A 521,820-nucleotide genomic window follows, 5' to 3' on the forward strand; every position below is an offset into this window, starting at 1 on the left:
ATGCTTGGCAAAATGAGCTCCCTAATTGCCAGATAATATCCTTACAAAATACCATTTCAAAGCTTAGGCCCAGACTTTGTGTATATGATTTGGCAATGGGCCCACTTCCTATTCCTGCACACATGATAGGAAGCAGTTTGAGAGAGGGGACAGAGGGAGGAGTTAGGGTGGCCGGGGAGCACACTGGACACAGTTAACCGAGTTACCTAGACTCTAGCTACCACAGGAACTAATTACCAGAGAAACTAAAATGCCCTGCATAACAAGGAAAGGACTGACTTCACTGTGAAAGATGGGGAACATTATGGCAAAAGATAGCAACATTTATCTTCCTCCTTAGAAAAGAAAATGTATGGAAACAGAGAAGGAGGGAGAGAGAGAGGGAGAGAAGGAACCAAGAATCACTCTGCACCAGTGGTCTTCATGCTGAAGTATGTGAAGATCCAGTGTAAAGGACTTGAAGGGAATGAATTTCCAGATTTTCTACTTGACAAGTACTTTTTCCTAAAATTGATCTTCCTGAGAAACAGGCATAATGGAGATCCACATTCCCCTTTTCCATTGCTCACTTTATTAAGGAAAGGCACACCTCTCTCTCATCCTAATTTTACTATGATTAATTGGCAGGGTGTATAAAAACATCCAGGGCACCAAACAAAGGTACAATTTGAAATATTGCTCTAGGTATACAGGAAGTCAGGATTGAAATTATTTCCAAAGTCAGGTGATATCCAGTTCTTTGTTTTTAATGAAATTGAAAGAGAATTAAATTGAGTTGTCAACTGAGAGATTATTAAACAATTTTGATGAGAGATTACTGTGTGACTTTGGGCAACTCCCAGCAATTACAGGGTCACAGAGTAAAGGGTCCTGATGCTTGAACTTCCTTAGCTTCATGGGCTACCTTATCTGCGATTACTTTAAAAGTATAATAATAATTAAATCAAGAGTTTAAGAGACTTAGGGTCATAGATTTAAGTTGTATTTAAATTCACATACATTTTAATTACAGAAACAATGATTATGGTTAGCATAAAAATGTTTAAGTGTACAACATTACCATTGGATAAAATTCTATGAAAGAAGTATAATAGAAATAAAATTTGAAGAAGAAAATACATATCATTTCTGACAATAAAAGAAGAGCTTGTTCATGTATTTTTAGTAGATGACAGTAAATATCAAATAACCTTATTCTTTAGAATAAATGGATCCACTTAAAAAGTGATAAAACTTTTTAAAAATGTCAATTTGATAATGTGCTGGAAGTAATATTCTTGTGAATATTTAAACTTGAAACATTTTAGATGTCAACTTTAAAATGTGTGTAAGCTATGAATTTACAAAATTCATTTATGGGTACACAAGTCAAAAGAAAAAAAAGAATTGACTAACACTGTTTTAGACAATCAGAATAAAGAGGCATGCTAACATCTGCTGCTGGGGGGATCTTGAACTGCAGGTCTGTTTTGTCTACCCCACTCTCCCCTGGGGAACCCAGGGTGCGAGAGACCACCTGGGACCTTCCTCGGTAGGGCATGACTCCAACCTGAATAACTTAGGTAAAGAAAGAGGTACTTCTGGGGTGAGTGGAAAGGATCCTCGGTAAAACAACTCCCTCACAGCCAGGTTTCCTGAGCAGGTGCATGGGGGTGACCAGAGAGAAGCTGAAGGTCCCGCAGAGGGAGGTGGTCCTGAGGCGAGGGAAGGTTAAGACCTGGGAACATCCTGAGAGGGGTTTCCCTTAGCTCACAGGAATGTGTCACTTGGCATGCAGTTTTTCCCATTTCAGGCTATAATTTCCCTCAATTACTCCACTTCAGTGGGTCAGTTAGTTAGCTCTGCTTCTGTGCCTGGATGTAGTGGTAGGATGGCACCTGGGGTAAGAGAAAGAAATGTTGCCCGCCTCACATTTGTGCCTCGAAGGGAGCAGCATTTTACCTAGAAGACTGTGTGTCCAGGAATATAAGTCATTACTAGCAAGAAGTAAAACGGGCCCTACAGAGTCGGAAGTACAAGGAAGGGGTGAGCCGCACCGAAGAGCCAGCTAGGAGGCTCCGGAGGAAGCACCCGTGGGGTCTGATCCCGGTCGCACTCCTTATCACTTGAGCAACCCAGGCTGATTACTCAGATGCTTTGAATTTATGGAAGCTTTTAACAGTAAATCCATGATGACCCTATAAACTTACTGTGAAAATTAAATGACACTGTGGAGCCAACACTGAATATGTGGTGACTGCCATTAGTATTACTGCTCATGGAAGGAAACAAAGAAAAGGAGAAAGACAAAAGTTTAAACAACCCATTCTTCTTCAGCTGAAGGCAGTCACTGGAATTATTTTAGAAGAGTTATTTCTAATAATTTTTTCCTATTAGCCACCTAATCTTGTCATTAAGTCAGCTTTTTTTTATTGAAAGAGAAAATAGAGTGTGATTAGCTACAGGTATGAGAGATGTATACAGACTTGACTCCATTTTCCCCTGATAAGAGGAACAAGACTTATTAGTTATAGAAGCATGTGAGTTTCAGCTTTTACATATTTTTGTTTTTGTTGTTCTGTCATTTATTTACGGCTTGTGATTTATATTGTACTCATGCCCAGAGGCACATTGGCATGTTTTGTAAACTACCAAATAAACAGCAGCTATATTTCCAGATCCGTTTGCATGGAGGTGAAAGCAAACACAGAAAATAGACTGGGGAACACAAGCTGGAAAACTGAGAAGAGGGTTGGAGGGGAATTTGAGGGGGGAAAAACATGATTATCATGAATGCCAATGCATACTAAATCCAGGGTCAGACCCCCTGAAAGTACAAGGAAGGTACTTTGCTGATCATCAGCTTAGAGTTCTTCCCACAGAGGTGATGTGTTTATGGGAGATCTATGCATGATTTCTCACAAGGTTCTTGATGTCCAAGCAGCACTTACAAGACAGATGTACTAAGCTTATTGACCCACCTCTTATTCTCTAAGCAACTCACTGTAAACCAGAACACACTTGGTTATCTGATTTATTAAAGATCATTTTGAAAGAATAAATGGATGATATAAAAAAAATGCATCAGTATGTAGTATTTCACTAATTCACCCATACGCTTTTCAATTTCCCTATACATAAAAGTTGCTTCACCAGTTAATCTTAATATTCCTTCTGGTTTGAATACTCTATATATGTAGAACAATACCTGGTATTTATTCATTGTTCTATATTCACTCTCATTTGTAAGTATCATATGGGTTCAGATTTACCTTTAGGCCAGTATTAGCACTAGTTCATATTCTGAAGGAAAATGTTAGCCAAACTTCATCATGCCTAAGAATCACCTGGAGAGATGGTTAAAAAGCAGCTTGCAGGGCCCAGCGTCCAGGCCTGGTGCAGTGCAGAACAGATAACTCCATTTCTACCAAAACCTTGGTGATGCTGGTCTGTCGCCTCTGGACCACCCCTGAGCTGTTCTCACCGTGGGAGAGTTGTGCCCAAAGTCAGACTGCTTGATAAAACATGCAGCGGCTAACCCGGGAAGTTGACAGACTGCACACAGATAATGGAGGATGACCATATCACTCATTCACAAGTGTGGGGTTTTGCCAGGAGTTGGTTTTGCCACAGACATTTTGAACTATTTCCACATCATTCCATGCTCATCAACAAACCAATCAGAGCTCCTGTTATCTGTATTTAATTGCTAAATGTGCACCCCAGGTATAGTACAAAGAGCACTTCAACCTGTTCCACATTTTGAAGTCCTCATCTGCAAAATAAGGATAATAACTATTATACCAAAAACTTGGTGTGAAGATTAAATGATAAATGCATAGGAGAGCAAGCACACTGCCCAGGGAAATTCCCTTGAACTCCCATTCTCTTAGGGCACCTCATTCTTTTCCTTCAGAGCACTTACCATAGATTATAACTACAGATGTTAGTATGTGGTGATTCAATCAACAGTTCTCTCCCCCACACTCTTGTAAACCTCAGGAGCATCTGCTTTGCTCACTGTTGAATTGATAACACTTAACTCAGTTCCTGCTTCTTAGCAGACTTTTAGAAAATATTTATTGAATGAATGACAATGTTTGGCCATGGTAAGAACTCAATAAATGTCAATTAAGAAATAGATGTTTACAAAATAGTAGGTACAGTCAGAACCAGAAATTTAGAGAAGGAAGGCATGCTTAGTAATGAGGAACCCAAGTATGTCACTAGGCTGGCTACAAAGCTAATGGCAGCATTTGCAGGGGACGCCTGAGATCTCTAGCTTCAACTGTAAAGACTGACAACTCTCTTGCTGAAGCACTGGGTCCTTAACTACCAGAAAAAAAAGGCTAAGCCACTGATCTCTTGGGTCTTCCTTTTTGGTTTCAGAATCCACTTTATCTCTGACTTCTTCAAACACGTTGCCTGTTATTTTTGAGTTCTTCTTAATGGAAAATTTAAATCAGTGATAAGCAAAGACTCAGAATTTACAAGCACAATGCCTATTTGCAGCTCAATAGCTCCTATAGGTCTGCCAAGTTTGTCAAATTCATAATGATGGTCTGGAGGAAAAATTGTGCAATTAGATTCAAGAACACTGACACACACAGAGCACATAAATTTTTACCTTTCAAGGATCAAAATTAATTTTTGGTATGAGGACATTATTAGTGTGACAGTTTTACTGTACAAGTTAAAAATAGGAATTGCATAATAGGACAAAGACACTATATCATTGAGCTTCAAGGCACTTTGCAATGTTTTCTTGGAAGAAGAAGAAATAAACAGCTCAGCTCCAGGGGCAGAAGTTGCACAAGGAGATAACATATACAAACTAATTGCAGCCAATAAAAATAAATCTTGAAACAACTTTTATAAATGTGTAAATGCAAAGTAGGCTATTTTAGACCACTTTCCTAAGCTTTGCAATCAGAACTAAGCCTGCAGTGCTTGCACTGTTTGTCAAAAACAGCATTAGTTTGAAAAGCTTTCAAAATACATTCATATCTTCTGTAGTTTTGCATTAAGGGTCTACTCTCCTTCTTCCACCACTAATTTTTATACCTGGAAAATTATGTCAGTATTAAGTAAAGGATTCCTAGTACATGATGAAGAGATAGTATTTTGTGTATTTATTACATAGTTTTCAGTGTATTATGGTGTAAAGAGACAGCATTCTGAGTCAGCAGATGTGCGCCTCCATCACTTCCTCACAGCTGCTCCATCTTCTCCACCTCTCTGTGCCTCACGTGTCCCCGCCTAATAAGAGGGGCATAATAATAGAGCTAACCTCACAGAGTAATGGCCAGTATTATCTTCTTAATTTTTATTTGGGCTAATATAATATTCATTTCCATTCCCCAAACAGGCATAGTTCTATAACATAAGGTATGGCAATAAGGAAAAACATGAGTAAGTGCTTAGTAATATGAAGAACTGTACAAAGAATTTTATGAGTTATTTTCCATACCTTCCCAAATAAGGAAGAAAAATAGATGCTGGCCACTGATAGAAACAGCCCAAAATGGTCACTTGTAAGCCAAGTCTCCCACAGGCTTCCTGAGTCCTCGCTTCCTTAGGTCTTTCAGAGCGGGCAGCACTTGGTACTTTGCTTTGACCTTCAGTGGTACCTGCCAATTACCTTCCCCAGGTGGCTGCTAAGAGGGGCTGCACTCTACAAGAGCTACATGCAATTGCTCTTTAAAAATGGAAACCACTTTAACTTGTGTAGGCTTAACACAAGTGGGGGCAGAGAACTACCTCAACCTTAGAACACTCAGAGACTTACTCCTACTTTGTATCTTAAAACATTCTATACTTTTTTCTTCAAACAATAGTTTCTCAGAAAATTAGAAATGAATTGGTCAAGTAGGACATTTATTGGTAAACCAACTCAATACAAATGAATTACTACTACTTTGCTAGTTTATACATATTACTGCAACTGAAAGAAATAATTAGCCTTGAGGATAATTTTCAGAAATCATTTAGTCCACAGGCTATAGACCACCAAATCATCCAAAAAAGGAAATACAAATTTTTTTATATATAAGATGTTCAAGCTCAATTTGGAAAATGTGAGAGAAAAATCTGAAGAAAATCTTTTTTCACTTTGTAGGATCACAAAGGATTAAAAATTTGTTTTTTTTAAATTTTTGGAATTCAAAATTGGTTAAGGGACAGAAAAAGCAGCACCCTGCTCACTGACGATGGCTATGTAAACTGGTAAATCTCTGTGGAGGCTAGTATCTACCCAATTTCAAAATACCCATCTCATTACTCAGCAAGTCCACTTCTGAAAATGAACTGCAGAGTCAAAGATTATGAGGAGGCCAGATTTTTAAGATCAAAATCTAAGCAAAAATTACAAATTTACCCTGAAAGCCCTTCAATCCACCTTAGAGTACAACACACCCTAAAGAGTTATAATGCAATCTATTCATGAGTGTAGAGGAACACTCATGTAAAATATCATTTTACAGTACCTCTAGAAACAAAGGATGAGGATACAGTCACTCAATATCTGAACTAAAAAGACAAAGTTGAATTTACTGATGCTTATGGGAAAAGGGAGTTAGGCTCAGGCATGTTGTCTCTTCATGGAGCGGACTGCTGAGCTTACAGTAAAATGGTCACTTTTGTTTACTGTAAAGCACAGAGGTCAGGGGTTGGTGCAGTGGCTTTTCGGCGGTACAGGTAGATTGACATCTCCTCTACAAGTGTGGCTACTCGCGGGAGATGGTCGGCTGGCCGGCTGCTGAGGCTGAGCCCCATCCCTAAGTGGCTGGCTTTCAGAAGGACTGGACTGACAGTGATTGGTGGCTTATAAAAGGGCATTCATGTTGTTGATCCATTGGTTTACAAGAAATTCTGTGGGCTCCTTGTTATCATGGCTACAGAACAATCCATCTTCTCTGAAATGTGGGAATTTTTTTTTCACTAGTTGAACTCACTTAAATGTCCTTTGATGCAACCCCATTTCCTAATCACACAAGAGCAAGAGATAGGTAGATAAGGATATTCACTGTCTAAAGAGATTGCAAACAGCTTAAATAAGGTGATTAAATAATTTGGTACCTTCATAGTATGGAATGCAATTATAAACTGTTTTTCTAAGGAAGGAAACTAGATGTATTGATATGGAACAAACTCCGTAATGTGGTGCTGAGTGAAGCCAGCAAGGTTCAGAACAGGTTTGTATCTATACAAAGAACACTCTGGAAAGATAAAAAATAAACTGATATGAAGCATTTACCTCAAGAGAGAGGAACTGCGAGGTTTGGCTGGGAAGAGAGGAGAGCCTTCAATCAGAAAGTCAGCAATCAAAAACCAGATATCTTGGACTCCAAATTCCATTCTCTTTCTACCCCGCCCACCAAACTCCTCTCTTGTATGGGATTTTTCTGGTCAGTGTGCCTGTGGACTTTGCCTTATAGCACCCCAAACATACTCCATATAAGATGGTCTTTAAAAACTGATTGTGTAACACCATCAACCCAAATCCCTCTCTTCTTATTCATCCCCATTTGCTTTGTTGAATGTTTTCCGAAGGTTTGACAAACCTTGGGGGGAACATCCTCCTTGGAGATTATCCTGAGGCAGCATTGTCCTGCCCAGAGATCTCGCTGTCTTCCACTCTCCCAGACCACACCCTGCTCCATACTTGCAAGGGGTCTCCCTTACCCCTTGGAAGGCTCCTGGTATTTAATTTTTCATAAACCAGAAGCCTGTGTTCTCCACGTTCCCTATTTAGTCAGTGCAGAGTTGACATATTCTCATGTATGTCTTTCAACTGTATTCTCAATTACTGCCTCCAGGGCCCCTGAAAGACTTAAAGCAATCTTCTCTCAGATCTTCCCAGACTCTTGCATGCACTCCAGGGGCTCAGAACTGCGCACAGTCAGCCGGGTGTGGCCTCTAGAGAACCCCACAGCAATTACTACAGTGAGAACTCACTGATGCAGAATAAAGTGCAGCAGGAACCAAGTCCTGTCAGAAAGACAGAAATTTCTGCTCCAGTCAGTATTTGGTGAGGGTTGGCCCAGGGAGTGCGAAAGGGATACACGCCTCTGGCAGAGCCCAGTGTCAACACGGCGAGAGGCCCATCATCAGGTGGCTGAAGGCACCACATGAACAGAATATCCACACAGCTGTATGTGTTTTGTCTGGGGTGGGGACAGGGTAGATTAAGTAGGTGGATTTATACATTTTTAACTCTCAATTACACAGGTACTCCATGGGCACTGTAAAAAGGTAGAAACTACATAGAAATAAAATGAAACAAATGGAAGTTATAATCCGTGCATCAGGATTTGACAATTATTCACATTTTGATACATATGCTCTAGATATTTTTCACATCTACAGATGTTCAAAATTGTTTTTTAATCTGCATTGGAATTCAATGATATATTATGAATTTCAAATACTGTTTCATAACTTTCTTCTTAATCATAGCAAAGCATTCTTCATTGTATGGCATCTGACCCATGGGTTTCAACCCCAGACAAGTTCATCATGGATTCAGTGAGACCAAAAAAATGACAGTGAAATGTTCTTGTGGTGAAAGGGTTTAGATCCAACTTTATTCCTATGGTGGCAGGTCAATCACTAGAATCCCATCCACTCAGAGCGAGTCTGCATGCAGCAAGCTGGTCTCTGCCTCGGGCCTCTCCACCGGCGCAGCTGTCTTAGTCTCTGTCCCTGGCACTGCCACCACTCCAGTGGTGGCCTTGCAGCCATGCAGCTGCCCAGAGCACTGGGCAGGGCTCTTTATATGGAGTCAATAACCACATATTGCCCACACGAATATAGTGAGCAAGCTGACCAGGGCCAGGTGAGAATCCAGGCCACAGGAACCTTCACTTTCTTCACATACAGACTTCAGCTAATGTTGGACATTTGCTTTACCATCTAGCTACATCATCTACATTTAGCTGTCTCACTGCACCCATTTTCTGTTGTTGGGTGCCCAGGGATGGAGGAGTTTTGTTGTTTATAATGTATGAAGGAGTCTGTCTTGCTAGTCTCTGCTTCTGTAAGTGGAATCTGATTACTTTTGAAAGAGATTCCTTTTGTCTTGGAAATACCAACATTGGCCTGTTGATGACCCCAAATTAAAATAGCCACCAGTATCTTTGTTTGAATGAGAACTTACCTTCATTTCTGAATACGGGTGCTGTGGACTTGAGAGAAGCAGCATCTAGTTAAGCATTATGCACTCTGTGATAGCTTTTGCTCTGTGATTCTAGTAAAAGGCAAAGTTTTCCTACCAAATACAACTTTAGCCTGAATGGTGGGTATATTAGCCTGCTCAGGCTGCCATTACAAAATATCACAGACTGGGTGACTTAAACAACAGAAATGTATTTCCTCACAGTTCTAGAGGCTAGAAGTTCGAGTTCAATGTTCCATCTGATTTGGTTTTTGGTGAGGACTCTATACCTTGCTTGCAGATGGCCACCTTCTGGCTATGTTCTCTCATGACTTTTCTTCAGTGCATGCACATAGAGAAAATGAGTGAGCTTCCTGGCGTCTTTTCTTTTTTTTTTAATCTTATTATTTTTATTTGGTATCATTGATATACAATTACATGAGCAACATTGTGGTTACTAGATTCTCCCCATTATCAAGTCCCCACCACATACCCCATTACAGTCACTGTCCATCATAGTAGTAAGATGTTATAGAATCACTAGTTGTCTTCTCTGTGCTACACTGCCTTCCCCATGGCCCCCCGCTACATGATGTGTACTAATCGTAATGCCCCTTATTCCCCTTCTCCCTCCCTTCCCACCCCACCCCCACCCCAGGCCCTTTCCCTTTGGTAACTGTTAGTCCATTCTTGGGTTACGTGAGTCTGCTGCTGTTTTGTTCCTTCAGTTTTTGTTTTGTTCTTATGCTCCACAGATGAGTGAGATCATTTGGTACTTGTATTTCTCCGCCTGGCTTATTTCACTGAGCATAATACCCTCTAGCTCCATCCATGTTGTTGCAAGTGGTATGATCTGTTTTCCTCTTATGGCTGAATAGTATTCCATTGTGTATATGTACCACATCTTCTTTATCCATTAATCTACTGATGGACACTTAGGTTGCTTCCCTTTCTTGGCTACTGTAAATAGTGCTGCGATAAACATAGGGGTGCATATGCCTTTTCAAACTGGGCTCCTGCATTCTTAGGGTAAATTCCTAGAAGTGGAATTCCTGGGTCAAATGGTATTTCTATTTTGACCTTTTTGAGGAACCTCCATACTGCTTTCCATAATGGTTGATCTAATTTACATTCCCACCAGCAGTGTAGGAGGGTTCCCCTTTCTCTGCATCCTCACCAGTATTTGTTGTTCCTAGGCTCTGGCATCTTTTCTTATAAGGACATTAATTCATCAGTTAGAACCCTATTCATGACTTCACTTGACTTGAGTTACTTCCTTAGAGGCCCCATCTCCACATACAGCCATACTGGTGGCTAAAGCTTCATTACATGAATTCTGGAGGGACACAAACATCCAGTCCATAGCAGAACATATCCACCTTACAGTGTTATTCAATATTGACCTTTGAGAAATAATGTTAACTCTTCCAGTGACCTTGTCTTGGTCAGGGAGATTATTCTCGGAGAGTAGACACAGCACCAAAACAGGTGGCTGTGGCCCATCACGCCCAGGCTGACAGCGGTCTATGGCTGTAAAGTAGAAGAGATGAATTGTATTTTCTCCAAGTCTCCCAACCCCACCCACCTGCACCTGGGAATGTGCTAGATGTTGAATTTGGGTTTAAGGCATTAGAGCACCATGATTTAGAGCTCTTGTTATGAGCTAACTGAAGGCAAATCCCAGTTGCACCTCTTGTTTGCTGCCTTGGGAATGTTACTCCCACTCCTTAAGCCAGAGTTTCCTGCCAGGTGTGTGGGGTCCTGTGCATGCTGCACCAAGGCCTGAGATCTTACTTACTTGCTTCTGGTGATGAGCAGCCTCCTGTGACATTGTACAATAATCGCCTCTGCGTGTCAGAGAAAGATTGGGAGGCACTAATGTAGTGTCCTTCAGTGTCCTCATCGGTAAAGTAGGGTTGAATCTTGAGCTTGGCCCCAGTATGTTCAGTAATTTCCTTCATCTTCGTGGGTGAATGTTGAATCTACCAGGACCTCAGTTTCCACGCTGATGAAAACAAGGGTGTGAGACCAAAATATATCTAGGGTCCTTTCCAACTCCACAATTCTTCAGTTTTTCCTCAATAGAAGAAAAACACACTTAACATTGTGTTTATGTCCAGCACATGTCAGAAGCCTTTTATAATGCCCACCACAGAGGGCAGAAAACAGAGCCAGTATCACTCTCCCCTGCACAACCTAGAGGGTTCACTGTGCATTCATAACATCATTAAGTGATTGACAAGAGGTAAAAATTTGAATTGTCACTAATTCTGGCACTTGCTGGGATTTATGACTCTGCAGATCATTCACCCATTCAACCATTCACTAGATACTTATTGACATTCGACCATGTACAACACACCGTTCTGCATTCTTACAGTCATTTTCAAAAAATCATTGACACTTACAGACCAGTGGAGGAAGCAGGCAATAAACAAACAGGAAAATATCTGTCAGGATATAAGAAGTGCTATGGGATAATTCAGGACGAAGGCGATGGGGACTACCAGGAGCTGGGCAGGCGGCAGAGAAGGTTTCTCTGATGTCATGTGAGCAAAGGCTGAAGGTGTGTGGTGGTGAGCCACACAGTGTCAGGGAAATAGGTTCTACTACCAGTATTAATGTCTGTTAAGTTTAGCACTTATAATTTAAAAGATATTAAAAATAAACATCTAAGTGTTTACTACATATAAGCAAACTATAAATTATAAGAAAACATTGATATACCCACTACCCAGCTCAGAATTTAAAAATATTTTACCGGTAACTGTGAGACTGTTCATGCCAATATTTAATTTTTAAATTATTTTTAAGAGGAATTTTGTAGAAGAATGCTAAAGAAAAAGAGATAGTCAAGCTATGTTCTTAAATGAAAAAGGCAGATTTAAAAACAGCCTTCATGACTCTGTCCAGGCCAGAACCCAAGATGGCTGCACTCTTGCTAAGACATCTTGGCCATTGTTACCTGCCTGCCCTCCTTAGTTCTCAGCTCTGTATCAGAAATGCCGCTTCTCCGAGAACCACACCCAAAGGACAGATGGAGCGATTCTGGAATAACAACACAGTTCAAGCCATGCTTGTCTGGTCTCTTCCTGCAATGATGTCCGCTTGCCGTGGAGGCTCTGGTGTTGCCTTGAGTGCAAAGGTCTTCCTGGCTCATCAGCTCTGCTGCTCCCTGAGAACTAGGAGATTCATTCAGAACTCATGCAATCCTGTGTCGGGGGCCAGCACTGAGCCACACAGTTAAGCTTGTTCCCATTTTCCCTCTTATTTATCACACTGGCAATGAGACCTGACACTTGATGTGGGACCCAGAAAAAGAGCTAAGGATTCCCCAGCTATACTAGTCTGGTTGTCTTGGTCCTCACTGTGTCATACTCCGTAGGGCTGGCAGCCATGTGAAGAAGTTTTTGACATTTTCTTCTGACATATTATGACATGGACCTACCCCGTTTGTCACTCTTATCTCCAGCAAGGGCAAAGTTATCCTGATGTATGTAGTATCAAGAGAGTAACTTGTAGAAAAATAATAGCAGGAAAGGGCCCAGTTTTGTCCCTGTTTCTAAAGATTTGGTACATGCTACCTTAAAATAAAGCAACTTAGCATACTATTTTAATATGAAGGGATTTGAAAAATGGCAGGTGCAAGAAGGACTTTCTGACCTTCTCCTGAAGTAGGTAATAAAACCCTGATGTTAGAGGTGTCAGCCCTGTGATGAGAGGAAAAGAGCATCTTCATCTCCAAACAGGACGGCACACACAGAGGAATCTGAACGAATGGGTCTTGCTGAGTTTTCCCCAGTTTACTACACTTACCTCATACCCTTTGTCCTACCATGTCTTTCCATGACTTCATTCTCCATCAAACCTAGCATGAAAACACTCAGGTTTATTATATCACACTAAAAAGCTTCTGTAGAGTGAAGGAAACCAACACAAAATGAAAAGACAACCTACTGTATGGAAGAATATATTTGTGAATGGTATACCAGATACGGAGTTAATATCCAAAATACATAATGAACTCATACAACTCAATACTAAAAAAAAAAAACAAATAGTCCAATTAAAAAATGGGCAGAGGATATGAATAAGCATTTTTCCAAAAAAAACATACAGATGGCCAACAGACACATGAAAAGATGCTCAACATCACTAATAATCAAGGAAATATAAGGAAAATCACAATAAGATATCACTGTACACCAGTCAGAATGGCTAGTATCAACGAAACAACAAATAAGTATTGGCAAGGATGTGCACAAGGAGATCCTTGTGTGCTGTTGGTGGGAATGTAAAATAGGGTAGCCACTATGGAAAACAGTATGGCAATTCCTCAGCAAATTAAAAAGAGAGATACCATAAAACCTAGTAATTCCACTTCTGAATATTTACCTGAAGAAAAAAAAAACCCAAATTCAAAAACATGTATGTACCCCTATGTTTGCTCCAGCACTATTTGCAGTAGCCAAGATATGGAAGCAACTTAAGGGTCCAATGATAGATGAATGGTTAAAGAATGGTACATAGATGCAATGGAATATTAATTAGCCATAAAAAAGAATGAAATCTTGCCATCCATGACAACATGGATGGACCTAAAGGTTGTTACGCTAAGTGAAATAAGTCAGAGAAAGTATATACCATATGATTTCCCTAATATGTGGGATATAAAAAAATAAATGAACAAACAAAACAGAAAGAGCCTCATAAACACAGAGAACTGGTGATAGCCATAGGGGAGGACAGTGGGAGGAATGGGTGTAATTTGATGCAAGAGGAAAATCAACAAGTTAAAAAAAAACACCACTCAAGTGTTTCATCCCCTCAGGTCTTCATTTCCTTATGAAGGCTCCTGTGTCACTTAAAACTTATATTAAATAAATTTGTATGTTTTTCTCCTGTTAATCTGTCATTTTCACAGGGCTCCCAGCTGAGAATTATAAAGGTAGAAGAAAAAGGTATTTTTTTTCCTTTACCATGGAGTGGCTGCAAAACCTCCCTTTTCCTGTGCCCAGCTTGCAGCCTATTCTGGGCCTACAAGCTCTTATTCTCTCTCCACCTTGGGCTTTGCAGTTGGCCCTTCTTCCTGAGGCAGTGGAAACAGTGTTAGCTCTGTGACCTCTACCTGGGGCTGGGCTCAGGGCCTTAGGTGCCACTGCCAATGGGTTACTGGCTTAAAGGACGACTCTGTTCTTGGTCAGAGCCCACAGAGCACCCTCCCAGTGCGTGTGAAGGGAAGACTGAGGATCGAGGCAAGAGGGAGAAGAAAGCGGGGAGTTGGCAGTTAGTGCATGCTTGGGAAGAAGGCATGTAGCCTCTGATGCAAGAGGCTCCAGATGGTTATCACTGAACACATAAATGCTTATTCCTTTTCCTTGAATTTCCAGAAAAATAAACCTCTTAATATCATGTTTTCTAATCCAAATTCATGAGACATTTTTTTCTGAAATTGAATTAAAATACCTATCTTTGTCTTGAAAAGGAAAAACAAAAACAAAAAACAGCTGACAGAATTCAGGACATGCTACCCCAAAATACAGCACCTTGGCATATGAAATACCTTAAACTGAAGGAATTAAATAAAAAAACACAACAACAGCATAGAAGGAAATCACTCTGACTCCCCCTTGGTCCATGAAACAGGCCATAAAACTCCCACATGAAATGAACCCTCCCTGTACCAGGAGGAGGGAAGACATTCCTATTACCAGAGATAAGGAATTTGAAACCAAGAAATCTGTGCAAACAAATCTTGTTAAACTGACCCTTATGTTCCTAGTTACTTCTTCACCATTTACTACCTCTAGCCCAAACACCCTTGTCTTGTCAATTCTTTAAAAATTTATTGTTTCTTTGTCTAAAGGTATAAAAGCCTCCTGCTCTGGTCACTTCTCTGGGTCTTCATTCTCCTGTGACGGCTCCCTTGCATATGCAAACATTCAATAAAATGTGTACACTTTTCTACTGTTAATTAGTCTTTGTCAGTTTAATTTTCAGACCCAGCCAGAGACACTAAGAGGGTGGTGGAAAATTCCCCTACACAGCCTTTACAATATATTCCCATTTGTGTAATGGTAACAGATATGTAATAGTAACACATTAGCCAATATGTACTGAGAACTAATTATGTGTACAGCACTTAACATACATGTTAATGTAGAAATGCACTTCAATTTTTTTCAACGGTTCTCCATCAATGGTGGTATTCTGAGCGATGTTTCACTTCATCTTTGGATTGTCCTTTATTTTCCAACTTTCCACAGTGAACATATATTAGTTTGTATCAACTACTCTTTGAAAGTGTTTCAAAGCACTACTAAAGCAAATTTAATAAGATTTATGTCAGGCAGAGAAAAATAACCCCAGATAGAAAGTCTGAGATATGAGATATGGCAAATTATGTGGGTAAATCTAAAACAAACATTGGCTGTCAAAACAACAATAATATCAAATGTGTGTGCACAGAAATGTTCTAGAACCAAGATACTGGGCTACAGTTTTCTTTACATAAGGATGGGTTATCAGAGCTAATGCCTTACATAAGTTTGGTGCATTGGTCACACAGTATAGAGGGACTGCAGGAGTGAAGAGAACATTACAGTTTGCTTTAAGGGCTTCTTTCAAACCACTAAAATTGATAGAGGAAAAAACAGTTTCTGACCACATTTGAGGAGGTATCTCCACAAAATAGAAAGTCAGGATTTATATTTTAAGAGAAAGACACAGCACAACATTGAGAATGGATTATCCCTTAGCAGCTCAGGGTCAAAAAAAATTATGGTAATAACTTACAAGCTTTTCGCAATTAGGCCATTTCATCTTAACAAATCTAACAGTCAATGTCTATAGTTCACAAGACAATTCATATCTTCTCCAAGCAAAAGTACTTTATAGTATGGAACATGACTAATAAAAGTTCTGTGAACTTGTTTGTGTTTCCTTATAATTTAATGTGATCTCTTATTTATGGGGGACTTATAGTTCTAATTTTATATGTTTTCTGTGTTCACACTAGATATTAATGAATCTATACATCTTGGATACATCTCCATCATTTACCAGTAACTAAATGATGGTGAATTAAGCTCAGAAAAACTTTCGGTTTTGTTTAATTTTCCCACATGCTAAATATCCAGGACACCTGAGGAAAAGAAACATGTACTTGGATAAGACAAACCTGTGGGTTCTACAGATTTAAACATCCTTGGAAAGCTCTTTATTTTAAGGTTTATTGAGTGAAGGAGTGAATGGTGGATATGCAAATGAATTGATGGTTATGCAAACAATTAGGCAAATTACTTGATCACGTTCTTTCCTCTGGTTTTGCTTCCTCTATTCTGTCAGTCAGTTCTGAGCACCTGCAGAGGTATTTTGCGTGGGACTGTTTTCCAAGTGGGCCTTGGTATCCGGGGGAGCACCAGCCTTGGTTCTGCCTGACAGTAAGCGCTGCTGGCTGCTGACACCTACACACTTGAAATGCGGGCTGCCTCCGTCACAGACCCAGCCTCCCATTCAGTCCCACATCTGCACAGCTGGCCTCTGGCCTTGCATCCCCATCTCAGCAACGACAGCTCTTGATAGGTTTTCCATCTGGTTTCCTAAACCAGTGTTGCTCACTCAGCTATGGGCTGGTCACGCCTTTATGAGGTACAGAAGTGAAGCTTGTGAAAGGGGAAGAGTAGAACACTTAGAGGATAAAGTGGGCAAGGCTGTATTTTAATAAAGAGTGAAAAAGAAAATTCTGTTAACAGGGGTGTTGTCAGGCAGCTGAATCTGGGGAGGTCTCTCCCTATGCACTAGGTGAATCCTCAACCCAGACAGCAGAGGGCCCTTGACTCTGAACAAGAAAGAATTCTCGAGCAGTCGGACAAGTGTAGGTAAGGAAGCAATACATTAGAGCAAGAGTAGCAGGGAATGGAGGCAGCCATGCAGGCAGCAGAGAGCAAGGAAGAACAAAGGGAGGAAAAGGAAGCCCTGGACCCCCCGCTCGGCATAGGGCAGATCCCTTGCCAGCTCCTAAAGCCAGGGTCACCTGGCATCCAGTGTCCGCTTGGATCTGCACAGCATGGGAACTATACCCCTACCACCCCAGGACTTGGGGGAGCTGCAGAGCACTGGATGAAGTGAGATTATGTTCTGAGAATTTCCAAAGGCAAAGAAAGGAGATTTTCAGGCAGGCTACTAAGAAGCATGATTGTATGGCTGCAGCTGTCCAGGTCACCCAGGCAATGGGAACTTGCAAGCCCAAGTCAGAGATCTCAGCAGCCTGTCCCTACTTGTCTAAAGTAGGACAGAAAGAGTGAAGACTTGTGCTTAAGTCTAGAAAATAGAATGAAATAGTAAAGTAACAAAGACACTTGCCACTGGAAGAGCACAGAGAAAACATATAGTAAGTTGAGCAGAGAGAAGTATCTATTTAAGGCAAAAAGTACACACTGGAAGAAAGGGAAGTGTGGGCAACCTCTGAGAGGAGGCACACTCAAGGGCTCAAGATTCTGTCTTTTAAGGCTTTCAGGAATGCAGCAAAGGGGGGTGCTGGGGGCATAGGCTTGACATGTGGTCTCAGATGTCTCTGTCTGGTGTTGAGGGCAGTGATTTCACATTTGTATGCCACCTTACAAAGCATACTGACATACATCATCCATAGTCAGTCCTCTAGATATTCTGTAAGATAAACTTAACACAAGGAATTTATTGATCCTGTTCTTCTCCAAGATAGTGGTTACCCTCAAACACTGGGAGCATAGCAGTTAGGACTGCTTGCCCTGCCTTGGGATAGGTTGTTGGCTGATTACTAAAGACTATATTAGAAATCTTACCTCTTAACTCCCTGGTTTTTCAAATGGAATCTTAGCCTTCAGATAGAGTCGCTCCTGTTTTTACGATACTGTTTATATCTCAGCACTTTTCATTGTAGGCAGGAAAAGCTAACCATGCTGCTTGGCCCGTGTCCCTGTCCTGCCTCAGGGGAGCATGTCTGAAAAAACTCTAACCAGTGATACCACTATCACTCCAAAGGCTTGTATGTGAAGAAACATTGCAAACAATGAGTCAGACGTCAGAGAATCATAGAACCTTCAGGAACAGGGGGCTCTCAAAGGTGCAATAGTTCAAAGCCCTCCCTGTGGGCGAGGCAGCTGGGAAGATCAGGTGTGTCTGTTACCGTGACGTGCGAATGGCAGGTGGCAGGCAGTGACTGCGTGTTGGTGTGCTACCTCACAAAGCCTGCTGGCATACAGCATTTTATTTATTCCACCACTCTAGCCCTGTAAATTGGATATTCATTATATTACTTGTTTTATGTAAGAAAACTGCCTCTCAGAACTGGGATTTTTGTTCTTTCTGTGACACATACAGTCCATGAATCAGCTTGATGGTTCTCTACCCTTGACCTGTTGGATAATAAATATTTATAGAGCTGTGCTGAACCAAGTTTTTCATGAAGCTGACTGTATTCTACAGATGGAAAATCATTTTGAGATCACTGAGACAAATCACAACTTTGTAAAAAAAACAAAGGAAGGAAATATAGAAATAAATTAAACATTGCTTGAGTGATATAATAATCATTATGAATTGTGGCTTTTTTAACAAAATAGAATTAAAATACACTAATATCAATTATAACACAACTGAGAAGGTAATAAATGCAGTTAAGTTGTTCTAAGGCAATGGATTATCTAAGAGGAAGGAAAATGTATTGATACTTTTAGATCTTGATCATATATATATATAATTTGTAATAATAACATATATTATATGCAATGTTAAGTACTATAATATGTATTATTTCTCCCAAGTTAACCAATAAGAGAACAGAAAAAGAGTGTATGGCTTCTTATCCAAAAACAGAAGGGAAAATAGAATAATAGAAATCACTCAGCCCAACAGAAAAGACAAAGAAGGAAAACACAGGACAGGCAGAAGAACTAAAGGCTCCAAATAAGATGGTGCATGAATCCTAATTATGTTGGCAGTCGTGTCTACTACAAATAACTGTTCCAGCTAGTAGCCATGATTTGTCTGAAAAACCTAACTTTAGTCCACTTATAAGAAACATATCTAGAACATTAAAATACATAAAAGTTGAAATTAAAATTTTGAAAAAGGATGAGCAAAAAAAATACTGGTGCATCTATATTAATATAAGACAAGATCAGCATCCAGGCAAAGAGCAGCACAAGGAACATACACAGAAACTTCATGAAGTTAGACGCTCCATCCCCCGGGAAGGTAAGCTAATTTCAAGGTGCTGCAATGCTAACAATATTGCCTAAATAAATAAAGTCACAGAATCTTAAGGGGTAACAGACAAACCCACAATCTTCTTGAGATTAAAACCCACTTGATTATAGAACAGGCAGATTAAATATATCACTATGAATATTGAAAATATGAACAATATAATTACAAACCTGAGCAAATGGATATAGATAAAATCTGCATACAATACTGAATGATACACATTCTTCCAGGGCACATATGTTATTTAAGGAAACTGACTACATATTAGGTCATAAAGTAAACTTACACAAATTTCAAAAGATTGAAATCATACAGAATTTATTGTCTGGCAGCAATCTAATTAAGTGAGAAATCAATCACAACAAGATAACTAGGAAATACTCATGTTTAGAAAGTAAGACACCAACTTTCAAGATGCCCACAGGTTAACTCTGTCCAAGTGGCTTCACTGATGATGTCCACCAACATTCAAGGAATAAATAATAAAACAAGATTGGGGGAATGGTAGAGAAGCATTATCAAAAGAAAGCACATCTAAGAAATGTCCGTAAGAAAGATGTAAGTTAATGTGTAAGTCCTAGTTACTGCACCTGATAAGTGCTCCAAGAGAGGCACTTACTCACTTTCTTAGCAGTCAAAAAGCAGACTGGAATCCCAGGAAAATATCATTCCCCCCAGCACGCTCATAGCAATGGCTGAGCAAGCCTCCCACCCACCCCTGACACACACCTGTCCAAGGGAACACGGGCAGGGGCTGCAGACCCTCGCACAGGATGCCCTCAGATCTCCCACAATGCTCTCTGGGTCCCTGGCTAAGCTCATGTGTTATCTCATTTGATCTTCACACTACCTTTATGTTATGGGTCCTATTCTTATCCTGATTTTACAGGTGATGAAGCTGAACTTGAGAAAATTGATTCTCCTGGACACACAGCTGGCGATGGCATGGGGGGAGGGGGCAGGGATCTGGGGGTGGGTAAGGAAGCAAGGCAAACTGACAGCGAATTCACGCCCTTTATCTCTCTTCTGTAACCACACTATCAGTGGGACCACGGAGCCTCCCAAGAGGTCAGTCAGGGGTGTTTGCTTTCCCACCATACTCCCCTTCCTTGGCACAGATAAAGCAGTGCTGACAGTTTCAAAGGCATGTTGTGCCAAGGACTGACCTTTGGTGGCTATTTACAGAACGCTGACATTACAACACTTGTACCATCATGTGACATCAGAAGGTCAGCATTTACCCATAACAGGTATTCAAACTGGTACTTGACAAGTATTCATTATCTCCAGCAAATGGGGCTAATAACAGAAATTATCCCACAGAGCTGTTGGATAATTCAATGAGTTAATATTTAAGATCTTTATGTCACCCACCAAAAAGCAAGCAGAAGGCATGTCCACAGAACAGCTTTATCCTTCCATCATGCTCACCCAAGCCCTGTTACTTCTTCCACACAGACCCAGCTGCATTCCACTCTGATGAGCAACCACAACAGGTAGGAAGAACACCCACATTTCAGGAGGGAGTGTTGCAGTAGCTCAGTTTCCTTCAATTCCCAAGCACACACGTCAGCCCAGGGCTCCTGGCTTCACCCTCAGGAGGTACGCCACTCTCATCTCCCTTCTGGAAATCATTTCCCATCTAGACACATTATTCCCTCTCCTCGCACATCTGCCCCAGGTTGTCAGAGATTTTGTTCTGTGAATGAGCCCAGTATGTAACACCAAGTCTGAGGAATCATGAGCTATGCATTACGCACATTTCCTCTTTTTATCTGTGCTTGGTGGAGTGTACTATGGAGTTTAAAAATGGATCTTGGTCTTCTTAAACCTTTGTATTCAAATCCATTCTTCAGTTGAAAGAAAAAAATTATGAAAGTCAAATTTTAAGAACAGCTTTGTTGCAAACCTGAATCTAAGCAATTGCTCCCAGCGAGCACAGAGCAGCAGCCCCTCATCAGCTCACTGGGACGGCAGGCTTGTGGTGGCGAGATCCCTGCCAGCACTTTCTGCCAGTCCTTCTTCAGTCCTGAGCAAGATGAGGGAGGACCAGTGTCCTTAGCATACACTTGTCTTGATGCTGCAGACAAAATAATTGAATGCATTCAAGCTTCCTAATAAACATGACACCTAGATGCAAAGAAAATGGAAACTGAAATGTGCTGAATTTTAGAGAGAAGGTGTGCCATTCACATTTACATAGGTCATTGTTCTGACTCAGGAATTTTAGTGTAGTGGGTTAAATTTCACAGTCCATAAATTCAACTGTTACCGAAGTACTTTTCAAATCTCGATTTCCACCTTGCATTTGCTGGTTAGGAGAAAACTTAACAGCTGTTACCTTTGTAAAGTAGAACTGGATTGGGAGGAAGAACTTCTTTTACTTTAAATACTTCTATATGATTTTACTCTATTATTTTATGAAAAATGGCTCAGTCTCCCTAACTCCTATTAATAATCCTCTTTAGACCAGATGCAGATGAACTCTGTTACTCCATGGAAAAACAGCTGGTTGACGGTGATGCTTCAGAATACTGTGGGTTCTCCCAGCAGAACATGGCATGCAGAAATATTCTCTGTCAGAAGTCACCTTGTAAAACCAGATGTCAGGGCTCATGCATCTACAGACTATTATCAAGAAATTGGGGCTCTAGAAAGATACAGAAATATTCTAGTGGCAGAAAATAGGGTTTGAAAAAAGCTGGAAGTAGAGTAGTGGGAGTAAAGAGGAGGGCAGAGATAGACAGCAGACATCGCTACTGGCATAATAATTTAGGATCAGCAAAGACAGGGACAGCTAAGGGAGAGGGGTGGACAAGCCCTGGCTGTCTCCTCTCTGGCTCTCTTCATTTGTATGACATTGCTTAGCAAAAGCATTTCTATGCAAGAGCATGACTGTTGCTGTTTTTTTTCACTGATCCTAAGCTGTGTGGCATTTTGGATTCTGCAGATCATTCAGGGTGGCCATATGGCACCCTAAATTTAATTGCTTGGCATTGGGCATACTGCAGTGCTAGCACACCTATCAAGCAAGCAAACCATCCTATTTCTGCAACACAAACAGTGTAATTTCCTGCCCATAATATATGCTGTTTCTTAAGAGTTTCCCCTAGACACATTCTGTGGTCTTGGTTTGCTGCCCGGTGTCACGCTGAGACCTCTGTATTGTAAAGGTCACAGGGTAACTCCTCTACTGCACAGAGCCTACTGATGCTAATAACCTGAACAGCCGTTTGGGCAAAGTGGATAAACACTGGACACTCTAGACCCATTGAGAAACATTTCTACTGAATAGGGACAGCTTGTAAATTTGGAAGATTTTCCAAAATTCCATGTTACAGATTGTCTCCTTTACTCTTATCAGATGCTCAGATGTTTTTAAAAAGAATATTTGTAGTATTTATTTATTAAATCAACTTCAACAAATACATCCTTTAGTAAGAAGATACAGGAAATCACGTAGGCAGCATACATTTGTGGTATTTGAAACATGAACATTTCATGGCTACTTCTGGTTCAAGATGTTAAGTAATGTGTGAAAAACAAAGCTGGACCATCAAAGCATTTAGGACATCGTTCAATATAAGTGCCTATGTTAAATGCTTCTGGGCTTTAGAAAACTGTTGGACGGATTTGGGATTTTGAGGTGAGTCTGTATGCAGACTAGTTTTAGCTTTCTTATCAGCTCAGTAAATTATCTCAAAGCAAATATACAGATAACGACTACACAGATCAAGAAACGGAATGTTGCTAGCACGGAAAAGCCTTGAGCTCTTCCCTAATTGCACAGGTTTTCTTTTTCTCCACAGGTAAACAATGTATTATAGTATGCTTCTTCCTGTTTTTGAACTTCATGAATAATGTAACATGTACTCTTTCATGTTGGGCTTTTTTTCCATGTAATGTTTTAGATTTATCATGTTGTTGCTTGTACTTGGTTTAATTCACTAATACACGGTATTTCATTCTATGAATAGCCCATAATTTATCCAGTCTCCATTTGAAGTAAACTGGGTATTTTCAGCTTTGGTGCTCAAGTTTTAGATCAGAAGGATTTTTCAACATTTCTTTTTTTCATAATAAAAAAAACAGTTCCCTTATTTAATATACACAATGAAGTGTTCTGAGAATATGTAGGTATGCTTAATGGGCTACAATTAAAATGATGGAGAGGTAATGGTGGGTTAACATAACTACTAAGTGTTATATTTGTAATTCCTATTCTAGGTTTAACTTCAGGATGATCACTTGGGGGAACAAAATAGTTTATTTCCCCAAAGTGCGTCCACAATTAATTTGAGCAGGGGTCCAAGTAATCAAACATCATTTTGCCAAGTAATCAATTTGCCAGATTATTTCACATTTTTTGAAGTGTTGATTTCTCTGTAAAATGCAGATAGTCCTGGTTCAAATATAAGGTGCTTTTATGACTTTCTTCTTTCAGTTAATTGGCCTCTAGTAATTTGATAATTTGATTCAGAGATGTTGAAGGAATTACATACATTGGTTCAAGCTTCCACAGTAGAGTTCAGCAACAAGTTTCAAAAACATTGTCACTGCACTGGCCTCCAAGTTTGGCTTCTAGAAATGTGTGCAGAGAATACAGGATAAATAGAATAAATGCATGGATAAAATATTCAAGAGGAGCCATTAGGAATTCTTTGTTATAGCAGAAACAATCTTAATAGTATAATCATTAGGTATAACCCTAATAAAATTTTCTAATTCATATAATATTGTTGATTAAATTATATAGCAAGCCTCATGCACACAGTGGGACTTCTCTAACCATCGAGAGGGAGAGGCCTCTGAGGTTCCACGTGGGAAGATGCCAAACTCACCTCCTCCACAGACACCCCCTATCTAAAGCTACACAGGCAAAAATTTCCTCTGAAAAGAACCAAAAGCTGGCTGAGCAACTCCTACAGGGAAAATGAGAAACAAGCCGCTGAGGGTCGGACATAGCCTCGCCGCAAACCTCACACCTGGATCCGCAACCCCGGATCGGGCGGGAACGCACAACCCAGCGTTTCTCCCTGATAAGTGAAGGGCCTGTGTCCCAACTTCTAAGACCTGCACCTGGGAGAGGAGCCCCCCAAACATCGGAAACATGGAAAACCACCGTCCTGAGACCCCCAAGGCCACAGCGCAACTGAAGAGCGGCTCTCCGAGAGCGAACACGCCTGCGCACATCTGCCCCGGCCGCAGCACAGACGCGCCGCCGCTGCCCGACTTCGGGGAGGCGGCCCACGTGCCTCCGCGGGGCCCCAGCCCCGACCGCAGCCGGCGCGAAACCCGCGGGCGAGGCCGGCGGCTCACCTGGTTCCCGGGGGCGGAGCTCCGGGCGGGGGCCTTCGTTTCACTCTGCTTCCCGGGCCTTTGCCGCGACCGCCCGGGGGCTGTCCCTTGCCCGCCTGGCCGGAGGAGCCTGCAGCCCTGGGCGCCGTGGGGCTGCTGCAGCCCCTTCCGGGCAGGCCACCGCGCTCAGGCGGCGGCGCAGGGGCGGGCTGGAGCACACCCCAGCTGTCTGAGGAAGACCTATTAGCAGGAGCTTTGGCTTGAGGAGCACACTTCCAGAGGCCCATGGAGAGGCTCTCCGGGCACAGAGGCAGACGAAGGCAGGCTTTGCGCCCTCCTTTGCCTCGCCCCAGCTTGCAGGGGCTGCCCGGAAGGGCGCTCACGCCCTTGTCTGCTACCCCCGTTTTTGCAGTTGCTGCCAGGGACGCCTCTCTATGGCCTGGCTTTAGTGGCCAGCTCTTGCTCAGTAGTCCCACAGGAGAAAGTTCTTAAATAGCTGCCACCTCCATGGCACAACAAGAAGAACGGACCCAGGAGCTCAGTCTTTTTGTGAAAGAAGCCCATTAGTTTATTATAGCTGCAGCCTGAGAAGCTGGAATCAAATTTAAGACTGAAGGGTTAAAGGCTGAGATTATGCCAAATCATGAAGTTCGGAATTATAAAAGGGAATTTAAACGTTTGGATTTATAAGGACGTTAAATATTCGTCCAAATATTTATTGTTAAAAGTGGTTAGTCCTATATACATACGTTTTAAACACCTTGAGTTTTGAGAGTTCTTTGTCGCTTTTGGATACAAATCCTTTATCAGATACATGATTTGCAAATATTTTCTCCCAGTCTGTGGTGCCGAGAACTGTGAAGGATCTGACATTTTATCCTGCTGGCCATCTAACAAGTGAGACTACCAGGCTTTCAAAGATGCTAGAAAGCGACAGGATGCTCCTGGGTTAGAGAAAAAGGACTTTGGAGCTTCACATTCACATCTTTCATTTGCTCTCTTGACCCCTAAGACTCAGAGGGATGTGGAAATGTCTGGGTAGGTACTGCACGTAGGGTTTGTGTCATAGTTGAAAAACCCCAAGCTTAGGAAATCCTAGTCATTTAAAGAGGGGTGCTATTGAACCCCCAACCTTTGCCCTAAAATAGACATTGTTTTTATTATATTGGTCGGGAAACAAAACAGGGGAACTTCGTCTCTGTCTTCCAAGGCTTTCTACTACATGTTCCTTTGAAAAAATAGTCCAGGACAAAAGTGGTTAATGGATTTGTTCAAAACACATGCCAAAAAAATGAGAGACCCAGGGAGAATTGTCTCCCAATATATAACTTGTCTTTTCATTCTCTTAGCAGCATCTTTTGAAGAGCAGAACATTTTTTATTTAGTCTAATTTATCAATTTGATTTTTTATGGATAATCTTTGGAATTGTAGCTAAGATATATCTGCCCAACCCATGATCTCAGATTTTTCCTGTTTTCTTTTAAAAGGTTTGTAGTTTTAGGTTTTTATTTAGGTTTATGATCTTTTTCAGTTTTTTATGTGGTATGAGGTAAAGATCAAAGTTGGTTTTTTTTCCCCACACACGGATATCTAATTATTCCAGCACCAGTTTTTGAAAAATTACCCATTTCCCACTGAATTGCCTTGGAACATTTGTCAAAAATCAGTGGTCCATAAATGTGCGAATCCATTTCTGCACTCTTTTTTTGTTCCACTTATCTATCTTGATGCCAGTACACACACGATTGAATTCAGGTATTGGTAGTTCTCCAACTTGGTTCATTTTTTTCACAGCTGCTTTAGCAATCCTAGATCCTTTGTATTTCCATATGAATTGAAGTTAGCTGGTCATTTTTTATTAAAAGCTTGCTGGAATTCTCACTGGGATTGCATTGAGTCTATAGATGAAATTGGGGAGAATTAGTATCTTAGCAATATTAAGTCTTCTGCCTCATGAACACAGTATCTATTTGTCTTTAATTTCTCCTAGCAATGTTTTATACTTTTCAGTGTACAGGTCTTGCACATCTTTTATCAGTATTTCATAATTAATGTTTCTATTTTCTTCCTTTCCCTATCCTTTTGCTTTCTACCTTTTTGAACTTTTACTCATACACAGTATAGAGATGTGTCATCTTTTAAAAATCCTGTTTGACAATCTTTTTCTTTTAATTGCAGTATACAGTGCAATTACTAATATATACAGTTTAATTACTAATATATTTGTGTTCAGACAACTCAGACACAACTTCTCATGTCCCCAGGCATGCATGGGATACTTGCAGTCTTGGACCTAGCAGTAAGCTGATGCAAAACAAGTCTCATCAGCACTGCTTTGTCAAAGGCCCCTCAGCCTAAATACTCTGCTTGCCACCATGTTCCTGTAACATTGAGCAGACCCCTCCTCCTGGTACAGAGGTTGCTTCAAAGAGAAGCAGAACAGATTCAGACTAGGGTACGCTCCTGCTCCTTTTTTCCCTAATTTCAAAGTACATGTCCTTAGCAGTATGGCAGCCACAATACTTACGGTGTTCTTCACACACAAAAATCTGTGCCTCAGCCAAATGGCAAGTGATAAATTTCTGCACAGATTACTTTCAGACTATAATGAAGGAAAAACACTTGGTAGATTGAATTGAATCAGTTCATGAAAACCAGGAACATTTCTCAGTCTGCATTCAAATCTTGAAATGTCCAAGTTCCAAGAGAATAATATAAACCCATGCTGTGAAGAATATTGTAACCAAGAAGTAAACACACCAATTACAGGGTATACTTGAAGGACCTCAGAATTCCAAGAGAAGTACAAAAATAAGATTAGAAGCTAGGGACTCTAGTTGCACAAAAAGTTTCAAGCATTTCACAAGTGGCCATGGCTGGAACATAAAAATGCCCATCTTGGTCAGATTCATTTTCTTTCTACCATAGCGTTGTCTCTGATATTGGCTATAACTGCCTACCTTCCTTGCACTTATTTATCATATAACATTACTTGCTACATTTCTGTTATTAGATTAAATGTCCACATAAGAATTATTTAGGTGTTTCTGTGGGCTAAGATGGCAATTATTTTTGTTGTAGAAGTAACTCTGTACTATGGGGTGAATTTTCCTGGGTGTAACTACATAATTCAAAGAAGAAAAATAAAATGAATTTTAGTAAGTTTTGCAATCTAAGCAGGGAACTTGGGTGCCAAATATCAATGTGAAGTGACATAAAACAAACACATTATGAACATTCAGAATTTTGGATTTACAATGGAAATGTTGACAGCTTCTGCAATTAAATAGCACTCAATCACTAATTTTCTTTGAGGGTAAGATTTGTACCCTGCTGGGCTTATAATTTTGTTTTCTCTTTTTTGTGCTGTTCATGTATAAATATTGTCGATTTTATTTGACACAAAAAAACATTTTTGTTTCTAAGCTAACGAATGAGTGTCAAGAGACAAAAAAAAATCAAGCCATTTCAAATGTATTTGTAACAAGGAAACAAATTTATTGATTTTAAAAGACAAGACACCATTTTGTTTTGAAAAACACAAGAAAGCTAGCCTGAGTTCAAGTCTGAAATATTCAGAAAAATCCTACTAATATCTTTAGTATGTTCCAGTCATTTGTTTAAACAACACACTAAAAGTTAATATATATTTTTATAATTATAAAAGTTCCCCAGTTATTGTACAGTACACAATACAAATCGCCCACAAACTATTATTTAGCTCCTGCCAATTTTGAGAGGACATGATATACTAAAAGATTTAGCATTTCTCACAAAAATCACATCAGGAAATACGTATTTACAAAATCAAATACATTATACAAAAAACCATCACATGTTATTCGGTAAAGATGTTTTTAAATAATTAAAAAGTTTATTCAACTGTAGTCCAAAAACTGGAAAAGAACATTACATTATCTCACACATACAATCTCTACAAAAGTTGCTTACCTCATTTACATAATATATTCAGTCGATTGTAAAATAAATGTTCAAATATCTCCTAGTGTTACTATGTTTCTGTGCTTGTGGGACTGAATAATGTAATCTGCCACTTACTAAGTGAAATTTAAATGATGGCACTTAAAAAAAAATACAGTATTTTAAAAAAACACAATGAAAGAAGTTTTACCTAGAAGGTACGAAAGCCCTGAATGATAGTAGAATTACTGATTGGTAAGCACTACAATTAACCTAATTAAAAGTTTACCACTCCAGGCACAAATTTCCAAGTTTTCTCAAGGCACTCACTTAAAGTTTCTGTAACCGATGCACTGCTCACCACCATAAGTCCCAATCAATAATGGAGATGAGTAGAGAAAAAAAATTTGCTTTGGTACAAAAGATGCTTTTTAAACGAATGAAATTCAATACCTCCGTTACTGGATTGTTTAAAATTGTGTTTAGCAGGTTGAAACAAGGCAATCATTTGTTCAAACTATTAATTCATTAAAGGAAAAATTTACTTGGTTATCAACAGTCAATGGGAGATTTTGTTTCTTTCCTCCCCGGAATCATAATTCTTTGAACAAACATTTGTTGTCCTCATTATTGGGCTACATAATACAATTCTTACCAAAGATTTCATTACTCAGGGCTTCCAATCCCAACATCATAATTTATTTTAAAAACAAAGGAAAGAGGGGAAAAAAAGAATTAAGTATCAGAACCAAATAAAAGAGACAAAACACAGTTTTGAAAAGAAGACATATTACTAGTTACTTCAAACAAAAGAAAAAAAACCCTAGGCAGTCACTTTGTAAGTGGCTTTTACTATTTAAGTAAAATTGGTAAACTAAACTCAGGTCTACTGGCACATAAAATCACTAGCAGCAATGATCAGAGCATGCAAACTGAGAAGCATTTACAGTAAATCATTGTGAAGAATTCAAAAGAAGAGAGTTAAATTAAAACCCTTTGAGTATTGCATGTTAACACATGAGTAATTTGCATGGTTTGACTTCTTAAACTGCCTAAAAAAAGCAATGTTTACGGCAAACTTGCACTATGTTATGGATGTCCTTCCACCAGACATCGGAATAGGTTACACTTTTACTTGCGCCGGCTGGGGCAGTGCCAGCACGCCTGCAGAGGACACTGCTCTCGTGTTCCTTCATGCGGGGGGACAAAGGGAGTCAAGTGCACGCAGACAGCGTCCCTTGAACAAAATCAGCAATAGTGTAAGCACACTGGCATTTACAGATCCCAAAAGCAGTAGTCCTGGCATCTCGACAGATGAGCTTAAAATCAAGTGCTTTGCTCTCCATTCTATCTATACATAATTTTTCAACAAAGTGTTAAAGTTTTGGAGCATAGATAAAATTATGCCCTGTATGAAATTCCCAAATGGTATTTTATGAGAGATCGAACTCCAAATTGCTTACCTGCCCCCAAAGAGTTCAGCTTTTCTTTATCAGCTCCAACTCATTTCTTCCTAAGGCTTCACTTACAACTGTCCAGCTAAATAAATGAGATCTTTTGTTTTGTTTTGGGAAAAAAAAAAAAAAAGAAATGCAACCCTTTCTTTATCATACCTTTTAAAGGCAATCTAGGTACTTTCAGTGTGCAGAGATCAGTTCTGACATAGGTCTACAGGCCCATGTATTTGTCCTCCTTTTCTAGAGTCATGATGTGATGCTAGAAAAGTTGATTTTTTTTTTCTGTAAACAGTACACTTACTTAGATGGCAGTGAATATTTGGGAATAAATATATCAAGCCCTCTTGAAGAAAATTAAGAGTTGTATATAAAACGCAAGTGTTCAGCGTGGAAACACTTTCTCTTCCTACCCCCCCTTAAAAATAACAGCATAATTAGACATTTGGATATAGAGTATATTTTACCGGTCTAAGTCTAAATAAATGATCTGAAAGGCTTTTGTCCCCCATTGTATATCTTACAATGCTCAAAGGGTTAATACAAGGCATTACATCAAAGGGGTTTTCTAATACTAGAACTAAGCACTGAATTAATGCTTCTATTCCAGTTTTTAAAAAAATCACCAAACTTGCAGAAATACTAGAATTCCATTCATTGATTTGTTCTAACCATATACATGGAGGTTGATCTGATCTAGTGACAAGCCCAATTTTCAACAGCACTGCATGTCAGCACTCCTCTCCCCTGGCTTCTGGTGTTTCATACAAAACACAAGTTCTGATTTCAGTTCTTTGATGGTTGTTAGTTTTTCGCCAAGAATTTGGGGGAAAGGAGGTTATAACAAAGGTCAATTTGTTGTATATAACCACTGCCTCAAATAGTACAGGAAGGTGACTTGCCAAAGTTTTAGACTTTCTACTTGTGTCCACACAGGGAGGACCAACATCACAGTGACACACATTTTTTTTCTTTTACACTGATGTTTCAAGCACAGCATTATTTTAGACATTTCAAATATATCATCTAAAGTTTTTTAAAATTTGAAAATGCATCACGCTTAGCACTTCCAGAGAGTGCATTCATATAAAAAGGTTCGTGATTATGATAATGGAACTGTATTCATTCCTGAATGACTTTGACAGCATTCTACAAGAACGTGTTCATTTTTACTTGTCTACTATAAATCAAAGGCAGTCAATGTTGCACACTACTAATTTTAGGTATGCAGTGTTAAAAACCATTTTCTAAAATTTACTTTTGTTTTTAAAGTACACCATCTAAAGAGAGGTGCATGAACCGTGCTATACAGTACAGGAAAAAGCACAAAAAAGAAAGCAGATTTCTGAAAAGGCAGTAAGACTTATACAGTCTGTCCAAACATAGTTTGGATGAGAATCCTGAAAAAATAACCAGCTTCTTGATATCCAAAGAAAATTTTAAAAATTGGGCCCTGTGTTCCAAGGAGACAATTCACCCATTTCACCCTATTGTTCACTGGCTTCAAAATTTCAAATCTTTTGTGTATAATTCTCAAACTATTTGTGAAGATGAAACTATACCCATGATACTCAACCCTATTATAGAAATATCTTTCTTGAAACTTAAAAACAGCCAACATACCTTCTTTACATTTTTCCTCACTGAAAGTCTTATGTAACACTTTGTGTGTGTAGATATTTTTCATAACAAGTGATTACAATGTCAAGAAATACTAAGTCCTTCGAATGTGCACTTGTCACTTGTCAATAAGTCTACTCTGAGAATATTGATGTCTATATTATTTAGAAAAGTCAGTTTGAATGAGTGAAAACAATGGAAATAAAATGTTCAATAGATATGACTGCTCCAATTTGTCCAAATGTATAAAATATGATGTTTTTATTTTCTAATTTATTTCACAACTCAAATCCAAAATTGCTCAAGACGTTTGTGTGTGACTGTGTAAGTGTGTGTGTCTTACTGTGGATTACAAATAAGGGGAAGTAGCAGAGACTGTGGATGCTGTTGTCTACTGGTCAGAACTACCTACCCTAGTCACAAAGAATTAATCTTCCTAACTGTGTTCATAAAAGTGATCGGGATATTTTTAGTGAGTCAAGTTGAAATGGAGTATTTATTAATTCTTAATCTGTCTTAATGTAGAACAAACCATGAACAATTGGAAGAAATGTTGAATCCTGGAGGGTCCCCAGTCCCTAACTTTCATTAATCTAAATTTGCCCATTATTAGCAGATTCCTCTAAGGACACAAATATACCAACATTAAAATAAACAATGGTAATAAACACATTTAAAATCACTCAATCAACAAGATGAAACCTGTAAATATGTTTGGCCCAATACAGATACAGTATAGTTCAGGGGATGGTGGACTGGAGTAGGAAAGGGAAAAAAATTCAGACAGGAGAGTCGAATGAAGAATGGTTTTTTTTTTTTCATTTTTTGATTTTAATTGTATCTGTAAACATTTCCTAATGCGCAATGATGTTGATATAGGGTCTTTGCAGCTTAAGGTGTTTTGTTTTGTTTGCCTTTGTGTGTGTGTGATGGTGCAAATTCATTGCTTTTTTGGGAGAAAAAAACAGAAGATGATCATATAAATGAATTTTAGATGAAGTGGATGCTGAGATGCTAGTGAAGACTTTCAAATACATGAGTGAGTCATATAATACAAAATTGGAAGCAGTTTAAAAAATTACACCGAAAACCATTTAAAGTTTACTTCAGAAGCTTTGTTGATCTCGGTTATTTGAGTAGTCTAAGGCAATCGAGCAACAGCAGCTGGGAACATACTGCACATTACCCGATAAGCCATTTGGTATTTTTAACTTTACAGAGTGGCTCACTTTCTTCCACCCCCGCCCTCCCCCCACCCCGATAAAACTGGAAAGATAAATATCTTGAGTTTAATATAGGCCTCATTAATAATCTGTAAATAATTTTGTGCTTTCCCTTTTTTTTTTTGGCTTTAGGTATTCATTTATTTTTGCTGATTAGCTTTTTTACAGCTATTTAAATGAATGGATGTGCCTGCTTGTTTGTTAATAATTTGAATGCTTAAAAGAACCTTGGCTTTTCACATAAATTAATATGGGGATGAGTGTATCCTCTCTAGGATCTCACCTTCTAACTTTGTAGCTGACTCCTGCCCACAGGCACATGCGTGTGCATGTGGACACACATATACCGAGACACACAAACACTTAGACTGAAAAGATGCACTTCAATAAGTACCTGCTTATTTTGTTAACTTTCTTAAAGTATAACTAGATAAAAATGATCTAAAACATATATTATTTTAGGTAACAAGTTGGTAATTAAAACTAGCCTGCTATTCCCACCCTTAAGCAATCTGGTTTGTAATCAAGTAATATTCAGTTCTAAGAACAAAAATTACGTTCATGGTCACTCAAATAAGAGAATTGATTTTGTCTGTCTGTTTTGCTTTGTTTGCCCTAAATTTCCTTTGAAGAACATGTAACCTGTCCTTACTTCAGGAATCTGAAAATGACAGGCACACCTTGTCAAATGGATTGAAGAGGAATTCACATGAACAGAATAAGCCTTACTAAACCTTAGCTTCAGTTCTGTTTTAAGGCACCATGTAATAGCCGAGGTACGGTGATCCCTGATGTACATTCTTCAATGGCATTGGTCCACCCAGCCACCTATCCAAATCCTACAGAACTGGGGATAAGCAGCAGTGTGGTGTGCCATTTACACTGCCTTCAGGTTCTGTTTAAAATTTAAATCCACATACTTTAGAAACCAGGAAATATTTTTGAAGGAAATAATGATATGCAGGTTGCTACATTCCTTGCATTCTATAAATTTTCTTTTATAATAGCAGCATATTGAACTACTATTAGGAAAAAGACCTGGAATAAAAGAAAGTCATCCAAATGGAATGGTTTCCTGTATATCCAGCTCAGCATAAGTAGCATGTACACTTAAAAAAAAAGTCAAGTCATTTTTTTCAGCTTCAGTATCTAACTATAACAGCCCCACTCAACAGCAGAATGCATCTGTGCAGTGGTCCCAAATACAGAATCAGTAGTCTTTAAACAGAGGAATTGGTATGCAAATAAGAGTTAAAATTCAATGTTTAACGGAAGCTTGCATTAACATGGTTTAATAATTATGTACACAAATTATGTACATATTAGCATAATCTCTTGCAATTCTGTCATTTACTCTGAACTGATAAATGCACAGCTCAATATTTTTTTCAGAGAAAAATAGATGACCTTCCCAACCCTCTAGCACTATAATAAAAATGCTCTGTATTCTCTTTCCATACCAAAATGTTATCAAAATAGTGTCTTGTGGTACTGCCCAATGAAAAGCACCTTTCAAAAGCAAATTTGATGCATCTGCTGCCAAATGGGCATGCCTCCAGTGTAAATCAAAGAAATTCATTTCTTTTGATATTTCACAGAAGTGCATCTAATTAAAAACTTACACATGAAATCATACACCAAGACTAACAATCAACAATAGAATATTTTAAGCTACAAAAAATGTAAATTACTATTTAATTATAAGAAAACAAAAACATTGACATTAAGTGTTGTAAAAATCCTTCTTGACACCTGAAACTAAGGGGAAAAAAAACTCTTCTTATTAAGAGGCAAATAGTTATTTTAGGTTAAAAAAAAAAAAAAAAGGACCTGGTAAAATACATACACCCATTCCATTTCACAACTCCAAAAATGTAATGTTCAGCACAGATAGAATTTGACAACAGTCGACCTTCAGGCTTATTAAATTTTCAACTTAAGCCCAGTATCAACAGGGTTAATGTTAGCTGGAAAAATATGCTTTAATATTCGTTAGACTGCAGTGTAGGTATTTCCTGTAGCGCTGCACTGTCTGATAGTCTGAGTACTCGTGACGATGTGCTCACTGTGAATTGGATTCAGGAGGCTTGGCTGCACGCCACTCTCAAGAACAGGCTGCATACAGCCCACTGGAAATGCCTGGTTCAGCTCGGTTTTCTCTCTTTTGGCTTGAGGTTCTGAAGAGTCATCTAGTTCTTCATCCATCTCACTTTCCACTTCACTGCCTTCATCTACACAAACAAGTAATACCAAGAAGACAAATTGGATTTGCTGATCATCAGATTACAAGAGGACAAATTGGAAAACAGCAATCAACACGTGCTTTCGAAATACCATAACACAGTACTGGTACCACAGCTACTTTTAGCACTTCTCAGGGAACCAGGCCTGTAGGTTTTCCTTTCAACAGATTTTACCTGTATCAGTGCTCTGTTAATGCATCTGTAATTCTTTCAACCATAGCAAAGGTAATTTACCTTTGGCTAATTTGTTATTGATACCTTTAATAATTCTTAAGAAGACCCTTGGAATTTCCAGAAGTTCTTATATTAAATAGTGGCATAATTTGTGTCATCATAAAGTAGTCATTTTGGTATACTAGTTTTTGGGGAATGTACTGAGCTGAAAAGTGCTAACCAAAAAAAAAAAAAAAACAAGAAAGAAAGATAGAAGAAAAGAAAATTCAAGTCTCCATCAAAAACAAATACTTTATCTGTGCTGATGCTAATGTGGGTGAGACCTAAGTTGATTCACAAAATAGTGACAGCATATATAAGCAGGGTCTGCTGTACAGATTTTTTGGCGCACATGAATGTTGAAGATCATAGTATTAAATAGGCCCTTAATATTTGTTACAAAAAATTATGAAGACTGAGGCAGTAGTATCAGATCAAAAATGTACAATGAATTTCCATTCCTGGCAACACTGATATTCACCATTAATAACTGGTATTCATTTCTGGAAATTAAATGTATTAACTGGTCACTGTTAACTCCACAGTTTAATACATTTTATATTAACTAAGACATCATTATAATGGAATACCACTTAATTTTTTCCAGTATGCACTGTTAAAATTCAAAAATAAAGAGAAAATGCTTACACATAGCACTACTACTATGTAAGATTCTCCTCAGAAGAATGCAGAGAATACCTCTTCATGAGTGATAATTTTTAAACTATAAGGAATATATTTCTGCCTTAAAAATCATTTGTTTCACCTTCAATAGGCTTTACTGTTTACCAGAAAAACCCCACTTATAATTATATCGAATGCTTTATCTGTAACTAAACTATTATGATGTACACTTACTAATTTTGGACTTATCACAGTGACTTGTATGTACAGACCGAGATCTCCATGAGAGTCTCCACCACATGCAGAGTGAGTGTGCAACAAGGACCTCTTCAGCCAGAGCAGGCTGGACCCCTCCTAGTGGGCACTGAGTCTAGTTTTACCATTTGGGGCATATCTACAGCAGAATTCCCTGCTGAGGCAGCTCTCCATATAAATGGGCCCCTTGGCTTTTCTTCTCTCATTATCAGTTGGGGCAAAGATGGTTCAGAGAAAAGAGATAAAGAGCAACCAGGCATCCATATATAGTCGCGCAGGTTGTGCAGGGCACAGCTACTGGGAGCAGCGTGTCCTGAGAAATGGCATGTGTGAGAAAAAAGGTTGAGAGTAGATGTATTGACTAGAAAAGATGTCTAAAGCATTATTAAGTGATAAACACAGAACTGCTCTTCGACAAGGCAAAAATCATTTTGGCTCATCGCTTTACTTGGTTACTTTTGGGCCATTGGGAAATGGTCTTGACTGATCATCAGAACAAGCACAGGCAGAGGATTGATGGGCTTCGGGGGAAGGGGTACACATTTCATAGGCGTTTGTTAGTGTGACACATTCTGGCTTTGTTTATGTGTTTTTTTGGGGGGAGGAGATTTAAAAAACAGTTTTATTGAGATATAATTGACATACAATAAACTTGTACATATTTAATGGACATTTGTACATATGACACATATACCTGTGAAGCCATCACCACAATGTCGGAGTAATAAACATATCCATTACCTCCAAAAGTTTCCCTGTTACCTTTTGTGTATGGGTGTGTATGTTAAGAACACTTAAAATGGGATTCACCCTCTTAACTTTTTAAATGCTTAACAATATTGTTGACTATAGGGAGATGTTTTATGTGTTTTTTAATATATGGAAAACAACATGTCTGGCAGGATCCTCACACTAAATTCTTGATGATGGTAGTCTCTTAGGGTTGGGACTATGAAGTTGTGTAATTTCTAAATCTCAATGTTATTTGAAATTTTTATCCAGAGCTAATATTACTTTAATTATCAGGATAAAAATTAAAATTCTCATTTTGTGGAAAAAGCTCACAAAAACTCTTGGAGATTTCCCATTCAAGCCTTGGGCCCTGAATATGACAGTTAACTGCATCTTAAGAAGCATCAGGTCTGCAGATCAAGGGAACCAGCAGGGCCACACAACAATGTGAGGAAACGTCACACTGCTTCTTGGCTTCCTCTTCTCCAACTTTTCTGTGCCTGAGATACAGGCTCAGAGTAATAAAAATGGCAGCATTGAAAGGAAAAAAAACCATTTCAAGGAGGTAGGTGAGTGGCGAGAGAACAGAGAAAGGTCCCTTCATCTCCCCTTTGGTGGATGGAGATGGCAATGGGGTAATGGACTGAACACACATCTTTTAGGCCACTTTTCTTTAAGTCCACTCTCGGATGATGGGTTTCCTTTCTCCAGTTCTAAGGGCAAAGTAATGCAATTCCTTCCATAGACACTTTATGCTCCTATAAAGACTCAAAGACATTTCCTAGGAACCTGCTTGAGGTTATGGAAATTTGGTGCACAAAAATTAAAATTAGGAGCCACTGGAAGACTGGCTGCTTAACCAAGTAGCAACAATCCTGCTGCATCTCTGGGACATGCGGATGAAATACCTAAATTTGGGTCATGAAGCTTTGGGGTCGTTGCCATCAGCAGGGTTGCCTTATGTTGGAAATGGGTTTCAAATGTTACCTTTCTTGCTCTGAAATTATAAATTAGTATCATCACAGATATCCTTTTCTGATTATTATTTGGTTAATCCTATACAGTATATATTTGCAGCAACAACATTTCTGGCCTATCATTTTCTGCTTTGCTATTATGCATATTTCTAAAATAAAAATTAACACATGAGACTGACAGGAGTTCAATGTGGGAGTGATACTGATTGACACATGATCTTCCTTGGCACATTCATGTTTTCCACCACCCAGGAGTCACAGAAGCTGACCACTGAGTACCCTAGTACAGGATGCTCCAGAGAACAATGCTGCACCTCATGCACAGATTCCCCAAGTCCTTCTTTTGCCTCAGTTTCCCCCTTGGCTCTGGATCTGTCTTGGAAGGGCTAATTGTGTAGTTCTCTCCAGTCTGTGTATTTTATCCTTGACTCCCAAGCCCAATTCTTTACAACCTTAAGATATCTTTACTTTTTTTGTTGTTTTGTAGAGAGGCCTATATTTTCTACAGTACTTGCTTGTTAGAAATTTCACATTTTTTTCCCCTTAAACTGAACTGGTAGTTTTATCAGGATTGTTTTTGTTTGGGTGTGCTCTATCCCAACCTTATTCCCCCCAAGTCTTGTTATTTTAAGGTTTGGTTTTGTAGATTATGACTTTCTTCAGGAATGTAGATCTTGTCATATTAGAGTGACAATGCTAGTATTAAGACTGAAGAAGTATATATGTTATCCTTTTCATATATCCCAGTACTGATCTGTTTTTACAGTAAACTGCATTAGTTTCTCTGAGTTCTTCTTCCACTGGAATATGTCAATTGGTGAGGTGGCCAGGCTGAGGAATCTTTTTTCTTGCTGGATGGGCCCTGAATAAAAATATTTTGTCTGATTTTATCACTTTTCTCCAAGTCACTGGCGACTGCCAGAAATAATTTCTTGTTGCTTATAATGAACTGCAGGCAAAAGTTAACAAGAGTTTGTAACTGCATTCAGCTTCAATTCTTGTATTTAATACACCTCACATAAAGAAGGCATAGAAATGGAGCAATGATGAAGGATTCCAAAAAAACATTACTGTCATATTCATCTAGGGCTCTAGGACATTGCCACAAAGAAAGAGCACTGTGGACATATACCATATTTTCCTCTGTGAGAATTTCTCAGTCAAAAAGAGTCCTTAAAAAGGTACATTATTTTCAATTCTTACCTTTATCCAGATTTCCAGGAGACACAGCATTTAAATCACCAAACTGCAAAACAATAGTCATTTGTTCAACAGTTACTACTAGCAGAATAAAATAATATTCTATCAGTCTGTGGTAAAAACACCATACTATGACTTACAACTGTAAACTAGTGACCATTTTGATCTCTAACTTCATGGGTCACATAATTTTCCAATCAAACTGTCGAATTTGACCAGTTTAAACTGTGTCACAATTTAGCTGTCTTGGCCCCTTTGCAAAAAGGTAATTTTCTCTACCTTCCATACTCTATTTTATGCTTATTTGAACTTAGTGGTGAAAAAATTGGGGCCTGGCTGGCATGGTTGAAGATGGCTATGGTAGAATAGATTTGGAAATGTCCCAATGAAGCAGGATGCGTCAGCTCCACCCCCATGCATTTTCCATGAATCCACCGGGCATCTGTGTTAGAGCAACACCATCTGGCTTCTTGATTGAACTTTGTTTTTAAAGCTTTTAGTAGTAGATATGGAGAACATAATAGGAGCCCCCCCAAAATTGAGAGTATTTATTTTTTCAAAATATTTGAGACTTCTCTTCTTGTAATTTGATGTTCTTATTTACTAAGATAATAGGATTCCACTTTAAAAAAGAAAGGGATCCGATTGTTACTAATGCAATAAAAAAAGAGCTTAAAACAATATGAAACAATTAATAACCTTCAGCTTAGACCTCATTTTCTACCTTGGTTCAAGAGCCTAATGATACTTTTACAGTGAGAAAATACATTTTGAGAATCTCAGGACAAACAAAATTAGATACATTAAATAAAAATTGAATAGTAGAGGTAACAAAGCTAACTGGAAAAAGGTGAAGTGGAACCTCAAAGCATCCACTTTTTAAATGGTAAACATTACTTCTTTTAAAGCCAAAGATTCAGATTAAGTCATTTTTAGAAATTCAGATTTCTCAATAGGCTTAGAAAGGGTGAGACAGAAATTCTACTTACATTTAGAAGTTTGCTTATAAAGAGTTCCATGATAGGAGTATATTTTTCATCTACAAGGTATGTCTATAAAGTAATAAAACTGATCTTATTTTGCAAAAATACACACTTTTTTTTTAAACCTAAACATGTATTGTTTTCCATAGTAGCTACCTTGGGAGCTTATACATTTATTCCAAGGTCCAAGGTTCTGGAATTCCTCTTTGACAATCAATTTCAAGGTTAGTTTATGTATCACTCAAGAAAGCCCATCTTGTTATTTTATATCTAATTGTCACTCCAAACACCACTCCAAATCGTATTCATTGCAGCGGGACCTGGAATGATATCTGACTATTCGCCAAGATCAAATCCATCTATGCTATGATTGAGCATATTCAAAATAATATATCATTTACTCTATTATTTCTTGGCAGTTCAGAGGCAGTTTAAAAAGAGGCATTCCACAACATTTAAGCCAAAATCAAATTCATCTACGCCATGATTCAGCATATTCAAAACAGTATGTCATTTACTCTATTATTTCTTAGCAGGTCAGAGACAGTTTAAAAAAGGGCATTCCACAACATTTAAGTCATGGCAGCATTAGTGGAACAGATCCGTAGCCTTCCTAGTGACTGCTTTGAAGGGGACAAGGGCCTCCTGGATGTATAACTTCTAGTATGTTTGTTTCAAAGACTGTCAATTACATTATAATTATATCCCATTGGGCAGCAAATATAAAATCATAATGAATTGTTGTCTTGAAGTTTTTCCTGATCACATGGGTCAGAACCTTATAATAGTCTAAGTAAAAATCACAGCCTAACTTATGTAAGATTTGTGGAATTAAAGAATATAAGCAACAAAAAACCAACAGGACTATTTTTGGTATTATTTAAATATTTTAGAATCATAAACAGAAAATGCCCAAAGCTGAAGGACCATTTATAAGTTATTTCTAGTTGACATAATACAATAAGATTTTTATTTCTTTTAAATGAACACTTAACAATACTTAAGGTCCAGTTCTAGAAACAAGATGGCAGTGATGAGTCTAAACTTACCTCTATACCTATAAAATGTGAATATTCCATTTGTTTTTGAAAAATCTAGAGACAGTGTTTGAGACTAAGTTGCTATTGCCATTAGTGATCAGTAATATAGCACAAACTGGCTAAGACCAAACTCTGGATATATTTGAAAATTATCTTCAAAAGAAATACTGCTTTTCGTTGCTACTTAACTGAAAATCTAACAACTTTCTTAATATAAAGATTTACCTTTGAAAGTTTCATCTCAATCTGAATGAACACATCTGATTATTCAGGATGTTGAAAATAAATACCAAAATCTCAGTGACTGCTATTATCATTGGTAAATAAACATTTGTATACTAAATGCTGTGTGTTTGTGGCTATGCACTGTGCTGGACACTGTACAAAAACATCTCAGAGACTCTGCCAATGCCTGGGATCAAACACAAAGTTCTACATACAGAGCAAACAGGGTCGATTTAAAATAAAAATCTAATGAATATGATTTTGATGTCCTATATAGCCAAAGATAAAAGTTTTTATGTGCATTCTACATGTGAGTGAAGAATATACATGTGATTCAGGAAAAACCACTTTAAACTTAGACTAGTGAGATTAGGAAATCAGCTCACTCATTATTCAATAAATATTTACTGAGCGCTTACTATGTGCTCCTAGGCACTATGACCTCTAGTTACAGCCAGATTAATTTGGAAATATTCCCTTTCTGGAGGTATCAGAAGTTGCTTATATTATGAAGGATAGATAGTTTAACCAAATATTTAGGCAAACTCAGAAAGCTTCAAGAAGACTTTAGAAGCAGAGTGTTAACTAGAATGGGAAATCACTTGCAAGGAGTTTTGGAGCAAGCAGCAGGTCAAAGAACTGGAAGGCAGGATATGAACAGTGGCAGGGAAGGCTGACAGCGGGCATATTGAAGATGGTATCACAGACAGGGGACAGATGACAAGCACCTAGATGATGCCAGCACAAACCAGAAACAGAAGAGATAAACAATATGGACCAAAAAAAAAAAAATGGAGGTTTGCAAGAAAGTGCAGAGATTACTGTAAAGTCATAGCTCCAGACATGGGGAAACTCTGTTGCTCTCTACCTGCTGCCCTGGGCACTGGAGGGCACTGCACTTCTTGCGGCTCATCAGGGACTTTCATGGTGCAGTACACAGCAGCCTTTCTCTCAGATATTATGACCTCAAGTATCACCTTCTCAACATTGCTTCACCAGAGGTTTTCTTCCTGACAGCCCATAGTGTCTCTTTGCCTGTCATTCTCAGTCATTTCCCTCAGAGCACCTGCCACAACATTCAATGCTTACTTTGTTTCCACACCTAAATCTGTCTTCCCAACCCTAATAATGCCAGTGTCCTTAGGGTAAAGAACATCTTTGACATCTTTATAAATGCATCCCAGAATCTAGTATATAGTACAGCACCTGATAAATATTAATGGCTGAATAAATACCAAATGAGTTTGCTTCCTCATTTCAGCCTCACAGAAAACTTAAGAATTTGGCAAGATAGAGAACTTAGATTTAATCTTACAGCTATTGAAAACAATGAATTGATTTGTCTAACATTATATAAGAAATACAGTGGTATTAGACTTGAGACAAGATATTCTGATCCTTAGTTTAGGAATTTGAGGGTCAGAGAGGAAGACGAAGCAGGAATGGGGGAGGGAGGGAAGGAGGGAAGGAAGGAAGGAAGGAAGGAAGAGGGAGACAAATAGAAAGTATGCATTTTCCATACATGGAAGAAGGAATGTAAATTAAGAGATTTAAACAGATTGGAACATAGAGAAAGCATATCTGTTGTTTTCAGGAAGACCTCCAATCCTAGAAACCATTTCTTCCAGGTTCTGAAAAGAGGTCATAATAATGAGCACCCTCCTGGATAACCGCATACTAAAGAATATGTGGTAAGGGCAGCCAGAGGGGGGTCTGTTAGACCATAAATTAGCGATGAGATGAGCAATGGCCATGACGTGTAAATGGGCAGCTGGGCAGCACAGCCAGGACAACTACCAGCAGGATCCTTGAGAGAGACCCTGGTGTGTCTCTGACCTGTGGCCAAGCAGCTGAGGAGTAGTTCATTACAGGACAGCAAAGCCCAGTACCTGTCCTCAAGCACAGCTACCCTGAGAAGAGCCAGGCTCAGCACAGGAGAGCAGCCCACGGATGCACCGAAGAGACCACTGCACATTAGATCCAACAGCAGTAAATTTTCAGTGAGGGAGGCAGGCCTGTACTGTAATACCTGGAAACTGAAGCAACGCAAAGGAAGTCAGGAAGCCCAGACAGCAAACAGGCAAGGATCCGTGGGGGAACCACAAAGCAGAGCCCGAGAATAGAAGTAGGGAATAGAAGCAAAGAATTCAGGGACTGGGATGAAGACCTCACCCCTGGGGACACCTGCCCTGCTGGAAGAGTTTACGCCATCCTGGGGAGAAAGGACTAGTCAGTAATCATAACTACCTCGCCTTGGGCAGCCAGGTGAACGTCCCCCATAGAAACTGCATCTTACTAGAAATGCTTTGTTAGTATATCCAGGTTTATAGATTTACAGGCAGACAGATACAATCACACCCACATACTCACACATGCACACATCCTATTTGTTTATTGAGCTATTGGTTGTTCAAGTCTAAAATCACTATGTTAACTAAGCTACCACCCACACAAAAAAAAGCATAACTGATTTAGTTGGTGGCATCAAAATATGAAAGCATATGGTCTAGAACAGGGGTTGGCAAACCTTTTGTCCATAAAGGGTCAAAAAATAAACATTTTAGGCTTTATATCTGCTGCAATTACTCAGCTCTGCCACTGTAGCACAAAAATAGCCATAGATAATAGGTAAATGAATGGATAGGACTGTGTTCCAGTAAAACCTTATTTATAAAAACAGGTGATGTGTTAATTCATAGCTAGAAGATGAGCTTGTAAACCCTAGATCTGCTCCAGTTCACAAACAGTGAAGGCAATGAAGGTGTGAAAACTTTGGCTAAAGGAAGGATATGGAACCAGAGGCTTTAAGAGCTAACACAGCTCAGGTATGTGGATACAACTGATGCAGATGATAAGGAATATATATATATTATATATATATATATATATACACATATATAATTTTACACATAATTCTTTCTCCCATTTCACAAGTACTTTTAAGATTTTTCATTCATTCCTGTTATACAAATTTAGCTATGACTGTCTACTTAGACTTAATTATGTTTATGCTTCTTCCCTAATATTACAATTTTCTTTTCTAATTGACTTATTTCCCCATTCTATTTTGTTGACAGTGTTTTACAAAGCATTGAATTAGTTTGCCTCTGATTACCACTTTGGCTACATCCCAAAGAATGCTGTTGAATTCTTTGTAATTCCATGAATCATTTGATTCAACATTCAAAAACTCTATAGGCTATTTTTCCCCTTACAATATGATATAGTATTATTAAAGCCTTCATGTGCCTTTATGTTATCTGTTTTACTAATTTCAACTTCTAAGTTCATCTTTGTGTTGTCAAAAAAAATGATAGTCTAATTGTACACATTACTACTTGGAATGTCAGTGCAGAATCAATATCAAAAAATCTAATTCAGAGTAGAAGGCAATCAAATACAGTCCTTTTTGAGGGACTATACACGTAACTTCAGATATTTATATACTTATGGAAAGGGAAAGGAAATGCAACTAACAAAAATCAGGTACCTACTATGTGCCTGTCTGCCTGTTTGCCTTTCTACCCCATCTACCTATCTATACCTACTTACACCTACCTATCTACCTAATTTAATCCCTGCATCAACTTTATGAAGGAATGAATGGTCTCTATGCTGATTCTGTTGATGAGAAAACTAAGACTCAGGCAAGGATATATATATATATATAAAATTGTCCCATATATATATATGCCCCAGTTTGTAAAGTTATTAAATAGAAAATATGGAATTTAAATTCAGGTGTGGAGCAGAGTATAGGAGGAACAACACAGGATCACCTGGGTTTGAATCACAACATACTGTTATCAGTTATGTGATTCCAGAAGTCACTTTTTGATCTTTAGATTTCCTTTATAAGAAGTGTATTGGGTCTATTGTCTTTAAAACTCAAGTTTCAAATACAACTAATAAAGTCCTAGAGTTCCATTCAATCATAAAGCCATAAGATGGTGATTTCAAAATGAAACACCTCTAGCTGAGTGGAACTACAAACTCAATCTAGGTCTAAAGTTGAAGTCAGTTTATGTACCAACCAAGCCATTTGTGACTGAAATACCATGAAAAGGGCTGGCCTGAACATGGAATGTGTGTGTGTGTTGTGTGTCTGGAGGAATGGGGTGCTCACACAACTAGAAATAGCTGATGAACTCAGATGAACATCAACATGTAAACTCTGACCTCAGTGACCAACTTCTCTCAGCAATTCTGAAAAGTCAATGAAGGAATAAGGCCTTTTAAAGCCTCCCTATAGAAGCAGGAACATTGCTCACAGGCAGATTTGGAACTTCCTGACCCAATTCTAATCTTTCAACATTCTATACTTAGCTTGAACTTTGTAATTTCTCAATTTTATGTATCTTACACAGCTGAGCAATCTCCAATGATTTCAGTTCTATTAACCAAAGTTAGTAGACCTGATTACAAAAGGATTAGGTAGTAGCAACTATTTTGGATATGTTTCATGGTGGAGAGAAATATTATGAAATTTCAATCGTAAGGGATTTCATTATTGTATTTCTTAAATATCTTCCAAATGAGAACCAAATTAATCAAAACACTTTTTATGCTAAGGCATGGTTTTGATATGGAGTTTCAAAACAGGAAAAATAGTTGCTGACGTTAAAGTGATTTCCAATTTTATAAAATTTGCAAGGAATGCTAACGTTCCATGTGGTAAAATCTTGTGTTCCCTGCTTATTTTCTTTCCTGTAAGTACACTTATTATGTATTCCCAAATCGTTTTATTGAAGACTGCTAAGACAGCGAAGATTTTTGCCAGTTTGTATCACACCAAGGCAAATTCTGTCCTACAATCACTGTTGGTCTTGCACCCTTGAGCTACCCAGCTATCCTGGCAACATGTGCTGCTGGCCACTCCATACACAGGTGGCATATTTTCATCATGATTCTATTCAGGCTTTTTTTTTGTCCTCCTGGGAACACAACACATGTACCTTTATACTGTTTCACAATCTTTAAGAAGTATTCATGAGTAAGCATGCAGAGAGTGAAATGAAGGAAGAATATAGGCTTGTTTCCTTTTGAGGAGAAAAGTAGTTTCAAAACCAGTAATATTTATTACTACCATTGGGCCAAACCAAAAGGGACTTCTGTACTGAGCCCCATAGTATGGAGAGCCCTGCTCTGACTTTCCGTCACTGTGACCCTCCCTGCAGTGTAAGGAGTCCACTGAGACAAGTGGGAAGCACCCTCCTGAAGCCTGTGTTCCCTCCCACCACTCAACCCCTAGACCATATTCCTGTTATCTGAGACCCCAGAATTTCCCCCCTAATGGCCCTGAGTTGCCTTCCAGGCCTGTGAAGCCCTCTTCTCCAAATCTACCCTTCAGAAGAAAGAAGGGGTAGCCAATGAGCGGCAGCAATTTACAAAGGGTAGGCAAAACCTGGACATTGGACTGAGGTGTCCATTAGCATGAGCGTAAGGCTATTCCTAGGGTAGGGTGGGAGTGATCTGTAAGAGGAGAGAAGTGGTCTGGGGGCCAGAGACTGAGCTATGCTGTCATTTTCTGGCGTGGAACTAGGAAGAGCCTGACAGTTTTATCTTTGAACCCAGCCCTCCAAGTTGTTATGAAGACATACTTATCAACCAAGGTGAATAGAACAGATTTCATTCATAGTCTGATTCATAACTGTTAAAATATTTAGACATAGGGTACCCTAGGGCCTGCAAATGTTTTGGCTGAGTCTGGCAGTATATCCTGTAGGTAAATAAAACTACGGGTTGAAAAGAAAGAGCTCTTAAGACGGGTTCCCCTTGAAGTTACCTCACTGTCTAACAGGAAACCATGGCATTAGATTTATGTCAGAAGAGTACTTCTTAACATTGTACCACCTGTCTTTTTTTGGAAATTTTTAACTGGAGAGACGGTGGGGGTGGGGATATGGAAACATGTTCTTTGTTCCAAGAAAACCTTCACAGATGATGTGAATGAGGTGTGAGGTGGTTGCATTATCATACCTGGCCCATACACTTGCAGAAAATCTCTCATATTATAAAAGTGTATGTTAGTATAGTAATGGTGAGAATTAGAAAACAAATCCTATGAATTGAGGAACTTGCCCATCTCAAACAAGGGCTGTTATCGGGAGGACCACCATCTCCAGCTGCGTCTGTGAGCAAAAATACCAGAAGCATACAACGGTAAGGCCAGAGCCACTAGGCCTGGGCACAGGATAATGGAGTGTGGCAAAGACGCCAGCAGGGGGAGCTGTCATGCTTAATCTATGCCAGGGAATCTTTTACACCTGGCTTGCTCTGAGGTCGGGGCTGCCAGGCCCTTTCTTTTCTAATAAGCACATAACCAGTGGTGGACTTTGCTGAAGAGGACAGTGTGCTGAGATTTCTTTCCTGTTGTCTCCAGTGACCACTTCAGTTCCTGAAATATATAAAGAAATCTTGAACTTCTTTTCTTTTCTTTTCTTTTCCCAATTCCAAACTCTTTAGGAAAACTAATCTCTCGTTCTAAGTAAGCACATAAGAAAACCGAACTTCATACAGAGGTTCTCTGAAATATTCTGGGGAGAAGGAGTATTTCTTAGTATAGGAACTTTATTTTATTTTTGATAAAGATACCCAGTATGTCAATATGCAATCTAATGATAAGTCTTACAAACTGGTCATCTGTCTTTCCTTCATTCTTTTGTACTTCCTTCCTTGAATGAGCATTTTTTGAGCACCTATTGTGGAATTGTGTTTAGACCAGAGTTACAAGCAAAACATTCCCTGAAGAAGAAAAGAGGAAAAGTTTTAGCCTAGAGCAAGCTGGGAAGGAAAGCAAATATTGGAAGCTAATGAGCAGGGATCCCAGAGGGAAAGGTTGTGGCCCTGGACTACTGAGTCAATAGGTGAGGAAGGAGCAGAATTGCAAGTCAGGGAAGAGAAGGGAAAATGGGAGAGCTTCTACAGGGCAGTTCTTAGAAACATGGCAGGTAAAGTGTAGGAGAAGGGCCACCTGTGTCTCTCCTCTGGAGGTCACTTTCATAATTTATTTTCAAGTTGTCAGAATTGTGCTAATTTAGAGGAGCAGATTTACAGTTAAAAAAGGAAACTACAAATTCCAAAGTAATGATTTCGATTTTGGGTCTGGTCTGGTCTGGGCACGGAGCAGCCGAAGGCTGTGATGTGTTATTGTTTTCGGGCAGATTTAGCTTCCTTACTGCCACTTGCTGAGACTAATATTCCTTTTAGTTTGCATATTCTGAAAGTCTACTAAAAAAAAAATAGAAAGGGAAAGGATGGTAGGACTATCAAGATGCATCCTGTAATGCAAAGGAAGGAAGCTCTAGAACAAAATAATGAAAGCTTACATGCTAGGCATCTGGTTTGTGTATGACTGTGTGTGTGTGTCTGGGGGAGTCAGTTGTACAGCACAGAAAAAAATAAAGTAGTCCCTATTCTGAATCTGTCTACAATTTATATGGTGAAAAACTGAAGTGCAGATTGAGCCCATTTGGCTAGTGATAAAAGTCCTACTTTCTACAGTTAGCTCTACCATTTGCTAGGTCTGACTCTGGACAACTTTCAACCAGTTTTCCTCATTTGTGAAATGGGGACACGGACATATCTTTTTGCAAGGTTTTAGTGAATATTAAATAAGAATATAAAAAACGTAGCACAGTGACTATCACAAGGCCAGTCCTCAATTAGATAAATATTAAATATAACAATAATCTTTATTATAAATAACAAGTAATACAATTTCTGACAAGTATTCATTACATTTCCTAAACTACTACTGTTCCAAGATGGGGTTTTTTCCTGCAAATGATTTTAAATTGTGATATGATCACTCCTCATAAGATATTCTGTAACAAGTCTGTTATTCCACAGATACATTTTCAGTGTATTCCCTAGTTGCACTAGACTAATGCTCACTGGAATTTACTTTTTATTAGTTTGATTTTACCTTAAGCATCCATGCTTATTTACCACGATCATACTTCTATCAGATGGAACTTTTTCACTCAATTTTTATCCTAAAAGCTTGCCTATTTATTATTGCTGTTCTCCAGCTTTTAGGTTTTGAGGACTTTTTCCTTTCTACTTTGAAGACTCCAAGACATTTTTCTTTTGATGGTAAATTCTTAAGGGTCCTTCAATTTTTTTCCCCTAAAAATATTACTAAAATATTACCTTTTTTATTTCTCTATTCACAATGAATAATTAAAGCATCTTTTGGTTCATATTTTTTTATTTCAAAAAGCTATATAGGTGAGTTAGCTAAAATATTGAATAAGTATAATTCAATTATGATAAAGAGAACTATGATAAACATGCTTGATTAAATATTAAATGTCTGTCACAAAATTATTTTATGAAGCAATAAAAATTCATGGATTTCATGAATATTTATTGGCCTATGTATATTATAAAGAAATAAAGTATATATATCCTAAACTTCTAGATTCCAAAGAGCCATAAACTTCAAATAAAAGAATATTTTTCTGCTCAATCTCTCATCAGAGTTGCACAGAAAACCTGAAGATTATTTTTACTCAACAGGTGTGCAAACAGATGCAACTTGTTTATTTTATTTTATTGTTACTTTTAAAACTCACCACTGCCAGAAAGTCTATGGGCATATTTACAATATTTAGATAAAAATTTAAAATTTTACATAAATTTTAGAAGTAAATTTTTTTTAAACATCTAGGCAAAAAAAGAATAACACTCTAGAATTGTACATACTTTAAATAGTTAACTAGTCAGTATTAATATAGCAGCAGATGGACATTTAGAAGAAATCCAGTTGGAACTGTGATGCTGTTTCATTTGGGGGCTCCATTATATGGCAGTCTTCATTTCAACAATTGATATGACAGTATTACAGGGAATGTAAAAATAGTATGTTGGTATACTGTGTTTATATGTAAAACATTGGTCTCTCCTGCCTCTTCAAGTAATGTAAATAATGTTAATCTTAAAACTCATTCGTTGAATTCACAACAATGAAAAGATACATTAATTGTTCTTAAGAAAAACCTCTTCCCTTGCTTCTGGATCTAGTTACCTGGCTGATACAACTCCAAATAAAGTACCCATAAAGGCTAAACAAACATCCAGCAAAATCTGTGAGTTTTCCAGGTTTCCCCTTACTGATTTCTGAACAGTTCTTGCTCCAGTATCACCCATTCTGCAGCAGGTGATATGCCTGGTAGATTAACAGCAAGGACTGGGGTGCTAGACTACTTGGTTTCAGAACTTAGTAGCTGTTTGACCTTGGGCAACTTACTTGATGGCTCTGTATCCCATTTCATCATCTGTAAAATAGGTATAATAACAACATCCATTCCAACATTATGGAATGAATACATATAAAGCACTTAGAACAGTGCCTGGAACATAAGTGCTATGTGGGTGTAACCTTCAGTTGCAATGTTTGGTTTTTTATTTTAACCCAATTCTCTCTTTTCTGCTGAATTTGATGGTGTGTATCTGGTCTCTCTGATACTTGAACCTCAGATTTCTCACGAAAACTTCCCTTTGGCTATTCTCCCTTCCATTTTAGGCAGGAACTGTGTACATTTCCCTGGGCCTGTAGTGATTTCCACTCCTTACCTCCAAATTCTCACTAACTTCACAGTTAACTACTTTAGATCTCACTTTAAACATCCTTTTATCAGGGGAAGCATTCCTTGGCCCTCCCAGGCTGATGCCCATGGTTTAAGTATTCCTATATCCCTTTTATTTCCATTTTGGCACTTTCTAGAATGTATAGCTCTGCAGTTATGTGAATATTTAGTAAGTATGTAGCCCCTACTAAAATGTAAGCTCCTTAAATGCAGGGTCAAAATTAATTTTGTTCATTATTGTATCCTAATTGTTCCAGGGTTTGACCTAGACTAGGTGTGCAAGAAATATTTGTTAAATAAGTGGATAAATTTGTTTCAGAGATAAACCTAAGTTTCAACTTAAGTGAACATGATTGTGCAAGATTCTATCACTGTAATTGATGGAACTACAATATAATTAATTTCTCCTGACTCAAAGTCCTCTATAATTTTCAGGCATTAAATTTTCAATTACACAATCATATAAAGAACCATGGAATTAGAATTGTGCTGTTTCTAGAATGAAAAGTAAATACGCAAATCAGAGAAAACAGAAGTCTCTAAGGTAGTTTGGGACAACTGGACCTCCCTGAGTAAGTGATGTTTAAGACATGCAAAGTTAAAATGGGCAAGGATGGTTGGGCAGAGGGTACCAGGTAGAAAGCCATTTACATAGTGGCCCAGTGATGAGAAAAACTTGATGAATAAGAAGAGACCACTGTGACTGCAACAGGAGTAGAAAGAGGGAGGTTGAGGTTGATCAAAGAGGCAGGGCTAGATCATGAAAGACCTCTTGTACCAAGGAAGGAATTCTGTTTCTTAAACAAAGGAGAAAAAACACTGAGGGGCTTAAAGCAAACACAACCAACTCTACCCTTTCATAAGATGGCACTGACTATACTCTGGGGTGTTTGGGAAAAGGCAGATTTATTGGTTGGTTGGACATGGGTTCAAGAGAGCAAGATGATCTCCAGGTGTTCAGCATGATCAACAGGAGGACTGTGGTCCATTTACTGAGAGCCATTAATAGACAGCTCAAGAGTTTAGTCTCATTAAGTACATAATAAACTCTCAATAAAGAATGATGTATAATTACTGGTTGTTGTTGGTACTGACGATTGAAAACCACTTGCTATGATTGAGGGTATGTGATTTTATGAATTTCAATGGCTTAAGGCCTGATGTGTTGCTCCCTCTGTGTACACAAGTACTTCTGTACTTTGTATTTGGAGAGGGAAGTTATTTGAGGGGCTAAGAATGCAACTGAGCCTCAACAGTAAAAGCCATTTTTACCTCTAATCTCATCTCTAGGGTGGGCTTAGGATAACATGTAAGGGACACACAAGAAAAGTCTCCCTTTTTCTTGAATTTCCTTCTCCTTTTCTCAAGAATTAATAAATCTTAGATATAATAACATGACCATGGCCAACAGGCCTATAACAATCAACAGGTATATGAGATATCCATATTGTATGGGAAGATCAAACCTATGAAATTAGCCTTAACTGGCCAGATGAATAATGGACAGAAATAAGTAAGGAGACAGAGGCATTGAACAACATATTAGAACAGATGGACTTAATGGACATCTACAGAACACTCCCTCCAAAAGTAATAGGATACACATTCTTCTCAAGTGCACATGGAACATTTTCAAGAATAGATCATATACTAGGCCACAGAAAGAGCCTCAGTAAATTCAAAAAGAATGAAATTGTACCAACCAGACTCTCAGATCACAAAGGTATGAAACTAGAAATAAATTACACAAAGAAAATGACAAAGGCAACAAACACATGGAGGCTTAATAACATGCTACTAAATAATCAATGGATCAATGACCAAATAAAATCAGAGATCAAGCAATATATGGAGACGAGTGACAACAATAATTCAACACTGCAAAATCTGTGGGATGCAGCAAAGGCCATGCTAAGAGGGAAGTACACTGCAATACAGGCCTACCTCAGGAAACAAGAACAATCCCAAATGAATAGTCTAAACTCACAATTAATGAAACTAGAAAAGATAGAACAAATGAGGCCCAAAGTCAGTAGAAGGAAGGACATAATAAAGATTAGAGTAGAAATAAATAAAAACAAGAAGAATAAAACAATACAAAGAATCAATGAATGCAGTAGCTGGTTCCTTGAGAAAATAAACAAAATAGATAAACACCCAGCCAAACTTACCAAGAAAAAAAGAGAGTCTACACAAATAAACAGAATCAGAAATGAGAAAGGAAAAAACACTGTAGGTACCACAGAAATACAAAGAATCATGAAAGAATACTATGAAAAATTATATGCTAACAAACTGGATAACCTAGAATAAACGGACAACTTTCTAGAAAAATACAACCTTCCAAAGCTGACTCAGGAAGAAAAAGAAAATCTGAATAGACCAATTACCAGCAAGGAAATTGAATTGGAAATCAAAAACCTACCTAAGAACAAAAATCATGAACCAGATTCACTGCTGAATTTTATGAGACATTTAGTGAAGACCTAACACCCATCCTCCCAAATTCATACTACGAGGCCAACATCACTATGATACCAAAACCAGGCAAAGACACCACAAAAAAAGAAAATGCAGACCAATATACCTGATGAACATAGATGCAAAAATACTCAACAAAATATTAGCAAACCGAATTCAAAAATACATCAAGAGGATCATACACCATGACCAAGAGGGATTCATCCCAGGGATGCAAGGATGGTACAACATTTGAAAATCCATCAACATTATCCACCACATCAACAAAAAGGACAAAACCACATGATAATCTCCATACATGCTGTAAAAGCATTCAACAAAATTCAACATCCACTCATGATTAACACTCTCAACAAAATGGGTATAGAGGTAAAGTACCTCAACATAATAAAGGCCATATATGACAAACCCAGAGCCAACATCATACTTAACAGCGAGAAGCTAAACGCTTTCCTTTAAGACTGGGAACAAGACAAGGATGCCCACTTTCCCCACTTTTATTCAATGTATTTCTGGAGGTTCTACCCACAGCAGTCAGACAACACAAAGAAATAAAAGGCATCCAGATTTGAAAGGAAGAAGTTAAACTGTCCCTGTTCGCAGATGACATGATATTGTACATAAAAATCCCTAAAGAATCTACTCCAAAACTACTAGATCTAATATCTGAATTCAGCAAAATTCGGGATACAAAATTAATACACAGATATCTGTTGCATTCCTGTATACTAACAATGAACTAGCAGAAAGAGAAATCAGGAAAACAATTCCATTCACAATTGCATCAAAAAGAATAAAATACCTAGGAATAAACCTAACCAAGGAAGTGAAAGACCTATACCCTGAAAACTACAAGACACTCATGAGAGAAATTAAAGAACATACCAATAAATGGAAACACATCCCGTGCTCATGGATAGAAAGAATTAATATTGTCAAAATCGTCATCCTGCCTAAAGCAATCTACAGATTCAATGCAATCCCTATCAAAATACCACCAGCATTCTTCAATGAACTGGAACAAATAGATCTAAAATTCATATGGAATCACAAAAGACCCCGAATAGCCAAAGCAACCCTGAGAAGGAAGAATAAAGCAGGGGGGATTATGTTCCCCGACTTCAAGCTCTACTACAAAGCCACAGTAATCAAAACAATTTGGTACTGTCACAAGAAAAGACCCATAGACCAATGGAACAGACTAGAGAGCCCAAATATAAACCCAAGCATATATGATCGATTAATATATGATAAAGGAGCCATGGATATACAATGGGGAAATGACAGCCTCTTCAACAGTTGGTGTTGGCAAAACTGAACAGCTACATGTAAGAGAATGAAATTGGATTACTGTTCAACTCCGTACACACAAAAAAAACTCAAAAGGGATTAAAGACCTGAATGTAAGTTATAAAACCATAAACTCTTAGAAGAAAACAGGCAACAATCTCTTGAATATAAACATGAGCAACTTTTTCCTGAACACATCTCCTCAGGCAAGGGAAAGAAAATAAAAAATGAACAAATGGGACTACATCATGCTAAAAAGCTTCTGTACAACAAAGGACACCATCAGTAGAACAAAAAGGCATCCTACAGTATGGGAGAATATATTTGTAAATAACATATCTGACAAGGGGTTAATATCCAAAATATATAAAGAATTCACATTCCTCAACACCCAAAGAGCAAGTTCCCTATTAAAAAATGGGTGGAGGACATGAACAGACACTTCTCCAAAGAAGAAATTCAGCTGGCCAACAGGCACATGAAAAGATGCTCCACATCACTAATTATCAAGGAAATGTAAATTAAAAACACAATGAGGGGGGAACCAAGATGGTAGCATGAGTAGAGCAGCGGAAATCTCCTCCCAAAACCACATATATTTTTGAAAATACAACAAATACAACTAATCCTAAAAGAGAGACCAGAAGATACAGGACAACAGCCAGACCACATCCACACCCGCAAGAACCCAGCACCTCGTGAAGGGGGTTCTGCCATATTGGAGCAGCAGCCTGAGGCAGGCCACGCCCACAGCAACTGCAGCACCAAACTCCATAGCGGCGGGCAAGATCAGAAGCCCCGTCTGCACGCAGCTGCCCAGCACAAGCCGCTAGAGGCCACTGTTCTCCCAGGAGAGGAAGGCCACAAACCAGCAAGAAGGGACTTTCTCTTACCCAACACATGCGCCAGCTCCCCACAAATATATCTATCGCCATGAAAAGGCAGAAGAAATTGATACAGACCAAGATCACAGAGGCAAACCCTGAGAAGGAGATAGACCTACCCAGTCTTCCTGAAAAAGAATTAAAAATAAAGCTCATAACCATGATGATGGAGCTGCAGAGAAATATGCAAGAGCTATGGGATGATGTCCGGAAGGAGGTTACAGAAATGAAATGATCTCTGGAAGGATTTATAAGCAGAATGGATAAGATGCAAGAGGCCATTGATGGAATAGAAACCAGAGAACAGGAACGCATAGAAGCTGACACAGAGAGAGATAAAAGGATCTCCAGGAATGAAACAATATTAACAGAACTGTGTGACCAATCCAAAAGGAACAATATCCCCATTATAGGGGTACCAGAAGAACAGAGAGAGAAAGGGATAGGAAGTGTATTTGAAGAAATAATTGCTGAAAACTTCCCCGAACTGGGGGAGGAAATAATCGATCAGAACATGCAAGTGTACAGAACTCCCAACAGAAAGGATCCAAGGAGCACAACACCAAGACACATAATAATTAAAATGGCAAAGATCAAGGACAAGGACAAAGTTTTAAAGGCAGCTAGAGAGAGGAAAAAGGTCACCTACAAAGGAAAACCCATCAGGCTATCAGACTTCTCAACAGAAACAATACAGGCCAGAAGAGAATGGCAAGATATATTTAATGCAATGAAACAGAAGGGCCTTGAACCAAGGATACTGTATCCAGCATGACTATCATTTAAATATGAAGGAGGGATTAAACAATTCCCAGAGAAGCAAAAGTTGAGGGAATTTGCCTCCCACAAACCACCTCTACAGGGTATTTTAGAGGGACTGCTCTAGATGAGAGCACTCCTAAGACTAAATAGATGTCACCAGAGAAAATAAAATCACAGCAAAGAAAGCAGACCAACCATATACTAATCAAAGGCAAAAAATAAAATCAACTACCCACAAAAACAGTTAAAGGAAGCACAAAAGAGCACATAATTAAAGAACCAACATATAAAGAACTGAGGAGGAGGAATAAGAAGGGAGAAAAATAAAGAATGACCAGACAGTGTTTAAAATAGCTCAGTAAGTGAGTTAAGTTAGACAGTAAGATACTAAAGAAGCTAACCTTGAACCTTTCGCAACCACGAATCTAAAGCCTACAATGGCAATAAGTACATATCTTTCAATAATCACCCTAAATGTAAATGGACTGAATGCACCAATCAAAAGACACAGAATAACAGAATGCATAAAAAAGCAAGACCCATCTCTATGCTGCTTACAAGAGACTCACCTCAAACCCAAAGACTATAGGAACAAAGAAAGTCTGAAGGAACAAAACAGCAGCAGAATCATAGAACCTAAGAATGGACTAACAGTTACCAAAGGGAAAGGGACTGGGGAGAAAGGGAGGGAAGGGAGGGATAAGGATGGGGAAAAAGAAAGGGGGCATTACGATTAGCATGTATAATGTGGGGGGAGGCATGGGGAGGGCTGTGCAACACAGAGAAGACAAGTAGTGATTCTACAGCATCTTACTATGCTGATGGACAGTACAGTAATGGGGTTTGTGGGGGGGATTCGGTGAAGGGGGGACCCTAGTAAACATAATCTTCATGTAATTGTAGATTAATGACAACAAAATTAATTAATCAATTAAAAAAAACATTAAAACCACAATGAGATATCACCTCACAACAGTTAGGATGGCCAACATAGAAAAGACTAGGAACAACAAATGCTGACGAGGTTGTGGAGAAAGGAGAACCCTCCTACACTGCTGGTGGGAATGTAAACTAGTTCAACCACTGTGGAAAGCAGTATGGAGGTTCCTCAAAAAGCTCAAAATAGAAATACCATTTGACCCAGGAATCCCACTTCTAGGAATTTACTCTGAGAATGCAGCAGCCCAATTTGAAAAAGACATATGCACCCCTATGTTTATCACAGCACTATTTACAATAGCCAAGAAATGGAAGCAACCTAAGTGTCCATCAGTAGATGAATGGATAAAGAACAGGTGGTACATATACACAATGGAATATTATTCAGCCATAAGAAGAAAACAAATCCTACCATTTGCAACAACATGGATGGAGCTAGAGGGTATTATGCTCAGTGAAATAAGCCAGGCAGAGAAAGACAAATACCAAATGATTTCACTCATCTGTGGAGCATAGGAACAAAGTAAAAACTGAAGGAACAAAACAGCAGCAGACTCACAGAACCCAAGAATGGACTAACAGTTGCCAAAGGGAAGGGACTGGGGTGGGTGGGAGGGAAGGGAGGGAGAAGGGAATAGGGGCATTATGATTAGCACACGTAACATAGGGGGGGCACAGGGAAGCCAGTATAGCGCAGAGAAGACAAGTAGTGGCTCTGTAGCATCTTACTATGCTGATGGATAGTGACTGTAACAGCATGTGGTAGGGACTTGATAATGAGGGGAATCTAGTAACTACAATGTTGCCCATGTGATTTTATATTAATGATACCAAAACAAAAAAAAATTTAAACGCTCCAAAGCATTTAAGGTGGGCTGGTAAACGTGTTGAATATACCAAAAAGCATATCTCTTTCAGAAGTTTTGAGCCTTGAATTAAAAAATAATACAGTACTTAATCTGCATGCCAACTGGGCATTTTGCAACCAGGCTAACACTAAAGAAAGAGGCACTGAGGGAAGGTTAAATCTAAGAGAAGTCCAGATTGTTTTGGTCACATGAAGTTCTGCCTATAATTTAAAAGCTAGTGATTCTTGCTTATTCACACATACAATTGGTATCATCTAAGCACTGTCATGATCGAGAATACATCATACATAAGTGGTTAACATCCAACATATATAATGAACTCATAAGCCTCAACACCAAAACACCCCCCAAATAATCCAAATAAAAAATGGGCAGAAGACCTGAATAGACATTTTTCCAATGAAGAAATACATATGGCCAACAGACACATGAAAAGATGCTCCACATCACTAATCATCACAGAAATGCAAATCAAAACCACAAGGAGATATCACCTCACACCAGTTAGGATGGCCACTATTCAAAAGGCAAGAAATAACAAGTATTAGCAAGGATGTGGAAAAAAGGGAACACTCCTCCACTGTAGGTGGAAATATAAATTGGTGCAGCCACTGTGGAAAGCAATATGCAGGTTCCTCCGAAAGCAAAAAATCGAAACACCACACAACCCAGTAATCCTACATATAGGAATGAACCTAAAGAAAATAAAATCCCTGATATGAAAAGATATATGCATTTCTATGTTTATCACTGCATTATTTACAATAGCCAAGATATGGAAGCAACCTAAGTGTCCATCAGTAGATGAATGGATAAAGAACAGGTGGTACATATACACAATGGAATATTATTCAGCCATAAGAAGAAAAGAAATCCTGCCATTTGCAACAACATGGATGGACCTAGAGGGTATTATGGTCAGTGAATTAAGTCCAGTGGAGAAAAACAAATGCCATTTGATTTCACTTATTCATGGAATATAAAAATAGAACAAAACAAAATGAACAAAATACCAGTAGACTCACAGACACTGAGAGGTGATTGGTGGTTACCACAGGGTAGGGGCTGGAGTGGGCTTGGGGAGGGTGAGGGGGATAAATGGGCACAAGAATTCTCAATCATAGTGTAAGTTGGTCACAGGGATGGTAATACAGCATGGAGAATATAGCCAATGGTTCTGTAACATCTTTCTATATTGACAAATAGTAACTGCACTAGGAGGGAGAAATAATTTAATAATATGGGCAAGGATTTAATAATATATTGAACCACTGCATTACATACTTGAAACGAGTATAAAATTATATATCAACTATACTTCAACAAAAAAAAAGAATACATCATACAAACATATACATATCAACACATAGGATTTTAGAAGAAGAGGAAAGGAATATTTTAACCAATATTCTGATTAGTTTGACATGTATTTTATTTATATTAGAATACTTATAAAAGTCTTTAAAGTATTTTAATATATTATTTATTTACACCTTTATCATCATATTTATTAAACTAGGGATAACATCTAATATTTATTTTCATTTTTTAAAATTTCATTTCATTTCAAATTTAAATAAGAGTAAACACACAGCTTGAAAATGAACATGTCCTCTTACTGCTTTGGGCAATTTGTAATATTGCTTAATCTGGTGTATTCCAGCAAGATCTGAAGTATCCCCAATTTTAATACAGCAAAATGAGCCAGTACTGAATTATTGGAGCATTTGCATCTATCTACATTATATTAACCAAACCCTGTGCACATTAACTTGAAAGTTTTAGCTTTTTGACACTTGTTGAGAATAAGAGATTGATTACTATCTAAAAATTTTGGAGAATTTTTTTCTTCACATCTTTATTGATTAGAAGCATGGGTTTGAAAATCAGACTATTAGAAACAGGTCTCCACCACTTAATAGCTGTGTAACCATTTAACCTCTCTGTGTTTTCAGCTTTATACATGAACCTCAGATACTCATCTTTGAAATAGGATAAAGTAGTCCCTATTTCAAAGAGTTTTAAGTGTTAAATGCTTTGTTACATGTAAAGGACTTAGGTGTGCTTAGCATACTATAAGTGTCTCCAAAATATTAGCTATCATTACCACCATTATTATCCTTCTGAAATAGAATCATTTGTTCTTGGATACTTGGAAAAATACACTTTTTCCTCTGTTCCTAGCCATTAGCCTTATTAGGAGCATCCATTTTTCTTATTTTTTATTCAGTAAGGCCTTTTAAGTCCTGATTCTCAAACTTTTATGTAGACACCTTTATAACATACTGAAATACTCCATGAACATGATATGATCTACAATTTTAGAATCTTTTTATTAAGAAAATATGTATTATGCACAGAGGGATTTAAGGACCTCTTGTAATAACTCCATAGCCTCTCCAGGGTTTAAGACTCAGTGGTTTGGAACTATTGTTTTAACCAGATGTTTATAATATAATACATTATTAAATACATTTAGTCATATATTCAGATTAAAACAAATTCAGGTTATATTTTTAAAGCCCCACGGGGAACAGCTCTTTTAGGCTCTCTTACCTCGCCCATGACTGCTATGGGTGTCTCTCCTGTGGCCTGAGCAACTCGATGTTCTACTAAGTAGAACATGTACTCGTCGTAGAGTAGACGGATCAGGTGGAAGGAGCCAAAGCTTGCAGCGCTGCGTAAGGTTAAGTCCCGAATAACCATCGAGCTGTCACAAGAGAAAAGACATATATGAAGGATTAGAGTTCTTGAAAGAAGTTAAGTCAGAGGTCTAAAGGGTTGGTATAACACACAACCTGTCATGGAATAACTGCATTATTGAAAGCAGTTGGCTTAATTCTTTCAAACAGGGTGGTAAAGAGATAATCCCCACTGAGCCCTGACTACATCCTTTTGGAGCTAGACAGGTCTTCACTGGGAAAAGCATTTTACTATCATAGGCAAGTCTGCTGATTCTATGAAACTCACAAATGGGTCAGAATTGAACAAGAAAGATTTTTGAAAGGTTGACAACTGATCAACAGCATAAGAAAAAGCAACTAAAAGTAAAAATCTTATTGATGGGTAAACATTGTGTCACCACTTCTCAATGATAATGATTTTGGGGTACATTTTGGGAAAAAATATGTATTTGTGCTCTACAAAGGTTACAAAATATACTAAGTGATATTCTCAGATGTGGTGATATAGAATGTATGTATATACACAGAACACTGCAAATTCTGTTGGAAGGCAAACTTATTAAGAAATTCCAGTTTCTCACTGAGTTTCATTTAAATTAAGGTGGTTTTCCATTAAAATACAGAAAAATAAAATCAGTTAAGAAGTACACATCTTTGAAAAATGTGAACATTTAATTTATAAAACATAGTACCAAAATATGAATATTAATAAAAATTAACAAAAAACCTCTAGTATATTTTAAATGGAAATGAGTCCAAATTTTGGCCTCACTGAGTATGTGCCAATCATTAAGCTTGTCCATGCACTTCAAACCTCTTTAATATTTCTGAATGGGGTGTGTGTATATGTGTGTGTCTCTCTCATTACTTCTACAAAGTGGCCTTTTCTGGAGGTTTTTGGCCTATGAACACTAAAACAGCCATCATATTCTCAGATAAGAGGAAGTGAAAGAATCTCACAAATGTACAGGCAGATATTCCTTAGTCTTGTTTTGCAATGAAGTTATAAAATGTCAGGCAGATGGAAAAATATTAGACTGTACTTCTGTTTTCTGTTTCTTTGTCAATTTTATTTACACAGAGGCTACTAATATATCAAATTCTATAAGTTTGATTTGGCAAGTGACAGATCATCATTGTACATCTGCAACTCCAAGCCTTACATTTTGATTCTGGCTCTTCATTAATTTGCTATTGATCTCAAACAAATCATTCCTTGAGATGATTTTTCCTCCTGGATGAAAATAAAAGCAGTACTTCTGGTCTTACCTAACATACATGATTATTTCAAGGATGTGAAATAAACTACTGGTGAATAGATCACTACTTAAATATAGTGCTTGTAATTATAATTTACAGAGACGGAGAAGCTGAGTTTCTTTTTCTCATTTGGTTATGGAAGCAAGAACAGGGGGTAACTCTATGATGACAGCAGAGGACCTCTCATCTGTGGATCTATTTACTAAAAAGAGAAAAAAAAAAGCACGGGTTTGGAGTTAGACAGATCCATGTTTACCACTATGTGATCTTGATGGGTAAGCATGTAATTCAACCTTTTAAAGTCCAAGGTTAGCCTGAGGGTCAAAGGAGATAATGTATATGAGATCTTAAGAAAACTATCTATTACCATACTTCTACATATATTAGAATTATAATATATTCATTATCAAAAAGAGTAGTTCTAGTGAATGACTCCTTAGAGTCATATATCTTAACAATACTTTAGGTTTAGAACTCTGTACATGAATTACTAAAAATAGACTCTTTAATTTAATGCCTAAGATATATGACAAATTCTGTTTATAATTCTATGCATGCCTTTCTTAATTTGTAAAAATAATTAATGTAAATACTGTAGCTATTTGAAATTAGACATTTCTTTTCCTATGGAAAAATTGTAAAAGGCAAAGAACCTCTACTTAAAAGAACAAAAGCAAAAACAGCACAAAAATAAGAATAAAATGCTGCATAACATTTTTACCTACATTGATCCAAACTGGAACATATGAAGTAAATACTTTTGAAAAATTAAGTAATACAGGAGCAGAATATTTGCATCTCTCTTGAAGAAAGATAGTACATATTTAAATACAGTCCAGAGAAGAGATATGGCTAATAAACATACAAGAATACAACTAATCTTATTCAAAATTAAAGGAACTATAAATTAAAGATACCATATATCATTTATCATACTGTAAGAGATTATAAGATCCAGTGCTGCAGAGAATATGAGAAAAGAATGCTCATTTACTATTTTTATGAGTATAAACACACAGAACTTTGGCAGAGAGAAATTTGGCAATACTGCCAAAATTAAAAATGTATAAATCCTCTGACCTAACAATTCTAAATCTAGAAATTTACACAAACGTGCACACATAGTTTTATTGTAGTAATATTTATACTAGTGAAAAACTAGTGGAAAAAACTAAATATCCATTAGTCAGACACTGATTAAATAAATTATAATTCATTCATATATGGAATTTTATGCAATTATTTAAAGAATAAGGTAGAGAAGGCATAAAGTTAGTAACATCAAAAGGTGACTATGATATATCAAGTTAAGGAAATTAAATGTACGACATGAGTCCATTTAACATAAAAACCACCTCATGAGTTTTTAAAAAAATCCTACCCTTAAAAATATGAATAATTAATATTTTATTAGCACAGAGAGCTCACTTCATTAACATAGTATTACTCACTTTAAAAAGTTCCAATCTTTTTGCCAGAATTTATCTGAAGATATATGTACAATTTCATACAAAGCTATCATTAAAGGATTTTTTTATAATTTTATAACAATGACAAAACCTTCTAAATGCTCAAAAATAAGGGAAAAAGGGAATATTTAAATAAAGTATGAGACATACATAGTAGAATACTGTGAGGACACTAAAATTATGTTTCTGAAGATATTTAATGCCAAGAAATGCTCAAGATATGATGTTAAATAAAAATGTTATGGAAAAGATACAGACAATAAACTAGGGTAAACAAGTGGACTCCAATTTTATATGACACTAAAAAAAGCATTTTACCAGTGGTTATTTCTGGGTATTAAATTATGGATGGTTTAAGTTTATTCTTTGTACATTTTTTGTATTTCCCAGGCTTTCTAAAGTGCACACATATTGATTTTATAGCAAAAAAAGTTTACTTTAAAAATTGGCATTCATTATAATATAGAAAACCAATTCTGAGTCAGCTGAATGTCAATAAATCTTTGCAGAGAAAAATATCACAGACAGAATATGTATTTATAAATTCAAATTTTAGGCCTTATATTTCCCCTTAAAATAGTGTATCATATAAATGATTAGAGACTATTCATATCAAACGGCTTTCTGATATTATAGAAATACAAAGTCAATTTTTTTTTTCCCAAGAGATTCACATTCATTCAATAGATATTTATTGTATTTCTACTCTGTGCCACCAGGGTCTTATTTAAGAATGAGTCAGGCAAAATTTTGGTTTTATCAGAGCTCATGTTCCAGTAGGAGAAACAAGTCAATAAAAACACAAGTAGATATAAAATAAAAAGTTAGTGACAAAACCTATGAAAAAACAAACTAGGGTAAGAAGATGGAGAGTGATGGGGGCAGACATTTTTAAGTTAGGGTATCAAGAAAATTCTTTCTGAAAATGTAGTATCTGAGTAGAAACTGGACTGAAGTGAGAAAGTGAGCTATGTGAACATGTCGGCTTTCCTGGCCCAAAGGAGAGCAAATGTAAAGACTGTGAGACAGAACTATGCTTGGCAAGTTCAAAGAGTAGTCTGAGGCTAGTATCGTTGGAGAACAGAGAGCAAAGAGAAGAATATATAATGAGTCTGGAGGCTACTGGTAGCTGGACCTAGGGCCTTATGGGCCATGACAAGGCCTTGGGATTTTATTCTAAGTGTTCTGGAGAATTAAGTAATCACCTTATTTCACCATAAAATGTATATATAATACTAAATTCTGTTGGAAATGAAAAGAAAATATGCTGACTTTCAGTTATAATGCTTAGTTATTTTTAAAAAATACTGATAAGCATGTCATGAAATAATTATTGTATGTTTAGAAATGAATCAGCTGAATTATATTATTAATGCTATATCTACTTATTCTCTCTGTTATGCGCCTCTGCCCTAACAAGCTAAGTATTAAATGACACAATTAGCAGTTTAATTGGAAACCTATTGTCCAATTCAGACTTCTGTAAGATAATGTTGCAAAGTGACTCCACTGAATTTCACGTTGCTAAGTTACCAGGAATTCAACCTCTTTTAAAATCAGAGTTATAAACATGAATTATTTTATAATAGATGAGAGATACCTTTGTGTTTATCTTTTTAATTCATGGTATGGAAACTGAAACATATACCCTAACACATGATACACAATCCATCTCTTTGTGTATTTGGAGATATATCACATCCTTCCTAGGAAGAAAGATGAGAACACCATAACCGTGACTCCCTTGCAAAGTATCTTTTTTAGTAATGTTTACAATTGATTCCAAAAGAGTATTAATTTTTGGAAGACTTAAATACTGCCTAGTTGTTGGCAAACCAGGTCCCCTGTGCCCTCTTTTAAGTCACTGTATCATAGCTATAAATCTGGTTCTTTAAATATGGGGTATTTGGATGACCCTCAGGGTGGCCCTGAGGAATGCCTCTTCTGTTATCCACAAAACACACAAGCTGAGAAGTGGCCCATATAACTTCTCCATTTCTGCCTAAGAAAGGCAGTGATATTTTTTTCCATTTCCCAGGGAGCCAACAGTAGTCAGGTTAGGCAAGGAGAGACCCCCACTCAGAGCAGAGGGTGTTTGTGGCAATATATCAACTGCTGCTATCACGATTTTCTGTCAGTTCATTCCTATATTTGTATGCATGTAAATATACACACAGAATTTTAAAAATTATGAGATTAACTGACTTCAGAACATGAGGGGTCTGTGTATATGACTGCCAAGTTCTTGTTACAATGCCAAAAACATGTAAAAAAAATTCTGTAATTCTGTTTCAGTGATAGTTTGTGAATGCAGTTTTTATTACTCAATATGTTCTTATGCCTCAGTAAAAACAGTTCAGATTTTAAAGGCTCTTAAGTTTCTAAGCCATTGACACTGCCTACCAGTAGGAGGTATACGTCTGTCTGAGTATGCCTTTCCTTCTGTGGCCCTGAACTGTATGCCTTCAACTCTTTTTGAAATGAAAATAATAACCATAATAGTGTCTAATAATAACAAGCCAATTATCCCCAACTCCAGGAGGACAGAGGGCAGGTAGATGATCTACTGGGGTTGTACGTCTGTAGAGAAAAGAAATGCAAGTAAGTAATTTTCTCTCCTTTCAAGATACCTGCAAAAGATCTCTGTGGAAATGAAGACTCCAGGGGCATATTGCTAAAATGACATCAAGTAAATATAGGGTAAAAAACCACAGGAATGAGGAAGGGCAATTCTGACATAACAATGTAAGAAAGCAGTTAAGAAGAGAAAAAAGAAAACCACCACCTTGCTTTTTCTGACATAGAGGGTTCACCCTGCTTTTGGTCATACAGATTTTGGAACAACTAGCTATATAACTTGTGCTTCATTGATGAAGCACAAATGCAATCTATATGACTTTCTGGGAAAAAACTGGATGAGCAAAAAATCTGCTGGCAAACCTATGGGAAAATATCTGAATTCTTCTGTTACCAGTACTATTGCTGCATTACTTTGAGAACACTGTGACAGCACTAAGTCTTCCCGGTGAAGCCAGGAAAAGCTTACATTTCTCAAATGCTTTACTGAAACATGCCAGTGTGTCATGAAGTCAGGCAGCACCTTAATAAGGTGTTTCTCAAATTACATGGGCTAAAGGTGTTAAGTATATGACATACTGAACTGTGAAATTATTCCACTGTTTAAACAAAACAACAATATAAAACTGGCAGGCTTTCTTTCACTGTATTTTATGCTGGCCTGGATACTAGAAAATGAATTTTTGGATATAAGGTTAATTTAACTCTTAATTAAATATATATAGTGTACTTATAACTCTACTTCAATTTAAGAAATTAAGAAGTTTCTTTAAGAAATTAGGTTTGGAAATCAGGATTTCTTTAAGAAATTAGATTAAGAAAAAAGAATTGGGCCAAATCAGTTGAGAAAGAAAGAAACGACTTAAAATAAAATCCAAAGTAACTACTATCTTAATTAAAAGATCTCTGGTACCATTTTTATAAAGGTGGTCAAAACAGAATGGGAACCCTATACTTCAGGCCTCTGAGGTGGTAAGTACTGCTAGTTCTAAAATTGTTATTTATTTGTATACCATCCCTGGACTCATCACTGGTGTCCAGATGATGACCACAGTGTACCCACAGCCACAGTCGGTGGTATGTCCTGTGGTTACTACTTTGTGGTATGTGCATGGCTGCATAGGATCTAAATTAGGGACTGCCTAAACCTCAAAGGAGACATGGCTTTTAGGCCTGAGTCTGTGGAACCACCTCTATCTAAAAAAAAAAAAGAACTCCCACCACAAGAACAAATGCCAGGGGGGCCAAAAATAGAACTTACCTTAAGAAATGGAATTCCATCTGTCAATTCTATCCTATATATATTGGTATCCATGCTTAATTACACACGCTTGATTACATACACTGTGTTTTTGGCCCTTGGAACAGACCTATGGTCAACAACTCATCCCAACATTTGCATCATATATCATGTACTAATCTGAAAGCCTTTCTCTTCTAGGATTCTATGTCGATAAACACAGATTTCTATCCATGTTATATTAGTCCGAAAGTGATTCTTATTGTATTATCTACTAGATTATTGGTTCTTAAATTGCCTATGCATAGAATCATAGGGAGTGAGCTTTTGAAGAAAAAAATTTCTGAATACCCCCATTCCTAATTAGTATGCCCTAACCACCAAGATTTTGATGTAGTAGGTTTGGAGAGGTACCTAGAATTTCTCTTAACACTAATTCTGAGGTGCAGCTTGTTTGAAAACCATTGTAGTTGACAAAATTAAAAAATTAACTAGATGGTTCTGAGCATGCATCAGAATCACAGGGTGACTTTTTAAACAGCACAGGTTGCTGGCCCTCACCTCTGCAGTTTCTGATTCAGGAAAATTTGGGAAGGGGCCTGAGAATATCCTTTTCTAATGTTTCTAAATGATAGTGTTGCTATTGGTCTAGGGACCACAGTTTGAGAATCACTGAACTAGAGAATAAAGAGAAGACTGGTGTTATGTCTTCAGGGAGAAGCCTTTGTAATACATGTTTGCAAGAGGAAGGATCTGGCCCTTTACTGACTGTTGCTGAGCACACTGTCTAGAATGGAATCTTACATGTTCCCATCTGAGAACTCTAGGGCTTTTCACAAAAGGCTTTCTTTTCCTAGCAGAAACTTCCATAAACTTCTGGGTACAATTCCATGAGGTTGTGATTATTGAGCTGGGTTGAAGGTAATTACAACAGGAGAGTTTCTGAAAACTGAAATCTTCACTTATTTCTTCTCCTTTGTCCAAGAAGCATGTATGTGTGCATGTGCACATGCACACACACATACACACATTTGTAGACTATGGAAAATAAAGCTTAGGAAAAATTGAAATGATACCTGTAGAAAGACCATTTTAGCAGAAATTGCCTGGCAGCTTTAGGAAAACTGGGTCTTCCTTCATAGGGTTTCAGTGCTTGCATCATCACATTGTCAAGCCACGCAGCCCACTGCTCCAGGGTGCTCTGCTGCTGAAGAGTCATCTTGAAGTCTGTTTCTAGTCTCTGAACCATGTTGTCATCACACTGGCACACCCAGGAGGCCTGCTCCTGGGACAGTACATAGAAAGCAAAGGAAAAGTTCAACTCAGCATCTTTTCACTGAATGTCAGCACACAAGCCATATGCATGAATGGAACATTATAATAAAATCTTCAAACAATTAAATGACTTAAGAAAATGAATGACTACCTGACAGTTGTTAAGAAAATTAACATCGCCTTTGCGCATGAAAAAATGATGTGGTATAAAAGCATGCACTGATTTTTCCACATTAATTAGTTTGTGCGAAAGACTAAAATACCTGATTACTTAGGAAAAATAGAAACCTGAAACTACAGTATGCAGGGGCCTTCCATTCTGTTCAGTGTTTATATTGCTTTCAAAAGTTTTTTCTCTCTTTTTCTCCCTCCTGTCAGATAAAACTTTAAAGCCAATTCATTTGAGAAGATTTAAGTCAGATGGACAAATAGATTCACTAGGCCAGAAGTGGTCCCTCAGGACTGAAACAGAAAGCACACTGAATGGCACTAGGCAGAAGCATATGCGGTATAAATTTTATGGATTAGGAACTGTAATCTCAAGGGCTACTAAGGCAAGGGTATGCATGCAAATTAATTCACAGAACTGAAAACAACAGTGACAACAAAAACACTTTTGAGAAGATGTAGTACCAGCAAACTGTCAGGGAATTTGATTACTACAGTTTTCTTTCTCATTCTGATTGGGAAGTTTCATGTTTCATCATAGCAATGACAACAGGGACTTTTAAAGCTACTTTTCAGTGGTTGCTGTAAGTCTTCTGTTTCCAGTGCTGTTTTACCATTTAAAAAAAGAAACTATACTCTCAAAGTCAAAATATAATTACTTGGCAATATAACATTTGACTGGGAGTCAGAGGACATAGATTTTTAATATAGAGACTGAACCAACTAAACTGACCTCGAGCAATACATTTAGTCTTATGTGAGGCTCATTTTTCCTAAGCATAAAATTAGAGAAATGAAATGTGAATTTTTAAGAATTTTTAAGTTGGATTCATTGCATACAGATAGTATTTTCAGGTTAGGCTTCTGTGGAGGTATGTCTGTGAAGGTCCTGATTCTATATCTAAAACATTGTGAATATGTGTGTGTTTTTCTGAAAAGGGTGTCATTAGCTTTCATTTTACATGCTCTCAGGGGACAAGTTCATTCAAATAGATCACTTCAATTGACTAAATCCCTAATCTCCATCCTCTAGTTCTAGCATCTCTCCTGATCCTACAAACTTTACCTACTCAAGAGACATTTCAGCTGTGAGGCACTTCAAATACAAAATGCCCAAACTGAGTTCTTTTATCCTCCCAGGGAAACCCACAGTTTCTTCTGTATTCTCAGCTGGTGGATACCATCTACTGTCCTTTCTCTTATTTAATTAGTTATAAAGTCTTTCAGATTTTACTTCCTAAATATCACTTTTAAATATTTTAAGTATACTAAAATATGAATATAGAAAAAACTGAAAATACAAGTAAACAAAAACAAAATATTATTATCTATAATCCCAACACTAAGAGCCCTAACTACAGCATGAAGATGTATGTACCTTTCAGACTTTTCACATGCGACATATGTTCATGAATATATAAATATTTAGAATAAAAGAGGATCACAGAATATACCCTACAAGATATATTGTTTTCACTTAACTATATATAACTGAATTTCCATGTAGGCAAACATAGAGCTGTATTTACTGTTCAATGATTGAATTTGCTTCAATATATACATACACCATTATTTGGATAACTAAATCCATACAATCATTTATATCCATTTCAATTTTTACTATTAGGAATAATGTTGGAATTAGCAATCTTATACAGTATCTTTGATTATTTTTGCACTTAATCCTGTATGATAAATGTATATAAGAATAGTTAAGATCTTTCAACATATACTGTCAAATGATCCCCAAATTTTGTATCAGTTTAAGAGTTCAGGAGAATGCCCAGGGAAGAATTTAGGGATCAAGGAAAGGATAAAAAAGGTTTGTGTTTTCATTAATGTCCAGGCATTTTTTAAATTGTGGTAAAAAACACATAACATAAAATTCATCATCTAACCATTTTTAAGTGTACAGTATAGGAGTGTTAACTCTCTCCTCCTTATTGTGCAATAGACCTCTAGAACATTTTCTTCCTGCAAAACTGAAACTCTATACCCATTGTAGGGGGAGGTTATTTTTTGTTTATTCACGCATTGATAACAGGAAGAAGGAACATTTTGGTATCCTTGCAAGAATTTAATTTCATCTTACTATAAATGCAAACTCACTGTTTACTTGGAAGTTAGTTTTGCTGAGAGAATGATTGGAAACCAAAATCTAACTTAGAAAGATAAAACCACAGGGCATTATTTGGGCCTTAAAAATCACTTTATATTATATTTCATTTTACTACTCTGAAGACTGAAAATATACTAATAGTAAAGTACCCTGTAAATATTCCTTCTGAAAGGAATTTGGATATCTGAAGCCTATAAATGGAAAAAGCTAAGGATGAACATTAAAGATATTCTTCATTTACAAATAAGTTATATACAAAATTATAATGAGTTGATCGATTCAAAATCAGAGTGTCTTTTAAATAGAGAAACACAGGTTAATGCAATGGTTAGGTTATCAAGTCAACCCACCCAAACTCATATGGCCATAATGTAGATGAAAAACTATCTATTTACCTAAAAAAATGAGAAAACAATTTCACTGTACTGCTTTCAATTAAAACAAACCAATAATGAGGTTTGATATAATCGGGAATTGTTTTAATTGGGAAAATGAGGAAAAGATTTAAATAGAGAAGAATGAAGTGATGAAAGAGATTTATGGATATCCTAAAAGAAACTTTTTAGTACTTTCAAGCTCTTAAGAGTATTATAATATTGACACTTAGGTGTAATTGCATTGTTTTAAATCAAAGTGTCCTTATTATAAGAGCATCACCCTTATTATATGCATTAGCCTTGCTGTGAATGAGGGTAAAATCTTGGAGGGGCAGTGACAACTTCCAAATGATTAGAGGAGGGCAATAAAGGTGGACCTGGGAGGCAGAAGACTGAGAAAACCAGAGTAATCTAAGGAAACCATGCAAAGCTTCCAACACAAAAGGAAAGAAATTAAAGAAGGAATATGTCACCTAAGAAAGAAATTGCTATTAAAATGCAGAGTTGTGAGAGGAAAATATGGGGGGGAAATGAAGTGTGCACCGCTGTGTTCATAGCCCTCTTAGGAAAAGAAGCAGTGTTGGAGAACAGATTTTCAGTCATACAGGTTTAGCACTGATAATTGTTACATGGACCCAGGAAAACTTGTTAGTTGAGAACAGAGGAAGGGAAAAGGTAGCCTCTGAGTTGGTGGGTGGAGGATGAGTAGGAGAACAGATATATAATTGACCATTTATATCCAAAGATGTTCTTGAGGTTGGTGTTTATAACCTAGAAGAACTAATTTGCATAAATAACAATACAGTTGCAGATATACAAATACAGAGAAAAAAATCAAAAACCTTTCTGAGACATTCTTAGGAGTCAATCTTAAGTACATTTTCTGTTACTGAACTTAAATTACTTTTTGAAACTAGAAGTTGCCTTACTACAACTTTTCTTAAGGTATTTTTAAACATATCTTTTCTGAATGAAGATTAGAAATAAACATCACAGCATAAATTTTATAGCAATATGAGCTTCTAATGTTCTCAATAAAATTAGTTGATGTAAATTTCATTGAAATATGTAAAATTAATGGCTTTGTAAAGCTGAAAGTTTGTTCTTGTAAATGTTATACATTTGCATGTGTGTATGTATATGTATGTGTGTTTGAATACAGATGCATAGATGGATAGATTTTTGAAAACTTTCTATTCATCAGAAGTTTGAGCCCAATTCATGAGTTAGAATGAACTTAACTAATTTGCTATACTCCAAAATGAATCAAGCCCAAAGATTCCTTTATGACTTCTGTTAAATGATAGAACTAAACCAGAACTGCAGATTAAAATTTATAGGAAATAGAGTTTCCTAAATATATAAATAAGTAGTTTATTTTTAAGCAGTGGTATTGTTTTTTAAGAGTTTTATTGAGATATAATTTATATATCATATAATTCACTCATTCATTACAGTTCAATTGATTCTTTTAGTATATTCAAGTTGTACATGTATCATCACAATTTTAGAATGTTTTTATTTCCACAAAAAGAAACCCCACATCCCTTATCTGTTACTTTCCAATACCTCAGTCCCCATGATGCAGGCATCCACTAATCTACTTTCTGTCTCTACAGATTTATGTATTCTGCACATTTCATATAGATGGAATCACAATATGTGGCCCTCTGTGTCTGGCTTCTTTCACTCAGCATAATGTTTTCAAGGTTCATCCATGTTGTAGCATGCATCAGAACTGCATTTCTTTTTATTGCCCAATATTGCATTGTGTGGATATATAGCATTTTGCTTATAAATCAGTAATCAGTTAATGGACATTTGGGTTGTTTCTACTTTTAGGTAGCTAATAGGAATAATGCTGCCAGGAACAACATGTACAGGTTTTTATGTGGACCTGTTCTCTTGATATACCCAGAAATGAAACTGCTGAGTCATATGATTAAGTCTATGTTTACTGTTTGAGGAACCGCCAGACTGTTTTCCAAAGTGGCTGCAGCATCTTACATTCCAATCAGTAGTGCATGAGGGTCCCATTTTCTCTACATCTTTACCAACACTTGTTACTTCCTGTCTTTTTGATTTTACCCACTTAGTGTATATGAAGTAGTAGCTCACTATAGTTTTGAGATGCATTTCCCAGCTGGTTAATTATGTTGAGTATCTTTGCAAGTCCTTCTTGGCCATCTGTATATCTTCTTTGGGGAAATGTCTATTCAAATATTTGCCCACTTTTTTTTAAACTGGGTTATCCTTTTACTTTTGGGTGGTAATAGTAGTTTACATACTCTAGATATAAATTTTTTATCAGATATATAATTGGCAAAAATTTTCTCAATTCTACGAGTTGCCATTTCATTTTCATGATGGTCTCTTTGAAAGCATAAAGTTTATAATTTTGATTATGTTCAGCTTACGAATTTTTTCTTTTGTTGCTTGTACTTTGAGCAATGGTACTGTTTTGATATGGTAACAACTAGTTTCATTACTTTAGTATTCAAAATAAAGCATTTGTTAGGATGCCACAATATTCCAAAATTAGCTTTTTTCAAAGTGTACTTTACCGTACAAGTGAGTAGTTTGATTGCAAGATTAAAATATGTTTTTTTCACTTGGACAATCAAAAGAGCCAACAATATTACACCTAATTCTTTACAAATGAACAAATATAGAGTAAGCACCTATAGCAAAGTCTGAAATAAAATTGTTCTTAGTTCCTTTAAGGTGGGTGTCACTATTAAAAACAAATGTCTAATGGGGATAACAGGAAGATGGCGGTGTGAGTAGTTCAGTGGAAATCTCCTCCCAAAAATATACATATTTATGAAAATACAATAAATACAACTATCCCTAATAGAGACACCAGTGGATACAGTACAACAGCCAGGATACATCTACATCTGTGAGAACTCAACATCACACAAAGGGGGTAAGATACAAGTCGCGGCCAGGCGGGACCCGAACGCTCCCCCACCCCAGAACCTGGTGGGAGGAAAGGAGTCGGAATGGGGAGGGAGCGAAAGCCCTGGACTGCTAAACAATCAGCTCTAGAAATTTGCACCCGGAGCGCAGAAACCAGGCGCACGGGGTGCTGGATATTAGAGAAACGGAAAAGCAAAACCTGTGGGCAGGTCCCCACAACTGGCACCCCTGAGACAAAAGAAAAACAAGTGCTTTTTGCAAGACTTAAAGAGACAGGGACCCCACAGCTGGGCGAAGTCGTCCAGGCACTCTTAGCCAGTAGCTGGGAATCCCGGAGAACATTAGGCGCACTAACCCCTTGGGCGGGAGCACAGCTCTGAAGCCCCTCATGGCACTAAGAAGCCTGCCAGTCGTTCCCCCAGCTGGGGCGGACCTGAACACACCGGCCCAAAAGCGGGAGAGTGGCAGCGTGCACCGGGGGCGGCGACACCGGAGGGGACTGGGAGCAGCCCGCGTGCACCGGCGGCACCAGGGGGACTGGGACCGGCTCGTGCGAGCCCGCCACAGTGGCGACTGAGAAGCCTGGGACCGGCACGCATGCGCTGATGGCACTGGCACCAGAGGAGCCTGGGAGAGGTCCAAGAGAGCCGACAGCAGCGGCAACCGAGCGGCACGGGAGCGGCCCGCGCATGCCTGTGGCGGCAGCCGCACTCCCAGCAGCCGAACCAAATCCCAGCCCAACGCACAGCCGCCCGGGCCAGACCCAAAGGCCGCTGTTGGCACACAGCTGCCCGGCAGGGGCGCCGCTATCGTGGAGGAGGGCACCTGGCGTGTCTGCCACTCCCAGCAGGGCTCTGCACTTCTCTGATGGAGACTCTGCCCACAGAAGCTTAGGGGATTAAACTAGTGGCTGCTCCAGGAGTGCGGGTAACCAACACAGGCAGTGGAGAAGGGCAAGGCATCCAGCAAGCAGGAAAGGACTTTCTTCTTGCAGCTGACACACCCGCAACCTGCCTACAGCCACAGCTATCACCATGAAAAGGCAAAAAAATTTAGTCGAGTCCAAAATAGTTCAGATGACACCTGAGAGAGGATCTGCAGAGGCAGACCTAACCAGTCTCCCTGAAAAAGAATTCAAAATAGAAATCATAAACATGCTGACAGAGCTGCAGAGAAATATATAAGAGTGAAGGGATGACGTCCGGAGAGAGATTACAGAAATGAAACCATCTCTGGAAGGATTTATAAGCAGAATGGATAAGATGCAAGAGGCCATTGATGGAATAGAAACCAGAGAACAGGAACGCACAGAAGTTGACACAGAGAGAGATAAAAGGATCTCCAGGAATGAAACAATATTAAGAGAACTGTGTGACCAATCCAAAAGGAACAATATCTGCATTATAGGGGTACCAGAAGAAGAGAGAGAGAAAAAGGGATAGAAAGTGTCTTTGAAGATAGTTTCCCCTTTGCTGATAACTTCCCCAAACTGGGGGAGGAAATAGTTTCACAGACTACGGAAGCACACAGAACTCCCAACAGAAGGGACCCAAAGAGGACAACACCAAGACAAATAATAATTAAAACGGCAAAGATGAAGGACAAGGACACAGTATTAAAGGCAGCCAGAGAGAGAAAAAAGGCCACCTACAAAGGAAAACCCATCAGGCTATCATCACACTTCTCAACAGAAACCTTACAGGCCAGAAGAGAATGGCATGATATATTTAATGCAATGAGACAGAAGGGCCTTGAACCAAGGATACTGTAACTAGCACGATTATCACTTAAATATAAAGGAGGGATTAAACAGTTCCCAGACAAGCAAAAGTTGAGCGAATTTGCCTCCCACAAACCACTTCTACAGGGTATCTTAGAGGGACTGCTCTAGATGGGAGCACTCCTAAAAAGAGCACAGAACAAAACACCCAACATATGAAGAATGGAGGAGGAGGAATAAGAAGGGAGAGAAATAATCATCAGACTGTGTTTATAATAGCTCAAAAAGTGAGTTAAGTTAGACAGTAAGGTAGTAAAGAAGCTAAAATCGAACCTTTGGTAACCACGAATCTAAAGCCTGCAATGGCAATAAGTACATATCTTTCAATAATCACCCTAAATGTAAATGGACTGAATGCACCAAACAAAAGACACAGAGTAATAAAATGGATGAAAAATGAAGACCCATCTATATGCTGCTTACAAGAGACTCACCTCTAACCCAAAGACATGCACAGATTAAAAGTCAAGGGATGGAAAAAGATATTTCATGCAAACAACAGGGAGAAAAAAGCAGGTGTTGCAGTACTAGTATCAGACAAAATTGACTTCAAAATATAGAAAGTAACAAGAGATAAAGAAGGACATTACATAATGATAAAGGGCTCAGTCCAACAAGAGGATATAACCATTATAAACATATATGCACCCAAGACAGGAGCACCAATATATGTAAAACAAATACTAATAGAATTAAAGGAGGAAATAGATTGCAATGCATTCATTTTGGGAGACTTTAACGCACCACTCACCCCAAAGGACAGATCCATCAGACAGAAAATAAGTAAGGACACAGAGGCACTGAACAACACACTAGAACAGATGGACCTAATAGACATCTATAGAACTTAACATCCAAAAGCAACAGGACACACATTCTTCTCAAGTGCACATGAAACATTCTCCAGAACAGACCACATACTAGGCCACAAAAAGAGCCTCAGTGAATTCCAAAAGACTGAAATCCCTCCAACCAACTTTCCAGACCACAAAGGTATAAAACTAGAAATAAATTGTAAAAAGAAAGCAAAAAGGCCCACAAACACATGGAGGCTTAACAACATGCTCCTAAATAATCAATGGATCAACAACCAAATTAAAATAGAGATCCAGCAATATATGGAAACAAATGACAACAATAACACAAAGCCCCAACTTCTGTGGGATGCAGCAAAAGCAGGCTTAAGAGGAAAGTATATAGCAATCCAGGCATATTTAAAGAAGGAAGAACAATCCCAAATGAATAGTCTAATGTCACAATTATTGAAATTGGAAAAAGAAGAACAAATGAGGCCTAAGGTCAGCAGATGGAAGAACATAATAAAGATCAGAGAAGAAATAAATACAATTGAGAAGAATAAAACAATAGAAAAAAATAATAAATTAAACCAAGAGCTGGTTCTTCGAGAAAATAAAATAGATAAGCCTCTAGCCAGACGTACTAAGAGAAAAAGAGAATCAACACAAATCAACAGAATCAGAAACAAGAAAGGAAAAATCGCGATGGACCCTACAAAAATACAAAGAATTATTAGAGAATACTATGAAAACCTATATGCTAACAAGCTGTAAAACCTAGGAGAAATGGACAACTTTCTAGAAAAATACAACCTTTCAAGACTGACCCAGAAAGAAACACAAAATCTAAACAGACCAGTTACCAGCACTGAAATTGAAGCAGTAATCAAAAAACTACCCAAGAACAAAACCCCCAGGCCAGATGGATTTACCTCAGAATTTTATCAGACATACAGAGAAGACATAACACCCATTCTCCCTAAAGTTTTCCAAAAAATAGAAGAGGAGGGAATACTCCCAAACTCATTATATGAAGCCAACATCACCCTAATACCAAAACCAGGCAAAGACCTCACAAAAAAAGAAAACTACAGACCAATATCCCTGATGAACGTAGATGCAAAAATACTCAACAAAATATTAGCAAACCGAATTCAAAAATACATCAAGAGGATCATACACCATAACCAGGTGGGATTCATCCCAGGGATGCAAGGATGGTACAACATTCGAAAATCCATCAACATCATCCACCACATAAACAAAAAGAAGGACAAAAACCACATGATCATCTCCATAGATGCTGAAAAAGCATTCGACAAAATTCAACATCCATTCATGATAAAAACTCTCAACAAAATGGGCATAGAGGGCAATACCTCAACATAATAAAGGCCATATATGATAAACCCACAGCTAACATCATACTGAACAGCGAGAGGCTTAAAGATTTTCCTCTGAGATCAGGAACAAGACAGGGATGCCCACTTTTCCCACTGTTATTTAACATAGTACTGGAGGTCCTAGCCATGGCAATTAGACAAAACAAAGGAATACAAGGAATACAGATTGGTAAAGAAGAAGTCAAACTGTCACTATTTGCAGATGACATGATATTGTACATAAAAAACCCTAAAGACTCCACTCCAAAACTACTAGAACTGATATCGGAATTCAGCAAAGTTGCAGGATACAAAATTAACACACAGAAATCTGTGGCTTTCCTATACACTAACAATGAACTAATAGAAAGAGAAATCAGGAACACAATTCCATTCACAATAGCATCAAAAAGAATAAAATACCTAGGAATAAACCTAACCAAGGAAGTGAAAGACCTATACCCTGAAAACTACAAGACACTCTTAAGAGAAATTAAAGAGGACACTAACAAATGAAAACTCATCCCATGCTCCTGGCTCGGAAGAATTAATATCGTCAAAATGGCCATCCTGCCCAAAGCAATATACAGATTTGATGCAATCCCTATCCAATTACCAACAGCATTCTTCAATGAACCGAAACAAATAGTTCAAAAATTCATATGAAAACACCAAAGACCCTGAATAGCCAAAGCAATCCTGAGAAGGAAGAATAAAGTGGGGGGGATCTCGTTCCCCAACTTCAAGCTCTACTACAAAGCCACAGTAATCAAGACAATTTGGTACTGGCACAAGAACAGAGCCACAGACCAGTGGAACAGAATAGAGACTCCAGACATTAACGCAAACATATATGGCCAATTAATATACGATAAATGAGCCATGGACATACAATGGGGAAATGACAGTCTCTTCAACAGCTGGTGTTGGCAAAACTGGACAGCTACATGTAAGAGAATGAAACTGGATCACTGTCTAACCTCATGCACAAAAGTAAATTCAAAATGGATCAAAGACCTGAATGTAAGTCATGAAACCATAAAACTCTTAGAAGAAGACATAGGCAAAAATCTCATGGACATAAACATGAGTGACTTCTTCATAAACATATCTCCCTGGGCGAGGGAAACAAAAGCAAAAATGAACAATTGGAACTATCAAGCTAAAAAGCTTCTGTACAGCAAAGGACACCATGAATAGAACAAAAAGGTATCCTACAGTATGGGAGAATATATTCATAAATGACAGATCTGATAAAGGGTTGACATCCAAAATTTACAAAGAGCTCACACACCTCAACAAAAAGCAAATAATCTAATTAAAAAATGGGCAGAGGAGCTGAATAGACAGTTCTGTAAAGGAGAAATTCAGATGGCCAACAGACACATGAAAAGATGCTCCACATTGCTTGTCATCAGAGAAATGCAAATTAAAACCACAATGAGATATCACCTCACCCCAGTAAGGATCACCATCATCGAAAAGACAAACAACAACAAGTGTTGGTGAGGTTGTGGAAAAAGGGGAATCCTCCTACACTGCTGATGGGAATGTAAATTAGTTCAACCATTGTGGAAAGCAGTATGGATGTTCCTCAAAATGTTCAAAATAGAAACACCATTTGACCCAGGAATCCCACTTCTAGGAATTTACCCTAAGAATGCAGCACTCCAGTTTGAAGAAGACAGATGCACCCCTATGTTTATCGCTGCACTATTTACAATAGCCAAGATATGGAAGCAACCTAAATGTCCATCAGTAGATGAATAGATAAAGAAGATGTGGACATATGCACAATGGAATATTACTCAGCCATAAGAAAAAAACAGATCCTACCATTTGCAACAACATGGATGGAGCTAGAGGGTATTATGCTCAGTGAAATAAGCCAGGCAGAGAAAGACAAATACCAAATGATTTCACTCATATGTGGAGTATAAGAACAAAGAAAAACTGAAGGAACAAAACAGCAGCAGACTCTCAGAACCCAAGAAGGGACTAACAGTTACCAAAGGGAAAGGGACTGGGGAGGATGGGTGGGAAGGGAGGGATAAGGGTGGGGAAAAAGAAAGGGGGCATTACAATTAGCATGTATAGTGTTGGGGGGGTGCAGGGAGTGCTGTGCAACACAGAGAAGACAAGTAGTGACTTTACAGCATCTTACTACGCTGATGGACAATGACTGTGAAGGGGTATGTTGGGGGGACTTGGTGAAGGGGGGAGCCTAGTAAACATAATGTTCTTCATGTAATTGTAGATTAATGATACCAAAATAGAAAAAAAACAAAAAGAAATGTCTATTGTGTGTTACAGTGCAGAGGGCTTTGTATTACTAAATATGTAAACAGTAATCTAACATAGGTGTTATACAGTAGGGAAAGTAAAGCTCAGAGCAGTTAAGTAACTTGCCCAAGATCCCACAGCTAACAGATAGAAGAGTTTCATCTCTTGGCCATCTAACTTCAATAAGTGTGATTATCCTTACTTCATTAACTATTCAGCAAGCTCAAGTGACATGTTGCCATCTAGTTCTATGAATCTTCGCAGACTTCAACCACAGTTAAAGTCATAGCTAAAGTAAAACTCTCCTATTTCAGGACATTGTGAATATAGATGCTGCCTGTGTATTGATGAAAGTTTAAAAAGAAATATGATGATCCTAATCAAGAAGAAAAAATGAGTTGTCTTTCCTTAAAAGACATGTTTGAAAGAAAATTGAGTACCTGGACATTGGCAAAGTCGACTCGGTTGAGGTCGTTGAGCATCTGGTTGATCTGAGACGTGTTCTGAAGCACTGCACGAGCTGCCTGGGCCAGGTGATTGAGCGACGTGTATCTTCGCAGAGTCTGGGCAAAGGCACTTACAGCGGCAACCTGTACAGAAGCCCAATTAAATTGGGATATTTTTTCCCTCCAGTAAAAGAAACTGCTGCAATCTTAAAATCTTTATTCCCTTGCCAAATTTTAAATGCTTCCCTCTGATACTTATTTCAAATTCATTTGGTGTGAGAGCTTACTTGTAAATTACAGCATTTAATTCTTTAAACCATGTATTATTTTCCTTTTGAGTAGGCTGAGGTCAAGACCAAAACAAACTCCCACATTCTTTGACATCTGAGTGCAGCACTAATTAAACCAGTCTTACAAGTAACTACTCATCTACAGCAAGAAATGGCCTTGTCTAGGAAACTCAGAAAAATGTTGGTTTTCATTTCCTTTTTACTCACTGTAGGACAGTCAGCTACAAACTAGGCAAATAATTTTAATTTTTTTCTTCTTTATGGAAGACTAAACCATATAGCCCCATTTTTTTTTAAATGGATAAAAATACATTTTTCAGAGTACTGTCATTCTGTTTCACTGTTAATACACTTTATAGAAACCTGGGTAATTTAGAGGTGAAACAACATTGTTGATAGCCTTTATTAGCAAATACAGAGCTAAAAAACTTATCAGACCCAAGCAACAAGAATTCTGTTTCAGAATTTGAATTTCTGTAAGAAGGCTATCCAGGAAACCTCTATTTGTCCCTCATAATCTACTTTCCATCCTTCTCCATTCTGCTCTGTGTCCAGGAAGGCTGACACGCACGGACTAACACTAAGTGCTTCCCTTACACTCTAGCTTCCAGTTGGGTTTAGACAGTAATAGACACTGGTAGGAGACTGAAGGACAGGAAGAGTGGTCAAAGTATTTATTCCCCCACAACCTCTGCTCTCTCCCTGTTCTGGCAGAGCCTGCTTTCCTTTCCTAAGGGGGAAGGACTCTATTAATGCCATAGCTTCCACATCTTTCCCCAGTACACCTATGAGTATTCAGGACTTCCCACTATTGCTGGTCCTGGGGTGTTTTGCCATTCCTCCTTGGTTTTAACTCTATTCACACCTTTGGAAACAGACCTTTCCTCTCTCCAATTATCTCCACCTCTTTAACATTCCTCCCATTTGTTTCCTGCTGAGAGCCTGAAATAACCAGGTTACAGTAAAAGATGTCACAGATAATCCCCCCCAAAAAGTCTAGGTAAATAGCTAAATTTCATGATGTCATGGAAACTTGTTACATGCACAGTAGATCTAATGAACATTTTAACATATTTACAGGAATATATTGTATTGCATTGAATCACTATATATATTTAAGAAGCAATTGATTTAACAGTCAGTTGGTCAAGTAGTAGAGGGTGTCACAGGTCAAAGATGCTCTTTTCTGATAGTGAGATGTTTTGGGACTATGTGGAACTTGGGGAAATTCATAGCCTCAAAAAAGTCTTATAGTTTTTTCCATTTCTGTGGTTCACAGTAATCAAGTACACACTGTGTACCAGGTACTCTGTTAAGTGCCTCAGATACATTACCTTGTTCAATTCTCATAACCATGCTATTAGACGCATATTATGACTTAAAGAGGTTAATTAAGTAGCTTGCTCAAGGTTACACAGAAACGTGGTTACAGTAGCAGGATATGAACCTTGGCATTTTGATAACAATGGTCAGTATAACCTCATTATGCTGTTTCCTCTGTCAGGGTAGTCTGTCTTTATTGACTGAATACTCAGCCAAAAAATGGCTGCACATCAGTGAGATAGGAATAGAAGAAGGCACCCTCCCACTAAGGTAAATTATACAAATGAACTCTGGAGATCAATGAGATGACCAGTGTTGCAGCTGGATGTCACCACATCCACTTCAACGGAGGGATCTCTCTTTGATAGGAAGAGAGTTGCTTTCAGCTGTTTGACATGTTATGAATATGAGACATTGTTATGAATATGACTGACTTTGCAGATTGGAAATCATACCTCTGATCATAAAATAAAATAGCTCCTCTTTTTTGTGTCCATCTAAATGCACACTCGAGAATAGTTCCACCATGGAGATCTTCTGTGATGATGGAAATGCTCGATATATGTGTTGCCAAATACAGTAACCGCTAGCCACATGGGGCTATGGTACACTGGAAATGCAGCTAGTATATCTAAGGCACTAAAATTTTTATTTAATTTAAAGTTCAAATTCAAATAGCCATATGTAGCTACCCTAGTATATTGACAGCATAGCTCTAGAGTAATCATCTAAGGTGGACATATCAATGAAATGTTTCTTTCTGTGCATTAGAGATAGAAAGTGTTATTGCAACCTTAAGTCAAAGCAGGAAGAGCTACATGTGTTCCCAAAGAGACTTGTCTACAAGAGCTTCAATCTATCAACTCTGCCCCCAAATTGAAAGATACAGTATATTGTTGGAATCTGATATGAAATCTGATAGCGAATACAGTCCTTGACTAAAAGCCACAAATGTAATTTTTGGTACCAAAGTTTGGACAGACTCAGTCCAGTCTTGCCATGGAGTATGTTCAGAGGTCAACCTAAAGTAACATGGTTAGAAGAGGACAAAGAAGAGATTAGATATCTCCAGCTAAATAATCCACATTCCTGATGAACACTGATGAGATAATTCTTCATTTTAAGAAATGATTACTTGATTCACAAAAGCATTCTCCAATACTAAAAAGAAAAGCATCCTAGAAAGCAGAAGAGTATTAATTTACACAAACTTTTCACAATACAATGAGTAAAGTCAGAGATTTACAAAGTTTAAAACTCCCTCAAATGGGAACTATTTGAACACTCTAGACTATTCCTTTTAATATTTGAGATTAAACAATTGAAATACATACTTTGGAAGAGGGCTTTTAAATATGCTGCACTTTAAAATGCTTCTCTAGCTTCTTTGAAAGGAGCATTATCAAACAACACCTCTTGTGTAAGTTCCTTATGACACAGTTGTAAAATACAAGTGTAAAAATCAGTTTCAAAGGTTCCATATGTTATAATATCAAATTTTTACATGATAACATTTGATAAGACATATAAAATTCACAGTTCAGAAGAATTTCCTAAAGAAGCAGCAAAACATAAAACATGAAAGCAAAAACATAAAAAAGTACCTTGGTTTGTATCATTCTCTGTGGAATATTGTTCATGGCATTGGAAAGCCAACCTTCAAGGCTTTTTGCAAAATTTCGAATGGCTTGGGTCAAGGCACCTAAATGTTAAAGAAGAAAAGCAGAACGAAAAAGATACCAAAGAACATCAATCTTGAGGCTAGAGTAATGGGAATATGTACACGTGACATGTGAAATAGCACAGAACTCATATTTTTCTCATTGACAAAACTTTATTTAACATTATTACTATCTTTGAAAGCATCCAAGAATTGTATTTTGAGTTTTTTTTCTTTTAAAGTTATTTTGTTCCTAGATACTTATGACACTTTATTGAGAAATGAAAACATTTGAACATTTTTGTTTATAGCAACATATACCAGTTGTGAATATACTTGTGGAACGTTCTATATTAGACAAGACACTTTTCATTAAAAGCTTTGTGCTCAGACTAAGGATTTATACATTCTTCATATTGATTTTTCAAGCTCTTATCTATTTTCCTTTCTTTACTTAAAAAGAAAACAATGCAAAGCCTTTTCTCCTCTATGCATCTGTTTACTCTAGAACATATCAATTAGCCTAGTTATCCCTCATTCTTGTTGAAAAGTAAGGTTAAAAATTAAAATTACTGCCTGACTTGAAAATTTTGGATGACTATTTTCCATTACACTTTATGTCACCCAGACCAATTTTCTTAAGATATTCTTAAAATAGTCCATTCCATATCCTTCACATATCTGTTACAACCTGAAATAGGGATAGGTCCCATGAGAGCAGCTTTTATGGTGGTCATAAAATGATTAGAAACATCATCCATCATCAGGGATTACTATGACTACTTTACCAGAAGGAATCTGCTTACTGAAACTGCTGTGTAATACAAGACAGAATTCTTCTCTTGTTCAAATACTTAGTCAATAGTATTTTATGTCATTTGTGCCCCATGCTCCACGGTGTAGGGAGCAGTTTTAGACATTTAGTAAGTGTTTGAAGCACCCACAACATAAGATTAATCTCTGTTGGTTCCCTATAATGTGGGTAGTTATGACAATTTGTAATCGACTATAAGAAACAGAGAGAGACATTACATTTTTTGTCCAAGGCTCCCAGTAATATTGCTAATGATGGGATTAAAGTCCTCATTTTTTTTCTTCTGTGCTCAAATGAGTCTGACAAGCTTCTCTACTGCTTTTGTTAAAGCAGGGTTGGAAATGATTTAGCTTACTCAAGTTTCTTTCAAAAGATACAAATTTTATTAATCTAATAATAAAAACCATGAATTTTTTTAATGATTTACTGAACTGGTCAAATGATAGAAGAAAGAATGGCTAAATTTTGATTAGGAAAGTCACTGAAGTATTTCTTAACCATGAGAACCATCCACTGGAAATGCTGAGTTGGAAATTTCTTGAGAACTAATCTTTTGACATTTCCAAAGCTTCCCAGTTTATCCAAAAAAGAAAAAAAGGCAGAATTTTTTTCTGTTGTATTATGTACTAGAACCATGGAGGGCAGGCATGAATGGAAATGAAAAAGAGTGAAAAAAATTAACAACCTTTTTAAAACTCAGTGAAATTTTGTTAAGAGATTAAATTTGGCTATCTGTATTTTTTATTTTTCTACAATTAATATACAATAATTATTTCATTGAGAGAAAAACAAGAATAAGGGAAAGTTACTTTAAGAAATATTTAACATGGACCTTGTTTTATCTAGACAAATTTGATGCTGGGGTGATTTTTAAAATAAAAAAATACGTTTTGTGTATCGAGTGATGATAAGTTTTTATTATTTTGCACTAACTGACATTTTGGGCCTACTTTAAATATGATCGTAACTATACATTTTAAGGGTTACCAGTTGATTTTTTATATAATTCTTTACACTTAACCTTTTTTCATTTTCAGATAAATGTATTTTAGAATACAGTAGTTTCAAGCTGACTTTAAATTAGTGTGATATGCAGACTTTTCTTGGCTAAAAAAAGGAATCCCATCTGGACAGTAAGTGGTAGAGTGAAGTACTAGTAGCCAGGAAAATACAGTTTTTAAAAATAAAATTAAGTTTGCTCTCTCTGTAGGAATTCATGTCAGATCAAATTGTGCAGACTGACTCTGACAACTTTTTTTCATGAATGGATGGTTTGAAATTCAAAACTATTCCAAAGCTAACTTGTCTCAACCTGTTCACAATTAACATTAAAACACATACAATCAGAAGATAGCTATCTAAACTGTATTTTAAGCTTTTTTTTGTTAAGTCTTGTTATAGAATGATTTCCATATATACTTTGTAGGGTTGCACATTAGCGTATCTTGTAATTTCAGAGAAACTATAAAACTACACCTGTGAAAATTTCTGAAGGTGAGTTGTCTGCTCAATGTAGAAACAAACTACTTGATAGAATAAATTGGTTTTCAAATCAAAAAGTGCAAGAAAAAAAGATTAAGTGTATTGTATACTTAAAATTATGGGGCTTAAAGTCTATTAAAACCAAAACATGATTTAAATTAGGAAACTATTGAGTTCACAAATTTTGTGGTATTAACATAGAAGTGAAAGATTTTAAGATTCCTTAATGAATACTTATGTTATTTACCTCAAAATGGAAAGTGCTCACTGACATCTTTCATATGTCATGAGAGAAATTGTACGTTGGTGCCAAGATGTCATAGGCTAATGAGCTACCCTATACAACTTCTCTTAAATATCTCTAGAGATTATCGTTCAGATCACAGAGAGCAAGAAAAAACAATAAAGAAAATCAGATTCTGGAACATAAACCAGTGGAGAATTTATAAACTGAAATTTTCCATGACAACATCACTCCTAATCCACCTTTGGTCAGGAAAACTTAGTGCAGATAGAGCAGAAAACATGAGTAATTTATAAAAACATGAGACAACAACAGCTGAATTTTTTTTATTTCTATAGAAATTTATTGTGTGCTCACTGATACTATATGTAAATGAGTGTCTAAGGATATCTTCTGAAGTGGTGTGTACATATGAAAGCACTTATATTTTCCACTACTCTCATATTTTGAAAACATAAAGTATAAACATACAAACGCCAATATCTTCACCTTTTCTTCTACTAAGTCCCTATTTAAAATTTTTCTAGAATAATTTAACTCCAATCAACTGAAAAGTGTACTTGGAGTACTTCGTTGCCAATTTCACAAGCTAAAAGACTGTTTTTACCTCATTAATGTCACTGTGGAGTGGAAATTCTATCCTATTTCTTTAAAAGTTAAGGTTACTTGTATATGCTCATAAGAATGTAAGGAATAAAATTGTTTCAACCACTTCTAATATAAGTATCTGTGTAGTGTTTATATTGACACTTGCAGAAAATAGCTTTGTACACTACAAGGTAGTTTAAAAAGCACCATCACTTTAAGTAATCTAACTTATCTATGTAATTCCTATTTGCTTCATGGTGGGAATACAATGCTTGTGTAGTTACATAGATTTTTCTCTCAAACTGCCAGTTCCATTACTGTTAATGGAAACTGCATTTGCAGTTCTTAACATGATATAGGTGACAAAATAAATGCTTTTATAAGGGAACTCAAGCTCAGTGGAAACCAAGATAAATTCATTTCAAATCAAAAGCAACCATGAAAAGAGGCAGGCCCAGCAATTCAGATTTCAAAAACTTTTGGCTTTACAAAGGAAACTGCGTCCTTGGATAGGGTAAATTTTACATGGTTGACTGGCCTGGGAGGATTCCTGCAATTAGTCACTGGGGCTGTCAATCTATAGGTTGTCTTTTCTATAAAACAAACAAACAAAAAGCCCTGTAAGACTGGAAAACAGAAAAATTTTCTCCTTTTTCTACTTCTACAGTTTTGTTCTAGGCCGCCTTCATGACATACTCTGTGTTGCATGTTTTCTATTTAGCAAATTTAAATGAGATTAGAATCACTCTAGATTGCAACAGCACTTCCCAAAACTTCCTGGGTGGAATGTATGAGAACAAAAGCATCAGCACTTGTCTGCATTTAACTTACTAGGAATAGGTCTAAGGACGTCGGGGATGAGAATCTCCACCAAAGCCTGGTACATCCCATGGTCACAGTTACACATCCATTTCAGGATAGACTCATGTTTGCACAGAGTTATCAGCTTTGCTTTCGGAAGTCGACTTTCTATTTCACTCAGATTGCTGGTGTGAATAAATGTAGCAAATGAATAGATGGCAAATGAGGATAAAAAAGAAAATGGACTTTAAAAATAGTTTTAGTTTACCAAATATTACTGAGGTTAGAGCTATACCACCATTGCACTGGTGCCATAAGGCAGGATATATACAACACGCCCCCAGAGCTGCCTGCGTACATTAATACTTTCTGACGGTATGAAAGGCAGATATGATACTAACCATGAGGATGAAACAGCTCTACCGCAGTCCCCCAAATCAATAAAAATGGGAGCTACAATACACACACTGAAACCTCAAGAGAGCAGTTTGCAGTTTACTTCAATCTATTCATTTAATGTTATCAGGTAAGGTTCACAACTGGTATACATATCTCTAATTTATTAGCTGTGACATCTACTCAGCCATGAAAATGAATTGGAAAAGCACATTGATTCTGACCTTGATTCAGTAATGGTAGTGCCATCAGTCGGAGTAGAGGGAGAATAGCGCCAGAATGTTTGCCACAATTTTTCTATCAGGCTAAATTGAAGATTCACAACAACGTCCAATATTGCCTAAAAACCAAAATGGTAATATATTGGTATTACTTTATAATATTTCTTATGGGGGTGTGTGAGGTGCACATAATGTAACAGGAATTAAATGGTAAAGATGTCTTTGGCCTCATATGTTCCTATGTTGAAATTGGACTAAATTTTGCCAGTGGAAGTAGGGAAACAAGAGAGATTAGCTAGGGGGGAAAAAAACGGAAAAAATAACACTTGAAAGATTATGCAGGATAACTTGTGTTCCTCCCATAACAGCCTCGTATCCTACCCTTACTTTTATCTCTCTTTTTCTCCATTTTCATGCCTGCTTCCCTTCCTCTCCGTTTACTTCTCTTGCTTTTCTTCCACTTCTTTACCCACTGGTTCCTTCTACCTCCACAATTGCTGCCACTCTTCCTATACTCAGACCCAGATGGGCACAGAACAGATTCAGTTCACATCGGCTTCACTGGGCTAGGTGTGTCCACTGGCCTTCAGAAAAGGCCAGAGTGAACAGTGTAGGGGTGCTTGTGTGAGGCAGATGGAGCTAGGGCTAAATCAGCTTGGTCCAGGTTGCTGCCCTGGTGCCCTTGGTCCAGGTGGCTTCCAGATGTCACTAGCCAACCAGAGGCTGGGGCAGAAACCAGAGTTAGGCTGGCCTCAGAGGATGGCACTTGTCTGGGCAGAATAGGGTGCCACAAGCCCGTCTTTGGTCATGCAGTGCTTTCCGCTCAATCCTCTCTCAGTTCACTCCCTTTAGAGAGCAGCTTTAATACGATCCCCTTTTCTAACCTTGCCAGTGGGGGCCTTGCCTCCTCCTTCTCCTTGATTTTATTTCCTAGAACCATTTTCCAGCTGCATCAAGGACATTTTTTTTGATGATGCTAGAATTTACCATTTTTGTTCACTTTTGATGATCATATTTATTTCAGCCTGCCATTGAAATTAGTTTGTAAATTTGCCTTCAGATAAAAGCAGTCATAAAACCACAGAATAACTTGCTTGTACAAAGAATGAATGATTCTGTGATTATTTTGAGTAAAAAAAAAAAAACAGAAATCATCAGCATAATGTGTTTGGTGTTGTCAGCACTGAGGATGACAGGTAAAACAGCTCCATCAAGAGCTGCAAAATTTATAGAAGGTAATTAACAACAGGAGCAGTCAGGAGAGTCAGTCTGACTGTATTAGGCAAAAAGAAGAAACCCTAACTTCATAATTCTAGAGGCTGTGCTTCCTGTGCAGATCTGGCCCTATACATGATGCAAATAATAGCTGATGTTCTATTCAAAGACACCCTGCTACCAATTCAAATACTAAGCAAAATCTGTCTGGGTGGGTATGTTCTAGGAACTGGTAGACAATGTTGCAAGTAGTTGGATAATAAAAATGAAGGATAGGGGACAAATTAATTAACTCACTCCTCATGCTCTAATATCAGAAGCAATAAAAATACAAGTGTAAGCCTTGAAAATGAAGGGCATATAGATGGCTCTCCTCCCTGGCAAAATTCAAAACCTTTTCAAGAGGCAAATTATTCTAGCTGCTTTCTAAATTGTAACTATAAGATTGCTTTCTAAACTGTAGTTAAGGCACATTCTAAGAGACATCTATTAATGAAGCAACTACTAATATCTTACATAATACCTTACATATCTCCATCTATGAGACTGCTGTAAGAACACTGTTTTATCTTAAAAGAAAAAAAATTACTGCTGCAGGAACTTCTGTTGGACATTATACTGTTCCTTACATAACAAACTAGAGATACTTACACAATATATTGGATGAACAAACTGAGAATTACAAATAACAGGCAAAATAGGTATAGCAATCTTTCTGAACATAAACTGTAGGAAATATGAAATAAAATAAGATAAAGAATGCAGTGCATCTTAAACTCAGTCTTTTCAAATTAAATGCAAATAATTCTTTTGAAAAGGACATTCACAACAGCTTCCTTTGAGGCAGCTTTACAAATGAACAAAACATTTTATCATTTGCCCACCTACTTTCAAATACATTCAGACTAAAATATATAGGCAAATACATTTAAAAATAATCTATATTCTACTGGTTTAGGGCAAATGACTATTTAAAGGACCGGATATGAGACTCAGGTACCTGCACTTCAAAAGTTTGAAAGTTTGACAGGAAAAAATAATTAGAATTCTTCTTTTTTGTATATATCACTATGCCCCTCAAGAGATGGCATGAATACTGGTAACTCTGAAATAAATAGGGGTCATTTTATGGACTGCTATTTCTCACATAGATTTATTACTGCATATATCCATATCTCTTCCTATGGAGCATTCCTGAAAATTTGTATGTGAACGAAAATTTTGTAGTCCCAAGCATATTTTCATCTCACTGGGGGAGTTTTTCACTTAGAATAATCTTACTACATATTCTTTAGTAATGTAAATAATAATGTTCCAGCTTATATTTTTGAGTAAATATGAGAAACTATTTTTTAAAAGTCCAAATTATATTTATTTATGCTCATTTGCTTAAAGCAAGGTTCACCTGAACACAGAGAAATGAGAAATTGCTTAGAGAATCTTTATATGTCTTGATTGAATATACATGATATTCATGTAGAAAGAAGTATTTTTTTTCTAGATATGTGAGGACCATCCAGAAATTCTCTATAGGAAAAAGCACACTAGTTAAAGAGATGAATATTAAGCGCTTTTCATCAATCAAAGAAATGTCCAGAACAAACTGTCAGGACATGTTGAAAAATACTTCTGGTACATGATTTGTTAATAAAGAGAGAACTTCTCTTGGTTGTTAATAATCTAGCACCCTTGACAAGCACTCAGATTCACTCAAGCAGTTCTTATTTCTGGAGTGGAAAAAAAAAATCTGTGAATGCTATGAGCTGCGACTTCCCACTATATACTGCACTGTCAGCAGAAAAAAGGACTGCCCGTGAAATCCAAAGGATTATCTTTTACTCTTAAGTAGATCACACACAGCCCTGGAATAAAGCTACTTTAATTCTAAACAGACTCCTCTTTCAAAAGGAGAGGCACTTAAATTTCTAATTGCAATCCCTTATCCCTTTCTACCAGGTGAGCGGCAAGTCCCTCAACATTCTGGCTGTGAGAGAGTTCACCTTCTAGGGACAATGTAGGCAATTCGGATGTGGGATACTCAGAAAGGGAGTAGGAGCAGCATTGGAAAATACCAAGAGAAACCTTAATTAACCACCAACACAAAACTAGAGCCTCATGATCCCTACAAGGAACACCCAAAGTGATATGCTTGATAGAAATACTCATTTATGGTATAAAATTCAGAAGGTTGAAAGGATACATAGAAAAATTAAGTCTCTTTCCCCTCCCAGTCACCCAGTTTCCTTCACAAAGGCCACTACCATTAACATTTTGTCCTTTCTTCTGGAGAAATGTGCATATATGTTCTTTTTTATTCAGCATGCTATACACACTGTTATCTGTTTTGCTTTTCCCTTAAAAATAAATCATGGAGCTTATTCCATATTAGTACATTTTGAGTTTCCTATTCCTTTTTAAAGGCTTCATATTATTCCATATTTTACCATATTTTATTTGGATTATACCATATTTTATTTATTCAGTTCCTTATTAGATATTGACGTTATAACCAATCTTCTGCATTAAAAACAGTAATGCAACAAGTCCCCTTGTATACTTTCTCTTCACCCACATGTAAGCATTTTTCTAAGAGAAATAAATAGAAGCAGAATTTCTGCATTACAGGATTCATATTAGGAGAGGCTAAGAAGATGGGAGACCTTTTTCTGCTTTCCTTGATTCTCCAGTCTGAGACAAAGAGAAAAATTAACTTACTAGAGCTCATCTGTCTTCTAGGAATAAGTTTGATTATTCTGTTTCAGCAAGTTATCTGGCAGAACTTAGCATGTGTTTGTATTTTGGTTGAAAAGACTTACCTCACAGTGCTCTCGATAAAGACTCTGCAGTGACTTGATATCCTCAAAGGTAGTACCATCTGGCAGAGAAGAGATTTCAACTTCTCCAAACTCTGGAAGTGCTCGAGATGCATCTGTTACCATGACAACACAACAGAAAAAGCTATTGTGAATGGTGCCAATTACATACACATTAATGAGGGAAAAGTTAACAAGACTAAAAAGGAAAAATATTTAAAGGTCAAATGTCCAAAGAGCAAGGACTTTTCATACTAGTATTTTGCAAACAAAACCTGGCAACATCACAGCACAAGAGAATACAGGAAATACTCTTAAAATTTTGGGGAAACTAAATATTCACCACAATTATTCTAGGAATAACATATCACAGGGGCTCTCAGTAAAAAGCCCCCATTAAAGAAAAATATCTCTAGCTAGCCAGTATCAAGTTTAGTTTTTATTATTATGATACTTAAATGTATAAAAAATAAATCTAGCTTTAAACTCATTATGCTTGTACTTCTTACATAATCATAAACCAAACGAATTACAAAACAAATTTTAAGAAAATCTACAAAAGTAACCATTAAACTTAACAACATTAACTTGGTATGATGGGTGATGTGCTTGTCCCATAACTAAATTACCTCTCGCAGCATGTGACTATGGTATTGTCTGCTGCGGTACAGAATCTTTTGAGTGAAACAGGCCTATACCAAAATGTGACTCATTTCATGGTGGCTGGTCCTCCTATTACTCTTCTATATTCACATGGGCTGTGAAACTTTCCTCCACACAGAGCACTGGGACATCATTTAGCCTTCCCTTGGGATGAATTACATAATTTATGTAATTTACATACTAAGTCTCTGTTCTGCTCTCATGAGCTCTGGACAATTAGTGCAATACACTTTGGTGCCTGCCTTATCATAAACTCAAATACGAATGTGGGAACCAAAACTTCAGAACAGTATTTGTTCTAGTCTTCCAGATAATCCAGAATATGGTTTTATTTTTTTTAGATGATAATTAAAATAAAAGCACAAAATAAAAAAAAAAATCCTTGTTGAGAGCTCAAGAGACTACAAGCATATACTTGAGGACTCCAGTTTGGGAAATATTGCTGTAATGTTTTTGACTTCAGTAGCTATTCAACCTGAGAGTCCATTTTAGTTGTTTTTGTCAGAAAGTGCACATAGAAACATACACACACACACACACACACACACTCCGATAGCTTCCACTTATCTTGATCTGTTGTATGGAAACTATATGTTTATCTCTAGAAAAGTTGCCAGTTAAATCAAGGTGCCATTTTTGCTACCTTTAGCCATGATAGGAATATGCAAAATGTTCAAGTTCTACTTCCTAACTCTTTAAATAATAAGAAACATGTATACCATCAATAAAATTATAAAAATAGAAAGCACTGTGATCATTTCAAGAATAAATTGCATTTTAAAAGTTCATAATATTTTTTGCTTTCTAATCTGAGACTGTATGCATATGCAATTTTATGCACAGGAAATGAGAACTCTTTTTGGCACTTGAAATTACTACTGAAAGTAAACATAACACAATTTTGATGACAAAAGTCCAATTAATACATATTCTGGAAACAACTTCATAGCAATGAGCCTTTAATTCATATGCATTCAGAAGTCCTACACAGCTTGAGATTTTTAAAAATAAGCTCTAGTGAACATGATAAAGTAGAAATAAACTAGAACTATCATATGATGTGCATAGTTTCAGCACACAATATAAATCTTTCTATGTAATTAACATCTGTAATAGACATGGTATTTGGAGAAAACACTACTATTCTCTTGTTTTCAAAATCCTAATAGCAACTAATATGCATTACACCTTAACATACCTAAAAACTGTTGATGATGTTGACTTTGGGCAATTACAGTTTGCTCAACAGATGTGCCTGTCTGTTGACCACTTCCTGTGAAACCATCTGCAACCCCATCCACTTTCTGCATAGGCTTGTACCTAAAAATATTAGATGGGAAAAAAAAAAAACCAAATTATTCCTTGCTTTTTTGCACTACACAAAACTCCTAAGGCATTTCATTTTATTCTATCTTCTTTAATGTCTCATGATAGTTGTAGGATAATTTTTCCTTGACAGTATCATCATGTTGAGATAAAGACATTTTCTCAGTTGTGGAAAAAAAAGAGGGGAGGGGCTTATGAAAAGGACCCATTTTTGAAAATTCAGAAATTTGTCTAAGAATGAAAAAGTTATGAGATATTTCTTTGGACAGCAGTGACAATGTCCATTATTACAGTCTTAATATATGGTTTCAACATAACTTTTAACAGCCAATGGATCAAGGGAGAAACATTTTAAATATATTAGGACTTTAATCTGAACTAAAATCTAGGATCTAGGGCCTGAGAAATATTGATAAATGGCTTTTGATCAGTTAATATCTCCAAAATATGATTCCACCTAAAAACTCTACCTTACTGTTTTTCCATATCTCCTAAAGCTTCCCATGCATCTCAACACATTCATCTCCCTTGACTCCTATCCACATCTGCAAATAGAAAGATCATAAGTATCAGCTTGCAGCAAAATACATGCAAAACTCATCTACAAATTTAGGTTAAGTTAAAAGGAAAAAGAAACAAAGTCAGCTATGGTTATGTATTTATTTTTAGGTCCTAGTCACACAAACTCATGAACTTTCCAATACTGCTAAGACAGAAAACATTCTTCAGCAGCACAGGCAAGAAGGATAGACTGCTTCAAAGTGAAATACCAGATATGAAAAAGAAAAAACAAAAACCAGGGCAAATCTCCTTGGATAAGCAAATAAAAAATAAGAAATAGGCAGCAACTATAATTTTCCCTTTTTGTAAGATTTCATTTATTTTAGAAATTTAGGAAAGCAGAAATGTAAGAAAATATTAAAATCTACAATAAGCTTATTACCTAGACAGCATCATTTACTTTATGTTTGTTCTTCCATTTTTCTCCCCATTTCTAACTCTATTTGTAAACAAAACTACCTAATGTTCTCACCATCCAGACACTTATATTAAGATCATAGTTTTTGTGTCTAACAATGTCCCTAATAAATGAATAGGATATACTCAAAGATACCTGTCCTCTGACCACAGTTATGCAACAAATGGACCTGGCAAAACTTCATATAAACTGATGCTTAGGTTGTCTTAGGAAATGATTTAATACTGAGTGTTATTAATTATAACTTAAATAAATGCAACTTCCAAAAAAAAAAATTCCAGTCACTCACAATGACATTTACATTTATTTCTTAGGTGACAGGACCTCACAAAGAACTAAGAAAAAGCAGAAATAAAGCCAGAAGATAAAAAGGGTGAAAAAAGCATTCAACACACTTCATTCTTGTTTTCATCTTTGAGATGACCCCATACCACCAAAATGTTAGTTGCTATTTTCTAATGACCTAAAGGAACTCAAACCTATTCTTTTGTTTGATAAAAAAAAATCTGAAAGTACTATTCAACTGGGGGTCATACCAAGATATGACAGAAGGGTTAGTACTGTGATGTGCTTTAAGGGCCATTTATGAAAAATTGGATGTTCTTCTAATGTTTTTTTCCCTCCTTAAAGAATCATGTTAGAGATGAAAAAAAATTCTTGGTGAAACAAATACTTTGAGTACTTATGTGGGGGAGCAGTTGCTAACCATTCTGTTTTGTAAGATTTGAATGATTTTATTCTTAAGGGATATTTTTAGGGATGCTTTTGTCCACATTGATCCATTCCAGGTTTCATTTGATTTGAGCCTTCCTTTTTCAGCTATGAAATTTTAAATCACTATCACAGGCTAAATTTATTTAACCATGTTTCTTCAATTAAGTTAATGGTGTTTGGGATTCAAAGAATTAATAAATAAAATTGGCATAGGGGATTTTAGTTATTTACCCTAGAGAAGAGAATATGCAAATATTTCCTATAGAATCCAATTACATTAAGTTATAATAAAAGATTAGAGAGTAATTATGAGACTTTGCCCAGATATGCTTTATCAAGTTTCCTTGTTCTGCACTGCATCTAGTATACTACAGATGCTTACTGGGCACCAAAATCAAGGACAAGTGGAACTTAACCATAGAGAGAAATGACATGTATTCTTAGACTGTAAGTTTTCAGAGGACAGATGCTATATCACAATCTATTTGCATATAGTGTTTAGCAAGCCTGTAGCCTACATGCAAAATTATCTGTTTCCTTAGAAAGATGTAGAGAGTATAAGTTGCTAAAGGAAAGAGATATTATATTTTTAATAAGCAGTCAAAATCACATTAAAATTAAAGCATAATTGTGCTTAATAATAATGATATTGAGTGGAAAACACTGATTAGAGGTATACTACATTATAGAAGAGATGGAAAACAATGACGATCAGCTTGTAGGAAAAAAGGAAATAACTTGTCAATCCTGGGGGAACTGTGCAGGTCACTATCTAAGAACAAATCTTATATAGAAGAGGTGAACAAAAAAAAAATATAGCCAGAACTAGAAAATGAGTGGTTTTATTCTAACCATAAAAGTTAGAGTACCAAGGTGGATAGTGGATTGAATGGACTGGGCAAAGAGGCACTATGTGTATCCATTCTTGGTTGTCCTATCAACAGGATCGCTGCAGCCAGAACTGTATGTTGTAGCTCCTCAGAGAAAGATGTGGGGACAAGTTTGGGAGGTTTGTGCCATAAAGAATGACTCAGAAGGGGGAAATACGGCTCATATATGAGAGTAGTACTCATGTAAGCTTGTGAGCTTGAGAACTTCCACGTAGTGCAGTCTCTGCTTCTCCTGCTTTAATAAATCATGTAGTGGCATATCCACAGTGCACTACCAGCCAGTGGACTAATACTTAGAAAAAATCCTCAGAAATCAGAATATTGGATGAGGAAAGCTAATGTTTATTTTCCTGATACTCTAAATAAAAACATCATTTCCCTACCATAACTTCAGAGGGTTGGGTCTTCCCAGAGAAGGAAGGAGTTTAACAGAAGTCAAGAATAGTCACATAACAAACAGGCTAAACAAATATCTACAGTAACTGATTCTTCTGAGAAGAATCAGTTATACATGGTATTATTTTCTATTAGGTTTCAAAACCTATTTGTGTATCAGTTATCTGGGTAGCTTTCCAGAAAATTCAAATGCTAGGCTCACCCTTGATATATCCAACAAAATCTTTGCATATGGGGCTTAGTGATTGATTATTCCAATTAGCTTCTCAGATGTTTCTTAAACAGTCTGTACAGATCTAGTCTATAGGAGCCTCCTGGCCTGATACAAATTCCTTCAGCCCAACATTGTAGAAGTACATCCATAAATTAGGGCAAAGTCATTTTTTATAAAATAAGCCATCAATTTTCAATTTTTTCCCAATAAAAACTACATTTGGAATGTAAATAAGTATCTCTGAAGGGATGATAATGAATGAATAAATTACTGTTCAAGGTAACATTTCATTTTATCATATCATCAATTGATCTTAATATATATCATCAATTTAATAAATATTTATTGATCACTTATTATGGGTAAAGCACTGTAGGGGTATGATTTTGAAAAGGCTGTGTATAAAGGGAATTTTTCCATGATATTTTTTTCTATTCTATTGACTTATAAGATGATCCAATATTACTGTAACTCTGTTTGAATTTTAGCTGACCATTTAGCGTTGAAATACAGCTTTCCGATTTTCTGCCTCTCTACCATCTTCATAAAATAACACCATTTTTTATACTAAATTGTGAAAGCCAGAGATGCCTTCTACTGAAAAATAATACTTTGTTGAATCCTTAAAAAAACTGAACTCTCTGGTACTTAAGAGAATTCTCTCCCTCTACCCCCATTTATTTTATAAATTATTTTTAGGTTATATTTTCTTTTATAGATTCTTAGCGCTCCTGAATTGTGTGTGCTCTGAGAAAGATCTGTACTACATCAAATGAAGAAACAGCTCCAGGTTTCAGAATTAGTAAGAGGCAAATGATAATTTTAACAGCTTGCAACTCCATGGGCAATCAAAGCTAAAGTTGTTAATGATTAAGAAATCAAAGAAATTCTAATGCTTTAATAGCTGAGTGTATGCATGAAACCTGTCACTAACGCTGAAAACTTGGAAAATTATTAGGAATCTTCCCCCATGGGGTTTATCATAGCTGTTATTTAGAACTTGGAGAGTTGTAGCTCAACTGTAAAATAACATCTAATTCTGTCCATAATCTCACACACACAGACACTGAAGGAGCCCAATGGAAGGCAAAGAATGACATATATTTACCATTACATTCAACTAACATTACCAGGTGGAAACATTTTCAATATGCTAAATGAAACATCTGGAAAAGTCCCTCTGAAGCAGGTGAAAAATGTACATGCAAAATCTGAACTGTATACACAAAGAGAGTCATTATTATGTTTACAACTCTAGAAAGTATACAATCATTTGATTTGTACGAACAAATCTAAAAGCTGACTTCATAATTGGGGCAGAAGTCTAAAATATTCCATTGGAATTTTGAGATTCTCTACAAAGTTGTCCCAGATAATCTTCAACTGACCTCAAGTCTGAAATGAACCAAATGATATAAACATGAACAGATCAGAAGAGATTAGTGACTGTTAAGAATGCTATTCTTGCAGAATAGTAACTGACTCTATAGGACACTGAGTATGTCTGTATCTAGGCTTCTAGTATCAGTCATACTAGTTAATGGGAGTAACTGCATCTCTTCCTTTCTTGTTAGTGACTCTCACAGTGTTCATCTTTTCATTAGCTCATATCCATCTATAATTGGGCAAGGAGAGAAGGAAAAAAATTAAATTCAAATGGGGTAGTTGTATTAATTGCAGGAGTTTTAGAAGAAAATGTGGGTGAGGTAGAAGGAGGAAGTTGAAGTTGTTGGCTAAATTAAAAGCTGTGGATCACTCACTCATTTAACATATATTTATAGAACACTGCCCATGTGTCTGACGCTCTCACAGACACTGAAGATGCAATGTGGAAGGAGGCAAACATGGTTCCCTTAGCTCGTGACTTTCTTCACTGAGTCCTCTACCACAGGAAACTTAGGGTTAATTGTATGTAGTTGATATACTCTTGTTACAAATATACACGACACTTCTTTTACCTACAGCTGGCCCTGTTAAAACTGATTCTAGAGGGATGCCCTGACTTCCCCTTTATTTGAAGAATGACAATTTGGCTCCACCCGATGACAAGACAGTAACAAAAACAAAAAAGGGCATTTGAAGCTCTGTCTAGGAAAAACTTTATTAGTGAGCTTCCTGCATAGAGCAAAATTAAACAGGCCTCAGTTTCCTTATCAGTAAACAACAATACAATTGCCAAATGAGATCTTGTACATAAAGTGTTGACTGAAGAACATTTTAAATGTTCACTAAATATTCATCAGAAGATTAAGTGGTGACTGTTACTATTAAACTTTACATGAATTACTATGGTTACTAATTACTGAATTGTGATTATTTATGATTCTCCCATCTTCAATGGAAAGTATCTTTACATCAGGGACTGCTGCAGCGGCATAGTGAACATTAAATACCTCAGTGCCAAGATCCCTTATTTGTCTCCAAAAGTCAAATGCACAGGCACCTGATTATCTTCCCATTAAAGACTCCTGCCGCTCTCAGCTGCCTCACAGTAATTTACCAACCGTGGATGCTTAGCTCTGTAATGAACCCCGGGAATTCAAGGTCTAGGGAAGGAATTGTAAACTATTTACATCAATCAAAGTTGAAAACCACTGGTCTAGAGGTATAAAGAAATAGAAGCCAAACTTGCTAGATTGCCAGGCTTCCTTCTTCTCCAAAGCAGCTTTATTCTTAAAGAAATATTTTTATCTAATGCCCGTAGTATAATAATGATGATAATAATAATTATTATTTATCTAACACTTGAATGTTTCCAGTTATTAAAAAAACTTTATATACTTTTTCCCACTTGGACGTCACAACAGTCAGTGAGTAGCCTATTATTACTAATTTCCATTTTGCAGAAGGAGAAGTCAAGGTTCAGTGAAGTTGTCACACATGATGCAGAAGTGCCAAAGGAGCCTGTATGCAAATCCCTATTTCCCAATTTTAAATGTAGGGTTCTTTCCATTAGTTTAGGAAATCTACATTAATAAAGGTCTTCTGACGACAAGTGCTCTTGTCCTTCCTTGTCCTTAGAAACATACAAGGTCTCGTATCTTTCTACAGCTAAAGCAAAAGTAGCCTGGAGGTACCATCTCTCCAGCTGGCCTCTACTTTCCTCCCCTTAGTGCCACAAGGTTCCCTCTTTCAGATTCTACTTCCTGTGAAGAGACCATGCAAAGGGGCAGGAAATGGTAAATTTCCTCACTTATTTGGGACAAACTCACTGAAGCATAATTTTTCCCTTTATTTCATATGGAAAAATGTTATTACATACATATATTTCTGTTTGTGTTGTCTTACCTCTTCAATGGTGGAATTCATGTAAGAAAAAAGATAAGAGGGTTCTTGTCCTTGTTTCTATATGATGGTAGATAAGTCACCTACCCTATTTGGTCTTTGGTTTTCTCACCAAGGGGGTGAGTTAGACTAGGTGATCTCTTTCTTCCAGATCTAACATTTTATGATCCTGTGATATCTCTTTGAGATGTGATGGACATATTCTGTATGTGACTGTTTGTTGTTATGTTTTTTTTGAAAAAGTGATAATTGCAGTTTAATATTTTGAGAATGGCTACTGGGATCAAACACAGCCAAACACACTCTCAAAAGCACTTGGTTCTATTCCACCACTTTTGCTAATAGAATTTGAAAGAATAACTAAGATATGTGGTATCTCTATGTGCTTCTCTTAAATACTAAAAATAAACTGTGGCAAACATTTTAACTTAATTTATAGAGCTGAAAACTACTCATCCCCCCTTTTGATCATTAATAACCTGATTGAGTTATTATCTAAATGAGGGTAAGCAAATTAGTCCATGAATGAATTTCCCTGAAACTGAAGATTACCTCATTTAAGTGCAGAAGTTATTTTCATATGAAACATTTTCAACAGAAAATATTAAAAAAACAACTATCACACATTCTCCTGCTTCCTTAACCAGGGCACTTGACCTCTTCTTGATTACTTAAAATATCATAAATATGCCAAACGGTTACTACACTGTGTTACACTAGATTGTAGTCAGTAGAGTGATACTCAAAGGGCCTACTGGAGTGCCTAGGTCTATTTGCCCCTCCACTGAATGTACACAGACTGCTGTGCTGAGTAACCCAAAAGTAAATAGAAGACCCTTGTCTACTGACACTTCCTCTTGCCAGCTGTTATATCTCATGATTGCCTGTGAATCAAGTGGGCTTTAATCTGCTCCTTTATTTTAGGTAAATGGTTTGAGGATGGCTTCATCTTTTCAATTAAGATAATAAGCTATGGGCTCTGTGGCATCTGATTTTCAATCAGAAGCTATTTCCATTTATTTCTAAGCTCATGGCTATATTCCATAAGGTGGTGTTGCTGGGAATCTGAATTTGTAGGTAAGTGGAAATTTCCTCTACCACCCTATCAGAACTTCAAATGAGATACTGTATATACAGGGGCTCTAAAAATTATCACGCTATCAAAACCATAATCTTTATGACCAGCACAACCATTATGATTCCAAACTTAGCAGAAAAATGTACAAATTAAGCCTCCAAACCTTACTGTTTGATAAAATAATCACTTCATATTCTTACTATAAAAACACATGAAACATGAAAATTTACACTACATGCACATATAGATGCATACAATTAACAGAGGTATTTAAACAATTTGAATATTCTAAAATATTAAGTACTAGTAGCTGCTATATTTTAAATGTTTCACATGTCACTTGTACTTTAACAAGAGAATGGCAATCTCTTATGTGAAATTAAGCATATAGAATAATTTGAGAGTTGTAATCATTTTATAAGCCATAAAACAAATGATAGCATAAGTTTTTCCATTGTTTTCAACAAATACTCTTACTCTCGTGTCCAAGTGTTTCTGTACAGGGGTAATTGGCTTCACTTATGGCCTATCAATGTGGCCAGTTGATGGAATCCTTCAAAGAAACAACAGAAACCTCTTTCTGTCTTGCTTATCCCAGTGAGGGGTCCGTGAAGTTCATAACACTAACACTGCAATCAGTTAGCAAGACACCATTCCAAGAGCAGCTGTCCGTAATTCAAAACTTGTATCATTTTTTAAAAATGCAAGGAGAGTTCAGTACCTTCCTTGGTTTTTAACATCCTTACTTCTTAAGAAAGCAAACACTATGAGAAAAAGAAGTCTGTACAATTTATTAACATTACTAAGAATTTTATAGCACTTAGTAAATACAACCATATTACATCTAATTCTAAAGGCAATTACTACCATACTGAGATTGTAGGTCTTCTTGGCTCATTAACCTTTATAGCTCTAGAATCTGTTTTATAAGGAGACCTTTGTGAGCTCTAGGTCCTGCTTACCTAACCCAGGCTTTTTATAAAGACTGTCACTTGAAGGCTTTAATTCCATGAAAACTTGCTAAGATTCTTTGCAGTTAAATCACAGGAAGAAGTAGGCTTCAGATGTCTTAGGTGCAGTTTACCAAGGTTTTGTTCATATTTAAGTTTGAGTGTGTTATTTTTGAGTCAGACTTTTCTTTTGGTCTTGATCTCACCATCACCTCCACTGTGTAGTGCGGTCGCACATGAGTTCAGTGACCACGCCAGAAAGTAAAAGCTGCAACTGCAGCCAACAGGTGGAAAAAATAATCATAGCCCAAGACAACAAAATGTCTATTACAAACTCATACAAATCTATCTCCAGCCATATAAGGGACTGTTCTATGATTTATTATTTTTTTCAGAGCCTTTCTTAATATTTCACTGACTACACCTCATAAAATAAGGATCAACAATTCAAAAAATAAGGTTGAGAACTTGTGAATTAAAAATTTTAAACCCTTGAGATACCATTATATAATAGACAATCTTGAACTAATTCTTCAGTCTGGAACACTTGTACTAGAAATTATGACTCTGTTATGACTACTTGAACAAGTAGGTTTACTCTCAGTCTCTTCCCATTAAATGTCTCCCCCCAAATCAAACTCATCTCTCTAGAAAAAAATATGAAAGTTTTATTGTTTTACTTCAAGGCCTTACACAGTTTCAAAGTTATATTCTGCACAAAAACTAACTCATTAGTTTCATATACAATCAAATGCCTTAATCTAGGATCCAAACTACTTTTTAAATCTCATGTCCTACTAAACTTGCCAACCTCCTCCTGCAATACAATCTCAACAAACCACAGAGCATTTACCAAAGAAATCATGCACTTTGCCCGTCAGTGCTGCTTTTGTTTATATTGTTCTCTCTACCTTAATGTCCTCTCTTGTTCTAATCCCTCTAAGACCCTACTCAAATAGCACTTTCTCTATGAAACTTCCTATTCCTCCCTCACCAGGGTTTGTTGAAAATTCTCTGTACTCTAATAGTTCTAGTATTTTAATAGGGCCTAACACATAGGAGAAACTCAATCAATGCTTGTTGACTAAAGAGATAAAGGACTACTGCATGATATATTCTTTCTTTAGCAGTGACTTAGAGCTAATGCTTCTGACTAAGCTAGTACAGATATGTGGGAGATCTGGCCAAGGTGACTAAATCATCCCAGAACAATAGATTAGGCTTATTGATACAGATAATCTGACTACCTAAGTGTCATCCTCCTTCCTGCTACCCAATTTCACATGCTCAATTGGAAAGAAAAATTATAACTATTGTCATGGCTGAACTACACTGGTAAAGAGGGAGGAAAATTTTCTTATTTTTATTTACTCCAAACTGTGATGTAAATCACATGAGACTAGAAGGCCCTTAGCTATGTAACAGCATTATGGGCTTGTGCACATCATTTACTCTCTCTAGGACTTAGATGAAAAAGAGGGCTATTAATGCTTTGATTGTCATAAGGTTGTTGAGCTAGACTAGACAGGTATTCTCAATTCTAAGATCTATAATTCTATTCGTCCATCCATCCATGCATCCATCCATCCATCCATTCATTCATGAATGCTTGAGATCTTTTACAGCTCTGATATCTACAGTTCTATATCTATGGAAACTGGATTCAAAGAAAATGTGTCAAGTACTGGTATTTGTTTGGATATGCTCCTTACTATGTTTTGTGTTTAGTTTCCTTGTCTGAATAGATTGGGATGTCACATTTAACTTAAAAGGGGCAAAACAGACAGGCTGACAGATAAGTCATTTTTTAAAATCTAGAAAAGAATGAAATTCTAAGTCATATTTAAGAACTGTCTATAGTGAAAGCATGCCAACAAGAGTGACATTTCTGGACACTCAGGTATAAAAAAGGAGATCGAACATCTAAAGAAATGCAGAGCTTTGACATTCAGTGATAATCGCAGTGGCTACCTTTGTTTCTGTTGCATGGGTTGCTGTCGCATAGCCATATACTGCATGTCTTCTTGTAGACGATTAAGAGGGGAATCTGGCTTGACACGAATCCCATAGTAATGGTACTTGGAGTTTCCTCTTCATAAAAAAACAACAAACATTAGAGACACAAAAAGTCAGTCAAACCAATGTTAACCATATCGGATGTCCACTTAACTTCACTTTTGGAAAAATTAGGTAAAAGTAGCATGTTAACGTTACTTATTTGTGATTTACCTGTTCTTAATACCTGCACATATTTATGGTGGCTAAATTTGAAGAATCAAAATAAGATCCTGAATCAATTAGCTCAAAGCCCTAAGAAAAAAAATCTTTCCTTATAAACTTTCATGTAAATATTAGTCAGAGAGTCCATTTGTTCCAGTAAGTTACATTTTATTTTCGAGGTTTTATTTTTAAATTCATTTGAGTAATGGTGGGAAAAAACTCCTGGCCAATAAAAATTCCTTAACAGGATAAGGGGTTACATACTAAATAGGAATTTATTATGAAATGCCTACACAGAACAAACAGAAAAAAAGTCTTAATTCTGCACTCTTGGATAAGTTCTACATTTTTCTAGTTATGTTACTGCAGGGATGATGAAGATAACTTCATTGATAGAAGATGTGCTAAGGTCTATTATTTAATATTGTGAAACATTAAAATAAGCAGGCATTTAATCTACTGATTTTGAAATATTATATTACTCTATGCTTTTATGGATTCATATGAGATTTGCAGGCTGTTTATATCACAACAGACATGGGGAAATTACTCTGTGAAAATGGCAAATTTCCACCTGGATAAATAATTTCCCTATGTTCATGAGAAAGACTGTGTTTGTTATTAGAAATGACAAAATTTTGCTCTGAATGAAATTTGAGAATTCTTGCAAAAATAACAATTTAAATATGTAAATTTTTGCAAAGAAAACTAGCTTTTCATGAGTTTACATATAGCAAGACATCAAGTACTCTTACCAATTTTTTTCTTTCATTTACAAAAAGAAATGCAAAAGGAGTATTAAATATTCTTTATAAAAAATAGAACAGAATTTTACTTCTAAGATTAAAGGACATATATCAGATGAACCCTATATATTTGAAAAGACATTTAAACTTACTATATAAATAATATTGCTAGTTTAAAAAAAGTAGGGTATCTCAATACATACACAGTTTCAGCAAAATAAACCAGATGAACACTTAATGCCTTTCACTTGCATAGATTACATTGTCTCCAAAATCCATTACAGAATAGAGCAAAAAACAAAACAAAAAAATACCACAAACTCAAGTAGTAGTGTTCTCCTGTACAAACCAGAGAAGAGTGGGGCATAGAGATAGGGATGGGAAGCAGCAGACATTAATGAGGGGATGTAGCCAATGACAAAGCTGCGTGGTACAATGCTGGCTCCCTTGTAAGACCCCAAAACAGATCAAGTGTCTAGCTTCCTACAAATCAGCATTTTGGTTGGGTTGGTGGGGACTGGTTCTTTCTATTCTACTGGAATAGTTCACGGAGACCAGCATGTTCCATCTTACTTTGAGATGGGATCTAAAAAGGTACCTTTTGATTTGCCTTTTGTTCACAAAAATGATGACTTTATTTTTTACTTAGCTCTAAAAACTTAAGAAAAAGTCTGTTTCTGGTTTGAATGAATTCACCAGATAATTTTATTGATGGTTGAATAAACAGTTCTGTATACAATTTGCTTTAAAAAAAAAAAAGTATCTGAGTTAGTTTGCCTTGTGGTTTATCATGACTTTCTTTCTGTACCTTGGGTTAAGAGTAGGGAGTGAAGGGTACAACAGTTTCCATGGTAGAAGGAATCTCTGGTACTTCAGCCCACCACTGTCAGTGTTTCTACATTAGACTTCTGCTATCGTCATAATACAGCATTTGCTTAAACTTTCCTTAATAGATTTCTCTTCTCCTTATTTTTCTAGGCTTTGCTTTCCATCTCTAATTACAAACACCACATACAATTTTAAAAGAACAGGAGACATAATTGTTATATGGTGGGGGGAAGAGACATCAGAAAGTAAAAGCTACAATACTGTAGTATGTACTTAGAGTATGGATTCTACTAATTTACAAACCCAAACAACCCCAATTTTGTTCCTTTCTATTTTAAAGATGTGTTTCAAGGTTTGAATAGAGTCTCAAAATAGGACCCATTGAAATTCCTTTCAGCCACAAAAGAAGCACAACAATACAGCTATTAGAATGTTGAATAAAGCCCAGAGTCTCAAAATATTGGCATGGTATGCAATGAGCCATCAGCTAGGAGATAGTAGGTTAGGTCCTTAAATAATCATTTTCATGGTGCTGGAGATAAAATACTAGAGAAACGAAAAGCTTTTTCAAGGGACTGAAAAAAGTTATTTCCTTTAGTCTGAATAGATAATCATATTCTCCAGTTTAAAATATACTATCTTTTGAAGTATAGGTAGAAGAAAATATATTTATGAGAGAACTGAACCTCTAGCAATATAAAAGCTGTACAATCACTTGAAATGCAACAAAAGAATAACTCAGACTTTGAATATATACAGACTTTGTACAATCTCATAAAACTGACATAACCTTTTTTCAGTAAATTTATAATGAAGTCAATGACTAAGTCTGTTTATTTTATTAAGAATATTGAAAATTCCTGACTAGAACTCTATGAAGTTATGATTTATAACTAATTAAATACATATCATTTAATGTTATCCAGTGTAGCACCTTCACTTTTTTATTTTTAATATGGATTTCTGTAAGATCTATGAAGTCAAAAACACACATAACCTTCTGCCCAGCTACTTAAAATATTTGTTACAATAACTTGTCAACATGAAATAAAGGTAAAATGAAGCTCCACAATTTTAAGTATTATTTTCATCCTATTCTGATTAGTAAAAACACTCATATCTCTTTTCAAAGGAAGGAAACAGAGAAACTAACAGACATCTTCACATTATCCATGCAACAGAACTACACTGTATTTTCATTTCCATGTGTGTATAGTCTCACAAGCAAGAGTTTAAAGGCTGAAAGAGGTTAACTAGTACCACGTCATTACTGAGGGCTTCAAACACCCAAATTCAACGAGTTCACCAAATGATTTTTATTTGATCTCCAGAAATGAAATAAATAAACTCAACTTTTTAAACTTCTTACTCTGTTCAAATGGAAGAGTTATTTATAAAGGCATTTCTAGGTTATTTTGCAAGAGTCAAAAGACACATAATGTTTCATTTACTATGTCACTTTATTCATCATCTTAGCATGGCTATGTTCAAAAAGAGAACATAGTGATATATATTAATTTTTAAAGCATCACATGTAAATCGTACTTTAACAGTTTGGGCTGCTTGTTTCTATGTGACTTGAAAATTGGCTCTTCTCTAAGCTTTGCTCAGCTGATGTTTAGAACAACCTATCCTTCTGATTTGACAGTATTCACTGAAAATGACGTTTTCTGAGGGACTTTATAAACAGAGCTCATTCTTCACTTTTTCTTTATGTGTGATCTGTAATCAGGTACTTTTGCTCAAACAATATACTAAACTGCTCTAGTTTGAAAAAAGAGAGATTAGTTTATGATCTTATGTTTTAGTACTAACCTAGTTCCCAATCTCCTGGTTCGTAGCCCCATAAAAATTGACCTTATTAGTTTTCCAAAAGAAGCAGCATTGACTGGGTCCAGTTTATGTTCCTGACAGTGTCGTAGGTAGTGGTTGTATAGAGTGCTTCTGGGAAGGCTCACTCCTTCTGCTGTCTCATAATTGTCCAACAGCCACTGGAGCTAGTATAAATAAGACAGAGTAAACACAGAGAAACCACATAATTTACCAAAATGTCTGTGAGACACCTCAGATACAATATACAGAAATTCTTGGAAGAGTTTCATAAGGCTAGTAATAGGGCAAACTGCTGTAATTCAGAGGCCAGTGTAATGTGACTTTGAAAACTCTTAGAAACATAATAGCTGAACATCACTTATGACCCCAAACCAAGTCCATTCTTTCAGTCAAACACATAAAGAGCCTTACTAATTTTCCCTGTATTCTCACTATTTTGGAGACACATACCTCTTCAGGGAATGTAAATAATCACATTAACTGGTCAGAAATACAATTTATCATTGCTACAGAATACAACATGTCACCAAGCCTGGCGCTGGCATATAACATACATTTAGTGTCGGTTTGTTACAACACATGAACAGCAGGCTGCCTTGTATGAGTTTTTATATTAGGGTTCCCTTCATTTTTTAAGAATTCTAATTAATTTACAATATTTACTTTACAATAACACTATCTACTGGGACAAATTCTGCAAACAGAAAGGAAAAATTTCAGTCATTTCTTCCTCAGGGGAGAAACTCACTAGACATTGGTTTGAAAAAAAAATATGTGCAATGAAAAGGAATCATTTATTAAGTCATTTGAGTTTTTCTACCTCAAGCTCTGTTTTTTCATAATTTTGGAAGGCACACTATAACTGCAGTTGGTAAAGCATTATTTTTCTCAATCTATAGTTTACATTTTAAAGATTTATGCTGTCCTGTGTATATTTTTTTAAATTCATTTTTAAAGTATAGAATGTGCAAAAAATCTTTAGTAATTCTAACCTAGGTATATATTGAGTTTCAACATTAACAAAATTAAATTATTAATTTGTTAACTTATTTATTTTAAAAAGCAGAAATGAAATAGATTTAAGTGACTTGCTTAAGTTCACATATTGTTTCAGTGCTTAATCTTGTTTCCAACATGTTTCCCAATTACTTGCATACCAGTTATTTCCAAAAATCAGCAAATACTTGTCTCAACAAAATTTCCATGCCATATATATGAGGCATGAATAAGAGTTGATATTTTACATGTAATTCAAGTTAAATATAAGTTATGGAAGCCAAAGAATTCCTTTATTGAGTATCAGCTGTGAGTCAGGCAACATGCTAGGCACCTAGTGATGCAAAATGGAATGTAATCTCACCCCTGTCCTCTAGGAATTTACAATTATATCCCCAAAATATAGTATGGACACGCAAACAAAGCATTTATCCATTTTACTTTTAAGATTTGTTATCAAACTCAGAACCTGAACTTTCATACTCTTAAAAAGAAAATTCACTAAGTTATTTTTAGAAGTACTGCCTCTAATCATGAATTCCTACATGATGCTAGTGTAATTAAACTCAAGTCATTAAGGCCATAACTTTTGTTGGCTTAGAAAATGTGGCCACCAAGCCTACAAGACAGAGCAGAGTACTTGTAAAAATAAAATTCATATTCTGGTCAGGAAGACTTGAAATTCTCTCTGAACACATAGGCATATTATTATGTACATTTAAACATACCTGTCTATTATTCTGTAACATACACAACACTTCCCTATAAAATTTTTTAAATATTAAACAAAATAAACATTCATTTTTATAATGACAAAAAAAAGCTACAGGTCAGGAAGAATTCTTATGATATAAGTCATCTGTAACCTTGCTGTCAGTAAACAAGTTTTCTAGAGGCATTCACACATGATTTCAGAGTATTCTAAATGACACATAGAATAAGTACACATATTCATTTAGGGTAAAAGAGAGGAGGTAAACAGGCAAATCCAGTTATTAAGGTCCAAACTAGTATTTTGCCTACAACAGTAGTTTAAGATTGCTCCTTTCTTTTTTTTTTTAAGACTGTTGATTACATATGCAACTGACAGAGACAGCACATGGCAATACAAGCCTGCCTGACATATTTCATCTGCATGCCTCAGTAAGATGACTGGGATCTGAAAACATTGTGTCCTCACTTCAATGGTAATAGAGTATCTGTAGTGAACTATACTGCACAGAAGTGCTAGCTCTTGTCTGGTGTACATGTACTAGATAGAGCCTTCCATTGGGTATTTTAAACATATAAACACAAAAATATGTAACACAGAGATGTAGACTATAGAAAGGAACATTCTCTGAAGAATTCGATTCCTTGAGATCAAAGAATATAAAGGAAGCATCTAGAGAAAAAAAAAATCCGAGAAAGGCAAACATGAAAACTCTAAATATTTTTTGAGAAACAATAATAGTTTGCAATTGAACTGATGTAGTGCTCATGTTCACAACCCTGGAACACACAATATGCATAAGTTAAGAAGGCCAAAGATATGTCTGTATGTATATCTATGTATTCTTGTATCATAATGCATACTGTCAAAGCCAAAACAAAACAGTATGACTTTTCAACAACAACAACAAAAAATCAACAAAAAATCAAGTATTTCTTCTTTTGCTAATGAACAGAACATATATGTGTTTAGGAAATGTTAAATGACATTCTTCATAAATAAAAATAACTTTCATAACATGAACTTTATAACCAGAAGTATAATAAAAATAGATCTGATGTAAAATATTTAATGAAATACAATGCAAATTAAAATAATTTGTTTAACCAGATACAAACAGAAAATTTCTGTGAACTGCCTTAACTGTTTACTAGTTTTCTTGCAATATTTAATTACGTAAAAGTAAAAACAAATATCTAAAAATGAAAGTTTACTGATTTCTCATGATCAAGAAACTATAGATAAAAAATTTTATAGAAGAATCTGAAAAAGCAAATCCAATAATAAAATATTTGAAGGGTACTATCATAAATGTCTTTTATAATAGTGAAAACTAGCAAATATTAAAATTTAATGTAAAATATTTTACATCCAAAGGCATGTTTACCTATGTAAGAGTTTGCATGTTTACATGTGCAAAAAGTATGTTTGCATATGCAAATATGTTAGCATAATTTATATAGGTACAAGGTATATTTACATTTGTAAAAGAACATTCTTAATCAAAGAAAACTTCTCACAGCAGTAGTGAGATAATTGCTGCAAATTAGCTTAAAATATTCAGAAGCCTAAACAATATTACTTAATAGCCCAAATGAATAATTAAGAGAAAATGAAGCTTTTATTGGATCGGCTATGTGACCCTCTGAAAAAGGCTGAGCAAGTCAACCTGTACTGACTGTTTTGAAATGTTTCTTACTGTATAGTTCTACATTTTTAAAGATTCCCCTTCATTTCTACACCAGGTTTTAAAAATCTGAGTTTACTTGCAATATATGTGTGTATATATGTATATTTGTATATAAACATATATAATGCAGTACACACACACCCACACACACACACACACACATAAAATGAGTGGTTATTCTGGCGACTTTAACTTTGACAGTACCCAAGCTAATTTTGTTCTCTTGCCCCTTGTTTGCAAGAGGAGGAACTATTATTCCTTGCCAAAAGCCTGGAGATGACTTTGGAATAGCAGAAGTAGGTCAAGTGGAGGTAAGTGCCCTGAAGGGCGGAGGCAGCTCTACTGCGGTCATGGGCCTTCCAGCCAGGAAGCTGCCAACAACTGTAGCACCTAGCTAGGTACACCTCCTAGAAACTTACTGTGCACGTGCAAATTGGTTTAGGAGCTACCAGATAAGATTTTGAGATTTAACTGGGGATTATAATCTGCATTCTACATGCCAATATTAACCTTTAAGTTTTGACACAGTGATGAAATTGTTACTCAGACATTTCAGTCTAAAACACAGTACAAAAAGGATTAATTTTATTGTAAGAAAAATTTGGCAGTTAAGTGTAACCTGAAGGCATGCACTCTATGTGCTGCCCAAGGGAAGTTCATGTCTGTTATAAGACACATTGTTTCTTTGGTTTTTTTCTTTAATAAATGTATTTGGAAAGTAGAATTCAATATTCTTAATATTTAGTAATTTAGAACTGAACAATTACTGTTTCTTTTATTCTTTTGTAAAATGTCTTATAAAATATTTGTTTACACTTATGATTTTACAAGCCTATAAAATACCATAGGAACTTTTAACCTTTATTCTTAAAACCTGATTATTCTACTAATGAACTAACATAAATTCATATAAGGGTGGAAACCAAGATAATTGCATCATTCAACCTTTGCATTTAATCTATATTAATCAGGGCACATTAAGGAAGATGAACAGTTCCTATTTTTCCCAAAGGGAAATACTGATTGACAAATAAAAAAAAATGCATACTGCATTCCCCAATTAACATCTAAATGTAACAGTTGGCATTTTTTCCCAGATGGATTATTATCCATTAGGTTTCATTTTACGTTCAGTTCACTGATGATATGCATTTTGACAGATCTTATTTCTGTCATAACTTATATTTACAATACAGCAAAGTCAAGGGAGAATGTGTGTAAAATAAAGTTTTGCTCTGAGCTGAATATATTTTAGTAGCTAAAGCCAGCAAAAATCATGAAATAATTATTTGTTAGATTGTTAAAAGTGTTTTAAAAAACTTAGGGCTTTTTATATGCTTTAAATGGAATTTGTTTAAAAAATGCACAAGCTGACAAACATACTGTGAAAATTGGGAAAATTTAAGAACATTTCTGCATTCATATTTACAATCTGAAATATCCCAGTTTGGATACAATATAACCACTATACGCCAATTTATATTAATTATAACTGAGAAGGAGTATAAAATGAACTTAAGTCTGCAATGAAGAGAATTAACATATTCTAATTTGATTTGAGCAGACTACACATCATTTACCCATAGCATCTTTGCAAATAAAACTTTCAGAAATAAAAATTATTATACTGACAGATTCAATTCTGTAAAGTTAAATCAAAAGTACTATTCTAAAATCAAGTTGATGAGTAATATCACTCTTGGCTGTAAGTTTTTAAAGGATTAGATTGTTTGGAGAAAAAAAACTGAAGGTTGCACATGGGGAGATAACAGAGGGACCATATATTCTTTCCCTCAAATGGGAGAAGACCACTCTCTGCCAACAGCGTTGACCAAAACACCTGTGGTAACAAAACAATGCATGTAGGACACCACACACAAACATACATGATTGGCAAAGGTATTTGGGATACTGAAGGTAAGATAAAGTCTGTTCCTATTATTTGTTTCTTATGTTCACTCATTTAGCAAATATTTAGTGAACATCTGCCATATACCAGGAATTATTCTAGGCAGCAGGGACCCATGCATGGACATAACATAAAATACTTACTCTCTTGGAACTTTTAACTTGTCAATAAATATTTACTGTCTGCCCATACAATGCTACTACTGAAATAACTGCCATTATGTTAATACTGTTAACAGAATGGCATTCAGTGTAACTGTACTCAGTTATAGTTGGTGCAGTACACAGGGTATGAAACAAACAAGTTATACATGCATTTCAACCTGGATGATAACAGCATGACAAAGATAAGAACACATCAGCAATACCAAATACTTTCGAGAATATGCTGAAAAGGGACATGAAATATAACACCTACTCTATCTTCTAATGTGCAGAAAGGTGCCAAAACAAAGAAATCAGGATGGATTCTATTGAGACAGGATTATTTATTTGATTTGACCCTAATATGAATTTTCTCAATCACCAGAATAATCAAATATATAAAGAGAAAATAGGAAATCCATTCTATTCTATATTCCAAAGTAGAATGACAATGGGCTTCCTGTTCAAAGATCATGATTAATATTTCTCTTTAATAACTAGTAAGTATGGGACACAAATTATTGATAATTTCTCCTAAGTTTTTGCCTAATGAAATTGATCCTTTGTAGAAACTGGTAAGTCAGGCAACTATGATCATAAAGCTGAATCCATGTCCACTTCAGAGAATCCCAGAAAACTGAAATAACTCTATGTTATGTCTTCTACAGTGAGGAATAAAGGTAACTTATAGTTTATTGACATTTAAAATATTAACAATATATTTTTTAAAAACCTCCCCACTAAAACCTTTCTACACAACTGAAAATCACCAATTAGACTAAAAGAATTCAAACTACCCTTAGGCAGGTGGTTATAAACTAGAATGCATACAGTAGCTTATTCTAGTTGTTTGGATAAATTGAACAGTATTTAGGAGCATCACTAACTCTTTCCAAGGACAGAAAGACAACAGGATCTTCTTTTGTGTTCATTGGTCAGCAGAAACACCGATCCTTTCTTCACTGTTTACATACCATCTGTAGAATCATTTGTATGTTTAAAAACTTGACTATAAATGTGTTTTTAAATGAATTTAACTGTACCTCAGAGGTGTAATAAAAATGAATCAGGACACCTAGAGAAAGATTATCACCACATTAGCAATATTTACACCCACTCTTTCTACCGAAATGCCTCTGGCAGTTGTAAACAATATAGAAGAGCTGCCATGCTATGTAATAAAAATATGAAGCCACAGAGTTACAAACATTTATCTGTTGCTTATGCAACTTAAATAACATATTCATTAACATCAAATAGTACTTGATGAATTCCACAAGAAAATGATAACTTCAAAAACTCCCAACATACTTGAAAACTTTCAAACAAGTCAACAAACATAGAAATATCCAAGAAATCTGTTCTTATACCTATATTACTATTCAGGAAAAAACTGAGATGTGTACTTCAAGTTAAAATGAAATATATCACATATTTTACTAAACTATGTATCTCCAATGAAGATGAAAGGTGAGGAATATGAAAGCAGAGCTTCCTTAGGAGTCTGACAGTTCAAAAAAGGTCACTGGAAACTTCAGGTTGTTTTTTTTTTTCTTATATCCCTGCACGTTTTTTACAAAAGTGACCATTTTCACTTGCCATTTTCAAAACACAAATATTAGTTAGTCATCACCCACCTCCCCAAAACTACACACCTGAATAGTACACAGTAAATCAGTCTTTACATACAACTACAGACTCATGCTAACACAGCAGGGATACGCTTATGAAACATAAAAGAGTGACATGGTCCATACCAATTTCAGAGTGGGGAAAAAGTCATATTCCTTAAACTGTTTCAAAAAGAAAGGCCAAAATAGGTATTCTTTTAACATTAATAACCTATAATTTTCATCAAACTTGCAGGCATTCTCCAAGTTGGCTAATCTGTTTTTATTTGCTATGATATTTCCTCTTGAAAAAAAGAAACAAGACAAAATACTTCAACGAAAAACAAATGTGTAAGAACATAAAGAAGTATTATTATGTTGGAATATTAAATTTAAAGTATTTGAAAAATCAAATACTTAAAAAGCATAGTGAAAATGTTTCTTTGAGCTAAAAGCTTTAGGTTTATTGAAAAAAAACAATGTTTCATTTTATTTGGGTTATACACATTTAGACTTTTCAGTCACAAAATATGATGAAGAATTAAAAATCCACAGTAATTTAACCTCAAAATTTAAGAATACATTGTCACTTGTGATGGAAACCTCTAATTCTTACTCTATTGTCACTGATATTAATTAAGCAGAAGATTTATCTAAAACAGATTTAAGTCATAGGTCTATCTACTTTTCCTCATAAATTCAGAAATCATGGTAACAAAATAAATTTTAATCAGCATTTTCATTAGTTCCCCAAAATTTGAACAGTCAATGAAAATGTTAACAGTTACACAGAACTATTATCACTCTTCTTACACTTACCAGTGTTATAGTGATGCTGCTTCTGATAAATTAAAAGCTTCAAGAAATAATAGTAGTCCTGTTTTATCTCATTTATTATCAACTTACGGCTTATCAAGAGCCTTACTTCCTCTTTAGGCCCAGTTTTACTCTTCCTGAGGTCTTAGGACCTGAGCTTATCTAGGCAGCTGATTCCTCATGTTCTAATAAAGACTTACTGGCAAGTAAGTATTTTTTAATAGTTTACCATTGGGTTTGGCATTAATACTATTTTTCCACTTAAAGAATATTACTGGTCATGCAAATAGACACGACCTTTTCTCTGTCTCAGACATAAACTTGCATTAGGACCAGCATTTGCTTCACAGTAAATATCAAAGAAAAAAATTTTAAATATTAAAAATCCCCATCAATTACTTTTTACAAATAAATGGCAGCTTGTCATTAACTTGGAAATGTTATCACAGTACCAAAACAGTACAAAAACCTAGTAAAGCAGTATATTACATTGGGGGTGGGGAGTGGGGAGGGATCTATTTTCAAGATAGTCCACTGTATAAGATAGCCATTAAGTGATACAGAGATCATAAAGGGCTGAGAAAGGAAGGTTAAGAAACAAAACAAATTAAGTAAATAAATAAAACAAGCATTTAGAAGCAAGCAACACATGCAGAACAAGCAAGAGATTAGTTTACATGAAGAAGAGGCAACTTACATGGCTGTTGAGAAGAGAACTTCTGTGAGTGGACAGACCGTCAGACTTTTGCAGCGTCTCAATCGCCATTTCAATCTGATAATAGATGTCATTAAAAAAAGGGCTCAAGACAAGATAGTAATAAAAGGCTCACCAGAGAATTTTGATAGATTCTTTAAAGTTCAATTGCTTCTTCAATGGTGGCTAATGAATAGCTCTCACTAAATGTGTATTTCCCCAAACTTCCCCCAGCCCCCAGAAAATATGCACACTAATAAGCCCAATCACAAAGATAAACCTTTTTGAACATTCTGTAATTATAAGATTGGAGACCTGAGGAACAGGAACCCTGGTGGATTTTTCTAGTTATGAGAAAATATTCTTGACTTTCATAGTTCAAGATGTGGGATAGTAACCACTCTTTCTAAATAGCATCCCACCCTAAGAGTATTTAATATTTGTTCTATTCTATTGTGAAAGAAAAATTGTATTGCAGATTTTATGTTTAACATGCATTGGAATTTTAATGCAAATGTACCAAGACACCACCCTTTATTAGTGTTCAAAAGCTACTAAATCTATCCATTCCTTCCTTAACTCTATATTAAAATTTGGAGGTGGAGGGTCATAAGTACAAACAAACATTAAGATGTAGTCACGGCCCCTACATTAATTTTAGGATGTGGTGGTGAGGCAGAGCTATTAGAAATGACAGCAGAAATGGAATGTAGAAGAGAAAATAATTCAGAGCCAACAAAGGAAAGGGACAACCAGAGAAAAACAGTTTTATTCTATGCAAGCTCAGCATATCATGAGCAATCATTAACACCTTAATTAAGAAGCAGGTGCCCATAATAAATGCGATGAGCTCTTGATAGCTCATATCAATCTCTCAGCTCCTAGCACTGTGCACGTATTGGAAAATCCAGACCTGAACACCCTGTATTTGGTTACTGAGTTATACAACAATATTAAATGAAGTTGAATAAAAAACTACATTATGTAAAAGAGAAAATCTGTTTCATCATTTTTATTTTTTACCATCTGATCAAATCAACAATTCAGTAAAAGCAGTTATAAAAAGTACTTAATGCTTTCAAACACAGTTAACTTATACCTTATGTTGGTTATGGAAATTAATGATGCCTTAAAATTTCAACATACTGCCTCCCCCAATTGGAAAAAAAACTGGTGAATGGCAATATACATAGCAAAGTCCTTTATTTTTCTATCAAAGTTTCCAATTTCTTTATGGTGCAATACTTTATACACAGAATGTTCAGTCTCAATTATATCAGTATTAAACCTAATTTTCTTCTAAATGAATTGGGAATTAATAACTTTAATTTTATTATTTACCCAAGTTACTGGTTGTTCCCTAGAGTTAATAAAATGTAATACTGACAAGAATGTTATAAAGTATAGAAAAAAATTCTTAAGATATTAAAATAATACATAAGATGATAAAATAAGATAATACATAAGATATAAAATAATACATAAGAATAAACAAAATTTATTCTACTGTTCAAGTTTGTTCTAGATAAAAAAATTTAATGAATTGGCTTCTAAAACATTTTCTCTGCCAGATGGAATGTTATGGTAGTTTATCATTATACTTGAAAATAAACTGAGGGAAGTGACAAAGGACAAGTACAAAAGACATATTATAGAAAAAGTAGTGTAAATGTAACAAGTGAACAAACATTTTACCAAAATATTAAACTGTAAAATTATAAAAGACTTTGGTACTAAACTCTCTTAAAAGGGCATCAATAAGTACTCTTGTTTTCCAAGAGAAAACATACACGAAAAATCAGCTAAAAAGACACATTCTCATGTGATGTTAAATCACTTTTAGAAAGTGACTTTAAATTGCTTTTAGGAAGAATCTGCTCAAAATTTGCTAAAATGCCTACCTTTTCTTTAAAGTTTAAGTGTTGAAAATTTGAGGTTAGATTTCAGTCTGCAAAATAAAAATAAAATGATCTATACCTTCTGATTCATGGGCTAAGATGAAAGGTAAAAATTATCAGAAATAAAATAGCTGTGTAATACTTAGGGAGAAATCCATGTCTGGGTTTGTGTATTAATCAGCAAGTTTAATTTCTTTATGACTAAAGGAGTCATGGTTGTTTTCTACAGTTAAAAAGTCAGCATGGTAAAGAGACATTTTCCATTTCTTCCTTAAACTAATTAAGCTTTAGACCATGAATATACCTTAGCTTATTTTTTGAAAAATCAATTCTGTGAACTAAGGTCCAGTGCCCAGTTATACCTCCCATTAAATAATCACTGTACGACTGAGTCACTGATAATGTACATGCCCTCTCCACAATTACCTAGTCCTAGGACATGCAGAGCTTGGGAGTTTACACTGGTTCATGATGACCCTGTGCTATAGCCTCATAATCATGCAAGAAGCTACAGCAACTCTTCTGAGATCAAACGGTGGGATGCTCCATTTGAGATGAGATGTTCAGCCTGCAAAGACAGGCTTTCAAAGCATTAAGTGAGGTTATTGGAGTGAATGCAACTTAGAAAGACCCTATGTGAATGAGCAGGTAAGAAAGTGATATCCATTCCACCATAGCACTATGGGCACATGACTTCTTAGAAAAAACAGTCTTTTCTAGAAGATAAAAGAGCTTTATCAATGTATTTGGGATGATTTAAAACCCTCCAGATTCACCAGCTAAAACATTCCCATGAGATTGGGAATCTACTCTGAGGGTGGTTATCAGCCAAAAATTGGAACCCCTGGTCCAGTGCTATGCAGAAACATTTTCAGAAAATGGAAAAAAGATTGTACACTATGCTTAGAAAGGCTGCTGAAATGTTAAGAGTGGCAAAACTCTGAGGCAGAAAAACGATAAAAGATAGTTGAAAAGTCTTCCAGCCTTAGGAATCACATGTGGTCTCAAAGCCTCAGATGCTACCTCAATGGAATCCTACTCAAAGCCTGAAGAGCCAAATCTCAGGAAAGGTGGAGAGCTTCCTGCATTCATATGCCAGGTTTCTTTCTGACCATATATTACCAGGAAGATGAAAATGCCTCTTGCAGTATGCCATATGACAAGATGCTATAAAGCATAATTTTAAAACTCAGATCTGGTTGGAACAACTTGCTAAGAGTAGTTTATAGTGAAGCCTCTTCAGAGAAACTTAGACTTCATCACAGACTGCAGAGACCCACATAAGTTTTGCTGGGAATGAAGCTTAATTTGGGTGCAGAGAGGAAGATAACACCAGGTGCTGTTTGGGATTGTGTCACCAATTAGGAATTAAAGAATTAAAGGAAATACAGGTGTGACTCAAAAGACAGAATCCCTGGGAATGGCTTAAGTGGGTTTCCCTCATTCGGAAGGATCTCCACACTAAGCCTGGAGTGCTAATTAGAGACTACACCAACTACTTTGCTTCTGGTACAGAAAATGGCATGGTCACAAACATGATAAACATATAACCACATCGCAACAAGCAGAACTTAGATTTAAGAAAAGAAAATCATGCCTCTTTAAGGCAGAAGAATCCCCCATTTGTTTTGAGTACAATAATTATAGATATCTGTAGCAGACTGCACCAGTGAAAGAAATCTTTCCTGGTTTGTCAGGAATCAGGATCAGAAATTCAGAACAGCCAAGGAGATGTTGTATTTCACGTCCAAGGGCAAAAATAAAGCTCAGTGGAGTTCCTACAAAGATATAGCAAACCCTCTAAGGAGGACCTGAAGGGAGCATGATAAACACGTGGCCCAAAACTCAATCTGCAAACTCTTTTCCAGTCACTAAAATGCTAATGCTGCCTTGTTGGAATCAAGAATGGGGGAGAGTTTCCAAGCACCCAATCACCTTAAGATGTGCCAAATTCAGTTAAGAATCAGTGTTCCAAAAAGGACTTCAGAGAAGTCCTACCTGATTTCTTAGGAAAAGAGGGGAGAAGAGGGGTCAAATGGTGTCTGGATGTCTGGTAAATACTATGTGTGTATTCTCTTTTCCCAGGCTCAAAGAAGGGATCAGAATTGTACTTTTTTCTAAGGTAGCAAATACTTTTAAAGAGAAAAATGCAGTAAGAAATAAAGCATTTTCCCCTTATTTTAATTCCCCATTTCTATTTATAATTGGTATTTATAGTTCCCCATTGCCTTCTAAGGAGAATCCTTATCACCGTATGGCCCCTTGTTTTTCAGGTCTGCACCAGGCTTAAGCACTTGGCCAAAGGGTTGAGAGATTTAGAGGGAGGTTTGGGAAGACGAGACGAACACTCGCCGGCAGAATGAACAGACAGCCTGCAGAAAACAAGGTGCACAGAGGCCCTGAGTGACTGTGCTCTGGACATAGTGATGCTAAACTTTCAGTTCTTTACTCTGCAAAACCTTCAGTAAAATATGTGCCACTCGCAAATACTTCAGGTGCAAGTAATCAAGACTGGCTGGAGCACAGGGTGTGTTCAGGGGCAGTTGATAATGAAAAACAAAAAACCTCAGTTTGTAATGCAGTGAAATATGAAGTGGTGCTGAGTCTTTTGTATGAGTTACATGGGGCAAAAAAGAGGCTCCCCTGTAAAGTGCATACACATTTATGTATATTTTTGCAATGGCCCAAATAGTATGTCATATATGTGAATAATTATGACTTACTCTTAATGTAAATATTGACCAGTCATTCCATTACATGCTGTTAAGACAGAAGGAAAAAGAACAATTACATCATCTAATTCATTGTCTTTATAGGTCAAGGTATATTATCTTGACTCTGAAATGGCTTTTTAATATTTTTAAAGACAAAAGATCAAGATTGATGCATTCAACTATCACTGTAATTAAACTGGTCTTGTTAGAAATTATTTCTAGAACAGTTGAAGCAAATGATTTAAAAATAGAATACTATAATGCTTTATGATGTATAAAGCCTCTTTTATATTACTTCTCATTTGAATTTGCAGCAACTTTGTGAAATAAGAAAGGCAAGCAGTTATTACTAGCTCCTTTTCACAGATGAGGGAATTGAGACTGGAATTGAGGCACTTTCTTGAGATGACATAGTATTGACTATGACATTGGAATCCACGATTTATCACTTAAAGTTCAATATCATTTCCATTTTATACAAATACAGCATGAATATAAATCAAGTGGAAATATATCAAATTGTTTTAATGAAACCATTTTCTGATAGTTTCTGATAGTGGTCTGTAAAATTTGCTAAATGATTTGCTGATAACAAACAAGATTTACTTTCAAATAGAAAAATCTTTAAATATGATTGATAATAATTACTTGACAATTATTTCAAAGTGATCAAGTTATAAGGTAACAAAATTGAGTGGATAGTTACATTTTAATCATCATGAAAATACTTCTCCTTAATGTATAATGATTGCATTTCCTTTTTAATACAGGTTACTTTGTTAACCTTACTAGTTAACAGTTTCTTAGAGAAACAATTTTTGTTTCCTTGTGAAAGTACAGTAAATTCTTTAGAGAAACCTCATGAAACAAATACACTTAAGACTAGAAATTACCTTTAGGGCAATTTTTCTCCTAAACTCTAAGACTTTACATTTTGTTTGCCTTTGCAATCAGGTAAAACAAATATTTCTACTTGGTGACTTTTGTTCAGAAAAGGTATCTGTGATTCCTGATGTTAAGCATGTAGCCACTGGCCTTACACCTGTTAGAAATGACAACCTCATGCTGTCATTGTGTGTGTATGTGTGGCAGGGACTTCCTACAGGAAGCACTTCAACCAGGAACATCAAAGGAAAGAACATTCACACCTAGCCTATATAGTTTAAAGACTACAGAGAGAACACTGCATTTAGTCTTTATAATCACTACAACAAATTCTTTCAAAGTGTGGTCCTAGACCCTTGTTAGAATCATCTGAGCACATGCTAGAAATGCAAAACAAGCAAAAACAAAAATGGAGACTCTGCATCCAGGTTTCTCATATATGTATTGCTAATGCTTTGATCTCCTCTTCAATATGCTCACAGCAGTGTTTTTTAGAATGGAAGATGAAACCTAGTGGTGGGTTATGAAATCATTTATGTGGGTCCTGACCAGCATTTTTAAAAAACAAAATAAACCAAACATAGTAGAGAAAAATCAGACGTCCTTGCATAGAGTTGGATAAGCATTGTTTTGTGAGACTTAGGTTTCAATAATCTGTAAATGAATGTATATATATATATACATACTCATACGTGTGTATATAGATGTGTATTTGTGAATGAATATACATATTCATGTACATGAGCACTGGGCTACAATGTAAAGGCATTTCTTACTGTAGGTTATGGCCCCAAAACTTTGCTTTGCACTAAGCAGTTAAAATCAGATCTCTTAATTATCTACAGGTGTCTCTTGGGTCCCAGAAGCCAGACAATGCAGAGAGAAGCATCCTCATGAAAGCTAAGGCTCTGAATATGACACTGCTCTTTAAGTTGTATGTTCAAGTGATACAGAAATCAACATGCAAATACGTTTTTCCACAGTAATGAAAAGAAGCTTAATTAGAGATTTGGGTCAGGTTGTCCTTCCAACTCTTAAAAAAATTAAAAATGCCCAGAAGACACAGCTATCCAGCTTTGGTTTTCATCTCCCCTTGAACCAGAAAGTAACTAAAGATGAAATTCTAATTTTACTTTTTGAGCAAAGTTTTAAGTCTTGCAAAAGCTTAACTATATGAAATAATTTTTATTCACTGATCATTTTATGACACCTACAGAAAAATTTTGAATTATTATGCTTTCAACCTGAAGTTTTTGTCAATTTCACACCACCTGAAGCTGTTCTGAAATATTTATGAGAAAAAGCATTTGAACAAGAAACTTGCATAATCTGAATGTATTCTAAGAACATTTGGTTTAAACTGGTGGCTTGAAACCAAGAATGTTGTTTTGGGCTTCTAATAATTCTGTAGAGCCCACATCCCTCCATCCTCACCAGACTCTCACCAGAATTCTACGAGACTGGCATTACCAGTGTGTGACAATAAAACTATTTTCTAAGACATCAACTCAATAAGCATTTGGGGCTAGAATTACCTGTCAGAAATCTGTTGAGTTAGGATTAAGTGATAGGATTTAAGGCCAAGTTTACATAGTCCCACGTTAAGATTTCAAATCTGCCTTTTGCAGATTATTCTGAGTAGTCAGAGTATTTTCCATTTGTATTTAGTCTATATAATCACTGAAATGGAGGTTTTCTTCAAAGTGTGGTCTTGGATCAGCATTATCAGAATCATCTAGGTGCTTAAAAGAAATGCAAATCTTGGGCCCTTCACCACACTGAGCCCTGGGGTGGGGTCCAGTGGTGTGCTTTATCACTGCTTTAGAGGATACATATTCAAGTTTGAGGAACACGGCAATAAAACATGATCCTGTTTTTTTTTTTCCTTTGCCAGGGTTAGATTGCAATTACTATTTCAGGGAGAATAAATATAGAAGGAATGGGCATTCTTACAATGGTGCTAGCTAATTCTACTTAAAGGCTGATTTTGAGGTACAAGTATTATTTGGATTTTTGCTTCCCTTTCACTTTCTTACTACCCAATCCTAACCAACCTTTAGGCAATTTTGCAATTCATTTTATTAATATAATAAAAGATAAGCACAATTTTGGTGACTCTAACATTAATCAATTTACAGTGTATTAACATTTGTGATTTTTAAAATAATGTGGTAAGAGAGGAGATGAGACTGTTCACTTGAACAAATCTTGGGGGCTACTTGTGGATTTCCATTTCTGCCTGGGAGGTTTAGGTACCTGTCAGTGCTGAACTAGCTCCATTACCCTTTGTAGTCAAGAAACACAGTGCTTGGTCAGTAGTGAGTGTTCAATGTACGTTTCAGAGGGTGAGTGATTAAAGAAAATAATCCAGAATCTATGTCTATGAATACAAATACAAAACATTCACTTTCACTCCAAAATACTGAATAAGAATTAATCTAAAAATATTTACTAAATTTATTGCCAGTTTTCATTCTCTAAAACTTTCAACAATCTAATAAATGAGGACTTTTCCTGAAACTTAGAATCAAGGTTTAATTTGAATTGTGAGACCTCGCAGACAGTCTATATACTGCTGGGCACATAAAGGGTTGCCTCAGCTACCTGCATTTGGGGAACATGGATAAACACATACACCTTATATTTACTAAGAACTTGCTTTAAATTTTTGAAAATAATAAACCACTTTTTAAAAATAAATAATATATTCACATGCCTCCCCCTTTTTTTCTTCATGTCTTCTTCTAGAGTTTTTGTGCTTATATAAGCATATAAAACGTATGTTTCTGTAACACACACACACTGCATTTTCATTGAACAGTATTTTGGAGATCTTTCCATATCAGTATATCTCTACCTATCTATATAGATACATACATACATATACTGCCTTATTCTTTTTTATACCTGTAAAAAATTCCAGTGAATGAACAAATGTACTAAAATTTATTTAACTATTTCTCTGATGATGGACAATTAGGCTTTTCCAATCTTTTTCTATTACAAATAATTCTACAATGAATATAGCTGTTCATTCAACATTTCACTTATGTAGGAATATTATCAGCAGGATAAATTCCTAGAAGTACACTCTGGTTGAAAAGATGTATGTAATTGCAAGGTTGATAAAAATTTCCATGTTCTCCAATCCTCTGCCAATTTAAATTTCTGTCAACAACGAACAAAGGTGCCTGTTTCTTTATACCTTTGCCAAGGCTTATTAAGTTTCTCAGCTTTGCCAGTGTGAGAGAGAAAAAATGGTATCTCTTTGTAGTTTAACTTTCTTTTTCAGTGGACTGAATGTTCATATAGTTTCTCCACTTTTGGTCTCTTTTTGTTTTTTTTCTGATGGATTTGTAAGTGGTCTTATATTTCCAACAAATCAGTCTTTTGAATATAATGTCTCAGAACGTTATGCTAGGCTGTTGTTTCACTGTTGCCTTTGTAGTGGTTCTTGTCATATGGGATATTTTAACTTTTATGTAGTTGATTATATCAGTATATCCTTTACAGCTTCTGGATTTTACATGATTCTTCCCCACTATGAGAGAATAATAACAGAATATATTTTTCTATCCAAGTGAAGTTAATTTTTGTATGAGAAGTAATATGTGGAACCAATCCAATTTTCTTTTCTAAATAGTCATCCCATTGTCCCAAATACCATTTATTGACAATCCATCATTCCTCCACTGACAGGTAATTCCACCTTCATCACATCCTATATTCCTATGTTCATGTGGCCTATTTATGGTCTTTAGTCCATTACTGGCCTATACTGATCTATTCATGTGCTTCGACAATTGTTTTAAATTATTATAATTTGATATGTTTGAGTAACAGGTAGGGCAGTTTCTGTCCCTCTCCATCCCCCATTATTTTCTTTCTATAAAATTTTCTTCATTTTTCTTGTATGTTTATTTATATATACAGTCTTTCTTGTAAAAGGAAACATTTATTAACATTTTGATTGGGATCATACTGAAATAGTTTAAGCTAATTTTAGGGAGATTCAAAATGTTTGATAGTTGAAACTGCTTTTTCAATTATTCAACCTTCTTTTTGTGTTTCTTAGGAAATTTAAAAAGTTTTATTCAGCAGCTAGGTCTTCCACAAACACTGTTAGTTAACTGCCTGGTATAATTTGAATTTATTCTAAGTGAGATCTTTGCTTCAATTATATTTTCCTAACTACTATTATTTACATCTAAAAAATTACTTATTTATTTGTATATTAATTTTGTACTCAGTTACCCTACTAAATTTTCTTATTATTTGTTTTAGCTTTTCATTTGATTCTCTATGATTTTTTATCAGGTATATAGCCATACCATCTGAAAATTCTAACCTCTTTACCTCCTTTCTATTTTTGTATTTCTCTCTTTCTCTTTTCTAAACACCATCTTTCCTATAATTTTGAAAGCACAATTAAAAATCACATCTTCCTTTCTTACAAGGCAGATAGGAAAGTTACTAAAACATATAGTATGTGAATTTAAAATACAAGTGTAAAATTATTTCTGACATGTGGTAGTTACATTATGAAACTCCTAGCCCATGAAATTTATAGCACCAACAGTTATAATCAAACACAATAGATAGATTTTAAAAGAAACCAGATAATTCTGTGGCCAATAAATACAACTCTAGTTATGCATGTTGAGAAAGTGGTAATCAATTCACATGTTTTTGGAGGATGGGAACAGGAAGAAATTCCCTCTCATTTGAGAATTGATAATTGGTCATGGACACTGTGTTATATTTTCCCTCATTAAGTTAAAATACATGGGCTGGTGTTAGAGACAGTATCAAAATTTTACAGTTCTAATACTGACTCAAACTGTAGTATATTTTAATTTACTACCAATACATTTCCTATTTTATGTGGGTTGTCTGGTCTCTATTTGTGAAATGTGAGCAATTTTTTTCCATCAAAATCTATAGTAGTTTCAAACTAGTAAATTAATTTGAAATATGACTTATAAATATAAGGATCAAGGAAAAAGTTACACAAGAAGTCAGCTAGAACACAGCTTACTTCCATATTTATAAATAGAATTCACAAACATCATTAAATCTTCCCAATCTAGATTTTGCATAAAATAGAATCTAGCCATTTCTGGCATGTCACAACACACCTGTAGTTCTGAAATGCTGTTTCAGTACACAATATCTAAAAATTAAAATAATCTCAATTTATTTTGCTTTAGAAATTCAGGAGAACTCATCAGCTAAGCTCAGGAGAGACTAAGGTCCCTGTCATTCAGTTTGTCTTAACCTTCTAGTTTATCAAGCTTGCTACTAGGAGTGGAATGTCTTACAGACTTAACTGTAAATTACTGCCTCTAGATCTTATCAGGTTCAAGGCTGGAGCAGTGTGGAACTGACTGACAGCTGATTGGAATACAGATGAAGCAATGGAGACTATGAGTCACTCAAAGTCTCATTTTATTAAGTGCTTTGAAAATGAGGTCCCAGAACCTTCAGTCAATTTAGGATTTAGTGTAGGAAGCAGAAGATTCGTGGTACTGTCTCTGAGGAGTTTCATTTGAGGGCTCAGCTGGCCTGGGGAAAATAGAACACAGAAAAACAAAAAGTGCTAAAATCATGGTGGACATACATACTTCTGCCAAAATAAGTGAAGAAGTAGTTTTGTTTTTGCCTTTTTTATGACTGAGGCTAATTGGAAGACTAAGACAATTATTTAAAATATAAATTATTTCTGTAATATATAAAATATATAATAACTGTGACTTGTACTTAATTCATACACTTACAAATTTAAAAAACTTCTTCCATGCATATCTTTAGATATTATAATTAAACAGAAGCTTTCACCTCATGGGACTATATTGCTTTTCTATTTCTACATAGCTGTAACCAATAATCCAACATTATCTTTCTTTGGTAAAACAGACGGGCAGTTCAGCTCTTTGTAATATAGTCATTCCCATAAATATAAGGAAACACTTTAAGTATTGATATGAAAAAAATCTCTGAGATACAACCTTAGCTGAGAAAAAGCCAAGATGCAATATTTTGGTTACCATTTGCATACAAAAAAATAAAGGTAATGAAAAGGAGAGAGACACACACACATTCTGTGTATATATTCACAGAACATCTCTAGAATGATACTCAACTTGATGACAGTGGTTGCTTCTAATGAAAAGACTGAGGAACAGAGGTGAGAGAGAGACTGCATTATGTACTTTCTCACATCTGTTGAGTTGTGTAACTTAAAAATGCAAAATTAATTCATGCAAATAAATGAATAAAATTTTTGAAACAAAATAAATGGCCATTGGTAACATTCTAGAAGAAAGCAAAATCATTCTCTAGGATGCTAAATATTTTCATCTTTAGAAAAAAACATTCCCTTATACAAATCCACAAACTTGTATACCCAAGGATAAATAGATAAAAGCATCAATATTCTTAAATAAATTCTCAACGTTCTAATAATTACATAATCAAGGCCAAACTTCTATACAGCAGCAGATGGACATTCAAATTTTCCTCCAAATAGCTGAAAGAAATTACAGTGTCATACAGTAATCAAAAGGGGGAAAGATATGAACAATATCAGTTTTAACACATTTTCCTCGTGCCCCTTGGTAGAATCTAATTTTAGCAAAAGACATTTAACATATAATTAATAAACATATATAAAAAGGTATAAAATTAGCTTTCATATCACAGTCTCAAAAATAATTAATGTAATCTATTTAGTTAACAAGAAGGAATAAAAACTCCATAAATAACCATCTAAGAGTACAAATGTTATTTTATGGAGGAGTGAATAAATAAAGCTTCTTAAGGCAAATTGCTAATTATTGTATAGTCTGGCATACAATAAAATGGGTTGTGATGAGCACAAAATATCACTAACTACAATCACAAATTTTTGATCTTCAAAGGCAAGTTGTGTTCAGGCTCCAAAATTCTAAAATTCTGTATGTGGTATGGTTATACAGAAAAATAATGAAGAAAAATAAATTTAGTTTCAGTGAATAAAGACATACAAGGCAACTACAGTGATGCAGTTATAAGGAAGACTAAATATAATGAGTTTAGAATGATGACTAGCTAATTCTTCTACCTTTATATCCATGTGCTACTAAAATATTAACAATAGGTCCCCAGAATTAACTTAATGAAATGTAAAACATTTCTTCAACTAGTAACTTAGCTGAACACATATCTAGTGATGTTTCAATATGTTAATCCTTTTGAAAATTCTTATTTAATACTATCAGCAGGTAATGCTTCTTAAATTTGTATACGTTTAAATAATGTATACTTATTATATATTTTATGCATATTTATTATATATATATATAATTGTTATGTACAAATATGTATGCATATAAGTAGAAACATGTCTACATATACATACATCTATATAATTTATACACACATGGACTCCACTGAGCAAATAAAAGAACACAGTAAGTAAAAAGATAAATAGTATTTTGACCAAATCAGCATCTCACTAGTTTGTACCATAATATTTTCATCAAATAAAATTTGTTACCATTATAATCTTTGGAAAATTCTGACATTTCTAAGTAGCTGGAAGACTGAAAAATTTTATAATACATAAACAAAAATGAAATACTAAAATATATTTATGTAAAATTTTTTTTCATTTACAGTTATAAAACTAAAGTAAATCAAATGCTTAAATAAAAACTCTCCATTGATGATTCAGAGGTCCTTCAGAATAATAAAAATAGTTTTATACTGAGTATTATACTAGGTAAGAAAAATTTAAGTGCTATCATTTATTTTTCTTACTGCCTTCAATTTCATGTCTCTATCATTTTTTCATTGGCACATCTTGAGAAACTGGTATGCACAGTGGAGCAAATTTTTCTTTGTGGCAAGAAATTATTCCTGATAAATTTAAATGAAAGTATTTCTGTATAGACAGAGGTCAAATGTGAAAGACAGTGAAGGTAATTATACTGAGAACCAGAGCAGGAAACCTTGCTAGCCAGTAATTGAGGAAAGGTGTTAGGTTGGTGTTATTCTCAAATACTCAAACTTAACTAGTTTTACATCAACTGAATTCATTGACTTTACGTTCCACTTGCTATATATAGGCTCTTATGAAACATCACAAATGACTATTTCCCAGCCAGGAATTCTGGCCAGAGTATAGACTACCCCCACACAGTCACTTGCACCACGCAGGCTATGGGTGAGAGGTTGAACACTAAAGAACAGCTGGAAAAACAATTTATATAGCACAGTTAGACTCAGTGTTTGGTAGGAAATGGCTTGAGTTTTAACCAGCAGTTGTTAAAGATTGTGCTCATATACATTCTCTGTAGGGTTCTATAGTGAATGAAAATGAGCAAATTCCCTTTAATGACACATATCTACAAAAAAATCTTGAGTTCTAGGAGTTTAAACAACCAAGAAGCTTCAAATTTTTTATCATTTGGCAAGAGGAGGATGGTAGAAATTCTTAAATTCTTAGAGGAATTCTTAAGTTTTATGGTACTATAAACTTTGTTAGTTTTACTATAGTTACAGATGTGAAACTGTACACAGAATCACCAACTTATGTGAATGAAGCAGATGAAGATCTACAGCAGGATTAAGAGGGGGATCTAAGTCAAATATGAATTTTGGTAATAAATGCAAATAAACACTAGCAGATAATATATTTAGGTAATAAACATATTGTATGTGCTTTGATGAGGGCACATTATGATTTTGTCATGTAAAAGTTATCTTTTTAACTTTCATGCTCTTTTTGCTAACAAGGAAATTTTCTTGTAGAAAATAAAATAACCTATCCTTAACACAACCTTACATACTAATGGTTTCTAAAAAGTGTACATTAATATGGACTACTGACACTATGAATTGGTGAGGTTCCCCCAAAGTTTGCCACTATTCCCAGTTGTTAGAATTCAATTATTTTATTTTATTTTATTTTAAGTGTTAGCTTAATTTACCTATTACTAAAAAATCACATCAAATTTGTGTAATGGATAACTTAAGGAGTAATACCATTCTTCACACTCTACACAGAAGGCTAAAAAAAAAAACAAACTATAAAATTTACACTATTGTTTGCACCTGTATTTATACAGCCTGTAATAATTACTTTAGTTAACTCAATGATAGCACTAATACACTTAATAAACCCATATCCAGTTGATAAGGATGTTTCACAGGTAGCCAGAAATCAGTGTGAAGGCATGTAGGAATGTGTGGAGAAGGTGAAATAGGACAGGGATGGGGGATGGGAGATGGAGAGGTTGTAGGCCAGAGAGAGGGTGGATGAAATGGAAGTAGGAAAGGACTCTTTCTCCCAATTGTTCAGTTTTCCTAAGGCCTTGGTAAGTGGCAAATACTTCTGTTTCCACTGAAAATGACTTTCTGGGTGGCTTTCATCAGAAGTACTGTGAAATATTGGCACCTGATCAACTTCTTTTCCTTTTATGGTTATTTTGACAGCTAAAACATTTTACAATTCCTTTGTAAATATTGTGATTTTAAAGCCAGGAGGAAATTAGGAAATCATTTAGTCTAACTAATCCCTTATTTTATTGATGGGAAGCTGAGGTAGTTTCTAATTTACATAGGAATATTGGTATGACTAAAAGGTTTAGAAATGCTGTATTTAGTGTTGTTAAAAATGAGAGACAAATACACATAAGAAATGCTTCAAAAACACACACACAAAAATTATAAAAAAGGAACTCTCCACTCATAATGTGTAGTCATCTGTTCTGATGTTAGTAGGAAATAGTGAATTAAAAACGAAGGATTTTAAAAAATTGATTTGGGAAAAGGTGCTAAATGATGCAAGTATGAGCACACATAAACATTACAAACAGGAAAAGTATATGCAACATACTTACCAAGTATATATCTTGAAGAAAATCCACAAAATGAAAAATATGAAGCCTCTCATATTATTTTGTACTAAATTTATTTCTACTGTTAATTCATTATAAGAACAAACTATATGGTAAGATTATTAAAAAGGTGCATGCAATTAATTCAAATCCCCAAACCCCTTTTACATGAAACATCTAGAAAACTGATGCTGCTGCTACTTTAACTAGATGGTTCTAAGTGATTATTCTGGAAAATGAGACAGAATTCAATGATCTCAAATTCTACACAACCTTTTATTACTATTTATATGATATCATTTCTCAACACATTATAATATCTTGTGTCAAAATAAGTATTTTTATTAAAATTTAAGTATTTGAAAACTCAAGTATACAAGAGTGTTCCTAAGATACTATTTGCCAGTATCATCTCATTGATATGATCAGAGCCAACCCAAATGTTTTGCATTGAAATCACCTAGATCAGTGTTTCCCAAAGTGTCTCTCTGGTAAAATGCAAAATGACTTCTTTTAGGGCAAATGGGTAAACATTCAAAATGTTAGTATTTAAATATGGATTTAATATACATTTGAAAAAATTACATGTGATTTTCTATTTTAAAAGTGAACCAATTAAAAAATATTAAGTAAATAAATAGCACAGCTGGTATGTGAATATTGCCAAACTTAAATGTCTAAGATTTGGGAAATGCTGCCCTTTATAAGGTAACTTCTCTGGCAAAGAACTAGCACAAATATAACTGTTGAAAGAAAATTCCAAACTAAATTATATTTTATTTTCTATATTACTTCTTGGTTTTTGTCTCATAAAAGGCCAGTGTAAATCAGCATATTATAAAAGTAATTTCTTTCAGGAGAAATTTAAACTATTTTATGGAATTTCACTGAGGAAAATCTATTAAAAACAGGATTAATGAGTAAGAATCATCTTTCTTACTTCCCATTATCAATAAAAACTTCTTAATTCACATAGTTGAGGGGCACAGATCAGTAACGTTCTGCTTAATACTACATGTACTACATTCTGGATAATACCAAAGTTCTAAGACTGCTCAACACATTCTTGCCCAATCTGTGTTGTTTTTCCCCCTACAGAGGAAAATGTACAATAGAGAAGCTAAACTACCAAGAAGCTAAACAAAAACTCGAATACTTACCGTTGCAGGAGAGGCCCGAGTGGTATGTGTCACTGAGTGACCGGAATTCTCCATTGAATTGCCAATCAGATAGGTCCCTCCGGAGCTGCTGATCAGCTGTCCTCCTGTGACGCCCATCTGGATCCCACCAGTGCCCACCATACTATGGGATGAGACCACGGTAGTCACCTGTGCAGAACTCCCTTGAGTGTCAAAGTAATTCCCTCCAGTGTTTTGGCTGTACATCTGTGTTTCTGTGTAAGGGTAAGTAGTTGTTCGGCTTTAGAAAAAGAAGAAAAACGGGAGAAATTTACTAGCTTATTTATATCATCTTATTTAATTTTTTCTAGCATGAATATATTTAAAAGATGTCAGTTAGCTTAGCCTTTGGAACATGGGAAGTTCTGTACTGTGTATCAAGCTTCATGCCCAGAAATAGTTGAGCATACTTTTGAACTTAAAGGTCCATTTCTTTAATAAGTACCTCCACACTTCTCTGTATTTCAGAGCTTTCGCCCTCTACTGGTGCCTGCCTCTGGCATAGAAAGGTCTCTTCTCTCTAAGAAATATTATGGAGAGACTTCTTCAATTCCTTATAAAACTTCCTATAAACCCGTTTTAGAAAAGCTGGGATCTAGAGTGACAGAAGGCTGACCAGACGACTCCTCATGCTACTGCACATTCCTAGGTGGCTCGCAGTAAGTCTCCAAGACCAAGGCAGCTTGCACAGATCTCCTTCTTGCCACCATGAGGATCTGAGGAGAATAGCTCACTTACTTGGGACTCTCCCTATCCATATCTTTTTCTCTTTTTTCACACCCAAGTTTCTCCTTGATGGGATGACTGTGCCACCTCTTCATGTTCTCACTTTTGCACTGCCAAACAAATGCAGTCAAGATTCTTCCCTTAGCTCCTCACTGAAATTGTTTTTAATAAGGTCACTTGTGAGCAAATCCAAATACCAAGCTAAAAGGCTGCTGTCAGTTATTTTTTTTGACGTATCTGCAGTGTAACACTGCTGACCACTCCATGTTGCCCTTTCTTTTCTTTTTCTGTTCTGATTAAACAGCTTATTTGATTGATTTTTTTAATTGCCTGTAACTTACACTTTAACATGACTGTTGTTTTACTTTTTATTTTGAAATAATTCTAAGCTCAAAAGAGTTGCAAAAATGGTACAGAAAGGTATGAAATACTTTTATTTTAAAAATTCAAATATTAAGTTAAAATCCCCAGTGCTTTTGTCCTTTTCCTCAACCCCACATTACAGAGCTAGCCACTGCTGACAATCCAGTGTGTGTTTTCAGACATTTTCTATATATATGTGAGGTCTCTTTGTCTTAACCTCTCTTGTTCCTTAGTTTTTATGACATTTCTTTTCCATGTTTTACTTTTTTCACCACTACCTTTCAAGAACCGTTTGGAGTCCCCTTTTTCTGGCAATAAGTGTTGGCACTTTCCGAGGTCTCCACTTTTAAGTATTTTTTAAAAATTTATTCAGACCACATACCTTTACTGTATACTGTATAACCATATACATGCTCATAGTGAACAACCTCACATAGATTGATATTTCTACTCTTTTTACTTTCTAGTTATACTCCAAGAATTTTGAATCTGTTAGAAAACAGCTACCTGGTTATCTCTACTAGGAAACCCCACAATATATGGAAGGTCCATATGTAAAATTTAACATACGACTAGCAAGAAATTTCTCATCTCTCTTGTTGTTTTCCTATATTCTCCTTAGTGGAGGGTAGCACCACCACCCTCAGCTTTGAAAATTATTGCTGACTCTCTCCTCTCTCAAACTGACATCTGTCACTAAGTCCTACTAATTTTACCTTCTAAATAATTCTCCAGTTCTTCCTATCCTTGTGTTCACTGCCTTAACTTGTAATATGCTCTATTATAATTTCCTTCTAGTTGGTTTTCCTTCCTCTAACTGGATTCTCTTCCAATCTATCTTCAAATTTTCTGCCAAAAGAATTTTTCTAAAATACAAATATGAAAATAAAACTTTTCTTAAAAACCTCTCTGTGATTCTCTCTTGCCTTCAGAAGAAATTCAAAACTCCTGACCTGCCTTGCAAGAAGTAGGGCCAGTGCATACATGACCTCTGGACTTGGTGCTAGCAATGTCCTCAAATGCTTTCTTAATCACACCACACTGACCTTTTCACTGGTGACTCCAAAGTGCCATTTTCTCTTTCCTCCCTGCTTTGCTGCATATGGTTTCCTCTGCCTGGAAGGTCTTTACATATTTCTTCAACTCCTTTCCTTTGTTTTAATCATCTATAAACTCTCAGTTCAAGCATCACCTTATCTCACAATTATTTTTCTGTACCCTATGGCCACTCCTAACATGGTTGTTAAGTTTTGTTCTCTGTACTTTCCTAAATCCCCTATGCCTGCCTGAAATATAGCTCTTGACACACTTGTTAATTTTCTCATGTCTTCCTACTCCCGTGAAATTGTTTTTTTATTCCCATCTGTACCCTCAATACTTAACATAGTTACCAGTACATAGTGGGCATACTAGTCAACAGATAAAAATGTGATTCTATTTAAAAGTATGTTGTATTTTTAACAGGCAGTTTCATAAATTTCTAAAACATAAATCCTTTTATGTTTTGTTAAAAATTGAGAAATTATATAAACTATTCTGATATTATTTTTGTATTATTTAAAATAAATCATTTTAACCTATTATAAATTATAATTTATAATGTAAATTTTAGTAAAATAATAAGAGCACTTCAAAAGTATTCCACATTGTGGTATATAATTTATACCATAGATCCAGGTATATATTTTAGTTTGGGTGATGACAGAAACAACTCTACAGAGAATATTTCTTTTTTATAAATAGAAAAATGCCATTTAAAATACATACATAGTTCTCATCATTGCCGACTATCCCAATTGGAAATCTCATTTATATGTATCTTTCATTACATATTAATTTAATAAATATTACCCAACCATGTTGATTTCAAATTAGGTAAGAAGAGAAATGAGGTCATTTTAATTTATGTTCACAAAATATGATAGTGACCCTATTTAACTGTGCTTTTAAAATAACACAATCTGATGTTGGTATTTAAGTATAGCCAAGTAAGGTGTAAAATAAATATAGGACAATAAATACTTTGACAAACATAGGACATGGTAATGGCTTTCCTTTTCACAAAATGATTAAGTTCATACAAAATGATTAAGCATGCTCTCCAGTACTGAGTCAATTTCACACATGAAACATATAGTAATAGCTAATGACAGTTAATATTTACTAACCATTTACTATGCGAAAGACACTATTTTATGTACTTTACAGGTACTAACTCATTTAATCTTCATTACATTCTCTGAGATAAGTACTATTACAATTTCTATTTTATAACTAAGGTGAATAAATGAAGTTTGGATAGGTTAAATAGCTTTGTCCAAAGAACACAGCTGATTAAAAAAAAAAAAAAGGATTTGGAATGAGCACTTAGCCCATACTCTCAACCATTTTGTCACAAAAAAAGAAGCTAACTTTTACGCATGTCAATGGTATTTGTGAATGACTATTGCAAAATAGCTCTAGAAGTTTGTACAGGGAACATATAAGCCTTCTGTTGTTATTTGGGATTTGCTTACACCTTCATTGCAATTTACAAGCACTACACTACTTTCCTTTCATACCCAGAATAAGATCTACAGAAGATGTGATAGCTATAGTAAAAGAATGAAAGAAAAGACTGGACTATTTCAAAGGATACTTACTACCACACACTTGGATTTTAGAAGCTGCATGAGGACAGAAGTCATTAACCTAAGAGAAACATTCCAAGAGATTTTAATCACTCTATCTGTAGGGCATGCCTCCTTTATATACTTAGTTTTCAGGGAATAATATTAATGCAAGCAAATGCATCACAGATATATAACATCTGTATTTCTTGCTCTTAGGTCAGTATGAAAATATGGCAGCAAAAAACAATCTACTTTGATTTTCATACTTCCCTCTAGTTGGAGACGATTCAATAACTAGAAAATGAGCAAAGAAGAAGAAAAGTATGAAAGTCACTAAAGAGTATGCCTAATCAATAAACTACCCTCATTACTCAATTATGACCACAGGATTGAAGAGAAGGCTTGGCTACTACATAAACACACTTTAGGGTAAACATTGGCAATTTCTAGAGGAAAAAAACACAATTTTATTAGAAAATGAAATGTTATGAATTGTTTCTGAATTTGTCTCTGTTGTGCAATGGGAATTAGAGAAGACCTTTAAACAGTGGACTGGGTAATAGAGGCAGAGCATAGTATCCTTAGTCATTGTTCTTTAAAAGCAAGAAGATAAGCATTTAACCCATTTGGTGGAATCCTGCTCGGAGCCAGAGCCGGAGTCAGGCACAGATAACTGTTAAAGGTCTCTTCCATGTCTAAGTGCTCTAAGGTCCTGTATAAATATTGAAGAATTTTTGTAAAGCATAAACATAAAAAACAGTTCTTTTTTTACTATTAAAAATAATCACTGTAATTCTAATACCTCATATCAACTTGTCTTTCATATTGTATAATGAATACATTTTCCCCCACAAGTGTCCAACCATGTTTGAGAAGATTACTCAATATTTGGCATACCAAATTGAAAGTAGCTAACTATTTTCTAGACTGTTGATTCCTGAAACAGCTAAATTCCCAAGCAATTCTTTGCACATTTGAAAAATGCTGCTATGTTTCTTTTGTTTGTTCTTTATTGACCTCCAGACTGTTATGAAAATAACGTGTCATATTCTTTCTATAGCAAGAGAAATCTTCCCATTGTCTTCCTATGTATCCAGTACTGAATGTAAATACATAAATACGTGCATACTTCTGACAGAAGTTTCTTCATAGTTGACTCTTTCATGAGGTTCTATGTAAACGTCAGGACTCTGATTCACTGAATTCAGTGAATTAGTGGTGTTTGCATCCCATCATGCCTCAGCATATACCCTGGCTAAGCATGACCCTGATGTTCCCTGCTTGCTTATTCACTAGAATTATTATGTCAATTTACCTTAGCTATAACCAATTTTCTGTTTTCTTTGGCTTCAGGTGTTTTAGCCACAAGCCAGATATATATAATATCTCCAAATTATGTGTTTTGAATTTTTACACAGGTTTTGAATATCCGCCCACCAGTAGCTAGTCAACTATAAAATCAAGCAATGGTATGAAAGTGTTAAACTGAAATAAAATCTTAAATTTTACACCATAAAATTTGGTATGAAGATGGAAATTGCAATGTTGATCATTGTAACATATTAACATTGCTACAAATGTTTTATAGTTTTCAGGCTATTATGTACATATTCTCTTAACAAACATTTACTGAGCATCTATTCCAGCACCTAGAATCAAATGATTAAAACAGATAGGACCTCTACCATCATAAAGACTACAAAATAAGGAGTAGGTGGCCAAAATAAGAAAGAAAATAAGATCATTAGAAATTTTCTTAAGTCTATGGAAGAGAAATGGAGTATTAAAGTATAATAAACAAGAGTGGGCATATTAGAGTAGTCAAGGAATGTTACCTCAAAGAAGAGATATTTAGATTAAAATTAAGAAATGAAATGGAGACAGCCTTATGGAAAACAGGAAGAAAAAAATGCACCAGGAAGAGAGTACAGCATGTGCAAAAGCCACAACACAGGAAAGATCCTGGTATTTACGAAGAAGTTAGAAGTCTAGAATGGCTGGATATAATGAATGAGAAGGATTTTAGAAAGAAATGGTGTTTTAAAAGTAGGTAAAAACTAAACATGGGGATAGTGTAAACAAATTTTTGAAACTGGGTGACAAGTCACAATTTTAATGGGTCACAACAGCATTAAAAAAAGAAAGATAGTAAACTAGACCAGACAACATCAGAGCATATACATCCTGTAAGGATAAGAATTACTGAGACATTTGTTTCTATCATATACATATACGGGGTGTGTGTGTGTGTGTGTGTGTGTGTGTGTGTGTGTGTGTGCACGTGCGCATTCATGTGTGTATTGACTTAAGTATAAAATGTACATCTAAGCTTTTCACTGTGGATGATAATTTTTTTTTTTTGTAGATAATTATTTTTTTATTGAAGGGTAGTTGACACACAGTATTACATTACATTAGTTTCAGGTGTACAACATAGTGATTCAACATTTATATACATGACAATTCTAGGTACCAGCTATCACCATACCAAGCTGTTACAATATCTTGACTATATTTATTACATCCCGGTTACTTATTATTTTACCATTGGAAGTGTATACTTTTTTTTTTTTTTTTGTGAGGGCATCTCTCATATTTATTGATCAAATGGTTGTTAACAACAATAAAATTCTGTATAGGGGAGTCAATGCTCAATGCACAATCATTAATCCACCCTAAGCCTAATTTTCGTCAGTCTCCAATCTTCTGAGGCATAACAAACAAGTTCTTACATGGAGAACAAATTCTTACATAGTGAATAAGTTCTTACATGGTAAACAGTACAAGGGCAGCCATCACAGAAACCTTCGGTTTTGCTCATGCATTATGAACTATAAACAGTCAGTTCAAAATGAATACTCATTTGATTTTTATACTTGATTTATATGTGGATACCACATTTCTCTCTTTATTATTATTATTTTTTATAAAATGCTGAAGTGGTAGGTAGATACAAGATAAAGGTAGAAAACATAGTTTAGTGTTGTAAGAGAGCAAATGTAGATGATCAGGTGTGTGCCTGTAGACTATGTGTTAATCCAAGCTAGACAAGGGCAATAAAACATCCACGTATGCAGATTTCTCTCAAAACGGGGGGGTGAGGTTCTAAGCCTCACCTCTGTTGATCCCCAATTTCTCACCTGATGACCCCCCTGCGACTGTGCCTGTCTTAGGTTGTTCCTCCCTTGAGGAATCTTATGTGGATGATAATTTAAAAAGCTTAAAAGACAATATTATAGACTATGGCAAGAAACCTGAATTTTTTTTTAAGCTGGGTAAGGAATAAGGAGGCATGGGTAGAGGAAAGTTGGGGAATGTTTCTCTTAGGGAGAAAGAACCTGAACAAAGGCCTGAGACCAGAGAGGGAACAGGAAACCATAAGCAAAGCAAGTGGCAAATGGTACAATACAGCACTGCAGGTACGTCATGAGAGATGATTCCAGAACCTGTTCATTAGCTGTGATGACAGGAGATAATCTCAGTGGAAGGTGTTTTCAGTTTCCGCAACATTTGTCTTACTGAACTAGATTGAGGAAATAAGTAACTAATAGCAGTCAGAATGCCTTTTTAGATATTTTTGTAAAGTTGGAGAGTACAACAAGGAACTAGGAAAATTTGGGAACTAGTGAGAATTGTTTACAGAAATGGGGGATATATTATTTCATTTAATCAACATTGGTGAGTCACACGGGTTGGGAACTGTTATCCCTCTTTTACAGCCATAATCAGAATTTCATGGTAGCAACAGTGGACACCGTTTGGGATGGCTGTAGTGGTGTGGTGTCCTTACTGAACTACTTCTGGTGGTGTGGTTTTGTCTGTGGTCTGGCTGTCACCTATTGTTGCTTGTACCTGTCTTTTCTCAGCCTGATTCTCCAGACTTTCTGGACATTCTCTGAGTCACAGATATTTTTCAATACATTCTTTGTTTTGCTTCCATAAGCCAGAGTTGATCTCTGCTGCTTGAAACCAAGAACCATGGCTTAAACAGTTTCTCATTATGAAGTTTTTATGTAAGTAACTAAAGCTCTGCATTGAAGTAGCTACATTATTTGGCATCTTCAAAAAATTGCATTCATGTAGTATATAATCTCTGGTTGGCCAGCATGTACTACTTATTTAATTTTGAAATAGATTTCTCTATTTCTCTTCCAAGTTGTGAAGGCACAGGATACACTAGAGAGGTGGCATGTCCATTTTGTAAAGAACACCAAAAGGAAACAGTAGTTTGTAAAGGAATTCAACTGACCTGACATTTAACCTTATTATTACTTATTATTATTATTACTTAAGAATAAAAAACAATAGGTAATACATAAAATAATGGTAATACTCAAAATCATGAAAAAACGCTTTATTTAAATTCAGAAGATACTTATTTCTGCTAATTTCAACTACTATAACAATAAGTGAAAATTAAAACCATTTATGGAACTCTTGTTACAACTAGGGAGGAAATGCATGAATGAATGTTAAAAGTTGATAATAATTCTTGCAATAACTAATTGGGCTTTTTCATTCTTATATAGTTTTTTCATTCTTATATAGTATTTTCATTACTATATATATTGATAATGTACAGAGTACTGGAATTATAACTAAATTTATATCATCCTATTGTCCTTACATAAAGATATCTGGACATTTACACTTCACTTTGTATTTAAATTCTTCACTTCTATAATAAGTAAATGTGGTTCTCACACTTTAGTGTTTAACAGAATTATCTGGGGGGCTTGTTAAAACACATTGCTGAACCTCACCCACAAAGTTCTTGATTCAGTAGAACTATGCTAGGACCAAAAGTTGGTGTTTCTAACAAGTTCTTAGGAGATAGCAACACACGTTAAGAAACACTGTACTGGAGGATACTAAAAATGTGAAACCCAAGTTTTATAGGTATGAAGTGAAAAAAGTGCTGTTCTACAACTATTACTAAAATTAAGAGATGAAATGGAGACAGCCTTATGGAAAACAGGAAGAAAAATGCATCAGGGGTGTACTTTCTGAGTTTTTAAAAAAGTCAAAGTCTACTGATACAAGTTTTATATTTTGTGACAGCTATTGATGAAAGCATTACCATAATTTCCATTGCTTTAATGATTTTAGAAGCATACAAATAAAGTACACATAATAAGAACATGTACAGGGCATATACCCCAACAACAGAAGTCAGGGAAGTGGATATGGCCTTCAATCCACTTTCACAGAAATGGATTGTAAAAGATTTTGATCCAGAGTCCCCAGTCTAAATTTACAAATAAGAAAAACTGACGTGGATCATATGGTAGTTCAATTTTTAATTTTTTGAGGAACCTCCATACTATTTTCCATAATGGCTGCACCAATTTGCATTCAAAAAGTACACAAGGGTTCCTTTATCTCTACAACCTCACCAACACTTGTAATCTCTTGTCTTTTTTATACTAGCCATCCTAACAGATGTGAGGTGATATTTCATTGTGGTTTTAATTTGCATTTCCCTGATGATTAGTGACATTGAGCATTTTTTCATGTACCATGGGCCATCTCATATGTCTTTTTGAAAAAATATCTATTCAGTTCTTTTCCCAATTTTTAAATTAGATTATTGGCTTTTTGGCTATTGAGTTATTTGAATCCCTTATATATTTTGGATATTAACCCTTTATCATAGCAGGTTGGCTTTTCATTTTGTTGGCAGTTTCCTTTACTGTGTGAAAGCTCTTTAGCTTGATGCAGTCTCACCTGTTTATTTTTGTTTCTATTGCCTGTGCATTTGCTATTACATCCAAAAATCATTTCCAAGATTGATGTCAAGGAGCTTACCACCTATGTTTTTTTCTAGGAGTTTTACAGTTTTAGGTCTTTTACTTAAGTAATCTATTCTGAGTTAATTTTTGTGAGTGGTTAAGATAGGGGTCCAATTTCATTCTTTTGCATGTGGTTATCCAGTTTTTCCAACACCATTTATTGAAGTGACTGTGCTTTCCCCATTGTGTATTCTTGGTGCCTTTATCAAAGATTAGTTGACCATATTACGTGTGAGTTCATTTCTGGGCTCTTTATCCTGTTTCACTGATCTATGTTTTAGAACTGCCATATAATCCAGCAATTCCATTTCTGGATATATATCCGAAGGAAATTAAATCAGTAGCTCAAAGAGATATCTGTACTCCCATGATCACTGCATTATTCATAATAGCCAAGACATGAAAACAACTTAAGTGTCCATCAAAAGATGAATAGATAATGAAAATGTGAGAAATACACACACACACACACACAGGAATATTATTCTGTGATTTGCAACAACATGGATGAACTTTGAGGGCATTTTGCTAAATGAAATAAGTCAGACAGAGAAAGACAAATACCACTTTATTACCTCACTTACATGTGGAATATGAAAAATCAAACTCATAGAAATAGAGAGCAGAATGGTGGTTTCCAGGGGCTGGGGATGGGGGAAATGAGGAAATGTTGTTCAAAGTGTAAAAACTTTGTTATAAGTTCTGGTGGTCTAATGTACAGCATAATGACTATAGTTAACAATACTGTATTATATACTTGAAGAAAAAGAGAAAAAGAAAAACTGAGCAACCATATACATGTACTTAAGCCCCCAAAAATTTTATATTGGGAAAAAAAAGAAACAACAACAAAAAGTTGTATTATTAGTAGCATTTCAATTTGGTTCCATTAATTTTTCCTTGTATATTTAAAATTAAATACATAAACTAGCTTTTTCCTATCTCATCTGTCACTAAAGGCTATTCTTTATTTAATTCATTCAACAAACAGATTGAGCACCTATAATGTCTGACTGTTCTAGGTATTAGAGAATGGGAGCAAACAAACAAGATACCTGCCCACATGAAACTTCCTTTCTAGTGGGTAAAGACTAATGTTAGATACGTTAAAATAGATAGTCATGAGAACAACAGTTGTAAGTATTGTGGAAGAAATGTGGTCTCTATTAGAGAACAGTAGGGAAACATACACAGAGCTTAGGCCATAGAAAATTTATTTGACCAGTAAGATTGCAGAGGACTAATAAGATAGGAAGAAAAGAAGTCAAAAGTAGGCAGTGATTCAAGGACAAAGTAACTGGCTGGCTAACTATAAGAGATTAAGAAAATTTAGTCTTGAAGAATGTGTATTGGACTTCACAATCAGAGGTCACCAATGACCTTGATGAGAGCAATTTCATTTTAGTGTGGAGAAAAAAGCCAGGTGGGAAGAGGCTGAAGGAAATGTAGTCAATCATGAGAGGTTTTATCATGAAGAATAGATAAATCAGGTACTTGTTAGAGATAGACACTTAAAAATGGATGAAAATAGCTAAAGAATATATGTATATTGTTGAAGCCAATCAGGGCGCTAAGTCCAGGCAAACTGGCGTATGCCCCATATCCAAAGTCAGGCACACTGCTGAACTAAAGGCAGTCTGGAGTCTTGAAGCACTCCTCAGGAGGCAACTCTGTTAGTCTGACTCCTGAGAGCCAGACTAAGATTTGCTAGTGTTGTCCTCTCTAGAACCTTCTGGTCATTACAAAGCTCAGCCTTTGTGAACTAGCTGTAGACTGTATAGCTGGGGGATTCTACTCATATCCTGAAATACCTTGGTCTCTTTAGGAGGCACACTACCAGGATTCCCAATCTTTTCAAATACAAACCCCCAACAAAGATTCCTCACTCTAGCTTCCAAACTAATATTACTCAAATTTTTATCAAGTTTTACTTTGTCAGTTAATTTTATAATAGTAACTATACTAAAAATGAATATACCTTTCAGACAACACATATTACTCCACTTCCCATTCCTTCATTACTCTCTTATCTTGCTGAACCTGACCTGATTATTAAGTAATATTTTAAACTATTAATCCCCACTTCACAGGTTAAAAAATTCAGGTGCAAAAATGTTATTTGCTTCAGGTCATACTGCAGTCAGCAGGAGGAACGATACTTGGACATGGATCTCTGAATTCATTTAAGAAAGTTATTTAACACAATTACATTCTAAACCTACAAAAGCAAAAGGATTTCTTTCATTTAGCCCTTCTTTAAGAAAAGAAGGAGGAGGGGGAAAATTAAGTGTACAAACTCTTCCAAGTGTTATAATGTAGAACTTTTCTAGACATCAAGATACTAGATATGAAAATGTCAAAGCAAAGTGCCCTTAATGTGCATCATTTATTAACAGGAAATAATAAAAAGTATATGGACAAAGCAGTCAAACAATAGTGTTTTTCTTCAAAGCTATTTAAAACATTCAATATTGAAAAATTATTAAATATGGGATTTTCTGTACATTTTATGAATATCCAAAGAGTATTTTATATGCACAAGATAAATTTAACTATAAAAGCATAAGATGAGTTTTTTTTTTAATGATGAGTAAAAAACTCTGACAAGTTTGGTTTTCTAACTACAGTAATATATATATAATAATACATAGTATAATATATAAAATTTACTAGTAATTTTTTTTGTGATGATCAATCCTCCCCCCTTAATCCCCCACGTATTTCAGAATCAAAACAGTATTATCTGCAGATCAATAGAAACAACCATGCACTGAAGGTCAGAATATGAACTCTAGATGCTAACTAGTTGGGCAAATTATCACACCTTTCTGGGCCTTAGTTTACTCATCTTTAAAGTGGAAGGATTGGAAAAAATGATCTCCATGACCTTCCCAACTCTGACATTCTGAGAAGCCATATTTGAAAGTCTTCCATTTCTGGAGAGATGCAAATTTTTATGTTACTAAAGAAATGGGCCCATCTCACACTGAAGGGAGACCTCAGTGCTCTTTTCCACAGAAGGGCACTTCCCTCCCATGGGCTGCCTAAGTGATCAGCTTTATACTTCCTGAAATCCAAATAGCAAGTGGATTCGCAAACCAGATCCTACACCAATTTGAATGTGTTTTATCAGTAGAAGCATAAATGAAGAAAACATCTTCTCCATCTCGATCATGTAAATTCCATACAACCTTATCTTCTAAACAGCATTTGAATAATAAGAAAGTGTAATCTTACTTGCAAATCCTGAAACTTAATATTTCACTAAAAGAAAACAAAAAAGACACTAGAGGGTATCCCTTTAAACATTCCTTATTAATTATTTTTAAACTGTATAGAAAGGATAATTGCATGGCTCCAGAAAATGTACTGATCAAATGATTTTCAAGAAATAACTGTTTTAAAAATGTGACTCCTATACACATGTTTATGGATTTTGAATAAATCTATTCAATGTCAATATACTGATAAGGTACCACTTCCGAAAGTATGCCATATCATGTTATTAATTACTAGTTAACTAAAAGAGTCCTGTGGTTCAGCTTTTAAAATAATGACTGCATTTCTTTCCTAGAGCTTCTCAGAGCCTTTAAAAGATTAAAAGAAATTTAGAGTCTTCAAAAGAAGGGCCTTCATGGAGAGAGAGAGAGAGAGAGAGAGAGAGAGAGAGAGTGTGTGTGCGCGCGCGTGCACGTGCCCGCGCCTCTTCTTACATAACAACAGAACTCTCCTATGGGACTAACATTTTCAGAAACAAGCCTGGTAAATTCTTTATTTGGGTTGATGAGAAACCTATAATCTAAATAGGTAAATTAGGAGATTTCCTATCAGTGAAATGGTATCGCAACAGATACCAATACAATGAACACTTTGGCATTTTGGAACATTGATTATGTCTAAACAGTGGACAAGCTTCAAAGAGTAGATGGTAAAAGAAAATCCATTAAAATTGTTTAAAGTTTTCAAAAAAGATTCTTAATTTGACCATGGTGCGGTATGATATCTTACTTCCATTTTGCTTAACATGATGGAGGAGTAAATGGCGAAAGTATGAATCAAAAAAGGAGGAAGGTAAGAAAAAAAATTTTTTTAATGTATTTCTTAGCTACGTCAATAAACATAAATTGAAAATAATGCTGCAGTAAACATAGGGATGCCTATATCTTCTCATATTAGTGTTTTTGTTTTCTTCAGATAAATACCCAGAAGTGGAATTACCAGTTCATATGGCATTTCTATTTTTAATTTTTTGAAGAACTTCTGCGTACTACCTCTGTATACTATTTTCCACAGTGGCTGCACCAATTTACTTTCCCACAAATAGTGCATGAGTGTTCTCTTTCCTCCACATCCTTGCCAACACTTGTTATTTCTTGTCTTTACTAGCCAAAGGGGATAAAGAGGTACAAACTTCCAATTACAAAATAAATAAGTCACAGGGATGAAAAGTACAGCATAGGGAATATAGTCAATAATATTGTAATAATTTTGTATGGTGACAGATGGTTAACTATACCTATCATGGTAAGCATTTCATAATGTATGTAATCGTTGAATCACTATGCTGTATACCTGAAACTAGTATAATATCATCTATCAACTATACTTCAAAAAAGAAAAAAAAAAGAAATATCATTTGAATTAGAGTCTCTCTACATAGCATGCAATGTTTCCCAGATGGTTAAATTACAATATTCTAAATTATCAGGCATCATAAATTGTAAGAATATGTAGAAATGGACAAGTCTACGATCCATCCAGCCTTTGGGGGAACTATTGCAAGAAAATATACCTGGGTTTCTACAGAAGCAATGAAAAAATAAACAAAAACAAAAGTGAATTACGTAATCTTGTTCCCTTGGTAACAAGTTATTCTTTACTCTGACACCCAGCACTGTAAAGCAGTCTCAATTGTTCAATCGAAGTATGTGTTCACTCAGTCACTCACACTGTACAGTCTGCTATGCTGGCAGTAGTTGTCCATATTCACAGCAAGAGCCAGGTAAACACTTTGTATCATCAAATTATAATGATTACACATTTTTATAAGTAATGACACATCTCTGTGAGGGCTATCATCACCTCTTGAGTGAGACCACATGCATTATAGCTATATGGCAAGGGGATGCTGGTGACAGGAGCATCAGTGAGCCAGTACTAACTAATAAGCATGCACAAGAAACAGGGCCATGTAGTGGGTGCTTTAAAGTTCATGATAAAGAACAGCATCCCTATCTTCTGGTAGTATCGTTAACAAAAAGCATTTATTATCACAAAGAAGAGGAATCTGTGATCCAAGTCAAGGATCAAACACCAGCTGGCTATTAATTCAGTGTGGTGGAACTATGGAAGACTCTCCTAACACACGTGGAAGCTTAGCAAATAAAAAGAGGGAGTATAAAGACTCAAAATGAACTTTAGAGACAAAAATTATACATAGTTAAATGTCAGCAATACAAAATTATAGAAAAATTGGAATAGCTTAAGCTGAAAAAATTAAGGTTTTTATAATATTTGAGAAAAAATATTCATACTCCTCTAGTAAAATTTTGGGCATAATTCATGGAACACAATGTTTCTTTACTAAATATGAAAATGATGTGATAGAATCTTTAGACAAAATTGTACTGAAAGTGAAATTATAATGAAAAAATTTTTTAAATGCATCTTCTCTCTCTTGATCAAGGATACACATTTATGACATGACAACACAGAGATGAGAATATAATCTGGGCCCACACAGACCAGATCAAAGCTAATTGGACTTTGTAGCAAATGAACTCATGACCTAGACCTCATTAGTCATGATCTAACCAACTGAGCTTGTGGGCCATAGAAAATACATGTTGACTTGAGATATTTACTTTGAATCATTTTTACACTTAAATGGGCCCCATAATTTTAAAGTCTACTTTTGAGATGTTGTTTTTCTAAGGTTTATGAATGAATGAACTCACTGATCTCACATTTACCTATTATGTGGAAGACCCCAACGTCAGTGGCAGAGTAGTTTAAAAGGGTACAAGGCAAGGTGCAGAATTCAAAATCATAAATAGGAGAAAAAAATATAAAAAATAACTATAGTACATAATTTTAAAGTGACAACTAATGTTTACTGAGTGTTTACTATTTCATAGATGCTACACAAAACACTTTTGGTAAGCTAACTTATCTCCATATCACAGATAAAAGAAGAAAAGCAGGTTGTGTATCTTCCACGAAGTCCCACACTCTAGTTATCTCTCTACCCTACCTTGGGCTGATGAAAAATGACTGTGATAGACACTGTAGAGTTAACTCTCTCCACATCCATTCCACCTGCCCTTTACCTTGCTGTCTCCTACCATATAGACATGAAAACTACAAACACGTACTCCCGAATTCCCTTGTGACTAATATGCTACCTCTGGACTTCTTGTTACCTGACGAAAAAGAAGTCCTAATTTGTTTAAACTTCTGTTTGTCATATTTTCTGGGATTCTCTGTTGATATAATACTGTAATGAAGGTAAGGCGAAATACTATAGAAATTGAGAATCAAATGGTAACTTGGCCCTCCCATAGAGGGGTGGCAGCACTTTACCTGGGATGCCTTTCAAATAGAGAACAAACTACGTAGGAGATGGTGCACCCATGAACGAAGGTATATAATGACTTTACTCTGGTGTTCTTGTGACAGATACATCACAGGAAAGAATGCAATGACAACAAAACTGAGTGACTGAATGACCTCTAATGTAAATTGACAAATTTACATTACCAAGGACATGACTAGGGCAGGGGGGCAACTTCAGAAACAAAAATAAGATACACTGAGTATCAGGCACTTTTATGTAGAGGAAGTATTTCATTTAATAAATGCACAAAAACACCCTTATAATACACTTGCTTTATATTAGTTTACAAACACACATACAAAATTCACCTTATTTATTAAAAAAGCATAGGTTTCATAAGACATTTTTATAGTATAGAAATCACAAGTATTTATAGTATAGAATCACAAGGGGTATATGTTTCTCAACCTAGTGAAAACCATTAAAGGACACAACAATTTCAATAATTTAAAATATTCTGCTGGGGTTAAGTAAGAGGAAAATGAACACATGTTCTCAACAAACAGAGACAAAGCTCTGAAACAGATTAATTTCAATATTCTGTTCTGATACAAAATTACTGTGAAAACAAGGAAACAATATGGGACTAGGGGTATGTGTCATAAAGTCCATTATTATTCTCCAACTAATGAGGGGAATTAAAAAGACTTGCACACATAAACTTACATCGCTCCATTGGTATAGACGGGATCACTTCCTTCAACATACTGAACCTGAGCTGGATAGACATGCTGTACCTGCTGCACGGTCTGTACCTGCTGTACCTGGAAAACAAACATCAGGACCTTGGTGAGTGACGTATGAAACAGGATACGTGATGTTAGCTTCACCTCACAGATTTCTCTAGGGTACTGATAAACATGAGAATGGCTTAGGATCAGACTATCAGGTTCATGCTAATTTCAAGATAAATGCATGCTGGCTTCAAATCAACTGTAGTAATTATGCTGAAATAGCTCTGTAACATTCCTGCAGGTTAGAAGTATATATATATATATATACTTCAAATATTTAGGGTAAAGATTCTGAAAGTTCCTTATTTTGATGATTTATGAAAGTCTCTCCATCTGATTTGTTAAAGCTAGATTTATTTTTTAATGAAAAAAATCATGATGGGAAATTGCAAGCACTAAATATAGAAAAAATACTATAATAAACCCCATGTATTCATTATCTAAGGTAAATAACTGTCACCAGACCTTGCCTTTTAGTCCCTCACAGGATTCTTTAAAAGCAGATGCAAAGAGGATACCATTTCACTGATACTTCATTTATGTTTCTAAGAGACAAGAACTCCTTTTAACATGAACACACCACCAATATCACATATAAAACATTAACAATTTGTTAATATCATCTGAAATCCAGTCATTGTTCAAATTTCTCTAATTATTCCAATGCCTTCTTAGAGTTGTTTTTCTCAAATCAGGATCCAGACAAGGTTTACATATTACACTTGGTTGATATTTCCTATCTTTCTCTTTTAATCTCTAACAGTTTCCCATCCTTTTGTTACTTGACTATTACTTCTTGAAGAAACTGTATACTTGTAGAATTTCTGGAATTCTAGATTTTGCTGACTATATCCCTGAGATGTCATTTAATAAGTTCTTCTATCTTCTTTCTGTCCAGTAAACTGGCAGTTTAATTGAAGGCCTTGAGCAGGTTTTATTTTTGAAAAATTTGTGTACTGCCTATTGCATTATATCGGTTGCGATATAACAACTCGCTGACTCCCTTTCTGCAGTGTTACATACAATCAGCAGAGTCCAGTATTTTCAACTGGAACCATTTATTATAATGCTTCCTACCCATGGTTTAGCTGAGGATATTAATAGCCATTGATGATCATTTTCTAGAGATAGTATCTCAATTAATAAAGGCTGTAAACCTTAGTAGTCTAATTCTATTGTTTCTTCTCTATTTACTAGTAGATTAATATAAAGAAATTCCTGTCATTATTTATTGGTTATTTGAAATAAGGTTCACACAGGAAGAGTAGGATAATTCTTTTCTTTACCATTACTCAGAATAATGATTATATCCTTTAGCTCCTTCCCAAAGTGAGCAGTTTGGTTTGGTTTAGTTTGTATCCTTAAGATTCTTGGCTTTTGAATATAATTGATGTTTTTCAATCACAGCAGTTATTTTTCTTATTAAAACTGTCCCATATTTGACCAATGGTGATCCCTTCAAACTGTATTCTTACCTTTTGACATGACCACAGTAATCTTCCTTAACTCCTTCGCTTTTGGTTGTGATAAGATTTTCCAGACTTATCTTTTATATTTCTTGTTCTATATCTAGAATCAAACATATCTCAGAGAGCCTGGATTTTACTAGTTAGGAGTAATATAAACATGTAAAATCTATTTAGGAAGCAATTGGAAACAGGCACACTATTTGATGGCCTTGTGATTTCTTCTACAAGAGTATTTACCGGTGGAAGAGCTGCTGTACAATATTATGTTAAAAATTCAGTTCCTAAGAACAAAAAAGTTAGAAGAGAAAACCTTAGTGACTGAAAAACAGTGATTACATAAATTATAGGAAAACCATAGTGCAGAACATACAGCCGATGTTAAAAGAATAAAGTAAGACTGATATGTACTTTAAGAGTAAGATCTCTAAGACATTATCAAGTGAAAAAGTATGTTACAGAACAATAGGTACAGGGCCATTTGTTTTTAAAATATGTATGTATCTGCATATATGCACTCATATGTATAAAAATGTATGTTAAAATATAAAAGGGAGAATAAAAAGTAGCACATCAAACTTCTAAAAATGGTTACTCTGTTGAATGACATGAAATGATATGGCAGAGAGAAGTTGACTGGCATCTATTATTCTGCATCTTAATACTGCTCTTGGATTTTAAAAATGAAAATGAATTCATATATTATGTATATAATACGTCAAATACATAAATCAATATATAGAAAGACTTCACTTCTGCCACAATAAATACTACTGGAAATACCCTCCTCACACTAAACAAGAAGAAAACAGGATAAAATATGTAAAATAACATTTTCAGTTACTTAGCAGAAGGCATCATAAGATTGTGATCCCTAAGAGAAAGTTAACAAAGAAGGTGATCCAAAAACGACCCTAACGTTTGAGATGGCGACATTTTCCATACTGTAGAGCAGGAAGGGGAAAGCCAAGAAGAGCACCGTGATTTCACTGGGGTAAGGAGACAGATACTGGAACTGGGGAAGCTGAGGCAGCTGAAATTTGGGGGCAGTATAAAAGAGAGGATAGTAAGCAGAGAAATATATTCAGAAATATTAATAGAGATCCCCTTGACTATGATAGTGATTACTACGCTGCACATATGTAGGATACAGAGATATTCAAGTTCTGACCAGACATAGTGATATGACCTACTGAACACACAGGGCATTCTATAGAAATACCAGAAAGGCAAAGCTTTAGTAATAGGACTAAACTAGCTGCATGCTAAGACTACTTTACGTCCATCTTAACAAAACAGAGAAATAAGCCTTGAAAAGATAAAGTTTGTCCACTTTATTGCCTATACAAAACAAAATTTAAAACTTTTAAAGGGAGATGCAATACATCAAAATGTGTAGAGTGCAGTTAGAGCCATGCATAAAGGGAAATGTATAGTTTTAAACATTTTCATTAAGAAAAAACCTCTAATGCAATAAATCTAAAGTTGCAATATTAAGAATCTAGAAAATGAAGAATAAATTAAGGAGGAGAAAGGAAATAAAGAGCAAAGGTCAACAAAATAGATATTTGAAAAACAACAGAAAAAATTCAATTTAATTATAAACATTAAAGTAGACAGGAGAAAAAGAAGACACAAATTATGAATATTGAGGATGAAAGGAGAAACAAATTCTAAAGACCAAAAAATGGATAATAAAGACAACTTAATGCCAACAAAATCAACTACTTACATTAAATGAAAAAAGTCCTTAAAAGAAACAATCACTAAAATTGGCAACAACAAAAAAAGAACAACATATATGTGAAATTGAATTTATTCCCACAGAAGAAACTCCAGATGCAGATAGCTTCACTGGTAAATTCTATCAGACATTCCAGGAAGAAAAAATAGCCAAGCTAACACAAATGATTTACAAAATAGAGAATAAGGGAACATCTCTCAACTATTTTTATGAAGCTAGCTTTTTCCTAAGACCAAAACCAGAAAAGACCTTCCAAGAAAATAAGATTATAGAATAATTTCTCTCATAAACATAATTGCAAAAATATTTAATGAAGTAAAAGTAGCTCTAATCCAGGAATATGCTTATCACAGTTAGATGAAAAAACTCAAACAAGGATACAAAACATTACTAGCACCATTTAAACTTTGGTGGATATTTTCAAACACTGGTTCTTTGCTTCTTTATAATCCTCTATTAAAATTTCCCACATTCTTGCAAACTTCACACATAGCTCATGTTGTTTTCTTTACATGAATTCTCTCATCAATGACTGCAAATCCACTATTTCTTTCTGGGCCCTGATTAAAAATTTAGTCTCTCTAAAAAAGCTTTTGTAACTTATTTTATCCCATGAGAAACTATTCTTTTCTTTTTGCTCTCTTAGGACTTATTAATACAGGTGGAAGCACACGGCTTAGTACTAACTTATGTCTTCAATTAGTTTTCTTCATGGTAGCCAATATGGTGAGGTAGCAAAATGAGTTAATTTGCAAATAGGAGAACTGATTTTAAGTCCTTGTGCTGATACTTGCTGGATGTATATTGGGATAGTCAACTCATTCCTTTATATAATAATTTCCTTTGATGCAAAATAAAAGTTATATTTACTCTATTATAAAGGATTTTTTTTGAGGATCCAAATTATTAAATATAGATACAAAGCAGGTCATAGAAATATGTAATTATAATACATCTTGAAAAATCGGTGAAATTATTAAATATACCAAAAAGGCTTGTCTTCTACATCGACTACATTTCATCTTTATATTCCATTTGTTCAGCCATAAATATACACAATAAATGTTCATCACAGGTTTATAAACCACAAGAGTCTATAATTAAGTAGAAATGAAGCTCAGTGTGAAGAATCTTGGAAAAGAAGTCTGGATAGATGCTAGGGATAGTAATATATAGAAATATGACTCTTGATCACATCAAGACTTTACAAAACATTGTAAAAATTGGGCATATTTCTTTGTATTGTCTACCAAGTTAAGAAACAAAGTAAATGGAAGAACAAACTAAACGGGAAAAATATTTAACTATAGCATATTTTGGAGGTAATGCAATTTTCATCATTATCCAGCATGTGTGGTTTTTCAATCAACCATTAGAAACTAAATTGTTTCAAAAGCCCCTCAAAACAGTTTAGTGTTGGAAAGAATTTGAATTGCACATAGCACTCATAGTTTGAGAAGGTATTCTTTCAAGGTACAGTGAGACTAAAGGAAGTAAAAAAGAGGGGTAAAAAAGGACATAAAAAGAAAGGGAGAAAAATAAGGAAAAGTAATTATGTATGTATATATATCTTATTTTGTAATGAGAAATTAAGTCCTTGAAAGTATTTCACTTAGTTTTTAAGTTGAGTTTGTTATTGATTTCCTATTTTCTTTTGACAGTGGGGCTCTATTATTAGTAAAGATATACTGGAGAGCCAAGAAAAGTGCTCCCTTCTACTTCAGATTAAATATAGTCAAATCCAGGAAGGTATCTGCAACTACAGAACCAATATTTCAGGATATACAAACCCAGTCACAGGATGGAAAATGAGAATGGCAGAATTCCAGCTCACCTCTACCCCTGGTCCATTCACACCTACAGCAGAGGGACATTTTTTATATTGTTGGTATATTCCCAAAGACCCAACACAGTGTAAACACATTTGAAGTATTTAATAATTACTCAATAACTAGTAATGACCTCACCTAGCAAAGGAAATGGCCAGTGATATTTGTAAAATTTACAGTATCTTCTAAATGTGGATAAGTGTATTAGTTTTTCTAAATAATAGTGAAACCACCAAGGAATATTTATTATTCCAAAGTGAACTGAAGCGATCACTTTCAATGCTGAAGACTAAAGGTGAAATTTTAAAAGGAAGTTGCATGCTATTTTCTCTTCCCTAAAATAATTAACTATGATTCAAATTTGTTCAAATAATATTTGATATTGTCCTTATGTTAAACATTAATTTCTATTCAAATATTTACTAAACTGTCATCTATTATAAGCTTATTTTTTATTTTACTTGCCATACTTCAGTGCAGAAACTATCCAGGTTAGCATTGCTAAAAAGAGATGGGAAAAACAGCATAATGTAGGCATTTCATTACCATTCTCAAGAACTGTATTTTCCATCCATCTTTATAAAATCTATAAACTGCCACATTTTACTGCCCACCCCACCCAAGCCCTTAGGGAAGAGGAAGAAGATGATTAAATAAACACAATAGGAAATTAATTTTCTCTTATTTCATTATCTTTCCCAAGATAAATTCTCAGATATTCTTCCACAGAGAATGAATAAATATTTTCCACCACTTTTGAATTTTAATAAACAACAAAGTGGTGAAAATGCAAACTGAAAAGAGATAGACAAAGGTAGAATTAGCAGGAATAGTCAACAATTTCTATAATTAACTGTTCAGTGAATAAAAATGACCTTGGGCTAATTTCTAAAAGGTTACCCAGTACATCAGAATGTGGACAGTAATGAGGTCTAACTATGATAACACTCTGTACCAGAAATTTGTCCATTTGTCAAAGGAAGGAAAAAAATACCCCTCAAAATATAAATATATGCAATAATGTATTTACATTCATAGACACTAGAAGAATTAAGCTACTTAACACTGCCTCATTGATACATATTTACATAGAAGCGCCTCTTATTACTATTCAAATGTAGTATTGTAAATGTATTTGCTTATTTTTGTACATTTTTATAATTCTTATTATTTATGAAAGATGTGAATACCAAAACAAATAATATACCACAGGAAAACGTGCAGGCTCAACAGAACCAATTAGTATATTTTGAGGACAAATTTATACAATCTGTTGTTTTGGATGTGCTTCAAGAAAAATAAAATGAATCACACTTCAAAATAGAAATCCTTTTCAATAGTAAATGAAATCATTTCTAAATGTTAAGCTTATTAGTCAACTAAGAAAAATACTAGTATATTTGTAAAAATGTCTTTATTATGTCGAGATCGTCATTGCTTCTCTCATATAAGAGCATTCCTCACAACATCTGGTTACCACAAACATTTCAAAACTTAGTAAAGAAAAAAGATTAAAGATGGCAGTGTGAGAGGAGACAGAGGCTTCCTCTTAAAACTGGATACAATTAGAAAATATAGTTGGCACAACTAATCCTGAGAGAGCAACAGGACAGAGGATGGCGCCAGACTGCACACACATGGAGAAAATAGCAGAACTCACTGAATGGGGTAATGTACCAGAGCTGTGGCCCCACGGGACCCAAGCCCTTCCTTGCCCCAGCTCATCGGCGGGAGGAAGAGAAACAGAGCAGTGAGGGAGAGGAAGGCTTGGGACTGACTGCTGAATACCTAGCTCCAGAGATCTGCTCTGGGTGCACAAACCTACATTTCGTGGTGCTTTCATGAGACTCGCATGACTTTCATGAGACTTGGGTTGGAAAGTTAATACAGGCAGAGTTCCTGGGGAGACTGGGATTCTGGCCGCTTGTGGAAAGCAGGGATCCACATCCAGTTGCTCTGGGACAAAAACTGATACCTGAGTGACCGGCCCACTGGCTCAGGCACAGCAGCCGGGAGGCAAGGAAAAGATCTTTCCACCACCAGGCATGAGTACCGCGCCCCTACTACACCTGACATTGCTTCAGGGGCTGAGCAGCTCCAGAATAGAGCTTCTGGACACGACAGGGCACCATATACAAACATGAAATGCCAAAGGAACCTTGTCCAGAGTATAATTATTAATACGACTCCCAAGAAAGATTTAAATGATATGGACCTCATGACTCTTCCTGAAAGGGAGTTCAAAATAAAAATAATCAACATCCTAATGGAGGTATGGAAAGACATCCAAGAACTCAGGAATGAATTCAGGTCAGAGATCCAATCGTTGAAGAGAACGATGGAGGGAATTAAAAGCAGGTTGTATACGGTGGAGGAGATGATAAATGAAATAGAAACTGGAGAAGAGGAATACAAAAAAGCTGAGGCACAGAGAGAAAAAAGGATCTCCAAAAATGAATGAATATTGAGAGAACTGTGTGACCAATCCAGGCGGAACAATATTCACATTACAAGGATACCAGAAGAAGAAGAGAGAGAGAAAGGGATAGAAAGTGTCTTTGAGGAGGTAGTTGCTGAAAACTTCCCCAATCTGGGGAAGGACATAGTCTCTCAGGCCATGGAGATAAACAGATCTCCCAACACAAGGGACCCAGGGAAGACAACAGCAAGACACATAGTAATTAAAATGGGAAAGATGAAGGATAAGGACAGACTGTTAAAAGCAGCCAGAGGCAGAAATAAGATCACATACAAAGGAAAGCCCATCAGGCTAACATCAGACTTCTCAGCAGAAACCTTACAGGCCATAGGGAGTGGCATGATGTATTTAATGCCATGAATCAGAAGGGCCTGGAACCAAGATTACTTTATCTGGCAAGATTATCATTTAAATTTGAAGGAGGATTAAACAATTTCCAGATAAGCAAAAGTTGTGAGAATTTATCTCCCACAAACCATCTCTACAGTCTATTTTGGAGGGACTGCTATAGATGGAAGTGTTCCTAAGGCTGAATAGCTGTCACCAGAGGTTAAAAAACCACAGTAAGGAAAGTAGAACAGCTAATTATGAAGCAAATGCAAAATTATATTAACAATCCCCAAAGTCAATCAAGGGATAGAGAAAAAGTACAGAATTTGATACCTACTATATAAAGAAAGAAGGAGGAAGAAAAAGGAGGAGAAATAGAAAAGAACCTTTAGATTGTGTTTGTAACAGCATACTAAGTGAGTTAAGTTAGACTCTTAGATAGTAAGGAAAGTAACCTGGAACCTTTGGTAACCATGAATTTAAAGCCTGCAATGGCAATAAGTACATACCTATCGATAATCACCCTAAATGTAAATGGACTGACCACACCAATCAAAAGGCATAGAGTCACTGAATGGATAAAAAAACAAGACCCATCTATATGCTGCTTACAAGAGACTCGCCTCAAACCCAAAGACATACACAGACTAAAAGTCAAGGGATGGAAAAGATATTTCATGCAAACAATAGGGAGAAAAAAGCAGGTATTGCAGTACTAGTATCAGACAAAATTGACTTCAAAACAAAGAAAGTAAGAAGAGATAAAGAAGGACATTGCATAATGATAAAGGGCTCAGTCCAAAAAGATGATATAACCATTATAAATCTATATGCACCCAACACAGGAGCACCAGCATATGTGAAACAAATAATAATGGAACTAAAGGAGGAATTAGAATGTAATGCATTCATTTTAGGAGACTTAAACACACCATTCATCCAAAGGACAGATCCATCAGACAGAAAATAAGTAAGGACAGAGAGGCACTGAACAACACTTTAGAACAGATGGACCTAATAGACATCTGTAGAACTCTACACCCAAAAGCAACAGGATACACATTCTTCTCAAGTGTACATGGAACATTCTCCAGAATAGACCACATACTAGGCCACAAAAAGAGCCTCAGTAAATTCAAAAAGATTGAAATCCTACCAACCAACTTTCTAGACCACAAAGGTATAAAACTAGAAATAAATTGTACAAAGAAAGCAAAAAGGCTCACAAACACATGGAGGCTTAACAACACGCTCCTAAATAGTCAATGGATCAACGACCAAATTAAAATGGAGATCCAGCAATATATGGAAATAAATGACAACAACAACACAGAGCCCCAACTTCTGTGGGACACAGCAAAAGCAGTCTTAAGAGGAAAATATATCCAATCCAGACATATTTAAAGAACGAGGAACAAACCCAAATGAATAGTATAACGTCACATTTATCAAAATTGGAAAGAGAAGAACAAATGAGGCCTAAAGTCAGCAGAAGGAGGGACATAATAAAGATCAGAGAAGAAATAAATAAAATTGAGAACAAAACAATAGAAAAAAATCAATGAAACCAAGAGCTGGTGCTTTGAGAAAATAAACAAAATAGATAAGCCTCTAGCCAGACTTATTAAGAGAAAAAGAGAATCAACACACATCAACAGAATCAGAAACGAGAAAGGAAACATCACAACAGACCCCACAGAAATACAAAGAATTATTAGAGACTACTATGAAAACCTATATGCTAACAAGCTGGAAAACCTAGAAGAAATGGAGAAATTCCTAGAAAAATACAACCTTCCAAGACTGACCAAGGAAGAAACACATAATCTAAACAAACCAATTACCAGCAAAGAAATTGAAGCGGTAATCAAAAAACTACCCAAGAAAAAAAAACCCGGGACAGGTGGATTTACCTGGGAATTTTATCAGACATACAGAGAAGATATAATACCCATTCTCCTTAAAGTTTTCCAAAAAATAGAAGGGGAGGGAATACTCCCAAACTCATTCTATGAAGCCAACATCACCCTAATACCAAAACCAAGCAGAGACACCACCAAAAAAGAAAACTACAGACCAATATCCCTGATGAACGTAGATGCAAAAATACTCAACAAAATCTTAGCAAACCAAATTCAAAAATACATCAAAAGGATGATAAACCACGACCAAGTGGGATTCATCCCAAGGATGCAAGGATGGTACAACATCTGAAAATCCATCAACATCATCCACCACATCAACAAAAAGAAGTACAAAAACCACATGATCATCTCCATAGATGCTGAAAAAGCATTCGACAAAATTCAACATCCATTCATGATAAAAACTCTCAACAAAATGGGTATAGAGGGCATGTACCTCACATAATAAAGGCCATATATGATAAACCCACAGCCAACATCATACTGAACAGTGAAAAGCTTGAAAGCTTTTCCTCTGAGATCGGGAACAAGACAGGGATGCCCACTCTCCCCACTGTTATTCAACATAGTACTGGAGGTCCTAGCCACGGCAATTAGACAAAACAAAGGAATACAAGGAATCCAAATTGGTAAAGAAGAAGTTAAACTGTCACTATTTGCCGATGACATGATATTGTACATAAAAAACCCTAAAGACTCCACTCCAAAACTTCTAGAACTGATATCGGAATACAGCAAAATTGCAGGATACAAAATTAACACACAGAAATCTGAGGCTTTCCTATACACTAACAATGAGCTAATAGAAAGATAAATCAGGAAAACAATTCCATTCACAGTTGCATCAAAAAGAATAAAATACTTAGGAATAAACCTTACCAAGGAAGTGAAAGACCTATACCCTAAAAACTATAAGATACTCTTAAGAGAAATTAAAGAGGACACTAACAAATGGAAACTCATCCCATGCTCCTGGCTAGGAAGAATTAATATCATCAAAATGGCCATCCTGCCCAAAGCAATATACAGATTTGATGCAATCCCTATCAAATTACCAACATTCTTCAACAAACTAGAACAAATAGTTCAGAAATTCATATGGAACCACCAAAGACCCCGAATAGCCAAAGCAATCCTGGGAAGGAAGAATAAAGTGGGGGGGATCTCGCTCCCCGACTTCAAGCTCTACTACAAAGCCACAGTAATCAAGACAATTTAGTACTGGCACAAGAAGAGAGCCACAGACCAGTGGAACAGAATAGAGACTCCAGACATTAACGCAAACATATATGGCCAATTAATATACGATAAATGAGCCATGGACATACAATGGGGAAATGACAGTCTCTTCAACAGCTGGTGCTGGCAAAACTGGACAGCTACATGTAAGAGAATGGAACTGGATCACTGTCTAACCTCATGGATCAAAGACCTGAATCTAAGTCATGAAACCATAAAACTTTTAGAAAAAAACATAGGCAAAAATCTCTTGGACATAAACATGAACAACTTCTTCATGAACATATCTCCCCGGGCAAGGGAAACAAAAGCAAAAATGAACAAGTGGGACTATATCAAGCTGAAAAGCTTCTTTACAGCAAAGGACACCATCAATAGAACAAAAAGGTACCCTACAGTATCGGAGAATATATTCATAAATGACAGATCCGATAAAGGGTTGACATCCAAAATATATAAAGAGCTTACGCACCTCAACAAACAAAAAACAAATAATCCAATTACAAAATGGGCAGAGGAGCTGAACAGACAGTTCTCCAAAAAAGAAATTCAGATGGCCAACAGACACATGAAAAGATGCTCCACATCGCTTGTCATCAGAGAAATGCAAATTAAAACCACAATGAGATATCACCTCACACCAGTAAGGATTGCCACCATCCAAAAGACAAACAACAACAAATGTTGGCGAGTTTGCAGAGAAAGGGGAACCCTCCTACACTGCTGGTGGGAATGCAAATTAGTTCAACCTTTGTGGAAAGCAGTATGGAGGTTCCTCAAAAAGCTCAAAATAGAAATAAGATTTGACCCAGGAATTCCACTCCTAGCAATTTACCCTAAGAATGCAGCAGCCCAGTTTGAAAAAGACAGATGCACCCCTATGTTTATTGCAGCACTATTTACAATAGCCAAGAAATGGAAGCAACCTAAGTGTCCATCAATAGATGAATGGATAAAGAAGATGTGGTACATATATACAATGGAATATTATTCAGCCATAAGAAGAAAATATACCCTACCATTTGCAACAACATGGATGGAGCTAGAGGGTATTATGCTCAGTGAAATAAGCCAGGCGGAGAAAGACAAGTACCAAATGATTTCACTCATATGTGTAGTACAAGAACAAAGGAAAACTGAAGGAACAAAACAGCAGCAGAATCACAGAACCCAAGAATGGACTAACAGTTACCAAAAGGAAAGGTACTGGGCAGGAGGGTTGGGCAGGGAGAGATAAGGGCAGGGAAAAAGAAAGGGGGCCTTACGATTAGCATGTATAATGTGGGCGGGGCATAGGGAGGGATACGCAACACAGAGAAGACAAGTAGTGAGTCTACAGCATCTTACTATGCTGATGGACAGTGACTGTAATGGGGTTTGTTGGGGGGGGGGTACTTGGTGAAGGGCAGAGTCTAGTAACCATAATGTTCTTCATGCAATTGTAGATTAATGATAAAAAAAAAACTTGGTACAGTTGCTCCCCAAGTTACGATGGTTAGACTTAAAATATTTTGACTTTGCAATGGTGTGAAAGTGATACGCATTCAGTAGAAACTGTACTTTGAATTTTGATCTTTTCCCAGGCTAACAATATGCAGTATGATATGCTCTCGTATCTGAGCTGTAGCTGCCAGGCAGCCACATAATCAGAAGTGTAAACAACTGATACACTTACAACCAGTCTGCACCCACGCAAACATTGTTTTTCACTTTCATTAGAGTATTGAATAAATTACATGACGTACTTAATACTTTATTATAAAAAAGGCTTTGTGTTGCATGATTCTGCCCTACTTTAGGCTAATATAAGTGTTCTGAGCACATTTACAATAAGCTAGACTATAATGTTTGGTTGGTTGGGTGTATTAAATGCATTTCAACTTAGGATATTTTCAACTGATGATGGATTTATCAGGATGTAACCCCATCCTAAGTCAAGGATGATCTGTACTAAGAACTGTCAAAAACTGCATTAAGATGACTTTAATAGATCTGTAAGGGCTAAGGAAAAGCACTTAGCAGATTAAAAACATGGGACATTAGAATGGCTATGTTACAGGCTGCTATGTGATTAACCAAAAGTGAACAGAAAGAAAAGGATCCTCATTGGAGCAACTACTAGTAAAAGGGCACCAGGGAAGTAACGCATCCAGAATAGCAGCAGAGAGTTAATTAGAAAAGCAGCCTGTGAGAAAAGAGAATGAAGAGAACTTATTTCAATATTTCTGGACCTGTAAAACTATAGGGAATTAAAGGGATTGAGGAAAGATTAGCCAAAAAGTTGAGAGAATGTAGTGTGTGTATGTTAGAAGGGAAGACACAAGAAAAGAAAAAGCGTAAGAGAAAAACTAATTTTCTCAACAGCCGTAGATTACAGAAATAGAAACTATAAACTTAAAATCATTTTTTTCAGCCTTGGTTAAAAGTAAAATAAATTACATGTCACAAGGCTACTTAATAAATCTCACCAAGAAAGAATCCTACAAATATTATGAATGTTCAAAGTAATTTTCACAGAAGAGATGCTTATATTTTATGACAGGATCACAGTGAACAAAAAGATGGTTAAGTGGCAGGACAGGTAGGAAAAAAGTATTTTCATCTTTCTTATTGTGTTTATTGAGAAAGAACAATAAGTTTCTCCAGATCTTTGACATTAATTTACTTAGTTCTTCCTGGGATATTTAATAATAACCACAAAATTCCTGTTTTATCTTCTGCTAATGGCAGCCCTTCTACTTCAAAGAATGCGATGAATGTGAACTACTGGAAAACAGTGTACTGTTAATTTAAATGACAGAATTCATTTTATGGAGAAAATGGAATTTGTTCACTTACATTGTAAATTCACTCACTGTCCCTGTGTTAGCTGACTCTTACTTATAAACCATCTAGCTTTTGTTTTTCAGAAATACTCAGATTTTGTATATAGTTTTCTCAAAGCAGACTTTATGTAAACAAGTGATGTAGTAGCACATTCAAATCCAATAAACATCACAAACCTGCTTCTTCATTTGGGCTAGAGTTAAATGTGAAAGTTAAGCTTTAAAGGAATTATTTACTAAAATTATATGATTGCTATAGGTAATAAGTTTTAAACTTGGACTTTAAGTAGAATCATAGGAAGGCTAATGTAGAGGTAAGCAGTATGCACTTCTGACCATATCAAAATAGGAGAATCAATTGAGAGTGAATTAGTTCAATAAATCAGCCCTAACTGCCTACCATCTCTCTCCCAAAAAATGCCTGACAAGCATCAAAGAGCAGAAGCTACTTGGAAGAGATGAAGCACGTTTCCAAAGGCAAGAAGGGAAGTGTTTTCGGAAGCAGGGATATGACTCAAAGCAGACTTAGTTTAGAATGATTTCTCAATGACAAATTCAGTGGCTATTACCTAAAATATATTTTAAATCTATTTTTGTGAGTCAAGGGGAAAAAAGTAACAACTGCTTCCCACAAGTGAGAAACACTTTTTTTTTATTATCATGATTACAATGCTGTCTTAAACATTATTTCCCTTGAGGCCCAGCAGGACTAACCAATACTACTGACCAAAGATTCTACTAAATGAAGTAGTAATTTCTGGGGAAAAGAGTTTACTAAATAATACTCCGGTGACCAGAAAGCAAATTAGCTAATTGTCCCAAACTTACTGAGCATTAGGAGAGATCTTTGAATCAGGAGGCTCCTCCAGTTTTTCTAATAGTAAATGAAACTACAGAAACATAATAAATCAAACAGAAGCAGCACATCAGGAGATCTAACTCTGCATCAACTTCAGACTGACCAACAGAATATGTACATTAAATGTATTTCCCGGTGAGAATATATCCATGCAGATTAGTATCTGTCCCTAGGGTTTATGGTGCTGATGCATATTTGCAAGACAGTAGATATGCTGACTCCCCTGGGATGGAGTGCTGGAAATTAGAGAATGCTTTATTAAACTTGTATGTTGGTGGCCAAAGCACTGTCACCTAAATAACAGAACTTCTTAGTTACATATGCTTGTTAAAATAGTGCTAATATCATTACTAATGGTGATATGTAATATCATTTCATTTGATCCTCACAAAAATTTTAAGCTGAAGTAAAGATGGTAGGCATTTTTATTCCCACTTTAAAAATGGTGACATAAGTACAAAGACATAGTGACAAACCAAAGACATGTTAAGCTACAGGTAGCCGTGATTCCAGGTCTTCTGATTTCGATCCTATCGTGGAAACATTTCCACAATACCAGTGTTTCCCAACTGTGGGATCAGTGACATTGGTAGAGATAAGGCATTAAATCACTATTAACCATATACTAAGAACTTATTCTATTTTCAATTATCTTTAAATCTTTCTGACATGTCAAGGAAAAGGTCTCAGTCTTTACCACCTCTGACTCTTAAAAATCTCACTTTTCAAAGGAAAGTAGGCCTCAGTGTTGGGTGCTGTCAATTAAGAGCAGCTAGCCAAGTCATATGTTATTTCATTTTTACTGTATTTAATTTTATGTTTTTATCTGCTATTTATGTCAAAGAATACCAACATTTTTTTCCATTTTTTATAGAAGTATAAGGTATTCTTTTTAAATTAGTTCATTTAAATAGTTTTATAGAAAACTGAGTGAAATAAAAACCTATATAGTGAACTTTGGATAAAGCAATAATCACAAGGCAGTATGCAAAAGACTGAACACAGAGAGTACTGCACTACGTATCATATGCTATAAAACACACTCTCTCTAATTAAGACATCAGCAAAAGACTTCCCATTTTAGAGAAGTTTACATTTCATTTGTGAATTAAAACAGAAAGTTTCATCATTGTATGAACTTACTAGTCACCTAAATCCCTAAATAAAATGAGTAGCTGTCATAATACTAGAATAGCAAGGAGCAAGTTAATTTTGAAGCAAACTGTTAGTATATCACCTACTTTTTAGCAATACTGAATTTTATTTATGATAATATTTTTATAATAAAAGTTTAAGTAAAAACAGTTTCATAAGACTGTTTTTAGAAATAACCAGAGTAAAATGTGATTGCCTTCCATTTCATGCTCACACTCACTTCCTGCTGTTCACCTTCCAGGAGAAAATGACTAGTCAATAGTACAGGATGCAGTCCTCTAATCCCCTGCCAATAAATACACCATCATGTCTATGTGTATCTCTGTACTAGCTAGGATAGTTAACACTCACTGCAAAAACACCCCCCACCCCCAATCTCAGTGCTTTCCCTCCCAAGTTACCTATCTAACACAGGGTCCAGGAGGCCTTGTTCCACATGGTCCCCTAAAGGCCAATGGAGGCTCTACCATTTTGTAGTCGTTATCATCCTGAAGTAGCTTTGTGGGTGCTAAGAGATCACAGAGGTGGCCTAACAGCAACTAAATACCTTGATTAACAAATAGTACATGTCACTTTGCGCACATCCAATACTCAGAATATGCAACAGGGCCCAAGCTAAATATAAGGAGGAAATATTGATGAATATTTTATGTCTGATACAGTACCTTTTTGTCAGAGTCCATATATTAACCAGGCAAGATATACGTTTTCTGCTACTGCTTTTCTTTACTTAACAACACATCTTGGAGCTCTTTCATGTGTGTGTGTGTGTGTGTGTGCATATACATACACGCACAACTACATTTATCGGTTTCACAGTACACCATAGTACAGATAAAGCTTAACTTATTTAACCATTTCACTACTGATGAACACTTAGGTTACTTTTTTTCTATTATAAAAAGGTGTTATAAAGAAGAAATATATCTGGTTTTTATTAAACATTCTATGGAGTTGATCCTCTCCATGTTTTTACTGGCCCTTTGTTTTCCATGCTTTGTGAATAGTCTAGTCATATCTTTTGCCCATTTATCTATTGTACTGTTTGTCTTCCCTTAATGATTTACAGGGTCTTGTTAAATATAATGTTTTTATTCCCATGTATTTCATGTCTTTTTTGCTTTAGCTTTGTTTATGGTGTTCATTATTTCTTGGCAAAACATATCAACTTTTCTCCTATAAATCTTGTCATGTTTCATGTTCTATATAAGATAATTTTTCCCTTTCTAAGATTATAAAAAAATATTGTTTTGCTTATATTGGTTTTTTAGTTTTAAAACTTACAAGCTCCATATCTATTTTGGATAGTAAGATAAAGACATACAAACTTTAGTTTTTTCTAAAGAGGTCCCCAATTTTCCTCAATACTATTTATTGCACTATCCATTTCTTATTTGAAATGATATGTTTACCATGAACTAAGTTTTCATTTGTAGATAGAACTACTTACTCCTGGTCTGTCAACATTCAGTTTTTATAGCAATAGCTTTGTAGTATCTTCTGAGACTAGGAAGAACAAGTCTTTCCCCCACCACTATTCTTTTTTGTCAAATTTTTTGGCTAATTTGTGCATATTCTTTTCCATGAACTTTAGAATCAGCCTTTCAACTTTTAAGAAAACCCTGCTGGGTGTTTTAGTTTATATTATTGATTATATTGAAATTATGCATTTTTTGGGAGAGAAATGAATTCTATACAATACTGAATCTTCCCATCTAGAAGTATGGTAGTCTCACCCTATATCCTCTGTAGCAAAAATCTCATTTTAAAATTTAGGCCTTCCTAATGGCCTTTCATATGTGAATTATATGCTTCATCTTATGTCACTGGTTATGCATGAGTGTTCATGAAGATTGAAGCTAAATTTCAAAGTGATGTGGTAGGCAGAATTCTAAAAATCCCCCTGTCCTAAGATTCCAATCTCACATCTCTATAACCTGTGAATATGATGTGATATTGCCCCCATGATTATATTATGTTATATGGCACAGCCAAGCTCAAAATGGTGCGTCCCTGATGTAGCCTCATGAGCCCTTAAAAGGGGAGGGCTTCTCTGGTCAGCTTTAGAGGAAAGCCTCAACATGTCATTGCTGCTTTGCAGATGGAAGGCACGAGAGAAGTAATGCAGGTAGTCCTTAGGAGTAGAGAGCAGACCCCAGCTAATAGCCAGCAAGAAAACAAAGACCCCTGTCCAAAAACTGAAAGGAAGGAATGAATTCTGCCAACACCTTGAAGGGCTTGGAAGTAAATTCTTCTTCAGGACTCCTAGATAAAAACCCACTGCAACAGACATCTTAATTTAAGTCTTGGGAGACCTAGAATAAAAAACCCAGTAGAGTCCACTCAGACTTCCAACCTACAGAATTATAAGATAATAAATGGGTGTTATTTTAAGCCATTAATCTGTTGTCATTTGTTTCACAGCAACAGAAAACAAATTTGGATGGACTCCAAGGCATTGTTTTAACCACTTTCCACCTCCATGGGTTTTCATGATTCCCAGGGAGAAGGAAATACATGAACCTCCTTGCCTACAATCTGATGATATCTAATTAAGAGTGACACATAAACACACCTAAATTTTTAATTTCCTGATAAATTTTACAGCTTTGGGGTAAATGAAAGGCTAATTCTTCCTGAAAAAGTTTGAATACTTAAGATATACAGTAAATCAAAAGCAAAAAATATAAAAAGGAAACTCAAAGTCATTGGGTAAAACATGTTATGAAAATTTAGGAGAATGACTATAATCAAACCACAGAATTCAAAAATCGATTTCACAAGAGGTCCGGATATATGTGACAACCAGGTTTCTTTCAGTATTTTATCTACATATATGCAATGACTACAATGTTTAAAGGTAAATGTAATATTTTGGTAAAATAGCAATTAATCAACAATTTCAATTCCACTAGTGTAAATTGCTTTGCTGTTTACCTTTTGTCTTTAAGTGAAAATTCAACTTATTACATATTTCTAAAATTCTTCATAACCTAAGAAATATCAAATTATTCACACTTGGAAATCAGTTTAGGGAAATCTGAACTGATGTAGAGCCAAATTATACAATTTTTAAACAGATATCGTAAAAGAAAATTTTCAATGATTCTCAATGGCAAGACTGAAAATAAAATAAGCTTCAGTATTTTTAATCTGCATGCTTCTATACTACTTGAATCTTTTTAAATAAAATTTGTTGCATGTAGTATTTGTGTAGAAATTTTAAGACAAAGGAATAAGGTAAAGCAAGAAAATAGTTACAGTGAATATGAAAAATAATTATTTCAATTTCCAGAGAATTGAGAGCAACATATTATTTTTTAAAAAACAAAGTAGAAAGAGTAGAAGTATTTTAAAATAAGAAAATAATATAACAGAAATAATGATTAGGTACTCATTAAGACTGTTAAAACAGTAAGAGTTAACTGAAAGTATTTACTCAGTCATTGACTGAAATAAATGTAAGAAGTTGCTTCTTAGTCAAAATTGATTTTTAAAATTATTGACTTGTCCAATATTCTTCTCAAAACTCCCAATTTCTATGAAATATAAATAAGAATACTGTAGTGACAGACTTAGGAACCAGTATTTCCTTCACGCTTTGATATATGGTCTTATTCAGATGATGGAAGAGATTTTTGTTTCCTTAATTGATTTATTTTGATGGTTTTCAACTCAGTAAACAAAAGGTACAATTGATCTAATTATCAAGGTGTCCCTGAACTTTGGTAGAATAGGTCTACAGTTACTTTGACAATCACTAGGCAAGCCTAGCCACCAAAAATATATATTCCACACACCTGCCAAAGTGCCTGGAACTGTACAATGGACAATGACTCCTTTGAGCTAATACTTTGCCCATTCCTAAGCACTGCAATTTTTAACTTATATTTCATGCTTTGTCATCCATTTTACATCTTATGTTATAACTTCCCTGCAAAAACAATGCTACTTCTGATGTAGAAGAGAGAATTTTGTTTTGTAAGTAAACCGCCTGTGGGCAGGAACAATGTCTACTTCCTTCTTTATCACCTATCATAATGCCTAGTACATAGTCAATCCTCAATAGAGATTTGATAAAGGAAAGGAGGGAGGCACAAACCAAAATTCAACAAATAGCTCTGAGCTGCCAAGGAGCAACAAGAACAAAAAATCACACTGGCAAATGGCACACCACGGGCAGAAAACATAAAGAGAGGGTTAGTGAAGGGAACGGGAAAAATTCAGTTTTTTCCCAAATACAGCAGTTTCATTTTTCCTTACTTCATAACTTTATTATTTAATAGCTCCACCCATATATTATTTTTTTCACATACCCTTGTTTATTACAGTAATCTCGTTTTTTAAAAATTTTTTATTAAAGTATCATTTATATACACTCTTATGAAGGTTTCACATGAAAAAACAATGTGGTTACTACATTTACCCATATTATCAAGTCCCCACCCATACCCCAATGCAGTCACTGTCCATCAGTGCAGCAAGTTGCCACAGATCCCCTATGTTCCTTCTCTGGGATACACTGTTCTCCCCGTGATCTCCCACACCATGTGTACTAAACATAATACCCCTTAATCCCCTTTTCCCTCCCTCCCCACCTGCCCTCCCACACCCCTACCCTTTGGTAACCACTAGTTCATTCTTGGAGTCTGTGAGTCTGCTGCCATTTTGTTCCTTCAGTTTTGCTTCATTGTTATACTCCACAAATGAGGGAAATCATTTGGCATTTGTCTTTCTCCACCTGGCTTATTTCACTGAGCATAATGTCCTCCAGCTCCATCCATGTTGTTGCAAATGGTAGGATTTGTTTCTTTCTTATGGCTGAATAGTATCCCATTGTATATATGTACCACTTCTTCTTTATCCATTCATCTACAGATGGGGATGGACACTTAGATTACTTCCATATCTTGGCTATTGTAAAAAGTACTGTGAAAAACATAGGGGTGCATATATCTTTTTGATTCTGAGAAGTTGTATTCTTTGGGTATATTCCAAGGAGTGGGATTCCGGAGACAAATGGTATTTCTATTTTTAGTTTTTTGACGAACCTCCATATTGCTTTCCACAATGGTTGAGCTAGCTTACATTCCCACCAGCAGGGTAGGAGGGCTCCCCTTTCATCCTCGCCAGCATTTGCTGTTCTTAGCCTTTTCGATGCTGGCCATCCTTACTGGTGTGAGGTGATATCTCACTGTGGTTTTAACTTGCATTTCCCTGATGATTAGTGATGTGGGGCATCTTCTCATGTGTCTTTTGGCCATCTGATTTTCTTTTTTGGAGAACTGTCTCTTCATATCCTCTGCCCATTTGTTAATCGGGTTATTTGCTTTTTGGGTGTTGAGGTGTGTAAGTTCTTTCTATATTTTGGATGTTAACCCCTTGTTGGATATGTCATTTATAAATATATTCTCCCATACTGTAGAATGCTTTTTGTTTTGTTGATGATGTCCTTTGCCGTACAAAAATGTTTTAGTTTGATGTAGTCCCATGAGTTCATTTTTGCTTTTGTTTCCCTTTCTCGAGGAGATGGGTTCAGGAAGAAGTTGCTCATGCTTATATTCAGGAGATATTAGCCTACATTGTCTTCTAAGAGTTCTATGGTTTCATGACTTACATTCAAGTCATTAATCCATTTCGAGTTTACTTTTGTGTATGGGGTTAAAGAATAATCCAGTTTCATTCTCTTGCATGTAGCTGTCCACTTTTGCCAACACCAGCTGTTGAAGAGGCTGTCATTTCCCGACTGTATGTCCATGGCTCCTCTATCATATATTAATTGACCATATATGGTTGGATTTATATCAGGGCTCTCTAGTTTGTCCCATTGGTCTATGGGTCTTTTCTTGTCTCAGTACCAAATTGTCTTGATTACTGTGGCTTTGTAGTAGAGCTTGAAGTTGGGGAGCATAATTCCCCCTGCTTTATTCTTCCTTCTCAGGATTGCTTCGGCTATTCAAGGTCTTTTGTAGTTCTGTATGAATTTTAGGACGATTTTCTCTAGTTCATTGAAGAATGCTGTAGGTATTTTGATAGGAATTGCATTGAATCTATAGATTGCTTTAGGCAGGATGGCCATTTTGACAATATTAATTCTTCCTATCCATGAGCACGGGATGTATTTCCATTTATTGGTATCTTCTTTAATTTCTCTCATGAGTGTCTTGTAGTTTTCAGGGTATAGGTCTTTCACTTCCTTGGTTAGGTTTATTCCTAGATATTTTATTCTTTTTGATGCAATTGTGAATGGAATTGTTTTCCTGATTTCTCTCTCTGCTAGTTCACTGTTAGTGTATAGGAAAGCAACAGATTTCTGTGTATTAATTTTGTACCCTGCAACTTTGCTGAATTCAGATATTAGATCTTGTATTTTTGGAGTGGATTCTTTAGGGTTTTTTATGTACAATATCATGTCATCTGCAAACAGGGACAGTTTAACTTCTTCCTTGCCAATCTGGATGCCTTTTATTTCTTCACGTTGTCTGTTTGCTGTGGCTGGGACCTCCAGTACTATGTTGAATAACAGTGGGGAGAGTGGGCATCCTTGTCTTGTTCCTGATCTTAAAGGAAAAACTTTCAGCTTCTCCCTTTTAAGTGTAATGTTGGCTGTGGGTTTGTCATATATGGCCTTTATTATGTTGAGGTACTTGCCCTCTATACCCATTTTATTGAGAGTTTTTATCATGTATGGATGTTGAATTTTGTCGAATGCTTTTTCAGCATCTATGGAGATGATCATGTGGTTTTTGTCTTCTTTTTGTTTATGTGGTGGATGATGTTGATGGATTTTCGAATGTTGTACCATCCTTGCATCCCAGGAATAAATCCCACTAGATGATGATGGATGATCTTTTGATGTATTTTTTAATTCGGTTTGCTAATATTTTATTGAGTATTTTTGCATCTATGTTCATCAAGGATATTGGTTTGTAATTTTCTTTTTTTGTGGTGTCTTTGCCTGGTTTTGGTAATAGAGTGATGCTAGCCTCATAGAATGAGTTTGGAAGTATTCCCTCCTCTTCTATTTTTTGGAAAACTTTAAGGAGAATGTGTATTAGGTCTTCACTAAATGTCTGATAAAATCCAGCGGTGAAGCCATCTAGTACAGGGGCTCTGTTCTTAGGTAGGTTTTTGATTACCAGTTCAATTTCGTTGTTGGTAACTGATCTGTTCAGATTTTCTGTTTCATCCTTTGTCAGCCTTGGAAGGTTGTATTTTTCTAGGAAGTTGTCCATTTCTTCTAGGTTTTCCAGTTTGTTAACATATCATTTTTCATAGTATTCTCTAATAATTCTTTGTGTTTCTATGGTGTCCATAGTGATTTTTCCTTTCTCATTTCTGATTCTGTTTATGTGTGCAGACTCTCTTTTTTTCTTGATAAGTCTGGCTAGGGGTTTAACCTTTTTGTTTATTTTCTCGAAGAACCAGCTCTTGCTTTCATTGATTCTTTCTATTGTTTTATACTTCTCGATTTTATTTATTTCTGCTCTAATCTTTATTATGTCTCTCCTTCTACTGACTTTGGGCCTCATTTGTTATTCTTCTTCTAGTTTCATTAATTGTGAGTTTAGACTGCTTATATGGGATTGTTCTTCTTTCTTGAGGTAGGCCTGTATTGAATTATTGTTGTCATTTGTCTCCATATATTGCTTATCTCTGTTTTTATTTGGTCATTGACTCATTGGTTATTTAGGAGCATGTTGTGAAGCCTCCATGTGTTTGTGGGATTTTTCATTTTCTTTGCAAAATTTATTTCTAGTTTCGTACCTTTGTGATCTGAGAAACTGGTTGGTACAATTTCAATCTTTTAGAGTTTACTGAAGCTCTTCTTGTGGCCTAGTATATGATCTATTCTTGAAAATGTTCCATGTGCACTTGAGAAGAATGTATATTCTGCTGCTTTTGGCTGTAGAGTTCTGTAGATATCTGTTAGGTCCATCTGTTCTAGTGTGTTGTTCAGTGCCTCTGTCTCCTTACTTATCTTCTGTCTGGTTGATCTGTCCTTCAGAGTGAGTAGAGTGTTGAAGTCTCCTGGAATGAATGCATTGCATTTTATTTCCCATTTTAATCCTGTTAGTATTTGTTTCACATATGTGGGTGCTCCTGTGTTGGGAGCATAGATATTTATAATGGTTATATCTTCTTGTTGGATTGACCCCTTTATCATAATGTAATGTCCTTCTTTGTCTCTTGTTACTTTCTGTGTTTTGAAGTCTATTTTGTCTGATACAAGTACTGCAACTCCTGCTTTTTTCTCTCTGTTAGTTGAATGAAATATCTTTTTCCATCCCTTCCCTTTTAGTCTGTGTATGTCTTTAGGTTTAAGGTGAGTCTCTTGTAGGCAGCATATAGATGGGTCTTGTTTTTTTATCCATTCAGTGACTCTATGTCTTTTGATTGGTGCGGTCAGTCCATTTACATTTAGGGTGATTATCGATAGGTTTGTACTTATTGCCATTGCAGGCTTTAGATTCATGGCTACCAAAGATTCAAGGTTAATTTTCTTACTGTCAAAGAGTCTAACTTAACTCACTTAATATGCTGTTACAATCACAATCTAAGGTTCTTTTCTTTTTCTCCTCCTTTTTCTTCCTCCTCCACAGGTATCATATTTGTATTCTTTGTCTATCCCTTGATTGACATTGGAGATAGTTAATTTAATTTTGCATTTGCTTAGTAATTAGCTGTTCTAGTTTCTTTACTGTGGTTTTACTTCCTCTGGTGACAGCTATTAAACCTTAGGAACACTTCCATCTATAGCAATCCCTCCAAAATTGACTGTAGAGATGGTTTGTGGGAGGTAAATTCTTGCAGCTTTTGCTTATCTGGAAATTGTTTAATCCCTTCTCCAAATTTAAATGATAATCTTGCCAGATAAAGTAATCTTGGTTCAAGGTCCTTATGCTTCATTGCATTAAATACATCATGCCACTCCTTTCTGGCCTGTAAGGTTTCTGCTGAGAAGTCTGATGTTAGCCTGATGGGCTTTCCTTTGTATGTGATCTTATATCTGCCTCTGGCTGCTTTTAACAGTCTCTCCTTATCCTTGATCTTTCCCATTTTAATTACTATGTGTCTTGCTGTTGTCTTCCCTGGGTCCCTTGTGTTGGGAGATCTGTTTATCTCCATGGCCTGAAAGACTATGTCCTTCCCCAGATTGAGGAAGTTTTCAGCAACTACCTCCTCAAAGACACTTTCTATCCCTTTCTCTCTTCTTCTTCTGGTATCCCTATAATGCGAATATTGTTCCGCTTGGATTGGTCACACAGTTCTCTCAATATTTATTCATTCTTAGAGATCCTTTTTTCTCTCTGTGTTTCAGCTTCTTTGTATTCCTCTTCTCCAGTTTCTATTTCATTTATCGTCTCCTCCACCATATCCAACCTGATTTTAATACCCTCCATCATGCTCTTCAATGATTGGATCTCTGACCTGAATTCATTCCTGAGTTCTTGGATATCTTTCCGTACCTCCATTAGCATATTGATGATTTTTATTTTGAACTCCCTTTCAGGAAGAGTCATAAGGTCCATGTCATTTAAATCTTTCTCCAGAGTTTTATTAATTTTACTCTGAATGAGTTTCCTTTGGCATTTCATGTTTGTATATGGCGCCCTCTAGTGTCCAGAAGCTCTACTCTGGAGCTGCTCAACCCCTGAAGCATTGTTGGGGGGTGTCGCAGGGGAACGGTATTGGTGCCTGGGGGGAGGAAAGAGCTGTTTCCTGCTTCCTGGATGCTATTCCTGTCTCCACTGCCTGAACCAGTGAGCCAACCACACAGCTTTAAGCTTTTGTCCCAGAGCAGCCAGATATGGATCCATGCTTTCCACAAGCGGCTGGAATCTCAGTCCCTCCAGGAATTCTGCCTGTATTAGCTTTCCAATACCGTACTCACGTGAGTATCATGAAAGCACCATGAAATGTAGGTTTTTGCTCCCAGAGCAGATCTCCAGAGCTACATATTCAGTAGTTCCAGGCCTTCCAGTCCCTCCCTGTTCCATTTCTCTTCCTTCCACCAGTGAGCTGGGGTGGGGGAAGGGCTTGGGTCCCACCAGGCCACAGCTTTGGTACGTTACCCTGTTCCATGAGGTCTGCTCTTTTCTCCAGGTGTATGTAGTCTGGCACCATCCTCTTCCCTGTTGCTCTTTCAGGATTAGTTGCACCAACTATATTTTCTAATTGTATCCAGTTTTAGGAGGAAGCCTCTGTCTCTCCTCTCACGCCACCATCTTTAATCCCTGAGATCCCCATATGCTATTTTAAAGAATAAAATTTATTGTAATGCTGAAAAAAGATTATACCATGAAAGAGCTGCTTCCAAACAAGTAAGAAGATGGGACCCTGTAAACACTGACAACACATTATATTAGATAACCATTCAGATGAAGAATACTTGTACACTAGCAGAAGAAAAAACATTTTGAAGCCAAAATAAATGACTGAAATATAGTCATGGATGATGACTTAATCAATGACCCATTAGGTTGACAGACAAGCTTTTTTTAGATAGCCAGTTAGGATATTTGAAATGGTTAAAAACATTTTAAGTGATCTCCAGAAAGTTATCCAATGAGTATGTGTAGGCTATATGAAGGTTCAATTCAGTGTTAATCCAAATTATAAAATATTTATAAAGTCAAAAAGAGTATTGAAAATTACTCACTATATATTTTTTTATTAAGGTATGATTGATATATACTCTTGTGAAGGTTTCACATGAAAAAACAATGTGGTTACTACATGTACCCATATTATCAAGTCCCCACCCATACCCCAATGCAGTCACTGTCCATCAGTGTAGTAAGATGCCAGAGATCCACTATGTGCCTTCTCTGGGATACACTGTTCTCCCCATGATCCCCCACATCATGTGCACTAAACATAATACCCCTACTCTTTATATATTTTTAAATGAGTGATTTATAGAATCATAGTATCAATATATTGTCTTTACCTCATCAGTAGTTCAAAACAGTATTCAAAAACATCCAATTCTTTTACATCAAAATTTTCTATGAAGTACATGGTTTAAAAAAAAATGAAACAAAACCTATTAATCTATGAATCAGAATAGCATTCGCTCCTGGGATTGGGCCCCTGCACTGAGGGGGTGGAGGGTGGGGATGCCGGGGTCTGGAGAGGAGGACAGAGATGGACTGGGAGGAGGTGCAGGAAACCTTCTGAGGTGATAAAAATGTCCTATATCTTGATCAAAGTGTGGGTTATATTGATGCAATCACTTCTCACAGCACACTGGACTGTATGACTTAAGAGCTATGTATCTTACTGTAAATAAATTGTAACTCACAAAAAAAAATAAAAGGCAAAAAGGTACCTATATAAAATATTTCTATTTTTCTTTACTACACATATATATAAAATGACACTAACAGAATGCAATTAATTGCAAACTGGGAATAGATGCTTTATTTTACAATGTCCAGATAAGTAACTTTGATGTGTGTGCATGTGTGTGTATTTAGTGTGAGGGGTAGTGTTTCCCCCAGAAAAGTGAAGCAATAATTTATTAAGTTTCTCATAATGATATGTGGCCACAATAGTATATAGTAAAATATTTTGCAGGAATAATGGCCAAGAATATAATTAAATAAAGATTCTTCAAATTATTGTGTTTTAACATAAAATCAAAACATTTGTTTTAATGAAGCAAAATAATTACTGAATATTTTACTATGCTTATGGGAAAAGCTTAGTAGAGGCAAATTCATTCCATTATTTACTACTGTGTGTGTGTGTGTGTGTGTGTGTGTGTGTGTGTGTGTGTGTGTGTGTGTGTATCACCAAAATGTGATATTATTAGTTGCTATCAAGGGTGAGTTCTCTAAACATCAGAGTTGCCTGTTTACAATCTACAGCAGCTTTCATTTTTTTTCAGATAGTTTCTGTTTATAATGCCAGTAATACATTTTTTTTCTTTTGTCAAAGGGGTTAAAAAGATAATGCAAATGAGTAGGTACAAAATAATGTAAGGAATTCAATTTCTTTAGCAGTACAGTTAATTCCAATTGTTTAATTTTAACTTTATTTATATTAGAGCAGAGTACTACTTAGGACTGAATCAGTGTTTCCACTTACACAGCTCTAAAATACATTATAGTAACTATCAAATAATTGATAGAGATAGGCTATGATTTGGGAAGTAATTTCAGTAATTTGTATAACTAACATCATTTAAATTACCATTCAAATAATGATAAAGTATTAATAAACTAAGAAGTTTTACATGTGGCCAGATATTTAAATTATATGTGACTCCAATAAATGTATTACCTCAAAAAAGAGTTATAGAAAATAAGCTCATTGACTTAAGATGAAAAGAAGCTGGATAAAATCCAGAATTGAGTAACATAAATTACTAAATGATTGAGAAATGGCTTAATAAAGCAAGCCTTAAATAATTTGGGTTAGTAAGAAATAGAAGGCTGGAGTGGGAATTAGTAACAGTCTTTATTCAACTGAATGAAGTACTACTATGCAAAGAGTATTACTTCAGTGCTCTCGGGTCACTGAGGAAAGGATCTATGAAGAGACACTCAAGTAGCCACTAGAAGATCTATGTTTAGGTAGCAAGGGAAAGTTCCTTTCAAGATGTTAGAGCCTAATAACAAAGATGGCTTAAAACCCATACTTGAAAATATTTAGCTGTAGAAGAAATTACCAAAGGTAGTCATTCTTCTAACACATATATCGCAAATGTTGTATACTCCATGTTCATACATGCTCACCCTTACTTCCTCAATGTACACTGGTTTAGTTATACAGTACAGAACCTCTTTGCCTGAGAGATTTCTTAAATCCTTAGCACCTTCTTTGCCTATCTGCCTATCTGTCAGAAATGTTAGGAAATTAATGCCTGCTGTAAGTAGCCCTCTGCCAATGATTGACAGGAGTCTGTACAAATACACTATGTTCCTCTCTCATCAGGGGCACTAAATCTGAGATGTCGCATAACACTGGCTCCAAGACTGTCCCAATGTGATCCACCCACAATTATCCACAGTTATAACTTGTATAATAAAATCTGTATCGAAAAAATTCCCTTCCCTGTCTCACTTTGCTAATATCCCATTGGCACTACCACAGATCATTTCTAAATAAACTACTTGGACTGAAATTTTGTATTAATTTGCTTCTTTAGTACCAAAGTAAGGCAACATATACGCCATTTCAATATACCACCTGCCCTTTTATATACTTAATGTTTCTTTAAATGGTTCCCCAATTTAAATTTATTGAAACTCTTTTATAACACAACAAGAAAAGTAAAACTATTATCTTCCATCTTTCACAATACACTAAAAGTAAGTAATTTTAAAACAGTTATTACAAGCCAGCTATTATTGTCTGTTATCTCTGATTCTGAACTATGCTCTCTTTAAAAATGTGTATGTGGGAGTGGAGGAAGACTGGCAAATATTTGTGAAGTATTACAGATATGCTGCACCAAAGACCTTACTAATTACTTCAAGTGAGTTCACTGATAACAGAAGAGTGAATCATTTCCTCGCTGTGATTCACTTTCCAGAACCACCTGAGGTCTATCTTATCATCTCAGACCACTTAAAAACACGTGGCATTTCAATGGAATATACATTCCACACTTGAGAAAATTTAAGCTACAGAATAAATAACCCTAAAGCTAATTCAGAATTTTAATCAAGAAACTATTAAGTAGAGAGTTAGGAATCCTTGTCTTAGTTTTCTATGTGGCCAACTCCCTTTATTTTTCTGTACCTTAGTTTCCTCAATCTTAAAGTAAGTGAGTCAAAATAAATCCGTGTTTTCTCTTTATTCTCCTCCTTGCCACCTCAAGGAATAAAAGGGGTGGGCAAAGGTAAAGCTGTGCATTTGCCATTCCCATTCCCATTCCTTTAAAGTAGTTCTAGGAAGATCAGCTTTATACATAGACCTGTTTGCTAGGAGGAAGGAGAAGAAGGGAGAGGGAGGGAGGGAGGGAGAGAGAGGCATAGGCAGAAAGGAGGGATGGAGTGGGGGGAGGAGAAGGAGAAAAGAAATGAAACTGACTTAAAAAATACAGGTACCATCTTGAACTTAGAAGGGCTACTATCAAAAAAAAAAAAAGAAAAGAAAGAAAAAGCAAAAGAGAAAATTACAAGTGCTGAGGATGTGGAGAAATTGGAACCCTTGTGTACTATTGACAGGGATGTAAAATGGTACACCCACTAAGGAAAAGAGGATGGCATTTCCTCAAAATATTAAAAATAGAATAGACCACATAATCCAGCAATTCTACTTCTGGGTATATACCCAAAAGAATTGAAAGCAGAGTCTCAAAGAAATGCTTGTACACCCATATTCATAGCAGCATTATTCATAATAGTAAAAAGATAGAAGCAACTCAAGTGTCCTTAGACAAATGAGTGGATAAACAAACTGTGGTGTCTACATACAATGGAATATATTTTTCAGCCTTAAAACAGAAGGAAATTCTGATGCATGCTACAACATGGATGAACCTTGAAGAATTATGCTAAGTGAAGTAAGTCAACCACAAAAGACACATACTATATGACTCCACTTACATGGGTACCTAGATTAGTCAAATTCATAGAGACAGAAAGTAGAACAGTGGTTACCAGGGGTAAAGTGGGAGTTGTTTTAATGGGTACAGAGTTTCAGTTTTGCAAGATGAGAAGAGTTCTTGAGATTGGTTGGAGAACAACATAAATGTACTTAATATTGAATGGTACACTTAAAAATAGTTAAGATGGTAAATTTTATGTTATGTTTATTTTACCACAGATAAAAAATATTTTAAAAATAAATGTTAAAAAAAACCTACAAGACTAAAATGACATTTAAGATCTCTTCCAGCTCCACAGTCTGAATTAGCATTAACTGCTAAGTAATTTATCATGATTGTGATACAAGTGTCAGAAACAAAATTAGAACAAAAAAAGTTGTTTATCCTATAGATATTATCCACAATACATTCAGTATAGTATGTGTATTATCATTATTAATCTCTATGATCTAAGGAATGAGCTTCAGTTACTAATATTTATTCATGCTCTTTACATTTGCTAAAATATTACCTAAATATTGGAAATCTTACAACCAATTTAATATTACTTTCCGTTTCTCTGCAAAGCTGTCACCTCCACTTTAAAGGCCACTAATTCCCAGACTGAAGGGCAGTTTCTTCAGTGTTCCCACAATGTGACATTGAAACACTCTCATAGTCAAACCTGTGTCAGGATGAACTATACCTGTCTGCCACTGTACCCTAATTCTGAGTCCCAGTGAGTAGAACCTTACCTTGCTGTAGCTTATTCATCTTGTTTAGCTCTGTCTAAGGCACCCTGGGACCACTCTATGCTTATTAAATTGATTTCAATTAGCATACCAACTACTCATAAATTCTCAGTTTTCTCAATACAAGCTGATAAGATTTCTAAAATTAAATAGAATATCATCTTGGTTTTAGCTTAAAATTGGGAAAAAAATTATTTGAACTCATCTACGTGTATTTTAGAAATCTTTTTAATTAGACACAAATTGGGTACTTACTGGTTTAAATAAAAGTAGAAATGGAAGAATAATAAACTATCAACAGGCAAAACTATTTAAAAAATATACATAGTTGGCCAACCAGCCCATAAGAAGACACTCAACACCATCAGTCATCAGAGAAATTCAAATTAAAAGCACAGTGAGCTACCACTACATAACTAACATGGCTAAAATTAAAAACATTGACAATTCCAAGTTTGGTAAGGAAGTCAAGTAAACTATCACTCTCAATACACTGCTGGTGAGAATATAAAGTAGTGGTATAACCACTTTGGGAAACAGTATGGTAGCTTCTTACATTAAACAAACATTTACCTTATGGCCCAACAAGTCAATTCCTTGGTATTTACCCAAAAGAAACAAAAACATATGTCCACATGAAGATTTAATACATGAATGATCAAAACTAGAAACAAACCAAATGTTCAACAATAGGTGAATAGGTAAACAATTGGGATATGTTACTATAATGAAATGTTATTCAACAATATAAAGGAATGAGCCACTAATAGACATAAAAACATGCATGAACCTTCAAAACACTGCCAGTGAGTAAAAGCAGCCAGGCACAGAAAAGTAGACATTGTATGATTTTATTTATTTGAAGTTTTAGAAAAGATAAAATAATCTAAAGGATACCACATCAGTATTTTTCTGGAGCTGAGAATGGGGTAGGGGAGGAACTGAGGGCAAAGAGGCACAAGGGAGCTATTTGGGGTAATAAAAAATGTTCTAGGGGAACCCTCCTACACTGCTGGTGCGAATGTAAGCTAGTTCAACCATTATGGAAAGCAATACGGAGGTTCGTCAAAAAACTAAAAACAGAAATACCATTTGTCTCCGGAATCCCACTCCTTGGAATATACCCAAAGAAAGGAACTTCTCAGAATCAAAAAGACATATGCACCCCTATGTTTATTGCAGCACTATTTACAATAGCCAAGATATGGAAGCAACCTAAGTGTCTATCGGTAGATGAATGGATAAAGAAGATGTGGTTCATATATACAATGGAATACTATTCAGTCATAAGAAAGAAACAAATCCTACCATTTGCAACAACATGGATGGAGCTGGAGGACATTATGCTCAGTGAAATAAGCCAGGTGGAGAAAGACAAATGCCAAATGATTTCCCTCATTTGTGGAGTATAACAATGAAGCAAAACTGAAGGAACAAAATGGCAGCAGACTCACAGACTCCAAGAATGAACTAATGGTTACCAAAGGGTAGGGGTGTGGGAGGGTGGGTGGGGAGGGAGGGAGAAGGGGATTGAGGGGTACTATGTTTAGTACACATGGTGTGGGAGATCACGAGGAAAACAGTGTATCACAGAAAGGGCACATAGTGGATCTCTGGCAACTTGCTGCACTGATGGACAGTGACTGCATTGGGGTATGGGTGGGGATTTGATAATATGGGTAAATGTAGTAACCACATTGTTTTTCCATGTGAAACCTTCATAAGAGTGTATATCAATCATACCTTAATAAAAAATTAAATAATAATAATAAAATAAAAAATGTTCTATATAATATTGGTATTTATACAAGTATATATATTTGTCAAAACTCATCAAACACTTAAATGGTGGATTTTACTGTATGTAAATGACACCTGGAAAGCTATATTATGGTAAGCAATATTTTAATTCGGTAGTTTCCAAAATTTTGGTAATTTTCCTTTCAAAAAATTTACATAAATCACATACATGTTCTATTGTATTAATAGAAGCATACACTTTACAAAACATTAAAAAAACATGAATTATAAAATAAAGAGCTAAAGATCAAATATTCAAACATCCTGCTAATTGAGTCAACTTCATTAGCTAACCTAACAGATTAATACATACTTAGGTGAGAGGTTCACCACTGAAGAGAGTGGACATAAATACATATGTCAAAAGTACTCATTATACTTAGAACTTGTGGAACCAATGCCTTATCATTTAGACACTGACTGTCTAAACAGACCTTTGCTAGATAACTGCTGAAGGATTACAGGTGCGCTCATTCTGGCATCTTTGTTTCTGATTGCAATATTAGCTCTATCTTCAATCCGTGGGCTGTATGTGAGAAAGTTTTAAGCCACTGGTCCATTTTATTGTTAGTTGAATTAAAACTAGACTATATAATCTGCTAATTCACCTTGCTGGAAACATAGAAAATGCAACAAACATGTGAGTGGCTACCATCAGCCCCTCTTCCCTCAAGATGCCTCATTTATACATGCGATTATGTAATTTCTTATATATTTGCTATATTTCATTTTTTTAGGTAAACTAAATAGAAAATCTAATATTTCTTTCTCTTACTCTAATAAATCTTCTTGCGCAAACCTAGGATGGTGATATTCTGTTTTGGAGACATGTGACAGTGATCATTTACACTATTCAGAAATGACAATGTTAAGAAAATGGTATATGTTCATGTGCATATTCAACACTGAATATGCAATTAAGTATTTTCAATCAATATTAATTTAGAAGGCACTTCTGCATTACCTAGTTTACGCATTAATTCACCATTTACTGAGCACCTATTATGTGCCAGAAATATTATGTGTGCTAGGTTGTACCATATATAATGGGAGCAAAAGAAGACATGGTCGCTGGATGATCAATTTGGTTTTGGGGAGGGACACTAATCACATAAATCAATTAAAACCACAATGATAAAACAGTCTGTGAGGGAATCGTGCATGAGGATAGAAGAAGTTTGTAAGGGAAAGACTTACTCTAGTTTGAGGATTAGCCCTGATTCTGTGGGACAATGACTGCTGATCTCTAGTGTTCAATAAAATAATTATTAAAACATGAGCAAACATAAGCCAAGGCATAAACAATAATAGTTGCGGGACCAACTTGTTTCAGGAAGCTTCTTCTGTATTCATTCTACTTGTGGTATCATTTAGCCATGATCATTTTCATATTAAGGCTGGCTCTATTCCTCCTCATTAGCCCAAAACAATTATAGTAGTTCAGCCTAGCACCAAAAAGACCATAAACATTTATGAAAGTAGACTGAAAGTGAATGGCAGTCTCAGTTATGATGTAGTAATTCAGATAATCTAGAATATCTTTATAGTTTCATTATAAAGATTATCTAAACAACCACATATGGTAGATTCCTGAGAAAATATCTCTATATCACACTTTGAGAAACACTGCTCTTTGCAGTCATCTTACTTCCAGTTCCTAGCAGACTGTATGATACAACAATCAATAATTTATCCTCATGTATGCAAATCGCTTTGCAGTTTACAAAGCACCATTACAAAGATTTTCTTATTTAATCCTAATAACAATGTGGGTAAATTACCTATTTCAAAGATAAGGAAACTAAGGCTGGGTGGTACTCCCTCAGGAAGTTTCCCACAATTTCCCCATCCCATCAACTGACTTGCCTCAATATTATGTGTTCTTTAGTCTCACAGCTAAAGTAAGGCACTACTTTAGCCACTACTTTAGCACTACTATGTATACTTTAGGCACTACCATCCTCCATGTCATCTTCTGTTTACCTGTTAATCCTAGACCTAACCTTAAAGTTCTTTATATCCAAGTAGCAAGCACAGTTCCTGACACATAAAAGAAAGTCAGCATTTGCCAAATGAGCTGCCATAATACTGTTAGGGAAACTGAAGATCAGGGAGTTTAATACCATGTGGCTTACAACTGGCAGACCTGGTATTCTGTCTCACTCACGTCTCCTTAGGTTGAATTCAAGTCATGGTTGTTTTAGCCCATATTTCCAATATTTTAGAGCAATATTATTACTGCTTATAGTTAGCAGAAGAACAAAAACCACATTCTTTTAATACTATAAGTATTACCAACCAAAACACATGTACAAATACATAACTTAAGCTCAAATATTAAAAAAACATTCTCCATATGTGAAATAAATCGCCCATTGACATCTACTAGCATTGCCAGTAATCTATTTTTATACTGTTTAAGGAGTATGAGTTTTATTTATTACACTAGCTTCTCTAGGACATATTTTCCCCTAGATTGAGTCCCTCAACTTCTCTGATGCTCTTTTTGCTTTATTATTTAATATCTATTTAAAATCAACAGCTAAAGAAACAGTGAATTTCTGTGAAATGTATTTATGATTTTGTTGAGAAGAATAAAAGTAATCATTTATTTTAAATTTATAGCTGTCTCCCAGATCAATTAAACACAGGCAACAAGCACCTTTTGAACCTCAACGTCAAGGCAAAGCCTTGAAAATAAGCACAATAACAAACAAGAAAAATAATCAGTAAAAAAGCTTTGCACAGAATAATTATGTTATCAATGGTCATAACAGGACTGTAACCAATGGCCTGGTCAGTCTCATAAGAAACTCAGAGAAATCATTACTATTGGAAACTAAAGTTTAGGTTCACTCAAAGTTAACTTTTTTACTACGACTTACCAAAAACTTTAGAATTTTGCTCTATTATTTCAACCTACATATATATATTTCATTTACCAAAACAAAAACAAAAAAACAACTCATGTGAATTTGTTATAGTTTAATTCTGCTGGTGATGAGATAGAGCTAACCTGAGATTCACAAATGGGACGGTGCCTCTTTAAAACTAAATATACTAATAAGCATTTTTATTAAAGAACCACCCTTCTTCTTACATTTCAGATGCTTTCTTTTCCTAAGTGTAGTTTTTAAAAATTTCATTTATCTTGAAGTTGCTAATAATAAGGCACAAATTAAACAGGATCCAAAGCTATCAATACTTAATAACCCAGAAACACCACATGGTAAAGAGACAAAAAAAATCATGCCTTTGGTCAGCTATGCAGATTATGAGAAACAGCTTGACCAACTTGTAAACCAGAAGTGAAATGCCCTGTATATTATTCTTTTCTGTTTTGAGGCTTACTTTTTATAACCCACTAAAGTTATACCTTACAGAAATAAAATATAATCTTTTAAAGCAATCTTTACATATTAATTAGGATTATAAAAGGTTGAAAAATTATACTTTTGTATTTAATTTAAAAATCTGTATTTTACCTCCTTCCCCATGCAATAATGACTATGTCAATTATAATATGAATTTGGGTGAGTTTAACATTTTAAAGGTTGCTAATCACAGCTGATTTGATGAACCTGGCTTTCCTCAGTGGTTGGACTAGGAATGGTTGTCTGGGTCTTCACACTATTGGGGATGTGTATAACTACTAAATAAAACGAAAATAAAAGCCATGAACTGGCTAATTATCTTTCTTGTGGTTAGTACCCAATTTTTAATAATTTTGTCTTTTATTCTTGAGAATAATTTAGTTTGCTTTTTCTAGCAATCAGGTTTTTAAAAGCAGTCTTCAACTGCACTACAAGTTCATTAAACATTATCTGTGTTTTTTGATTGATTGCTTTGTGTATTATTCAGGCTATTTATATATTTATTTATTTTCTTGGCAGCAATTATCAATACTGAAGAATTGATGGGGAATGTAGAGAGGACTGGACAAAAATCTCAAAACTGATTTTCCTGTGGACTTTTTTCTTTCCTTGTTTTTTAACTTTAATCACTGAGGTGAGAAAAAGTAGTTTACATTTGCAATATTTTTTGAAGAACTTTTGTGGCTTAGCATATGTATAAGGGAAATGTTCAGGTTTTACTTATTTCAAGAGATTTCTTTGGGAAGGAAGTGGTAAAAAGGGGACCCTCCCACACTGTTGGTGGGAATGTAAATTGGTTCATTCACTATAGAAAGCAGTTCCTCAAAAAACTGAAAACAAAAATACCATACCACCCTGTAATTCCACTTCTAGGAATTTTGTTTAAAAAAACAAAATCTCTCATCTGAAAAGGTATATGCACCCCTATGTTTATTGGCACTTAATTTATAATAGCCAAGATACAGAAGCAACCAAAGTGTATGTTGATAGATGAATGAATAAAGATGATGTGGTACATATACACAATGGAATATCATTCAGCCATAAAAAAGAAAGAGATCCTGACATTTGTGACAACATGAACAGACTTACAGGATATTACACTAAGTGAAATAAGGTAGAGAAAGACAAATACCATATGATTTCACTTATTTGTAGAGTCTAAAACTAAACCAAAATAAAATGAACAAAATAACAATAGACTCATAGACACTGAGAAGTGACTGGTGGTTACCAAATGGAAGTAATTGGGGTGGGTGGGCAAAATAGGTGAAGGGGATAAAGAGACACAAAATGTCAATCATAATATAAATTAGTCATGGGGATGAAAGTACAACATAAAGAATATAGTCAACAGTTCTGTAACATCTTTCTATATTGATGATATAGTTCAATCATGAGTTGGGGGTGAGGATTTAATTTAAAAAAAGAGAGAAAGAATACCCAGGTCTATTAAATACAATATTAAGATTAGTAGCCCAAATGATCATGTAATGAACTCAGACTGGTGACATTATTTACCGTTAAATGTTTTTTCTTCTTGTGATCTAATTTTAGACTTCTAGAAAAGTTGCAATAGTTATAAAAAAAATTCCCAGGCATTCTTTCCTTAGATTATCTGATTGATAACAGTTTACTACATTGACTAAATCTTTTTTTCACCTTTTATTTGTTAAGGTTCTATATTTACTGATGCTCATAGTTAGGATCTGAGTTTAGAGAACCTTTAGGAAGATCAAAGTTTATAATTTTTTATTTGCTAGTTATTTTGCTCAAGTAACACTTTGTACCCCAGATGCCCTTGTTTGTTTCACTAGTTTTGCTTGTGAAATGCACTGATTCACAGAGCTCAAAATGCACTGATTCACAGAGCTAAAATTAATCCTTCTTGACATACTAAGTAAATTACGTTCTTTGCCATAGGACTGCCAGGTTTAGTACTGCTGTGTCAGTGTGCAATACCACTTAACAGTTTATCTTGTTATAACTCATCTGACTGCCTTTTCTCTATAGGGTAGAGCTTAAGAACTCAAGTTCTGAAGTCAGACAATTTGGGTTTGACACTTAGCTAAAAAAGACAGGTTGAAGGAAGGTATATTAGTTTAAACATCAGGTTGAGGATTTAGTACTGAGCTACTAGGCAGCCAGAACAAAGAGGGTAGCTCTGATTTGCTCTAAATAGGAAGTTCATAAGGGCTGTATGTGAGAGAAATGAACCATTAGAGCCTCTGCAGAAACACTGATGTCAATACAAGTTTTTAAAGAAAAAAAAAGAAGCATTACATGTGCATCTATTTCTAAAATCAGCCTTGGATAAAGGGAAAGCAAATGATAATTTTTCATGGATAGGAAAGATATGTGTTAAGTGTTCTATGGAATTAACCATCCGACATGCTGGTTTGACACAGCATCAAGCTTAAAGAATTTTGATGAACAATTCATATTGCTGCAAAAGAGTCAAGAAGATAATTCTCACAGTGTTCCAAAGATGCCTAGAGGTTCCACAGAGGCAACTCAGAACCTGCTGTCAGGGGCAAGAGAAAGCTAAGTGGACAAGGCCCAGGTCCTCTGTCCGCCATAACATAATGATTCAATCAGAAGAACCCAGTTTTCGTATTATTTAGCATATTCCTTCAGTAAGTATTGTGCACCTACTACTTGCCCAGCATTGACTTTGAAAAAAGAATCTTTTGTTAAACAGATCATAGAGCTATGTCCCACTCCCAAAAGAAATATAACATCACCCCTCCCCCCCCCCCACACACACATTTTGTAATTACTTCCCCAGAGTATACTTCTCAAATGTAAGCGCAGGCTGTCAAAACCAAATGACTAAAACAAGTTCTTTAAATTCTTTTAGAACCTGTTTCCTCACCTGTAAAGGTGGGATAAGACCACCTACTTTGCAGAGTTGCTATATGAAGCTTTAGAAATGATACAAGCAGATTAGATGCTCAGTATATGGCAGCAACATTGTTTCAACTGGGTTTCTGACCAAGTGGAGAGGTGGACAACTTCAAAATGAGCCTAATTATTCTTAAAAGGGTTATAGTGCCTGACAATAGTCACTGTAACAGCCCACCTTACCTACCACTCATCCCTCCCATTCTCTTCTCCAGCCACTTCAACCCTGTTTCAGTTCCACAGACCCTCCAGGTTCTCTCTCAAGCCATCTATTCACACAAACACACACTTCCCTCAGAAAATGCTTTCTTTTAATTCCGTTACTACTTACCTGTATTCTTCAAATCTGAGCTTAAAAGTCACTTCCTCTGGAAAGACTTATTTGATCAGTTCAGACTATAAATAAGAATTTTTATTTAGACCTTAAAGTTTCTCTTTCTTTCAGATACTGATGGCAAACAGGCTCAGTTATATATTGAGCTTATACTGAGAGTATATTTTTAGCAGATAAAGAATTCCTCTGATTTGTTTTGGCAAAGAGGGCAGGTACTCTGCTTAAATCATGTTCCAACTTGCTGAAATTATGTAAACAGAAGTGTCAAGTTGTCCTAAAATTTTCCACTTTTTACTCAGGTGAAAAATTTATAGGATAAGTTGAACTTTCCAAGCAAAAAAAGTACTTAAGTTGAAATTGATAGTTTGATAAGCAAATTAGATATTCATAGGAAACATTATATCACTAAGAAAAAAATTTATGGATTCAACTAAAATAAGTCTATACAACTAAGTGATTTGTTGAAGAAAATTTTCTGCAATTCAGTGCTGGGAGGTCTTTGGAATAATTTCACTAAATGAATAGCATAAGTCTCTACTAGCTGACCCTCAAATTCCAATAGGACTAGCTAAGACATTAATATATTATTCTCACATTACTTTCCTAAAATATTATATCCTACCACAACACATGTGACCCAAAATTACTTTATTTTGTGAACTGAATAAAATATTGGAGGTATTCCAGATCTTTACTGAGACATTTCTAGCATTTCCTCTAATCATTATGGTGACTGCACTGGGTGCCCCTCTAGGATAGAAAATAGCAATACTGCCCTTGCAGGCCAGCCCAAGTTTGTGTCCATTCTAATCTAGAGCCTGATTCTAACTCACAAGCCAAAGCAATGCAAGGAGGGAACAGAGGCTTTTGCTGAGTAAAGAAAATGGAAGCAACTGGTTTTAAGACTAAAATTGCTGAAAAGGATGAGTTTTCAGAGTGAGGGAAAAAGACTAAAAGCCAAAACTTATATAAAAGGGAATCAAAAAAAATTAGAGGAGTTGGATAATATTACTATCACAACTACTACCAATAATAAAAATAATAGAAAAGATGATAAATTCATTAAAGGCTTATTATATACCAGAAAGTATCCTAAATTATTTAATAAAAATATCACTTAACATTTGTAGCTATGTATAAGCTAGATATTTTTATCCCTCTTTACACATGAGGACATTGAGTGTCAGAAAAGTTAATAATTTTTCCAGTCATATAAACGGAAAGAGCTACAGCCATACTTTCTAACTCTGAATCCCACTCTCTTAGCCTCTACAAAATATGGTTTCTTTAGTGAAGCAGCCCTCAAAGAAACAGAAGAGGAAGCCAAAAAGCCACGGAAGAAGACAGATATATGATCAATACTGTCAAATGTCAAAGAAAAACTCCAATAAGATCCTAGAGAATACTATTGGGTTTGGCTCTGTCCAAAGTGTACAGTACCCATAGTGGTATGAGTAGCAACCAGATTTCATAGGATTAAGAAGTATTGAGACAAAAGGGAAATGTAGTCGAAGTGTAGATGTCTTTATAAAGAAAACTAACACGGGAAATACATAAAGTAGTATGACAACTGAAGAAGGAAAAGAACGTAAATACTACGGAGGGGGCACATGTAAACACACACAAATAGGTCATCTGGCTCGCTCTTTCTCCCAAAAGGGGTTCTTGTGCAACACTGTCCACATCCCTCACCTTGTAGTCCTCTTACCTCCATGTACAGATTCCTGGATTTCTCTTTTGACATCTTCCATGTTTTTCTCTATCAGAAATAACCTCTTTCAGTTTTTTTCTTCTTGTAAACTCCAACTTTCCTTCAGTACACAGCTCAAAGGTCACATCCTTGGTGAAGACCTTACTGATCCTCACTCCCAAGAACAATCTCCATCTTTATTCCTAAGACATTTTGTATCCAATTTATAATATCTTTTTCCCTCAAAAGTTAGCTTCCTATGATTGCCATGTAAAATTACGTTTGAAACCCCACCATTTAACATAGCGCATGGCATATTCCTTTTAAAATCAAATGATACAGCTGATAACGTGCTGATATCCATAATGTAAAGAACTAATACAACTCAACAGCAAAAAAATAATAATAATAATTTAAAGATGGGTAGAGGACCTGAAAGGCATTTTTCCAAAGAAGATATACAGATGGCAAACATCATAGGAAGCTAGCTTTTGAGGGAGAAAGATGTTATAGAATTGGATACAAAATACCTTAGGAATAAAAAAAGATGCTCCACATAGCTAATCATCAGTGAATGCACATCAAAACCACAGTGAGGTGTCACCTACCATTCAGGATGGCCACGATCCAAAAGACAAGAAATAACAAGCATTGGTGAGGATGTGGAGAAAAGGGAACCTTCCTCCACTGTTGGTGGGAATGTAAACTGGTAGAACCACTGTGGAAAGCAATATAGCAGTTCCTCAAAAAACTAAAAACAGAAATCCAAAAAACCCAGCAATTTCACTTCTGGAAATTTACCTAAAGAAAAGAAAATCACTACTTTGAAAAGACATATGCACACCTATGTTTATTGAAGGATTATTTACAGCAGCAAAGTATAGAAGAAACCCAAATGCCCATCAACAGATAAATCAATAAAGAAGATATGGTATGCATATACAATGGAATATTACTTGGCCACAAAAAGGAAATCTTGCCATTTGCAACAATATGGATGGACCTAGAGGGTATAACGCTAAGTGAAGTAATCCATGAAGAGACAGACAAATATTATATGATTTCATTTATAAGTGGAATATAAAAATGAAACAAAACAACACAAAACAAAGCAGCAATAGACTCATAGACACTGAGAAGTAACTAACTGGTGGTTATCACTGCAGAGGGGTTGGGGTATGTGGGTGAAATAGGTGAATCAAATAAACAGGTACAAACTGCACACTGTAAAATACATTAGTCATAAGAATGAAAGTATAACATATAGAATATAACCAATAATATTGTAAAATATTGGTATGGTAACAGGGGGAACTACATTTACCATGGCAAGCATCTTGTAATGTACATAATTAACAAGTCACTATGTTGTACATCCGAAACCAATATAATATTGTATTATCAACTTTATTCCAATAAAAAAAGTAGTATCCCAAACTGACCATAGCAATCTTACTCCAGATGAGAAAATGTTTTCAAAATCACTTAATGGGATCAAAGAAGATGACTACTCAACTATTTAAAGAGTTGAGCTTGTTTTTACAAATATTCAGTAGAGGTCAACTAAAGGGCCTTCCTATTGGACTGGCACAGAAGTTTTTTCCATTGTAAATCAGCATGCTCCTTCAAAACACCTTACTATTTATATTGTATACTAAAGATTAGTAATTCTGGTCCTAAAAAGAGTAAATATCTCAAATGCTAAAATCATTGTCTTTTCTTTTTTTGTATAAAGCCATTCAACTAAATTCATTAAAAAATGTAAACCCTTCTTTTAGGATGTCTGCCACAGGCATAATTATGAGCATACTGCACCCCTTAGGGAACACCAAACCAATGGGAATCAAGTTCCAAATAAAAAACAAATCAGAGAAAAACATCTTTGTTTCTGTTGGTTATATAAGATCAGGGTCTCAAATGAAAAGAATTCTATTCATGTCCATCAAAGCAAAAGGAAAGATAAAGACAAGAATGATAGAGAATACTACCTCAGGCTTAGCTCTCCAAACTAGCCAAGGGACATACTGAAGATAATATCGATCAAATTTTGATCCAATAGAATATTCTGTTACAGATTTGACATGTTATTAGCCATCTTTTTTTTCCTTAATCACTATTCATTGCCTCCACCAAACAAAAATTCTTATGGGTACATTGCTAATTATCATGGTTTCTTTCAGGTTGTGAAGATACACTATATCACAGGAATATGACAAAACTAAGGACCAAAATGATCCGTGTTGAAGCTATGGTCTAATGTGAGATCTCAGAAGTACTCACATCAAACTTTAGTTGTGAAAATCAATTTTTTAAAGATTGAGGCATCATTTCAAAGATACCCATAATAAATACATCAATTGGAGAAGATTCATTTAAAATGTTTCCTTCCTGACAACTGCCCTTTGCCTAGAACCTAATTTACAATTCTAGTTGGATCTGTTTCCCAAACTTAAATGTCACTTATCCTTTTGATCACAGGGATAAAAATATGCTCACTTTCCAGGATGTACCATAACTTATGTGGAAACGTTAAGTATGTGATGGACTGATGCTAACTAAAAGGAACAATATATCCACATAGCCATACTACTCATTTTGATAACTCATATTATAGACAAAGAGTCACTGCTTAGATAGATGATTTATATAAAAACAAAGGTTCTTATCTGAATATAATCTTGAAATGAGCTTTTGTCAGGTAAAAAGAGGTTTCAATGTGCCAGTTACATACCAAAAACCCAATAAAAACAAACCAACCCAGTCCTTGAGCAGAAAAAAGTAAAGACCACAGTTTCTGATGACAAAAAAGAATTTGAACAAAATTGTTAGTTCCTTTGAAAAACATAAACCTTTCTTTGAATTAAAATAGAAGCCTCAACCCCAGGACTCCACTGTACCTGGGAGGTTATGTTTAGAAGAAGCAGTACAGAAACAACACACATGCCCACTTTGAAAGCAAAAGTAGGTGTCTTTTTCCAAGGCAAAAGAAAGACAAGCAGGGATAGCAGGGAGAGGAGGAGCTATAGATGGGAGGGTAGTTAAAACTGAGAACTTGAAAGTAAAAAAAAAAGTCTTAGAGCCCTGGTTCAAGGTGGTTATATAATTATCCTCAATGTCTGCAGTATTTATGGAGTAGCTGGAGCCCAAGATTAAAACAAGGAATAAAAGTTCTGACTTCTGTCAAGGTTCTACCTTGAAAAGAATCTAAATTAGCTGGACATGTGAGAGAATGGAATAGTAGAAAGACATCTCCCTTTTTCCCTTTCCTGAATTTTAAATTAAGTTCCAGAGCAAGCAGGGTCAGAAGACCTCTCAGATTTAGGCATAAAATGAACAACTTAAAGAATAATCTGCAAGAAATTCTAACAAGGCATTTAAGGCAGGAGGAGGGGAACCACCTCATTTCTAATTTTACCTATAGAGACCACTCAGTAGGAAATGTCTTTTTATAAGGACAACAGGAGGGTAATATCAAAATTCTAGTTTCTAATCAAGATACTGAACTTTAATATTTTCATAGATTTTATTGAATTGGGCAACAATGTATTTGGAAACTGAGACACTGTGATATTTTGGGAAACAATGAAAAACTTGCAAAAGACAGGAAATTTGATAAGGCATTATATCAAGACTATAGACTATTCTGTATTCTGTGAAATCTTTGTGAGAATTCTCCATTCCTGACCTAGGTCTTTCATGGAAAAATAACAAGTTGGTTTTTGAGATCATACAGTCATAAATACCTGTATTTATGATACAGGTATTTATGTAGAATAACTGTAGAATCAACATTTTATTTGGTACTTATTACACAGTGGAATTAGAACCCTTAGGGCTTTGAAGAAACAGAACTATATATTAGGATCTTAAAATTTTCTGGTTTCTCAACATTTCAATACATAAAATATTATATATTTTGACATTTAAAAGATTTAGCTATGGACTTTCTCTTGACGTCAAAGTGACCAAAGCAAGGACACAATGAAGAATTTAATATAGAAGTAACTCCCTTTGACATCAATGCCATGATTTCAGTGTCCATCATGGGTCCCTGACAAAAGCTAGAAGCTTCTAAAGGTATCCTACTACAACAGTCTCAAAACTCAAGATGACATCAGCACATTAATAATACAAAGATTATAGGCATGTTAGAACAATAGGATATTACTATCACACTAATCTTATCAGTTGTAAATTACATCTACAGGGACACATGGGGGAGTCACTGTTGTAATGGGGGAAAAAAAAGAAAGAAAAAATAATGACAGTGGAAAAAAAAATCCTTCTAAATAATCCCGGAAGGACAACATAACAGGTATTTCAAGGCAAATATCACACTAACCCACTCTGTGAAATAAAATACTTAGTTGACAAAAAGAAAATGAGAGTTCTTACCTTCTTTGCTTGGTGTAAAGTAACATAAGTGTCACCTACCTTGAATATCGTAGAGGAAAGAGCTGACTTCAGGAACTATAAAATATCTCTGCTGGGAATGAGCCACATGGCATAATGTTTTCCAAACTGTGGTCCACGTGTACATGAGATAATTTTTTATGAAGACACGAACAATGTGTTTGTGTTATGTGTAATCTTGTATTTAGAGCTGGTGATACTGATTTATCACTTCTGATAGCAATTTAATTTTAGGCTTTTAATATATGCATTTATTATAAAAAGGGATTCTATTTAAGAAGCAATCAGATCCTTCCAACAACTCCATGCAGAGGTGACTGGCCTTCCCTAACTTCGGTGCAAGTGTGGAGGTTTATTCTTTAGTTTAATCTTTACACTGAGGAAAACCAAGTATGGGTGATACAATATAAAAAAGGATTAAGTGAATTAGTACAAGAAATACTCAACTTTCTTCCCATACTCAGCCTCAAGGAAGCCAAGCATTTACCCACTAGGCAGGAAGCTAGAGGAGTCTCTTTAAAAACATGAGCAGGCCTAGAGGGAAAATAAAGATATTGAGCACCAGAGGATCCTCAGTTAAAAAGCGCAGTCAGGTGGGCCTAAATTGAATTCAACAAAATGCACTCATGCATGTAAATTAGCTCTTATCTTCACATTTTTATATATGGGTAAATACCCAGAGATTACCTGACATCTGAGAAAAGGTTCTGAAATGAAAGAAAAGCCAAAAAAAAGTACAAGGTAGTTTGAAGGAAAACAGACAATATAAATAGAAGAAAATTTCAACAACTTTAAAACAATTAATACTTCAAAGAGAGATAAAAATATATTTCAATCAGGAAATAAAACATGATGTTATAGAAAGGAATATACAGGGAATTTTTTTTAAAAGCTCTTGAAAATTAGAACTGTGATTGCAGAAATGAAAAGTAATAGACAGGTTAGAAGATGAAATTGAAAGAACAAAAATATCCACTAAGTAAAACAAGAGGAAAAATAGAGGAAGTAATCATAAATGAAAACTTTGAAGAAAATTTCCCAGAACTGAAGAACATAAACATCTAGATTGAAAAGGACCATCAAGGTTCTAGCACAATGTATGGAAATAAGCCCATAACAAAGTATATGATCATGAAATTTCAAGAAACTAGAATTTTAAAACATTCTATACACCTTCAGAGAGAAAAAAATCACATATGACACAAAAAGGATCAGAAATCAGAATGGTATTTGATTTCCCCACAGCAATCCTGTCAACAGGACAAAAATGGAGCAATCCCTTCAAAATTCAGAAGAGAATTATATCCAACCCAAAACTCTGTATCCATCCAGCTACTAAACAACTGGAAGAAAGAATAAATTCCTTCTCAGACACATAAACTCTCAAACATTTAACATTTCTCAGGAAGTTAATCTGAACTGAGCTTAACAAGAGTTTAAAGCAGTGATCCAGGAAAGAGGAAAGCCAACATGAGAGAGAAGGGGGTATATAAGAAAATAGTAGTTTATCCTCCATTTTCCCATGGTCCCAAGCACATAAGGCGGTGAGAATTATGTCTGAGCTTGCCTGGGGCTTGCCTGGGCTTACCCCGCCTTATCTCTAAACATCCCGACCCTTCCCCAAGGCAACAGGCTGAGCGGATCCACCACAATAAAAGGCACCACTCTCTGCACCACGCTGCTGCTCCCTCTCTCTCTCTCTCTCTGTCTCTCTCCACAACCCCCCTCTGGGGGCAGCCACTCTCTCTTTTAGATAATAAAATATCTTGTGTGGGCCCGTGTCTCCTGAGTCGTTCTGGGTAAAGAGGGTCGCAGTGAGATACCCTTTCATTGGCGCCGTGACTTGGATGAGGCTCTCCCATTGACTTTGCTCTTCCTCCGGGAACCTGAGGTGCTCTGGGAACCCTCACTGCCTGATCCTGCTCCACAGGCTCACCATTCATTTCCCCGGTCACTCGTCTTCTCGCCCAACACCAGCCTTCAATTTGGTGAGTCTCCCCTTCATGGTCGACTTAAATGTCCCTTTGGAACCTGGGAAGTGACCATTGAGTGTCCAGCACCCCCAAGGGCTCCTCCAGGACAGGGGCACCCCCAACCACGACTTTGAGAGTCACGGTTCTCTGCCTCCCCATGGTGAGAATCCTCATCTACTGAGGCCCGGTCTCCCTTTATCTACGTATCTACTCCACTCAAAAACTCCTGGTACCAGGTACTGAGCCTCCCCGGTGTTTTCGCCTCGACCCCACAGTTAGAGGTGGTGACAACCCCCTAACTGTGCCTGGTCTTCTCCGTGACCTTCTCAATCGCTCAGGGACGCCTCAGCAACTTCTGAATGGTCTCATTCTCACCATGGGATCTGGCCTCTCCATTCCCACAGATTCACTGCTAGGGTGCTTACTCAATAATCTAAAGCCCCTCCACCTCACTCCAGAACTCATACCTTTTAAGCTTGTTCGCTACTGTAATGATATCTGGCCACAATATTCCTTGGACAATCAGTCCAAATGGCCCCCCAATGGCTCTTTAGATCCTAAAATTCTCCGCGACTTATACAACTTCTGTGAGCGTACAGGCAAATGGAAAGAGATTCCATACATCCAGGCTTTCTCCTACCTCCGAACTAAGCCCTCTCTCTGTCCCCCCTGCAATCTTAAACACCTACTACTTGCCTTAAAAACCTCACCCTCCAACAAACCAGACCCCACTTCATCTTCTGACTTTGACCCTGCTGATGAATCCCCACCCTACCGACCCCAAATCCCCATGGCACCTCCTTTCTCCTCCTCCTCAACTACCCAGTCCACATGGTGCTGCCGAAGAAACTGCCCAGCCTCCTCCCCCTCAATCCCCATCCAGTTTCCCACCACAAGCTCCCATCAGGGGCGGGGCAACAACCCTACCTCCTCTACCGCAACCAGTTTCCCTCCCATCCCGAGATCCCCTACCAAGCCTGCCTGTCACTCGTTCTCGAACCCAGACCCTAGCCCCACTACGGGAAGTAGCCGGTACAGAGGGCGTCACGTCATCCGTGTGCATGTCCCTTTCTCTCTCTCTGACCTATCTCAAGTTGAGAAAAGATTAGGCTCTTTCACCTCCAACCCAGCTACTTACATAAAAGAGTTCCAGTACCTAACTCAGTCATATGATCTTACCTTTCATGGTATTCACATGATCCCATCCAACACACTTTCGCCTGAGGAGCGTAGGCGAGTCTGGGAACAGGCTAGAATTCATGCCAATGAGGTTCACCAAACTACTCCAGCTCATCCAATTGGTGCTGAAGCAGTTCCTGACTGAGACCCTAATTGGAACTATAATACGGCTGGGGGAGCCAACAATCGAGATCAGTTCATCACCTGTCTCATGGTGGGTCTCAGGAAGTCAGCCAATAAGGCCATTAACTATGAAAAACTCCAAGAGATTATTCAGGATAAAACTGAGAGTCCCTCTATGTTACTAGACCACCTCACCAAAGCTCTTTTACAATATACAAACCTAGATCCTGAGACTCTCCAGATGGGAGACAATATTAATGACCTACTTCTTCACCCAGAGTTTCTCCAACATTAAGACTAAACTTAGATGTCTGGAGAAGGGACCCTTAACTCCTCAGGCAGAAGTCCTGGCAGTGGCCTTCAAAGTATATAATGGAAGAGATGAAAAGGCCCATAAACAAAAATATCAAATGATGGCTAAGGCCTTTCAACCTACACCAACCACTGGTGCTCGGGTATCCTCGCCTCCTAAGAAGCAGCCAGGAGGGCCTCCTGGTCCATGCTTCAAATGTGGTCAAATGGGTCATTGGGTCAGAGCCTTCCCAAATCCCCAGAAGCCCCCGGGTCCATGCCCTAAGTGCCATCAGGAGGGACACTGGGCTGTTGACTGTCCTCGCACACCAAGAGGTGCCAGGCCATCCAGCTCTAACACTCCACACATAGACCTTCTGGGTCTGGCAACTGATAATTGAGGGGGCCTAGGGGGTAGGCCCATCTCTTTCCTTTTGGACACCGGGGCCACCTACTCAGTCCTGAAGGAGTTTTGGGGACCTACCTCCCTCTCACAGTCCTCTATAGTCGGGGTAGAGGGCACACCTCATCAACCTTTACAAACTCCCATGCTTCACTGCATCTTTAGAGGCATTGCCCTCTCTCACTCCTTTTTGGTGATTCCCCAGTGTCCCATCCCCCTTATGGGAAGGGACCTATTACACAAGGTTGGAGCTTCCATTACTTTCGCTCCCGGACCACACCTCAACCCCAACTTGCCTTCAATCCCACTTTTACTCAACCTCCAACCTGCTGCAAACCCACCTCCCTCTCATTTTCCTCTGCCACCCCATCTGGTCAACCCTGTAGTCTGGGACACCCTCACCCCCTCTGTCACCACCTCCCCCCCAGTAATTGTCAAACTTAAAGACCCTGCCTCTTTTCCCTCTCAACCTCAGTACCCGCTGCCCCTCAGGAGTTTACTGGGCCTGCAGCCAATTATCCAGGAACTTTTATACAAACAGCTACTATGACCAGCCAATTCCCCTTTCAATACTCCTATACTGGCAGTTAAAAAGCCTAATGGTTCTTACAGGCTTGTCCAGGACCTAAGAGTAATTAATGCAGCTGTTGCTCCCATCCATCCTGTGGTCCCTAACCCCTATACTTTATTGTCCACAATTCCTGCTTCCACCACTCACTTTTCTGTCCTTGACCTCAAAGATGCATTCTTCACTATCCCAGTCCATCCCAACTCTCAAAATCTGTTTGCTTTCACCTGGACCAATCCTGCCACCCAGACTTCTACTCAATTGACCTGGACTGTCCTTCCCCAAGGCTTTAGGGATAGTCCCCACCTTTTTGGACAGGCTCTAGCACAAGACCTCAGATCCCTTACTCTCTCGAGCTCCACCCTTCTTCAATATGTAGATGATCTCCTCCTGTGCAGTCCCTCCCTACAAACCTCTCAACAGGATACTATTCTCCTTTTAAACTTTCTCTCAGAACATGGCTACCGGGTTTCACCCTCCAAAGTTCAGCTGTCTGCCACTCAGGTCACATACCTGGGAGTTCAGCTCCCCCTGGGCTACAAGCCCATTTCCACAGACAGGAAAAAACTTCTCCAAACTATGCCCATTTCAAATAACAAAGATGAAATTCTCTCTTTCCTGGGTCTTGCTGGGTTCCTTCGTTCATGGATCCCCAACTTTTCACTCCTAGCTGTCCCCCTATATGAAGCATCCCGAGGACCTCTCGCTGAGCCCCTCCTGACACCCGTGGCTAAGCCCTTCTATAGACTCCAGCTGGCCCTTCTACAAGCCCCCGCTCTGCACTTGCCTCATCTCACACGTCCCTTTTCTCTATATGTCTCAGAAAGGCAGAGCTTTGCCCTGGGAGTTCTGGGACATATGTTAGGACCCTCCTTTGCCCCGGTTGCCTATCTTTCCAAAAAACTAGATCCTACTATTCGGGGATGGGCTCCTTGCCTGCGAGCCCTAGCAGTGGCTGCTGTCCTCAGGTCACTCACAACTATTTTCTCCCCTCATCCTTTTTCTGAACTCCTTACCTACAAAGGCCTGCAGACTCTTTACCCCTGCAGGATTCTATCACTTCAGGTTGCTCTAGTTGAAGACACCTCCCTCAATTTCAAAACCTACCCTCCCCTTAATCCCTCCACTCTTCTTCCATTACCTCCCGATCCACAGGCAGGATCACAAGCCTCCTTCCATAACTGTTTACAAACTCTAGATGAACTCCTACCCTGTCCCTCCCACATTCAGGAGGGCACCCTTCCTCAGGTCACACATACTTGGTTTACTGATGGCAGTTCCTTTATCCATGAGGGTGTTTGACGGGCAGGATATGCCATTGTCTCTCTGGACAAAACTATTGAGGCAAAGCCCTTACCTCCTAACACCACAAACCAACAAGCAGAACTAATTGCTCTTACCCGAGCCTTCACTTTAGCACAGGGATCCTCTCTTACTGTCTATACTGATTCTAAATATGCTTTCCATATCCTGCTGTCCCATGCAGCAATCTGGAAAGAACGGGGACTCCTCAACACCAAGGCAGCTCTATCACCAACGCCAAACACATTACACCACTGATAGAAGCCTCACATCTTCCAACAGCCATAGGCCTAGTACATTGCCGCTCCCATCAGTCAGATCAGTCATCCATCTCCCTTGGTAACAACAGGGCAGGTGAGGCAGCCCGAAAGGCAGCGTTAGCCCTTGTAATAGGTGCCCTCATTCCAGGCCCAAAAAAACCCATTCCCACAACTACTGGCCTGCCTTCCACTGAGGCCATACTCTCCTACTTACATCACTTATTCCACCCTAACCTCCAATCTTTACAACACTTTCTCAAAACTTACCTACCTCTTTCTCATTCAGAAACTGCCTTCCTCAAAATACTCACCACTTCATAAGAAATCTGTCAAAAAGTCAATCCCAACTCACCTTCTCAACCACCCGCCTTTCCTACCCATCAAGCACGAGGGCTCATTCCCGGGACTGATTGGCAGCTCAACTTTACTCACATGCCCCCAGTAAAATGCTACCGGTATCTTTTAGTACTGGTAGACACATTTTCAGGATGGGTTGAGGCCTTTCCCACAACTAATAAACGAGCCCAGACTGTCTCCAACGTCCTACGGTCTGAAATTATCCCACGCTTTGGTATACCTACTTCCTTACAAACAGACAATGGCCCCGAGTTTATCTCTCAAACCTCCCTAGCAACCACTAAGGCCCTTAATATTCCATGGCATTTTCACATCCCCTATCATCCACATCCCTCAAGTAAAGTGGAAAGGACCAATAGAACCCTCAAATCTATCCTTACTAAATTATCCCTGGAGCTCCACCTTGACTGGATAAAAGTCCTCCCCTTGGCCCTACTTCGACTCCAGGCCTTGCCAAAAAAGCCTGCTACACTTTCTCCTTTTGAACTCATGTATGGCTGCCCCGTGCTTCCACCAGGTCTCAACTATGAACCTCCTATCCTTCCTCCTCATCTTGTCAACCCTTTACTTCAACACATTCGCTCTCTACTCTGGTCCCATGCTGACCTCTATACACCAAAACCTCAAGACCCCACTTCTCCTACTTTTTATCACCCAGGAGACTCTGTGCTCTTATCCCCGCCACACCAAGCAACACAATCCCTAACTCCCAAATGGCAAGGACCATACACAGTAATCCTTTCCACGCCAACTGCAGTTAAACTCCAGGGTCTTCCCCATTGGATACACAACTCCCACCTAAAGCCATTTGTCTCAGCTTATTCCCCTCCCCCCAAATCTCCTACAGGTTCCTACTCCTCCACCCTGACGGGACCTCTTACTCTCCGCATTTCGCTCTGCTCATCTCCACTTCCACCCTGAAGAATTTTCTGCCAGCACGGAGTCCTAAGACCTCCCTTACAACTGCCATGCGTCATGCTTCAGGATTATTAACTCTTGTCTCAACACTTACTCTCTCACCAGACCTACCTTCCCAACATCAGCCCTTTCTTCTCTTTCAGACTGTCCAAAAGATTGCACCATTAAGGATTCCCTTTGCCCTACATGTTGCTTTGCTGCCTACACATATGTCCCTAAAGAATGCTATCAATTCAGCCACCCTATGTAAACTTAGCAATCAGCCCAAATGTAAAAAATTTCTAACCAAACCTTTAACCAGCTTATATTACAGGATTACCAACCACTCTCCAAAGACAATGATCCTTATTGAACCTAGAAAATGCCATCGCCACTGCAGACCAAGAGCTCATCTGAGGACCGCCCCCCCATCAATACAAAAATGAACTTCATCGCCCCTAATCAGCAGGAAGCAGTTACTGAAGACTGACCTTCACCCCTTCCCAAATCCTCTACCACTTATAAAACAGAAAAGGGAGAAATATAAGAAAATAGTAATTTATCCTCCATTTTCCCATGGTCCCAAGCACATAAGGCAGTGAGAATTACATCTGGGCTTGCCTGGGGCTTGCCTGGGCTTGCCCCTCCTTATCTCTAAACATCCCAACCCTCCCCCAAGGCAACAGGCTGATCAGATCCGCCACAATAAAAGGCACCACTCTCTGCACCACGCTGCTGCTCCCTCCCCCCCTCTCTCTCTCTCTCTCTCTCCCTCTCTCCCCACCCCCCCTCTGGGGGCAGCCACTCTCTCTTTTAGATAATAAAATCTCTTGTGTGGGCCCGTGTCTCCTGAGCTGTTCTGGGTAAGGAGGGTCGCAGCGAGATACCCTTTTCAGGGGGAAACCCTCACGATGACAGATGGCACAGGAACCGAGCAAAGGGCATTCAGTCCAGACTGGAGCAGCTTAGAATGGTCTGAGAGACTTCTTTAAGATATACAATCACTGAATCCAGGGAAAGTAAATGAGTTTTACAGAAAAGAAATGTAATCAGAGCTCACTGCATGGCTAGATTTGAATAGTACTTATGTATCATGGAATGAATGTAAGCACTGAATAATGATCTACTCAAAACAAAACTATTAGGTTTTGTGGATCAAAAACTACACTGGGGTCAACCTAATCTATCAGGAGCATGAGGGACAGGAAAGGTGTATGTGTGTGGGGGTGGGGGAGTACTAGTGACCAGAATGAGTACAATGTTAAGATTTTTTTAATTGTAAAAAAAAAATTTTATCAGTTGTCTTTACTTCCCTGAGAGTCAGAGACCCTTTTGCTTAATTCTAGCATGCTCCCTTCCCATGCCAATTCTATCTCCTTAAAAGAATATAACTTTGAGTCCCTCTGTCTACCATTTAGGAAAAAATATCCCTACCCTAATTTATAATTGTAAGAGCAACATTTTCTAAAGATTCTCCTTGATACTAAGAAATTACAGGCAAATTTCATGACTCAAGATAATACTTCATGACAGGACCTTTCCCACTTTCTCACCACTCTTCAGAAGAAATGACAAGCCCATGTGTTCACAATTACATGCAGAACTATTAACTGGCAAGAGTAACACTGTTTGGTCAGTATCTTTCCAAAACAAAGCAAGTGTCCTAAGTATGAATAAGCTCTGTAGTAAACATGTTATGATGAATTCATTCTCTATCTTAAACAGGATGAGTCAGCTCTCTAGACCTTTAAGCCTAACTATCTTAAAAGATAGTTTAATTTTCATTAAACAGTTTATAAAACACCAGGCACTTTATAAAACACCATAAAGGCAAAATCCTCGTCCATAAGTAGATGCATCCTCTCATTTATTAAGTACTTCTTTGAGCCAATTATACAAAAATATGATTGCTGACATTTCAATATGAAAGAAATAGGAAGCTGTAATAAAGAATAGGGAACAGAGAAGAGGGCAAGAAAATCTACTTGGGGTGATCAAGTCAGAAACAAATTGCTCTCTTTAGGAGTCGAGCAGATCTTTCAGAATAGTGATTATAGCTTGAATATTTGTCTTCGTACTCTTGAGCCAAGTCCAGCAGCAGAAAGAACTTGGCACATCCAAGAAATATTTGCTGAATTTACCTAGGTACTGAACTAAAGCCTATCTTAGCACCCTCTGAGCCAGAAAGTATAGTCTAAAACATCTTTGGACACAGCTATGTTGGACAGCCTGCATGATGAAAGGCACAGCGCCTTCTCTGAGAACAGCACCTCCTTACCTGCTGTTGTACTGGAACTTGCTGTACCACCTGTGTAGGCACTGCTGCTTGACTAGCCACAGATGTCTGTAAAGTCACTGTCGAACCTGTGTCCGACCCAGTCTCTGATGTCTGCATGATGGTCTCTGAAATACATTAAAAGAGACAGAATGTTTTAAATGCTCTCCTTGCATGACAAGCTGCATTACATTTGTTCTTAATATCCTATATCAGACTTTAAACACTGAGAGTATCTCTTACCCCCACATATTGTCATGATATTCCATGCATGTTTATAGTTATTCTGACTACTATTCAAAGAAATACAGGTAAATTACCAGTTTGTATTTTTAAAAATTTCCATTAGTACCTCTTATCTTGAGGCTATAAAGGCTGAACTTCATTGATCATGACCTTCCTTAGGTCTCATCTGCTATAAAATGTTTCCATCACATTATAAACTATAGTCCAAAATTATGTCAAGACACTCAATTTTCAGAACACAAGTTCTAGCTGGGTGCAAATACGTCATAGAATGTACTTTCTAGACACTTTATAGGCCAAAGGTGTACAATTTAGAATAAATTATTTCTAAGGGCCTATCCAACTTTAAAACTTACTATCCAGAGACTTAAAAAAAGTAATACATACCCAAAAACCAATTGATATACCCTAAACTTTAACCAAAGGGTCAAGCTCACTAGTTTTCTCTGTGGTATGATATTCTACTAAAATCAAAGTTCAATTATATTCTTACACAAAGATAGTCAAAATATCAACAATGTTTAGTACCTTGAATGATGGGGAGAACCGCTATTACATAAATGAGATTTATAAACAAAGATGAAATTTGGCCTTCTCTTATTCACAGTTCAACCTGGCAAATTTTCAGTTCTCATGTGCATGACCTACTAACACAGGTTAAATTCTGCAGCATGTACTCTAACAAGTGTGGTTTCTCAGACCTCTTCATCTTGACATTCCCTTTTGCTACTTAAACAGTCAATAGAATAGATATTAATTTCTTTGCTATTGAGGAGGGACCAGAATTCTAATTTCATTTCCTGGGAGCAAAAGATGTTTAATTGGTAGCCTAAGAAAAGTAATGCTTATGGTTTAAGTCTGTGATCAGTGTGCTGAACATTAATTTTCCCAAAGAAAATTCTGAGAGTATTCAGTTCTTTCAAGTAGAAAATTAACCCCTCTCAGCATCTTTTGTCACAGCACGACCTCTTCCAATTTTTTCCTCAAAACTTTTCTATCATCTCATTCAATTTTAGAAATGGACCTCTGACAACATCTAATCTATTCCTCTTATTTTATAAATTAGGAAACTAAAGCCCAGAGAGGTTAAGACTCAAGGTGACAGTAGACATGAAATTAGGCCTTTTCACTTTGAATCTGTGCTTAGTTTTCTTTCTAAACCTTGACCCTGGGCAGCACTTTAGGTGACTGAGTATACTTACTCTTTTGTTAGTCAAAACCCTAAAGCAGCACAATACACCTTAACACATACAAAAGACAGCAGTAACAGCAAACACTGATTGTTTAACATATGCTAAAGACTCTTCTAAATGCTTTACATGCTAATTCATAAATAAATTAATCCCTGTAACAACCGGATGAGGTGGGTATGATTATATTCTCCATTAATAGGTGAGCTGCCTCAGGCACACAAAATGAAGGTGGCTAGGGGCTTAAAAAATAAAAGGAAAATAATGGAGACTGTGGCTACCATCCCATTTATTAGGGTCAGCTAATGCTCAGTTCCAGGAACTGTAAATTTGTGGGAATGGTAAACTGTAGCTGCCAGTTCTTCCAATTTTCCCAAAAGAACTAAAAATTTATATTTTTAGGTGAAATCTCACAAATGGTGGCACATAAAAAGAAAATGTAACATTGACCTCCAAACACACACACACACACACACACACACACACACACACAGAGAACCCTTTGGACCAGCTAAGACCACAGATACACTCGAAATGTTTGAGAAGGACAGTATTCGTAACATAAAACTCTTGCCTAATTAAGATTATTGGAGGACCAATGGGTCTCAACATTTGGGAAAGGGACATATACATTAAGAAGCCTAACTGTGCCTCTTCCTCTTTATTCTATCATACAGGGAAAAATAAAGTCCCAAAAAGAAAGCCAAAACCAGTGTCCTTTGATTCATTACATGCTTATAGACTATCAATGCCATTTGTTCAATAGAAGAGGAGCTATGAGTGATTTGATGACTTTCTGCAGAGAATGAAGAAGGAACCAGATGTTAGATATCATCTTCATATAGGTAAGGTTTTCTTAAGTTTCTTTTCCCAACTCTAAGATAGGTGGTAGCCTTTGTCAGTTTCATATACAAATGAAGAAGACAGGGTTGCCAACTATTCTTGTTTAAGCTGCTAAGTCAAGGGTAGGTGAGTTTTTTACAGTGACGTCAACTCACACTAAAACCTGCTCTTTCTCCCAACGCAGCTGGGAACCTTATTGAGGCTTTCTCATGTGCCTATACATTGTATTGCAGACTTGTCTACACACCTCTTGTTGGTATATGACCCATACTTTGACATCCACTGTTTTAGACCAAACCTCTGCAAGAATATAAAGAAGAAGGTCTCTTTAAAAATTAACGTACTTTTAAAGCAATTCAAACAATTCTCAATAAAACACCTGAGAAAGCTTATCAGAAGATAAAAGGCATAGATTCAGTTGGCCTCCTATACACTATCTAAGACTCCTCAGACAGCCTTTGGCTCAGAATAACTACAAATTAATATTCTTAATTGCTAACATTTAAAAATCAGAAATCTTTGCATTAAAAAACAAATGTCCAGACTCCTTTGAAAAATCTGAAAATTCAGAAAAGGTGAGCGGATATTATGTGCTTTATATAGGCAAATTATTTAAATGGTGATACTCAAAATCACTTGCCTGGCCTCTATGGGCATTTGAGTTCATGACACATTTTGGAGTAACTAGAAATTTTTGTCTTACAAATCCAGATTGAAAATGGAAAATTACTTTTTGGATTTAAGACAATGTGAATAACATTCATACTCATTCACTTCTTTTATACAGAAGAGAAATACTCACACTTTGACTTTTTTGCTAATAGAAATGTGTAACTAGAAGATTGTAACTATCATAATCCTTATTGTATAGATGAGATACCTGAGGCCCAGAGATGTTAGGTCACTTTACCAAGGTCAAACAACTAGAAGTAGGAAAGGAGGATTTGAACATAACACTAAAGCTCACACACTAAGTACTAGAGGAAGGTGGATGTCAGGAGTTTCATAATAAACATTACACAGAGAAAAGAGAAGAGAATAAAAAAAAGCAAACTGATGAACTTTTAGAATGAGAAAGAAGGAAAAAGAAGAGGAGCCTTTGCAGAATGTAACGGGGAAAATGATATGTACAGAAAATGATGGCTTACATAATTCAGGGAGTCATGGAGAACTTTCCACCCAGGCTCTGGTTCTATCTGCATACCACATCTCAAAACTAGCACATAAAACCCAATCCAGGACAAACAATTATATACCAGAACATCTTCTGTTTACTGCTCATCATTTTGTCCCCTTGTCTCCTGGATTACAGTCATGCCAAATGATAAGAACTTGGTTTCTCATTTTTTTCTCCATTTTCCCTTAATGGATACAACTTCATTCCCTCTGATTTCATTGTCTTTCTTAATTTTGAGGAAGAGGCTCTCTTTTCCAAGGCCTCATGTCTTGAGAGGGTCTTCCTTCTCCATCCCTTCCAGATATTGGCTCAAAAAGTCATAATCATAACTAGGTTTAACTCATTTAACAAGTCTCCAGGTGCCAAATAATATGCTAATTTCTTGAAATACATTCATTTAATCCTCAAAAGACCCCTGTAATGGAAGTATTATTTCCACTAAACAAATGAGGAAACTGAGGCACAAATGGATTAAATAACTTGCTGAAAACCACACAGCTAGTAACGGTAAGAGCCTGCATTCAAATCTAGGTTTGTCTGACTTGACAGCCCATGATGTCACCACTATGTATATGACTGTGCAATATCACAATGGGAGGGCTTCCATATGAAAAGCTGGAGACTACTGGTTTCAAGAGCAAAAATATCTGGGACTCTCAATCCATTATATTTGATCTACACTTCCAATAACAATGGACAGACATCCCTTGTCTCTCTGACACTGAAATTAGGAAATGCTCTTTCTCTTTCTCTCGAGGCCATAAAACCCAACTAGTAAGTATTTTTTCAGAGGCATTTTAACTGATAAATTCTGAAGACCTGATTTAACAGCAGATCAATTAGAATGTTAAAGCATGTTTGAGGAGTGTAACCCTCCTGCCAAATTTTGCTCAACATATAATTTAAGCCCACTGACATATTCAGAGTATTCTGGTAGCTTTCCAACATTTCTGCAAAGCAAGGATCATAACACAGGGTAGCATATTAGCATGCTTCATTTGTAGGTTTTGTTTTAGACCCAGCATAAACGTTTATGTGGGTATCTGAGGTGTTCCCATTCATCTAGCAGTGGTTTCTGGTGCTTTGTTTATGTTTGGGAGTAATTTGGTTAGTTTAGTTCCTTCACAGCCTCCTTTCAAGTGATATTTGTTTATCAACTACAAATGCAGTCACATTAATCCATTTTGATAAGCTAAATAAACCCCTGCAGTTTGTCCACGATGCAGCCCATATGTAAATGAGTTGTATATTCTTGCAGGAGAGACATGCACAATTTCAGTCTAGTCATCCTTGCCTAATGTGGCTGTCAGGTGTGTCAAGAGCAACAGATGCTTGTTTGACAAAGGACCTTTTTATTCTGGCTAATTAAGCAGTTGGACACACCCGCCTGTTAACGGTTCTGCTTTGTACAGCCAGCTCTGGCTGAATCATGCGAATCTACAGCTAAATAGGCCACATTTTGAAAGAAGGCTAATTAACCCCTAGGAGAAGGAAAAGAATATTGCAAAAACCCAGCTGCTGAATGAGACAAGATTAGCATTTCTTCAACCTGATGGGCAAAACCTAGGCAAAGCAAATGTGTTTGGAACAAACATGTGTTATTTCAAGTTTCAAGGCATTCAAATGTTCTTTGTGCAACTTCCTGAAGATTATTTAATATACTCAAATTCACAGTTGGATTCCTTTTATCACATACAATGTACATGCCAGATTAAATGGTCTAATAGTCTGGCCTAATCAATTATTTATCGAACAGAACTATGTAACTGCACTAGCATAAAAATAGGTAGGATCCATCTAATTTTTATTACAGTTTTTCATCCTGAAATAATTTGCTGTACAAAATAGCAATGTCTGCAAAGTTTGGTTCCACTACACTGACTGTATTGTTTTTCTACACTGAGGAATGTAACAACTTTTAATTCAGAGTAGAAAATCAAAACCTGTAACTTAATTTTCAAGTGCAACAGAGAATAACCTTCCGTTTTCGTTGGTATGGGGGAAAAAAGGTGCAAATTCCTGTTCCTACTTGAGTCAAATTAACCAAAATAATTATGATAGTCACTTAATAGGTATAGTAAAAATAAATCACATCTAAAATGTGACATTCAAGAATAAATAATTTATTTAGAAACCTGGTTCAACATAAGAGGATAGGAATGCTATTTACAGAAAAAAAATTTGTCTTGATTTAAAATATCTATTTTTAAAATACAGAACAAGGAGTTTAACATCAATGTGCTTTAAACAGAAGATCTCAGATTAAAACTGAACTTTTGCAGCATAAAAATTGTATTATTAATACTCTGATTAAGCTTCAGCATTCTTGAATAAATCTTAGAAAATAAATACTAATACACATAATGCCCGTAACTATTAAAATCTCAAAGACAACTAAGATTAGCTGCACTTTTTGGGGAAAAAAATTGTGATATTTACTTTCCCGAACATAAAAGCAGTATGAAATGTGTATATTTCTGACTATTCTGAAGTAGATGTTGAAAAACATTAAGATTATTCCAATTTTTTAAAAAAGCATATGAAGCAACCTTTAAAGAAGACAATATAATATAAAATAATGGGGCATTGTAAAACTATAATTATACATATATGATTAAGTAACCATGTGATAATAATTTTTTTGAAACCTTGACAATAATATATTGAACTGATTAATTTACATACAAATACAAAACACTGATGACTTGGCTTTTTTCTAATTTCACCTAGTACAAATGAAAGAAACTGGTTAAGCTATAAACTGCAGTCACCCTTTGTGTAAAACACACCTCTGTGAAAAGTTTATTCATTATAAAACACAGGGCTTTACCAAATCAATAAATCAAGTAACTGAAGAGACATAGAAGAAAATTCATGATTTTCTATATTATAAAAGCTCTGCCTATTTATTTAGATTTGATGTTGTAATTCTCATGACTGTGTATAATTAATCTTTTGTACTAAATTGATCCGTAGAAAAATGATGGGATGATAACAGTGTAGACTGTTAGGCAATCATCTTCCTGTGATAACTGAAGACAGTGATTAATGTTAGCGATGATTAATCAGCACACTGGTAACATACACACGTTGCCTGGGTAACTTTTTTCACTTTTCAAACAAAGGTTTTCTCTTAACTAATGCTTCTCTTGACTAGAATAGATTACGAAAAACTGTTTCTTTGGGGAAAAAATAAAATTATGTTAACAGTTTTTGTCTTTAAAAACTAATGACTTAAAAAGTAGAACAATCTATTAACATATTACTAAAGCCAAACTGCTGAAATGGTGTAAGAATTATTTTGCTATTTGTTATTTATTTCTAGTTACCAAGAGAAGCTGTCATCAGGCACAGAGGTAAATTTGGGGGAGAAGAGAACCAGGTGCTCATCCAGTCCTCCGCTGGTGCCATCCCAGCGTTTTCTCTTACTCACTTTCATGAATTAATAAGCAAATCAGTGTTACCTAGATGACATATGCTGAAAAGTGGCAGTGCTCAGATAATAGCTGAAAGAACAGAAAACCAAAACAAAAACTTCTAAGTACCTATACTCTTTCCTAGTGGAAGGAAGAGACTACGAACAAAATGATGTAATATGCAGAATAATTCTTACCAAAATCTGTAAGACAAAGCTATAAATGTTCCTCCTTTTGGTCAATCCAATCCTGAGAATGACTAGAACCTACTAGATGGAACGCTTAATAATAATAACACTTAGAATTGAAAGATGTTGAATAGTTTATCTGTTAAACCTATTATCTTCATTTTTAGAAATATTAGTAAGAATAGCTACTATCTGTGGAAAGCAGTATGGAGGTTCCTCAAAAAACTAAAAATAGGAATACCATTTGACCCGGGAATTGCACTCCTAGGAATTTACCCAAAGAAAAGAACTTCTCAGATTCAAAAAGATACATGCACCCGTATGTTTACTGCAGCACTATTTACAATAGCCAAGGTATGGAAGCAACCTACGTGTCCATCAGTAGATGAATGGATAAAGAAGATGTGATACATATACACAATGGAATATTATTCAGCCATAAGAAGAAAGTAAACCCAACCATTTGCAACAACATGGATGGAGCTAGAGGGTATTATGCTCAGTGAAATAAGCCAGGTGGAGAAAGACAAGTACCAAATGATTTCACTCATCTGTATAGGATAAGAACAAAGGAAAAACTGAAGGAACAAAACAGCAGCAGACTCACAGTACCCAAGAATGGACTAACAGTTACCAAAGGGAAAGGGACTGGGGAGGGAGAAGGGGAATAGGGGGCATTAGGATTAGCACATATAACATGTAGTGGGTGGGGCACAGGGAAGGCAGTATAGCACAGAGAAGACAAGTAGTGAATCTATAGCATCTTACTACACTGATGGACAGTGACTGTAATGGGGTAGTGGGGGGGGACTTGGTGATGGGGGTATCTAGTAACCACAATGTTGCTCATGTGATTGTATATTAATGATACCAAAAAAAAAAAAAAAGAATAGCTACTATCTGTTGAGGACTTACTATGTGACAGATGCTTTGCATACACTTAACCCTAATTCCACCCATGAAGTACATACTTCATTTTATAGCAGAGGTAAGTACAGTTTACAGATTATGTAACTTGCCCAGAGTTACAGAACTATTATGAGATAAAATGTCAGGATTCAAGTCTAGGTCTGTTTCACTCCAATAATGGCACTCTGTCATTGGACCAACTGATACTCTGTCAGTTGGCTTGACAGACAAGCGCAAGTAGTGAAACTATTTTTAGTGAAATCAACTTTAAAAAATAGATACTTAGTAGTCTATAGAGAATTTGGGCACTGAGAAAGAATTCAAATTTGAATAGATGCAAACATCACATGAATTGCAAATATGTACTATACCTAGTATATGATCAACATATTCTTTTATAAAGTCATCAAAGCTAAATTTTTATGATATGGAAAAGCATATTATGATTAAAAGAGACCTGCACTAACCGTGTGCTCATAAAATGTTTTACAGATGACACAGTAAATAATACAGAGAGATTCATTTGCTTTTAAGAATTTAAATGTGTGCTGTTAAAAGTCAAACAAGGGCCCAGTTAAGTGAATGTGTATGTATATATAATATTATACACAAACATAGATTTGCTTAGGTATTGCTTATGGTAGCTAATGATATTCACCGAAGTATTGCTTATGATAGCCAGCAATAAGTAATCAAAATATCTGTAATTGAAGAACTAATAAATTGTTCTATTCTATATCTGTATAATAGAATACTATTCAGATCTATAAAAACCAACATGGAGAGATGTTCATAATCTTATAAGCATAAAAAATAGGTTGCCAAATATTATGTAACCCACAAGGCAATCTTTTTCATAAATATATAATTGCATGCTTTGGAAAATTCTTGAGGATATACAATAACATTGATGAAACTCCTAAGAATTCTTGAAATATAGGCTTCTCCAAACCAATGACCATACATTTTGGGTGGTCTCACGCTACCCCTGGACTTGATGGTCAAAAGAAACATGGGCTCCAGAGACCCATCTTAGCCTGGAGTCGCCCCCAAAGTCAGTCTTGAATTTTGTAACCTAAAACAGCCCTCATAAACCCAAAGATATCTGTAAAGGTAGACTTAGATCTGTTCAGTTGCTAGGTTAGAGCTCTGTCTCCTAAGTGGCTCAAAACTCACAAGGGGCTCTAGAAAACAACCTTTTCAGTGTTTCTAGCAGAATGGGCTATTTAAAAAATATATCTTGAGATTGTATCTACAGATCCATTAATTACTAGTTCCATGACTTTTGTCATTTTCTACTGAAAGAAGGAAATCTATGGTAATATACATTCCCAAATGTCAAATATGATCCCTTCCTATGACATTGCCCAGTACCTGCTGTCCAATCCAGAAATAAGACATTGATTTCCATCCTGCCCCCTTGTACACAAGGTGATGACAGCAGTGGTATCTCTTCCAAAAATCTCAAATTGAGGAAGGACTACAAGTGAGGTGTCAGGTGTGCAGTCCTAAGCAAATAAGCATTCCCTTTTTAAACTATCCCTACTGTCATCTGTCTGTTCTTCCTATATACCTAAAACTTTATACACTTCATTTGTTTCTTTTTTTTTCCCCCTTACACTTACCCATGTGGTTTTATCCACACACATGAAAGTAACCATTCTACCTTATGTTTTGGGATTGACAAACAAGAATATGCTTACCAACTAGGGCTTCCAAACGGTTTTATTTTAGAAGGGATGAGAGCAAAGAGAGGGCAAATATTAGCTTGAAAGGTACCACTACAGGGAGAGCCACAAAAGAAAACAAGCAGGTAGTGTTGCCTCAAAGTAGGAGGATTTCCTCTGGGTTTTACAGGGAGTGAAGGCAGGAACAGGAGTTCTTAACTTTCTTCACACCAGAAAAGTCTCCAATAACAGCTTTCTTCTTGGATTCTCATGCCTGCACAATAAATGTTTCTGTTTTTTTCTCTATCTCTCATTTCTTTTTCTTTTTATAGAAGTAGAGAATAGAGCCTTTTGCAGGTCTTCACTATCCTAATGACAGGCTCAAAGAGATCAACACATCTAAAAGGGGAAAACAATTCTGTATAATAACATTGCTAATAATGGAAATAACACACCCTACTTTAAATGCACAGTATCTTAACTGAATTCTCATTACTGCCATTTTTTGGCAAATGTAGTGAATGTTGATGTGGGTGGGCCTGAAAAAAGATCTATATATCCACACATATAAATTCTGGAAACAGCTGCTGTAAAACATAATGCTATTAATCAAAATAAATTTTTGTGTTGTCATTAAAAAGTGCATATGACTACACTTGGAATAAAGGCCTGGCCAAAGGATGAAAATTAAAACAGACTGAAGGTTTTAGCCAGCTGCACACTCACAAACTTAAAAGAAAAATTATTTCTTTCTATAAAATCAATTAAGATTTGAAAGAAGTCAATTATGATGAATTAAAGACACTGTTCCTTTGAAGCTTAATTATTTTAAGGAATTGCTGATGCACTCTGTAGGGCTGTCCTTCAAACTCAGTCTAAAGCATTTCTTGGCTCCAAAAACAATACTTTCTTTTAAATTAGATTATCTTAGTCTACCTCATAAATCTATGGTTACTACTCCTATCTGAGGTTAGTAATATGCTTAACATCAACAAATTCTTTACAATTAAAAGCAGTTATCATTATGTAGTATGTTATATAAGTATGAAATTCCACATAATGAATTTTATTTTTCACTCTCCCTCCTTATCTTAATCTTTGATGGTCTTCCAGGGCACTAAAATAGGGGTGAGAACTCTTCCTTTATCCCTGAAAATACATTACTAGTAACTGTCCATTCACAGTCATTACTTTTATCACCAAATCTTTACCTCTCATTTCCCAAATTTAATCAATCACTGAATGCAATGATTCTGCTTGCTACTCTCTCTCAATTTATTCCCATGCCTTCTGCTCTTCAGCTCCCTTGAGTTCAGGCCACTGCCTACAATAGGTTCCCAGTGCCCTCAGGGTAAGTTGCAAATCCCTTCACAGGGCTTATGTTGTTCATCAGAGTGTAGCTCCTACCTATCACCTTCCAAAGACTGTATACAATCCAGCTATGTGGCACTACTCTTAGTTCCCTGGACCCAGGGCCTTTGAACAAGGAGTTCCCACTGAAAGAAACAATTTTCCCTGTCCACTTTCTCTCATCTTCACTTCCCCTTCAGATCTCAGGATAAATTCCTCTTCTCCTAGAGAGCCTCCCAAACCACCACCACTCCTACATCCTCTTCTTAACAACCCTCAGGCTGGTGTCCTTTCAATTGCTCCTACATCACCTGATTCTTTACTCAGTGCACAGCAATTATCATGTTGTACTGTAACTGTCTCTTCAACCAGATTATAAACACCATGAGCACAGGACTAGGCTTGTCTTTTTCAACCTACAAATATGCAACAGGGCATAACACACTGAGCATCTTCAATGTGTTGAATGAATAGATGAAACTACAAAGGGGATTGAGTTTAAGACTCAATTACTATTGGAATATGCTGTATTGGAGGCATTTAATACTTTAAAATTCTGTATAAATATAATTTTCTATTACAACCATTTCCAATCAAGTTTTTCATTAAGAATGTTTTCTCTTAATTTTCTAATGTGATTTCACTTTCAATTCCCATTATAGCAGAATTTTACAACTCCCATATTCCAACATTTGTACCAACAGATTTTGAGTAAATTTTTTTTATAAAGAAACAAAGATTAAATAAACTCAATGAGCAAATTAAGTCTTTAGCTATTACTCTGAACCTCATGACACATCATTTACTGTGTTTTTATAAGTACACCTGATTCACTAAACTGTGGATTCAGATCCAATGCTCCAATCATGTCATCTTAGAAAAGGTGGCTTAGTATACCTCCTTTGTTTTTATGAGACAGAAGCACTCAGAGATCTTTAATTTTCATAGCTGAAATGCTAATAATAAGTAATTAGCTGAATAGTAATTGTTCTAATTTCATCTCATTAATTAACCACTTGAAATTTATTTGAGCTTGGCAACATTCAACTGACATTCTTCTATGTTCTCTTAACAATCAGTGAAACTTTTCACCAAAATAAAAGGTATTTCAAGAAGACTCTAGTTGCAAATTAGTTTTACTTATGTAGGGATTTCACATGCATTATTTCATCTGTCCAGAAATCCCATGAGGTAGGTACTATTATTATCCCATTATTACAGATGAGAAAACTTAGACCCAAAACTTAAATAACTCTATGAGCCCTAAGGTCACATAGCTAGAAATGGGCAGAGTGAGGACTTGAGTATATTATACCATCTATTAGGTTCCACAAGTGGAAATTAGGGTTTCTTTCTTTTTTAACCCAGCCATATAAGCTGCATTAGGCTTATGAAATGACTTAATGTTTTATAGTACTAATTATGTAGTCCTGTTTAAAGTAGCAGTCTTTTCTGTATTTTTAATCTTCTACATTATAGAAATAGAACATGCTGCAATTTCTAACCCAGTCATCAATTTTCCATATGTTATCATCTAAAAAAATCTTTATTTCATTTCCAGGCATAGAGAGTACCTGACAAGATGGCTGTCTGTCCTATTCTGCAGTTCTTATCAAAGACTAATAAAAATGCTGAGCCATGTGGGTTCTATACTACCTCTGATGATGCATCAACACAGACAAGCTTGCCAGAATTTGAAGCAGGGTTCAGAAAATGTTTTTAAAACATACAATTATCTTTTCATTCTAAAATCTTGGAGTTGAGCTCTCAGATGCCTACCATCAATTCTACCTCTAAAGGAAAAGGAATGACTGGTTGCAGCTTCTCAGATGCCAAAGGGTCAGTCTAAAGATTAAAAATGTTTTTGGTGAAACCAACAGGCCTTTAGCACAGGCACCAAGAGTTATCACTCCCTGCCTTTCACATTCAGTCACAAATCACCCTCAGTAACTCCAAGAAAAATATTTCATTCTACCTAGTGACATTACAATCAAGGGCAATAATTGGGAAACAGACAGAGCTTTAAGGAAGATTAGAGGCCAAAGATAATGTTCAGGGAAACTAAGCCCCACAGCAATGCTCTAGAATAGTAGTCCTCTAGTCCAGCTATCATCTTTATTCCTGGTTGAGCACAGGACCACCTTTCCTTGACATATGCCAAGTGATTCACCATATACTGTGATCTATTCATTTTTTGCTTCAGTCAAATATTCATACAGGACATATTTTGCTACAGTGATCAAAAGAGCAAAGAAAAGTAAAAATTTCTCAATTCTTGCACAGACCTTTTATTGTACTACTTGAGTAAATGAGAAATTCTATGTTGTAGTTGCCTTGTCTCATTCACACACACACACACACACACACACACACACACACATACACTCTTGGTATTTAGTATCAAAAGTTGAACAAAATAAATACATTATACACATGTATACACAGAAATACACACAGAGGTAAAAGACTTTAGATGGTTCCAACTTAGGGTAAAGGATATGGCTGAAGAGAAAAGAATCCTAAAGATAGTAGTACTCTTCCAATACAGCTTCATTCAACCCAGCAGAGATGGGGATGAGGGTATATAACACTAGTCTTCTTTGCCAAAAATCAACTTGCTAAGAAGAATTTTGCCAAATGGCCAACTTGATAAATTGATCAATTTGCTCAAAACTTGCTTCTTTTAACCATTTATCCTGTTGACACAATGTGTATTGAATAAAACAGTTTTAAAGGGCCTTTGAAGATTTCTTTGATGAGTACATGGATGAGTTCAAGGCTTTGATTTATCTGAAATTTTACCACAAGCAAAAAAGCACTGTAGCCTATCCATAAATATAATCTATAATTTTGCCATTTTCTGGGCCAATGACTTTTGAGAATGATAATTTGCTTACTTCAAATCAAAATACTGTGCATGACTTGAATGCCATTGAGTTTACTAGTGATAACAGCAAAGGTTTATTTTTTTCAACACATTTTTTTCATCCATTAAATGCATTCTGTACTTTCCTTAATTCACAAATTTGTTAACCAGTTCAACCAGATGAATATGTTGCTTCTGTTTTAAGCAACCAAAAAGCATTCAGTGTATGAAATATCAATGATAAATTTGACACTCAGCTGAATTGGATTGATAAATACTTCTGTTACAAAATGTCTGCATTGAAATTGCCACGGAAAAATTTAAACCAAATTAAAACTAATTAATACTTCCCACCAAAAATTTCAAAAGCTTTTGCAACAATGCTATGCACTGTGATTTATGATAAATGTTATATGTAGGTAAATACAAACATATTTTGGACAGTTGATAATTTGGAAAACTGGTTCTCAGACAAACTGATAAAACAGAGTACTTGGTGAATTTAACAGGACAGCCATTCAGCGAACTTATGTTTCAGCAAACAGATTTTAGGAGAACTATCCATTCCATGAATTGGTCACTCAGTAAATCTGGTGGGGGATGTAATAGGTTCTCAGATAACTGACCTACTTCCCAATATCACAGCATTTTACAGTTAAAAAATATCCAGGAGATCATCTGGTTCAGTTCCCCATTTCACAGGATATCTGAGATCAACAAACCAAATGGATCCATTCATTAGTATCAGAGTTGGCATTAGAATTCAGAACTCCCAATTCCCAGTCAACAGCTCTTTCTAACAGACTATGGTTTAAAAGAGAAGAAAAAAGGAAGGCACTCAAAAAGAAGTAGGAAGGCCTGCCAGAAGCTCAAAGTGCTTATTACACAATGAAAGAAATACTCATAACATGAAGAATGAAATCCTAAAATAAGAGGGTCTCTTGGACATTTCCAAGTTTCTTTCTCCCATAAATAAATAAGGCACTGTTTTGGGGCATTTAACAAGATTTCAAGTAAGACAAACTGTGTGTGTGCATGAAGATATTAACTAAAATGGTTCAGTAGATTTTATATTCTGCAGGGATTGTGGATCATCTTGCAAAATAGTTTTTTTCCTGAGATACATGGAGCATCACTGTGATATAATTTCAATATTTTATTATGATATGGAGTACTTGAGTGTTTTCAGGCTCAGAATTTTATTATTACATCATCTCTGTATGTAACCTGCAATATATAGACTGTGTTTACACCAAAATAAAGAAACTAAAAAGGCTAATTTCTAGTTTGTCAGGAAGAAGGAGAAAAAGCAAAATTCAACACCACAGTAATTGCCACCAAAATGAACAGGGAACAAATTCTGAATTTTCACTGGCAGAAAATAAGTGTAATTTTGGGGTGTGAGATGGAAACCTTTTAAATGTAATGGTTTGTGTAACAGCTTTTACAAGGTGCATTTTTCACTGTCAAACAGCATGAAATGCTCATAAGGGTAATCAGTTTTAGATGGCAGGTTTACAAGCTTTCCACATTTGTACTATTTATCCATGGTTAAATGTTTTGCAATTACCTCTTTATATATTATGTTCATGCTTTCTTTTAAAAAGATTTTAAAATTATTTTGTACAAATGTAACTCCAAAACCAACTATATTCCTTGACTTCTTTACTCATCTGATGCATACGACTGATTTTTATTAGTTCACAATTTGTTCATATCTAATTTACATAGAAGCAGTACGTCTGCAATATTGAAGAATATTAAAACAAGATGGAAACAAACACCTCCTAATATAACCTACTCAAAAATTATATCTTCTATGTTACCTTTCTCATGAAGGTAATATAAATGATTTTCTTGTTGTACCAAAATAGTAAGCTAACATTTTCATATTATATTCAAAATCATATGCAATGTGGGCTGATGACTTCTCATGGTTCCTTGAGAACCATGGAGTTATTTTTCACACAATCCAGATTTACAAGGATAGTGTTTCTAAATGCAACTGAAAGGTTATTTACACATGAAAATTCTGTTACAAGGTTTGTCCAACACTGAATGATATATTTTGTTTAATTAAGACAACAGTAAAATTTTTTCAATGTAGGCTAATGAATCATTCAGCCTCATACTCTCTTCCTTTTACTCTCTCCCCATCTTTTTCTTTCTGTCTTCTCTCCCTTTTTCTTTCTGACTCTCTCCCACCCTTTAGCCACCCTGTTCAACCTTTCCAAATATAAGGACCTAGTCAGGCCCATAAAAGTAGCCACACAACAGCCCCTCCAAAATTATCTAAGTATATAAGCTGAATCAGCATTATAGCTTAATTATATCAATCAGATTTTTTCTTTGAAATTATTTTTGTACACCTTAACAGCTAATTTTAACATTATCCATAGGCTTGATCTTACAATCACAGCATTTAAATCATTATAGACATCAAAAATGACAACTAAACTATTTTACAATACTTAAATACAAGCCACATGGCCAAAGTATTTTGTTTCTCAAAACAAAGCTTATTATGAAATCAGATCACCAGTGCTGATTATTCCTGGCTTGCCCTTTCCAGGCTCACTAGGGCTACTTTATAAGACCACTAAAGGTCAACACTAGTCATGTTGTATTACTTAACTTCATACGGCTATGTTCAGAGCAATGTAGGCTCAGACTCTAAGGTTGGACAGGCCCTTCAAGATAGTGACCTTGAGGCATGGTGTAGGCCATGCTCTCTCTGACTGAATCTCCATGATGAAGCACTACTATACCACTGACCAGGGACAATATGAATCACAGAATTTAGCTCTTAACATGACTCCAAGGTAATTTTACTTTATTTCTAAGTACATAAATAGTAATTAGCAGTGAAAAGCTGAAGAAGCAAAGGCTTTGAACAAGTTATTAAGGAAAGATTTATTAATTAGTTTTGCTTTCTTTTCTTCTTGAGAGGGCTCTAAACAAAAATATCATTTTCCCAGGTAAATACACTGAGTTAAAAAGCCACTTAAAAAAGTACAAAGGGTGAAGCTTCAACATTTCTGAACTTCAACAGAGCAACAACTGAAGTTAAGTCCCTGTCAGACTCCAAACCTGTGAGTTCCGGAAGTGACTTCCAGAGATACAATATGCAGTCACAACAAAACCTATCACCTGCTTCTAAAGCTTAGGAGGCCATCCATTTTTTGAGGCATGCCATCCCCATTACAAAATTATTTTTAGAAAGAGATGGAAATTTACAGCTATCTTTGAACTTCTAGAAAAAAAAAATCACAGATTTCTTTTTTTTTTTAATTATTATTGCTGGCAATTCCACTGTTAAATTCATTTTTCTTCCAAAAAAGCTATCACCACTGCTGAAAATCTGTGAGTTTAATGTGAATTGAATAGAGAAATAGGACAATTAAAAAAAATAAGACTCTAATATATTTTATATTGATTAATCTATCAGTGATACATAAGTTGGTTCTTAGAACACAGGCTTTGTATACATAAAGATTTATATTAGTTTAAGAACAAAAACCCATAAACCAAAAAAACCCCTTCCCTGGGAAATACATAAAATACATAAATTCCTAAACTGACATAACATAAATTAACAAATATGTCAGTTTATAGTAACATCTGAAATTTTTTCAGTTATAACCTTTTCTCCTAAAAGAGAACATGCCTTACAGTGAACTACTTCTTAGGAGAATGTTATTAAAATATTTGTTAAAGCATAACATAACACATAACAAGTAGAACTTTTTAAGTGCACTCAATATACCCAATAAACTATTTTGTTAAATACTGTAAATAAGACTCAACAAAACTTTACAGTTCATAATTTAAGTGATTTATGTTCCTTCCTAAAACACAAAATCAAATTATTTTTTACATGGGCATTAAATTAATATTTCAGGTATACCATAGTATACAATGTATGATTTTTTTTTAGTTGCTCAGAGTGAACTCTTTTCCTTGCCATTTTATTTTTAATGGCCCACCTGAGTAATTAGATTAGGCTCTTTTTCATATTTAGGTTTAACTTAAAAAACAAAAGAACAAAAAAACAGCTCCATAGAGAAAATTACCTAAAACTACAGTCGATCATGGACACAATTTCTTTGAAAAGTTCATCCCTGCTTCCCTTTCTTCTTGCTTTGAAGGCAGGAACAAATGCTTCCTGAATGTGGAGTTCAACCTAACAGTTCCCTGCTTTAACACCTTCAGTCATGATAGTTGAAGCAAATAGAAGTTTAGCTCAGGGGTACAGCAGTTTTGTTGGCAACTGCAAGTAAGGCTGCAAGTGAGAACCCTCTTCTGATTTTCAGTATGGTATCTCAGTGGAGGAGAAGGAATACTAAGTAATAAATCAGGAAACAGAAAAGAAATCATACCCTCCACCTTGATAACATGAAGAAAGGTAAGGCTAGTGTTTGTACCTCAGAAGATCTCCTAATAAATCAGGATTGTTTTCTTCCATCTTCAGCTCCTCCATTACATCCAATTAAAAAAAGAAAAAGTGATGATTCATTGAGTGCCTCCACTAAATTCAATACTTTAATTCTCACAACAACCTCGTAAAATGTGTGTTGTTCTCTACTTTATCAAAAGGGACACTGAGGTCCATAAACATCTAAATACATTCCCAAAGCTTCACCATTAGTAAAAGACAACACCAGAACCCACATGGAATACAACCTGACTATAAAATCTATGTTCTTGCCATACTCCAGTCTGCTTACAACTTTTTGTTTGCTTTTTATATTTCCAAGTTACTGGAAACAAAATTTGGATTTCACATTTGAAATTTTCAACTGCTATGATAATGGTCTTAAGAATAAAATCATGGTCCTGCAAAGTCAGTGAGAAATTTAAAAACACTATGGATTTCTTTGGTGTTCATTACATACCAATTTGAAAAACCCAAAGGCACATTTGTTGTCTAACTGAAAAAGCACATTGTATTAGCTACATTTTAATAGGTACAGGAAAACTTCCCAATCTATTTAAGAATAAAGCTAATAAATTATGTTCATGATCTACATCCATATAAATAGAATAAAAATTCACTTGCTGAATGCAGGCCACTACTGTAAGATTCTGGGAAAAATGACAAGTTGAGTCAAGCATTAACTTTCTTGGCTGTTTCCTCTTTTTTCTCTCCCAAAGGCTATTCCACTATTACACAGCCTTGTCCTTCTGTGTTCCACTCAGCACACACTATCCCTTGGATAATATTTTGCAGCTTCAATGGCTGCTTGAATATTATGATAACTTTCAAATCTATTGCTCCAGCTTCTCTTTCTCAGTAACCTAAATTCTAATTCATTAATATGAACTGTCTCTTTGCAAATGCAACAGTGAGATCTAAGATGATATTCTGTCTCTACCACATCAGTACTGACCCTTTCTCATCTGTCAACTCCTGTAAAATAGGAGGTAATATCTCTGACTGTCTCAGTCTCTAGCCTTCCTGGAACTTTATTCACTGCCTAGATCTCCCCTAAATTCTGAAGCTATTTGGTTTAATTATCATGCCCACTCATAGTAACCTCATCTATGTTAACTATTTCTTCCTTGACACACATATAAATATTTCTAAGTCTAAAGGACAGAATAAAATTTGAAGAGATATTTAACTGTGAAAGTAAACTAGAAGTACTTACTTCAGAGTCAGGCAATAACTTCCATAGTCCTTACGTGGCAAGCATTTTTGGAGTTCTACAACGTGTTAAAGAGTTTATAACTAGGTGCTTTATAAATACTATTCCATTTAATTTTGACAATCAAGATAGACAAAAATGCTATATGAGCACAAAGAACAACTTAATGAGGTGATTACTATCCACATTTTAGGTACAAATATATTAGAGTGGTTAAATAACTTGTCCAGACTCTCCTATCTAGCAAGCAATAGTGCTCTTTGAATCTACTATCTAGCTGGCTTTAAGACAAGTATTCCTTACATTATGCTATGTTGGGCCTGTTTCTATGATTTACTAAAATCACTTTAACCTGAACCTCAGTTTCCTCTTCCAGAAAAAGGGTATTATCAATGTTTCTACAGGAGGAAAAGTAAGCCAGTAGGAGGGCAAAGGAGGTGTTTTTCAAAGTTTCTACAAATAAACTAATTATTATTCCAGTATGGTCCTCCATCCCACTGCCCAACTGCTGCTGAGAATCATTAGCTTTTCTAATGTATATATGATGTGATAGAGTGTTATCTGAAGAAATATTATGTTAAGTTAAAGAAGCATACTGTAAGCCATAAAGGAACCACTAAATAAAACAGAAAGGCTTATCAGTAAGCCAGTAAAGCAGATAGATGGAATTAAAAAATTAAATAATCCAAAAGAAGGCAAGAAAAGAGGGATAGGAAAAATAGAAAACAAACAGAAACATGGTAGATTCAAGCCTAACCATATCAATGACCACATAAAATGTAATTTAAACATACCAATGAAAAGTCAGAGATTATCAAATAGTATAAAAAACAAATATCAAGCTAAATATTGTTAATAAAAATAATCCACTTTAAATAAAATGTCACAGATAGGTTAAAAGTTAAAGGATTGAGAAAGATATACCATGCTGTATTTTAATACGAGGCAGCATAGATGTCCAAGCAGGACATATGCCAGGAGTGAGGGCCATTTCCTGATGACAAGGGAGTCAATTAATCAAGAGAACATACAACCCTAAATGTTTATGCACCCATTATCAGAACTTGAAATTACATAAAGCAAACTCTGATTGAACTGAAAAGGAGAAAATAGTAAAATGCACTATCCCAGATGGTGATTTTAAGAGTCATCATTCAATAGTTGATATAACAAGTAGACAGGTAATCAGTAAGGATATAGAAAACTTGAACAATACCATCAACAAACTTGACCTAGTTGACATTTATAGAACACTCCCCCCAGTAGTAGCAGGATACACATCCTTCTCAAGTATATACCAAGAATGACCATATTCTGACCACAAAACAAGTCTCAATAAATTTCAAAGGATTCAAATCTTATAAAGGAAGTTATCTGGTCACAACAGAAATTAGAACCAATAAAACAAAAATATCAGGAAAATAAACATTTGGAAACTGACTAATGTACTTCTAAATAACCCATGGATCCAAGAAAAAATAAAAAGGGAAATTAGAAACTATTTTAAACTGAATGTAAATTATATTATAATTTATGAGCTGCCCTACATAAATATGAGTAAAGAAAAAAATAAGAGTTAAATGAATCAATCAACAGATTTTCAAATCAAAATAAGGAATTAATAAAAGAAAAATGATCATGATTCATAAAATATTAGAAATGGAAGATTTTAAGAAATATTTCTAAAATTTGTACACTCACAAAATTTACAGAGGGAACAGTTCCAGGAAGAACATACAATTTGCTTAGTAGGGTTTATAATACTAAATATTTTTAAATGAGCAGCCTCTGGTAGTAGCTACATTATACAAATAACTGAGTTTTTAGATGAGTGTTTTCACCTAAAAAATGCAGGTAAAGTTTTTATAAAACAGATGTGAACATTCGTTGGTCTGTGCCTAATTAACATAAGCATTTTATACTTTATATGTTAAGTTTTCTGTATTTTACACATAGCCTAATAATTAAGAGCACTGAATTCTCCACCCACACTGCCTGGGCAAGTTATTTAACTGCCAGTGCGTCAATTCTCTCAAATGTAAAATAGGAATAAACTGTAAAACGAGAATAAGTAGTTCCTACCTCCTAAAGTGATTAAAAGGATTAAGCAAATTAATGCCTTTTGTGGGCTTACAACAGTGCCTGATATATGTAAGAGTTCAAAAGATGATAACCATTATTACATAGCATTGATTTCTAGTGACTTGAAGCTTATTAGCCAAGACAATACCTTTAATTTTTTTTAATTGGGTGACATCAATTAAAATAGGGTATCAGCACAGAAAAATGGATTGCTTCCAATTCATAAGTGTTGGGAAAAAAAGCTTAGACATTCCTTGAAAGCCAATGTCAAAACAAAGCTGAAGCAATTTCTTTTCAAAGCAGGAGACAATGATTCAATGAAAAATTATCTATTATATGAAATGTGTTTGGATAGTATTCTATGTGAGATACTAACATTACACTTTAGGGCTATCCTGCTGCCTTACTGTATCTTTTAATGTGTTCCCTTCAATTAGGCTTATGGATTTAAATATTAAAATTTTTTAAAGACAAACATTTATTTCTAAATTTGTTTTTAAATGAATAAATGGCAGTATCCAGCAGCACATTATTTGAAAAATTCCATTTGGTTCAAGAAAACAACAAAATAAATGTGGAACACATTTCACATTTTTTAAATTTTATGCAACTTCAATGTTTTCAACACTGCATATATTACTAAAAGCACAAAAATAGATGCTATACTATCAAATTGTAAAGAATACATAATTGATATAATCATACTTTATAATTTCTTCCAAATATCAAAAGGACAAGTTTTCTTTATTAAACTAATCTCAGTGGTCTCTTATGTGTTCTACAAAATAAAATAAAATAAGTACATTTTTACCAAGTATCTCCAAAACTTCATATTTAATAAAAGCTACTATTTGTAACATGTATTCTTTTTGACAGTGACACTGAATCCCCTCCTCAGTTGAATGAGCACGCTCCTAAATCAATATGCTAATAAAATATCAAATTAAGACTGACTTATTCCATTCTACTGTTTTGAGAAGTGAGTTGATTTTCTATACCTTTAATAACATAACTAAAATTTTACCCTTAATCTTAGCATTTTTAAAACCACCTTTCTCTCCTCCTTATTCCACACAGGTACTTTTTCTTCACACTCAAATCATGAGGAAGCTTATCATTATGGCACATAAAGGCAATGAGCGAGGCTAGCTAGACAAGGCAGAAAGCACATTGGCACCCACAGCACCACATTTTCCTCTGAGGGGCTTCTCTGCCTCTATGCATCCTTCAGCCCACCTAGTAGAGCTCTCAGCAAGTGTGGTGCCTTCTGTGAGCTTTTTGCAATGAACTGTATCAATCAGTAACTCTCACCACTGGGAGAAGGATCAAGGCCAGGAGAACACTCATGCATGCGTGGGTGGAGTATTAATGGAGCATTCCATGGTTCACTGAGCCTAACACCTATAGAGAAGGCAAAAACCTGAAAACAGAAGTTCAGATCAAAGTAAGAAAGCTAAGATGGCTTTGAAGGCTAATTGTGGTCAGTTATCACTATCATCAAATATTTAGCTAAGCTTTACCAATTAAAAAGTATTCTAACATACATACATTATTTGATCCTCACAACAGTCTTATGAAAATGTATTATAGTTATTAACTGTATTTTGCAGGTGAAAAAACTGAAGCAGGAAGCCTAAGAGACTTATCTAAGATCATTTTAACCAGCAAGTGGGCAGGAACTTGACTTCTTTCTCCCCCAAAACTAAATGCAGATTTCAGTCTTTCTGCTACAAACCTGTATCTCATAGATGAAGGAAGAGGGACAAACTGAAGGAGGAAGGTTCTGCCCTGGACAAAGTCAGCAATTATTTCTATAAATCACTGTATTTTTCCCTAACTGCCTTTAATCATCAGTCCCATTCCTATCTTTACTTCCTAACCTCCTTCCATTCCTGGTTCTTTTCTCTGGATGGTTCAGGACATCAGAAATTATTTTGTCCATTTAAATCCCTTAGGTCATGACTGTACAATTAGAGATATTTCTAGGTCAAAGCTGAAACTAGCATGTATGGATTCTTCTCTTCTGACAAAGTCCTCGACTATCATAAAACTGGCCAAAGGAGTAATGAAATTGGAGGAGATCTTAGAGGCAAATATTTCTATTATGTACCACAAAAAGCAGGCAAGCAATGAATAAGCAATACAGTACCTCCTTACATCTTGACTGACTATCCCCTGCAGGCTCAGTATCTGAGCTGGAACAAACACTGAGAATAATGAACTAAGCCACAATAAACAGTGAAATAAGTATTAATGAACTTCTAAGGAACTACCCTGCTCATCATGTTAAGTGTTTACAATGTATTCTGAACTCAGAAGTGTCCAATGTCTTAAGGGGTATGTCAAAACCAAGTAAGTGGAAGATGCTAGTAAATACCAAAGGAGAAGAAATGCCTATTGATTAAATGCAACTGTTTACAGAGTATTACTTTTGCTAAAGTGTGGAATATCCTCCTTTTACCTAAAACTTAAAAGGACATAAATGTTAATGTAGAAAAAAAGGGAAACATTTAAATCACTAGACATCCAAATCTGTAGGTAACCACTGTTAACATTTGATAGTCCAGTTTATGAAAATACGTGAAAGCACATGCATTTTTAAAACAAAGACTGTCTAGTGCTTATTATTGTACAAAAGTAGACTAAAACTTTCAGCATTCTAAGTCCTTCCCCTATATGAAATAATTTAATCATACTTCTTGCCCAATGACACAAGAAGTACTACTATCCCTGTTTCACTTATGGGGAAATCAAGGGATGGGACTTGTTTACTGTAGCTGTAGAGGTGCTGTATGACACAAAAGAAATGCAGAAAGTAACCCTGATAGAGTGATGCTGTCTTCTTTACACATTTCTTTCTAACCTTTCTCTGCCTCTCTGCTCTTAACACATTAACTTCAGAAAGCAACTTGAGGCCCTCAACAGGACCCAGTCCTATTGATCTGAATTAATCATTCAGAAAGCCAAAGAGACTATGCTTTATTTCTGGAAAGAGAAAAAAAAGGGAGGAGGAATTTGGATAGGCAACCTGATTTGTTCTTCAGCATAGAAAAGGTACTTCAGAAAGGGCAATAGCAGCTACAGAAAGGAACAGCAGAACAGAAGGTTGGAGAATAAAAGTCAATCCATGGGATTACTCCAGGTGAAAAATCTTTAGTTAAACCTTCCTGGCATACATAACTCTCACTTGAAAGGAAGGCTGGTATTTTTGCAGCCCAGGAGACTTTTCCCTACATTGCCAAACTGATCCTAAGACAAACTTGGATTGTCTATTGTTGTTGTTGGTGGTGGTGGTGGTAGAGATGCATGTGAGTGTGTTTCTATTCTAAAAAAGAGATGACCTAAAATCAAAAGCAAAATATTATGATTCTTCTGCCCTGGCATGGAGTGGATCTGCTTGAGTTTACAATAAAAATGAATTTTGAATTGTCATACAGCAAGAGAAATCCTTCTACTGCTATTAGATAATCAGAAGCACCTCTTCTCTACTCCTTGATGCTATTGAGAATAGAGATCTTCTAGATGATTTACAGATAATGTTCAGCAAGTTGAATCATTCACTATGCTAGTTAAGCAGATTCCATAATAAATCAGATTTATGTATAGTTCTGCCCAATTTAGCTACTTGCTTAGAAGGTAAAATAATACATACTGTAAGTGAAAATATGGTATTCAAGAAATAAGGAGACACTGAGCACTGGCTATGTGTAAGGACCTCCTATATATGACACATGGGAGAGCAATGGGTTCTATAAAAATGAATAGCTTCAAAAGGAGAAATGTACTTCGGAAATGTGACTTCTGTAAGATTTCAGTATGATGCCTGACTTAACTGTCACAGTGAAACTACATTTTTAAAAAACTACAAAAATAGTTCTTTAGTCAGAAAACTGAAGATCTGCAAGAGAACTGACAAACCTGAGAGGACAAAAGATGAAAACAAATTATTTCCTTACTGGAGGACCATACTACAGACTAGGCAAACTAAATGGGGACTCCGGATGAATAAAGACTTCTTCCCTAACCAATGTCACACTATCCAAACATATGCTAAGAATTTCATTCAGCTTTACAACAATGAGTGTATCTGAACTGTAGCTATTGCATCTAAACTAGCTATTATACACTGATGGTGCAAATATAAAATGGTACAACCACTTTGGAAGTTTCTTGTAAAGTTAAACATACACACGGTTAAACTTATGGTTAACATGACCCAGTAATTCCACTTATGGGTATTTATCCAAAAAAAATGAAAACATTTGCCTGAACAAACTTGTACACAAATGTTCATAGCAGCTTTGTTCATAATAGCCCAAAACAGAAAACAATCAAATGTCCATAAATAGGTGAATGGACAAATTTGGTATACCATAAAATGGACACTAATCAGCAATGAAAACAACTATTCATATGCACAATATTATGGATTAATCGCAACATTATACTAAGCAAAACAAAAGGGAAACAAAAGTACATACTATATGATTCCCTTTATATGAAATTCTAGAAAGCAGATCACTAATTGCCTGGCACTGGGGATCAGAGGTGGGCATGACATTTGAGTAGGTACACAAGGAGACTTTTGAAGCTTAAGTTCTTCCACATCTTAATTGCAGTGATGGTTATATGGATATAAATTTTTAAAGCTTCAATTGAACACTTTAAAAGAGTAAATTTGAATGTATGCATTGTATATTATCTAATATCTGTATGTCAGCTAAGGTGATTAAAAAATATTTTGGAAGTAAAATATTTGTAATGAGGAAATAAATATCCCCAGTTAACTAACTGCACTGTTCTGATCACATTAAGGGTATGGTATCTACTGCCATGAACATTTTAAAAAGAAACTGTAAACTAAAGAAATTTAAGAGGAAGTGAAGTTAAACGGTAAGTGTATCTGGCAATGTTATCATATATGAGAAATGATTGAATGATTAGTCTGGTGAAAAGACGATGAAATAGGACCACATAATTGCCATAATATATATTAAGTGCTACACTCAAAGGTGATTTTTGCCCTCAATGTATAGGAGACAATAATTAGTCTAATTTAAGCTCAAATTAATCAAATCACAACGTTGAGTATCACTATATCTCAGAAACAACAGAATGTGAACTTTGTAAGAAAGTAGTTATTGAGTTCACTTAACGCATCCTGTCAGGCTCTCTGGACAGGGCATTAGATAGGATAATGGATTAGATGCCACCTGAGTATTTTCAGAGTGTATCTTGTTCCTTTTATAAAAATAACATGAAGTAAAATTTCATAATTTCACATTACTGAACTTTATAGTTGCTACTAGAACCATGACTTTTATATTTTAGTGTTTAACAAATTTCTTAAATTCTGTTTTTAATTTTTTACTAAGGTATCATTAATATACACTCTTATAAAGGTTTCATATGAAAAACATTATGTTACTACATTCACCCATATTATCAAGTCCCCCCTATACCCCATTGAAGTCACTGTCCATCAGTGTAGTAAGAAGCCACAGAGTCACTTCTTGTGTTCTCTGTGCTATACTGTCTTCCCCGTGAACCCCCCACACCATTTGTACTAATCATAATACACCTCATTCCCCTTCTCACTCACTCCCAACCCAAGTCCCCTACCCCTCCCATTTGGCAACCACTAGTCATTTCTTCTAGTCTGTGAGTCTGCTGCTATTTTGTTCCTTCAGTTTTGCTTCAAGGTTATACTCCACAAGTGAGGGATATCACTTGGTACTTGTCTTTCTCTGCCTGGCTTATTTCACTGAGCATAATACCCTCTAGCTCCATCCATGTTGTTGAAAATGGCAGGATTTGTTTTCTTCTCATGGCTAAATAGTATTCCATTGTGTATATGTAACACTTGTTCTTTATCCATTCATCTACTGATGGACACTTAGGTTGCTTCCATATCTTGGTTATTGTAAATTGTGCTGCAATAAACATAGGGGTGCATATGTCTTTTTCAAACTGGGCTGCGGCATTCTTAGAGTAAATTCCTAGAAGTGGAGTTCCTGGGTCAAATGCTATTTCTATTTTGAGCTTTTTGAGGAACCTCCATACTGCTTTCCACAATGGTTGAACTAGCTTACATTCCCACCAGCAGTGTAGGAGTGTTCCCCTTTCTCCGCATCCTCACCAGCATTTGCTGTTCATAGACTTTTCAACGTTGGCCATCCTAACTGGTGCGAGGTGATACCTCACCGAGGTTTTAGTTTGCATTTCCCTGATATTTAGTGATGTTGAGCATCTTTTCATGTGTCTCTTGGCCATCTGAATTTCTTCTTTGGAGAAGTGTCCATTCAGATCCTCCACTCATATTTTAATAGGGTTATTTGCTTTCTGGGTGTTGAGGAGTGTGAGTTCTTTATAGATTTTCGATGTTTGCCATTTGTCGAATATGTCACTTACAAATATATTCTCCCATACTGTAGGATGCCTTTTACTCTACTGATGTTGTCCTTTGCTGTACTGTGTCTTTTTAGTTTGCTGGAGTCCCAATTATTCATTTTTGCTTTTGTTTTCCTTGCCTAAGGAGATCCGTTCAGGAAAAAGTTGTTTATATTCAAGAGATGTTTACCTATGTTTTCTTCTAAGAGTTTTATGGTTTCATGACTTACATTTAGGTCTTTGATCCATTTCGAGTTTACTTTTCTGTATGGAACTAGACAATAATCCACATTCATTCTCTTGCATGCAGCTGCTCAGTTTTGCCAACACCAGTTGTTGAACACGCTGTCATTTCCCCATTGTACATCCATGGCTCCTTTATTTTATATTAATTGACCATATATGCAGGGGTTTATATCTAGGCTCTCTATTCTGTTCTATTCATCTATGGGTCTGTTCTTGTGCCAGTACCAAATCGTCTTGATTACTGTGGCTTTGCAGTAGAGCTTGAAGTCGGGAGGTGTAATCCTCCCAGCTTTATTCTTCCTTCTCAGGATTGTTTTGGCTATTCGTGGTCGTTTGTGATTCCATATGAATTTCAGAACTATTTGTTCTAGTTCGTTGAAGAATGATTTTGGTATTTTGATAGGGATTGCATTGAATCTGTAGATTGCTTTAGACAGGATGGCCAGTTAACAACACTAATTCTTCCTATCTATGAATACAGAATGTATTCCCATTTTCTGGTGTCTTCTTTAATCTCTCTCATGAGTGCCTTGTACTTTTAAAGGTTTAGGTCTTTCACTTCCTCCATTAGGTTTATTCCTAGGTATCTTGTTCTTTTTAATACGATTGTGAATGGAATTGTTGTCTTGATTTCTTATTTCTGCTAGTTCATCATTAGCATATAGGAATTCAACAGATTTCTGTGTATCAATTTTGTTTGCTGCAACTTTGCTGAATTCAGTTATTAGTTCTAGTAGTTTCAGGGTGGATTCTTTAGAGTTTGCTATGTACAATATCATGTCATCTGCAAATAGTGACAGTTTAACTTCTTCCTTACCAATCTGATGCCTTTTATTTCTTTGTGTAGTCTGATTGCTGTTGCAAGGACCTCCAGAAATATGTTGAATAAAAGTGGGGAGAGGGAGTATACTTGTCTTATTCCTGACATTATAGGAAAACCTTTCAGCTTTTCACTGGTAAGTACGATGTTGGCTATGGATTTGTCATATATGGCCTTTATTATGTTGAGGTACCTGCCCTTTATACCCGTTTTGTTGAGAGTGTTTATCATGAATGGATGTTGAATTTTGTCAAATGCTTTCTCAGCATCTATGGGATGATCATGTGGCTTTTGTCCTTCTTTTTGTTGATGTGGTGGATGACGTTAATGGATTTTTTTAATATTATACCATCCTTGTATCCCTGGAATAAATTCCACTTGATTGTGATGGATGATCTTTTTGATGTATTTTTGAATTCGGTTTGCTAATATTTTGTTGAGTATTTTTGCATCTATGTTCATCAGGGATATTGGTCTGTAGTTTTCTTTTTTTGTGGTGTCTTTGCCTGGTTTTGGTAGTAGAGTGGTGCTGGCTTCATAGAATGAGTTTGGAAGTATTCCCTCCTCTTCTACTTTTTGGATAACTTTAAGGAGGATGGGTATTGGGTCTTCACTAAATGTTCCATAAAATTCAGCAGTGAAACAAACCATCTGGACCAGGGGTTTTGTTCTTTGGTAGTTTTTTGATTACCAACTCAATTTTGTTGCCGGTAATTGGTCTGATAAGATTTTCCATTTCTTCCTGGGTCAGACTTGGAAGGTTATATTTTTCTAGAAAGTTGTCCATTTCTTCTAGGTTATCCAGTTTGTTAGCATAGTATTCTCTAATAATTCTTTATATTTCTGTGGTGTCTGCAGGGATTTTTCCCTTCTCATTTCTGATTCTGTTAATGTGTGTAGACTCTCTTTTTTCTTGATAAGTCCAGCTAGGGATTTATATATTTTGTTAAGTTTCTTGAAGAACCAGCTCCTGCTTGCATTGATTCTTTCTGTTTTATTCTCATTTTTTAAATTTCTCCTATGATCTTTATTATGTTCGTCCTTCTGGTGACTTTGGGCATCATTTGTTTTTCTTTTTCTATTTTCATTAATTGTGAGTTTAGACTGTTCATATGGGATTGTTCTTCTTTCCCAATGTAAGCCTGCATTGTAATATACTTTCCTCTTAGCATTGCCTTTGCTGCATACCACAGATTTTGTGGTGTTGAGTTATTGTTGTCATTTCTCTCCAAATATTGCTTGATCTCTATTTTTATTTGGTCATTGATCCATTGATTATTTAGGAGCATGCTGTTAAGCCTCCATGTGTTTGTGGACTTCTTTGTTTTCTTTGTGTCATTTATTTCTAGTTTCATACCTTTGTGGTCTGAGAAGTTGGTTGGTAAAATTTCAATCTTTTTTAATTTACTTAGGCTTTTTGTGGCATAGAATATGAGCTATTCTTGAAAATGTTCATGTGCACTTGAGAAGAATGTGTATCCCGCTGCTTTTGGGTAGAGTGTACTGTAGATGTCTGTTACATCTATCTGTTCTAATGTGTTGTTCAGCGTCTCTGTCTCCCTATTTTCTGCATGGTTGATCTGTCCTTTGGAGTGAGTGGTATGTTGAAATCTCCTAAAATGAATGCATTGCATTATATTTCCCTCTTTAATTTTGTTAGTATTTGTTTCACATATGTAGGTGCTCCTATTGGGTGCACTGATATTTATAATGGTTGCATCCTCCTGTTGGACTTACCCCTTTATCATTATGTAATGCTCTTCTTTGTCTGTTGTTACTTCCTTTGTTTTGAAGTCTATTTTGTCTGATACAAGTACTGCAACTCCTCCTTTTTCTCCTTATTAGTTGCATGAAATCTTTTTCCATCATTTCACTTTTAGTCTGTGTATCTCTTCGGGTTTGACGTGAGTCTCTTGTAGGCAGCATATAGATGGGTCTTGTTTTTTTGTCCATTCAGTGACTCTATGTCTTTTGATTGGTGCATTCAGACCATTTTACATTTAGGGTGATTATCGATAGGTATGTACTTATTGCCATTGCAGGCTTTACATTCATGGTTACCAAAGGGTCAAGGGTAACTTCCTATCTAAGAGTCTAATTTAACTCACCTTGTATACTATTACAAACATAATCTAAAGGTTCCTTTTTTTCCCCCCTCCTTTTCCTTCCTCCTTTATTCTTTATATGTAGATATCATATTCTGTACTCTTTGTCTATCCTTTGACTGACTTTTGGGGTAGTTGATTTGATTTGGCATCTGCTTAGTACTTAATTGGTCTACTTTCTTTACTGAGGTTTTATTTACCATCTTCTCCACTTCACTAATCTGCTTTTAAATCCCTCCATTTCATTTCAGATACTGTATTCCTTGGTTTGTATCTCATTCCTGAATTTCTCCCTGAGTTCTTGAATGTTTTTCTGTACCTCCATGAGCATTTTTATGATTTTTATTTTGATATCTCTTTCAGGAAGATTGAAGAGTTCAGTTTCACTTGGCCCTCTTTCTGGTGTTTGTGGGATTTTGGTTTGAGCCAGGTTCCTTTGACATTTCATATTTGTAGATGGCGGCCTCAGTGCCTAGAAGCTCTAGTCTCTGGAGCTGCTCAGCTCCTGGAGCAATGACTGGGGTCACAGGCGAGTGGCGCTGGTGCCTGTCAGGAGGAAAGAGCTCTTTCCTGCTTCCTGGATACAGTACATGTCTCCACTGCCACGGCCAGTGGGCCGAGCATGCAGGTAGAAGTGTCTTTGCTTTGCACTTGTAGCTACCATAGGTGGGGCCGCCCTTGGCTGGCCTGGTGCAATGGGGGGGAAGCCATTTTGCAAGTTGGTGCCAGCCAGGACAAAGGTGCAGCAGGCCACATATCAAGTGCAGGGCCTCGGAGCTGCACTGCCAGCCAGAGGGATGGAGCACCTGAAACTCCTGAAAGTTTCCGACCTGCTGGGCAGAGTGCACCTGGACAATTTTGTTCACCTGTCCTTTCCCCTGAGCAGCAAGTTTTGTGCAATCCTTGCCCCTTTAGCAGCCATCTCGCTGTCAGGAAGCCTCTCAGACTTCCTGCCTTTCTTTTGTCCCAGAGCGGCTGGATTTGGATCCCTGTTTTCCACAAGTGGCTGGAATCTCAGTCTCTCCAATTATTCCAGCAGTCTTAGCCTTGCAACCCCACTAATCTCCAGAGCACCATATAATGTAAGTTTATGCTCCCCGAGCAAATCTCTAGTGCTGGGTGTTCAGCAGTCCTAGGCCTCCCACCCCTTCCCTGCTCCTTTTCTGTTCCTCCCTCCAGTGAGTTGGGGTGGGGAAAGGGCTTGGGTCCCCCCAGATCAAAGCTTTGGTACTTTACCCTGTTCCATGAGGTCTGTTCTTTTCTCCAGGTGTGTGCAGTCTGACGCAGCCTTCTTTCCTGTTGCTCTTTCAGGATTTGATGTATTTGCTCATATTATGTGTGGTTTTTGGAGGAGGTTTCTGTCTCACCTTTCATGCCGCCATTTTAATCCTCAATTGTGCTGTTTTTAAAAATATGTTGCTATTTATCACTAACATATCCAGTGCAGAGTTCCTGTTTGGCCACTTAATGGTAAATTTCTACTGTATGAGAAAATAAAATACACTTTAGAATGATCCACTTTCTGATGAAATTTCAACTATTATCTAACAATCCAAAAGGAAAACTTTTGTTATAGAAACTTTTAACAAGCTATGTGCCCTATAAATATAAGATGATTGGCCCAGAAAATATTTTTCTACTGTTCAGAGAAAAAAATGTTCCTAATAGTAGGAATGAGGGAAATTTTAGTTTAAACTAGATCTTATGAGTATATGGTAAGCTCCAGAAGGATGTAAAGGATGATGGCATACTAAGAGATATTTACCACCCTTTTCACTTACTCTCCTCTTTTCTTTTTCCAGAAGCTAGAACTTTCCTTTGGTGATCCAAGGATTCCAGAGAAGTTAACTTTACCCTGCACTCCAGGTATGGAACCCATAATCCAGGATACAACAATTATGGCCTTTTAACCATCATGGCCAGAGTGATTAACTCTCAGGTAGAAATATGACCTACACTGGTTGAGTCAGAATAAATATCAGGATTTTTCTTAGAAATACTGAGACAAATCTCTTTAACCCTTGGAAGGTAAATATGGAAACAATAAATCTGAGTATCTATTAGAAGCCATATCAGAACCAAGACAGGAATACCAGAATGAAATCACCAGGAAACCAGAGTAAAGAAATGGAAGTCACCAAGCTGAAGCGTCAATTCCAAAGTAGCCCAATCTTTGGACTTTTAAGTTACATTAGCTAAGATATTCATTTGTGGCTAAAGTAGGTTTTTTTTTAATTGATTTCATTCAATTCAGTTTTTTTTAATTGTTTTTTATTATTTGCAACAAAAACAGAAGGCAGGAACCTCATGCAAAGGAAAATAGACTACAGTGCACAAGATGTCAATAAGACTTAAAAACTTGTTTCAGAATATATAGCCAAATTTATTACTCAAGTAATTCTGGCATTAAATACAGACATAATCTAAGTCTCCATTCATTGTGCATCTTTTATTTGTCCCATATGGGTATTTCTTATGAGCACATATATTATATAAGAGCCGGGGTTGATAGGGACAGAATTCATACTGAGCTTTTCTCACAGAAAGATTATCAGTCCCGAATTAAGATTAAAACTCTAGGTAGAGATCAGAGTTTAGGGCTTGTTTTAAAAGTAATATTCCTTAAATAATAACATTTTGTATATTTTTATGGTTCTCCAAGATCAAAGGAAACATGGTAAAATAAGAGTCCAAAGCTATGTGATCACAGCCAATTTACATTCTGTTTATGTATTATTACATTTTTTCTCCAGAGCCTGAATTACTCTTTTAATATCAAAAAATCCTTTACTTTAAAATTACCAAGTCTATAGTAAGACATTGTGATTCCATATTTTTAAATGTCTAAAACAGTCCTAACTTCCTTCACTGTATTTTTCCCCTTGTGAGATAAATTTAATTGCTCCCTCCAGAACAGTGGTGAAATACTTAAAAGCCACTTGAGAGTTTCCTCATCACCACCTAAATGACCATTGGATATTTCAGCAGTTTAACTACAATGTGCCTAGGTCTGGCACATTATGGTTTACTTATCCTACTTGAGGTTAGTTGAGCTTCTTGGATATGCAAATTGATATTTTCTGAAATACAGAAAAATTTCAAACATTATCCCTTAAATTTTTATGCACCATCCTCATGCTCTTCTTTTGTGACTTCAATTATACACATGCTAGACCATCAGCTGTTGTCCCTTAGATACCCGAGTTTCTGTTCATTTTTCTTCAATCTTTTTTTTCTAGGTTCTTCAGATTGAATCAATTTTATTTCTACCATCTCCAATATGCTGCTAAGTTCAATCAATAAATATTTAATTAGTTATTGTTCTTTCTAGTTTTATAATTTCCATTTGGCTCCTTTCATAGTTTCCATTTCTCTGCCAAAATTTCCTGTATGTTTTTTTTAATTAAAAGTCTTTATACAGGAATGCCTGCTTAGAAGATGCTGTCAACTAAATCCAACATCTAGACCATCTCAAGGTCTGTTCTATTGATTTTACTTTTTCACCACTAGAGGTCACATTTTTCTTGTTTAGGGTTGTGTTGTTGGCATGTCTAGTAAATTTTTATTGTATATTGAATATTAATAAAATTCAAGTGTTAATAAAATATAGTATACAGGGCCTATATTCTGATTCTGCTATGTTCCACTTAAGGGTAGAGACTTTTGTTCTTAAGCAGTATTACTACTGCCCAAACATCTTGAATTTGTTTATGTCTTGTTGGGATGATTTTCAGGAAAGATCAAGGTATATTGCAAGATCCTCTAGTTTGGCAAGATCTAACTTCTCTTTTTGTCTTTCTTGTACATTGCTGAGATCTAGTTTTAAACTAGTCAGGGTGGCTCTAGAGTTAATACTTACTCTAGGATGTAGCCCTTCATCCTAAGGGGTGGACTTCTTGGTTCTCAGCCAAATGCTCAGGATGTTAACAGCATCTCTGTATACTGCTTGGGACAGAACTTCAGTGTCTGCTAGGAATCTTTAACATGTCTTTTCATTCTCAGATCTGGAGTAAGCTCACAGACATTTAGACAATTTGGCACATCACAGTAAATCGCTCAGCCAAGGACTCATGAGGAAACCATATTTAGAATTTTGCACCCCTGTTTCTATACAGCTTTTTCCTTTCTGGTGCCCTGCTCCAGATTCCAGTTGCTTCAACAGCCCTAAATTCTGATCTCTGCCTTCTGAGTTCAGTGGCACCACTCTTTCTGCTTGGACTCCATATTCCTGTAAGTCAGGAAATTGTCTTTAGGAAGAAAACCAGAGAAAACATGGGGCTGTTCTTAAGAGTTTGCTTTGTTTCAATAATCAGAGTTTTACACTGCCTATTGTCCAAGTCAACTGAGAACAGCTGACTTATATTTTCTTCAATTTTATCAGTTTATGGGAGGATTATTCCATTACCTATTAGTCCATCAAGGCCAGTAAAAGAAGTTCTTATCTACATTATTTTAAATGATTCTTGTCTTCACTCATTCTCTTGATTTATATTTGTGTTTTCCTACCTTCAATTTGTATAATTTGTGAACCTGAGTTAAATGCATATATAGGACTAAATAATTTTGATAAAATACCTCAGAACTTGAAGACCTTATAATGATGATGGAACACTTTAAAAATATTATGAGAAGTTTCTTAGAATTTGTTAAGTTTTTTAAAAATGTTTTAAATTTACTATTAAAAGCTTTCCTCTTATACTTATTTTTATTTTCATTAATAATAATAGCATAAGCAAAACATCAGTAATACCAAGTTACCATACTACCTTTTACATTCCTTCCTTTGCTAAAATGTTTGCTTATTGTTAAGTCAAAATAAAAAGAATACAGAAAGAAAATCCTCAAATTACTAGAATTCTTCTCATTTCTCAATTCCTACTGTTGGTCTGATCTCAACCTTCAAAATTATAAAGGCTTTCCTAGTTATATAAGGATTGTGCAAACATCTACCTGTTCCCCAAATGAGAGATTTAAATGGGAAATTAAAACAAAGATAATAAAAATTTAAAAAATTTTAAACATTTACATGAAATGGATAGTCACACAAAGAAATCATATTTTTTGCCAAGCATGAGTTTCTCAATTGATTTAGATACTTGATATGCTAACTCAAAACAAATGCTTGGTGATAGGGCTGACTTATCCATCAGGCACGTTGCTTAGGGCTCCTAATAGTTTTAGGGGTGCACAGAAATGTTTTAATTTGTTCTAAAATCAGAAAAATAATTAAAAGTTTAGATCAAAGAAAATGTTTAACATTTTAAAATATATTTGTCTTTATACCTACACAGTTGAAAATCTATATATAACTTCTGACTCCCCTAAAACTTTATTAAAAGCCTACTGTTGAATGAGAGCCTCCCTAGTAACATAAACAATTAATTAATAAATATTTTGTATGTTATATATATTACATATTGTATTCTTAACATAAACTAGAAAAAAAATGTTATTAAGAAAATCATATGGAAGAGAAAATACATTTGCCATACTGTAGAATACTTTTTGAAAAAAATCTGCTTATACGTGAACCCATACAGTTCAAATCAGTGTTGTTTAGGGCCAACTGCAATTATAATTGTATGCATGCATGTGCGTGTATATGTATGGGTGTAGATAGACAAATTGGCAATTGCGTTCAGATTTGCTGGGAACCTCACTCTCAAAAGAATCTGACTCACTGTCTTATTCCAGGGTATAAGTACCCAGGGATTCTTCCCTTTAAATTATTGGAGGTGCTAATCTCATCTCTAAACCATTTCCTTCTGATCTTTTTGGTTTGCCTGAACTGAATTCACTTGCAAAGTATTTGGATAATACAGATCAGACAGTACTCTGAGTAGCTAGACATCTCCATGGCCTCTTTTAAGTTACATGTTGTAGTTGTTATCTTCATGGTTGCTTCAGACCTGCTTTACATTTGTTTTCTATAACAGAGAAGTGGACTATGTCTCATTCTATTTCAAAGCCATCAATCTCTTTGGCACAGCCCATGAACTAACAAATTCCTGTCTATACCGTGGCTTCCAGCCCACAGCACATTTGTAGAGCCAAGATAATAATCACAATGAGAACACACAAACTCCCAAACCTGAGCTGATAGGTTACCAATTTCAGTCACTTTTCCAGGTTCTCTTTATTTATCACTCATGGCTGATCATGCAAGTGATTTCCTGTATTCAAATCATCACTGTCTTAACACAACAGAAACACTCTTTTCTGTTCAAAGTGACCAACATAATTTTCAACAGTACAAAAAAGGCATCTAAGAGAATAAAATGATGTTTTAAATGACATTCAACATAACTCTTACAAGTGCTGTAATACTTAGCACATGTAAAAGCAGAGTGTTCTGGATCAACCTTGGCATGAAAAGCATAGCATTCTAGGAACTAACCTCTGAATCTCCTTAGATCTCTTTGCTTCAGTGAAGTTCAATTAGTCTTATTAGAAGACCTAGATCCTAGTTCCAGCTCCACTACTGGTATAATCATTGGCAAAACACTTGACTTGTTTTAGCAGTTTAGAAAATAAGTTTTCTAATAAATGAGGTAGACATATAAAGATATGTCTTAGCAATCTGTGAAATACTGTTAGCATCAAATGAATGTTGTACCTCAAAAGCAATTGGTAAAAACTGTTTTTCACTAAATAAATTTATACTGTTATTATTATTATTATTTCACCATAACGACACCAACATTATTAAATATCCTAGTTTCTAACTGTTTTATCAGTCACAAAGTCTGACTCATTCTTTTGAATTTTTAAATGTTTTATCCATCAGACTTCAATGTATTTCATTTGGATTACAGATTACAGGCTTAAAATGTATCAAACCACTGCTTTTCACAACAGTTCAAACACTACCTATTCCGTAAGCTTTAACACAATTAAACGAGCAATCTCTGTTACATATTCCAAGCAATTTTTTAATACTCTAGAACAAAGGACAGAACACTTAAGTCTACAAAGGGCCACGGAGTAAATATTTGGCGCTTTGTGGGCTCATAGACTCCCTATTGCAATTACTCAAATCTACCAAAATAATATTAAAAGCAGCTACAAACAGTACATAAACAAGTAGGCACGGCTGTCCCGATAAAATATTATTTACTAAAACATGCTATGAGCTGGATTTGGCCTGAAGGCCACAGTTTCCCTTCTAGAACTAAGATTCTCAATCTTTACTGTGAATACTCCTAAAAAAGGGATCTTAATGCAGATTCTGATTCACTGGCTGGGGTGGAGTTTGAGATACAGCATTTCTAATAATCCCCCAGTTGACTGATGATGATGATGCTGACCAAAGGATCATATTTTTGAGTGGCAACGTTCTTAAAAGTTCCATGAAAAAAGGAACCTAGTTATTTATTATGCAGCCTCATGCCTAGAACAGTACCTAACACACAATAAAGCAAAATTTAAGAAACAAACAAAAAAGAACAAGCTTCTAATAGAATGTCAAGCTCTGCCTTATGTCAGTTATGTGTAACATTGTCCTTTCCAGAGCTCATCCTTTGTTCTATTCACCTTAGCTTTTAAGAACTACCAAATCTAGCAGTTTCTTTAACATGGTAGATTTTCTAACAAATGTTAGAAATGGTCTTAGTCCATGTAGACAGCACAAAAGTTATCTGTTGTTGACAAATTCACCCCAACTCTACTCTTCTATGTCCCACACAATAATCATCTTTTACTTTTTTAAGGATTCCCTTGTTCCTTATACTTCAAGGCCTTTATATACATGGCTTCCCCTCATAGGAACATTCTTGCCTAATCCATCAAGTCTAAACATAAATATCACTTTGGAAAACAATGCAAAGTTAAGTGTCCCTACATTACCCCCACCTGATCAAAATGGGTTCTCAATCAGTCCTATGTGTTGTCTTTAAAGCACTTACCATATTTTATAATTATTTAATCGTCTGCTAACTTTTAAAAATTCTGTTTCCCTTACTAGAATGTAAGCTCCTAATGGTCAAGATCTCCATTTACCTCATTGATCACTGCATCCCTACCAATTTGCACAGTTCCTGACCCATGCAGGCATAAAAATATTTATGGGTTAAGAGGTTGATTAGTTATGTTCGTAGAGAATTAATTTCATTGTCCTATTTTTACAATGCAGCTATCTCTTAAGGTAGAAAGACTAGCTTTTGTTTCAAGGGGGCCATTGCAGCCATGTTTGTACTTCATGATTCTGTCCTCTCAGCAATAGCTGATTAGATCAAAGGTGGAAACCTTTCCTAAACTGGTCCACATTCTCTTGGATTTTTGGAACTGGGGTCTCTGTCTAGGCTGGTCAGTCTAATAATTGAATAAGAAATAGTGGTGGGTGAATATATTCGGTCATGTACATCTGAGATGAAACAATCACACCCAACTGCAGTTCTATTACTCAGATACACAAGGAATGAGATGTAAAAAACAAAGGGTTTGAGCCAGTAAGTCTCTAAGAATCTCCTATAAGAATCACCTCACAATATTTACTGACTCTGGCTACCACTACAGCCACTATTCCTACTTAATTTTTTTTAATTGCTAATTGAATAATCCACATTTTTTTTAGGAGTTAAAATGGAAATGACAAAATCCTAGCAGCTTTCTTTAATAGCACAATGCAAAGCATCCATTATTTTCCAAGCAGCAAATGAAAATGTCAAAAACACTCTTGCTCTAGATATTTAGTTGTTTTCTGCCAAATTAATGAAAGGAAAATATTGCACTTTGAATTGGTTAATTACCATGAATCCTTCTGCAAAGGGCTCCTGCTTGCAGAATTAAGCCAGCTCTAGTTGGCACACTGCCCTAATATTCATGGAGACTAGACTATAGGCTCCACTGTACTCAAGAGACACTTAGTTTTTGGCATCCAGTCATCAGCTTACAAATCATCAGTCTTAACTATTATAGACGCTCTACTGTCTGAAGTAAACAGGGCAGAAAGCACCTGCATTTAATAAGGATGTACCATATTCTGCTTCTTGAAATTTTAAGAGCTAGACTTAGAATACAGAATGAACAAGAATACCCTGATTTACATATCCTCTAGAAAACAGAGCTCTTCAACAAAAATCCTCTAGTGACAAAGCTACTTCAAGGAAATCCTCTGGGAACAAGGCAACTTTAGGAAAGGCGGAATTTGAAGAGGTTCTTTTTCCTCAGTTACAGGCTAGGAATGGAACTATTTCGAGAATAGGTCTCTTGGAAGCCAATACACAGAACTCATACTTTGCCATTTCCTAGGATTCAAAATAGATAGGTGCTGATTTGCCTATTTCCAAACCTGATAAAATAACCATATCAGTCTAAAGCCTAGCTGTATTTCTTTCTCCCTTCTTCATACCAGTCCCTTCTCTAGAGAAAGTATAAGACCTGGAATGCCCTTCTCCGTTTTGGATGACATACTGAATAAACTTATTGGGTGAAACAGCTGAAAGGAATAAAGAGGCATAACATCTCAATCACGATACAAATTAGTCATGGAAATGAAAGTATAGCATAGAGAATATAGTCAATAGTTCTATAAATAAATGTTGCCACATAATAACTACACTAGTTGGGGTGAGAATTTAATAATATATGTAACTGCTCAATCACTGTTGTATACTTGAAACCAATATAAGATTGCATATCAACTATACTTCAATTAAAAAACATATCAAATATAAATAAAATAAAAATATATTTCAAAAACAAAATAAGAACATGTTTCTCCGATTTTTCAAAAATATACTCTACCAACCCTTCTATTTGAGGGAGAATATGTAGAGAGATGGACACAGAAAACAACTAATAATTTATCTCTTCTTTTTCTTCTCTCCCTAAGTAAAATGGAAAAAAAGATCCTGAATCAAGACAGATAACACTGACAAACTTAGGAATGCAAGTTGGCTTCTCCAAGATATTTGTCATATGATTCTTCCAAGTAAGCATCCCTAGGCTACAAGTGTGTCACCTCCCACACAGAGTCTTGCATCAGGGAACAGAAGAGCACAGAAGCCAATAACTGATCCTATAAAAGGTGATTCATCATGAACTACAATATTAATCTATGTTAACATTTAACTATTATAGGAAACATAAAATTAGCAAGCAATATTTAAGATAGCAATATAACCCCTATAAATCTCTAGTCAACAACACTTAGAAGGGGGATGAGCCAAGATGGAGGTGTGAGTAGGGCAGCAGAAATCTCCTCTCAAAACCATATGTATTTTTGAAAATAGAACAAATACAACTATTCCAAAAAGAGAAACCAGAAGATACAGTACAACAGCCAGGCTACATCTATACCTGCGAGAACCCAGCACCTCGTGAAGGGGGTAAGATACAAGCCATGGCCTGACAGGACAAAGCACGTCCCACTCCAGCTCCCCAGCGGGAGGAGAGGAGTCAGAGCGGGGAGGGAGAGGGAGCCCAGGACTGCTAAATACCCAGCACTAGTCATCCACACTGGGAACTCAGATACACAGTGTGTGGTGTTCTGGATACTAGGGAAATGAAACAGTAAAACCTGCGAGCAGGTTCCCACAGCCAGTGCCCCCGGGACAAAGAAAAGCGAGTATTTTTTGAAAGTCTTAAAGGGACAGGAGCCTCACAGCTGGACGGAAGCGTCCCAGCACACTCAGCCCAGCAGCTGGGAATCCTGGGGAACTCCAGGCACCCTAACCCCATGGGCAGCACCGCAGCTCTGAGGCCCCTCACAGCGATAAACAGCCTCCCGCCTGTTCCCCCTGCGGCCCGGCCCTGCCATAGCGGAGCAGCACCCTGAGACCTGCCACGCCCACAGCAGCTGCGCAGTCACCCCTGCAGCCGCCCGGGCCAGACTCAGAGATCCTGTCGGCGAACAGCGGCCCAGCAAAAGCCACTAGGGGTCTCCATTCTCACAGGAGAGGAAGGCGATGAGCAAGTGGTAAGGGACTTTGTACACCCAGCTGACACGCGCCAACTGCCAAAGACTACCTCTATCGCCATGAAAAGGCAGAAGAATTTGATCCAGACCAGAATCACACAGACATCCTCCCCTGAGTGGGAACCTTGGGAGATAGATTTAACCAATCATCCTGAAAAAGAACTCAAAATAAAGGTCATAACCATGCTGATGGAGCTGCAGAGAAATATGCAAGAGCTAATGGATAAAGTTAGGAGGGAGAATACAGAAATAAAACAATCTCTGGAAGGACTTAAAAGCAGAATGAACAAGGTGCAAGAGGCCATTAATGGAATAGAAACCAGAGAACAGGAACGCACAGAAGCTGATGCAGAGAGAGATAAAAGGATCTCCAGGAATGAAAGAATATTAAGAGAAATGTGTGACCAATCCAAACGGAACAATATTCGCATTATAGAGGTAACAGAAGAAGAAGAGAGAGAAAAAAGGATAGAAAGTGTATTTGAAGAAATAATTGCTGAAAACTTCCCCAAACTGGGGGAGGAAATAGTCGCTCAGACCACAGAAGGACACAGAACACCCAACATAAGGAATCCAAGGAGGACACCAAGATACATAATAATTAAAATGGCAAAGATCAAGAACAAGGACAGAGTTTTAAAGGCAGCCAGAGAGAGAAAAAAGGTCACCTACAAAGGAAAACCCATCAGGCTATCATCAGACTTCTCAACAGAAACCTTACAGGCCAGAAGAGAATGGCATGATATATTTAATGCAATGAAACAGAAGGGCCTTGAACCAAGAATACTGTATCCAGCATGATTATCATTTACATATGAATGAGAGATTAAACAATTCCCAGACAAGCAAAAGTTGAGGGAATCTGCCTCCCACAAACCACCTCTACAGGGTATTTTAGAGGAACTGCTCTAGATGGAAGCACTCCTAAGGCCAAATAGATGTCACCAGAAAAAATAAAATCACAGCAAAGAAAGCAGAACAATCAAATACTAACTAAAGACAAAAAATAAAATCAATTACCCACAAAATAAGTCAAAGGAAACACAAAAGAGCACAAAATAAAACACATAACATATAAAAGAATGGACGAGGAGGAATAAGAAGGGAGAGAAATAAAGAATCATCAGACGGTGTTTATAATAGCTCAACAAGCATTAGACAGTAAGATAGTAAAGAAGCTAACCTTGAACCTTTGGTAACCACGAACCTAAAGCCTGCCAAGGCAATAGGTACATATCTTTCAATAATCACGCTAGTGTAAGTGGACTGAATGCAGCAATCAAACGACACAGAGTAATAGAATGGATAAAAAAGCAAGACCCATCTATATGCTGTTACAAGAGACTCACCTCAAACCCAAAGACATGCAGAGACTAAAAGTCAAGGGATGGAAAAAGGTATTTCATGCAAACAACACAGAGAAAAAAGCAAGTGTTGCAGTACTAGTATCAGACAAAATAGACTTCAAAACAAAGAAAGTCACAAGACATAAAGAAGGACATAACATAATGATAAAGGGGTCAATCCAACAAGAAGTTATAACCATTATAAATATATGTGTACACAATATATGAGCAACAATATGTGTGAAACAAATACTAACAGAATTAAAGGAGGAAATAGAATGCAATGCATTCATTTTGGGAGACTTTAACACACCACTCACCCCACAGGACAGATCCACCAGGCAGAAAATAAGTAAGGACACAGACACACTGAACAACACACTAGAACAGATGGACCTAATAGACATCTATAGAATTCTACATCCAAAAGCAACAGGATACACATTCTTCTCAAGTGCACATGGAACATTCTCCAAAATAGACCACATACGAGGCCACAAAAAGAGCCTCAGTAAATTCAAAAAGATTTAAATTCTACCAACCAGCTTCTCAGTCCACAAAGGTATAAAACTAGAAAAGAATTGTACAAAGAAAGCAAAAAGGCTCACAAACACATGAAGGCCTAACAACCTGATCCTAAATTATCAACGGAACAACCACCAAATTAAAATAGAGATCAAGCAATATATGGAAACAAATGACAACAACACAAAGCCCCAACTTCTGTGGGACACAGAGAAAGCAGTTTTAAGAGGAAAGTATATAGCAATCCAGGCATACTTAAAGAAGGAAAAACAATTCCAAATGAATAGTCTAAAGACACAATTAGTGAAACTGGAAAAAGAAGAACAAATGAGGCCTAAAGTCAGCAGAAGGAGGGACATAAAAAAGAACAGAGAAGAAATAAATAAAATTGAGAAGAATAAAATAATAGAAAAATTCAAGGAAACCAAGAGCTCATTCTTTGAGAAAATAAAATAGATAAGCCTCTAGTCAGACTTATTAAGAGAAAAATAGAATCTACACACATCAACACAGTCAGAAATGAGAACGGAAAAATCACGATAGACACCACAGAAATACAAAGAATTATTAGAGAATACTACAAAAAACTATATGCTAACTAGCTGGAAAACCTGAAGAAATGGAGAACTTCCTAGAAAAATACAACCTTTCAAGACTGACCAAGGAAGAAACAGAAAATCTAAACAGACCAATTACCAGCAACAAAACTGAAGTGGTAATCAAAAAACTATCCAAGAACAAAATTCACGAGGGCCAGATGGATTTACCGTGGAGTTTTATCAGAAATACAGAGAAGACATAATACCCATTCTCCTGAAAGTTTTCCAAAAAATAAAAGAGAAGGGAATACTTCCAGACTCATTCTATGAAGCCAGCATTACCCTAATACCAAAACCAGGCAAAGATCCCACCAAAAAAGAAAATTACAGACCAATATCCCTGATGAACATAGATGCAAAAATACTCAACAAAATATTAGCAAACCGATTTCAAAAATACATCAAGAGAATCATACACCATGACCAAGTGGAATTCATCTCAGGGATGCAAGGATGGTACAACATTCAAAAATCCATCAACATCATCCACCACATCACCATAAAGAAGGATAAAAATCACATGATCATCTCCATAGACGCTGAAAAGCATTTGACAAAATTAAACATCCATTCATGATAAAAACTCTCAACAAAATGGGTATAGAAGGCAAGTACCTCAACGTAATAAAGGCCATATATGAAAAACCCACAGCCAACATCATACTGAACAGCGAGAAGTTGAAATCTTTTCCTCTAAGATCGGTAACAAGACAGGGATGCCCTCTATCCCCACTGTTATTCAACATAGTACTGGAGGTCCTAGCCATGGCAATTAGACAAAACAAAGAAATACAAGGAATCCAGATCGGTAAAGAAGAAGTCAAACTGTCACTATTTGCAGATGACATATATTGTACATAAAAAACCCTAAAGACTCCACTCCAAAACTATTAGAACTAATATCGGAATACAGCAGAGTGGCAGGATACAAAATTAATACACAGAAATCTGAGGCTTTTCTATACACTAACAATGAACTAATAGAAAGAGAAATCAGAAAAACAATTCCATTCACAATAGCATCAAAAAGAATAAAATACCTAGGAATAAACCTAACCAAGGAAATGAAAGACCTATCCCCAAAATTACAAGCGACTCTTAAGAGAAATTAAAGAGGACACTAACAAATGGAAACTCATCCCATGCTCTTGTCTAGGAAGATTTAATATTGTCAAATGGCCATCCTGCCCAAAGCAATATACAGATTCAATGCAATCCCTATCAAATTACCAACAGCATTCTTCAATGAACTGGAACAAATAGTTCTAAAATCATATGGAACCACCAAAGACCCCGAATAGCCAAAGCAATCCTGAGAAGGAAGAATATAGTGGAAGGGATCTTGCTTGCTCTACTACAAAGTCACAGTAATCAAGACAATTTGGTACTGGCACAAGAACAGAGCCACAGACCAGTGGAACAGAATAGAGACTCCAAACATTAACCCAAACATATATGGTCAATGAATATATGATAAAGGAGCCATGGACCTTCAATGGGGAAATGACAGCCTCTTCAACAGCTAGTGTTGGCAAAACTGGACAACTACATGTAAGAGAATGAAACTGGATCACTGTCTAACCCCATACACAAAAGTAAATTTGAAATGGATCAAAGACCTGAATGTAAGTCATGAAACCATAAAACTCTTAGAAAAAAACATAGGCAAAAATCTCTTGGACATAAACATGAGCGACTTCTTCATGAACATATCTCCCCGGGGCAAGGGAAACAAAAGCAAAAATGAACAAAAAGCAAATAATCCAATTAAAAAATGGGAAGAGGAGCTGAACAGACACTTCTCCAAAGAAGAAATTCAGATGGCCAACAGACACATGAAAAGATGCTCCACATTGCTAGTCATCAGAGAAATGCAAATTAAAACCACAGTGAGATATCACCTCACACCAGTTAGGATCGTCACCAACCAAAAGACAAACAACAACAAATGTTTGCAAGGTTGTGGAGAAAGGGAACCCTCCTACACTGCTGGTGGGAATGTAAATTAGTTCAACCATTGTGGAAAGCAGTATGGAGGTTCCTTAAAAAGCTCAATATAGAAATACCATTTGACCCAGGAATCCCACTTCTAGGAATTTACCCTAAGAATGCAGCAGCCCAGTTTGAAAAAGACAGATGCACCCCTATGTTTATCGTAGCAGTATTTACAATATCCAAGAAATGGAAGCAACCTAAGTGTCCATCAGTAGATGAATGGATAAAGAAGATGTGGCACATATACACAACAGAATATTATTCAGCCATAAGAAGAAAACAAATCCTAGTATTTGCAACAATATAGATAGAGCTAGAGGGTATTACGCTCAGTGAAATAAGCCAGGCAGAGAAAGACAAGTACCAAATGATTTCACTTATATGTGGAATATAAGAACAAAGGAAAAACTGTAGGAACAAAACAGCAGCAGAATCACAGAACCCACGAATAGACTAACAGTTACCAAAGGGAAAGGGACTGGGAAGGATGGGTGGGTAGGGAGAGAGAACGGGGGAAAGAAGAAAGGGGATCTCACGATTAGCATGTATAATATGGGGGGGCACAGGGAGGGCTGTGCAACACAGAGAGGACAAGTAGTGATTTTATAGCATCTTACTACGCTGATGGACAGTGACTAATGGTGTATGTGGGGGGTACTTGGTGAAGGGGGAGTCTAGTAAACATAATGTTCCTCATGTAATTATAGATTAATGATATCAATATAAAAACAAAAAAAGAAAAAAAATGGTGCAACCAGTTTGAAAAACAGTTTAGAAGTTTCTTAAAAATTTAAACATATACCTACCATATGGCCCAAACCCTCTACTACTAAGTATTTATCACCCTCACCAACAAAGAAAACATATGCCCATCCGAAGTCTTGTATATCAATGGCCATAGCTGCCTTACTACTCAGTAATTGGACATATTTGTCCATCAAAAAGTACATGAATAAACTAATTGCAGTATATTCCTATGATGGAATACTATTCATTAATAAAAAGAAATGAACTATTATTACACCCAACAATACAGATGAATCTAAAAATAATTAGGTTGAGTGAAAGAAGCTGGACAAAACAACACATATTGTATGATTTATAAATGTACAAATATGAATATACATATTTCATAGAAAGTTCTAGGAAATATAATAATGTGACAGAAAACAGATGACTGATCGTAGGGATTGAGGGTGGGATATGAGTAGAAAGGTAGAAAAAAAGAATACAGAACACAGACACAAGGAAACTATTAAAAATGATAGTGTATTCACAATTTTGATTGCAGTGGTGGTTCCACACAGATACACATATATTAAAGTTATACACTTTAAATTCATGTACAGTTTATTATATGTGAAAAGTACAAAACTTGGGAAGTCTGAGAATACACTTAGCCCTTGAAATGGGAAAAAGACAAAAAGGAATGATGACACTTGGCAAATAGCTGATGATATAGCAAATTAAAGGCAGCTTAGGTTTGGTCTATGTGACTTCAGAAGAATACTACTACCTACAGAGTGGAATTGAAAAGGAAGCTGCATCAGTTACACAGAAAAGAATATGTGGACAATTGGAGCTGTCCAAATATGTCATGGACCTCTGTAAGGTAAAGCTCTGTCACAGTCACAGAAAAGAGTTTAAGCACAAACTCAACTGATCACCAGGTGAGAGAGATACTAGGGAGATTTTCCCACTTGAGATAGGAGATAGTATTTCTTAATCTTTAAATGTACTAGTTAAATCTTTAAATGTAGTTTCTACCTGGGGAGGAGTTTATTTAATTAACCATATTTATCAGATTGTAAGGCCATCACCACCAAACATTTTGAATGGTTTAAAGTATTTGGGAGCATTATTAGCAATGTAATGAGTGGACTTGTCAGTCTTCAAGTGGATCATCTTTCATGTATGGAAAGCAGTAAGAGTCATCAAAATAAGCAGTAAAATGTGCATTTGTCTTGCTTGTTTTTGCATACAGTAAATTATAAGTTTCTTGAGGACAGGAGCACTTACAATGTTTATTATGTAATTCTAAGCACTTAGAGCTCAGTAACTAATAATAGCAGCTACTGTATTAAACATATATTACAGGCCTAGAAATTCAAACAAAGCATTTTGAACACATGAACTTTAGAATATTGCAAGATAGCTAATTTCCCCATTTTACAGATTAAAAAATCTTAGGCTGAGGGAAGTTAAGGGAATCATCAGGTTGAGGATTTGAAGTTAAGTCCATCTGGCTCCAAAACCCTATGATAAAAGATTGCCTACTAGCTGACTGAAGATATATGGGCCATCTGATGATCACTGCATGCAGTCTCCAACTACTTTCTATAATTCTGCTTAATTTTTTTTCAAAAATACAAATTTTCCCATGTTACTCTAGCTTCATTTCCTTCAGTACATGTAAGTCCTTACAAGTAAAGTCTAAATTCATCAACACACGGAATGGGAGAATTTCCTGCTTACTTTCCCATCATTCCAATTATCTCTCCTGTATATTCTGGATATACTAAAATATTGAGAAGTTTTTAAAAAATGCTATGTGCTTTACTTGCAGATACAACTTTTCAAAATGCCCTCTCTTATTTTCAGCTTGGAGAAGCAACTTTTCTCCTTCCAGATTCAGTTTAAATACTGTCTCCTCTGCTGAAGTCTTCTATGACATTCCAGCAATGATTAGATGTACCTTCTTTTACATGAACATCATTCACTCTCTCATATCAATAATTTTGAATTTGTTTCGGGCAAAAGAGTATCTCCTCAAAAAAAGTTATTTATCTCTGTATCCCCAGTACCCAAGCCCAAAGCCTAACCTCAATTCAATAAATGTTTATTGGCTGAATGCACATATGATGGAATAAGCAATCAAACAAATATAGCAACGAGTGTCAGAAATTAAACAAGAATATAGAAAACCTAAGGGGGTTTTCTTTTTTTTCTTTTTTTTTGGTTTGGTTTATAAGGGAAAATCATACATTTTTTTGGTAATGTAAAAGAAATCCCATAATATAGCTAGCTATACCTTCTTAATTCTATATGATTTCATCCTAAATTATGTCTTAATTGAAGAAGAATTATCTAGCTTACTTGACTGGTCAGTCCTGTTAAACAGTTTATTTAATCAAAAGTAAAGGTAATATATAATTTGATTCAAAAATTAATCTCAAGACTATAAAATGGTTGGGAACCAGATGTGCGAACTACTGATTACTTGTCAAGAAGAAAGCCAGAGGAATAACCTTTTTGTGACCTCCTCCCACAAACAAAACTATTCAGATTTCACCATTTCAAAATGTAACCTTGTATACTGCTCTCCTCCTGCAGATAAAGACATCAAAAATTAAAAAAAACTCCTACCATTTAAAACATCAGGCTCCTTCCTTAATTCTTCATGATTATAAATATTTTTATGCCTGGCCAATGTATGTTTGATTAGGTTCTTAAAATCAGTCTTAGTACATAACTGGAATAATGTATGGTACATTTTGGTTTGGAAGGCTTCTTTTATCATCTTACTCTTGCCCAGAGCTGCCATAAAAACAACTTGGGTTCCTGTTGGATACTGCTGTTTTATGTAAAAATCAGGCTACTACTAATTCTTTTTAAAAATGCAAAACAATAGAAAACTTTGAAAAGCCAAGAAGCTTTGAGAACTACTCTTATCTAATGGAAAAAATCTAATTACATGATAAATGTTCTAAAACAATCTTCTGGGTGAAAACAAAGCATTACTTTCTCATTGAGGAAAATGCCTTCCCTAAAGAAAATGTTCACATGTTCAGAAGCCCTTAAGTCTATGAAATGTAAACCTTATCCATGTAGGTAAAAAAACATTCATACCTTGGTAATTTTCTTCTAAAATAATACCTCACTATAGCAATAACATTTTGGTTTATGCTAGAAAGGGTTTTCCTCAGAAGAACTAAAATGTATTTTTAAAACAGAAAAAAATTGAAGTGCTCTACTGAGTACTCAAACAGTCTATTCAAGTGGACTTTTGATTTAAAAGGACAAAAGAAATCATTTTAAATCACATTAATTATAACCGTATTTTTTTTCTGGATCATGATAGTAAAATGGGGGTCATAACTGAATGACTTCAGAGCCCAGAAATGGGAAGTCTGGGACTGCAAAATGAAAAGACAAAGACAAAAACAAAAACAAAAATCAATTAACTTTGGGATAAGATATCCATTAAACAAAAGGAGACTATTTCCTAAAAGCTGATGTAATTTTTCTCAGATGAACCTGAAATCAAAGGATATGCGATTTGTTTTGATTTTCCTTTTTTAATTAAATTATCATTGATATACAATCTTATGTTGGTTTCAAATATACCAACAGTGGTTCAACAGTTACCTATATTATTAAATCCTCACCCACTCTAGTGCAGTTACTATCAACATAGTAAGATGTTACAGAACTCTGAACTGTATTCTCTGTGCTGTACTACCATTCCTGTGACCAATGTATATTGCGATTGTGAATTACTGTACCCCTTAATCCCCTCTTCCTTCCCCTGACCATCCTCAAACCCTCTGCCTTGGTAACCACTAGTCCCTTCTAGGTGTTCTATGAGTCTACTGCTATTTTGTTCCTTCTTTTCTGCTTTGTTTTTATACTCCACAAATAAGTGAAATCATTTGGTATATGTCTTTCTCTGTGTAGCTTATTTCACTGATGATAATACCTTCTAGATCCATCTATGTTGTTGCAAATGGCAGTTTATTTTCTTTTTTATGACTGAGTAATATTCCATTGTGTATATGTACCACATCTTCTTTATCCAGCATGTATTGATGAACATACATTTAGGTTGCTTCTGTATCTTGGCTATTGCAAATAATGCAGCAATAAACATAAGGGTGCATGTCTTTTTGAATCAGGGATCTTGTTTTCTGCAGGTAAATTCTTAGGAGTGGAATTGGGTCAATGGGATTTCTACTTTTAGTTTTTTAAGGAACCTCCACATTGCTTTCCACAGCGGTTGCACCAGTACACATCCTCACCAATAGTGTAGGAAGATTCCCATTTCTCTGCATCCTTGCCAGCATTTGTTACTTCTTGTCTCTTAGAAAGTGGACATCTTAACTGGTGTAAGGTGACATCTCATTGTGGCTTTGATTTGCATTTCCCTGATGACTAGTGATGCGAAGCATCTTTTCCTGTGCCTGTTGGCCACCTGTACTTCTTTGGAGTAGTGCCTGTTCAAGGCCTCTGCCCATTTTTTGATTGGGCTATTTGCTTTTTGGGTGTTGAGGTCTATGAGTTCTTCATAGATTTGGGATGTTAACCCCTTATCAGATGAGTCATTTATTCTCCTATACCATGGGATCCCTTTTGGTTCTGCTGATGGTGTCCTTTGCTGTACAGAAGCTTTTGAGTTTCATGTAGTCCCACTTGTTCATTTTTTTTTTGTTTCTGTTCCCCAACGAGATGTGCCCAGGAAAAAATTTGATCATGTTTCTATTCAAGGAATTTTTGCCTATATATTCTTCTAAGAGTTTTATGGTTTCATGACTTACATTCAGGTCTTTTATCCATTTCAAGATTACTTTTGTGTATGGACTTAGACAATAATACACTTTCATTTTCTTGTAGTTGTCCAGTTTTCTCAACACTAGTTGTTGAAGAGGCTGTCTTTTCCCCATTATATATTCATGACTCCTTTACCATATATTAATTGACCATATATGTGTGGGTTTTTATCTGGACTCTCTATTTGGTTCCATTGATCTATGAGTCTGTTCTTGTGCCAGTACCAAATTGTTTTGATTACTGTGACTTTGTAGTAGAGCTTGAAGTCAAGGAGCATAATCCCCCCAGATTTGTTCTTCTTTCTCAGGACAGCTTTGACTATTCAGGGCATTTTGTGGTTCCATATGAATTTTTAGATTCTAGTTCATTGATAGAATGAATACTGTTGGCATTTTGATAGACATTGCATTAAATCTTTAAATTGCTTTGGGGAGGATGGCCATTTTGACAATATTTCTTCTTCCTATCCGTGAGCATAGGATAGATTTCCATTTACTGGTGTCTTATTTCTCTCATGAGTGTCTATTATAGTTTTCAGAATAAAGGTTTTTCACCTCCTTGGTTTGGTTTATTCCTAGGTATTTTAATCTTTTTGATGCAATTGTAAATGGAATTGTTTTCCTGATTTCTCTTTCTGCTAGTTCATCATTAGTATAGAAGAATATCACAGATGTCTGTGTATTTTTTTTTTTTGTATCCTGCAACTTTGCTGAATTCAGTTATTAGTTTGTAATAGTTTTTTGGTGGAGTCTTCAGGGTTTTCTATGTATAATACGCCATCTGCAAATAGTGACAGTTTATTTTCTTCCTTACAAATTCCGATGCATTTTATCTCTGTTTTGTCTGATTACTATTGCTAGGAACTCCAGTACTATGTTGAATAAACATGGTGAAAATGGGCATCCTTATCTTGTTTCCAATCTTAGAGAAAAATCTTTCAGCTTTTCACTGTTAAGTATGATGTAGGCTGTGGGTTTGTCATATATGGCCTTTTTTATGTTGAAGTATGTACACTCTATATACATTTTGTTGAGAGGTTTTATCATGAATGGATGTTGAATTTTATCAAATGCTTTTTCAGCATTTATTAGGATGATCATGTGATTCTTGTCCTTTTCTTTTCATCTGATGTATGATACTGATTGATTTTTTAAATATTGTACCATTCTAGCATCCCTGGAATAAATCCCACTTGATCATGATGGATTATCCTTTTGATGTATTTTGCAATTTGGTTAATATTTTGTTGAGAATTTTTGCATCTGTGTTCATCAGGGATCTTGGTCTATAATTTTCTTTTTTGTGGTGTCCTTATCTGATTTTGGTGTAGAGCAATCCTGGCCTCATAAAATGAGTTTGGAAGTATTCCCTCCTCTTTTACTTTCTGGAATATTTTTAAGAAAAATGGGTATTAGCTCCTTTTTAAATGTTTGATAAAATTCAGCTGTGAAGCCATCTGGACCTGCAGTTTTGTTTTTAGGTGGGTTTTTGATTACCAGTTCAATTTCACTGCTGGCAATTGTTCTGTTTAGATTTTCTGTTTCTTCCTCGGTCAGTCTTGGAAGGTTGTATTTTTCTAGAAAGTTGTCCATTTCTTCTAGATTGTCCAATTTACTGGCATACAATTTTTCATAGTATTCTCCAAAATAATCTGTATTTTCTGTGATGTCCACTGTGATTCTTCTTGTTTCTGATTTTTTTTTTTATGTGTGTATACTCTTTTTTTCTTGGTAAGTCTGGCTGAGGGTTATCTATTTTGTTTATTTTCTCAAAGGACCAGCTCCTGGTTCCATTGATTTTTTTCTATTGCTTTATTATTCTCTATTCTATTTATTCTACTCTGATCTTTATTATGCACCTCCTTCTACTAACTTTGGGCTTCATTTGCTCTTTAATTGTGTGAGTTTAGACTGTTTATTTGGGATTGTTCCTGTTTGAGGTAAGCCTGTATTGCTATGTACTTTCCTCTTAGAACTGCCTTCTTGCATCACACAAAGGTCTTGGTCTGTTGTGTTTTTGTTTTCATTTGTCTCCATGTATTGCTTGAATTTTTATTTTAATTTGGTCATTGATTCAGTGATTATTTAGAAGCACCTTGACTGATTCAGTGAGTAGTTGATTTAATTTTGTACTTCCTTGGTAATTAATTGGTATACTACCTTTTCTTTGGGTTTATTTTCACTGGTGAAAGCTATTTAGCCTTAGGGTCATTTCCATCTACAGCAGTCCCTTTAACATATCCTCCACGTGTTTGTAGGCTTTTTGGTTTTCTTTGTATAATTTATTTCTAGTTTCATACCACTGTAGCCTGAGAAGCTCCTTGATACAATTTCAATCTTTTATAATTTACCGAGGCTTTTCTTGTGGCCTACTATGTGATCTACTCTGGAAAACATTCCATGTATACTTGAGAAGAATGTGTATCATGCTGCTTTGGAGTGGAATATTCTGTAGATATCTGTTAAGTCCATCTCATCTATGTATTGTTCAGTGCCTCTGTTTCCTTATTTATTTTTCTGTCTGGTTGATCTATTGATGTGAGTGCTGTGTTAAAGTCTCCTAAAATGAATGTGTTGCAGTCTCTTTCCCCCTTTATTTTTGTTAGTATTTGTTTCACATATTTAGGTGCTCCTGTATTCAGTGCACAGATATTTATAATGGTTATATCCTCTTACTTGACTCTTTTATCATTATGTAATGTCCTTCTTTGTCTCATTACTTTCTTTGTTTTGAAATCTATTTTGTCTGATATAAGTACTGCTACTCCTGCTTGTTTCTCCCTATTATTTGCATGAAATATCTTTTTCCATCCCTTCAGTTTCAGAGGCCAATATATCTTTGGGTTTGAAGTGAGTCTCATGTACGTAGCATATAGATGGGTCTTGTTTTTTAATCCATTCTGTAACTCCACGTCTTGATTATTGTATTCAGTTCATTTACATTTAAGGTGATTATTGATATATATGTACTTATTGCCATTTATGAATTGTTTTCTGGTTGTTTTTCTAACACCTCTCTGCTCCTTTTTTCCACTTAAACTCTTCTCTTGTTATTTGATCTATTTCTTTACTGTTACGATTAGATTTTTTTCTTTTTTGTGTGTGTGTGTGTCTATTGTAGGCTTACACTTTTGTGTGTGTGTACTATTGTAGGCAAAACCTGGTGACCAAAGGTTCAAGCACAGCTTTAGTATATAACACTCTATCTTAAATTGCTGATTATTTACTCTATTTCACACACAATCTAGACATGCTTTTTTTTCTTCCTCTTCTTCTTCTTTCTCTTCCACACTTTATGTATTAGGTATCATATTCTGCACTTTTTGTAAATCCCTTGCCTAATTTAGTGAGTAGTTGATTAAATTTTGTACTTCCTTGGTAATTAATCAGTATACTACCTTTACTTTGGGTTTATTTTCACTGGTGAAAGCTATTTAGCCTTAGGGTCATTTCTATCTATAACAGCCTTTAATATATCCTGTAAGGCTGGCTTACTGATGGTGAATTCCCTCAGTTTTTGTTTATCTGAAAATCGTTTAAACCCTGCTTCAAATTTAAATGATAAGCTTCTGAAGTAGAATATTCTTGGTTGGAGGTCCTTGATTTTTCCCTTTTCTATCTTCAGCTTTGCTCTTGAATATTCTTTTATAAATGAACAGGTTAACATAAGGAGGAAACTGATTGTTTAACCTATCACATTGTGATCTTTTAGTTCATTCAAATTCTGGCTCCTCTCAACCTGTCTCATTCATGAGAAGATAATATTTCATAAAAGGAAAGGACACCACATATGAATTAAGTAAGAAGGGTTCATGAGAAAACCAGAATCTAATTACATAAACACACTTCCCTACAGGTGGATATAAATTAAAAATATCTGAAACCTCATCTTTAAAGGCTAACAATGCTTTTTTTAATTATACTAAAAGTCCCTTGTCTGCTTGATCTCTCATGAACAATTTTAATCATGCAAACCTAATACACTCTGTCTCACAGACAACTTAACAGAGCTCTCAACTATGAGCTAATGGGAAAACAAGGAACCACAAGCATTTTTATTAAAAGGAAAAAAATGGCCAGCCTAGAGATTTGGCCAGCAATAAAGCAAGATTAAATCATGCTTTTCCCCCACTTAGCCTACTTAACTTCAAGAACTAGACATATAATTAACTTGCTCTTGAGATTTACCATGTAAATACAAACACACAATTTAAAAGTATTACATCTTTAACATTCACAGTGGCTTTCCTTACTCTCCTTTCCCTTTCACAAATGGAATAATATACTAATAACCAGTTTGTCAGAATCTAGAACAACCCCTAATATGTATCCTCCCCCCAAAAAGGAGTTGAAAATCATTCTCTTTGGTCTTTAGGAATCCCAACAAGTTAAAAATGAATGTAAAATGATAATTAAAAGACCAAATAACTGCATCTTCACCTTCTAGACAATCCCCAAGTGCCCTTACTACATCAGCTATCTCCATGAGTCCTCAGTGCTTTGTGAGGCTCTCTCAGTACAGCATCTCATTTCTCCACTGCTATACATTACCTAAATCTAAGGGCCACCATGGTGAAACTCCTTTCTCTTAAAACAATTCAACCCAGAAACTCCAAAAAAGTTTTGTTGGTTGCTCCAGACCCAAAATGTCTGCATCGATGCTACACTGATTTGCTTTGTTTCTCTATCTTGATCCCCCAAACTGTTTTGAAATCAAAAATTCAAATTTTAAAAACCTTTTATGAATTTACCTCTAGTAGTTGCTGTGTGGTTTGCAGTATATTCTCAGCCCTATCTTTACCTCATTTCCTTCATTTGTAATACTGTAATAATACCCTCCCTTAATGAGTTGATGTGAGAATTAAATGACATAATACACTTAGCACACTGTAGACACTAAATACTTTTAATCACCCCTCCAGCCTGACCCAGTGTTTCCAGGCTCTTTGAGGTTTATAGGGTTTCTCACTTCCATTAAACCCTGAAGAAGACACTCGGCTCCTCACATTTTCCCTGGCAAACTTTGCCAGCTTCAGGACTCATCAGCAACCCTTACCCAGAACCTTTCCTTTATGATTTTCCCATCTCTACACTCAGCTCCATACCTCTTGAGGCTTTCCAGCTATTTTCATTTTATGGCTCCCTGGACATCTCTGCCTCACTTGGCTATTCTGTGCACTGAGTCACATTTGCTTATTCATTAGAGACTGCTTCATTTACCTTTGCTTCAGTTCTTACCTGCCCGGTTCTTTTCCTCATTGGTGGTGTGCTTCCTGCTAACTGCAATTGCACACTATCAGTTTAATTTGATGCTTTTGTATTTACATTGATTTTAAAAACTATTCTTTTCAGTTAACTAAGAACAGAAAATTAAAATATAATAAATTAAGACAAATAGTGATGACTAGCTCAGGGAAAAAACATTTGGTTAATTCTTAGAAAATCATTTTTTTTCCTAATAAGCATGCATTTTATGCATTCACCTATCAGATCCTGTGATTCTTCTGAGCTGGTTACTTGATGAGCTGTGAAAACTCAACTTGCTCATTGAAATGGTAGATACTGAATAATAAAAGAGAATACTGGCATAACAAGGAAGGGCAAACAATAAAATTAAGATACAAGCTTTCATGAAATTCAGTATTCCTAAGATGGCAAATGCACACATGCAAATTCCTTGAAAACCTCCCAAAAGGTGTTTCATCTATCTGCAAATATCCCAAATTGAAGAAAATCTCAATTCTAGAGTTAGGAAGTTCAGCTCTCTAATGGGGGGAATATTCCTCTGGAATGATATAAATCCATTGTCCAGATATTTAATCTATATAAGGATAACTGTCCAGGTATTTTAATTATGTTCAATAGTCATTTTTTGCTCTTTTTTGTTTTTTGCTTTTTCCTCAATATTCTCTCCCAATCCTCTGTTGGATACACACATTTAAAATGCTTAGTGATGCAAAAGAAAGTATTATTCCTTACATAAATATGAATTACATGTATTTCACACATTCATGCTTGTTCATTTTGTTAATGGAGTATAGTCTTTCCAATATCCCTGAGTTAATCACAACCTGCTTCAAATTACCATGTTTTGAAGTTTTGTCTCAGGTTCCGATCAACAATATCAAAAAACGTGTATCAAATAAAGTGCAATCAAGGACAGTTTTTCTCCTAAGTAATAGAAAAGAGTAACAAAATAATATTTCCTAGAATTTTAGCTTAAAAATTCTTGGGATCATTCTATTCAACTCATTCAGTAAACTGAATATTCCAGCAACATCAATACATTAATGCAGTGACCTAACACATTAATCATTAGCTAAAACTTTTTTTCTCCCTACTGAATATTTGGCTTTAAAAGAGCTGCTATTACATTTGGTTTATAACATCATTTTCCTATAAAACGAATCTGGGCTCCTTGGAGAAATGACTGATTCTAGGAGTGTAGCAGGAAATAAAAAGATGAATCTGATGCACCTCTATAGTGTTAGAAACTAAAGAAGGGCTCAAAAACAAAAAGAAAAACAAAACAAAACAAAACAATGAGTATGTCAAAGAGACAGAGGAGCTGATTAAAGAGCTCCAAATGGCCAAAACTGGGACAATTTGAGCAACACAATAAACAGTATTGGATTATAACACAAAGTATAAAATATCCATGAATCCAACTTACCTAAGTAAATGACTAAGGAAATAAATAGGTGGAGGAGTAGAAACTAATCTCTTTTGCAGAAGTATTTCAAATAATTTATGAAGATACTCCACCTTCAAGGAAGTGGAACATAATTCTCCACTCCTTAAGTGTGGGCGGCACATAGTGATTTCCTTCAAAAGAGTCTGAAAAGGGGAGGGATAAAGAGTAATTTTGTCATGGTGAAAGCTGTTAACAGGGGAAACTGGATGTAAAATATTTGGAACTCTATGTACTATCTTCACAAGCTTTCTGTAACTTTGCATCTATTCTAAAATTTAAAATACATTTTAAAAGTTTAAAAAAGTATCTGTTAATTGCCTTTGGCTTTCTGAAGTACACTATCTACCTTACCTATAGAATTCTAGTTCATTTTAGACCGCTTTAATTGTACAGTTCTTGACAACACCCTTAAATGCCAAGTTTGCTTGCACTGCAGTAGAATGAAAAGATGAGAGCCATAGTCCTGCATTTGAATTCTACTCTACATGCAACTGTTCATGTGAACAAAATAATCAATTGCTTTATCTATAAAATGGAGCAAGCCTGCTTGGAGGGCTTTGTTACCCCTGTAGGGAGAGGGCTAATGTGATGGCCTGTCTTTACTTTCATCACTGAGTCTCTACATCTGCATCCAGCTCCAACTTTCTCCGGCTCGACCCACTCAGATGACTGTTTCCAGTTTGTTTCTTTAGCCTTGATGCTCAAATGTCATTTTTTAAAACAAATCAGTGCATGTTAATTTTATTTCTGGAAGAATAACAGAAATCTGAACAGAATTGAGAGCCCAGACATAAACCCACACATATATGGTCAACTAATATATAATAAAGGAGCCATGAATATACAATGGAGAAAAGACAGCCTCTTCAATAACTGGTGCTGGGAAAACTGGATAGATAACATGCAAGAGAATGAAACTGGGTTACTGTCCTACTCCATACACAAAATAAACTCTAAATGATCTAAGACCTGAATGTAAAGCATGAAACAAAAAACTCTTAGAAGAAAATATAGGCAAAAGTCTCTTGAACATAAGCATGAGCAATTTTTCCTGGACACATCTCCTGGGGCAAGGGAAGCAATATCAAAAATAAACAGGCAGGACTACATCAAAATAAAAAGCTTCTATACAGCAAATGACACCATGAGCACAACAAAAAGGCAACCTATGTAATGGGAAAATATATTCCTAAATGACTCATCCGATAAGGGGTTAACATACAAAATACATAAAGAACTCATATGCCTCAACACCCAAAAAACAAATAACCCAATTAAAAATGGGAGAGGACCTGAACAGACATTTCTCCAAAGAAGAACTACAAATGGCCAATAGGCACATGAACAGATGCTTCACTTTGCTAATCATCAGGGAAATGCAAATCAAAACCACAGTAAGGTATCACCTCACACCAGTTAGAATGGCCACTATCCAAAACACAAGAAGTAACAAGTGTTGGTGAGAATGTGGAGAAATGGGAACCCTCCTACACTGTCAGTGGGAATGTAAATTGATGCAGCCACTGTGAAAGCAATACAGAGGTTCCTCAAAAAACTGAAAGTAGAAATACCTTAAGACCCAGTAATTCCAATTCTAGGAATTTACCTGAAGAAAACAAAATCCCTGATTTGAAAAGACATACACACTCCTATGTTTATCACCACATTATTTACAATAGTCAAGATATGAAAGCAACCTAAGGTCCATCAATAGAGTAATGGATAAAGAAGATATGGTACATACACACAATGGAATATATTCAGCCATAAAATCATGCCATTTGCAACAACATGGATGGAACTAGAGGGTATTATGCTAAGTGAAATAAGCCAGGTAGAGAAAGACAAATACCATGATTTCACTTATTTGTGGAATATAAAAACAAAATAGTGGTAGACTCATAGACACTGAGAAGTGACTGGTAGTTATCATGGGGCAGGAGTTTGGGTGGGTGGGTGTGGAGAATGATGGGGATTAAGGGGCACAAAATTCTTTATCATAATACAAGTTGGTAACAGGGATAGTAGTATAGCATGGAGAATATAGTCAATGAATCTATAACATCTTTCTATATTGACAGATAGTAACTGCCCTAGTGGGGGTGAGGATTTAATAATATGGGTAACTGTTGAACCAATGTGTTGAATACTTGAAATCAGTAAGATTATATATCACAATACTTCAATTAAAAAAATTTTTTTGAAACGGAGGTTGCCTCTGTGGGAGAACAGGAGGCTGGAATGGGAGAGAGACATGATTTGTACTACATATACTCTTGGACTATCTAAATTATTTTTTACTATATATATATGTGTTAGCAATCTAAAAACATATTAGAAAAGCAACACTAAGAAATCCATTAATACTCAGGGATTACTATCATTTCCTTATTTTTACCTTTGTATCTACTATCTTTTAATATAGTATCATAGCAAAAAACAAGAAGCATGGTTCCAGGAGATTAGTGTAAAATGATTTCAATCTAATTCTTTTGTACCAAATCAGCTGTTTCAAAATAGCATAGCAGTCCTAGAATCAAAAGTGACCTGGGATAGAACCTATGCCTATTTGCTAGTTACTGAACTTCACTAAACCCCAACTTTCTCATCTGTAAAACTGAAAATATAACACCCACACTTCACAGGGTTGCTGAAAAGATTAAATAAAAATTCACATAAAGTACTTAGCATAGTGCCTGGTCCACCTATCAGTATACTGCCACTCTCAGTATAAATGACTCTGTGGGAAAACATGACTTCTCACTTAGGCATGTCTTCTACTAAGCTATGTATCCAGTAGCAACTTGCAAGTTTTAACACCCCTAAATGCAGTTGCTTTTCAACACTTTTTCCTACTTCCCTTAAAAGAAAAAACATTAAATGACTAGAATGAACAATATTTCCTCCTATGGGCAGAAATGTCTCAAATTGTAAGAAACATGCAGGAGTCACATACTATTCGTAAGAATAATTAGAACTGAGTAATTACTATGGAACATCAAAGCAGCAAAATATTCAAGGACAGCAAGATAAAACTTGATTAAATGTGCAGAGTGCTACAGCTGAAGTTGTCTTTCAGATTCTGCTAGAAGATTGCATGTTTAAAATTTTATATTATATTTACCTTTGGACTTTCCCCTTAGTTTATTGCAAAAAGGTATGTCCTATCTTACCTAGACACAATTTTTGAGACTAGTGGTAACAAATGTAGATACCTTTAATAAAAGTACAGGTTAAAGCAATGTACATAAACATCAAGAATATTTTTTGAGTGGATTTTGTGTGCATAAATACATGAATAAATGTTACAAATACATACTCCTTCCTATGAGTTATTAGAAATATTATTTTCCTGTCTCAAAAAAGTACCTAAACAACATATTTACCCTGATTTTTATTTTTATCATGGGTTTTTATTAAAGCATTTCAAACACTAAAGGTATATTTACACCCATAGGATCTTTTGTGTATCTGGACAGATTCACACACAACTATATATATATACACAGGCAACACACTAGAGCAGCAAAATATGTATCTCTTTATTGAGTATAACTTCAGATATGAAAGTGCTATCTTATCAAAAGATACATTTGAGAATTTTTTATACTTTCTAATTTTTGCCTTAAGATTTTGCTACAAAATTCCTAAAGCTGCTTCTTGCTTTTGAGATCACACGTAAGAAAAATAGCTCATATGTATCAATTACATCTAGCAATTGACCGCAACTGGGAAACCGAAAAGCATGGAGCTACTGTGCCTACTAGTGAATTCTCCAAAACAACTGGGAAGAGGCATGGAAATCTCAAACTGCAATGACAAAACTCTTAAAGAACTATCTACTACAAATAGACCAGGAAGCATTTATGAAATTTCAATTTCATGTCATTACTAGACCAGCCAGTCCAATAAAGGCCACTGTTGACTTTTTTTTCTCAAACCTTCTATTTTATGTAACACTTCACAGTTTAGTAGTCATGCAAATGTATGTCAAATCATTTAACCCTGACAAAACCTCTGAGCAAATTTGTGCAGTTAAATCAGGGACAGAGACATAATATGATTTTCACAAGACCACCACACTAATGACAAAATTGGGATTCATACCCAAATCTTCTGCCTCCAAATACAGTGTTCTCTCCACTCTCTCCCAAGAGATCTCCACAGCTGAACTCTACTTTCACTGACAGGTCCTATTTCTTGCAACACAATGCCCCCAGACCCCTGGGTGCAACCCTCAGGTGGTTTACCCTATCCTCTCTGGCCTCACTCCACTCAACTCCCCACACTGTAGCCAGAAACACCTTCCCAAATTTAAATCAGATACTCCGATAAGTAAGACCAGTAAATGCTTTTCACGGTTCCTAGTACAGAATAAACTTCTTACCAAGGTCTTCAAAAGGTGAATGGCCTGACCCCGTCTTCCTTTTCAGATTTGGAGCACAGTCTCTTTGCACCAGATAGGATCCTATCCTTTCTAATCACGCTCACTCATCCTGGATCCCTCTCTCCTCCTTTTCACCAAGTTAATATACACTCTTTCTCACCTCAAGCATCACTTCATCAAGGAAGCCTTCCCTTCCCTTACTAGCCAAGTCAAGTGTCTCAACTATATACTCTCAGGGTGCCACACGCCTCTACTTGATTGCAGGTGTCATAGTTGCAATTTACATTCACTCGTGTAATTAATTGGTTAATACCTAACTTTTCCACCAGACTGTCAGTGCCACAAAGGGTTAAGACAGGATCTTTTCCCTCTCATTTTTTAGTCGTTATTAAGTCCCCAATGCCTGGCACAAAACCAGGCCCCATAGTAGGTAATCAATGCTTTCTTTTTAAGTGCTGAACAAATACAGAACTAGGCAAACTCCTCTTTCAGTCTTCAAATATTTGAAAATAGCTATTATTCTCATGATTCCTCACTCTACACACATACACACACTAAGTTTTAATAAGGAAACTACTCTGATTCCTCAGAATATTTACAACAAAGTTCCCAGATACTTCTTAAAACCTGGAAGCTATAAATGAGTAAAATGGTATGTTCTCATCAGTACAGACAGAACCTTCCTTGTTTCAAACACTGCCCTTACATTAAAACAGTCTACACCTGGGACATGGAAGTGCAGTTACATCATACATTTCCAGGTCTTCATCATATAAATTGCTCTTAAAACATGTCTACTGGATTGTTCACTAGTGTGATAATTTAACAAATGTATATTCATAATTTTACATCAATATTGTACACCATTTAATTTCACAAAATCATTTCAGATGGCTTAAGCTTTTTTTTTTAAACTTGATTCCCTGATTTAGGTTTTGCTCTCCGCTTTATGTGATATGCAGATGTGATGGCCTGTTTTATCCAATTCAGTGATAAAAATGATTAATAGGACAGAATAAAATAAAAAGCCTTGTCATGTCACTAGAAATACCTCTCTCCAAGCTCACATAAATCCATCAATTTTTTTCAACCATCTATGAATCTGTCTGTTTTCATAAAATAGCCCCTAATTTGACCATCTATTTCATAAATATAGCATGAAACACTTTGTCCAAAGCCTTGCCAAAATCAACTTAGTCCACTTACCTGATAAAAAAAGAATTACACAAGTTTAACATGACACACTCCTAGTGAATCTATGTGGTCTTGAGAAGACTGCTGCTATTTATTCCAGATAAGTCTTCATAAACCACTTGTCTAATGATCAATTAAAGAATGTCCCAAGGAGAGACATGAAATCCATTAATTTTCAAGGGGCAGAATTCTACTTTCACATCTCTTTTGAAAATTAAAACAGTACCTTCATGATCTTTAGTCTCTTCAGACCTCCAGTACTGACCACAATAGCTCAAAGATCACCAAACCATTCATTTCTCCAACTCAGTTAATCCTAGGGCGTTACATGTTTGAGAGTGTCAAAGTGCTATTTCATCACTGCCTCCCCTTCCTTGGACTTTAATTCCCTTGCTGCAATCATTAGTCTCCTTTACTTATCTGAATATCACTTTCTTTTGCTAAAGAAGTTGAAACAAACTCAAGAGAACCACAGCTTCACTCCAACACCTAGTATTACACCATCTGTCCGAAGCAGTAGTTTATCCTTTTCTTCATGATCCGAACATAACCCATGTGGTCCTTAGCATCTTCAGAAGCCCCAATTCATTTTAGGATTCAGCCTACTGTATGCTACCCTCTTTAATACTGCTTTTCTATCTGTGTTCTAACCTCTTCTTATGTGCTTTTATTACAGTATTTCCCTTTGAAGAACCTAAACACACTTCATTGACTCAATTAATGTTTTATTGCTTGACAAAAAATGTAATTCACCAAACCAAAGCAAAGGATACAAAAATACCTAAGATCTGGTCCCTGCCCTCAAGAAACCCAGAAAGAAAACAGACTTTTAGGCAGAAATATAGGCATCTATCTTACCAAGATAAAAGTACTGTGTGAACAGAACACAGAGCAACTTGTTCAGGTATGAAATAGGTGCTCAAGTCTTCAGCAAGGAAATGATATCTGAGTCAAGTCTTGAGGAGTGAGGAAGTAGTCATTAAAATACTGGAAGTATGGGCAAAGGGATGGCAATATAAAAAGTACACTGTTTTCATACAACAGGGATTAACTTTGTAGACCTGGGATTTAAGATGTACAAAGTGCAAGAGATACCCTGAAAGTATGGAATCAGTTATAAAAAGGCCTTGTAATCTAGGGTTCCAACATATACAATAAATAAAATGAAGCAAATTCTCTCAACGGAATGTTTAAAAGCAGTTAGGAGACATAAAGATGTATACCCACAGACATATCTTTGAAAGAGTGTGGAGGGCAAACTAAATAATGTCGAGAACATAACACCAGCAATGCCAAATTAAAATACATGCACATCCAGTATTCAAGCACACACAAAAGAAACCTATATGTTTTAGAGAAAAACATATAAGTAAAGATTCAGATAAAAAATATGAGAAAGGGGGAGCAGAGCCAAGAAGGCGGCGTGAGTAGTTCAGTGGAAATCTCCTCCCAAAAACATATATATATTTATGAAAATACAATAAATACACTATTCCTAAAAGAGACACCAGAGGATACAGTACAACAGCCAGGATACATCTACATCTGTGAGAACTCAACATCACACAAAGGCGGTAAGGTACAAGCTGTGGCCCAGCGAGACACGCACGCTTCCCCACCCCAGAACCCGTCGGGAAGAAAGGAGTCGGAAAGGGGAGGGAGTGAAAGCCCAGGACTTATAAACAACCAGCTCTAGAAATCCACACCCGGAGCACAGACACAAGGTGCACAGGGTGCTGGATATTAGAGAAACAGAAAAGCAAAACCTACAGGCAGGTCCCCGCTACTGGCGCCCCTGAGACAAAAGAAAAGTGAGTGCTTTTTGCAACTCTTAAAGAGACAGGGACCAGACAGCTGGATGAAGTCGTCCAGGTGCACTTAGCCAGCAGCTGGGAATCCCAGGGAACGTTAGGCGCCCTAACCCCCTGGGCGGCAGCACAGCTCTGAACCCCATCATGGCAATAAGCAGCCTGACAGTTGTTCCCCCAATAGGCGCGGGCCCTGACACACCGGCCCAGTAGTGGGAGAGTGGCAGCGTGCACCGGGGGCGGCAGTGCCAGAGGGGACCGGGAGCAGCCCGCGTGTGACGGCGCCAGAGGGGACCGGGAGCGGCCTGTGTGAGCCTGCCGCGGTGGCAACCAAGCAGCCCAGTAGCAGCCTGCATGTATCGGCGGCAGCAGCAGCAGCAGAGGGACCCGGGAGAGGCTCACGCGCACCTGGAACGGTACCAGGAGGGCCCAACTACGGCCCGCACGAAAGCATAGGCGGTGCCAGAGGGGCCTTGGAGTGGCCCGCGGGAGCGAGCAGCGGTGGCGGAGGAGCAGCCCAGGAGCAGCCGCACTCCCAGCAGCAGACCAGAATTCCAGCACGACGCACAGCCGCACGGGCCAGACCCAAAGGCCGCTGCTGGCACACAGCTGCCCAGAAGGGGCACTGCTATCACTCCCTGCAGGGATCTGCGCTGCTCTGACTGACACCCCGCCCACAGCACCTTAGGGGATTAACCCGACAGCTGCTCCAGGAGTGTGGGTAACCGACACAGGAAGTGGAGAAGTGCAAGGCATCCAGCAAGCAGGAAAAGACTTTCTTCTCCCAGCTGACACACCTGCTACCTGCCTACAGCCACCACTATCACCATGAAAAGGCAGAAAAAATTACACCAGTCCAAAATAGTTCAGACAACCCCTGAGAGAGGATCTGCACAGACAGACCTAACCAGTCTCCCTGAAAAAGAATTCAAAATAAAAATCATAAACATGCTAATCGATCTGCAGAGAAATATGCAAGAGGTAAAGGAGCAAGTACAGAGGGAGACTACAGAAATAAAACAATCTCTGGAAGGATTTATAAGCAGAATGGATGGGATGCAAGAGGCCATTAATGGAATAGAAACCAGAGAACAGGAATGCAAAGAAGGTGAGGCAGAGAGAGATAAAATGATCTCCAGGAATGAAACAATATTAAGAGAACTGTGTGACTAATACAAAAGGAACAATATCCACATTCTAGGGGTACCAGAAGAAGAAGAGAGAGAAAAAGGGATAGAAAGTGTCTTTGAAGAAATAGTTGCTGAAAACTTCCCCAAACTGGGGGAAGAAATACTTGCTCAGACCACGGAAGCACACAGAACTCCCAACAGAAGGTACCCAAAGAGGACAACACCAAGACAGATAATAATTAAAATGGCAAACATCAAGGACAAGGACAGAGTATTAAAGGCAGCCAGAGAGAGAAAAAAGGTCACCTACAAAGGAAAACCCATCAGGCTATCATCAGACTTCTCAACAGAAACTTTACAGGCCAGAAAAGAATGGCATGATATATATAATGCAATGAAACAAAAGGATCTTGAACCAAGGATACTGTATCCAGCACGATTATTATTTAAATATAAATGAGGAATTAAACAATTCCCAGACAAGCAAAAGTTGAGGTAATTTGCCTCCCAAAAACCACCACTACAGGGTATTTCAAAGGGACTGCTCTAGATGGGAGCACTACTAAATAGAGCACAGAACAAAACACCCAATATATGAAGAATGGAGGAGGAGGAATAAGAAGGGAGAGAAATAAAGAATCATCAGACTGTGTTTATAATAGCTCAATAAGCGAGTTAAGTTAGACAATAAGGTAGTAAAGAAGCTAACCTTGAGCCTTTGGTACCACAAACTTAAAGCCTGCAATGGCAATACGTACATATCTTTCAATAACCACCCTAAATGTGAATGGACTGAATGCACCAATCAAAAGACACAGAGTAACAGAATGGAAAAAAAGCAAGACCCATTGATATGCTGCTTACAAGAGACTCACCTCAAACCCAACACATGCACAGATTAAAAGTCAAGGGATGGAAAAAGATATCTCATGTAAACAACAGGGAGAAAAAAGCAGGTGTTGCAGTACTAGTATCAGACAAAATTGACTACAAAACAAAGAAAGTAACAAGACATAAAGAATGACATTACATAATGATAAAGGGCTCATCCGACAATAGGATATAACCATTATAAATACATATGCACCCAACACAGGAGCACCAAAATATGTGAAACAAATACTAACAGAATTAAAGGAGGAAATAGAATCCAATGCATTCACTTTGAGAGACATTAACGTACCACTCACTCCAAAGGACAGATCCACCAGACAGAAAATAAGTAAGGACACAGACGCACTGAACAACACACTAGAACAGATGGACCTAATAGAAATCTATAGAACTCTACATCCAAAAGCAACAGGAAACACATTCTTCTCAAGTGCACATGGAACATTCTACAAATAGACAACATACTACGCCACAAAAAGAGCTTCAGTAAATTACAAAAGGTTGAAATCCTACCAAACAACTTTTCAGAACACAAAGGTATAAAACTAGAAAAAAATTGTACAAAGAAAGCAAAAAGGCTCACAAACACATGGAGGCTTAACAACATTCTCATAAATAATAAATGGATCAACGACCAAATAAAAATGGAGGTCCAGCAATATATGGAAACAAATGACAACAACAAGAGCCCCAACTTCTGTGGGACGCAGCAAAAGCAGTCTTAAGAGGAAAGTATATAGTAAACCAGGCATATTTAAAGAAGGAAGAACAACCCCAAATAAATAGTCTAAAGTCACAATTATCAAAATTGGAAAAAGAAGAACAAATGCGGCCTAAGGTCACCAAAAGGAGGGACATAATAAAGATCAAAGAAGAAATAAATTGAGAAGAATAAAACAATAGAAAAAAATCAATGAATCCAAGAGCTGGTTCTTCGAGAAAATAAACAAAATAGATAAGCCTCTAGGCAGAATTATTAAGAGAAAAAGAGAATCAACACACATCAACAGAATCAGAAACAAGAAAGCAAAAATCAGGACGGACCCTACAGAAATAAAAAGAATTATTAGAGAATACTACAAAAACCTATATGGTAACTAGCTGGAAAACCTAGGAGAAATGGACAACTTCCTAGGAAAATACAACCTTCCAAGACTGACTCAGAAAGAAAAAGAAAATCTAAACAAACCAATTACCAGCAACGAAATTGAAGTGGTAATCAAAAAACTACCCAAGAACAAAACCCCCGGGCCAGATGGATTTACCTCGGAATTTTATCAGACATACAGGGAAGACATAATACCCATTCTCCTTAAAGTTTTCCAAAAAATAGAAGAGGAGGGACTACTCCCAAACTCATTCTATGAAGCCAACATCATCCTAATACCAAAACCAATCAGAGACACCACCAAAAAAGAAAACTACAGACCAATATCCCTGATGAACATAGATGCAAAAATATTCAACAAAATATTAGGAAACCAAACTCAAAAATACTTCAAGAGGATCATACAAAATGACCAAGTGGCATTCACCCCAAGGATGCAAGGATGGTACAACATTCGAAAGTCCATCAACATCATCCACCACATCAACAAAAAGAAAGACAAAAACCACATGATCATCTCCATAGATGCTGAAAAAGCATTTGACAAAGTTCAACATCCATTCACGATAAAAACTCTCAGCAAAATGGGAATAGAGGGCAAGTACCTCAACATAATAAAGGCCATTTATGATAAACCCACAGCCAACATTATATTGAACAGCGAAAAGCTGAAAGCTTTTCCTCTGAGATCGGGAAATAGACAGGGATGCCCACTCTCCCCACTGTTATTTAACATAGTACTGGAGGTCCTAGCCACGGCAATCAGACAAAACAAAAAAATACAAGGACTCCAGATTGGTAAAGAAGAAGTCATACTGTCACTATTTGCAGATGACATGATACTGTACATAAAAAACCCTAAAGACTCCACTCCAAAACTACTAGAACTGATATCGGAATACAGCAAAGTTGCAGGATACAAAATTACCACACAGAAATCTGTGGCTTTCCTATACACTAACAATGAACCAACAGAAAGAGAAATCAGGAAAACAACTCCATTCACAATTGCTTCAAAAAAAATTAAATACCTAGGAATAAACCTAACCAAAGAAGTGAAAGACTTATACTCTGAAAAATACAAGTCACTCTTAAGAGAAATTAAAGGGGACACTAACAGATGAAAACTCATCCCATGCTCGTGGCTAGGAAGAACTAATATCGTCAAAATGGCCATCCTAGTCAAAGCAATATACAGATTTGATGCAATCCCTATGAAACTACCAGCAACATTCTTCAATGAACTGGAACAAATAATTCAAAAATTCATAAGGAAACACCAAAGACCCCGAATAGCCAAAGCAATCCTGAGAAAGAAGCATGAAGTAAGGGGGAGCTCACTCCCCAACTTCAAGCTCTACTATAAAGCCATAGTAATCAAGACAATTTGGTATTGGCACAAGAACAGAGCCACAGACCAATGGAACAGACTAGAGAATCCAGACATTAACCCAGACATATATGGTCAATTAATATTTGATAAAGGAGCCATGGACATACAATGGCAAAATTACAGTCTCTTCAACAGATGGTGCTGGCAAAACTGGACAGCTACATGTAGGAGAATGAAACTGGACCATTTCTAACCCCATATACAAAAGTAAACTCAAAATGGATCAAAGACCTGAATGTAAGTCATGAAACCATTAAACTCTTGGAAAAAAACATTGGCAAAAACCTCTTAGACATAAACATGAGTGACCTCTTCTGGAACATATCTCCCCAGGCAAGGAAAACAACAGCAAAAATGAACAAATGGGACTATATTAAGCTGAAAAGCTTCTGTACAGCAAAAGACACCATCAATAGAACAAAAAGGAACCCTACAGTATGGGAGAATATATTTGAAAATGACACATCCGATAAAGGCTTGACGTCCAGAATATATAAAGAGCTCACACGCCTCAACAAACAAAAAACAAATAACCCAATTAAAAAATGGGCAGAGGAACTGAACAGACAGTTCTCCAAAAAAGAAATACAGATGGCCAACAGACACATGAAAAGATGCTCCACGTCGCTAATTATCAGAGAAATGCAAATTAAAACTACAATGAGGTATCACGTCACACCAGCAAGGATGGCTGCCATCCAAAAGACAAACAACAACAAATGTTGGCGAGGCTGTGGAGAAAGGGGAACCCTCCTACACTGCTGGTGGGAATGTAAATTAGTTCAACCATTGTGGAAAGCAGTATGGAGGTACATCAAAATGCTCAAAACAGACTTACCATTTGACCCAGGAATTCCACTCCTAGGAATTTACCCTAAGAATGCAGCAATCAAGTATGAGAAAGATCAGTGCACCCCTATGTTTATCGCAGCACTATTTACAATAGCCAAGAATTGGAAGCAACCTAAATGTCCATCGATAGATGAATGGATAAAGAAGATGTGGTACATATACACAATGGAATACTACTCAGCCATAAGAAAAGGGCAAATCCTACCATTTGCAGCAACATGGATGGAGCTGGAGGGTATTATGCTCAGTGAAATAAGCCAAGCAGAGAAAGAGAAAAACCAAATGATTTCACTCATCTGTGGAGTATAAGAACAAGGGAAAAACTGAAGGAACAAAACAGCAGCAGAATCACAGAACTCAAGAATGGACTAACAGGTACCAAAGGGAAAGGAACTTAGGAGGATGGGTGGGTAGGGAGGGATAAGAGGGGGGAAGAAGAAGGGGGGTATTAAGATTAGCATGCATGGGGGGGTAGGAGAAAAGGGAGGGCTGTACAACACAGAGAAGACAAGTAGTGATTCTACAACATTTTGCTATGCTGATGGACAGTGACTGTAAAGGGGTTTATAGGGGGGACCTGGTATAGGGGAGAGCCTAGTAAACATAATATTTGTCATGTAAGTGTAGATTAATTATAACCAAAAAAAAAAAAAAAGCACTTCCTGTGTGGTGACCTTCAATGAGTTCTACACAATGGTATAAAGGGCATACAAAAGTGTAGGCAAAGGGTCTGTTTGTGTTTATACAGAGGATCAAAGCCTAATTGGGCTACCCCGAAAATGAACTAAGATACAATATGAAAAAGAACTTCCAACATCAGCACTCTCTGGAAGACTCATGCCAGAAGATGATCATCAAAAAACCCCAACAAAGATCCACACGCTGCTACAGCTGTAGATGCACTCATCCCACCGGTTCCTGGACTTGCCATGGGAATGAAGAAGGAGATATCTAAGCTGGCCTGTGCATACAGTAAAACAACAAATTTGACTGGATCTATACTGTTGGAACTCAACCAAGAATTAGGAGAAGTGCAAATTGTAGTGCTCCAAAATCTTACAACTACAGACTATCTACTGTTAAAAGAACATATGGGATGTGAACAGTCCCCAGGAATGGGTTGTTTTAATTTGTCTGATTTCTCTCAGACTGTTCAAGTTCAGTTGGACCATATCATAGATAAGTTTTCACAAATGCCTAAGGTGCCTAACTGGTTTTCTTGGTTTCACTGGAGATGGCTGGTACTTATAGGTCTGCTTTGGTTATGTAACTGTACTCCTATTATGTTAATGTGTGTGCGCAATTTAATTAGTAGTTTAAAACCTGTACATGTTGAAGTTACTCTACAAGAAGATATGTCAACGAATCAATCTTCCCACGTTTTCTTCCGCCTGCTACTTCTATAGCTTTTCTTCTTCCTACCTAATTACAACCCTTAAATAGAATTCGTGCCTCATATCGAATTTACCGAGTATCGTAATTCTTCCAAGTGGTAAAGATACCTCAAGACAAATGCTGGGCATAGAAGCCACAGGGCATAAATATGCAAAGTAAAAAGCTAACCTTTTCAAACAATAAGGCTTCTCTCTCACTTACCAACTTTACATTTCCCTGTATGGCCCCGGAAGATGACTGGTTAGCCAGAGACGGGTAAAATTCCTCAAGGGAGGAACAACCGAAGACAGGCACAGTCGCAGGGGGGCCATCAGGTGAGAAATTGGGGATCAACAGAGGTGAGGCTTAGAACCTCACCCCCCCTGTTCTGAGAGAAATCTTCTGCATACGTGGATGTTTTATTGCCCTTGTCTAGCTTGGATTAACACATAGTCTATAGGCACACACCTGATCATCTACATTTGCTGTCTTACAACACTAAACTATGTTTTCTACCTTTATCTTGCATCTACCTACCACTTCAGCATTTTATTAAAAATAATAATAATAGAGAAATGTGGTCTCCACATATAAATCAAGTATAAAAATGAAACGAATATTCATATTTGAACTGTTTATCGTTCATAATGCATGAGCAAAACCGAAAGTTTCTGTGATGACTGCCCTTGTACTGTTCACCATGTAACTTAATCACTATGTAAGAATTTGTTCTCCATGTAAGAACTTGTTCGTTATGCTTCAGAAGATTGGAGACTGACGAAAATTAGGCTTGGGGTGGATTAATGATTGTGCATTGAGCATTGACTCCCCTATACAGAATTTTATTGTTGTTAACAACCATTTGATCAATAAATATGAGAGATGCCCTCTCAAAAAAAAAAAAAAGTTCAGACTTCCAATTGTAAAATAAATAAGTAACCGGGATGTAATAATGTATAGCATAAGGAATATAGTCAAAATATTGTAACAACTTTGTATGGTGATAGCTGGTAGCAAGAATTATCATGTATATAAATGTTGAATCACTGTGTTGTACACCTGAAACTAATGTAATACTGTGTGTCAACTACCCTTCAATAAAAAGTAATTATCTACCAAAAAAAAAAACTTTAAATATTAAATCTTACTTTCTTTAGCATCAAATTTGAAACTAACAAACTGAAGTTGTAAAACCTTATTCATGGCACTTATTTTCCTCATTCTCTGTATACCTTAACTGAGGTGGGATTTTATAGATTCTCAGAGCTAGTACCATACCTCTCACCCTCCCAGGTTTAGGACAAATATTATGGACTGAAAAAAATCCTCAAACAATACATTATATCACTAATTACATTAAGATATTATAGTAGTTATAATCTACAAGTTTGCTATCAAAAGAGTCTTCAAACACTGCTATTTTTGTGCCATTTCCAAGTGTACATACTTTTATTTCTACAGTGACAAAGAATGAAACTTAGATGATCACCTAGGCAATCAATTTCCCAACAAGCAACATATTTTTACTCTATGTGCTATAGAGAACTACAAATGCCTTCCAACTATCATATTCAACTTTGATGTATTTAATGTTCCCAGAAAATGATTTTTCCTATAAAATGACAGGTATCATAATCTACAAAAGCCAAGATTTCCCTGAAGTTATAACATCCATCCCTAAGATTTACTATTTCTTTCACTAATATTCATTTAAAATATACATTGTAGTAGTAGTCCCACTGCTGCCTTCAACAGAATAATTTGTACCTTGGCTTTTTATGTCATTCCATACAATTCATGGAGTGAGATACTTCATAAAACATAATCATGCAAAGTAGCAACAATATGCTTATGATTTAGTTATAGCTATTGATTCTTATATCTTCTGTCATTACATAGGTGGTATTTACTGCAAAGTAAGCATTTAGCAAATATACACAGGAGAGAAATCTCTACTTCAAGATCGTTGTGAGAGTAAAATAAAATTAAAGATCTATTTAAGCACCTTATGAAATTCTATTTCATATCATTTAAACTTTTCAGGTAGTTTTGAAATTTCATTCCAATAAATGTTATATATTATTTCTCAAAGCAAGAATATGCTAGAAGATTTGAAGGGTACAGAGTCTCTCTTCAGTCTAAATTGCATAGCAAAACATACATGGCACATGTTTTTAAACCTCATGCAAAGTTAACATTTTAATATTCTTGGAAATACATGAGAAAAAAAAATTATTTTCATCACATGAAAACAAACTGAGTTTTGTGTTTCTTTATTAAACAATATAGCTCATTTTCACTCAATCCTATTTCCCAATCCTCCAAAACAACTTTAACAGATCCTGTGTTAGTAAGTAAATTTGTCATCCTGATCCTAAAGTTCACAGAATATACTCTGGATAAAGATAGAATGGTTTCAACACCAACATGTAAAAAGCCATCCAATAAGGTCAAGTTAAATTGATGACTAAACAACTGTAATATATCCAGTCTTCTCATCTAAAAAGATGTAATTTAAGAACTATTGCACTCTCAAGGAACAGGTTCTTGCTAGGAAGGAGTACAACTGGAAAAATACCCTGCTAGATAAAACTGTTTTCTAAAAGTGACTGTAACATAATAATTACCACTGACAAGTCTGTTAGGAAGTTGAAGTATAAACAAAACATGATTTGCTGAGAATGGACAAGACTTTACAAAGTTTCCACAAACAAAAAAATGCAAGTATAACATCTCTATGAAATATACTGTCATATATTTATAGTTCATTGATATTAAATTCACAGTTAAAGTTTAAAGTTTTAATCTGCATATCAAGTTTTACACACACCTGTATAAACATACCTTCACAAGCTGTTTTGTTTTGTATTTTATTTTGTTTTAGCTACAAATAACCATTTGGAAAATATCTGAAAGGATGAATATGCACTTTGTTGTATATTAAAATACTTATTTCAGTGACAAAAAAATATGTTGTTAGAGTAACATAAGTGAACTTTTGTATTTCTCAGTTCACAAATCAGTTGGTGTTTACTCTTCTAAAAAGTAAGAGAAGGGAGAACATCTTCCAATCATTTGAGAAGGGAGAACATCTTCCAATCATTTTATGAGCCTACATCCCCCTGATTTAAAAATTGACAAAAACAGGAAATTTAACCACTACCAGTGCTCCTCAGGAACAAATACAACCTAGTAACATATAAAACATAATGTTTATGACAAAATGGGGCTTATCCCAGAATTCAAAGTTGCTGTATCATTTGAATGTCAATCAGGGTAACTTATTTAATTCAACAGACTGAAAGAGAAAAAAAACTAAGATCATCTCAAGTTAACATTCACTCATAAATACAAACTCTCAGCAAACTGGGAATGGAAGGGAACTTCCTCAGCTTTATAAAGGGCATCTATGATGAACCTATAGTTAACAGCATTTCTTTTAACTCAATATGTTTTTATTAAAATATCATTGATATAAAATCTTATGAAGGTTTCACATAACAACATTGTGGTTTCAACATTCACCCATATTATCAAGTCCTCCCCCCCTCCCCCACTGCAGTCACTGTCTATCAGCAAAGTAAGATGCTATAGAGTCATTATTTGTTTTCTCTGTGCTGTACTGCCTTCCCTGTGACCTACCTATACTGTGACTGTGAATGATAATGCCCCTTAATCCCCTTTTTCCTCCCCACCCCTTTGGTAACCACTAGTCCCTTCTCAGAGGCTGCTAATTGACAGCATTCTTAATGGTGAAAGAATATTTTCTTTCTAAAATCAGGAGGACAAGTAATATCCTCCCTCACCATTTCTCTTCAACACTGTAGATCCTATTCAATGTAATAAAAAGCAAAAAGGTGAATAAAAGGCAGGAAAGGAAGAAATAAAACTATATTTGCAGACATGATTATCTATGCAAAAAAATCCCAAAGTATTTTTTTAAAAGCTATTAGGAATAATAAATAGGTACATTCAGTAACATTATACAGTTTTAAAGTCAATATATTAAAAAAATCGAATGCATTTCCACACCAGCCATTTTGTATTTCAATATGCTAATACTGAAATTTACAATGGCATATATACTATTCACAACAGTATCAAATATATGATATACTCAGAGATAAACTTAAAATAAATTATACACTGAAAACTAGAAAACAGTGGAAAAAGAAATTAAAGAAGGCCTAAATAAAGAGATATATCATGTTCATGGATTATAGCACCCAATAATGTTAAGATATTAAATTTCCTATAATTGCTACATAGAGTCCATGCAATTCCAATCAAAATCCCAGGAAGGTTTTTTGAGGAATTTAATAAGCTAATTCTAAAATTTATATGCAAATGCAAAGGACCGAAAATAACCACAGCAATTTTGAAACCTAAGACAAAATAGAAGAAATTATATACTACCTAAAGATTAAAAACCTACAATAATCAAGAAGTAGAGTACTGATGCAAACATAGCAATAAAAAATTGCAACAAAAATACACTCACACATATATGGTCAATTGATTTGCAGTGAAGATGCCAAGGTAATTCAATGGGGAAATTACAGTCTTTTCAACAAATGGTGCTGGAAAATTGGATACTCATATGAAAAAGATATGAAACTTACCTACACCATAGCAAAATACATGATAGACCTAAAGTTAAGATTACAAACTCATAGAAGAACACATGAGACAATTTAAGTGACATTAGGTTAGACAAAAAATTTTAATACTCCACAAAGAGCCCCAAGGAAAAAAACTGGTAAGTAGCTTCATCAAAATAAGACTTGTTCTTTGAAAAGACATACTTAAGAAAATGAAAGCATAGGCCCACAACATGGGGAAAAATGTCTATAGAACATATTTCTAACAAAGGATTTATATCCAGAATGTGAATATCTCTGAAAATAACTCAAATGAGAAGACAAAAAGTATGATTTAAAAAAAAAAAACAGTTTGGAACATTTTACAGAGTATATTCAATTAACCAATAAGCACATGAAAAGACATTCAACATCAGTTGTGATTTCAGGGAAATAAATACAAATAAAAACGACAATGAGTTACCACTACATATTCACTGGAACTACAGCTAAAATTAAAAGCACTGTCAACACCATATTTGGCAAGGATGCAGAGCAACTGGAACTCTTATACATTACCATTGAGAATGCAAAATGGTATGACCACTTTGGAATATAATTTGGCAGTTACGTATAAAAGTATGCACATCCTTACCATATGACTCAGCAATCTCTTACCTATCCATTTACCCAAGTGAAATAAAAACTTACATCCATACAAACATTTGTACTAAACCTATGAATCAATAGCCAAAAATCAGAAACAATCCAAATGCATATCAACTAGTGAACAGAATAAAATAACTATGGTATAACAATACAATGAACTACTACTCAGCATTAGAATGGAAGAAACTACACTATACGTGTACAGGCACAATCTAAAAGCCAGGTACAAAAACTAGGTACTGTATGATTCTACTTATGAGATTCCAGAAAAGGCAAGATAATGATACTATAACACTGATCTATGGTTGCCAGGGGTCAGGGAACAAGGAGGCAGGGGACTGACTACAAAAGCAAAGCAAGAAACATGTTGGAGTGATGTTAAGCCTTCTTTATCTTGATTGTCCAATGATGCATGACTGTATGTATCTGTCATCATTGTTATGTGATACATAACTGTATACATTTCTATTACATGGCAACATGGAAATATATTCATGACTCATCAAACTGTACACTTTAAATTAGTGAATTATATTGTATGTAAACTAACATCAATAAAATCAATATAAAACATATAAAAGTAATCAAGTATATGTTAAAGATGTACATTGGTGGGAATATCTAATAACTTATCTACCCAAGAAATAACTGCAATTTGTTTGATTTGCATATGGCTAGAATAATCCAACAAGGGTATCAGTGGAAAAGTCGGTACATTTCTCATCCCTACAATTTGTTTTTTTTTTTCACTTCATTTATATTCATAAGAAAGCTATTATGAGTATGTGAGGACCTGCTTACTAATCAAGCTATCTATATTTTAAAGGATGCTTTATTAAAATAGAAGACTCTTGAACTGATGATAACATAAAGTTTATTCTTTTCAAGAGGGGGACCTTCCCAAAGCCTTACAATCTGTAATCTTTACCCTACAAATGAGATTATCAGTGGTCCGTCAGCATGCTATTTCAAACCTTCCAATCCTTGTTCTAAAATTTATCTCCTGCCGAATACAATATAAACCACTACTTACCAATATGTTAATCTGGATATATTACAAGTCACATTAAAACATCCTTAAAGAGTAACTACAAAAATCAAAGCTATTATTCCTGTATTCCAAGAACTTATAGTACACTTGGGAAGAAAAGGGATATACACAGCACACTTTTATTAATATAGGATATTACGTATGCCAAAACAGAATGATAGTTCATAAGACAATAAGATTGCTATAGTAGAGAAGAAAGCAAAAGTGGATTAGAATGATGTATGAGGGACTTTGGCTATTCCTGAACAACAGATTGGAAAAGGATGAATAAGCATGAAAGCAACAAAGATGTGATTATGTGACCAACATTTTCAGTAGAGAAAGCAAAGACCATTTAACTGAATCAGAAGATAAGAGAGAAATACAAGATAAGGTTGGAAAGAGAAGATTCATTTATCCAAGAAACATTTATTGAGTACCTACTATATATCAGGCACATTATAGAAATGGAGCTATTTGGAAAGAATTTCTAGATTTAGAAATTTGTTTTTTTACTCTGTAGCAGTAAACGTAATAGAGTTCTACAGAACTTTTCACAATTTCACATACATTATCTTAACCAATCTTCACAACACAGGATTTTAAAGAATGGGGGAACAGAGGCTTAAGAAGATATATTTTTTATGCTTAAGGTCATACATCCAGAGCCAGGGCAAAAAAAAAAACAGATCTTCCTACTCTTAGCTCAGTGCTCTTTTTTTGTACCATTCTCTATACCAGTCAGCTCTTTTTCTCAAGAAAACAGTAAATAATTTTTTAGAAAGTGTTATGTGATAAAAGCAATGTTTTAATCAAATATACATGGCCAAGTTGTATAAGTTGAATAAGGGAAAAAATACACTAACAAGGAGCCCTACTGATCCTGTACTGTAATAATCATGGAATAGGTGGGAGCAGTAGAAATGGTGTCATTGCTTATATAAGACTGTACAAAAAGATTCAACTAGCTGTCTTATTTGAAAATGCCAAGAAACTCAGATAACCAAGAGACCAGTAGAGCCACTGATAAATCTGAAATGTCAAAAAATGACTCTATTTGTTGAGGAAATATCTACTGTGATCAAATTATTACCCAAACACAAAGATATTAGGTCAAACATTATATCACTCTATCCCTAAAACCTGAATAACCCAGGGTTTACTGCCATTGGATATTTTATGTACAGATATACGTAGTTGTCTATACTTAAAAGTCTAGGTCCCCCATTAATCCCCAATGGTACCTATATTCATAAAGGCCAGTTAAGACTTTATGCCTACTTTCAGGAAACTTCTAAGAAAGTTGATATGCCTAAATAAGTACCTGTTTAATTAATCTATCATTGAGTCACTGCTTTCTTCTAGAGTATCAGGGTTATTTGCCAATCACAAGTAAATGCCTAATCAAAGACGTGTAATTGAGGAATTATTTAAAAACCTACAAAAAGATGAACTCTAGCTTACCTTGGACAGGGAAACTGTTTCTTGGGGCAGGATTATATTTGTAATTTCTCCCAAGATTCTAAAGAATTCCATTCACTTATGTTATTTATTAGTTTATTGATAAGAACACTGTTCTAATAGCTCTTTAATAACTACAAATCCAGATCCAGCAGAAAAAGTCTTTAAATGGGGATAACAAAGAGCGTTAGGACCAAAGAAGTGAAGCGGAGCCTAAGTAAAATCAGATCAGATCTAACCCGCAGTATGGAACAGAGATGGATGTTGCTCTTTGCAATGGCCAGTAGAGGCTGCCAATGTACAAGGACACATGGGATTCCCTCTACCCCACAGACACACAAGGAGTTGCCACTGAAACAAAATAATTTCTATGGTATAGTATGATCCCAGCATTTTGAGTTCATCATAGAGCATTATTCAACAGCAACAACCAGGAGTCTTTTCAACCATAATTTCTGGGCATGTACTGCAGGAACAAAGGAACTGCAGAGTATTTTGAGTACTTCTGGAAGGTGAGCACACTTAGTCACTCTCTCTGACCATAAAAAAGCACCAACACTTATACAGTTACCTTTCCAGAAATGTACCTCAAGTTTTACAGGCATATGAAAAGGGGTGTTTTCACTGAGGCATAGCTCAACTTACAGTCTTGAAAATTTGAGTAGATGTATTAAAGGTGAATCAGTTACAGCTGAAGGAAATTTTCAGTTACTGGGTACAAAGTCATAATTTCATCTATTTTGAAAGTGTCATTCTTAAATTACAGACATTAATATACTTAGAAGGAATTTCCTCATATTTAGTAGTCAGGTGAGATTTGGTCAATCTGTGCCCCTTACCCAGAGCCAAACAAGTGGCAATCACTTTTTAACATTCATTTTGTGAATCTGCTCTACAATTTTAAGAATTATGTATCTGGCCCTTTTTGAGTTCTACAACACTGCTATTTCTTGTAGAGAGGAACTTTGCTGTCAATCACTGCTCCCTTTTGCCACAAAAATATGTGCTGCAGCTTTCACTTGTCACTCCTATTATATGTAATGTAGGCAGCTTAGCACTAAATCAATTTAAGGAACTGCAGAAATTAAATACATACATTATTATTATGATGACAGAAAAGGCAATGAATGTCTTGCAGCTCCATTTGCTTTCTTTGTTAAGGAGGAAAAAGCTAATTATCTGCAGCTGTCAACCATGAAGACCTAGACTTATTTAAGTCAACATTAGCCTTGGACAACTGAAAACATTTTTCATATTTATGCCCAGTTGTTTTCTTTTTGCTCCCCCCACCCCACAAAAAATCCTCATTACAAAATATTAAACATTCTGAAGAACAATGTAAAAACAAGCTGAAGAATGTAGAAATACACATTTGTATCCCTTTCATAACCAATTCATTTTAATATTGCAAAAAACTGACTGCCAATTCTTTGTAATATCCATTTTTTAACTATTGTAACCAAAATTTAGACAGATGCAAAGCCTCTCTACACTAATTCATTTTTTTTTTTAATTCAACTTAAAGCCCACAGACTGTTACAGTGAAATTATGTTGCAGATGATCAAGGGGGAAATTCTGTCCATTTATTTAATTAACAACAAGAGAAAAGGGAAAACATGTTCCTAAGTTGAAATGCTGATAAATGACAGAAAATTCACACTGAATCGTGCGCTTCTATGTTTGTATATTATTCTCTCTATCTACCAAGCTTCCATTTTTCAATCTGGTCCTATTAGAATCTAGAACTGACTAGTCTTGGTTTTGATTTTTTTTTTTCAAATTTAAGAATCATTGTGTATTCCAGGATATCAAACAAGAATAAAAATAATACTCTTAATAAGTCAAAGGAAAATAAACCTATTATCATCAATATGTAAACCATGAAACCTCTTCACATTGTGCTCTAAAAAGTATGCATGTCCTTGATTATGCTCTTGATTATGAACATAAATATTTTCTGTACTTGCTCTGCTGAGTTTTCAGCAATAAACCATTACTTTCCTGTATTTTCTTTAGAAGAGCTCTTCTCAAGGGAATACATTTAACAGTATTTTAAAATTTTATATTAAAACACTTCCCATTTGGCAAATGAATTTCTCAAGCACATGTAACCTCTAATATAGGCAAAGCCAACATAGATGAATTGAAACCCAATAATGTAAGAAAAAAATTTGACAAATGGCTTAACACAGTTTTTAGTTTTAAAAATTACACCTCCATGTTTAAGTATCTAAACCAGCCTTAAAGAGAAGCCTTTTCTAACTACACCTGACCCACAACTCTAAGATTCTGATTTACCATAACCGCTCCCTGCCATCTTATGGAATCATTATTATATTTGTTGCAGTCAGGGAGAGATGGACAAGAAACTTGAGTATAAATAACATAAAAAGCAAACATCTTAAAACCAAAGAATAATATGTGAAAACAGTTAGGGTACAGACACAGACACAGCCTAGGTGCAGGTAAAGAAATACTATAGTTAAGTAGCTATGCTGCATCAAACACTAAGTACATTTCATACAGTCCCAAAATGAGTAATTGAGAGGATCAAGATTCCATCTAAACTTTGACAATAAAGTTCAAATTATTTTCACAACAGGATACTACCTCAAGCAGAATTCTTCTCTGGCTTTACACTTTTAGAAATCTGTATCTGTCAAAACTGAAAAAGGGTTGACAACCTTTACAACTGATGATTGCCTGTGATAGGGTTATCTTGTATGCATACAAACATGGCAGAAATTACAAAAATAAGATTAGGAGGCCACTCTTTGTCTTAAAATGAAGAGGATAAATAGATACTCTTCAAGAAGACTTCTAGCACTAACATTCTAATATTCTTTGGGTTTTTTTATCTTGCTAAGATATTTGAGAACAGATAAGAGTCCTCTGTTTCTTTTTTTTCTTTAATCTAAGTATAGTTTTTTCAATTGATAAACAATACTATATTGGTTTCAAGTACACAACATAGAGATTCGACAGTTATCTACATACTAAATGCTCACTCCAACTATTGTAGTTACTGTCAATGCAGAAAGATGTAACAGAATTACTAACTATATTCTTTATGCTGTACTTTCATCCCTGGAACTGATTTATATATGAATGAGATTTTGTGCTTATCCTCTTCACCTATTTTGCCCACTCACCCCAAACCCTCCCCCATGGTAACTACCAGTCCCTTCTTAGTGTCTATGAGACTATCGCTGTTTTGTTAATTTTGTTTTGTTTTTAGAGTCCACATATAAGTGAAATCATATGGTATTTGTCTTTCTCCACATGGCTTACTTCACTGAGGATAATACCTTCTAGATCCTTCCATGTTCTTATAAATGGCAAGATCTTTCCTTTTTATGACTGAATAATAGTCCATTGTATATATGTACAGATGGACACTTAGGTTGCTTCCATATCTTGGCTACTGTAAATAATGCAGCAATAAACATAGGACAGCATGTATCTTTTCAAATCAGAGATCATTTTCTTCAGGTAAATTCCTAGAAGTGGAATTACTGAGTCGTATGGTATTTCTTTTTTTAGTTTTTTGAGGAACTTCCATACTGTTTTCCACAGTAGTTGCACCAATTAACATCCCCACCAACAATGCAGAAGGGTTCCTTTTTCTCCACATCCTCACCAACACTTATTTCTTTTCTAACTTTCTTAAAACTCTTCAAGGTTGTAATTCCTACTTGCTCATTATTTTATAAAAACTTAAAAATAGCATCTATACTAATGTAATTCTCACAACTCTGGGAGAGGAATTATTATCTCATACAGCTGAGAAAACTAAGGCTCAAAAAAATTGTAGTGACTTGGCCCAAATCACCAAACTTCTAAATAACAGAGCAATTCCAAAAGCAGGTCTGTCCTACTCACAACTCAGGATACTTCCCATGATATACTAGATGTCACCATTCAGCATTCATTTGCATATCACTGTAACTTTGACATATGCACCCTCATTTGGTCTTTAGAATAATCCTATAATGAAACCAGGAAGGTAATACTATTGTGGCCTCATGTGATGAATGAGAAAACTGAGACTTAGAACTTAAATGACTTGCTCAAAGAACCTTACAGAATAATGGCAAAGCCAAGTCTCAAACATAGGCTTCCTGACTCCAAGTCCAGTGTTTCTTTTGTTAATGTTATTTATTGTCAATTACAAGTTAGCTTCAATGTATCTCTGAAACATTTCTATGTCTACCCTGTGAAACCTGGTCTCTCTAAACATGAATTTCACTAAGCTTAACTGAACTCATGAAGACATTATGTTTATGTATACTATAGTAACTTATGTTTCTAATATAGATTCATTGTCTAAAGATATTTGTCTAAGTCTGTTGAAAAGATCCCCCCAGATTTAAAATGAGGAAAACAAGGTTTCTAATTACTAGAAAAATTCTACTTAAGTCCGAACAACAACAAAAAGGTGCTTAATTTGGGAGTTTCTTATATTATAAAATAGCATTCTCCTCGTTACATCCACATAGGCCAGACAGTAGTATTGCCTTTCTGTCTTTAATTCCTCAGAATCTTTCCACCCAAATGCACTGCCATTACTGAAGCCTAGAATGATCTCATTTAGTAAAGGAGCTTCTTGCCCTTTCATTAGGCCCTAATCGAAATTACAGTATAAAGACATAAGGCTCTGTACTTGTCACTGGCTCATGATAAAGGGCACTGGCTGGCCATGTGGCCTAATGAAGTCCTGGGACACAGAAGAGTCTTTTTTGGACTTTATCAGTCTTAGAGCACGCAATTTATTTTGAGCCAGAAAAATAAAATATAATCTCAGGCCATCTGGTTCTGTAACACTCTATATTTGTTTAGAAAGGTCACTGTTGTCAAGTTACTGAACGTTATCTCCGGAATTGACAGGAAGAAAGAAGTTTTTGAAAACAAGCCAGGAATATTAAAGCATCGGATATTAAGGTGTAAAGTAGTATTTAAAAGCTTGGGCTTTTGGGTTAAACAGACCACAGTTCAAATCCCAGTTTCACAACCTTCTAGTTAAATGACTTTGGGCAAGTCACCAGCTTAACCTATTTTTCCCATCTATAGAACCTAGATAATAGCACTCTAGAGGGCTATTATAATGATAAAATGATAAAGACATATAAATCACTAGCTCAGTCATTCAAAACTTACTCAATAATTATTATTTTCTGTGCAATTTTTGTTCTCATTTTTCTTTAGTTTTGCATGAAATTTAATTTTCATGATTTCTTCTCCAGATAGTAAAGTGGAATTTAAATATAGACACACAATTTATGTTACATTTATTAAATATGTGGGTTAAGAGTCTGTCCAAACAAAAACTTCAGTCTATCTCAGCATTTAAGTAACATTCACTTCTTTTGAAAATCAGGTTTAGAGCAACTATTACTTTTTTCGGAGAATGACTGGGTTGCTGTGTCAATAAAGAATGAATATTAAGCACTATCAATTCTGTATCTGAACAACTTCAGTTGAGTAATACTGAGTTTACTGAACAATTGTTCAGTATCCTGATGTTGTTATACAATAGTTACTTGCTTTGTATTAGGTAGTTTTCAATTATTGTTTCACAGTAGGACTAAGACCCAGCTACTGCAGTAACAAGACATCCAGAGTTGATTTACACAGGCTACTTAAGCCCTTTCCCTTTATGAGATTAGCAAAGGGATTAAAAGTACACAAATAATCTTTGAAAACAACTTAATCAAAACTCCACCCAGAATGTTGCCAAAGAATTATGTTTTCAATTCAGCAGGCCAGATTCCAGAATGACTTATATTAACACCTTAAGTATCTCAATGGTGGGTAAATACTTCACCTGTACTTTGGTAGGACTGGCCATCATGATGAACTGAATTAATTACTCCCACACGTGATTGGTATCCCTTTTTCTACTTCAAATATTAGCAACTATGCAGTTTCCTATTTGGTGTCAACAATACAGGCATACATCTTCAATATGAACCACTGGATGGGTTCTCCACTTTCTTTCATAATATTGACCTAAAAGATCTGGGAGTTATTTTTTTTTTTTAATTTCAAACTCCAGGATCCAACCAATAAGACAACTTAAAGATCAACATTAGTCTAAAACATGCTTATTGAGTTAAGGGCTAGAAAATAAATGAATCGGAGAAATCCATAAGCCTACACCAAAATACATACAAGAATCTCTTCTGACCAACCTTCACTTACACAACTTGCTATATAAATCCACACTCTATATTTCTTCTCCAACCACACATACATAGCCCAGGACATGCTGAAAATGCCCACCCTGTGCTCTCCAGTGTACCCCTCACGGTTTTGCTCCCAATGCTGCACTGTATGTTTTCCCAAAACCAGTGGTATTTGTTCCAAAACCTCATTAGGGAGTTTTGCTGTCACCATAATTAGCTAATTTAAATATCAAATAAGCCATGTAAGCAAAAATAAAGTCTTGTATCTTTAAAAGCTGAGTCAAAAACTTTGAAAAGACTTAATAAAGGCAAGTCACTACAGAACATTGTTGTTGAAATGACAAAGGTAAAAGAAAGATAAAAACTGGGAAAATCATAAAACATAGAAGAGGCATTCTCAGACCTTGGCGAGGAGGCCTTAGGAAAACAGTTTTGCTGAACTCCACCCCCCCTGGTTTCAGATTCAGTAGTTATGGGGTGAGACCAAAGGATACACATGCTAAATAAATCCAATGTGATGTTCATGCTACTGGTCTGGGAACCACATGTTGAGAACCACTGCTTTTCAATGTCTAAATTTTTAATCCACATTTTAAAAAGTGAAAGCTGGATATGATTTGTTATGAATGTAGATTTATCAAAAATTTGTTCCGATAAGCAAACCATACTACAGGGAAAGGTCTTGGTCCTAATCATAAGACAGTCTATTTATGTTTTGAGTTAAAATGTTAGTGGGATGTGAGCATCATTTTTTATGACCTACTGTTTTAACTGACTTGTTCAATTAATTAACAAACTGAGAGCCAAACTCATAAGAAGAAATCTTGTCTAATATGGGCCATAAAAATACCACTGGACTTCGAAAATCCCTTTACCTTACCTATTTGTGAGAGGGAAATTCTAACATAACTTTCTTATTTAAAAAACTTCCTAAAAACACAAGCTACAATATCAACAAAGCCTTTAAAATAAAAGGTTAAGTATCGCTGTCTCCAATTTAAGATGAGATTTTAAGCTTGGAGAGGATAAGAAACTTATCTAAAGGGGTAAATAAGCCAAGTGGCAGAGTCAAGACTTGAATGCAGATCTAGTCCCAAACTCAGTGCTGGATTTTTTTTCCTTCTTTTTCAAATCTTACAATATTGCAGTATAATATTTGGAAGAGTCAAAAGAGAGTTATAAACAACATTGGGATCCCAGTCAACCTAAACATCTGTAAAACAGAAAATGCCCAAACTTAAATAACTGTGAGAACTAGATAAATACAAGCATTATTACCTGCTGTCTTAAACACATTCATAAATATCATCTACAAGCTGTACTTACTATTAAATGGCCAGACAAGATCACCAAATACAGGACACTGGAAAACAGCTGGTCTACCAGAATTAAAGCAAGCAAAGTTTTTGGCAACACAAGTCCACTTATGTAAAAATCTGTGAAGAATGGATGACAGAAAGATTCACAAGTAGATGCAGCAGGGTAAGTGAAAGGGAGACAATCACGTTCAGAGTGACTCAAAGAAACATATTACGTATACGCTGAAATAATACATCCAAAGATATGGCATTTATGGGCTGTTTGGAAACAAGAGTAGACAGACCAGTGACAACAATCGCCATTAAGATGATGCCATTAAACCAAGTTTATCATTTTAGAAACTAGAGGTAGAGACAAAAAGCACCTTATCTCCATTTTATAAGGTGATACATTCATGTAGGACATGAATTCTAGAAAAGGACACTATCAGCTACACCATGAAGGAATTCAAATGTCCAGTTTTATATAATCATTTTAATATGTTTAGAAACTGGCCCCAAGCAGTGTTCTACTGTTTGAGGTCAGGAAACAGTGAAGATTTGACATAACTAGGAAATCTCCTAAAATAACTATTGTGTTTCTTTCGAAAGTGAATGAGAAGTAAATAAAGACCTAAAATATTAGCAGGAAGTTAGGAACCTAGGAATGGTTAATATGGCCACTATAAAATAAAAAGAAAAAAGAGAGAAAGAAAACAGAAAATAACAAGTGTTGACAAAGATGTAGTGTACTGTTGGTAGGAATGTAAAATGGTAGAGCCATTATGAAAAACAGGATAGACGTTCCTCAAAATATTAAAAGTAGAATTACCATATGATCCATCAATCCTACTTCTGGGTATATATCTAAAAGAATTGAAAAAAAGGATCGTAAAGAGATATGTGTACACCCATATGTATTATTCACAATAGCCAAGAGATGGAAGCAACATTCAACCTAAATGATGAATGAAGAAAGAAAATGTGGCATACACATATAATGGAATATTATTCAGTCTTAAAAAAGGAAATTATATGCTACAACATGAATAAACCTGACTTAAACATGGAAAACTTACTTAAAATATTTGACTTTATGCTAAGTGAAATAAGACAATCACAAAAACACAAATAGTGCATGATTCCACTTACATAAAATATCTAAAGTATCAAACTCTAAGAAACAAAAATAGTTATTACCAGAAGCTAAGGGGAGGGAGTGAGGGGAGATACTCTTCAATGGGTGTAGAGTTGCAGTTTTTCAGGATGAAAAAAATTCTAGAGATCTGTTGAACAACAACAAACATAATTAACTATTGGAATGTACATTTAAAAATGGGTAATATGGTTTAAAAAAAAAACCTAGGGATAAAAATTTCTTGAAAACTCTGCTAAGATAACAGAAAAAAAGAATAGGAAAGCTTCAGTAGACCTTGCTTAAAACAAAAGTTGCACAAGAGTAGATTCAATTTTAATCATTGTACTCTCTCAAAAACACTGATTTCTGTATGATTCTAGGAACCCATGACTTAAATTTGTTATTTATAACAGAAAGGAGGTATGCCATATCAGAATTACTTGGAGAACTTTTAAAATATTGCTTATTCTCACCCAGAGAGATGCTCCCAGTTGAGTGAGCCATCATTAGTGATGCAACTGTGCTATATTCTTCAACTGGGCTGGGACTGCAAACAGATTGAGAATTTCATTTTTACATGATAGTTTAAATCAGTAAGAAAATTCAATTCAGTCACTTTTCCTATAATAAGGAAATTACATATATTGTTTGATATAATTAAACTTTCTTCACACCATAAAGCTAAACATGGATTCTATTTTCTGAAGGCATATGTAATACATTATAAATCTGGCAGCTCTAAACTGCAATGGACAAGCTTTGTTATGAGATCACATCTCCACTGGGCTAGGTACCCATAGAGAACAAAATCAACAATATATGGAAAATGCAGACAGAAATACCTCTTACAACTTCTGAAATATTCTGCCCAGAACATTTCTCTTTTTGACAACCCTCTCCTATATGAATATATCTCCAGATGCATTTTCCCTATGATTTCCTCTGTTCTCCAATGCCGTTTGCTCATTTTTTCTTTTCTATATTTAGAGAATGGGAAAGAACTAAATTTTCTATACCCAAACTTTCAGAAACAAAATAAAGGGTCTCTCTCATTTCCATATATTACTGTTTTATCTCCAGAGAAACAAATCTACAATTTAAAAACTTAGGGTTAATGGAATCATTTCACACAGACTTTGGTGCATTTTTCTTATACTGTATCTTAAAAAAGCTTATCGGTGTGTGGTGGTATCATAAAATGAAGCCCTTAAGAGGATCTATGAACCAACATGCTCTATTATCTTAAAGAGTACATAAATACATTATTTAATGTGGAAATTATACATTATAACCTCTATTCCATATGGGCATATTTGGGCTGTGTAATATCTTCTATTTCTCAATTCCTGCCCTCTTTTGTGTTAAATAGGTATTTTACAGTGTGCCTTTTTCATTCCCATGTTGTTTCTTTCACTATAATTTTTTGAGTTATTTTCTTAGTGGTTGACTTGGAAATTACAATTAGCATTTTAAGTTAAAACATTCTAATCTATATTAATACTAACTTAATTTCAATAATAATTAAAAACTTTCCTCCAATGTACTTCCCTTCCCTTTCTTTTGACTACTATTGCAATCAAACTACAACTTTTTATAAGCCCATCAACACAGTTTTATCACTATGGCATTATGCAGTAGTTGTCTTTTAGAACATATAGAAGAAAAAAATTACACAGAAAAAAATGCATTTATATGTTTTTATAAGTATGTCTTTCATAATACCTATGTAATTACCTTTACTATTGGTCTTTCTTTGTGTGGATTAGAGTTTACTGCTTAGTACCCTTTTAATTCAAATTGTAAGACTTCCCTTAATATTTCTTGTAGTTCAGGTCTGCTAGGGACAAGTTCTCCGGTTGTTGTTCTTTTTGCAAGTATCTTAACTTGTCCTTCATCTTGAAAGAAGACCTTAGCTAGATACCAAAATCCTGGTTTACAGAACTTTTCTTTCAACACTTGGATAAAGTCTTCTACCCTCTGTGGTTTCTGACAGGCAGCTACTAATCTTACTGAAGATTTCTTTTATATGATAAATTACTTTTTCCTTGTTGCTCTCAAGAGCTCTCTCACTTTTGTAAATTTGACTATGACATGTCTAAGTGTCAAACACTTTGGGCTTATTCTATTTGGAGCACAGTGAGTTTCTTTAACGTATAGATTAATATTTTTTAGCAAGTTTGGAAAGTTTTCTGCCATTCCTTCTTTAAACAGTCTTCCTGCCTCTTTCATTGCTCTTCTCCTTCTACAACTTCCATTATGCTTATGTTGGTACACTTGGTTTCCTGAAGTTCTGTTCATTTCTATTTTCTTTCTACTCCTCACACTGAATAATCTCTACTGAACTACCTTCAAGTTGATTAGTTCTTTGTGAATTTTTCATTTCAGTTACCAACTTTTAAACTCCACAATTTCTATATGGTTCTTTTTCAATTTCTGTGTTTATTGACATTCTCTTTGGTAAGATCTCATCTCATAGTTTAATTTTTTAGACAAGGTTTCATTTAGTTTCTTGAACATGTTTATAAAACTGACTTAAAGTCTTCGTCTGTTAGGTCCAATTCTGTGCTCCCACAGGGACATTTTTCTGTTGGCTGTTTTTTGTTTGTTTTCCTGTGTATGTGGTACATTTTCCTGTTTCTTGCATGTCTCAAAGAATTTTTTGTTGAAAACTGATCATTTTGGATAGTGTACCAAGTCTGGTACAGAATTCCTTGCAATGCCCCAGGAAGATTTTTCGCTACGGTTTATTATTATTTTTCTTGGTGCTGCTTCTTTGTTTAGCACTTTAGTGAATTAATTCTGTAGGTTCTGTATTCCCTGTAGTTCATGGCCCTTGAGTTTTCTGCTGGATTTTTTTCTTAAGCTCTTGTTTTTATTTTTAAGCCTGGCTTCCTAGGAGTCATACCTGGATTGGTATAAGTTAGTGACCAACCGATGACTGGTCAAAAGATTTTCTTAAATGCCTTTCCTATATACATCTTTCACCCTTCGCTAATGGAATCTTTGTTGAGGAGTCACATCTTCAAACTTCAGGCAGCTTATAAAACAGCCCTAGCTTTCACATACTGCTTGCCCTGAGGCTTAAGATCACCCAGAGGTGATCCTCTCCTTTCCCCAGGTCTTTCCTAGATGTGTGCACAGCTTGCACTTAGTGCAGCCTTTTATATACCCAGGAATATGCTGATGCTTTTCAAAGTTCCCTATAGTTGACTAATTCTCCAGGATTTCTTTTAAGTTCCTGGCCAGGCTCCTGTGTGCCCCAACTGAAATCACAGCCTTAAGTGGTGGAGATGTTGCCAACAGTCGCTATTGTTTCAGGGAAGCCCTGGGATGGGCTTTTTCTTCCCCGCAACTGAGCTGAGCACTGAGTCAAATAAAAAAGCCAATCATTCTCTGAAAATAGTTTTCCCAGGGAGCTGCAAGTTGTGACAAAATATTAACAGTGTTCTGCGGATAGTGCTTTTAATGGGTCTCCAAAAGTAGTCAGTCATAACTCTCCACTGTCTGCAATCCTGCCAGCTTTTGCTGTGCCGCTGAGGAAGGAGGGAAAATGGGAGTAGTCACAAGTTAAAATTCACAGATCTCACTGTCTTCCCAAAGTTCAATAGTTTTCCCCTTGGACAGATGACTTTCAGTTCATTCTTTGGCTTCAGTTAATTGCCAGAATTCTGAAATGGTTCATTTTAGTTGATTTGCCCATGTTTTTGTTGTTTTAGAGGAAAAATACACTGAGGCCTCACTCCACCAATCTGGAAGCCAATCAAGCTATGTAATATTTTAAATCTATCTTTATGTAGGTTTTAAGATAAAAATGCATTTTAACCCAACAAAATGTTTGTTCAAAAAATATTTTTAGATCACTGATTCTTTTCCCTAGTAGAAACCTATGAAAAAAAAGTCTACATTGCAATATTTAAAGTTAAATAGGAGGGAATCTGGTCTGTAAGAGGGAAAAATAAACTGCACAAGCAAAGTCTCACTATATTATATCTTTCCTTAGGTAATATGTGAATCATCTAAAATAAAGGTGATTCCTGGTCTTAGATCCAGTCTCAGCCCCAAAAGATACCTCCAGTCACTTCTGTACAACAGAATAAGTTCAAGTGAGGAAGAAAGGGTATTCCATCTTGTCTCACTTGGCAGACATAGGCCAAATCCAGTTCAATTCTGAGAGGGATTTAAAGAAAAGCCACAATAAAGGCTGGCAGAGAGAAATTCAACAGACAAATCAGACCTGAGCAAAGGAAGCAATCCTCTCTCTCCCAAGGTGTCTCTGAAGAGACTCAGCACAGAGAAATCACATTTACCTCAATCACCCAAGCGTCAAAGAAACCCATCCTGTTAAGGCACAGTAAGATGAGCTTTTGGAGAGGAAGAGTTACTCTTTACTATTTTCTGTCTTCAACACTGCCTGATATTGGCAAGCCAGATGAAGACTAAAACTGTCAAAACAGACCAAGAAAAGTCAACAACCTTCAGCAAAACTTATATTTTCAAGAACATATTACACTTCTGCTTTTCTATTTCTGTGTAACAAACCACCCTAAAGCTTAATGCTCAAAAAAATAACCATTTTATGTGCTCATAATTTTGTAGTAGGGGGTGGGCTCACCTAGCCAGTTCTGCTCATTTTGCTAGTGATCACACATATACCTGTGCTCAGCTGGTGGGTGGGAATCGGGCTCAACTGAAATACTAGGATGGCTGGGCTTCTCTCTCATGTCATCTCAGAGTCTCTTTCTCTCCATGTTATCTCTTTTACATGTGCTCTTTCTAAAAATATAACCAGATTTCTTAAATTCAGGTTCAGGTCTTCCAAGAACACAAAAGCAAAAGCTACCTAGCCTTCTTAAAGCTTATGCCCAGACCTGGAACCACTTTAATTATGCTATATTCTCTTTTTAAAATAAGTTACAGGCCAGTCCAGATCAAAAAGAAAGGAACTTCACAAGAGCATGAATACCCAGATATGTGGTTCACTGTAACTAGCATCAATGCAATAAACAACTAAAACATTAAGGCCAATGTTCAGGTGACTGGAGGGGGAGGGCAACCACAAGGAACTATAAAATGGCTAAATCTAATGAACACTGGGCAATTACAGTCAGATTCCATTTTCTATTCTTTCCTATACAGAGGGTCAATCTAGGTTCTGTGAGAATCTTAATTATAGATGGAAAGAAAATAAGAATCTGGTTAATCACTTAGAAGCCACATGACATTGGAGAACTCATTCTCTCCAAGCCTCAGCTCCTCAATCGTAAAATGGAAAATTATATTGCCCTGCTTTTCCTATAGAAGACAGTATAGAACAAATAAGACAAGAAATGAGGAAGAGCTTTGAAAACTTGCTATTAAATATAGGTATTAGTTATCTGACAGAATCCTAAATATAGTCAACCTTGCTAAGTTCCTTTCTATTAGTAAAATTATAATAATCATTGTTAAATACCCCTTATGCTAAATTACTACCACATTAATATTATATATAATAATGGGCTGAAATTACATGTTTTGTTACTATGTAGAATAACAACACTAATACTATTTGTTTGTTGTCTAGTTATATGTCAGGTGTTGGCATATTTACTTCAGGTAAACTAAAACTAATCCTTACAGTAACTCAACAAGGTAGATAGATACTACCCCTCTTTACAAACAGGCAAGAAATTCACTACTTCAAGTAAGTCATGGTCACACATCTATAAAGTACAAAATCCATTATGAATGTTTAATGCATAACAGCCACTTGATAAATATTTGTCCTCTAAAATAAAAATAAAGCCAAGACTATCTGGCTTTAAAGTAAGCCTTTCAACCATATCAAAGCATCTCCTCTCACAATCCCTATTTACATGTGTAGCAATTGAAACTGTAATCACAGTGAACATACTTCATTAATATGAGCAATTTGTTACCTTCCTCAAGTGCAAAATGGCTTCCCATCTGAAAAGTACCTTCATTTATTTAAACAACTAATCTTTAATGTACTTATTGAGTTATTATGAGTTATAATGGTCATTTTATAATGTGGGAATACCAATTGAAAAAAGAAGTGATACATACTAAACATTCACATATGAAACAAAATAAAAACTAGCAAATATTTTTATATGGTAAATATGTACAGTATGAATAGCAAATAAAAATTAATCCTAATGTTATGAAGAACTCTTGAAATGTAAAAGAGAAAACATTTCCCAACAGGAAAGTGGACAAACAATGTAAATGGACAACTAACAAAAGAAATACAAATGGCTGGTAAATATACTTTAAAAAATTATTTTTGTCATTAGTTTTCAAAGAAATATAAATTCAAGTGAGATTTTTTTTCCACTATAGGACTGACAAAAATGCAAAAAATTACAAAGATTAATCATACACAGTGTCAGAGAGCACGCAAAGAAAACAAACATTATAGCACTATTAATGGGAGTATAAGATGGCATGATCTTTCTAGAGAACAATCTGGGAATTGATAAAAACATTAAAAATATATCCAGCCTTCCACCCAGCAATTCCCAAGAACTCCTACAGAGGAAATATTTGTATATTGCACAAAGGTGTACATACAATAACTAATCGTAATACCGGACTATTGTATATCACCAAATGTCTAGCTAGATGCTTGCTTATATAAATTGACACATTCATATCTCAATAAAAAATACTAAATACTATTACCCTGAAAAGATGCTCAACATATGAGTGTCAAAGTTAAATAAAAAAACTATATTGCCCAATGTTTAAGACAAAGTATATGTATTTTTTGTTTTTGTTTGTAAGGGAGAGTGGGCACATGTGTGAGCAGAAGCACAACCATGAATGTCAGACTGAGCACATATACACTCACTGAGAGAGAAATCCGGAGATGTGAGAATCATCTTGTGAGCAGATGTGAAGCAATCTTCGAGCAGTGTAAGGCTTTTCTTTTTACTTTTTTCTTTGTACTTTTCTGTATTTTCTGATGTTTTACATTAAACATATATAATTTTTATAATCACAATAAAATTATTTTTATTTTAAAAAAGCCAACAATCAGAGACCTTACATAGGCCTGAGATTCTGTGAACTCTCAAATGTTATTACTTTTACTATAAAATAGATTAAAAAGCAGTAGAAATGGATACTGAATGAAAATTTACATTTATTCCTTTCAAATGACAAATTCAAAATCATAAACTCTTCACAGTTGTTTCTACTTACACATTTTTTAGAATTTGTAATTTCTTTAAAAATGTCACGGAAGAGAGTAAAAGTGAAGTAAAAATGTTCAAGTGCTACAGGATACATGTGGCATAAGTGTGCTATATTAGATGCCTTTGAAAAATAACTTGCATATGTACGGTCCTAGATTCTATAGCTCTTGATTTTATAGCTAAAAAAAAAAAAACTTTTGATTTTGATTCTATAGCTCAAAAAATCCGGCATCACTTGGCAGGTTAACTGGGGAGCTTACTAACTTACACTCATTATTTACACAGTATAATGAGAATTCTCAATTAGCCATGGGGTCAGATTATCCATGACTAACTAGCCCTACTTTTCAGTGTAGCTATTGTACCCAGTGTAAACAGTATAGTTATTTGCTTTGTAGATCTCTCAGCTCTATTTACTTCGTATGCAGCCAGGATTCTAGAAAAACAAATGCTTAAAATCAATTATTCAACTTAGATAGTAGATGGGCAAGTGGGCAGCTACTATCCTCAGGCCTGAGAGTCTGAATATCAACGAGATATACCACTACCTGATTCCCAACCTAGGTACTCTGGAAATCTTTGGGGCCATTTTGGTTTTGCAATGGATTCGGGGAGTGCTTCTAATGTCATTTTGGCCCAGGAATGCTAAAACATTGTTGTAGCATGGGGTACCCCGCCCAACAACTGTCCCATTCACAAGTACAATAGAGTCCAGGTTGAGATGGGGCTATAATTTTCTTGTTTAATTTTGTATTTCTAGACTACTACATTGCAGGCATTAAATTTTTGTTGAATAAAGTGAAAACAAGCAATTTCTAGCACTGAGTGAGATAAAGATACTATAAAACAATGAAGAGCGACAATGGAGAAACTAAACAACTTTATACCTTGATCCAAGATAGGGCTTTGTGGCTGGACTCCATTATATTTAGGGGAATACTATGATCAGATACATCTGTACCTAAAATATGTAGAAAAGCACAACTGTCCACATCCAAATACAGATTATAATGGAGTTAATTTCCATTATAGATATCCATGTATATGCCTTCCTCTATTGGTAAAAATCAACAATTGTGCCAACTCAGACAGACATTCTGGGGCCAACTAAGCTCAATCTTGTATTGGCAACTGGGTGGCAAAACAGCCTTGTGATTTAAGAGTATGGGCTCTGGAGTGAGACTACTAGGTTTAAATTTGCTTTACCATGCATCACCTGAGTTATTTTCCTGCATCAGTCTTTTCATCTATAAAACGGAATCATCAAACAGGTTCACAGTCCTCTATTCTAAGCCCGTGAGCCAGATGTGTCACCTGACTCAGATTTTTTTTCTGGTTTTAGAAAGTAATACCATATACATGTAATGAGGGGATCTAAAGCAGTAACCCATACTCATACACATGAACATTTCTGCAGCTAAGTGAATGGATGTTCAAAGTGTGGAATAAACAGACCTTTAAGTAGCCTCATACCATTTAGTTGAGGTTTTGCAATTGAATTAATTTTTCCACCAACTTACAGAACCTGGTGATTTTCAGAGCCTTTTGAAATTCAGGAGTGAATATAAGGGATCACAGATCTGTAGTACCTACTTACCTCAGAGAGATAATGTGAGGATTGAGTATATATAAGTACTTACCCTGGAGACTCACACATAGGTAGAACTTAGTATTGCTATTGTTATAAAATGTTAACTAGTTACTAAATGAGAGACAAAACTATGCAAGATAGGCAAAACAGTCAGCTGACTTGTATGTGGGGTGGTAAGTACAGTCTGAAGGGAACCTATGCAATTACTCTAACTTAAATTTTAAAAAATTATAGCCGATTGAGCATTGCAAGAAAAGAATGAGGCTGTCCCACTAAACTCTTAAGTATTTACTTCCTTTTGATAAAAGGGGGTTCTCCAGGAGTTAACATCTGAAGATATTTAATATTTTCAGCTTTACATGTGATTTCCTACTTAAAATTCTATGGCTTTAAAAGTATTTGTCTGATATTGAAGGTTTTCTTCAGGACTAAAACTGTTTTTTCCTTTATGTAAAAAAAACAATGAAATTCTTGTTGACCACAGCAGGATAGAGCAAAATTTGAAAGTGAAATAGTAAATGCAAGAATGTTGAGTCCTACATTCCAAATGAGTGAAGTTCAATTTGCCCCTTATCCCCTCCCTGTTCTATTGGTTTTTATGATCCAAACTCCTAGAGAAACTGTAAGATTTACAGAGGGGATGAAGGGAGCAATCACTCGTTAATAAGAACTACTCTTTGCCAAGCACTGGATTATGTACTTCATATTTATCCCTTACTTAATTTTCACAAGTGTGAAAGGCAACAGTTAGCATCCGCATATTACATAGGATATTTTATTAATAATGGGTGAACCATGATTCAAACTCAGGTTTAACTAACTCAAAAACCCACGAACTGTTTGCACTAGATCTCCTTACCAAAGGATATACCTTCTTTCTCACATTCTTGACTAATTGTTGGCTTCCTTCATAATTTTTATTAAATTATTTTTAAAGTGCACAAAGTAATCTGAAATTTACATTCTCAAATTAAGAACATTTCAGTTCTTTTCTATAATCCCAAATTTGAAACGTACTTGTAATTTTTATCTTATCTGTGATAAAAGGATCTCCATAAATTACATGCAGCATTCTTAGTTATAAGAGCATATTTATATACATATTGCATTACATTTCCCAGCAATTAGCAGCACAATTATTACTGAAGAAACTTCAACTTAATAGACTTTAAGGATAAAACAAGTATTCATTCAATAACTAATCATTCTGATCATTAAGATTTTTGTGGGGTATGACCCTCCAAAATACCCCCTCTACTGCCACTCCAGAGTTTAATGGCCTTTTAGGGAGTATTTTCATTATAACAAATTACCCCTTCTATAATTTAAACTATTTCTATTTAGGTCTGGCTTTCAAGGAGATAACTTAAGGATCTCTCTAACATACCTGTCACCTTGCTGCTTTATCAATTTCAGCTGAAAGTTTGTAACAAAAAATAAAGAGAAAAATAAATTTGAAAATAGACTCAAGGACTTTCACCAAATAAGTTACTTTCACAGCTTGAATCCTTCCTTACTCCTGTCAATACCCTTTTTTGTTGCCCTTTTCAGGCACTCTCCAATTTTCCCTGTCCAGAATAAACTATGGAGAAAAAAACCAAAAATTATTAATTTAGAGTGTTCAGTTCAGCACTCTAAACTAAAAAGCTCAATGACTAAGTTTGAGAAAAATAATACTCCAGAGTCATGCTCATTTTAAAAGTACAAAACTGTTGACACATACTCAATGCACTGATTTGAGTCTAACAATTACTCTTATTTTAAATTTGTATGATCAACTTTCACCATTATTAAATTTCATGATGCCTTTGTTGGGCCACTGATGGGATTATTTTCTGTTTGCAGTAATTTCATAGATTGTTACAATATAAGGCTTATATGCATACTTGAGAAAGTGAAAACATATTTTGGAATCCATTATTATCAAAGATTCTAGAATTCTAAATATAATGAAGGAATCATTCCTTGACACTATATCAACCACTACTCATAAATGCTACTATAACCTAGAATTTTCAAGGCTCTATACATGGACAGTAGCTTATGGAAATTACTTTTAAGTATTTTCTTATTATTTATGTATTTAACTACTAGGCTTGGGGTTAGGAAATATAAGCAGTATTTTAAGCTGCATAAAAAATGATGTTTATTAATGTCACACATGATATACTTAATATGGATAATTTAGTTTTTAGTTTTTTTATATTTGTATTCTTAAAAATATACTATTTTAAAACCAAATGTCACTGGCTCTGATAAAAAGCTAGTACACTAGTAACATGTTTCCTGTGTACCATGTTAATTAATTAATTAGTTGAAGAGGAAGAGGAAAATGCCAACAGTCTAATTCTTTTTTCTAGATCTATCATGCCAGTAGGAAAAGTATACTAACCTTGACTGTCACTTCTGGAAGAATGCAAGAACAAAAAGAGAGGTATAGTTTACTACTCTGTAGTTCTTGCACAAAGGAAAGCAGTATAGAGCTGTGGCTCTGAAACCCTATTTTCTAATGACATACACTCAGAGACCCAGTAGAAAAAACAAAACCAAAAATGGACATGGTCTCCAGGACACCAACATTTGCCAAGGTGGCTCCTAAAGAGAACCCCTTTGATTAGAAAATAGAATTTGAAAATTGCTAATAGAATGAATAAGAACACTAGAGTAAAAATTCATAAGATCTGGATTCACATGGTAGATTTTCCACATACTAGCTGTGTAACTGTCAAGTGTATTTCTTAACCTCTGCCAGTCTTGGCTTTCCCACCAACAATATGAAGATCTCTATCCCATATAACTGACCAGCTGGGAAAAGTTAATTAAGATGCCATACACAAAAAGAACTTTGTAAGGTATGACCTACTATGTAAATGTATATTCTAATCATTGGCCTATGTGCTATGCAATATGTAAAAATAAACATTTTTCCTTCCCTAAAACTCCCATTTCCAAGACAACTTCCTTATTTTACATAAGGAGTTTAATGCTATCAAACTGAAAGAAGATCCAAAAATCAGATTATAAGGGAAAAAGTGGAAAGGATAAACACATACAGAATTGTTCTCTATTTGCTTCTTAGAATACAAGGTAAGTTCATCTCCCACTACTTTCCCAAGGGAAGGATTCCACTGACCCATCTATTGGTTTTTATTTTAAATTTCCTCAACTATTTTTAATAAACATTATTTATAAGTATTTTAATAGAAGTGTACTACGGAAACTTTTTTCTCCAGGCCCATATGAGCTTTCACAATAACTAGGTATGATATCAATGTCCATATCATATACCTTCAGTCATGAAAATTCAGTGACAAGGAAAAAAGATCATCAGATTCATTTGTTTGATACGGACAACTCAAATGGTTCGAGAAATATGATAAAGTTGCAAGATTTCCTAGGAAACCTATTTGAGACAGTTAATACTAAGCCCCTTTAAATATACTATCTGTGATAAAGATTAATAGCTCTTAAATTATAACTTTTACATAAATGCATAGTTTTTGTTATAAACCATGTCACAAAGGTCTTAGACACGAACCTATTCAATTTATCTTTCTTGCAACCTTGTATGCATACAAACATTTTGGAAAACGTATAGGGGAAATTGTGGTGCACTCTGTGGAGGACTTTTTAAAACCACAGGTTTGAAAGGGAGGATATAGCTCCAGCTTGCTTCTCTCATAACCAGCAGATTGTGTATTTATCTTCCCATAGAAACTGAAGACTGAAGAAATATTAAAATAGCAATGTTTAATCATCTTGAATGTGTCAGCAATTGCATTTCAACTAAGTGGAAGTGTAAATAAGTAATTTGGGGGCAAAATCTCAAAGACTAATGATGAACAGCTTACAAGTAGTCAGACTAAAGCCTATCCCTCTGGTGCCCCTCCCACCACCCACTCCACCCCTCCCCCTACTCTTTTCATCTTTCTGAATGCCAAGGGAAGGCCTCTCTTTAAAGTATTGCTGTAGTGGAAGTTCACACACCAAATTGTCGAGTCTTCCTACATAACTATCCATTATTGAGTAGGGGAATTATGACATCAGCAGTATGCTAGCCAATTATTCTACCAAATAGTTAATATGCACTGCTCCACATGCTACCATGTCATTGGCTGGATTTCATAAGGAGAGCTGCTATATTTTACTATCTTTCATTTGAATTTATCCTGATAAAGGCTTGATGTTTGGTAACCTATGAAGCAACTATGGAAATGCATGTGGCATATACACTTAGTTGTCTGCCATTTTAGAATGTCAATGCTAGTCATCATGCTGGGCAACACAGGGACACCAAAGCGATGGGAAAAGACTAATGTAAGAATCTCATATTTATGTTCTCATTAAACTACCCTAAGTAATGCTGAGATATTTCACATTATAGGAGCCTCAATGTTCTTTCCTGCTATTTATTTCCCTATAAACTATGTGTTAGCCATTACTTTTCAATGTAGCATGCCTTTAATCCTACTTCAGGCAGGTTAGGGAGGTGAGCAGGAAGGAGGAATTCTCTTGTAGTTTATAAAGCCCCACAGAAAGCCAAGCTGTGTGGAGCATTTACAGTAATAAACTGTAACTACGTAACAGTGTGAAGAACAGTCTAATGCTGTTTTGTTTCAAACATATACAAAGTAGTGAAAGAAAATAGAGTCCCTCACTATATTAACTATTGCCAATCATAAAGAGAAGAAAAACCTATTTCAAAATCTTATATATAAAAATATTGAAAAAATTCAGACATGATATCCTATATTTGACATATTAAAACAGTTTTGTATACATATAGTTCATAATTTATAATGATCAATGATTAATTACCCCATATCCTTTCCATGAGCCAAGCTCAATGTATTCTCTACCATAAAATGCCAGAATGACCAAGTGGCCTAAAATATTAAAAGCAAGAAGAATTAGATTACCACTAAAAATAAATTTGTTGATATCTAGAAGCTATGTGATTATTTTAAATTATTGAGTTTGTGAATAAATATTGCCATATAACTGAATTATTTTTAAAGTATTTCTCTAAGTGACTGTACATTTTTTTAAATTTCCTATGCAGCAAAAAAGATATTGTTTTGATTTTTACAGAGAATGAGAGAGAACTTTTACGCCTCAGAGAATTAGAATCCAAGGAATAAACACATTATTTTAATCATCAGGAAAAATGTAAATGAAGGGAAATAATGAAGGGATGGGTTCTTTGAAAGAATCTGTACTTTTACATGTGAAGATGACAGACCAAAGATTCTGAGAACCTACCTGCTAACTTCTTGCATACAGAGAAGCAAACACAAGAATTCATTAGCAGCTGACATACCGTTGCTCATTCCTTAAAAGCAAATCTGTTTATTAAAAACAAACAAGCAAAAACAATGCATACACAGGTCACAACGCTGAGGAAATAGTAAGATACGAATGATTATTCAGTTTTATGGAAATTTAAAAAATCGTTTTTGGTTCAGAGGAGAACAGTCCTGGTTATTTTTCAATTATTTTTATCAGCTAATAAAGTAAATTTAGGGTAACACTGATATACAAACATGTGCTTAAGTATATTTGTTTATATACATTCATAGCTTTTTTTGCCCTAACTTTGGCCCATGATATCAGAGATAATAGTACACAGTATATCTGACCCTTTCATCAACTGTTTACAGCATCATAGCTGCCTGGCATGATTTAGTTTTGTTTGTTTTCTTTTCTGTTTAAAGATAAAGGTGACATTAAGTGACAGTTGCCATAAATTTTTATGTTGGTCCATTAAACTTAGAAAAATAACAAAGCAAACAGGCACAGCTGAGTAAATATGAACAGGCAACAGTCTAAATACACATATTTGGGGTTACTTGAACAAGACAAGGATCACTAAAATAATCACAGGTGTTTGCTGTGTATTTAGGTGATTACAAGTCAGATACAGCAAAAATGCAATAATCTACACTAATTCACACACCAGAGTTCTCGAAAAAACCTTGGCAATTTTAACCCTATTATCAGATTTTCCTGTTACTTTGTTGTCATTATGAAATACAGTACATTTTCTGTACACATTTATTATAAACTACATGACTAAACAATACTTCATAACAACTTTGAGCAAAATGACTGATTTGTACATACTTACAATTAGATGTTTCTAAGATAATTCTACCTACCCCTTTAATTCTTTTCTTCAACTACCCTTCCCTATATCTAATTTGTTAAGTGAATATCAAATTAGAAAATTCCAGCTAATCTACAGTTACCTATACAGCCTCCACTCCTTTCCAGATTATGAGTAAAACCTCTTTAAACACATTTTTCACCACCTCATTCTGATACTAATACAATTACTCAGGATCTCTTCATTTCCTGAATTATTTTAAGTTCCTCAGCCAGTATACCAGTTCACTGATGATACAAATTTGTCTTTGCCACTTATCATTTTAACCTTAAAACCCAATTTATTTCTTGAAGCCTGTTCTCATATAATGTTATTCAATTATTAATTTAAGAATTGAGACTATGTCAGGCAGGCATCACATATACAAATATTAAACATACATAGTCCCACACAGTACCAATCATAGGAAGACACCATTCACAACAAGATGCCCCTCCCTCAAAGCTCTACTTTGGCCCCACAAGAACTGTGTTCCTTGTTTCTATATTCTACGATGGATTTCTTTTCACATATCTGGCTCAGCTATTCAAAGTATCTCCATCTTGCCCATCACTATGTGCTTAGCAATGTGCTAAAAGTTCATTAGGTGCTAAGGATACAATGGTGAGCAAAACATAGTCATTTTGTATTCAGGTCCCACTTCATTTCCTCCTATACACTGTCCTAACTATCTCAGTGGCGTTATAATTCTCTCAGAATCCAGTGATCGTTCACCTTTTTCACTCTCATTTTCTCATACCCCAAAACCAGTAGTAATGAAGTCCTGCTGATCTGTCACTCATGTCAGGTGATCTCTTCCAGCACCACCCTGAGACCCAGGCAAAAGCCACTGCCCTGGGCTTTGCACTTTACAGAGAATCTACTTTTGTCCTCTCATCAGGTACTTCCTCATAAAGTGGTTAAGTCTGCACAGCTGCAGGCCATGCTCCCCGACTCTTTTGTACTGTACCTCAGCAGATTCCTAGGATTCAAATTCCCTTGCAGAGCCCTGGACTATCATTCCCAAGGCAGATGGAGACACAGGTATACCCATCTCTAGGTCCAAGGAGTAGTCAAGAGATGCTTGCAAGGGTGGATCAAGGTTGCCTGAGGAGTATGTGGACATGCTATGGCAAAGAGCCTAGAATACGGTGGAAAGGAAGTAGACTGCAGGACAGGGACGAGGTAATGGGAGGCCAGTTCTCCCTTTTGCCACTGTGTCCTAGAACAGAACTAAAAAACCTAAGAATTCTAAGCAGTCATCTATCTCATTAGAAGGCCACATTGGTCAAATTAAGAGGTAGGAGTACACTTTATTTAAGTTGGCTGCTTTGTGCCATTTAAATATGTAGAAATATAATGAGTCACCTTCCATTTGTATTATTGTACCCAGTGGTGTTACGGATGGGCCTAATCTCCACATCCTATAGCTACTGAGGGTTCCCCAGCTCCAATCTTCATTATGTGATGAGTATTATAATATCAAATGATTATTTTACTAGTAGTGGCAGTAGTAGTAGTTAGTAAAAGAAATACTGATAATACCTCCCACGGGAAGTCCTAGCACACTACCAGACGTCTACTCTATACTGAATCTAACCAAGGTCTTTCTGAATTAAAAAAACAGGTTCTTCACCCTATACTTCCTTTCAGATGATTAAGAGGGGTTTACCTGGCTTCAGACCACTCTCTGCTAATCCACACAGATCTGCCAGGTTAATTTCCCTAATGACCACTTTCATCTGCACATTTGATCCATTTTAACAAATATACACTGGCTAGTTAGGCTCCACCCAGTTAAGTTCCAAATCCTTAGCCTGATTTTCCTTTCCATTCCACCTGCTTCATTATTTCCCAACAATTCTTCAAACTCTTCAAACAAAAATCATACCTGCCTCTACTGCTAACATGCTCTTAACCCCTTCCTCACAACCAATACACCTCTCTCAAACAACCTTGAAAGTCCATCTCATGCCTTACCTCTTCCACCTTACCTTCTCTAACAACTCAAACCCAGAATCTACCCTACCTTTTTTATCTTCATAATACTAATAGTCTCTAATAAGTCAACAATTAAGCTGTGTACTTAGCTTGGTGAGAACTACAAAGGACATGATATCACTTTTTACTTGAAATAACTTTAACTAGACTAAGAAGTTAATCATGTTGGATGGTAGTACCAGAGAGACTGGTAAAGTGGTTCTATAGACAGAGCACCTGGCTGAAAATCTATCTGGATCACACATTAGCATAACTTTGTTATTATGCTCACACAGTAATTAGCAGTTCTTTTTATAGTAAGTAGATTTTTTGGTCCTGGAACAATCTGGATTTTAAATTTTTTGAGAACCCAAAGAATTTTTGCTTATGTGTGTTATATCTCGTCAGACACTGGTAAATGTTTAACCAGCTCTCCCTTCTTCCCTCTCAAAAAGCCAGGTTTGTAGTTTCTGCTCATCTCCATGGTGTAAATATTCCCAACATGACTAATCTCAAGCTAGCAATGTGACATCTGAGTGCAGTTAAGAAGAGATGAGCAAAACTGATTCTTGATTCTCTCCAACAGCTAAGAATAAGCTCCAGTCCCTCACTAATTATGTCTAACATCTTATTAGAAAATAAAATGGAGAAATGTAATATTAATTTTAAAATGACAATAGCACCATTACATCTAACATAAACATACTTTTACCTAAGTTTTCCAAAACAAAAAAATTTAATGAGAAGAGTGGCACTGTTTTACATTTTTATAAACTTCTTTAATTTCTCACTTAGCAGGAGACAATTGGGTTCCCATGTCTACTTCTGCACTCAAACTGTTGTTTTGGTTGAAGTACATATATTTAAAATATGCAGCCTCACATAGACATTTAGTTGAAAAAGGGATGATCTCCTGGGGCTGGTGACCCCAGGCATCCTCCATCCACACTCTTGAGCAGCATTCATACACAGTATATAGTTTGCGTAAAAGACTTTGGTGTGAAAAGACCTTCCAACAGCGAGTTTAGTTTTTCTCACCTAGCAATTATCTCATTTCAAGAATTCCAATTTTAGACATCACTGAAACAAAAGTTTATGGTATTTCATATATGTGTGTTTGTATGTGTAAATATACATACTTACATACAAAGATATATAAATGCATACTCATACTCTGTTTCCCCAATTCAGCAAATCAAAGCGCTAAGAACATCAAGGAATAAAGATGACTTTGAAGTAAAAACTTCTCCATATTCAGAAGAAAAAAATTATATGCAGAGAGAATACTTATGAAGCTACTATATGAATCTTCACTGAGCTGGACATAATATCCAATTAAATATAAAAGGTACAATTATGTTCTACATTTTTACAAGTGGACAATTGCACCATATGTACAAGATGATAAGTCAGAATTACATATTCACTAATGTCAAAAAATGGCTTTATCAGAACAGAATTATATTTTGTTTAACTCTGAAATTTAAAATTTCCCAACTTAATGTTTTGGGCAGTACTTAATTCTTCATATTGATACCATTAAACAGTTTACCATAAATAGCAGTCAAGAAAAAAATTCATTAATTTAAAATTTGCAGAACTACCAGTAACAGCTAGTGATTTTATCTGAAAAGACTAAATGTGTACATTAAGTGCTATTTTCCCTGGCTCTAGGTATTACTGCAGCCTAGTATTCTCCCTCTTAAAATAACAAGGCAACATTAAGCATGCTCTGTACCTCCTTCTTTCCTTAAGCTTAGGCTGGAATTACCTTCTTCAAAGAATTGAAATAAGATAGCCATTGCCTAAACCAGTTTAATCCCACTCGCTACTTCACTGTTATATTTCAAACCACTTCTATTCTTTTGAAAATAGTATCTTCTCAAGCCTTCATGGTCTGTTTAGCAACAACAGAATATATTAAAATTTAAACTATATTCTGTAAATCAATGGTGAACATGATGAACATTTCTTAAAAGGTAGGCCAAAAAGTATCAAAGGTAATCAGATTTTTATATAACTCTACTGTTGCCTTACTTCTCAGCAGAAGCTATTGATATTCTTTTTCAGTTATCTTACATCAACAATGTAAGGTGTTAACACAAAGCTAGGCAATTTCCTGGTTTCTCTTCTGACAGCTTTTTACATGCAAGAAAAATTTGAAGACAAACTAAATGTTTAAATAATATGAGGTTTGCCATACATATTTACTAAAATAAATTTGCTCTACGCTTTAAATTCTACTCTTTGTGCAAGGTAATAAACATTTCATTTGTTAGTACATATTTTTCCTATCAGTAATTTCTCTTATTTTTAAAGATCCTGCCCCACGATTTGAATCTTTGAGGACAAATCCCTTCATAAAAGTTCACTGTAAAGAATTCCTACTCACTGACCAATACTGAAAATGACTAATAAAATAGATAGTGCATAACATCTCTCTTCAAACACAATTTTGTTTTCTGTTTACAAGTGCCATGTTACTATTCTCAGCTGTCACCCTCTCCTGGAAAACCCTCCTCACAACCTACCATAAGGAGTAGGCTAGAAAGATGACAATATTAGCTACCATAGTTTGAGTACTAATTCTAGACTGCTATGCCAAATTCTCTATGAACACTCACCTCATTCTATCCTTGAGTTTTTCATTTTTCAGCCCAATTGAATAGGCATACTGCCATATTTACATTACAAAAATCTGAGATCAAAATAATTAAGAATAGATTTAAGGATAAGTAGCTATCAAATGACAATGGCAGGATTTAACTCAGTTCTATTTTACTCAGAAGACTAGGACTCCTATCTTTTCCTAACAATTACGCAAGCTGACAGACCTCATGCAACATGCATCAGATATTTTTATTTTTTAAAGCTAAAGACAAAGTAGTCATGGATATTTGCATATGCAGAATTAGCGTATGAGGATCTCACATAGCACCGTTGGGGTCTTTGAGGAAACTTCAGTTCCGTAGAAGTATTTTAACAGACTTCTATTGTGACAATCCTGACAAAAATCTATATTCAAGATTAGTTGAGGGAGGTAATCTTCCCACAAATCTGTTTCATCCTGAACCTGTGTTTGTGTCTTCAAGAGTAAACTGTGATTTTATACTCACAGACTTAACTAGTGCACATCCATGCTTCATGATGTAGAATATGGGGACAAAGACATAAATTGTTAGAAAGTGTAGCAGATTAGGCTACTTAACTGCTAAACTACAATTCAGAATAATTAAGAGGCAGGATTACTGTTCCATACAGTGCTATACACAGTCACTATGTAGGATATAGATGGAACAAAGCAAGCAGCAGTAAAACTTCAGAAATTATCATTGAAGGTAATGAGCCACATAATCATTTTTTCCTCTAGAAAAGCAGACAATTCAATCTTGTGAAAGGGATGCCTAAATACAAATATTAAACTCACTGTAGCTCTGTTGGCTTTTTGAGGGATAAAGAACTTTAAAAATATTCCAGAAATTGATAAGCTAGCAGTAAAACTTTGAAGTTTGAGTTCTGCCTGGAAAAGATAGTATTTACATTGGATTGTGGTATTACTTCATCAGTTAGCAGGAAAAAGCAACTCTGGTTGATGCCACACTAACCTCCTGGATTTATGAAACCTTATACTAAGATCCTCTAGCAGGAAGCTAGTATGACATTAAGTGAATGTATTATAATATCTCAATGGGAAAATGTTACTATGGATAAGCTATTATTACAGATATGCAAAAGAGCATGCCCCTCAATCAATGATAAACATCTCTACATAAAGCAAGTTTATTGTTAAAAATAGTTTACATTATACCATTTTCTTGTTCTACACCATTGGCTTGCTTCAGAGGTTGATTTTACCTTTACCTAAAGCTGTGTATTTTCTAATCTATTTAGGGCAGCTGTCAAGTAATCAGACTAAGCAGTGCCTTTTTAATAAGGAAGTCTTTTAATGAAATGTAATAGGTCACAAATACCTAATTTCTGCTCTTTACTGTAATTGCCAGTCTTTACTGTAACTGCCACTTTAACCATCTTTTCCAAATGCTGACACAAAAGATGAACAAATCAAGGGTATTAGCATGTGTGTATATTTACAGCATCCTTAATGCTGTCAAAGGATGTAGCTCCACTCCCAACTCCAGCAACTACATGAGGATCTGTTTCTTTTGATGAAAGCATCCTGTCTTACTTTGTGAAGTATCTGAATTAATCTCTTTTTCATGGCTATGTAAGCAAACACATACTAACGGATACCCAGGAGAAATGCTGACAAAGGTAGAGCACAATATTACATGTTTAGGAATATCGCAGACACTCTTACTATCACTGTGGAGGACTGCACATTTTACTTTATTCTTTCTTCAATAAATTCTCCATTCCATTATTCACAGTTTCAAAAAACATTGTTTATATGTAGTTCAAAGACTGTTATTTCCTTAAACTTTTAAAGTTTATTGTAAGAATCAGTTTTAGGGGGGCGGAAGATGGCGGCGTGAGTAGAGCAGCGGAAATCTCCTCCCAAAACAACATATATCTATGAAAATATAACAAAGACAACCCTTCCTAGAATAAAGACCAGAGGACACAGGACAATATCCAGACCACATCCACACCTGAGAGAACCCAGCGCCTCGCGAAGGGGGTAAGATACAAGCCCCGGCCCCGCGGGAGCCGAGCGCCCCTCCCCCCAGCTCCCGGCGGGAGAAGAGCAGGCAGAGCGGGAGGGAGACGGAGCCCAGGGCTGCCGAACACCCAGCCCCAGCCATCCGGGCCAGAGTGTAGGGCCCTCGATACTGGGAAAACAGGGCAGTAAGAACAGTGAGCAGGCACTGGAGGCTGGGAGACAGAGGACATAAGAAAAGCGCGCGACCAATTTTTTTTTTTTGGCTTTTTTGTTGCTTTGTTTTGGCGAGCGCTGTTTGGAAGCCTTAAAGGGACAGGGACCCCAATATTAGGGAAACAGGGCAGAAAGACCGGTGAGCAGAGGCCTGAGGCTGGCACCGGAGAATAAAGAAAAACGAACGACCACCTTTTTTTTTTTTTAAATAAAAATTTTTTTTTTTTTTTTTAATTAAAAAAAATTTTTTTTTTTCTTGTTTTTTTTTCTGTGGTCGTTGTTTTGTTTTGGCGGGTGCTTTTTGGAAGTCTTAAAGGGGCAGGGCAGGCCACTTAATCCAGAGGTAGGGAATCCGGGACCTCTGGGCACCCTAACCCCTGGGCTGCAGGGAGCAGGGAGGCCCCTTACGGAGATAAATAGCCTCCCAGCAGCTCCTGCTCCAACGCGACTCCACCATTTTGGAGTAGCTGCCCGAGCCAGGCCACGCCCACAGCAACAGCGGAGATTAACTCCATAGCAGCCGGGCAGGAAGCAGAAACCCTGTCTGCGCGCAGCTGCGCAGCACAAGCCACTAGAGGCCGCTGTTCTCCCAGGAGAGGAGGGCTACAAACCAACAAGAAAGGAAGTCCTTCCAGCCGTCACTCGTCCCAGTTCTGCAGACTATTCCTATCACCATGAAAAGGCAAAGCTACAGGCAGACAAAGATCACAGAGACAACACCAGAGAAGGAGACAGACCTAACCAGTCTTCCTGACAAAGAATTCAAAATAAGAATCATAAACATGCTGACAGAGATGCAGAGAAATACGCAAGAAAAATGGGATGAAGTCCGGAAAGAGATCACAGATGCCAGAAAGGAGATCGCAGAAATGAAACAAACTCTGGAAGGGTTTATAAGCAGAATGGATAGAATGCAAGAGGCCATTGATGGAATTGAAATCAGAGAACAGGAACGCATGGAAGCTGACATAGAGAGAGACAAAAGGATCTCCAGGAATGAAACAATATTAAGAGAACTGTGTGACCAATCTAAAAGGAGCAATATCCGTATTATAGGGGTCCCAGAAGAAGAAGAGAGAGGCAAAGAGATGGAAAGTATCTTAGAAGAAATAATTGCTGAAAACTTCCCCACACTGGGGGAGGAAGTAATCAAACAGACCACGGAAATACACAGAACCCCCAACAGAAAGGATCCAAGAAGGGCAACACCAAGACACATAATAATTAAAATGGCAAAGATCAAGGACAAGGAAAGAGTGTTAAAGGCAGCTAGAGAGAAAAAGGTCACCTATAAAGGGAAACCCATCAGGCTAACGTCAGATTTCTCAACAGAAACCCTACAGGCCAGAAGAGAATGGCATGATATATTTAATACAATGAAACAGAAGGGCCTTGAACCAAGGATACTGTATCCAGCACGACTATCATTCAAATATGACGGTGGGATTAAACAATTCCCAGACAAACAAAAGCTGAGGGAATTTGCTTTCCACAAACCACCTCTACAGAACATCTTACAGGGACTGCTCTAGATGGGAGCACTCCTAGAAAGAGCATAGCACAAAACACCCAACATATGAAGAATCGAGGAGGAGGAACAAGAAGGGAGAGAAGAAAAGAATCTCCAGACAGTGTATATAACAGCTCAATAAGCGAGCTAAGTTAGGCAGTAAGATACTAAAGAGGCTAACCTTGAACCTTTGGTAACCACGAATTTAAAGCCTGCAATGGCAATAAGTACATATCTTTCAATAGTCACCCTAAATGTTAATGGGTTGAATGCACCAATCAAAAGACACAGAGTAACAGAATGGATAAAAAAGCAAGACCCATCTATATGCTGCTTACAAGAAACTCACCTCAAACCCAAAGACATGTACAGACTAAAAGTCAAGGGATGGAAAAACATACTTCAAGCAAACAACAGTGAGAAGAAAGCAGGGGTTGCAGTACTAATATCAGACAAAATAGACTTCAAAACAAAGAAAGTAACAAGAGATAAAGAAGGACACTACATAATGATAAAGGGCTCAGTCAAACAAGAGGATATAACCATTCTAAATATATATGCACCCAACACAGGAGCACCAGCATATGTGAAACAAATACTAACAGAACTAAAGGGGGATATAGACTGCAATGCATTCATTCTAGGAGACTTCAACACACCACTCACCCCAAAGGATAGATCCACTGGGCAGAAAATAAGTAAGGACACGGAAGCACTGAACAACACAGTAGAGCAGATGGACCTAATAGACATCTATAGAACTCTACATCCAAAAGCAGCGGGATATACATTCTTCTCAAGTGCACATGGAACATTCTCCAGAATAGACCACATACTAGGCCACAAAAAGAGCCTCAGAAAATTCCAAAAGATTGAAATCCTACCAACCAACTTTTCAGACCACAAAGGCATAAAACTAGAAATAAACTGTACAAAGAAAGCAAAGAGGCTCACGAACACATGGAGGCTTAACAACACGCTCCTAAATAATCAATGGATCAATGACCAAATCAAAATGGAGATCCAGCAATATATGGAAACAAATGACAACAACAACACTAAGCCCCAACTTCTGTGGGACACAGCAAAAGCAGTCTTAAGAGGAAAGTATATAGCAATCCAAGCATATTTAAAAAAGGAAGAGCAATCCCAAATGAATGGTCTAATGTCACAATTATCAAAATTGGAAAAAGAAGAACAGATGAGGCCTAAGGTCAGCAGAAGGAGGGACATAATAAAGATCAGAGAAGAAATAAATAAAATTGAGAAGAATAAAACAATTGCAAAAATCAATGAAACCAAGAGCTGGTTCTTCGAGAAAATAAACAAAATAGATAAGCCTCTAGCCAGACTTATTAAGAAGAAAAGAGAGTCAACACAAATCAACAGTATCAGAAACGAGAAAGGAAAAATCACGACGGACCCCACGGAAATGCAAAGAATTATTGGAGAATACTATGAAAACCTATATGCTAACAAGCTGGGAAACCTAGGAGAAATGGACAACTTCCTAGAAAAATATAACCTTCCAAGATTGACCCAGGAAGAAACAGAAAATCTAAACAGACCAATTACCAGCAACGAAATTGAAGAGGTAATCAAAAAACTACCAAAGAACAAAACCCCCGGGCCAGATGGATTTACCTCGGAATTTTATCAGACATACAGGGAAGACATAATACCCATTCTCCTTAAAGTCTTCCAAAAAATAGAGGAGGAGGGGATACTCCCAAACTCATTCTATGAAGCTAACATCACCCTAATACCAAAACCAGGCAAAGACCCCACCAAAAAAGAAAACTACAGACCAATATCCCTGATGAACGTAGATGCAAAAATACTCAACAAAATATTAGCAAACCGAATTCAAAAATACATCAAAAGGATCATACACCATGACCAAGTGGGATTCATCCCAGGGATGCAAGGATGGTACAACATTCGAAAGTCCATCAACATCATCCACCACATCAACAAAAAGAAAGACAAAAACCACATGATCATCTCAATAGATGCTGAAAAAGCATTTGATAAAGTTCAACATCCATTCATGTTAAAAACTCTCAGCAAAATGGGAATAGAGGGCAAGTACCTCAACATAATAAAGGCCATCTATGATAAACCCACAGCCAACATTATATTGAACAGCGAGAAGCTGAAAGCATTTCCTCTGAGATCGGGAACTAGACAGGGATGCCCACTCTCTCCACTGTTATTTAACATAGTACTGGAGGTCCTAGCCACGGCAATCAGACAAAATAAAGAAATACAAGGAATCCAGATTGGTAAAGAAGAAGTTAAACTGTCACTATTTGCAGATGACATGATACTGTACATAAAAAACCCTAAAGACTCCACCCCAAAACTACTAGAACTGATATCGGAATACAGCAAAGTTGCAGGATACAAAATCAACACACAGAAATCTGTGGCTTTCCTATATACTAACAATGAACCAACAGAGAGAGAAATCAGGAAAACAACTCCATTCACAATTGCATCAAAAAAAATAAAATACCTAGGAATAAACCTAACCAAAGAAGTGAAAGACTTATACTCTGAAAACTACAAGTCACTCTTAAGAGAAATTAAAGGGGACACTAACAGATGGAAACTCATCCCATGCTCGTGGCTAGGAAGAATTAATATCGTTAAAATGGCCATCCTGCCCAAAGCAATATACAGATTTGATGCAATCCCTATGAAACTACCAGCAACATTCTTCAATGAACTGGAACAAATAATTCAAAAATTCATATGGAAACACCAAAGACCCCGAATAGCCAAAGCAATCCTGAGAAAGAAGAATAAAGTAGGGGGGATCTCACTCCCCAACTTCAAGCTCTACTATAAAGCCATAGTAATCAAGACAATTTGGTACTGGCACAAGAGCAGAGCCACAGACCAATGGAACAGACTAGAGAATCCAGACATTAACCCAGACATATATGGTCAATTAATATTTGATAAAGGAGCCATGGACATACAATGGCGAAATGACAGTCTCTTCAACAGGTGGTGCTGGCAAAACTGGACAGCTACATGTAGGAGAATGAAACTGGACCATTGTCTAACCCCATATACAAAAGTAAACTCAAAATGGATCAAAGACCTGAATGTAAGCCATGAAACCATTAAACTCTTGGAAGAAAACATAGGCGAAAACCTCTTAGACATAAACATGAGTGACCTCTTCTTGAACATATCTCCCCGGGCAAGGAAAACAACAGCAAAAATGAGTAAGTGGGACTATATTAAGCTGAAAAGCTTCTGTACAGCAAAAGACACCATCAATAGAACAAGAAGGATCCCTACAGTATGGGAGAATATATTTGAAAATGACACATCCGATAAAGGCTTGACGTCCAGAATATATAAGGAGCTCTCACGCCTCAACAAACAAAAAACAAATAACCCAATTAAAAAATGGGCAGAGGAACTGAACAGACAGTTCTCCAAAAAAGAAATACAGATGGCCAACAGACACATGAAAAGATGCTCCACATCGCTAATTATCAGAGAAATGCAAATTAAAACTACAATGAGGTATCACCTCACACCAGTAAGGATGGCTGCCATCCAAAAGACAAACAACAACAAATGTTGGCGAGGCTGTGGAGAAAGGGGAACCCTCCTACACTGCTGGTGGGAATGTAAGTTAGTTCAACCATTGTGGAAAGCAGTATGGAGGTACATCAAAATGCTCAAAACAGACTTACCATTTGACCCAGGAATTCCACTCCTAGGAATTTACCCTAAGAATGCAGCAATCAAGTTTGAGAAAGACAGATGCACCCCTATGTTTATTGCAGCACTATTTACAATAGCCAAGAATTGGAAGCAACCTAAATGTCCATCAATAGATGAATGGATAAAGAAGATGTGGTACATATACACAATGGAATACTACTCAGCTATAAGAAAAGGGCAAATCCAATCATTTGCAGCAACATGGATGGAGCTGGAGGGTATTATGCTCAGTGAAACAAGCCAAGCGGAGAAAGAGAAATACCAAATGATTTCACTTATCTGTGGAATATAAGAACAAAGGAAAAACTGAAGGAACAAAACAGCAGCAGAATCACAGAACTCAAGAATGGACTAACAGGTACCAAAGGGAAAGGGACTGGGGAGGATGGGTGGGTAGGGAGGGATAAGGGTGGGAGAAGTAGGGGGTTATTAAGATTAACATGCATGGGGGGGTAGGAGAAAAGGGAGGGCTGTACAACACAGAGAAGGCAAGTAGTGATTCTACAACTTTTTGCTATGCTGATGGACAGTGACTGTAAAGGGGTTTATAGGGGAGACCTGGTATAGAGGAGAGCCTAGTAAACATAATATTCGTCATGTAAGTGTAGATTAGTGATAGCAAAAAAAAAAAAAAAAAAAAAAAAAAAAAAAAAAAAAGGGCAGTTCCTGTGTGGTAACCTCCAACGAGTTCTACACAAGGGTATAAAGGGCATATAAAAGTGTAGGCAAAGGGTCTGTTTGTGTTTATACAGAGGATCAAAGCCTAATTGGGCTACCCCGAAAATGAACTAAGATACGATATGAAAAAGAACTTCCAACATCTGCACCCTCTGGAAGACTCATGCCAGAAGATGATCATCAAAAAACCCCAACAAAGATCCACGCACTGCTACAGCTGTAGATGCACTCATCCCACCAGTTCCTGGACCTGCCATGGGAATGAGGAAGGAGATATCTAAGCTGGCCTGTGCATACAGTAAAACAACAAAATTGGACTGGATCTATACTGTTGGAACTCAACCAAGAATTTGGAGAAGTGCAAATTGTAGCGCTCCAAAGTCTTACAACTACAAACTATTTATTGTTAAAAGAACATATGGCATGTGAACAGTCCCCAGGAATGGGTTGTTTTAATTTGTCTGATTTCTCTCAGACTGTTCAAGTTCATTTGGACAATATCCACCATATCATAGATAAGTTTTCACAAATGCCTAAGGTGCCTAACTGGTTTTCTTGGTTTCACTGCAGATGGCTGGTAATTACAGATATGCTTTGGTTATGTAACTATACTCCTATTATGTTAATGTGTGTGTGCAATTTAAGTAGTAGCTTAAAACCTATACATGCTGAAGTTACTCTACAAGAAGATATATCAAAGAAATAATCAATCTTCCCATGTTTTCTTCCGCCTGCTACTTCTATAGCTTTTCTTCTTCCTTCCTAATTACAACCCTTAAATAGAATTCGTGCCTCATATCAAATTTACCGAGTATCATAATTCTTCCAAGTGGTAAAGATACCTCAAGACAAATGCTGGGCATAGAAGCCACAGGGCATTAATATGCAAAGAAGTAAAAAGCTAACCTTTTCAAACAATAAGGCTTCTCTCTCACTTACCAACTTCACATTTCCCTGTATGGCCCCGGAAGATGACTGGTTAGCCAGAGACGGGTAAGATTCCTCAAGGGAGGAACAACCTAAGACAGGCACAGTCGCAGGGGGGCCATCAGGTGAGAAATTGGGGATCAACAGAGGTGAGGCTTAGAACCTCACCCCCCCGTTCTGAGAGAAATCTTCTGCATACGTGGATGTTTTATTGCCCTGGTCTAGCTTGGATTAACACATAGTCTACAGGCACACACCTGATCATCTACATGTGCTCTCTTACAACACTAAACTATGTTTTCTACCTTTATCTTGTATCTACCTACCACTTCAGCATTTTATTAAAAATAATAATAATAAAGAGAGAAATGTGGTATCCACATATAAATCAAGTATAAAAACCAAATGAGTATTCATATTTGAACTGACTGTTTATAGTTCATAATGCATGAGCAAAACCGAAAGTTTATGTGATGACTGCCCTTGTACTGTTCACTATGTAACTTATTCATTATGTAAGAATTTGTTCTACATGTAAAAACTTGTTTGTTATGCTTCAGAAGATTGGAGACTGACAAAAATTAGGCTTGGGGTGGAATAATGATTGTGCATTGAGCATTGACTCCCCCATACAGAATTTTATTGTCGTTAACAACCATTTGATCAATAAATATGAGAGATGCCCTCACAAAAAAAAAAAAAAAAAAAAAAAAAAAAAAAAAAAAAGGACAGACTTCCAATGGTAAAATAAATTAGTAACCGGGATGTAATGTATAGCATAAGGAATATAGTCAAGATATTGTAACAGCCTGGTAGGGTGATAGCTGGAACCTAGAATTATGTATATAAATGTTCTACCACTGTGTTGTACACTTGAAACTCATGTAATGTAATACTGTGTGTCAACTACCCTTCAATAAAAAATAATTATTAAAAAAAAAAAAAAAAAAAAAAAAAGAATCAGTTTTATATGCACATCCATTGAAACTGCACACGTAAAAGTACAAGGAGTTTCTGCAAAATAAAAGATAATCTCAAAGAGAGAAAGCACAAATGTTAAGATTTTTATCTTTAAAAAACACATTCATTACGACTATTTTACTACAGTTCAATTTTATATTCATGATAAAAAAATATTTTAAAAATAACTCCTTGAAAACTTCTTTACATGATAATCATTTAACTTTTTGCTTTGTTTCATTTTGAGCACCCTGTTTTTTTAACTGGTAGCTTTTTAAATTGGTAGTATTATTGCTATTTTAATACCAGAAGTCCTGTGCACAAACAGTAGTAGTTTTATAAGAGTTTGCTCATTTTTGAAAGGCTAAGCTTCCCCAAATCAAACTAGCTTACCGTGAAAAGAAAACCATGACAACTGTTTGTACCTCTTGCTTTATTATTACATCCGGCCTGGTCACTCTCAGAAATTCAATCTATTATGGTTGCTAGGAGTCTGTTGCTGTGCAACCTAGAAGGGTATGCTGTGCTTTCAGGCTAAGGAGTGCTAATAAACCTGTAGGCTTCCTTCTATGGAGCTGACCAGTGTGTTTTAAAGGGCTTAATACTTTTCAAGAGTGATCGGCCCACAATTCAAGACACATCCTATTAAAAACAAGTCACACTGTGAGAGTTCTAACAAAGGGACAAAATGCTAAACATATACAAATATTCAAAAAGTATCCTCAGAATCCCTTATTTGGTAAAACAAACAAAGAATAGATTATGAACTACATTTCAATTATACCACCTACCATCGCCAAGTTTTTATTTCCGTATAGTCCCCTAAAAGTCTGTGATGGGTATAAATGAACTGAGAAAGTTTAAAAAAAAAAAAAAAAAGGCAGTACTAAGTATGATTTTAAAAAAAGAAAACTACTGTACTTACATAAACTCCAATAATCGAAAAATTAATTAAGCCTAGGAACCCAGAAGTCATGAGGTTAGCAAACCTAAAAAGCTTTCTCCCTGCCTCCCCCACATACAAAAAAAAAATCAATGAGTAAATGAAGAAATTCTAAATTTCATTATAAAAAGAGATTATTTTGTTTTTCTTTTCATCTCAAAAAAAAGATTTTACATAAATTCTAAATCTATTTTATCCTATTTTATGCATATTCTCTAACTGTAAAGATTAAACAATAAGTTTATTCACATAAAATATCTAGATAGCATTACTTGAATATAAATGAGAAGAAATGAACAGTGGAGTCTGTAAATAAAGCACGGCAAAACAAATTGAATGAAACAATTTGAAAAGTGAGCAGAGGATGGGAGAGGACTTCTATCTTCTTTAAAAATAGTAAATTATATTGTTTTCTATTTGCTTTCATATGATAGGTTTTCTCCATGAAGTTTTTAAAGAAAAAAATAGATGAAGTTGGTTTATCATAAAATACCAAAGACCATGCAGACAGACAAAAGTAATCGATGATTTTACAACAATTACCTTAACAATGAACATTTATTCAGGACTTCCCAAGGCTATCTTGGCTATGCTAACACTGCCTGCAATTTTTTTTAAGTCAAAAATAAATTTTTTAAAAAGCCAGGCAACATTTTCTCTATATTCACAGTAACATTTAGCCCTTCTATCTAATTTCTCTGAGCCAGGAGCATTTTTTTAAATAATCTTGTCTGCACTACCTTAATCTTTTAAAGAGCCATGTATACCTGTCCTTCTAATGGTTGTTTATATTTCTTCTTCTCACTATACATCAAAGGAAGCAGAATAAGTGAAATCAACTAATTCTCTAAAAGTACCAGGAAACAACCAATAGTGGAATGCAGAACTATGAAAAAGAAAGAAAAAGAATCTAATAACGAAGGAGAGCTGAAGCAGGCTGAGAGGTGCAAAGGCAACATCTGACCAAAGAACTGAGGTTGAGGCGTTAAGAGAATGGGTTGGCTACGGAGGTTTAGAACTGAAACTGTCTCTAAGCAAAGCTAAGCACAGCAGAACAGAGAAAACGGGAGAAAAGGGACAGAACAGATGATGAAGAAAAACAAGACAGTAATTGAAAGAAAGTTTGCATAGAGAATCATGATCCATTTTACACGAGGAACAAAGGAAAAAGAGAAAACAGGTATGAAAGTTTTACATTCAATAATTATAGTTTCCTTGATCTATCCTTGCTTCTTAAGAAGGCATGCAACAACTTAGAAAATACTTTTAAAAGATGCAGTGACACCAGTAACATTTATAATGTAAAAACTAAGTGATTATTAACTTGAAGACTCAATTTCACAATGAAGCGATCTGCATATTTTCCAATTCTCATTTAGGGTAAGAAAAATTCAACTTAATTCTAAAGCTGAATTTATGAAAACCTTTTCAAAAGTAATGAAAACTGATTTTTTTTCCAAACAAGAACAAAACATTAAAACACATACACTACACAAAGACACCCACAAGAGTCAGAAAAGTTATTTAAGTCAGATTCTACTTATAAGTATACCATTTGCAGGACTTGTGAGGCAAATGTGTTAACTTTTAAAGCAGTATTTAATAGTTGGTCAAGTACTAGTCAAGTGTAGTAAGTAATGTTGAAATGAAAGGATCTTTTCTGAAAGAATTAAAGTTCTAAACTGGCCTCCTTAATTATTTAAAATCCTATCAAGCCATGGGGCAAAACAAAGAAGAAACACTTTTAAATGGGGATAGATATCCTATAGAGTAAATATTAAGAGCTTTCTGGTGTTTATTGGGTTCTTGTGTCTTTGAAGTTACAAAACTGCAATAATTATAAAGTAAGGCATCCTTAAAAGAAACCATAGGAGTATATGGCTATAGAGAATAACATACTCATCCACAGAATTAAGTCTTTTTTGTTAGAGTGGACTTCTAACACTCTAACCATATTTGATTCATTTCCACATACCTATCTTCCTTAAAAAAAAAAACAAAGATCCTCAACAAATGTTGAAAATGAACTCTGACTATTTTAATGCCAAATTTTTTATCAAGAATATTAGATTCTTTGATAAATCACATAATTAGGGCTGGTAACCAATGACTTAAGAGTTTAGAATTCTTTTAAGTAGTTATATCTTACCAATTATAAAGAGAAAGAGATCATTAAGTGAGTCTTAAATACAACATTATTTCTCTTCCCTGCTAACAGAGAACACTTCCAAAATATGTTTTTTCAAATAATTTCTATAATTTGTTTAGCTAAGGTGAAAAGAATGCTGCTGTACACAGGAAATTGTTTTAACATAAAAAGGAATGTGATACAAACATCTGATTAGAAGAGTGATATCACTTAAAACATATTTTAAAACTTCTTAAAAAACCACTTTAACTTCTTAGCTACTGCTATTATGTTTACACATTTAAAAACTTGAGAAAAGGTGTTGGATAAATTTAAAAAAGGTATTGGATCAACTGATTTTTCAAATGCATAACTGAGGATACTGAAAAAGGTACCTTGAAGTACATTTCTGTAAATCCAAGGGATAACTTCAGTTCCATCATATTATAAAAGTCAAAAACTTAAAAGATATGTATTTCACAATTTTTTGTGAAAGCAAATACACAGAAAATCTTTACAGAACATAAAAGAAACAAACCATCTTAGTAAATAAATAAATGTTGCTTTCTCAGACAGCACTAGCAAATTATCTTTGTAGAGTCTTCATTAAATTTGGAAGATTATATTTAATCCCAACTCAAAATCTGAGACCAAAAATATGAAAATTAAAAGTCAAACTCTTAAATGATACTAATCTGAGAACTAACCTTTATTCTTTTCATGATCTTTTTCCATCCCTCCCTCCATCTACAGGTGGGCCTATAGCGGGGATGACACAACATGGCAAAGCAGAGCGATGGCCTGGCAACCTGAGCGCTCAGCCCAGCTCAGCTGTAGTGGGCCTCTTTTCATAGGTTAAAAAGTGAGGGAAGTGAAGAAAAAAAGGCGTACCTAAAACACCTCTAACCACTTAGTTGTTAAATATTAAAGCAGAGTGATGATTACATGTGAATTCATTTAATTATTTCATCATACTATTTTTGTATATGTTTAAGTTTTTCCTTAAAAAAAATTAGAGGGGAAATAAGAGAGTAGACTTCCTCTCCAAAGTCTTTTATAGCTCACATATTTTTTCATAAACATGATAGTGATACAAAAAAGTGAGGATAAAAAGTTTGGCTTCTTTAATGTTTTATTTATTTATTATTTTTAATGGCAGAAACACGAGGTACTCAAGTTCAATAAATTCCAGCCTGAAGATTGCTAAAACATGGGCACATGTGACTTACTTCAGACACAAATGCCTGGGCATGTCTGCAAGTAAATTCATTTAACCAGCCTTTAAAGATGGAAATCAGGATTAGAAATAAATATTCTGTATATGTAATTATGTAAGATCAAACATGAAAAGGTAGTTTTTGTTTGCTTGAGATTTCACAGCAATTTCTACAGTCTTGACTTAAATATATTAAAAACATACACTACTTTATATTATATTATATTACATTAATATATTATATTTTATTGCATTATATTACATATTTAGTACCATTTTTTAAGTATTCCAGTGCAGTACAATAGTCTCAAATACTGTCAAACTGTACATTTCATAATGGATGACAGGCACATAATGCTGAATATTTGACACTTAACTGAAATGGAAAATATGATTTTGACATTACTACATTAAAAATCTCATTCTAAAAATATCAGCATGACAATCTATTTGTCAAAATAACAAAATTCAAGACAATCTGCCTCCATTAATAACTTTTATTTTTCTAATCTCTCATTTGTCTTTCTGCATATACAAAATTTTACAAATAAGTTTAATTCATAAATCCATGATTAAATATGACTAGATAATAATAGCTATGTTATATAAACAATCATGTTCTAAATTAATATCCTCTAAGACACTGAAGAGTACTTTGATCATAGAAGCCATCATATGTAAAGATTCTTTCTCCAGTTTAAATTAGCCATATAAACAATCTGAAATTATTACCAACTAAACTAACAATCCAGATAATTTCTAATTTCTATTTGCTTATTAATTGTGATTTTTACTTTTGATATTTCACATATCATCTCTGCATTTTTTTAACATATATTTTTGTGATAGTTACAGCTATTTCAGGAACCTCTAACCCAGAAGCAAGGAGAATGGACTTCAAGAATTTAACGTCCTCTCATCCCTCAAAAAAAAAAAGAAAACTAAAAGTAGTTTTTGAATGAGTCTCTTAATCTGCTTGCTTCCATATAGAAAACCACAGTTTTAGTCAGTACGCCTCAAAAGAATATATAAATGAACAGACTGTATTCAGGGAAAGGCATATGAAAATGACAAAAGGCAGCAGAGAAAGACAAAATACTGTGTAAGGACAGATATAAACAATTAGAACTCTTTTATATGGAGGGAAGGCTAGCATCGATCAAAACATCAACACTGTAAATATGTAAAGCCACATCTGAAGAAATATACGTAACTTACCCCTACCAGACTTTGTTCAAATGTCACCTTCACAGTAAGATCTTCCTAATCATCCTATTTAAAATTGCAACCTTCTCCATCCACACTCATCACCCACCCTCCTTAATCCTCCTCTTTCTTTTTCTCCATGACATTTATAACCATCTATTATCATACTCATTTATTTTCTTTCCCTTTTTCCCTCACTGATTGAATTTAAGCTCAAAGGCAGAGACCTAATTAGTTCTGTTCACTGTTGTATCTTCAAAGGCAGCTCACTCCCTGACCCCTATACTGTATGTGCCAATATTTGCTCAATAAATAAAATGGATGAATATAAAAAAGTGAAAATGAGTTTACACAACTGAACTGAATCCAGAAACTGAAGGGAACACCTTGAGTCTGGAGAAAAGTAAAGATGGTATTAAATTCACCAAACTTATCACCTTAAGAAATGGTGCAGAAACAAAATACAGATTAAAGAGAGAGCTGGATGGATTTGTGAATGACAGCTCCATATAAAAAAAACAAAGGTTTTTCAGGGAAAAGTCTCGAATAGACTCAAAACCTGCTTTTACAAAGTAGAACCCTTAGTGGAATACAACAATGCAAACACAAATCTGTCTACTATAATAATTCTATTCTGATAAAATTAGTTGCCTTGGTGTAAGCTTGGAACTCAAGTCCTGATTCTGCACTTTTGACTTCCCAACAGGGACAGTAAAGTTAGGTAGCAAAAGGTGAAACTCAACAAGTTTGGGGTGTTCAAAGTACCCTCCAAAGCAAAGTTCGCATAATGCCACTGTGTCTCCCCCATATTAAACAGTATTAGAATTCCCACCTCCTGCACCAACCAGAAAATAAGAAGTACTAGAGTATAAAAGGCACTCCCCAACTTCTGAAACTAAGAAATTGGTCTTGTCAGACACTAAAGAAATCCCAAGCAAATCTAGAATTTCATACACATACATTTGTATGTATGTATGTATGTATGCATGTGTGTATGTATATATACATATGAACTACATATATGCATAGAGTTAGGTAATAAAATGTTGTTTGAAAAAGTAAGAGGAAAAGGGACCTTGATTCAGGTCAGCCCAAACGTACTGCCTATTGGATGATGCTATATTTGAAGAAATATCCCAAAATTCATGAAGTCATGCTGTTAAAACCTCTTTAAACAACAGAAATAAATTCATTTGGAATAACAGAACTGTGTTGCTTTAATGGCCATTTATAGTCAGGGTTAGACATAATTATAAAATGATGAAATGTGTTTTCTATAATTTGATCAGAGAGAAAGAAAAGCAATCTGAGGCTTAATAATTATTCATTGATTGCTTTTACTAGGAAAGGGAATTGGGTTTTACACTTAGTTTAGAACACTATTGTATTGTCTTGGCCCTCAGAAAACTTAGAATCTAGAGATCAAAGATTTACAAACAAAAATCTAAATCACAATTCCCAGCAGGAACAGGGATTAATAAGAAATTCATTACAAGTGAACATATCAAGTTAGGGACCACTCTAACTTTCAAAGAGATGAATTTACATAGGGTGGGAGGCACATTCTAAGAATGAAGGATGAAAACCAAGTTATAGAGAAGAGAAGGCAGAATTCAGGTGACCGACCACAAGGCAGTCCTAGGAATTGCTATTTACTGAGAACTTAACTGTCAGACACAGTGCTATTCACCAATATCTAATGTAATCTTTGAAACAATCTTTTAAGGTACATTTCATTAGCCCCATTTCAAAGAGTTTAAGTAATCTGCTTGAGGTTAAGCTACTAATCAGTAGCAGAGCTGAAATTTAAACCCAGGGCTGTTCATTCTAAAGTGCATGTGCTTAACCAATTACAGAACAACATAAACTAGGCTGGCCAGAAAAGAGAAGTTAGAGAACAGAATGGTGAAAGGTTAAGTTTGAAAATATACACTAGACTGTAAGCTTTCTGACAATATAGAACCATAAAACTGGACTATTTGAAAGCATCCAAAGTAGTTTCTCTTTAGAAGATTCTATTAATCCACACTTACAGTTTAAGAATTTACCTATATTATGAATAAAATATAAACATTCAATGTTTATGGATTCTTCCTCTTTATATCCAACAAATACAGCAGTCTATTATTTACTCTAGTAACTGAATCTCTATATTCTAATATCAGTTTAAAGATTTCCAAGGATTTAGCATTCTCTTTTCATTTGAATCACATAGAGTATGTATATTTTTCCATTCTATTTTATCAGCAGTAAGTCTGCTGTCAGATCAGGAATATAGGTGTCTAAAAGTAAATTACTTAGATCCTCATCCCCCCAAAAAACCCTTTTCTTCAATTAACAGAAAGCAAAGTCTATGTAATACATGGTATTCTGAGTCTCTTAATTCAGAAGAAACAGCATTCAATAAAAAAAAAAAATATATATATATATATATATATATATATATATATAAAGATTTAAGAATGCAGGACTTACAGGCAAAAATGCAAGAGCTAACTAATATTTCATCATACCTTTGTTTATCATATCTCTTTTTTTTATTGAAGGTGAGGATAAATCCAAAGGGAACAGTTTTACAAGAATGGTTTGTCCACAGGGATTTCCCTTGTTAAGAGCAAATGATAAATGGTTTTCCCCTATAGGAAACCTACTCCTATTTTATATAAATGTGTCCTTTCAGATTTGGTACCACAAGTGAGGCTCATAAAAATATCACTACAAAGCTCAATTATTTGTCATATTCTTGGTTTCTCTTACGTGGATTGTTTCAAATAATCAACAGGGTTAGTGCTCAAATTGTGCATCTCTATCACAAAACAAGATACCAAAACTAAGTTCAAGCCTGACCTCATGGATTTATTTCCAATTCTAAAATACACACATACATATACACACACATGGAAAAAAATAAGACAAAAAATCTTGGTAATTACTTATTCCTACCAGGGTTTCATACTATTAATCAGAAAGTAACATATCCTTCCAAAAATTCAGATTAAGAAAATAAGAAGTCATGTAATAGCATGACTGCTGGTATCGCTTCTGGTTGCTATGGAATAACGGGCAGTCCCTTCACATTCTCATTCTGTTGGTTCTCTCTGACTTTAGAATGCTGCAACACCTTTAAAGCCCAGCCAGGCAAGTCTCGGCTTGTACAACCGACATCAGCTACCAGTATTTTACTTTTGTTCCACAAGAGAGTAACCTACAGGAACAAACATTTGTTTAAAATTAATAATTCAACGAATTTTTACAAGATTTAGAATGATTAGAATCACCCCTTACCCTCATCAAAAAGAGGCACATGCCAGGTCTGAGAATCACTTACACCAACACACTGAACTACGACATATATCACAAACATTCAGCAAGGGGAAATAAAATGATAGGAACAAAAATACGCCATTTTTCTTTTTTAAAAATCTAGTAAGTATGGCATTTCCCCTTAATATATGGCTTATTTATGATTTGGGAAAATATTTGAAGTTTTATGTCATTCTAAAATAAAACAATGAAATAATGATCTATATACCAAAAATTAGAGTTGGGTAAGACATTTACTCAAACTCTGAATGCAGAATTATAAAACTTTTATTTGCTTTTTCTAGAAAAAAATATGAATTCAAGATAGATAAATAAGTATTATGAATACTAAAGATGGGACATTTGGGTTGTCTGCCTTGAAGAAAAGTTTTGAACTACCTGTGGTGTGACAGAACACTGGTCAAGGAGTGAGGAACGTGGGGCTCAACAGCCCCAGCTCTGGTAAATATTATGTCATTGTGCAAGTCACTTCACCTCCATCTTCTTTCCTTTAAAGTGGAGAGTAAGGAGAGGGTTTGAACTCAATAACCTCCAAAGTCTGTTCCAACTTAAAAATTCTGATTCTAAAATAAAATACCCTATGTCTCTACTGGAATCCTACATATCTGTGCCTCACGGAAGCATGTGTGGCTCTCATGACAGACTTTTTCACCTCTTTAATCTCTTCTTCAACTGGCTGCCCTTTTTGGTCAACTGTGCAGAGCCAGACATAGTAATAAACAGGCTGAAGAACATGGCAGTAAAATAGTTAAGTGGAAATAGGGAGAAAGGCTGAAGCTGAGCCCCTGAGAAAGGATGAAGCTCATCATAAGGGGTTTGAGGTTCCAGTGTGGACCCAAAAGCTTGGCTACCATGCACAGAGAGTCAGGTTCAAAAATACAAGTCAGTTATTGGATAAAGCCTTTCTTTATACCATGATCTTCCAAGGACATAAAGTTGTTAGTTATGATGGAGTTACTCCAATATGAAGTAGACCAAATAGTATTATATTATTCTCATATTGGAAATGACTTGTTTTCTAATTACATTATATTTATATGACAAATGCAGTGTTAGTCAAATTAGGGGAAAAAACTTAAATACTAGAATAAAATTATCAGTGTTTTGATTGATGCTATACTGAATGTAAAATAAAAAAATTAATTTTGAGCCTAATATATCTAGAATCACAGAAAAAGTTATTACAAGTAATGTTTACATAGATATTGCATTAAATCATAATAAAATCTTCTGTAAATGTTACTGAAATTAACATGTATATTCAATGATCTTTTTTTGCAGGGTTACATTAATGTTTTGTTCAAACATTTTTTGGTTGATTAAGCTATATACAGGTCTTCTCTTGTATACATTACATCTACCTACTTTGGAAAGCTTAAATATATGAGAATTTATTCTACAGAATCACTTACCTAGATGTTTCCTAATGGCAGAAAGAATTAAATATAGCCCTCTGAGAAAAGAAATGATTGTTTAGTTATGGGCTAAGATCACTTAATTAGTGTATCATTTTGGTTATTTTCTATCACTTTACTATTTTGTCTGCCTAGCCGCCCTATAGTAGAAATACTTTAAAAGACTGCCAAAATATTTTAAGTCATATGCATTTCTATGGAACCTTTTGAATCAGAGAGAAGTTTAGCAATTAAAGTTATATAACAACAACAAAAAAAAAAAAACAACAAAAAAAAAAAACGCAGGCCTTCTTTAATGTAATGGGATTACTTCTTCATGCCTCAGTCATCTATTTAGATTTGAACAACAAGGAAACATCACATTTTAAAGAAATTTAAGTCTACATTTGGTGTTGTTCATTAAAATATCATTAATCATTATTTGTTATATGCATTAGTATGCTCATTGCAGAATAATTTCCAACATGAATAATGGATATATATATATATTTTTTGCTGTAGACTCTAACACTGGAAAATAAGCTTCTTTCATACCTACCAGACTTCAGTCAAAAAAATAAATAATAAAAAATGAGGAGATTCTCCTCATTCCCTGAAGATAGTGACTCAGAAAATATTAAACTGCTTTGAATGATGTCATAAGTTATCAGTACATTAGCTCTTACCAATGGATGTCTCTTTTTTATATTCTATTATATCCCAGTAACTAGGTAGCTAACCTTGAATGACGTATTCTAGAAGACAGTTGGTTCTCTTCCCTTATCAACTTACAAAATGATTTTTAATAGTTCACCCAAATCTACCCACTCACAAGTAAAAAGAATAATGTACAAAAGATTAACACTATTTCAACTCTGACAGGTATGCCTCAAAACAGCTGTTTTCCTGTGTCCTGAAAACACAGATTTTTGTCCTTGTGCTTGCTCCCTTTTTTAATAGGTCAGATTTCAAGTAAAAGAGCCTGGAATTACTCAACAAAAGCCATGACCAGCAACTGAGAACAAACCTCTTGATTTAGAAATGCTGTGCTGAGAAGAAACAACACTTTTCTTAATATAAATATCTAAGAGATAATCACTCTTATTAAATATTTCGTCTTAAACATAAGCAAGCATTGTGTGACATCTACAATGAGTCTGTTCTTAACATTAGATTTAATTTTTCAGACAAAGGAAAAAGGAGGATTCAAGTTTATCTCAATAAATAAACAGGTCAAATCATATAGCTTCAAGAATAGTATGAAGGTACTAATTGTAAATCTGTGTGATGGGCAAATGGGAATTCATTATATTATTCTCTGTACTTCAATGTAAGTTTTAAAAGTTACAAAATAATAAATTTTTAATAATATGTACATTCATGGTACACAGTTTTCCACTATGTATCAGTTCCCAAATGCAAACTGCTTTAAGGTATCAGATAAACTAATAAAACATCCCAACTGAATATTTTGTATATTTTGTACATTAATATTATATTGTATAACTCTGTAATAATAATATATCACACGAAAACTCTGAAGCAACATCTCAATTAATGCTTTTTTATATACAACATTAAGTAACAGTGAAACCCCACACAGTAAGAGTAAAGGTCCTAGAGCCTTATTAAAAATATTGCCAATAAAATAAAAAACAAATGTGTTCCCATAAAGAAACTGAAACACAACCTATTCCTCAGTTTCCTCTATTATAAAAATCACAGAAATGCAAAAAAAATAACTGTTTAGCAAATTATTTCACCATTCATACTTCATACTTTGATTTATCCATCTTACCCTACTTTTATTTCAAAATTCTCCACTAATTTATTCTAAGTGCATTTTCAATATCTCCTCCTACTCTTCTTTTTTATACTTACTTATTTGCAAATATCATTGCTGTCATGTTTATAGCCTTCTACAATTTGAAAACTTAAAAAAACTGTCCACTTAGCTAGGAATATGTAACTTTGTATCTAATAACTCATTTCTCTCTTTTCTTTCATAATACTCCTTAAGATCCAGTGAATCATCTCAGGATTCCTAAATTAAGCAAAACAGTATTGGCTCTAAAATGCACATTGATCTAAATCCTTTAATTTTTCATTCAAAAATAAAGCCAAAGAACAGGACATAAAACTACAAGCTTGTAGACTGATATATCCAAATACCTCTTAGGCCTCTGCTATAATTTTTTGAGTCAAATATTAGAAATAGTGTTAATAGTAGTAGTGGTATTATTACTGGATATAATGAATATGACAAATTGGGTTTCTTATATACCCCTAAAGTGACCCTACTTCTTCTCTATGCTGGCCTAATCATAGTTCATACCCCAGCTTTTCCAATTACCTGATACTGCTCCCATTTACACTCATTCTTACTCCATTCTGTCAGATTATGGTATTGTTCTGGACATGGGGTGTCATCCACTAGCATTCTTTCTAAGACTTATAACCCAAAAGGTGAACTGGAACTTCCAAAGCTCATGTATAATGCATCACATAAGACTGTGCTGTAGGATTTGGGAAATTCCAGACTGTAATGCAATTTAACAAAAACACAATATAATGGAGAGACATATTATCCAAGGAAGAGGATTTTACTTTAAAGTTTGTCAAGGGCAGCGGCACTGGAGGTGAGTGAAGTCAGGGTCAAGAATGATTCTGATCTACATCTCCAGTCCATGGTCACTTGCATTTGTATCAACACCAATAAGTGCTCAAGCAAATCTAACCCAATCAAAATAGTAAAATACATCATCTCCCAATTTCAAAAATAAACTCCCACCTCACTTGCAAGCCATATGGTTCTTAAACCTTTGCTGAAACATAAATCCACATCTGTTGTACAGCTCTACTCAGTGGACATTATTTAAAAGGTTTTAAATTTCAGAACTCGGCAGACTTTTAAAAATAAAGTAATGGATCAAATGCAGATCCAGCAGCACAGTATCTTAATCTACTATAGTTGGAATAAATTAAAATTCTGTCTTTAACTATAATTAAAACTCAGCATCCATGACCTTTGTTAACTAAAGGTACCCTCTAAATATCATCATATAATATGAAGCACTATTAAAAACTGTTCCCCAAATCACAAAAAGGTCATTCAAAGAACAAAAGTCAAACATTTCCCAAAATTTGCTTTGCCTCAAGAAGACAGCACTGGAGCAGTTCCTAATACTATTAAAAGATATGTACAGTGCATAAAACAGTGAGAAAAAAAGGTATTGACAGAATTCTAAAGCACCAAGAAAAATGTACATTAAAATAACTTTCTAAATGACTACACACACACATACACAAATATAGTATTTAGGCAAAATTCTACTTTTCTTAATATCAATACACCCTAAAAATATTAAATGACTCTTTAAAAAAATGTTTTGAAATGTCCTTTAGAAGCCTGCAATGTGATCATGTTGGAAAATGAAGACTCTAACTTTATCCAGTGTCTGTGTTCATGTTGGATTTTCATCATGGCACACCAAAATACATACTACACATTTAAAATGGCAAAGGTGATTTTCAAATCACTACTAAAAAAGTACTGTTTCATGTGTTTTTATTAATGACACTTCACTAAAACTCATCTCTAAGACAGTCATCGGATATAATCAGATGCCAATCAGTGAAAGCCTAATATGAAAAATTATACTTTTGGTTCTTTAGAAAAGTCAGCCTAAATAGGAGCAGAGGAAAAACCTAGGTTCGACTGCAAAAAATACATCCATAAAACAATCTACCCAAAGCAAAATGTAGAGAGGTGGACTTAACATGTCATTTCTCTCATCTGGCATGCTAGCTAGGTTTTCACTACTCTTTTCTTTATCCCTACTTTTCTAAAGCTGTGCATGACTCAATCCCAGTATGGGCCCCTTTGAAGGATATTACTGCACATCCACTACCACACTAAGGGACAAATGTATACAGATACAGTCATTCTTTAGGAGAAAAGGATCACTGACAGAGTAGTAAGATGCCTATTGTCACAAAAGAATATGCACTTTGCACAGCACTACAGCAGAAAAGGAGAGGTTTGGACAAACACAAACACTGTATCACCTGAGTCACTTCCGTCTCTTTCCTGCACCCCAATCCCCACCACAACCGCTAACCCCACCACAACTGCAGAGTCCAGGAACACAAACTAGACAGAGTATGCAATGCCCTGGTATTTAACAATGGCAAAAGGAATGATTTCTAAATGTATGTGCTTCTTCCTGCCTCTTTCCAGCAACCTCCCTCACTGCCCATCCCAAGCAACCAAAGCATGGAAGAAACTTAACTGACAAAGAGCTTCTATAATGTTTTTGCACGTTAGAATAAACTATGCTGTTTGAGACAGAAGAGAGCCAGATGCATTTTTAAGGATGACAGTTATTATACTGAAATGTACAAAATGCTATTAAACATTTGAATCAGAATGTAGTTGAAACACTTGAATGTGCTTATATTGATCAATAAAAAAATAACCAAAAAAATTTTAAAGCAACAATTACTATCTATTAATCTTTATACACTCATTAAATTGGTAGAAGGGGTGAGATAGAGGAGAACATAAGACCTATCTTCAACGAATGCAGAAATCCTTCCTTTCAGTCTGAGATGTTCTAAAATCTTGGTAAGTCTACTTGACAAATTACAGATTTCCATAAAGTAAATTTTTATGGAAGTGCACACTTCTTTACCAAAAGACATAATAATTTCTCTGTTACCAAAGTGAGTAAAAAGAATACTTATCCAAGTATGAACAATATTCAGAAAAAAGAAAAGCAGTATTACCGATGGAAAAGTCTTAAAAAATGCTACTGTGGATGATGATGGCAACGCTTTCCAGAGCAGAGCCCCTAAGTAGTCCAAAGGCATTTGCCCAGACTTCTTGGCGGGGCTTTAGTTCTTTTCAAAATCAATTGAACAGCATGAAGGAAGAAAAAGTCAAGGCTTTAGTAACTGGTAAAGAAATGTTGAAAAATTAGATAAACAGAAAGCAAAATTAATCTTTATTGCTTCTGATGAGAGAGTTCGAGTTATCCCTCTCCCCTCTGTCTCCCACAAATTTGCCTACCCACATACATAATTGGGGAATTAAGTCCTGTTTTAAATATCTCATTGGTGAGCAACAGGCAGGAGTCCCAACTGTCAGATACTTGTCTGGCATGCAGACATAAAGGAGCTGGCTCAGCAGGAGCTCGAACTGTGAGACTCAGCTAATTCCTATGTGGGTGAGGACATCAGGGCACTTGGCCACAGCTACAAGTGTGGCCACTGAAATGGCGGAACCTTCTGAGATTATGCCATTGGTATGTCCGTGATGCTAGACCAAGGCTCTAGGTTTTCTTTTTTTGTTGTTCTTATCAGAAGAAACAATAGGCATGCAAAATGCTAGCTTTTGAGTTGCTTGGTAGAGGAAACACCAAGTCCTGGATCCACAGTATTGGCATGTGTCCCTTTTCCCAGTGCCAGTTTTGCCATGGAATCAGACTACTGGTCTAGAAAGGGCGTTAGAGATCACACAGTCCTATTGTTTCATTTTACAGGTGGAGAAACTGAGACCTAGCAGGTTTAAGTGACCAGCCTAAGGTTTTACGGTTAGTGGTAGACTGAATACCAAACAGACCTTTGTTTTCTCCTCTTCACCCTCCTTTGGCTGGCACTTTTGAAGACTTTTTTCAGACTAGTCACCTCTCCTTTTTCTTTTCACATCACCTCTCTACATCTGCCTCCTCACACCAACTAATGTACTTTTATTTTCAGACCAGCTGTCTCACTCAGTTTCCCTGGGCTCAGCTATTAGCCCCTACTCATTTCCACCTAAACAAGAGACACCAGGAACCTCTGGCAGTCTTGACCAGGCACCATAAAGCAAAGAGAAGCTGTACTGACTGATTAATACAGCTTCTAATAAAAAGAAGAATTCAGGGGTTAAGAGTCAGCTATGGCAGGCATATGTGATTTTTGCAAACACAGTATTTTTGGAGTAGACTACAGAGTTAACCTCAAGGGCTCATCCAGAGGCCAGTACCTAACCAGGAATAGGAAGGGAGACTTCTGGAGCAAAATCATACTCCAGTTACATCATTAGTGAAACAAGGATGTGTATTTGCTCAGGAGGGTAGTCAGTTGGATAGAAATGGTACAAAAATAACAGATGATTGAAAGTGGTAAGAATAATATATAACCTTACCATCTAAGTCACATTTCCTAGACTTTTTTCAAGTTCCTTTAAAAATGTATATTGAATCCATTGGAGAAACAAAGCAGAGAAGACGGCTGAGGTGAGAGTCTGCCCTCTTTTATGCTGAGGCTAATTATCTACAAAAATAAAAATTATCTATAAAATTAACAGAAGTAGGGAAGATGGGAACAAGTAAGATGAGGGAGGCACACAAAATTCTGTAGAATATACAGTTCTGGTGAAAAATATGGCACACAATCTTGGGCAAATTTTCAATTGGACTGTATAAATCACATTTCCAGTTTAAGATCAGTGCTATTTAGATTACTCTAAAATGAGAAAAACACTTCTTAGTCAAAATGCTTAGAAAATAACAGATATATAGCAAATATATACATATACCAAATGTATATAGATAGAATACATATAATTTTCTATAATTACTAAATAGCAACTTTAGATATAGCAGTCAACTGAAATATTTCTTTAAACATTTTTAATACCCAAAGAAAGGAACCAAAGGTGACATTTTTCCTCTATAATTTCATGTTCTATGTTTTACTACATAACTTTCCAAGGTTACTTTATACCTCAAGATTGGGGCTGGCATACTATTCCAAAATTACTTATTGATACAGGTATACAAGTGGTGACTTCACACACTTTTCTACCCTTATTAAAATAACAATTCTAAGCAGTACCTTATAAAATTGTAGAGTAATTTCAATGAACTCATCTTTATACAACCATTTATTGTCATTATTATAAATTAATGAGAGCATTTTGTACAAAGTTCATAAATAAGGCTCAAAATGTTTCCAAAGAATTCATGTGTAACAGATTTGAAAAGGAAAATATAAATTGGACAATGAAATGGATAGTGGGAAGTGTAATAGTTAATGAAATGTTGCATCATTGTTCTGTCTGAAATCCCTGGACCAGGAAAGCTATCCGAATACAGTAAAATAAATCCATTATAATAAGGCTGCAGAGTAAAACTAAAATGCAACTTTGGTCTAGTATCCTATTACATCAGTGTAATAACAAGACTGGTTATTAAAGGCCAGGACAAACCTGTGGTTGATAGCTTCCTGTCTTTATTTGTAAAGGGTGGGAGAAGGAAATATGTTGTGAGGGTTGATTAGTGGGCAAAGTCTTTAAAAACTTAGGGCCGATTAGGAAGATGGTCAGCTGCATATTAAAAGAATTCTGAGATGACAAAAAGATTAGAATGGGTATCTTTTCAGTATTCCCTAACAATAAGAGCCAACATGCACTGATCATGTATTCTATGTCAAATACTGAGCAAAGAACATGACTCCTGTAATCTTCACAAAACCCCATTAGCCAGGTAGTAAGATTGATCCTATTTTTCAGATAAGAAAACTGAGGATAAGTGAAGCTAAATGACTTGCCCAAGGTCCCATAGCTAGTAAGATTACCTGAAATCTGACTATGTTCTTAACCAATATGCTTATCTCATTTGTCTATTTAAAGAACAAAACATACAACTATTTGATTCTCTAAATATATTTCCATTTTTAAACTGATTCATTTTCATTAAGTTGATGTGAAACCTAAAACTTCAAATATAAAGGTTTTGAAACATCATTTAATATACTTTAAAAATCTTAGTGATATATATTAACCAGTAAACTGTAGGACCACATTTTAAAAGAAAAATACCTAATCTATTTTAACAATACTAGTATTTCAAAATATTATTATTCTCTACTGATGTTTTGGATTGTTTGTGGCATCCCAACACATTAAGTACTGTAACTGATAAAGGTACTTTTTAAAAATATCAGATTTTGCTGATTTTAGTTAAATATAGGATACTCGTATAGACAAATCTATTATCTGGAGAAAAAGCTTATAAAACTTATCTATATTTTTCTAAGCTTACTTGAGGAAGACATTATCACTGTTTCAGCATTTATCTTTTAGAGTATATACTGTTGAGAAAGGAAAGTCAATGGTGCAAGAAAAGGCCAAAAGATTGGATTCAACAGTTCTCTTAAAACACTCTGACTGAACAAATATTCAGATTCAAAAAGCAGTATATGTTCACTTCCAGTTTAGAAGTATATAGCACAGAGTAAGGGCAGAGAATCTTAAACTTTTCAGATAATAAAGCCAAATTAAATATTCAAACCAGACTACTCCACAGCATAAGTGGGGACTGAATTCTCCAGACAATTCTTATTACTATTGATTTAATTAGCCTGATAACTATTATTACCATTTATACTTTTGAGGTAGCCTTTTTAAAAAATATAAAAAGCGTATCACTAATTATGCATTACAAAAATGTTTTAAGGATCTACATTATGTGCCAACAATACCAAATTTAGAGTACAAAGCCAACTGCCAAAATAGTATGATTCTTAAACTAAACTAATTTTTGTGACTGAAATACCTGCATATGATGATCAGTACATATGTTTATAAGATTTGACATTCAGACTATGCCAAACATATCCATCTCAATATTATTTTGTTACTAATATTTATCAGTACAGACAAGCTTTGATATAAAACTGCCAATTAAGACAGTATTAAATTTAACATTAAATTTAAACTCCATAAAAATAAAGCCATTATACATACTTAAATACATATATAATTAAATTTTTTTCTTTAAAAGCTCTATTCAGTTCATATTCTTAGTGATAATAATCTCATGTTGCAAACAGCACAGCACCCTCTGGTGCATCTGTTAAGTGATGTAGAAAATTCCCACAAAAAAAAAGGGTAGAATCAGAATAAAAATGAACTTTAGAAATCAATAGGTTGACACTCTTTTATTATTTACTTCAGTACATATTTTTAAACATTGATGCTTAAAACAATTTTCACTTAAAAACAGCACTAAAAACTATCGCAACAACTGAAGTTTAAGGTCAGGAAAATGCTTTAGTTTGAGAGTGTTTAAAATAATGAACAGAAACAATACTGGTTTCCAACAGTTATCATTCAAATTAAAATAATGCTGTTCAAAAAAAATTCTTTAAGTACGGAATGGTAAAAGATAACTTGTCATTTTAACTAAATTTTGCTCTATTTCAATCTGCCTTGGTCTTTTGCTTCAGATAAATCTGATTGTATTAAGTGCCCCTGAGTTCTTCTTTCTGTATTCAAAGGTAATTTACCATTACTTTTAAGAATCTTTAAGTGTTTTGTGAAAGGGTTTGAAACTTATACAATTTGAAAATAGAATCATATTCAGAAGTAATAGTTATGTCAATTAAATCTTAATTTGAATACTTCAAAGCTTTTACTAAAAAAAAAAAAAAACTCTTCCTAGGAAAATAATTAACTCCAAATATATTTTACTAAGGACAAAAGCAAGGGATGCCACCTGCTTTAGACAGACCTTTTGTGAACCACTGGAAGTCCCAACACAATGCACTAGAAATGAAAGTGACACCTGTTTAAAGCAGCCATCTGTCCCTAACAAGCTAGATTTAGTTGAATACACTTAATCTTGGATTTCCAAAATATGGGAACACTATGCACCTGTGAACAGAGTAATTTAAAATTTGTTTAGCAATTGCCACTGATAATCTATACCAAATTGTTAAAGGCAAATTATTCCATTAGGGAAAAAAAAAACAAACAAGCATATCCTTATAATGTAAAGATTCACTTCTGTGAAGATACTAATTTAAAAGTTCACTTCTATGGTAGTCTATTTTCTTGTAACAGAGTGTCACTATAGATACCAAGAAGAAAGTAACATCCCTATTAGACCTTTTGGAAAGTTTTGGGTTTTTTTTTTTAACTTTTCCCACACATCTGATGGTATATCCACCCTTACACACACTCTCTCTCTCTCTCTCTCTCTCTCTCTCTCTCTCTCTCTCTCTCTCTCTCACTCACTCACTCACCGTAAAATTTGAAAAGGAAAATCATACTCCACCTACTGACTTCTTTCATTGGAAGTTTTGAGAAAAGCACACATAAAATCAACTTTCTCAAGAATAATGAAACATGTTACCAAAAAGCAACACATATCATTTAATAAACTGAATCTCTCTTGATTCACAATTCATTTTTTTAGTTGCTCATTTAGTAATAAAAAGTTAATCACATTAAATTTGTTTAGAGTAAGAAAAACGTTTGTTTCTGGTTAAAGTATATTAAGCTTATAAACTACAAATCTTTATTTGAGTAAGTAGAGAGCAAGACTATATATTTGAATATTAGAAGAATAATACATTATTTTTAACATTAGATGTAACTACCACATATAGTGAAAACACTGAATGATTCATTTTAGCAGTGCATTTTACTTTACTATATTACACATATAAATGTTACATAAATATGCCTATACTGTTTACTGCAATTCATAGGCAAAACAATCTTAGAAAACTGAGATAGGCATGACATTAAATGAATCACAGATACTCAGTTACTCAAAACAAGTTATAAATGACTCCTATTTAATAGTTCAAGCTTTTTAAAGCACTGCTACTTTCACAGATTTCTTTTAGTTTAAAAACCGAGAACACAGGAGAATACCAATACCAATATGTAATACAGTCCTTCCTAGGAAAAATATCAGAAAGAATACACTAACTGTATTTATCCTTGTGTTGAATTTTTTAATTGATCATTTGTTAGTATTTCTGGTTATTATTAACTCAATCTACATAAATAATGTTGACATACTTGAGCCCAAAGCATTTCTAACAGCCAGCTTTTACTTTTATACCACAAATGTGCTTTTACAAATGGGTAATAAAATTCAAGTTCTGCTCTCAAGTCAACTTGTGAGTGAAAATCTAAATTATAGAAAACCTGAGACAGTTACAATGAGTGAAATGTGTCACAAAAGTTCTCGGACACTGTAAATAAAAATATTAAACCATAACATTATAGCATATATCTACATGACTGATAACCTATTATGTAAATTGCATAAGGTCTGAAACTATCTCAAGACAGTAAAACTCCTATTAACTTCAGAGAGAGTTTATAGGACCCAGGAGCTTCACCATCCAAAAGTGTTCAGGCATTTGACACTCATCTGAACAGAAAAAAAAAGAATGCAAGTTAGTATTAGAGATCTGCATGGAAGCCAGGTTGGGGAAGGGGTGAATAAATAAAAAGAAATTTGAGTGCTCTGAGAAAGACATCTTTCAGAACAAAATCCTCATTTAAAATAGCAATCACAAGGAAATGAACTGAAGGAGGAAAAGTTTTTTTTAAAAACCCCAACTCTTATTTTACAAAATATTAGCCTTTATAGCACTACAATTACCCAGCGTGCTCATTGACAATCTCAAGAATAATTAATACTGTCACATTATTCACAGGCTGCTCTGTCAGGTAAATCAATATATTTGCTGTTAGAAAAAAGACTGTTTAAATAAGTATATCTAAAATCCAAATCAGGAACTTCAATATGTGCAAATACAACAGTACATTATATTTGTTTTAGTCCACATTCATTATCAAAACTCTTTACCGATAATCTATTAGTTAATGGTAAGTTGAAAAACGAAGAAATTTATAGGATCTGTAAAATTGGGTTACCTCTAAACAAGAGCCCTACTACTTGAGGACTGGTGAGTATTCAAAGCTACAGAGAAAAATAGATTTCTTACATAAATACTTGAAAAGGAAAAAGTTCTCTCTCTTCAGCAGACTTAAGTCACTGTCCAAAGAAAATAAAAAAGTAAATAAAAAAGAACACGTTAAGTACACACATGCCTACCTAGATCGTAACAACCACAAAGAAAGTGAAATATACACACGTTTCAAGTTGAGAAGCTTCATACATTCTTTATGAACAACTTGACTTCAATTTCAACTCTCAAAGGACGAGGCAGTGGTGATGAAAAAAACTCTTTTAAAGTACCAAAACTGTCACAAATAACATTGTAAAGTGAATTCTCACAAAGCTTCCTTATGTACATCCTTTCCCTGCTATCACATAAAAAGTCTCATAACCACAATGAAAATTAACACTTCACTGTGGCGAAGGAGGTTCATCAAAGTGATACGGAACCTCACTACTACCCCTCCCCTGCCCTCCTGAAGGATAAAGCACTGTCAATAACTACTAACCCAAGTAGCACAGATGCCCTGCATCTGGGTTAAATCACAAGCACACAAATACACACAATACGCACACATACACATCCCAAAAAAGAAAGAGAGGAGAGGGACTTAAAAAAAGAAATCTCTTTCCCAGGAAAGCAAAGAGCCCAGCGAAGAGGCCCCTGGTTTCAATGTGTGTGCAAGGGGTGTGGGGGGAGAAGAAAGAGGGGGAGGGAAGACTGCTGAATGGATATTAACTGTTTGCAACACAAAGAAAACACAGTTTTAAAAGAAAAAGGGAAAGCCTGTAGATGACGGTGGTAAAAGGTCAGTCCATGAAGCATACGACGAAGAGGGGGCAAAATGAAGGGAATAGGCGGCGAGAAAAGTTCACCGTTGTACGAGGATAAAAATAACAAAACCTTTAACAAGGCCCCACAAGTGAATAACAACAACGAAACACCACCTCTTGGGTACCCCCTGCACACTGTTGTCTGTTTCGATCTTGAAAGAAGCAGGAAACAAGAAGCTTTTAAAAAGAAGAAAATTACAGAAAGGGATAAATCCTTCTCTTCACCTGACCCTCCTCCTCAGACCCGACCTAGGGGAGAGCTCCGCCGTCCGCGGCGGAAAACTGTGGCTGCCTCTCCCGCTCGGCGCGCAGCCCCCCGCGCTCCCGCTGCATCCCTGAAGCGCGGCGGCGGAGGGCCGGGGCGGCGGGCTGCGGGCGGGCGGCCGGGCGGCGGGCGCCCACACCCCCGACCCCGCCGCGGCGCGCGATCCATTGTAAACAAGCCTAGGGGACTCAGCCCCTCGGCGGCGGCGCCGCAGCGGCAGCCCCCGGGGTCAGGAGGGAGACCCCGGCATAGCCTCGCTCGGCTCGCACACACGGACACACACACGCACGGACACACGCGTCCACACGCATCCACACGCTCCCACACACATGTAGAGACCGAAGAATATTCACCTTGGCTGTGGATTATTGTGGTGTTGTTGGTGGGTGATGGAGATGGTGGTGGTGGGGAGGAGGAGGAGGAAGAGGAGGAGGAGGAGGAGAGGAGTAGTTGTTGTTGATGGGTAACAGTCGCCAGGACTACGGTGACTATGGCGCTTGATTCACAAGGCAACGGTTGCTATAACTCACAAAAGAGAGAGAGAGGGAGAGAGGGAGCGAGCGAGAGCGAGAGGGAGACACTCGCAAGGGGAGGGGTGGGGAGGGAAGAGGGGAGGAGGCGGGCCTGTGGGCGCCGGAAAGGGCGGGCTCAGCGCCGTGACCGACAGCGCTAACTCCGGGGGCGGGGGCGCAAGGCGGGGTCCGAGGAAAGGCTCCGCCGAGAGGCTCCTGGGTTTGCCGAGGGCGCGGGCTACCCGAGAGTCCCACCGGAGGTACGCTACTACAAGCGCTGGCGAAGCAGGAGGGGGAGTTCAGAGCGTGACGCGAAGGGTACTTTCTGTGAAACGAGCTACCAGGCCCAGCAGCCAGCTTTGTGCAAAGAAACCCCAGAGCCACGAGAATGGTAACGACTAACCCGGAAGAACGCATATTTAGGGAGATTCTAGACACTAGGAGGGACACCGGCTACAGCGAGGATTGAATCCGCTTTGAACAGTGACCCCGCCCCCATACTTAAACCGTAATTTCCGGGGCGTGGCGGATAGAGGGTCCCGGATGTGCCGTCGCGCGCGCTCTTTTTTTCTCCTTTTTCTTTTTTTTTTTTTTCGTATTTCCCTCGTTTCTGAGGCGCCGGCGGTGTTCCGGGTTGCAGCCACCTCTGGTGTATAGCCTGCCATGGCTCTTCAGGCTGCGGGGCCCGTGCTGCAATAGAGAGTCCAAGCCGCCTTCGCCCGCCTGCTCTCCTTTCCGCGCTCGGGCCCGCTCCCTCCTCCCGAAGCACAACACCGAGGAGCGCGGGCGGCGGGGCGTGAGAGAGCTGCATCCGCCGCCATCTTAGAGCAGGCGGGCCCAGAGCGCGTGGGGGCAGCCCGCCGCGTCCCGCGGTCCCGTGGCGGCGGGGCGCGCAGAGCGGAAGGTCCGAGGTGGCCCGGCTCTCTCTCCGGAGCCGAGAGACGAGGTCGTCACTCCCTGCCTGGAGGGCCGGGAGTAAGTGCTAACCAGGAGTATCAAGTGGCTCTCCTTTGGGGCTGAGAAAACGCAGGCGGCCCTCTTCCGCGAAAGGCGTTCGGAGTGGGGTAACTTACACCTTCCTGGGATAGCACCCTGTTACTTTCTAGTTTCCCCTGTCAGCCCTTGAGCACAGTGCTAGTCCCTCTTTAAAGCTGATTTGAGCTCCACCCACTATCATTACTTGCCACCAGCTCTGCCCGGGTTACTTGACAACCTGCTGAGACATCTGAGGATCTTGCTGTTTACGGATGTGTTGAGATAGACGAATGGCGATGTTAGCACACAACCGGCTACCTAGAACACCCGTCGGTATTGCACAGCCTCTAATACTTAACGGTTCAAACATACTGGTCCAGTTCTCTGCAGACTGGAGTTACGCAGGCACATGCCCCTGGGCCCTGCCAGTACCCCAAACCTCCAATACTTGCGGCAAAGCGGCTTTTCCAAGACAATAGCGTTAGAGCCTTAGAAAGTCAGTTCTCCTCTGAGGCTTAATTTTTGCACCTGCAAAATAAGGAATTTGGGCTCACATATATTCACGGTGCTAAAATAATAATAGCCACCATTACTGAGCTGTTTACACAGCCCCAAACATTGTGCTTAGTGTTTTGCATGCATTATCTCATTTAATCTTCACAACACACTTAAGAATGAAACATCCTCATTTTAGGAAAACAGGCAGAGTCTCAAAAGGTTTTATTTTACGGCTCTGTCATGGGATGTCAGTATTTGGGGAACGAACTGTTCAAATATCTTTTTAAGAAAATAATGTTTCGTTTGGTAATCTCATCTTAAACGTTCTTACAGTGTATTATAACGTAGTGGTGAGCACAGTGCTAAAGGTAAAATTAATGACCCACCATGGTGGTAGGCTTTTCTAGTCTGAGGCAAATGACAATGTGACCAATAGCAGTTAACGCTTCAGATTTAGAATAATTGTTTTGACATACACATGGGAAATAAGGTATGCATTCCAGTGTGAAAGTTGGTAGTCATTATGAGTATTCATTTTAATTACATTTAGAGATAAGTCCTCTATTCCTGTAATGGTGTATCGGACAGTTTGCTCACACTATACAGCTAGCTTTGCTTTTTTAATTCTATTGTCTGTTGTAGTTTGCCTGTCCCCTCCCTCACTGTCAGCTGTTGCTTCTTACTGCATTCAGTGAACATAGTTTTGTTACCTCGCCACCCTTTTAATTTACTGCTTTTAATCTGCAGGCAAGATATAAGGAAGCCTGAGCAAAACTGTCTCAAGAATATAAATAGGTACTTTGGTGAGCTCCCCTTTAGGAAAAGTGTGTGATGTTTGTGCAAAGACATTGTAACGTCAGTTTTAAACTGCTTAAGAGATTTTTTTTTTAACCTACTTCCCTATTTGGCCTTTTCCTGAGTTAGGAATAGATCAGTTTCCTTGAGTTCTTAAAAAGTTAGGATTTAGGATATTTTTCCGTTTTAGGATAACTGATGGCATGACTTCTAACCCTAGTGAGATGACTATAATAAGAAGTTTTCAATGTCACCACCACACTGAAAGAAGCTGATACCCAAGCCAATCTATCAGTTCAAGCTATAGATTCATAAACATGCTAGATGATAATATGCGTGTGGTGTTTGTGCTATAATCATTTACGAAAGGGCCCAGAAATCCCTTGCCTGTAGTCACTTCTGATGGCATGTGTGGTCATTTTTAGGCTGTTTAGCTGCATAGTTGCATTTTCAAATGCACTGTACATATATTTCAGAAATAAATTGTTACAGAAAAGACCCAGCAATTTCTATCACCTGTTATGTAGCAATACACAGTGGGCTCACTAAGAAAAGTTACCTAACCAAAAAATACCATATATTCCTTGACAAATTCAATTAACTGTCAAGGCACTAATTATTTGTTGAGTACCTAATATGAGACAGACATAGGTCCTGTCTGTAAAATGCTCTAAGTCAGTATCTATGAATTTTAAATGTTGTGTCCTTTGAATTTGGATAGTTGTTGCTCTCAGCTTGGATTGGCAGAGACATGATTTAACACATTTGTATCTGAACCATTTGAAAAATACAAAGCCCTGATTAGGTATGGATTGTATGCTTTATAAATTTGTGTTATCTTCCTTTCCAATATTATCTGTTAGGCTATTTCCTCCTATTGATAACCACTGCATATTTAAGAACTAATAAATTACTTTAACATCGATGTTTGTAAAAGGAAAAGCTGCATATGAAAAGATGAAATACTAATATGACATTGGTTTAATTCTGAAAAATTGTATATATGAGTTTTGAAAATTTACATACGGATCTATGGCAGCTTACCACTGAAATTGTAGTGAATCCTTGTTTAAAGCAGAAATCACACTTGTTTTAAGATTTTTCACTTGATTATAACATCCAGTTCTCTTCAGTTGAGAGACATGTAGAGTCTTCTCATGTGAAATTAATGGTTTCATTTCAACTAATATTTATTGAGTTCTTATATGCAGAGCTCTGGGAAATTAGACTATTGGATTACTAATTGCCTTTACTAGATCTGAAATTATGTGGATATATGAATTATCAGGAATGATAGAGAGTGGCTGAGGCCAAAGTAATTCAAAACTATACATAATTTGCCACTATTCCCTGGAGCACTCCCAACTCCTTCCATCCCCACCCAAGTATATTTCGAATTTGAAAACATTGCAATATTTTTTTCTGGTAGATTTGTCTAATTGTTTTTTCTTTAATTAATACAAACTGACTGCTTGCTCAGCAGTCCTGACTTATGACCATCCTTATATACAACCTGGAATTCCTTTATCCCAACACAGAAAGATGGTAATAGAATTGTAAGTTGACTATCTTTTTCAAGACCAAAATATCTTTTGTTATTTAGATGCAGCTTTTTTCCCTTCAATTAATGCAGAACATCACATATAATATTTGCAGCATTCAAACCAGATAATTAGAAACAACCCAAATGTCTATCAGTAGGAAGATGGAAAAACAAATTGTGATCCGTTCATACAGTGGAATACTATTGAGCATTTAAAAGGAATCGATGAGTGATACATGTAACAACATGGTTGAATCTCAGAAACATGTTCATCAACAGAAGCCAGGCACAAAGAGTACATACCTTATAAATCCATTTATGTAAAGGCCAAGAACGGGAGAAACTGTTCTGTATTCAGTGTTTCTCAATGATGACAGAGGCACTGAGGTGGGATTTTCCAGAAAGAAGATATGGGAACTACCTAGGATGATGGAAATGTTCTTCATTTTCCAGCTTGGTAGCCACTAGCCACATGTGGCTATTAAAATCTAATAAATTAATTAAAATTAAATAAAATTTAGATTTTCATTTCTACAGTCACAGAGTTACTTTTTTTTTTTTTTTTAGAAGAGCAACATACAGGCTTTTATGTAGAGATAAAGTGAAAGGACAGAGCTCCCAGCTCGCGCCAGGAGGGGACAAGAGAGTCCTGAGTTACATTTTAAATACTCAGCAGTCACATGCGGCTAGTAGCTACCAAATGGGAGAGTGCAAATACAAAACATTTCTGTTATTTCAGAAGTCCTGCAAGAGAGTGCTGTGCTAGATCTTGTTTTAGGTAGTATTTACATGTGTGGTTACAACTGCCAAAACTGTGATAGAATACACATTATAAATGTCTTGTATGTCAATATTACCTGCTCCCAACCCCATGAAACCACAAATAGAAGTATTTATCACTGCATTACCTACTAATTAACCCACACCTTCCTTAAGATTTTCATTCAACACTGCAGAGAAAAAGTTGAATAATAGTAAAATTATCCTTGGCAAATTTTGAAATATGTGTTAAGTGTGACAATACAGTAGATTATGTTGATTTGCTGTTGAAAAAATGAGTTCTGCCACTTAATGATCCTGAATACATCTAGAAGCCAAAGAAACTGCTTTCGAGGGCTTAAAGTGAGCTCTAAATGATTAAGGAGAGTTTTTACCTATTTCCATATTGGGGGTGAAATATCTTAAACATGGTGGATATCATATAACTTTCTTCTGAGGTAATATTAGTATTTGAGAGATTTTGGTGCTAACCCTATGACCAGGCCGAGAAAGTCATGTAAACTCTCTAGCTAACAGTTAAAACTCAAGCCTTTGGAGGTGGAAGAAAAACTTTATAAATTAAGGATTAAAAGACATTTTAAATTATTTCAATTCTAAAATTATAATTTTCATGGATTTGCAGAGATGGCACACCAGATAAAATACCAAACATATATTTTCTTGTAATACTTTTGTAAAACTAGAAAAAAATTTTGGTAGCATAAATACTTAGTATAAATTAATAAATACTTGTGCCAGCATTTCTTAACACTGAACCACAGGTAGACTTTTACAAGAAATGAACTTGAACTGTGTTAGAGATTAATTCTTACACGCTAATCCACAATGTCAATGATATATGCTGCAAAGTATTTTTACTCAATTATCATAAAAAATGATTTATCAAAAAGGTTATTTTATTTGATCCAAAATCTTTAACCTCCAAAGAAGTTCTTCTTAAGATGGCTCTTTCTCTCTCTCCTTTTTCCTTCTTTTTTTCTCCTTTAATGTAACATACAGTCTGAAAAAAAGTATCTACCAAATTATTCCTATTTTAAGTATACTTAAAATATCTTCCCACTGGAACACATCATGCATCTCCCCCTCACAATACATTATAAAGCCTGCAATAAATTGTTTTTGAAAAAATATGTCAGCTGTTAAAGCACATGATGGACTTTTTCACCCTTTTTTTGTTACCAGTTTAATTCAGCCACTAATGAAAAATAAAGATCACTGATCCAAAGTATGTGTATTTGTCTCTCTTGATACCTTTTGTTTTGTTTTCAAAAATAGAGAATTTATAGGCATGGAATATTTTCACCCCCCAGAATTTTTGTTTTGCTTATTAACATTTTTATTTTGAGGGGTAGGTAACAGAAAGATACACACTGTACAGTGGAATATTTAAAACACTTGCCTCTAAGCACTGTTTGAAATTTTATCTAGTACTTTCTTCCATAAAAGAGATTAAGGCCATTTTTCAGACTTTCATACATGTGACTTAATGTGAAAGTACTGATTAGAACTTGGTTTTGGAGAACTCCAGTCGCACATATCAGACATACTAAAATGCATCCATATACCACATAAAATATACATAATAATAATTGAGTTTACAAGTGACATATGGTAATTTCATATACATATAATTAAGTATTTGTTCATTTTGGTTTGCAGCTTTCTTTTCATATTTTTGAAGCCAACTTTTTTCCCAGATCCCCAACGTTTTTAGAGAACCTTGAAAGACATTTTTAGAGGACCTGAACAGTGCTTGATTAGTAAAATGGCCCTGAGACGTAGGAACACCAAATTTAGGACAGTTTGTTTGTTTGTTTATCCTTCACCCCATGAGGAATGGGGTGTTAATTAACCAGAAAATATAGAAATCCACTGATGTAACCTTACAGTGAACTTTGAATACTAGTTTCACAAAGATCAGAAAAAAATAGTATAATGAAGAAATACAAAAGTTCTTTTCTAAGGTATCTTAAGTATACTTGAACTCAGAACCCTAATTTGGCACTATAATCTTTACTTCATTATAAAACTACACATTATAAAAAACAAAGACAATCGAACTTTCTTTATGGGGATACCCTATTTGTAGGTTCAAATGTGTGACACAGTAATTATAGACTTCTTGTTCAATGTGATACCATTCTTCACCCAGAAGAGATAACCCTTAAAGAAAGAACACTAATTTGTGTTGAATATTAATGAAAGATGAGAAATGTTAATGTGAATAATTTTAAATGATATGTGAAAGTCGCTGACAAGGGATTTTTCATAGGGTTAAATATGCCTGTTTTTTAAAGTGAATAATGTTTGAGATAAATTCTTTCTGAAATCAAACCAAAAAGATAAAAAGTAAAATTGCATAAAACAACCAAGTCATTTTCTTTCAAGTCAGCACTGATTCAATGATCCAACAATGTGACACAAAGCGCTGTCCTTCTAGAAAAGCCAGAAAATACATGAGCTTCTAAGTAATCAGCCACAGAGAGGGTAGAACTGAATGATGCATAAATAAGTAGATCTAAAAACAGAGCTTTTCTGAATAGGCATTCTGAATGCTGAGAGTAAACTAAGGAAGTATCCAATATAAGTAAGAGTAATTCTTATAAGAATAGTTATAAGTTAATTTAGTTGTATAAGCAAAACATTACAAATTTTTAGCATCTCGAAAAAGCCACATTACTATATTTGACAGCCATTTTTGAAAAAGACTTCAAAAGAGATAATACTTGTCAGAGACAGAGAAGGTAGGCTGGAAGTGGTACCACTTTTGGAAAGGAAGTTGACAGCAACCTTACTAAATATCCACAATCTTAATCTGATGTCAACCATAATGAAGCAACATGAAGGAGAAAGGAGAAAGTATAATCAACTGAGAAGGTTACTGTAGTCTTTTTTTAAGTGTGGTTTTATGGGTGGATTTGCTTTGCTTGTTTTTTCATTTGTGGAGAATGAACCAACAGGAAACTATGAGGGAAGTAGTCCAGAGGCAAAATAGAGTTAAGCCTTGGATTAAGGCTGTAACTAGGAATAGTCAGAGGACATTAAAACTAGTAGAAAAGTTGACAACACTTGAAAATTACTGAACATGAAAAATACTCAATTCCCAGATAGTTGTTGAGGACCTGCTGTATATGCTATAGCAATTATTAGGGGTCCATTGGGGTTGAGGAGAAGTAGGGAACAAGGAAGAGAGAAAGACCAAAAATAACTAAAAGTCAAAGTTCCTTCCTGTGCTAGTTATCTTCCATTTGTTTCTTCAGATTCACTCGCTCCACTCTTCTTCACCCTGCTTTCTAGAAGGCTGATCTTTATGGCCCACATCACTGCATTCCCACACTTTCTGGTAGCCGGTTGGTTTCTACCACTGGGCAGCACTGGCAGGAGACTGTCATGGAAGGAGGAAGGCAAGATCAAGGTATTTATTACCCTCTTTCCCTCCCTGCAAAGTTGCTTTCAAGATAGCTGAATCCTTTGACTAAAGATTCTGATAAAAACTTCTTCCCCTCTCACCTTTAGGTTTAGGGGTGGTAACAGTTCCAACTGCTTCCTAGATTAATGCACCATCCTTTCTGGTTTCCCTACACCCACATCTTAATAAATAAGTCCTCTGCATTTTAACTCTCCTCAGATTGCCCTCTTTCTAGTGTGTCATCTGTTTCTTGTTGGGACTTTGATCACACCAAATAAGATCACAGACTGTTTACTTTGCTAGGGCTGCCATAACAAAACACCACACACTGGGTGGCTGAACAGAAATTTATTTCCCCAAAATTCTGGAGCCCAAAGTTCAAGATGTTGGTAGAGTTGGCTTCTTCTGGGGCCTCTCTCCTTGACTTGTAGATGGCCACCTTCTCTTTGTATCTTCACAAGGTCTTTCCTCTGTGTGTGTTTATGTTCTAACCATGTCTTTTTATAGGGATACCAGTCATACTGGATTTAGGCTCACCCTAATGAACTCATTTTACCTCATTAACTCATTAACTAAATTACCTCTTTAAAGAGCCCATCTCCAAGTACAGTCATATTCTGACGTACTGGGAGTTAAGATTTCAACCTATGAACTTGGGGGAGGGAGGAGAACATGATTCAGCCCATAACATACTAGTTGAAAAAGAAAGACCTATAATAAATTAGAAAAGAAGATCTCAAGATTATGGATATATTATGAATATAAGAAAAGGATAGTATTACACTTACTCTGAGCAGAACATTTGAAAGGTAGGAAGACAGGGAAATTTTTAAATGAGCAGTTTTATAAATGTACAAATTTCATTGGCAAATTAAAGTAGACAGAGGCAAACACAAAAAAACCCACATGAGCTAGGAAGAATGATCAGGTCTGCAGATTTGGCTAAGAGTTATCTAGGCAACAAAGTAACAAGAAACGATAACATGTATGGAGCACTGCCAAAGAGATTACTAGTTATCTGTTCCTCTTCCTCTATGATAACAGAATTACTCCTGTTTTTGCTGGGCCTTTTCCATAAAATGACCTTCCCAGACTTCCTTTTCCCTTCTCGCTTGAAGTTGGATGGAGAGTTGTGACTCTGATCACGTATTCAAAAAAAGCTCATGGGGCCCCTTCCAAAAAATCATCCTTAAGAGGCACCTTGATTGTGTCCTTTGCCTGTTTACCCTTTTCATCCCCTGCTCCATCCTGCTGCTTAGAACAAGGATGCCACTTGGACCAAGCTAAGCACATGGGGCACCAGAATAGTAGACTAAGTCCCTAGTGATTATGAGGCTATTGTACTGCCAGCACTATCTAAATTTACGTGAGAAAAAAAACCCAAAACAGCCATCTTGTTTTCTGTCTCGCAGCTGAAATGAATCCTAATTAATACAACCATTTGCTGTGTACTGTTCTCAGTCTTTTACTTGTATTATTTTACTTAATTCTGTAACAAATCTGAATGCAGATACTATTATTAGCCTTCATAAGGGAACAGAACCTTGTAGCATTTAGGATTTAAATCAGACTAAGAGAATCTGACTCCAGAGTCTGCACTCTTAACCATTATGTGGAGCTGCCTCCTTCTAGTCTGATCCTACCCCTACCCATCCCCTCTAAGGGGAACAGGGTTATTTTTGAAAGCTACAGCCTGAAGACAAGAATCTTATTTGATTTTGTAACAGTAGTCCACAGTCTACCAAGGCTGTAGGGAGAGCAAACTAAATGAAAAACTTTGATAAAGTTTTATACCTGTAATCCTGCTCTCATTACCTATTTTAACCTAAAATTAGCCACAGTTTTGTATTTGTTTTATCTCCAATGTGTCTCTTTCTAAACTTAATTTTTAAAAACTTTACTTTGGAGAGCCTTTTGTGAAGCTCTATGAATCTAAAATGCATTCGCTCCCTAATTATCCACCTGTGATCAGCCCCAAAGGGCGAGAAGGAGGTGTTTTACATTTGTGCCACAAAGGGGATTTCCCTTGGCCATATTCTGCCAGAGTCCTCAGAACCCCAGCTGGGATAATCTTTGGTGAAATCCAGGGGCAACTTCTGCACTGAAATGTCAGATTTCTCTTGAGAAAGGCTCAGCTCGCAGTCAGGAGTCAGTCCTTATGGTGACAGTCTCGTTTGCACTCCTTTAGCAGCAGGAGAGCTTTAAGAGTGTTACTGGGCTTTGTTAACCCCTTTCTTAGAGAAACTGGAGAAGAAAGGATTTTAAGGGCATCTTGATTTTTTTTTTAATGTTTGGAAAGAGGAAAAAACTGGACCAGTGGAGATTGTTCTATTCCCTTCCCATCTGGCCACATAAAAGGCTTCAGAAAGGCCATTGGATCTCTACTCAGAGGATATTAGCGCACTATAATTCTGTAAAGAAATAAGGCAGTAAATAAGGGAACCGTTTATCCACTTGTAGCGAGAAGTTCTGAAGGCAGAACCCAGAAGGCAGAGGACCTGTGATATATCTCACACAGTTTGCTTTCAGCTATAAATAGTCCTGATTCTCAAGAACAGCTTTATTAGGATGGGATTTTGAAATGAATCTGTCCTTGTACCTACTGTGATTTTTAATTTCTACTCCTTCTCATCAATTTTTCCAGCTAACAAAGCATTTAAAAAGTACATTTACAATCAGTATTGTGCCTTCTTGGGGTAGAAATAAATGCATATTCCTTATTAAAAACAACTTCATTGAAGAAAAATTCACATAGAATAAAATCCACCAGTAGTAAGTATACAATTAGATAAGTTTTAGCAATGCATGCAGTCCTCTGACCACCCACAATCAAGCTATTGAATATTTCTATTTACCATCAAATTCCCTTGAGGTTCTTTGGAGTCTTCTCTCATCCCCTACCTCACCCCTACCCTGGCCTCCGGAAAACTTTGATCCATTATTGCTGTATTTTTCCCTTTACTAGAATGTCATACACATGGAAACATACAATATTTAATATTTGTTTGTTTCTGGTCTGGCTTCTTTACTTAGCAGGATATTTTTGAGATTCATATCCATATTTTGTGTATATCAGTAAAATTTACTTTTATTGCTAAGTAGTGTTCCATTGTATGGATATACCACAATTTGTTTTTTGATTTTTATTATAAATAATGCTGCAATAAGAGTTTGTGTATAAGTGTTATTGTGGACCAGTGTTTTCATTTTACTTCAGTAGACACTTAGAGTGAAATTTCTATGTCATGATTAAATATGTGTTTTTACTTTGTAAGAAATTGCTGGAATGCTTTCCTGAATGCCTTTATCATTTTATATCACCAGAAATGTATGTGAGTTCTCACAACCTTGTCAACCCTTTTGGAAAGGGTTAAAATATTTCTTAATTTCACCTATTCCAATGGGTATGTAGTAATATCTCAGTGTAGTTTTGATTTGTATTTCCCTAATGACTAGTAATGAGCATCTTTTCATGTGCTTACTGCCCATTCATATATATTTTGTGAATTCTCTGTTTATGTTTTGTCCATTTTTGAATTGTCTGCCTTCTTATTGAGTCATAAGTGTTCTTCACATATTTTGAATACAAGTCTTTGTTAGATACATATTTTGCAAGCATTTTTCCTAGTGCATGGCTGGGATTTTCATTTCCTTAAAAGTATCCTTCAAAGAGCAAAAGGTTTTAATTTTGATGAAGTCTAATGTATCAGTATTGTATTTTATTGTTTGTGCCTTTTTTTTTTTTTGTATTTAAGGAGTCTTTGCCTAACCTAAAGTCATTTGATTTTTCTCCTTTATTTTATTAACAAAATGTTATTTTAGCAAAAAGTTTAAACAAAAAGTTTAGATCTATGAGAAATTTGGATTAATTGTTGTGTAGGATGTGAGGTAAAGTTTGAAGTTCACAACCTCATATAGATATCCAACTGTTCCAACTCTGTTATTTTAAAAAGTCTATTCCCCACCAAATCACCTTTCTACCTTTGTGAAAATCAATCATCTGTACAGTGTGGGTCTGTTTTGGGATTCTTTATTCTGTTCCATTGATATGTGTGTCTATCCCTACTCCAATACCACATTATCTTGATTGCTGTAACTTCATAATAAATTTAAATCAGGTAGTATTAGTCCTCTATTTTCAAAGTTGTTTTGAATAGTCCAGGTCCTTTGCATTTCCATATGAATTTTAGAATCAGTTTGTCAACCTCTACAAAAAGGCTTACTGAGGTTTCAATTGGTAATATATGGAATCTACAGGTCAATCTGGTAAGAACTGATATCTTAAAAGTAATAGTCTTCTGACCCATGAAAGAGATTTATTTCTCCTTCTATTTAGGTATTCTTTTCTTCTGTGAGTAAAGTTTTTTTGTTTTCAGTATCCAGGTCTTTCATGTGTTTTGCCAGATTTATCCCTAAATATATCATAATTATGACACTATTGTAAATGATATTATTCTTAAATTCCTTTTGTTTATTGCTAGTTAGAGAAACATAACTGATTTTTATATTGATCTTATATCCTGATACCTTGTTAAAGTCCTATATTAGTTCTAATAGCTTCTTTGTCAGTTCTATCAGATTTTCTATGTAGATGATCATGTTGGCTGTGAAAAAAGACAATTTTAATTCTATCTTTTCAGAAAGTAAAAGACTTCCTCTTCTAGCATCCCCCTCCCACTCAGGTCTGAGAGATAAGCACTGTTAACAATTTTTGGTTTCAGTTCCTCTGGTAATCGCAGTATTTATGTGACTCTGTAGTTCAAATTTAAATAGTGTCTATTGGCACTCTACAATGAAAGATGAAAAATTATCCTGTTTTCCCTTCCTTCATCCTGTTTTTCTCCTCCTGACTCCCATTTTGCAGATTACAATATAATTTTACATTGTCTTTTATTTCCATTTCTGATTATATGGTGGGTTAGTTATGCTGAATAAATCACCTTCAGCAAACACCTAAAATTTCTGGAGAAGGTATTTTAAAACAGCTTATTAAATGCATTGCTGAACTGGCAAGAAAATAAGGGAAATTCTCAAAGACTTATAAAGAACAAAAACCCAGACCCAAAAAGTAAGCCAGTGCTAAAGAGAGAAATCTACTGTTCCTTAGTAAGCTAGAATTTTAGAATTTTAATTTTAATGGTCTCTTGGAGGCTGGAGACAAAGCCTTGGAGAACTCATGAGGAGAGAAGTTATCATCTGAAACCCCTCCACAAAGCCAAGACCTGAAGGCTATACACTCGATGGAAATGTGAATTAAATAGAAGAAAAAAGTCATATAAGAGAGAAGGCAAAGTAGACAACAGAAGGCTGGTGGGCGTGGGGTCTTGGAAAAAAGAGGGTCCTGTTCCAGTTTTGTTTATGTGATCATCATTTTCAATGACTATTGATGACTGGAGTTTTCATTTTAATATTTTCTCTACTTTGCCTTTCATCTTAGTTTCTGAATACTATTTTCCTTGGTCATTGGATAATGATGAATTTATGAACAGAAGAAAGAAGAGTAGCTCTCTTCACTCTCAATCCTTAACCTTTAGCTAATCCTCAGACAGCCAGTGCACAATAAATAGCCCTGAATGTCCTGAGCTTAAGGTAGATCTAAATGAATTTGAGTTTAGGTTTTAAAATGTTTTTTGTGTTTGCTAAAGGAATTAGTATATGAATGCTTGATTTTTGTGTTTTGTGTTTCGCTAAATTCACATCTGAGATTATAAAACAGAAAAATAATGGAAAACTCTTTTAAAAAAATTTAAGTCTCACTTTGTATACTTTCCTTTGTATGAAAAAAGGGAGAATGGGCTAAGTACCATGTTGACAAATATTAGCAGTAGCGAGTTTGTGTCAAAAACTAGGAAGGGAATAGAAATAAAAGCACAAAAAATTTTTAAACTGTATTTTTAAAAAATCACCAAAGTCAGAAGAGGAGAAAAGATGGTGGCATGAGAAGAGAGGTGGAAATCTCCTGCCAAAACCACATATATTTTGGAAATACAGCAAATACAACTATTGCTAAATGAGTGACCAGAAGTAAGAGTACACCAGCCAGTCTACATCTGGGAGAAGTCAACATCTCACGGAAAAGGGTAAAGTAAAAAGCCATGACCCGGCGGGACCCGAGCACTGCCCCCACCCCAGCTCACTGGCGGGAGGAAGAGAATCAGAGCAGGAAGGGGGTGGAAGCACAGGACTGCTAAATACTCAACCCTAGAGATCTACCCCAGGAACACAGACCCACACTGCAGATTAGAGGGGCTGAAAACCAAAGTCACAAACTTAGACTGTGAACAGGTTCCCACAACCGCTGCCCTGGGACAAAAGAAAAGCTGGTACTTTAAAAGACTTCTCAACAGTCAGAAGGCTGATAAAGGGGCAAGGGTTTCACTACACTGGGAACTTTCAGGCCCTATCCTCATGGTTGGCAACGCAGCCCCAAAGTCACTCACCGCAATAAGCAGCCCGCTGGTCCTTCCTCCCAGCCAGCACCTGCACACAAACCTGCTGTCCCCGCCATTGCTGCAGACCAGCCAGAGGGCAGGCCTGCCTACAGCAACTACACAATTTAATGCACAGGCTTCTCCCGGTGTGTGACTAACCAGCCCAGACAGTGGACACAGGCACAGCGACCAGAAAGCACGAAAGAGCTTTGTCTTCCCTGTAAACACCCGTGCCATGTGCCAGCAACCTCCACCATCACCTTAGGTGATCATGAGGGCTACCCCATCCACAGCAACTTAGGGGATTAAACCAGAGGCCACTGCCTGCATGCAGTTGACTGGCACAGACAGTGGAGACAGGCAGTGAGACCAGGAAGCATGAAATGGTTTTGTCCTCGCAGCAGATCTTGCACTGTTCACCTCGAACACCTGCCATTGCTCAAGGCAATACTGAGAGCTGCCCCACCCATGACAGTTTAGGGGATTAACCCAGAGGCCACTCCCTGTACTGGCACAGACAGCGGAGACAGGCATTGCAACCGGCAAGAAGGAAGGGACTTTGTCCCCCCAGCTGACACCCATGCCACTTGTCTATGACCATTCCCATTGCTCCAGGACTATATAAAGGCAGAAGAACATTGTTCAATCCAAAATCCCTCAAACACCAGAAAGAGGGCTTGGTGAGATTGAAGTCACCACTCTTCCTGAAAGAGAATTCAAAATAAAAGTCATAAGCATGCTAATGGAGCTGCAGAAAAATATTCAAGAGTCTAGGGACAAATTCAGGAGGGAGACAACTGAAATGAAACAAATAATGGAGGGATTTAAAAGCAGATTAGATGTAGTAGAAGTGACAGTAAGTGGAACAGAAATTAGAAAACGGGAATACAGAGAGCTGAGGCAGAGAGAGAAAAAGGGATCTCTAGGAATGAAAGAATATTAAGAGAACTGTGTGACCAATCCAAATGGAACAATATTTGCATTATAGGGGTACCAGAAGAAGAAGAGAGAGAAAAAGGGATAGAGAATGGCTTTGAAGAAATAATTGCTGAAAACTTCCCCAATCTGGGAAGGAAATAGTCTCTCAGGCCATGGAAGTCTACAGATCTCCCAACACAAGGGACCCAAGGAGGACAACACCAAGACATATAATAATTAAAATGGCAAAGATCAAAGACAATGATAGAGTATTAAAAGTAGCCAGAGAGAGAAAAAAGATTAACTAAAAAGGAAAACCCATCAGGCTATCATCAGAATTCTCAGCAGAAAGCTTAAAGGCCAGAAGGGAGTGACATGATATATACAATGCAATGAAACAGAAGGGCCTTGAACAAAGAATACTCTACCTACCAAGATTACCATTTAAATTTGAAGGAGAGATTTAACAATTTCCAGATAAGCAAAAGTTTAGGAAATTTGCCTGCCACAAAGCATTTCTACAGTGTATTTTAAAAGGACTGCTCTATATGGAAGTGTGCCTAAGGCTAAATAGCTATAACCAGAGAAAATAAAGCCACAGCAAAGGAAGTAGACCAACTAAATAATAACCAAATGCAAAATTAAGTCACCTACCCATTAAGTCAGTCAAGGGATACACAAATACAGAATATGACACCTAACATACAAACAGTGGAGGAGAGAGAGAGAAAAATGAATCCTCAGACAGTGTTTATAATAGCATAATAAGTAAGTTAAGGTAGACAGCTAGATAGTAAAGAAGCTGCCCTTGAACCTTTGTTAACCATGAAAACATAGCCTGCAATGGCAATATGTACATATCTATCAATAATCACCCTAAATGTAAATAGACTGAATGCACCAATCAAAAGACACAGAGTTATAGATTGGATAAAAAAACAAGACCCATCTATATGCTGCCTAGAAGAGACTCACTTCAAACCCAAGACAAACAGAGACTAAAAGGGAAGGGATGGAAAAAGATATATCATACAAACAATAGGGAGAAAAAAGCAGGAGTTGCAGTACTTGTATCAGACAAAATGGAATTCAAAACAAAGCAAGTAACAAGAGACAAGGACATTACATAGTGATAAAGGAGTCAGTCCAACAAGAGGGTATAACCATTATAAATAACTATATACTGAACACAGGAGCACCTACATATGTGAAACAAATACTAACAGAAATAAAGGGGGAAATAGAATGCAAAGCATTCATTTTAGGAGACTTCCACACCAGTCACTCCAAAGGACAGATCAACCAGACAGAAAATAAGTAAGGAGACACTGAACAACACATTCAAACAGATGGACCTAACAGACATCTATAGAACACTCCACCCAAAAGTAGCAGGATACACATTCTTCTCAAGTGCACATGCAACATTTTCCAGAATAGACCACATACTAGGCCACAAAAAGAGCCTCAGTAAATTCAAAAAGACTGAAATTCTACCAACCAACTTCTCAGATCACAAAGGTATAAAACTGGAAATAAACTGTAAAAACAAAACAAAAAGGGTGACAAACACATGGAGGCTTAACAACATGCTCCTGAATAATCAATGGATCAATGACCAAATTAAAACAGAGATAAAGCAATATATGGAGACAAATGAAAACAACAGCACAACACCCTAACTTCTGTGAGACATAGCAAAGGCCACACTAAGAGGAAAGTATATAGCAGTCCTGGCCTATTTCAAAGAGGAAGAACAATCCCAAATGAACAGTATAAAATCACAATTATTGAAACTGGAAAAAGAATAACAAATGAGGCCCAAAGTCAGCAGAAGGAGGGACATAATAAAGATCAGGGACAAAATAAATAAAATTGAGAAAAATAAAACAATAGAAAAAATTAATGAAACCAAGAGCTGACTCTTTGAGAAAATACACAAAACAGACACACTCCTAGCTAGACTTATCAAGAAGAAAAAGAATCTACACACATAAACAGAATCAGAAATAAAGAAAAAATCACTACGGATACCACAGAAATATGAAGAATTATTGGAGAATTCTATGAAAAAGTATATGCTAACAAACTGAATAACCTAGAAGAAATGGACAACTTTGTAGAAAAATGCAATCTTCCAAGACTGACCCAAGAAGAAACAGAATATCTGAATAGACCAATTACCAACAATGAAATTGAATTGGTAATCAAAAAACTACCCAAGAGCAAAACCTCCATACCAGATGGATTCACCGCTGAATTTTATCAGACATTTAGAGAACATATAATACCCATTCTCCTTAAAGTTTTCCAGAAAATAGAAGAGGAGGGAATACTTCCAAACTCATTCTGTGAAGCCAGCATCACTTTAATACCAAACCAACATCCCCGAAGAACATAGATGCAAAAATACTCAACAAAATATAGCAAACCGATTTCAAAAATATATCAAGAGGATCATACATTCATCCCAGGGATGCAAGGATGGTACAATATTCAAAAATCCATCAACATCATTAACTATATCAATAATAAGGACAAAAATCACATGATCATCTCCATAGATGCTGAAAAAGCATTTGACAAAATTCAACAGCCATTTATGATAAAAACCCTCAACAAAATGTGTATAGAGGGCAAGCACCTCAACATAATAAAGGCCATATATGAGAAACCCACAGCCAACATCATACATAACAGTGAAAAGCTGAAAACTTTTCCTCTAAGATTGAGAACAAAACAAGGATGCCCACTCTCCCTACTTTTATTCAACATAGGACCAGAGGTCCTAGCCATGGCAATCAGACAACACAAAGAAATAAAATGCATCCAGATTGGTAATGAAGACATTAAACTGTCCCTGTTTGCAAATGACATGATATTGTACATAAAAAACCCCAAAGAATCCACTCCAAAACTATTAGAACTAACATCTGAATTCAGCAAAGTAGCAGGATACAAAATTAATACACAGAAATCTGTTGCATTCCTATACATTAATGATGAACTAGCAGAAAGAGAAATCAGGAAAACAATTCCATTCACAATTGCATCAAGAAGAATAAAATACCTAGGAATAAACCTAACCAAGGAAGTGAAAGACCTATACTCTGTAAACTGCAAAACACTCATGAGAGAAATTAAAGAAGATACCAATAAATGGAAATACATCTTGTGCTCATGGATAGGAAGAATTAATATTGTCAAAATGGCCATCTGGTCTAAATCAATCTACAGATTCAGTGCAATCCCTATCAAAATACCAACAGCATTCTTCAACAAGCCAGAGCAAATAGTTCTAAAATTCATATGGAACCACAAAAGACCCCAAATAGCCAAAACAATCCTGAGAAGGAAGAATAAAGCAAGGGGAATTATGCTCCCTGACTTCAAGCTCTACTACAAAGCCACAGTAATCAAGACAATTTGGCACTGGTACAAAAACAGACCCATACATCAATGGAACAGAATAGAGAGCCCAGATATAAACCCAAGCATATATGGCCAATTAATATATGATAAAGGAGCCATGAATACACAATGGAGAAATGACAGCCTCTTCAATAGCTGGTGTTGGCAAAACTGGACAGCTACATGTAAGAGAATGAAACTGGATTATTGTCTAACTCCATACACAAAAGTAAACTTGACATGGATCAATGAACTGAATGTAAGTCATGAAACCATAAAAATCTTAGAAGAAAACATAGGCAAAATTCTATTGAATATAAACATGTTTAACTTTTTCCTGAACACATCTCCTCAGGAAAGGGAAACAAAAGCAAAAAATGAACAAGTGAGACTATATCAAATTAAAAGGCTTCTGTACAGCAAAGGACACCATCAGTAGAACAAAAGGCATTCTACAGTATGGGAGTATATATTTATAAATTACATATCCAATAAGGATTCAACATCCAAAATATATAAAGAGCTCACATGCCTCAGCAACCAAAAAGCAAGTAAGCCAGTTAAAAAATGGACAGAGGATCTGAACAGACACTTCTCCAAAGAAGAAATTCAGATGGCCAACAGGCACATGAAAAGATGCTCCACATCGCTTATCATATGAGAAATGCAAATTAAAACCACAGTGAGATATCACCTCACACCAATTAGGATGGTTACCATCCAAAAGACAAATAACAACAAATGCTGGCAAGGATGTGGAGAAAGGGGAACACTCCTACACTGCTGGTGGGAATGTAAACTAGTTCCACCATTGTGGAAAGCAGTAAGGCGGTTCCTCAAAAAAATTAAAATTAGAAATACCATTTGGCCCTGGAATTCCACTCCTAGGAATTTACCCTAAGAAAACAGGAGCCCAGTTTCAAAAAGACATATGCACCCCTATATTTATCGCAGCACTATTTACAATAGCCAAGATATGGAAGCAACCTAAGTGTCCATCGGTAGATGAATGGATAAAGAAGATGTGGTACATATACACAATGGAATACTATTCAGCCATAAGAAGAAAACAAGTCCTACCATTTGCAACAAGATGGATGTAGCTAGAGGGTATTATGCTCAGTGAAATAAGCCAGGCAGAGAAAGACAAGTACCAAATGATTTCACTCATCTGTAGAGTAAAACAACAAAGCAAAACTGAAGGAACAAAACAGCAGCAGACCCACAGAACCTAAGATTGGACTAACAGTTACCAAAGGGAATGGGACTCAGAGGATGGTGGGAAGGGAGGGATAAGGGGATTAAGAGGCATTATGATTAGCCCCCTTAGTATAGGGAGGTGCGGGGAAGGAAGTATAGCACAGAGAAAACCAGTAGTGACTCTATAACTTCTTACTATGCTGATGGACAGAGACTATAATGGGGTATGTGGTGGGAACTTGATAATAGGGGGAATGTAGTAACCACAATGCTTACATGAAACCTGAACATAAGATTGTATACCAATGATACCTTAATTTAAAAAATCACCAAAGTCTATCTTTTGTTCCTTTGAAATGCTGTTCCTTAATGTTCACAGTTTGCAATTTTACAACTCCCCACAAATTGGTCTACTGGTTTCATAAATTTTTTTCCACCAAAAATATGAAAATGTTCTTGATTTCTAATTTCCTATTGTGCTGTTGTTTATCTCCTTCATGGGTATGTGTATTTTGTGAATTCTCAGTGCATTTTTATATGAACTTGGAGGCTGTATGATTAGAAATTTTTTTTCTTTTCCATTTCTGAAGTATGCAAATGGAGCTTTTAAAGGAAGGAAAGTGGTTACTATCTTCATCCAAACATACCTTTCTTCTCACATTAATGTGATACTAGTGTTAGATGATCCTAAATTTACCTTTTTACTAATGGCCTCCAAATTAGTTGAAATCTGTTGCACTTTCTATTAAGAAAGTTGCATGTTATCTGTGCAGCTTTCTCATGGTGATTTAGCTTCACAAGAATTCACTCAATTGACTTTGAATTTGGGTTTTAGAATTAGTTTTATTACAGTGTTATTTTGAGGAAATCACTTCATCTCTCTGGGCTTCAGTGTTTGATCTATAATGGTCTTTAAAAGGATTATCAATTTGTAAAGTTTAAGGCATTGCCTACTTTAAAGTTGGCCACTCAACTTTAAGCAATGCAGTGGTTTTGCCCTGAATTTATAATTTAAAATGGGTTACTTGGTCATTGGTGAAATAAACTGAAATAGTAGCATAGTGTTTGAGCTCCTGAATAGATACATACATATTTCAATGCAGTTTGGTTTTTGAATTTTTATAATTTTAATAGATGTTTAAAATTCTACATTCTACTTTTTATTGGTAAAAGTTGGTAGAGGAAGATTGTAATTGAAATTCTAGAACTTGAGTTTGTATAAAATCTGAACCTTACATAAAAATTCTAACTAGTAAATTTGTGATGAAACACAAATGTTCATTAAGGCAAATTTTCTCCATACAACCAGACTTTATTAATCTTTATTAATGTAGTTGTGTTTCACCGTGGATGGTTCATATTTCTTTCTATGAAGTTAAGCATGGCAAACTAATTCCTGAAGACTGTGGGAAAGATTTTGAAGTATTACTGAATTTTTTCAAGGGGTTAGAAAAAAATTTAGACTTACAAAGTATTTTGGACTCTGTGCTGTGAAATCTTTGTGCTGTGTATTGTTTAAATATTCTTAACATATGTTCACTGTAACCACACTTGTGGCAATGTTTCTCTTATGTTTATATCTATCAACATATATACTGTTATTAATGTGAATGTGTGTGTGTGTGTGTGTGTGTGTATATATATATATATATATATATATATATATATAATGTCCATCATTCATCTTTAGTCAAAAATAATGATTTTTTAAAAAAATCAATGGAGCACATACATTTGCCATGTTTTATGCCTGTGTTGATGAGGGATATGATTTACCTTAAGTGAAACTAAAACTCCATTAGTGAAATGAGATGCTTTTCAATGGAATTTTGCTGTATTATCTTGGATAATAATGATAGCTAGCACTTATTGTTTTCTTTGTGCCAGTCACTGAACTGTGAATCCACTCAATCCTCATAACAACCGTAAAAGATAGGTATTACTTTAATTCCCATTTTTACATATCAAGAAAAATGAGGCCCAGAGAGCTTAAATAATTTTTCCTACGTCAGGGTCAAGAAACATACCCAGTCAAGGACCCATAATTCACTATGCTGCCCCTCCAGAGTACTGACCATTGGATAAGTTGAATGAACACAAATCCTTTTTTCCCCAAATAGATGAGCAGGCTAACCTGAATTAATAATGAATCCAGACTTTTAAAATATGCTTTAAAGATATGCCTATTAACATAACAAAAGGTAAAGTTTATGACTGCTGAACCTTTTGGACTGGTTCAATCAGTTAATCCAATGATAATGAGGCTCTCTAAGATTCAGTCATGTATCCAAAGTCACCAGACACTGATTTCTAGAATGGAAGAATTACTCATTTATAATACAAGAGATATACCTAGTCTGAAAACAAGAATCATTGTCTTCATAAAACACATACCTTTCCACAAGTTCATTTAAAAATTTGAATGTTCAGGAAGCCCATCCTTCTCTGAGAATGGACATCTCTACTTAGAGTCCCACAAACACCTTATTTTTTTTATCATAAAATTTAATTTTTTATCCAGTATTCCTTTTCTTGGTGAATGGCACCACCACCCTTCCAGTTGCCTGAGCTAGAAGTCTGTTAGTACTTTTAGACTCCTTTCTATTACTTACCTCCCAGACCTAATGAGTCACCCAGTCCAGACATTCTATTATCTTTTTCACCCTTACTCTTTTTCCTCCTTCCCATTGCCACTGTTTTAAAACTGGTCTCATCTTACTGGGATTACCTGAGCAGACACTCTCATTGGTTGTTTCCTATATTTGATCTTGAAACTATTACTAAAGGGAATGATCTTAAAATAGAAATCTATCATGTCTTTCTATTTAAACTTCCTCAGTGGTTCTCCATAGTTTTTAGGGAAATGTCCAGATTCCTAAGCTGAACAAACAGAGTTCATTATAATTTGGCACAGGCCTAACTCCCTAGAAAATTGTCCAGTCATCCTCCTTGTCTTGTGGTGCAGGATCAGTGGCAGGCTCAGCTGGGGAGTGTCCAGAAGGATGGCTGGAGTTCAAGCATACTTGACTGTGATGGTAGTTCATAGAGCCAGGAGACGAACACCAGGACCCGTGTCCTCTCGAGTCATGGTGAGGTCTGCAGTGAACAGTCCAAGTCTGAGAGTTAGATTAAGGGCAGAGACTACAATAGGGAGCCAAACAGAATTCAGAAACTAGGTGAGCCAAGGAGTGGGAGTGTTGGGAGGAAGGTACATTTGAAGAAATTCCTGAGGTGCATCACAAATGTTTGCAGGAGACTTGTTATTTACATGCCAAATATGAGGACCTGCTGGGTTTTATGAAAGTAAATTAAAGCTGAATAGGTATGAACCACTTGATGTTACCCAGAGATATTATGCTGCTTCATGTCTCTCGGTCTATCCCATGGCATTGCCTCTCCCTGAAATGCTATCTTCCACTTCCCTAATCTCTGACTCCCACTTATCCCATAAGCTCCTATCAAGCATCTTCTCTTTGTTAAATAGTAATTGCCAACATAAATCGAGCATTTATAATCTACAGGCACTATGCCAATGCTTTAATACATTATCTCATTTAAACCTCATCAGGAATGGTGCCTCTATTTTCCTCATTTTACAGATAAAGAAAATGATGTTTATAGATGAATCAGTTTGCACAGGGTCATACAATTAAATTATGGAGTGGGGAATTAAACTCAGACTGTCTGTAGAGTTTGAGCTTGTTAACCACCATTGGCCCTCACTAATTCTGCAGACTGATTTAAGACACCTCTCCATATGCATTGGTGTTTACATCATCATAGCCTCATCCCTCTGTCATATAATCTTGTATTTATCTGTCTCTCCCAGTGGTTGAGAAGCTCCTCAACATTGAGGACCAGTTATCTACTACAAAAGTAGAATTTCAATAGAAATTTGTTTAATTAATTATTACTGTCCATCAAGTCACTACAGAGCAGTAATTAAGGGCACTGGGTATTGAACCAAGGAAATTCATGCCAACTAAATGTGGGTTGTTGTGTTATTCTTTTGCCCTTTAAGGATATTTCTTCAGTAAAATCTGGGATCAGTTGATTAAAATGAGAATATTCTCACCTAGACAGTGTGAGATATAGGTAAAATACTATTTTTCTGTTTCTTTATACTTTATGTAGTAAACTATCTGTTTGCTTCTGTTAGTCATTATCATACTACCATTTTCAAGATAGTCATATTATATACAGTTACTTAAGTAAAAGGTTTTTCTTAGCTCATTCCTATTTTTGTATCCAGTTTGATCTTCATGAACTACTATGTTTTATCCTTTTTCTAGTCTGTTTTGAGGTTTTAGTGGAATCTAAGAAAATAGTTGTTCCCTTTGACTTTAATCTTAGGTGACTGTATTAGAGTAGCCATGACTGGGTCAAAGATGTTTTCGGTGAGTTGTATCAAATGGCAAGTTTTAGGATTTTATTTCAGCCTACCAATAAGAACCTCTCAAGCTTCCAAGGAAGGAAAAACAGAGTGGAAAATAAACTAAAAATACACTACTGGGAAGGGTGTGTGTTCTCTAGTTCCAACTAGTCTTGAAAAAATTAGCCATTAGTCTTGCTCTGACAGGTGCCTCTAGCCCCAGAGGACTGAAGCGAGAAGCAGATACATATGCAAGGAGAGCAGCTTGTGAGCGATTCCAGGCCCTGCTTGTTCTTCCACCCACACCTCGGGAGGCAGCAAACTGATTTTACCATCCTTAAAAAATGGTCAGAAGGAGCATGAAGAAATTTTATCTCATTTTCTTCCAGATTTAATCCGGCCCATCATCAGTCAACCTTTTTTTTTTAAACAGAAAGAACAGTATAGAGTGACAAAATACAAATATTCACCCAAACAACTTCACAGTGCAGAAACAAAAGATATGGCTTAGCCTTTTTTGTGAGCTAATTCCAACACTTCTAGTAGAGGAAGTTAGAGAAAGACGTTAGAAGCTGTTAGTCAAGACCACAGATTTCACTAGGACCCCTTGCTAGGTTTTAAGGAATGATGAGAATGTGAAGTCAAATAGCCCAGTGTAGGGTGGAGTTGGTCCTCCCTCCAGCCGTGGGCCTCATTTTCCTTCAAGGGTACAGGGCAGCCTTGGAGCCCTGCCTTTGTCTCCAGCACTTTTCCATCACAACAACTGCTCATGGTCACACCAAGCCTCCAGCAGACAGGGAAAAGCCTCCAAATCTTTTCCTCATCTGTCATAATACAGCCAAACAACCAAGACCTTGGAATGTGTATGCAAGATGTCTGAGGTACAAAGTAGAAAGAGCCTCAGGTGAGTAAGAAATACTCAGCTACTGTGTCAGACCCCTGAGATGGTAGAGTTTTATTGGACTTAGCTTTACCCTACCTAACTAGGCTTCCACAGAATTGGAATGGGCCTGCAAACCTAGAGGAAAAGCAGTATTTTCTGACTCGTTTTATTTCTGTGTGGTTATCCTTCTATCTTTAAGAAAAAAATTTTTGAGTATTTCAGTGTTGGCTCTGTTTTCTGATATTAAAGGAAGGATCATAGTCAACTTTGGGCCAGATTGTTATGGGAGGAGCAGCTCATGCCTGAGACTAGATTTTTGGTGGTAGCAGCATTAATTAGTGATAGACATCAATGATAAGACAAATCTTGAGGAGGAACAGGACTATGTAGTCCAGTTCCTATTCTAAAGAAGATTTTCCATTGATTTCCATCCCTGGAAACTCTAGTCTTTATCTTATATATTTTTATTTTGGGGTTATTTCGTTTAGTTTTTACTTTAATTAAGGAGGACTGCATCTAAGATCTCACCAGGTATGCCTTTATGCATATTTGTAAACATAAGTGGTTATTAATAAAGCAATTTACAGTGGCAAAAGTTTGTTTTCTTATGTAAATCACATTCCATTGAAATAATATTTACAATTTCACGTTCATAGTTCAAAGTTAAAATCCAGTGCAGCCTTTGGTTGACTTGTCATGTACTACAGGTTGGGGGGATATAAACAGATCTTACTGCTCTCAATGTGATCAGCCGCTATCAAAATTTAGCAATATGAAATCAACAAGATAGAAAAATACATTTGAGAAATTAATCCTTTATAGTAAATAATACAAAAGTTAATTGTTAAGTGAAATGTGTAAGTGAAAATTAACTTTCATATTCAACATTACTGTGGAAGCATAATGCAAGCCAGGAAAGAAAGTGCTTCTACATGTAGATCTTCATCATGACTCCCTACAGTGAAAAACAAAAGCAAACAAATGAAAAACTTCAGAAAAAAAAATCTGTCTTCAAATTTAGAAGTTTCATTTTTGGGGGTGGTCCCAGAATACAGTACATCAAAACCATGTTGTTATATGAGAAAACATGTACACGCAGAATCACAGAAAAGTTACTTTCTTAAATATCAGAACATGAGATTCCTAAAAAAGTTCCTAACTTTCCAAAGAATTTTTGGACTTTTGGTACTGACAGCTCCCAATAACACTAAGCATTATCTCAAAATATTTTAGAAAAGTAGTGTAAACTCTGTTATGTCATCCAAAAAAAGCTCTTTATACCACTGATGACATTTACAATTCAAACAAGTGAAAAATACAAAATTGATGTTCACTGGGGCATCTGAGTGGTAGGAAAGGATGAAGTTTCTAATGAATTTTATAATCCACCTGCATGGAATTAGAAGATCATTTTAAAGCTTAACTCATATCCATATGGCTTTTCAAAAGACACTAGTAGCAGAACCAACTTAGAAAAGAAGAGACAATCATATCTACACAGATTTTTAGTTAAACAGTAATTGTTCCTTTGTCTTTCATAAATCACCAAAAAGAATAATGCTGTTAATTAATAGTGAATCATGTTCCAATGATCTATTCATATTCTCTGGTATGTTGCTCTGGAGGTGGTAAGCAGCAAAATGTTAACTATATTGACTCAACTTGGAAAAAGGTAAGAATCTCAGTATGATAACAAATTTGTATTTTCTTGTTATAGAAACATTTAACTCTTCTGCTCAGAATTTATAGTGGCATTCTTAATATTTTTGCATAGTAGCCAAACTCCTGCCTAACCTTTAAGTCCTGTTGTCACACCTCATGCCCTTCAGTTTACTTCCTCAGACTCAACTCTCTCTCTCTCTCCTTTTGCCTATGTGTCTTTCTGCATCTTTTTAAAGTTTTCCATTTTTTCCTTCCATCCATGTCTACTCTGTCCTCTGAACTTGACTGTTTGACTCAAAAGTCAACTATAGTTTTTGCATGGGAGGAAGATGAGATAACCAGAGATAGTAGAAAGACTTTTATGTTTCATCTGTAGCCCTTTTATGTTTGTGGAAGACAATGCTAGTTGTCTACCCAAAATCTATTCCAGTTTTGTTCAGGGTGGCAGTGTGCTTTTCTAAAAATACCTCTCCAGGCTCACTTGCTGTTAAGAGTATCTATGCGACACAATTCTGGACAATGAGACTAAAGTTAAGGGTTTCTCGTAAAGCTTTCATTTTTAATAAGGAGCTCCTTTGCTTCCTCCTTCCTTCCTCTCCCTGTCAGGGAGGTTGATGAAATACCTGGAGATATAGTAGCTTTTAGCTACCTTAATATGACAATCCTGAGGATAAAGACCCAGTTGCCATAGATGATAGAGAGGGCAAACAGAAAAAACCTGAGCCCGAATGTTACCAGTGAGCTGTCGTGCATGGCCCCGTTCTGCCTACCTCCAGGCTTCAATCTGAGTCAGATAAACTCCTCTCCACCCTATTCATGGGGTTTTCCTGTTATTGTAGACAAACCCATTTCTAACTGATATACTTTTAGATCTTTATTAACCATAAGAATGCATTGCTTTAATAATAATAAAGTGATAATTATTTTAAATGAGAAGAAAGTGCACAAGCGCTGAGCTTTGGAGTCAAGACAGGGCTAATTTAGAATCCATATTTTCCACATACTAATTGTTTGGTTTCTGACAACTTAATATTTCTGAGTTTTAATTCCCTTATCGATTTTCCATCAACAGCAAAATAATAAAGACCATGATCTGTAGCATGGCATACATAGGGTTGTTGAAAGGCCCATAGTAAGCACTCAGCGAAGTACAACTATTATTATTACTGTAAAATATCCCAACACACACCACCCTCCCCTGCCATGTGTTCCTAAGGCACACATTGCAATACATCAAAAGACACTGGAGATCAGACGAGTTGGTTTCTAGTCCTCTGTCACCAGTAGGTGTGACCTTGGGAAATGGAATACTTCCCTGACATCAAAGTCCACATCTAAAAGACATGTGGGACAAAATTATTGATAACTCATTTCCAGCTGTAAAATTCCCTGATTATTTATAAAACAAGGAAGTGATTATCAAAAAATCAAAATAATGCTTTCCCCTAGGAGATACAGAACTATGATTAGGGAGAGGCACATGGAGTAGGGAAGCAGACTTCCATGAGAATGGAAATACTCTATTTACTTGGTTGGTGACTATATAATGGCTTTATAGTTACTCATCAAATTTTACATATGTGCTTTGTATGCTTTTTATATGTATCTTATATTTCACAATTTTAGAAAATCCTCAAAAGTTTATGATTGTGTTTACAGGTATACTATTTGCTTCTGCCCTACAGCATGTTAAATTTTTTTCTACTTGTATAATGGGGAATAAGATTTGTGATACACTTCCCTATACAACCTCCTAACAGGATGGCTCCTTTCACTGTTGCCTTGCAGTGGGTGGGAGGGAAGAGAGAGGCAGTGTCTTCCCCAAATGGAGGAGGAAGTTGCACAGGTTAGGTTCCTGAAAAGCAGCACAAGTAAGAGATGGCCCTTAAGGTTTTTGGAAAGGGACTGGAAAAGATCAGACATAAGTCTTCTCTCAACTTCAAGCCCAATATCCTGGAAAGAGATGGTATGGATAAGAAAATATACTCAAGAGGATCCCAGTAAAGATTTGTTCCATGCCTTTAAAAAAAATTAGTTGGACTATTATAAGGGCAGTTTTAGGTTTATAGAAAAATGGAGTGAAAAGTACAGAGTCCCATAGACCTTCTTACCCTCCCTTTCCCAGTTTCCTGTTATTAAATCTTTCATTGTTGTACATTTATTAAAACTGATGAGTTATAATCAGTTTTATACATACATATTATTAATATGTATGTATATTATTTTAAATATTTTGTATTATATAGTTGGTATATTATTAATAAACAGTTAATACATATTATTAACTAAACTCTGAAGTTTACAATATTTATAATATTTGTATGTATAAAGTTTGTATATTATTAATAAACAGTTAATAATACATATTATTAACTAAACTCTGAAGTTTACATTAGAGTTCACTCTGTGTTTTTATACTTTCTATAGGTTTTGACAAGTGTTTAATGACTTGTATCCAACATTACCATATCATACAGAATAGTTTCACTGCTCTAAAGATTCCATTCTACCTTCATCCTTCCTTCCCCTTGAGCCCCTGATGTCTTTTCTATTTTCATATAACATTCTTCAAAATATTATGTGATTGGATTACAATATGTAGCCTTTTCAGATTGGCTTCTTTTAGTAAGCAATATGCCTTTAAGATTCCTCCTGTCTTGATTGGCATGATGGTCCATCTACAAACCAATGAATGCCCAGGATGGCCGGCAAGCACCAGGTAAGAGAGGCCTGGCATAGATTCTCCTCAGAGCCCCCAGAAGAAACCAACCCTGCCAGTACCTTGATTTCAGACTTCTGGCCTCTAGAACTGTGGGAGAATAAACGTCTGTTAATTTGAGCCACCTAGTTTGTGGTACTTTGTTACTGCAGCCCTCGGAAGCCAGTGCACACAGGATCCTTGGTCTCACATGAAAGCATCCTCAATACTTTTAAATGTAGGAATATCTAAAACACAGAGGAGAAGTGTCCCTGTAAGCCTGCGCCAAGGCAGAGAATGACCAGTCCACTCTGGAATGTGAAAACTCAAGAAATGATGAGATTTTCATGTTTCCAGACCAACCACAAGTTTGTCTTTGCAGAAGGTGAACTATTTGTGGCATACTCCAAACTCTAACCCAGGACTGCTTCACCAAGGGAGGTAGTGTGGCATAATTCAAAGGGTTCAGAAATTCGACTCAGACCACTAAGGTCTAAATCCTGCTGTATCATTTACTAAAAGCATAACTCTGAGCAGGTCACAATTCTTTGAGCTGGATTCATGATGTACAAAAGGAGACAGTAAAACTTTATGTCTAACATAAAAAAGAAAAAAGATTCCTCATGTCTTTTCATGTCTAGATGGTTCCTTTTTATCACTAAGTAATATTTCACTATATGGATGAGCCACAGTTTGTCCACTCATCATTGAAGGACATTTTGGTTGCTTCTACATTTTGGTAGTTATGAATAAAGCTGCTATAAACAATTGTGTGCAGGATTTTATATAGACCTAAGTTTTCAACTCATATGGGCAAATGCTGTGTGCCATGTTAGAGAGATGCAGCATCTCACATGGAGTTCTTCCCCTCCTTTCCCCACCAAGTAGAAATGGCAGATGGCATAGTAAATCTGGAGATCATCCCTAAGTTTGCACTGGAGCCAGGGTTAGCTAGGCAGGAATTTCTGAATGCCCAATCATCATTAAAAGGCTGCATGAGTAGTATATCCAAGGACCAGCTCACTATCACAGTGCCTATCACTGTTTCTACCCTCACCCTAAAAGTTTTCAACAGTGAAAGGGGACCTCATGTAGAAGCTAGAGAAACTACCCTCAGGAATAAGGGAATGCAAGAACAGCACCTCTAAAGATCCCTGATGCCAGGAGGTTCTGGTGGTATATGCCCAGCAGGTGTCTGACGACCGCCCAGTGTGCACCATGATAGAACCAGTTGCTGGATACTACTATTAACAGGAACCAATATTGACAGGTTGAGTGAAGACAAATGAAGCCAGAACCATGGAAGAAGAGCTCAGACATCAGTAGGAGATGCCAGTGCAGTACCTCAGTGGCTTGTGGGGCAAAAGTCATCATGAAAACCAACTGTAACACCTGAAAGACAAGGCAGGTAAAATAACAATTGGGCTCCTGAAGTCCCTTCTCATGGCCATAAGGATGCATTGCTTCCCTCTTGAACAGACCTCGCCTTTGGAAATAGGAAGAGAGAAAGTATACAGACCTGATAGGGATTTAACTTCAAATTAAATGAATAATTACGTGAACTGCATCTAAGAGACTTTTAATCAGCATGATTAGGTATTTTCCATTCCATCTCTTGCTGTCACCCCTAATTGGAAATGAGAACCTATACCCATAAGAAAGTTTAGATCATTAAAAGGAGGAGGAAGAAGAGAAGGAAAAGAGGTTGGAAGTCTAAGAGAGTTTCTTACATTTTTATTCTACTAGATTAATTACATTATATAACATATTTTGTGTAGAATGCATTGTGATATAGTAAGATGGGAAATACTGCCAGAAGGACATATGACCAGGGCTTCTTATCCTAAAGGCAGTGTAGTCCACCAGTTAAGGGCTCAGACCTTTAACTTTGTGTTTAAACCCCACTTATCTTGAGCAAATTAACTGGGGTGAGCATCTTATTACTTATCTACAAAATTTTTGAAAATTTTATTGTCTAATTAAAGTACTACTTCATGGGCTGCTTTGATGTTTAAATAGATACATATAAATCTTCAGCATAGTACTTGCCACTCAATGTTATTAAGCTCTAAACTTTATACTGTGTACAAATCACAGGGGCTATTTGACCCTAAATTTTTCATCATTAATAAGAGTAATTACAGCCTCTTTCACAGGGTATTGTAAGGTAGTTCAATGAGGTAGCTGGATAATGGGTGAGCACATAGCATATGCTTAGCTCATGTTAGTTTCTTTCCACCCTCATCTCTAATAATACCTAGACTAGCGCAATATTTATAATAGGTACTTGCAATTCTTAAGAATCTCTTAAGAAACTAACTTGTTTCCATTTCCAAAATTTCTAGTCTCTTTAGTGAATTAAGTACCTGAGGAGATTAAATTACAGCTTCATTGCACTCACAGCACCAGAGTTGAGTCTAGTTAACCTTATGAAGAAAGTACATAAATGTTTTGTATGCCTGGTTTCTCCCAGCACATTTTTCTTTTCCGTTCTTCCTCACCCACATATCCCTTCACTCTACCCAGGCCTGCTTCCCGTACAGTTCCTGGGTCATCATAACTTTTTACTACCAGATCTTGTGCTCTAAAGGCCTTCTCCATTGCTGACCAGTGGAGAGTTGATGGCCTGGAAAACTGATCCCTCCTGGGTTCTTAATTAATGATAATGGGTTATTTGGTCTGTGATTACTTCTCCAAAATGTTCCATTTTAATGGGATACTCTGGTAGATTTTGTGCTTTAACTCAAAGGAATAATTATTTTATCATTCTAATCTCTTTCTTGGGTACTAATAATGAAATATTTTGAGGTTAGACATTCTTTTGGGGGTGCTTCATATACTTAGAACTGTCTATTCTGTCAACACATAGTAAACCCAATAAGGACAGTATGAACGCTGGTATCCTAGAGACCTGAGAATGTTAATTTATCTCCATTACACCATGCCAGGATGTAGCATGGGGTTCTACAAGCTTAAAGCAAATAAGGAAATTTATTAAGTGGAAATAATTTTACTGACCAAGATAAAATTCTGCCGTCAAACTCTTGCTAGGATTTCCACACTTTATACTGGAAACTTAGAAACACTATAAAATTCCCCTTTAAAACAGACATTTAACAAAGGGAGTATATACAATAATGTGCTCATTAGGAACATACTGTATTTATTCTTATAAAAGTCAGTTTTGCCCAGTTTGGGACAATAAAAAATCTCAAATCTGTGGGCTTTGACGCTTATCATCTTTGTTCTTTCCATTACCATTGACTCCCACCTATTCTCCACAGGACCACCCTGGCCTCTTACACAAACAAAAAGAAAACAGCTCCTGTTCCCTTTTGCCTCTGTCTGGAAAGGCAGACTTCCTACTATTTCCCTAACCAGTTAGGCCACAGATGGTGAGTCCTGCTATCTCTCTGATGAATATCTAGAGAAAACTGTAAGAAGGTTAGATCCTAGAATTGATTCATGATAGTACTACCTTACTTTAAATATTTGAAGACTCTCTTCTTATTCATGAATTCATTTACTTACCAATAATGTTGAGCCCACCTATTTACAAGGCACTATACCAGAAACTGTAATAGATGCAAAAAATAATTTCTTCTAATGAACGGTTCTTCACAATCTACTGGAAAGGCAAGATGCACACAGTGTAACTAGGATGTTCCTCTAACTAAACAAGGATCAGCAAACTACAGCCCATGGGCCAAATCTGGCTAGCAGCCTATTTTTGTGCAGCCTGCAAGCTAAGAAGGGTTATGTATATTTTTAGGGGATCCTAAAAAAACAAAACAAAGAATAATATGTGTCAGTCTGTTAAGTGGTCAATGAAGCCTAAGATATTTACCATATGGACCTTTACAGAAAAAGTTTTCTGACCCCTGTACTACCGTCCTTCCCTAACAGGACACAGTCACTAATAGGACACAGTCCTTCCCCAAGGGAAAACTGGAGAACATTCTTATGGGCCCCACATACACACACATTACCCAGCTTCCTCTCTGATGTGTTTCCAAGAGTCACACATGTGTTCCTGTATCTCCAGAGAGCATTTTAGTCTGCCTCAGCACTGTCTTCTAGTGCTGACTTGTGCAGAATGGCAACTACAGTAGAATGGGAACAGTGATTTGACCAGCACTTATGTCTAAAACACAGAATCAGGGTAAAGGTATTCTCTTCAGGTTTGGGGAAAAGCCAGATCCCCAGCATGACCCCTTTTTCCTGCTAGGCAGAAGCCCAAAGTATTGGACCTCTTAGCCATAAACTCTCAGTTGCCGCATCAGCCATCTTTTGGGCACTGAGTTTTAGCACCCACTCCATCATGGACCCAAAATTTCTTCTCTCTTGCCTACCAATGTGATTTTCACCCAAACAGTGGGAAGGCTTCTATTCATACTTGAGATCCTATATTGGCATTCTTTCTTTCAAACCTACTTGCCTAAAGAATATTGATTTGCAAAGGTTTCTAAATTCAAATACATTACTCAATGCTTAAAAATCAGAAGATTTCATGTAATACACAAAGATCTGCCAGAGCCATAATCCCCTGGAGCTGAATAACAACTGCCCCATTAGAGAAGCCATAGGCTTTTCCAAATGGTCATTGTATCGGCCACTTTCTGTTTCTCTGACCCCGAGGCTGAATGTCTGGTGCCACTTATCATCTTAATGAGGCTACCTCACTTGTTTATAGTTATTTCCTTGGCCCTACAGGAAGTTTGAGTTTGTAACTCCTGTTTTAAACCCTCAAAATGCAAAAGATCCACTCTGCACCCATTAGGATGGCTATTGTCAAAAAACAAAAACAAAAACTAACAAGTGTTAGGGAGGATGTGGGGAAATTGGAAACTTTCTGTACTGTGGGAATGTAAAATAATATGGTCAGCTTGGAAACAGTATGGCGGTTCCTCAAAAAATTAAAATTAGAATTACCATACGATCTAGTAAATCACCTCTGGGTATATACCCATGAAATTGAAACAGGAACTCAGGCAGATACTGGTACACTCATATTCATGGCAGTATTATTCACAATAGCCAAAAGGTGGATGCAACCCAAGTGTCCACTGATAAACAAATGGATAAACATTACAATATACAGTGTAATACTACTCAGCCTTAACAAGGAAATAAATTCTGACACATGACACAACATGGATGAAGACATTATGTTAAGTGAAATAAGCCAGACAGAAAATGACAAATAGTATTTGATTCCACTTATATAAAATACCTAGAGTGGTCTAATTTATAGAGACAGAAGATAGAATGGTGGTTTCCAGGGGCTGAGGGAGGGGAGAATAGGGAGTTACTGTCTAATCAGTAGTTTCAGTTTTGTGAGATGTAAAAATTCTAGAAATGGATGATGGTGATGGTTGCACAAAAATGTGAATATATTTAATGCCAGGGAACTGTATACTTAAAAATTGTTGAGATGTTAAATTTTATGTTATGTGTATTTTATTGCAACTTTTTAAAATGCCAAAGATCTTCTTGGGATTTATATTCTCTTCTTGAAAAGTGATGGATTTATATCTAGACTGCGCCACTTACTGGTTGTATGATATCAGGCCACACATTCTCTCAATTTAATAAAAATCAAGTATCTACCTATTCATGTACTGTTTGTGAGAATTAAATGAGTAAATATTGTGAAGCGATTTATAAATAGTAAACCACACTCCAGGTGGCAGATAAATGTCATGAGAGTGCTACATGTGCATGTGAAGTTTACTTCCAATGGGAAGTATGATTACTTCCAGTGGGAATAATGGAGGAGGCTTCATGGAGGACCTAGTAGTTAAGCTGAGCTTCAAAAATGGGCAGAATTTGAAAAGGTGCAGATAGAGTGGGGCATCTGGAGCAGAAAGAGAGGCATAAAGGACCTGAAGTGGACAAATAAATGTTGTATTTGAGCAAAGAATTATGTTTGACAGGAGAGTAGGGTGAAAAAAACTAACTGCAAGGGGTCCTATTATGGAAAGTTTTGAGCGCCTAAGAAATTTGATTTTAATTCAGAAGACAATGGGAAGCCATCATGTTTTTCAGAAGGCTTACCTGAATTTTATAAGTACCTTGCAGAAGTTACAGACTAGACTGAAATATAGATAGACTGGAATAAAAGACACCGATTAAAGACCATAGAAATGTTCAAGTCATAAGTTATTTCAAGTCATGAGGGCTAAGGCAAGATGGTGGCAGAGGCAAATCTTGATGTCAGTGACTAATAAGAAAGACTTATAACTCTTTATTACCCTGCAATCGATGAAAGGTTCACAGTAATTTTAGGTCTCTCTAGTAGATGTTTCTAAGAAGAGGATTAGATATCCAATCCATACCTCTATTCCACAGCTCTTCAAAATCATGTATCCTTCTGCCTTTTGGAGATTGTCATCTGAATGTTCTCCAGGCCCTACAAATTGAAGAGGTTCGTTGTTGACCTTATAAACCTACTTATTCTCTAGGTTTCTGATTCTTAAAGAAATTATGTGTTTTCTCTTCTGAGTAAAGTAATATATATGTTTTGTTGAACACTGGGAAAATCATCACAGTGCAAACAAAACAAAACATACTCCTCATCCTTTCCCAAAAGATTTTTGACAAATATATTTGATAAACATTTATAGGCTTTTTATACATATCATTGACTTTTTAAGCAAAAAGAAATTAGCATTGAACTCTACATACTATTTTGTAACTCTTTTATTTTGGTGACCTAGTATTATTATAAAATAATAAATCAAGACTATTTTCCCCATGACAGCATAGTTAATCATTAACTATGTGATCTTGAATAAAACAATCACCCTATTCTATTTTTTAATTCTAAAATGGGTATGCTAATACTTAGCTCACTGTATTGTTGTAAGACACCCTTGCTAAACTTTGCCATATATTAGAATTCCCTGGTGAACTTTTTAATATCCCAAACGGCAGGTCATACCTCCGAAGGTCTAGGGGTGGGAACTAGGCTTCAATAACTTTTAAGTCTCTTCAGATGATTCCAATTTACAGCAAAGCTGGGGAGTCAACTTGGTAAGATTTAAATGAGACAACCTATAAAAATCACCTGGCAAGTTGAAAGCACTCGATAAATCTCTCTCATTTACTGAATGACTAATGTGTACCCCACACTGCACTGAGCATCTGTATTATTTCCTTTAACTCTCATCATATCCCTATGAGGTTTTATTATTCTAATTTTTCAAAGCAGGAAACTTAGATTAGTGAAGAAACTTGCTCAGTGTCACACAACTCATAATTAAGGAGCCGTAATTCAAACCCAGGTCTGCTAGACTGAAGTCCATACCTTTACACCACACTGCATTAAACTATAAAAATATTATTTTCCCTTTTTTCTTCCAAGCTCCTCTAATCCTATAAACAAGTTGATCATAATACTTTTCAAACTGATTAAGTTGCATATAAAGAAAAGTCCGTATCCTGTGGGATTTCTATCCATATCTTCTGTGACTTTACTACCTCCCATTTACTGCCAAAGAAAATAAGGGTTAATTATAAGCATGGCAGAATGTCTATTTGATACATAATGTTAGTTGAATTTCAAATGTGTGTTGTTTACCTAAAGGCCAGTTAACTATGAACAAATTAAAAATGGTTTTATTCATGGATTCCACCTAAGACCCTATTCAGTCATCTTTTAAATATGTAATATTTTCTGTAAGAGAATTTGTGCTGGCTTAAAGCAAACTAATTACATACACCATTAAAAAATTAACCACATATGTATGAGAACTTTATATATGTATATAATTGTTTTGAAACAGACAGAATTCCTGGCTACACCACAATTATCATAAGGCCTGTAATCATGACTCCACTCTAACACATTGTTAGAGTCTCACTTCCATCTGTGGGTACTTAGGAAACATGTCAATTTTTATCATGTAGTAAGACACAGTCAAATTATTTCCATAACTTTGAAAGTTACTCATTCCACATTTTCTTTATTATTTTTTTGGCATTTGAGGCTATTTTATTGCTTTGACCAAATGTCGATGTCTTGATAGCAAAAACATTTGCTTTCTTCTCATCTTACTTGGTATTTTTGGAAGAACAACTCGACAGCTCCCATGAATGATTCTGAGTTAGCAGGAGAGCATCTGCCGTAGGACAGCTCTTCCTCTTTTGAAGTTCACTGAGAAGCTAATTTCATCGTTTTAAAAGCAAAAGTATTGCCCAATTGGAGGTAACAATAAAGGCATCCAGATTCAAAGTGTGACTACTCACACCCAGAAAATCTTAAAATATTAATATTTAGTAGATGCTTGCAGAAACTATCCACACTACTAATACAGTCCCATAAACATGACTCCTGAACTGGTTTATGTTGTACACACTTACTTATTTGGGTCTTGACATGTATTTTCAAAAATTTTAAATCCAGTGTGGGTTCTATTTTCAAAAAGTTTAAATGATAGGAAAAAAATAGACACATTCACTCATTTGTAATATTTTCATATTAAAATTGGTAAATGAAATCCTCCTCAGAGGAATTGTCACACTTAGACAATTGACATGCCTTTGACACATGGATTTATTGCTTCATTATTCATACTGTAAGTTTTCTTCATCCAAGTTTTAGCATTTTTGTAGTGGCTCATTTTTGCTACATGTTTACTTTGTTGACTGATTTTTTTAAAAGATGCATCTATCATTAAAGTTCTTTGGGAATATGTTCAAAAAAATGTTAAAATACTGGGCTTAGTAAAATTACAAGAAGCAACATAAGCCAGATTGAGAAAAATCTTGCCAAATAGTATTTCTCAGCAAGCCATTTGGAGAGACTAAACTTTTAAAAAAGTGCTTGATACCTTGATCAAAAATGTAGTTTCTTCCTTCACCCTTTTCTTAACATTAATGTTCTTATATACGTATTAATTCCTTTATGGCTACACTTCTGAAATATTTCTGGCATTTGTGTGTGATCTAAATGTTTGTCTTCAGAGAATTAAAAGGAATTGAGAAGTTCTCAGTTGTAGATATTATCTTTAGAAAATTAATTTGGGATTCTGGTATAACCTTTGGGCTCTGAAACCATGAGCTGTTTCCAAAGTAAGGAGGAGGGGAGAAAATTCTTTTAGTGACCAACCCAACAGCTTTCTGAGTATATATATATTTATATATTTGAGTGACTGTTGATAATTACACTCAGCCTTTGTGACTGCCAGAAATTTCTGCCTACTTTGAGTAACAAAATAGAGGTGGAGGGAAATCTGCTTGGATGGAATGGTCAGGCAATGCCTCGGAGGTGGTAAATTTAAAAACTGAATTCTGAAGCAAAAAAAGGAGCAATTGATGTGAAATGTGGCAGGGATGGAGAACTTCCCAGACAAAGAGGAAAGCCCATAATAAGGACCCTGAAGAAAGAAATTCCTATAGTTAAGGAATAGGCAGTTATCAGTCTGTCTGACATGAAATTGTAAAGAGTGCTATAAGAAAGGGTTGTAATCAATAAGAGAGATCATGAGGGGCCTTGTAAGCTTAGAAGAGTTCAAGTTTTATTTTATTTCATTTATTGAGTCAAGTTTTAAGCAGAGCAGTGACATTTAACTTTGGTTTTGAAAAGATTACCCTGACCACTAGTCTATAAACGAAGAGGCAAGACTAATCAAGAAGCTATTAAAAAAGAGAAGTGATCAAAACTTGCTCAAGAAGATAACTACAGACAAATCACAAAGGTTAAAGATTGAGCATTGAAAAGAGGCACCAGGTACAGGTGATTTTAGAGATGAATTCTTTCTAACCACCAATGAATAGATAATTATTTTTAGTCTACCAATTCTAAACTGTAGAAAAAAATGAAAGCCTTCTTAGTAAAGTTTGAATAGCCTTAATAAAAAACCTGATGAAAATAACAAAAAATAGTTTTTAGTTTTTAGTTTTTGATAGGAAGGTATTCATCCAGATAATACAACACATCAAATATTACAGGAGCAAAACCATATGATCCTGTCAATGATTGACATAGAAGCATTTGGTAAAATTGATTAGCTATTCCTAAGAAAAATTATAATGCTTCCCTGTAAAAGGACCAGTTTCTCTACCTGCCCAGCCTGTGTTCTTCCTAAGGGATGCCTGCTAATGACAACAGGTGTGGAAACTGTCAATACCATTGGCATGCAGCCCAACACCAAGACCTACTACTGACTTCTACTTCAAGGGCCAGCAGAGCGAAAAATCCTCCTCCACCAAATACCTTTGCTCTGAGGGCCTGCCCTTCACTCTACCCATCCCAGCCCAAGCACACCTCTTTGGCTCAGGGGATGGGGCATTTTACAACTAGTTTTGGGGCACCTTTTTCCATTTTCCTCCCTATAGGAGACAGGGGTTTTCAGAGGCTTGGCTAGGCAGAGTTTCTCAACCTTGAAACTATTGACATTTTGGACCAGCTAAGGCTTTCCTGTGGGGAGCTGTCCATCCATTGTAGGATAGTTGGCAACATCCCTGGCCTTTGGCCACTTGATTCCAGTAGCCTATAATCCTCTTCCCTAGTTGTGATAACCAAAAATGCCTCTAGTTATTGCTAAATGTCCTCTGAGGGACAAAATTACTGCAGTTGAGAACTGCTGGGCTAGAGGACAATGTCATGAATTTGTTTATCATACTTATGGCTTTATTTGGTTGCATTTACACCAATACATTTTTGGTTGGAGGGAAAAAGGGAAACTATCTGTATTAGTCACCTCAGGCTGAGCTTAAACAACAGAAATTTATTTTCCCACAATTCTAAGGATGGAAACCCAAGATATATACCAGCATGGCTGAATTATGGTAAGATCTCTCTTCCGGACTTGCAGATGGCTAACTGCTAACTGTATCCTCAGGAGGCAGAGAGAAAGAGAGCTTTGGTGTTTCTTCTTTTTCTTAGAATCATAAGGGTTCCACCCTTATAACTTCATTTAACCTTAATCACTTAATTAAAGGCCCTATTTGCAATACAGGCACATAAGGAGTTAGGGCTTTTTGGGTGACATAATTCAGTCCATAGCACTGCCTAAACAAGATGTAAAAAAAAAATCTGTACCTAAATCCAACAAATACATATACAACAGTCATTTTTAAATTAAAATCAGTGACAAATCAGGGATTTCTTCTCTTATCACTCTTCTTCAACACATTTTGAAGATTGATATAGCCAGAAAATAAAAGAATCAGTTTAAATATGGGGAATGAAAAAATAATACTATCTTCATTTCCACTTGGTATGATTATATAATTAGAAAGTACAAGATACTCTGCTAAATATCTATTAGCATTAATAAGAGAACTTGTTAATATGGTTGGCCAGATACAAAATTAATAGCTTTTCTTTCTACTAACATTATGCAATTAGAAATTAAAATAGGAAATATCCCATTCAAGAGCACAATAGAAAAGATAAATTACCCAAAATAAATCTAAGAAGACAAGAATTGGATCTAAATGAAAGAAATGATAACATTTTATTGAAGGACATAAAAGAAGATCAAAATGGGAGGAACAACCCTTCCTATATTAATAACATAAATTTATTGCAGTTCCAATCAGAATCTCAACATGTCTTCTCCAATTGGTCAAAGTAAGCTTAAAATTCATATGGAAAAAATAATGTGTTGTAATTTCCACTTAAAAAATATCAAATGTGGGCTTTATCAGTAATTAAAAATACTATAAATCTACTGTAATGAAAATGCTATGTACAGCATAATAATAGACAAAAAGGTAATTGGTATAAAATCCAAAATAAATATAATAGATAATGAAGTTGACATTTAGATTATTTACAAAAAAAAAATCTTTTCTGTTAGCATTCCTGATTAATTATCTGAAGGAACATAAAAGTATTCTGCAATGGCCAAAGATATAACTGTAAAAGAATTAAAAAACAAAAATATCAAAAGAAAAATTGAGACTTTTTTTAATACCTGGGAATGTAGAAAACAAAACAGAAAAAGCAGTAGATTTGGTCACACTAAATTAAAACATTTCTGCTTAAGAAAGAGAAGGTACTGCTATTGTCTAGATGAGAGGTAAGAGTAGTTCCAACAGAGGTGGCAATGAAGATGGAGAGAAATAGATAGATATGATACATATCTTAAGGTGGCAATAACACAATTTCCAGATAGACTGAATGTGGGTTTGAAAGTGGGGAAAAAATAGAGTTAGATCGAGGTTTTGTGAGATCATTTTTAAGAAAAAATACACCAAATTACACCAAACTAGATATAAAAATATTTCTTTAGAATGAGAAAAGAAGCCACAACAAATTACAAATTTTAAAAAGCTGCCAAGTAAAGTACTAAAACATTACCAAATAAAGAATAATAACACTGACATACAATTTTTAATCAGTGAATTGCTCAAAACATTTTGGCAGTAAACTGTTTGATATCACCTTTTATATGACAATGATTTTTTAAGATCATTTTGTAAATAAAGAAAGATAAGTCTTTGGTCTAGTAAGGTTGGTCAACTTTTGTTTTTTTATTATTGAGACTTGGGATATATGACGTGACTTTACACATAGATGTACTTATTATTTCTAGTGCAGCTTCAAGCTTGTAGTCTACACAAAAAATTCTGATAAATTCTATTTCATGCAATTTTTTTCTAAGATTATAGGTTATTCATAACTATAGCCACATTATTGAGTATTTGTAGCAATAAAGTACTGTTATTTTGACTAGGCACCATTATGTCTCAAATGTTCCAATATTTAGCTAAGTATGCTCTAATATTTAGCTAAGAAAATACTAAGTATGATATGTTTGATGATTAGAAGTTTCCCAACAGACTAATTTCTGACTCTTGAAATTTCAAATAATATTCTTCCACTTTACACAAAACTTCTGAGTGAGACATACCATATTCCTATTGCAAGACAACCGTAGGTTCCAAAACTGTGTCACAAAGCTGGGTTAGTCAACTGGACATACAACTGAAAATACGGTACTAGAAATAAAAATTTTGCTTGATGGTTCAATAGTAGAGTGGAAATGACAGGCATAGATCAGTGAACTTGAGGTCAGATCAAAAGAATTCATCCAATCTGAACAACACAGAGAATAGACTTAAAAAAATGACTAGAGACTCAGAGAAATTTGGGGCAATAACAAAAAATCTGGCATTTGTATGATGGAATCATAGTAGGAGAGAAGAGAGTGGGCTGAAAGAACAGTTGAGGAAATAGTGTTTGAGAACTTTTCAAACTTGGTTTAAAAAAAAAGAGCAGGAAAGAAAAATAAAGCCCTAATACTAAGAATTAAGAAACTGAGCAGACTCGAAATAAGACAAACTCAAAGAAATCCATGCCAAGACATATAATTAAATTTCTGAGACTCAGGAAAAAGATGGCAACATGAGAAGTGAGGCAAAAACCTCCTCCCAACACCACATATAACATGAAAATACAGCAAATACAACTAATCCTGAAAGAGTGACCTGAAGACTGCAGAATAGATTGCCTACATCTGGGGAAAAGAGAAGACCTCACAGGAAAGGATAAAGTAGCAAAGCCAAGAACCAACAGGACCCAAGCCCTCCGCCAACCCCAGCCCAAGGCAGGAGAAAGAGAAATGGAGTGGGGAGGGAGTAGAAGCTCAGCACCCTTATACACACAGCCCTGGAGATCTGCTCCGGGAGCATGAAACCACATTACATAGTGCTCTGGAGATTAGTGGGGTTGGAAAGCAAAGACAGGTGTAATACTCAGAGAGACTGAGATTACAGCTACTTGTGAAGAACAGGTATGCACAACTGGCCCTGTGGGACAAAGAAAGGTGGGCACTTTGAAAGACTTCTTAACAGCAAGAAGGGTGCTAAAGGAGCAAAGATTATACAAAGCTTGCTTCTCAAGAGAAATGGCAGGTGGACAAAATTGTCCCAGCATTCTAAGCCCAGCAGGTTGGGAACTCTCAGGAGCTTCAGATGCTCGATACCCTTGGCTGGCAACACAGCCCCAAGGCCCCCCCACTGTGGTATACAGCCTGTGGCTCCTTCCTCCAAGCAGGCATGAGTCTAGTACACCTGCTGCCCCCACCATCATGTCAGGCCAGCCAGAGGGTGGCCCCACCTATGGCAGCTATAGGGATATAGCACAGAGGCTCCTCCCTGTGCATTTGGCCCACTGGACCTGGCAGTGGAGGCAGGTGCTACAGCCAGGAAGGCAGAAAAGAGCTCTTTCCTCCACAAGGGCTGGTTCCTCTCACCTGCAACCCCCGACAATGCTACAGGTGTTCAGCAACTCCAGAGAGGAGAGCTTTGGGGCACTAGAGAGTGCTGCCTACACAAAGTTATTATTCCACAGAAATCACTAGGAAAATGAAATAGCAAAAATGATTTGTCCAAACAAAAATACACGCTTACCTCAAGAAGCAAGAACAATCACAAATAAACAGTCTAAACTCACAACTAATGAAACTGAAAAAATAAGAAAAAATGAGGCACAAAGTCAGTAGAAGGAGGGACATAAAAAAAATCAAAGCAGAAAAAAAAATGAGAAGAATAAAACAGAAAGAATCAGTGAAACCAGGAACTGGTTCTTTGAGAAAATAAACTAAATAAACCCCTTGACAGACTTATCAAGAAAAAAAGAGTGTACACACATAAAAAGACTCAGAAATGAAAAAAGAAAAATCACAACAGACACCGTGGAAGTACAAAGAATTATTAAAGATTGCAATGAAATATTATGTACCAACAAACTGGATAACCTAGAAGAAATGGGAAAATTTCTAGAAAAATACAACCTTCCAAGACTAACCCAGGAAGAAACAGAAAATCTGAACAGACAAGTTACCAGCAGTTAAATTGAATAGGTAATCAAAAAACTATCTAAGAACAAAACCCCCCTACCAGATGGCTTCACCACTGAATTTTATCAATTATTTAGAGAAAAACTAATACCCATTCTCCTTAAAGTTTTCCAAAAATAGAAGAGGAGGGAAAACTTCCAATCTCATTCTATGAGGCCAGCATCACTCTAAGACCAAAACCAGGAAAAGAAATCACCAAAAAAAAGAAAATTACAGACCAATATCCCTGAAGAACATAGACAAAAAAATACTCAACAGAATATTATCAAACCAAATTCAAAAATACATCAAAAGATCATCCATCATGATCAAGTGGGATTTATTTTAGGGATGCAAGTTTGGTACAATATTTCCATTTGGTACAATTTCTATTTGTTACAAAATCAATTGACATCATACACTACATCAACAAAAGGGCAAAAATCACATAATCTTCTCCATAGATGCTGAAAAAGCATTTGACAAAATTCAACATCCATTTATGATAAAAACTCTCAACAAAATGGTTATAGAGGGCAAGTACCTCAACATAATAAAGGCCATATATGACAAACCCACAGCCAAAATCATACTTAACAGTGAGGAGTTGAAAGCTTTTCCTTTAAGATTGGGAACAAGACAAGGATGCCCACTCTCCCTACTTATTCAATATAGTTCTGGAGGTCATAGCCATGGCAATCAGACAACACAAAGAAATAAAAGGCATCCAGATTGGGAAGGAAGAAGTTAAACTGTCACTGATTGCAGATTACATGATATTATACATAAAAAACCCTAAAGAATCCACTCCAAAACTACTAGATCTAATACCTGAATTCAGCAAAGTTGCAGGATAGAAAATTAATACACAGAAATCTGTGGCATTCCTATACACTAATGATGAACTAGCAGAAAGAGAAATAGGAAAATAATTCCATTCACAATTGCATCAAAAAGAATAAAATACCTAGGAATAAACCTAACCAAGGAGGTGAGAGACCTATACCCTGAAAACTTTAAGACACATAAGAGAAATTAAAGAAAACACCCACAAATGGAAATGTGTCCCATGCTCATGGACAGGAAGAATTAATATTGTCAAACTGTCCATCCTGCCTAAAACAATCTACAGATTCAATGCAATCCCTATCAAAATACCAACAGCATTCTTTGACCGACTAGAACAAGTAGTTCTAAAATTCATACAGAACCATAAAAAACCATGAAGAGCCAAAAAATATCCTGAGAAGAAAGAACAAAGTGGGGGGATTACACTCCCTAACTTCAAGCTCTATTACAAAGCCACAGTAATCAAAATAATTTGGTACTGGCACAAGGACAGACCCATAATGAATCAGTGGAACAGAACAGAGAGCCCAGATATAAACCCACATGTGTACAGCCAATTAATATATGATAAAGGAACCATGGATATACAGTGGGAAATGACAGACTCCTCTGCAAATGGTGTTGGCAAAACTGGACAACTACATGTAAGAGAATGAAACTGGATTATTGTCTAACTCCATACACAAAAGTAAACTTGAAATGAATTAAAGACTTGAATGTAAGTCATGAAACCATAAAACTCTTAGAAGAAAACATAGGCAAAAACCTCTTGAAATAGCCATGAACAACTTTTTCCAGAACACATCTCCTTAGGCAAGGGAAACAAAAGCAAAAATGAACAAATGGGACTACATCAAACTTAAAAGCTTCTGTACAGCAAAGGACACCATCAGTAGAACAACAAGACATTCTATGGTATGGGAAAATATATTTGTAAATGACTTATCCATTAAGATATTTAACATCCAGAATATATAAGGAGCTCACACATGTCAACACCCAAAAAGCATGTAACACGATTAAAAAAATAGGCAGAGGATTTGAACAGATACTTCTCCAAGGAAGAAATTCAGATGGCCAACAGGCACATGAAAAGATGCTCCACATCACTGATTATCAGGGAAATGCAAATTGAAACCACAATGAGATATCACCTCACACCAGTTAGGATGGCCAACATAGAAAAGACTAGGAACAACAAATACTAGTGAGGATATGGAGAAAGGGGAACCCTCCTACACTGCTGGTGAGAATGTAAATTAGTTCAATATTGTGGAAAGCAATATGGAGGTTCCTCAAAAACCTAAAAATAGAAATACCATATGACCCAGGAATTCCACTCCTAAGAATTTACCCAAAGAAAACAAGATCCCTGATTAAAAAAGACATATGCACTCCTATGTTTATTGCAGCACTATTTACAATAGCCAAGATATGGAAGCAACCTAAGTGTCCATCAGTAGATGAATAGATAAAAAAGATGTGGTTATACACAGTGGAGTATTAATCAGCCATAAGAAGAAAATAAGTCCTACCATTTGCAACAACATGGATGGAACTAGAGGATATTATGCTAAGTGAAATAAGTCAGGTGCATAAAGAGAAGTACCAAATGATTTCACTCATTTGTGGAATATAACAACGTAACAAAACTAAAGGAACAAAACAGCAGCAGATTCATAGACTCCAAGAAGGGACTAGCAGTTACCAAAGGGAAGGTGTTGGGGAAGGCCATGGGGAGGGAGGGAGAAAGGGATTAAGGGGTATTATGATTAGCACTCATAATGTAGGGGGATCAGGGGGAAGGCAGAATAGCACAGAGAAGACAAGTAGTGACTCTATAGCATCTTACAGTACTGATGGACAGTGACTGCAATGGGGTGTGTGTTAGTGACCTTTTAACATGGGTGAATGTTGAAATCACAATGTTGCTCATGAGATATCACCTCACACCAGTTAGGATGGCCAACATAGAAAAGAAACCTTCATAAGATTGTGTATCAATGACACCTTAATTTAAAAAAAACTTCTGAAAACTAAATACATAGAAAAAAATCTTGAAAGCAGCCAGCAAACCATCACATTAGCTATTAGGGGTACCACTTTGAATTACAGTGGATTTCTTATCTGAAATCATAATGGCCAGAAGGATGTGCAACATTTTCACATACTGAATGAAAATAGCTGTCTCTGTCAAATTTCATGTCTGGAAAAATTATCCAACATTGAAGAGGCAATAAAAACATTCTCAGATGAAAGATAACTAAAATAATTTGTTGCTAGCACACCTACCCTTCAAGATTGCTAAATAATTTTCTTCAAACTGAAAGAAAATGATAGAAGAATCAATTTTGAGCATCAGGAAATAAAAAGGAAAAAACGATGGGAAAACAGAAACGTGCACATTCAATAGACTATCCTTCTCCTCATGAATTTTATAAATCATATTTGATGACCAAAACAAATAGAGCACCATCTTATACTCAAGACAATGTTATATAGAAGTGAGGAATATAAAGGGAATTAAATGGAAGAAAGGCTTCCACAATTCACCCAAATAAAATGTTGATACCAGAAAACTGTTATAGGTCATAATACTCAGTCCAACCCATTTTATAATACTATTTTATAATACTCAGATCAACCACTATGAAAAACATATATAAAAGTTACACTTAAAAACACTGTAAATAAATCAAGATAGAATGCTAAAAAAAATGTTTAACTTTCAGAAAGACATGCAAATAGAAGCAGAGGAACAAAAACTAGAGGAAACAAGTAATAAATGGCAGATTTAAATTCTAATACCTCACTAGTTAAGTGCAAATGGTCTAAACAGACTGATTAAAACTAAATTTTAAAAAACCCAACCCAAACTATATACTATTTATAAGAAACTCACTTAATATTCAATAATATAGGCTGAAAGTAAAAGTGTGGAAAAGTATACCATGCAAATAATAATTTTTAAGCAGTAGTGGATGGTTATATTCATAGTAGATAAAGTAGACTTCAGTGCAAGTAATATTACTAGAGGCAACAAGGCACACTAAATAAGAGAAACAATCTACCATGAAGACATACAATCCTAATGTATATGCACCAAATAGCAGAACATCAAAAATAAATGAAACAGAAATCAATACAGCTGAAAAGAGAAATAGACAAATTTACAAGTGTTGTTTGGTCTTTAATATCCTCTCTTTACAAGCAATAGAACTAACAGAAAGAAAATCAACATAGACAGAATATCTGAACAATTAACCAACAGAAAATTGATGTTTATAGAACACTTTACTCAACAAGAGCAGAAAAGACATTTTTTAAGCATCCATGGAACATTTGTCAAATAGATTGTATTTTGACATATAAAACAGATCTTAATACATTTAAAATAATTGAAATCATACAAAATATATTCACTGACCATAATGAAATCAAACTAGAAATGAATAACAGAAAGACAAAAGGAAACTCTCCAAATACTTGGAAATTAAACAGCATACTTCTAAATAATGGATGAAAGAGAAAGTCTCAAAGGAAATTTAAAAATACAAAGAAGTAAATGAAAATGAAAATACATCTTATTAAAATATGTAGGATGCAGCTAAAGCAGTGCTGAGAGGAAAATTTTTCAATTTCCTTACATTAAAAAAGAGGAAAGCTAAATGCTTACATTAGAAAAGAGGAAAGGTTTCAAACCAATAATGTAAATTCCTATCTCAGGAAATTATCATAAAAAAAAAACAAAATAAGCTCAAAGCAAGCAGCAGAAAGAAATACCACTCTCAATTCCTTTATCCTTTGTTACCAGAACTAGATTCCATTGCCCAGCATTATAATTATTCCCTTACAACTGTCATTAATCACTTGCCTGTCTCCCTTACTATTGTACAAAGCCAGAAAAAAGCCTGACTTTCCTTACAAAAATTACTCTCTCCACTTATGTTTACAGAATCTCAGTGTTACTGTAGGAAATCACAGCAATACTGACCAGAGTAATTTCAAATCCATGACCTTACCACCTGAATGGTCACTTGCAACTGACACAGCAACCTATCCCATTTCTATAGTAAATTTACTTTTCCAGTATCTCAGCAGATGACTTCCAATCTCCAGCTTCCTCTTTCTACCTCTTTCTAAGCTAATAACTTCTCTGCATATTTTAAACAAAAATAGCTGCACTCCAATAAGAACTAACTCATCTTTCAATCAGATAGGTATCATCAACCTACTTGTATGTACACACATAGTGGCTTCCTATCTAGTTGTAATATAAAAGTCACTGCTTCTGTCTTAGCTCAACCTCTCCTCTTACTGTTTTTTTTTAAAGGAAATTTAATTAACTACTTTTTTTCTTTCTGTACTACGTGATTAATGTCTCCTTTTCTACTGGATCCTTCCCATCTAAACTGAAGCATGCTTTAAGATTACCCATCAAAACAAACAAAAGCACAAGCAAACACACAAAAACTTTCCTTTAACTCCACATCCTGTTCCAGCTACTGCCCATTTCTATGTTCTTCTTGACAGCAAAATAGAGCATTGTCTATATTCACTGCCTACTTCTTCACCTCCTGTTTTCTCTGCAAATCATCCTAATTGGGTATTTTTCTTGACTTCCCTAATAAAATGAATCTTATCTCACCAATGACCTCATCTGGCTAAAGCTAATGTTCACTTCCCTGAGATCATCTTAACTTGAGCTCTTAACATCTGACACCATGCACTATTCCCTCCTTCTTGACATGCATTCTTCAGTTAGTTTCCAGAATATGATGCTTCCTGGCTTTTCTCTCATCTCTTTGCCTGCTTCATCTCAAGCTCCCTTACCTCCTCCCCCAGGCTTCCAAATGCTTCAGTGACCCAGTACTCTCACTTTGGCTCTCCTCTCCCTCCAGGAGCTCATCTAGGTAATTTTAGCTAGTCAATGGGCTTTAAATACTGTCTTTGGCAGATAACTCAAATTTATATCTTCAGTCTAGCCCTTTCCTCAGAACTCCAAACTGCTATATTCTCTTGACATTTCAGTTTGGATGTCTAATAGAAAACTTAAACATGGCCACACCGAATTGTTAATATTCCTTCCTAATTTGCTGCTCCAAAGTCTTCTACTTCTCACAAAACATATTTACCTTCTACCTAATTGCTCAAATAAAAAAACAATGTATAGATTTTTGGAATCCTTAATTCTCCTTTCCCTCACAACCTTATATCCAATCCAATAGTAAATACTGTTGATGCTGCTTTCAGTATGTCCTGAATCTGTCCACTTACTACCATCTCCATTGCTACAATTTTAGTCCACATCACCTACTCAACTCACATTTCCTTAACAGACTTCCTGAGTTCACTTGAAACTGAGACATGGCTGGCAGGTAGTTTTAAAATGGTAGCACCTTTAGCTTCCCCAGAGTCACATATTGTCTGCTTTAAATTTGGGTCTTTAAAGATATTTTAGGGAGAAACTTGGAGAACCACTTCAAATTTCATTTTTGACTGGAAATGCCTGATCGTATATTTTGAAAAGACAAAATGGGCAAAGAGGAATAGATAATCGATGGTAAATTTAAACTACTTACATAGGTTTTTACAAAAAATTTAAGGCATAAACTCTCATGGAGCTAAACTTTGTATAAAATAATAAGGCAAAAAGAGGGAATTTTTAAAATTATACTAATGAGCAAGAGAACAAACAGGAAGGGATAGGCCCTATGCTTGAAACAGATGGTGATAACAGACGACAAAAAGAAAGCAGGACCACTCCGTTCCTGTTCTGCCTGTCTTCTGTATCAGAGACAATGATCCTCAGGCTGGAGAGGGTAGAACAAGCCAGTTTAAGAGGGAACTGATGTCAAGGTTAGATGAGAAGATAGAGAACATCAAGTGCCCTGGCTGAGATGAACAGCACTGCAGGGTTGATGAGATCTGGGGGAATCCTGAACCAGCAATTGCTACCTCTGAGGAATGGTAGAGAAAGGGAAAAGTAGAGGAGACCTGGAGAGAAGCAAATACACTACAATTTTTCGATAAGGGAAAACAGTAAATTTTGCAATTATAGATCAGTGAGCCTGACAGTAATTCCTGTGCAAAACTGTAAAATGGATTACTGAAATGGATGATTTTTCAAACAGTATAAAATGAGAGCATGTAAATTCTTACAAAGGAAAATGTTATTCACTAAGACCCAGCATAGGCTGATTAAGATTAAGCCATGCCAGACTAACCTCCTTTTCTTCTTGGTAAGTTAACTACTATTGCTAAAAGAAGCTAATATTCTTTAGCACTAATATTAGGCTCTAGGTTAAATGCTGTATACGCATGTGATCTTAAGTATTGTCCCCCCATTTTATAGATAAGGTAACAAATTTTTAGAACAATACTTAGCCCAAGACCACAAAGCTAAAACTAGGGAACATGTATTTAAGCAGTAGTCATAGTCATATTTCAGAATTCATAGTCATAATCTCTATGCTTAAAGAGTACAGGATGATATATCAACTATACTTCAATTAAAAACAGCATATATATATATAAGCCAAACAAGGTAGTCGGCTGGAGATGGCCCAGTGCTGTGCTGTACTGTTCTGTAGACCCTGATCTAGCTGAAGTAATGGTGGCATTGGGGAATAGAAGGGAGAGTACAAATCTGGGAGACACTGTGGAGAGGCAGGTAGAAGTGTAAGTGGAGAAAGAGAGAGATTTGGGCAATTTGGGGGTTGTATCAAGGTGATATGTCTTGAAGCCATGGGTGGAGGTGAGATAACACATGGAAAGTCAGTAGAATATGAACTAATGTATATAAAAGTGTTCTTTAAATTGTAAGGCATTATACAAATGTAAAATAGTATTATTATTAAATTTGACAAATGGAAGCATAAAGGCAGTAACAACCATTTTATGTCTCAGAATCCCTGCTAGTTCCCAATTACTGCATTTTCATCTTATGGGGTGGGGGGGAAAGAGTAAAGGATGGGTACATCCCAAGGATGCCATTAAAATAATCAAGTGAATTATGACCATGCCCACTGGATAGAAAAAGATGAACTAGCTGATCATATACTTGGGGTGGCCCATAAACAATTTTGGAAACAACCATTTTCAAAGAGCATTTGTTAATGTGTCATTGTCTTGCCAATGGGTTTCAGCCTGGGCAAATTCACTATGGATTCAGTGAGACCAAGGAATGACAATGGAACATTCTTGGAGTAAAAGCGTTTATTAACCTTGTTCTCCTGGCAATAGGTCAAGCACTAGAATTACATCTGCATCAAACATTTCTCATCTCTGCAGATCTGTAATCCTCTTTCATCTGCCTTGACCCAGAGCACTGGGAAGAGCTGTTTATATAAAGACTCAATCAATAACAGCTTATTGCCTATGGGTGTGGAAGCAGTAGCCTAGCAGCAGGCCAGTTACATCATCAAGTAGTTTAGGTTCAGGTGAGGATCCTGGCCATAAGAACTTCAATTTTCCCCACACTCCACCCCTCCAGATTCTCACCTCACATCTGCACACTCTCAGTCTTCTGTAATGGTCCCTTTGGGGGAAAGCTGGAGCATTGTAACCAGATTCCACAACAGCAACAGAGCATAACAACAACATAGAGATAATAACAAAAATTATGACGAAAAAGAATTTTGATACAGGTAACAAAAATTTTAATAATTCTTAAGCCTGAGGAGGTTATTCCAGCTATATTCAAAATGAGTTCATGACACACTTAGTAGTGGTGCAAATAGGGAGTTCCATGCATCCCAGCTAGTAGCAGTTTTTTGCTAAGGTGTGTGCGCAATCCACAAAGACCTTAAGGGTAATAAGACAAATGTTTTAATGACACCAACATAGTCAAATCTTGTCCATCAGGTGGGATGCATGCAAGAGAGTGGTCCTGTGATAGAACAGTGGCAGGAAGGGAGTCCCTTCCAGGTCTAGTATACCATACCTTTACCCCTCTCCCCATGGGGGTTACTGAGGGGTCTATATATAGTGCTACTGGAGGTGCATGCACTGGCCATGATAAAGTGAAACTCCCCAGTAAGATGCTCCTAACTTCTGGCTGTTTAGGATCTACTACTGTGATCTTTGGGGGCCACTCTGCTGTTACGCAGGAATACACAGGAGACCAGCTTCCAAGCCTTGTCCTCAGGGTGCCAGGAGGGCCAGCCATCAGTGGTCTATGTGTCAAAATGTCCAAGGCCATGTCCAGTCAATGGAGTCTCCAGAGCTTAGTGCAGTTGGTGCTGGAAGCAAGATATTATTCTAGTGGCCAAACCTCAGCTTCAACAATTCCTCCTTGGTTTGTATTTGTAGTTATATAGGGGAGGCAGCAATATGCATTAGCATGTCTATGGGGCTCAGTGATCCCTTTTGGGGTTTCTCATTCAAACACTGTAGCACTGTCCATAAGTGGACTGACCATCCCCATAGACTCTAGGTGTCTGACTTGAGTCCCTATTTTAACAAACCATTGTACCTCTCTATCATACCTGCCATGGTAGAATTGTTTGGCACATGAAACTTCCATTTGATTGCTAACTGTTAAACCCATTCTTATAGTGCATGTCCAGTAAAGTGGGCACCTTAGTCACTCTCAATTATCTGTGGTCAGCCTTAGGCTGCAAATAAATGCTCCAGGCCTCTTTTGGTCATCTGCTGACCTGCACAACATGTAGGAAAAGCAACCAGAAGTCCAGTAGCTGTGTCCACTTAAGTCATAGCATACTGGTACCCTTCTGACACGGGCAGAGGCCCAATATAGTTTATCTGTCACCTGATGAGGGATATCGGCCCCTTAGCTATTGTCCCATGTTGCTGTGGAACTTAGTGTAAGTCCTTTTTAGAGCATATGCCAGGCTCTGCTGACTTCTTCAAAGGTCAAGGCAAGCCCCACCAATGGACTACAATGTACATTGTCTTTTGCCCTCATGCAACAAACAATGATGTAATGATTGGGCCACATCAGAGGCAGGCTTTCCTTCTAGCCAGTATACCTGGGCCAATTCATCTGCTTCATCATTTCCTGGGGATGCCAGCAGCAAATGGCCTGTCACATGATATACTCTGTTTCAGTCTGACCACAGGCCCATAAGTCTTGCCACAATTCTTGCCCCCTAAGGGGTTGGTGACCAACCAACCAGTTGGCATGGTACCATGCCAGTAGCCACAGAGTTAAGCCTTGATAAACAGCACAGCTGTTGGTAGCTACAGAGTCAAGCTTCAATAGATGGCCCAGCTATCAGTGCAGACAACTACTGGGGAGGTCTCCTGGCTGATCACAAACCACACTGCCCACAGCTCTGCTCATTGGCTGTTCTTCCCCTCACCATCTTCTATCCATATTGTCTCAGTCTTAGGATGGAAAGCTATGGCCCTCCATTTTGGGGAATGTCCATGGCTGGAGCCATCTGTGTACTATCCATCTTTGGTTATAGGGGCTATTCCCTCCTGATAAAGACTCTTTGCTACTAATGGTTCTAAAGTAAATTCTTCCTGCTTTTCACTAGAATATGTCACTGGCCCCAATAAGCACTGGAGTTTTCACTCAAGGGGCTAGTAGAGAAGGCGCTACTCTGCTGTAGGTACGCACCCACTTGGCCCATGTAGGTGTCTGTGTCATACCGCTCCTTGGCTTTTGGGTCCAGTCTTGTACCCACCCTGTGATGGGATAGGTGGCTATTACCTTTATCAGGGCCATTCCTGTGGTGGGCTCTGTAGCCAGCAAGTTGTGATACACAGCAGCCAATTGTTTTTCTATTAAGGTGTACTGTACCTCTGCTCCTTTCCAGAATTGTGACCAGAATCCAATAGGTTGATGAGTTCGTTCAAGCTGCTGCCAGAGGCCCCAGCCATAACCATCTTCAGTCACATGAACCTCCAGCTCAGAGGACCTTGATGGGTCTCCCCCTGCGCAGCTTTGACTGCCTGTTTTGCTGTAGTAAAGGCAGATGCACATGTCTCATCCCAGTTCTGCTGATGTTCTTTCATACCAAACAGTATAAGGGCTTCAGAATTTGAGCCAAGTGCAGGATGAACACTCTCCAGTGGCCAAAAGACCCAGAAACTCCTGTAACAATGAAACAGTTATAGGGGTAGTGAAGGCCTGGACTTTATCTATGACTGCTTCTGGTATAACTTTAATTTTACCTTACCAGACAACCCCCAAGAACTTGACTGACAAACCAGATCCCTGAGCCTTGGTACAGTTCACAGCCCATCCTTTCTCCTGTAGATGTTGCAGCAGTCTAGGTGCTGCACCTTCTAGGTCTGAAAGAGAATCAGACATGAGTATGAATCATCAATAGAATGGTACAGCCTCACCGATGGTGAATTTTCTCCCATGCTTCTAAGTCCTGGGCTCTAAGACCATGACAGATGGTGGAGCTGTGGAGGTATCCCTGTTGAAGGACAGTGAAAGTCCATTGCCTTCCTTCCCACATAAAGGCAAATTGTTCCTGTCTTTTCTGCTCTATGTCACTGGAAAAGAAGGCATTAGCAAGATCTACAACATAATGGTATGTTCCTAGTTCATGGCTGAGGGTATCCATCAGGTCTGCAATAGAAGGGATGGCATATGGAGTATCTCTTTATTCAATTCTCTGTAATCCACAGTCATACACCAGAAACCATCCAGTTTTTTTACTGGCCACACAGGAGAATTAAAAGGACTATGGGTGGGCTTTATAATACCCACATTTTGCAGCTCCTGGAGAGTTTCTCTAATCTCTTCATGCCCTCCAGACAATTTGTATTGTTTGGTATTAGTCACCTGCTGAGGCACAGGCAAAGCTATAGGTGGGTGCCTCACATGTCCCCTCAAAACTGCCTTCACCACACTTATCCTCAATCTGAACTCACCTGCAGTGGTCTGTAACCGTAGGCCCTGCAGGATATCTATCCCCAAAATATACTCAGGGATAGGAGATATATACACAGCATACTCCTTTGGGGATAGACACCCTATTCCCAAAGGGATTTGGGCTTATTTCACTCTGATAGCCTTATCCCTGTATCCATCTATAATAGTGGGGGTCCCAAGAAGCCCCTCAGGGTTGCCATAAATCAGTGAACATTCAGCTCCTGTGTCTACCAGAGCCAGGACACATTGTATGTTCCCTGGGGATCATTGGGTTGATATTTCAACATGTGGTGTCTGGTGCACCCCGATCCCTCACGGCAGGTACCTTGACCTTCCCTTCAATGAAACAGTGTTCCCCAGTCATTTTCCTCTGTGTGTTCAGGAGAGGTTGGCTCACCCTCCAGCAGAAAGTCTTGCAGACACACAGGCCAGACTTATGGCCCTGTCTTTGGCCTCTGCCTCTTTGTTCTCAGTGGCTGGAACTGCTGCTCTAGTTTCAGTTGTTGCCATAGCTCTAGTGAGATTCTATTTGACTACTCATCTAATTCCCTTCTTTCTGCTCATGTACCTATTAAAACCCACATCTGGGTTCTCATAACCTTCATGGGACCCTTTAAATTCTTCCTCTGAGTAGCAGACCTTATTTTTTCTGTACTCTCATTGCTTCAGCCTCTCCCAAGTCTTCTACTTTATGGGTAACCTCACTTATGACCTGCCCTAAGTGAGGGGCAAAAATGGCCACTAGGGACCCAAAGGGGGAAGTGGGAGCCACTTGAATCACAACATTTCTCATCTCTGTAGTAAAAGGCTCCTCATCTGGGCCATAATTCTCTGAACTATAGATGGCATTTTTGCATGCCTAGCTCCCATAACACCTGTTAGAGTTCAGCATACATCTGCCATCTAGCAGAGGAGGATGGTAAATCTCTCTGATTGGGCCACACAGCATGAAGTGCAGCCATAAGCCAATTGAGGAGGGAGTGACTTCCTGGAGTCTGATGTGCATTTTCTAATTGCTGCCTCAAGGCAGGATGAACTGTCAGGGAAGCCAGCTTTTCCATCTCAGATCCAGACAGAACAATTCCATACCCCCATATCCCAAAGACACAGAAGCCAAGCTGATATTGACTCCAAGGGCTTCTGCCAAAACCTGGAGCTGAAATCCACCAGCTCAGCCTGAGTATAGGGGTGGAGCATAGCATGCTCCACAACCTGGGGAGGAGGCTGCACCTTTCTCAGAGGAACTCTTGGTTGCTGTATCTTTATTTTCTTTTAAACTATTGCATGTACTTTCAATAGAGGAGGGGTTAGTGCCTCTGGCACCACCCCTTCATCTTTTCCCAGCTCCTCTACTTCCAGGGCTGAGGGCACCTTTCTCTCCACTCCCCTGAGTGCCTCCTCTGCTATACCCTTTACCTTTACTACTGTGCCTCACAGCAACACTAGCTCAGTCTTTAATAGCTCTCTTACCTTCACCTCAATACCCCGCAGCTTGTGTTCTCATGCTGCCTCTTCCTGTGCTTCCCTCAGGAGTACATCATTCTCCTCCATGGCCTCTGCCTCCTTCAGAGCACCTGGCAGTGCTGCTGTCTCATTCTGTAAAGAATATTTTACCTCCTTCACTGGACCTCGCAGCTCACGTTCTTGCACTGCCTCTTCTTGTGCTTTTTGCAGGGTTATGTTCTTCTCCTTCATGGCCTTTACCTCTTCGACAGTACCTTGCAGCAATATCATTTCATTTTTTAACAAATCTTTTACTTCCTCCACAGCACCTTGCAGCTGGCATTCTTGTGCTGCCTCCTCTTGTATCAATGCCCTTTCAGTCTTCACTGAATCTACAGCAGTTTGCAGCTCATGTTCTCATACTGCCATTTATTGTGTCTCTTTCAGGAGCATGTTCTTCTCATTTTCAGACTTTTTTAATACTGTGAGGAACAGCCAACCCACAGTTCCTGCTTCTTTATGAGCACTGTTTCTCAAAGGACCTCCTTATAATATCAAAGGGCCACCCTACTGTCTCAGGTGTCATTGCCTCCTTCATCTCTGCCTCCACCCAGAGCACTGGGCAGAGCTCTTTTTATAGTGACTCAGTCAATAATAGCTTATTGCCTAGGGTGTGGAAGCGGTAGCCTAGTAGTAGGCCAATTACATCACCAAGTAGTTTAGGTTCAGGTGAGGATCCTGGCCATAGGAACTTCAATTCTCCCCACAGTCATTATTAATTGAGAAAGAAACCTCCAGTGATCTTACCAGAACCCTCATCCTTAACCTATTATTGATTAACATTTTAATGAACAGCTTGGTTCATAAGTAAATAACATGTTACTAAATATGTGGATGACCTGAAATCTGGTTGGCTAGTACCTGAGAGCAGAATTGGATTCCCTAAAAACCTTAGCACAGGTTGAATACAGCAAGAGTCAGCATATTAGGAATAAATGTATAATCCATCAGTCATGTTTTCCAAAGTCTACCCAATTTCACATGGAGAGAAAAAGGAGAGCTAACAATAGTTTATGAATAGCTCCTTCTCATGTGGCTAGAGCAAGCTCAGTGGTATCATATCCCCATGGTAAAGCATTTGACCAAGCAAAAAGGTGAAATAAAGAACCTTAAGACTAGATCACTGAACTGACTCTTGATTGAAAGTCTCTGAGATCAGAGGTGGAAAAAACAGTGCTAATAGTTAAGTCCAGAGAGTAACATGGGAAAATAATAGAGAATAAGCAGCCAGCAAGCTTAGAAATCATGAAAATTTAAAGCAGGAGAGGGAAAAAGATTTCAGTGAAATCAACCCTTTTTATGCTCTTTCTTTTCTTACAAACACACTCTTTTCTCTCCCCTCTTACATGCGTACTGGAAGGCCTCCAATTACTGAGGGCTTTCATTATTTTCTTTACCTGTACAATAAGCAGGCCTTTGAGTGGCTTTTATAACAAACAGTGTTTCTAGATTTTATTATTTTAATGTTTAAAAAACAAAATGTTTTCAGTTAAAAAAAGTTTTTTCAAATGTGTACTATTTTAAAGGATTTCAGGCTTGAATATGCATGTGTCCCTTGATGTAAATGGAAGCCCATTTTCAGATGGCAGCCACACTGAAATTTTCAGTTTGGTTTCTGATAGATGTTCCAGGAAGTATGCTTTGGATCATGTGAGAAATACTAGTAAAGTGTATGATGTGGTTACCAAATAAGCTAAGGTAATTTGATACTGTATTAATGAAATTTTTATATGTAAAGAAGGAACTAATCATCTCTATTACAGTTAGACCCACACATGGACTAATACTTAGTTCTGACACTTAAAGAAAATGAATAGACATCCTTGTATTTTCAAAGGTTATCTGGATGATGAAGATTTGGAATCATATAAAATGAGAAACTCTTGAAGAAATTGTGATGTTGGGATGTTTTCCTGGAGCAGATACTAGTCAGTATTTATCAAACTGTAAAAGTGACTGGAGTAATAATAGGTTATAGGAGCTAATGGAAAAAATCAGAGTTTTATCACTTTTACAGAGTTGTACAGTGGCTAAATACACAAGTTCTAGAGTTAGATTGCCTGAGTATATAGCTCAGCTCCACAACTTAGTAGCTGTTTAATCTTACTTAAATTACTTAACTGCTCTGTGCTGCAATTTTCTCATCTTTATAATGGTCAAAATAATAGTACACATGCCATTAGGATTAAATGAATTAAGCTATGTAAAATAGAGAGAATATTGGTTAGTTGTTAAGTACTTGACACATTTTAATTACTAAAAATGCACAATAGAAAATTTCCTCTTGTTGGATAACATAAACTAATGATTGGATTTTTAATGATGGTTTTGATAATGGGAAGAATGATAACAAGTTTCAGAATTTGAGTTTGCTTGTGCTTATCATGGAATAAAGCTGGTTGGAGAAAAGTGCATCATATTTACTAAAGTTAGGATATCTTAAAATATCTAGTAAGGTCCCATAACCCAGCATGATCCAACACAACCTAATGGTTATTTGGTTTTTAAAAATTGTACTGCCAAGAAGGTAAGTGTCTCTCCTGAGGGGGATTGCCCCTGGGTAATTCACTCTGGATTCGGTGAGACTGGGGGAATGTTATGGGTAAGAGTGTTTATACCAAACTTTATTCTCATGGTGGCAACTGAGTGCTGGAATCACATCTACCTCTGTGGTGCTTGCAATCTGTCTCCATCTCAGGCTCCAGGCAGAGCACAAGTGGAGCCCTTTATATAGTAACACCAACAATAATGGCTCCTTGGCAACAGGTGTGTTAACATTAGCGTATGCAGTACACCAATTATATTGTCAAGTAGATTAGGGTCAGATGAGGATTCTGGCCATAGGAACTTCCATTTTCCCTACAATAAGTAATCTAGCAGACCTGGACAAGCTTCCTGGTTTTTGTATAAAAAGCCAAGACAGCAAAACTAGTTGATAGTATATTATCAAAATTACTATGACAGTTACACCTCTCACTTTACTATGAGCAGAAGTGGCCCAATAGAAGAAGTTATAGTACCTGTGGATTATCTGAAATAAGGTAAATATGTTGTGGATAAAGTGAAAGTTCCCCTGGCCAAGATTCTCACCTGGCCCTGGTTGGCTAGCTCACTACACAGGTGTGTGCAATACATCATTATTGACTCTATATAAAGAGCTTCACCCAGTACTCTGGATGACATGGTAGCACAGTTGCAAGGCTGCAGGAGAGTAGAGCAGGGACTGGAGTCAGTGGCAGCAGCAAGGACAGAGATTGAGATGGCTGTGGGAGTAGAGAGGCCCAGAGGCAGAGACCAGCTTGCTTCATGCAGACTTGCTCTGAGTGATGGGATTCTAGTGATTGACCTGCCACTGTGGGAATGAAGTTGGGTACAACTCTTTCACTCCAAGAATGTTCTACTGTCATTTCTTTGGTCTCATTGCACCCATAGTGTACTTGTATGGGGCTGAAACCAATTGGCAAGACAATTGGTGACAGGTGGCAGGATTCATTGTTGACCAAGGAAAAGAAAAGGCTGCCCTCATGGGAGGAGTGTTTCAGCAGCTGCACCTATGGCTGAGGAGACATTCAGGTGTCCCTCAGTGAACATGTGGTACTGGGAAGGGGTGGAGGAGGACTGGGGTCCACCCCAAGAGGAAGAAAATTTGTTGCTGACTAAAATTGCATCTCAACAAAGTGCTGTGGGAATGGTAAAGGATGTCGTGGTAGCCTGAGAGGAAGCAGCATGAGAAGGAGCAGCATGAGAGTGCAGGCTGCCAGGTGCCATGGGGCAGGTGAAGGATGTAGTGGAGCCGTCAGCCCCAGAAATGGAGGAGTGAAGGTTTGATGAACAGGTGGGGGTGGAGGCCCTGCAGGTGCTGGAGGCATCAGTCCCTCCTCAGTTGAGACTGCACCTGGTTAAAAGCTGGTGGAAAGCCAGAAGGACTCGGCAACCATGGGTTCTTTCAGGAGAGGTGCAGCCCCCTCCTCAAGTTGTGGAGCCCTCCATGCTCTGCTTCTACCCTCAGGCTCAAGTAAGAATTTCCCAGATGTGGATTGGTTTGTCTAGAGCTGTGGCAACAACTGAGACCTGAGCAGTGGTTCTGGCCACTGAGGATGAAGCAGAAGCCAGAGGTAAAGCAACAAGATTGGCCTGTGTATCTGCTGGAGGGGCTAGAGAAGGTGGGTATTGTAAGGCCCACCCATGGTTTTACAGTGTTCCAGCTTCCTTGCACAGGGACCATTGCAGAGGATTGAGGGCTCATAGGTTGAGAGGCAAGAATCCTGGAGGAGTGGAGTGTGTATAAAGTGAAGGTTCCTATGGCCAGAATTCTCACCTGGCCCTGGTCGGTAGCTCACTTACACATGTGTGGGCAATATATCATTAATGACTCTATATAAAGAGCTCTACCCAGTGCTCTGGGTGACACGGTGGCACAGATGCAAGGCTGTGGGAGAGCAGAGATGAGACTGGACTGGTGGCAGCACCAAGGACAGAGACAGAGACGGTGCAGGGGAAGAGAGGCCCAGAGGCAGAGACCGGCTTGCTGCATGCAGACTTGCTCTGAGTGATGGGATTCTAGTGATTGACCTGCCACCATGGGAATGAAGTTGGGTATAAACCCTTTCACCCCAAGAACATTCCATTGTCGTTTTTCGGTCCCATTGAATCTATAGTGAACTTGTATGGGGCTGAAACCCATTGGAGAGATATATGTATATACAAACAAAAATGTTTCTATCCTGAAGTAAATTTTATTACATTTTTGGCAATTGCCCCTTTATGTCCACTGTTGGTTTGTCCTAAATCTCTTCCCCAAAATGACAAATTTGAGAAATAGGAGCTATTTGACAAAGGAAAGAATTCCAGTAGCAGTTAACAATTGTCTGTAATTGAACTTCTAATAAGATTTTATACTATATCACTACTTGGATACCAATTTGAATAAAAATGGACTTCAGTTGTATCTTGGATATTTTGGCTATTGTGTTAGGCTAGAGACTCTTGGACCCTGAAGGAATCTCCTGATTACTTCATTCCTTTAGCAAAGATTTATTGAACATCTGCTATGTGCCAAGCTCTTTTTTCAAGTCCTAAGAAAAAAGCAGGACAAGGCAGACATCACTGCTCTCACAGAACTTACATCCTAGTAAATAAATAAACAAAAAGAAAAATCCCAGAAAGTGTTAAGTGTTAGAATAAATATAGGAGAAGACTAGATGGCTGTTCAGATTGAATGGCCAGGAAGGCCTCTTTAAGGAACTGACATCTCATCTGAAACATGAATGACAATAAGTATCCAGAAGTTTGAGGAACAAGTAAAAAGTAATTCCAAGAAAAGGAAACAGCTAGTACAAAGATTCTAAGGTTACAGGGAAGATCAATTTTGCAGGAAGATTTGTGGACAAGGTAATGTTTATGAGAAATACAGAGATGCAGAATCCAGATCATTTATGGCATGATAGAACAAGGTAAGAAACTGAGATTTCAGCTGCCATCTGAAGTGAGGCATTTGGTTGGTTTTAAGTAGAGGAGTGATATGATCTGATTATATCTTAAATATTTTGCTCTTGCTGTTAGATTATAGAAAGCAAGAGTGCAAACAAGGCCCCCTGGAATGTTACGGCAATAGTCCAGGTAAGAAATGGATATGAATTAAAGGAAAAAATGGTAAGGGACATAAAGAGAAATAGTCCAGTTTGGGGTAACTTTTGGAGTTAGAGATGGCAGAACTTGAGGGTAGGTTGGAAAGAGAGAGCTAAATTATGGATATATTCAAAGTTTTTGGCCTAGGAAACCTAATAAAAGTGGTATCATTTTCTGATATGTGCAAAGTTGGGGAAGGAGTGAGTTTTGGGTAGAAAAATGAAAAGTTCTCTTATGGACAAATTACATTTTAGATGCCTATTAGCCATTCAAGAAGAGCTGTCAAGTATGAAGTTGGAAATTTGAATCTATGTTTCAAACGAAGGTAACAAATGGAAGATATTGATTTGAAAGCCTAGACTATTTGAAGCTATGAGACTGAGTGATACCACCTAAGAGAATAAGTCAGCTAAAGTTACTGAGCCTATGGGTACTCCAGCATTTAGAGACTGAGTAGAAAAAGAAGACCCAGGATTCAAGACTGAGAAGGATCAACCAGTGAGTCAGGAAAGGCAGTGTCTTGCCAATGGGTTTCAGCTCTGTGCAAGTTCACTAAGGATTCAATGTGATCAAAGAAATGACAATAGAATGTTCTTGGGATGAAAGTTATACCCAACTTTATTTCCATGGTGGCAGGTCAATCACTAGAATCCCATCCACTCAGAGCGAGTCTACATGCAGCAAGCCAGTCTGCCTCTGGGCCTCTCTGCCCCCACAGCCATCTGTCTCTGTCCTTGGTGCTGCCACCAGTCCAGTCTCATCTCTGCTCTCCTGCAGCTTTGCAGCCATGCCACTATGTCGCCCAGACCACTGGGAAGAGCTCTTTACATAGAGTCAACAACAAAGTATTGCCCACACATGTGCAGTGAGCTAGCCAACCAGGGCCAGGTGAGAATCCTGGCCACAGGAACCTTCACTTTATCCACAGGCAGAAAAGGGTGCTACCTAGAAGGCCAAGAGAAGAAATCATTTTAAGGAAGGAGGGGTCAGTGTGTCAAATGCTGCTAAGAAATGAGGTAATAAAAGAACTAAGTAGGGACACCATTGGATCTGGCAGTCCCAGTAGAATGATGGTCACTGAGGTTCAATAGGAATAAATTGAGGAGAAACTGTGTGACAAGGAAAGAAAGAGAGCAGCTACTAACAGGAGAAAGTGCCTCTAGACAATGTAATTATCAGACCCCTCTGAAACTAGATAGGCTTACTATGGCATTGGTGCTCAAAGAAAGGTTTAGTTATAATGAGGGAATCTGTGCATCTGTTTGGGAGTTGAACTGGATGACCTTGGAAATACCTATCGTACAATAATGTTGGATTCTTTTATGCAGCAGTATTTATCTGATATTGCTCTTGCTCTTGTGCTTGCCTAAATTATAAGTTAATGTCCCCCACCTGATCCCTCTGTAACCTTCTCAAGAACAGATAAATTATTTTCATTAGATGTTATAAAATGCTGGAAATTGCTCTTAAATTTTTATTACTTTCTCAGTAGACTCAATATTGGGAAAAAATGATATCATGCAACTGTCTCATAATATAGATAAGGCAATTAAGGCCCTGAGAAGTGAAATGATCAGTCAAATATAAAATTCAAAGATAATAGTAAAACTGGGACTAGAACCCAATCCTCTTAGTTTCATTTCTCATGATCTTATTACTTCTCCATTTTAAAATAATTTTAGTAAACTATCTGCTCATATTAAGATTGCAGGGAAAATGAAATTTCCTATGGCCAGTGTCCTCATCTAACCCTAAACTGCTTGATGATGTAATTGGCCTACCAAGTAGATTAGTGCTCACACTTCCACTGGCAATGAGCCATTATTATTGATGTTACTATATAAAGAGCTCTACCCAGAGGCAGAGATGGAGACAGATTGCTAACACTGCAGAGCCAGACATGATTCCAGCACTTGACTTGCCACCATGAGAATAAAGCTTGGTATAAACCCTTTTACCCCTAACGTTCAATTGCTGTTATTTGGTCTCATCAGAATCCAGAGTGAACTTGCCCAGGGGCAATCCCCTCAGGCGAGACAAGAGCTTTCAAAGTTGTGTTATTTAAAAAGAAAAATAAAAACTAAACAAACAAACAAATAAGAAACAGCTGGAATTTTCAACATCAGATAATTGAAGTTCCTTTTTCAGGAATGAGCTGAGGCATTCAGTCCTTCAGCTGCTGGAGTATTGGCAGCTGATGGCTTCCAGCCAGCAGAGTCCTCTGGGAATTGTCAAGTCATAGGGCCACGTGGACTCAGCAGCAATCCATCATAAGATGGAAGGAAGGAAGTAGTAGATCCAGAGTCTAGCATAAGCAGGAGGGAGGGCACAATTAAGCTGCATTGGCACCTCTCCATTCATACAAACCTATGGGTCCCTAATGATTAGGTCACTGAGGAAGAAAAAGCCCAACCCATGGTCTATCCTATATGAAGCGTAAGCTGAAAGCGGACTGCTCTTGCACTGTGGCCTCCCTCAAGGGTGTCTCTAAGGTCTTCACACAGGGCAGAACTGCAGACACTGCATCTGGTCATCTACCTTGCATGGAAAGAATGGTGAACCAAAGTAATAATATATGCTGATCCATGAACAGAGTAAAATGATTTGGCTGGTTGTTAGGGACCAGGGGAAAGAAATATCGAGATTGGTGGCAAGGGCGTATGGGAAGGTGTATGTGGATTGGTGTATGGGAAGGAACCCAAGTTTGAAGATCTTTGTATCACTTGATAACGCCTTCTAGAGGGCATCTTCCTCTCCTTTATCATTCTTCATAGAAGGGGCACTAAAAATCCAGAAATACAGAATGGCAAGGCCAGTTGCTATCAGCTAGCCTCTGTCATCTGCCGGCCCAGGACTAGCACAATGGTCACATAAATAGAGAAGTCATAGTGGCAGGGATGGAGGCTACACACACAGGCCCAGCAGCATGGCTTCCACTCACCAAAGCTAATCTAGCTTCTGCCACTGCCAAATATCCCACTTTTCAGCAACGGAGACCAATGCTAAGTCCAACAGCATAATCCTCAGGGACAAAAACCAGCTACTTGGTGACAAATTGAACTCTCTGAACCCATTCCACTCTGCAGGGGGCCGCAATTCATCTCTGCTAGAACCAGCACATATTTCAGGTTTAGCTTTGCCTTTACCATCCACAGGACCTCAGCCAGCACCACTATTCAAGGGCTTACAGAGGGTTTACTCTACTGACATGGGATCTTGCACAATATTGAACTGAATTTAGCAGATTACATTATGAAATTGGGAAAATTACACTAGGACAATTGTGAAATGTTTGCTCCCACTTTTATAAAATGAATGTATATAAGTATATGTAAATACATCCCAAGAATAGGCATAAAGTAACAAAATATTAACAGTGACTGTCTTTGGGTACTAGGCTCAAGATGTGTTTTGGTATTTTTAATAATCAACACTAGGTATGTTATTATTTTTAACAAGATAAAATATTTTAGTTAAAACGTTGAATGTATAATATACCTATAAAAAATAGAGACATATGTATAAAACAGAAGGAAGTAGAGACAATAAACACAGAATCCGATATAATTGGACTATTCTAAATGACCTTGACTTAAGAATGGGCAACAATTTCTCCCTCTTCCCTAATTCATCCACTGGATTAATTGTAATTACCATGTGAGATGGACAAATAAGAAACCAACACCTGAGAGTGGAATTGCTGGGTCATACGGTCATTTTATATTTAACCTTTTGAGGAACTGCCAGACTGTTTTCTAAAGCTGCTGCTCCATTTTTCATTCAGCAGTTATTACAAGATACATTTTTTTCCCCAGCCTAGTCCTAGCAGGTTTCTCTTATGGTCTCTTATATTCTGTAAGATGCAGATCAGTCATTTCTCTTAGCTGGGTCTGTGCAGGGTCCTAACCAAAGGAAAGACTAGGGAAAGTGAGAAGAATTTGGTTGGTGCCCGAGAAGTCATCCATATGGTCAGAATGACTCAAACATACCAGTTTTTCTTTGGGACCGAAACTCAGTTCTTAGAACATTTCCACTATTCCTGCCCAGCCATTTAAGGCTTGCACTCATTAGCCGACCCACTTAAGGATCACTACATGAATGGTGGGAACTTTTCTCAATGGCTTGTTTATCCCTAAGATCCTGTCAAAGAAAGGAGCCTTGTTATTATCTACTCAATTGCTTTACTTTGCATAGGGAGTTCTAATTTTAACCAAAATCAGAAATTATAAAAAACTGTTATCAAGTACAAGATTGTTTTGCTTGCCTTTTACAAATTATGCTATGTAAATTTTATAAATAGGTGATACTCGATTTTTCCTTCTCCTTTCCCCAGCTAGATCATCCCAAAATTTTGTCAGAAATTTGTCATATACTATGGTTGAACATCAAATTCAACCCCCAGGTTCTTAGCAGCAGTTTTCATCTGAGAAAAGGAAGCACACAGTTCTTAAAAACATTTTCTGGGACAAAAATTTAAATGGAGAAATTATGACTTATGCAAGTGGTATTAAGCAGCCCAGTGGTCACAGTGTCTGTAACAGTCTCTCAGAAAATACAGAAATGTTCTCCGAGTGGGTGTTTCTTGATCAACTCTAAATAAAAACCAAATGAATCACTCAAATATATTTTCTGTGAAGATTATTTTCTTGAGAAGGTTAGTCAAATTCAGTTCGAGTGATGTGACTGTATTTAATGTGATTCTGAGCTTCACTAATTTGAGTGGTGTGGTATAAAACATTAAAGTCTCCATGTATATATTTTGAAATAATCCATATTCCCTCCAGTTACAAAAAAAATCATCCAGAATTACATAATTCCAAGATGACTGGCTGACTAAATTATAAGATGGATTTTTGCTATTTCAATTAGGAGATGGCAAAGTAACTGACAAACAGACCCACCATCCTTTGTCCTATCATTGAAACTTAGTCTTGAACTATACAGATAATATATAAGTGAACTTTCCAGGAGTGTATCATTCACATTAATGCAGCTGCCCTGCATCTAGCTTTCTGGTGCTCCCTCTTCATAGAAGGAGAAATCTGTAATCTCTTAGAGACATGGATATGTTATATACTACCTATTTACATATTATTGCAATAATATGTCACATATTATATATTTCATGGCCAGTAATTAAAATCCTTGGTGAACATCAAAGTTACCTGGAGTTAATTATAAGCTACACTTTGTCATTATTATAGAAAGAATATTTTCCAATCATTTCTGAATACATAATATTTTTACTTGGCTAAGATTTCAAAAGGTACAAAAGGTTATGCCATGGAAAAATCTCTCTCCTGCTCCTATCTGCCAACCTCCCAGTTCTTCACTACAGAGGCAAAAGCATTATCAGCTTTTTGTGAAGGAACCTTCAAGAGATATTTCACACACATGTAAGGAAATATATGTTTATCCTTTCTAACATCATTGATAGCATATGATACACACTTTTGCATTTCTCACTTAATAAAACATCTTGCAGATTGGCTCACATCTGTACATAAATTCCTCATTCTTTTTTGTATATGCACTATTACTGTATGGATGCACCATAAGTTGTCTAACTAGACTACATGGAAAGTTCTTTAAACTACATTTTCCTGAGCCCTGTCGAAGACCTACAGAACTAAAATCTATTGGCCAGGGCCTGGGAGTATGTATTTTTTACAAGCTCCCCAGGGGGCTGTTATCCAGTCAGCCCAGTATCTTTTGGCAGATTGGTTCTGGGGAATCACCAATCTAGGTTATTTGATCTAAATATCACTATTTCCAGCTGAGCTTTTCACTGAGGCTAAAAAACAGAGGTCATATTTTCTGGGAAGAGCCTGACTCATCTGTAGGACGTGTTTCCCACTGAAAGGAGGTACATAATCTTTATTGTTTCATTATAGAACACTTTCAGAAAAAATAATTATTCCTGTAGATTTCTGCCAGTATAGTGAAGCCACCTACCGATTTGTTCATATCACACTCAGCTAAAATGATTCTCAGTGAACCTCAGTTTTTCTTCTGCTTTACACAACTCCTCCCAGCAGTGGTGTTTTCCCTGAGACTGGGTGCTTCTCAGGGAGCTGGAGCACAGGGGTAAGGATGGCCACAGTTTTGTGGTATGGAAAGCCCACCATGGAGACTCTGATCACATCCCCACGGGAAGTGCACCCACCCAACCAGTGGAGAAAAACTGATTTTGATTCCCCAAGGACATGAAAATCTCCTAGGCCATCACTATATTCTTTGGTCAAGAGAAAATGATTTATTTCTATCAAACAGAAGCGTCAAAAGGCAAGTGATGACACAGCTGTCGTACTCTTTTGTTTTCTTCCCCTCTTACCAGTGTGTAACATGGTTTCCCCCCTCCTAGTAGCTTGTAGTACAGAACATACCTCATGCAGTGGTGTCCCCTTTAAATGCACTAATCATCTAGTGCAGTAATGAATATGCTTTTTGGTTAATGTTTCCGGTAAAAGCAGATGTGGCAGCACACAACTTAAGAGCTTGAAAAAGTAGTTAAAACAAAAATTCATACGCGCAGTCATTTTGCTTTGGGGCAAATTTAAAATGTTTGTGATTACATTTGTAGAAACCTGCTCTTCTCATCTATCCCTAAACAACCTTTCATGCTTTAATACTTACTTCTCTTCTGGTTTAATCAGGGTCATTGCTAGTGGGAAGGTATAAGTAAAATAGTTCATGGGCTGAATTTGCCTGGAGGCCTTGAAAGTAGATTTAGACCCTGCTATAAATAATACATTGTTTTTGTTTGAGCAATTTGAAAAAATAAACCGTTTTAAGCAACTAAGATAAAAAATGTGGTGTTCCTTACTGCTTTGGATGCTAATGGTCCATGGATTCTCAGCATCTTAATCAATGATAGTGACCTTTGAGATGGATTTTATGAAAGCAGGAAAGGTACTAACATGTATTGATCACAGATTTTACATGGATTACTTAAACTAATTATATACAGTATAATCATGTGGCCCCATTTTATAGATGAAGAGATTGAGACTCAAAGAGGTTAAATAATTTACTCAAATCATGCATCTGATGAATGGCACAACTAGGGCTGGAAACTAGTTCTGATTCCAAATATTATGCCTCTTCTTCTATTAAATCATGTTCACTATCTAGACAAATTACATAATTTAGAGACACATTTATAAGAGGAAAATAGTCAACATATTTAGATAAAAACCTATTCAACATTTTATTATGAATCCCCAAACTGGGTAATTGAGGTGATTCCATTTCCTAGACAAGTATTTGTGTGGTTGAGTGGATAATTATTGAACCAACTGTGCTATCAGATCATTCATATCACATGCTGTTAAGGAGCATGGCTATTAGATATAGTACTATACATAAACTGCACATCGAGTTTAGTTTTAGAATAGTTTTAGCTATAACTGAGTATAACAGCTTCTTGAGGAAATTTCCAAATGGAAAAATTACTTGCACTTTTTTGTTGTTACAGTGTAGTCCTATACTGAACTTAAACATTTGAACATGTACAGATTTAAATACTGGCTTTAAAACCAGATAACTGACAGGCACTAGTGCTTCTAAAGTAATCAACCTTAAAAAGACTACCTTTTTTTAAGGAGGCTGCTTACCTGTTCTGGACTTCAATGAGTTCTCGAAGTATCTGTCCCTTTTATCAGGAATGCAGAGACTTGCCTTGCTGACTCCTGCTTTTTTGTCACTGTTGAAACCCAGTCACATGATGCAACAGTCCTAGGATAGAAAGTACAGTATTTTGCTTTCCCAACCTTATAGTAGAAGTGAGCAAGTGCATTTGTGTTGACTGGGCAAACCATTGAGTTTACCATAGGGCCCAAGAATCCTAGTTGGCTTGGAGAAGAGATCGGAATTATCAACTGGGTTTTAGAGACTGTTACCTTAGATAAGTTCCATAAAAAGTAAAGTGCCTGCTTTGCATATTAATACCATATTTAGCTCAGATTTCACAAAGTGCTCTCCTTGGAGTAGGATTCAATGAAAAATTCAATTGACTTACTGCATTGTTAAAATCTATCTGTACAGTATTGAACAATATGTAATTTCTCTCTCTCCCAAAATTCCTGTTTCCAAAGTATTCCTTTGCAGGGAGTTACTGCTCCTTATTGGTTTTCTTTCCTTTTATTTTAGTTTATAAATGCTAAATTAATTTTATATGAAATTATGGTATCTCAGGCCTCTTAACTCTAATTTCTGTTCATTTACTCCAGTTTGAGTAATATAAGTCCAAAATATGATTTTATCATTAGTAAGAATTCTTCATCTCCCTTCCTTCTATTGGCTTTAAAACCAGTTCAACTACTTTTGTTTTCTGACATTGAAATTTTATTTTTATCTAACTAATACAGGCACATAGTTGATGAAAACAAATAGTCCTAAGATGTTTATAACAAAAATAGTAGTATGCCTCACCTCTCTCCTTCTCCACAGGGGCACTATTCTCATATTTATACATCTATAAAACCCACATATCTTTATCTTTTCCCTTTTCTTCAACTGTTACTTTTATTTATATTTCAGAAAATTTCAAACATATAAAACAATAACAAGAGTAATAAAATCAACCCTCATGTACCCATCGTCCAGATTTAATAATTATCAACTCGTAGTCAAACCTTACTGCATTTAAATCTTTTTCTCTTCTCCAGGATTATTTATTTCTCCATTAAAATTTTTTTCACTGAAGTATTTTATATATATATATATATAAAAGTGCAGGTATCAAAGTAGGCTGCTCATTGAATTTTTACAAAGTGAGCACACCCATGAAACCAGTCCCAGGTGAGAAACACTGTCAGCAGCCACCAGAACCCCTCATCAGAGCTCCTCACCCATGCCTCTTTCCAGCTGATGACCCTCCAGGAGTAACCATTCTAACAGCATAGATTCATTTCCTCTCTTTTTGTATATTATCTAAATGGATTCGTGCAGCATGTACTTTTTTTTGTTCAGATTTCTTTCACTAAGTATTATATTTCTTATACTCATTCTTATGGTCTAAGTTGTTCTTTCTTATTACTGTTTAGTATTGCATTATGTAAATGTACCACAGTTTATTTAGTCATACTAAGGTAGATGGGCATTTCAGTAAAATCCACTTTTTAGCTATTTGAAATAGCATGGCTGTGAACCGACTAAAACATGGTGTTGCTGACCATATGCTTGTATTGTTGTTGGGTGTATACCTATGAGTGGAATTGCCAGGTCATAGAGTGTGTATACATTCAGCTATAGTATTCACTTCTAAAAAGTTGTCCAAGGTTGATTGTCTTAATATATTCCCAACAGCAGTGTATAGAAATCCCAATTATTCTACACCCTGATAACATTTGGTTTTTCTGTCTTTCATTTTAGCCATCCTGGTAGGACTGTAGTGATAACTTACTGTGGTTTTAACTTGAATTTTTCCACAGAATAATGAAGTTGAACACCTTTTTAATATGTCTTGGCCATTTTGTCTATTTTTTGTGAAGTGTCTGGTCAAGTCTTGATGTACAGACATTTAAAATTTTTAAATAGTACCTTTGGTCATTAAAATATTTTTGGCTAGTGCTTTCTATATGATGTTTAAGAATCCTTGCCTACCTCAGTGTCATAAATATGCTCTCCTGTGTTTAATTCTAAGTTCTTTATTGTTTTACCTTTCATGTTTAGAACTGCAGTCTCGCTAGAATTTTCTTTGTGGTGTGAAATAGGTCAAGATTCATATATGTATGTATATATATGAATATTCATATATATTGATATATAGATGTACACACATACATACATACACTATATTTATACACTATATACACTAAGTTGATCTAGAGCCATTTATTGACAACAATCCCCTTTCTCCACTGCATTGAAGTATCATATTTGTTATATGTCAGCTGACTATATATGGATCTTTCTGGAATCACCACTTTTCTGTAGATTTGTTCTTATTCAAATACCACAGTTGTAGTCACTGTAGCTTTATGATTTTCACATCTCTAAGTATAAGCCCTCCAGCTTTCTCCTTTTTAAAGATTGTCTTAGCTTTATTTGGTTCATAGTATTTCCATACTAACTTTATAATTAGCTTTTCAGCTGTTAAAAAAATAATAATAATAACTTGCTGACATTTTTATTGGATTGAATTGAGCATGTATATTAATCTGGGCATAGTGAACCACTTTATAAGATTGAGTCTTCTGACCCAGGAACATATATTATATTACCACTTATTTAGGTTTTACTTACATTCTTTAAAAATGTCTTGCATTTTTTTAGCATCAGTTTTGTGTTTCTTGATTAGATTTGTTCCTAGGTATTTGATGTTTTTCATACTATTATATAAATCACATATTTTAAAAAGTTTTTGTTTTCTCTATATAGCTGGTATACAGAAATACCATTGAAATTTGTATATTGACCTTGAATTCAGCAATCTTATTAAATTTACTGATCATTTAGATTCTTTTGTATTTTCTAGGTACACAATGATACTATATGCAAATAATGATAGATTTCTCTCTTCCCATTCTCTTTACATTTTCTTTTTACCCCTTAACTTACCTGGGTATAATGTTGAATAGAAGTGGTGATCACAGGTATCTTGTTCCCAATTTCACAGGAAATGTTTTCAATATTTCATGACTATGAAATTTGTTATAGATTTTTAAAAATCACATTAAGGAAGTTTTTTCTATCTGAGTTTTCCAAGATTTAAAAAAAAATCATGTATCACAAATGTAACTTTCTAGATTAGGGGTCAGCAAATAATGGTCCATGAGATGAGTGCCTTGTTTTCATAAATAAAGTTTGTTGAACACAGCTAAGCCCATTCATTTATGTATTATTTATAACTTCTTTCGCACTGCAATGGCAGAGTTGACTAGTTGCAACATAGATCCATGTGTCCTTCAAGCTTAACATTTTAACAAGTTTTAAAATTTTAATAAGAAAAAGTTTATCCTTCAAGCTTAAAAATTTTAATAAGAAAAAGTTTGCCAATCTCTGATTTAAATGATCACATGCTTTTTCTTCTCATTCCATTAGTGGAGAAAACCACTGGAAATTGGAATGGTAAACCAATCTTGCATATGTGAAATAATCCCACTTGGTCATGGTTATCCCTTTCATATTCTTCCAGATTAGATTTGCCAACATTTATGTATTGATTTTCCCTTTTAATGCAATATAATTTTCATGGAGTAAAATGCATACATTTTAAGCATAAATTTAGTTGAATTTTGAGAAATGTATATACACATTCAAGCCACAAACAAGACATAGAATATTCTATTGCCCCAAAATCTTCCCTCATATAACTCTCCAATTATAACCTTCCCCACATACCCCACCAGATGTAGTCTATCTGTACTCTGAATTCTTTTATCACAAATTAGTTTTGTGTGTCCTAGAACTTTATATAAATGGTATCATAAAATATGTGTTTATTTGTATCTGGTGTATTTCATTCAGCAAAGTTTTTGAGGCTCATTCTTGTTGTATATGAAAGTAGTTCAATCTTCTTTATTGCTGAGCTGTGTTTCATTGTGTAGGTATAGCACTATTTGTTTAACCATTCTTCTGCTGAGAGATATTTAGTTACTATGAAAAAAAGCTGTTACAAATATTCTACTATGACTTTCATGTACATGTGTTTTCATTACACTTGAGTAAATACTAAAAAGTGGACTTGTTGTTTCATACGGTATCTGTATATTTAACTTTATGAGAAACTTCCAAAATACTTTTTTAAATGGTCGGGCTATTTTATACTTGTACTAACGAAATAAGAGAGGTCTAGGTATTTCATATCTCCACAAACATTTGGGACAGTAAGATTATTTCATTTTAAACATTCTAGTGAATATGTAGTGGTATCTCATTGTGACTTTAATTTGCATCTCTGTTGACTCATGATATTGAGCACTTGCATCTCGTTATTAAACTTTTACATGTGTTACATTCAGAAGTGCTTGCTCAAGTCCTTTGCTCTTTAAAAAACACTTTTTTAAAGGTGTGTCCATAAAAATTGGGTTGCCTTTTTATTCTTTACATATTCTTTACATATTCTGCATACAGCTCCTCTGTCAGAAGTTGTGGCTTGCTATTTAATTTCTTGACAGTGTTTTTGTTGAACAGATCTTTATTGTGGTGAAGTCCAAATTATCAGTTTTTAGTCTTTATAGTTAGTAATTTTTCTGCTCTATCAATAAAAAATCTTTGCTTATCCCAAGTTTAATTTTTTTCCTTTTTTCTTCTAGGTAGTTTTTTAGAATCTACATTTATATTTGGTATCCATTTTGAGCTTTTTTCTGTGTGGTGTGAGGTATGGGTCCAGATTCATTTTTTTCCCATACAAATATCTAATTGTTTTAGCACTGTTAGATGAAAAGACTATTCTTTTCTTCATTGAATTGTTTTGGCATCTTTGAAGAAAATAAGTTGACTGTTAAAATATGGATCTGTATCTGAGCTCTATTCACTTACACATTAGACTGTTTGCTGGTGATCTACAAGTCCCCGAGGCTCCAGTCACTTTCTATCAATTGTCTTTCTGACCAATCTTCAGATTTAATAACATATTAATCTATCTTCAAGTTCCAAAGTATTTTCTTCTTTGGTGTCTAACCTGCTTTTAAGCCCATCCAGTGATTTTTTTTATGCCAGATATTGTATTTTTCCGTTCTAAAATCTCTATTGGTTTTTCGAAAATAATCTCCATTTCTCTATTGAGATTTCCTATTAGATCCTTTTCTTATGTTTGTGTTTGCTTTATATCCTTGAAGATATCTGTCTTAACATCTCTCTGCTGATATATCATCTCTGTTATTCTGGATTTCTTTATTATTGGTTGATTATCCTATTGGTTGTAAGCCACCATTTCCTGCTTCTTTTCATGTCTAGTAATTTTTTATTGGATGCTGGACAATTTTGATGCTGGACAACTTTGTTCTCTTGTAAAGAGGGTTAACTTTGTTACGGGAGGTAATTAATTTACTTGTGGGTCAGCTTGATCCCTGAGAGGACTGTGTATAAGCGTTGATATGGAAGGTCTATACTAGGGATAGAATGGCCTACTCATTAGATTTGGCCTTTCTTGGGTGTCAGTAGAATGCCTGGGGGTTCACTGAGTCTTTCCATTCCAGCTAGGCAGAACTCCAACATCTCCCAGCCCTGTGCAAGCTCTGGAATCTCCATTTAATTCATAGCTTTTATTGGCCTTGCAGAGTTTTAATCTATCTTTGCACAACTTAATTGTTGGCCAAAAATTAATACAGACCAAGTTCAGATATCTGAAGTTGCTTCTCTTTGAAGCTTTCTCTTCTTTGTACTTCATATTTGAGCCATCTCAGAAGCTGTTATTTTTCTCCCTATTTTCTTTGTCTTATAATAAAATTGTGTTGGATTCAACTGTGATTCTTCTCTATTTGCTTGTTCTTAGTAAAACTAGTTTCCTTGTACTTTCAAAATGCAGAGCTGGATCAGGATATCTTTTCTGGTGGGGTGACATTAGGACTCCCTTTTCAATTTTTTCCAGAAGTAGAAAAACACATAACTGCTTGCTTCCTAAGTCTGCTGCCTCTCATCCTCCCTCCCACTTTCATCTGGACTTTCTTATTCTTTTTCCCTACTGTGCCTGTTGCAATTCGAATTCTATTCCAAGAATTTTCTCCTAACTGTGACTTTGTCCTAATAGGGGGCTTATGTCTTTTGGTTTTGAGAGCTCTTGAGGCCATATGTTTCTAACATTTCTAACCTTACAGTGACTGTACAGTGACTGCCTTACCCATCTCAGTGCACTGGAGTCTGTAAAAATTACTGTCACAAATGAGGGAAATCATTTAGTACTTGTCTTTCTCCTGGCTTATTTCACTGAGCATAATATCTTCCAGCTCCATCCATGTTGTTGCAAACAGTAGCATTTCTTTCTTTCTTATGGCTGAATAGTATTCCATTGTGTATATGTACCACTTGTTCTTTATCCATTCATCTACTGATGGAAACTTAGGTTGCTTCCATATGTTGGCTATTGTAAATAGTGCTGCAATAAACATATGGGTGCATATGTCTTTTTGAATCTGAGAAATAGTATTCTTTGGGTAAATTCCAACGAGTAGAATTCCCAAGTTGAATGGTATTTCTATTTTTAGTATTTTGAGAAACCTCCATATGCTTTCCACAATGGTTGAACTAGCTTACATTCCCACCAGGAATGCAGGAGGGTTCCCCTTTCTCAGCATCCTTGCCAGCATTTGTTGTTCTTAGTCTTTTTGATGCTGGCCATCCTAACTGGTGTGAGGTGATTTCTCATTGTGGTTTTTATTTGCATTTCCCTGATAATTAGTGATATGGAGCATCTTTTCATGTGCCTATTGGCCATCTGAATTTCTTCTTTGGAGAATTGTTGGTTCATATCCTTTGCCCATTTTTTTAATTGGGTTATTTGCTTTTTGGTTGTTGAGGCATGTGAGTTCTTCATATATTTTGAATGTTAACCCCTTATTGGATATGTTGTTTTCAAATATATTCTCCCACACTGTAGGATGCTTTTTTGTTCTACTGATGGTGTCCTTTGCTGTACAAAAGTTTTTAGTTTGATGTAGTCCCATATGTTCATTTCTGATTTTGTTATCCTTCCTCAAGGAGATGCGTTCAGGAAAAAAGTTGCTCATCTTTATATTCAGGACATTTTTGCATGTGCTTTCTTCTAACAGTTTTATGGTTTTATGGTTTATACTCAGGTCTTTGATCAATTTTGAGTTTACTTTTGTGTACGGAGTTAGACAATAATCCAGTTTCATTCTCTTGCATGTAGGTGTCCAGTTTTGCCAACACCAGTTGTTGAAGGGGCTGTCATTTCCCCATTGCATATCCATGGCTCCTTTATCATATACTAATTGACCATATATGCTTGGGTTTGTATCTGGGCTCTCTAGTTTATTCCATTGGTCTATGGGTCTGTTCTTGTGGCAGTAACAAATTGTCTTGATTACTGTGGCTTTGTAGTAGAGCTTGAAGTTGGGGAGTGAAACTTCAAGTTGGGAAGTTAAAGAAGGGGGGCCTGCTTTATTCTTCCTTCTCACAATTGCTTTGGCTATTCTGGGTCTTTGGTGGTTCTATATGAATTTTAGAACTATTTGCCCTAGTTCGTTGAAGAATGCTGTTGGATTTTGATAGGGATTGCATGGAATCTGTAGATTGCTTTAGGCAGGATGGCCATTTTGACAATATTAATTCTTCCTACCCAAGAGCATGGGATAAGTTTCCATTTATTGGTATCTTCTTTAATTTCTCTCATGAGTGTCTTGTAGTTTTCAGAGTATGGGTCTTTTCACTTTCTTCGTTAGATTTATTCCTAGGTATTTTATTCTTTTTGATGCAATTGTGAATGGAATTGTTTTCCTGATTTCTCTTTCTGCTAGTTCATCATTAGTGTATAGGAATGCAACAGATTTCTTTGTACTAATTTTGTATCCTGCAATTTTGCTGAATTCAGATATTAGGTCTGGTATTTTGGAGTGGATTCTTTAGGTTTTTTTAATGTACAATGTCATGTCATCTGCAAACAGTGACAGTTTAATGTCTTCTTTACCAATCAGGATGCCTTTTGTTTCATTGTGTTTTCTGATTGCCATGGTGAAGACCTCCAGACCTATGTTGAATATAAGTGAGGACAGTGGGCATCCTTGTCTTGTTACTGATCTTAAAGGAAAAGCTTTCAATTTTTTGCTGTGAAGTATGATGTTGGCTGTGGGTTTGTCATGTATGGCCTTTATTATGTTGAGTACTTGCCCTCTATACCCATTTTGTTGAGAGTTTTTATAATGAATGGATGTTGAATTTTGTTATATGCTTTTTTGGCATCCATGGAGATGATCATGTGGTTATTGTCCTTCTTTTTGTTGATGTGGTGGATGATGTTGATGGATTTTCTAATATTGTACCATCCTTGCATCCCTGGAATAAATCCTACTTGATCATGATGGGTGGTCTTTTTGATGTATTTTTGAATTTGGTTTGCTAATATTTTGTTGAGCATTTTTGCATCTATGTTCATCAGGGATATTGGTCTGTAATTTTCTTTTTTGTGGTGTCTTTGCCTGGTTTTGGTATTAGAGTGATGCTGGCCTCATAGAGTGAGTTTGGAAGTATTCCCTCCTCTTCTACTTTTTGGAAAACTTTAAGGAGGATGGGTGTTAGGTCTTCACTTAATGGTTGATAAAATTCAGCAGTGAAGCCATCTGGTCCAGGGATTTTCTTCTTAGGTAGTTTTATGATTACCAATTCAATTTCATTGCTGATAATTGGTCTGTTCAGATTTTCTTTTCTTTCTGGGTCAACCTGGGAAGGTTGTATTTTTCTAGAAAGTTGTCCAGTTTGTTAGCATATAATTTTTCATACTATTCTCTAATAATTCTTTGTATTTCTGTGGGGTCCATAGTGATTTTTCCATTATCATTTCTGATTCTGTTTATGTGTTTAGACTCTCTTTACTTCTTGATAAGTGTGGCTAGGGGTTTATCTATTTTATTTATTTTCTAGAAGAACCAACTCCTGCTTTCATTGATTCTTTCTATTGTTTTATTCTTCTCGATTTTATTTATTTATGCTCTAATCTTCATTATGTCCCTCCTTCTACTGACTTTAGGCCTCATTTGTTCTTGTTTTTCTAGTTTTGTTAATTGTGCATTTAGACTGTTCATATGGGATTGTTCTTCTTTCCTGAGGTAGGCCTGTATTGCAATATACTTCCATCTTAGTACTGCCTTTGCTGCGTCCCACAGATTTTGTGGTGTTGAATTATTGCCATCTTTTGTCTCCATATATTGCTTGATCTCTGTTTTTATTTGGTCACTGATCCATTGGTTATTTAGCAGCATGTTGTTAAGTCTCAATGTGTTTGTGGGATTTTTCATTTTCTTTGCATAATTTATTTCTAGTTTCAAATCTTTGTGGTCTGAGAAGCTGGTTGGTACAATTTCAATCCTTTTTAATTTACTGAGGCTCTTTTTGTGGCCTAGTATATAATCTATTCTTAAAGATGTTTCATGTGCACTTGAGAAGAATGTGTATCCTGTTGCTTTTGGATGTAGTGTTCTGTAGATGTCTGTTAGGTCCATCTGTTCTAATGTGTTGTTCAGTGCCTCTGTTTCCTTACTTATTTTCTGTCTGGTTGATCTGTCCTTTGGAGTGAGTGGTGTTTGGAGTCTCCTAAAATGAATGCATTGTATTCTATTTCCCCCTTCAATTCTGTTAGTATTTGTTTTACATATGTAGGTGCCCCTGTGTTGGGTGCATAGATATTTATAATGGTTATATCCTCTTGTTAGACACGGACCCCTTTATCATTATGTAATGTCCTTCTTTGTCTCTTCTGACTTTCTTTGTTTTGAAGTCTATTTTATCTGAAACAAGTACTGCAACTCCTGCTTTTTCTCCCTATTAGTTGCATGAAATATCTTTTTCCATCCTTTCACTGTTAGTCTGTGTATGTCTTTTGGTTTGAAGTGAGTCTCTTCTAAGGAGCATATAGACAGGTCTTGTTCTTTCATCCATTCAGTGACTGTATGTCTTTTGATTGGTTCATTCACACCATTTACATTTAGGGTGATTATCGATAGGGATGTACTTATTGCTATTGCAGACTTATATTCATGGTTACCATAGGTTCAAGGGTAATTCCCATACTATCTAACAGTCTAATTATCTCACTTAGTATTCTATTACAAATACAACCTAAAGGTTCTTTTTTTCCTCCTATTTCTTCTTCCATCATTCTTTATATATTAGGTATCATATTCTGTACTCTTTGTCTATTCCTTGACTGACTTTGGGGGTAGATGATTTGATTTTGCATGTGCTTAGTAACTAATTGTTCTACTTTCTTTACTGTGGTTTTATTTCCTCTGGTGACAGCTATGTAGTCATAGGAACACTTCCATCTATAGCAATCCCTCCAACATACACTGTAGAGATCATTTGTGGGAGGTAAATTCTCTTAGCTTTTGCTTATCTGGAAATTGTTTAATCCTTCCTTCAAATTTAAATGATAATCTTGCTGGGTAGAATATTTTTGGTTTGAGGCCCTTCTGTTTCATTGCATTAAATATAACAATCCACTCCCTTCTGGCCTGTAAGGTTTCTGTTGAGAAGTCTGATGATAGCCTGATGATTTTTCCTTTGTATGTGATCTTTTTTCTCTCTCTAGGTGCTTTTAAAAGTCTGTCCTTTTCCTTGATCTTTGCTATCTTAATTTTTATATGTCTTCGTGTTGTCTTCCTTGGGTCCCTTGCGTTGGGAGATCTGTGCACCTCCATAGCCTGAGAGACTGTCTCCTTCCCCAAATTGGGGAAGTTTTCAGCAATTACCTCCTCAAAGACACTTTCTATCCCGTTTTCTCTCTCTTCTTCTTCTGGTACCCCTATAATGTGAATATTGTTCCGTTTCAATTGGTCACACAGTTCTCTGCATATTCTTTCATTCCTAGTGATCCTTTTTTTTTCTGTGCCTCAGCTTCTTTGTATTCCTTTTCTCTAATTTCTATTCCATTTACCATCTCTCTACTACATCCAGTCTGCTTTAAATCCCTCCATTGTATGTTTCACTTCAGATACGGAATATCATTGATTACATCTCTATCCTAAATTCGTCCCTGAGTTCTTTAATATTTTTCTGTTCCTCCATAAGCATGTTTATGATTTTTATTTTGAACTCTCTTTCAGGATGATAGATATGTTCAGTTTCACTTGGCCTTAATTCTGATGTTTGTGGGATTTTGGTTTGAGCCAGGTTCCTTTGATGTTTCATATTTGTATGTGATGCCCTCTATTGCCCAGAAGCTCTGTTCTCTGGAGCTGCTCAGCTCCTTGAGTGATGTTGGGGGTCGCAAGGGAGTGGCGCTGGTGCCTGGCTGGAGGAAAGACCTGTTTCCTGCTTTCTGGCTGCTTTGCCTGTTTCCACTGTCAGAACTAGTGGGCTGAGCATACCAGTGTAAGCCTCTGTGCTTTGCATTTGTAGCTGCTGTAGGCGGGACCTCCCTCTGGCTGGCCTGATGCCAGAGCAAGGACTGCCGGTTTGTGAGCCACTGCTGGCAGTCCAGGAGGAATTTATAGCAGGCTGTGTGTATCATAGTGGGGGCCTCAGAGCTGAGTAGCCAGCCAGGGGAATAGAGTGCCTGAAGCTCCTGAAAGTTCCCAACGTGCTGGGCAGAGTATTCCCAGAAAATTTTGTCCACCTATCCTTTCTCCTGAGTAGCAAGCTCTGTGCAATCCTTGCCCCTTTAGCACCCCTCTCACTGTTAAGAAGTCTCTCAGACTGCCCTCCTTTCTTTTGTCCCCAAGCCACCAGATGTGGATCCCTGTTTTCCACAAATGGTTGGAATCTCAGCCTCTCCAAGTATTCCACCTGTCTTAGCTTTCCAACCCCACTAATCTCCAGAGCACCATGTGATGTAGGTTCATGCTCCCAAACCAGATCTCCAGGGCTGAGTGTTCAGCAGTCCTAGGCTTCCACCCCCTCCCCACTCAGTTTCTCTTTCTCCCACTGGTGAGGTGGGGTTGGGGAAGGGCTTGGGTCCCGTCAGATCAAGGCTTTGGTATGTTACCCGGTTTTGTGAGGTCTGTTCTTTTCTCAGGGTGTATGCAGTCTGGAACCGCCTTCTTTCCTGCTGCTCTTTTAGGATTAGTTGTATTAACTATATTTTTGTATTATATGTGGTTTTGGGAGGAGTACTCTCTCTCACCTCTCACACTGCCATCTTTAATCCTCTCTCTCCTAGCACCTTTTAATGAGCACCTGTTGGTGATTATTCTGAGATTCTCCTATTCCCAAGGATACCCTATTGCCTTCCCTCAGCTTTTTCCTTCACAAATACTGACAGATCTTATAGCTGTAAGTTGTCACCACTTGTTCATATTTTAGGTTCATGGGAATATTTTATCACCGAATTCAGTTATAGATGCATTTTTGCTTTTGTTATCCTATTTGCTCTTTCTGTTTTATTATGATTCAAGGAGATTTACTGCCCACACAACCAGCCTAGAATCCTCCTTTACTTATTTTTTAATCAAATAAATGCATACTTTTTGTCAGGCATAATTGGAAGATACACTTCAGTGCATGCCCTACTGAAACTTTAAAATCACTAATTTAGCATTGAATAAAAGTCCTATATAGGATTAAGGGACAGGATTGTTTAGTTAAATGTTGATCAAAAATTGTAAATGCATGCTCTATAACAGGATTGGGAGGTATGTAGCTAAGAATCAACTTTACCTATGTAGAGTTTGACCTCTGCTTCCACTACTAGCAGATCTCTAGGCCCTTGGAATGTCTTTCCTGACAAAAGTATCTTTGTTTACCTGGGCTCTTTCACCACTGAACAGTCTAACAATGTGAGCTATGATAGGGGTTTTGTAACTTGCCATATCAGTTTAACTTTCTGTAGGAACTGGAGACTAAAGATATTAGCCAGAACCTCTAGGAATGACAAGAGCCTATAGGTCAGCCACATGGGCAGTATGTGATCAAGCCCCAATAAAAACTGTAGCTACCAAAGACTTGGATGAACTTCCCTGGTTGACAGTATTTTGTGTATTGTCACAAATGGATGTACCAGGAAAGTGACATGTCTCTGAGGTTGATGGAAGCTTCACCATTGTAACCCTCCCAGTCCTATACCTCTCTCCCTTTGACTGGCTTTGATATGTATTTGTTTGCTATAGTAAAACTATAATCATAAGTATGGTGCTTTCCTGAGTTCTGTGAATCTTTTTAGGGAATTATCAAAATTAAGTGGGTAGTGGGAGCCTCCTGACTTTGTGGCCAGATGGTCAGAATTGAGGGTGGCTCAAGGACTCCCAAACATGTGGCTGGTGTCTAAAGTGAGGACATTCTTGTGGAGGACTTTGCCTTTTACCTATAAAATTTGGTCCAGCTTCCAAGTAAGGAGATAGCACAGCTTTTGATGAAAAAGGTTGGGTACCAATATATTAAAAATAAACTAATTAAGAAAGTGTATACTAAATGGCATATTATTGGGAATGGAAATATTCAACAGTAAGAGAGAATTAAAAACACACATAGAACTAAGGCATTATTTGTTGCTAGTTTGATGGCATTATTGCTGTATTTCTAGAATGCTTAAATTCTTCCCTGTTCTAGTCATTACCACAGGGTGTATGATGCATCTAACAATAAAGATCAATAGGAAATTGGAAAAATATGACAATCAATTGCTACCCTAGTGCCGGTCTGAGGGAAATAAGGGTCATTGGGTCACTAACTACATAACTGCCTGGAAAGAAGATGAGAAAAGAGAGGATAACCAGGGAGGCAGGCCTTGTTTAGCTCTGCTTAGCATGTGGAGAAAGGAAAGCAGAAAGCAGAAAAGCAAAAGGATATGTATCCTGTGCTGATCAATTTTAAGTTAAAATCAACTGACTCATTAGTTATCATAACCAGTCTTTTTCTTGGTCCACTGAGTTATGTTTCCTTCTAAATAGAGTCCTCTTTGCTCTCTTTGGCAAGCGTGATAGGCCATGCGGGACCTATTGTATTGAAAATGCAAGAAACTGAAGTGATACAGTAAGAACTACAACATGGAAACATGCTCTGGCACAACACAGATTTTCTTATCTGGAAATAATGTGTCTCTACCCTGCCCAAGTAGTATAAAAGACAACCAATGGGCCTGTGTCCGCCAACCTGGAGAATTTTATATTTCATTTTGGGCAATACTGATCACCAAACTTCAGGTGTACTACCAGGAAAAATAGCAGGAGGCCCTAGAGAGGCATGTCTACTCATTTGCACTCTTGATCACATAAAATTTCGCACTTGATCTCATGTAATTTTGCTGGTTTGGTAATTTATAAAGTGAAAGCCACTTTGGACTAAATTCAAGTTGTCATTATTACCAACACTATCAATATAGAATATATGCTCTGGTTTAGAGTTGTGTTGTTACTAGTAACATTAGTGGCTATGGGTGTGGAGTATGACTACATGGTCTTCAGGACAGACATTCTATTTGTTCTGATATATGGCACGTAACATGTGGCTTATCTTCCCATCGCATCCTAGGCTGTTTTCATTATTAGTTTAGGATCGATTATTTTCTGTAAGCTAAGGAATAGGGATATGTGCAGGGATAGAAAGGAAGGAAATGGGGAGCGAGGAGAGCAGTAAGAGATAGTGCAGTAATATAAAGTCATTATTAAAACTCTCCTAATAGTTTGGTAAAAGCACTAGTCCAGGATTCAGTGCACCTAATTGGAGGATATAAAATGTTCCTGGCGCAGGGAAGAAACTGAGGTATACAATTCAGCCCTAAAATATTCACTTCCCTCAGAGACTCATACCCATGTTCACTTCCCCATTGCCCCCATTTCCTCCAACAACCATTTCTATCACCTCCAGTATGAAGATGCAAAGATATGGACACCCACTTTGTAACTCTTGAGATTTGGTCATATTACTGGATTTTTTAGGTTTTTGTTGACTTCTTAGTATGATTTCTAGGGTGTTGGTACAAGATTCGCCCTGTTTCTATTGGATTTTCCATTCTGCTGAGAATCTTTAATGTTATATTTCTAATATTTCAACTGAGAAGGATAGACTTGAGGACTTACACTCACGATAGTTTTGGCCTCCAAATATTTCCAAAGACAGATATTTCTCTACTTCATAAGAAAAACTTTTCTGGTAATTAATAGGCATCTTCAGTTACAAGAAAGTTATTCCCTTTATTGAGTTTTTGCCTTTCCAAAGCTTCCCTCCAGAACAATGCATAATAGATGTACTTCCTTTTAAAAAGGACCAGATTTAAATATATAAAGACAATTTTATACTTTTTTTCTAGGCATTATAAACATATCTATTAACTTGATGTTTCTTTGTTTCTTTATATACTTATAGGATTTAACAATTCAGAGACATCATCCTGGCAAACTTCATAATGATTGAAGTGGGTACTGAAGCCCAGACCAGCTGGTGAAGGAAAGGTCTACTTTAAAGGCCATTAATAAATGTAGACAGAATGACAGAATTAGGAAAACTTCATTTCACAAATTTTAGTTAAATTATCAGTTCAGACAAGGTGTATCAAGGTTAAAATTCTTAGGTAAATGATTGATGGGAACCTGGACATTAATTTGGTGCCAAACTAATACTACACAGAATCCTTCCAGTCACAGGAGGTTAAATAAAATTACACAACAGAAGGTTCAGACTGTCATTACTCCAGTGGAGGTCAATTTTAGCAAATTAATGGCAGATGAACTAGTAGTTCTATGTCTTCTGATGTGATATGACAGGCATGAAGTATACAACATCATCACCTATGATATTCTGTCCATGGTGTTTCACTCGAATCCACCAAACCTTTAAAATCACTTGCATAGGGGATAAAGAAAAAGAACATATAACCAGACAAATCAAAAAAGGTAGATATTCTCAAGGACAATTGGCCTATAGACTTTAACAGTCATAAAAAAAGGGACTATTCTAGATTACAAGAGACTTAAGGGATACATATATTTCAAAGATATGCACTGGAGTGTTAACCATGTTGATTACCGTATAATGGGATGTGACATTCTTCTTTCTTTGTATTTTCTATTTTCCACAATGAAAATCATGTACCCTCTCTATAATAATAAAACATTGTTTAAAAAAAATTGATTGTCAACCTGGCTAAGTGACTTGCTCAATCCATGTATTTTCCAGACTCTTACTGTACTTGTCATCCTTCCCTGGCTGAACTCTTATTTGCTATTATCTTATCTGAAATATGATGCCTATTATTTGGCAGTATGCCTCCACTGTAACTTTATTTGCACAAGGTAAAACTTCTGATCTGACCACTATTACTAAGGCAACTGAAAGACTACACTTCCCTTTTGGAAATGCAATCATATTGTCGACTGATTAGAAGAGTCTGTAGACTATTTACAATACAGGCTAACTAATTAGAATAGACTATTTAGAACATAAGTTCACTATTTAAAATAGAGGTTAAAAACATAGGCTCTGGATATCTTGGAGAAAGTTATGTAATCTCACTAAGCCTCAGTTTTCTCATCTGTACAGTGAAGGCAATACCAGAGCCTGTTTCACAGGATTATTATAAGGGCTAAATGAGCTAACAAAGAAGAAGTACTGAGTATAGTGCATGGCTTACAATATATAATAGGTAAAATTAAACTATTATTGTAATTATTATTGTGGTTTTATAAGATCTCACCATGAAGTTTGTATCATTTAGATTCCCTCCAAAACTTCAAAATTACTTTGATCAAAGTACTGCTTTTTGCCAGCTTCCTGGTAATGAACAAGAAGTAATTTTTAAATTTGGAGGTTGGATAAAGCAGAGAATCAGTCTCAGAAAATTCATTTTTTTCATACAAAAGTTGGCTTTTAAACAATTATGAGGGAAAAGAATCCAAACCTTTTCCCATCTTATTTTCCCCTTTGCTGAAATGACAATAAATTTGAGTGGGAATAATAATACAACTATGTATCCTCTCTCTGCCAGGTTTTAGAATTCCCCATTGGCTCTAAATACTTTCAAAATGTTTGGAGTTTGGAAAGACCTAAGTGGTGATTTTACCTTAATGTTTAGAACATGGGATTTTAAAAAATGGAGATACAATCTGTATATAATAACCTAGACTTCAAAATGTTATGTAACAGCTATCTGATGTTTGACAAGTTTTTGACACTCTTTAATGAGCTTGTTTATATCTTTAATCTTAGAAATAAATTTACCAAATACAAATCTGAATACCAAGTATGATATTTTCAGCATTTATCCTTGAAGGGGTGGAGTGACATCTCAATTCATCAAGCCACTTCTTAATTTTATTAAGAGAAAACATACCTATATGCCTTAATGACTTCAGTCTCAGTCTCCTAATGACTTTTTCTTTGGCTTTCATCCTTTTTTTTTTTAACCTAATTAACAACCATTTTCCTATGGTTAGGAACTTCTGAGCTATTGTATGAAGAGAAAAGTTTAATGATGTGAAGTCAGAAGAGCTGGATACAAGGGTCAAGCTGGTTATGAGGCCTTAGGAAAGCCATTTTGCCCCTCCAAACCATAGTTTTCTCCTTAGGTCATTAGACTCTGTGAATTATTCATTCATTCATTCATTCAGTGAACCTTTACTGACTACCTATTGTGGTGTTGGGAATTAAAAAAAAATAAGACTTAGTCTGGCTTTCAGGGAGTTCACAGTAAAGTGACACAGATTGTCCTAAAGCACAAAGGGATTTTTACAAAGAGTTAAGTACAATGGTGGAGATGTGAATGGGTATTTTGGAATAACCCAGAAAGGAAACTGAAGTCACCTTAAGTCTAGAGATGGATGTAGGGGAAGCTTTCTTGTAGATGATGATATTTGAGCTGAATATTGAAGGAAGAGTAGGCATTAGCCAGGCAAAGGCATGTTGGAGAGGAGGTAAAGATAGAAAGAGAAGACAGTGTGATCAAAGGCCTAGTGTAAGGGGAAATTATATGCAATTCATGTTATTGGAGAAAAAACTGTGAAGCAGGAAGAGGGGCAGGAGAAGGCTGGAGAGGTATGCAGCAACCAGAAGACCTGAGAGACTATTTTCCAACAAGGTGATGAGGATTCATTAAAAGATGCTATTTAAGGGTTAGGTTGAAACATGTCAGAGTTTTACTAACATCTAATTCTAACCTTCTTTAATTCTACCTGGGGATTTCATCTTTAACATTAAATACAATCTAAAGGAAGTGGTCTATAGTTTATCCTATAATTTTCTACCGTTCCAACCTCACTACCACTACATTGTTGCAGCTCTCAGGGGAAGGGGGCTCCCCTCGCAAGACAAGTTCCCTGTGAATCTGTTGAAACCAAAGTAAGAAAAGGGAAAGGGCAGGTTGGGTTAAAGGAGTTTATTTCTCACTGCTCACTCGGGTTTGCTAGCCAGGCCCCACACCGTCTGTCCCCTCCAGCTGTGGTACACACTCTCCTCCTTCCCCACCTGCCCCTTCAGGCAGGAACTCCAGAGGCATGTCCCTAGTGACTGCTGGGTGCCAGACCCATTAGGTGCCAAAAATGGAGGGGATGAGAGAATGGCTGTTTTCTCCCCACCCCTTGCCCCTGATCAATGGAGGCTCTGATGCAGTAAACATCTATTTGTATGTAAATGGCTAAGGCCAGGTGGCAAATTCTGGGAAGTTCTGGGTGACCCCCCCCCCCAGTTATTATTAGTATGGTGCTAGGACATTTACTGTATCCAAACTTGTTTCTCTTATTCAACCAAACCAAAATAGTTTGAAGCTTTTTTGTTTCAAGAAAACACAATCATGAATTTAGTGAAGTATCAAGAGTTCAGCAAAGCCCTACTGGATTTTGCCACTCTTAATTCAATTTTCTTTCCATTTTCATAAGGTTAACTATTCTTCCATGTAACACAAACTTAAGAACTAGCAGAGTAATCTGTTGCCTTTGCATTCTCTGATAGATAAAAATTCTGGGTATTAAAACCAATTTTCTTCCTTCTCTTCCTCCTCCAGCTCCTCCTCCCCCTCTTCTTCCTTATTCTACTTAGAAAATCTATTAAGATGCAAATTATAGAAGTGGGATTCATTAAGCTATTATCAGATAATGGCAGCATGAACTGGTTGACTATCAGATACCCTATCAGAAGGGAAATGTGCTTGCTGTCCAGGATCAAGTGGTCAGAGGTGAAGAAAGGCCTGAAAGCTTGAGAAGGAAGGACCCAATGTAAGCTCTGCCTTTTCACTGCAGAGAGCCTTTTCATCTGTGTGTTTTCCTAGTAAAGCAAGACAAGTTCAAGAAGTGTCTACTGCTTCTTAGCAAAATAATAGAAAGGTTTATTATTCAAAAGGGGTAAGTCCAAGCCACTAAATAGAAGTGCATTTCCTCCATATGACTGCAGATAATGTTGCCTAGAAAATAATGGCATGCTGGCCTTGCTGGTATGCTAACCTTTCTTAGGTGATCTGGTAGGAAAAGTATTTGCAGCTCTCTATCATGGGGAAACTGAAACTGACTTGAAATTGGGTCATCTGTGGTCATCTTCCTCTTTGCTTATAGGATGAGTGTTTGTCCACCTCCCAACAATTTCACACTTTTGCTCTGAAATGAACAGGTAAGAGTTTCTATAAACCTGGCAAAGAGTAGAGCACATTTTCTCAGAATGCCCCAGGCAGAGAGGTGGAGTCACTAACGAACTTGCAGAAGTTGCTGCATGGAGGTTTGAACAAAGAGAGAAGCCCTGGGGCTTTTAATAAGAAGGGGAATGGAGAGAAAGCATACAAGGGGAGCATTTTCCTCATTAGGCTGAAATCTGGAAGAGCTTTCCTGTACGTTGTACTAAAGAATGATTAAGTTAGAATTCCCGTGACTTCTAGTCTTCCTCATTATCTATAAGGCTGGCTTCGTGAATGTGCAACCTATAAAGTCTTAATTTTTTCTTTGAACTTAGGTTTGATAAGGGAAGTGACAGTGGAACCTGAGCAGAGGGAATGTGGCAGCATGGCACTATCCACGTGTGCTGCCCTTCTCTGCCACCCAGTCATGTCTAGTGTTCAGGCTGCCCATGAGCACAGAATTCCTATGGAACCAAGATGAGTGGGAATTCACTGAGGTTCAAAACAAGTACAAGATCAGCTTGCTACATCTATGTCTGAATAAGTAGAGGTTCTGAGAACCACAACAGGCCAGGGTTTCTATTTGAACTACAACTTGCTTCAAATGCAGAAAGAAAACAATGGTGTTCTAAGAAATATGAATGAGGCAGTATCATATCTTTCCTACTCATGTTACATCCCTGTTTTAGCTACAAATGATGTCAGTCCTACCGAACTCATCAATAACTTGAAGGTACAGAGCTTTGGTAGAATGTGCACAGACCAATAAGTGAAATAAAACATGTAGTTTTACGTGGTAATTCTAGTGTTCTAGTAAGAACAAAATACAAAATACACAAGAATAAGCTACGAAATACGAATTGTAGAGTTTCAATTATTCTGCATACAAATTAAATGCTCTTATCTTTGTATTTAAAACTGGTATTGCATGCTAAAAAAGAAAAAGTAAAATTCATGCTAATAATTTAAAATTTTAATTAATCTTTGAATGACATTAAATAGCAAATAAAAACACACCTTGCCCATGTGAGAGAGCCTTTCAAAAGAAAAGAAAAAGCTTTGAGTTTAAATACCATTAATAACACTCTTTTCCTGCTTTTTGAGCAAGGGGTCCTGCATTTTTGTTTTGCATTGGACTTCACAAATTATGTAGTCAGTCCTGTGGCCCTGCCTCTTGAGATCTACCTGAAATTTCAATACAAATTTTTTTTATATCTTAGCATAACATGTTTGGGCCAGTGGGGTCTTGCTTTCCAGCATGGCTCACATTACCCATCCCAGTCATCCTTTTTCTTGCCATCCAAAGTCGGGGTGAGAGCATTGCACTCCAACTCTTACTCATGGGCATTACAAATGACATATGCCTCTCATTAACTGAACTATAGGGAGATCCAGTTGGTTTGAGAGACGGTAGATTGAATTTCTTGATGGCCTCTGTAAGTAAGCAAAGTACACCTTAGAAAAAGATGAAAGGGAAGGCCCAGCCCACCATTCTTTTTTTAATTGAATATATTGGCATATAACATAGTGTAAATTGAAGGTATACAACATGTCAATTTGATACATTTATACATAGTACATTGTTGTTCTATGATTGCCATTTTAGCAATAGAAGCAATATTTAACACCTCTAGCATATTACATAATTATCCTTTCTTCCAGCCCACTGTATTAACACTTGTGTTTACCTGTACCGCACCAGTATACAGGGCCTACATATTTAGCTATGGATTTCACTAAAAACAAAGACTCATCTGCAACAAAATTCATGCTTCTAGTATTTTGCCTCCAATTTCAAGAAAAACATGTCCATTAATTAATAGAATACATTTAGTAGAAACACTATCTCTATTGGTTAAGCTTAGTACAACTGTAGGTGACAGACAGAAAGCCCCCTTAAAACAATGGCTTCAACTAAGTTTGAAGTCCTTTTTCTCAATGATTTATAAGTCTGGATGTAAATGATTCAAGCTGATACGTGATATATAGTGAGAATGGCCCAGGTTTTTTGCTCTGCTATACACAAGCTTGTTTCTCAAGACTGCCTTGAGATTCAGGATGTTTGTAGCTATCAAGCCTGTCTGCAGAATAGCAGGAATGTGCCAAAGGAATAAGAGAATGCCCCCTTCCTTTAAAAAACTTCTAGAAATTGAACACACCACTTCCATTTACCTCCTACTATCCTGAATTGAGACATATAGCTATACTAGGCACAAAAGAGATTGGAAAATGTTACGTTCTCAGCTAAAAATAAAGGGTCCTGTTACTAAGAAAAATTAGGAGAATAGAAGTTGTGGGAAACCATCACTGTGCCATATTCTATTTTCATTCGCCCAAAACCTCTCCTTTCTGTAAAGAATTTTCACATTATTAAATCCCTCTAGTGCAGGTATCAAATATAACATAGTAGGTAATTAAGTCATGTTGTTCAACTGCTTTGTAAATGGTGATCATTTAAATTTATAATTTCCTATTCTCCCTAATGTCTATTCATTTTAGTTGGTAACTCAGGAACAGATAAAAAAAGAATATAATTTAAATGAAATAACAAAGATACTTTTTTAAATAATCATATTCTATATTATCTGTTTTCTATTACCAAGGATTCTTAAAGTGGGTTCTATCTGAAAATGATAGGTTTAAATGTGGACATATAGCTTTTTTAGGGAACATTTCAAAAAACTGATTCCTGGATTATAACAAGAAAAATTCTGATTCAGAAAGTCTGGGGTTGGGTTTAGGAACCAGAATTATCAGTAAGTAATTACCACAAGAAATGCTACCACAAAACATAGCAGATTAGATCATCTTTACCTATTAACTACTCTCACAAAGTCCTGCACAGGACCAAATCTTTAAAAGTATAATAATGAAGGCCAGGATATTATCTTTCTTCCTGTATATTCTAACTCCCTAATAACAGGCCCTTATTTTTGGAATTTCCTCTCTATTACCTACTCTTTTCTATTACTGCTCTTTCTGATTCTTTCCCATACAGCATAATCTGAAGTTCTCCACAGCACCAGAAAAGCAGCCTGAGAAGCCTGCTTAACCCACTTGGGAAGTGTTGGCTTGGCAAGAGGGAAGTGTGTACGATTTGCCGTGACTTTCGTTCATTTGAAACCTAGATTGGTGAAACAAACATTTTTACTCAGTGTATTAATAGAATAGCTGATAAGTATGTATCCCAATGTGATACTTAAGTAATATTAGGCTTCAGATAGAGTATGCCAGTGACTAACTATAGAGTTTTGATGTTGATTTATCCTGTGTGTGATTCAATGTTTCCTAAAGTGTGCTTTACATACCTTCTATACATAATGTAATTGTAAGTGTACCTTTGAAAATGTTTTAATTTGAATAGTTTCATGTTTATTTTTACTCCTATTTTGCATTTATAACAAGCAGCTCTGAATTTATATTAGTGGGTGTGATATACAGTTTACTTTTAACTTTTCAAGTAAAAAAACAAGATCATTTAATGAAGGATATTCAGTGAAGAGTGTTTAATCAAAATTAGAATCAAATTCCAAGTCTACGACTTGAGTGGTTTTGTGTATATCCCTTAACCTCCTAACCCTGTTTTTCATGTGTAAATTGGGAATAATAAGAATAACCAACTTAGAGGATTGGTGACTAAATTGATATAATTCATGTGTATAATGTACTCAATATTGATAACTATTATTATTTTTGTTGTTAATATTACTAATGTGGGTCAGATTTTACATGTGTTATCTTAATGTTCAATGTGAAATTTGCCTGCACTGAAAGGTTAACCGGGCTTGCAAAGAAAAATTGGATTCTCAAAAGATGGACTTGTAATAAAGATGGGATAGTAAATGTCCATCAGAAGGGTATTTTTTAGGTAAATTATGTCCATCCACTCAGTGGAATAATATGTAGTCATTAGAAGAAATGGGAGCTAGTTAGAATGTAGATGTGATGGCTGCAAGTGAAGTAGCAGCAATCTTGAGCAAAGGTGCCTTTGGCAAATAGGTCCCATGTGGTAGAGCAATAAGACAGAAGAAGCCATATGCCTAAAGACATTGTAGAGAAAAGGTCCCATACCAGCCCTGGCCTGCCTTCTTCCAGACTTCAGCGTAAAGAGACCGAAACAAAACAAAACTAAACAACTCAACTACCTTCATTACCCTGGTGCTTTGGGGTTTCAATGGTTCCAGCTGAACATAATCAGAGCCTATGTAACAGGGGATTACAGTGCATCTTGGTGAGCAGCACTGTGACACAGAAGGGCCCCCAGCCCAGTCTTGGGGGATCAGGGGAGGCCTCCCAAGGAGATCTTTCAAAAAGAAATGAAATACATTGAAGTATGCGGATGTAGATCCAATTCTATGTACTTTGTTAAGTAAAAGGGGGAAGAAAAGGCAAGGTATAGAACAGTGTTTTAATAATTACCAGTAGTGTAAAAAAGGATACATGTATATGTACATGTGTGAGTGTGTGTGTGTATATATATATGGTGTAAGGATTTATATAGCATATATTATGTATAACATATAATATATACTATGTACAGAGAGAAAGAGAGAGAGAGCCAGAAAGAAGAGGGTAGCTGGGGTCAGGGGGGCCGTAAGGATTTGAAACGGCATTATAGAGGAAATGAAGGGTGAGTGCATTTTTCAAACATGAGTGTGGCAGTCTGACAAAAGGAAGAACAAGTAACCAGGACAATTGAAGCAACCAAAACACAACACCGATACAAGAAAAAGACTGGTTTTGTGAACATGCAAGCACCTCAGCATTTGAGTGTGAAGGCTATGCTAGAAAGGAGTCTAGGCAGGTTGGTGCCAGATCACAGAGGGGCTTGATGTATGCTAAGAGGTGGCAGAATGGGGTCCCACCAGCCAGCTTCAAAGAGGAAGGAACAAGATCAGGACTGTGATCTTGAAAGATCACTTTGATGACAGCATAGAGGATGGTTAGTTGTGTGAAACAAGAGGCCATTACTATGGTCTAGATCAGGAATGAGGAAAACACCGTAAGCAGAGGCAGCTGCAGTGGGGTGTAGAGGACTGAGCACGCAGAAGGATTTGGTGAGTACTGGAAGCTGAGGGTAACTTGAGCAGCCCAGACTGACTTCCAAGTCTCTTAACTGATAGAGAAACTAGAAAAAGGAAAAGGAGACCATCTTGATGGCAGGGGCAGAGATGGTGAATACAGTTTGGAACTTACTGTGTTTGAGGTGTCTAAGCCACATCCAAATGGCCATTAGCTATGTGGGCTTATGATCTAGGACTCAAGGGAGTCAGAGGGATGGATGACCACTGCTTTTCAGACTTCAGGGCACCTCATATCAGTGATGTTCCAGGAAAAGCCTGTCTGATAAAGCGTCTTTACTAATAAATCACTACAAATGGGAAAGTGGCCTTCTATTTTTGTCTGGTGGTTTATTTCCAAGTCATTTGCATCATGCTCCATCTTCACAAGGGAGGTTTGTTGCTCAACCCTCCAAGAGAACCACTCATAATAGCTCTAGTCTCAGGCCCCTCTGTTTGACAAGGATTGGTGGTCCAGTCTCTCCCATCTGACCAAAACTTCACAGCTTACTTGAGAAGTTATGCCAGGAAAGGTTCTGAGACATAATTCTGAGAATGAGATGGGCCTATTTAGATGGATACTAAAATAAAAGAAATCCTGAAATGCACTGCACATTGGTCTTTCTGGTATGCCCTGATTATGAATTTACAGAAACCCTTGATTTTTGCAGTTCTTGAAGAGAGGAATATTTTTAAGTCAACAGTAAAATCTAGAAAATGCTTTAAGGAGAGACCAGATATATAACAGTGGGAAACAAGTGTGGCATGCCTGTGAACGCTTACAATTATGCTTGGCTTTGCTTGGTGTGGAAAGTGACCAAAACTAATCAGGTCCAGAAGAGCATTCAGTGAAGCTGCTTTTCTGACTCTCTGCCTCTGCCCTTCCTGCTTCTGCTGCTGAGCAGATTGCGAGAGACTGGTGCCAGCTCTACATTGCTTAATAATAATTCTCATTAGCATGCTGCTTTGAATGTGTGTTGCAGAGCAAAATTTAGCTCCTCCTCGGTGTGAATCAAGAGAAGAGCCACGAAATTCTCAGAGTGTGCAAAGGGTTGGGAGACCTCAGGAAAGGGGACAGCGTTGGAGGGGCATAACACGTTCTCCTTTCTCTCCCCAGCCTGGGTAGGATAGACAAAGAGGAATTTTAATACTGAACAGGAACACTGTGTTCTTTTTGCCTTTTCACTTGTGGCCCCTGAGATTTCAGTTGTTTGTGGTTGCCTACAGTCTGATAAATTCCAAACATCCTCTGTGGCCTGCCCATGCTCAGTGCCCCTGTGGAGGGAATGCTATTAGCTCTGCTCTGTGCATTTGACCACATGGCAACAGGCCGCGTGTACCTGCAGCTCCATGACTTTCCTTAGGTCATTCATGTTAGCTTTCATTATGAAAGTGAACAGGATGCTGTTTATTCTCCTGCAGATGCTAGGGTGACTGAATGACACTCTGAGGAGACACGCACAACCTTGCACATTCACAGCCTATTTAACAGGGGCCATATTTCCCACAAAGGCTTTCACATGCCATCTGCTGTCACATGATGCCACGTGCCAGGTCCTTATAAGAAATGTATTTGATCACCCACTTTCTCACTCCTCTGTTAGAAACAGCAAATTGAACAAGACATTAAGGAGGTTTCGCACTAAAGGAATTATGTGCATGTCAAATGCAGTGAATTAGAAGGAATTTTTATTGTAATCACTGGCTGAAAAATGGCAATCACAGACCCTTGTGAAAAATTTAGAGAAGTTATCAGACTTAGTGGTTAGAAGGAAAGCTACTTAAGTTTTCTATGAATTTACTTTCAACAGAACCCCATAAAATAATTTAGAAAGGAAGTTCAGACATTTTGTGGCTTTGTATTTTTTCATTCTGTTGGCGTACCATTTCTCCTGTCTGAGTGAATGCTGAACTCAGTGGTTAGAGAAGTGCCACATTGTGAAAGCCAAATGCACACAAGCAGGAGAGAGAACTGGTGCAAAATGTACCAGTGAACAAATGAATTAGTACATCCTGCCTGGTCTCATTCTTGAAGGATGGCACCTTCTTTGTTAATTGAAAAGAAATGTAAAATGGGGGAAATAGCAAAAAAATTTTTTTAAATATAAAAGATTTCTGGCTCTTCTTTCTCTCTGCCACTTCCTGACCTGTGACAGTACACTGTAATGTTCCACAGTCTTGCATTTTCATGTATTATTCTGATACTGTCTGTAGGGAGCCCAGGACGGGCTGCTGGAAAGACAGTCTGTAATTGAAAGTTCTTTCAAGAGAAGGGATTGTATCAGGCCTGCCGAGGGAATAGGAGCTCCACCTGCTGACTTTTTTATGTTTGCCGACTCTGAAGGAATGCAAAGCATAAAGAAATTGAATGGCAGTTATTTCTTTTATTATTTCTCAGTGGAAATACAGTTTTCAAAATTATTGATAAGATGTACCAGTCTAACCAGGGCTTTCAAGATGAAATTGCAATCTACAGCTTGTTTTAACTGTGGGGATTAAGTTTGGCTTCCCTGGACCAGTCTAAGTAATTACTTTAATCTGCAACAACATATACATTCGTAAGTTGTTGCCACTGTGTTTCTTAGGGAGTCCTTGACTTTTCAAACCCTACATTCACTGTCCTCTGTCCTCAATTCACACCACACTGCTGGTCCACGTGTATGTTGTCTTAAGAAGCTGTAGTCTCTTGTTAGAGATAGTTCGGAAGAAATACTAGGTGTCTTTGATGTAAGGAATAAAGATCAAATCCTAGTGAAAACACTAGTATTTTCAATAGCACAGATATGGTTTTGACTATTTGTTGTTTGTTTTTCAGAGCCGCTTTACTCACATCAAAGAAACTAGTAAGCTGTTCATTTGTCTTTTCCCTGGTGGAAATTGCCTTGAGGAGTCAGGGAATGCATTAAAAATATGCTTGGTTGCTCAGCCCCCTGTGTGGTGAGATCCCTGAGGGCAGGCACATCTCTTACCTCCTTAAAATATTGATGTTGTGGATTTCATGTCTTATCCAGATTTGGTTCATTAACAAACGATAGGCCAAGTATTTGCTGGATTCAGATGAAAAAAATGAATCCTTTATTTATGGTTTGGGTTTTGTGCCTAGAAAGAAAATCTTTATATTATTATGTATGAGTATTATAAATCATTGTCTATACTCATCTGAGCCTGGAAGCAGCAAAGATATACATACTCAAGTATGCCCTCAGGCCTTATATCAGAATCGTCAGATGACCAATTGGTGTCTTTGGTCTTCCCAACAAGCCTCCCCATGACCGTTCTTCCGGTAACACACTGAAGCCCATGAGTTGCCACCTACCCCTCCTTTAGGTGTGGACACATGACCCAGACCTGCCCCATCCCCCTGGTCCAGTCAGAGTTCTTCCTGGGACTAATATACCGACAGTGGGAGGAAGATGCTGTCTCCTTTCGCGGGAGCTGCTCAACTGCATCTGCTTGTGGCCATGTTCTCTGCCTTGTGGTGACAACCTGGCTGATGTGGGAAAAACAAACCAGTCCTCAAAGCAAAGTCAACACTGTCGGAGATGAGCCATAGCGGTGAAAAAAGCTTCAGCAGGGTCAACTCTCACTCCCGCCCCTGAGGCCTCGGCTCCTACAGTCCTTCCTTTGTTTTTGCGGGTCCCATTTCTAGATTACATGACTTCGTGATGGGTCTCTGCTATCTATAACCAAAGAGGCCTGACTAACACAGCCCCATACAACAGAAATGGGAGGGATGCTGCTTATAATTAAAATACTCATGTGGAAGTGAAGAGGCCTCATTTTCTCTGTTGAAACTAGAATTATAAAGGATGGAGAAAGAGGAACAGAAAAACTTCTCAGGAGTGTCAGATAACAATGAGAGGTAGCATTTGTGTAGTGCTCCACAGTTTTCAAAGTACTTTCATAATCATTTCCTCATTTGACCCTCACAATAAGTTCTGTGAAATGGAGAGGCTCATATATATTATATACATTTTACAAACATAACAGGATGACAAATGGAAGTGTGCCCTGTGATTTTGGAATTATAGTAAAGGCCCATAGCTGAAAACAAAGGATCCTGAAGTGTTTTGTATTCTGTGTTCAGAGGACCCCCAGCTTGGGGGCTTAGACCCCCGTCTTCACAGGTGTACTGGGAAGGGCAGTTCAGAGAACCCACACAGGGAACCTCAAACCCACAGAGGGCCAAGAGACTCATTTGTGGATATGGGGGTATCTGTAGAAGTGGAGACTGGCATATCATTGCCCAGCTGGACATCAGTTTTACCAGCTAAACAGTCAGAGTACAGGACAGGAAAATGGAGAGAAAAAGTAGAATGGGAAACCAGGGCTCTGAGAGGTTCCTTTCCAAGGCCACAGACCAAGAGAACAGCTGAGCTGAGGTATGAACATAAACCACTGATGCTCATACTTCAGCACGCCTCCGAACCGTGGTGTGTGTGTGTATGGCGGGGGAGAGATGTTGTAAAACACAGGCTGCTGGATCCTACCCCCATAACCTCTGACTCAGTGTGTTTGGTGAAGGGCCCAAAACTGCATTTCTAACAAGTTTCCAGGTGTTGCTGGCGATCCTGGTGCAGAAACCTCACTTTGAGAACCACAGATCTAGACCAGGTCACTTCAAAGTCTGGGCTTCCTGTGTACTGCCATACTGCATCCCTGGAATGGTATGCCAGGACATGTTCATTCCCTGACTTACTGTGCTACTGACGTCTCATCATATTCTGAAATATGATTTTCCAAGAAATAATATTTCATACAAACACACTTTTATACCTCTGCAATTTTGTACTATGGATCTGAAATATAACAAATGCTGTTCTAGACACAAGCTCCAAAAGCTGAGGTTGGAAGTAAAAATTCTAAAGTCCAAAGTTCATGTTACTTTTAAGGGTATTTTAATTAAGAATAGTGTGGATTAGGAGCAGGGTGAAATAGTAGCAGTATACATGGGAAATGGTAACTTCAGCTTTGCACATAAAATGTACATCAGGAGAAAAAAATAAAGCAGAAAATAAACAAGATGAACTCAAAATACTGTAGCAAATGTTGGGCTGAAACACTGCCAGGTGTGGAGGTGTAGAAAAATGAACACACATTTTGGTGGCAAGGCACAAAACTGTTTAAATCCTTTTGCAGAAGTTTCTGAAAACTGTAATTTTGGCATGGATCTATGAGCAGTTACTGGATTTATCATGTAGGCAAACCAACAATATTCTCTGAGAATTGCCCTGTCCAGCTTTGAATGTTGTATAACTCCTCTAAAATATCACCTCCACATATGCCAAAGAGTGGAACACAGAGAAATAAATTCAGAAGTTTTCTCTGTATAATAAAAATATACCAGAAGGTGTGAATTCTCAATGAACTGTAGCTAGCTCATACTCTCTTAACAAAGTAATATTCCTACAAAGGACTCAAACTGATTATTTTTGGTATAGGAGAATATGTATACACAGATATATATAATTATATCTTTTTTCTTTAAAATTTTTATTAAGTTTAGTTTACTACAAATTCTAAAATTTGTAACTTCTTCTGGTCAGTGTTGATGGCAGAGGAAAGTCTTGAGGTGGGAGAAGCCTGTGTAGACATGTGTGGTAATGATGAGCAACTTTAAAATGATGACACCTCAGATCTTCGTTTATTACCTAGAAAATGGTTGATAAAGGGCAGGAGTGGAAATGGGTGCCTCTGAAGTTATTCATCCTCTAAATAAATTAATGAAGTTTTGCAGCTATAATCTAGTCATTGCTACCCTGAGGGGTGTTCATATCAGCCTTGAGCTTCTCTTTCTGAAATTCAAGGATGATCAGGGAGAAGGGAAGGCAGAGAACTGTGCCCTCTGCCCACATGTGGCTCATGCCCCTTCCTACCTTTCTACCACAGGGTCCAGACCCAAACCTACAGAGTGGAAGAGAAAGTCCTTAACCCAGTGGCCTGTCTGTGTCTCTCATCCCCACCTGGGAAGTGGACATCCTTAGGTAGGATTTCCAAACTTTGACCCATCTTTTAGAAGGAAAATGGAAAAAGAAATATAGGATGTTGGGATGCCACCACAAAGGAAGGAAGCATGAGAAATTTGTATACTGGTGAGGGAGTTTAAGAAATGCCTTTGGGTTCTCTCAAAGTTTTATCGCTCAGCTATGTCCATCTGGCTAGGTTTAAAAGTAATACAAATATATTTTAACTTTTGCAAACATAATAATATCACTAATATTGCAAACATAATAATATCAATAATATATATCACATAGGTAATACATATATATTACCGATGTGCAGACCCTTACTAACTTTTAATTATCACTATAGTGCTCAGAGAAGGCATTATCTTAATCTGATAGATGAGAAAATTTACTGGTCGGAGCTTGCACACAATTTGTACATGAGTGAAGTGGGGTGATTCAAGCTCTGTCAGACTCCAGAGCCCTCATGTTTCCAATGTACCATATTGGAGGGATTTTCATGGCATCTGGGAAATGAAGGGGTTTCTTAGTGGTTAACATCTTATGGTATCTTTAGTGGTAGCTATTTCAGAGCTGGGACATGGCATAAATCTAAGATAAGGGAATGAAAGAAAGCAAAGTGAGTACTTGGGAATGACTATGGAGATGGCCCTTCTGGGAGGAAGGAACCAATAAAATTAAACCAGCTTTTTAACCAGGTCTAGGACTATCCCTGGCTATGCTATCCAGCACATGTATTAATCATTGTAGCACAGCACATGTTTACTGAGTGCTTGTTATATATTGAGCACTATACTTGGGTTCATAAGACATAGTAAGTGCTTTACCATGCTCAGGCCATGGTTCTCAAACTATTGCAATTAGAATATATTCTGAGAACTTGTTAGCAGCTCTGGTGCTAGAAACATGCCTCCAGCTATTGCTATTTCTATTGCCCTGCGGTGAGGTCTTGGTATTGTTATTTTTTAAAAACTCCCCTGGTGTTTCTAATGTGCAGCCAAAAATGCAAACCTGTTGACGGGTGAGGTAAGTTCCCAGGGTGGCAATGGGTTACAGGTACACTGAGATAATATGCCTCTCAGCCTGCATGGTGGCTGTACAAATATATGCTACATTATGTGAAAGGCTGTCAAACACTAAATTATTAGCAAATATATCCTTGGCATACATCACAGTGGATGGGTGGGTATTTTTTTCTATGCATCTCTACGGGGGGAATGGTGGAGGGAAATCTGATCCATAGTCTAAAATAAGTGCTCCAAGCAGCCTTTTGCTGAATCTCACTCAGGATGCTATAAAACAAAATCAGAGAATTGAGAGGATCTTACAAGACATCTTGTGGTCCAACTCCTTTGTCTCAGAGATAAGGAAACTGCTTCAAATCACACAATAACTTAGGGGTGGACCCTGGCCATGGACCCCATTCTTTCTGACCTGTTTCAAATAGCTAATGGTGCACACTGCAAAGGATGTAGTATTTAATTGCATAAAGTGAAAAATCAAATGCCTGCCCAAGTCATACTTATAATGAGCATCACCCTATGAGGACTTCACTTCTGCCTTAATTCCATTACTGAATACTAAGTAGAGTGACAGCCCAAGAGATAGATATTTAAGTAAAAGGATCTCCAGAGAGACTGATTATTTTCTTAAGCCCCGCAAGAAAAAAAAACAAAACACAAAGCTTTCCCCAGGTAGGTAAAATGCCAAGTTCCTGCCAAGTCTTCTTCCCTCTCTCGGGGTTGCCTGTCCAGTCCCTCTGCCAGCTGCTGTTTTCATAGCTATCATTATCCATGCCTCTCTGAGGATAGAAATGCTGTCAGCCCCCTTCTGTCCTCCTCAGACTCTCTTGTCTCACTGTTCTCTGAAATGCCTTCCATCCAGCCTCTAGCCCATTTCTTTCTCTTGCTTCTACATCATTCCTTGTTCTCCCTAAGGTCTTAACTGTCACATCTCTCTCCCTGCCACTGCCTCTGCTCTCAGCTGACGTCTGACTTCCAGCCCCACCATTTTCAGGGACATTCTGGCTGCCCTGCTTGGGAAATGCTGAACACTGCTCCTCCACCCCTAGTTATGTTGGGTGGATCTCTGCTAAAATGGGTTCAGAACACATACTGGGGGGAAACAGTCTTGTGTCCTTCTGCGGGTGTCCTTGCTACTACCAGTCCGGGTGCTTCTGCTCCAAGACCAGACTCTGGCACTCGGCCCCTTCTCTTTAATACCCTTCCGCATGGTGTCTTCTTCTACATATGATGTCCTCTGAGTCCCCAGAACTACATGATTGCTACTGTCTTGCATAGTTGTTTAAGGACTCTGGCATCGAAGCCTTGACTTTGAATGCCAGCTACATCACATACCAGTTGTGTAGCTGTGGGCAAATCACTGACCTTTCTGAGCTTTGTAAATGGGGACAAAAAGTGGTGCCTACATTATAGTGTTATGAGGATTAAATGGTTAATACACATGAAGAAATAGCGCAGTATTTGGTACACAGTGATTGCTCCAGTCCATAGCATGGTGGTGGTAGTACTAGACAGCTGTGCCCTATAAATGATCTGTCCACAGATTACAAAATGTATCAAATATAAATTAGGAAGATCACAGGTGTACACACTCATCACTTAATGGCTGACATTGATTAACTGAAAGAAGTTTCATTATTAACCAGGAGTTTCCCATCGTAGTTGCACATTTTGCTGCTACTCTCAACACAGCTTGGTGGCCTCTTATTCTGCTCAGTCTGTTCTCCAGTGGTTCCAAAAGTTGTCCCTTTGGTTTTTGGTTCATGCATATAGGTTTATACTTGCTCAGATTTCCATGATGAATTATAAACCTTTTCCCCTTAAAACCACCATTCCTCAGAGCTCAAACTCTCATTTCCTGGAACCATTTTTCTTTCTATAAAGTACTTTATCTTAGAATTTTTATCCAAATATTTTCCATATTATTTTAGTTAGGGTGTAACTAATTTGCTGTACAAAGACCCCACATACAGTGGCTTAAATGTGATAGAAATGTATTCTTCTCTCATCTAACAGCCCAGAAGAATATGTGCAGTCCAGGGCACACAAATCACAGGTTGTCCATGGCCATGGTTTCCTTTTGCCTTGTTGTTTTACTGTCTCCTAAGGTATGTCCTTATCTGTGCACTTAGCTATTTCATCTTGATGTCTAAATTCAACAAGAAGGGAAAAGGGAAAGTCCAGGACAAGTGGTTTTATCTTTAAGGAAATGATCTTAAGGAAGTTTCACAAGTCAGTAATACTCACATCCATTGACCAAAACTGAGCCACTACCTAGCAGGATACACCTTTCCAGGAGGCTGGACAATATAGCTGTAGCTAGGTGGCCCTTTATTACTAAAAGGAAAAGGTAGAATAAATACTGGGGACATTGAGTGGTGTCTGCCATATGTATACACAATTAAGATTAAACTAGAACAGAGGGGTGTATTATGAAAACATTGGTCATCTTCTCTACCCTTTCTCATCCTCAACACCATTCTCCTAAGGAAAACCACTAGGTGACTCCTAGCTGTTGCTTTTTAGCTCTTTTGATGATTACCTGTTTATCTCTAAATAATATCTTACAAAGTAAATAATTTATCAAAGTAGTATATTTCTTCATAATACCTTATTGATTTCCTCTAAGTCTAACTAAAAGGTATTTTGTCTTCTTGCAAGGACACCTGAAGAAGTTGGATTGAATTCACAATGCACTGTCTCAAAAGCATTAAAGTCTTGAAAGATCTTGAGGAATCTGGGGTCAAGATATAGAAGAAGATAAGAAACTACAGAGGGAAATCCAGCTCACAAAAACACTTTTTTTTTTTCCTGAGGTCTTTTGCCAGGTCTGGGGAAAAGCTTACCCATCCTCTTGGAGATGTCCCCAAGGTGTACAAATAGCCCTGCCTAAGCCTGCCAGGAATAGGGATTTTAATAAATCAGTCCCACTTTGAGTTGAGAATACAAATAGCCATACTCTCAGCGTGAGGAGTAACTGCAAGTGAACCAGTCCTTGCCTGAATTTGTAGTCGGCTTTGCATTTAACGGTACAAGCAAACACAAACTTTGCCATTATGTTAAGATACTCCTGGAATGATAACACCCACTGCTATTTGCAGAAGCAAATGTGTATCTTCTTAGGAGGAAGACATCACCATACCAAGCCTCAAAATTTTCTCCAAGTAATTTGTTAAATATGCTATCCACTATGCAATGCAAAATGACCAGGCTTACAAAGCAATAGAATACAATGGGTGAGCAACAGAAGAAAGATAACAGAAAGAACACCCAAAACTTGAGGTTTCAGGATTCTCAGACATGGCTCATAAAATAGCCATTCCTGCTACATTTATGTAGCTTAAAAATATCGAACTGAACTGGAAATTCTAAAATGTAATGTAGCATGTTAAAAAACTTCATACTTGAAAAAAAAATACACTCCAAATGAAGATGTGTTTAAATTAAATGTAACTAAATTAAAAATCTATAAAATGGAAGTCAGAAGAAAATACCCAGAATGTAGCACAAAGAGACAAGAGGAAGGAAACTATGAAAGAGGGTCATGTGGTGTATCAGTGAAAAGCTCTAGCCTAAAAAATATGGAGTGAGAGAATGTGACAGAGGTAAAATTTGAAGAAATAATACCTCTGACTTTTTCAAACTCAGTAAAGACATCAATATACAATTTCAAGAATGTCAGTAAACCCTAAGCAAGATAAAATAAACCTATACCTAGACATTATAGTGAAACTACAGTCAACCATAGACAAAGAGGATTCCTAAAGACAGAATGAGAGAAAACAAAGATTGCTTTCAAAAGAGGAACACTTAGACTGAGAACTGACTTCTGTACAATAACAAAGGAAGCCAGAAAACAGAATGATACTTTCAATTAACAGTAAAGCCTGATATGATAAGAAAATAAGTTATTTGTAGTTAAACCATTTCAAAAATGGAAAAAGAGTACAATTTGGATGCTAGTAGAGACAAAAACAAATGGGTTAAAAAAGATAATCCAAAAAGAAGAGTTGGGGTAAGTAGTACAAAATAAGACCATAGATTTAACTTGAATATATCAGTATTACACTGAATATAAAAGGATCAAATATTCAGTTGGAAAGAGATGGGTACAGATTGGATTTGAGAAAAGTAAATTCAATTATACATTGTTTATGAAGACATATTTAAAACATAAGGATATGGAAAGTTTGAGAGTAAAAGGAAAAATAAAGAGAAATCATTTAAATACTAACTCAAAGAAATCAATTGTAGCTATCTAGATTAATAACAGAGTAGAATTTAAGATGAAAGGCATTAGCATAGAATCTCTAGGTAATGACATCTCTACATAATGAAGAAATAACTTAAAATTTGTATATTCCTAATAACAGTCTAAAAGTACATGAAGCAAACACTGACATAACTAAAGAAATAGACAAATCTACAGTCATAGTGAGAAATTTTTAGTACATATTTCTTAGTAACTGATAAAAATAATAAAAGAAAAAAGAAGGAATATACAGGACTTAAACAACATGATTAATAAAACTGACCTGATAGACATAGCTATAGATATGTATTTTTTTATGTACACAGAGCAATAAAATTCTCAATAGAGAATATATTAGAATTGTATCTTCTAATAAATACAATCAAAATAAGTAGAGAATTCCCATAAGTTTGGGAATTGAGAAATATTACTCTAGGTAATTAATGGGTAAAAGAAGAATCACAATGGAGATTAAAAAGAATTTGTACTGAACTGTGACGCCAATACAGTAAATCAAAACTTTGGAAAGCAGCTAGTTTGGTACTTACGAGGAAATTTATACCTTAAATGAATATGTTAGAAGTGAAGAAAGGTTAAAAAATCAGTGATTGAAGCATCCTTATGAAGAAATTATTACAGAGCAGTGAATTAAACCCAGAGAGATTAGAAGAAAAAATAATGATTAGAGCAGAAGTTAATAAAAAAGACAAACATCTAATACTGAGGATCAACAAAGCCAAAAGTTCTTTCTTTCAAAAAGCTAATAAAAGAGACAAGGCCTTGGCAGTACTGATCTAGAAAAGAAGAGAGAAGGCACATTAACTATATCAGGAATGAAAAAGGGGATACCAGTATAGTCTACAGACAAAAAGATGAAAAGAGGATATTATGAACCACTTTATGTCAATACATTTAAAATTTAGATGAGAGAGGATTCAAGATGGCGGCATGAGAGATGAGTTGGAGAACTCCTCCCAAAACCACAAATAGTATGAACATATAATTATTTAATACAACCAACCCTAAAACAGCAACAAGAAAGAAGGCTGAGCCAGACTGCATACAGACCTCATGAACAGAACAGACCTCACAAAACAGGATAATGTATGAAAGTCTTAATCCAGCGGGACCCAAGCCCTTCCCCAACCCCGGTTCACCGGTGGGAGGAGAGAAAAGGAGCGGGGAGAGGGTGGAAGCCTGGGACTGCTGAACACCTAGCCCTGGAGGTCTGCTTTGTGAACAGAAACCTATATTGTGTGGTTCTCTGGATGTTGGGAAGCTTGGACAGGTAGAGGGCTTGAGAGACTGAGATCCTGGCCATTTGTGGAGGAGGAGATCCACATCTGGCTGCTCTGTGGAAAGGCAGGTGGTCTGAGAGGCTTCCTAGCAGTGAGAGGGCTGCTGAAGGGGCAGGGTTTGCATGGAGCTTGCTGCACGGGACAAGGGAGAGCAGGACAAGGTTGTCTGGGTGCACTTGGCCCAGCTAGTTGGAAACTTTGAGGAGCTTCAGGCGCTCCATCCCCCTTGCTGCCTACTCAGTTCCAAGGCCCCCCACTGTGACATGTAGCCTGCTGCACCTTCCTCCTGGCCTGCCAGCACTGGTTGGCAAACTGGCAGTCACTGTGCTGGGGTCAGGCCAGCAAGAGGGAGGCCCTGCCTACAACAGCTAGAGATGCAAAGCACAGAGGCTTACACCTGTGTGCTTGGCCCACTGGCTCTGACACTGGAGAAAGGCACCAAAGACAGAAAACAGGAAACAGCACTTTCCTCCCCCAGGGCACCAGCACCGCTCCCCTATGACTCCCCAGCCTCACTCTAGAAGCTGAGCAGCTCCAGAGACTGGAGCTTCTGGGCACTAGTAGACACCACAAAGAAATATGCAATGTCAAAAGAACATGGTTCAGACCAAAATATCACAAACCCCATAAAGAGGGCCAAATGAAACTGAACTCACCAATCTGCCTGAAAGAGAGCTCAAAATAAAAATGATAAACATGCTTATGGAGGTACAGAAAAGTATTCAAGAACTCAGGAGCGAATTTAAGTCAGAGATTCAATCATTAAGAAATTCCATATCTGAAATGAAACATACAATGGAGGGATTTAAAAGCAGATTAGATGTAGTAGAAGAGATGGTTAATGGAATAGAAATTAGAGAAGAGGAATACAAAGAAGCTGAGGAACAGAGAGAAAAAAGAATCTATAAGAATGAAAGAATATTGAGAGAACTGTCTGACCAATCCAAATGGAACAATATTCACATTATAGGGGTACCAGAAGAAGAAGAGAGAGAAAAAGGGATAGAAAGTGTCATTGAGGGAGGAGGTAATTGCTTAAAACTTCACCAATCTGGGGAAGGAGATAGTCTCTCAAGCCACGGAGGTGCACAGATCTCCCAACACAAGGGACCCAAGGAATACAAAATCAAGACACATAATAATAAAAATCAAAGATCAAGCATAAAGATGCACTTTTAAAAGCAGGTAGAGAGAGAAAAAAGATCACATACAAAGGAAAACCCATCAGGCTATCATCAGATTTCTCAACAGAAACCTTACAGGCCAGAAGGGAGTGGGATGATGTATTTAATGCAATGAAGCAGGAGGGCCTTGAACCAAGAACACTCTACCTGGCAAGATTATCATTTAAATTTGAAGGAGGGACTAAACAATTTTCAGATAAGCAAAAACTGAGAAAATTTACCTGTCACAAACCACCTGTACACTGCATTTTGGAGGGACTCCTATAGCTGGAAGTGTTCCTAAGGCTAAATAGATGTAACACAAAGGATAGACAAAGAATACAGAATATGATTCATAACATACAAGGAATGGAGGAGGAAGAAAAAAGAGGAAAAAAAAAAAAAGAACCTTTAGGTTGTCCTTGCAATAGCATATGAAGTGAGTTAAATTAGACTATTAGATAGTAAGGGAATTACCCTTGAACCTTTGGTAAACACGAATCTAAAGCCTGCAACGGCAATAACTACATACCTATAGATAATCACCCTAAATGTAAATGGTCTGAATGTACCAATCAAAAGACATAGTTATTGAATGGATAAAAAAACAAGACCCATCTATATGCTGCTTACAAGAGACTCACATCAAACCCAAAGACATACACAGACTGAAAGTAAAGGGATGGAAAAAAATATTTCATGCAGCTAATACTGAGAAAAAAGCAGGAGCTACAGTACTTGTATCAGACAAGATAGACTTCAAAACAAAGAAAGTCACAAAAGATAAAGAAGGACATTACATAATGATAAAAGGGTCAGTCCAACAAAAGGATATAACTATTTTAAATATCTATGTACCCAACAGAGGATCACCTAGATATGTGAAACAAATACTAACAGAATTGAAGGGGGAAATAGAATGCAATGCATTCATTTTAGGAGACTTCAACACACCACTTACTCCAAAGGACAGATCAACCAGATAGAAAATAAGTAAAGAGACAGAGGCACTGAACAACATATTAGAACAGATGGACCAAACAGATATCTACAGAATACTCCATCCAAAGCAACAGGATACACATTCTTCTCAAGTGCACACGGAACATTTTCCAGAATAGATCATACACTAGGCCACAAAAAGAGCCTCAATAAATTAAAAAAGATTGAAATTGTACCAACCATTTTCTCAGATCACAAAGGAATGAAACTAGAAATAAATTACACAAACAAAATGAAAAAGCCCACAAACACATGGAGGCTTAATAACATTCTCCTAAATAATCAATGGATCAATAACCAAACAAAAACAGAGATCAAGCAATATATGGAGACAAATAACAACAATAATTCAACAACACAAAGTTTGTGGGATGCATCAAAGGCCATTCTAAGAGGGAAATATATTGCAATACAGGCATACCTCAGGAAACAAGAACAATCTCAAATGAACAGTCTAAACTCACAATTAATGAAACTAGAAAAGGAAGAACACATGATGTCCAAAGTCAGTAGAAGGAGGGCATAACAAAGATTAAAGCAGAAATAAATAAAATTGAGAAGAATAAAACAATAGGAAAAATCAATGAAAACAGGAGCTGGCTCTTTGAGAAAATAAGCAAAATAGATAAACCCCTAGCCAGACTTATCAAGAAAAAAAGAGAGTCTGCACACATAAACAGATTCAGAAATGAGAAAGGAAAAGTCAGTACAGACACCACAGAAATACAAAGAATTATTACAGAATACTATGAAATATTATATGGTAACAAACTGGATAACCTAGAAGAAATGGACAAACTTTCTAGAAAAATACAACTTTCCAAGGATGATCCAGGAAGAAACAGAAAATCTAAACAGACCAATTACCAGCAACAAAATTGAATTGGTAATCAAAAAACTACCTAAGAACAAACGTCTGGACCAGATGGTTTCATGCTGAATTTTATCAAACATTTAGTGAAGACCTAATACCCATCATCCTTAAAGTTTTCCAAAAAGTGAAAGAGGACTTTATACTCCAAAACTCATTCTACGATGCCAACATCACTGTAATACCAAAACCGTGCAGACACCACAAAAAAAGAAAATTACAGACCAATATCCCTGATGAACATACATATAAAAATACCCAACAAAATATTAGCAAACCGAATTAAAAAATACATCAAAAAGATCATCCATCACGATCAACTGGGATTCATGCCAGGGATGCAAAGATGGTACAAAATTCAAAAATCCATCAACATCATCCACCACATCAACAAAAAAAAAGGACAAAAGCCACATGATCATCGCCCTAGATGCTGAAAAAGCATTCGACAAAATTCAACATCCATTCATGATAAAAACTCTCAACAAAATGAGTATAGAGGGCAAGTACCTCAACATAATAAGGGTCATATATGACAAACCCACAGCCAACATTATACTTAACTGTGAGATGCTGAAACCTTATCCTTTAAGATCGGGAAGATGACAAGGATGCCCACTCTCCCCACTTTGATTCAACATAGTTCTGGAGGTTCTAGCCACGGCAGTCAGACAACACAAAGAAGTAAAAGGCATCCAGATTGGCAAGGAAGAAGTCAAACTGTCCCTGTTTGCAGATTGCATGATATTATACATAAAAAATCCTAAAGAATCTACTGCAAAACTACTAGATCTAACATCTGAATTCAGCAAAGTTGCAGGACACAAAATTAATACACAGAAATCTGTTGCATTCCTACACACTAACGATGAATTAATAGAAAGAGAAATCAGGAAAACAATTCCATTCACAATTGCATCAAAAAGAATAAAATACCTAGGAATAAACCTAACCAAGGAAGTGAAAGACCTATATCCTGAAAACTATAAGACATTCTTAAAAGAAATTAAAAAGACACTAATAAATGGAAATTCATCCCATGCTCTTCGCTTGGAAGAATTTATATTGTCAAAATGGCCATTCTGCCTAAAGCAATCTACAGATTCAATGCAATCCTTATCAAAATACCTACAGCATTCTTCAATGAACTAGAGCAAATAGTTCTAAAATTCATATGGAACCACAAAAGACTCCAAATAGCCAAAGCAATCCTGAGAAGGAAGTATAAAGCAGGGGGAATTATGTTCCCTGACTTCAAGCTCTACTACAAAGCCAAAGTAATCAAGACAATTTGGTACTGGCACAAGAACAGACCCATAGACCAGAGGAGCAGAATAGAGAGCCAAGATATAAACCCAAGCATATATGGTCAATTAATATACAGTAAAGGAGCCATGAATATACAATGGGGAAATGACAGCCTCTTCAGCAAATGGTGTTGGCAAAACTGGACAGCTACATGTAAGAGAATGAAACTGGACCATTGTCTAACCCCATACACAAAAGTAAACTCAAAATGGATCAAAGACCTGAATATAAGTCATGAAACCATAAAACTCTTACAAGAAAATATAGGCAAAACTCTCTTGTACATAAACATGAGCAACTTCTTCATGAACATATGTCCCCAGACAAGGGGAACAAAAGCAAAAATGAACAAGTGGGACTATATCAAACTAAAAAGCTTCTGTACAGCAAAGGACACCATCAGTAGAACAAAAAGACATCCTACAGTATGGGAGAATAAATTCATAAATGACATATCCTATAATGGGTTGACATCCAAAATATATAAAGAGCTCACACACCTCAACAAACAAAAAGCAAATAATCCAATTAAAAAATGGGCAGAGGAGCTGAATAGACACTTCTCCAAAGAAGAAATTCAGATGGCCAACAGACACATGAAAAGATGCTCCACATCGCTAATCATCAGAGAAATGCAAATTAAAACCACAATGAGATATCATCACCTTACACCAGTTAGGTTGGCCACCATCCAAAAGACAAACAACAACAAATGTTGCCGAGGATGTGAAGAAAGGGGAACCCTCCTACACTGCTGGTGGGAATGTAAACTAGTTCACCGATTGTGGAAAGCAGTATGGGGGTTCTTCAAAAAACTCAAAATAGAAATACCATTTGACCCAAGTATTCCACTCCTAGGAATTTACTCTAAGAATGCAGGAGCCCAGTTTGAAAAAGACAGATGCACCCCTATGTTTATCAGAGCACTATTTATAACAGCCAAGAAATGGAAGCAACTTAAGTGTCCATCAGTAGATGAATGGATAAAGAAGATGTGGTACATATACACAATGGAATATTATTCAGCCATAAAAAGAAAACAAATCCTACCATTTGCAACAAGACGGATGTAGCTAGAGGGTATTATGCTCAGTGAAATAAGCCAGGTGGAGAAAGACAAGTATCAAATAATTTCACTCATCTGTGGAGTATAAGAACAAAGAAAAAACTGAAGGAACAAAACAGTAGCAGACTCACAGAACCCAAGAATGGACTAACAGTTACCAAAGGGAAAGGGACTGTGGAGGATGGGTGGGAAGGGAGGGATAAGGGGGAAAAAGGGGCATTACGATTAGCACACATAATGTAGCAGGGGGTGGGGACACGGGAAAAGCAATATATACAGAGAAGACAAGTAATGATTCTATAGCATCTTATTACTCTGATGCACAGTGACTGTAATGGGGTATTTGGGGGGGACTTGATAATAGGGAGAGTCTAGTAACCAAAATGTGGTTCAAGTAATTGTACATTAATGATATCAAAAAAATATTTAGATGAAATGAGATATCTTAGGAAAATTTAACTTACATTCAAGAAGTAGAAACTGTGAACAGTCATATAAAATTGACTCATCAGTTAAGAGCCTTCCTACAAAGAAAACTGTAGGCCCACACAGTTTGTTTTAACAGTGAGTTTCGCCTATTATTTAAGGAAGAAATGATTACATGCTTAAAGGAAACTCTTCCAGAGAATTAAAAATAGGGTAGAGTCCCCAAATCACTTTCTGAAAGTAGCATAACCTTGAAAACAAAACCTGGTAAGTGCAATAAGAGAAGGGAAACTACCAGCCATTCGCATTCATGAACATAGGTGCAAAAACCCTAAATAAAGCACAAATATATGACCAAAAATTCCTTATTTTTCCAGGAACCTAAGGCACAAATGTCATCAATTCAATATCCATTCATAAAATAGATAAAAAGGGAATTTCATTATGCTGAGAAAAGATATCTACAGAAAGAAAGAAATCTTTATAAGAAACATTCTTAAAGTAAAAAAAAATTGAGTTTTCCTCTAAGGTCTGGACAGATTAATGCAAGAAAAGATACTGTCTTTTTAACCTTATGTCTCTTACTGGTGTAGCAAGCAACAAAAGGAAATAAAGTATTGGAAAACTATGAGAAAAACTGTTGTTATTTATATATAATTGCATATGCAGAAAAAATAATAGAATTATAAATTATAAATGGAATAGAAACTCATCATTGAGTTTATAAATTTACAGGCTAAAATTCAATACACAGTAATTATCTTTTCTATATATCATCAACAAATAATTAAATATTTTAAAGATTCTATTTTAAATAACATCAAAACATTATGTATAATCAAATAAAAATGTTTAAGGCCTTTCCAGATAGAACTGTAAAAAAGTTATTCAGAGACATGTAGGAAGCCTAGTAAATGGAGAGGTATCCTATGAACATAGATTGGAAACTGAATCCTGTAAAAATTATAATTCTTCCAAAGCTGATACATAGATTCAATGTAATTGCAATCAAAATCCCGAGAGACTGGCTAATGGAATTGGAAAAACTGTTCCTAATTTTATTTTGAAATACAAAAGGCTAAAAATAGCCAAGATGTTCTTGAAGATGAAGAACAAGATGGGAGGACTTGCTCCCTTGATACCAAATGAGTGTGCTGTCAGCTTAAGGGTAGCCATATAGACAGAAGGCAGGATAGAGAGGGCAAGGGAACAGACGCACACTTCAATTATGACCGAGAAGTCACTGCAGGAAAGAGAGAAAGGGCAGAGTCTTTTCAGTAAATGAAACTGCACACATAGATATATAAGTGTATAAAAGAATGAAAGTGTACGCCTTCAGCACAATTAAGTCAGGTACAGATGGATTATAGACCTTAGTGTGAAAGGTAAGACTTACAGAGCATAATACAGGAGAATACCTTCACGACTTGGCATTTGTGGAAATGTTATGCACCTACACTCAGATTCTGTGCTGATACCAGTGCAGTCTTTGAGTGGGAATTTGCTCAGGCTGCACTCAAACCCTTGCCAGTCTCGTAGGAACATTAATCTGTCCCATGCCATGAGCCTTTACATCTTCACTACCCAGCCACCCTATGAGGGCGTTTCCCTGCTGTGCTGAACCGGGACCCCTGATTCCCAAGGGGACCCCTAGTACCTTTATTTATGGATAGAACCAGGCTTCTTAAAGAACACTGACCTGAGAATGTGAGCATTGGACATCAAACTTAACAAGGAAACCATGCACTAGAAGACAGATTAGAGTCACTTCTTTCCATCAATTCTGAAACGTATGTGTCAGTAATTCTTTTTTTTGTATGTGGGTTAACTGAGGGAGAATAGTGTGGAATTAAAAACAGAAGAAAATGGGGTCTCAGCCAAATTGATGGCTTTAAAAAAATTTTCATTGCCTACTTAACTGTCATTTGTTTTTGTTTTAAACAAGAAAAACCTCAGCATGTAAGCAAACAGGACTTAAACAGACATGGCATGCCACCACCACCAGTCACTTCTTGGTGTCTATGAGCCTCCTGCTGTTTTCTTTGCTTTGTTTTGTTTTTAGGTGGGGAGGGATTGGGGTGGATGGGTGAAATACTTGAAAGGGATAAAGAATCACAAAATCTCAGTCATAATATAAATGAGTCACGGGGATGAAAGTACAGCATAGAGAATATAGTCAATAGTTTTGTAATATCTTTCTATGTTGGCAGATAGTAACTGTACTAGTTGTGGTGAGCATTTAATAATGTAGATAACTGTCAAATCACTATGTTGTATGCTTGAAACCAATATACTATTGTATATCAACAATACTTCAAAAAAAATATATCAAAAAATAAATGCATTAAAAAAAAAAAACCCAGATGTGGAATGCAAAGAGTCAGGCTTGATGGAAGAACCAGGTTGATCCTGAAGCAGATTACAGGTTGGGCAACTTTCTAAAACCTTGAAAAGAACTAGCTATTAGAGATGAGCAACATTAAACAGGATCTTATTTGAAAGATACTGGGCATCATGAAGTACTTTTCTCCCTTTCCTCTTCTGTCCCCCATCCCTGAAATTTCTCTGTCCTCAACCACCATGTTTGAAATTCCACCTTGGAGGAATTTCTGTAGTTTAAACTTTGACCCCTATTACAACAGGAGGAAAACCAGCACAGTGACCAGTGTTTTGGTTTAAATAACTTACTCTAGGCAACAGGTTTAGATGAGGAGAAAGCATGAAGCTAACAGGAGTGGAAGAATGGGTTTCGGTGGAGCACAGGCAGGAAATCAAGAAGCAGAACTGATAGAGCAGGTTCCCCAAGGAGGGGGAGTGGATGCAGCTCAGGCTTGGAGTTAAGCAGGCAGACCTGGTTAGAATTGCGGCTGTAGGGGGCTAGTGACTTAAGCAATTACAACCTCATCTTTCTCATCTCTAAAATGCGAATACCTATTATCAGCACTTTGAGAATTAAATGTGATAATTCTGTTAAAGCACCTGATGGTGTGCTCAGAGTAGGAGTTCATTAAATGTTAGCTCCCATATTGCCAGGTTTTTGTTTGGTTTTGTTTTCTACCAAGACCAATCTCTTTTGGAGCCATTTCCTTTGTTTTGATGTCTTACATCTATTCACACATTTAAATACTTTCTCAATCTACAGCTTGTGGATGATTTAGGAAAATAATCCATAGGAAAAAGCAGAAGGAGCCTATTTTATATTCTTCATCTCAATATTTTTGGTACTACCTTTTAGAAAAGCTATTAGAAATCAGAAAAATAATTAAAATACCATTTGCCTTTCACATTTTAAAAATTTCAACTTGATAATATTTCTTACATCTCTCTCCTGCTGAAATGTATGGAAGTTGATAAAGTTACATCCTGATCTATAATAGTATGTGAATGTTTGGACATGACTCAAGGACAAGTACATTGGTATAGAAATATACCTCCTAAGAAGCAATGACACTGTCTTCAAATAAGGCCAAGGGAGAATCTAATTTATTGAAAAGGAACATATCTGTTTCTTTCCTTTTTGAGAAATGGCTTTTTAACTTTTTTTTTTAGCCTCAACCCACAATAAAAAATACATTTTACATTTTGCCCTGATATATACATATGCATTGTGTATGTGTGTCTATCTGTCTGAAATAAAAGTGCTGTAGAATAAAACTTAGCCTTACATATTTCATATGCTCTGAAATGTTCTGTTCTACTCTATTTAATCTTTTAAAATGCTGTTTGCAACCATTATATAGATTTTATATTTCACACTTCAAAAGCCACTGCTTCAGGGTTTTACTTACTTTGCTTTTTTGGAATGAAAAACCTCCTCATATTGGTTTTAAATGCACTTAATTTGGTCCCATTCCCATTTCTGAGATCTGTGTCTTCAAATATAAATATTAGCTAAGATGGTAGAATATTGAGAAAAATTGGTTTGTGGTAGGATAATTTATCTGACATACAAGTAAATACAACAAGAAAATTCTCACAATCTTATGTATTTCCTGCCTCTTCCACTTCTTTTATATTCTCTATTTCTTTCTTTTCTTATTTTATCCAAAGATTAATTTTCAGTTGTTATTGGGCATAAAAGGATTGTTGAAGGGAAGGGAGGAAACTAACATTTAATAAGCTCCAACTGTGTACAAGCTACTTTATATACATTATTTCCTCTCAAGATCTTATTAACCACTCAAAGTAATTTTATTCAGTCTTTTTTACTTATAAGGATTTAGAGAAGTGAAGTAACTTGCCTAAGGTCAGAAAGTTCAAAAAGCTGGTTAATGGTAGAGCTAACCCATAAGCCCAGGTCTGGCTAACACCAAAATCATTGCAACTATTTCCTTTACGTCAGTAGAAAGTTAAAACCTCATACACAAAAAGAAAAATGAGGCCTATGTTTTTATTTGCTAACTGTAGTTACATGTTTATACCACTTTTCTTTGTTTTGTTGTTAGACTCTTACATTTACCAATTATTATACAGAATATACGTTGAACTTCCCAACATATATATGTGTATACATTCTCCCAGTACACCATTTATTCATTTAGAGTACTCTAGAGCTTATAAGCTACTTATGTAATTTTTCCCACAAGTATTCCATTTTTCTGTTGGCTTCACAAAGAAGTTCAGTATTTGATTTACCTTTGGGTGATGACATTTGTTTTTATATTAATCACCTCAATATTGAAAAGAAAAATCAAAATAAAATGTTTTTCTTTGTGACCTTTTAGTTCTAAGCAGATCCCATTAGGAACTCTAAAATACTCATGTTTAGAACTGATTCTTGCATTGGTAAACACATTCCTGGAAGTTAAATAAACTTTGCCTGTTCTAGAAGAGATAGCATGTGGATTCAACAGCCATACATGCCGCTCGGCTGGAATGACAGGAATAAAGAATAGATTGTATCCATTTCTCTATTCCCATTAAGCTGCCTCTTTCTCCTGAAACTGGATTGAGATTCCAGGATGCCTCTTTACCTACAGGAGACTCTAAATGTAAAGTTGAAGCAGGTACCCAGCACCCTTTTGTAATTAATAGCTCAATTGAGATGTACTGTTACATCATACCATAACCCAGTACTGTTTCTGCCCATTAACAAAATCTCTAACTCTGAAACTTGAAAGGAAAGGGACAATAAATGTAAATTTCATACTTTAACCTGTTTACATTTAACCAATTGCTCTCATAGTTTTGCTCACTCCCTCTTCCCCATTTTTTTTTCTCCCACTGCCCCATTACTTACTGCTCCATACACAGTATATTGACATATTCACCCTGGTATTTTCACATGTGGGCTTTTCAGGGATTCTGTACTGGTCATGTTTCATGCAAAGTAGGAGCAACCATAAAATAGCATCATTATGCTTTGAAAACACAGCCATCCCTATGTTAGGGAAGAACTACAATTACACCTGATGCTTTAAGGAACAAATTGGCAGATGTGGAATTTGAGGTATAATTTTTGATATAACCATTAACAATTAGTATAAAGATTTTTCTCTCATAGGATTTGGATGGTAGCATAGAGGGAGATAGGCCCCAGTCCAGGGACTAAACAAAAGGCAAGATTAGCACCGTACATATGATGCCATCATGTCAAAGTGAGAACAGCAGTGTTGTTTTCTGAATAATGTCTTCAGTGCTGATTTCTTCGTTAAGTTTTCATACTTCTTAATGCTAATTCTTCCAAAGTTATTAGATGTAAACATTGTTTTAGTATCCAAAAAATGCTATGAAACCATAAAAAGGTTTACTCTTAGCTGCATCACATTGTGAGTCTACATTATTTCCAGGTTTACAGTGGGAGATGCCATTTAACAGGATGCCCTTAGAGATAAATTAGTTTTTGTTTTTTACTCTTGTATGGAAAAGGAATATGCCAGAAAATCAGCTTTAGAACTCACATCTAGAAAGAGGGGAGATGAGGAAGCCCTGGAATCACTGAAGTTAGCTATACCTTCAAGAGGCTGGGGCACAGCAAATTGTCCTGTTTTGAGGAGGAAAGGGTAAAATTAGGCCCTGAACATCCAACAATTACGAAGGAATAGAAGCTTCTTAGTCTTTTGCCCTCCAAAAGGAGGTTTAATCAGGCAACTCATGTTTTCAGGTTAGAAAAGGAGAAGCTATCTAAACCGTGAGGGTGTAGAGTCCTGAAAGGAAAAGAGATCAGTGGAAAAGCTGAGCCTGAATGAAGCAACTGAGGAAGACAAACTGTAGGGAACTTTTGACTGAGACCAAAACGGGAGGAGTTGTCTCTCTTAAAGGGTCACAGAGTCCTGCATGGAACTCGGGACAGTGAGGCGGCATCTCACAGCGAACTAGAACCTTGTGAGACTGCAAAGGGCAGATTTCCAATAGCAGCATGGTGGAGGAGTGAGAAAAATCCTAAGTGTAGAAGTTGTACTGGCTTTTTTGGACTACATAAAGCCCAGGATTTTTTGGATAATTCATAGAAATGGCGTATTAGTGTTCTAATGCTGCTATAACCAAAGACCACAAACTTAGTGGCTTAAAACAGCACAGATTGCTTGTCTTACAGTTCTATAGGTTTGAAGTGCAAAATGGGTCTCACTGGGCTAAAATCTGCATGTCATCAGAGCTGCATCCTTTGTGGATGTGCCGTCATTCTCCTTGCGTTTTCTAGCTTCTAGAGGCTGCCCTCATTCCTCGGCCTGTGACCACCCTGCTTTGGCACAACACATGGCCATTTCTCTGGTTCTCTTTCTTCTGCCTCCCTCTTCTACTTGTAAAAACCCTTGTGATTATTGGACTCACTCGAATGATTTCCTCACTTTAAGATCAGCTGATTATCAACCTTAATTCTATCTGTAAACTTAATTCCCCTTTGCCATGTAATCTAACATATTCACAAGATCCAGGGATTAGAAGACAGACATCTATGGGGAGGGGGTGTTATTCTGCCTACCGCACAGAGGAAGTCCAACAGGAGACACTGAGTGTGCTGGTGATATGGTAGGTAGGTAAGGAGCTCAGTCAAGCTGAGGAATGGACTCAACCCTGGTTCTCAATGCTGGCATATATAATTGTGTCAAGTTTTAAAAAAATACTAATACCCAGGTTACAACCTCAGATATTCTAATTTACTAGGTTTGGGATGGGTTCCAGACATAGTAATGCTGTGATACATAGATCCAGATGACCCAGGTGATATTTACATGTAGTCAGGGTTGAGAACCACTCATCTAAGAAACAGGAGTTGCTATCCTAAGTCTAGGGAGCAAGGACAGAAACCCAAATCACACATGTCCCAGAATTCAGTGTTAATCAGTTACTTCTCTTATATATCAACTCCCACCTCTTTAACTTCTCTCTATCAAATTTAATATATGGGCTTTAAATATTCTTAGAAGTAAATAAATCTTTTCCTAGAAAAAAAATATTATTTAAAATTACACTTTATACATTTTAATTTACTTTCCCAATTGGTCTAAACCTGTTATCTAAAAATACTTTTAACTGAAAAATTACATTATTAAGAGTTCATCAATAATAGTTTATTTCACTATACACACCTAGCTCATTTATAATGGAGAATTAAACTATATTTTGTTAACCTTTAATGAAACCTGTTTTCGTGAGGCTACACTCTGTAGTATTTACTTCATAAACACTTCACAGTATTTCAATCAGTTTATGCTTTTTCTATTTTGTTGCTTTTCTTTTTTTATTTCATTCTTGCATATAAAATTGTTGGTAGTTGCCATGGCAATTCTAATTGATTTCTTTCTGCTGTTTTTGTAGGCTTTTAAAAAGATTTGCACAATACATCACTCATTGTTATTTTTATCTCTGTATATTTGTAATGGCTTCTCAAAACAAAAACAAAAGAAGCTATGTAACAAGAGCTTAGGTGTTACTTTGCACAGAGGTTGTGCAGGAGAACAGAAAACAGAGGAAGAGAAGAGCAAGGCTTGGAAGGGAAGTGAAGACAAGGGTTAGAGTTCAGAAGTAAAAGTGGGTGCCACACACAGGGGAGAGTCCAGGCACCCGAGTGAGTGCAGACACATGGGCTAGAGATGTGCTTCTGGAGGGAACTAAGCTTGTCAATGTGACTCAGCTCAGAAAGACCACTCATGAAGCAACTGAGGAAGAAAATCTGTAGGGAACATTTGGCTGAGACCAAAATGGGAGGAGTTGTCTCTCTTAAAGGACCACGGAGTCCTGTATGGAACTCTGGACCGTGAGGTGGCATCTCACAGTGAACTAGAATCTTATGTGATTACAAAGGATAGATTTATAATAGCAACATAGTGGGTCAGTGGGAAAAAGAGTGGGGAAGAGGGAGCAAGTGAAATTATAAGGGAGACTGAGTGAATGTAAACTGGTGAAAGCATGAAATTTATATTTATTATCCCTTTCAAGTTTCAGAGTTATAATGCTCAGATGTATAAATATTGTTTTAGTATCCAAAAGATGCTATGAAACCATACAAAAGTTTACCCTTAGCTCACATTGTGAGTCTACATGGTTTCCAGGTTTACAGTGGGAGATGCCATATAACAGGATGCCCTGCTGAAGATTAATTAACTTGTGGTTTTCACTCTTATATTGAAAAGGAATGTGCCAGAAAACCAACTTTGGAACTCACATCTAGAAAGAGAGGAGATGAGGAAGTCTGGAATCACTGAAGTTAGCTATACCCTCAAGAGGCTGGGACAGGGCAAGTTGTCCTGTTTTGAGGAGGAAAGGGTAAAATGAGCCCTGCACACCCAACAATTATGGAGGAATAGAAGCTTCGTAGTCTCTTGCCCCTAAAAAGGAGGTTAAGGAGGGCAGAGGCAGGAGAGACAACCAGGTGACAATGTCACTATTTTCTTTACCTCCTGGTGGATCTCCAAACCTTCTCTGCTTCTGCCACAGACACACAGACACACACACACACACACACACACACACAGACACACACACACGAGCATGTACTTATAGGATGCATCAACATATCTATTGTCAGAACCAGCAAACATTCTCACTTCAGAGATGTATTCTCTCATAGGATGCTGCTGTTGTGATTAACTGCCTTCTTCTAGGGAATGAGCTACCATATTATATGTAGCGCTAGAGATCATGAAAAAAAAGGAAGAAAGATTCTGGGGATCTGGAATGAATTTTATTTGGTTTTAGGTTCAATGTAGCACTCCAGGAAGTGTGCATACTTTTTTTTCTTATAATCACGTCTTTTTCCAAAAGCTAATTGTGGAGTAGAGAAAAGAAAAAAAAATACAATCAAGTAACAAGAAAGTAAAGGAAATGTCGAATCATTATGTTGTATGCCCAAAACTAATATATATCAACTATACTTCATTTTAAAGAAAGAAACTAAAAGATAGAAGAAAACAGTGAAGTGGAAAAAATTTAGGACATAGACAGGTGCGCTATGAGGTCTTCATAATGGTTAAAAACCAATTTGCTTCTGAGCTTCTTTGTGGCCAAAGCAAAGAGGAAAGCATGTTGAGAATGAAGACTCAAAGTGTCTATAAGGCAAACATTTTTCAGGTGTATCAGAGAAACAGTCTTTCCAAGAATTGAAACAAACAAGAAATTGCCCCAGAGGAGGGGATATTTTAATGTAATGGACAATAGCCTCAACAATATCCCTGCAATATGAAACGGCAAGTTTCACATAGCAACTTTTAAAAGACTTCCAATAACTGAAGTCAAGGGCTTAATGCTGTAGCACAACTCAGGGAACTCTATTTAGTGAGGACCAAGAGTTCCGAAAGGCAAATAGCCTGCTCTCAGATCATCTTGGTGATCCAGGAAGCTGCTCTGTGTTGAGAGGACTACATAGGCAGCATACCTGTTTTAGAGAAAATTCATGTCCCTTCCCATTGCATGGTAAAATCAAGAGATCTGATGAGATTGTGCCCTACAAGCCATTTCAGATTCTCACGTTACCACCAAGAAACATCATTTCTTCCTGGTGTCTTCAGATGAGAAAAGATCTTGGGGATTGTAAACATGATTCATCTGAGGAACCCATTGTAAAAATTACATTACACAGGCCCATGTGAAATATGCAAAAGCTTTGGAAAATAAATCCCTAACATAATCCACCATAAAACTTTTAGGTAAATTATTTTGACCCTGTTCCTCTCATACAAGCATAAATGTGTTTCCGATAAATGCATTTTATTATGTTTTGCTTTATAAGACCACCCTATTATAAATTCAGGATGGTTAAAAGAAAAATTTAAGCTCTTCTCTTCCTTTGGCAGTCAGAACAGGGTTTTCAAAACCAAAAACATATGTTTAAATTTAGCTCCACATGTGCCAGCTAGTTATTGACTGATTACTGACATGTGTTTGAGCTCTAGGGATCTCAGATCTTTCTGTTTTCTCTCCTCAGCTCCTTAACCCCACACATCTCACATGCATGCATGCACACACATGCACATACACATCACATACTGGGAATCCAGATACTTAAGCAGGTAATCAGGACCTATTATTCAGAGTGAACACATTCTTTAATGAAAGAACATTATGGAACACTGTATGCAGTACCTGACCTTGGGGGGCATAAATGAGTGATTCTTGCCAAATTCTGAATACCCCATTGAGCTTGTCTTGTTCATTAGTAAATTGTTTTCCTCTGAATGTTTCTCAGTTATGTCCATGACATACTAAAAACAAGAATTTCTTAATCAAGTCTTCCCTAGGTAAGGAAAAACAACATTTTGCTGGGTGGGGGGCGAGAGGTAGTGGGGAGGAATAATCTTAGCAAATTACAGTGGGAATACAACTTTGAAATCGATCTAGTTTTGTTTCTCTTGGTTGCCAAATCCTGGATCTGGTGCGCGTCATAATGGTCTCACACACTCCCAACTATTGGGACCAAATTGACCACGGGCCCCAGTTGGGACACTCTGAAATCCATTACCACGTCTGTGATTGGTGCTAAGGCCACACTTCCCACCTTATCTCAGCCACTGGCTGAGCAGGGCAGGGATATGAAGGCAGGCCCTTCCCGGGAAACACAGAATTTTCTGACAGCCCCAGGACTCCCTGACAGCTTTGCTGCCTGGGATGCTTCTGTTCAACCTCTACTTTTTCTCTCCTCCACTGAGCACTAAATTTACATCAGATCTGAAGATTCTTATCTTTTCCCAGCCCCCTCTCCCATTTCTCTCACACAGGCGGTTCCTCTAAGAAAACTCTTACCTGTTTATTCCCATCTTGGCATATGCTTTTTGGAGGACCACCACTAATATAACATACTCTGTTTAGTTTTAACAGTACGGTATGTTACCTATACTTAAGGATATGCATCTTCAGAGTTAAATTATGCTTCTGCTGGAAAAGGACATATTACATTTTGAGCATAATATTGTCACCCTTAGATTTGGATACTGAATTGAACCAGAAAAATTCCTTATAAATAATGTTCCAAAATAAATTCTTCATTTATTCTCTTGTCCAGGAAGCCACAATGTTTCAGTTAATCCTAAAGTCACTGCTAATCAATCCATTCTTCCCAAGAATGCTGAGACTTTGTTTCTAAAAACCCCGCTTTCATGTATATCATACCTGTAAATTTTATCAGAATATGCCAATTAGAATATGTTTTATGGTCTAAATCTTAATCTTTCACATGATTGAAAATATTAGCAATACTCAGCCTTATGTTACTGCTTGTATAAGAGATCCATCCTGAAATGATGTCTTAAAAACTATTCTTCAGAATAAATTAAGACCACTCAAGAAAATGCAGCTTTTGGGTGTTCTCTGAAATAGCAGTCAAACCCTATTTGTTCCCTGAATTTGGAACCACCTAAAAAATTAGACAATGGATTCAGTTAGAGACCAAAAGATTATTTTTTACTATTACTAGACCGTGCAGCTAGGCCACGGGTTGCCCATCTAACCTAGATAGTGCAAATAGAAAACTGCAGGACCCGCAGCTGTAGGCCAGGGCTGTGGACCGAATGCTGCATGTGGCCAACGAGAGATTCCAGAGACAACAGCGAAGTCCTGTCAGAACAGGCCAGCTCAAAAATAAAGTATCGGTCTGTTCTCCACCTCACAACTTGAAATGCGTTACTTTTCCTTTCCTGGGGAGTAGTGAGAAAGGAGCAGAAAGAAGCTTCCTAATTCTTCTGAAAATACAGCATTTTTATTGTGTGGGCCATGGCAGAAAATCAGAGAGAAATAGAGCTCATTCTACAAAACCCCAAACCTGCTCTCCCACTAAGGGGAAGGTCAGTGGCATTAGCTCTGCGTGTGAAGCAGAGACCACCCCTGGGCCACCGTAGTTAGGGGCCGGCCAGGACAGACATTGCACAGAAAACAAAGCAAACTTTCCTTTCCTTCATTTCATTACTATTCACATGTTTCAGAACAATTCATTCAAGATTCACATAAAGTTAGCTATGGGCTTTTCTAAATAGAGCTCTTACATCTTAAAAATAAATCCAAGGCTTTTAAAGCTCTGTAATTATCTTGTCTATTATCTCATCTGCTGCTTCATCTTTCATTCCCTCCCTTGATCTTTTATCTGTATGGGGGTTTGCCATTTTTGCATAGCTTTTAAAGCAAATTTTGGATATTTTCAGAGATGGGGGGGGTAGGAGAATGGATATGTCACAATTTGTGTTACTTACTTATTTTTCTGGAAATTAACTCCTCAAGCACCTGATGAGTAGCAGGCACCTGGGCATTTGGATTTTGAATAAGATCTTAATTGTATAATTTCACTGCTGTGATCACATCTAAGGATGAAGATTCTTACAATTTCCTGCACTGTGGCATTTATGTCTTTATTTAAATCACATTTTTAAATTGCATATTCTTATGCAATTTGTGTAACATAATATATTTGTGTAACTAATATAGAGCCTAGTAACCTCAGCAAAGTAAACTTACTCTTTTGACAGAGGGAAAAATGTGTAGAGAAAATCTGATATATCTCAGAAAAAAAAATGTTTGAAATACCATAAAAATGTATGTAAATTTATGTATGGTTTTCTAACTATTACATACTTATGCAAATTTTAGAAATTACGAAAAAATACATAAGATAGAAGAAAGAATATAAAGGAATAAAAACCATCTTTTTAATTATCATTTGATGCAACCATTAACATTTTGGTTTCTTTCTTTATAGTATTTTATATCTCATACACACACAATGGATTGTACAAGTAGAATTTTATTTCCTTTTTTTATATTTTGAGCACTTTCCTACATCATTATATAGACGTTAAAAAATATTTTTAAATGATGGCATACTAAGAATTTATCAAGTATCTTACCAGCCCACTTTTGAACATATAACATTTGTTACTCCAAAAATAATCCTGTTATAAACATTCTCATAGGAAATTTTTTACTATATTGCTATTTTTTCATAGGAATTAAAACAGAATTACTGGATTAAAAGGTATTAATGTTTGAAAGGCTAAGATCAAATGGCCAGTTAGTAACTTGCCTTGGGGAAGAACCTCGTGGAGGCACTTCCTTTCTGGTTTTAGAGTAACTGGGAAGCCAAGTTAATAGTCATCAGTTCCTGCAAGGAGTCAAGGGTATGAGGTGTCAGTCTTGAAGAATATTTCATCCAAGTCATTGTGAGCCCTGATATCTATGACTTCTTCAGTTGAATTAATGTCTTTATACTAAAACATTTTGTTAGCACATACCTTATATTCCTACTAAATTTAGATGGATCATGGGCTGCGACATTTACCATATTATAAAGCATTTTTAAAACTCTACATGTGCCCAGATCACTACATACAGTCAACAAAGAGCTTCATTTGTCCCAGCTGAGTTCCAGCTAGGGGGTCACTGCTGAGCCTTGAGCTGATGGAAATGAGTAAGAGACCAAAGGCATGTTGGAGAAATTGAAGTTCAGTAGACAGAAGTAAGCATCTGCCCTTGAGGGAGACAGATTTACATGAAATAATTGAAGAAGAGGAGATACTGATTACTTAGATGTAGTTATGATAGAGATTTCTACTGGAAAAAGATGGTAATTTCTCTTTTTTCCCATTTTGCTTAAATTCACTGATATACTATATGTTTTTAATTATTCTATTATTCTTCTGATAGTTTCAATATGATTCATTTCTCTTGGAAGTTGGGGGAATTATTGCCACTCTCTACCTCAGCCTTCATCCAAAGATAGGTTTGGAGTCAGACGTGAACGCAAATTCAAAAATATGTGGAGATGTTGTAAGAAACTAGCAAGGAAAAGAGTCCAGGACTGCTCGCTCAGACCTAGAAATCCACTGTTGTCTTTACAGTTCAGCATGGCTATGTCTACATGTCTAAAAGGGACACAAGGAAGTCAGGCACTGTGTGGCCCTATGAAGGCTAAGTTAGATTAGTTGGCTCCTTCAGCTGTTGCCTTTGGGTGTTTACAGGCTGTGGGAGTATCCCTCAACCAGACAGATCTAAAAAAATGCAGATAATGGAACCAAAATTCAACAAGTACAGAGGGGAATATGTACTTGATGAGATGAGGAGTGTTCAGAATTCTGAATTCATACACTTGAAACTGACCCGACTCATTCCTTCAGCAGCTATTTCCTGAATATCTACTGTATGGTGATGCTATGGATTTAGGAATAAACAAAGCAGACTAGATCCTTGTTCTATTTCCTGAACTTATATTGTGATGGACAGGATAGAAAATAAACATGCACAAAGGCAGCACAATTTTGAGTACTGTTAAGTGCTAGAAAGGAAAATGAAGTTGTGGAAGGGGATGGAGAGTGATGGGGGTGCTACTTTAGTTGCAGGGATTGGGGGCCAACCCTGAATGAAGTGAGGGAGCAAAGCCATTAGGAGGCACACAGGAAGAGTTACCCAGGTAGAGGGGATTGCAAAGTCAAAGGCCCTGAGGCAGGGAGAAGCTTTGTTCATCGGAGCTATAGTGCAAAGGCCACTGTGATAAACACAGCAGAGAAAGCAAGGGAGAGAATGCTAAGAAATGAGTTCAAACAAATGGAGGAAACCAGGGCCTTCTACGTAATGGGTAGAAGTCTAGTTTTATCACATTGCTCTATAGAAAGCCTATAGAGGGTTTGGTCTGAAGAGTAACTTAATCCAATATACAGTTGTAAAGGATAACTCTGGCTGCTCTGTGGTGCAGCAAGAATTGAAGTGGGAAGGTCACTGGTAGTCCTAGTGAAGACAGAGGGTGACTTGGACCATGGGGGTGGTAGGAGAGATGGAGAGTAGTCAGGCTGATAATAGGTTTTGAAATAGTCAGTAAAACTTGCTGAAGACTGGATATGGGTTGTGAAAAAGAGAAAGAAGAAAGAGGATGAAGGATACTTTTTACTCCAGCAGTTGAGATAATGGTGGTGTGATTTACTGAGAGTCAGAGGCCTCAGGGAAGAATAGATAAAGGAAATTAAAAGTTCTGTTTTGGACTTGTTAAATTTGAGATGCCTATTAGATATACACATGGAACTACCAAACAGGCAGTAAAGGTGAATTCAAAATTCAGGGAAGATGTTAGAGGTGGAGGTATAAATCTGTGAGCCATCAGCATATAGATAGTAGTCAAAGCCACGGGACTAGATGAGGTGATTTAGGGAGAGAATATGGTTGGAGAGGAGAAGAGAGGAGAGAAGAGAGAGGTAATTTGAAAGCCTGGCAGTATGCCAACATTTAGAGTTCAATGAGAAATGCTGCTGGGATGTTGAGAAAAATAGTACAGAGAAGTGACAAGTAAAATTTGCAAGAATGAGGTCATTGTAGGATGATTTATAGACCATATCATTTATAGTCCAAACCATGATTCTTTTAAAAGTGAAATGAAACTTATTAATAATTATTCCAATAGGTGAAAACAGGGACTGTCCTGGGCAAACAAAATACATGGACACCCTACCCTTTGGTGACCTCCGTAAGACTGGTTTCAGCTGAGTCATGACAGCAGTCTGACTGGCATGGGCTGAGGAGAGACACAAGGTGAAGAAATAAAAACAGGAAGCCTAGGCAACCTTTCTGAGAAATAAAGAAGCTAGCAGAAAAATGGGACATGGCTAGATGGGATATGAAATCAAGGAAAGGGTTGTTTTGTGTTTCAATTGGAGGTATTCTAATATCTGTGCATGCTAATGTGGATCTTGGAGAGGGGAGAAATTCCATAATGCAAGGGGAAAGGAATGGCAGCACAAACAGAGTTTGCAGGTAGGAGAAGATGAATGGGCTTCTGTGCACAAGCGGAGTGGCTGATGTCAGGTGCGACCCGATTCTATTCACCCATGACAATGAGGGGAGGCAGAATATGTAGATTCAGGTGTACATAGTTGCTGGAGTTGATGGTGGGGAAAGGACTTAGCTTCTTAGCCAAAACAAGAGAGATTGCGCTTTTTGTAAAATCCTCTTTCCCTCCCACAAGAAGTCGCAGTTTACCATTTGGGGGCAATTTTCTTCACAGGAGTTAAGAAGAGATATGTGAGCTATTTCTTCTCTCAGGGAAATGCTCCAATATGGAGCCTTTAATAGTTTAACAATAAATGTGGAAATTCTCCCAGGTCCAATTTAGATCTGGCAGAGAAGATGAATATTACTAGTCAGTCAGCAACTCCCTATAACAGATGTTTTTGTTGAACATGAACATTAACAGTTCTATTTGGCCTTTTCAGAATTTGAGTTAAGAAAAAGAAGAAATAGCCAATGGCACACTGAGACCCAGGTGGAAAAAAAAGTCTTTTGACCATAGACACAAAATTTAACATCTAGTGAAAGCTTTCACATCCAAGAACTGTGACCATGGGGAAAGCACTGTGCCTTGACTGTTTGATCTGTAAAAGGGATTAAAAAAAAAAAAGCAAATGTCCAGCAGAATTCAGGAGTTTGTGGCTATGTATAGTCTGTCAAACAACCATTAAGTAGGACTTTTAGAGAATACAATTTTTGTTGTGGGGGCAGCACAAAATAAACCAAGCAAATGAGTGTTTCCAAGTTCATGTCAAGGAAAAACTCAGTTCAGTTGGTTCAGCAGAAGAAAGCATAATTAAATGATCCAGATTATAAATTATGTTCTTTCTAGAATCAAATCTTGAATCCTCTCCAAGTCAGGGATAACAGCAAAGACCATTTTCTCCCTCTCTTACGAATTAAACTTCCATTTCCCTAGCTGCCCAGGTACAGTTGCTGAAAAACAGCTTACTCATCTGGTAAGTGGTATCTGAGTAGTCGTTTCCAGATGTGCTTTTAGTTACTACAGACTTTGGTCCACAGCAGTACCATCACAACGCAGGTCACCTTTGGTATTCTCCAGTGCAGCAGTCACACCTGCTGAGGAACTGCAGAGGGGACCCAGACCTACACCAGTGAGGCACTGCTGCTCACACAACTGCCCTGTCACGTATGCATGCCACTGGAATCCACTGTACTTGGACAAGATCAGTGCTCTGGAAGATTAGTTGATTACATGATTCAGGATGGAGTCCCTAAGAACAGGCTTTTAAAGATGGCACAAGTGTATCAATTTACAGATGCTGCACTACACAATAATTTAAAGAATTGGCTAATGTTCTTAGCTATTAATTCTATGGACCTTTCTGTTATTCAATGACTGAATTCAACCTAGGGGTGCTTGCTATCCATTGCATCTAAAACCAGCTTCCCCATTCTCAGTGGGATGAAAGCAAAGATCATTTTATAAGCACTGGTAGTTAAAATCAGCTCATTATCCTTATGCATAATGCCAATTTCTAGAAATATTTACTATGTGACTATAAGCCATCAACAGCATTTCTTTTAATTGACACATATTCTATAAACTTCCTTTAAAAAATAAATGCAACATTAAAACTGAAGGAATGAAACAGCAGCAGACTCACAGACTCTGAGAAGGGACTAGTGGTTACCAAAGGGGAGGGGTCAGGGAGCATGGTTGGAGTGGGAGAAGGGGATTAAGGGGTACTGTAATTAGCAATCACAATATAGGTAGGTCATGGGGAAAGCAGTACAGCACGGAGAAGACAAGTAGTGACTCTAAAACATCTTACTATGCTGATAGACAGTGACTGCAATGGGGGTGTGAGGATTTGATAATATTGGTAAATGCCGAAACCACAATGTTGTTCATGAGAAAACTTCATAAGATTGTTTATCAATGATACTTTAAAAAAGTTAATGCAATATTAACTGAAAAATAGATTAAGGATATGGTATTTCATGTCAAGTTCTCATTTAGAGTTCAGGCTCAGATGCTTAGAAGCTACTGCACTTGTAGCTATTTCCTATGGACACTGAACCTACCATGCAGGACTTACCTGTGAGGTGCAGAAATAATGGTCAGCATGGTGTGAACCATAATTGAGCATGCAGACAAGGTCATTTTTATCATCACAGGCTCTATGAATGCTTACTTTTGGAGACCACCTACTTTTCATTACATATTTTTAAATGCACTCACATTTCATATTAAATGTAATACATATTGAAGAGCTGAGTTGCCCTCAACTAGTTGACCTAATGTCACAGTTTCAAGACATTTAGTTAAACATTTGTTAATTTGAATGTTGCTATCTCAATTATATATTGTGGAGCCAATAAAATATTTTTTGTGTTTCAAACTTCTCGGTAGAGGTTTAATTAAACATTTGCTAATTTTAAATTGTAATTTTTTTGGTTTTCTGTTAGAGTCAATGATTTTTTTTTTTTTTTTGGTAATGTCTCAAAAATTTCTGTAAGTCCTTGAAAAACTCATGGACCCTGTTTAAGGGATAAAACGGACCTGGTTGTAGATAAGGATTTTGACTCTAAATAATATCTGAAGCTTTAGCTACATAAAATTTCAGAAAAATTGCTCTGGGATGTAAATTTTTCACATGGCATCCCAGCCTCTAGTTACCAAATGCAATGGAACACTTCATAACTTTTCCAACCAGACTCTTCTTTCCTTTTCTTCCAATCACCTTTTTATAGGCTTCTATCACATCAGATACAAATATTACAATAGACTTTTATTTTGTCTTTTGTTCAACAGACGGCCAACATATTAGGTTTGCTAAAATGATAGTAAACCAAACAATTACCTATAGTTCAATTAAACAATCAATTAAATTGAATGACTTGGATGTTGTGTAGTAATGTACTATGCATTTTTGCTATTTAAACACAATATTTGGCTTTATCTGAAGTACCTTATACATTTCCAACAAAACTTTTCTACTTATTTTTCTTTGAATGTGCTTAACACATTTTCATCCTTGTTTGTTAATTCAGTCATTCAACAAGTATTATTAAATACCTACAGAGTCCCAGACATTGTAATAGTCACTATTCAGAGAATTCAGTAATGCATGAGAGCAATCGTTGCCCTTACTTAGGGTATCCCTATTCTAGTGGAAGACAAATAATAAAATACTAAGCCCCTGAAATGCTACAGGTACTTTGATAGACATAAGTACAGGCTACAGTGAAAAGTACAAAGAAAAAGTGGTCAATTCTGTCTGAGGATAGGGGTAGGAGAAGATGGTTCAGGAAAAGCTATTTCTGAAAACTGTATAACCAGTTACCCAGTGTACATTTGAGCAAGTACATTCCAGGCAGAAGTAAAAACAGGAGCCAAAGCATCAAGGCAAGAAACAGGTTTTAAAAATATTGAACTGAAGAGTTTGTATTCATCAAGGCCAAGAGAGTAAAATCATAATAAACTTATCATAAAGTATGTTTTTTCTATAATTAAAATATTTAAACTTAAAATAATAAGTTCTAATATACCTACTTCTCAACTTTTCAATATTTTTAAGCTATCTTAGTGTTCTAGAAAACAACCATTTAAAAAATACATTAAGTCATGTATGTAGGGACACATATTTTTATTTTTGTCTTAGACTCCAATATGGCTTAGCATGGAACTGTCAGATCTTGTTTTTAGTTAAAATTTTGACATTTTTGCTTATCATGGATTTTTTTACATCAATTTTTACTGAAGTTTTTTTTTCCATTAAAACATTAGTTATTTGGTTACTGAGCTTTCTGGTGTCCCCTTAAATTTTTGTCCCCAAGGTGGGTTCTTCCCTCATCCCACCCTAATTCCATCCCTGGAAAAACCCACTAGATCTATATTTTAAAAATCATTCCCTCAGAGTGCTGAGTATGGTTGCTGACAGCTTTGGTGGTTAAGACTAGAAAAATGGGGGCACATTCAAAATCTAGTGTGATAGTACAGATGGACAATGAGGAAAGCTTGAACCAAGGCAACAGAGGGGATAGAGTGGAGGCAGGGGTGAAAGAAGTATCAAGAATGAAGAATGGGGAAAATTTGATAAAAATTGGGTATATCAGAATGTTCTCTATTCTGGGATTCACTCTTTAAATTATGACTGGCAAAGCCCCACAGAGGCCCCCTCCACCAGGAACCCTTTGTAAGCCATTGTACCATGACAAATCCTTCCATATCCATGTTTTTATCTTTTCAAGTGGATTTTAATTTCTTTGCTGCCAAAGACCACATTTCATATGGTTTTTCTCCTGTGTTATAAGCACAGTAGATGCTCAGTAAATACCAAATGAAAGAACTATAGAATCATAAATGCCTTTTAACATTGCTCCAAGGCAGTGCCCATAATAATTAAGCCAATGATAGTAGAGTTTAAATCTTCCTTGGCCGTATTTTTAAGGTTAGGATACTCATTTATCTGCCCAAGATGGCATAAATGACATCTTAGGCCCCTTTCCAATTACATGATTAACAGCTCTTTTCTGAGAAGAGTTTTATATATGTTGCTGCTAATAGCAAGAGAACTTCTCCTGGGGCCTTTTCCCCTTTTATGTGATTACACTGATATTTTAGAGAAAATGAAATTACTGCATCCCAGCTGGGAAGTTCTTTTGAATTTATAAAATGAAGAGATTACTATAGGATGCAAAGTTGAATCAGGTCTCTTATCCAATCATCAATAAATAATTGTGGTTTATATAATCCTCCCTATAGAAGTCTACTGTGGCTACCAATGTCCCAAATTTAACAGTAGTGTCCCTCTTGACAACTTAACTGGAGAGTGTCTCTGGAAATTATTGCAGATATAGTAAAAAGATAGTTATGATGGTAGGAAAATTTGAACTTAATATGTCTGAGTGTGGCTTTGTCAGATTTCCATTACAGTGATATCTTGATCTATTTACCAGAAATTACTATCATTATTATTATTTTAGACAAGGGACTTTTAGTAAAGCTCCTCAAAGAAGGGATGAGAGCATTCTTACATGCACCCCTGGTTCTCTGTGTTTCCCCTTCTGGGTGATGGATAAAATGCTGAGAGTGAAGCACCCACCCGGCACAGTGGTGGGGCTGTCATGTCAGCCCTGCATTATCTATATCTAGGCTTCTCATTCATGGGAAAAAGAATCATTAATATGTTTATGCTACTGTTTTTCAATTTTCTATGATTCAAATTCATATATTCTGAATAAAATTTCTAACTGATAACAGGATTTGGTATCTAAAAGAGGTATGCTTCAAACAAACATAAAATATGGAATTGACTTTGTGGAAGAAATGGGGCTTTGGGCAATAAGGACTTAGATAATTTAAACTGGAAATCTGGTGAGCTTTGTTATGTAATGGCAGAAAATTTGATGAAATTGCTACCTGCTTTACTTGGAATGCAGTCACTGGGCTAACTAAGGCTATACAATTAGGAGAAACTGTAGCAAATATTTTGTATTTGGGCATATACTATCTCCACCACTTTTCAGCAAAATCCTGCCAAGGAGATGACATCAGATTAGAGCTACTCAGACTGTAAGCAGAGAAGGTAACACCAATTTTCCAAGAGAATCTTCCCTGCCTGTAGATTCCAAGTTATGGTGACAGTAGTCCTGAAGCCAACTGCTTCTTTTCTTCCAACTTGAAGCAGTTATAAATAGTGGAGGACAAATAGTAGTCTACATACTGGTGCTCCATTGGAAAGAGGAGCAAAGACGTGCTGGTTGTGATGGGACCGAGGATATTGCCTTCCCACTGAGCCCACAGACCCTCAAGGCTGCAGTTACTGATTCTGGGACAGGGGAGATGGGCAGAGCATAGAGAGCTGTAATTAAAGGAGGGGATTCCTCAGGCTTAAATTCTATATCTACACAAGATATCTGGCTATTATTTCTTAAACTTGGACTTTACTAGAAGTAAATAGAAAAAAACTATACTATGTTTACAAGGAACTGCATTTCCAAAGTACTTCCATCTTTCCAAGACAGGCCAGAAACTGCCTATAGCTGTAAATTCTTAATAAAGTTCCTGGTCCCTGAAACTACACCAATAGGAAGTTGGCTTTGAGAGCACTGTAGCCCCAGTAAGTGTATCTGTACCAAGCAGCATCAGAGGGAAGAACCAGAGGGAGAGGGGAACAGGATTCCTGGGAGATCCTCCCACAGAGAATAACCAGGTTCAGCTAGATTGGCCAACTAAGGAACTCATCCCAGGGCAAGGCAGGGAGTTCTTGATACTCCTGCCAAGTGGAACTGCCTAATTTTTAAGGATAAGTGGTAGTTAGATATTTCCCATCTTCTCCTTTTCAAATGGGAGCTTGTTATGGCAGTTATGCTATTCCTTCTCCATTATTGTATATTAAAGTCACACCATTTGTCCTTTGATTTACAGACCAGTAGACCTAAAACAAACCAAACAACTTTCCATCTGTACATGACGGAAAAACTGCATATCACCCAAAGAGCCTGCATTTGAGCTGGATTAAAGAAATATAAGACTTGGAAGTTCTCTCTCGTAGGATGTTCTTTTTCTAGAAACTGGCATGTTGATAAATGTTTAACCATCAAATGCAGTAAGATTTGTTTACATACATCAGTTTACTATAAGTTTTACTGATATAAAGGATGTGTGCCACATAATTTACAAATACAATAATAATATAATGCTCTTCCAACAGACACATGAAAAGATGCTCAACATCACTAATCACCAGGGAAGTGCAAATCAAAACAGCAACATGATTTCACCTCACAGCAGTCAAAGTGGCTAATATTAACAAGATTTGAAATAACAAGAGTTGGTAAGGATGTGGAGAAAGGGAAACCCTCATGCACTGATTGTAAATTGGTACAGCTACCATGGAAAAAAGTATGGAGCTTTTTCAAAAAGCTAAAAAATAGAAATACCATATCACCCATCAATTTTACTTCTGGGAATTTACCCAAGAAAACAAAATCACTAATCTGAAAGATACATGTACTTCTGTGTTTATAGCAGTATTATTTACAATAGCCAAAGAAAGCAACCTATATGTCAATTGATAAATGAATGGATGAAGAAGATGGGTATGTGTGTATGTATGTGTGCACACACACACACACATTCATACACACATGGAATATTACACAGCCACAAAAAAGAATGGAATTTTGCCATTGTGACAATGTGGGTCGACCTACAGGGTATTATACTGCATGAAGTAAGGCAGAAAAAGACAAATACTGTATGATTTCACCTATATGTGGAATCTAACAAACACAACAGAAATAGACTCGAAATACAGTGTATTAATTGATGTAGGGGAGGCAGAAAGGTTGATAGGTGAAATAGGAGAAAGGGGAAAAAAGTCAGTGAGAATGTCTGATATCTTGATTTGGGTTATGGTCACATGGGTGTATACACATGTCAAAACTCATCAAGCTGCACACTGTGATTTGTGCACTTTATTATATATACTCCAATAAAAAAGAATGCCACCTAAGTTTTAAAAAATTAAATACTCCTTTTTGCAAATTCCTTCGAGTAAATTGATTCTTACATATTGTTTTTTTTTTTTACAAAAAAGCAATTGACAAATGTGTGTAGTTCTGATATAATGTTGGTTGACATGTTTATGTTAACAAGTAAAATGAAAGTGAAGCAATGAAGATGTATTTCAGAAATACAGAAGATGTATGTTCATCAGTGATGTAAGCAACTTTCAAATACTAGAAGAATATTCCCTCTTTTTTGTGTGTGTTATTTGCAATGCAAGGGCTATTATCACAATGTACTTTAAGTTTAATTTACAATAGTAACATTTTTTTCATCATTCTTAAGTCTAGACAATCAACAAAACAATAAATCAAGCCCTGATATGTAATATTTGTTGATTTCCATGGTGTAAATACTCCCACTGTGGCCGATTTAGAGATAAAACATGTCACTGACAGAGTTGGGAACAGATGTGCTATGTCATACTACTTTAAAGTATCTCTATGATATAGATGTGATAGATGCAAATGTCAAGAGCATCGATAATAGCAAAATTTAATAAGATAGGAAGTGGTGAATTTTGAGTACATATTACCTTTGTTTTTAATATTGTTTCCTTAATTACAAGTTTATATATATAACTTCATTCTTAATAATGACTGTATCTAACCATGAAGTCACAAAATTTCTGAAATTTTAACAACTGCTTTTGTGAGCTGGTATAAGTCTTATGTCCACACCCCTGAAAATAAGAGTGCATCTGAGTGGTGAGTGGCCAAAGGAGTGGACTGGGGTAAATCGTGCTCGTTGCCTACCTAATAGTTATCCTTCTGTTTTTCCTTACTAACAAAACCTGATTTTTTTAGATGAAGTGTATATCAAGTTAAGAAGTGGTATTTCTTAACCTTCCATGCAGTTCTGATTAATAGGATGTAACTAAATGACAGTGGATGAAGCCTCATAAAACCTCCTTAAATGTGGGCAGGAGGAAGCTGACGTGTACCTTTTGGCCTTTGCCCTTCCCATTTGTGTTGGTCAGGTCAGGCTAAATTATGTTGCAGTAACATGTAATCCCAAAATACCAAGGGTTTAACGCAACAAAAGTTCATTTCTCTTTCATGCCCATTGCAGGTCGCTTGGGCAGCCGGACCCACGGCTCACTAGGCTCCAGGAGCAGCAGGGCCCCGGGCCCACAGCTGTGCACCTGGAACACACAGGCTCCTCAGGTGACATGGCTGTTTTTCTATGTTGCAGCCCAGAAATGGAACACTTCATTTCCCCACACAGCCTATTGGTCAGAATTATTCACATGGTTCTGTCTAACTGCAGGGCAGTCTAAGCATGCACCTTCATTAAGTAGGAAAAAGAAAACACCAATTTTGTTTAAGGCCATTATCTTAGAATTTCTGCTAGAATCAGATGCAATTCCTAAGCAATACAATTGGTAGCAATTTTTGTAAGTTTGCTATAGGTACAGTCAATGGCATGTAGAATGTGTTATATTCTAGTCCTGCCAGAAGTGTATACAAGATCCCCAAGTGCAACAAAGTGGAAGTGTATTAAAGGATACCTAGCCTTCTTTCTGCAGGGAGGAAGACGCACACATTCCAACAAGGTACCACCGCGGTTCTTGTATCCTCCTAAAGCAGAGTGAGTCATGAGGACAGCAGTTTTCCATGAGAACTAAATTTAAACATTAATGTGGTTTTCTCTTTTGCCTTTCTGAGTATAAGACCTTTACCCTAATCTGCCCCAGGTATCCATCTGTCTGAGAAGAGATTAGAAATTAAAGCAGAAAGTTTGCAAGGAAAAAGAGGAGGCAAAATTCAGCTCTTGACATTAATAATCAGATTGTGCAATAAGACAGTGCCCTGTGAGCCAGGTTATTTTCTTGAGAAAGAATATTTCCAAACTCCTGCATGTCCCATTTAGCATATCAAGGGCAGACCTGTCCTGAAGTCTGAGCTGCAGTCAGAGAGAGAAAAAAAAAGACATCACATAGATTTAATAGAAAAACCCACCTCTCTGGTCCCTGAAAATAGTAGGAAGAGAGAGCAGGAAAGGGGGCAGGGAAGGGGAGTGTTGCGACCAGACATGAATGTCTTGGTTTTGTCCTCTCGAGGCTTAGGTTGAAAGGCAGAGGGAAGTGCATTAAATCAGTGAGGACAGTCCTGAAGGTACAGCTGAGGCGTAAACACAGAAACAACAACCAGGTTTAGAGAAGAGTGCCTGTGGTTAGTTTCCCAAGTACGCGGTACAGATAATGAGTTGAAGCCAGTGGGCATTCTGTAAGATCTGCCCTTGCTGGGTGAGCTGCCGTCGAAGGATGAGGCAGATGACACAGCTAGGGGCTCAGTGGGATCCGGAGCTGCAGAAAGTGAGTGAGGCCGTGAGGGCGCACAGGATATCACAGGAGCATCTCTTGAGTCAAAAAAAATGGATCCTAAGTCTAACCAGCCACAGGACACAGCCTTTGAAGACATCAGGGCAGGGTTTACACATGCAGGCAACAAACATCTTCCCAGAGACCACAGCCAACACACAGCACCCACACAGTAGCGTGTGTCTCCCTCCCAGCAACTCACCTCAGAAATCTGCACTGCCTCCCTTGCCCCTACACATGTCACTGCAGAGAAAAGAACACAGAAAGGGTGGGTTCTTTAAGGGCATTTTTTCCTAAAGAGACTAAATTTTACTATAAGGGGCCATTTAAATTATTGGATTGGACTAAATTTAATTTAGATCAGTTTAGTTTATTTACTAACCAGTTAGTTTATATATCTTCAGGAGGAGCACTGGTATCTACAGACAAAACAATACAGTCTATTCTCAGCAGTAGTAACAGTTAAATTTCTGCTGTCAGCCTTTCACAAGAAGACTATTTTGCAAGGTGATACTGTCTAGGGTATAAAATAAGATGTGTCCCTATGTGGGTTTGGTTGCTAACTGGTAAAGATGCTCAAGTATGTCTCACACACAAGTAGTTTATAGATTCAGTACCATCCCTTCATGCATTCACTCTGATTATCTGGTGAATTATCTGGCATATACCAGTAAACAGCTACAATTTTCCCCTTTAGGAATGAGTAGGGTAGGGACCCCTCCACCTCCTGACATATGCATACATATTGCATGTGTGTGTGTGTGTTGTTTACATGCATGTGTGTAGGACTGGCTACATAATTTTCAGGTCCTAGTGCAAAATGAAAATGCAGGATATTTTGTTCAGAAATTATTAAGAATTTCAAGATGGCTGCAGCAGAGCATTAAACCAAGTTTGGGCTCCTCCAAAGTGCCAGACCCTGTAAGCCTGCACAGGTTGCTCACCTGTAATCAGTCTGCTGTGCCTGCATGCATGTATGTACATGTGTGTGTTTTGTTGAGGACTGCATTGTGCAGTTCTTCTTGAAGGACTGCGTGGTGTAAAGATACTGGTTTTTATTCCCCACCTCAGTTTTTAGAGTTCACATAGGTCTGCATATGAGGGCTTTAAAAAAAAAAAAAGATTTTAGTCCAAGATAGTGGTGAAGAACATGTGAACCATGATTCAGATTTCCACTTATCAGCTGAGAGCTCCTGAGTACATTACTATTAAAGAGACAAAAACAAATGAGTCAATATTTGGGAAGTGCTTAGATCACCTCTTGCCATATAGTAATACTATGTAAGTATTTGTTGAAGTAAAAATTTTGGAGGCTTTATTATACAAGAACTTAAACTTAACTCTCCTCCCCTATACAGGGTTATGGAAATATTAACCTACTCCAGAAAGGAACCATTTATCTCCAGAGGCTATCTAGGTCAAGAAGGGTATGTTGATTTACAAGATGTTAATAGATGGGTACCAAGACATTCTATTCGGGAAGCAAAGGGTACCTGGGGCTGACCACTCCCAGTCTGCATTGATGCTTCCTACTTTCATTAAATATAAAGTAACTAAATCAAAATAAACAAAAAGAAAGACAATATCAACAATTAAACACTATCCTTTTAGTTGCCATGGCTCTGTAAAAGACTGGATGGGGTATTGCAGGGAAGACAAAACCAGGTGAGTCTCAAACTCTTACGTGATCTTATTGATGTCATGGTGCAGGAGAAGGGCTAAGGGGGTATGATGCCTCGCTCAATGGTGAGGAATTTGGCATAATTAGTTCTTATAATGTCTGGATACAGAAGAAGATAGTCTATGGCCTGAGAAAGGCAGAGACAGAGACAGAAATGGAGAAAAACAGAGAAAGACTGAGAGAGAAAATTTTACATTGGTGACATGCCCATGTGGAGTTCAGATGATTTCCCTAATTTCCCGTTATTTGGACCATCAAGTATCCTTTCATCCTGCACACTGCCCCAGGTTGGCATGTGGTGTCCTCATTTCTTGTCTCCTCCCTTCACCTTGCCTTGGGTCTTAAAAATCAACTTTAAATGGACTCAGTTTAATTTTTCCTCAGACTTCTCCTCCACAATAAAAAATCCATGAAACTATGGTTTTGATTAGTTAATTTATTCTCTAAAAATTATATTCAAATAAATATACACATATTTAAACTTAAAAAAAAAAGTTCATCCATATGCCTCCTAAAATCCTCCCTTGAACTACTAGGATCTGCTCCAAAAGAGAAGTTAGAACCTACAAAGGTTAATGCAGCTATCTGGTGCTCCAAAGCACAAAGCATCATAAAGACATGAAGGGGCTTTGGACGAGGTATCAGTTGATAGCCATTCTCTAGAAGAGCTATTAGGCAGGTCCCTTCTCCCTTTCTCCACAGAGAAAGTAGACAAATGGAGGGGTGAGAGTTCACTCAAGGCTAAGAATTGAAGGCAGGTATGTTGGGTAGCAATGAAAAATAAATGACATCAGCAACAAATAGGGCTAGACTAAATCATGTCCAACTATTGAGCTAAAATCTCAGCACCAACAATGTGAGGCCCTCAGGAAGCTGCTGGGCCCTCAAAATCTTGACCCTGAGTAACAGGAATGGTGGGAGAGCAAGAAAGTCAGAGGTTCTGTAGTCCCAGAAAGGATGGCAGTATAAAAGTGGTTGAGCTTGGGGTCCATGCTGGGCAAGCTCTGGGGGCCCACCAGGGGCTGAAGGCCCAGGAGAAGCTGAAGGGCCTCTGGGTCCGTAGTGGGTGAGGAAGGCATTCCATGAGAATGAGCAAATGAGATCAGTTAAAGTAAAATAGATGCACACACACCTTTCTTCTTTCCACCTAAGAAGACTTTTAAGTCTATAGAGCTCCCCTTTGATCTTAAACACCCTCTTAAAAATAATAAAAGGACATCCTACTTTTGACATGAGCCCTGAAATGCCTAAGAAGTTCCTTGTAAAAATTTATAGTCTTTTGTAAAAATTTACAGTCTTTCTGAATGGGAATTTTTAATTTAATATTTTCAATTACAGATTTATGGCAGAATTTTCATAGGCCTGAATTGCCTGTTTAATATTAAAATGATTTTTGTAGGGAGCCATCTGTTATGTGATCAGGCATGGGAATCCTTTACAGGGCTTTACATCAGCAGTTGCTCCAATGTTTGTCATGCTTCAAATATCCTCAGGCACTTGTGTTTCCATTTAGAAGAGGAAGGTGAAGGACTTGGAGGCAGGACATGATGTCTCCCTGGCTACTTGGTCGCTGTTACGGTAAACACTGTGTTCAGCATATGGTTTGCTCAATTGTCTTTTCCCCTCAACTCCCCTCAACATTTGCCTTTACTATGACAAAACAATACCCTGAGAAAAAGAACATTTTGGTAATCTTTGAATCTCCTGTCAGAACAAACTTACTCATTGAGTTAAACAACTCATGTTTTCTCCAAAACCATTGTTTTATCTTTTTAAAGATAATATATTGCAGCTCACTTTTCCCCTGAGTGCTATTATATTTGAGCTTCCTCTACTTTACCAAGTAGGTTTCACTGTAAGTGCTCACTCCGAATCACTAGGCTGGGAGCTGCCTAAGAGAGCATGTTGGGAAAGGTACTGAGGCTGTGTTCAGGCTCAGCAGGAAAGAGTACCACGATTGCTGTGTCTGCTGTGAGTGTAGGAGTAGTGGGTATGGACCACATGAGCCATTAATTTGCTGTCTCTGGCCTGTTCTCTTTCTCTGTCCCCCATCACTGTGCTCATTAAAAAGTACTGTGAAACAGCCTTGGAACAAGCACACAGAGGAAAATTAACTCCTCTATCAAGAACCAAAGTTGAACCTAATACTACAATAATAATATTAACAAAGATAATAATAGAGGTTATACTTGTTGAGCATTTGCTACTTCACATAAGTCACTATAGGTACTTTACGAACAATTAAATAATTGTATTTGCTCTTCACACACATTCTACAAGATAGGCATCCCCCAATTTCAAAGAGAAGGCTAAAGCTCAGAGAGGTTAGGTAACTCTACTGAGTTCACCTCTTTGCTCGAAGTATCCTCATAAATTTGTTCACAGAGCTATTTCCCAGAAGATGAGTTTCACAATTTATTTCCAGTTTTATGGAGATGTAACTGACATATAACATTGTATTAGTTTAAGGTGTACAATGCAATAATTATATATATGTATTTATAGATGTGTAGTGAAATGATTGCTACAATATGTTTAGTTTCCATCCATCACCTCACTTATTTACCATTTTTTCCCCTTGTGCACAATTTTTTGAATTGAACACTTTAAAGAACTGTCTCATGTAGAAGAGATGGATGAAGTAAATGTTTGGATTTTTATCCTTGCTGTTCCCTTCCTGAATTAGAAAGTGTTAGTCCATTTCATCTCACCTCATCAATTCATTCAAGAATTCATTAAATAAGCATTTGCTAAGTGTTCTCTTTATGTCAAGTACTGGGGATTCAGACATATGCCAGGTCTTCCCCACCATTTAACCCAACAGACACTTGTCTGTTCTGAACTGCAGTCAACACCATGATCGCTGCCTCCTTGAAACACGCTTCCTGTCATTCCCGAACAACACTCCCTCATCGGCCACTCTTTCTCCCCTTTACAAACATTAAACAATTGAATTTTACTCTCTACACAATCTTAGGTGTGGCCATTATCTTATCTCTGTGTACACACTCTTTGCAGTGCAGAACTGACCAATAGAAATATAAGGCAAGCCATATATGTGATTTTAGATTTCCTAGGAGCCACATTAAAAATATTTTTAAAGGGTGAAATTAATTCCAATAATACATTTTATTTAGTGCAATATATCCAAAATATTATCAGTTCAACATCTAACCAACATAAAAATTATTAATGCAATCTTACATTTTTGTACTGAATCTTCAAATTCCTATGTGTATTTTATGCTTTGTGCTTCCTGATTTAGATGCTAAGTTTTCACTAGAAATACTTGGTTTGTATTTAGATTTCAAAAAATTTATAGTGGAAAAAGAAGATTCATATACCCAAGTTATTTCCAACATTTTTTAAAGTTTGCCAGTAAGTGAATCAAATATTTTTTTAAATATTTAAATTACTTAAAGGTTCCCTTCCTCAGTCACACTAACCACATTTCAGGTGCATAATAGCTACATGTGCTAGTGGCTACCGTATTGAACAATACAACTTTAGTTGCCCTCATACTATTTCCACAGCTTCAAATACCTCATATGCCAATGACTCCAAAATTTATATCTCCAGCTGAACCTGTCCTCTGAGTTCTGAAGTGTATACTTTAATACCAGCTTGGATGTCTCAAACACACCTCAAATTTGATATTTCTAAAATGGAACTCTTGATTTCCCACCCCAAACATGATCCTCTCTAGTTGCCTTCGGTGGTTTATCAGGGACTATTTTCAAGACCAACACCTGTGAAGGAATCATAGAAGGAATGGGCAGAGGGAGAAGTTGAGTTGTGTGGGAGTTGCAGCAGTGGCCTCAGCTAATTCTATGAGGATGAGCTGAAAGCAGCCTGTAGAGATCCAGCCTGAGCCACGGGCTCTGGGCCTTTGCACCTCAACATCAACCAGTCACGGCTGTGGGCTGTGCCTGAGAAGGGGTGGTACCTTGGTAAGCAAGTCCAGGCGAGCAATATCGCTGTAAGTCTTGAGTAGCTAACATTCCCTACAGATGGGGGAGTGAGGTCCCCAGTTCCATATGGAGATCTGAGAGGCACACCACAGTGTCTACCACACTGGTCTCCTCCATCTTAGTACACTGCCAGATTCCCCACACATCTTCTCAAGTCAGAATCCTAGGAATCATCCTTTGCTTTCCATTTCCAGTTATTAATAGAGTGAACGACTGAGACAACATTCAGTTTTCCCTACCTTGCCTTTATATTTACTATTCCTGCATCTTGGAATCCTTCAGCCCACCCCATCCACCTCCTTTCCTCCACCTGGTCCCCACAAACCCACTCGGCCACCCACATGTACATCTATACATACCGTTCTTAAGTTCCAGGTCTCAGCTTAATTGCTGTATCCTCAAGAAGCCTTTACCTGACTCCCTTACCTAAAGTAAGTTTGTAATTACTTTATTTTTTGTTTGTTTACTTTAGTTTCTGTCTCTTCCACTAGAATTGTAAGCTTCACAAATATGGATTTGTTATTTGTTTATGTAACTCTAGCACCTCGCACCATGCTTCTAGCCTATAGTATGAGTTTATAGAATGAATGACTGAAAAAAATATAGTAGAATAGACACATAAGGAAGACAGTGGTCATGAATGAACATTACCTGATGGAGGTAGGCCAAGGTGCTATGACAGCACAGAACTGGGACAGGTAACATAGGATCAGGAAGCATGCCCTGCAGAGGTAATGTGTTAGCTGAATATTAAGCAAGTAATCAGCTGGACAGAGAAGGGAAGAATGTGGGCATTCATTCAGAAGTGAGTCTCATATCTTAATGTGTTTCCCAGACCTGCCCCTTTCTTACTCTTCTGGATACCTAGAACCACCTTTGATAGCCACTCAGTCATTTTGTTCTTACATTCAAATCCCAGCTCAGTGTCTGCCTTTATATATTCTCCCTGTCTGGAAGACTCCCTTGATAGAACAGAAATAAATGCCAGCCTCGGCTGAGCTGAGATGGACACTGTGCAGTCATGATGAGCTCTGTCTATGGCTATGAGAACCACCCCAATTACCCATTTTGTATAATTCAGCCAAGCCAGCTGTCAATTCAATAAAAAAAGAATCCCTTTTTAATGATTTAGTCAATTGTCTGCATTTTGAATTTAATTAAATTGCTATATCTCTCAACTGAGTAGTCAATTCAAAATAGTTAAGTGGATCTGATCTTAACATTTCTGCAGTTGATCAAAGTACATAATCGATGCCATCTACCTAACAGTCCTTGCATGAAAGTTAGTTGTGGTCTTGATGGTGATAATAAGGTGACATAACCTTATGGTCATATCCTTCTACATAGAGTGAAGTAGATTTTTAAAAGGCAGTTGTGTCCAGTTCTCTTGTGTTGCTCCTAATGCCAAGAAAGTCAAAAGCCTGGTGCTGTTGAATGGCTGGCTTCAAAATCCTTAAATACAGGTGTGACTCAATCATATGGTGATACATAGACTCGACTATAGCCTTCAATTACATTCTGTCAGGAAGCAATAGTAGTTCACTTCCTCTAGAAAAAAATAAACAGAAAGATCAAAAGGAAATTGCTTTTATGAGCTGGAGACAGGATTGGATGAATGGCACACTGTTGTTTATATGTAAATCAAATAACAAGAAACAAAATAATCAGCCAAAGCTAATACTTTAGGTTCTGTTTATGTGTCTGTTTTCAAGGCTGTTCATTCTATTTTGCCCAAGCAAAGCTTTTGTTTGCCTTGTGAAGGCTTACTTTGTTTTGAGATGTTAGCAAATGAAAGGGTTTGGCAAACTCATCTCTCAGAGGCAACATTAAAGAAGTGAGAAGTTTAAATACTTGTAAAATGCAAAGATATTTGCTTTTACCAAAGTCCATTCTCAGGTCTAACATTCACTTGGCTCCTATACTGCCAGGACAGCTATTATCTAATGTCTAAGCTTCAGCATTGATCTACATCTACCATTAATGATTAAACTCTCTCTCTTCTATTTTATTTTTTTGCAAAAGGAAGGAAATTAAGGTAAAGAGGTTTGTACCAATGCTTTTCTCTATTTCTCTGCTTTTCCCAGGATAAAACTGTATGTATTTTTCTTTGTCACTTTAGTGGTGAGTGCAAATTCTGAAAGTCTGGCATCTTTTCTCAAGCCATTATCTAGCTCAGTATAATTCTAAAGACGTTCCTCTTTCCTCCCTTCTCAATTCTAAGTATATGTAAGTCTCCTTTCAGGTCCAAATCAAAGATGCTTAATACTGTCTTTTACCTTTCCATTGCTTACTTCACACATTTGGATCCTTAGCGAGTGCTAGGTCTAATTTTCTTATCTAACTAAGGTACTTTTTCCCTTTCTCTGCTACACACACTCATTCCCCACTTATCAACGAACATGCCAAGTTCTCTCATCCTTTCTTCTCATATTCTACCTCTACATCCTATACAATCGAAGTTTGTTGAAATGAGATTTCCCATCTTTCCTACCACTTGAATTTTGTCATAACTTTTTAAAGGTATGTGACATCTTCAATTGTTTCCACACGCAAGTCAAATCTCCTGTTACAGTTTTCAATATTACCCCCTTCCCCTACCACATAATCCCTCTGCCTGCTTTCATTTCCCTTTAAATTCCACAACCAGACTGTTTCCCTGGACAGGGAGTAGGACACCATTCCCTCCAAATCACCTTGACCTCTCCTGGTATGCATTCTTGCTTACTTGCCAACTGGAATAACATGAAAAGGATTTTACATGAATGGGGTCTCTCATTCTTTCCAAGTTCTTCAGAAAACTACTTATGGTTAAACAATTTTTGAATTAGTTTAGTGGCAGCCACTACTCAAAGATAGCCTTAAAATCCTTTAAGCTATTTTTATCCCTAATTCTTTTCTCTTAAAACCTTTGTATAATATGTTGGCAGCCTTAGTATGTTTTTTCTGACTTAGGAAATAATTATAAATGTTAGAATCAATGTTGGATCATGCGGTTTGAGGCTGGTGGTATGTGCTGTTTGATTTTCCATAGTGCATGAAAGAAGAGTATAGGCAGCGGCCCTCTCTTGGGAGGTACGTGGAACAGTTGTCCCTGTCCTCCAAGAGTGAAGCAAGAATCTGTAGATTTCATGTGTCTGCTACATCATGTACCTGAGAGGCAAAAATACCCCCTTCTCTCTAGTTCCACAAAGGAATGTACCCTGTGTAATTAGCTCACATTCATAGGCTTTAAATTAGAGAACAAACTGTCGGCTCATTCTCTACTTTTTGCCTCCTCCCTGACCCCCACAACTGAAATTAGAATTATTTCAGAACTTACGATTCAGCTCATACTCTAGCATTTGGTAACTCTCCTCAAGCTGACAAAATGTCTATCTTAACCCATCTTTGGTAAATCTTCCCATGGGAGGACAGGGGTCACAACAGGGAATAAAAAAACCTTTGAATACTATCTTTTAGCAGCTTAAAGAAAAGGTTTGGTGATCCCAGTTCCACTCAAAAAACTATGTGGGCAGCCTTTCCCTATGGGCTCTCTTTAGCTGCTCTCTTTAAGCTTTGCATGGATAATCATCTATAGATTTCTTTATCTCTTGTTTATCTCTCTTTTCAGAAAGGTACTCTTTTGATTTCAAGACAATTCATCTTCTGAGGATAAAATTTAGAGAAAAATAATGTTGTAGAAGAATATTTCAAGACCCAGAATGCTGCTTATGCTATATTCAGTGATAAATGTTATAAAGCAACATGCATTGTGCATCTGTCTATCCATCACCGATCATCCGTTCATCTATCATTTATCTATATCTATCTATCTATCTATCTATCTATCTATCTATCTATCTATCTATCTATGTATCTAGTATCTATCTATTTCTCTTACACACACACAGACGGAAAGAGAGAGAGAGAGAAAACCATATAAGGTAATATAATAAGTCTTAGGAGGAAGAATTATGGCTGATCTTTAGATCTTTTTTCCCAAAAATTTTTTTCCAGAAAGGATGCATTGTCTGTATCAGAAGTACTTATAAAACAAAATAGTATTTTTACTCTTCTTTATCACATGCTGTGGATTGTGACCGACAGAAACTATGTTAGAGAGCTTCCATTACTAATCACTTTGAATGATAAAGACTGTCCTTTATTGTATCCGTCCATTTAAAAAATTTTTTTCAACTAGTTATTTACCAAAATCAACAAGGAAAACAGGCTAACAGAAGGACCAGAGAGAGTCATTTCACTTTTCAGAAAGCACTAAACAATTAGAGAACACATAACTCTCTGCCAGCTGTCTGCTCTAGCAAGAATGGCAGAGAGATGGCTGTTCTGTTCCTGATATGAAGAGAGAGTACATCAGGGTTGGAGAGGATTAGAAGCCTCCTCCAGCATTACTGTGGAGTCCCAGCCCCCAAAAATGTGATAAAAAGCTAACATTTGTTGAGCTTACTGTGTGCATCCACTGTTCTAAGAACTTTTGATGTGTTAACTCATTTAACCAACCCCCAAATCCTATATGGTGGGAATTATTATAGACAAGGAAGGTAGGACATAAAGACATAATCATTTGCCCAACATCTCAGCCAGTGAACAGCAAATCTGGGGTTTGAATTAGGCAGTGTGGCTCCAGAGTTTGCGCTTTTAAGGGCTACTCTTCACTGCCTCTGTGTTCCTGCTAAAATGTGGTCCAGGTCCTCCAGTAATAAGAAACACCAGTGATAGCTACTTCCACTGCAAGGCTATGCCACCTAGAGTTGTACCACAATATATGGGTGGTCAGACAACAGAATAAGTGGAAGGATGATCCAGCTGGATGTCCTCTCACCCCAAAGCAGACCCTGGTTGGAGGACTTGGTGCAGGTAGTTTATTTGCAAGTATCTGGGAAGCAGAAGTGAAGGAGTAGGGTCAGTGAGATAAGAAAGGAAGAAAGGACAACCAAGGTGCAGTCAGTGTGCTGTGGGCAGTTGAGTCTTGATCCTCCCAGGATCCTCTGAAGTATTGCAAGGAACATGTTCCAGAACCGGCCACCAGGGCTGCAGAAGCTTGGGTATTTATTTAGCCATCAACAGCATCCCATGTTGGCTGAGGATTTCTACTAGGAGTGACAAATCCCCAGCTCTTCTGGGTGGCTCTCTAGGCAAACTGAGCAGGATGTCCTGGTGCTGCAGAAAACCCTCAGGCAGAGAAACAGGGAGGATCGCGGATTTGGGTGGGAAGCTGTCAGCATGCATAGCAACTTTTCACTAGAGCTATGGAGAACTCAGACTTAGGCCACGGGTTATGGGGTAACACTTCAGCAGCGCCCCATCAAACCACTGCTGGTTAAAGATTTCTTCAAGGTGTTGCTAGAGGAAAGGCTGACAAGTGTGCAGGACACTCAGAGTGGTCCTGAGACCAGCAGCATCCACACCACTTGAGAGCTTGTCGGAAATGCAAATTCTTGGGCCCTCCCTCCCCAGAACTTCTAAATCAGAAACTCAAGGAGTATTGCCCAGCAATCTGTGTTTTAAAAAGCCCCATAGGTGATGCTGATGAATATGAAAACTGCAAACCATAGTTTTAGAAATGGGAAGGGCTCTATCCATAAATCAATTTATCTTCCTATGGCAAACAGATTTAGAACTTTTCCAATGCCAGATATCTAGAACCCAAGTTTCCAAATCCTAGTTCCTCCCACTAATGATTCAGACATTCTTTCCCTACACAGGTTTGTATGTGAGGGTAAATGTCAAGCTGCTTTAACAAAAAGAAACCAAAGACAATGGGTTAAATAAGATAGAAACTTATTTACGTAACAGTCTAGCCAGGATAGGCTGGTGGGGCCCAGGTTCTTTCCATCTCTGGGCTCTGCCATCTCCTTGGGTGGTGTCTGCATACAGGTAATCAAAGTGAGGCCGCTGTTTTATCCAGTTCCGGCCATGAGATGTGGCAGATAGACAAAGACCAGGGCCAGAAGCTCACATTAATCTGCAAGCAACCCAGTATTTGAACACATCATACCCTCAACTCTTCTACTGCTCCAGACTTAGTCATACGACCACAGGTAACTGGGCACTCAGACATGTAGTCTCCAGCTTAGCAGTTTTGTTCCCAGGAAAAATGAATCTGGAGGACAAGCAGCAGACAGTCACAGCCTGTGCCACAAGGTCAGACCTTACTGACACCAGCGGTGGAACTGCCAGTGCTGTGTTCTGTTTTGTATTTCCTTACACCCACCTTGTTCCAGGAACATACTCAGCACCTTCAGTATGTGAATTAGAAGATCTCATTCAGAAGACTTATTGAGACATACATATTGTTATGAAGGGGAGGAAGCTTAATCCACTAGCATCTTTTAATGAAATCCATGCTAACATGTAATAGAACAGATACCTGTTATCCAGCAAAGAGTAAGTTACTGAGAATGGGACTCAGATCAGAGCCATACCGGAGGCAGTAAATGTGCACAACAGCATCAAAAATTTCTAGATGCAGAGGAGGAGAGGGAGCAAAGAAAGGATGAACACAAAGAAGGAGGATGGTATCTGAGGTCAAACCTGCTCTCACTGCAGTTCTGCCCAGACTGAGCAAGACCATGAGATGGCTCGTCTGTCCCTCAGCTGTGGGTTCCAAATACACCAGCCAAGGCATTTGCCCAGCAGGTTAACTCCAAGGCTTGGCTCACAGGGGGCTGAAACTGGCTGTGCAGGGTGTCTAAGCTGTGGCAAGCTCAGAAGGAGGCAGAAGGCTGAATCAAGGCTGAAGGGCTATTGGACTACAAGAGTCCTTGGGGGGAAGTGGAAGGAACTGCAAGTTTGAAAGGGAAAAGTCTGGCTTAATAAAGAGGGCAAAACCCAAGCAAAAGGCCGCATGGAAATAGAGCAGAATAAAACAAGGTGGAAAGCCCAGTGAGACTGGACATCTCTGAGAATGGAGCTGGATGGCCACATGTTCTAGCTGGTGGGCAAGTTCTGTGGGAGACTTGGAACATCAAAAGGAATCAGAGTTGGTGTGGGAAAGGAAAGCACAGAAACACTGGCTTTCTGAATAGTGTAACTCCCAGAGCTAAAAGCAGAAAACCAAATCCCTATTATTTCTGTAGTAATATGTCACCTCAACACATCTCTGGCATGGATTTAAAATAGCAATTTAGAATAAATCATAATTAGAAAGCTAATTAACTGAGGCAGTGCACAATAAAAGACATAGGCCTTGAATTTTGCCCCCAAAGCCAACTGACTTGTGCTTTCATATTTTTTCTTTTAGGAGGAGGGGCTATAGATTATATCTAAATATATCTCAGTAAACCTAACATAAGACAAGCACAATTAAGCCACTCCACATAAGGCAAAAAGCCTTACCAGTGCCAGCAAGCGGCGATGTCCTTTTAAATTTAAAGCTTCTATAAAGCCTGAAAGGAAATACCAATTAGCAGCCCTTTATCCTTTGAATGAAGGCCAGTGGCTCTCATATATTTATCTCTTTGCCTTTATCTCTGAGTATGTTGTTTTCTCTCTGCTCACTAGAGTTAGCAGAAAATATGTATACTCAAAGCTATGACTTCATATTCCTTCATCATTTCTTTCAATAGACAAATTTTCAGCACTATTTAATTTTGCTCACTTGCCAATATAACATGTTGACTTTCAGATGTGCAAAAGAAATCGACTTTTCTAGATATTTTAAAGATCCCAGCACACTGTGGGGTTGTATTACTATGCTCAGCTTTGCCCCTTGCAGAACAAGAGCTTGTCTTTTGTACCTCTCCTCCCCTACCCTGTTCCGTACCTCCTTCTTCCAGCCTCTGCCCAAGTTCCTGACGCTTCCTCAGGGAGACGGAGTGAGCTGGAGCCTAGACTCTGCAGCCATATGGCCCGAGGTCACGTTAAAGATCTGCCACTAATAAATTGATTGGCCAATTTCTCTGAACTACAGTTTCCTCATCTATAAAATGAGGACAAACCTAATAGATTTGTTGTGAGGATTAAGTTACTTACTATTGTAAAGCCCTTTAGAACATTTTCTGGCACATAGTAAGTGCTCAGTGTGCTAGCTGTTCCTCCGATGGGTCAGTCAGTACGTGCGTCATGGCACCCTGCCCTTGCCGGAGCCATGGTAGTGTCCCAAACCCTCTGATTATCTACCTGCCTTGTCATAAGCCTCAACTTCCTTAAAGTTCTTCCCTCAACTAGTTGACAAGAAGAACAGTTAGAACATGGATTGGGGCAGGGCTGCTCAGACTTGTCCATACCACTCTGCTGGGGATCTTGTTATAAGGCAGGTTTGCATTCAGTAGGTCTGGAGTAGGTTCTGCTAATGCAGCTGGTCTGCAGACCATTCTTTGGAAAACAAGAGCCTGGTGTCGTCTAGATCTAGAGTTTAATTCTCTCAAGAGCTCAGGGAATTGGGCAAGTTTCTCAACTTCTGCGTCTGTTTAAACTCAAAGATACCTCAGTGGATGACTGTGAGGATTAAATGAATTAATGGATGTAAAATGTTCAGCAAAATTCCTGGCATACAGCAGTATACTCCCAATTGTCAGTAGCTATTGAGTTGACAGGAGCAGGTTATTAGACATTAATTCCTAAAGGAATTTGCATTTTAAAAGGTTGACTTCGCATCAGCTGAATTTAACTGTTTTAATTCCAAATTGCAATATCGAATAAAGAAAATAAATAAATTATAAGGCACCCCTGTCCCTGGGTGTTACTGCAACCAACTCCCAGGCCAAGGGCAAAATTATACAAGGCAAGCTCTGTACTTGCTAAACAAAACTTCCTCTCTGCTACCAACAGCACAGAACCTGTAACTCAAATCACCTTTCAGCTACAACACAGAGTGTTTCCATTTCAGAACTTCAACAGTGACTTCTCCTTCTGGCCAAAATGAAGTTAACATGGACAGTTCTGTCCCACCTGACATACCCAAACAAACAAATGAAAACATATAATATATAAAACAAGATTTTCCATACACAAGAATCAGACAATGAAAGAAAGTCATTCCTGAGAGAAAGGAAACATAGGAGGCGAGACCCCTGATGGCTCCAGCAGAATGACTACTTTCAGAGGACTTCCAGGCCACAGGCAGGGAGCCAGACCCCACCAGAGCCTGAGTGATGCCCTGTCAGTCAAGGAGACCAAGGGAGACCTTGGTGGTCAGACTTTTCAGGATAGAGTATCCCTCCTCCCCCTACCAAGGAGAGAGATGCACAGAAAAAGATCTCTGGACATCTGTGGGAGATACAAAGTAACCTCTCATAACAGGAATCAGATCAAGGAATAGCAGGAAAGAAGGAATTACAAGGGAACACTAGGAAACTTCTGGGGACTTATGGTTACTTACTGTTTGGATTCTGGTGTATACCTATGTCCATTCTTTTCAATAAACACTTGATATGCAATTTATCATATGCCAGTTTATACCGCAATAGAACTGTCAAACAAATATCTTCACCTGAAATCCCAATTTCTACTTGTTTGTCTTCAAGTTCTAGGATGCTACAGAGTCATTCCGAGCAGGGATGACCACACGGCTTGGACAAGGTTCACTCCATCCTCTTGATTCTCTAAGCTCTATTCCTGAATCACACGAAGTCTCTGACTTGAAAGTGACATCAGAATTTTATAACTTCGCCTCATATCTTTGCCTTTAGCAACAGGAAGGATGTCTAGCATTTTTTAAAGTAACTGTCTTTGAAGAGCTCCCTGGAGCGCTCCCTGAGAGTTGGCTTGGTTCCATTAAAAAAAAAAAATTCCTTCCTGGCACTCTAGCAGGAGCAGATTGTGGGAGAGGTTTTAAACAAAGTTTGTATTGACATACAGTACCGGTATGTCATGGGGCCCTGGAACTTCTTCTGGACTCTTGGATCCTTGTTACATGTACTCACTCCATCCCTGCCCCCAGCAACCCTAAAAATGTTTTCCACAGTCTTGTTCCATGAACTCTTCAGAAAGATTCACAAGATAATTCACTCCCTTAAATGTTGGCTAAAGTTTATCCCTAGATGAAAAAGTAAACATCTTGTTATTTGATACTTAGAATTAGCAAACAACATTCCTTTTTGCTCCTCCACACCGTAAGTATCTGATCCAGTTATATGACCTGTTGCCCTCCATGCTTTCCCCTTCGTCCCAACCATTCACCTTATTCCTAAAGCAGCTCCGTAAGGAGTCTCTCTGCTTCCACCCTGACCCCCCTTCAGTCTATTTGCAACACAGTTGCCAGAGCCATCCTCTAAAATAAAAGCCAGATCAGGCACTCCTCTCCTTAAAGCTTTCCCTGGCTCCCATTTCACTTAGAGTAAAATGCAAATTCTTCAGTGTGTTCAAGGCTCTTCATTGTTACCTCTGACCTCTTGTCCTGCCATTTCCCTCACTCCCACTCGTCACAGCCCCCTGGCCTCTGCTGTGTTCCTGGGACTTGCCAAATGTGTTGCTGCCACAGGGTCTTTGCACTTGCTATTCCTTTTGCCTGTTAAGTTCTTCCCAGTCATTAGCACAGTTTTACCTTCTGAAGTCTTTGCTCAAGGATAACAGTCTCAGTGAGGCCCATCCTGATCATCCTATTTTAAATTGCAACCTATTTATTTTGTTTATTTGTTGTTTATTGTCTATTCATTAAGACAGGGATTTGGTGTGCTTTATTCTCTGATATACCCCCAACCTGCTGGAAAAAAAGCCTGACACAAAGAAGGAGCTTGATAAATATCTATTGAATGAGTGACTGATTATGTGTTCCTTGATCTAGACATGAATTAATACCTGAATGACCTTGGTTTGCCTGTATGTAAAGAGGCCAAGGTGACCTTCCATTAGAAGGAAAACACCTTTTTCCCTGAGTTCTGATTTTAGGCAGGCTAGGGTGAGTATATATCACCTTTGGTCATATTTCTAGCAAGTTGGACAGTCAGGCTCTTAGCACTTTAATGATTCTCCTTGAATTGTTTTTACAGTTTTATTATTATGGCTACATTGCTTGTTCTGAGAGAGGCCCATCTGTCTCATATTCCTTCCACACTCCATCTGTCTTCTCATTCTCTCCCATTTTCTCTCTCTTTGACCTTATGATTTGAATAAGTGCAAAATGTCTTTGGCACTATCCAGAGTGAATACAAAGCTGAAGGCTCTCTCTGTTGATAAAACAAAGGGAAGCTGATTGAATAAATCAATTAGAGGAATGGGGTGGAAGGAAGGGAGTGTGGGGTGAGAAGTCAGTTTGCTTGTTTATTTATTTCTGTATGTGTTTATTTAAACTTCATTCTAAAAAAAAGAATTTAATCTGAGCCAAGAGTAATGTTGGCTTTTTTCTTCTTTTAGTCTAAGGAAGGGAACTAACATTTTTTAACATCTACAAATTGTGAAAGGTGCTCTGCACACACACACACACACACACACACACACACACAAACATGTTAAAATATATACACCTATAATATAAATTTAAGATATTTTAAGTTAAACAATTTTTACATTATGGAAAATCCCAAATATATAGAAAATTAGAAAAATAAACACCTATATACTCACTACCCAGTCACAATTTTTAACAACCGGCCATATTTATGTATAACTTTCTGCTGTTTTAAAGTAATTATATATTTAAAAAATTACAGACATGACACATTTCCCAAAAGTATTTTAGCATTCATTTCTAAAAAGTAAAGAAATTAAAGAAATCCCCTACAGATCCCCAAGACATTATTGCACCTAAGAAAATTCCTTAATAGGAACCCATATTGAAATTCCTCTGACCACTGATTATTATTCTTTTTTATGTTCTAATTCTCTCACATTTGGTCAGTGGGAGTGCCTTAAATATGGCTCCTTCTGCCTTTACTACATGAACCTTTATATACTTTTTGGCTTTCAGGCTCACCTTGTAAAATCACTGCCGCAGACCAGAATCATGTATTTCTTAAAGGAGCTCTGATTCCTTTTAGTAGAAAACTGTATTTAGAAACCAAAATCTGGGCACCAGGGATGCTTATTACTACTGTGATGTCATTACTTCTAATCTAGATCCTTTCAGTGGTCAGATCTAGGAAACAGATTTTTTTTTTGGTCCTTTTATTTATTTATTTTTTATTCTGCTATCATTAATACACGATCATATGAGCAACACTGTGGTTAGGAAACGGATTTTTAAAGTAGCATGAATAATGATGTTTTATTTATCATTTGACAACTTAGAGCATTTTCTTATTTGATTTTATACCTGTTTTCTCTAACTTAGAACATCTTGATTCCTAATAATTTATTTGCTTTACCCTACAATATTTATAAAATGGTTTCCAAATAATAATACTAATATTACTACCAACAATAAAATTGTTGAATAAAGTGCAAGTTTTCTTAGCAGTTTAAAAATAATTTTTTGTCCTTTAATATGAGATTACTAATGCACTGGGAAATTAAGTAGCTTGCTCAGATTTTGATCAGCAAGTGGCAAGACCGAGACTCTACACAGATTTATTTGACTATAGCTGCTTCTTTTCCATCCTCATTACCAAACTACAGGCAGGGCTGGAGGGATCAATTGAGGGAAATAAATTGATGACAAAGAAGGAAAAACAAGCCATAAAGGGACTTGGAATATAAATTGGGCCTGGGGAAGCTGATAAAAAGTCTGGTTGGTGGTGGGTAAGTTGAAAAAGCCCCGCTGAGCACATCTCCATCCTCCAGGCTTTCTTCTTCCCTATAACTATGGTTCCCAAAGTACGCATGCTCCCAGATCAGCAGCATCACCACGTGGGAGCTTGTCAGAAACGTAAATTCTCAGGCCACACCAGAGCCTTACTTAATCAGAAACTACCATGTGGGGCCCAGAGATTGTTTTCCTAAGTCCTTAGGAGCTTCTGATTCTTATTAAAGTTTGACAACTGTGCTCTATACCTTAGGATTTATGCTTTGGAAAGTAAAATTCACAGAAGCTTCCTATGAGACAGAGAAAGGGTTTTTATATTTTTGTTCCCCAACACCACATGTATATAAACTTATCTGTAAGTATAATACATATAATTTTTCTATTTGTGTATTAAAAATGAACATACATGATATTATTCCATACATCTCAGTCCACTTCTTTTTTCACTCAACATTATGTTAGATATATATATAAGAGTAGGTACCTTTTGTGATAATAAAAGGATTGGAAATGGAAGATGAGGAACACAGAATAGAAAAATAAAAGACAAACAACATGGATCAACGATGATGTGTCACAAATTGAGGGATATGGTCATTCTGAAGCACTTAGTCATATTTCAGTTTTTAAAATTCAGCTACATGGAGGTTTCTGTGTGTCATGAAGTCATAATATACTTCAAATTCAATTTTCATATCTGTAAAATGGGAATAATTATGGCCTATCTTCTGAAGTTGCTGAATCTTGTGAGAATTTTATGAGTTGCAAAGAACTATACAATTGAAAGTATTATAAGATGATATCCATTTAAAACTGATTGTCATAGAGTAAAAGCTGTGATGCATATAGTTAAAAGGTAGTTTTCCATGCAATAGCAGAATCAGGAGACAATAGCAAAAAAATAAATAAGGCTTGCTGTTACAAAGAAGCAATTTCCTAATTTAAAGTATATCATCAACCTGGTTAGTAGTATACTAAGTGGAGTCTTAGCATAGTTATAGTACCTTTTCAGAGCACCTGTATTTTTTTGTGGTAAGAAGGTTATTATTGATTAATGTTGTCTTAGCTTATACCCATCCATGTGGCCTTGCCTATGTTCTGCTTCTTTCAAGTTCAACAGCCATTTGTACTCAAAATAGCATGATTGTGAGAAAGGAAGATACTCTGAAAGTCTCAAGCATTATTACACATGAAGTCAACCTCTGATAAAAATCAATTTTTCTGTCCTCACGACTCTCCTTTCTCTACACTGATTTGGGGGTGTTAACCATCATCTCTATGTTGATGATCCACAAATTCACAATGCACACCCCTCACCTGCCTTCCTCTGCTCTCACTATTTTTACATTTCTCTTAGGCAGCAAGGCTAGAAGATTCTAACTCCTCCTGGCTCACCACTGGTGAGGAAGTTATTCCCATTCTACCTCAAAACGTCATTTGAACAAAATCCCTTTTCATGACTACAGTCTTTTTCTAACTTTAGGACTTTATTATCTTTTGTCTAGACAATTGCTATGGATTAATGTTTCCTTTGACTTGAATATCTTTCTACCTTACTTCTTCCTGAAAATATCTAACTATAGTAACTAACATTAATAAATATCTAACTATAACAACCCCTCATTTGTGTGGTTCTAAAATCTTACTCATTATTTACCATTTACCAATAACTGTCCCAAGCACTTTCCATATATTATCTCATTTCTTCCTCATAAAATGTATGTATTAACATATTACTGCATTCCCCTTCTCCAAAAGCTTCAACAGCTCCCTTCACTTCCCCCATAAAATTCAAGTCTTCAGATAAATCTCCTACTATCCCTTCCCACATTGACAAAGTTCCACCGAAACTGGCTTGCTGATCATTTCTCCCCACATCCTGTGTGCATGGCTCTGCTTTTGCTCACACTACTGCATAGACTTTCTAATCTTTACCACTGCTCACCTTTTGAACTCCAGCTTAAATATTATCTCCTCCACTAAAGTTTTTCCATCTCTTAAAATAACCCTCTTATCATTGTTCTTTCTTTCCTTTGTTAGTCATTCAATAATTATTATGTAAATAATTATTCAGTAAATACTTCCATTTTTGTTTTAACAAAAGTTTAACTGCTAGGCACACATGCTCTGGTAGCACTTTTTATCTCTAGTACATTCTTTAGAATCTATCTTATTATGGAGATGAGATTAACATGTCTATTTCCTCCCCATGTTTATCATTTCCTTGAGGATAAAGGCCACCTCTTCGTTTTTGTAGCTCAGTCTACCACCTCTTTGACAAAGCACTTAGAATCCATGCATACATGTGTTCATTCACTTTTTAAAATTGCTTAAAAACCTATTATGTTCCAGGAACTGGCTATGAACAACACATAACACAGAGATTACCCTTCAGTTTATAGTCTAGATGATTATAAAAACCCATTTACAAATAATTAGAATGTAATGCAGCATATACAGGAATGATAGTGATTAATCATGTCTTCTAAGGGCAAAAGCAGGTGACAAAGGACGTTTGAGCCAGGTCTTTAAGAATGAATAGGGGTTCACTAGGGGAGGAAGACAATCCAGAAAAAAGAAACAGTTTGTCAAGGAATAGAGGTATAAGCAGCATGATGTCTTAAAGCAAAGGTCAATAATTCTGAAATATCAGAACTCAAGTGGCCAGAGGAAGATCAGCAGACAGGTAGGTGTCAGTCACATTACGGAAGGCCTAAGGTACCATGCCAAGTGGACATCACTATAGGAAATTTAAGGTAATGTGGAATAAATGTTTGGAGGATACTTGAAGAATGTTTTCTCCCTATTTGTGTGGTTCGAGAGTCTTGCACCACATCATACGTTAGTTCCTTTTATCTACTTGTCTTTGTGAATAAACCCAAATTTTTTAACCTCTTTTCTGGCTGCACAATTCATATCCACTAGCAAAAACATCATGAAATCAAGCAGTCATTCTAAGGGGAAAGGAACCTGATGTTTATGAACCAGGAAAAGGCAGACTCCCCCCAACTGGGGAGATTCTGATGCAATCCTCTAAGGAAGATGGTAACTATGGAGAACTGTGTAACTCATGTCACCTTTCTAAGTGTAAGGTTTTGTTTGTTTGGGTGTTTACTTTAATGTGGGAAGATTTGTTTTCACAATTGCTTAAATTGTCAGCAAAATTATTAATTCTCCTTACCCGTGCAATATGCAGGAAATTTAAGTCTCAAGCTAAACTGCTTAGGTTTGCACTATTTTTTCAAATCAGTTGTTTGACCCCCAACCTACTCTTTATTTAAGAAGAAAATCTAGGATCAATCATTTTTTGATATACACACATTTCCTTTTCCCTGCCACATGCCCTTACATAAAATGTCCAAGCACCTCACAGACATTTAGACAAAGGAGAGACTTGTAAGTCTTTCAGTCTATAGGTGCTAAGCTTCAGCCATTGCTACATGGTGTGGCCATTGAACACCTGCGCTGCCTAGTTCAGGCCACGCTTGAGCACTCCCGTGGAGTTGCTCTTGATCTGACATTATAGTAGGCTCCACAACTAGCTTTAGCTGACACTCCGGAGCTGTGGATCCCCAAATCACAACTGTAGAACATGTCCAGAAGAACTTCAGGTTGCATCCACATATTATGACAGAACCAATCTTCCTTGGCCACATGTTAAATTCACTGGACTAAATAATCTGCCAAGGCTACACAACTAGAGAGAGCAGAGTTTGGATGCAAAGTCAAGTCTTTACATTCCCAATGCTTTTCCCATTAAGCTTTTCTACCTCCAATAATAAAATTGCCTTGGTTCTAGGGATTGAGACCCAGAAAACAAGCCTTGATCTCTACAAGAGGTTTTATGAAATACCTGAGCCTTCAGGATTATTAATACCTGGATCAGGTTACTAAGAACATCGTATCATGCCTGGCTGATCTTATTTTGAAAGGAAGGATTCCTTGAGTCTGGGATGGATAGTCTCATGTTATATTTGGGGGCTTAGAGCACATGACCTTCAGTTTGATGGCATTTTGAACATGTCTTCCAACACTTTATGCAAAGCTACTTTTCTACCTCAGTGGCCTGCTGGCATTATGCAGGGAGAGCTTTTTTAATGGCACATTTACTCAATCAAAATATGTGTTTGATATAAATAATGAGGAATAAGCAAACTTCAAGCAGGATGAAGAGATTTCATAATGTACCACATTTGGGTGAAAAGCCCTAGAAAATATTTTCAATATTAGGGACATGCAGTATATAAATCCCTAGCAATCTGTTTGTCCTTCAGACACACAGTAGAACATACACATCCAACCATATCAACAACATTATGACAAACCTTTCAAATTATAATGCTCTATATTTTTATAACTCTTCATGAAAACATACAGAAATAATAAACATGGATGAATTTTGTGGTTAAAATCAATATGTACTTTCTCTAATTTGAAAATTAAATTTTAAAGATTATTTGTATCTCCAAATTGAGTTGTTTCCCAAATTATCAGTTTCATCATATCCCTTCCCCCATCCTAATTTTTATTCAACAATTTACCCAATAAGCCCAAGGGTGATGTGGTCCCTTGAACATAGGCAGGACACATACGACACATACATCCAACAAAGACAAATGATGCAATGGCTAGAAAGCTGGCCTGGGAGGCAGCAGATCCCTGTGCTGAGCTATGCTACGTTAGAAATACCACCCAATTCCTAGGCTTCAGTTTGCTCATTTGCAGATGGAGCAGGTGGGGGGGGATCTCAATGAGGCAACTTCCAAGATTCTACCTTTGAAATTCTAGATGTCTAGCAAGTTAATTAGATCCTCTGAATGCCAGCTTCCTCATCCAGAAGGTGAGGATTTCCTCATAGGGCTGTACTGAAGATTCCAAAATTTTCTTATGTGATTGTTCATGTCCATACAAGCCCTTGCAATCCCAGGGAAGAGACCCAAGATGGCTCTGCACAAAGCTGAAGCAAACACGTGGAATATATAATGTTTCTTACTTATAACTTTTTAATTTAGTTGATTTTTTTCTTTTTTTCTCTCTGTCTTTTTTTTTGTTTAGAAATAAAGGCATTCCATAGTTTGTGGTGATTCAAAGGGGAAGGAGAGAGGGAATGAATTAAACAATTCAACACCCTGTCTACCCTGATCTTACAGATGTAAAAAATATCTCCAGTTAGGCAACAAAGACTCAGCCAATGGCTATGGTACACAAATAACTGATAGGCTAACTTGCATTAATAATATAAACTGTTTAATATTCCACCTTTTGATAACTCTCTTGGGCAGGTTCCCCTCTGGGTGGTTACAAATAGGCACTTGGCACTACCTCTTTTGTAATAATTGGACACCCAGGTGTACACCAAAAATGCCTACATCCCCAACTCCCAACCCCACCCTGTAACAGATTTCTTTCCTCTCCTGCAAGCTAGCAAAATGCAGCCTGCTTTCTGGCTCACATGTTCCACACACTGGTCACACACAGCTGTTAACAAAAAATGCAGACTTTTTGCTGCACGGAAGAGTATTTTAGCTGGTATTCGGGAGTTACAGTCAAGTGATTACCTCGAAACTCTGATTTTAAATTTGGGTTACATAAGAAGATTGACTTATTCTTCATGTCTTTTTCATAAAACAATACTAAATCTATGCCTAATCTGAAAGAAAGTTACAGGCCTTACATTATGAATTCCTTAGCATTTCATAAATAACACTGTCAAGGGGTCACAGCATTGATATAAAAAAGTGTGTGCACACACATTTCTTAATCTACTGACAGAGATCACCAAAATCAGATTTGTTTAGAGGGATTTGGATGCCTCTAGTCTGTAATGCGTATCTGCAATGCAAATGAAACAGACCCTTAGGGGGAAAAAAAATCCTTGCCTTACTTGAGAGAGGAGCCATCCAGGGGGCTCGCCTGCAAGGGAAGTCAGTGGCTCTAGCTGCATTTCAATGCAGTGCTTAGTTTATTCACCAGGGGTCATCAAAGGTCTGGATTTTCTTTGTCTACTTGTTGATTCTTGTACATATGTACACTGTACACTCAAAACCACTGACTTCTTTAGAATTGTGCATCAGGAAATGTGGCTTTCTATTCCTTCTCCCCACCACTCCAGGCCCACTCCCACTACTGGCACCAAACCTGTACTCTTTACAGACCTCTACCAACACCCTGCAGCAAGAAAATGCCTGACAAAAAGGCCTTTTTCTAACCAAACCAACTTATTAAAGAGAAGGAAAAAGAGGAAACATGGTGTCTAATTCGTTTTTCAAAACAAAATCATTGCTTTCATTTTTTGAAGTTGGAAAATGGAAGGCTTATCAAACTATTTTTTTCTGGATCCATGAACTGAATTGCATGCTTGGAAAGCAAGTGAGTCACAAATCCCTCCTGTCAGATTTCACTCAGTAAATCTGACTTGGGTTCCTAGAGGACCAGAACAGGTCAACAGAAGAACAGGTATCCCGTGAGGCTTTTCAGCCCCATTGAACAAATAAATTTCAATGAAGATTTTGGCACTGGCAGGAAGGGCAAGGATCCCACGGGTCCTGCTGATCCTCCGAAGGTCTGTATTGAATACCTCCTTACGAGTAGCTGAGTTTTTCTGTGTTATCTCAGTTTTTCTGTGACAACACCCTTAAATATCATTAGCATGAAGCTAATTTCTTACCTGCACCCTTGGAAAAAAAACAAATTGCATCATTTGAAAAGTCAGAAGTGCAACAGGCTTCAGCCACAGTGAAGAGCAGATTTAGCTGATAAAATTCTTCCTAGGCCTTCTTAGCTCCTATTTAAGAATCAGTGGTGGCTCCATTTACCCTTCCACCCTTCCCCAGAAAAACAGCTTTGTTATTCAAGAGGGGGTATTTGATTTGTATTCCTTCTATGCTCTATATGTTAAAATGCAATAATAGAGTCAAAAGACTGTGAGAGCTGGTTCAAGATGACAAACCTGATTAGGCATAGCCACGGAGAAATTAGAAGCCTTTGGAAATCTCCACTCCACACTGGTCTGGAACAAACATTTGGCAATGCCTGATTTTTAAGTTAGGTAACCATTACCTATGACCTATTAAACCTCCTGACAGAACATGGATTTTTGATCATGAAAAAGGTTGTGGGGGTGAGCAAAGCAAGGCCAGTTGCTTTTTAGTTTCTCCTGTCACGAACTCTTTCTTAAAAGAGAAACCAGAAAACCTTTCAGAAGCACAACTTGTCCACTGTCCCTGTGCTCTTTTATGTGAAGTCCTATAACCAAACCAACATTGACTCCTGCTGAAGTACTACTTTTTCAAGCATCCTCAAACTGAATAGTAGGGACAGTTATTTCAAAGTGACACTTATGCTGTTAATGGGGAACTGAATGGCTGAAGGGTAAGATAAGTGATTAAGAGATTTAATACCAGGACCAGGAAGAGGCAGATATCTGTGAAAAAGATTAGAGAGCCTGGGGCTGTCCAGAGCTTCACACATTTAGACAATTGGGAAACCCTGCAGAAGGCTTTACCAATCAGTGTGTATGTGTGTGTTTACGTGTTTGCACACACACAACTGTATGTTTTCAGAAGGAATAAGAAACATGGCCCAATATTATTCCTTCATTATTTCCTCTGAAGATAATTGATTTTCTTATCCTCACTTACATCTTTTTTGTCCTGCTCTCCCCACATCCATGAAATTATCAATCAACAAGGGTCTTACTGAGTCCAAAAGGTCACAGATACTAAAGGGAATGTGATCTATTTTAATTGATACGACTTACCTCATTGGAGTTTGGGAGATTAAAACAATTCAGAATATATTTCAAAAGTCTGCCCTTCCTCTACACAAGTCATTGTTTATTTGCTTTTTGCTCTTGTCTTGGAGGGTTTTGCTTTTGTTTTGTTTCCTTCTATGTGAAAGAGATTAAACACTTTAAGGGGCTTTACGGAAAGATGAAGAAAACCAGTGAGCTTCTCTTGTGTAAAGAGAAGGCTGCAGAGGGCACTCACTGTAACCATCAACTATGAAAAGTATAATTATAGCAGATGATGACCCTCTGTTTCCTGGAAGTCACGGCTTGATGAAATGGTTTTTTGCACAGACCTCTGGCAATTTAGAATGTGTCAATGAGCAAATGGGGCTGAGAGGGCTAGGAACCACCTCAAAAGAAGAAAAATTGAAAGAACTGGGGCTCTTTAGCTAAAACTGAGATGATGTTGAGGCAAAATACTGGATTCTTTAATAACCAAAAGGCCTGTAAAGAGGATGTTCAGCTCTGTAGAACCGTATCTTAGTAAGTCGAAGTTTTGAGTAGAGGTTAAAAATTAACACAAAGGAAATCCTTCCCATCAACTGCACATCTGTAGTACTTTCTTGCCTGAGGGTTTCTGCAGAGACTGGAATACCAGCTCACAGGGATGGTGTACAGAGGATTCCTGAAATGGACAGATGTTTCATCGAATAATTGCAAAGGCTCTTCCTACTGAAACACTGTAGACTCAACATGACATCTAACGTGAACAATCTACAAAAGCAACCCACTGAGTACATTTATACTCAGAGTTAAATGAGAGAAACAACTAAATGTAACTGTCTTGCTTTTTGTGATTTTACTAAATATTGAACCTGAGACCTTTCCCCCCGACCCCTACTCAAACATACAATGCTGACTCACTTCCTCTTCTGTCATAGTCCAAAGCAATGAGTAAAAATGCACTTCAAGAATCAACAATTGATTTTCAGCAAATAATAGATGGAATATTAGAATCATGGGGTACATACCAGAAAACCCCCAAATAAAATAGTTTTAATGGGCTAATTATTTTATCTATCTGTCTGTCATGTAAAGGAATTCAAAAGTAGATATTTTGAGTTCGGTTTGGGAGCTCCATGGTCATGTCAATGACCCAGATGTCTAATTTTCTTCTCCACCATCCTCAGTGGATTTTACCTCATGGTGCAAGTGGCTGCTGGAGCTCCTGCCTACATCCCAGCAGGAAGTAGGAAGGAAAGGAAGAAGCATACATCCCTCATTTTAAACAGCTTTACTGAAAGTCACAAAACATTTCACTACATCATATTAGCCAGATACACATATACAAAGAAGGTAGGAAAACACAGTTATCTAGACAGCACTGGCTCTGCTGAAAATCAGGCTTCTGCTACTGTGGGAGAAGAAAAGAATAGATATTGGGAGACAGCTGGCAGTTTCTCCTGAAGAGAGTTTAGGTATTATACCAAACAACAGAATATTATTATCTTGATTTATGTTTTCCTCAATACTGTAAAGTGAACCCACTTAAAACAGAGATCAAATTTTTATAGTACATGGTGGGGAAAAAGTTTTAAGTGCACTTTTATCTTGAAACATTATACTAAAATTCTGAAAATATATTTATTTTATCTTATATTTACCAAGATTTAGATTATAACAATTTTTCTTTAGTTTTTTCTAAGAGTGAGTTAAGTGTTCATTATTTAATTTGATGTCATTTTAATGAGAAAATAATTTGATCTAACAATAGGGTATTGTTTCCATTTATCTTTTGTTACATAATCATGGAGAGAATTTCTATGTGAAAATATGTCACTTTTACCAAAAGGCTCTCTTAGGCCTTTGATATTCAAATCATTCTCTTAAAGAGCCTATCTTACTATCAACATTCCAGATGTTTTACTTCAGAATTTTCACTGGATTACTTCTGCCAGACACACATTTGTCAAGGACTTTGAGTATGATATGATGAATTTTTCAACATCACTGTAATTAACTTCATGAAATCTTGTACCAGTTGCAAGATTTGCAACCTCAATTTGCAATTGATTTTTATTACCAGATGTTCACAATATACAATCTGGTGGAGACTCATCTACAATTAGGATAGATGGGTAGAAATAGACACTACTCTTCAGCAGGGAGGGATGTTTGAATGAGCTTTAATATTATAAATGGATAGTTCATTGGTAAATATTTTTGCATTATGAAGACTCACGTTTCCATAGATGATGTTACAAATACAGGATTTTAGATAATGAAATTCTGGATAATGAGGACTTTCTTTTTTTTTACTCTTGATGTTGTACTTCAGTTAGGATGTCAGGAAAAAGTAATGGAAATATACACACATATACATACATAAAGGCAGAGAAGAGAGAATCTACATTATATCAGAAATAGTTTGCATGTTATTTTATATAATCCTCACAAAAAGCCTATAAAGTTTCAATTTCCATTTGTGAAACAGAGAACTTGTAAAACCTAGGTAGTTTACAAGTGCCATCAGCATTGTAGGGCTCTAATTTAAGGACTGTCTACAAGCAAGGCCTATGCGCTTTACTCTAAAAATACATTATGCTTTAAGATTTTGATCAACTTGTTTTTAAGAATCATTACTGCTAATGGAAAGGACCAGCAGGATAGAACATTTTTTTCTGGTTAGCTTAACATAAAATCTGGTTGCAAACTTCCCGGAAAGCAAGGGGTCTTTTCATCTTTACATGTTTCTCAGCACCTCTGTATATAAATCGGGATGCTTTCAGTTGCAAGTAATTGGAACTCTTGAAGCAATTGACTTTTAGGCCAGTGATTATCCAGGTGTGATCTCTGGACCAGCAATGTCATCCTCACCCAGGAACTTGTGGGAAATGCAAATCCTCCGCTTCCAACCTGGATATACTGAATCAGCATCCCTGAAGGTGTAGCCAGCACCCAACGGTCAACAGGCCCCAGGTGATTCTGATGAATGCTAAAGTTTGACAACTACTGTTTCCGACAATAAATTATTTTTCTCACTGAGTAGAAATACAACGACAGGGCATCCCTGGGTGTAGTAGGATCAGGGCCAGGTTCTCTACTCTGTGATTCTCTTATGTCCATCCTCCCTAGGCTGACTCGCCTCACGGCCTCAACATCCTGAGGCAGAAAATGAGCATCTCTTCAGCTTTTTCAAAGAGTGGAGATACCTGTTCCAGAAGTCCTTTCAGCAGGCTGTTCTCATGTTTCAAAGGCCAAAATTCTGTCACCTGACCCATGTCATCAGCTGGTTATTGGCAGGTTGAATAAGCGGAACATCACTGGCTAAAACCAGTGAAGACCCACTCCCTACCAATAGCCCATGCCAAGGTGGAGGCATGCCTGAATGAGAGTGAGGTTCTTATTGGAGGAGGAGAGCAGAGCAAGCAGGTAGAATGTGGGAACAGGTGTTGGATAGGCTACCAAGAATGGCAGCTACAGTCATGAAATGTTTGATTCACAATGCAGCAAATTCTCAGCTATGTAAGGACTTTACCCTGGAATCTGTAAATTTGTTTCAATAATCCAATTATTCTAATTTGTTAGTCTTTTAAAATTTCAGGTCAAAAGCAGCAACCTATAGATCCATTTTCAAGTTCTGGTGAATATAGTCTGATATTTATAATCTGCTATGCATAATAATATATTAAATTAGAGTTCCTTAGTAGCATCATTTAGAGATCTGTTTCATCTATTTTAGCTATGTTTTTATAGCTAAAATAAAGTGTTCTATATTTTTATACCAGAGTTCTGAGATAATTATAACTAAAAGGACACAAAATTATGATTAAAATGTGTATTTTCCTTCAATCTTTGAACATCTTCAAATGACAGGTGTTTCTTAAGAAAGGAAACTCTACTCATTACTGTCTTTTCTATAGCAAAAATGAATTTTAAATAATGATTTTTTAAAAGAGAAAATCTGAAATGAGGAGCAGATTGCTTTGATCACCACTTTGCTGAACAACACAGACAGTTGTTTAGAGTCAGGTAAGAATACAACAAACATTTGATTTTTGCTTGATTCACACATGAAGTGATCAGTCAGGAAGATTAGTAATTACCAAATACTCGACTCAATCAGACATGAATGCCACATAGCTCTGCGACTGTTTAACTGTAATATGGAATTGATCTCAGCAGATGTAGTAAACTAGTGCATATCCATAAGAGTGGAAAAAAAAATTCACACAGCCTGCATTTCATTGTTGCTCTGTCCTACAGCCTTCCTCAGACCTCCCATTTCTTGAGTTTTTCAATTAAGTGCTTACCTCATTTATATTCTACATCTGACCAAATACCAAAAAAATGTGGATTAGTCACATTCCTACATAAATTTAAACATCATGTAACAAGAGTCCCAGCAGTTTGAGCAAGAACCCCAAGGAGGCATACTGGAAAGAGCCCTGAGCTGGCTCTCTCTGGCTTCTGATCCCCAACTCTGCCACCTCCCCTGGTGATCTGGGATGGTTCCATTTACATTTCTGGGCCCCGGATTTCAGTGGAAAAGCAGGAGATTGGCATCATTGCCTCTAAGTTCTCTGCCAGTTCTACTGTCCTGATTAGAGAGAGATCAGAGGACAGGTAGCTTGGCATAGTGTGAAAACCCTTAGGTTCAAATCTCAGTTCAGCTACTTATTAACTGTGTGACCTTGGGCAAATTATTTAAAATCTCTGAGAGTGTTTTCTCACGGGTAGAATAGAGATAATATCAATCTACCTCTCCAGCTTATTATGAGGCTTTGGGGAAAATATATCAGATGCGGCTGCCATTGTCGATGCCACTGTGGTTGTCACCATTATCACTTAAATAAAAAGGAAGAATTCTACCTTATTTTTTTTCCTATTCTTCACTACTAAAATTCTTGGGGCTAGCCCGTCCCCCCAAAGCCAGAGCCAGTATCCTCTATGTCCACTTTCTTGCCACCCACTCATTTACCAACCCCTTACTTTCAATAAATTGACCCCTTGGACTAATACATTACATGTCAATTACATCTCAATAAAAAGGAAAAAAAAAGAAAAGTCTGGTTATGATAGAGCAAACCTTGAAGTGCTTTGCTTCCAAGAAAAACTCAGAAAGGTGTCCATCTATCTCCATCATCCTATGAAAAGAAAGAAATGGACGGCTGAGTACATTTTGCGACTCTGTACTCTACTCAACTTTGCTTCGGCGCCCCCTGCAGGACTCCTTCAACTGCAGACTGCCGGGCTGCTGGCTCAGGCGGCCTGAGAACCCGGCTTTCTTAGACCCAGGAGGACCACACCCGAAGAACCACGGAACTGGGCGACACCAGGCTGATCACCAGCATTTTTTTGAGAAGTTCACAAAGAATACAACTTTCTAGAACCACTGCTGGAGATTGATTAAGGCTGGGCTAGGTCTTAGAAATCTGTGTTTTTAAAAAATCCCGGGTGATTCTCATGTTCAGCAGGTCCTGGCAACTGTGGCTTGCCCCAAAGCATGCTGATGCAGCACTGTCCTTCAGCAGTCTGAGTCCCAGGACTCACCTCTGACTTCACTGTCTGTCTACATATCATCAGTCACCTCACCTTCTCCTAATTTCTACATGAGTATGATTTCTCCTTGATTTGAACTTTGCTATTACCAGAAGCTGGATATCCTAAAGCCTTTCAATACTGTGTTTCTGCCTCTCAAGATATTTATTTCTACATCTTTTATTTGTGGTGTTCACTCTTTCTCACCCCAGTTCCTCTCCCCAGCAGGACGAATCAGGTCCTTCAGGGCAAGAGCTATGTTCTCCTCAAAGAATGCCCGAGCACTGCAAGTAGTAGGTGATCAATACAAAGACACTGAACTACATTTGATCACCCAAGAAAGCCAGTTACCATCACTTCCACCACCATTATCATAAACTCATGTTTTCTCCCAAATGGGTCGCTAGCAGTAGCTAACATTTATTAAGCTAACTTGTTGGACTTTCTGAAGGTATCAACCACTTAGTCTGTATCAACTTGTATAATTCACTAGCTCAAGGTATCTTGCAAAAATCAGCCTGTCATTTATTCCCAGCCTTAAGCCATCCTTATAAAGTCAGAGAAGCCACAACTCTCTCTAGCAGGTAGGCAAAAATGAAGGGACTAGATGAATGATAAATGAGGAAAAGCCAGCAGTCATAGCTGGGCAGGGAAGCTACATCTCTATGCTGTGAGACAGCAAATCCTACCTTCTGCAATGCTGACTGAGCATCCCTGAATAAAATCTGAAAAGACTGACACACTGATGAAAACAAACCTTAATTGTTGTATAAATATGAGCATAGGGGCAAAATCCTATGCAATGGAGAAGTGTCCTGCCTCCAGTTTCTAAAGTCACAGATATGTTTCAGTTCAAGAAGCCAGACATATGTGTAAGTGAAAAACTTGTTCATAATAATCCAAGTGTAGATCCTTACATGGGTTAATGTATAAATGCCAAATAGTTCTGCATGGTTGGAATATGCACTGAATTTCCCAGATGAAAACTGCCATGTAAATTGAGGGAATACAGAATTCAGTTTTGTTCAAAACTTTTCCAAAGATGGCTTGCCATTTTGTAATTCACATCACTGATGCCGCTTGTCGTGCTGAGACATAACAAATACATGTGTTTCAATTTGTGCTTGTAACTGCAGCACCACAGCAATTTATACACTTATTACATACATATATATCCACATATGTGTATTTACATAACCTTTATTTTAAAATGTGAAAAAAAGTTTAAATAGGACAATACTGGTTAAATATTAATTTCAAACTTTAGGAATTTTAAGTATGTGCAAGCATTTGACTTCTACATGGTTTTCTTAAGCGTATTTGTACCTAAGTATTTACATACTGAAACACATATTATTTGATTGTAAATTACTTTCTCAGCATTGCCCTTAATACTACAGTTAGAGCATTAAGTTGATGTTTCTGAAATAATGCTTGTAGATGCACTATTTTATCTACAAATTTAATTTCAGAATAGTGAGAAAGCAACACAAAACAGATGTCTTATAATGGGAGAGCTGGGACTAGGAAGGTTGAGGAGCACTACGCTAAAGAAATGTGAAGGCTTGCTATTTGTCCTTCGTTTTGCATAAGAGCTGGCTGAATTAGAATTAGCTGGGGATAGATGGTTCTCGGCTCTTGGCGATGTCAAGGCCGTTATATTTAACATCTCCCTGCTGGCTTCCTTTGTCCTACACTGTACGTCCATTCGTTCTGGCTTGCTAGAGTAATCTATGCACATATCACAGACAGTTTTCTGGATAAGTCAGCTATGGGTGTGAGAAGTAATCCTAAGGAAC

At 36.5% G+C, this 521,820-nt stretch overlaps 1 protein-coding gene and 1 pseudogene across 8 annotated transcripts; one reads left to right on the forward strand and one right to left on the reverse strand.

The window, feature by feature from the left end:
- The first annotated feature begins 12,059 nt into the window (after nt 1–12,059).
- Nucleotides 12,060–12,535, forward strand: LOC118933772 (succinate dehydrogenase cytochrome b560 subunit, mitochondrial-like; annotated as a pseudogene).
- Nucleotides 12,536–27,460: 14,925 nt separating this feature from the next.
- Nucleotides 27,461–350,743, reverse strand: RFX3 (regulatory factor X3). Of its 8 annotated transcripts, XM_057498623.1 has the most exons (20): nt 348,475–350,742; nt 295,958–296,031; nt 295,547–295,632; nt 206,220–206,344; nt 150,858–150,955; nt 134,065–134,323; nt 117,530–117,604; nt 108,939–109,120; nt 105,301–105,420; nt 94,696–94,817; nt 92,838–92,950; nt 88,810–88,925; nt 88,220–88,374; nt 84,205–84,302; nt 80,982–81,131; nt 68,515–68,723; nt 60,765–60,918; nt 40,132–40,194; nt 39,146–39,188; nt 27,462–35,129 (listed from the first exon to the last, which is right to left on the reverse strand). In XM_057498623.1, exons 4-20 carry the CDS (start codon nt 206,334–206,336, stop codon nt 34,891–34,893), a joined length of 2,313 nt encoding a protein of 770 aa, XP_057354606.1. In that variant the 5' UTR covers nt 206,337–206,344; nt 295,547–295,632; nt 295,958–296,031; nt 348,475–350,742; the 3' UTR covers nt 27,462–34,890. The 8 variants fall into 8 exon arrangements, with proteins under 8 accessions (XP_057354608.1, XP_057354606.1, XP_036784312.1 ...); XM_036928417.2 differs by lacking the exon at nt 295,547–295,632; XM_057498622.1 differs by lacking the exon at nt 348,475–350,742 and having other exon boundaries at nt 295,958–300,221.
- Nucleotides 350,744–521,820: the final 171,077 nt, after the last annotated feature.

Source organism: Manis pentadactyla, chromosome 3, assembly GCF_030020395.1.
Source record: "Manis pentadactyla isolate mManPen7 chromosome 3, mManPen7.hap1, whole genome shotgun sequence".
Taxonomy (NCBI): Eukaryota; Metazoa; Chordata; class Mammalia; order Pholidota; family Manidae; genus Manis; species Manis pentadactyla.

What these genes read in the sequence shown, in the direction of transcription:
- RFX3 (XM_036928417.2), bottom strand. Translation starts at nt 295,991, where the DNA reads ATGATGGCTCACTCAACTGGGAGCATCTCTCTGG. An exon ending in GTCTATACCAATGGAGCGAT is followed by an intron (nt 134,324 to 150,857) that starts GTAAGTTTATGT and finishes CTTTTTCTAAAG; the next exon opens with CCGAACAACTACTTACCCTT. An exon ending in TTTATCGAGAGCACTGTGAG is followed by an intron (nt 88,926 to 92,837) that starts GTAAGTCTTTTC and finishes TTTGGTTTTTAG; the next exon opens with GCAATATTGGACGTTGTTGT.